Genomic DNA, 450,841 nt, shown 5'->3' with positions numbered 1-450,841 from the left:
TGTGTATATGTGTATTTTTACCACTGTATTTCTTAAAGATTGAGTGATGGGTGCATATGAATGTCTGATCAGCTCTTCCAGCCTCATCAGAGTCAAAGTTACCTCTAACTTGCTTCCGACATGCCAGTAGCCCCTTTGTACTCTGAAGAGCTATGAATCACTTATCAACCTTTTATCAGCAAAGATCTGCACTGTGCAGTCCCATCTACTGGTGACAAATCCCCCAGAAGGTGCCAGGGAGAGCCCCAGCGCTGCGGCGAGGTGCCTCAGCGGCCAATCCATGGGGAATGGCGCAGGATAAGCACGAAGCTGGCAGCAGGGCTGACCTGCAGGCTCAGCTGAGGTGTGCGCCCTGTAACTCGGGTGCAGCTGTGGCGTGCGTGCCCCTGGGGCTCGGCCAGCACCGAGCCGGGACTGCAGCTGCGGAGCCTCCCGCTGCCGGCCCGGCCCTGCCCGCTGCCCCCGGCCGGCCGCGGCGCTTCCCGCACGCTCCAATGAGCCCCGCCTCTCATTGGCTGCCGCGCCGGCCCCGCCCCGCTGCGGCGGTCCCGCCCCCCGCTCTCCGCCAATGGGCGGGCGGGACGCGGCGCTGTGGCGCGCCACCGCCCACGTGTCCGCCGCCGCCCCTATATAAGGCGGCCATTTCGGCAGCGCGCCCCGCTACCGCCGCAGCGCCGCCTCCCGCCCGCGCCTCGCCCGGCCTCGCCTCGCCGCCTCCCGCCATGGCAGATGCGGCCGTGTCCTTCCTGAAGGATTTCCTCGCCGGAGGGGTGGCGGCAGCCATCTCCAAGACGGCCGTCGCCCCCATCGAGAGGGTCAAGCTGCTGCTGCAGGTGAGCGGCGGTGATGGGGGCCGCGGCCGCCCCAAGGTCGCCGCAAGGAGATGGGGAGGGGGGCGGCGGGTGGGCGCGGGGAGCGGAGCTGACGGCCGTGTGTCGGCCCCCGCAGGTGCAGCACGCCAGCAAGCAGATCGCCGCCGACAAGCAGTACAAGGGCATCATCGACTGCGTGGTGCGCATCCCGAGGGAGCAGGGCGTCCTTTCCTTCTGGCGCGGCAACCTGGCCAACGTGATCCGGTACTTCCCCACCCAGGCGCTTAACTTCGCCTTCAAGGACAAGTACAAGCAGATCTTTCTGGGTGGCGTGGACAAGCGGACCCAGTTCTGGCGGTACTTTGCCGGTAACCTGGCATCCGGGGGCGCCGCCGGCGCTACCTCCCTCTGCTTCGTCTACCCCCTTGACTTTGCCCGAACCCGCCTGGCAGCCGATGTGGGTAAAGCTGGGGCCGACCGAGAGTTCAGCGGGCTTGGTGACTGCCTGGTGAAAATCTTCCGGTCGGATGGCCTCAGGGGCCTTTACCAAGGCTTCAACGTGTCCGTCCAGGGCATCATTATCTACAGAGCTGCTTACTTTGGCATCTATGACACTGCAAAGGGTAGGTGGAGTGAAATCGTGCTAAAATGGAGTTGCAGGCCTGCAGCAGACCTGCCGTGTGTGTGCTGGTGGCTCACCTGCTGTTCTCACGCCAAACCTCTCTTCTGCAGGAATGCTTCCTGACCCAAAGAACACCCACATCGTTGTGAGCTGGATGATCGCTCAGACAGTCACCGCTGTTGCCGGTTTGACCTCCTATCCTTTTGATACGGTTCGTCGTCGCATGATGATGCAGTCTGGGCGTAAAGGAAGTAAGTTTCTACCTCCTTGTGTTGGGAAATGCTGGGCATAACAGAATCAACAGTTGATGGTGGATCTGAGGTGAAGACAGAGCGTTTTGGCTTTTGCCAAAACCTGTCGATGTCCTCACATACCCTGCAGTTTAAAGGAGGGGTTGCAGAAGTAGCTGTCAGGCAGGTCTGCCTGCAGACAGATCGGTCTGTGCAGCATTCCTGTAAAGTGGCATGCACAAGTCAGGTTTATTTCAGTATGTAGGGAGGACAGAGCTTGTCCAAGGATGTTGCAAACTGGCGTCTCTGGGCCAGGAAGCAACGTCCCTACTTGCAAGCTCAGCCTGGCTGCCTGCAGTAGCTTTTGGTTGTGGAAGTGCTGGTGTCTAGCAAACAGTAGCTGCCTTCTGCTCAAACCAGTCCTTCCAGTGTCTCCTGGGGGTAATCCAGCAGCAACAGCATATCTCCTGGGCCATCTCCTTCTCTAACATGATAGTACTGGGGAAAGTAAGTCAAGAAATGGAATGTACTTGAGGTTGTAAAACTGTCAGATACATTAGGCCTCTTTGACTTGGATTTTGGGGGTCATGGGCACCTGATTCCTAACGCTGTGTGTTTCCTGCAGCTGACATAATGTACACCGGCACTATCGACTGCTGGCGGAAGATTGCCCGAGATGAGGGTTCCAAGGCATTTTTCAAAGGTGCATGGTCGAATGTACTCCGAGGAATGGGTGGTGCTTTTGTCTTAGTTCTGTATGATGAAATCAAGAAGTACACATAAGTTATTTCTTGTTGTGAACTGGCATGTTATAATATGTTATCTATGACCATTCATGGACTTGTATGAAAACTGTCTAGTTACTAAAAAGTGACAGATATTTATACAGGTTGGCATGGTGCAGGGGCAACCGCCTGCCCTGTCTTTCTCAAGTCATTCCCCCTGATGGGACTCAAACATGGTTTCTATTTCAGTCACTCCTGTTTAAAGAGTACAAAGAAATAAAAATCTGACACCAATTCACCTTGTCTTGTATTTGTTCTCACAGCAGCTGCAGTGTGAGGGGGGTGAGGGACCTCTGCATAGTGATTGTAGAGGAGGAAGACTGCGTCTGGTCTCCAGCAGGTGAACACAATGCAGTCTGCAGAGAAAGCTGCGTAGCGTTTCCTCCCTGATGGAGGCCAGCAGTGGGTGCTGCAATGGGGACTGGTAGTAACTAAGGGGGATGTGCTGGCCTTGTGCCAGCAGTCCTGCCTTTGCCGTGTCTGTTCTGTGGGATTGATTAAACCTCTTTAAAAATGTGAAGTGCCCAAACCAACCTTTTTCTGCAAAGCATCAGCCCTCCCTACTGAGCTGGGAGACTGGGAAAATGTCGAAGGAATATTTACTGCAGTCTGGAAGAGAAGAGCTGGCATCACATGCTCTGGCTTAGAAACTGAACTCCCTACTTGGACATGTTAAAACCCAGCCAGAGAAAATAAGCGCAGGTAATTGCTGCTCTTTCTTTAAAGCCCCTGGCTAGATTCACCCTTGCACAGAGGTGCTGCGCTGCTGGGACGTAGAAGGTGGTTCCTGTGGCCTTGTGGGGTTCAGCAGGCAGGGAGCCAGCTCTCTCCAGACCCATCGCTTACCCCCTGAAAGCTGAGCTTTTCCCAGCCCCAAATCTGGAGGAGGGAGGAAATTCCTCCGTGCTGCTGGGGCAGTATGGGGAAAATGAGACTCCCAGCGTGTGTGGTTTGGCCTTTACCCAGACTTCTTGGGGTCTGTGAGCTGCCCGAGCACAGCTGCTAGATTGCGTGCAGCCAGCACTAGGCCGCCAATGGGCGATTCCTCGCTGCCTCTTTTTCTTTGGTCCTCTGGCTGCTTAGATCTGCTGGAAACAGTTAATCACTGAAACTGATCTCAGCTGCTGTCCGAGGCAGGTAGACATGTGCTTGTGTGCCAAAGGGCAGGAGCTGTTGTTACTGCTGAAATGGAACCGGGGCAGCTGGGTGTAAGCGTGGTGCTGGCCGCCCACAGCCAGCACGGTCAGGTTGGTGAGAATGGCTGAGTGACTTTGTGGCTGGGGACAGTGGCACAGGTTGGCACGGGGCTCTGCGGGTGCCAGGGGGGCTGCAAGAGCCTCGGCTGCTGCTTTTCAACCATCCTCGGGCTCCTGTGGTTGAGCTCTCCCCACTACCTGCGGTAGGAACAACATTGGCTGGAGCTTTCCCCATGAGCAGCAGAGCCGTGCCACCAGCTGCGGGCACCGTGCTGGGCCCCGGCAGGCTGTGCAAACACAATTAATTAAGGGCTCTCAGAGGTTATCGCCACCTGCTGCTGAGCTCTCCTGGATTTAAAGGGTCTTTCTGAAGGCTTTCCTCCCGTGCTGGGAGCACAGGCCGGCAGCATGGGGCTCCTCTGGTGCCTCAGCAAGTAGCGTGGGCTGGGGGCCAGGGGCTTGTTGCTGTGCCTGCCTGCTACAGGAACACATCTCTGAAGAGGTAGGGGCTTTGTTATTGTGGGGGTTTTCTTTTTAAACACAATTTTCCTGTGAGGAGGATCGCCCGTCCCTCAGGCCATGCTCTGCTCCTCAGGGGCTGCACCTTTGCTGGCGTTTGTGGTGGGCGAGCTCCCGTGGTGCTGCTTTCCTCCCAGCCTCTCTGGCGGCAGCTCCTGGCTGTAAATCCCCGGCTTACGAGCTGTTGACGCAGGCAGACTGGGCACGGGGTGGTGTTAAATATTTGCCAGGGGCCGGGGCAGGTGCCGAGCGGTGCTAAATGTTTGAAGCAGCTCCTGCCTGGCCACAGCTGGAGAGGGGGGAGGACGCAGGGTAAATCGATCCCTTGACGTCCACCCAAAACCCAGCGTGCTGGGGACAGAAGTTACAAGCAGATCGGACTTAGATATGCGTAGCAGCAGCTGGGTGCAGATGAAATAGTGGCAGGGCTGGCCTGGGCCATGGGCCTGCCTGTATGCAGCCTGATGGGCCTTTTGGATAGCACTGGCATAAGCTGTGCTTGGTTGGGCTCAGGCTGGTCTGTCAGCACTGTTCCCCAGCTGCTTGCCTTGTCAGGCACCAAAAAAAGTTGCTGTGTTTATTAATAGCCACTGCAATAGCCCAGGGAGTCACAGCGAGCTGTCTGTACACCAGGACCCGCACAGCCCAGGGCGAGCTGTAATAGCTGGCCAGAAACATTTACCTCCTTCGTGCTTTGAGGCTGAGCTTTGAACATTTTTGAGTGGCTTCACCCCATGAGGCTGCACATGGAGCTGGGGAGCTGAGTACCTCTGTGCCAGCTCACCTGGGTTACCCTTTCACCACTGCAGGAGCGCGTGAAGAGCTCCAGCAATGTTTAACAGGCGCCTGGCCTGGCCCCAGTGGGTGCTGTTTGTTGGAGCCCTGCCCAGCACTCCTGGGCTGCCCCTGTGCATGGGGTGGCAGGCAGGGGGACGCTGCATCGCCTCCATTTCCAACTGCAATCAACACCAGGGATTTCTGGTTACTGCTTCTGTTCGATGTTTACAAGCTGTGTGTGGATTTTTTTATTATTTTTTATTTTTTTTAAAGGTTATGAGGAATAAGGCAGCAATGCTATGCATGGAATTACCCTGACACAGCAATTCAGACCATGTTGTTCCTGAGGCTCTTGGAAATTGGAATGGACTAACCCATGAAACACATTAAGGTAGGACTGGCTGTGTGTGACATTATTTTTGGAGTAGATTTCCTCCTCCACTTTTAATTCACATGCTGCTTTGCTTTGCATTACCGCCACATCCGGACAAGTTCTTACATACAAGCTCAGCAAAAGAAAAAAAAAATTACTCACCTCCATTTAAAGAGATATAAAAATTAAGGTTGTTCTTTATGGAAACACAAAATCTGACCTTTGTCTGGTCTGAACACTGCAGCTTAACCAGTTCCTACCAGGGTGTAAGAAACTTCACAGAATAGCTAGCTTTATTTGTAACAAGACATTTTGTTTTAAATCGAGCACTTCAACTCGGAGCCCCTGCTTCCTGTTGCAGTTGTCAGATAACATCTTTTAACTTAGAGCTAGAAATGAAAACCCCAACTTGATTTAAATTGTTGTGACCTACGGCTAGTTAAGCATGGTGAGAAATACACGCTAAATAATGTATCATGTCAGAGTCTGTTTTGTAGATGTTTCAGCCACACACTGCATAATTAGAGCGTATTAAAAATATAAAAGAGCTGGCAAGCTTGGCAGAATACATTCCCCTTTCTGACCGAGTCCATGAGAGTCCTGAGATGAACTAGGCAGCTCTCTAATTACAAGAATGAAACAAACACTTGCTGTGCACAGGCTGGTATTCTAAAAGTGAGAAAAAGTGCTTTTGCTGCACTGTTAACACTGCCTCAGGGCTTGAGACTTGCAGCTGGAGAAGTTGGTGATGGTTGTAATAGCTACTTTGGCCAACTGGTGCTGAGCAGCGTGCTTACCGTATCTTCTTTGTGCCTCATCAAATTGCAGAGATGTTCCAGCCCTGCTGGCCGCCCCTTTACAGCCCCCCTTCAGCTGAAGCCCCGTGTTTTGTCCCTCTCAACCTTAACTCTAACTGTAACTGTAAGCTTTACCTAACTGTTGGTTGATTCTTAGCCCAAGACCTGCAGCTGTGTCTTTATTTAACAGGTTCCCTGCTAATTTTTTGTTTTTTTTTCTTTTTTTCTCCTGGCTGCCTGGCTTTGGCAGTCCCACTCCAACTGGCTTTTTCTCCACTCCTAACCCCACCTGGACTTGCACCCCATTTTTAAGGCTACCAAAACCCTGGCAGGTATGTGGTAGACTTAGTACCAGGCCAACATCACACTTGAGTGTTGCTCTTCGGTGTTTCCAGAGGAAGGTGCACAAGTCACACTAGTCTGGAGTGGGCTCTTAGTCTTGGTGTCTCTTGGAGCAGGACCACATTTCATCTTTTATGACACCTGGGGATTAAGTCTGCATCCAATCTGACGTCACATTTTCAAAATCGATTTTCAAACTTCTAAGCTATATTCCATTTTTGGATCCTACTTGGAATTTCAATAACATTTCTAAAGAAAATTGAATACAGGTGTTTGCCATTAAGTACACCTAGTTTCAGAGGAATGGGCAGGTGAATTCAGCAGTACATTGTGTATAAATGATGGATGTCTTCTGCCCTTTCCAGAGGTCCAGGGAGAAATATTTCCTTGGAGGGAGGCTGACTTGAGGTTATTTAGGGATTTGGGTTGCTCCTAGGAAGCCCTAAGGCCCTCACCTGGCTGGACTGTGCTACCGCACTTGGAAAAGGGTTTTGTGTAAAGGAGGCGTTCCCACTCATTTGTCCAGCAGTTCCCAGCTGTTAGGCACCCAACACTTCATGAGGGCTCTAGAAACAGGCTTCAGATTAGCTGAAGATCAGCTCTGCGCAAGATCAGCACTGCTCGAGTTAACTTGAGTATGTGTTTCCCCATCCTAGCATTAATCAGCACCCAGACTTCTGCCTTCCAGCGCTGACCAACACATCCCACCCAGGCTGCCAGCTCCTTCCCTCCCTCACACATTAATTTTCCAAGGGAAGAGGCACGCGTCCTTCATCTAAGCAAACCCATTTCCCAGTTAAGGTTATAAAGGCAGATGGAAAATGTATACTGATTATAGGAAATCCTTCATAAGAACTGTGAGAAATGAAGTATCGTACACACTGTTCACAGGTCATTATCATACCCAGAAGAGTAAGGACGCACTAGAAGTATTTTAGTTCAAATCCATAACATGACATTTAATCCCATATAGAGCAACACTGACATGGGGATGACACAGGGTGAAGTGTAGTTACATCATGTGATGTATACAAAGTAGTATTTCCCAAACAATGCATTTTATACAGATTCTTACTGTTGTCTTTGTCCAAGTCCTTAATGGTCAATGCATTCACAAGTTTTCTTTGTGTTTTACACCTGCAACTACTGTTTTGCAGAACATTCAGAGATGCAACTGTATTCTACCTTAAACGATCAGCAATCATCGCAGTAGTTTCCAGCTATATATTTGTACTCGTTAGTGGTGTAATACCAGGCAGGTTTTGTTTTCAGTAGCTTAAAATAGGGTTGACTTCATGTTCTCATAATGGGCAGTGTAATTCTGTACAACTGCAGCTTTCCAATGTTCACCAGGGACTAAGACCTCCAGCCAAGCTTGCGCTGACTGCCTGTGACAGCCTCTCTGCTGCTCAGGGTGAGAAGCAGCCTGATCCCCAAACCTTGCATCAGAGTCATTCTAACCTGTGTTGAAATAGCACCTCTCTGAGGATGCTGCAGGTTTTGAACACATTTTAAAAATACCCAAATGAACAACAAGAACATAGCTTACTTTTGTAATGATCTCTTTGTTGTACAATTGTCCTACCTTCCAGTACATTTATGGGTGTCTTACACATTTGAAAATTCTCAAAATAAAAAAGATATGTAAAGGTGCACTGAACTCACAAAGGCATCGAGCAAAGATTTTCTGAAAACTAAATATTCTGGCTGGAACTGCTTGCCATTGTGCAGAAAAGCAGTTTCAGCAAAGTCCCCAGTGCTATTTGAGTTAATAAAATTGGCAGGAGAGCATCGCCTACACCAGAGGGGTACTCATCCTCCAAGCTGGCTGCAGCACACTGCTCTTGAACAAGGTCTTTGGGAACAAACCCGCTGAAGTTCCTGGTAGTTTTCACCTGTCTCCAAATACAGAGCAGACGTAGAGTGCTTTATTTGAACTGGTTATCAATCAGAGTTCCTTTCATCTTCGCTTTCTTGGCTTCCAGCTCAGCCTGAAGAAAAATGACACAATTAAATAATGTCTGGAAACGTTTCCTTTCAATGCTCCAGTGAAGTCTGCCCTTCTTATCTGACCACTGCAAGCCTCTCATACAGAAGCCAGAGTAGTTCAAGCCTTTTTCTGCCTCTCCTCCCCTGTGGTACCAGAAGGGAGCACCACCTTTCAAGTTATAAAAAGCCCCAAAGTAACTGCACACAACACAATTTCACACCTTCTATCCTAAGGTGGATGCTGCATGTTTTTCTCCCCCCCCTCCCACCTCCCACTATCCCATTACAGCAGGTAAGATCAGCTGTAACGTTCTTGCTGTTAATTCTTCAAGGCACTCTTGAAGAAGGCAGCAGCTGAGCTGGCACGTCCTCCACTACCGCGTTAGTTTGCCCTGATACCTCGTGGCAGAGACCTGCTCTGTCGAGCAGGCTTGAGAGCACAGCATTAAGGGTGCCCTGAGTGACAAAGCTTCAGCATGGTGCCCTGCTTCCATGCTCCTTGTCTAACAGGCCATGGGAGGTCTCCCTGCAAAATCTCTGCTGTCTGCTCTTCAGTTAGCTCTGTAGGTAATTGCATACGATTTTACGTTCAAGAGGGGTAAAAAATATCTCTACACAACCTGTAAAGGAAAAATGGTCCTCCCAAAGCTACTTGTTACACATGACTGTGCCATACAGTCTCTACACTCATAGTCTGACCAGCCAGATAGCTTGTGTGCAAAGCTAACAGATCTCAGAGACTTGTGTTCAACTCTGTACGAAGCACTCACCAACTCCTGTAGCCTTCTTTTGCTCATTCCCTTCCGCTCCAGCTGTTTCTCGATCACTTTTGCGTTCTGCGCGTAGGAATCTGCAATCTCCCTCTGCAACACACAGAGCGCCCCATTGCAACAGCAAACCCTAAAGCATCAACATCTCATCCCAGCGGTGAGATGACCGGCGGCTCTGATCAGTGGCCAGCTGGGACAACTGCCCAGCCCATAGGACTGCCACCAAGGGCAGAGAAAACTCACTGCTTCGATCTCTTCCTCCTCTTCATCAATTGTGGAGACCGTGACAGAACTGAACTTGCCCATGTCTTTGGTCCGTTTGGTCATCATCACCTAGGTAAGAAGCGAAGTATTTTGTTAAACCCGGGAAGAGTTGTGCCACTAGGGGCTGTTTCTCCTCCAAAGCTTTTAAGACTGCTCATACAAGTCATAAAGATTTCCTGAACTCTGTATTTGGCACAGAAGTATCCCCAACGATTTCTGAGCTTAGAGCTGTCATCATCAGAGGCAAACTCACTGACACGCAGTGGATTAGCCAGATTTTGAGAATCACCATTCAGATTACCAGCCTCATCTATTTACAAATGGAAACTTTCTGGTAACTGAGCCCCAAAACAAGGCAATGTCCAGACTGCCAAATTTGTTTTGCTTTTTAGTGCTAGGACTCCAAGCTCCAGCGACCTCTTGCATCATGAACTTAAGGCAAACAGACAGGGAGAAGATGCACAACTGAGTCACTGTTTACAGGTCCTTCTCTTCCTCTTTTTTTTCTTTCCTCCCCTGTTATTTGATTTTACTCACACCTCTTTGAAAAGCCCAGACAGCCTTTTTACTGCTCTAAAGCAGGTTACCTTTTTGGGAGGTTCTTGCTTCTGCGTATAGATGTTTGTTTTCCCAAAGCCCTGCCCAAATTTGACCACAGCACCATCAACGATGAACGTCACCGGAGCGTTCTTCTGCTGGTGTTGATAGAAGAGCAGCAGTCCACACCTGGAACAGAAACACATCTGTGTGCGAGAAAACGCGCGTTCTGGCCTCCTATACTACCTAGTACAGCTATACTACCTACCTATATACTACCTACCTATAGCTACCTAGCAGTGTGAAAAACGCTAAGGGGAAGCCACCGCCACGCAGGAGCAAAAATTAAGGGTTGAGGAGTACTGTAAGGGTGAAGAATCTCGTACTTGCCGCACTTCTTCCTGAACTGCCGCTCTATGCCTTCGGGCCTGGGGGCACAGAGGGGGCTGAGCGGCTGGCGGGGCGCCCCGCAGCCCCCCGGCAGCCCCCCGGCCCCCGGCCCCCCACCTGCGCAGGAAGACGCTCTCCTCCTCCTCGGCGTTGCAGAACTTGTGCGCGTGTTTGGCGGCGTCCATCACCCGGGCGCGGTCCCGCGGCCTCATGGGCAGCTTCTCCAGCTGGCAGTCTGCGGCACCGAGCCGTCAGGGGGGGTCGTTAGGGGGCTCCCCGCCCGCCCCCTGCCCGCCCCCCCCGCTCACCCAGCACGAGCACCATCTGCCCGCACAGGCAGTAGTAGACGTGCAGCGGTTTCTCGCCATCGTCGTACTCCTCGCGGTCGCGGGTGTCGGAGCACACCACGGAGCGGGACACCACCTTCGGCATGGCGCCGGGGGCGGGGCCGCCTCAGCGAGAGGGGGGGCGGGGTCACCTCACGGGGGGGGCGTGGCCACCGCGCGGCGCCCCCGCAGCATCCGGCTCCTCCCCCTCTCTCTCTCTCCCCCCCGCCCCCCCCCCCGCGGCGCTTGGTACGTGCCGGGAGCGCCCGGCGGCAGCGCAGCGCTCGGCGCAGCCCACGCTCAGCGCCCCCCTCCCCCCCCGTTTTCCCCCCCGCAGTGGTAGCGGCCGCGATCGTTCCCGGCCGCCGCCGCCTCAGCCCGAGCCTCCCGCTGCTGGGCGCCCCGCGCTGCCCGCGGCCGTGTATGAGCGATTCGTAAGGGGCGGCCGCCATGTCTACCCCGGCCCGTCGGCGCCTCATGCGGGACTTCAAGAGGTAGCGGGGGCGGCGGCGGCGGCGCGGGGAAGGGGAGGGGGGGGGGGGGTTGTGGAGGCCGAGGGGCGCCGCGCCCGGCCGGCGGCGGAGGAGGGGGCAGCGCAACATGGCGGCGGGGCAGGGCGCGCTCCGCAGATTGCGTAGCGCCGGGCCGCGCCGCCCGCCTGCGGGTTACGCCGTTTGCGCAGCGGCGGGCGGCTACCTGCCGGGGCTACGCCGAGTGCGTAGGGGCGGGGGAGGAGCGGGGGGGAGCGGAGGGGACGGGGGCGGCTCTGAGGGGACAGCGGGGGGTGGGGGGGGGGGGGGGGGCGCGGACCCGGCGCTGAGGCCCGGCTGTGCCCGCAGGCTGCAGGAGGACCCCCCGGCCGGCGTCAGCGGGGCCCCTTCCGAGAACAACATCATGGTGTGGAACGCCGTCATCTTCGGGTGAGTGGGGCCGGGGGCGGCGGCGGGGCTCCCCCCCCCTCCCTCCCCCCCGGGGCCGGTCCGCCCGCGGTAACGCTGTGCTCTGCTTCCCTCCCGCAGGCCCGAGGGGACCCCCTTCGAGGACGGTGAGTGAGGCCGGGGGGCTCCGTGCTGCCCCGGGGGGCTGCGTCCTGCCCCGGGGCTGGGGGGGGGGCTCGGCAACAGGTGGTGGCCGGGGGGCACGGGAGGGATGAGGGCAGGTGGCCGCCTGCATGCCCCCGTACCCAGCGCCCACCAAACCCGGCTTTCTTCCTTGACCTGAGGAGGGGTGAGGTCTGTCGCTAGGCTGGATTACAGAAACACGCAAAAAAAACACATCAGGGCTTGTTTCTGATTGCTAAACATGGGGATCTGGGGTCTAACTTAGCCTTATTAAGGTTTCTGTTGAGTCCCAGCTGGTGTTTTTGGGGATCCTGCTGTTTGGAGCGATGTCAAACCTGGGGCAGAAGTGCTGTCATTCCAAGTTATTTGAATTCCATTTTTGTTTTTGTTTTTCTGATACCGAAAGTGCTTCACAAATCCCCATGTGAGTCAGCTGCTTAAGGAAACAGGTCGGATGTTTGAGGAAGTCCAGAGCAGAATTCTTTTTTGTTCTTGACATCTACTTCACTGCACTACAACGGGTGTCGTTTGGGGTTGAAGATTAAAAGGGCTTCTTAACTTCTAAAGCTGGCTAAATGGGTCCTTGTAGCACAGCTGTGTCCAGCTAGTGCCTGTTTGGGGTTATGGTGAATCCTTCAACAGCTCTGTGAAAACTTGTTAGACATGAAATGCCGTCCAACTGAAATCAGTGATGCATTTTTTAAGATACTTTCAGTGCAGGCTATAATTAATCCTAGATCTCAGTGACTCATGGCAAAAGTATAAGAAAAACTCCGTAACTGTTACGTTGGTCTTGGCTAACTACTTTGTCTCTGTTTATCCTTGGAGGTAGCACCTGTAGGTATGCCTGCAAATGCCAGATGTTTTCTGTGAAGTTTTTGTGTATTTTAAACACTTCAGGCAGTTACTTTTTTTTCAAGGGATTAGTTAAGGAATTTGGCAGAGTAGCTCTGCTAGAAGACTAATGTTTGGAACTTGAATATTCTGTAACACTGACTGTAGAATAGGTAGATCAAATAAATGTATTTTATTATCTCAAAAACTTGGGATTAAGGGCTCCTTTAAACTTCAGTGAAGGGTTGCCGGAGCTGCCTAGGCTTTCGGTGCTCTGCTCTTTGGAGGCAGGAAGCCCTCTCCTTGCAGCGTGGTGAAATGCAGGTTGTTTCCGTGTTCAGGCTCTTCTGGCGCAGTGTGAGGTTAACAGGTGCTGTGAGGGCTGTTTTCCATATATTTCCATGTAGCTGGAGACTGCTTCAGAGACCCCTGACGTTTTGATTGTGTCTGTGCTTTCCTTTGTGGCACTGTTGTGCCTTTATCTTGAATACTTGGGGCACCTTGTGCTCGCAGCAGCCTGAAGTTCAAACGACTGCTTGAGTCTGCCTCTGCTGTCCTCCTGCTTTGGTTGATCTAATTACACAGTCCTGGTGCGTGATGGATTGCTCTCTTTGTAGCAGAGTGTGTGTTTTTCACAGTGCACGCTCAGGAAAACAGATGATGCATTGTGTTGTGGGGTATGCTTATCTCTGTCTCGCTGGGACATACCTTACATCGTGCCAGATAACCACGGGCTGAGTGCAGCCTGGAGATACGGGGCTAGGGGTGCCGGTGCTGTGCTTTCCCCTCCGGTGACAGGACTCATGGCAGCACAGTTTGGATCTGGTTAAGCTTAATGTAGGTGAAACCAAGGAACCTTTCATCTAACAGCATTGAGCTGTTCTTTGTTCAGACCCCTGCTGGGGTTCCGTAACCCTTCTTGGGAAGCCTCTTGCCAGGCAGTGTTCTTCAGAAGTCACTCCGTGTTCTCGTGTTCAGTCTCTGTCAGTCCCCAGTGACACTGTTGGACTTCAGATACCTTAATTCTTGTGAAAGTAGATTGTGAAAAGATTTAGTTGTACTGGAGGTGTAATAATCTCAACAGTGTGGGAATTACAGTTCTTCATTCTCACTGTGGTGAGGCCCTTCTCCACTGTCAGCTTCTGAGGCTTTGTAGCTTTGTCTGAACTGAAATCCCTAGGCTCGAGCACATCTGCTTGCTTGCTGTGCGGAAGAATGCTGCCAACAGCCCTCCGTTCCCTCCACCCCCAGACTTCAGAGGGTGTTTTCACATCTTGGTGTGCAGGCTGACTCGGCCTTGGAGCAACTACTAATTTAGATCAGCAGCCTACCTTCCATCTTCTGGTTTAAGAGGATTCAATTGCAGGTGTCTACAGTAGGACCTCAGGGACGTTTATCCTACCCTTCACCGTGTTTCCCAGTATCTCTGTGCTTGTGGCATGTAATGTGGTAATGCTGCCACTGATGGAAGCCCAGGTTTCCCCAGTCCTTCAGTCCTGTTCCTCTGAAACTGAATTATGATGTTGTGGTTAGTGCGGGGTTCCTGGCTTGAGAGGAGAGTTCAGTAACAGCTAACGTAGTGCCCTGCCTCTCTGCCATCAGGCAGGCAGCTAGAACAGACAGCAGCCCGTTGGCCCTCCATATGGCTTGTTCCTCACCTAAGGAATGTGGATTTCAGTGCATGACATGGGGGCTCTTCTACAGAGCCACTGCTTCTCTGGGTCTTGCCTTGAGAATCTGAGTGGGGAAATGTGCCAGCTGGAAGCTGTCTAGCTCAGGTTTGTGTAAAAGTAATGCTGTCGTGCCCCTGCTGGGACAGGTGGCTTCCCTTTCTTTTAGTAGCTTTAAATGGATTCCGAGAGCAGGCTGCCCTCAATACTCTTCTTTGGCTATCTGATCTGTCCCCTCTGCTCCCACTTCAGTCAGTGTTCTAAAATAACATTTTCTGGAGTGTGCTTGTTGAACTCTATTATCTGATGGTTTTCTCCAGCCTACTGCTTGCTTAGTCACTCTCCCACAGAAGTGCCTGCTTTAGTAGCGCATAAAGAGGCTACTGAGAGCTGGAGCTGGGATGGAGAGCGCTGGGAGTTCTCCCAGTACTTGAATCTAAAGTGCTCGCATTGCCTGGGACTGTCACTGTGTTGGGAAGGACAGGTAGTCCTGGGAAGATGTTTGCAGCTAGCGAAGTTGTTGCAGTCTTTCCAGGGTTTGATTTCAAAGCTGATCAGCTGAAGCTGATCTCAAATCTGCTTCTTTGCCTCTGGATGAGCAGGACTAAAACTATAAAGCCCCACTGCAGACTCGCACTTACTTAGGACTTCTGCTGTTCAGAAAACTGCTGTTCTAGTTGTTTTACAGGGAGATTGTATGCTGCTATCCCTGTGCTCCCATGTTGGTAGGCTGCTAATAAAAAACAAACATGCAAAAACTTATTTTTAGGACAGAGACTTTCCACTGCTGTACAGAAAGCTCTGAAGCATCTGTACTCTGTCTTCATATGCAAACGGGAATGTCAAAGCAGTGACCTTCATTTCTTGTAACTCAATGCTGTGGTTTTTGTCCTTACAAAGGAAGGAGCCCCTGGGAAATACTACAGACCCTTACTGATTGGGGAAAAAAGGAAAAGAGGTTGAAATCTTTAAGGGGGAGAAAAAAGAAGTGGTAGATCTGCTGTGGCAGTGTGTTATAGCTGTTCCTGTAAGGTGCATTCCTCCTGCAGGAGAGCTATGCGGTGGTACAGGGATGCCCCAGGTATTTCTCACACAACATAGCCAGGCTTGGGTGGTCTGACATGATGGTACGGGAAGGGTGGAGGGCCCTGGTTACCGATGGGACTCGCTAGCAGTGCCTGCTCCCTTGATGCCACAGCCAGGCAGGTTAGTTGACAGACTTCTGATTTTTTGATTAGTGTAGCCTGAGGAGAAGGGCTAAAACAACTTACATTGATGCAGGCTGTTAGATCAGTTGGATTGGGACTTAATTATACAGTTTTCTGACCCCTCTTAATGAACCGTGCTCAAAAGGCGACGGTTGAACACGAAGTAGATGATCAGATTGTGGTTTTTAAAATTTCCAACATGAATGTTGCTTGCAATACTGCTTTTTTACAAAATGATCTCATGATGGGAGCAGTCGTTGATTTAAAAAATACATATATTTCCTTGAAATTTAAGCCCTTTTTAGCAGTAAGTTAGGGAGGAACTCTTTGCAGAGAGAAGAAGCACTGTAGGACTGAGCAAGCTGTAATTTTCGTCCAGCATATATGTACAATTACAGTTGTATTGGTGTGTGCTTACGGAGGAATGGTACTTGTTCATCCCTTGTGTAAATTCATTCTGACTAAAGGTTACCTGTCTCTCTTTCACCTGCAGGAACTTTCAAACTTACAATAGAATTCACAGAGGAATATCCTAACAAACCACCTACTGTTAGATTTGTCTCTAAAATGTTCCATCCAAATGGTAAGTACTTACACAATATCTACATATTTTAATTACAGCTTTCTCTAAGTGCTGTAGAAAGGGACTACTTAATAAGCGAGCACCATTCCAGTGTGGTTCTGTGGGGTTTTGATGAGGGCTGTGTGTGTGAGCAGAGCTCAGGCTTGAGACTAAGGGTGCAGTAAGAGCAGTCTCTGTGCTTTCAGGTGACACAGCACAGTATTTTTGAGTCTGTTCTCTCAACCATCTGTTAAATCCAACAGAATACTTTGTACCTAAATAGCAGGTGCCTTCAACTTTTGTCTATACATACTGCACGCATATCAAAATGACCTGAATGCAGTTGTCTGGTACCACTTATTTTTCCAGAAATGGCTGCCTGTATGCATGCTATACCTTGAGATGCAGTACTAGTTTCCAACCATAGCCAGTAATCCGGTAATAGTAAGATCACTTAATTAAGCCCCTCCCTTGGTAATTAGAAGGTTGGTTCCTTGTCTCTGAACAAATACTAGCTTCATGAAGAAGTACCTGAAACTTTCAAATGTAGCAAGTTAAGCATGTGTGGTCTAAGTGCACCAAGGGAAGGTTCTTTAGAAGCTGTCATGAGAGGTGACCAGGCACTGACTGCTGTAGGTACTTTCCAGAGGAACCTCTTCTGTAAATTGCTCTTCAAAGAAGTGGTCTTGATTTGGTTCCCATGTGAGTTACATAAATTCTTTGCCTTAAATCTCTTCATGGTTTTCATCCTTTCTGTAGCGGTGGTTGCAGTGTCACAGAGAAGCTTGCTATTGAAGAATGAGCAGGGTTTGAGGCAGCTGCCAGTGACAAGCTTCATCTCTTCCTACATGCAGGCTTGTCTGGTCGATTTAAGTCTCAAACACTACTGGTTTCTGTACTGTTTGTCAGTACCTAGATTTTTTAGGATCAGGCAATACTAAGAAAAATTGAGTAGCTGTACAACTTCTGTTTTAAGCCATTCTTCTTGAACCTTTTCTAGTCTATGCAGATGGTAGTATATGTCTGGATATTCTTCAGAATCGTTGGAGTCCTACTTACGATGTCTCCTCCATCTTAACATCCATACAGGTAAAAGAATGCTGCATGAAAAGGCAGAATGAAATTAGGATGCTTAGACAATAAAAAAATAAAAAGCTCAGGAAAAGTGTTTTGGTTCCTGATAGCCAGTACAGCAGCTACGTGTTGATGTTTGTTAAAGTATGAATGCTTACCACGTGTAAATTCTAGATTTACTGGCACACAGTGGTCACTGCAGGGGTACATCCAGTGATTCCACTGCTCGGGTACTGCTGCATTGTAAAGAAAGAGCTTATAATAATGTCCAACTGGAATAATGCAATGTATCTCACCTACAGCTAGCTGAACTTCTGTGCTCCTACTAGAACTACGGATAGCTTAATGAATATGTTGCTGAAACCCTACGTGCTGTCATGTGTCTAAGAGTCTTTTTCTTTTTGTACAGTCTCTATTGGATGAGCCAAATCCTAACAGTCCAGCAAACAGCCAGGCAGCTCAGCTATACCAAGAGAATAAGCGGGAATATGAAAAACGGGTTTCTGCAATAGTAGAACAGAGTTGGCGTGATTGTTGACCCAGGATGATGCAAATGAACACTCTGGTGATGAGGAAAATACATGAAGTGTCTGAGTCATCTTCTTCCTCCTAGCATCACTGCATTTACTTTGAAAGCAGAATAGCTGTTGTGCTGTTGCCACCCTCCCTTGCTGAAGCTTCTTCTCCTTGGACATCAGAAAGCACCCACTTTGAAGTCAAATGTACTGTACTTGGGTTACTTGCAAAAGAATTACTGATGCTGAATTCATTTTCTGTGGTCCCTCTCCAGTCTTAGGGCAGTATTGTGCATTTCTGTAGTGTACACTAAGCTTTTAATTGTAATTGTGTTATACACAGTGATGCTTATGTGTAGCTTGATAAAAGGGATGTTTATATACATACACATTTTTTAACTGATATTACTAAAGTGCTGATCTGTCCAGGCTGGTCATTTACCATTGGTTTAGACCCCACTGCATTTGTAAGTACTGAGTGAAGAAATAACCTTGTTTCCCATTTGTATTGGTTTATCAACTCCTTACTTATGAAAAAAAAAACAAACAGCTAAACCAATTGCCATTCAATTAGTAAGACCATGGAATGCTAGTCACTTCTGCACCTCCCATGCAGGATTTATGTACAGGTATACATAAATCACTACAGTTGTGGTACTTTCATCTTTGCTGAGGGTGAGAAACAAACCCTGTTTTTTTATTTTAAATAGTGTGTTAAAGGACATGCCTATAGAGACTGCTTAAATAAGTTTCTATAGTCTTGTTGCTGACATTACTGGACAAAAGCAGGTGGAGCTGTGGTATTCCGATTGAGAGACTTTCCCAATTCAGGAAGAGGTAAAGCCTGAAGTGTTTCAGAGGTGGAGTTACTCTTTCAGTGTCTTTCTCCTTCCCCTCATCTTTATCTGAGAAAGATAAGTTCTTTGGGATCCAACTTTGCCTTGTGGAAAGTTTGAATAAAGTATGGGGTAGTCTCTGCAGTTCCTGTTCTTTGTTGATTGTGTGGTTTACGTGAGCTACTGCTGCATGCTTGAGTTAGTTTTCCTTCCATTTTATGAAAGTATTTTTTTCAACTCTGAAAAAAACAGTTCTAAGTCCAGACTCACTTTTCTGTAAGGCTAAGTTAGTACATTTTGATACAGTACCTTAAGCAGCAGTGTGGGATGAAACCTTCCAGTTGTGTTGTCCACTGTTCCAGTGTCTTTTGTGTGCACATTGGTCTGTTAGTTGAGAAGTATAACTTTGCACAAGTAACCCATGTAAGAAACTGTACATTTTTCAAAACTTGTAAATAAAAGTGTAACCTTAATGCTTATTGTATAAATAGGCAAGAGGTGTACAACTGTGATTATTTTACCTGGGATGATAGGAAGTGTCAGGTAGAAGGCTGTTGACTTCTACAACCCAGACTATAAAATACTTGCTTACCTTTTGGGCAGGAGCTGTTCTGCTCAGGCCAAGCTCTATGTTCACCTTCCAAAGAAAATAAAATAAGCCCTTCCAGCAAGGAGGCCTGGAGAACAAAGGAGGAAAGACAGGTCAGGATCAACTAGCGAGCAGAGAAATGAAAAAACAGACAAATCCTATCAAGAAAAACACAGAAGGCTCAGGCCCCTTCCATTCCTATTAGTAGTAAGCTGTTAAAAAAACAACACCAAAAACCCACAAAAACAAACTTACCATAAGTTATTAACAGCAACTTAAAACCTTCCATAACTAATTGTTAGGGGAATCATATTTCTGCTTCATGCCTGTCTAGGAGAGAATAGGATTCAAAATGACATAAAACACAAGCCGCTCCTGTGCCTTAACTCCACCAGTAAGACAGAAGCTGCCAGCTTCTTCAAGAGATACCAGGCTTTACACCTCTTCTCCTGTGCCAACGCTTCTGTGCTAACACTTCTCCCCTGGAAAAGGCCTTTTGTCTTACACAGCACAGCTTTTCACCACTGAAGTCCTACTCAGCGATCCTTACTACTGTTCCTAAAGGACAGTAGCTTTTCTGGACCCTTGAACCAGCAGCTTTATCTGCCACAAAAAAAAAAAACTTTGAGAGGTAGGGGAGAGGATTCAACTCCATGCACTAGACCCGATAGGCTCTTACAGACACAGTGAGTCTGCCTCAATTAGTTTCTTTAGCATTCCCTGTGCACAACTTGCCCAAGTCCAAGCCAGTCAAGAACGAGCATCTGGTTACACCAAATTACACCAGTGCAAAACAGCCCCACTGCCAGCAAAGCCCAAAGCCAACCAAAAGGCATATGAAGGCTCATAGCCATTTCCTCAGTACCATCTGTAGCTCATTCTGCTTTTCTGAATGGCCCAAGTCATTCTGATCTCATAGCAGTCCTTCCATTTTTGTGTTTGTCTTGCTAGTCACTAAAATAAAAGCATAGACTCTAAGGCAGCCAGAAACATGAGCACAGAGGTGCAAGAACCTCACCTTTACTCCTTTACAATGCCAGTCCTTCATCCACTAACTCAACATTAAACCACGCAGTGCTGGCTGCAGCAAGCTGCACGAACAGGAGCTGGAGCAGGCAGCAGTTCTTCACTGCCAACAGCTGATGCCCAGCTGGCCAAACGTCCAGCAGCAAGCAGGAAGGCAACAGAAAGGGCCCGCACAGCACTACCCCACTGGGCAAAGACTTCGGGCCCTAAAAGCCCAGGGTGCTACCCAGGAGAGAATAAAACCACCACCAACACCTTGCAGACTCTGTGTTGCTCAATAACTGTTACGGTACCATTACAGTTATCCTCTGCCCCCTACTGCTCAGCAAAAAGACATTTTTCAGCCCCAATACCGCACTGGTGCTCTCACCACCCTGCCTGGTGCCACCAAGCTTTAAGACCTGCTGATAACTGAGTTAGGGAGGGGGAGCCGCACTCCTGCTTGCAGGAATATCTGCCCAGGAAGTACCAGGCTTCTTCCACACTCCTACACTGCCATCTGCTATAGCCCAGCCTCCCCGGGAGCAGAATTCAGAAGGAGAGGGAGCAGTGCACAAATAAAGAGGACCCTTTCAGATTTTTTTTACCAGATTATTTTTCTTCAAAAACAGCATCTTACTTCAGAAGCCCAAGCTAACAGAAGCTGAAGCCACCCAGTTAAAGACAGGAGGAGATGCTTACCTGGAACTGGAATTCTTCCAGGGCAACCTCTTCCTTTTCACACTGCTACGATGAAAATGTCTCTAGCTGCACGTCACCTCCTGGCTCTTCTGTTTCATCAGCAGGGGTCAGTCACCCTCTCCTCAGTGCCAAGAGTATTAAAAAAAAAAAACAACAGTGTAAGAGGTGGAAAAAATATGTAGGACAATGCGAAGAGATGAAGAGGCAAATACGGGAAGCAGGAAACCAAAAGCTGTAACTGGGACATAAACCATCAGGCGAACAGGTGAAGAAATACTTCATTACGATTGTATTTGTGCTACAGAACCATCAGCCATCCCCACTGGTCACAGAAAAAAACAATGAACAGCATCTCTGAGCAAATCTTACACTTGGCTTTTCCAAGGTCAATCCCCGACCTCCACATCTCCAGGCATGAAAGCAGGCATTCCTCTGAGGCTGGAGGCTCCGTGCGTGGTGCAGCGCTGCAGCCTGCTCCCCAGGCAAGGAGAGGAGTGCTCCACACTCCCGGCGAGATGCTGCGCTCACACACCTCTGAGCAGCACCACGCAGTTTACTCAAGAACTGCCCTCAACATACACAAGCACAGGTACATTAAATTAAGCGAGCAGAGAAATGATTAGGCACAGAATTGGTTTTGCTCAGGATTAAAGAGCTTATATTCAAAGTAAAAAAATAAGTTATGCAACAGTCCCCATGAGCATCTCTGACGCGTGGGCTCTGCATTTACCACCCGGTTTGTATTTCACACATTACCGTGGCATTTGCACATGTGTCAAGCAGTGCTGCAAAGTAAAAATCCACTGGAATTACCTACGTTCAACACACTCACGGCTAAGGTGCTTTCAGTGACTTTCAGTATGGGAGACACAAGGTAGGAACCTGTGAACAGAACTGTAAGCTGGTTAAGGACACCTCTACATACATACACAGCAGAGACAAATATGACTGTACCATAGATATGTTTCTCAAGAATAAATCCAGTTTTCACACTTTTTTTTTTCCCCAACACAACACGTGACAAATCTTGTGGTTGTTTTTTTTTCCAGAAATAAAGCTGTATTTTTATTGTCATTAATACCAACTTTACATACAGGTTTATTCCTCCAAACTGCATTTCCTTTGCTTTTCATTAATTTTTGTTGTTGTAAAAAAAAAAAAAAAGTTTTTTTTTTTTCCTTTTCCTTTCTCAGACAAAAAGAATAAGGAAACTATAATTTTAAATGGTGTCAAATTCCTTCTGGTTGGACGTGTGTTTTTGCTATTACAAAACTATTAAAATGTGAGGGAGCAAGTAATATCAAAGACATACAGTAATAGCACTACTGGTTTGGGGCTGTGCTAATACACTTGAACAGAACTCGGTCAGTCCTAATTGACTAGTAACATTTCCGAAATTGTATGAGCAAGGTAAAAGATTTCAATGTTAACATATCCCGCAACAAGAAAATGCAGCATCTTTCTTTCATCGGGTGTCTAGGAAGTTTCAGTTCATCGCTACTCCCACCAGTGAAGTCGGACACCTAACCTCAGTTTGCCTGAGGCATGATCAGCTCGTAATGCCCAACCTGGCCTTCTTGCTTCAGCTGGTCTATGAGATCCTCCTTGCGCCGCTTTCTGCTTACCACCAAGTACCTGTCGTGGCCCTGCCCGTGAGATTTACTCTTAAGACCGTATTTTTGGGCAATCTGATGTATCTGCTTCCGCTCGTCGTTCGTCAGTTCTGTAGAGAACGTCAAGTCAACGTGACTTTCTGAGCGTGCATAGTTTCGAATGATCTGTTCGATGTCTCTTTTAGCGATTTTATTTACCCTTTCCACATCAAGCCCCAGTCCTTCCCTTTTAAACTGCTCCTTCACTGAAATAGGCTCTCTGATTCCTTCACCGTCTTTCCCTAGGCCACCACCTGTCCAGCCCATCTTTCTTAAAATTTGATTCCCAATGTTGTCTTCTTTGATCTTCTGCTTGAATGCCTCTTCTGCTGACCGACCCTGAATCTCGTTTCTAGAGATGACGTCTTCAATTGTGCCTTTCTTCAGGTTATTAACAACAGTCGGCTGAGTCTTTTTGAGGATTTTCACGGCTTCCTCTGCTGCCTCATGCTTGACAGATTTCTTCACTCCAACTGCTTCCGCGATGAATTCGTTTTCGAGCAGCACCTTGCACTTCCATCGCATGCCAGTCATCCTTTCAAAGACGTACTCTACTGTCATCTTGTTGAACTGCGCGGTGTCGTTCAGCGTGCACACCGGGTTATCTGAGTTCTCGTAAACCACCAGGTCCTTCAGGTCCTTCTTCCTTCCGGAACCCCGCGAGGAGCAGCCCACTTTCTGAACCTGCGTCACTTTGATGGCAGTTACATTTGATTGTGTCTTCTGCAAAATCTTCAAGGCCTCGTCGGCTGCCGCGTGCTTGCTGGTCTTCTTGGTACCGAATCCCTCAGCTAGGCAGTGATCTTGTAGATACACTCGACAGCGCCACATGCGGTTGGGCATTAAGTCATATTTATACTCAACAGACATTTTATTATACGAGGCTGAATTGTTAAGGATTCCTATCGAATCGCTAGCGTTCTCCGTGAGGACAAAACTAGTCCAGTGTTTGCTGGTGTTGGGGGTATTTTTCACAGACTCAGAACCAGGCTGCATGGGGACGCAGTCCCTGTTGGCCACCACAAACTCCTCGTGAGGTTTGAGAGCCGGAGGGAAATCCGTGCGGTTCACGCCTGCCTCGCACACCACCAGGTCTTCGTGGTAGGTGTGTCTGAACTTGCGCTGAACGACCCTGACTTCTACAGACTTCTGCAGCAGCCTGACTGCCAGCTCTGCGGCTCGGTCCCGCGACCCATTTTTGCTGCCGGCGTAACCGGTGGTCAGGTAGACGTTCTGACATCGTACTTCACAGGCGAAGCCATCCGTTAGGAGCTTCTTACTCTTCGGGAGGTCGGCAGGAGCGATTTCTTTCAGAGGAACATAAATATATTCAGGATTTGTCTTGCAGGCCTGAATTGAACGCGTCAGAAGATACGTATAGTTAATTTTTTCAGTCCCGGTGTTTGCATCTGGGTTAGCAAGGTTTTTCCAGACAGCTGCTGACAGTTTCTCGATAAAGCTCTGCTTCTGCATTATAGCTGACGGAGGGAAGGTCTCTGACGCAGACTGGACAGCTGAAGGAGAAACAGAAACCTGCAACGCGCCACTTGTGGTAGTGTCCACACTGTTCACAGCCTTACTGGCTGCTGCTGGCTGGCTGGCAAAGCCAAACCCAGCCGTGCTGGAGAGCTGGGGATCCACCTCCTGCGCGTTCCTTAAGGGAGAATTTGTACAGTTCGCAGCTGGCTGTGCCACACTGTTGGTATTTGCCTCCTGGTTCACTTCCTGCATTTGGTTATCCAGAGGATCCTCCTTCTTCTTGTCTTTCTCTGCGCTGGTCACGAAGTGGATGGGTTCAAAACGCGGTCGCACCCGGAACCTTGGGGCCATCTTTTTGGGAGGCTCAGGAACCTGGTCCGGCTCTGGACCTGCGGGATAGAAGAAAATTCCAAGATTATCAATAAATATGTGCTGTGACAGGGAGACAACGTCTTCACAGAGCCATCTCCAGGAGGAGCATGCAGGGTTCAAACACAGGATTCTCCCTTAGCCACAAACCAAAAGGTTTCCTTCTGGAGACGCTTGCAACCGATCAAAACAGAACATTCATTCGTGGGCAGGTCACTTCAGGGATATCCCCAGATCCACTACTACCATACAAAAACCTCTACACATTTAGCTGCATGGATTTTAGGTCTGAATCACTTGCTCTGCCCCCCAGCATGGCTCAATGAACCATTTCTGAAGTGAATCCACATTACTGACAGACCTCATTTCTTCATGAAGAGAGATGTGAATGAAGCACAGCATCCTGGTACACACAGCTACTGCAGAAATGCCAGAACAGCCAATAACTCTGTGACTCTACCTCGAAAAGACGGCTACACAAGGCATCTACTGCAAAAGATTGAGCCCCCACACGCTGAAGTGGTACGTGGATGTGATTTCAGCAGAGGAGAAGGCCACCTCGGCACCCTGGAACAAGCTGCCTGATGCAGTGCCAGCGCGTGCAGCTGTGATGCAGGTCAGGTAACAGCTGCCTGGGCATCGTGCTACCACAGCACATTTATCGTAACCTAGTTCAGTGATGCTGAAAAAAGCACTTCACATGCAGCAAAAACAGGCACTCCAATGAGGTGACAAAGCTCTTACATGTGTTCAGTCCTTCGGTTGTCACAGTGCTGATGACTTACAGCAAGGTTTACGTTTCTTGTTCAGCTTGGTACTTGGATTTCTGCACTGCAGCAGCATCTAAAGGCCCTCAGCAGCACAGCAGCTCTTGAGCTACCCAAGACTCTTCCAGGCCAGTCCTGACAGCCAGGCTCTAGGCAGGCCCTCCCTCAAACCCAGAAAGCTGAATCCCACACCTCCACGCACACGTACAACCCCGTCTCAGGTGACAACACCACCCCTCACTACAGCAAAGGACAATCAGAGCTAGTTAATGACAGATCCAACTCCCTAACGCTATCATTAGCAAAAATCTATTATATGGCAATTTCAATAAAAATTCCCTAAGCAAAATGAGACCTCTGCGTGAATTACACCCTGTGACATGGCAAAGAAGGGAAACGGCTGCAGTCCAACAGAAGCCAGCCCAGTCCCTCTCCTGCTTGCTATGGGCCCACCCCACCCCACTGTCTGCACACCCGAGTAGGGACAGGGACAAGGTACTCACTGTCGGGAGGAGAGAGCTGCCTCTTCAGCTTCCTGCAAGGGACGAGCTCGAATGTCCGCATCTCCCCGATGTCGATGCCTTCGGCCATCTTGAGAACCTTCTCCATCACCTGCGAGCCGTATCTGCGTGGATCCAACAGCACAGCGCGTTACAACTGCTCCCGCGGGGGCACCCGGCCTCAAACCGAGCCCTCCTGCACCTGCTCCCGAGCCTAAATCACCCCGAGTCTTTGTGTCAGTGAGGGTCCCAGCACTCACCCCAGGCAGACAGGTCAGCCAGAATAAAAACATGTCTTTTAAAAACAGCCTGCATGATAAGCAGGACCTTTTATTGTGGAAAAAAAAAAAACAAAACTACAGCTGTCTGAGACACTGAACGTGGTCCTACAGAGCCCCTCTCCCTGTTCCAGTACTAGCAAAGGACCTGAGCACTGACCAAAGCCTGACACCAGCACAGCGAGGCTGGGGCAGGAGAGCTGCGAGCAAGTTGCCTGGTCCCTGGTGAACCCATCTGTGAATAACAAGCAGAGCAGCCACCCAACCCAGGGGGTTTAAAACTTTAACATATATGCATTATCTGCCTAAATGCAGCACTTGGCAAGGCTGCGAGGATCACTGAGGGGGATGGAGGTGGTGGCGTCTCAGCAGGCAGTGAGTGAGCCAAGCACTGAGGTTCCTGCCCAGGTCAACAGCCGCAGCCTGCACGTCACCAATCCTGAAGTCACGGCTGTCAGGTGACAAAGGCACTCCTCTGCCTTTATCAGCCACTCTCTAAAAAGCTGTACTCGGTTTTAGCTTGGGAGCTGTCCATGAAAAGTTTTCAATCCCTGAGCCATGAAAGAGGCGAGGCGGCCGCCACAAGCTCTGCAAAGCCCGCACCCCGCTGCAGCTTCGTGGAGGCAGGACGTGCACTGTGAAACATCCTGCTCGGCTGGACATCCCCGACCCTCTGAGTGTCCCATTACTTCTAAGACCTGTCACATTTTCAAACCATTTGCAAGGCTAAAGCTGAGCATTAAAAAAAAAAACAAACACTTTCTAACTGATGCAAGCTTACAAACATGGCACAAAACTAGACTCAGACAGCTTTGCGCTGGGGCTCAGAAAGGAGAAAAGGCAACCGTGCACCTGCTCCATGAGCAGCTCATCTTCAAGAGACAGCAGCCAGCGACACCACCACTGAACCAGCTGTAAGCACCGGGGCTCAGATTTCTGCCAGAGAAAGAGCAGACCTGTCCCAGCACGTGTTCACCCAACCTGGCTGCTGCAATCTCACCTCGTGCAGGCTGCACATGGAGGCAGAGGAATGCCGTGCCTCCGATGCCTAACTGAAGTCTGCCCGCTTTGGTTTAAGTTTGCTACCCCCTGTCCTGATCCCAGCATAACGGGTTATTTCCCCCATGGTACAGCTACCTCTAACACATCCGAGAACATATTCACCTTCCCCAGCAAGCTCTAAGATAAATGCACGCTGTTATTTAACTGCTTCCCTACAGACCACATTTTCTAAGGCCTCTGGACGTCCTCCAGACAATCCTCCAACAGAACACTCCCTCAGGTTTCATCAGCAAAGACTCTGATTTGTGTTAACTCTGACAAGCAGGTGGTCTTCAGCTGTCATGCGACCAACGATAAAAAAAAAAACACACACACACATACAAAAAAAGATTTAAAAGAGAAAACAACAAAACTCTCCCAGCCTTCAAGTTATTCACTTTACAGAGCAGCTCTGCATAAAGCTCCCACCTGCTCCCTGGCAGCACTGTGCTCGCTGGGCCCATGCATCGCATGCAGGTTTGTGTATGACAAGCTTTGGGGAAATCTCCTTACTGATATCAACTCTGCACAGCGTGCGTAAACCTATTGCTTGTGTCTCCCCTGAGAGCTGCTGCTAAAGAGGCTCATCAGGGAAAGCATGCGCACTCACAAGCGTAACTTGGGTCATTTTTCATGTTTTGAGGTCTTGCCATATAGCCCTTCACTTCCCTGTGTCCACATTGCAGCAGTGCTGTTCCCAAAAGCACCGTCACAAAGAAGGCCCTCCACTAATAGAGCATAAAAACTTACACACAGACCAAGCAAACCATGTCTGAAAACGATACCCTCAATCTGAATAATCTAAAGTTTTTAGAACTTGAAACTACTTTAACACGAAGGTCAACTTTAATGCTCACGGAGCAGAATGGTTTAGTACTTGGATCACAGAGTAAAAGGAGAAGACTTAGAGAAGTCAGCTTGGATCTCTGTGGACGATGCATTGCCCAACAAGACCCTGGGATATTAACGTTAACAGAAGTAAAGCTTTGTGCCCTTCAGTGCTCACAGGTCCCTCTCCTGTCGCTGCACAATTAACTGCAGTCACGAACTGTCCCTCCTGCCTCGTGTCCAGCAGGACACCAGCCCCAGCACCAGAAGTGCCAGGCGGGATGTGTGAGCTTTCTGGCAACCCCAGAGCCTGGCTGGTTGTTTCTGCACCTCGGCAGCGATGCTGGTGAAGGTGGGAAACCTCTTCCACTTGCTGGGCCTGTTCCTCTCAGAGAGCACCAAACTGGGCGCTAAGCGGGTGGTAAGGGCTGCTTTACGCTTGCAGGGACGCTTTCTTCTCAATTAAGCCACAAGGCGCCCTGCCACGTGCTTCAAAAGCCCTCAGGAGCACAACACCAACACCTACTTCCAAAACACAAAATATATCTGCGCTTTCCTAGTGCCCTGCTCCTCCTCTGCTGCTCCCCATGTCCTCTCCCTGCCCCAGGTCCTCTCCAAAGCCCCCGGGGCTGTGCTCAGGGGGCCAGGACGGGCCTGACAGCAGGGCTGGTGCCTGTCACAGCCAGGGCACGGCCATGGGGCTCCTCAGGGAGCCATCGCCTCAGGGACCCCCTCCCCTCAGTGCTCCCCCTTACCTCAGGGGCCCATCACCTCAGGGACCCCCAAGTTTACCTCAGGGCTCCCCCCAGCTCCACCTCAGGGGTCCCAAACACCTCATATCCCTCCTTCCCCTCAGAACCTTCCCCTTTACCTCAGCAGCCCCCCCCCCCGTTACCTCAGGACCCCCGCCTCCACCTCAGGAGTCCCACACACCTCACAGCTCCCCCCCGTTACCTCAGGACCCCCTCCCTTCACCTCAGCCCCCTCCTTCCACCTCAGAGCCCCCCTCATTACCTCAGGGACCCCCCCCACACCTCAGGACCCCCTCCCTTCCCCTCGGCCCCCTCCCCATCCCCTCAGGCCCCCCCCGCCCCACCGACCTGCATCCCATGAAGACGTGGTTGGCCCAGAGCACGGACAGCGCCAGCAGCTGGTCGATGGCGGCCCCGGGGTACCCGCGGAGGTGGCGGAGGATGAAGCGGCGGCGCAGCGCCCATTGCCGCTCGCTCTCGTGGTACTGCCGCCACTGCTCCAGCACCGCCTCGGGCACCTCCTCCGCTACCGGCGGCGACGGCATCGAACCGGAGGCCTCGGCCGCCCAATCGCCGGGCATGGGCGCGGCCCAGAGGCGCTCCGGGACACCGGGCGGGCCCGGGCCCCACGTGCGGCACGGGCCGGGCCCGGCTGCGGGGCTCCGGGGGGGTCCCGGTACGGCCCCGGTGCGGCCCCGGCCCCGCGCTCCCCCCCCTCACCCCCGGCCCGGTGCGGCCCCGGCCCCGCCCCTCCCCCTCCCCCTCGCCGGCTCCGGCCGCGCTCGCGCCGCGCGGGGGCCCCCCGGTTACCGCCGCGTCACGTGGCCACGCGTCACATCCTCGCGAGAAGCCGCGAGACTCCACCGCCCGCCCCGGTCCCGGCACGGAACGGCGCCGCCCGGCGGCTTACGCAGGGAGCGCAGCGGCCACGCCGGGAGCGCGGCGGTACGCAAAGCGCGCGGCGGACTACGCAAAGTGCGCAGGCGCCCCGCCGCCGCGCCTCAGGAGGTTCTGCTCGCCACAAAATGGCGGCGCGGCGCCGCGACGGTGCGGGACGCAGCAGGACAGCGCTGAAAACACGCAGTTCTTCACTTTATTGGCGTTAGAATTAAAGACTTCGTGGCTGCCGACATCGCAAATTGCGCCGCGCTTCTGTTTGTCTTCGCGCGGTTTCCCAGAATCAAATCGAGCAACAGCAGATTGGAAATACCGAAAGGCTTCAAACCCCGTGGAAGCCCGCGACATTTATATTATTAAAGACAAAATTAGAAAAAAAAAAGCTCGTAACAATGTTTGAAAATGTATTCGCTACATAATTAGTCCAAACACCATCGCATTTGTGTTTCTCTTCCAGGAAACCAGCAGCCCCCCGCTGTCTTGTCACACAAATCACAAGACACCTTGATTTTAGAGACCATGCAAGTCAGCACAAGAGCTTCTTCCCCAGACACTAACACTGAAGGTTTGCGCCCCCCTCCCCAGACATAGGATCCCTAACCTCTTCTAGAAGTGGCAGTCTTCTCCCTCAGACCCCGTGCAGCTGGCGAAGACAGATTAAAAAAAGCTAGAGAGAGAGAGGGAGGGAAAAAAGAGAAAAAAACAGAAGATTAGCAAAAAAGAGAAAGACATTCAAAAAGCAAGGAAAAGAGATGCAATGTGAAAACAGCTGAGAGGAGATGGAACCTCTTTCTGTGAGGTTTTGTATCTCGTGGCACCTCTGACACTTAAAGGAAATTACACAAATAAAAACATTTTTTCATTTATAAAACTTTTAATTACATTCTAATAAGGCAAATAACCAGGAAGAACAACCAGTGGTTGATCTGTGGCATGCTGTTAAAATAAATAATCTACATTAAATGCTTCTTTTATCAGATGTCCCAAAAAAAACTGACATAATGATGCTGACTGGTTTTGGGAGCAGGCACTCAACAGTAATGGAAGAAGTAAAAACTCCAATTATTTTAATTTGCTTTAAAAAAAAAGAACCAAAGAACTTTTCAGGAAATAAAACCCTATTTATATTGAAACAATTCCTGAGAAAATACACTGCAATCGAGAGTTTTAGCTGCCTTGATTGCTGGGAGAGGCCAGGCTGCAGTTTGGTGCAAGCCAGCAAGACTAATGGGAATGGAAGAACTGCTCGTGAGGTTTTAGCACCATCCCTAACACCTCCCTAGTACAACTGTCAGCAGCAGTTTGCACTACAAATGGTATTACTTATCCTGGCAAGCTCTGAGGTGTGCTTATCATCCAAAAACCTGGGGTTTAAAGGGTTTTTGTTGGAACTATTTGCTAGTACACAGCCTGATCTTTTAGCAGGGTCAGGACACACGGGTTCATCCTGCCTGCGGACAGTGCCTGTACGCAGTGTGACTGAAGGATCAGGGTCACAACAAGCAAGTCTGAAATGGAAATGAGTATTAAATGCTAGTCTTTAGGTAGCATGAATTAGCAAAAGAAAAAATAAAAGCAAATTAAGAGAGATAGGTGATGTCACGAAAATGACACCGAGTATGAAAAGAAAAGAGTTTTAAATCTCTCGACTATGTGATAATTTAACTAAGGTGCTGTTCTCACCTTAAAGTCACCAATAAATACATTTAAACTGCATTGTTATTTTGCCAGCAAAAATAACTCACAGAACTTATTTCCACATTATCTGGGTGGAGAGGGACCAGGAGAAAGGGGAATCTATTAACTGCATGGAAAAAAAAAATTAAGATTTAAAGTTGCAGTGTCCAAAAGCTTGTTAGGACTCATTTTACATTGTTTAATAAAAGCAATAATCACCAGTACATAGTAAAGTCAGGTTCACAATGAGGATATAGGAGAGAGCAAGAGTAACACCATGGAAAGGTCACAGCTGAAATGCTGTCACGTTTTATTAGACCCTGTGATTTAACAAGTAAATGAAGGTCCATTCCAGCCCATTGTATTCAGGGATAATTACTCAGTACAGAGCCATGGGTTACTGTAAAAGAAGGGCAAAGAAAACAAAAAAAAAAAAAAAAAGAAGTAAATGTTAACCAGAATTCACTGTCTGACGAAGACTTTATTAAAAAAAAAAAAAGGCATAAAAATAAAAACAAAAACCACAAAATCATCCAGAAATACACAGAGAAGATACCTGCAGGCAAACCACAGTTGGCACTTGGCCACTCAGTGAACTCCTGGCCCCAATGAGCAAAACACCTCCCTTTTTAGTTCACATCTTGCATTAAAACAAGGCTTTTGCTGAGTAATAAAAAAAAATATATAAGAGGCAACCTGTCAACATCTGTACACTTCTGGACAGATGACAAATAAAAAAAATAAAGATAACACTTTTTGCATTAAAATCAGAAATTGTTGGAATCACTGAGAAGAAAGTCAAAGAAACATCATCGTCTTTCTTCACAAACACTGATATGTACAGCAAGGTGACCAGCTTTCCCTGAGATTGGATCCAGGAAGTGCATCCAGCCCAGCACACTGAGAGGGCGACAAGGCAAGAGATCCTTCGTGACCCCTGCAGCATTCAGAGAACACTCAGTTGCAAACCATGGATCCAAGTTTGAAAATCCCCCAAGCCTGGGGATTTGAGGTTTGGATTCAAGCCCTCATGCCTGTGGGGATGTCAAGTCTTGCAAAAAGTCCTTTAAAATGATTTGAGTCGCGCATGACAGCACAGTGGGGTAATGATGGGTTAGACGCAACAAATTAAAAAGGGGAGGGGGCAGCCAGTCTCTTGAGACCAGCACGCTGCAGCGCTGGGTTGCATTCACAGCAGTCCCACGACAGGCACGAAATGCACGCCGCCAAGCAGCCGCGCTGTCACCATGCAGCCCTCGCACAAAGTGGAGGGGACAGGCAAAAAGCTGAATGACTGAGCAGTGGGGACGCTAGTCCTACAAGCGCTTGGCAGCCTGCTATTGACCAAAAGGGGAGAGGTATCAGCCCCGAGCATCTCTTGCCAGTTCCACGTAGGCTGTTGCTGATTTTTTTCACAAAAAACAACCATAACCCAGAACAGCCAAGGGTGCGGACTGTCGCTTAAAACAAAATGGTGAGCACAGTAAGGGAGCAATGAGTAAAGGTGAGCAAACAGGCACAGTGGCATAGCTGCGTGTTAACCGAATGTGGGGGCATTCGCTTCTGGTGTGAAGGGAAAGGTTCTACAGGAAACCCGAACTGAAAATGAAAGAAAAAGGCAGATTAATGGCTTTATGGATTAATGACAAAATTAAAAAATAAAATAAGAATATAAATATGTTTCCTAACACACACACACACACAAAGAAATGTTGCTAAGTGTTAATACAGTTTAATTTGACTACAAAACATGCTTTATGCACACACACATGCATACACACACACATACTCAGCAGTGGGATGAAACATTTCTTTTCTACAACAATCCTATCACAGTTTTGCAAGCTGCAAGGCTCATCAACTGTGGCTTGTTTGTATCCTTGCAAAACAGTGGAGCCCTGCAATACTTACTGGATCAATATTGAGACTATTTTTTTGAATTCTGGAAAAGTACCATATATACATATTTAATTTAGCAAGGACAAATGCCCATTGAAAAAGGCACTGCCTGCATTTGTGTAGTGGAAACAAAGAACTTCATTTGATTCACAGCCCGGCACACAACAGTGTACAGTTACACCGCCTGCCAAGAGCAATCCAAACCCAACAAAAATCAGTAATGTTCACTCTAACTGCACTTTAGCCGTGCCTCCGTACTCAGCACCAGTAATGAACACTGTTATTCTTTGAGCTTATTTTTCAACATTCGTACCCTGAAAAGCAGGGAATTGTTCTTTTCATTGTGTTACAGTTACTGCTGGCAGCAGAGGCATTCATTCTACCAGACCGCTCAAGACGACTGCGAGCTCCAGTTTGAGTCAGTGCAAGACCCTTCTGAAGCTCTTCTGTTAAGTGGAACATCCCATTGAAATTAAACTCGAATGCCTCTCAGTGACAGCGTGATGTTTAGGTGCTATTCCACTTCTCTTGGTGGAGACAAGAGGGAAGAAATCCTGAAATCAGCTTTTCTTTATGTAAGGGCAGACCCTAAGTTATTTTGGACTGCATCCAGCAGAGAATGTAAAACCAGCCCAGGTTTGTCTGCAGGGAAGGTGGCCTAGAGGCTGAGATTTTAGGGTTTTATACTTTAAATGCTGCTGTTCCAACACATTTCTTCTCAGGGAAGTGTGTCTCACACTAGGGGTGCTGTCACCTTCACCTTGGCGTTGCTGCTCAGTCAAGAAGCAAGACAATTCCCTAAGAGCTTTCCTTTTCCTCTCACCAGAGAATCAGCAACAAAATAAAAAAGCTCATTTAAACACGCTCAGCCCAGCTATAAGTAGCCCACTGCCATTAGCAGTTTAGCTAGTAACCCTAATAAGGATCTTCTGCCAGGCAGGTGCATTTCTTATACAGCTGGGTTTAAATTAGCTTTCATTTTACAATAGTTGTTGGCACTTCACTCTGCAGACTCCTGCTTTTGGTGACGTTTGGTAAACCTTCTGGACATCCTTATCTGTTCCACAAGCCTGTCCATGACGACGTAGCCACCTTGCTCACATCAAGGCAGAGACACTCTGGACAGGCTCACAGCGTGACACCACTGGCAGGGCTCTGCTCCAGCAGGAACTCCCTGAGCCTTGCCAAAACTCCTCAGAGACTCGGATGCTGCCATTAATGTGAGGCAAAGTGCTCTGGCAGGCTTTCTGGATGCATCTTGAGCACAGCCTTCTTCTGTCACTAGTCATACCCAACTGGGCACACTGCGCCTGGCTCCCAGATGTGTGTCTGCACCCGCCTCCTACAACTCAGTATCTGTCCGTGGGGTACCCCACCGGACTATTAAAAATGTCATAAAGTCTCTCTGGCTATATTCAGAGCCCTCGTTATTTGGTAAATGCTCAGTATCTCTCGTGATTCTGGACAAACAACTGTAATAAGCCAGCAGATTATTTTCTATTATTTCTACTATTCTATTTTCTATTCTTTTCTACTATTTCTCTGGTTATTTAGCAGTAGTTCCTTGAACACACTCACACACACACACACACTCACACTTCTTTCTGTGTTTCTCTGGTGCGTTAGGACAAATGAAAGCTCTGGTTTGGACAGATTTTACCATCTGTTGGGGGGGGGGGGATGTTGAAACCAGTCTCGCATCCTTCTTCACCTGCACTGTAACCACAAGCGAACCCTGCACCTTGCAGGGGTGGGAGGGATGGAGAAGAAAGGGAAGAGACATTTTCAAGGCTAGCTTGGTTCTGTCATCACCACTTCTCCATAGCAACTATTGCCATGGTATCGACACGGCCTACGTGATTAAAGAGTATCATTTATTTCTAGGGGAGCTAGAATAAAGACAAAGCCAGCAAAGTGCTGGAAACATTTAAAAGGAAGAGGATCTAATCCTTATTTTCCCACATTTAATGTCCAAATACTGAATCTCCCTGTATTTTACTTTGTGGAATTTTTAATGATTGGCTTCAATGCTTCCTTTTTCTACAACTGCATACAGAGAGTCTGTTAAGGCATATACAACAAGGGTGAAAGCAGAGGAAAACAGGGACGATAATATTTTTAGGCTTCTGGACTTGCACAGGGTCTGCTTTTTTAGGAACTGTAACTAATCCCACTGTGAGGTCTATATTAGTTAATGACGCTTACCAGGACAATGTGCCTCATGCACCATGCAGCCAAGAGCAGTTAACTGTAAAACAGCATACATGTAAGAACTAATAATGGTGATGATGATGCAACAATAGAAAGAAAAAAAAAAAAAGAAACCAAGTCACAATTAGTACAAATTATCGAGTTTGGGCTTAAAGAAGTCTCTGTGAAAGAAAAAGGCTAGTGGACTGACAGTTATTATTAAACAAGACACGATTAAGCTACTGGCTTGTGAAATTCAGGGATTGTTATAGAGATTTATGAATGAAATAAATACTGAAATGAATCATTAAGGACAACTGGAGAAGTTAGAGCAAAGAAAACATCACTATTTTTAACACAACTGTTTTCCTGGAGGAGAGAGGCCTCATACTACCTCCCCAAGCCTGAAGCAAACACTGTCCCACTGCTTTCGCAGTTTACTATGCCTCAGGCTTAACCAACAAGGGCAGTACCAATGTGTATTTGTATGGGTATGCCTGGTGTCAGGGATGATTCTGAGATCAGAACTGCTTTCAAGGAACAAGTGTGTAACCTGGCTAACCTGGCCACAGCCACTACTTGCTGATACTACCGGGCACGTTGTCCCCTTTTCGGCATTCCTCACCCAGACTAATCTCACGGCACAAGTCTGCAGTCCTCAGTGTGCAGACAACTGAGGGCTCTGAGCATGAAAAGAACTTAGTTGTGTATTCCTCACATAGTCCAGGCTGTCCCCAGTCAGTCTCGGGCTCCTCAGTTTGCAAAGATATTAAAACTCCCTGAAGGTAATTCAAAAGGGCAAATCAAAATAGGCAGTAGAAAAAGGAACGGACAACCGAGAGAAGGGCAGGAGCACTAATTGCTCATCGCACAAGAATGTTGACATTGAAGCAGTTCCAGCTCAAAACGAAAAAGACTAAAATAGGATCTGATTCTGGTTATTGGGTTTTTCCCCTCCTGTCTCATTTGATTCCAAGTTTAACAGTCAAGGACTATTTTTCCTGACAAGCAGCCCTGTCAGCTATCTGGGCATGTGCCATATTCTTCGTATTAACAGCATTTCTCCATGTACTTAAAACTGCATCGTGCAGGCAAAATTCTCTGGGTTTGCTTCAGGGATGTGCAGAGAGGGGATTATATGGCAGTGATGTAAAAAACAGACACTTGTTTATCCGCACACTGCTCTTTGTACACATGCTAAGGTGGCACAGCCCCCCACTTTGGATAATGTACCACAGTGAGAAGAAAAGGAACTCCTTTTCGCTAGGAACTCCATTGCTAGGTGGAACAGGAAAACTGTTTCAGCTGTACAGCTGGGCTGCTCTTGAGGAATTGCAGAACATTAAGAGCCTGGGATGGGCACTGCTCAGAGCCCAGACAACGGGACTGTGAGCAGAGGCTGAATCCTGTTGCACCAGTCCCCAGCATGAGGAACCTTTCTAAATCCATAAATTACTTCTCACTCTTTCTGTGGAGGGCAAAAAGTTGATTTAGGGCTAGGGAGAGTACTAACACTTTTGCAGTCTTACGTTTTGCAGATTCAAGAATTCCAGACTATTTGGCTCCCTGAATAATCTCCACTGCATAAACTTTTCCCAAACCTAATCAAGACCCTGGGACAGGACACACTCCTCTCTGGGGGTGGCAGGACATCCCCGTTAACCACACCCTAACCTTGGCAGCCGGTTTTGTTCCACTTCATCACAGGCACTGGAAGACTAAGGGAAGAGCAGGGAATCCCAGTAAATGGAAACAAGCTCATCCTCTCCCATGCTTTCAGCAAGCAGAGAGGGAGGTGAGTACTGCGCTCGCTGCTCCTGAGGGTTACAGAGGTAAAATGCTTCCAGCTACTGCTCAAGCTTACTAAAGATTACATCTGTCTGCAAGCCTTCCCCTGATAAGGACTGGGTAAACTGGAAAAGAGCTATCAATATCCAGGAAAACATGAAGAGAGAACCATTACTGCAAAGCAAATACCAGGTTAGCAACTTACTTTTTTCTTTCCTTATCTCTTTTAAGAGTTTGCGATCCTCCAGCCTGCTGAGCCTGAGATTGGAGCAATTCAGCTGCTGTCTTCCTTTGTTTAAATGCATTTACTTCATCATCCAAAGATTTCTTCTTATCCTCTAGCTTCTTTTTTTCATCCTGATGTAACTTCTTCAGACGATCAAACTTTTCATGCAGCTAGAGGGAAAAGGGGAGAGGTGAGCACTACAGGATGAACACCTTCATGTCCCCATGATCCCAAGTTAAACTTCAGACTTTTTGATAAAGTCCTAAACTACACCGCACAAGGTGCTCTGGCAGCAGCTGCCCACTTGGGAGTAGATCTATCACCACAACCACCAAGAGACAAGTACTGTAGTCTTCACCTCTTTTTCAGCCTCCTTCAGCTCCGCTTCTTTTTCCTTGACTCTCTGGACAAACATTTGCCTCATTGCCTCTTCCTTTTTCTGCAGTTCCCCCAGGAACTCATTTCTTTTCGCCTCGTAAGTTTCTTGTAAGCTAAAGAAAAAGGAAAGTCCAATGACATGAGTGGGGACAAATTCTGCTTCCCCTGAGCCTCTCAGATCAGGCCCTCATCATGAAAACCACTGGATTTATCTGACCTGGCAGGTTTTCTTGCCACATTGGCTCTTTACATGCTCTCTCAAGGATGCATGCATACCCACACACAGACACTGCATCCACCAATGCCTCCCTTGAGCTCCCCTGTCTACTCCAGGGATCCCACCTGAAGGGTTTGCTGTCTGGATCAGTGTCCTTGAAACCCATCTCCTCCAGCTTACACCGCCGGTACAGCTCGTAGTGGCGTGTGTGGGTCTGTTCACGAAGGTCTTCCATGTTCACACGGATCAGCATCTCTCGCAGCTTCACAAAGTCGCAGTGAGCTTCATTCTCCACTATGAGAAGACAAGATAAGGAGTAAGATAGGGGTAGAAACAAAGACGTCTTCCCACAGGCCCCACATCTACTCCACCAGCAGGTTTAACAGCCCTTCCAAACAGAGAAAACTGTTATTATAGGCCTGACACAAGGATTTAACAAGATAATCCCCCACAAGATATTGAAGATCAGCAGGTCTTTGCTCCTCTTATGAGAGCAAGCCCACTGCCTCCTGGTGGATGTGCCACCATCCATGCCATGAAAAATCCCAGGTCTTGACTCACCCTGCACCGTGCCCCAGGGGTACTGACGAGCTTTCATCATTTTGTTTCCTATTTTCAGTTCCTCTGTGCTCCCAATCACTGCAAATGGCAAGTGGGCCTGGAACACATTTAATGCAACCCTCGTTAGTCCCCCTCAGCTCCGGCTGACTCGGCAGCACGCGGAGATCAGCACAACCACCGAGCACAACAGCCAGTACGCACAAGCTAATCTCAGGGAGTCTAGTCACTGGCCACTAGCCCAAGACAAGGAGGGAGAAGGGAGGGTCCTTTTTGGAAACTTTGTTAGTGCTACCACACTACAGCCGCTACCTGGCTGATCCTCCCAGCCACGGGACCTCAGGTGAGATGAGCCAGCACAAGACTAGCATCAGAGAGACAGCTCCAACAACGCGCTGCGGGGCTCTGCCTGAGCTGCTGTCCCGGGGGCTTGCCGTGCCCGAGGAGAACATCTGCACAAGCACAGAAGCAATAAAAGAGGTCTTGGAGCCTTCTTGATTTTATCCCACCGCTCCCTCAGCTCACAGCAGAGCACAAGACAACTTGCTCTGTCACATCAGGGACCAAAGTCCCTCCTTCACCCCCAGGATAACAGCTTTCCTCCCTGTCTGCTTCAGCCCTGGTGAGGAAGGGCTGAACACATCCCTCCACAAAGGAGGCTGAATCCAGGGATCACACCTTCAGGGAGGGACAGGGGAGCACAGCTGTACCTCAGCCATGTCTCATTATGCTCCTCAAGCCAAGACACACACCACACAGTATGGTTGTTGCAGCACCTGATGCTTGACCAACAGCAAAAGGAATTTCTTTGTTGTGACCCAGAAGCACAAAATAGTCACTTTTTAGTGAGAGCTTAAGAGACTTGCCCAGTGAAAGTTCAGCAGAGATGGAACAAAAACACTGCCAACACCACTGCTCTAGGCTCAGAAGACCTCACCTTACGCTCCCCTCATTCCCCAAACTCAGGCAGCCAAGCAAACCCCTCAGACTCTGCTATCTTACTGCATTTATCTGTTGTGCAGTAAGCGAGATGTTTCCTCACCTCCACTTGCTCCTAGGAACTACATTGCATTCTGCCAAGCTACAAAGAAGTCAAGTGGAAGGTTTCAAGAATTAAAAATAAAGTTGCCAACTCCCTGCACCCACCCCTTCTGCTGAGTTCTGCGCAGACACATTTGTTAGCTGGAGCCTTTAAACTGCATTTTGTTCTGGACAATTAAAAGGGCCCCAGGATGCCAATTACACGGAAGATCAGTGACCTTAGATTGCTCACAAGAGCAGGTGGAGAAGCTTTAATTCCATGGGTCATCTGAAAACGTGGACAAGTTGGTAACAGCCAGTACAAGCAAAAGATTTCAGAGATGGCATTTTCTACTTTCAGAGCGTGGCTCATATAGTAAATAAAGAGGTGCCATCAAGCACCCACAAAGATGGGCTCTTCGGCTTTCATTCCCTGGCCTTGCAACTCTCACATGGGGAACATGACAGCATAAATGGGGCTACTGGTCAAGCTGGTGGGGCTGTTCTGGGCCACGCTGAGGGTCTGAGCACCTGAGACACTCTCCACACAGAGTTACCTTTGCAGTTGTGGTGGAGAGGCCAAGCAGCAGAAAAAGGAAAGCGATGTCCCAGGTAGAAGGGGATCTGATTTTCAGCAGAGGGCTGTCTAATTGCAAAGCATGTGTGCAAATGGTCTGCACCTGAGACACCTGAGGCCAGCCAGCACGTGGGCTGGGCCCAAGCTGCTTCCCATCCAGGCCATGGGATCATGCCAGTATTTGCTAGAGGCAAAATGGGCTCCACTTTGGTGACACCTTCCTCCACAGGCTACCAGAGCTGCCCTCTTCCCATCCTGTCGTTCCTTGGTGAGTTTCCACACCTCCCTCTTGGCTTCTTCAGGCTGTTCCCAAGGAGCATCCCTTGGCTGATTTCTCCAACTGCTGTAAATGCCTTTTGTTTGTTTCACACTCAGGTCTCTGGAGGAATGAACTAAAGGGATGTCCAAGCGACAAACTGAGCAATGGGAGCAAGAGGAGCAACCTGGGGCAGTGGCGGAAACTGAACCTTGCCTGCCTGTGGGCTCAGTCACCACGAATGGAGTTGGTTCCTCCATCACTGTCTGGCTGCTGCCTTCGCCAGGGAGAAAGTGCTGGTGATTTCCTTTTTCCACAAGCAAGTTCCAGCTCCCACCATGTGGGACAGCTCATGTGGTTGCATGTGGTTCCATTTAAACAGCAGGTGCAGGGAAAATATATTAATCAGTCATTAGATTAATTCATTCAAAATGGAAAAGCCAATTGGGAGTTGAAAGAATAGGAGAGCTCATTTTTCTTATTATGATTTAAGAATAAAACCCGGATGGGAGGAGATCCAAAGAATTTTGGAGAGTGTTTTCAAGTGGTCTCTACATCTCTGAACTTGTAAACATCGGCATAGTGGGATTATCAAAAATACCAGATCAATTTCAGGCAAAATCAGGCATCTTGTTCTGAAGATTTGTTTAATCTGATTATTTGCTAAATACTCCACTTGACGCCTTTGTTCATGGTTAAATACTTTTCTTTCTAATCACGATGACACAGATCTTAAATCTTCAGTTCATCAATTCCTGTCACATCAGGCAGTGTTTCGTTTAGTAAGTCAATTCTGTATGCAAAGTACCCTGAAAAAATCCCTCATGCATCCAGCACAAGTGAATATAATAAACTAAAATGCACATTAAGTGGTGAGTTTGCATATTTAAAAACCCATTTTTACTTTTCATGGAAAAGACAACCAACACAGATCATAAGCAAAACATTAAGTAATCAAGAGACCAGTCTCAATTTTCTCTGTAATTAAAAAAGAAAGGTAACTGATCTAGAATGTTTGCTGGTCAGCCAGAAGCCCCACTTTAGCCTGAAGACTTCATTTATAACCTTTCTAAGATGTTGATGTGTAAAAGGCAAAGACAATGAAGCTTTCTGTAGAGAATCACAAACGTGAAGGCTAAGCCAACTGACTGAAATAAAAGTTTTCCATTCCTCAATTTCAAATATGATTAAAATTGGCAATTCAGATTACAAACCTAAATCATCCCATCCTGGCTTTTTTATTGGTCTCAATTCCTCCATCTCCTCATCTCCTGACCTGAAGCATAAGCAGATTTGTTTTCCAAAAAATCAGCATTTGGAGACCAGTTTTCCAGGTGTGTAAAACTACCGCAATTAGATTCACATTCCAGCCTGCTTAGCCCCCCTAAAGCTGGTAATTATGATTTATATCAGTTTAATGGAGGATTTAAAGAGTTGATCTCTGTGCAGCAGCTGACACAATCCAGAACGCCTACAACCTGAGACAGCAATTCCCTGCCAGGAGACATGGAAATGACCGAAAGCAAAGATAAGCAGTTTACCTCCACCCTCAGAAGGGCCAACGGGAGAGGACCTCTCCCTTTGTCATCACATCTCTGGTTCCTTGAGGACCGAGTGATATTGTATCTTCATTTCCAGCAGTGCTTTTAATCTGGTGCAGTGAGAGCACTGCGCAAGATGCCATCCCAAAATCACTCTGACTAGGAATTAACTTGTGTACTCTGTTCTTCACACACTGGTGGTGCATGGGACAGAAATCCTTGATCTGAAGATGGTCAGAGGCTAAGGAAGTATTTGGGGGAGGCATCATATACCTTCTCTCTCTTATTATGTACTCTAGGAGTGACCAAGAGCAGATGTTTAGAGATGAGAGGGGCCTCTGGTCCAACCCCTGTATTTTATGGCTGAATTACAAATTTCTCAAACCACCACTTGGTTGTAGCTCAAAGGAAGCCATTGCTGTAATCCAGCCTCACTGCATCCCTCTGCTCACCCATTCTGGCCAACAGCACCATCCTTCATCAGCGCTGCAAGGCCAAACCAGACACAGGACCCAGCTAAGCAACAGCAGATCAGTAACAAAAGCAGATCAGTAATAAAACAGCAACTCAGCGCACAGGAGGAGTACCAGAGCCGGCCAGGTGAAGGGGCTCTGCTCCAAAGACAGCCACAGCTGAGAGGAAACACCTTGTAGATGCAGCGCTTCACAGGAAACACCAGTCCAGGAGAGCAAAGCTGTTTGGTGCAGAACAGTGAAGTGCCTGACTGTGGACAGGCTGCCCCTCACGTGAGACAGATAATATTCATCTGATTAATTCATAACCCGTGGTTGTCCTTCCTCTGCATAGCCAGACCTCACTATCTGTCCAATTTCCTGCATGTCTCTCAAGATTTATGTATTAGGACAAGGAAGGGGGTAAAAATCATCTGCTTTCTTAGTACAAAAGCCTGCCAGAGAGGCTGTAGCCTATCACAAGGCTCTGCTAGCCTAGGATGACACTACATGGGTGGGATCCTCCATTTTTAAGACGCAAAATTAAAGGGAAAATGGATTTAAGAAACACCCCATTATAGGCCACCACCCCAACAGTGAGAGTGCTGAAGTGCTCCAGGAGAGGAGGAAGTGCTGAGTCACTTACGTTCATTGTCCCATTTATCTCCGCCACTGATTCATCGTCTGTTGGGAACTGGTAGATCTGAACCCCGTTGCTGACCAGCTCACTTGTGATTTTAATTTTAAATTTGGTCAGCTCGCTCTTGGAAATGGCATCCGATTTGGCAATGATAGGAATGATGTTGACCTAGAAAGGCACAGAGAGATAAGAAGTCCTGAGCTTTGCTCCAGGTGGTTTTTCCAAGTCTACAACACAACTTACAAAAAAAATAAAAAGTGCTTAGTAAGTCTACAGGATTTATCTGCCAACCCTGTCATCTCCACTAGCATAAAGGCTAAGCAGAGGGGGAAGATACGCCCTGGAAAAGCAGCAGTATTGCCATCATGAGCAAGGTGACCTGCGCAGTACCAGTTAAATGTGCCTACCTTGCTGTCAAGCTTCTTCATTGTCACCAAGTCCAAGGATTTCAGTGAGTGGCCCGTGGGAGCAATGAAGTACAAGCAAGCATGGATCCGGGTGTCATGGTAGTTGTGCAAGACCCTCTTTATCTTCAGTTCTTCTTGCAAGTAGGCTTCAAACTGAGCATCGATGAACTCAACAATGGGCTTATAGCTTCAGTGAAAGGAAAAAAGTTATACATCATCTCACAGGCAGAGAGGTAAACAGACAGCACTCCTCTGCTTGCTTTTTAAAAATGGACTGTTTGTTAAATCTCTCTCTTCAGGACCAGTTCTCTGACCAATTCAAATCTGTAAATCCCTTCCAAGGCCATCTGATATACATGTACAGAGCCCATCAGCCTTGCAACGTAAAGAGTATCAACAAAATTAAAAAGAAAATCTAACAGATGCTGATTGCAACAAAGCAAACCCCAGCTGTGAAGATGTGCACTGGCCTGGTGGAATCACACACCGCTTATCCACCACACTCCAGCTCTGCTGCGACGTGAGCTGCCAGAGCCAGTTCCCCAAATTACATTTCACTGAACATCAATCATGCATCCTTTAGCAAGATGGAAGAGCCCTGCCAGAAGCGGTTGTTAAGCCAAACGGTCACTAGACCACGCTAGTGGTTTGGTTGGCAGCTTGTGGTCAGCACAGCACAAGGCAACGAGCACAGAAATGCCCTGGAGCTCTCAGCCAGCCCCACCAGCTGAATTTGGGCTGCCGGCAGGCCAATATTGCTCTGAGAGTGTACAAAAAGCTGCTGTGACAGCTGGAGCAGTGCTGACACACTGTGGTCTCCTCTTTTCTTCCTGTTCCATCCCAAAGAGAGGACAAAGGCAACTTCTAAGAAGGAAAGAGGAGAGCACAGTCCGACCCAAGTAGGGCACAAGAGAAAGCCAAGCATGAAAGAATGAGGTCAGGATACGGCCTCTCTCCCTCTTCACTTACCTGTCCTCTTTGTTGATCTGATCCCCAAAGCCCACTGTGCTCACGATGGTCAGTTTGAGGTTGACATTGCTCTCTTGCAGGTCGTAGGTACTAGACTTGAGCTGGACCCCAGGCTGCGAGTGAGATGCTGGGTCACCTTCAAACTTGGTGTTGAACAGGGTGTCCATGAGGGTGGACTTACCAAGGCCAGTTTCCCCTGTTGGGAAAAAAAAAAAAAAAAAAAAGAGTTGAAATGTTTTGTTGAATATTAATATGGCTTGCCCTTTCAGCATCTAAACATTAACAGGGGTGAAATTGTAGCAGATGAAAGCAGATCTCGTGCTCCAAAGGGACCGTCTGGCAAGCAGAAAGGCATGTACAATGGAGGCCTGTATTCCAGGCAAATCACATTTCACAGTCTAATGGCCATTAATATCGTTAGAAAATAGAGATGAAAAGAAAAAGGTGAAAAGGCAAAGGGGAAAGCATCGCTCAGATCCTGCAGAATCCCATAACTACACTACAGAAAATCCTGTTTTCATTAAAAGGTGGGGGGGGTGGAAGTGGGGCTTATTGCCATCTCCAAAAAAAGACTCTCCAGATTAATATTTCTGCAGCCACTGAAATAGCTTCCTTCAGTGCAGAAACAGAATTGGTTCCAATCCTACAGCAAGCTGTGCAGATGGTTTCTTGTACTCACAGCAGCCTTGCTTGGGGCACAGCCTTCTAGAGCAGAAGGGACCTTTTCTGCAATACCTGCTTTCCATATATTAGGAAATATTAGGCTGCACAACTTGAACAACACACAGAAATCTGCTTCCAGAGGTTCTGCAGCATTCAACTGCTATTTGGATCCCCTCTATCACGGGGAACTATTTCTTTATCTGGCAGCAAGAGACAAATCCCAGAGACCAGCCTTAAATTTGTTTTAGATACATCCCAGGGAGAACCAAACAAACCCCTCCGTGCACTCATTCCACCGGGCAGCCTCCCTCACCACGCTCTGACAGCAGAGCCAGCTTCCCCAGCTCCCAGGACCTGACTTTGCAGCGAACCTCTAAGCAGTCTGCTTTGTTGCCCCGTGAGGACTGTGGTATTTTGGGGAAATGGCCATTTCTCAGCCACCCGTCTGGTTTTTGCTGAAGTTTCGGCAGCCAGCTGAACCCCACCCAGTGCACAGGCTGCTCCTCCAGCCTGCCCCGGGACCACAAGGAGCCTGTGTCTCGGCGAGGCAGCCTTCCCTGCCTCCCTCCCTGAGCCCCCAGCTCCCTAACAAGACATCATCATTTCCCTACTTTGCTCAGAAGAAAAGAGCTTATTTTTGTAGGCTTCGAGTTCTGCAACAGATCCAAACTTGCATGAAACGCCCAATTCAATAAGGGGAAACTCCTCCCCTTCTTCCCCCGTCCAAATCTCCGCGCCTCACCCCTTCAAGCAGGCAAATTCCTCTCTCTTGGCCCCAGCAGGGACTTCACAGCTCAGGGCAAGGCAAACCCGCACCGCTCTGGGAACCGCATGCTCTCTGATTGCCAGGATCACCAAGTGTCTTTCAAGAAGGGAGAATGATTCCTTGACATCTGGAAGTCAACGCACACCTCGAGCTGAAATGCTGATAGTGTCACAGATGGATGTCAGCTTCGGCCAGAAGTCCAGTGGCTTTCACACCAAGCCTTTCTGCAGCCCCAAGGGGAGAGGAGAGCCAGCACCGGGTGTACGGTGCTACAATCCTGCCCCAGTCTGGGCTTTTAGGGCAGCATTTGTCCTAATTGTCCTATTTGTGGGGAGAAGGTGCAGAGGGTATGGAGGGCCAGAGCATCGCCACGGTTTGGACGGGGTTTTCAAGAGTTAAGAGCAGAAAGCCTGCACAACCTCGCCAGGCTTTTAGCAGGGATTCCAGGAAAATGTCGGTATAAAAAAAAAGACCAAAATCTAAACAGCTTGAGAAGGCGGCAGTGTTTCCAGAGCTCCTGCCAAGGGTTACTACCCGGACGGGTGGGACAGAGCAGGCACTCGGCTGCCCGCATCCCTGGTGGGGACCGGGCTGGGTCCTGCTGGGGGGGCAGCCCCACACGTGTGCCAACGCCCCACGCACTCCATCCCATGGAGCTTCCAGGAGTGACTCTAGCTGTCGGGGCAGACGGGAGAGGTGCAGAAGGGGTGCAGGCTGATTGTGAAGGCGGAGTATGCTTTTATACTCCATCTCCCGCACGCTGCGCAGGGCCAGTAAAGGCGACTCCAAATTCCCACGCTGATGTTTTCCTTTTGGAAGGGGAAGATGGAAACTGGAAAGCCACGACGCCACAGCTGACAGCTTCCCATCCGAACTCCTACACCTTCGTGTTTAGGAAACAAAACCTCCAGGCACTAACGCAGCATCTCAGACGTGAAGCCTGCACATCAGCAATCCCATTCCAGCTAAACCCCCCTGCCACAGCACAGCATCAAGAGCCTGCCAGAGAAGAGGAGGGAGGAGAGCAGAAGGACTCTCAGCTAACAGAAACGTGGCCCTAATGCTAGCAGAGCGATGTGAGATGGCAACGCCCTGAGTAAAGTGCTTTGCTGTGTTAAACACGACCAGAGCTAGGGAGCAGCGCTGCTTTCAAGGGCAAACGGCGAGAACAGAGGATTGCTGAGCCTCCTGGGAGACGCTGCCTGACACAGAGGCAACTTTCTGCTAGCTGGAGGATGAAAACGGTGCCAACTGCTTCTTGTAAGGACAGCAGTCCAGATGGAACAGATGTGCTGATGAAAAGGACAAGCAGGCTGTGCTCGTTCCAGCCAGCAGCGCTGGAATCTTCTCCAAAAAAACAGAAAGGATGAATGGGGATTAAGGGAGGCAGAATTACCGTGGAAAAAAGCAGCGGTGTACGCAAATCGAGCGAGAGGCGTCCTTGGCAGGGAGATTATTTCCTGATGTCAGGCATAGAGGCACACATGGGATTTGATCTCCGACACTGCACTTAAGCTTTATGCGACTCTGCTCTCCTGGAGCAGGGCTGGCAAAGCGCTGCGGGGAGGAGAAGGTAGGGACGGTGACCTTTATTGTTAGAGCTCGGCACCAGGAAGCTCGCACGGCCCTTGAAACGCGGGAGCACCGTGCCTGTCAGCGCCGGGTGGATTTTAGCTTTCAAGTCTGATGATTTCCAGAGACGGGGAAGTTAAAAAAGAAGGCGAGGGACACCACAGCAGTCGGATTCGGGATGTGTGGCATCCCCACGCCAGCTCACCCGGCACTGGGTGAGACAGAAAGGGCCCACGGCCCCAGCACCACACCTGCTGAAGCACATGCTGTGAAAGCTCGGCCTCCTCTTCCTTTCTGAGCCTGGTGGTTCAGTTTGCTTTCCCCTGGCACATGTCAGGCAGAACAACACCGGACTGCTCACTGGCTCCCTTCTCTACCTCGCTCAGGATTCAAGAGACCCTCAGGTGCCTCTGCAGTAGGTCAGGAGTCCTCAGAGTATTCCGCTGTTGGAAAGCACGGAGTGTTTGAACCCGCACAGAGCCCTTTCAAGAGAGAGCAACCCCTGTCCCTCACAAGACTAACCCCCGTGGCTCCAGATATCAGATAATTCCGTTCTATAGAAGACGCACATGCACGCACAGCCCTTTCGTGTGAAGGAACGGGAAGTAATCCGATGTAGCAGGTTCATCAGGATGAGCCCTGAGGCAGCACAGCCTGATAAGGCCAGCTTTCAGGGAAAAAAATAGCTCCTTTCATCTGACAGCACACCACTGCAAGGCAAAGGCCGGGCTTGCGGGGGGCAAGAGGAGGAACAAGGGCCCACAGACGATGCAGAAGCACCTCAGCGGAGCCTGGGGCCTCCCAGCCATGCTGCTGCCATCTGCCCCGCAGAGCAGAGGCTTTTCGGTTGAAGAAAGCCTGTTCTCAGCTGGTTGCAGCAGTGACCACAAAACCCATCATTTGGCAACCGGCAGCACCACAGCTCCTCACCCCACAGCTCCTCACCCCACAGAAAGCCGCCCGCTGGAGAGCTGAGGGCAGCTCTGCACGAGGAAACCCGTGGGCATCCCACCCTTCCCCTGCTGCTGGTGCTCACTGGTGTGGGGACCCAGCACAAACTTACTGCCTCTTAAACACAGCCCCCTGGGGGGGACACCTCGAATTCACTCCCACCATCACTGAGCCCAGGGCAATTCCAGCACGGACCGAGTGCTGGGAAGTGATAAGCCAGAAATGGTTGGGTCCAGTTTGGGAGCTGCTGAATGCACAAGGAAAAAACACAGGAACTGTTCTTTGTGAGTCCTCAAAGCTGCAGTAGAGCCCCTGGGAAGAAAAGATGGTGTTTCCCCAGCAAAATAGCAGTTTCTCGTTGCACTGACTAGGCTGCTTAGGACAAATCCCTCACAAATCCTGGGAGGGAGGAAGGGGGAAATTCCTGCTCATAATGGGATGCTAGTCTAATACATCTATAATCTGCCCCGGCCAAAACTGAGAAAGTTTACCAAATAAAAGCCTATTCTTTCCCTCCTTCCCCCACCTCGCTGAGCAATGCAGTCAGCACAGAAGGGCTCAGCCATTAAACACTTCCCCAGCCTTTGCACTGAACTAGCACACGGCCAGCATTTTAGCAGAGCAGCTTCAGGGAGAAAATGGCTGTGCCGAGGAATAAAATAGCAGAGGAACCATCCACAGCCCCTAAGTTCTTCGGAGAGCTTTGCTCGTTCACTCTATCTTTGGCTTGTCTGAGAGGGGAGACAGCTTTCAGCATGAGAACAGCTAAAAATTGCTCTAATCTGGACGTGCTGCTGGGAGTCGCTCCTGAAGCGTTCCCTGGCTCCTCCGCTGGGAGCCGGAGGAATCGGTGGCTCGGCTCCAGCACGGTGCAGTGTAAAACTGCCGCTGGGTTCTTCCTCCAACAAACTCCACATGCAGCTGAGAAATGGGGAGTAACGAAGTGTCTTTCTGTCATGTTTAGTGGCCTGACTGTGGCATCAGTTCACCTTCATCCTGTTTTGTTGGTCTCAATCCTTGTTCATTTTCTGTTCTTGAAGTTTTTCACCCCAAATTCCTGCTGTAGCAGTGAGACCCAGCAGTCTAAATGACAGATGGATCCTGGGACCGTTTTTTCTTTTCTCTCCCCAGGATGTTTAAGGGGTTAACTTTGTTACCACAAGTTAACTGAGGCTCTGTTAAAGCCTGAGTTCATCAGCTAAAAATGTGCACATTTTTTTCTAAGGGAACTTATTAATTTTTTCTATGAAGCTTCTTTATTTCAAGATTTACCATGTCTGTGTTGTTACGATTCATAAAAGACTGACATTAACAACTAATGCACATCGATCTCGGTGAGCCCTTGTTATTCAGAAGAACGAGCAATTAGTGCATTCCTGTTCTGCTGTGCAAAGAGGAAAGCAGGGGTATTCAACCGCCTTCCACACATCATGGGGAATACTTAACCAAGGGAGGCATCTGCTGCTGCACCTACTTGCAGAAAATAACACAGCAGCTCAGTAAGTGCAAAAGGAAATACAGTAAGGCTTCGGTTTGGGGACAAGAGTTTCACTGGGTCACATCTCATTCGTGTACAGTGGAAATCACCTACTGACTCAGCCTGACAGTGACCTCGACTTGTCAGCAAAGTTTAGCATCTCACAGGAATGCCATTGTCAGGGAAAGTTTTCCTCTCAGCTCCATTTAACAGGGCTCTCCGCACTCTGCTCCTCTCATCGCAGGCTTAACCCCAGGTCCGTGCCCTGTACTGGGTCTCAGGAGCAGCACAGACAGGCTTTGTGAGGACACGGAGCTGACCACCAGCAGAGACAAGAGCCCAGGAGCCATCAGCAGCTGCAGCTCTCCCCTCTGTCACGCCAGGCACTGCAGACAGGGCTTACCCCATGCAGCCACACAATAAATTCCCATTCCCTGATGCATCAGTGCATCAAAACGATTGTCCTCACCACAGGGAAGACCCGTGAGAGGGGCAGACACTGCGGGACAGACACCAAGTCCTGCTACAGCGCCAGGGCCCAGCTCAGATGCATACAGCTTGGCAGCCTGGATGGCTGCATGACCAGCTAAGGCTTGGCCAGACACTATTTAATTCAAGCATGCACAGAAAGGAGAAGAAAAAAATAGCTTTTAGTGCTTTAAGAGGAGAATGACTGGTATTTTGTTAAAATAATTATAATAATAACTGAGTGTCTGATCAAACAAGACCTTGGAATGGAGTTCTCTGGCATGAATACCTATTTTCTTTTAAAAACACGACATTGAAACAGACCAGGCAAATAAAGATCATAATAAACGCGTGGGACTCTAGGCATTTCATTTCTGTGGTTCACTGCTTGGTAGAAAGCCATACTGCATAACCCCAGCAGGGATTTCCCAGGGCACCACTAAATCTTGTTACTGAAAATAGGCAGAACAGGGGAGTGGAAATTCAAATCAAAGCTACCTTGTTAATTCCATTACCTCTAAGCTACACCCAGCTGCAGAAAAGCCCTTTTCAACAAACAGAGCTTCCCAAGATGGAAATACTCACCCACACACAGGATGTTGAAACAAAACCCATGATTAACTGACTTATTAACCAGCTGGTCAGGCAAACTGTCAAATCCCACGTGTCCAGAAAGGGGGACAGTACGACAGCCTTCACCCTGAAATAATGAAAAATACACAGTCTGTCATTTTCAAGCAAAACCCACTTATCTCTACATGCCCTTAAGACCTCCCAGGTAGAATAAAGTATACAGTCCATGCACAGATTTGCACATATATTGTAAATCTTGTGATAAACGCAATCAGCATCCATCAGTCTTCTCCAAAACAAATGCAGAGAGCACGGATCAAACACCCTATTTGCCCTACAGGAGAAGGGGGCCCTGTCAGAAAAGTATTGAACCGTGCAAAACACAAACCCAAACACAAATGCTGAAACAAGGAGTTGACAAAACGTTTCTATCCTGAGAAATTACGTAGACACTCAAGTCTCACCTTATACCGAAAACAAAAAGAATCCCCTGGGCAAAGGAATGTATTAGCGATGCCTCCTCCTGCACGCCTATTGCAATGCACATTAAAACTTCAATTACAGAAACGAGCTAGCAACAATTAGGGAAACTGTACCTACATCAGTAATTGAACAGCCCAAACACAGCCTCTGCACAGAGAGCTGTAGAGAAGCAGCAGAGAATGAAGCCTTTGAGCTACCAAGCACAGCGATATCTTCCTTGCTGTCACAAAGATGAAACTCTCAGACAGGAGCCTGTCCAGATCTACAAAACAGCTGTTAGCACCAGGAGATGCAGGGATCGTTGGAGGAAGATGCAAGGAAGATGTGAGGCCAGAGCCTGCCCCAGCAGGGAGAGGGATGAGCTCCAGCTCCCTCCATGCCACGCACCCAGCACAGCTGCTCGCTGATGGAGAAGGGCTCCGAGACCTTCACCTGGCCACCAGGGCCTCCTTACCTCCCGCAGTCCCACAGAAAGGGATTTCTCTCTGCAGATCACAGGCTTTTCTCTTAAGAACCCATTTTGGTGCCAAACACAGAAAACTCCCCTCTGGCCTTTTAAGCACATCAACAGCTTGCAAGAAATATTACAACCACGAGGCAACAGTTTATAGGGGTGTAATTTTCAACTTATTCTTTCAGGATCCCATTTCCACATACATCAAAAAGCTTGTTTATAGGGACGGGCATACTGGTTTTCCTCTTTTGTTAACAATCCTAGTGTTTCAGGCCAGCAGAATGCCCCCAAGGACTGCATCTACCACTCAGAGCTGGTGTGGGTGTTTTTTTCCCCCAAATGCAAGGATACAACTACATTTCATCCATTAACTATATTTACAGCCCTGTGATGTGTAAATATGTTTCCCCCTAGCCATACTTTGTGCATTAGTCTGACTCTACCTGCCAAGATGTTCACAAATATGGCTCATTATTAACTCCCGAGCACCTTGCCTCCAGACGACACGCTAACCAGGAGGGCGCCCTGCTCACCCAGCAAAATTTGGTTTTGCCTGTTAGGACGCAGCTCTGAGGCCAACCATTCACAAACTGAGCGGTTTTATACAAAGCAGAGGAAACGGAGAACCAGAAGGCCATCAGGCACGTGGATTTTGTGACAGCACATCTCAACTCTCCTCCTAAACTGCCTTCTACAAAGCCCCAGCGCTAGAATATCTCGTGGTAGGGTTTTATCCCCGGCGAGGGAGCAGCATGGTCCTGGTGAAGAGGCTGCAGAGGCGAGAGAGAACCACAGACAGAAGCCTTCCTGGGGAAGGAGAAGCATCCAGTGTATTTTTAACACCCAGCCTTAAAACTGTGCTGTTGGGAGATTGTTTGAACACTACTCTCTGCAGGAAGCGTGGGCAGGCGTGTAGGCTCTCATTAAGAACAAATCTTCTCCTGGTCCCTAAATATAAGTGTGATCCAGATGGAACAAAGTAAATGGTGAAAGTTAAGCCCCTCTCAGCTAAGGGGAGGCATTCATTGTCGCGCCGAATTCAGCCTGCGAGTCATTTCCTGTACCCTGGTTTTCTAGTCACCTGTGGTTTTATAACGCAGTTAAACCACACTTCGCATTTGTTTCAGGTCAGGAAACAAATACAGCAAAATCTGATTTTCAGTCACAGCAGCTCAACCTTCACGTTAAGTACACAGCCACAAGGCATATCGTGCTGTAGTGGCTAAAAACCCAAAGCCTGCAAGGGCCAAGCATTGAGAGATCAGGCGTGTTGAAAAAAAAATAAAAAAATATATGCTTTATTTTCTATTTTAAAAGAATGACGTTTTTTATTTATGTGGTGTTGACACACATCAGAAAGTTGACAGCAATTACCAAGCCTCTGGAGAGAAAAGAACCATTTTCTACCTGATCCCCCAAGAAACAGGGCAAGTAATCAGTCTCCACATGCCACGAGGTGTCTCTGTATCCAGAATGCTGCTATATATAAACAGCACCATCATAAACAACATATGAACACGGCAGTTAGTCATACTGCCTGGATATTAGATCTAGATTTGCATTACCTTGTGGAAAACCAAAGGGGAATATGTTAAGCTCCTAAAACAATCTGTGCTGAAAAAGCGTTCAAGAGCTGCCATTGTTTACCCTGAACAAAACAATGTTTCGGTTCAATTTAAAATGCATGAAGAGGTATCAGCAAGGGAAGCGAGGTTTAAGTGCTGCCCACGCGGAGGCTTTTTCCGCTAGCACCGCTGAGCGCTGGATGGCTGAGAGTTCTTCCATATTCTCCGGTTTAAAGTTAGCATCTTCTTGGACTGAAGACAAAGACGGGAGTATCTGGGAAGCCAGTGTGAATACTGGCACTGCACCAAGACACCAGATGCCTTTTTTTTTTCCCATACACACAGAGTGACCCCCCCTAGGATAGAATGGGCTGTTGTTGCTCGGGAGGAAGCAAAGCGTGTTTGCCACAAACAAGATTAAAAGAACAAAAAGAGCAACACACTCTCCTGCTTCACTGCCAGGCGGGGCTATTTCACAGCAAAAGTGAAGAGTAGCCCCTTGTAGAAGTTACTGCATTTTTTTTCCCCTGTCTCTGGAGGATCTGCACACCTTTTGGGAGGGCCTCCATGCCACAGGAACTGCTGCTGCCTGCTCTGTAATTCTTACAGAGAGGTACCTCAACAGCATGGAAAATACAGAGAAATTAATTACCCCAAACCAAAAAAAAACCCTGCACATTAACTGCTAGTTTACAAAAACAGGCAAGATTTAGACTCCAGGTGTTTGAATCTCTCCAGGATGAAAAAATGATTAGAAAAATCTTGCTGAACTTGCATTTCTATCTTCTTGCACCTCAGGTACAGCTCCTGGGACATCCTCAGAGTGCCAAGAGGCGACTGCTGCTCTGTGGGGATGAAGCACGGTGTCCTCTCCGAGACGAGCAGTGAGCTGCTCACTGCAAACATCCACGTGCCATATTCAGGATGGTTTCTGGTGGCATGTACTAACAGGAATTACGAAAAAGGACACCGTGGCTAAGAAAAAAGCCTGTTTGGCAGTGCTCAGGCAGAGCACAGAATACAAAAAATCCTACAGCTCTGAACCCAGGGGACCCAGCGTCCAAACGAGGCCTGCACAGCAAGAAAATGCTTCCCAGCCCTGCAGTACTACATTTTTTTCTGCACTTAATTTAAAAAAATGCTCCTGTTTGGGACACCGACTGACATCTCATGCTTCTGACACCTCTGAAGAACCGTTTCAGACACCAAGGACTGGGAAGCTCCCTTCGGAGGGAAGCTAAACAGACCCCGAATTCAGGGTTTTTCAGACCGCATTTAAGTGAGAACAACGTCAGATCCCTTCCCATGACCTCGACGTTGTGGCATCCACTTCCCCAGACTGCGTTTGACTCTGATTAAACAACAAATTAGAGCAAGGCTTGTACCAATTAGTTCTCACTTGTACAAGTGTGTAATTCCCTTATGCAATGAGGGAATTATCCAGCAGACAGCGAAAACATTTCCCATGAAACAAATGCAATGCAGGGATGTAAAGTGAAGGTATAGACTTTGTGTTTCTTCTTCTTGCTCAGCTGATAACAAATCATCAGGGTGAATATAAAAGAAAAACAGAAAAGCAGGATAAATAATTCTGAATCAGCCACCATGGAAAGTGAGAGAGATCTCCCCAAAACTCCTGACCACTGACCGCTCCCTTAGGCCGTATTGCATCCTTCAGCCATTCAACATTCACAAACAGGCAAAAGCTTCCAAAATCCCCCAAATCACCACCAGGAGCCCCTGGATCACCAGGATGTCAGAGCAGACCGCTTCGCTGGCCGCAGCCATGACCCAGGCTGACAAACTGCGGGTCTGGGTGAAGGCATTTCTAATTTCTCATCCGTCACACGGCCAGTTTTCGCTTTGGCCTCTGAAGAGAGGCCGAGCCGTAGCGTAATTCATTCCAGGTCACCAGCAGATGTCTGGAAGCCCTGCACATCATCCGAGGAAAGCCTAACGCTCAATTTTCTTGAAGACAGGGGAGCGAGTGAGTCACTGCACATACCTTGGCACGGCGCACAAGGCAGTGGCCGTGTCCAGGAGGAACTAACACCACGAACCGGCGAGTGGCTACCCGCTCAGCACGATTTGGCGCGTGAAAAAAAACCATGCTTGGAGGACAGAGCAGCAGGCACCCGTCCCAGGCAATATTCCTGCGTTACGGCACTGTGGGAGCCCTTCACACCCCAAGCAAAACGCTTCCACTCGCGGGTGCGTGACGGTGGCTCCGTACCGAGCAAGGAGAAATATCTCTTCTGGATATTTCTCTGAGGACAGACGGACGGGTGGATGGACGGACAGAGGGCTCTGCCCTGAGGCAGCGAGGGGCTCGGGGTCCCCTGGGGACGGAGCTGCCCGGGGGGTGCAGCACAAGGACCGGGGGGGGGGGGGGGGGGGACGGGTTTGTGAGGAGGATGAGGATGGGGATGAGGAGGGGGGATGAAGGTGAGGCTGAGGATGAAGGGCACGGCGAGGGGGCTCCCCTCAGATCCCCTCAGCCCAAGGTGACCGCGCACGGCGCTGCCCGCCAGGACGGCGACACCGAGGGGACACCGGGAGCAGCGCTCCCCTCACGCAGCCGCCCTCCCGTTCCCGCACCCCTCGGGGGCCGCCCCGCTCCCCGTTACCCCCCCTCCCCACCGGGCTCACACCGCCCCGGCCGAGCCCTGCCGAGCCCCCCCCGGTGCCACACGGCGCCCCCCGGCCGCTCCCGCTCCCACCTGCCGCGCCACCTCGGCCGCCGCCATCGCTGCGCGCCCTCCTCACGGCCCGCCCCGCCCGGCCGGGCGGCTCCGGGCGCGCCCACGGCGCCGCCTCACGGGGGGGGAGGTGGGGGGGGGAGCACGGTCAGACGCGGCCCCTCAGCATCCCGCTGTGCTCCCCGCCGCCCGCTGCCCTCCCCACCGCGGGGCTCTCCCGGTGCCGCCGGTACCGGCGCCGCCGCTGCGCTGCGTGAGGCGCTGGGAGCGGGCGGCCCCCCCCGCGGCTGCCGCAGGTGGTGCGGTCCGCGCTGAGGGGGGCGCGGGGCGGGCTGAGGCGGGAGGTGGGGGGGGGGCGGCTCCGACCCCTCCCGGGTCCCGCCCGGGCCCCTCCCGGCGGCGGGGCTCGGCCCCGGCTGCCCCGGGGATGGTCCCGGCGGGGGTGGGGGGCAGCGCCGGGAGCCGCCGCCGCCGCCGCCGCCTCCTGCCGGTGCCCGGAGGAGGGCGCCCGGTGCCCGCCGCGGCGCGGCCAAAGGTCGCGGTGCCAGCGGCAGGTGCGGGGCCGGGCGCTCCCTCAGAGGCATGGCCCGGAGGGAGCGGGAGCAGCCCGGGGGCTCGGCGGAGCGGCGGGGGGCGGCGGCGGCGGCTGCGGGGTCCCCCCGGGGCTTCGTGCGCCCGGAGCCGCCCGGCGGGGCCGTGGCCCGGGTGTCCCACCTGTGGCCGGCAGCGGCGGGGAGCAGGGAGCGGCCGCAGGCCCCGCAGGCCCCGCAGGCGGCAGAGCCCGGCGGGAGCTGGGGCAGGGCGGCCGCGGGCCCCGGCAGCACCCGGAGGAAGGAGCTGAAGGGAATCCTGCAGAGCAGCACCAAGCGCAGCGCCCCGGCGCAGGTGGCGGGGCAGAACCAGGAGCAGGAGGCTCCGGAGCACAGCCCCGAGGTGCTGTCCCTGGCCTTGGACCCTCTGGAGCACGAGTGGCTGCTGACGGTGGCCCAAGGCGACGCGGAGAACATCGTCAGGCTGCTGGACCTGGAGCCCAGCCTGCTGAGCAGGAAAGACTTCGTGACGGGCTTCACCGCCCTGCACTGGCTCGCCAAGCACGGCCACCACGAGAGCTTCATCGAGGTGGTCGCCCACGCCCAGAAGAAGGGTTATCCCATCAACGTCAACGTCCCCGCTGCCAGTGGTGGGCTCACCCCCTTGCACCTGGCCGCCCTGCAGGGCCACGAGCTGCTCATCAAGCTGCTGGTGGGAGCTTACGGGGCGGACACCAGCTGCAGGGACCACAGCGGGCGCAAGGCCTGGCAGTACCTGAGGGCGGATGCTCCCAGGGAGCTGAAAGAGCTGGCGGGGGCCTTGGAGGAGGACTTGGCCCAGCTGCACATTTGCAACACCAACAACAACTGTAAGTCATCCGGAGAGGCCATGGCAGGGAGGGACTGTGTGGATTTCGGGGCTGGGGGGAAAACCCAGCAACCCCGCAGCCTGTCGACCCTCTGGGGCTTTGTCAAACAGGCGTTCACCTTCTTCCATGAGCGCTGAAGTGCCTCAGGCCCTTGTCGCCTGGAAACCTGCGCTGAATAGCGGCTGGACAAGCCTGCGGTGAGCTGAGAACTTGGCACGGGGTTGGTGCGCCGAGTCCCAGCCAAGCCAGGATTAAGCCCCTGCATGGGGGCACCGTGGCTCTCCTGGGGCTGTGCCATCTGAATGGGTGTGGGAGGTGTGGGAGGCCATGAGGCACCTCCAAAATGCCTCCTGCCCTGCTTTGGAGGATCCAGGAGCGCCCTTGCTGCGGTGTGCTCCCCCGTACCAGACTGCAAGGGGGGCTTGGGATGCTGCAGCCCTCCTGTCACAGGCACCGGGGACAGCACGTGCCCCTGGGGGGTCCAGGAGGGGACGTGGTGTCCTGTGCTGGGGGCTCGGGGGAGGAAATTCATGCTGCCCTTCCTGGGCCACTGGCAGACTCTTTCTGTGACCTTAGCTGGGTCACACAACGAGTCAGGGACTGGATTTTCCCATCTGTAAAATGAAGCCGTTGCTCTGCCCTGGCTCCCAGCGATGCTGTGAGGTTGGACTTGTCATTGTTTCTTGGGTGCCTGGACTGAGCCACTGGCAGAATGTAATTAAACATTTCACAACCGTACTCTGAATTGTCACAGACCTGGTGCTGGGCAGACGGAGGAAAAGCAACCTGTGCTTCAAAAACAACCCTTCCCCCCTCTTCTTTTTCATGCTTCCCTGCTGGCAGGGAGGGCAGGTACGGAAAAGCAGACAGTGTTGTCGAGCTGTAAACACTCGTTAGCTCCCCATGACATCCAAGATCTCTGCCACCTGTGTTTCCTTTGGGTTGCTGTTTGTTTACAGAAGATAAAGCTGGTTCTCAGTAAAGGAAAAGCTGGAGTTCCCAGTTTCTCAGGGCCCAGAGCTGTATGAAGTCCACAATATATTATCTCTGTTTCTACCTCTACAGCAGCACAGCACTGAGTGCACCCCTAACTACATGAAAAGGGCCAAGGCTCTGCTCGCTTGGTAGCATTTTGTTCACCACACACAGCTCTACCCAGCTCGTTTCGACTTGTTTTGCACATTCTCGGAAGGCCAAGGCTGCTTCAAACCATCTTCAGAAAAACAACTGCCTCTTCCTCTTTTTCAGCAGCCAGAGGTGAATTCTGCCCCCTTAAATAGCAGCCTGATTTGAGAAGCGATTCTCAAACTGCAGCTGGGGAGTTTCTGTTCCTTTTCCCGGAGCAGCAGCCCTCACGGAGAGGGGAGGGGAGCCGAGGGTTCTTTCTGGCACCTTCCTGAAGCTCTGCAGGGGTGCACACGGGAATTGAGCCCATCTCTGGCCTTGCTGCACAGGTGAACCAGCACCTCGATGCAGAAAGATCTGCAGGTAACCTCCCTCTGAAGGGAATTTCAGCCTGTGGGTCCCACACACCCTGAGCTAACCCCATTTATCTTCAGACTGTGCTCTGAAATGCTGCTTGGACACAGGAATGATCCGGTCAGCAGTGGATGGTACACAAAGAATGGCCTCCAGGTGACTCAGTGCTGCTCCAGTGCCTGGATGTACAGATAGAAGTGTCCAGACGGATTGTTAATCAGTGAGGTCAGCAGCTGAGACATACCAGACATACTGGGAGTGGATTTAATACCTGATCTACACAGGTTTTGTGATGCTTTAACTAACAGATTAAAGAGCGTGGTGACACAGCTCCTTTTGTACCTTCTCTGGCCACATCCACGCCAGGGGAAGGCAGGCTGGCTTCTAACACCTTGTTAAATCTGCACAAACTCTGAAAAGCACCAAAGCCAAAGTACCTGTCTGTAATCTTTAGGTCTGGTAACCGAAGTGCTGTTGATAAGACAGGTGGGTGCATTTTTTGATCTGTTAGTCCTCTGCCATCATCCCTTCACACCAGCGTGCTGCTAGGGAGAGCACGGCATCGCCTTACATCCTCCTCTGCGTAAGCCCCAGAGTAAACACTGGAATTAGTGAGAATAACCTTGAAGGAGCCATTTCCTTGGCACTGCTAACGGCAGCTTAGTCATGCTCCACCAGGAAACCTGGACTTGAATTCTCCATTCACAAGTAAAATTTAACTGTCAAATGCTACTGCTCAATCTGTATGATTTCTAGTATTTGTCTCCCCTTGAGAGCCAACCAAAACCCCCTAAAGGCAGCTTTTTTTGCTTGTCTTTGGTCATTGGTTTGAAGCCCTGTTCCAGTCCAAGGTTAGCATGAAATCCCTGATCCGCCCCCCAAAAGTCTCATAGGGAAGGAAAGGGCAGGGAGCTGCTACAAAAGAAATTATCTCAGAGGTATTTGTGTTGGTTAAGGTTCTCCAGAAGCTTCATTTTAACCAAATTTTAATCTGTGCTGAATTTTCCTCACATTACCCCTTAATGCCCGATTTGAAATGCAGTTTCAGTCAAATGGGGAAGGACACCACGAGGGGCTGCTTTCCCAAGCAGCTCCAGCCGATAAAAATAGCACGGCAGTGACAGAAAGGGGGAGGGGGGCAGTAATAGACCGTTTGATCTATTGCTTAGGAAAGCTTTCCCACAAATGCCATGTAGAAAAATGTCTCTTTCCGTTCTCAGGTCCATAAAAATTACTTTTCCCCTCATCAGCCAGGTCTTAATGGACACAATTAAAGAGAAACTTTGGGGGCAGCTCTGTCTGGCCGTGCAGGCACAGCAACGCAGTTAGCAGGCCTCCAGGGCCAAGCTTCGATCCTCATCACTGCTGCCTCTTCTAAACATGTGCTTGTGTTTAGAGAAGAGCACAGAGATGATTTTTTAACAAACATGGGGGTAAACGTGTTTTTTACCACGATAGAAGAAGTACATGGGCATCTGCTGAAACAACTTTGAAGCATTTTGAAACATCTCTGGCAACGCTCTTTGCTGCTTTCCTGTTGCAGTGACTTACCGCTTCCCCCTGATGATAAAGTAGAAACTAGACGTTATCTAGACTGTTATCAGACAGGAAAAGAAGCTGAGATACCCCAAAGCATCCTGAAGCTGTTAAAAATCCCAGCCTTGCCTTCCTGTGCTCAGAGAACACCACTTAAGAGGGAGAGACTGACACGAGATCTGAGCAAAGCACATTTAGTGTGCATCTCCGTGCGCCTGGCATATGCTGCAGCCCAGCGTTATTTACCTTTGACATGAAAGCGCAGGTGTGGCAGGCAGACTTCCTCAGGAAGCTGCCACCTCGCACCTGAGGCACTGCGGCAGGCTGAACCCAAACAGCACCAGAGCACTTCACAGCGGCGTTCGGCCTCAGGAGGGGCTTTGCTGCAGCCACACCTGAGAGTAGTAAATGCAGCCACTGGGGAGCCAACTGCTCGGTTTCTTTCTTTCCTCTTTTCTTTTCTAAACAGCTGGTAACTCGCTCTCTGAGCACACCTTGCTGTCATTCTGCCGAGAATTTTTTAATTCAGCTGCCCCTGTGGCTGGCATCAAGACCAACCTGATCCAGCTATAACGGAGCTCCAAACAAAACCGAGCAGCAGATTGATACCTACTCTATCACCTGAACGAGCAGCAGGGCCTAGCTGTGCTATACTGTGGTCTACCCCCAGGTGCTGAAAAGGGTTACGTGGGAGGTATCGGGGAAGTGGCAGCTGTGACAGAAGGCAGCCGCTGCGGACACCCATGTCAGCGTGGTGGTAACTGGAGACCCTCACGCAGGAAGCCATCTTACCCAGAGAAACCTTCCCAACGCGCTTTGTTTTACAGCTCCATCAAATGAAACCGGTGGAGATACGCAGACACATCTTCAGCACACTCTGGCAATACTGCTTACTTTTCTTAGTGACGTTTCCTAGAACTAACCCAAAATGTGACCCAGTTTTCTCTGCTGTTAACCGATCAGACATTGATACCTCAGCTACTGCAGCCATTCAAGCTGTGGATCGCAAAGTCTGCCTTTTTCAAACCCGCAGATGTCCTGTCTCCAAAGGACTGTTGTTTTTTCCCTACAATTTGTCTAATAAAAGATTTTCTTCAAACTAACAGTTTTAAAATCAGTTTTGATGTTTACCCCTTTTCTTCAAAAATTGGTACGCGTTGCTAAGAGCTACAGTAAGTGAAAAGAAGACCCAATCTATCTGGAAAGAGCTGATGGTTCCTCCCGCTAGGTACAATTACGTTCGTAGTAACGTTGCCTTTATTCTCTGTGTTGCTATCCCACCACATACATATGAAATCAGTTCAGCCAGGTCATTCAGGTCCATGTTTATTAACAAGCTCATACACTGTCAACACTTAGGATGCCTGAAAGAAAGAACACTAATAGAACACGGTCTTCATGTTTCAGATGGCAACCACCTCAAGATTATTCCCATTCCAATCACTAACCCAAACCAGTTCATACAAAAACAACTGGGCAGTCCAACACTACAGAAGGAATGACTGAGGGGATGGCCAGCAGTGTGTGGGGTGGATCAATCTGACGCAGAAAGACAAGTGTTATTAGAGTTCCCAGGAGACAGTCTCTCTTACAAGCCCAGTTTGGTCCTTCTCCAGTGTCTCCTTTTGGAGTTGTACCTAAGACAAAAGCAGTGGAAGTTAGCAAAATGCACACTTGAGGATCCAGGTGGACCGAAAACACCTTCAATTAGTTCAGCAGTAAAGGACAGAAAGCTTTTTTACATGCTACAGTCACAAGCTGCCAATAAAAATCAACTTTGTACTGGTTTTTAATCAAATTTCCATCAGTTTATTTTCTTCATTCAATAATTACGATGCTACTGCAACAGAATCTAAACCCTGAGAAAGGGTTTCTGAGAAAGAAACATGTCTAGAGAGAGATGCATTAGCACTGGCACATCAGTATTCTGCCTGGTCTTTTGGAGACAAAACGTTTATTGATTGTCCAATGATAATCAATGCTATCTTGTTAATGCAAATTCATAGTCCAAAACAGAAATCATCATTTTTGTCCAAACCATGGAAGAGCAGTATATAGAAAACACCCTCACCCTGGAAGTGTTCAAGGCCAGGCTGGTGGGAGGTGGCCCTGCCCATGGCAAGGGGGTGGAATTTGGGGGGCTTTAAGGTCCCTTCCAACCCAAACCACTCTGTGATTCCATGATTCTTCCAGGAAGGTTTGTATACTAATTTATGCGCCACAAGAGATGTACATGTTAAGGACGAACGGTTTCACCAATGTGTAGGTAAAACCAAAGACAACATTAACAGAGTTAATCTCAGCAGGGAAATGGCAGTACTCCCACAGAATGAAGCACTGCAATTGCAGCCTGCTTTAGCACACAGTTTGGAATAAAACTGATGACTGAGGTATTGAAGACAAGACAAAAATTAATGGCTTTGCCCCATAATACGGTATTTCAAAGCACTGCAATTCAGCCAAAACAGAAGCCCTTTTTAAGTCGGTATCTGGAAGACAAAGTTTGGGCGCACAACTATGATCTTTCCCAGAAAGAAATGAGTTAACAAAAGCGAAAGGACAGAAACTGGGTGTGCTGCTTCACTGCCTGTGGCAGCCACTGCTACTGTCACTCTCCTCACTACTTAGAAAAAAAAAATAAATAAATCTGGGATAAAGAATCCTATTCCCTCTAAGAAGTCTAGACAGGGAAGCATACAAGCTACAGAGCTGGCTGCACGTGACTAGACAATACTTGTAAGCCAAAGGGCTTGGATAGGTACCACCTTTCGTACACCTCACATTTATCTAGTATTCTGCAGCATTCTCTTATCACGCTTCCTTAAATTCAGTGGAACTCCTTCAAACGAATTCCACAGCAGTGAGTCAAGGATCTCACACCATCAGTTTTATAATCCCTAAACCCAACTAGACCTTTGCTTCCCTACACACCATATCCATCCCAGAACACCTGCTTTGTGCAAGGTACCGTTTCTTGAGGATGCAGAAAGACAGATGGCTGGGAGAGAGGGAAAAGGTGATGAGGAGCATCAGGAGCAGAGTGGCTGCCAAGTAAAAATTCTGGAATAAATCATCCATGTGTTCAGCTCACACTTTTATGTCTTCATGATAACATCTGTAGCTACTGACAGAGAACTGAAATAAAATAACTGCTACAGGACGACAAGACATAGGAGCCCCACATAGCCTCAAGAAAACACAGTGGGACAACAGAACTCAGTGATCTGCCCCAAAAATACCTGTACAGTAGTCACACCCATGAAATTGCACTTTTGCACATACGAAGGCTGTGACACGCTCAACGCCATCCCACATCGCACAGGCCGCCTGCTTTAGGGCCCGTGCAGCTCCCTGGAACACAGGGGCCGGCCTCGTTACCTGATCTTATTGCCTGTTTTCATGCGGATCCACTGCGGGATGGGCCGGTTTTGCTTCTGCTTCTTCGCGAGGAAGCGCTTGATCTTGAACGTCTTGTGGGACGACTGCAAGAGAGCGGCCATTAGTGCTGCGGGAGGGGGCCGGGAGGGGCTGAGGGGACACGAGGGGACGTGAGGGACCGTGAGGGGCCATGAGGGGATGTGAGGGACCGGGAGGGGGCTGTGAAGGACCATGAGGGCTCTGAGGAGCCGTGAGGGGGCTGTGAGGTGCCGTGAGGCGCTACGAGGGCGCCGTGAGGGAGCCGCCATTTCGCGGGCGGTGAGGGAAGGCCCGATGCGGCGCCCCCCGCCCCGCCGTGTCCCCGCCGCCCCCGGGGGAGCCCCGTCCCGTCCCGGGGCGGCGGATGGCGGCGGATAGCTGCCGAGGGTCTCACCATGGCGCTGCTGTGCCTGGCGTCCCGGCGATGGCGGCGGCGGAAGGGGCGGCCCGAGCGGGAGGAGGCGCTGACGATGGCGGCGACAAGATGGGCGCGGGCCCGGCCCGGCGCCTCCTGGCGGCCCGGCGGAGCTGAGAGAGGGACGGCGGCGGCAAGAGTTTGTGCGAGTTTATTGGGTTCGGTACAAAAAAATCGCTATGGCTAAAATTCGCGAGCTTAAAAGGAGCTGCTACTGGTGAAGTTCTCTTTCTCGGCTGTAAGACAATACTTTGAATTAGAGGGGAAGGGGAGCGGGCACCGAGAGGGCAGGAGTGCGGGAGTGTTTCAGGCTCCAGACAAGGGAGAACGCTTGAAAAGAACCCGACGTACAACTACAGGTGATTAAAAATAAGCATTTCAGTGTAGGTAGACTTTACATGAGAATTTGTCAACAAGTATCCAATACTAAGCCAGCTTATTCATACACTCCAACTCAAGTGGTTCTCTGGATAAATTAATTAATTCAGAGGCCTCAGGAAGGTCTCTCCCTTCCCAAGGTCTTTATGCAATTCCAGATGTTCTCTTTTCACAAGCAGAGGGCTCTACTTCACTGGTACCTCAGCCACCACCGCCTGCATACCTGTCTCAGTGCTAGAGCAATACAATTTAGCTAACACAGTCTCAGGTAGGAGCACCACACGACACAGTAACACCCACATTAACTCCGTGCCACTTCAAGCTTGCTCTGCTTTAAGTGCATCAAACACTGGCTCTGATTGCTTTACAGTAAAGCTCTGGCATTAGATCCAGGTGTCATCTCCTCCTGACTGCATGACTCATTTAATATCAAACTTAAGGCCACAAAGTCTTTCTACTTTGCAAATTTTCTCTTCTCTGTTGTAGTTAGATGCTGGGAAAATAAACTCAAATAACTGAAAATACAAATGAGAACACATTTCAAATTCCGAATCTACAACTGAGGTTCTTTAGCCAGAAACATCCAACAGCGCAACACCCCCTCTTCTTCCTTTGTTCCTTCTTCGCTTCGAAGGCACTTCTGGATTGCGTAGTACATGCTCTTTGGCTGCACAGACAGTCAGAACACATAAGGCCTGCATGCTAGTCACTCCTCTTCCTTCATGTTACTGGTCTCACTCTCTTGTTTCTTATCCTGATCTGTCGGCTTGGCAGCACTGTCTTCGTACTGACACAATCTGCTTCGGCTTCGGGCTCCTGGCTGGTACAGCTGCATTGCTGGACGATCCTGAAATAAATCAAAGCTATTTAGACCCTTTCATAGCCTCAGTGCTCTCATGGTTATTATGGCATCAGCAAGATTAAAAATGGCTCAATTTCAAACTTTTCAAGATGTTCTAAGCTATTATTCCACCAAAGTGGCAATGCAACTTCAATTGTCTTGAATCAAGGCTGTTCCTGTTCAAGCCACAAAGAACACTGCTCATGGTTGAAATTATGCGTTATTTACTTTTGACAGACGAGTTCCCCCTCTCTTAGAATACAGACCAACTTTAAAGCTCCTCCAAAACTTTTGAGTTTCATTTGTATCCAATAATGTCTCAAGTGACACAGAACTTATGTACTAATGCTGCAAAAGCAGACTCCCAGATCAAACAAAACTGAACTCAAGACATTATACCCTGAGTTTATACTATCATGAGTTTATTCTGTCATTCTGCATGTAGCAGAATTGTCCCTGTTTTGGAGGAAACTGTTCTGTCACTCTCATATTGAGATGTCTTTTCAGGCATGCATAGCATCAGCAAAGATACACAAATAGAATTACTGATGCTCTACTGACACCTTAAGGATCAAGCCTGCTGGCAAAAATCATCAAATAAAGTGAAATCAGTGCATTTATAATTTAGCCTACTACCTTGGCTTAATTCCTATACAGTGACAGAACAAAAAAAAAATCACAAAATTTAGTAAACGTGTGGAAACTTTCTAGCAGGGGCAAAGTTTGTTACATTAACATGGAAAAGTTTTACAGAAACCACATGGTTCTTTCCTTAAGTGTATTTATCCTAAAATACATACTGGCCTCTATGAATTAGCACATGAATTTAAAGAAACCCAGCACCTTGTTTCTGATACGATCCCTCTTAATTGTATCCTCTTTTTTATCGTCTTTGGTTACTTTCTCAGATTTGTCCATGCCGCTGGTAAAGTCTGTAAGATCACTTTTCTTTCCCTTTTCTCTGAGCAAGTCTCTTTCCTTTTTCACCTCTTCCTCTTTTCTTCTAAAAACCTTCTCTTTCTCAAAGCGCTCTTTCTGCCTCCGACGCTCTTCTTCCTGGCGTCTCAGTTTCTCCCTCTGTGCTCTCTCATATTCTCTGTCTCTTTCAAAATCTCTATCTCGGTCCCTGTAGTCCTTTACACACTCATCTTCTGATCTGTATGAAAACAAAACTGAAAATGAAGCTCAAAAGATTCATCAAACAGAGCTGGGAGATCAATGTAATACTGGTGTAAATTTGCAATACGAAGACGAGAGATTGGTAGGTTCTAGGGAGCTTTTGGGAAACTGTCCTAACCCGAGTCATGCACGGTAACCAGAGATGGCACTGAGTGCTAGCATTTCTTAGCCTTCTGCTCACAAAGCTGGCTGAGTTTCATCTGGCTTTGGAAAGCACCTCAATTTCTCTGCCTCACACGGCAGCACTGAACCTTGAGCAGATCATGGAGCTGTTGAGAATTAGACTTTCCACTCTGAACTTTTACAAGACTTAAAAGGGACTAGTAACTGGAGTATGCCTCTCCTCTTGCCACGGTTATAATTCTCATTGCAAGGATTGTGCCCGCGGCCTGTTGTAGGTCCTCTACACCTGGGCTTCTCTTGCAGAGCTCCTAGAGAAAGTTGCAAAAATATTCAAATTTGTCCACTAGTGAAGAAATACCGGGTAATTCACACAGCTTCTTGTAATCATGGGGATGTGCACAGCCACAGAGAACACATCCCAGGCCTTCTATCAGGAAAATGATTTGAAAAGAATTTCAAAACACGGTCATGGCAGAGCAGCCTGACCTTCAGTATGATCAGGAAACAAGTTATATATACATATAGATATTTATAGCAAGTACTAGAATACTTTTTTGCCTTCTCTTCTTTTGTCTCCCCATCAGATCGTTTGGCAGATGCACTACTCGCATTTTTTTCCTCCCTCAGAGTCTCTTTTTCCAGTTTCTTGGATTTTTCCTTTTTCTCCAAGTCTTTTTCATCTTTTTCAGGCTTCTTAAGTAGCTACAAAGAAAACAGAAGTCTCAACTAAAAAGCTCACTCTAACACATACTGTTTGGCACAACACCGAAATTGCATCAAAGGAACCACAGTCCAGTAGGAAATATACATTAACATTACTGCAAATCGCAGTACTTCTAAAAGCTGGAGTGTATGAGTAAGCATAATCCACACAGCAGGCTAGGGTTTTTCTCCTAAAACACGCCATGTTAGGAAGCTTAAGAATAGTCTCTATTCCATAGTAAATTCACGAGTCTGTTCACCACAGCATGTACAACAGTCACATGACAAAAGCTTTAAATAGTACTATGAAGCATTACAGCATGTTAACTTTTACAATGCCTAATATTGAGTGTTACAAAAAAAGTGGTCATTTGCTAACACCAAACCCATGTGTTTCTTCACACAATACTCAAAGCACATTTTGAAAGACTGATATACAAATAATAGGGGAAAGGGAATGTAACAGTTTATAATAAAGAACTGTTCTAGACCTTAATCTTTGGTTCTTCTTTTGATCTGTCTCTTTCTTTTTCTGGACATCTGTCTACTTTCTTCAGTTTTTCTGCTTCTTTTCTCTTCCTTCTCTCCTCCTCTTTCCATTTTCTTCTTTCTTCTTCTCTTTGTCTTTTTCTTTCCAGTTCTCTCCTCCTCCTCTCCTCTCTTTTCTCCTCCCTCAGTCTCTGTGTTTGAAAAAAAAAAAAAAAAAAAAAAAAAAGAGAGAGAGAAACAGTGCATTTTTATTATAGAAAACATCCCTTTAAGGCCAACAGGATATCTTGCTACAAAGCAATGGAATATTCCATGAGAAAATAACTCATTTCAAAACTGTCCCTATTATTAAAGAAAAACATGTTGTCTTTATCGCACTGTTGTGAACCTGAATTTTTGCAGCAGTTTTGTTGTGGTTTTGTTTTTTAAAAACTGTACAAGTCAAGACTTATGAAAGGAAATAAACATTAGACTTAGCCTTTATCATTCTGATTTTAGCTAGATCTGACTGATCAGTGATTTTCTCCATCGCTAAAAGTTAAAATGATACGTGCCAGGAGAAAGATCATCTACAAGGACTTCAGCCACAACTGCATTAAAACGGAATCTGGTTTTGCAACGCCACAGATACATCTAGCACGCTGCTAGCTGTGACCAGAACGTGCATAAAGCGCCACCATTAATACAAAGGCCAGCACTCTAATAGCGTGAACCATATATTAACAAGGAATTTGGGCTGAAAGCTTTTTCTTTAAAAGGAAGAGCAGAAACATACCGATTTATACCTTGCAAAATACGTATTATACATATTCATACTCTACAGGAGCAAATTAACGCATCTGCAGGCAACAAGAAGATTCTGGAGAGAAGTCTTACCTGTTTATTTTTCAAGAAGTTCAATAAGGGAGTAGTCTTTTTAGCTAGAGAATATATGAAAGCAAATGTAAACGATGTTTTATCCAATACTGCAATACCTATAGCAAAACTCTACATGCTATGAAGAAGCCTTATGGAATATGCAATCTCTCTCACACAACACAGCAGTGCAATAAGTATTCCAATGCTATCCTAAAACAATGACAATAATTACAATTCAATGAATTTGGATATTAGTCTGTTAGCCAGCATACCTATCTGTAAAGGGATATTTAGTCTGCATTATGATTTTCTCAGCTTCCCTCACTTTGAAAAAACATACCTGTAAACACGCTAACATGCTTAAGAAAAAGATTCTTCTTCTTCTGGTCCATTTTACTCAACCAGAATAGAACTTCTCGGGTGCCTGCGTGGAACATCACTGCATCTCCCTGAAATGCAGCCACTTCACAGCCTTATCTGACTAACTAACATCTGACTAGCAGTTTAAAACAGGAAGATTATCTTATAAAATTCAAATAAAGGTGTGAATTTAGATCATAGGAGCAAAAGAAAGCACACTGAATAATATTAGCCTAAAGGTTTAACAATACCAAGTAAACAAACGTACAAAAGAATACAGACTCTTCAAGGTTGAGAAATCACAGCTTCAAATTACACCACGTATGTTTCTTTGTGCTCTAGGAAAATGTAACTACAGTACATAGATTTCCATACCTATTAGCTCTTTGTTTCTTGCCTCTATTTCCTCCAACAAGGTTTCAGGAGTGGAGGTTAACTTTTCATCATCTGCACTGTAACTTTCCAAAAACTTCTTGTACTCTGGATCTATGGGGAAGGGGAGAGAAGGGAAAAAAAAAAAAAAAAAAAAAAAAAAAAAAGCACTGTAGCATGAGAAAGAATCCGCTTGTTCACTGCTGGAAGTTTGGAATAGGTTTGTACAAATTGTGTTGTTTATATGGTGCCTTTCCATGAATTGGCAATCCTCAAATAAGCTGCTGTATTAAGTTTGTCTGGGACAATCACATTTAACCAATTTGCAGCTGACAAAGCAGAAGTAATAAGCTCCACATATAATTAAGCATTCTTTCAACACGCTATGGTGTCACACTGAAAATGTTATATTCCCGCTACTGGTAGGACTTCAGTCTCTACATGCAAAACAAATTAGCTAGCTGTTATACCATCTTCAATAGTCCCAGTTTTGGCATCCTTTTTCTTGCTCTTCTTTTTTGCAGCTTTTTGGAAAGGTGCAAACTCTACTATGGCAGCATATTCCTGACCTGTTAAGAGGAGAGGAAAAAATACATTAAAATAGATATGGAACAGATTTGAAATAGAACACAGTGTATGTGGCTAAAACAGGAAGATGAGCCTCACCGGGAACATGCAATACTAGAAGAGACTACTGCAATGACATTAAAAAAAAAAATCTTGCATTTTAAAAGCTGCTTAGCCAAAGTAATTTTAGGGACAGCAAAATTCATGAAACATACCCTCCTGCAACGTTAACATACTACCAAATTCACAGACCCACAACAACAAAGAAGCACAAGACTTAAGATTGCCCACAGCTGTCAGTTCAGCCACCCCAGGTACACTGTACCATACAGCATCCTCATCCCACAGACTATGCATTCACTGTGCAAGCAGAAGGGAACATTTTAAGTTAAGGCAACTGAGGCAAACCTCAACTGTTGGCAGCATGCAATAGAATGCAACAACCACACGTTACAGGCTGGCTTTAAGGTTTCATCTTGCAACATAAATGCTGAATAAATCTAATATTGTTGTTTGATATGGCAAAGGCAACGAGTAAGCTGTTAAACTGCAAAGTAACATCTTTTAAAAAACAAAAACAAAACACAACACACACAGGCACTGTGAGAACCTGGTCATGCAACCCTTCTAAATAAGGCAGGCTCTCAAGAATAGACCTTTGTGTCACATAAAACACCTGGATGGATGAAAGTTAAAATGCATGTACTTGAAACAAAGATCAATGTGAAACTTTTCACCTACTGAAACTCAGACAACTGCTCCTGACAAACCTTCCACTAAATATGCAATTTTCAAGGTCTATCGGCAACAGACTAACAAGTTTTAATGCTACTCACCGTAAACTGTTCTAAGCTACAAAACTGAAACTGAGTTGTGCTGAATACCTAACAGTATTTAGAAAAGAGATAGGTAGTGACTAAATACCTGGGTGTTTACCCAATTAATTAAAACTAAATTTTTGTTTCTGACAAGATTAATGTTTCCAGAGAGCAGTCTCCTCCACAACTGCAGGGAGCAAGTCGTTCCTTGTACTGAACCAAAATGGCTCACTCAGTTCTGAAGTGCCAAAGATATTAATTTGAATTAAAATGCAACCAAAAATAGGTCATATTGCTAGAAACGTACAGAACAGTACAGGCGAGGCACAGAGGGTGACAGCACTAGCCTCAGTTTGGTTTTCTTTGGAGAGGGACAACACCCACCACTGGCACTCCACAGGCTTCGTACTCAGGCATGACAATGCACGACAATGATTTTGATACCGTACTACCCTGAACCACATTTAACTAGATTTAGCACACTTACATATATAATTAACCTAGACTAATTTCTGCAAAGAACAGAATATTTGACCTGGGTGGTGTGTTGTTTTTTTTTTTGATGTAGGGCATCAGGTTCACTTAAGGCACTGAAAACAAGCATCCAAGAAACCAGGGCTGGTGTGCTGGGAAGCTCACACCCGCCCCTCGAGCCCAGCCAACACACACACACTGCTCACACGAGGCTGGAGGCGAACACACGGCCGTGGGCTGCCCACTTGCCTTTGTGATCAACGAAGACGTAGCCATCGAAGCGGTCCCTGAAGAGCACAATATCCTCCTGGTTTTTGAAGTTGATGTAGGCTCTCGAGAACATGTGAGGGTACAGGCTGCGGGGAGAGACGAGGCGCAGGGCTGAGCGGCCGGCGGGGGCTGGCGGGGGCCCACCCGCGGCGGGGGAGAGCTCCTACCTGGAGTCGTTGGCGAAGAACTCGAAGTAGTCGTGCTCGGGCAGGGGCTGCAGGTGCTCCTCCAGCTGCTCCTTGGTGAGGCTGGGCGGCAGCCGCCGGATCACCACCTGCGGGGCCGTTAGGGCCGTTAGCGGGCTCGTTAGTCGCGGGCTCGTTATTAGGGCTCCGTCGGGCTCCCCCCCACCCCCGGAGGCCGCCCCCAGCCCCGCCAGGCCCCGTCACGGCCGGGCCGGCGCAGGCCGCACCTTGCTCAGCGCCTCCTTCTTGTCCTTGGGCCGCTCCAGCCGCTCCAGCTCGGCGCCGCCGGCCCTGCCCTCCGAGCCGGCCCCAGCCCCGGCCCCGGCCCCGACGGCGGGCCCGGGCCCCCCGCGGCGCTCCTTGGGCCTGGCGTTCTCCTTGTCCTCCTTCATGCCGGGCCCGGGGCAGCGCCGCGCACCCCAGCGCCCCCCTCGGCCGCGCGGCTGCGCCTCGCCCGGGCCCGCCGGTCCCCGGCCCTCCCCGCCCTCCCCGCCCGGGCCTACAGCTCCCGGCGGGCACCGCTCGGCCGGCGGAAGCGGCGCGGCCGCGAGGAGCAGGCCGGGAGCGGCCGCCTGAGGGGGGCAGGGAGCAGGGAGCGGAGCGGCGGGGATGTGGTACGAGATCCTGCCCGGCATGGCCATCATGGCCGCCTGCCTCAGCGTCCCCGGCCTCGCCACCGTCTTCGCGCAGCGCTGGTCCAGCGGCGGCAAGGTCAGCGCGGCCGGGACCCCCCCTCACACACCCCCCGGTTCCCCTTTAGCCCCACCCGGGCCCTGTGAGGCCCGCCCTGACCCCCCGCCCCTGTGCCCCGCAGGAGAAGAGGGTGGCCCGCTACCCCTACCAGTGGGCGCTGATGCAGAGGGACAAGCGGCTGTCGGGGGGCAGCAAGCACGCCGAGGCCAAGGCAGGTGCCGGGGGGCCCGGCTTGCTCCGGCACAGCTCGGGGCAGCCAAGGGCGCCCCTGAGGGCAGCGCGTTTGTCCCCAAAGTCGGGGGACGGGCGCGGTGCCGAGGCGGCTGTCACTTGGTGGATTTCTTTTCCAGGGTTTGGAGAACATACACTGAGGCGGCGGCGCTTCGGAGGATCTGCACGGCTGGGCGTTGTGGTCCGAGTCCCTAATAAAGATGCACGTCTATTTAATCCTTCTGTGTGTGGTGTCTGGGGGCTTTGGAGAGAATTGGTTCCTCTGCAAACAAAAAAAAAGGTCTGCTGCCCTCTGGCAGATGTCAGAGTGAAAGGCAGACCCCGTGTCACTGCATTAACGCCGAATCGCTTCTTTCTTTGCGAGGCACAGAATTCTTGTGCATTCACACAGCATAAATGACAGCAAGGTCAGGCCAATTTTCATCTGACTTTCTCCAGTGGTTAGCTGGGATTTGCCTGAGCATCTATCAGTCCCCTTGAGCTCTATGTCACAGTTTGTGTCACCGAGCAAGGGCAGGCACATCTGGCACCTCTGGGGACACCAGCCAGGCTCTAAGAGGAGGCAGTTAATTGAGCTTTCCAGCTGCTGGTGCTTTTTAGAAGTCCTCAGCCTCGGTTTGGGCCCCTGCATGACAAGCTTGACAAAGTCTTGTCTGTTGGAAGGACTGAGGAGAGCTTGGGAATCAGTGAAACACAAGCTCAAAGCACCTACCACCAAGTGGAGAAGTCCCAAACTACAACAACTGAAGAAGCAGAGCAGGGCTGCTTTAAGCAGGGATGATCCTTTCACATACCAGGGCCTTGAAGTTACAGCGAGACGTGTCCTGCCTGCGTCAACGAGGAGGCAGAGGAGCCAGAAAGAGCAGCCCGTCCCCATGGAGCTTTCAGGGCTCAGCAGAGGCTTTTTCCATTTCACACCACATCTTGTGCTGTGGTTACCCCAACAGAGCACACCCTGAGCAGCAGCTGGAAGCTTCCTTTGTTGGACGAGGTGCTATAAATGTTTTTTACTCGCTCACAGTGCACACACAGAACTCCCCAAGGGGCTGTGTCCTGAGCCTCACCTCCCCAGCAGTTCCAGGGCAAGACCCCATCAGCTGCTGAGCCATTTTCCAGCTTACCGACAAGCTTTCCCGTGGAGGCTTCTGCATTTCTTGGCACAACTCCTGGGCCTCTGGGCCCTTTTTGCCAATCTGTTTCAAAGCAGCCTCTCATGTTGCAGTTCTTCCCGATTTTCTTAATGAAGTGACGAAATCAAGCAAGCAAAAGTCCAGTAAAAAATGCAGAACATGCAAATGAGCCAAGGGAAGTGCCTGTCAGATCATAAGGACCAGCATCTGCACTTTGCCCCTTTATTCCTCTAACATTCCCCTGCTGTCCTGGCAGAGCAGCTGCTGGGGATTTATCCCCCTGCGTTTTGCTAAAATGCCTCTGACTTACAGTCAGAGTCAGCGATCCATCACCCTTTGAGAAGCCCTGTGGCCCAAGCACCTCGCAGCCCAAGCCTGAGTTTTGCAGAGCACAGCACTGGAGGCAGGTGCAGTTCCCAAATCGCTGAGTCCGACAGACACGACAAAGCCAGACGAGTCTGTGTGTTTCCCTGCAGGCACCACCTTCCTGCCGGGGAGCCTGTCCTGCTGGAGAGGAATTTACACAGCCTGTACGTTCTGGTGGGATGCCAAGAGTCCGGATCAGATCACCATGACCAGATCACCGTGACAACACCACAAACACTCCCGGAGGCGGTAAGGCAAGACCACAAGGGCTGTAAGGGTGCAGCCCCAGGAAGGCCCCGTGGGGCTTGCTGGCTCCCACAGGTAGGAAGGGACAGGCACAGCGACGCTGCCAGTGCTGCACAGCTCCTTAACATCACCTCGGCCACCCCTATAACCGCTCTTCCAGGCTTCCACCAGCCCAGGAAGAGCATTTTTGAAGCAACAACAGTAGCCTCCACAGCTTATAGCTGCACAAATTAGGTCTGAGCAGAGGTGAGTGCGAGAAACAAGGGATCACACGGGGAGGTGGGCCTGCTGCTGTTTCAATATCCCTGTCCAGACCAGCCTGAGTTAGTCCAACGGATCCTGCAGCTCTGAAGGCCAACCCTGTCTCGGGGCATTTCTCTTTTTACATTTCTCTTTCTAAAGGTGGAGACAATGGACAAGGAAAAGGAAGATGCTGCCCTTGATGAAACAGTAGAGATGATCGTCGCAAATGTGATACATGGTGCAACAGAACAATTCATAGCCCTGCAGAAAAAAGAGAAAGGTAGTGTGCTCACTCTATTTGCAATGTCTTAGAACATTTCAGAGCTTTTCCAGAAGAAATTCTCAGCATTCTGTCTGTTTTAGAAGCTGAATATGTTGCCAAAAATATTCAGTGGACCACCTGCAAGGACTTCACAGTGGAGAGAGGACGGCAGCAGATTGAAGAATACATTTCCGTGAGTGAATATTCCATCCACTCGTGACTCAAGAGGTCATGGCATCTTACACAGGCACAGGAATAGTGTGAAAAATGAAATAAGAGCATTTCAGTTTCTTTTTCACACCTCCCTTAAGTCATCTCTCCCAGACCAAGGGAATCTTAGCACCATGTGTTTGTTCAGCAGACATGGGAGTTTCATGAAAGCTGGCTTCACTGGTCTGAATTTCTCTGTGAGGAAGAACTGACGTACAGCAAGGTGTACCACTACAGAGTTCTCTGGAGCATCCCGACACGCAGAAAACCCATCCCGCAAGCGACAGCAAGCGTCTATTTCATTATAGAGATCTCCAAAATCAAACCTGATGTAAGTATTCAGAAATGGTACACAGCAATCCTTTCAGGTAAAGTAGTAAAACTCCAGTTTCACTTACCTTGAATGAGAAAAAGCTGTAAACAGTTCTAGCCTCTAGCAATTGACAATGAGTTAAAGTCCGTAACTACACTCCAAAGGGAGCAATTTTATCCTCAAGATCATATTTCGTATTTTTGCCTCCATTACCAAGCACACATTATATTCTAGAAAAGACTTCAGTCTACTAATTCACAAGGCAAAGTATTCAACACATTTTCTCCTTTTTACCTCCTGCTTTAAGCTTCTATTTCACTTGCTACTGAAATTCTTATTTAATCACATTGTCCACACATCCGCAATTCAGTCTTCACCCATACAATGGTATTTTGTGACTCAAGATAAAAAAAAATTGAATAAAATTGCACTGAGTAGTTTTTGTTTTTTTTCCCCTTCAGAACCTATGCTTAGTCATTCTGTACCTTAGCTTTCCTATTTAGTGGCAATGGGTCCCTACCAGCAATCCAGTTCACAGCCACTGGTCACAGATCTTATCCTAGCACAAATTTACAATTGTAATTTCTGAGTCATTCCCTTCACAAGAGAATACTCAGAGGCTTTAAACCAAAATTAAAAGCTATTCTAATCTGTATCAGAAATGTTGCACATATACACAGTTATTTTTGAAGAAGTAGCTCTCACCTAATTAAAATGACTGATTTTTTTCGGCCCTTAAGCTCAGAATGCAAACTCTGCCCTGTATCTCCTCTCTTGCAGACCTTTCCGGTGGAGGTATTCTTCTTCCTGGAGTCCAGCAGGCTGATTTTCAGGTATGCTTTGTTACTTTTCCATCACTGACACGACTGGGGAGGTTCTAGCAAGCTGTCCCATGCCAAAACAAAGAGGGAGCTTGATGTAAATAATTTCACAGTAATATCACAGAGTAGAGGAAGCTGTCAAAGTCTTGTTAAGCCAAGTGACCCTGCCAATCATTAGCTTCGCTCCAACACAAATAGCTACCTAATGATTACCTCCTTCTACACAATCGATTTGTAATAGATGTATGCAGGTCTCCAGGCATGCCCTGTGAATAAAGACCAGCTTTCTTACTATTTACCGTTTTTACTCCCTCCTCCAGGCCAGAATACTGTCGATTTAGAGAAAAGTGGCTTAAGGATATCATTATAAATAAACTAAGCCTCAAGCAACGCCTCGCATTCAAATGAATAGCTCCAGTTCACAGACATCGATGCTCTGTTGGTATTTGTGGAGGATAAACACACACAACGAAGAAAAAACGGCGCTTCCTTATTAGCTTGTGGATTACCTTGTGGATGTGTAAGGAGCATTAAACTTGTGCAGAATCACGGCCTGACCTGTCTGCTGGTTTTAAGTCATAGTCCCCTGCAGGTATAGGTGGGTGCAACGGGAGAGGACCAGGTCCCAGGGTGTAAACGGGAAGAGGCAGCTGGGCTAGAAATGCTGTTTGCAAATGCCAGGCCTGCAAGACTCTGGGGCAAACATTATAGGACTTATTTTTGTTGTACAAATGTACAAGACATCTCTGCTGCCAAAACTACAACGCAAAGTGAGGAGGGGGGGGAAGCCCTCTAGAAAACACTCTGTTTTTAAACACATTTGAGAAAAAATAAGCCTAAGGGAGTTACTTTTGGAAATACACAGTTGAATCAAAGGTAGCCACCATAGAATTACTTGGAGTAAGCTTCTGAGTACAGAGCTTAGAGAGTCATGTCAGACTGCTGAAACAGACTGAAGTAAAATAACACAGGAATTAAAATAAGGCTTTAATCTATAACACTTCTGTAGACCAAAAAAAAAAAAAAAGTAAATTGAAAGATACATCCTCGTTATCACCTGTGTACATCCAGGTTCCAATCGCCGCACCCCACCGCTCCGATACCTATGTATAACATAGCAGAAAAAGAAGCAAGCGACGTAGCAGTTCACCACGGGCTTTGGGAGATTCAAGATCAGACCCTGTTATTACTGTTACTGTTATTTTATACCCCAATTACAATCTGCTTGCTTTAAAGTAACTGAAGCCAGTCTGTATTAAATTACAAATTTACATCTATATACAGGAGTACTCTAAACCACAAAACAAACAACTGTTCTGAGAAAAACAAAATAAATCCAAGACTTATGAAAAATACATAAACAGGAATTTAGGAATTCCTTCATTTGTGCTACTCTCACTAGTAGCTTGCTTGTGATGGTCAATCTACTCTCATTAGTGAAAATAAATGCAAAATAGCATTTAGCAGCAGCACATACCAAAGCCCTACCGTGGAATCTCCCTGCTTGTCCAAGTGAGGACAGAACATTGCCACCTCTAACCTTCACTGCCTGTTCCTGTCTCGCAGCCTTTTGATTTACAGGGATTCCTTGCAGACGGTGAACAAATCCTCCAGCAACATCTGATAATAGTAATTCTATTTCCTTGGTACAAGTAATCCATTCCTGAGGCTTGGCCCTGTTGGGTGAAAGGCACTGCAGCACTTGCAGCTTTTTTGAAATCATGACTGGAACAGGTTAGCTGCTGCCTGGTAGAATCTATGGCACACAGTTCAAATGAGAAATTATTTTTCTTCTTTGCCCTTAGTCTTTCTGTAGACCATCTCTCGAAAGCTTGCAAGAATCTTATTCTCTCTTTTCCTCCTCTCCTCCTGGTTGAAGGATGCCAGAGCTCTCTTTTCATCTGCGCTGTAAATCTGGTTCTCTTTACGCAGACGCACAGCTTCCATTCGACGATGTCTGCAGAGGAGAACATTGTCTACATCAGCATGGGCACAAGGATGTGATGCCCACCACAGCTTCCATCCATTAACTAGCCTGAAGGCCTTGGGAGGATAATAAATGAAGATACCTAGACCAGGGAACCCAAATTGCACAAAAACCTCCACAGAAAGGAGCACAGATGAATTAAAAGCTGACTTTTGAGGGTGTCTGCTCTCAGGCACCAAACAGGGTGCCTAATTCTCACTTTCCCAGAGTCGGCTGCTAGCTCACCAAAATGTAAGTGAAACTCTTATTGTACTGGTAGAAAAAAAGTTATGGCCAACCCCTCACACTGATTTATCCCATACTGATGGGCCAGCACATCACCTCTGTTGTCCAAACACACAACCCTTATGCCATCTGACACAAGCATCTGCTCATTTGAAAAACATGAGAATTTTAAGTGTGTTAGCTGGAAAATATTTTTATTCCTAAGGAAAATGTGCCCTTAAAAAAATCACCATTTACCTACAGAAATAGAGAGTTTAACATAGATTGCTGCAAACACAAAGAGCACCCACTCTTCTGTGCTTTCAGACAGAGCCTGGAAGCAGCCTTCCAACAGGCCAACAGAGGAAAACTTTACTGAAATATTACCATCATCAAAACCATACCTGCTGCCACTCATTACGTAACCAGAGCTCTCAAACGATGCAATTTCTTCACTGGTCAAGCCAATTTCACCTCTCCGGGGTATACGTTTTCCTGCTTTTACATATTCTGCCATTGCTGCACCTTCACCAGGCAACAGGGCATGTCCATAGCTTTAAAAAACAAAACAAAACAAAACAAAACAGACAAAATCAGTCTCAAATAGGAAAAGCATGCCTGAGCTAAACATTCAGCTTCCCTGATCACTACTGGCTGGAGCCTCATTTTTAAGGGCTCTCCTATTCTTTCCCGTTTATTTGCCTGTTTCATCCTTATGGCTACCCATAGCAAGAACATCTTAAATAACCAGTTTGCTCACAACGGGTTAAACAGTAATGAAAGTTGTATAAAGTCACAGTACTGCAGAGGATTAGAGGAAAGATCACCTTACCAAAGTAAAGAACAAGTAATCTTCTATGAAACCATGCTAAAAAGCATAAAACTTTTGTACTTGAATTCAGGTCAGGGTCAAGACTAGTACCACTATTACTTCTGTCAGTACGTTCCTGGTACAGCATCTCTCTGATACAAGTCATAGTATCATAACAGTCTTTCTGAACAGAAATCCTCATGCTTGATTTACTCAATTTGATCCAGGTACCATTAGAGCACTCACTTCAAAGGCCTGTCATCTTGAGATGCATGTGTTTTGGGAGCTTCTGGTCCAATCAAGCTATCTGCTTCTGTATTTTCTGCAACAATCAAATAGTGAAATAGATTAGTATTGTGCCTGCTATTCTTTGTTATCAGAACAATTATCAGGCCAGCAACACTGAACAAAAAAAAAGAAAATCACAAGAAGAACACCAAGAAGTTTCGATCCAAATTTAAAGTCATATGAACCTACTTGATCTCTCAATCCAAAGATCTTCTCCTTGCAACGTTTCATCATCAGAATCTTCACTACTTGAATCACTGGATTCCTTCCTGCTCTTTTTATTTTTCTTTTTCTTATACTTCTTCCTGTAACGAAGTCAAAGACAGACATGCTATTCACCAAAATTTAAGAGGAAAGGATGTGCTAGGAATCCTACTCAAGTCATGAGTTTCTCCAGGCAACTTCCACCTACGGAAAGCCCGAATATCTGCAAATAGGTTGTTGGTGGTGTTTGACAGAACACATGTGATAGTAAAACAAAGATAACATATCCACTGTTGTGTGTTTCATACAATGCTAGAAACTGGTTCCCTATCGGGGCAAAGAGCCCTCTATGCTGTGTGGTCCTGTACATTTGAAGCCAATCCATCAGATTAAGATTATTCCATTGGGTTTATAGCCCTAATTACAAGAGTGCTCAGTCACCCTGCTAAGAAAGTAGTGCTGCCTTCTAGTTAAACGCAGATACAGTTACACTGAAAACTTACTTTCTCTGCTTCTTTTTCTTCTTTTTGCTTTTCTTTTTATCTTCATCTGAAAAAAATACAAGTTTATGTATCATTAAAAAGAGATGATAAGCCACAGCTAAAATGGATTAGTTTACTCCACTGTTAATAAATAACTGCCTCCACCAGAATGCCTTAGTACACAGGTTCTCAGACATGATTTATTTAGGTACCAAATAATCCCGAAAAAATACTAGTAGAAAGTTACCTGCAGTATTGTTTGACATGAGCCATCTAGCATGAGATGCCTAATGGACGCTAAATTTAGAAATCCTATTTCCTAACGCCAGACCACAAGCACTTAAAAAAGAGGCATTGCAAACCCAAGAAGATGGCGAGAGAAAAGAATACTGGATTGATGCTGCAGCTCTGTAATTTCAGAACACCGCAAGTGTGCAACGAAAGCCAGAAGCGTCACTTTGCATTTGGAGGGGTACAAGGAGAGCTCTCAGGCTACAGACAATAACAGAAAACATCTTTTCTTACCACTCGAGTTCTGCTCAGAATCTGACTCACTGTCGCTGTCCTCAGAATTCTTTCTGTGTTTTCTTTTTGATGCCTTCCGCTTTTTCTTCTTTCTTTTCTTCTTCTTTTTCTTTTTCTCCTCTAGAATGTTTTTAAAAGGTAATGTTAGAGAACTGGTGAAGACCTAGCTCTATATGTACTTATGAATCTTCACAAATAAATATTCTCATTTGAACTGCAGCCCATCACACTGACTTTAACCCATCAAAGTCAGTAAATTTCTTGACAGCAACAACGGCAGATTCAAGTTGTAGGTAGCTTCTGATTGTCTATAAGCTGTTTAAACAAAGCAAAATACCTTCTGAGCTGGAATCTGAAGAGCTACTCTTAGATTTTGCCTCTTCATCTTCTACTGGTGTATGTTCATCAGAACTGAAAAAAAGGAAAAAAAAAGTTTGTTATTTAAAATCTATTTTGTAGTATTTAGTAATTCAAGATCAAATGCACACAATATACCCAAACACATGCTTACAAATTTTGAGCCCATTTTTGCAACAGAGTAAACCATGAAACAGCAAATTTGCAAAATGGGAACTGCTTTCAGAACCAGAACACAGCAATTACCCGATCTGCAATATGCCATATCTTATGTAAATTATTAAGCTGGAATTATTTAAAAAAATATGTTGAAATCTTGTTAAATCAGTTCAGAAACCACCTTCTGACAATTGTGGTGATGGGAGCAGTGTAGAGGTAAGACACTTCTGTACACTGCTGCATTTGCAGTGCGATAAGATATTTCTGTACATCGATGTATAATTGGTATCATAAAAAAGAAATATGCCTTACTCAGGGTCAGGAACCTTTGGCGACAGTCCCCAGACTTCGGGTGCGCCCAGCTCTCCAATCCTCTCCCTCTCGTTGAGCCTCCTGTAACAGAAAACACCGTCAGAGAACCCTAATGCGCTCCATCTAACAAAAACGCATTTAAAGCCTTATGTTTCCTGGAATTTATGCTCAAATAGCTACAGTACGGAGAAAAATAGTATCGCAACAAAAAAAAAACAACAACAGAGCAACCAAGGAGCAGCCTCAGAGGCCTCAGAGGCGGGTGCCGCGCCCGCCGGGGGGCCCACCTCTGCCGCAGGATCTCCTCCTTCTCCTTCTCGTAGTACTCGGGCCAGGCCTTGCCGTGGTGGTGGTGCCCGGCGGAGCGCGGCCCGCCGGGGCTGCGGGAGCGGGACCAGCTGCGGCTCCGCCGGCGGCGCCTCAGGACGCTGCGGGACCGGGAGCGGGACCGGGAGCGAGACCGAGAGCTGCGGCCGCGGCCCTGCAGGCTGGAGGCGGGCGGGCTGCGGGACCGAGACACCGGCGCCATGGCGGCGGCACTTCCGCTGCCGCCCCCGGGCCGGGCCGGGATGTTCCGGGCCGACGGGAACGCGGCGCCTCAGAGACCGCGGGGTGAGTCCGCGGCTGTTAAACGGGGGGGTGGGGGGGAAACACTCGGCACCGTGCGCGGCCGGGGCAGCAGTGCCCGGAGTCTGTCAGAGGGAAGGGGGCAGGAAGCTATCAAGGGAATTCGGGGGGGAAAAGGCACCAAGGCGCCACGGGAACCACCATTTTCCTACACACAGTGCTTCCCCTACAGCCTGAGGGGTGTCTGCAGCCTCTAACGGTGGTCTCCGAGCAAAAACGCCGAGCTTCTGTTCTGCCCCGTGTAATACAGCCCGGGCTGAGCACAAACGGGGTGTGTGGAGGCTGCACCATCCCCGCTTCATGCGGCTTGCAAAAGGTGCCTGCACAAAGCAGCCTTTGCCACAACTCTAACGTAATGCTGACTTGTGGAAAACAGACTCCACAGGCACTAGGATTGTAAAGTGGGGATGTTTATCGGTTTGTAAGGTTTCTTCAGCGCTGGGCAGCACGGGGGTAGGCCCACCAAAATCGTGCCTGCCTGACGGGGCAACTTGCCCTGGTTCTATGCAGCCAAGAGCTACACGTGCACAAAGTTTCCCAACGCGCCTAGACACGTTCCTAACCTAGCTCCGCTTCGTCTTCAGATGAGCTCCAAGGAGTCATTTCCATGAGCTCCTCCTGTCTGCACTTGCGCACCTTCTCCTCTCCTGGTGGTGGTCTTGATTCAAAGATCGAAGCCGAAATTCCTTTAAGTGGTGTATTCTTTATTGCAGCGCTGGATGCACGGGGGATCTCTCCACCTATCGTGCATACCCAAAGTGGAAAGCAGTCTGGAATTTATACAATCAATCTATCAATATTCTACAAGCGCCTATACATATTCATTACCTATCCCGCCTTCCCTCGCTTCTCATGCTAACTAGCCTTTTGGCACTTTGTGCCTGCATAGAGCCTCCCAAGAATTGTGGGCAGGGGTCTTTGGGACGTGGGCAGGGGTCTTTGGGAGGAAGACCCCGAGTCTTCCTCACAGTGTACTTTTCACCTTTGGTCAGGAATCTGCTGAGTTGGCATGTTTCTTAATTGCAAGCGCTGGTTGTTGCTAATTCTTCCATTTGTTGTATCTTTATAATGAATTCCAATGTCCAGTTTTGAGATGTATAGTCCTTATATTTGTTTCTCTGTCCGTCTGCCGCTTCCTTATCATGAGTTCCAGTGTCTTGTTTCGAGATATACAGTCCTTGTCTGGGGATTGTCCTTGCCTCCCCAGTGCCTCCTTAATCAGTCTTTGGGGGGTCGTGGGGACGAAGGCCGAGAACTCCTCGTCATCACCACCAGCTGACCCCCTTTGCAGCCTTTGGAGTCTCAGCTGCTCCTCGGCTCTTGCCCAAACCACAGGGTCGGGCTCAGCTGCTTTTTGGGACAGGTTCCCCGCTTTTGTCAGGCTGGGCTCGGCTCGGCTGGGCTCGGCTGGGCTCGGCTCGGCTCGGCTGGGCTCGGCTCGGCTCGGCTCGGCTCCCCTCGGCTCCCCTCGGCTCCGCTCGGCTGGGCTCGGCCCCCCCCGGCCTTGCTTCATTTGCATAGCCCCGCCCCCGATTGCCCCACCGGCCACTCAGCTCTTGGGGCCAGCCGGAGCCCCGCCCCCCGAGGAGGCGGCGGTGGCTCACCGGCTTGAGGCGCTCGCATAACCCTGACCTCGCGACGTGGAGAGAGATCTGAGGTCAGGGGTTCGAGACGCAGCATGGGGGTGCAACGCTCCTCCTTTTGCACACACCTACTCTTGCTTACAATTCCTTCCTCGTTTCTTTCTGCTCTCTGCTCTGCGTTTTTTGCCCTTTTACTCCACTAGGAGCAAGTCCCTTTCATCTGCTACATCCTGCCGATCCTGGCTTCCTAGCAGAATCTTTGCTGGTGGCCCCTTAAGAGTTACTATCTTCAGAGACTTTAGGACTGACTGAAGCCTTCAAATTCACTTCCTCAGAAAAGAGATTCAACAAGGCATCGTCCTGAAGAAGATGGATCCCAGGAACAAATCAAATCCTGTTTCCACAGAATCACAGAATTTCTAGGTTGGAAGAGACCTCAAGATCATCGAGTCCAACCTCTGACCTAACGCTAACAGTCCCCACTAAACCATATCCCTAAGCTCTACATCTAAACGTCTTTTAAAGACCTCCAGGGATGGTGACTCCGCCACCTCCCTGGGCAGCCTTTTCCAGTGCCTAACAACCCTTTCCGTAAAGAAGTTCTTCCTAACATCCAACCTAAAACTCCCCTGGCGCAACTTAAGCCCATTCCCCCTCGTCCTGTCACCAGGCACGTGGGAGAACAGGCCAACCCCCACCTCACGACAGCCTCCTTTGAGGTATCTGTAGAGAGCGATAAGGTCGCCCCTGAGCCTCCTCTTCTCCAGGCTGAACAAGCCCAGCTCCCTCAGCCGCTCCTCGTAGGACTTGTTCTCCAGGCCCCTCACCAGCTTCGTCGCCCTTCTTTGGACCCGCTCAAGCACCTCCATGTCCTTCTTGTAGCGAGGGGCCCAAAACCGAACACAGTACTCGAGGTGCGGCCTCACCAGAGCCGAGTACAGGGGGACGATCACCTCCCTAGCCCTGCTGGTCACACTGTTCCTGATACAAGCCAGGATGCCGCTGGCCTTCTTGGCCACCTGAGCACACTGCTGGCTCATCTTCAGCCGACTGTCCACCATCACTCCCAGGTCCTTCTCTGCCTGGCAGCTCTCCAACCACTCATCTCCCAGCCTGTAGCTCTGCTTGGGGTTATTGCGCCCCAGGTGCAGGACCCGGCGCTTGGCCTTGTTGAACTTCATGCAGTTGACCTCAGCCCATCGGTGCAGCCTATCCAGATCCTCCTGCAGAGCCTTCCTACCCTCGAGCAGATCGACACATGCGCATAGCTTGGTGTCATCTGCAAACTTACTGAGGGTGCACTCGATGCCCTCGTCCAGATCATCAATGAAGATATTAAAGAGGACCGGCCCCAGCACCGAGCCCTGGGGGACGCCACTAGTGACTGGCATCCAACTGGATTTGACTCCATTCACCACGACTCTTTGGGCCCGGCTATCCAGCCAGTTTCTAACCCAACGAAGCGTGCGCCAGTCCAAGCCAAGAGCAGCCAGTTTCTTGAGGAGAATGCTATGGGAGACGGTGTCAAAAGCCTTGCTGAAGTCAAGGTAGACCACATCCACAGCCTTTCCCTCGTCCACCCAGCGCGTCACTTTGTCATAGAAGGAGATCAGGTTCGTCAAGCAGGATCTGCCTTCCATAAACCCATGCTGACTGGGCCTGATCGCCTGCTTGCCCTGCAAGTGCCGCAAGATGACTCTCAAGAGGATCTGCTCCATGAGCTTCCCTGGTACTGAGGTCAAACTGACCGGCCTGTAGTTCCCCGGGTCTGCCCTCCGGCCCTTCTTGTAGGCTAGCAAATGTGACGTCCATCTACAAGTTTTACCCATCTACATGTTTTCCCCGTGCTGCTCCTGGGAGCCAGGACCAGATGTTCCCTTCCGGGTTCAAGACCTTCCCGGTCTGGACGGGAGCTACTTTTCTAATTGCCTTTTGTAATTTCTTCCATGACTTTCCTGTTGTCATCGATTTGAAGACAGCAGCTTGAATCGTTTGGCTTTGTCCATAGGCACCTCCTCCTCGTGCTAGTAAGTCATCGAGGACCAGGAGACGTAGCATTATTGCAGCTCGCATCGCATCTGGGTGGCTTGATCAGCGAGCAAGTCAGGAACCTTGGCGGTTTGGTCGGTGACGCTTTCAAATACTGCCTGCCCCCTTAGGATTCGATGTAGGTTGCACATGGCTATTACCTGCCGAGCTCCTGCAACCACCGCCTTTGTAGACTCTGTTGCGAAGCACGGCCGCAAGCACGACAGACACCAGTTGAGTCAGATCATGCCGCTCCATTTTATGGCCCGAATAGCCTAACTTTTATAGTGAACGTTACAGGGGCGGACAGTGTTTCACACAAGATTCTTGGTCAAAAGCACTCAGACAAACAACTAGAAGAAAACAACCCCACCTGCAAGAAAAGAACCCCCCTTGTGATTAGCGGTCACGTAGACCTAGTCCTTGAGGCCAGCTGCTGGTAACAATATTTTTCTGAGTTCCTTAATTGGGCGGTGTGGGAGTCATTGCCGTGGGAGCTTCTCACAGTTACTCTGGCAGCTTGGTTTGCTCAGCTACAGCAGGCCCTGAGATTTCTAAGGCCTACCCCTGGTTGCTTAAAGCAAGCTCAACTGGAACAATTGTTCCACGAGTACATGGCCACGTCCTGTATGCCAATTCCCAACAGACTCAGCTGCTCCTCGGCTCTTGCCAAAACCACAGGGTCGGGCTCAGCTGCTTTTTGGGACAGGTTCCCCGCTTTTGTCAGGAAACGTCCGTCCTCTGGGAGGGGCCCCGAGACTCCTCGTTTCGGTTCATTTGCACAGCAGCAAGCAAAGACACTCAGCACCAGCTCTTTTCTAACGCCATGAAGCGAGCCCCCGTTCTTCCCTTCCCGGCTTTACCAATCCCGATTGTTTCCTGGGGAGAGAGGCGATGGAGCAAGCCCCCCCTCTCCTAGCCTCTCCTAGCCTCTCCTAGCCTCTCCTAGCCTCTCCTAGCCTCTCCTAGCCCCTCCTAGCCTCTCCTAGCCTCTCCTAGCCCCTCCTAGCCTCTCCTAGCCTCTCCTAGCCCCTCCTAGCCTCTCCTAGCCTCTCCCCCCCCTCCCCTCCTCTCCCTGGCTTCCCTCTCTCCCCTCAGGTATTTCTAGCCACGTCCATGCCCCCTCGGCCCCCCCCGCTCCCCTCGGCTCCGCTCGGCTCCGCTCGGCTCCGCTCGGCCCCCCCCGGCCTTGCTTCATTTGCATAGCCCCGCCCCCGATTGCCCCACCGGCCACTCAGCTCTTGGGGCCAGCCGGAGCCCCTCCTCCCGTGGAGGCGGCGTTAGCCCAGTGGCAAGAGGTGCTCACGTAACCCCTTCCCTATCGAGGCAGGGAGCCACTAGGGTCACGGGTTCGAGGCCTGCCTGGGGGGTTGACCCGCTCTCCCTGTTTTGCACACACATACTCTTGCTTACAATTCCTTCCTCTTTGCTTTCTGCTCTCTGGTGTGGTTTTTTTTGCGTTTTACTCCATTAGGAGCAAGTCCCTTTCATCTGCTAGATCCTGGGGATCCTGGCTGCCCAGCAGAATCTTTGCTCTTGGCCCCTTAAGAGTTACTATCTGGCATTGTATAAACTCACTTTAGGATAGAATAAAACTTGTGGTTAGAAGTTAGCAAGTGTGAGAAACACTCCGTAGCCAATAACTTCGGCTCAGGCGAGGATCTCAGTGAAGTAGTAATTTATTCGCGATTGCAAAGGCGGGCGCCCCACAAGCAGGAGAGAGCGCATCTACTAGTTCCAAAACACAGTTTACATATCTTTTGATGGCAGGACCCTCCGCTGTTTCCCCACTGAGTGGGTAATCCAGGTTCACAATCTATCTGATGCTTCACAAACAATGCACGGCCTTCAGTTGCCGGCCTGTTAAATTTCAAATTTCTTTGGACATTTTTACTGCTTGAAGTGGTAATGTTTCTTCACTTATCTGACTTGACTTGACACCGTGATTTTCACCTAATTGTCCTAAGGAGTCTGGTTGTGTGCATTTTACTAGGTCGCCTGCTAAACTTCCTTATCACTGTAAGCATATCTCAGTACCACCTTCCCTCCTTCTAAACAATGTAACTCTGCAAAAACAACATTTCTACTCCCATAATTCCCCCCTTTTTTTTTTTTTTTTTTTTTTTTTTTATCAACTGTTGATTTTTGCAAAACCTTTCTCTAAGGTGTAACTTGGTAGATTTCTTCTTCTTCGCTTTCTTTGCTTTCCATCTCCTCATTATCACCTTATCTGAGTAAGGTGGTGGCTCCATGGTCATTTGTTTCCATAGTGCGCTTTCAGTTAACCACTGTACTAGTCCTCTTCCACAGGGGATAATGCAGCAACCAATGGCTGTCAAAACTCCTACAGCTACGATCAAGGATGTAAATATGGACATTACCATCCCTTTCCATTTACCAAACCAAGATTCCAACCATCCTGTGATGGAAGTGTCTGCTCCTGAATTTTCTGCCAATTCATCGGCAAGGGTGGTAAGCCCTTGCAATGCTCTTGTTACTGTGCCATCCGGAGCAGTATTGTTAGGGATAAAAGCACAGCAGCAAGCAAAGACACTCAGCACCAGCTCTTTTCTAACGCCATGAAGCGAGCCCCCGTTCTTCCCTTCCCGGCTTTACCAATCCCGATTGTTTCCTGGGGAGAGAGGCGATGGAGCAAGCCCCCCCTCTCCTAGCCTCTCCTAGCCTCTCCTAGCCCCTCCTAGCCTCTCCTAGCCTCTCCTAGCCTCTCCCCCCCCTCCCCTCCTCTCCCTGGCTTCCCTCTCTCCCCTCAGGTATTTCTAGCCACGTCCATGCCCCCTCGGCCCCCCCCGCTCCGCTCGGCTCCGCTCGGCTCCGCTCGGCCCCCCCCGGCCTTGCTTCATTTGCATAGCCCCGCCCCCGATTGCCCCACCGGCCACTCAGCTCTTGGGGCCAGCCGGAGCCCCGCCCCCCGAGGAGGCGGCGGTGGCTCACCGGCTTGAGGCGCTCGCATAACCCTGACCTCGCGACGTGGAGAGAGATCTGAGGTCAGGGGTTCGAGACGCAGCATGGGGGTGCAACGCTCCTCCTTTTGCACACACCTACTCTTGCTTACAATTCCTTCCTCGTTTCTTTCTGCTCTCTGCTCTGCGTTTTTTGCCCTTTTACTCCACTAGGAGCAAGTCCCTTTCATCTGCTACATCCTGCCGATCCTGGCTTCCTAGCAGAATCTTTGCTGGTGGCCCCTTAAGAGTTACTATCTTCAGAGACTTTACGACTGACTGAAGCCTTCAAATTCACTTCCTCAGAAAAGAGATTCAACAAGGCATCGTCCTGAAGAAGATGGATCCCAGGAACAAATCAAATCCTGTTTCCACAGAATCACAGAATTTCTAGGTTGGAAGAGACCTCAAGATCATCGAGTCCAACCTCTGACCTAACGCTAACAGTCCCCACTAAACCATATCCCTAAGCTCTACATCTAAACGTCTTTTAAAGACCTCCAGGGATGGTGACTCCGCCACCTCCCTGGGCAGCCTTTTCCAGTGCCTAACAACCCTTTCCGTAAAGAAGTTCTTCCTAACATCCAACCTAAAACTCCCCTGGCGCAACTTTAGCCCATTCCCCCTCGTCCTGTCACCAGGCACGTGGGAGAACAGGCCAACCCCCACCTCACGACAGCCTCCTTTGAGGTATCTGTAGAGAGCGATAAGGTCGCCCCTGAGCCTCCTCTTCTCCAGGCTGAACAAGCCCAGCTCCCTCAGCCGCTCCTCGTAGGACTTGTTCTCCAGGCCCCTCACCAGCTTCGTCGCCCTTCTTTGGACCCGCTCAAGCACCTCCATGTCCTTCTTGTAGCGAGGGGCCCAAAACCGAACACAGTACTCGAGGTGCGGCCTCACCAGAGCCGAGTACAGGGGGACGATCACCTCCCTAGCCCTGCTGGTCACACTGTTCCTGATACAAGCCAGGATGCCGCTGGCCTTCTTGGCCACCTGAGCACACTGCTGGCTCATCTTCAGCCGACTGTCCACCATCACTCCCAGGTCCTTCTCTGCCTGGCAGCTCTCCAACCACTCATCTCCCAGCCTGTAGCTCTGCTTGGGGTTATTGCGCCCCAGGTGCAGGACCCGGCGCTTGGCCTTGTTGAACTTCATGCAGTTGACCTCAGCCCATCGGTGCAGCCTATCCAGATCCTCCTGCAGAGCCTTCCTACCCTCGAGCAGATCGACACATGCGCATAGCTTGGTGTCATCTGCAAACTTACTGAGGGTGCACTCGATGCCCTCGTCCAGATCATCAATGAAGATATTAAAGAGGACCGGCCCCAGCACCGAGCCCTGGGGGACGCCACTAGTGACTGGCATCCAACTGGATTTGACTCCATTCACCACGACTCTTTGGGCCCGGCTATCCAGCCAGTTTCTAACCCAACGAAGCGTGCGCCAGTCCAAGCCAAGAGCAGCCAGTTTCTTGAGGAGAATGCTATGGGAGACGGTGTCAAAAGCCTTGCTGAAGTCAAGGTAGACCACATCCACAGCCTTTCCCTCGTCCACCCAGCGCGTCACTTTGTCATAGAAGGAGATCAGGTTCGTCAAGCAGGATCTGCCTTCCATAAACCCATGCTGACTGGGCCTGATCGCCTGCTTGCCCTGCAAGTGCCGCAAGATGACTCTCAAGAGGATCTGCTCCATGAGCTTCCCTGGTACTGAGGTCAAACTGACCGGCCTGTAGTTCCCCGGGTCTGCCCTCCGGCCCTTCTTGTAGGCTAGCAAATGTGACGTCCATCTACAAGTTTTACCCATCTACATGTTTTCCCCGTGCTGCTCCTGGGAGCCAGGACCAGATGTTCCCTTCCGGGTTCAAGACCTTCCCGGTCTGGACGGGAGCTACTTTTCTAATTGCCTTTTGTAATTTCTTCCATGACTTTCCTGTTGTCATCGATTTGAAGACAGCAGCTTGAATCGTTTGGCTTTGTCCATAGGCACCTCCTCCTCGTGCTAGTAAGTCATCGAGGACCAGGAGACGTAGCATTATTGCAGCTCGCATCGCATCTGGGTGGCTTGATCAGCGAGCAAGTCAGGAACCTTGGCGGTTTGGTCGGTGACGCTTTCAAATACTGCCTGCCCCCTTAGGATTCGATGTAGGTTGCACATGGCTATTACCTGCCGAGCTCCTGCAACCACCGCCTTTGTAGACTCTGTTGCGAAGCACGGCCGCAAGCACGACAGACACCAGTTGAGTCAGATCATGCCGCTCCATTTTATGGCCCGAATAGCCTAACTTTTATAGTGAACGTTACAGGGGCGGACAGTGTTTCACACAAGATTCTTGGTCAAAAGCACTCAGACAAACAACTAGAAGAAAACAACCCCACCTGCAAGAAAAGAACCCCCCTTGTGATTAGCGGTCACGTAGACCTAGTCCTTGAGGCCAGCTGCTGGTAACAATATTTTTCTGAGTTCCTTAATTGGGCGGTGTGGGAGTCATTGCCGTGGGAGCTTCTCACAGTTACTCTGGCAGCTTGGTTTGCTCAGCTACAGCAGGCCCTGAGATTTCTAAGGCCTACCCCTGGTTGCTTAAAGCAAGCTCAACTGGAACAATTGTTCCACGAGTACATGGCCACGTCCTGTATGCCAATTCCCAACAGACTCAGCTGCTCCTCGGCTCTTGCCCAAACCACAGGGTCGGGCTCAGCTGCTTTTTGGGACAGGTTCCCCGCTTTTGTCAGGAAACGTCCGTCCTCTGGGAGGGGCCCCGAGACTCCTCGTTTCGGTTCATTTGCACAGCAGCAAGCAAAGACACTCAGCACCAGCTCTTTTCTAACGCCATGAAGCGAGCCCCCGTTCTTCCCTTCCCGGCTTTACCAATCCCGATTGTTTCCTGGGGAGAGAGGCGATGGAGCAAGCCCCCCCTCTCCTAGCCTCTCCTAGCCTCTCCTAGCCTCTCCTAGCCCCTCCTAGCCTCTCCTAGCCCCTCCTAGCCCCTCCTAGCCTCTCCTAGCCTCTCCTAGCCCCTCCCCTCCTCTCCCTGGCTTCCCTCTCTCCCCTCAGGTATTTCTAGCCACGTCCATGCCCCCTCGGCCCCCCCCGCTCCCCTCGGCTCCGCTCGGCTCCGCTCGGCCCCCCCCGGCCTTGCTTCATTTGCATAGCCCCGCCCCCGATTGCCCCACCGGCCACTCAGCTCTTGGGGCCAGCCGGAGCCCCTCCTCCCGTGGAGGCGGCGTTAGCCCAGTGGCAAGAGGTGCTCACGTAACCCCTTCCCTATCGAGGCAGGGAGCCACTAGGGTCACGGGTTCGAGGCCTGCCTGGGGGGTTGACCCGCTCTCCCTGTTTTGCACACACATACTCTTGCTTACAATTCCTTCCTCTTTGCTTTCTGCTCTCTGGTGTGGTTTTTTTTGCGTTTTACTCCATTAGGAGCAAGTCCCTTTCATCTGCTAGATCCTGGGGATCCTGGCTGCCCAGCAGAATCTTTGCTCTTGGCCCCTTAAGAGTTACTATCTGGCATTGTATAAACTCACTTTAGGATAGAATAAAACTTGTGGTTAGAAGTTAGCAAGTGTGAGAAACACTCCGTAGCCAATAACTTCGGCTCAGGCGAGGATCTCAGTGAAGTAGTAATTTATTCGCGATTGCAAAGGCGGGCGCCCCACAAGCAGGAGAGAGCGCATCTACTAGTTCCAAAACACAGTTTACATATCTTTTGATGGCAGGACCCTCCGCTGTTTCCCCACTGAGTGGGTAATCCAGGTTCACAATCTATCTGATGCTTCACAAACAATGCACGGCCTTCAGTTGCCGGCCTGTTAAATTTCAAATTTCTTTGGACATTTTTACTGCTTGAAGTGGTAATGTTTCTTCACTTATCTGACTTGACTTGACACCGTGATTTTCACCTAATTGTCCTAAGGAGTCTGGTTGTGTGCATTTTACTAGGTCGCCTGCTAAACTTCCTTATCACTGTAAGCATATCTCAGTACCACCTTCCCTCCTTCTAAACAATGTAACTCTGCAAAAACAACATTTCTACTCCCATAATTCCCCCCTTTTTTTTTTTTTTTTTTTTTTTTTTTTATCAACTGTTGATTTTTGCAAAACCTTTCTCTAAGGTGTAACTTGGTAGATTTCTTCTTCTTCGCTTTCTTTGCTTTCCATCTCCTCATTATCACCTTATCTGAGTAAGGTGGTGGCTCCATGGTCATTTGTTTCCATAGTGCGCTTTCAGTTAACCACTGTACTAGTCCTCTTCCACAGGGGATAATGCAGCAACCAATGGCTGTCAAAACTCCTACAGCTACGATCAAGGATGTAAATATGGACATTACCATCCCTTTCCATTTACCAAACCAAGATTCCAACCATCCTGTGATGGAAGTGTCTGCTCCTGAATTTTCTGCCAATTCATCGGCAAGGGTGGTAAGCCCTTGCAATGCTCTTGTTACTGTGCCATCCGGAGCAGTATTGTTAGGGATAAAAGCACAGCAGCAAGCAAAGACACTCAGCACCAGCTCTTTTCTAACGCCATGAAGCGAGCCCCCGTTCTTCCCTTCCCGGCTTTACCAATCCCGATTGTTTCCTGGGGAGAGAGGCGATGGAGCAAGCCCCCCCTCTCCTAGCCTCTCCTAGCCTCTCCCAGCCTCTCCTAGCCTCTCCCAGCCTCTCCTAGCCTCTCCTAGCCCCTCCTAGCCTCTCCTAGCCTCTCCTAGCCTCTCCTAGCCTCTCCTAGCCTCTCCTAGCCCCTCCTAGCCTCTCCTAGCCTCTCCCCCCCCTCCCCTCCTCTCCCTGGCTTCCCTCTCTCCCCTCAGGTATTTCTAGCCACGTCCATGCCCCCTCGGCCCCCCCCGCTCCGCTCGGCTCCGCTCGGCTCCGCTCGGCCCCGCTCGGCCCCCCCCGGCCTTGCTTCATTTGCATAGCCCCGCCCCCGATTGCCCCACCGGCCACTCAGCTCTTGGGGCCAGCCGGAGCCCCGCCCCCCGAGGAGGCGGCGGTGGCTCACCGGCTTGAGGCGCTCGCATAACCCTGACCTCGCGACGTGGAGAGAGATCTGAGGTCAGGGGTTCGAGACGCAGCATGGGGGTGCAACGCTCCTCCTTTTGCACACACCTACTCTTGCTTACAATTCCTTCCTCGTTTCTTTCTGCTCTCTGCTCTGCGTTTTTTGCCCTTTTACTCCACTAGGAGCAAGTCCCTTTCATCTGCTACATCCTGCCGATCCTGGCTTCCTAGCAGAATCTTTGCTGGTGGCCCCTTAAGAGTTACTATCTTCAGAGACTTTAGGACTGACTGAAGCCTTCAAATTCACTTCCTCAGAAAAGAGATTCAACAAGGCATCGTCCTGAAGAAGATGGATCCCAGGAACAAATCAAATCCTGTTTCCACAGAATCACAGAATTTCTAGGTTGGAAGAGACCTCAAGATCATCGAGTCCAACCTCTGACCTAACGCTAACAGTCCCCACTAAACCATATCCCTAAGCTCTACATCTAAACGTCTTTTAAAGACCTCCAGGGATGGTGACTCCGCCACCTCCCTGGGCAGCCTTTTCCAGTGCCTAACAACCCTTTCCGTAAAGAAGTTCTTCCTAACATCCAACCTAAAACTCCCCTGGCGCAACTTAAGCCCATTCCCCCTCGTCCTGTCACCAGGCACGTGGGAGAACAGGCCAACCCCCACCTCACGACAGCCTCCTTTGAGGTATCTGTAGAGAGCGATAAGGTCGCCCCTGAGCCTCCTCTTCTCCAGGCTGAACAAGCCCAGCTCCCTCAGCCGCTCCTCGTAGGACTTGTTCTCCAGGCCCCTCACCAGCTTCGTCGCCCTTCTTTGGACCCGCTCAAGCACCTCCATGTCCTTCTTGTAGCGAGGGGCCCAAAACCGAACACAGTACTCGAGGTGCGGCCTCACCAGAGCCGAGTACAGGGGGACGATCACCTCCCTAGCCCTGCTGGTCACACTGTTCCTGATACAAGCCAGGATGCCGCTGGCCTTCTTGGCCACCTGAGCACACTGCTGGCTCATCTTCAGCCGACTGTCCACCATCACTCCCAGGTCCTTCTCTGCCTGGCAGCTCTCCAACCACTCATCTCCCAGCCTGTAGCTCTGCTTGGGGTTATTGCGCCCCAGGTGCAGGACCCGGCGCTTGGCCTTGTTGAACTTCATGCAGTTGACCTCAGCCCATCGGTGCAGCCTATCCAGATCCTCCTGCAGAGCCTTCCTACCCTCGAGCAGATCGACACATGCGCATAGCTTGGTGTCATCTGCAAACTTACTGAGGGTGCACTCGATGCCCTCGTCCAGATCATCAATGAAGATATTAAAGAGGACCGGCCCCAGCACCGAGCCCTGGGGGACGCCACTAGTGACTGGCATCCAACTGGACTTGACTCCATTCACCACGACTCTTTGGGCCCGGCTATCCAGCCAGTTTCTAACCCAACGAAGCGTGCGCCAGTCCAAGCCAAGAGCAGCCAGTTTCTTGAGGAGAATGCTATGGGAGACGGTGTCAAAAGCCTTGCTGAAGTCAAGGTAGACCACATCCACAGCCTTTCCCTCGTCCACCCAGCGCGTCACTTTGTCATAGAAGGAGATCAGGTTCGTCAAGCAGGATCTGCCTTCCATAAACCCATGCTGACTGGGCCTGATCGCCTGCTTGCCCTGCAAGTGCCGCAAGATGACTCTCAAGAGGATCTGCTCCATGAGCTTCCCTGGTACTGAGGTCAAACTGACCGGCCTGTAGTTCCCCGGGTCTGCCCTCCGGCCCTTCTTGTAGGCTAGCAAATGTGACGTCCATCTACAAGTTTTACCCATCTACATGTTTTCCCCGTGCTGCTCCTGGGAGCCAGGACCAGATGTTCCCTTCCGGGTTCAAGACCTTCCCGGTCTGGACGGGAGCTACTTTTCTAATTGCCTTTTGTAATTTCTTCCATGACTTTCCTGTTGTCATCGATTTGAAGACAGCAGCTTGAATCGTTTGGCTTTGTCCATAGGCACCTCCTCCTCGTGCTAGTAAGTCATCGAGGACCAGGAGACGTAGCATTATTGCAGCTCGCATCGCATCTGGGTGGCTTGATCAGCGAGCAAGTCAGGAACCTTGGCGGTTTGGTCGGTGACGCTTTCAAATACTGCCTGCCCCCTTAGGATTCGATGTAGGTTGCACATGGCTATTACCTGCCGAGCTCCTGCAACCACCGCCTTTGTAGACTCTGTTGCGAAGCACGGCCGCAAGCACGACAGACACCAGTTGAGTCAGATCATGCCGCTCCATTTTATGGCCCGAATAGCCTAACTTTTATAGTGAACGTTACAGGGGCGGACAGTGTTTCACACAAGATTCTTGGTCAAAAGCACTCAGACAAACAACTAGAAGAAAACAACCCCACCTGCAAGAAAAGAACCCCCCTTGTGATTAGCGGTCACGTAGACCTAGTCCTTGAGGCCAGCTGCTGGTAACAATATTTTTCTGAGTTCCTTAATTGGGCGGTGTGGGAGTCATTGCCGTGGGAGCTTCTCACAGTTACTCTGGCAGCTTGGTTTGCTCAGCTACAGCAGGCCCTGAGATTTCTAAGGCCTACCCCTGGTTGCTTAAAGCAAGCTCAACTGGAACAATTGTTCCACGAGTACATGGCCACGTCCTGTATGCCAATTCCCAACAGACTCAGCTGCTCCTCGGCTCTTGCCCAAACCACAGGGTCGGGCTCAGCTGCTTTTTGGGACAGGTTCCCCGCTTTTGTCAGGAAACGTCCGTCCTCTGGGAGGGGCCCCGAGACTCCTCGTTTCGGTTCATTTGCACAGCAGCAAGCAAAGACACTCAGCACCAGCTCTTTTCTAACGCCATGAAGCGAGCCCCCGTTCTTCCCTTCCCGGCTTTACCAATCCCGATTGTTTCCTGGGGAGAGAGGCGATGGAGCAAGCCCCCCCTCTCCTAGCCTCTCCTAGCCTCTCCTAGCCTCTCCTAGCCTCTCCTAGCCTCTCCTAGCCCCTCCTAGCCTCTCCTAGCCTCTCCTAGCCCCTCCTAGCCTCTCCTAGCCTCTCCTAGCCCCTCCTAGCCTCTCCTAGCCTCTCCTAGCCTCTCCTAGCCCCTCCTAGCCTCTCCTAGCCTCTCCCCCCCCTCCCCTCCTCTCCCTGGCTTCCCTCTCTCCCCTCAGGTATTTCTAGCCACGTCCATGCCCCCTCGGCCCCCCCCGCTCCCCTCGGCTCCGCTCGGCTCCGCTCGGCCCCCCCCGGCCTTGCTTCATTTGCATAGCCCCGCCCCCGATTGCCCCACCGGCCACTCAGCTCTTGGGGCCAGCCGGAGCCCCTCCTCCCGTGGAGGCGGCGTTAGCCCAGTGGCAAGAGGTGCTCACGTAACCCCTTCCCTATCGAGGCAGGGAGCCACTAGGGTCACGGGTTCGAGGCCTGCCTGGGGGGTTGACCCGCTCTCCCTGTTTTGCACACACATACTCTTGCTTACAATTCCTTCCTCTTTGCTTTCTGCTCTCTGGTGTGTTTTTTTTTGCGTTTTACTCCATTAGGAGCAAGTCCCTTTCATCTGCTAGATCCTGGGGATCCTGGCTGCCCAGCAGAATCTTTGCTCTTGGCCCCTTAAGAGTTACTATCTGGCATTGTATAAACTCACTTTAGGATAGAATAAAACTTGTGGTTAGAAGTTAGCAAGTGTGAGAAACACTCCGTAGCCAATAACTTCGGCTCAGGCGAGGATCTCAGTGAAGTAGTAATTTATTCGCGATTGCAAAGGCGGGCGCCCCACAAGCAGGAGAGAGCGCATCTACTAGTTCCAAAACACAGTTTACATATCTTTTGATGGCAGGACCCTCCGCTGTTTCCCCACTGAGTGGGTAATCCAGGTTCACAATCTATCTGATGCTTCACAAACAATGCACGGCCTTCAGTTGCCGGCCTGTTAAATTTCAAATTTCTTTGGACATTTTTACTGCTTGAAGTGGTAATGTTTCTTCACTTATCTGACTTGACTTGACACCGTGATTTTCACCTAATTGTCCTACGGAGTCTGGTTGTGTGCATTTTACTAGGTCGCCTGCTAAACTTCCTTATCACTGTAAGCATATCTCAGTACCACCTTCCCTCCTTCTAAACAATGTAACTCTGCAAAAACCACATTTCTACTCCCATAATTCCCCCCTTTTCTTTTTTTTTTTTTTTATCAACTGTTGATTTTTGCAAAACCTTTCTCTAAGGTGTAACTTGGTAGATTTCTTCTTCTTCGCTTTCTTTGCTTTCCATCTCCTCATTATCACCTTATCTGAGTAAGGTGGTGGCTCCATGGTCATTTGTTTCCATAGTGCGCTTTCAGTTAACCACTGTACTAGTCCTCTTCCACAGGGGATAATGCAGCAACCAATGGCTGTCAAAACTCCTACAGCTACGATCAAGGATGTAAATATGGACATTACCATCCCTTTCCATTTACCAAACCAAGATTCCAACCATCCTGTGATGGAAGTGTCTGCTCCTGAATTTTCTGCCAATTCATCGGCAAGGGTGGTAAGCCCTTGCAATGCTCTTGTTACTGTGCCATCCGGAGCAGTATTGTTAGGGATAAAAGCACAGCAGCAAGCAAAGACACTCAGCACCAGCTCTTTTCTAACGCCATGAAGCGAGCCCCCGTTCTTCCCTTCCCGGCTTTACCAATCCCGATTGTTTCCTGGGGAGAGAGGCGATGGAGCAAGCCCCCCCTCTCCTAGCCTCTCCTAGCCCCTCCTAGCCTCTCCTGGCCTGTCCTAGCCTCTCCTAGCCTCTCCTAGCCTCTCCTAGCCTCTCCTAGCCTCTCCTGGCCTCTCCTGGTCTCTCTTGGCCTCTCCTGGCCTCTCCTAGCCTCTCCCCCCCCTCCCCTCCTCTCCCTGGCTTCCCTCTCTCCCCTCAGGTATTTCTAGCCACGTCCATGCCCCCTCGGCCCCCCCCGCTCCCCTCGGCGCCCCCCCGGCTCCGCTCGGCTCCGCTCGGCTCCGCTCGGCTCCCCTCGGCTCCGCTCGGCTCCGCTCGGCCCCCCCCGGCCTTGCTTCATTTGCATAGCCCCGCCCCCGATTGCCCCACCGGCCACTCAGCTCTTGGGGCCAGCCGGAGCCCCGCCCCCCGAGGAGGCGGCGGTGGCTCACCGGCTTGAGGCGCTCGCATAACCCTGACCTCGCGACGTGGAGAGAGATCTGAGGTCAGGGGTTCGAGACGCAGCATGGGGGTGCAACGCTCCTCCTTTTGCACACACATACTCTTGCTTACAATTCCTTCCTCGTTTCTTTCTGCTCTCTGCTCTGCGTTTTTTGCCCTTTTACTCCATTATTGGCAAGTCCCTTTCATCTGGGAGATCCTGCCGATCCTGGCTTCCTAGCAGAATCTTTGCTGGTGGCCCCTTAAGAGTTACTATCTTCAGAGACTTTAGGACTGACTGAAGCCTTCAAATTCACTTCCTCAGAAAAGAGATTCAACAAGGCATCATCCTGAAGAAGATGGATCCCAGGAACAAATCAAATCCTGTTTCCACAGAATCACAGAATTTCTAGGTTGGAAGAGACCTCAAGATCATCGAGTCCAACCTCTGACCTAACGCTAACAGTCCCCACTAAACCATATCCCTAAGCTCTACATCTAAACTTCTTTTGAAGACTTCCAGGGACGGTGACTCCTCCACCTCCCTGGGCAGCCTGTTCCAATGCCTCACAACCCTTTCCGTAAAAAAGCTCTTCCTAACATCTAACCTAAAACTCCCCTGGCGCAACTTTAGCCCATTCCCCCTCGTCCTGTCACCAGGCACGTGGGAGAACAGGCCAGCCCCCACCTCACGACAGCCTCCTTTGAGGTATCTGTAGAGAGCGATAAGGTCGCCCCTGAGCCTCCTCTTCTCCAGGCTGAACAAGCCCAGCTCCCTCAGCCGCTCCTCGTAGGACTTGTTCTCCAGGCCCCTCACCAGCTTCGTCGCCCTTCTTTGGACCCGCTCAAGCACCTCCATGTCCTTCTTGTAGCGAGGGGCCCAAAACCGAACACAGTACTCGAGGTGCGGCCTCACCAGAGCCGAGTACAGGGGGACGATCACCTCCCTAGCCCTGCTGGTCACACTGTTCCTGATACAAGCCAGGATGCCGCTGGCCTTCTTGGCCACCTGAGCACACTGCTGGCTCATATTCAGCCGACTGTCCACCATCACTCCCAGGTCCTTCTCTGCCTGGCAGCTCTCCAACCACTCATCTCCCAGCCTGTAGCTCTGCTTGGGGTTATTGCGCCCCAGGTGCAGGACCCGGCGCTTGGCCTTGTTGAACTTCATGCAGTTGACCTCAGCCCATCGGTGCAGCCTATCCAGATCCTCCTGCAGAGCCTTCCTACCCTCGAGCAGATCGACACATGCGCATAGCTTGGTGTCATCTGCAAACTTACTGAGGGTGCACTCGATGCCCTCGTCCAGATCATCAATGAAGATATTAAAGAGGACCGGCCCCAGCACCGAGCCCTGGGGGACGCCACTAGTGACTGGCATCCAACTGGACTTGACTCCATTCACCACGACTCTTTGGGCCCGGCTATCCAGCCAGTTTCTAACCCAACGAAGCGTGCGCCAGTCCAAGCCAAGAGCAGCCAGTTTCTTGAGGAGAATGCTGTGGGAGACGGTGTCAAAAGCCTTGCTGAAGTCAAGGTAGACCACATCCACAGCCTTTCCCTCGTCCACCCAGCGCGTCACTTTGTCATAGAAGGAGATCAGGTTCGTCAAGCAGGATCTGCCTTCCATAAACCCATGCTGACTGGGCCTGATCGCCTGCTTGCCCTGCAAGTGCCGCAAGATGACTCTCAAGAGGATCTGCTCCATGAGCTTCCCTGGTACTGAGGTCAAACTGACCGGCCTGTAGTTGCCCGGGTCTGCCCTCCGGCCCTTCTTGTAGGCTAGCAAATGTGACGCCCATCTACAAGTTTTACCCATCTACATGTTTTCCCCGTGCTGCTCCTGGGAGCCAGGACCAGATGTTCCCTTGCAGGTTCAAGACCTTCCCGGTCTGGACGGGAGCTACTTTTCTAATTGCCTTTTGTAATTTCTTCCATGACTTTCCTGTTGTCATCGATTTGAAGACAGCAGCTTGAATCGTTTGGCTTTGTCCATAGGCACTTTGTAAAGTGGGGATGTTTATCGGTTTGTAAGGTTTCTTCAGCGCTGGGCAGCACGGGGGTAGGCCCACCAAAATCGTGCCTGCCTGACGGGGCAACTTGCCCTGGTTCTATGCAGCCAAGAGCTACACGTGCACAAAGTTTCCCAACGCGCCTAGACACGTTCCTAACCTAGCTCCGCTTCGTCTTCAGATGAGCTCCAAGGAGTCATTTCCATGAGCTCCTCCTGTCTGCACTTGCGCACCTTCTCCTCTCCTGGTGGTGGTCTTGATTCAAAGATCGAAGCCGAAATTCCTTTAAGTGGTGTATTCTTTATTGCAGCGCTGGATGCACGGGGGATCTCTCCACCTATCGTGCATACCCAAAGCGGAAAGCAGTCTGGAATTTATACAATCAATCTATCAATATTCTACAAGCGCCTATACATATTCATTACCTATCCCGCCTTCCCTCGCTTCTCATGCTAATTAGCCTTTTGGCACTTTGTGCCTGCATAGAGCCTCCCAAGAATTGTGGGCAGGGGTCTTTGGGACGTGGGCAGGGGTCTTGGGGAGGAAGACCCCGAGTCTTCCTCACAGTGTACTTTTCACCTTTGGTCAGGAATCTGCTGAGTTGGCATGTTTCTTAATTGCAAGCGCTGGTTGTTGCTAATTCTTCCATTTGTTGTATCTTTATAATGAATTCCAATGTCCAGTTTTGAGATGTATAGTCCTTATATTTGTTTCTCTGTCCGTCTGCCGCTTCCTTATCATGAGTTCCAGTGTCTTGTTTCGAGATATACAGTCCTTGTCTGGGGATTGTCCTTGCCTCCCCAGTGCCTCCTTAATCAGTCTTTGGGGGGTCGTGGGGACGAAGGCCGAGAACTCCTCGTCATCACCACCAGCTGACCCCCTTTGCAGCCTTTGGAGACTCAGCTGCTCCTCGGCTCTTGCCCAAACCACAGGGTCGGGCTCAGCTGCTTTTTGGGACAGGTTCCCCGCTTTTGTCAGGCTGGGCTGGGCTCGGCTGGGCTCGGCTCGGCTCGGCTCCCCTCGGCTCCCCTCGGCTCCGCTCGGCTGGGCTCGGCCCCCCCCGGCCTTGCTTCATTTGCATAGCCCCGCCCCCGATTGCCCCACCGGCCACTCAGCTCTTGGGGCCAGCCGGAGCCCCTCCTCCCGTGGAGGCGGCGTTAGCCCAGTGGCAAGAGGTGCTCACGTAACCCCTTCCCTATCGAGGCAGGGAGCCACTAGGGTCACGGGTTCGAGGCCTGCCTGGGGGGTTGACCCGCTCTCCCTGTTTTGCACACACATACTCTTGCTTACAATTCCTTCCTCTTTGCTTTCTGCTCCCTGGTGTGGTTTTTTTTGCGTTTTACTCCATTAGGAGCAAGTCCCTTTCATCTGCTAGATCCTGGGGATCCTGGCTGCCCAGCAGAATCTTTTCTCTTGGCCCCTTAAGAGTTACTATCTGGCATTGTATAAACTCACTTTAGGATAGAATAAAACTTGTGGTTAGAAGTTAGCAAGTGTGAGAAACACTCCGTAGCCAATAACTTCGGCTCAGGCGAGGATCTCAGTGAAGTAGTAATTTATTCGCGATTGCAAAGGCGGGCGCCCCACAAGCAGGAGAGAGCGCATCTACTAGTTCCAAAACACAGTTTACATATCTTTTGATGGCAGGACCCTCCGCTGTTTCCCCACTGAGTGGGTAATCCAGGTTCACAATCTATCTGATGCTTCACAAACAATGCACGGCCTTCAGTTGCCGGCCTGTTAAATTTCAAATTTCTTTGGACATTTTTACTGCTTGAAGTGGTAATGTTTCTTCACTTATCTGACTTGACTTGACACCGTGATTTTCACCTAATTGTCCTAAGGAGTCTGGTTGTGTGCATTTTACTAGGTCGCCTGCTAAACTTCCTTATCACTGTAAGCATATCTCAGTACCACCTTCCCTCCTTCTAAACAATGTAACTCTGCAAAAACCACATTTCTACTCCCATAATTCCCCCCTTTTCTTTTTTTTTTTTTTTTATCAACTGTTGATTTTTGCAAAACCTTTCTCTAAGGTGTAACTTGGTAGATTTCTTCTTCTTCGCTTTCTTTGCTTTCCATCTCCTCATTATCACCTTATCTGAGTAAGGTGGTGGCTCCATGGTCATTTGTTTCCATAGTGCGCTTTCAGTTAACCACTGTACTAGTCCTCTTCCACAGGGGATAATGCAGCAACCAATGGCTGTCAAAACTCCTACAGCTACGATCAAGGATGTAAATATGGACATTACCATCCCTTTCCATTTACCAAACCAAGATTCCAACCATCCTGTGATGGAAGTGTCTGCTCCTGAATTTTCTGCCAATTCATCGGCAAGGGTGGTAAGCCCTTGCAATGCTCTTGTTACTGTGCCATCCGGAGCAGTATTGTTAGGGATAAAAGCACAGCAGCAAGCAAAGACACTCAGCACCAGCTCTTTTCTAACGCCATGAAGCGAGCCCCCGTTCTTCCCTTCCCGGCTTTACCAATCCCGATTGTTTCCTGGGGAGAGAGGCGATGGAGCAAGCCCCCCCTCTCCTAGCCTCTCCTAGCCCCTCCTAGCCTCTCCTGGCCTGTCCTAGCCTCTCCTGGCCTCTCCTGGTCTCTCTTGGCCTCTCCTGGCCTCTCCTAGCCTCTCCCCCCCCTCCCCTCCTCTCCCTGGCTTCCCTCTCTCCCCTCAGGTATTTCTAGCCACGTCCATGCCCCCTCGGCCCCCCCCGCTCCCCTCGGCGCCCCCCCGGCTCCGCTCGGCTCCGCTCGGCTCCGCTCGGCTCCGCTCGGCCCCCCCCGGCCTTGCTTCATTTGCATAGCCCCGCCCCCGATTGCCCCACCGGCCACTCAGCTCTTGGGGCCAGCCGGAGCCCCGCCCCCCGAGGAGGCGGCGGTGGCTCACCGGCTTGAGGCGCTCGCATAACCCTGACCTCGCGACGTGGAGAGAGATTTGAGGTCAGGGGTTCGAGACGCAGCATGGGGGTGCAACGCTCCTCCTTTTGCACACACCTACTCTTGCTTACAATTCCTTCCTCGTTTCTTTCTGCTCTCTGCTCTGCGTTTTTTGCCCTTTTACTCCATTATTGGCAAGTCCCTTTCATCTGGGAGATCCTGCCGATCCTGGCTTCCTAGCAGAATCTTTGCTGGTGGCCCCTTAAGAGTTACTATCTTCAGAGACTTTAGGACTGACTGAAGCCTTCAAATTCACTTCCTCAGAAAAGAGATTCAACAAGGCATCATCCTGAAGAAGATGGATCCCAGGAACAAATCAAATCCTGTTTCCACAGAATCACAGAATTTCTAGGTTGGAAGAGACCTCAAGATCATCGAGTCCAACCTCTGACCTAACGCTAACAGTCCCCACTAAACCATATCCCTAAGCTCTACATCTAAACTTCTTTTGAAGACTTCCAGGGACGGTGACTCCTCCACCTCCCTGGGCAGCCTGTTCCAATGCCTCACAACCCTTTCCGTAAAAAAGCTCTTCCTAACATCTAACCTAAAACTCCCCTGGCGCAACTTTAGCCCATTCCCCCTCGTCCTGTCACCAGGCACGTGGGAGAACAGGCCAGCCCCCACCTCACGACAGCCTCCTTTGAGGTATCTGTAGAGAGCGATAAGGTCGCCCCTGAGCCTCCTCTTCTCCAGGCTGAACAAGCCCAGCTCCCTCAGCCGCTCCTCGTAGGACTTGTTCTCCAGGCCCCTCACCAGCTTCGTCGCCCTTCTTTGGACCCGCTCAAGCACCTCCATGTCCTTCTTGTAGCGAGGGGCCCAAAACCGAACACAGTACTCGAGGTGCGGCCTCACCAGAGCCGAGTACAGGGGGACGATCACCTCCCTAGCCCTGCTGGTCACACTGTTCCTGATACAAGCCAGGATGCCGCTGGCCTTCTTGGCCACCTGAGCACACTGCTGGCTCATATTCAGCCGACTGTCCACCATCACTCCCAGGTCCTTCTCTGCCCGGCAGCTCTCCAACCACTCATCTCCCAGCCTGTAGCTCTGCTTGGGGTTATTGCGCCCCAGGTGCAGGACCCGGCGCTTGGCCTTGTTGAACTTCATGCAGTTGACCTCAGCCCATCGGTGCAGCCTATCCAGATCCTCCTGCAGAGCCTTCCTACCCTCGAGCAGATCGACACATGCGCATAGCTTGGTGTCATCTGCAAACTTACTGAGGGTGCACTCGATGCCCTCGTCCAGATCATCAATGAAGATATTAAAGAGGACCGGCCCCAGCACCGAGCCCTGGGGGACGCCACTAGTGACTGGCATCCAACTGGACTTGACTCCATTCACCACGACTCTTTGGGCCCGGCTATCCAGCCAGTTTCTAACCCAACGAAGCGTGCGCCAGTCCAAGCCAAGAGCAGCCAGTTTCTTGAGGAGAATGCTGTGGGAGACGGTGTCAAAAGCCTTGCTGAAGTCAAGGTAGACCACATCCACAGCCTTTCCCTCGTCCACCCAGCGCGTCACTTTGTCATAGAAGGAGATCAGGTTCGTCAAGCAGGATCTGCCTTCCATAAACCCATGCTGACTGGGCCTGATCGCCTGCTTGCCCTGCAAGTGCCGCAAGATGACTCTCAAGAGGATCTGCTCCATGAGCTTCCCTGGTACTGAGGTCAAACTGACCGGCCTGTAGTTGCCCGGGTCTGCCCTCCGGCCCTTCTTGTAGATGGGCGTCACATTTGCTAGCCGCAAATCTGACGCCCATCTACAAGTTTTACCCATCTACATGTTTTCCCCGTGCTGCTCCTGGGAGCCAGGACCAGATGTTCCCTTGCAGGTTCAAGACCTTCCAGGTCTGGACAGGAGCTACTTTTCTAATTGCCTTTTGTAATTTCTTCCATGACTTTCCTGTTGTCATCGATTTGAAGACAGCAGCTTGAATCATTTGGCTTTGTCCATAGGCACTTTGTAAAGTGGGGATGTTTATCGGTTTGTAAGGTTTCTTCAGCGCTGGGCAGCACGGGGGTAGGCCCACCAAAATCGTGCCTGCCTGACGGGGCAACTTGCCCTGGTTCTATGCAGCCAAGAGCTACACGTGCACAAAGTTTCCCAACGCGCCTAGACACGTTCCTAACCTAGCTCCGCTTCGTCTTCAGATGAGCTCCAAGGAGTCATTTCCATGAGCTCCTCCTGTCTGCACTTGCGCACCTTCTCCTCTCCTGGTGGTGGTCTTGATTCAAAGATCGAAGCCGAAATTCCTTTAAGTGGTGTATTCTTTATTGCAGCGCTGGATGCACGGGGGATCTCTCCACCTATCGTGCATACCCAAAGCGGAAAGCAGTCTGGAATTTATACAATCAATCTATCAATATTCTACAAGCGCCTATACATATTCATTACCTATCCCGCCTTCCCTCGCTTCTCATGCTAACTAGCCTTTTGGCACTTTGTGCCTGCATAGAGCCTCCCAAGAATTGTGGGCAGGGGTCTTTGGGACGTGGGCAGGGGTCTTGGGGAGGAAGACCCCGAGTCTTCCTCACAGTGTACTTTTCACCTTTGGTCAGGAATCTGCTGAGTTGGCATGTTTCTTAATTGCAAGCGCTGGTTGTTGCTAATTCTTCCATTTGTTGTATCTTTATAATGAATTCCAATGTCCAGTTTTGAGATGTATAGTCCTTATATTTGTTTCTCTGTCCGTCTGCCGCTTCCTTATCATGAGTTCCAGTGTCTTGTTTCGAGATATACAGTCCTTGTCTGGGGATTGTCCTTGCCTCCCCAGTGCCTCCTTAATCAGTCTTTGGGGGGTCGTGGGGACGAAGGCCGAGAACTCCTCGTCATCACCACCAGCTGACCCCCTTTGCAGCCTTTGGAGACTCAGCTGCTCCTCGGCTCTTGCCCAAACCACAGGGTCGGGCTCAGCTGCTTTTTGGGACAGGTTCCCCGCTTTTGTCAGGCTGGGCTGGGCTCGGCTGGGCTCGGCTCGGCTCGGCTCCCCTCGGCTCCCCTCGGCTCCGCTCGGCTGGGCTCGGCCCCCCCCGGCCTTGCTTCATTTGCATAGCCCCGCCCCCGATTGCCCCACCGGCCACTCAGCTCTTGGGGCCAGCCGGAGCCCCTCCTCCCGTGGAGGCGGCGTTAGCCCAGTGGCAAGAGGTGCTCACGTAACCCCTTCCCTATCGAGGCAGGGAGCCACTAGGGTCACGGGTTCGAGGCCTGCCTGGGGGGTTGACCCGCTCTCCCTGTTTTGCACACACATACTCTTGCTTACAATTCCTTCCTCTTTGCTTTCTGCTCCCTGGTGTGTTTTTTTTTGCGTTTTACTCCATTAGGAGCAAGTCCCTTTCATCTGCTAGATCCTGGGGATCCTGGCTGCCCAGCAGAATCTTTTCTCTTGGCCCCTTAAGAGTTACTATCTGGCATTGTATAAACTCACTTTAGGATAGAATAAAACTTGTGGTTAGAAGTTAGCAAGTGTGAGAAACACTCCGTAGCCAATAACTTCGGCTCAGGCGAGGATCTCAGTGAAGTAGTAATTTATTCGCGATTGCAAAGGCGGGCGCCCCACAAGCAGGAGAGAGCGCATCTACTAGTTCCAAAACACAGTTTACATATCTTTTGATGGCAGGACCCTCCGCTGTTTCCCCACTGAGTGGGTAATCCAGGTTCACAATCTATCTGATGCTTCACAAACAATGCACGGCCTTCAGTTGCCGGCCTGTTAAATTTCAAATTTCTTTGGACATTTTTACTGCTTGAAGTGGTAATGTTTCTTCACTTATCTGACTTGACTTGACACCGTGATTTTCACCTAATTGTCCTACGGAGTCTGGTTGTGTGCATTTTACTAGGTCGCCTGCTAAACTTCCTTATCACTGTAAGCATATCTCAGTACCACCTTCCCTCCTTCTAAACAATGTAACTCTGCAAAAACCACATTTCTACTCCCATAATTCCCCCCTTTTCTTTTTTTTTTTTTTTTATCAACTGTTGATTTTTGCAAAACCTTTCTCTAAGGTGTAACTTGGTAGATTTCTTCTTCTTCGCTTTCTTTGCTTTCCATCTCCTCATTATCACCTTATCTGAGTAAGGTGGTGGCTCCATGGTCATTTGTTTCCATAGTGCGCTTTCAGTTAACCACTGTACTAGTCCTCTTCCACAGGGGATAATGCAGCAACCAATGGCTGTCAAAACTCCTACAGCTACGATCAAGGATGTAAATATGGACATTACCATCCCTTTCCATTTACCAAACCAAGATTCCAACCATCCTGTGATGGAAGTGTCTGCTCCTGAATTTTCTGCCAATTCATCGGCAAGGGTGGTAAGCCCTTGCAATGCTCTTGTTACTGTGCCATCCGGAGCAGTATTGTTAGGGATAAAAGCACAGCAGCAAGCAAAGACACTCAGCACCAGCTCTTTTCTAACGCCATGAAGCGAGCCCCCGTTCTTCCCTTCCCGGCTTTACCAATCCCGATTGTTTCCTGGGGAGAGAGGCGATGGAGCAAGCCCCCCCTCTCCTAGCCTCTCCTAGCCCCTCCTAGCCTCTCCTGGCCTGTCCTAGCCTCTCCTGGCCTCTCCTGGTCTCTCTTGGCCTCTCCTGGCCTCTCCTAGCCTCTCCCCCCCCTCCCCTCCTCTCCCTGGCTTCCCTCTCTCCCCTCAGGTATTTCTAGCCACGTCCATGCCCCCTCGGCCCCCCCCGCTCCCCTCGGCGCCCCCCCGGCTCCGCTCGGCTCCGCTCGGCTCCGCTCGGCTCCGCTCGGCCCCCCCCGGCCTTGCTTCATTTGCATAGCCCCGCCCCCGATTGCCCCACCGGCCACTCAGCTCTTGGGGCCAGCCGGAGCCCCGCCCCCCGAGGAGGCGGCGGTGGCTCACCGGCTTGAGGCGCTCGCATAACCCTGACCTCGCGACGTGGAGAGAGATCTGAGGTCAGGGGTTCGAGACGCAGCATGGGGGTGCAACGCTCCTCCTTTTGCACACACCTACTCTTGCTTACAATTCCTTCCTCGTTTCTTTCTGCTCTCTGCTCTGCGTTTTTTGCCCTTTTACTCCATTATTGGCAAGTCCCTTTCATCTGGGAGATCCTGCCGATCCTGGCTTCCTAGCAGAATCTTTGCTGGTGGCCCCTTAAGAGTTACTATCTTCAGAGACTTTAGGACTGACTGAAGCCTTCAAATTCACTTCCTCAGAAAAGAGATTCAACAAGGCATCATCCTGAAGAAGATGGATCCCAGGAACAAATCAAATCCTGTTTCCACAGAATCACAGAATTTCTAGGTTGGAAGAGACCTCAAGATCATCGAGTCCAACCTCTGACCTAACGCTAACAGTCCCCACTAAACCATATCCCTAAGCTCTACATCTAAACTTCTTTTGAAGACTTCCAGGGACGGTGACTCCTCCACCTCCCTGGGCAGCCTGTTCCAATGCCTCACAACCCTTTCCGTAAAAAAGCTCTTCCTAACATCTAACCTAAAACTCCCCTGGCGCAACTTTAGCCCATTCCCCCTCGTCCTGTCACCAGGCACGTGGGAGAACAGGCCAACCCCCACCTCACGACAGCCTCCTTTGAGGTATCTGTAGAGAGCGATAAGGTCGCCCCTGAGCCTCCTCTTCTCCAGGCTGAACAAGCCCAGCTCCCTCAGCCGCTCCTCGTAGGACTTGTTCTCCAGGCCCCTCACCAGCTTCGTCGCCCTTCTTTGGACCCGCTCAAGCACCTCCATGTCCTTCTTGTAGCGAGGGGCCCAAAACCGAACACAGTACTCGAGGTGCGGCCTCACCAGAGCCGAGTACAGGGGGACGATCACCTCCCTAGCCCTGCTGGTCACACTGTTCCTGATACAAGCCAGGATGCCGCTGGCCTTCTTGGCCACCTGAGCACACTGCTGGCTCATCTTCAGCCGACTGTCCACCATCACTCCCAGGTCCTTCTCTGCCTGGCAGCTCTCCAACCACTCATCTCCCAGCCTGTAGCTCTGCTTGGGGTTATTGCGCCCCAGGTGCAGGACCCGGCGCTTGGCCTTGTTGAACTTCATGCAGTTGACCTCAGCCCATCGGTGCAGCCTATCCAGATCCTCCTGCAGAGCCTTCCTACCCTCGAGCAGATCGACACATGCGCATAGCTTGGTGTCATCTGCAAACTTACTGAGGGTGCACTCGATGCCCTCGTCCAGATCATCAATGAAGATATTAAAGAGGACCGGCCCCAGCACCGAGCCCTGGGGGACGCCACTAGTGACTGGCATCCAACTGGACTTGACTCCATTCACCACGACTCTTTGGGCCCGGCTATCCAGCCAGTTTCTAACCCAACGAAGCGTGCGCCAGTCCAAGCCAAGAGCAGCCAGTTTCTTGAGGAGAATGCTGTGGGAGACGGTGTCAAAAGCCTTGCTGAAGTCAAGGTAGACCACATCCACAGCCTTTCCCTCGTCCACCCAGCGCGTCACTTTGTCATAGAAGGAGATCAGGTTCGTCAAGCAGGATCTGCCTTCCATAAACCCATGCTGACTGGGCCTGATCGCCTGCTTGCCCTGCAAGTGCCGCAAGATGACTCTCAAGAGGATCTGCTCCATGAGCTTCCCTGGTACTGAGGTCAAACTGACCGGCCTGTAGTTCCCCGGGTCTGCCCTCCGGCCCTTCTTGTAGATGGGCGTCACATTTGCTAGCCGCAAATCTGACGCCCATCTACAAGTTTTACCCATCTACATGTTTTCCCCGTGCTGCTCCTGGGAGCCAGGACCAGATGTTCCCTTGCAGGTTCAAGACCTTCCAGGTCTGGACAGGAGCTACTTTTCTAATTGCCTTTTGTAATTTCTTCCATGACTTTCCTGTTGTCATCGATTTGAAGACAGCAGCTTGAATCATTTGGCTTTGTCCATAGGCACTTTGTAAAGTGGGGATGTTTATCGGTTTGTAAGGTTTCTTCAGCGCTGGGCAGCACGGGGGTAGGCCCACCAAAATCGTGCCTGCCTGACGGGGCAACTTGCCCTGGTTCTATGCAGCCAAGAGCTACACGTGCACAAAGTTTCCCAACGCGCCTAGACACGTTCCTAACCTAGCTCCGCTTCGTCTTCAGATGAGCTCCAAGGAGTCATTTCCATGAGCTCCTCCTGTCTGCACTTGCGCACCTTCTCCTCTCCTGGTGGTGGTCTTGATTCAAAGATCGAAGCCGAAATTCCTTTAAGTGGTGTATTCTTTATTGCAGCGCTGGATGCACGGGGGATCTCTCCACCTATCGTGCATACCCAAAGCGGAAAGCAGTCTGGAATTTATACAATCAATCTACAAGCGCCTATACATATTCATTACCTATCCCGCCTTCCCTCGCTTCTCATGCTAATTAGCCTTTTGGCACTTTGTGCCTGCATAGAGCCTCCCAAGAATTGTGGGCAGGGGTCTTTGGGACGTGGGCAGGGGTCTTGGGGAGGAAGACCCCGAGTCTTCCTCACAGTGTACTTTTCACCTTTGGTCAGGAATCTGCTGAGTTGGCATGTTTCTTAATTGCAAGCGCTGGTTGTTGCTAATTCTTCCATTTGTTGTATCTTTATAATGAATTCCAATGTCCAGTTTTGAGATGTATAGTCCTTATATTTGTTTCTCTGTCCGTCTGCCGCTTCCTTATCATGAGTTCCAGTGTCTTGTTTCGAGATATACAGTCCTTGTCTGGGGATTGTCCTTGCCTCCCCAGTGCCTCCTTAATCAGTCTTTGGGGGGTCGTGGGGACGAAGGCCGAGAACTCCTCGTCATCACCACCAGCTGACCCCCTTTGCAGCCTTTGGAGACTCAGCTGCTCCTCGGCTCTTGCCCAAACCACAGGGTCGGGCTCAGCTGCTTTTTGGGACAGGTTCCCCGCTTTTGTCAGGCTGGGCTGGGCTCGGCTGGGCTCGGCTCGGCTCGGCTCCCCTCGGCTCCCCTCGGCTCCGCTCGGCTGGGCTCGGCCCCCCCCGGCCTTGCTTCATTTGCATAGCCCCGCCCCCGATTGCCCCACCGGCCACTCAGCTCTTGGGGCCAGCCGGAGCCCCTCCTCCCGTGGAGGCGGCGTTAGCCCAGTGGCAAGAGGTGCTCACGTAACCCCTTCCCTATCGAGGCAGGGAGCCACTAGGGTCACGGGTTCGAGGCCTGCCTGGGGGGTTGACCCGCTCTCCCTGTTTTGCACACACATACTCTTGCTTACAATTCCTTCCTCTTTGCTTTCTGCTCCCTGGTGTGTTTTTTTTTGCGTTTTACTCCATTAGGAGCAAGTCCCTTTCATCTGCTAGATCCTGGGGATCCTGGCTGCCCAGCAGAATCTTTTCTCTTGGCCCCTTAAGAGTTACTATCTGGCATTGTATAAACTCACTTTAGGATAGAATAAAACTTGTGGTTAGAAGTTAGCAAGTGTGAGAAACACTCCGTAGCCAATAACTTCGGCTCAGGCGAGGATCTCAGTGAAGTAGTAATTTATTCGCGATTGCAAAGGCGGGCGCCCCACAAGCAGGAGAGAGCGCATCTACTAGTTCCAAAACACAGTTTACATATCTTTTGATGGCAGGACCCTCCGCTGTTTCCCCACTGAGTGGGTAATCCAGGTTCACAATCTATCTGATGCTTCACAAACAATGCACGGCCTTCAGTTGCCGGCCTGTTAAATTTCAAATTTCTTTGGACATTTTTACTGCTTGAAGTGGTAATGTTTCTTCACTTATCTGACTTGACTTGACACCGTGATTTTCACCTAATTGTCCTAAGGAGTCTGGTTGTGTGCATTTTACTAGGTCGCCTGCTAAACTTCCTTATCACTGTAAGCATATCTCAGTACCACCTTCCCTCCTTCTAAACAATGTAACTCTGCAAAAACCACATTTCTACTCCCATAATTCCCCCCTTTTCTTTTTTTTTTTTTTTATCAACTGTTGATTTTTGCAAAACCTTTCTCTAAGGTGTAACTTGGTAGATTTCTTCTTCTTCGCTTTCTTTGCTTTCCATCTCCTCATTATCACCTTATCTGAGTAAGGTGGTGGCTCCATGGTCATTTGTTTCCATAGTGCGCTTTCAGTTAACCACTGTACTAGTCCTCTTCCACAGGGGATAATGCAGCAACCAATGGCTGTCAAAACTCCTACAGCTACGATCAAGGATGTAAATATGGACATTACCATCCCTTTCCATTTACCAAACCAAGATTCCAACCATCCTGTGATGGAAGTGTCTGCTCCTGAATTTTCTGCCAATTCATCGGCAAGGGTGGTAAGCCCTTGCAATGCTCTTGTTACTGTGCCATCCGGAGCAGTATTGTTAGGGATAAAAGCACAGCAGCAAGCAAAGACACTCAGCACCAGCTCTTTTCTAACGCCATGAAGCGAGCCCCCGTTCTTCCCTTGCCGGCTTTACCAATCCCGATTGTTTCCTGGGGAGAGAGGCGATGGAGCAAGCCCCCCCTCTCCTAGCCTCTCCTAGCCTCTCCCAGCCTCTCCTAGCCTCTCCCAGCCTCTCCTAGCCTCTCCTAGCCCCTCCTAGCCCCTCCTAGCCTCTCCTAGCCTCTCCCCCCCCTCCCCTCCTCTCCCTGGCTTCCCTCCCTCCCCTCAGGTATTTCTAGCCACGTCCATGCCCCCTCGGCCCCCCCCGCTCCGCTCGGCTCCGCTCGGCTCCGCTCGGCTGGGCTCGGCCCCCCCCGGCCTTGCTTCATTTGCATAGCCCCGCCCCCGATTGCCCCACCGGCCACTCAGCTCTTGGGGCCAGCCGGAGCCCCGCCCCCCGAGGAGGCGGCGGTGGCTCACCGGCTTGAGGCGCTCGCATAACCCTGACCTCGCGACGTGGAGAGAGATCTGAGGTCAGGGGTTCGAGACGCAGCATGGGGGTGCAACGCTCCTCCTTTTGCACACACCTACTCTTGCTTACAATTCCTTCCTCGTTTCTTTCTGCTCTCTGCTCTGCGTTTTTTGCCCTTTTACTCCACTAGGAGCAAGTCCCTTTCATCTGCTACATCCTGCCGATCCTGGCTTCCTAGCAGAATCTTTGCTGGTGGCCCCTTAAGAGTTACTATCTTCAGAGACTTTACGACTGACTGAAGCCTTCAAATTCACTTCCTCAGAAAAGAGATTCAACAAGGCATCGTCCTGAAGAAGATGGATCCCAGGAACAAATCAAATCCTGTTTCCACAGAATCACAGAATTTCTAGGTTGGAAGAGACCTCAAGATCATCGAGTCCAACCTCTGACCTAACGCTAACAGTCCCCACTAAACCATATCCCTAAGCTCTACATCTAAACGTCTTTTAAAGACCTCCAGGGATGGTGACTCCTCCACTTCCCTGGGCAGCCTTTTCCAGTGCCTAACAACCCTTTCCGTAAAGAAGTTCTTCCTAACATCCAACCTAAAACTCCCCTGGCGCAACTTAAGCCCATTCCCCCTCGTCCTGTCACCAGGCACGTGGGAGAACAGGCCAACCCCCACCTCACGACAGCCTCCTTTGAGGTATCTGTAGAGAGCGATAAGGTCGCCCCTGAGCCTCCTCTTCTCCAGGCTGAACAAGCCCAGCTCCCTCAGCCGCTCCTCGTAGGACTTGTTCTCCAGGCCCCTCACCAGCTTCGTCGCCCTTCTTTGGACCCGCTCAAGCACCTCCATGTCCTTCTTGTAGCGAGGGGCCCAAAACCGAACACAGTACTCGAGGTGCGGCCTCACCAGAGCCGAGTACAGGGGGACGATCACCTCCCTAGCCCTGCTGGTCACACTGTTCCTGATACAAGCCAGGATGCCGTTGGCCTTCTTGGCCACCTGAGCACACTGCTGGCTCATCTTCAGCCGACTGTCCACCATCACTCCCAGGTCCTTCTCTGCCTGGCAGCTCTCCAACCACTCATCTCCCAGCCTGTAGCTCTGCTTGGGGTTATTGCGCCCCAGGTGCAGGACCCGGCGCTTGGCCTTGTTGAACTTCATGCAGTTGACCTCAGCCCATCGGTGCAGCCTATCCAGATCCTCCTGCAGAGCCTTCCTACCCTCGAGCAGATCGACACATGCGCATAGCTTGGTGTCATCTGCAAACTTACTGAGGGTGCGCTCGATGCCCTCATCCAGATCATCGATGAAGATATTAAAGAGGACCGGCCCCAGCACCGAGCCCTGGGGGACGCCACTAGTGACTGGCCTCCAACTGGACTTGACTCCATTCACCACGACTCTTTGGGCCCGGCTATCCAGCCAGTTTCTAACCCAACGAAGCGTGCGCCAGTCCAAGCCAAGAGCAGCCAGTTTCTTGAGGAGAATGCTGTGGGAGACGGTGTCAAAAGCCTTGCTGAAGTCAAGGTAGACCACATCCACAGCCTTTCCCTCGTCCACCCAGCGCGTCACTTTGTCATAGAAGGAGATCAGGTTCGTCAAGCAGGATCTGCCTTCCATAAACCCATGCTGACTGGGCCTGATCGCCTGCTTGCCCTGCAAGTGCCGCAAGATGACTCTCAAGAGGATCTGCTCCATGAGCTTCCCTGGTACTGAGGTCAAACTGACCGGCCTGTAGTTCCCCGGGTCTGCCCTCCGGCCCTTCTTGTAGGCTAGCAAATGTGACGTCCATCTACAAGTTTTACCCATCTACATGTTTTCCCCGTGCTGCTCCTGGGAGCCAGGACCAGATGTTCCCTTCCGGGTTCAAGACCTTCCCGGTCTGGACGGGAGCTACTTTTCTAATTGCCTTTTGTAATTTCTTCCATGACTTTCCTGTTGTCATCGATTTGAAGACAGCAGCTTGAATCGTTTGGCTTTGTCCATAGGCACCTCCTCCTCGTGCTAGTAAGTCATCGAGGACCAGGAGACGTAGCATTATTGCAGCTCGCATCGCATCTGGGTGGCTTGATCAGCGAGCAAGTCAGGAACCTTGGCGGTTTGGTCGGTGACGCTTTCAAATACTGCCTGCCCCCTTAGGATTCGATGTAGGTTGCACATGGCTATTACCTGCCGAGCTCCTGCAACCACCGCCTTTGTAGACTCTGTTGCGAAGCACGGCCGCAAGCACGACAGACACCAGTTGAGTCAGATCATGCCGCTCCATTTTATGGCCCGAATAGCCTAACTTTTATAGTGAACGTTACAGGGGCGGACAGTGTTTCACACAAGATTATTGGTCAAAAGCACTCAGACAAACAACTAGAAGAAAACAACCCCACCTGCAAGAAAAGAACCCCCCTTGTGATTAGCGGTCACGTAGACCTAGTCCTTGAGGCCAGCTGCTGGTAACAGTATTTTTCTGAGTTCCTTAATTGGGCGGTGTGGGAGTCATTGCCGTGGGAGCTTCTCACAGTTACTCTGGCAGCTTGGTTTGCTCAGCTACAGCAGGCCCTGAGATTTCTAAGGCCTACCCCTGGTTGCTTAAAGCAAGCTCAACTGGAACAATTGTTCCACGAGTACATGGCCACGTCCTGTATGCCAATTCCCAACAGACTCAGCTGCTCCTCGGCTCTTGCCCAAACCACAGGGTCGGGCTCAGCTGCTTTTTGGGACAGGTTCCCCGCTTTTGTCAGGAAACGTCCGTCCTCTGGGAGGGGCCCCGAGACTCCTCGTTTCGGTTCATTTGCACAGCAGCAAGCAAAGACACTCAGCACCAGCTCTTTTCTAACGCCATGAAGCGAGCCCCCGTTCTTCCCTTCCCGGCTTTACCAATCCCGATTGTTTCCTGGGGAGAGAGGCGATGGAGCAAGCCCCCCCTCTCCTAGCCTCTCCTAGCCTCTCCTAGCCTCTCCTAGCCCCTCCTAGCCCCTCCTAGCCCCTCCTAGCCTCTCCTAGCCTCTCCCCCCCCTCCCCTCCTCTCCCTGGCTTCCCTCTCTCCCCTCAGGTATTTCTAGCCACGTCCATGCCCCCTCGGCCCCCCCCGCTCCCCTCGGCTCCGCTCAGCTCCGCTCGGCTCCGCTCGGCTGGGCTCGGCCCCCCCCGGCCTTGCTTCATTTGCATAGCCCCGCCCCGGTTGCCCCACCGGCCACTCAGCTCTTGGGGCCAGCCGGAGCCCCTCCTCCCGTGGAGGCGGCGTTAGCCCAGTGGCAAGAGGTGCTCACGTAACCCCTTCCCTATCGAGGCAGGGAGCCACTAGGGTCACGGGTTCGAGGCCTGCCTGGGGGGTTGACCCGCTCTCCCTGTTTTGCACACACATACTCTTGCTTACAATTCCTTCCTCTTTGCTTTCTGCTCTCTGGTGTGTTTTTTTTGGCCTTTTACTCCATTAGGAGCAAGTCCCTTTCATCTGCTAGATCCTGGGGATCCTGGCTGCCCAGCAGAATCTTTTCTCTTGGCCCCTTAAGAGTTCCTATCTGGCATTGTATAAACTCACTTTAGGATAGAATAAAACTTGTGGTTAGAAGTTAGCAAGTGTGAGAAACACTCCGTAGCCAATAACTTCGGCTCAGGCGAGGATCTCAGTGAAGTAGTAATTTATTCGCGATTGCAAAGGCGGGCGCCCCACAAGCAGGAGAGAGCGCATCTACTAGTTCCAAAACACAGTTTACATATCTTTTGATGGCAGGACCCTCCGCTGTTTCCCCACTGAGTGGGTAATCCAGGTTCACAATCTATCTGATGCTTCACAAACAATGCACGGCCTTCAGTTGCCGGCCTGTTAAATTTCAAATTTCTTTGGACATTTTTACTGCTTGAAGTGGTAATGTTTCTTCACTTATCTGACTTGACTTGACACCGTGATTTTCACCTAATTGTCCTAAGGAGTCTGGTTGTGTGCATTTTACTAGGTCGCCTGCTAAACTTCCTTATCACTGTAAGCATATCTCAGTACCACCTTCCCTCCTTCTAAACAATGTAACTCTGCAAAAACAACATTTCTACTCCCATAATTCCCCCCTTTTTTTTTTTTTTTTTTTTTTTTTATCAACTGTTGATTTTTGCAAAACCTTTCTCTAAGGTGTAACTTGGTAGATTTCTTCTTCTTCGCTTTCTTTGCTTTCCATCTCCTCATTATCACCTTATCTGAGTAAGGTGGTGGCTCCATGGTCATTTGTTTCCATAGTGCGCTTTCAGTTAACCACTGTACTAGTCCTCTTCCACAGGGGATAATGCAGCAACCAATGGCTGTCAAAACTCCTACAGCTACGATCAAGGATGTAAATATGGACATTACCATCCCTTTCCATTTACCAAACCAAGATTCCAACCATCCTGTGATGGAAGTGTCTGCTCCTGAATTTTCTGCCAATTCATCGGCAAGGGTGGTAAGCCCTTGCAATGCTCTTGTTACTGTGCCATCCGGAGCAGTATTGTTAGGGATAAAAGCACAGCAGCAAGCAAAGACACTCAGCACCAGCTCTTTTCTAACGCCATGAAGCGAGCCCCCGTTCTTCCCTTGCCGGCTTTACCAATCCCGATTGTTTCCTGGGGAGAGAGGCGATGGAGCAAGCCCCCCCTCTCCTAGCCTCTCCTAGCCTCTCCCAGCCTCTCCTAGCCTCTCCCAGCCTCTCCCAGCCTCTCCCAGCCTCTCCTAGCCCCTCCTAGCCTCTCCCCCCCCTCCCCTCCTCTCCCTGGCTTCCCTCTCTCCCCTCAGGTATTTCTAGCCACGTCCATGCCCCCTCGGCCCCCCCCGCTCCCCTCGGCTCCGCTCGGCTCCCCTCGGCTCCGCTCGGCTCCGCTCGGCTCCGCTCGGCTGGGCTCGGCCCCCCCCGGCCTTGCTTCATTTGCATAGCCCCGCCCCCGATTGCCCCACCGGCCACTCAGCTCTTGGGGCCAGCCGGAGCCCCGCCCCCCGAGGAGGCGGCGGTGGCTCACCGGCTTGAGGCGCTCGCATAACCCTGACCTCGCGACGTGGAGAGAGATCTGAGGTCAGGGGTTCGAGACGCAGCATGGGGGTGCAACGCTCCTCCTTTTGCACACACCTACTCTTGCTTACAATTCCTTCCTCGTTTCTTTCTGCTCTCTGCTCTGCGTTTTTTGCCCTTTTACTCCACTAGGAGCAAGTCCCTTTCATCTGCTACATCCTGCCGATCCTGGCTTCCTAGCAGAATCTTTGCTGGTGGCCCCTTAAGAGTTACTATCTTCAGAGACTTTAGGACTGACTGAAGCCTTCAAATTCACTTCCTCAGAAAAGAGATTCAACAAGGCATCGTCCTGAAGAAGATGGATCCCAGGAACAAATCAAATCCTGTTTCCACAGAATCACAGAATTTCTAGGTTGGAAGAGACCTCAAGATCATCGAGTCCAACCTCTGACCTAACGCTAACAGTCCCCACTAAACCATATCCCTAAGCTCTACATCTAAACGTCTTTTAAAGACCTCCAGGGATGGTGACTCCGCCACCTCCCTGGGCAGCCTTTTCCAGTGCCTAACAACCCTTTCCGTAAAGAAGTTCTTCCTAACATCCAACCTAAAACTCCCCTGGCGCAACTTTAGCCCATTCCCCCTCGTCCTGTCACCAGGCACGTGGGAGAACAGGCCAACCCCCACCTCACGACAGCCTCCTTTGAGGTATCTGTAGAGAGCGATAAGGTCGCCCCTGAGCCTCCTCTTCTCCAGGCTGAACAAGCCCAGCTCCCTCAGCCGCTCCTCGTAGGACTTGTTCTCCAGGCCCCTCACCAGCTTCGTCGCCCTTCTCTGGACCCGCTCAAGCACCTCCATGTCCTTCTTGTAGCGAGGGGCCCAAAACTGAACACAGTACTCGAGGTGCGGCTTCACCAGAGCCGAGTACAGGGGGACGATCACCTCCCTAGCCCTGCTGGTCACACTGTTCCTGATACAAGCCAGGATGCCGTTGGCCTTCTTGGCCACCTGAGCACACTGCTGGCTCATCTTCAGCCGACTGTCCACCATCACTCCCAGGTCCTTCTCTGCCTGGCAGCTCTCCAACCACTCATCTCCCAGCCTGTAGCTCTGCTTGGGGTTATTGCGCCCCAGGTGCAGGACCCGGCGCTTGGCCTTGTTGAACTTCATGCAGTTGACCTCAGCCCATCGGTGCAGCCTATCCAGATCCTCCTGCAGAGCCTTCCTACCCTCGAGCAGATCGACACATGCGCATAGCTTGGTGTCATCTGCAAACTTACTGAGGGTGCGCTCGATGCCCTCATCCAGATCATCGATGAAGATATTAAAGAGGACCGGCCCCAGCACCGAGCCCTGGGGGACGCCACTAGTGACTGGCCTCCAACTGGACTTGACTCCATTCACCACGACTCTTTGGGCCCGGCTATCCAGCCAGTTTCTAACCCAACGAAGCGTGCGCCAGTCCAAGCCAAGAGCAGCCAGTTTCTTGAGGAGAATGCTGTGGGAGACGGTGTCAAAAGCCTTGCTGAAGTCAAGGTAGACCACATCCACAGCCTTTCCCTCGTCCACCCAGCGCGTCACTTTGTCATAGAAGGAGATCAGGTTCGTCAAGCAGGATCTGCCTTCCATAAACCCATGCTGACTGGGCCTGATCGCCTGCTTGCCCTGCAAGTGCCGCAAGATGACTCTCAAGAGGATCTGCTCCATGAGCTTCCCTGGTACTGAGGTCAAACTGACCGGCCTGTAGTTCCCCGGGTCTGCCCTCCGGCCCTTCTTGTAGGCTAGCAAATGTGACGTCCATCTACAAGTTTTACCCATCTACATGTTTTCCCCGTGCTGCTCCTGGGAGCCAGGACCAGATGTTCCCTTCCGGGTTCAAGACCTTCCCGGTCTGGACGGGAGCTACTTTTCTAATTGCCTTTTGTAATTTCTTCCATGACTTTCCTGTTGTCATCGATTTGAAGACAGCAGCTTGAATCGTTTGGCTTTGTCCATAGGCACCTCCTCCTCGTGCTAGTAAGTCATCGAGGACCAGGAGACGTAGCATTATTGCAGCTCGCATCGCATCTGGGTGGCTTGATCAGCGAGCAAGTCAGGAACCTTGGCGGTTTGGTCGGTGACGCTTTCAAATACTGCCTGCCCCCTTAGGATTCGATGTAGGTTGCACATGGCTATTACCTGCCGAGCTCCTGCAACCACCGCCTTTGTAGACTCTGTTGCGAAGCACGGCCGCAAGCACGACAGACACCAGTTGAGTCAGATCATGCCGCTCCATTTTATGGCCCGAATAGCCTAACTTTTATAGTGAACGTTACAGGGGCGGACAGTGTTTCACACAAGATTATTGGTCAAAAGCACTCAGACAAACAACTAGAAGAAAACAACCCCACCTGCAAGAAAAGAACCCCCCTTGTGATTAGCGGTCACGTAGACCTAGTCCTTGAGGCCAGCTGCTGGTAACAGTATTTTTCTGAGTTCCTTAATTGGGCGGTGTGGGAGTCATTGCCGTGGGAGCTTCTCACAGTTACTCTGGCAGCTTGGTTTGCTCAGCTACAGCAGGCCCTGAGATTTCTAAGGCCTACCCCTGGTTGCTTAAAGCAAGCTCAACTGGAACAATTGTTCCACGAGTACATGGCCACGTCCTGTATGCCAATTCCCAACAGACTCAGCTGCTCCTCGGCTCTTGCCCAAACCACAGGGTCGGGCTCAGCTGCTTTTTGGGACAGGTTCCCCGCTTTTGTCAGGAAACGTCCGTCCTCTGGGAGGGGCCCCGAGACTCCTCGTTTCGGTTCATTTGCACAGCAGCAAGCAAAGACACTCAGCACCAGCTCTTTTCTAACGCCATGAAGCGAGCCCCCGTTCTTCCCTTCCCGGCTTTACCAATCCCGATTGTTTCCTGGGGAGAGAGGCGATGGAGCAAGCCCCCCCTCTCCTAGCCTCTCCTAGCCTCTCCTAGCCTCTCCTAGCCCCTCCTAGCCTCTCCTAGCCTCTCCTAGCCTCTCCTAGCCCCTCCTAGCCTCTCCTAGCCTCTCCTAGCCCCTCCTAGCCTCTCCTAGCCTCTCCTAGCCCCTCCTAGCCTCTCCTAGCCTCTCCCCCCCCTCCCCTCCTCTCCCTGGCTTCCCTCTCTCCCCTCAGGTATTTCTAGCCACGTCCATGCCCCCTCGGCCCCCCCCGCTCCCCTCGGCTCCGCTCGGCTCCGCTCGGCTGGGCTCGGCCCCCCCCGGCCTTGCTTCATTTGCATAGCCCCGCCCCCGATTGCCCCACCGGCCACTCAGCTCTTGGGGCCAGCCGGAGCCCCTCCTCCCGTGGAGGCGGCGTTAGCCCAGTGGCAAGAGGTGCTCACGTAACCCCTTCCCTATCGAGGCAGGGAGCCACTAGGGTCACGGGTTCGAGGCCTGCCTGGGGGGTTGACCCGCTCTCCCTGTTTTGCACACACATACTCTTGCTTACAATTCCTTCCTCTTTGCTTTCTGCTCTCTGGTGTGGTTTTTTTTGCGTTTTACTCCATTAGGAGCAAGTCCCTTTCATCTGCTAGATCCTGGGGATCCTGGCTGCCCAGCAGAATCTTTTCTCTTGGCCCCTTAAGAGTTCCTATCTGGCATTGTATAAACTCACTTTAGGATAGAATAAAACTTGTGGTTAGAAGTTAGCAAGTGTGAGAAACACTCCGTAGCCAATAACTTCGGCTCAGGCGAGGATCTCAGTGAAGTAGTAATTTATTCGCGATTGCAAAGGCGGGCGCCCCACAAGCAGGAGAGAGCGCATCTACTAGTTCCAAAACACAGTTTACATATCTTTTGATGGCAGGACCCTCCGCTGTTTCCCCACTGAGTGGGTAATCCAGGTTCACAATCTATCTGATGCTTCACAAACAATGCACGGCCTTCAGTTGCCGGCCTGTTAAATTTCAAATTTCTTTGGACATTTTTACTGCTTGAAGTGGTAATGTTTCTTCACTTATCTGACTTGACTTGACACCGTGATTTTCACCTAATTGTCCTAAGGAGTCTGGTTGTGTGCATTTTACTAGGTCGCCTGCTAAACTTCCTTATCACTGTAAGCATATCTCAGTACCACCTTCCCTCCTTCTAAACAATGTAACTCTGCAAAAACAACATTTCTACTCCCATAATTCCCCCCTTTTTTTTTTTTTTTTTTTTTTTTTAATCAACTGTTGATTTTTGCAAAACCTTTCTCTAAGGTGTAACTTGGTAGATTTCTTCTTCTTCGCTTTCTTTGCTTTCCATCTCCTCATTATCACCTTATCTGAGTAAGGTGGTGGCTCCATGGTCATTTGTTTCCATAGTGCGCTTTCAGTTAACCACTGTACTAGTCCTCTTCCACAGGGGATAATGCAGCAACCAATGGCTGTCAAAACTCCTACAGCTACGATCAAGGATGTAAATATGGACATTACCATCCCTTTCCATTTACCAAACCAAGATTCCAACCATCCTGTGATGGAAGTGTCTGCTCCTGAATTTTCTGCCAATTCATCAGCTAGCCGCAAATCTGACGCCCATCTACAAGTTTTACCCATCTACATGTTTTCCCCGTGCTGCTCCTGGGAGCCAGGACCAGATGTTCCCTTGCAGGTTCAAGACCTTCCCGGTCTGGACAGGAGCTACTTTTCTAATTGCCTTTTGTAATTTCTTCCATGACTTTCCTGTTGTCATCGATTTGAAGACAGCAGCTTGAATCATTTGGCTTTGTCCATAGGCACTTTGTAAAGTGGGGATGTTTATCGGTTTGTAAGGTTTCTTCAGCGCTGGGCAGCACGGGGGTAGGCCCACCAAAATCGTGCCTGCCTGACGGGGCAACTTGCCCTGGTTCTATGCAGCCAAGAGCTACACGTGCACAAAGTTTCCCAACGCGCCTAGACACGTTCCTAACCTAGCTCCGCTTCGTCTTCAGATGAGCTCCAAGGAGTCATTTCCATGAGCTCCTCCTGTCTGCACTTGCGCACCTTCTCCTCTCCTGGTGGTGGTCTTGATTCAAAGATCGAAGCCGAAATTCCTTTAAGTGGTGTATTCTTTATTGCAGCGCTGGATGCACGGGGGATCTCTCCACCTATCGTGCATACCCAAAGCGGAAAGCAGTCTGGAATTTATACAATCAATCTATCAATATTCTACAAGCGCCTATACATATTCATTACCTATCCCGCCTTCCCTCGCTTCTCATGCTAACTAGCCTTTTGGCACTTTGTGCCTGCATAGAGCCTCCCAAGAATTGTGGGCAGGGGTCTTTGGGACGTGGGCAGGGGTCTTTGGGAGGAAGACCCCGAGTCTTCCTCACAATGTACTTTTCACCTTTGGTCAGGAATCTGCTGAGTTGGCATGTTTCTTAATTGCAAGCGCTGGTTGTTGCTAATTCTTCCATTTGTTGTATCTTTATAATGAATTCCAATGTCCAGTTTTGAGATGTATAGTCCTTATATTTGTTTCTCTGTCCGTCTGCCGCTTCCTTATCATGAGTTCCAGTGTCTTGTTTCGAGATATACAGTCCTTGTCTGGGGATTGTCCTTGCCTCCCCAGTGCCTCCTTAATCAGTCTTTGGGGGGTCGTGGGGACGAAGGCCGAGAACTCCTCGTCATCACCACCAGCTGACCCCCTTTGCAGCCTTTGGAGTCTCAGCTGCTCCTCGGCTCTTGCCCAAACCACAGGGTCGGGCTCAGCTGCTTTTTGGGACAGGTTCCCCGCTTTTGTCAGGCTGGGCTCGGCTCGGCTGGGCTCGGCTGGGCTCGGCTCGGCTCGGCTGGGCTCGGCTCGGCTCGGCTCCCCTCGGCTCCCCTCGGCTCCGCTCGGCTGGGCTCGGCCCCCCCCGGCCTTGCTTCATTTGCATAGCCCCGCCCCCGATTGCCCCACCGGCCACTCAGCTCTTGGGGCCAGCCGGAGCCCCGCCCCCCGAGGAGGCGGCGGTGGCTCACCGGCTTGAGGCGCTCGCATAACCCTGACCTCGCGACGTGGAGAGAGATCTGAGGTCAGGGGTTCGAGACGCAGCATGGGGGTGCAACGCTCCTCCTTTTGCACACACCTACTCTTGCTTACAATTCCTTCCTCGTTTCTTTCTGCTCTCTGCTCTGCGTTTTTTGCCCTTTTACTCCACTAGGAGCAAGTCCCTTTCATCTGCTACATCCTGCCGATCCTGGCTTCCTAGCAGAATCTTTGCTGGTGGCCCCTTAAGAGTTACTATCTTCAGAGACTTTAGGACTGACTGAAGCCTTCAAATTCACTTCCTCAGAAAAGAGATTCAACAAGGCATCGTCCTGAAGAAGATGGATCCCAGGAACAAATCAAATCCTGTTTCCACAGAATCACAGAATTTCTAGGTTGGAAGAGACCTCAAGATCATCGAGTCCAACCTCTGACCTAACGCTAACAGTCCCCACTAAACCATATCCCTAAGCTCTACATCTAAACGTCTTTTAAAGACCTCCAGGGATGGTGACTCCGCCACCTCCCTGGGCAGCCTTTTCCAGTGCCTAACAACCCTTTCCGTAAAGAAGTTCTTCCTAACATCCAACCTAAAACTCCCCTGGCGCAACTTTAGCCCATTCCCCCTCGTCCTGTCACCAGGCACGTGGGAGAACAGGCCAACCCCCACCTCACGACAGCCTCCTTTGAGGTATCTGTAGAGAGCGATAAGGTCGCCCCTGAGCCTCCTCTTCTCCAGGCTGAACAAGCCCAGCTCCCTCAGCCGCTCCTCGTAGGACTTGTTCTCCAGGCCCCTCACCAGCTTCGTCGCCCTTCTCTGGACCCGCTCAAGCACCTCCATGTCCTTCTTGTAGCGAGGGGCCCAAAACTGAACACAGTACTCGAGGTGCGGCTTCACCAGAGCCGAGTACAGGGGGACGATCACCTCCCTAGCCCTGCTGGTCACACTGTTCCTGATACAAGCCAGGATGCCGTTGGCCTTCTTGGCCACCTGAGCACACTGCTGGCTCATCTTCAGCCGACTGTCCACCATCACTCCCAGGTCCTTCTCTGCCTGGCAGCTCTCCAACCACTCATCTCCCAGCCTGTAGCTCTGCTTGGGGTTATTGCGCCCCAGGTGCAGGACCCGGCGCTTGGCCTTGTTGAACTTCATGCAGTTGACCTCAGCCCATCGGTGCAGCCTATCCAGATCCTCCTGCAGAGCCTTCCTACCCTCGAGCAGATCGACACATGCGCATAGCTTGGTGTCATCTGCAAACTTACTGAGGGTGCGCTCGATGCCCTCATCCAGATCATCGATGAAGATATTAAAGAGGACCGGCCCCAGCACCGAGCCCTGGGGGACGCCACTAGTGACTGGCCTCCAACTGGACTTGACTCCATTCACCACGACTCTTTGGGCCCGGCTATCCAGCCAGTTTCTAACCCAACGAAGCGTGCGCCAGTCCAAGCCAAGAGCAGCCAGTTTCTTGAGGAGAATGCTGTGGGAGACGGTGTCAAAAGCCTTGCTGAAGTCAAGGTAGACCACATCCACAGCCTTTCCCTCGTCCACCCAGCGCGTCACTTTGTCATAGAAGGAGATCAGGTTCGTCAAGCAGGATCTGCCTTCCATAAACCCATGCTGACTGGGCCTGATCGCCTGCTTGCCCTGCAAGTGCCGCAAGATGACTCTCAAGAGGATCTGCTCCATGAGCTTCCCTGGTACTGAGGTCAAACTGACCGGCCTGTAGTTCCCCGGGTCTGCCCTCCGGCCCTTCTTGTAGGCTAGCAAATGTGACGCCCATCTACAAGTTTTACCCATCTACATGTTTTCCCCGTGCTGCTCCTGGGAGCCAGGACCAGATGTTCCCTTCCAGGTTCAAGACCTTCCCGGTCTGGACGGGAGCTACTTTTCTAATTGCCTTTTGTAATTTCTTCCATGACTTTCCTGTTGTCATCGATTTGAAGACAGCAGCTTGAATCGTTTGGCTTTGTCCATAGGCACCTCCTCCTCGTGCTAGTAAGTCATCGAGGACCAGGAGACGTAGCATTATTGCAGCTCGCATCGCATCTGGGTGGCTTGATCAGCGAGCAAGTCAGGAACCTTGGCGGTTTGGTCGGTGACGCTTTCAAATACTGCCTGCCCCCTTAGGATTCGATGTAGGTTGCACATGGCTATTACCTGCCGAGCTCCTGCAACCACCGCCTTTGTAGACTCTGTTGCGAAGCACGGCCGCAAGCACGACAGACACCAGTTGAGTCAGATCATGCCGCTCCATTTTATGGCCCGAATAGCCTAACTTTTATAGTGAACGTTACAGGGGCGGACAGTGTTTCACACAAGATTCTTGGTCAAAAGCACTCAGACAAACAACTAGAAGAAAACAACCCCACCTGCAAGAAAAGAACCCCCCTTGTGATTAGCGGTCACGTAGACCTAGTCCTTGAGGCCAGCTGCTGGTAACAGTATTTTTCTGAGTTCCTTAATTGGGCGGTGTGGGAGTCATTGCCGTGGGAGCTTCTCACAGTTACTCTGGCAGCTTGGTTTGCTCAGCTACAGCAGGCCCTGAGATTTCTAAGGCCTACCCCTGGTTGCTTAAAGCAAGCTCAACTGGAACAATTGTTCCACGAGTACATGGCCACGTCCTGTATGCCAATTCCCAACAGACTCAGCTGCTCCTCGGCTCTTGCCCAAACCACAGGGTCGGGCTCAGCTGCTTTTTGGGACAGGTTCCCCGCTTTTGTCAGGAAACGTCCGTCCTCTGGGAGGGGCCCCGAGACTCCTCGTTTCGGTTCATTTGCACAGCAGCAAGCAAAGACACTCAGCACCAGCTCTTTTCTAACGCCATGAAGCGAGCCCCCGTTCTTCCCTTCCCGGCTTTACCAATCCCGATTGTTTCCTGGGGAGAGAGGCGATGGAGCAAGCCCCCCCTCTCCTAGCCTCTCCTAGCCTCTCCTAGCCTCTCCTAGCCTCTCCTAGCCCCTCCTAGCCCCTCCTAGCCCCTCCTAGCCTCTCCTAGCCTCTCCCCCCCCTCCCCTCCTCTCCCTGGCTTCCCTCTCTCCCCTCAGGTATTTCTAGCCACGTCCATGCCCCCTCGGCCCCCCCCGCTCCCCTCGGCTCCGCTCGGCTCCGCTCGGCTGGGCTCGGCCCCCCCCGGCCTTGCTTCATTTGCATAGCCCCGCCCCCGATTGCCCCACCGGCCACTCAGCTCTTGGGGCCAGCCGGAGCCCCTCCTCCCGTGGAGGCGGCGTTAGCCCAGTGGCAAGAGGTGCTCACGTAACCCCTTCCCTATCGAGGCAGGGAGCCACTAGGGTCACGGGTTCGAGGCCTGCCTGGGGGGTTGACCCGCTCTCCCTGTTTTGCACACACATACTCTTGCTTACAATTCCTTCCTCTTTGCTTTCTGCTCTCTGGTGTGGTTTTTTTTGCGTTTTACTCCATTAGGAGCAAGTCCCTTTCATCTGCTAGATCCTGGGGATCCTGGCTGCCCAGCAGAATCTTTGCTCTTGGCCCCTTAAGAGTTACTATCTGGCATTGTATAAACTCACTTTAGGATAGAATAAAACTTGTGGTTAGAAGTTAGCAAGTGTGAGAAACACTCCGTAGCCAATAACTTCGGCTCAGGCGAGGATCTCAGTGAAGTAGTAATTTATTCGCGATTGCAAAGGCGGGCGCCCCACAAGCAGGAGAGAGCGCATCTACTAGTTCCAAAACACAGTTTACATATCTTTTGATGGCAGGACCCTCCGCTGTTTCCCCACTGAGTGGGTAATCCAGGTTCACAATCTATCTGATGCTTCACAAACAATGCACGGCCTTCAGTTGCCGGCCTGTTAAATTTCAAATTTCTTTGGACATTTTTACTGCTTGAAGTGGTAATGTTTCTTCACTTATCTGACTTGACTTGACACCGTGATTTTCACCTAATTGTCCTAAGGAGTCTGGTTGTGTGCATTTTACTAGGTCGCCTGCTAAACTTCCTTATCACTGTAAGCATATCTCAGTACCACCTTCCCTCCTTCTGAACAATGTAACTCTGCAAAAACAACATTTCTACTCCCATAATTCCCCCCTTTTCTGTAGAGGACTGGCTTGAGGATAGAGGTCACATAAACATTGAGCAACTAGATGAGGACGATCTTGCCAAATACAGAACACAGCTAGTCTAAGTTTAGGCAGACGGCGCCTGTGGTAATACGCAAGGCTGGCATCTGAGCCAAAGGGGAAGAAGAACACAGCGCCCTGGGGGCTATAGTTAGCCCTAGAAAGAGAACTTGTGGTTATAAGAATGCAGAACTGTCTGCACTAACAGGATATAGCAAAAACCAATCATGAGCTTAGCTTTTGTAATATGTATAAGCTAATTATCTTGTACTCAATATATATCGACTGGGCTATCTATTAAAGTTGAAGCATATTGATCACCCATATTGAGTGCTTGTGTCTTCCTTCCGTCGACGACAAATGGCGCCCGAACAGGGATCCTGCCCGACGGGGACTCAATACGAGTAAGCCGGAACTATAAGTCGACGGAAAATAAAGAGAAAGCCGGTCCTGATTGAAGAATTTAAGGAGTACTCGGATTTATAAAAGAGCCGTACAGGAGGTGACGAAGAGAGGATCACCCGGGACGAACCCATAGTGGGTCCCGCCGGAACGCTGCAACAGGTCTGCCAGAAGTTTTGCAAAGGAGCAACGGTACCGTGAGTAAAATGGAGAGACAAGCGGCTTATGATTTACTTAAATGCTTTTTAGAAAAGCGTAAAGTGCTAGATACAGATTGTCCAAAAGAATTACCTGGATTATTAGCATACGGGGTGGCAAAGGGTTGCTTTATCAATCCTGACACGGTGTTTGAACAAGCGGAGTGGCGAAAGTTTGGGGATAAATTGTTTGAGGATGTGATTAACGAGCAGAAGGCAGCTAAGGAATTAATGAAGCCATGGAGGGCTGTAACAAATGCATTAGCAATACATAAAGCAGAACAAAAGGTTGCTGCTGCTGCGGCAGAGTGCTTAGGGGGAACTAACAGTCAGAAAGAGCCGGAAATTAATCAGTACCCGCTACCACCTTCAGTGAGAACATTTACAATAACCCAACAAGGTGGGCCAGTGCCCAGTGCACCTCCACCTCCGCCAGAAGCCCCTGAAGCAGAGGGTCTAGAAAGGAAAATGAGCATGAATCCATTTTTAGACGACGTGCAAGGGCTAGGTAGAGAGGGACTATGGGCAAAAATAGCAGAAGAAGCCATACAGGAGGGTAATTATGAGACAGCGGCACAATTAACTCAGGCGTTCCGTGTAGTCTATTCTCCCCCCGATGCTCAGGGTAATGTAACTGTTAATATGACCAATTTAGACTGGAAATTATTAACCCAATTGCGCTCTACAGTGAGTGATTTTGGAATAAAAGGAGAACCTACACGACAGATGTTGGACTATATTTGGGGAACGAATATACTGCTGCCAGGAGATATACGTAGCATTATGAAATTAATATTAACACAACATCAGCAACTATTGTTTAACGCACACTGGCAATCGGTATGCCAGGAGTCTGTCGCTGTGGTACGACAACCAGGGGATCCACTACATGGGGTAACCTTAGATGAGCTTATGGGCCTGGGACCCTATTTTCGTCTTGAAGCACAGGCTTTGATGGGCCCCGATAAAGCTAAAGAATCCATGGGGCTAGCAAGGAGGGCCTTGGATCAAATCAGAGAACCAGGGGGAATTCCATCGTACATGGGAATCAAACAAGGTAGAGAGGAGCCTTTTGGGCTGTTTATTGATCGGGTTGCGAATGCCATACAAGCGGCAGGGGTGCCAGATTATCTCAAAGGCATGATTCTTAAACAATGTGCACTACAAAATTGCAACCCGTCTACGCGCAATATACTGGCTACACTGCCGAGTACATGGACAATAGAAGAGGGACTTGAAAGAATGGCACAAGTGCCGGTAGGACCACAAGCTATGTTAGTTGAGGCTATTAAACAAGTAGGGGAGAGTATCTCCAAGGGATTGAGACAGAATCAAGAACAAGTTTTCGCTGCCCTTGCTCCCTTGCAAAAACTGATGGGACCCCATGCATCAGGACGCCAAGCATTACGATGCTATAGATGCGGGATTGCGGGACACATGAAACGACAGTGCAAAACGGCAAACGTTTGGTGTCCGTCATGCCGCTCGAATACGCATAATGAATCCGCATGCCGCAAAGGAGGACAGGGAAACGGGAAAGCCAGCAGGAAGAGTTGCCCCGCAACAACACAAAAAGCGGCTTTCCCCACCACAGCAGCACCAACAGCAGCACCAACCGGAGCAACGAACCCTTTTGTCTCCAACCAGCCACAAGCGGGAGCTTGGGACTGGACTTGGCAACAGCAGTAGATGTTACATTACTGGACTCTAAACCAACAAGAGTCAACTCAGGTGTGATAGGGCCCGTGAAAATTAACGGCGAGCCCGTGGGTGCCATGCTTATCGGAAGATCATCCGCCACTTTAAATGGAATACAAGTGCTAACAGGACTAATCGATAAAGATTATACCGGGGATATACAAATAATCGTTTCGGCTATGTTTCCGCCGGTATTTATTCCAAAGGAGACGTGCATAGCACAGCTAATACCGCTACCCTACCTAGCGGCCAGCATTCCACCTGCAAGAGAAGCGCCGCGCAACAAAGGAGCATTTGGATCCACAGGCGGAATGGTCATGCTAACGGTGGGACTACAGCAAAGACCACGAAGGCCTGTCACCCTTAAATACAATGGGGAAACCCTAAGAGTCAACGCCCTATTGGATACTGGGGCTGACATATCAATCATCAGCACAGAGAACTGGCCTCTACACTGGCCAACAGTCGAGACAAGTACAACCATCAGCGGGGTCGGCGGAATGACTTTTGCTCGTCGATCCCCACCCCTACAATGGACATTAGGAGACAAAACAGTGGAGTGTACAGTCTCTGTATTACCGCTCCCAGATGGAGTGCATGCCCTGGTCCTGTCTGGGTTCCTAGCCGCTTCGTGAGACCTGTCGTCGAAGAAGGACCAGCAGAAAGAGGACCCCAACATGACCGAGAGAAGAATGATCAGTGCGACGATGCTGGGCTTGATACTAATGGCCACCGGAGTATACACCATAACAAAGATCAGTCCACATGACAATATGTGGGTCACTTGGGCCAATCAAACAGGCCAATCAGCATTTTGTCTGTCCCTGGCTACTGCCAGAGACCCCTTCCGAACCTGTCTCTTTGGAGTCCCAATTGGGGATCCAACGAGGCTACAATCATTGTTCAACAAGTATGTTCACATCAGTGGCCTCATTAATAAGGGTAATAGTACCAGAGACCTCTGGTGGAATACGACGTCTGAAGGGGTCATGGGGATACTAAAAAGATTAAATAAAACATTGCCCTGGGACCCGCAAGAATTAGACCTTTTGGGCTCGGTGACCGTTGGTAATAGCAGCCAAAACTGGACTCAGACATGTTTTATACTAAGGACTGGAGGCCAGCGAGGACAGTGGACCAATATTACAAGCAAGACGTATGGGTTTGATCCAGAGGGACCCTACTGTGGGTATAATGACAGCAGCGACAATGTCACTGTGTTCAGGGCCGGGGTAACCGCTCGGGTTGGTCTTCGGGGACCTAAGGCCTTACCCCCGGGAATATTTTTAATTTGCGGGGACAGGGCATGGCAGGGAGTACCAGCTAACCCAATGGGGGGTCCCTGTTACATAGGCCGACTAACACTTTTCTGTCCTAATCTACACGATCGACAATGGTTAAATTTAACTCGAGCAATGCAGATTTATCAACGATCTAAGCGAAGCCTAACAACATTGGGGTCTGATTGTAGAGATGATGTGCAGTTGTGGGGCCCTGCAAAAAGGATTTTTGCTGCGGCTTTAGCGCCAGGAGTGGCAGTTGCTCACGCTATGACTAATTTAGGAAAGCTTGCTTGCTGGGCTGTTAAGCAATCAAATGTTACAACAGAAATAATTACTGAATTGTCACAAGACATGGACAGCTTGCGGCATGCCGTACTGCAAAATAGAGCTGCTGTTGATTTTTTGCTATTAGCACAAGGACATGGATGTGAAGACTTTGAGGGAATGTGTTGCTTTAATCTCTCGGATCATGGTCAATCAATCCACGACCAACTAAAGTGGCTAAGGATTCACACTCAGAAGATCAAGGTAGAGAATAATTGGTTTGATAATATGCTTAGAAAACTGTTCGGTAATGTCGGAGGTTGGTTTATGAGACTGATCAAAGAAGGCTTACGCATCTTGCTAATAATCATATTAATCATAATTGCCGCAAAAATAATCTTTAGTTGCTTAACCAGAAAGCTTGAACAGCTATCGGAGAAGGTTTTTCTGATCCAAAATAAAAACGGGGGAATTGTAGAGGACTGGCTTGAGGATAGAGGTCACATAAACATTGAGCAACTAGATGAGGACGACCTTGCCAAATACAGAACACAGCTAGTCTAAGTTTAGGCAGACGGCGCCTGTGGTAATACGCAAGGCTGGCAGCTGAGCCAAAGGGGAAGAAGAACACAGCGCCCTGGGGGCTATAGTTAGCCCTAGAAAGAGAACTTGTGGTTATAAGAATGCAGAACTGTCTGCACTAACAGGATATAGCAAAAACCAATCATGAGCTTAGCTTTTGTAATATGTATAAGCTAATTATCTTGTACTCAATATATATCGACTGGGCTATCTATTAAAGTTGAAGCATATTGATCACCCATATTGAGTGCTTGTGTCTTCCTTCCGTCGACGACACTTTTCTTTTTTTTTTTTTTTATCAACCGTTGATTTTTGCAAAACCTTTCTCTAAGGTGTAACTTGGTAGATTTTTTCTTCTTCGCTTTCTTTGCTTTCCATCTCCTCATTATCACCTTATCTGAGTAAGGTGGTGGCTCCATGGTCATTTGTTTCCATAGTGCGCTTTCAGTTAACCACTGTACTAGTCCTCTTCCACAGGGGATAATGCAGCAACCAATGGCTGTCAAAACTCCTACAGCTACGATCAAGGATGTAAATATGGACATTACCATCCCTTTCCATTTACCAAACCAAGATTCCAACCATCCTGTGATGGAAGTGTCTGCTCCTGAATTTTCTGCCAATTCATCGGCAAGGGTGGTAAGCCCTTGCAATGCTCTTGTTACTGTGCCATCCGGAGCAGTATTGTTAGGGATAAAAGCACAGCAGCAAGCAAAGACACTCAGCACCAGCTCTTTTCTAACGCCATGAAGCGAGCCCCCGTTCTTCCCTTCCCGGCTTTACCAATCCCGATTGTTTCCTGGGGAGAGAGGCGATGGAGCAAGCCCCCCCTCTGCTAGCCTCTCCTAGCCCCTCCTAGCCTCTCCCAGCCTCTCCCAGCCTCTCCCCCCCCTCCCCTCCTCTCCCTGGCTTCCCTCCCTCCCCTCAGGTATTTCTAGCCACGTCCATGCCCCCTCGGCCCCCCCCGCTCCGCTCGGCTCCGCTCGGCTCCGCTCGGCTCCGCTCGGCTCCGCTCGGCTCCGCTCGGCTCCGCTCGGCTCCGCTCGGCCCCCCCCGGCCTTGCTTCATTTGCATAGCCCCGCCCCCGATTGCCCCACCGGCCACTCAGCTCTTGGGGCCAGCCGGAGCCCCGCCCCCCGAGGAGGCGGCGGTGGCTCACCGGCTTGAGGCGCTCGCATAACCCTGACCTCGCGACGTGGAGAGAGATCTGAGGTCAGGGGTTCGAGACGCAGCATGGGGGTGCAACGCTCCTCCTTTTGCACACACCTACTCTTGCTTACAATTCCTTCCTCGTTTCTTTCTGCTCTCTGCTCTGCGTTTTTTGCCCTTTTACTCCACTAGGAGCAAGTCCCTTTCATCTGCTACATCCTGCCGATCCTGGCTTCCTAGCAGAATCTTTGCTGGTGGCCCCTTAAGAGTTACTATCTTCAGAGACTTTAGGACTGACTGAAGCCTTCAAATTCACTTCCTCAGAAAAGAGATTAAACAAGGCATCGTCCTGAAGAAGATGGATCCCAGGAACAAATCAAATCCTGTTTTCCCCGTGCTGCTCCTGGGAGCCAGGACCAGATGTTCCCTTCCAGGTTCAAGACCTTCCCGGTCTGGACGGGAGCTACTTTTCTAATTGCCTTTTGTAATTTCTTCCATGACTTTCCTGTTGTCATCGATTTGAAGACAGCAGCTTGAATCGTTTGGCTTTGTCCATAGGCACCTCCTCCTCGTGCTAGTAAGTCATCGAGGACCAGGAGACGTAGCATTATTGCAGCTCGCATCGCATCTGGGTGGCTTGATCAGCGAGCAAGTCAGGAACCTTGGCGGTTTGGTCGGTGACGCTTTCAAATACTGCCTGCCCCCTTAGGATTCGATGTAGGTTGCACATGGCTATTACCTGCCGAGCTCCTGCAACCACCTCCTTCGGCTTCCAAGCGGCTGGCCCATAACGTTGGGTGATTCTCTCTGGAGGCCACTCATCTGTACCCCATTTCTGGTTACTTCCAGAAGCTAGGGATGTATCTCCTGACCTCTTTTCTCTTTTAAGATCATCCCGTCATTGGATTTCCAATCCCTTACCTTCGCGTTCTGGTATCAGAAAGAATGGTGGCCTGAGAAGTCCAACAGAACTGGTACCTTTGGAAGTAACAGGAAGTGCTCTGCAAGCTTGGCTCCCTTTTAACTGCTACTGTTATTTTAATGCCTCAGCTCTCTTAGGGAATAAATCAGCTTAGTAATTTTTATCTGGTGTGTAGCAATAACACATTTTCCCTGAACCCATGGGATGAAATGTCTTGGTTCGATGATTTTACCGGGTATTACTGTATCTCCAGGCCCCATCTTCAGAAGAGCAATTGATCTCTTTATTGCTATTGGCAATATTGGTAAGGTTTGTTGAGGACCAGTACTCCTCCAACATCACTACGCGCCCAGATTGATTTATCCAGTTCCACTGGTGACAATAAACGGTGGCTTCTGGATTGCTGCTTCTTCTGTTAATCACTGAAGCTGTATTGGAAGTCCAGTTACATCAGCTGTGTCCTAGGAATGCACTGTCAGCCTGATTACTCTTTATGCAATAAATGCTTTTTCCTGGATAACAGATTGCCCAAGGAGGCACATCAGGGTTGTCTCATGGCTCTGTTTTATTCACTTGCAGTTTGCTTTGGTTGCTAACCAACCAGCTACTTAGGTGCCAAGGGAACGGAGAGCCATGGCCACATATTTTCCCCTTGTGGCCCTCTGCATACCCATCAGTTAGTGAGGTTCTACACCTGACTTATTCTTGTCGGCTAAGGCACAGCATCAATCGTGGGACTCTTCAGGCAGTGAGTTGTCTGATAAGTTGCTCTGAGTGCCAACGAAAAAGACAACACTCACTAAGATCACGTATGCCAACGTTTTCCCAAGTCCTCAGTGTGTTTTTCCAGACAAAAACTACCCACCTCCACAGGAATGTGACCTCTCCTATTTACAGAATCAATTTGCCAGTTTCCCTCCAAAACGCATAGTTTGGACAATTTAATTCACCCCCTAGTTCCAAACTGACCCAACATTGCATCCCACAATTTGGACAATCAGTTATTTGGACTGGCCTTTCTGTTGGATACTCAGTCCTTGTTAGCATTTCAAAGTAACAGGCCAGCTTACAGAATTATTACCAGAACTCTGTGCACCTTGATTTACACAGGATTATACCAAAATCAAGTAAGCAGATTATTCAAAAGACCAATACTCTCTCCTGAGGACACTAATTCAGTACAGGACAGTTCATTTGTCCAGCCAAACCCTGGCTGATACGAGCCAGGATGCCGTTGGCCTTCTCTGCCACCTGGGCACACTGCTGGCTCATGGTCAGGTGCATATCAATTAACACCCCCAGGTCCTTTTCCTCCGCACAGCTTTCCAGCCACTCTGCCCCAAGCCTATAGCATTGCATGGGGTTGTTGTGGCTAAAGTGCAGGATCCAGCACTTAGCCATGTTGAACCTCATCCCATTCGCCTCTGCCCATCAACCTGACCTGTCCAGATCCTTCTGCAGGGCCTTCCTACCCTCCATCAGACCAACACTTCCCTCCCAACCTGGTTTCAGCTGCAAACTTTGCTCAGGGTTCGCTTGATCCCACCGTGTCACTGGTAAAGATATTAAGCAGTACTAGTCCCAGGACTGGTGGAAATCATCTCCAGCTACACTTTGAAATGCTACCTCTCTGGCTCCACTCCCCTGTATGGTGCTGTAACCCAGCTCTGCATCTCTTTTAACCTTTCAGGAACAGCTGAGATCTCAGTTTTATCAGAGAGCACCCCAACTCCCACACGGCAGCACGGGAGCTAACATGCTCCTGCTAGCACACCCTGGGTCTGGCATCACCAGTGAATGGTTCTCCCCACCCCCTCCAACCTGTTTTCTCCAAACCTGCACCAGTGTCCCTCTTCCAGCAGTCTCATAACAACTCCCAAGAGCACAGCCCTCCCCAAAGTTAGCCAGCAGTACTGAAAGCTCTCCAGCCAGAACGTGCTGCAAGAAAACAGGCACTTCTGCAGGCTTCTTCGTTGTTGGTAAGCGGGAAAAGCTTAGAGAGGCACACAGCACGCTCCCCTTTCAAAACCAGTAATGCACATGTGCAGGAAGAAGACATTTAAGTTAGAAGAATCTGATTTTATTGGTGCAAACATTAGAATTCTAGGTGATGGGAAATATTAACAAGTGCTCAGAGCAAGTTCTCCAAGATGAAGGGGTACACACAGTCAGCAAGAACCTGCTGCCCTACTCCTATTGCAGCGATTAAATTCTGGAGCTCAGTCTTCGTGGATGTTGAAAAGCTTTGCTACTTCATTGAGATCAGCATGCTCTTCCCCATCTTTGATGATCTGGAAGAAGGGAGCTTGCATTAAAACCTGTATATGCTATAAAAAAACAGTACTGCAAACCCTACACAGTCACCCAGCCAATGCCACACATTTTAGATCCTCTCTAAAAGCCTCCTGGTGACAATATATTGTCTGTGACAATAACTGCAGAGTGATCTCCCTGTCCTTATCTTAACCCTTGAGCCATTTTTTCATTATATTTTCTCCCCCTCTCCCTTTGAGGATGGGGAGTGAGAGAGCAGCTGTGTTGCAGTTTGGCTGCCCAGTAGGATAAAACCACCACCACCACCACATGACAACAGTATTTACTACAGCCAAATTGAAATGTAGCAATATCTGTCTACAACACAGACTTCACCAGCTTCTTTGTGAGGATCTTAATGGGACACAGTGTTGAAGACCTTCCTGAAGTCCAGGAAGACGATAGTCACTGCTCTGCTTTCATCTGCCAGACTTGACATTTCATTACAGAAGTTTATCTGCATTCAGTCAGTCTCATTTCATTTGGCAGATTTACTTTTCGACAAGCAAATCCCAGATCTAAGCAAGCTGAAAGCAACAGTCCCCCTGTTCAGCATACTAGTCCTGTACTGACCTTGCGAGCTATAGGCATCCTGTTGAAGATATTCCATAACACAATTCCCACCACAACTTTGTCCCTGAGGTAGAAAACGACACCTTTGCCATAATCTTCTCCTTCCTTTGGAACGTGAGGCGTTGGTGAAGCACTCGGAGAAGTGGGAACTTCTGAAGCTTCTGCTTCAGTTTCACTTTCCGATCGGATACCTGTCCCTAATGTAAAGATGTCACGTCAAAGAACCAGTGCAGAAAAAGGCAGCAGCTCCCTACCTGCGGTGATAAAGGCAGGCTAAAGAGAAGGCTTCTGTAAGAGACTGAGGTGTGTTTTTCTTTGACTTGACGCCAGCAAAAGTTAGGATTCTTTAACACAATAATGAAGCAATCCTAACACAAAGCATAACGCTGACAACTCCTGGCTTCCGTCACCAAACACGCTGTAGACTCACCGAACGGTTTGGGTTGGAAGAGGCCTTAATTCTGAACCCCTGCCATGGGCAAGGACATGAGCTGCACTACATCAGGTTGCTCAAATTCCCATCCAGCCTGACCTTGAGCGCTTCCAGGGAGGGAGCATCCACAACTTCCTTGGACAACTCTGTCCAGGTATCTAGCCATCATTGTAAATAATTTCTTCTTTCTATCATCTAAATCTACTCTCTCCTAGTTTAAAACTGTTACTTCTTTTTGTATCACTACACACCCTGGTAAAGTATCTCTTCCCCATCTTTCTTGTAGTCCCCCTTTAAGTAGCTTTCTGGGCTGCAGGCACACATTGCTAGCTCATGCCAAGTATTTCATCCACCAATACCCTCCTAAGTCCTTCGCCACATGGTTGCTCTCAATCCATGCATCACCCTATCTGTACTGAAGTTTGGGTTTGCCCCAACCCTTACAGGACCTTAGACTGGGACCTTGAACAGTCTCCTTCTTGCAGACTGTATATGCAAAATAAATATGCTTAGATTTGCACAATTTCTTTTGTGCATACCCTGATCAGTTTATTGCTGTGGAGGAAATTTATCTTGACTGGGAAAATAAAGTGTTTAATCTGGTAAATGAGTTACATGATGTGGTATTGGTGAACACTGTTTTAATCATGTTTTAACATTAAAACCAGCATTCAAAGCTTGGTCTAGAAAAGAAGCTTACAGATGATGTGTCTTAGAGTGCTCCGCCGTGAGATCAGACTGACTGTTGCCACTACACAGAACAAGACACAAAAACCTGCATGCACACAAACAGCTCCCAAGGAAGGCTGTACACCTACCTGATTGCTCCGTTGCAGATTTTGGTGTGTCCTTTGCTGTTGCTTTAGCAAAAACCCCTACTGTTGGTAAAGTACTGTCAACAAGTCCAATGGCTTCATACCCTACATCAGGGCCCAGATCACTCCTAGGAATGAACCAAATTAAAAAAAAAAAAAAAAAAAAAAAAAAGAAAGGTCATTTATAGGATTAGCATCACAAATGTAGGGCAAGTCTAACCCAAGCCCTAATGACAGTGTCATGCAGGAGGGATCATGGCACACACACTGACTAACACCACCTCTGATGCATATGTAGTGTGTTTATGTGGCAAGGTTTTGGTATGGGGTGGAGGGCATAGGGGAGGCTTCTGTGAGAAGAATCCAGAAGCTGCCCAATGTTAGATAAGGGCCCCGCTGCTGGCCAGAGCTGAGCCAATAAGAGATGTTGTTTGCACCTCTGTGACAGCATATTTAAGAAAGGGGAAAAAACTGCTGAGGAACAGCAGCTGGGAGAGAGAGGAGTGAGGATGAGCCCTGCAGACCCCAAGGTCCGCGAAGGAGTGGGAGGTGCTCCAGGCACCGGAGCAGAAGTCCCCTGTGGCCTGTGGTGAGGACCATGGTGGAGCAGGCTGTGCCCCTGCAGCCCGTGGAGGAGACCACAGTGGAGCAGGTGGATGGGGCCTGCAGGAGGCTGCGACCTGTGGAGAACCCCTGCTGGAGCAGATTCCAGGCTGGACCTGTAGCCCATGGAGAAGAGCCCACGCAAGGCGTTTTCGGTTTCTTTCCTTTGTTTCTCACTTCTCTAGCTTGTTAGTAATAATAAATCTTCCCATCTTCCTACTGTTTTGCCTGTCATAATAATTGTTGAGCGATCCTTATGTCAACCCTTAATCCCTTTTCATCGTATTTTCTCCCTCTTTCTCTTTGAGGAGGGGGAGTGAGAGCGGCTGTGGTGGAGCTTGGCTGCCCACCTGAGTAAAACCACCACAGCATACATCAGTGTGAAAGAAGTAATCAAGATAGAGCAAATCTAAGGTCACCAGTTTCAGAAGAAACCAGCTTAGCGAATAAAAACTTAAAAACTACTCTTTTGGAGGAAATTTAACTAATTCCAAGATCTGTGTATCATGACCCTTTAGAAAAATTAAACATCTGACCTCAGGATATGGATATGAACACTGGTAGACAGTTACTTGCCTGTAATTACTAGTTGTACTAAATTGTAATTAGTCATAAGTACTTGCAGAAGTCTTCCGTGTTGCTTGCTAAGTACTAATGTCACTTGAGACAGGGTCGAGGCAGAAGCAAATATTCCTCCAGGTTCTACTTAAGGTCATTTGACTAAACTTCTGGCATGTTTGTTTTATGACCACTAGACTTAGCAGCACAGACAATTATTTAGTGCATATTTGAGAGTGCATTTAAAGAAGATTGAAGAGAACTGCACGTTGCTTTAACACCTCCTTGAACTGGGCACCAGCTGAATTTGAACTCATGTGCTTATAGTAGTCGGTTCTGCCGTAGTTTGGGACTTAGTAAGCACAGTCTGTCAAAAGTGTTCCCAACTATGCTGAGGACAAAGATGCATTACACAAAACAATATGGGTATCTCTGTATGTGCATTTCTAAATTACTGGTCATAAATCTCAAATACAGACTGGGGAGAATGAAAGAAATACCAATAACATGCCAGCCAACTGTACAAGGAACCCAGCTCAGCTGTAGCTTCACTGCAGTCAGAAAACAGAACGTTTACAAGGCATATCTTGTCATAGCTCCTACAACATGGTCAAATAAGAAATACTAAAAGAAGAACTGAACGTTACCAGAACATGGACTGATGCCAGTAGGGTTTTGCAGCTCCCGTCATGTTTTCTCCAGCTAGCCTTCCACTCACAACAGCATGATCGTGGTGCTCTACACGTCTCCTACCTAGTTTGATATCATAGAAGCAGGCAGCATCCCCAGCCTTAAAGAGAGATTCATTCAGTGAGGACTGAACACAGACATCAAAAGCTCAAACTAATGCACAAAAGAAAAAAGGCATTGGGAGGAGAACCAACTCAAATAATGAACTGAGTTTTCCTAACAACCCAACTCAGACCTGCTCCCGCTCCCCAAGGCACAGAAGCTCCACCTTCTCAACATTTTTCACTGATCTTCAGAAAATTAAGACAGTATCAAGTACGCGTTTTTCAGAGGAGCCAGAGTCCTGACTCCCACCAAAAAGGCTCTAAATACTCCCATGCAACAGCGTAATTTGTGCTACATTTTAATTTACCCCAACTCCTCTTACACAGAACAAATATTCAAAAATATGCATTCATTACCACAGTAACAAAACATGCTGTAGTGCATGAACAGGCTCCAAGGCTGCTGGCAGGGTATGCACTACAAGTGGCCTCACTAACTTGCTGTTCTTGGCCTTATTCACTTAATTGAGGTATGTCAGACCCCACAATTCTGTGTGTTTTGACTGCATCAGCTTAACTAGCGGACAAAAAACTCCTCCACATACTCACCACCCAGATATTGGAGCGTGCCTGCAGCTCTGCATTGACCCGGAATCCTCCAAAGTCAGAATCCACCTCTAGACCAGCAGATTTCGCTAATTCCACATTAGGCTCCAGCCCTACTGCAGCCACAATGTGATCAGTCTCCACCTGTTTGAGAATTTATAATTACTATTCTAATTCTCTCAGTGGCCTCTCTGCAAACTTACCCATCCTTTGCATTTAAATTTACCTTTCGACCATCTTTTAGTTTAATCACCAGTCGATTTCCAGAGACAGAGACAGACTTGACCACGGCGTTAGGCATAACATTAACACCCTCTGGAAACAAACGTAAGAAATGTAATTACTTGCTCAGCAATAGTCTTCACATGAAGCAGATGTCCTTAGTGCAAACTAAGATGGAGGCAGTGCAAGAACCAGCTTAGGAACTGAGAGGAGACTACCTTATCTTTACTGAATCACAAGGAGAAAGAAATCCAGACAACAAGTCAGAAAGAGCTAATTAAATGACAGTTGAAAGTACATCTCATATGATGGCAAAGTCACATCCAGAAGAACTCCCTAAGACAGGTTCTCAGGCCATAAGGATATTTAATTACCTACTGTTCTGTTACAGCCAGACCCAGAGGTTCTACGAGGAAAGCTTCCACAAGGAGAAGAAAGTAAATCGGACCCATCAGTTACTGGGTCCTGTAGTTTGCAGCCCCAGTTTCCCTCCTTCCTCTGTCCCCACTCTACTGACCAATCCAGAGGAACAGGCACTACATATAGGAAACGGGGAAAAAAAAGGTGTCTCAGATCTTACAGATCAATTTAACACTACACTAAAGGTGAATGCATAAGGCATGGGGCTACACAATCCTTCTCTCAAACTGATTCTAGGCCAACTAGATTAGGCTGTAAGAAGGAAAATTACATGAGGCTTAGAGCAACTCAGAACTTGCAAGCTGTATCAGCAGTAGGGATCACTCTCTGTAGTGATATTCCAGGTGTATCACTGGCATCACCATGCATATTTGTTTGCCCTTGCCAGAGGAACAACTAAGAAGTGAGAACCCTGGCAGCCCTGTGCTACCCAAACTGCTCAAGGGCAAGCCTGAAACACAACTTGTTCTGTTCTGCACTTGGGCCGCCTTGCAACGGACCCAGTTTTCCTGAGACTCCACAGGCTGAACAAGCAGAGATCTGTGTTGTACAAAGAAGAGTTACACAACAGCCACTGATCTAAGCATCACAGCTCAGCCACTTGCAGAGGGGGAGCACTAAGACACAGCTTTACCTTTTCTGACCTTCTCTGTGGTCCAGTTGCTCAGATATTCAGGCAAGACTTTGCCCATATTGCCATTTTCTGGAAACAGCTGAATCACCTCCAGGCCTCTGGTTCGCGCTGAGAGGAAAGCAAAGAGCAGACTTCTTACATCTCATCAATAAAGAGCAGTAGCACAGATTTCAGGACACAAGCTTCACTTTGCTTTACACAAGGAGCTTGGCAGAGGTCTCCAAAACTGGGAGTTCTGGCCCCCACATTTTCCACAGGAATCAAAAAGTGACCATCCACTTTGTCACATACACCTGAAAACTCTAGGATAACAGACAGCAAACTTCAAACTAAAATGCTTAACATCCTTAACATCTTGGTTTCTTATTGAAATCCTGCAGAAGTTAACAGTAAAAGTCTATTCAGAAAGCTGTACGCGTTTAACAATTAAAAAAAAAAGTTCAGTTTGAAGTAATTTTACGATGCCTTTTAGTATGAGAGCACAAATATATTACTTTTTACAGGGTGGAATGACTTCGCGACATGCACTGGTCTGCAAAGCTTACAGAAAGCCCAACTTACAAAAACATTTGTAGTCAGGGTCTGCTTGACAGCTAATGAGAGAATTGAAAACAAGGCCAGCCCATATGGCCAACAAAAGGCATGTGCATCAAGGTTATTTCAGACAAATCACAAGTCCGTGTGAAAATTCAGCAGCTGGGGAATGAAAAGGAAGCTTAAAAAGTCAGGCTGCTTGCACTCAGTGTCTGTCACTTCTGTAAAGGTGCCAGATAAAGCAAGCTGCCTGCAGAGGCACACTTACCTCTTCTTCCCAGAGCACAGGCCAGCTCACTGCCAAGAAAGCCACCACCAATAACCGTGATGGATTTGACTTGTCTTGAAATCTTCTCCAGACTTTTGAAGTCCTCGACCTGAAAGATGTATTCCCATTTCAAATATCCTCAAATAGGAAAGGCAGCAGGGTAAATTCTTCAGTTTCTCCCTTTGAAATAAGAGTAGCCCTCTCCTTAGCTTAGAAAATGGAAGAAGCACATTTCCCTTGTTCCTCTATCATACAAAGAAAAACAACCTCTGGCTTCCCAGTCTCAGTGCAAACTTTTCCCTGTTCAGACAGCCTCAGATTCCTGAGTTTTCTCCCCAACTGTCAAGAGAAAATTAGAAGGAAATTTCCAGACACAAATGATCTGAAGTACACGCAGTACTGTAAGCACACCACAGATCACAACACAACTTTCCTGTGCCACAGTTGATCAAACCAAACCTGACAACTAGACCACAGTGCAAGTCCAGCACAGAGCAGCAAGATTCCATGGGGCTCATAGGTACCTTAAAGGAGGCTGTAGTGAGGTGGGGGTTGGTCGATTCTCCCACATGCCTGGTGACAGGACGAGGGGGAATGGGCTAAAGTTGCGCCAGGGGTGTTTTAGGTTGGATATTAGGAAGAACTTCTTTACTGAAAGGGTTGTGAGGCATTGGAATGGGCTGCCCAGGGAAGTGGTGGAGTCACCATCCCTGGAGGGCTTTAAAAGCTGTTTAGATGTTCAATTTAGCGATATGGTTTAGTGGAGGACTTGTTAGTGTTAGGTCAGATGTTGGACTCTGCGATCTTGGAGGTCTCTTCCAACCTAGACGATTCTGTGATTCTTATTATTGATTCATTCCCTGAACTAGACTGAGGAGAAACCTGTATATCTGTTCTAAACCCCACATTTTCAAGAAATGTGGAGCTTGTCAAGAAAAAGAATCTCTACTGTGAAAACAGAAGTCCACCAACCAACTTCTGTGTCTTTTATTCACTTTCTCCCAAGGCATAGGATGAAGGTGAAGAAATGCCATGAAGAAGACACATGCATTAGTTTATAAGCTCATCAGAAAACTACCCAAGACAATCCCAGATGTAACACAAACACTCGACTTCATACTCCACTCAAAATTCAACATATGAGAGCAATCTCTGTTCTGTTTCAGACTAAAGGCTGACCTCTTACCCATATGATGCAGAAATATGGCATACGCTTATTCAGGAGGGGTGTCAGGCTGGAGCACTAACCTAATTTACACCATCTGATCATTGTCCTGAAGGCACACGATGCTTACAGTCCAAACTGACTTGCAGTCTTAGATGAAAATCATAGATCTAATACTGCTCATGCGTTTAAAAATGCTTGGAAGGTACAACAAAGCCATACAGGAAAGAGACTAAAACCAACACCATAACACAGCTCTCAGGCCTGAGCTAAGGGTGAAGGTGGTGTCTGAGACTCTTAACTTGTTCACCCACCCAGAGAAAGGAATACACAGCAAACACACTCCTGTTTTATCAGCTGAGGGAAGCTGCTGCCATGGCAAGGCTGTCCTAGACCCAAAGCAGAAGAGTGAACAAGCTGAAAATCATGGTAGTGGTTTTAATTTCTTCAACCTCACCACAGGACTAGCAGAGACTGGAGCTTACCTTTCGGAAGAGTGTCAGCCTTTGCTGGACATCTTTTCCTGCTCTTTCAATGGCGGGCAGATTCCTTGGGGTACCACCTGAAGGGGAGGGTATAAATAGAAAGAGAGACTAGTGACTGCTGGCCCTGTCACTGTTTAGATCTAGTCAATGCAGAGCTAACTTCAGTCTGGGCTGTGATTTTCAAGCTGTTACAGTATGTTCTATTCACTGTTGTGCTCCGGGTTTTTACCATGAAAGATTTCCTGTGCAAGCAGCAGGTGACCCAAGTAACACAGCAGAAAAATAAATAAAAATCCAATGCTATACACTTCGTTCCACTAACTGGAGACAGTCAGTCCCGCTACATTGGGCTGCAGAACTGCTAGGGGTAGATGCTAGAGCAGTGTTCTGCCAAGGTAAAAGTTGGTTCTCCTTGCTACTGCCACAGGCAGGATTTGAAAGTGTTAAGCTGTACAGGAGTTCCTTTACCCAGCTGCTGGGGAAGTCACCTTTTCCTCCTTTCCTACCGATTTTCAGAGTAAAACTTTGAACGTCCCGGAGAAGCTGGCTCATGCAAGGCAAGTGAAAAACCCCATGGCACATTTGTTGGTCTGACTGTCCTTCATGTGACTGCTCGGCGAAGAGTTTGATACGCATGGCAGGAACTTCCTTGCCAAGTAAATGTCACTGAAATAAAAAGCCTGACACAACACAGAGTAAGGAGGAGATGAGAACAAAACACACACAAAAAACCCTTACCAGTGGCAATCAAACATTTATCATAGGATATCTGGGAACCATCACTGAGTTTCACCGTGTTGCCTCTAACATCCATATGCACAACCTGCAAAATTAAACAAGCAGGAGAGCTCAGGCTTCCACCCACTGTAATTCCATCCATTTGAGTTAAAATTGCACAGACTACTGATGAGAAAACTTGTAACATTCTTCCACCTTTAAGTGGCTACTATTTTTCTACTGGGAGGCAGAAGGGGGAGGGCGGGGCAGGCAGGGAAGGGAGAAGACTGGAAGGAGAAATTCAAAGAGCTTCTTTTGGCAGCAATAACAGATCGGGCCAATCTTCCCAGGATCTGACTCTAGAACTGATTCAGCAATAAGAAGACTGAAATCACTGAAGTCTTATTTTAGCAATATACAGAAAATTGAGGAGACAAATATAGTAGAAGCCTCACCATGAATTTTTTCACCTTTCTGCTGCCTCTGTACAATGCTCATGTTATGATCCATAACTCAGATGACACTCAACTCTCTTTACCTCTCCTTCTAGTTGATACATAGCCTAGTTCCAATTTTGCCACACCTTGTTTGTAAGCTGTATATATTCTCATCCCATGCACATACTCCAATCTCATCCTTCCTGCTTCAACTTCCCTCAGATCACTGCTATTTTTCATAGCTTTTCCTGCTTTCAAGCTTCACACATGCTGTCCTTAAGATTAGGGTAGTCCCAGATTCACTGTATAAATTTTTCACAACATTTTTCATATGCTCCTCCTCAGCCAGCCCCCCACAAGGGTTTACAGCTGTTACTTTTAAGCTTAGACCATGGGTTCTGCTTGGGAAGAGCTGTATGATGATAGAACAACAGCTAGTGATGCACTCACCTTCTTGCCACAGAGAACTGCTACTCCACCATTTTCTACAAAAGGCAGATCACGAGCAGGCACATAGAATGACGGTGGCTGGAAATATATGCTGAAAAAAGCTCAATTATCAAATGAGTTCCAGTTTCTCTCTGACACCAGCTATCTGGAAATTACCAATGATATGAAGACAACTCTGTGCACCTGTAACAAGCTCCAGAATTTATTTATTTTTAAAAACTAGCAGCTTCACACTGTTAAGTTCATGTATTTACTTCAGTAAGGGTTTATATCATAAATGTCACAAGGATCCAGTGAGATCCTAGGTTCCTAGAGCTCTGCTCTGAACTGTGAAGCTATACCCTCACCTATACCACTAACTTATTTCACAGGATTTCTCCCAGCAGCATATGATTAAGGGAATCACAGCAAGATTCAAGTGATGTTTAGCACTAAGCTAACACAACGTACTAAGCAGCACGTAACTGCCACCTCTGGAACATCTCAGCATCTCTGAGAAGCCCCTCTCCACATGCCTGCAGCCTCTTATTGTGGAGTCTCTTGGACTCCGCAACTCAGATGGTCCAGTGCAAAATATCACACAGGTTCTGCCCACAACATGCAACGATCTGTTCCTTCTTCAGTCACTCTAGTGGCAATGAACACTTCCATGCACAACCCAGGGCTCTCTTCATCGCAGGGAGACATGAAGTCTACTCAGTGATCTGTTTAAACAGCATCGCTGCTGTGTTCCTCAGAGCTCTCCAGTAGCTCTCTCACAAGAACACTTTTATCATCATAAACACTTTCATAAACACTCTCCTTCGTCTTTGCTAAGTGACATACCTCCTCTCCTTGCCATTCCACTGTTTGAATCGCAGAGTCTCCGTCACATTTGGATCATCTGAGAACCACAGTTCTTTGGAAAGGGGCGGACGCATGTAGGGCAATGAAGGATCTTCAGACACAATCAGCACCTTTAATTGGTCATTAGACTTATCAGTTGAACTGATGCAGGCAATGCCAACACACACAAGGGCTCCGAAGCAAGCATGGTATTCAGCCATCCACACAACTCTGCTCTAGAACAGGGCATCTCTTACCCGGGCACCAGGGTCACGAGCCCGAATGGATCGGGCAGCAGCAAAAGCAGCAGTTCCTCCACCGATTAGCAAGAAAGGAACATGAGATGGGACCTCAGGGTGAGCTTCTGGAGCTGCAGGTGACATATTAGACATTTTACTACAAATACAACATGAAAAACTGCCCAGCAGCAAAGAACAGAGTACACCACCGGACATCTTTCGCATACAAATTTCCTTTGTCAGACTGCCCTTCAAATACTTTCTCCTCCCTTCCCTTCCAGCCCAATATAGTTCCCATGAACCATGCTGCTGCTTCACTAAAAGCAGGCTCCCCACATAACTCAAACTGGCATATTTTATCAAACAGTTTTTCTAAGCTAGATCTACACAGCTGATCTCAATGACTACTGAGAGTTTTAGAACAGGCCAGCAGCACAGCTTACATCATTTAGCTTATCTGTTATAGATCTACTTTTCTCTGGTTTAAGAGTTTGGGAGGAGTAAGAACAATCTACATAGCAGGTTTGAATACTAACATTTGGACAACCTGTTAAATGCTTGTCCAGCAGACTCTCAAAGAGCTTCATTTTACTAACTGATCTATTTAAGCATGCTGCTTACGTTTGCACAGCTCAGTGAAGAGGCTGCAAAGTCAAGACCCCCAAAGTTTGTTTCTGGCATTGAACATGCAATTTCAGAAGTTTCAGATAGCATCAGGACATTCTCTGTAGAGTATAATCAGGATAGCGAAAACATGCTCAGACTCTACTTTGGCCAAATATTGTACTAGAAATCCAACAGTCAGGTTTTATAGTAAATCTGTTGAGTTAGCAAGAGAGACAGCCAAAAAAAGTATTCAGGAGAAAAGACCTCAGAATTCTACATGACAGGGTTGCCATTCAAATCAGGAACCAACGTCAAAATTATTTGGGAAATACAATCTGCTGAGTGTTTGATCTAGCTACACTTCCTCAGCACCTTTACGGACATAAATCAAGACCAAAACTCTGCACTGGACAATCAGTTTATAAGAAAACAAATTCTCAAAACCATACCAGGTATGGTTTAATAATAGGTAATAATAGGTAATAATATCCTAAGGTATATTATTTTTCAATTGCATTCCAAAAGGAGACCAGCTTTTGAATTCCTACCAGAATACCTTTCCCCTCACACACAAGTGCTGTTTCTAAACAACATGCAGTTAAATTGTATGTAGGAATAAGTCAAATATTACCATTAAGACCTCACCTGCTGAGCCCCGAGAAGCAGCACCTGTATGTGAAAAAAAAAGTCAACACTGACTTAATGCAACAAAACACAATCTAACAAGGATAACTTTAGGAAGTTGCAGATCAGAGCTGATTCAAGGAGACCACGTTATTAACAGACTCTTCACCATAAAGGGGCAGAGACTCCAGAAACATTGACTTACAGACCTCTGCTTCAACACCTAACCTCTCACTCTCTTTTCCAGCCTCAACCCTGATAAACATGTTTTATCCTCTTCTTCAGACCAAAGCAATTACTTTGCTGTCCTGTTTCCAGGATAATATGTTGGTTTCATAACCAAGCGACATAGAACATGCTATTTTTTTTTACGACCTGAAGCCACTCTTACTATGAAATACACCGTTCTTTGGCCCAACAGCTTAGACAGCGCAGCTTGAGATCTCATACACTACAAAAGACCTTCAGAAACTAACCTGTGGGCCACACAGTCTGCCAGGCATCAAGAGCTTCACTAATTGTCAAGATTCCTTCATTTACACATGACCCAAGCATGGTACTCCTTGCAGCCCCAGCCTACTATACATGGAACAGGGACATGGCACAGCACTGAGGGTTTTAGTGTTGGCAGACCATACTGTTCCCTTGGAATGTCTTTGCCAGACCAGTTAAGGGTGAAAACCCAAAGCAGGACCTTTTCTCCTTTCATCACGAAAGGTGTAAACTGCAGAAAGAAACCCCGAGAGACACACTACTTTTATCTGTAGGGATGTGTGTAAGGATACTTCATCTGTAACATAGAAACTATGCATCAGGGGAAGCTAGCACCACATTCCATGCTGAGAAGACAAGTGAATTCACAAAAAAAAAAAAAAAAAAAAAACACAAAAAAAAAAAAAACACACACAAAAAAAAAAAAACAGAATGCACTAAGAAGCATCAATGCTGTGAAGGCACAATTTATGCTAATCTGTGTTCTGAGAAGGGCTCTGTTCTATTTGTTTCAGGAGTCTCAAGTTAAGAGCTTATGGAAAATAAATCTAAACACAGAAATAACAAGCTAGTACCCACCAGGAGATGATGCATTTTCTTGTGATCGTGCTGTTATTGTTGTGACACGGCTGGTGAAACGCTCTTTGTTTTCTCTTAACGTTTTGTACACCTAGAGACAGACAAGAAAACACCTTGTACGTGTTACAGCATCAAGGCATCATTCGGCTTCCCGCACCTGTAAACTTCTGTTTTGGATTATTAAATGTAGAAAAGTTTATTGTAAGGCAACTTTTCCCTTAAGAACTACATTATTTGAGAATAATAAATCTGTAAAATTATTTGTCAATGTCCCTTGAAATTATTTGAGGCCAGGGAGCACAAGGATGGCTTAACTGAAGTAAATAACTAACTTGGTATGGCATTAAAGTACCCTCCCTCCACCCGCTCACCCAATAAAAACACATTTATTTAAGCATCTTACATAAGCTCCTGCCCCTGTGACTGTTCCTCCTACAATTAAGTAGAACAGTAGGTTGCTGCCAGCTTTGCCAGGAACACCTGAAGACATTAGTGATCTAGAAGGGTATCTTAGATGATGACACTGCAAAACTGTAGGTGAAGACAGGCAATGAGAGAAAAGAGAGGGAAAGTGCTGAGTATTAAGAAGAACTCTTGATTAAACAGATCTTGGGAGAAAGAGAGTATGTTTTCAGTTACTTTGTCTGTCAAAAATGAAACAAAAAATTAAAAAAAAGAAACATTGGTGCTACAGGTAGAAGTACGTATACTTACAGTTTTGGACTCAGAAGATAAAGACCTCTTAATTATTTAAGTCATCTTTCATGTTCAAAACAAAAGGTCTGGCTCAGATGAAGCATTGATTTTCCAGTGTGGACTAGGGGAGGGAGCTGGGAACACACATCTCTGAAGACTATCTAATTCCTTATTACAAGTAACAAAGATTTTGCTTTTTTAGCTTTTAGCAGATGATGAGTGGAGTTTAAATTAAATGTGTATATATATATATATATATATATATATAGTGACAGGTCACAGCTGCCCATGGTTTCTGGCCCTTCTCCAGAATTTTTACCCCAACCTTCTTTCCAGCTAGACAATAACCACAGATGTTCACACCACTAAAATGCTGTTCTATTTCACAAAGAAGCTTTTCACACTCAGAGGTGAATCTCTTCCTGAATGACAGAGCAAAGCTTCTTCTCCTTTCAAGTCCATCAAGAAATTTAATTGGCATCTTAATCAGTTTTTCCTATAGCTGCTGTCTTCAGCTCAGGCAAGACTGCTGATGCTACTCAGTATGAGTTGGCAGATGGAAGAAGTACAAAAGGACAATAAGGGCACATGAAGGAATATTTAATAGGAAAACATACTTTTCCTCCATGCACTGTTTTGAAATTCTATTTATTTCTCAGAAGTCTTCTGCATGGGGAAATTTCATTAGGAGAAAAATCACAACTCATAACTTTTAAATAAATATGATCTTCAAAGAGGAAAAAATCTTAACAAAGATTTGTATAATGTAATCTTAGGGCCTGTCCCCTTCTAGGTAATGCTTTCACTCTTCAGCTGTCGGGGAACTCTCTAGGTTAGGCTGGAAAGGTTTACTCTTTTGAATCTTTGAGTCAGACATAAACGTGTGCTTCTCAACACTGTGTTGATTTGGTATACTTACACAAGCTAAACACTAATGTTCTGAATTGAAATCTGTCAAATAAAGGTTTGTTTTGGTATTAGCAGCATATACCATCAAATTCTCACCGAACCATATGCTACTGTCACATACAAGACAACAGATAGAGCTGTAGTTAGTAAAAATGTGTGCCTTTATAATTAATAAAAACAAAAAACCACCACCACCACCACCAAAAAAGTAAGTTAATTTCCAGATAGTTCAGTTAGCTCCCTTCTATCAAGTTGACCAAAGGAAGAAATAGCTAGAAAGATAAAAAGCTAAGGAAAGTTAGCTGAAATACAACAAGCACTTGATAGGAGAGCATAGCTTTTTTCTATGAACTACCTTTCTACTTACATATACACCCGCTCCTAACGTTGACAAGCCCATAATAAGGGCAAAAACAGAACTACTGCCTTTGCCCCCAGGCACATCAGAGCTAGCCACTTGTCTGCTCATCTGTAGTCCTACGGGCACATTCCAGCGCTGCAACAAGTTGCCTAAGGAATACAATTTATTAGACAAAAACATAAAAGGATTGTCAATACAGAGTTGTGTTTTAAAATTAGAGCCCAAGTAATTTCTGAAAATTAGTAAATAAGCTATTTGTTTGAAAAGCACAGTATCATGTCACCGCAGTGATTTATTCTATGCCAGAACTAACAGCTACAAGACTGCTCCAGGCACCTGTGGATACCACAAATACAAGCAAGATCAAAAACTACTACAAACCAATTAATAGCAAAACCATCTGCAGTGAAGATCCACGGACTACCTCCTGCTGAAGGAGCCTTCCAGACACATATCACTGGGAGAGTACAGCAGAGATATGTGCGTACTGCGCATTTGCTTTTCTTACTCCCTGCTCTTCTGTCAGGAGCAAGTGCTGGTCTAAAGAATCATTTTCGCATATTCAGCCAGAACTTGCTGCAGTTTGGAACTGGGCTCCACTGAAAAGAGTCTGGCCCATCCTCTTGACACCCTCCCTTTGGGTATTTGCACACGCTTACAAGATCCCCTCTGTCTTTTCCAAGCTAAACAGGCCCAGCTCTCTCAGCCTCTCCTCACATGAGAGATGCTCCAGTCCCCTCATCATCTTCATAGTCCTCCACTGGACTCGCTCCAGGAGCTCCCTGTCCTCCGGTACTGGGGAGCCCAGAACCAGACACAGGACTCCAGGTGAGGCCTCACCAGGGCTGGATGGATGGGCAGGATCCCCTCCCTCAGCCTGCTCGCAGCACTCTTCTGAATGCACCCAGGAGACCGATGGCCACGAGGGCATAGTGCTGGCTCACGGTTAACGTGCTGTCCACCAGGACTGCCAGGTCCTTCCCTGCAGGGCTGCTTTCCAGCAGGTCAGCTCCCAAGCTGTACAGGTGCAGGGGGTTATTCTGGTGCAGGACTCAGCACCTGCCTTTGTTGAACTCCACGAAGTTCCTCGCTGCCCAAGGCTTCAGCCTGCCCAGGTCTCTCTGGCTGGCAGCACAGCCCACACCGTATCGGACACTCCTCCCAGTTTTGTGTCATCTGCAAACCAGCTGAGGGCGCGCTCAGTTCCACCGTCCAGGTCATTGATGGATGAACTGAACAGGACTGGGCCCAGTACGGCCCCGCTGGGGGCCTCCAGCCAGACTGAGCGCTGCTGATCACAGCCCTCCGAGCTCTGCCCTGCAGCCACTTCTCCAACACCGAGACACTAACATAGCCACGTTAGGACAAGCAGTAGGTACAGTTATACCAACAAAAAGTCCATTTGCCACCAGTTTTCTGAGGAACAGTACCACCGGGAGGAGGCTTTTGCTGATAGCAAAGGCATCCCAAACGAAGGGCAGCAGCAAGGGCTGCCAATTCAAATGCAGCCCAGTAAACCTTACAAGCAAGGCAACAAGCACATCTACTTGAACAGCCACATACCGTTTTATTTTAGGCTGAAGTATCAGATTAAACTTCAGTATTTCAATTAGACCCTTACCAGTGTCACAGCGACGGCTGAGCAGTGCTTTAACACCGCCAGCTGTGCCCGGGCTTCTCTGCAGAACACGTTCCCCCCGACACAGAAAGCAACTTCTGCCTGCTTCAGTGCTCATAACACACACACCGCTACACCCGCTTCATTTCCTCTCATATATCAGCGAGACAGAGCTGATTTGGAAGCTGTGAGCATCCAAATGGATGCGAGTAAACCAACCCCAGCTACACTACGGCTTCCTGGAACAGTCCTTGGGAACTAATGCACCTCAGCAGCTCCCTTGGGGCACGCCAGCCCCGCAGGCGCCGCTCGCAGCTCCAACACCACATTTATTTTATTTCATTTTTTTTCTGACAGGGCTCGCAGCGCCCACCTCGCTCCGCTTCCCCTACCGCAACCCTTTATCTCCCCAACGCCTCCCTGCGCGGCTCTCCCCTCCCACCCCCACCTTCCCGGAGCAGCCCCCTCACGCCTCAGCTCCCCCCCGCTCACCTGCGGCGGGGCCGAGGGGCCGCAGCGGCCGCCGCGCCCCGAGGGCTGCCAGGCGGCAGCACAACATGGCGCCCGCCGCCTCACCGCCAGCCGGCCCCGAGCAGCCGCCCCGACCCCCGCCGCCCCCACGGCGCATGCGCGGCCGCCGCCCCCCCCCTTCCCGCGCTCCCGCTCCGCGCCGCCGCCGCCATGTTGCGGCCGCTCCGCTGCTGCCTCAGCGGCCCGCAGCCGCCGCTCCGCCGCCACTGCTCCTCCTCTTCCTCCTCCGCCTCTGCCTCAGGGCCCGGCCGCCGCCTGCTGCTGTCGACGCCCATCTTCTACGCCAACGGGCCTCCGCACCTCGGGCACCTCTATTCCGCGCTGCTGGCCGACGCGCTGCACCGCCAGCGAGGGCTTCGCGGCGCCGGGCCCGGCCGCTTCTCCACAGGTGAGCCCCGGCCCTAACCTCCCGCTGCTGGGCGCTGCCGGCTCCTCACGGGGTTCCTCACGGTGCTCTCCTGAGGTGCCTGGTCACCGCGGCTCCCCCCCCCCTTACCCCGTGTGTGTCCCCTGTGGCGTTTCAGGTACCGACGAGCACGGGCTGAAGATCCAGCAGGCCGCGGCTGCGGCAGGGACGTCGCCCCCGGAGCTCTGCGCCCGCGTTTCGGCTCTGTTCCGCCAGGCCTTGACCCAGGCAGCGGTCTCCTTCACGGATTTCATCCGCACCAGCGAGCCCCACCACCAGCGAGCCGTGTGTCACTTCTGGGGTGCCCTGCAGGAGCGTGGGGCGCTCTACAAAGGGTCTTACGAGGGCTGGTACTGCACTCCAGATGAGTGCTTCCTGCCCGAGAGCCAGCTCGCCGAGCGTACGGACAGCCAGGGGCGCACGTACAAGGTGTCTTCGGAGACTGGCCATGAGGTAACCATAGCACATCTGCATAAGCACTGTGTAACTGGCTGGTACTTAGTTCTAGGAAAATCTGAGGACGTTTAGTGCTTCCTGTGGGCTTTGTCAGTTGAAATTTGCCTATGCCTCAAAGAATGTCTCTCTGCTGCGTCTTATAGCTGTGTATGGCTGCATAAGGGAGAGATGCCAATGGGATTCTAAACCCCAAGTGAATTTTAAATTTCAGCCATGTGGCAGGCATGTGGATTCACCCGCTACTGAGTTTCACAGGCCATTGGCTTGGAAACAATGTTTTAAAGCGGTGATGAAAGATGTTAGATGTGAGGAAGGATAAAGCTGTTTATAACTGAGCTGTTTGTTGGCTGCCCAGATTTTCAGATGACCTAGTTAGTGAGGCAGTTTCATTTGGCCTCTAGATATTTTTAATTAGTCATGTGTCATTACACAGGGTTTGGACCTAAATAAAACACAATAAGAGTACCTGCCTGTGGTCTAGTCTCACAATGGAATGGTGCAGCCAGGAGTATGGGACCTGACTTAGAGTCTCTCTGCCACTACGATTTCTATAAGATATCAGGAACATGATTTAATACAATTGTGGCAGATAATCATGCTTCAGAGCTAAGTGGAGGTTATGCTTCTCTGATATTTGTACTAGATTGGGGCATGTGAGCATTGGTTCACACAGAAAGGGGTATGTTATGAAATAATCTCTTGTTAAAGCACCTAACGTAGTTGGGGCCAGGAGGGAGAATGAATTTTCAGGCAAGTAAATCATTTCTTAGAACTAAAATACAGGCAGCAGGCTTCCACACCCTGAGAACAAGCTCCCTGTACCTATGAAGGGATCATCAAGGGGATGGAGCCAGGTTCTTCCAGTGGTACATGACAGGGGAGTGGGAGAGAATGGTCATAGGCTGAAACCAGAGGTTCAGACTGGGTTTAAGGAGAAGCTTTTTCCCCATGAGGACAGTAGAACAGGCTGCCCGGGAAGGTTCTGTGACCTTCATCTGTGGAGGTTTTCAGGATGCACAGGTGACTGCTGGAAGCAGGAGGCTGAACTACCCCGTGCTCTTCAGACCAGGGCTGGATGGAAGACAACAGGGAATATCAGCTCTGTGCACAGTGCTGAGAGCTGATACCCCAGAGTTGAAGAAGCTTATGGAAAATTATAAAGAATTCAGAATTAAAAAAAAAAAATCACAAAAGTTTGTGTAACTTGTTTATAATTTATGCAGGGAATAATATGTCTTTTGGGGTAACCTTTTAATCAAGTAAACAAAGGTAGTAGCAGCTACAGACTGAAATTAGATAAACTGAAGTGCAACATAACACTAAGTGTAATTACTCCTTAGTCTCTCAACTTGAGGGGTGATGTGTTCTTTATTGGTTGTATTGAGAGTGAGGCACTTTCTGGCTCAGCCAAAAATCGTTGGATTCAGTGCTAGAAAAATCAAACTCTCCTGCATGATGCTGTCTTATTTTAGAGCCTTAGTCAGCTTTAAAAACTAAGAATCCTGACCTTCCCACAGATCTCTTGAGTATCTTTACACAATTCACTTGTATCTTAGGTACCGACAAAGTTGTCATTGTTTCAGCTATGTTACATAATTTAAATCTGTGAGAGAGGAGCTGTCAGTACTTAAACATAATTATAGGCTAAAGTTGGCAACTAAAATGCATTAAATCTTAAATGGAGGAAAAAGAGTAGAAACACCTAAGAGAAAAGAAAGGGCACTCACAAGGAATATTATTTTGTCTTTTTATGATTTTCTACCATAATTGCAAAACTACATTTCTAAGAAAGTATATTCTTGTCTCCATTATTCTTGCCTGATGACACACAAACACAGCTTGTAGAAAGGTATTCCTTCCCTGGGGGCATGAGGATCCTTCAAAGCAGAGTCCCGGATGCCTCAGTTCTTGGGTGTTGCTATGGGGAACCTCGGGAGGTGGTGTCTTTGGAGAGGAGGTCCCTCTAGGCATAGAACTATACCAGGGCTTTACGTGGTGGGGAGCACACCCAAACACAAAGGGAGCATGTGACAAAATCCACGCTGAGAGTGCTGTGTGCAAATTGTAAAACCATTTGCAGCGTATTTGGACTGTAATTCTTTTCTCTCCTGTTTTTTCAGGTGCACTGGACCAAAGAGGAGAACTACATGTTCAGGCTCTCTGCATTCCAGGACCCATTGCAGAAGTGGCTCCGTGACAATCCCCGTGCCATTTTTCCCGACCCTTTCTACCAGCGCGTGCTTCACTGGCTGGGAGACGACTTGCCAGACTTGTCTGTCTCTCGTGAGAGAAGCCGGTTGCAGTGGGGTATCCCTGTCCCCGGTGACTCCACACAAACCATTTATGTGTGGGTAGATGCCTTGGTGAACTACCTGAGTGTCGTGGGCTACCCTGAGACGCATGGCGAGTGGTGGCCCGCTGCTCACCACATCGTGGGCAAGGACATCCTCAAGTTCCACGCTGTCTACTGGCCAGCGCTGCTGATGGCAGCGGGGCTGCCACCCCCCGAGCAAATTCTTGTGCACTCCCATTGGACTGTCCATGGGCAGAAGATGTCCAAAAGCCTGGGCAACGTGATCGACCCTTCTGCTTGCATTGGACAGTACACGGTAGATGGATTTCGGTACTTCCTGCTAAGGCAGGGTGTACCCGAGCGGGATTGTGACTATTATGATGAGAAGGTTGTTAAGGTACTGAATTCAGAACTGGCAGATGCGCTTGGGGGACTTCTGAATCGGTCAACAGCCCTTAGCATTAACCCCAGCAACACTTACCCTTATTTCTCAGAGTCTTGTTTCCCAAAGATCTTGGATTACAGGGAGACAAAAGCCTTGGGTAGGGCTTCTGCTGAAGACTATGAGTTTGTGGTGTCTGTGGCTTCTCTGCCGCTGCAGGTGGCTAGCTATTTTGAAGATTTCCAGATCTACAAGGCTTTAGAATGCATTGCCCTGTGTGTAAGGCAGACAAATGGTTTCTTCCAGAGACACAGGCCTTGGAAACTCAACAGAAATCACCCTGCAGAGAAGCTGTGGCTTGACACCATCATCCACGTTACACTGGAATGCCTGCGGGTCTTTGGGACTCTCCTGCAGCCAGTGATCCCATGCACTGCAGACAAGTTGCTTTCCAGGCTGGCTGTTGAGCCAGAAGAGAGAGGTCTCTCAAATTTGACGTTTCTTCCACGTTACAATGGGAAGCCGTGTCCCTTTGAGGGGAGACAGCTTGGACCTGACACTGGTGTCTTATTTCACAGACTCGAGAAGTCAAGTCAGCGTCAGATAGAGAACAAGAGGCTATAGTCTCTCACAAATAGCTTTTGTAAATAACAGCCTCCAGGAATGCCCAGAAAATGTGATCTTTATTGGAGCGTGTCCCTCCCATCTCTTGGTGGTAATGCAAATTAGATAAAACAAAACTGAGCAGGGCTGCGCTGCCCCCCTCTCGTCCTGCGTAGGTGATTGCCAGAGGCATCTGCCTGAACTGGTGTGGTTGTACGCAGCTGGGCAGCTGAGCTCCACCATAACCGTGCTCTCACTCTCCCTTCTCAAAGGGAAAGGGGGAAGAAGTATGAAAAGGGCTCAAGGGTTGAGATAAGGAGATGGAGATCACTCAACAATTATCGTCACAGGCAAAACACTCAGCAGAGGGATAAACTAAAAACGCCTTCCTCCCATCCACCCTCTTCTACCTCCCCCCAAATGGCACAGGGGAAAGGGAGCTGTGGTCAGTCCTGAACACTTTGTCTATGCCACTCTTTCAGTCACTCACTTTGTAGAATCACAGAATGGCCCTAATTGGAAGGGACCTGAAAGATCATCTAATTCCAACCTCCCTGCCACAGGCAGGGGTGCCACTCACTAGGTCAGGTACGCCAATGCCCTGTCCAGCCTGACCTTGAACACTTCCAGGGATGGGGTATCCACAGCTTCTCTTGGCAACCTGTTCCAGTGCCTCACTAACCTTACAGTGAAGAATTTCCTCTTAATGTCTAATCTGAATCTATCCCCTTCTAGTTTAAGACCATTCTCCCTTGTCCTATAATTACCTGCCTCAGTAAAGAGTCCTTACCCATCCTTTTTATAGGACCCTGCTGAGTATTGAAAGGCCTCAGTGAGGTCTTGGAGCATTCTCCAGGCTGAACATCCCCAGCTCTCAGCCTTTATTCGTAGAAGAGGTGCTCCAACCCTCTAATTATCTTTGTAGCCCTCTGGACTCACTCTAACAGGTTCACATTTTTCTTGTGCTGGGGACCCCAAGCCTGGATGCAGTACAGGTGGGGCTTCACAGGGGCCTCCTCTAGGCCACATCCACCTGCTCCACCGGGGGCTCCTCCACGGGCTGCAGCGTGGAGATCTCCATGTGGGACCCATGGGCTGCAGGGGGACAGCCTGCTCCACCAGGGCCCTCCACAGGCTGTAGAGGGCAACTTCTGCTCCAGTGCCTGGAGCGCCTCCTGCTGCATTCACCTTGGTATTTTGCAGGGCTGTTTCTCACTCCTCTCTCCCAGCTGCTGTGGTGCAGCAGTTTTTTTTGTTTTTTTTTTTTTTTTTTTTTTTCCCTTTCTTAAATCTGCTGTCACAGAGGCACACACGATGTCACATATTTGCTTGGCTCTGGGCAGCGGTGGGTCCATTTGGAGATGACTGGAGCTGGCTCTTAGCTGACATGGGGCAGTTTCTGGAGTCTTCTCCCAAAGGTTACTCCTGCAGCCCCCCCACTACCAAAGCCTTGCGACGTAAATCTGATACAATGGGGAAGCAGACACACTCAAACTAGCTGTATCAGCTGGGCTGACAGCTAGGAAGGTTTCTGGGGTAACATCTTGGGGGTACACCTAAGCAGTGCAGTTGGTAGCAGCGAATAAACTGAAGGCACTGCCTAGGGTTTGAATATTGCTGCTTTGTTTCCTGGTGTACTTTAAGGGACATAAAAATGGGTTGAGGCAAAATACCCCTTAAAACAGGGCACGCTCTGTGCACTGCCTTGAGGCTCCATTAGAGAGCCTTCTTTCCTACATGTATCTTTACAAGGCAAATAACCTGGGACGCAGATGGCAGGAATGCCAGACCTCCTGCAGGAGTAGAGATGGCAAATGACAACTAGAAACAACCCTTTACCTTCAGACCCTAAGGCTATTGGCAGATATGACCACCTAGTCCAGAAAGGGGTTATTTGGTCATGATCTCCCATTCAGACTGATGCTGTTACAGAGCTGTGATGTGTATTTCCAGTAGCCACATGCTGCTGAGAGCAGGCCAGTGTTCAGACTGAATCTGTAGGAGGATTAGTGTCCCTGAGAAAGGGCTCTTTCCGTGGGCACTCTCGGCAATGACTGTCTCTGCTCACACGGGGAGCTGATGTCTTGGTGTCCCCTTGACTTTGCCCTGGAGGTTTTTGGCTAGGCCAGGGCTGAAATGTCTGGAGGTAATCAGAAATGGTTTCCTGACGACACCTCTGGGGTGTACTCCAACTGTTGAGTCCATCAGCTGAATTTCCTTTATGGGCCAAAACCTTCGATCAGCTGATGTCTGACTGAAATCTGTCCCAGCTTTTGGCTCCTTCACTTCTCACCAAGTACCTCTGCTGCAGCAGACTCGTGTCCTGGGCCAATTTTACCAGGCTCTGACCTCTTCTGGAGGTGTCTGGGCTGCGTTATGAGGCAGCAGGCGTACCCTCCCTCTCCCCTCAGAGCACCGTGGGTCCCTGCAGACAGATCAGGCCAGCGCTGGCTGCTTCCCCCTCGCATTGCTCTTGTGTTTTGTTTTTTTGCACAGAGCACAGGCAGAAAAACCGTGGAGGACAGGGAAAAGCGAGACCCCGTCCCCATCGCCTCACGGGCTCGCCTCACGGGCTCGCCTCACGGGCTCGCCTCACGGGCTCGCCTCACGGGCTCGCCTCACGGGCTCGCCTCACGGGCTCGCCTCACGGGCTCGCCTCACGGGCTCGCCTCACGGGCTCGCCTCACGGGCTCGCCTCACGGGCTCGCCTCACGGGCTCGCCTCACGGGCTCGCCTCACGGGCTCCGCTCGGCGCCCTTGACGCGGGGCGGAGCCGCCTCAGCGCTGGCGCTCGGTGCCGCCGCTCGGTGCCGCCGCCCCCCGGCCGCACCGACCACCTGATCCCGCTCCGCCCGCCGCAGCCGCAGCCTTTGTGTGAGGAGCGGGGCGGCGCGGGGCGGCCCCATGAGGCGGTGAGGGATGGCGGCGGGCGGCGGCGGCGGGCGGCCGCCGGGCCCCGACTCGTCGCTGGAGCCGTACGTGCAGACCCGCATCTTCAAGATCATCGTGATCGGCGACTCCAACGTGGGCAAGACGTGCCTGACCTTCCGCTTCTGCGGGGGCACCTTCCCCGACAAGACCGAGGCCACCATCGGCGTGGACTTCCGCGAGAAGACGGTGGAGATCGAGGGCGAGCGCATCAAGGTGGGCCGCGGCGGCACCCGCACCCGCACCGCACCCGCAGCGCACCCGCAGCCGGGGCTGGCGGCGGCCCCGCTCCCTGTCACGGGGCCGAATCTGTGCCTGCCGGACACCCCTCGGGGCTCTCCCGTTCCCATTCCGTCCTGAGGGAGGGCAACGGGAAGGTTTTTCCTCCCCTTGCTGTGGAGATGTCCTCCCAACACGCCGCTGCTGTTAATAAATAGCCACGTTGCTTTTTTTTTTTTTTGCTATTTATATGCTGTTTGCTTGAGTCTGCAGGGGGGCTGAGACAATAGCTCGGAGCGAGACGCTGCAAGCATCTGGTGTAACGGGGTCCTCACAGCGCCAGGCCGGCCCCGGCTTCAGAGGCTCGACCACAGCAGCAAAGGGGTGAAGCTGTAGGGAGCTGGAGGAAGGAGCTGTGTGCAGAAACCGGAGCACAGCTCGCACAGAAACCACGAGAGCATATGGCTGTAGGCTGGCTAGAGGCTTGCTGGAAAGCCAGGAGCTTGCACTAGCTGGTTGCAGCGGGCCTGACAGCTCCGATGTTAATGCACAGGAATGTTAGCAGGCAATTGGAGGATGCAGTTTCAAGGGAACTAAAATAGAACTAATTTGCTGTATGTACACCAGCAACAGTAAAGAAATGCATTAGCTCAGAGCTGAGGAGATCTGCAGATCAACGAGCAGTGGGTAGGAAACAGCTTGGGAAGCACAGTTTGCAGCAGATCTTGGCCTACCTGGTTAGGTGGATCAGCACAAGCAGCAGTCTGTGTGAAAGACTGACTCCTGGAAGAAGCCCATACTGCTATATTTTGCAGACAGATGGAGAATCAAAAGTTGAGGGGCTGATCACAGTGAATGTAGAGCTAATGTTGGATGACAACTTTAGTTGTGCTTTTAAACTGACCATGATTTTTTCCTCTCTTTAAGACGAAAGGTGTTCATTTCCCCCTCGTGCCTTGCCCAGCTCCATCCAGTGCCCCCTTTCTGTGTTACAAGCTGTAGTGCAGGCTGGCATGAAGCTGTCCTATGGTCACTAGCTTGAAAATATTGCCATGCTTTCTACCTTTGGATATTACTTCTGCTCCAGCAAGCAGGACTGGGAGGCAGGGCAGCAAATTGCCCTTCCCCTAGGACCGTGTATCCAAATGGGGAGGTGGGATGAGTTCCTTTAAGTCCCACTTGTTCCCAGCAAGCACCTTGGGGACAAGAGGCATGGGGCTCCTGCTGCTGCTCTGCTCAGAACTAAACAGCCTGGGATAAAGTGGCATGGAGATGAATGAGAGGTATCTCTTTGTTGCCAACATTTTTACTCTCTGAAAGATTGTGGGGCAGGCACTGTCACAATTAAGGGTGGTTCAGGTAAATCACAGTAATTTAGAAATTGCCAGCTTGCAGCTTACAGAAGTTCTTACAGAAGAGCAGGGTGCAGGTTGGAAGGGACCTCTGGAAGCCATCTGGTCCAATCCCCCTGCTCAAGGAAGACCACCCAGAGCAGGCTGCCCAGCACCATGTCCAGGTGGCTGTTTAAGATCTCTAAGGAGGGAGACTCTGTAACCTCTCTGGGCAACCTGCTCCAGTGCTCTGTCACCCACACAGTAAAGAAGTGCTTCCTGAGGTTTAGAAGGAACTTCTGCTGTTGCTGGGCAATGCTGAAAGAGCCAGGCTGCTTCTTTGCACACTCTGTCCAGGTATTTATACATATTGATAAGATTGATTTATCACATTTTTATATATACATATTTATAACACTGGTGAGATGTGCCCTGGGCCTTCTCTTCTCCATGCTGAACAGCCCCAGCTCTCTTAGTTTCTGATACAAGAGCTGTTCCAACCTCTTTATCATTTTGAAGGCCCTTTTCATTTCCATGTCTCTCTTGCACTGGGGAACTCAGAACTGGACACAGTACTCCAGATGCCACCCCAACAGTGCTGAATAGAGGGGAAGGATCACTTTCCTCAACCTGCTGGCGATACTTTGCCTGGCACAGCCCAGGACACCATTATCCTTCTTTGTGGCAAGGGCACGCTGTTGGCTCATGTTCAAGCTGGTGTCCACCTGTACACCCAGGTCCTTTTCTTCAAGGCTGCTCCCCAGCTGGGCAGCCCCCAGCATGTCCTGGGGTTGTTCCTCCCCAAGACCAGGACTCTGCACCTCTCCTTGCTGACCTTCAGAGGGTTCCTGTCAGCCCGTTTCTCTAGCCTGTCCAGATCCCTCTGGAGGGCAGCACAGCCCTCTGGTGAATCAGCCCCATGCCCCACTTTCATGTTGTTTGCAAATTTACTGAGGGTGCAGTCTGCCTCCTCACCCAGACCATTAACAAAAATGTTGAACGGGAATGGACACAGTTTTGACCGCTGGGGTACTACGTTCATTACTGGCCTCCACCAAGACTTTGTACCACCGACTGCTACCCTCCAGGCCTGGATGATCAGCCAGTGTTTGATCCACCCCACTGCTCATCCAGCCAGACTTCATCAGCTTCTCTGTGAGTATCTTATGGCAGACAAGTGTTGAAAGCCTTTATTGAAAGTGCACATAGACAATATCCACTGCTCTTACCTTGTCTAGCAATGCCTCTAGGCCTGTTTGCCTGCCTACCTGTTCACTGGGATGAACAGCTTTTTTTGAATATTAGCCAGCTTTCTTGGGCCCATCTTCTGTCTTTCCTTTTCAAAATTCATCATTGTGGTCTCAAATTTTGCCCTACTCCTTCCTCTTGGGATCCTGAGCTCCACCATCTCATGGTCAGTGAAATGGCTTTGACCATGACAGCCCTTCCTTGTTGGTATGAGGCCCAGCAGAGCACCTCCTCGTCTCCTCTGCCACTTGGGTCAGGAATTTGCCATCAACGCTCTCCAGGAACCTCAACAGCTCTTTAATCCTAACCCTTAAATTCTCATTTGACTATCCATTCCCAGGCAGAGCACCACATGGGAACGTTGCTCTTTTCTTTGCCCTGCCTCTTCTGTACTGTTGCAATTCTGTCGGGTTCTTTTTTATGGCATAGGGTTAGGTGGGCTAATGTCCTGATCTGGTGCAAAAATGTTTCTGAAATGGGAAGCATTTTGTGGCATTTGTTTTGGTGGTGGGGATGATGGTGAAGTGCATTAGGAAGAGGAGGGCTGTCTGGCAAGGCGTTTCAGTCAGGTAAGTCATCACACAGGGATTTTTCTCACTTAGAGCACACACAATTAAAGGGTGCTGTCAATTATTTTGAATATAATGGACCATTTGCAATGACTGAGAAATGGGATATGCCGTGTAGAGCCTAGCCCTTGTCTGAGAGTACTGAAAGTGAAGGAAAGTGCTGATGTGATCGCTCTTACTCGATGAGCTAGGCTTACTGTTTGAATTACACAAGCATACGCACTGTCATACACAGCCTTGGACACTGCCAGCATATGCCCCCAAACCTGTAACTCATCCAACAGTCCTGCTTCATCTAGACAAGAACTTGCCCCTCCCAGTGTGCTGGCCTTGCCTGTGTCCTGGAGATGGCTCAGTGCTGTTGCTCCATGATGGGCTGTCAAAGGTGGAACAGCAGGAAGCCCTCCTGCTTTCTGCAGCAAGTTAAACACACCAACGTACTCGTGAAGCAGCAAGCCCTGCCTCGAGGCAGGCACTTGGTGCTCTGGTAGCCTCCTTTCCGTGCGTGCCTCAAGAACACTGTGCTTTGCTTCCTAGGTGCAAGTGTGGGACACGGCTGGCCAGGAGAGGTTTCGGAAGAGCATGGTAGAGCACTACTATCGCAACGTGCATGCCGTCGTCTTCGTTTACGACGTCACGAAGATGACTTCCTTCACCAACCTCAAGATGTGGATCGAGGAGTGCAACGGGCACGCGGTGCCCCCCCTGGTCCCCAAGGTGCTGGTGGGGAACAAGTGTGACTTGAAGGACCTGATCCAGGTGCCGTCCAGCATGGCCCTGAAGTTCGCTGACGCTCACAACATGCTGTTGTTCGAGACCTCAGCCAAGGACCCTAAGGAGAGCCAGAACGTGGAGTCCATCTTCATGTGCCTGGCCTGCCGGCTCAAGGCGCAGAAATCGCTGCTCTACCGCGATGTGGAGAGGCGGCCGGGCCGGGGGCACCGCCTGGAGCTGACGCGCGACGCCAACGGTAAAAACGCCTGCCCGTGCTGAGCCGGGCGGCCCCGCCGCTGCTACCAATAAAGTCTGTGAGGCTGCACTGCGCCCCGCCTCTTGCTTTGCGCGGCCCGGCACGGCCCGGCACGGCCCGGTACAGCCCGGTACGGCTCAGCCCGGCCCCGTACGGCCCGGCCCGGCCCGCGGGAGCGCGCATGCGCGGGGGTGGGCGGGCTCCCGCGCCCCGCCGCCGCCATGAAGTAGGTTGTGGGGATGATGGCGGGGGGGGGGGGGGGGAGCGGAAGGAGGGGGATACGGGGGTAAGGCCGGGTGGTCCCGGGGACTCCCGGTGCTCACGGTGTCCTCGCCCCCAGCCCGCTGACGAAGGTGAAGCTGATCAACGAGCTGAACGCGCGGGAGGCGGAGCTGGGCGTGCAGGAGGCGGTGTCGTGGCACGCCGAGTACAAGGACAGCGCCTGGGTCTTCGTCGGTACGGGCGGCGGGGGGGGGGGAAAGGGGGAGGGGGGGCGGCTGTGGCCGCTCTCAGATCCCGGTCCCGGTCCCCATCCCGGTCCCTGATCCTGCTCCCGGTCCCGGTGCCCGTCCCGGTGCCGCAGCGCCACTGCTCTCCCCGCAGGTGGGCTGCCCTACGAGCTGACGGAGGGGGATGTGATCTGCGTGTTCTCACAGTAAGTGCCTCGGCCCCAGCCCCACAGCGATGGGGCCCTGCCCGTGCGGCTGCTCGGGGCGCTCACGGTGTGTTTCAGGTACGGGGAGGTGGTGAACATCAATCTGGTGCGGGACAAGAAGACTGGGAAGTCCAAAGGCTTCTGCTTCCTGTGCTATGAAGACCAGAGGAGCACCATTCTCGCTGTCGACAACTTCAATGGAATCAAGGTGAGTGAAGCCGCCTGCAATGCGGCTGCTTTTACTCCTGGCGCGTGGTTTGAGCTGGCCCTGCGGTTCTCTGGTGTCCCACAGGGCGCAGGGAGTGGGTCCACAGCTTTGCTAACTACGTGACTCCCGTTGCAGATCAAAGGAAGGACAATCCGAGTGGACCACGTAGCCAACTATCGGCCTCCCAAGGACTCCGATGATTTAGATGAGGTCACAAAAACTCTCCACGCAAAAGGCTGTGGAGTTAAAACGCCGCCTCATTCGTCGTCTGATTCTTTGTCAGAAGATGATGATGTGCCGGCAAAAAAGCAAAAAGGTGAAACGTATTCCTGCCAGTCTTTACTGTGGATGGGTGGGACTGCATGGGTCTCCAGGGCCCTTAGCTCATGGAAGCAGCATCAGTGGGAACATCAGGGATAAGTGTCTGAAATGGCTTCTGGCCTGAAGTGGCTTCTGGCTTCCAGGATGAGCTGATTTGGCATGGTGATGTTGGTGTGGGGTGGGGTGTCAGTTATTCTGAAATCAGCCTGGTGCTTGCAGTGTGCAGAGGAAGCTTCTGTCACACACCTGGGCTGTCTCTGTGACAGGCGGTTATGTCGTCTGGGTTTGAGACCTGTCTTTACCGCATCCTATTCCCCTATCAGTACAGTAGTTCAGTACTGTGCTGCACAGATTGAGGACACGGGATGGGGCCTTAGCATGGGGGAGAGGGTGGTATAAGCCAGGTAGAGTCCTAGTTTGAGATAAGTGGGTTGGAGGAAAGAAAATAAGCACAAAACCAAGGCTGGAGACAAGATGTTGCACAGAGCTGAAGAGATGCGCGAAAATGAGAGAGGCAAAGGGGAGTGAAGATAGAAGAGAATCATTGTCAACTCTGGAAATTACCCAGATCCAATGACATTCTTGTTGTGTGTACATTGCTTAGAAAACAGAATTTACAGTAGATGCTAAGCGTTGCAAAAATTGCTCAAATTCATGAGAGCAACCTAGCTAAAGGTAACACAAGGTGACAAATGTTAAAGAAGGACTTAGGGTGACTCACATTGGAGAAGAAAAGTGTCAAGTTTGGCAGTAGAATAGGATATCTGGGGGGGTAAAGAGGCTGTGAAGTATGAGGCTTGGGCCAAGGGTGGGAGGAACTCAAAATGGGAGTGGAGTTGGAAAGGTGCTGCGGTGCTAGGTTGCAGAGCTTGAGGAGCTGAGATAATGCTTGCAAGACTGTCCACCCCTAAAGATGAATCTTTTGTTTCAGATAAAGAGAAGAGTAGACAAGAAAGGCAAAAGCAGAGCTCTCAGTCTGTGAAGAGGGCAGCGTCTGCCGAGGAGGCACATCCTAGAATCAAGATTAAAAAGGAGAAGGAGGATCCTGCTTATGAACGATATGCCAGTGGGAGTCATCAGTCCTGGAATGGGTCTGAGAGGAAACATGCGAGCAGGATGCAACGAGAAGAGGAAGAGCAGAGGCATCAGAGGCAGTCGGAGAGAAGAGGAGAAAAGAGCTCCCAGGAACACAGGGGACAAAACAGTTTGCGGGAAGAGAGAGAAGAGACTGGCAGGAAGAGTGACAGGCACAGCAGCAGGCGAGACGAGTCTGAGGGGACCAGATCCAGGGACCAGCGGGAGAGTAGCACCAGAGAGCCCCATTCCAGGCACAGGGAGCGGGGTTCCACTAGAGATTCCAGCCACCACTGAGCTCTCATGTGAGCACCCCCTAGGGCTATGGCTGCTCCCCTTGAGACAGCTGTGCTCCTTGAGCCTAGACAAAAACCTGTGCAGGGCTTCCTGACACCTCTGTGTGGATACCCCAGCTGGTGTTTTGGCCTCCCACAGCTTTGACTTTGTCTCTCATTTCACTTCTCGGACAGGGGTCTCCTTGCTGTCTGTGCTGGCAGGCACCCTGCAGAGCAAAGGTGGCTGCTGAGGGTGGCAGGGTGCTGCTCTCCAAACTGCCCGGCACCATCCTGGTGGGAGCATCCCTGGTGTCTGCAGTGAGAGGCTGCTGGGTGCCGCCTGTGTGTCCTGGGTGCACCCAGCGCCTCTTCCTTGTGTGATGAATCCCAAGAGACGTGCTGTTGAGTTAGAGTGCTTTTTTTTGTGTCTTTATTTTTTTAAACTCTTCTTAATAAAACTGATCGTTAACCAGAAGAGAGAACTGAAGCAGCACTCTCATTTCCTGGTGTGCTTTTTTTGTGTGTCGTACTGTATTGAGGCTGACTCGACCTGAACACCAAAGAAGCGGGGCCGGCTCCGGGGGGGGGGGGTGCGCGGTGGGGGCCGGGCCCCGCTGATGGGGGAAGGGGAAGGGGAAGGGGAAGGGGAAGGGGAAGGGGAAGGGGAAGGGGAAGGGGAAGGGGAAGGGGGGGGCACGGCGGGGCCGCGGCCTCAGCCCGGTGCCGCCAGGGGGCGCCGGCCGCCGGCTGCGCGCGCCGCCCGTGCCGGGGCGGTTCCCGTTCCCGTTCCGTGCCCGTTCCCGTTCCCGTCTCCGCTCCCGTTCCCGTTCCGCTCTCGGCTCCGGTTCCGGCGGCGGGGCGGCCCGCGGCCATGCCATGTCCGCGCTGAGCTGGAAACCCTTCGTGTACGGCGGGCTCGCCTCCATCGTGGCCGAGTTCGGTGAGGAGCGGTTCGGTGGCCGGTACCGGTGATCCCGGTACCGCTCCCGGTTCTCTGACGGGCGCTCTCCCCGCAGGCACCTTCCCCGTGGACCTGACCAAGACGCGGCTGCAGGTGCAGGGGCAGAGCGCCGACGCGCGGTTCCGCGAGGTGCGCTACCGGGGCATGTTCCACGCCCTGTTCCGCATCTGCCGCGAGGAGGGCGGCCGCGCCCTCTACTCGGGGTAAGCGGCGGGGCCCGGGGCCGGGGGGCACCGGGAAGGGGGCGTGGGGGCGAGCATCGGGGCACCGGAGGCTCCGGTGGGTTGGGGCCGCGGGGGGGGGGGCACCGGCGTGTGGGGCCTGCGAGGGCAGCGTGCACGGCCCGGAGTCGTCTGGGTGGAAAGGGAGCTCCGAGATCACCCCGTGCAGCCTGACCTAGCGCTAACCAGGCCTCCGCTAAAACACATCACCCAGCTCTACATCTGAACGGCTTTTAAAGCCCTCCAGTGATGGTGACTCCACCACTTCCCTGGGCAGCCCATCCCAATGCCTCACAACCCTTTCAGTAAAGAAGTTCTTCCTAACATCCAACCTAAAACTCCCCTGGCGCAACTTTAGCCCATTCCCACTCGTCCTGTCACCAGGCACATGGGAGAACAGGCCAACCCCCACCTCACGACAGCCTCCTTTGAGGTATCTGTAGAGAGCGATAAGGTCGCCCCTGAGCCTCCTCTTCTCCAGGCTGAACAAGCCCAGCTCCCTCAGCCGCTCCTCGTAGGACTTGTTCTCCAGGCCCCTCACCAGCTTCGTCGCCCTTCTCTGGACCCGCTCAAGCACCTCGATGTCCTTCTTGTAGCGAGGGGCCCAAAACTGAACACAGTACTCGAGGTGCGGCCTCACCAGAGCCGAGTACAGGGGGACAATCACTTCCCTAGCCCTGCTGGCCACACTGCTTCTTGTACAAGCCAGGATGCCGTTGGCCTTCATGGCCACCTGAGCACACTGCTGAATTCGCTTCAGCCCGGTCTCGTTTGTTCCCCCGCTCAGGATCGCCCCAGCGCTGCTGAGACAGGCGTCCTACGGCACCATCAAGATCGGCATTTACCAGAGCCTGAAGCGGCTGTTCGTGGATCGCCTGGAAGGTCGGTGTCGGTGCAGGCAGGTCTCTTCCCGCAGGAGGTGCAGCACGGAGCCGTGTGCTTTCTGCTCTGTGTGCTCTGGCTCCTTCCTTTCTCTGCCACCTCTCCCAGCTACAAATTGTCAAAGAAATGGAGTTGTTTTCATCTTCTGCTGCACCTTTTGTTTGTATAATAACAGCAAGGACAGCTTTCAATATAGATTTCAGCCTCACTGTGCTTGGCACTGCCCACAGTCACAGAAATGACCCCTGAGCCAAACACCCGCCCCTCCAGACAGATCTTTACTTTCCCCAGCCTTTATCTCTGATTTGTGGTTTCAGAGCCCCCCCTCCCAAAAACAAAACAAAACAAAAAACCAACAACCCACCCTCTTCCTGTGTATGGCTGTACACCCATACACAGGGCTGCACACCCCTCCTCACTCACTGTTGCAGCGTTTCCAGTTGTGAGTACTGTTGTTTGAATATTTGTCTTCCTACAGGCCTGGGGCAGCCAGTGGCCTGATCTCCGCTGGAAAGTGCGGTGGTCAGTACCAGCAAAGGGCCATACCTTCTTCCAACATAACTATCACTCTAATACTGGGCCTGGAAGTCTTAGATTATTTTTTTCCTCCTCTGGGACTAATTGCATCTAACTTTCTCTGCCTGGGTCACCTATTCTCTGTTTTCTCAAGGCGGCCACATATTGAGAGCGTGGCCGGCTGGTGCTCCAGGTTAAAAGTAATTTGTATCAGGTTGCCTTCAGAAATGTTTAGCTGCCCCACTCTGTCTACCTCTGTCTTGCCGTTCTCTACTGTGAGAAATGTGTCACTGGGCACTGAAATCAGATAATTGTTTAGAATTTTCATGTGTAGAGGCCTTTTCCTTGTCTGATCAGCTAGAATCATCAGTCAGACCTGCTTCTCTCTGACAGCGTGTTGCTGTTTCAGCTTCTACTTTTTACCTCTGGCAGCTGAGGCAGTTGTGGGGATAGCTCTGCCTTGATCTGATTACAAGTTGCCAGTTTCTGCTTGTGCAGCTTCACCATGTGATTTGAGAGCTTACCTTTTCTGTTCTTTCCAGAGCTTCTTGCTTGTTCAGTACAATCTATACACCTTCCCTTTAGACCTTCAGAATCTGACATTCTTTTCTTGGTTGCAGATGAAACGTTGTTAATCAATGTAATCTGTGGAGTGGTTTCAGGGGTGATCTCCTCTGCGCTTGCCAATCCAACAGATGTGCTGAAGGTAAGAAGTATATGTGGCCAGAGACAGCTTCCTTGGTTTGCTGTGTGCTCCTGCTTTCCAGTGAAGATGCATCTTTCCCAGCTGCAGTGACATGTTCTCTAAGCCACTACTGGCATTATTTTGCTAATGTGGGCTTGTTCAGAATGGGAGTAGAAGCCTAGAGCCAATAAAAAAGTTTTGTTTTTGTTTAAAAAAATAAATAAATCAAGAAATCTGTAAATCTGTAGGTGGTCCAGGCTGTGTTACATTAACTGGGAAAGGTGAGTGGGGTGGCAGCCAGCCATCAGACCTTCTCAGCTCCATTCCCTTTGATGACTGTGCTTAGCTTTGCTGATACAGTTCAGCCCTATCTGTTGTGAAGAGAGTCTGGAGAACTTTCCCATACTTCTCCCGTGTGTGGCTCAACCTTCTTGGGCTGCCTTCAGAAGGGAAAGACCATGCCTGTCACTCTGTGTTGCTTGAATTTTTCACTGCCCTTCCACCTTGTTGCTGTCCCTGCTGCTTGCCTGCCCTCATCTGCTGCATGGTTTGCAGGGAGAGATCGTGTGGGTAGTGGGAGAGCAGTGTCTGCTGTAAGTTTCCCCATTATTCCTTACCACCAGGAAGTCGTTGAGCTGCTGTCCTTGTCCCCCTTGTAGCAGACACTGATGCTGTCCCACTGACTTGTGCATTTCTTTCAGATTCGAATGCAGGCTCAAGGCAGTTTATTCCAGGGTGGCATGATTGGCAGCTTCATCGATATCTACCAGCAGGAGGGTACCCGAGGCCTCTGGAGGGTGAGCACCACCTGATGGATAGTTGTGTTGAGGTTATTTCTGCTCTTTAGACAAACACGCAAGAGGGGAAAACAGAATAGAGAAGAAACGGAGCCCTCTTTGTTGCTGGTGTGTGCTGCAGACAGGTTGCAGTGCAGAGACAGCTCCAATTCAAATTGGATTCCACTGATCAAGCTAGTCTTGTTTCTCTCTGGTTTGGGATAACCACTAGGTAGATCGTGGCTCATAATTTGGCACACTGAAGAGTTGTTCCTGCTTCCAGTGACTGGGAAGCTTTGTCATGATAACATGGGTTTCCCTGAATTACTCGGGTGAGGTTAGAGTTCCTGTGAAATGGCCAAGCTCTGCATTGCTGCTGTGTTCTCTGTGACCTGGTACTCAGTGGAATTGTAGGTGCTTTTACCTGTTTCCTGAGGAGGTGGTTGCTAGGTTATTTCCCAGATGGAACATAGCACTTACCTAAGCTTGTTCTTTCCAGTAATTGTTTTGTCAGTTCCCAGATCAATGTCCTGCCACTGGCAACTTTTGTAATACACGATCATCTCCTAAATCAACAGTCCTAGCAAAGCGAAATCTAGTTGCTGGCATGTAGCAAGGAGGACCTGGTCCTGGGAGGACTCCATCTGGTTCTCTAAACAGCTGCTGGTTTTGTGGTGCAGGATCTCTTTTGGTGTTGAATCCCCTGGGTACTGTTGGGTGAGGGAAGATGAGTAAATTGTAGCCTAATTCCTGTGTGTTAGTGGCTGAGAGGAGAGAAGCAACATCTGGTTAATCTAGCTGGAGTAAAACTGTCATGGTGCAGGATGGAAGAATCCTTCTTAGCTTTGGAGTTAATGTTGGGAGACAGTGAGCTGGTCCACCTCAAAAGCTGCAGCTGTGAGACAGGGTGAGGAGGATTCCGGGTAGATTGTCAGAGAAAGGCTCCTGACAGGGGAGTGGGAAGAGATGTTACACTAGCTGCAGGCCTTCTGGTAGCAAACTGTGCTTGTGACTGATGTTTGTGCCCCGCAGGGTGTCGTCCCAACAGCCCAGAGAGCTGCCATCGTGGTTGGGGTGGAACTGCCAGTCTATGACATTACCAAGAAGCACTTAATTCTATCAGGCCTGATGGGCGATACAATCTTTGCCCACTTTGTGTGAGTATTTGCTGCAGCTGCTGGACTCTCCAGGCTTGGCAAGGTGTGTGGAGCAGAGGAGCAAGCTGGGATTTGGAGTGAGATCTGTTTGTAGAGCCAAGTGCTCTGGAGCTGCCAAGAACAAGCTCAATACTTCTGAGAGATCTGGTGTGTTGATTGGAGCAGCTCAGGATGCCCAGCAAGTGTCCCTAGAGAGATCTCCCCAGAGAAAGGAACCTAATGAACCCTTTTGGTGAAGTTACAGCTTGAATTTAGCTCACTGATGACCAGACATGCTGTTGTTCCATGTCTCTGCCCTGGTACAAATCGGGCAGGAGTTTTGGTTGTGTAGCAATCAGTTAAAAGAGCTGCTCCAGTCCTAGGTGCTCATCTCTGCAAACAATGTCAGCTTGCAGCCATTGCTGTAAGAGTTTTGTGAAACAGAAGTTTGCAAAACTGACCAAGAGAAGGCCCTGAGCAACCTGACCTAGTTTTAAAGTCAGCCCTGCTCTAAACAAGGGGTGGATTAGAGACCTCCCAAAATCTTTCTTCACCTACATTTTCCTATTATTCTTCTAGTGGACACTTTAGCTGGAGGTGCTGCAGTGCTTCTGTTGGGTTTGCCTGCTGTGGGCTGAAGGTGACAAGCACTAGACCATATGTGCAGGGAGGAGACTAGCAGCTGCATGCTCCCTCTTGCTGTCTTTGGTCTTCCTCCCTCCTTCCCTGCCATGAAGAAATGTTTGCTCTGGGGAGAAGGATGTGCACTTCCAAGAAGGCTGCCTTCAGGTCTGTGTCACCTTGTCAGCACGAAGAAACCCTTGCTGGACTGCAGAATGCAGACCTGGCAGTGGGCTCTGACAGGGACTTAATCAGACGAAACTGAGCTTTTACTTTCCTTAGCTCTCTGGGGTCTCAGAGTGGTGTGATTCCTTTTTCTGGGTGGGAACAGAGAGTACAGCTAATGTTTATTGCTAAATACCCATCATAACATTCAGTGAAAGATACACTTGTGCTTCTGTCACGGCCTTTCTGAGCCAGATTGGCCATACTCAGCTATTCCTCTCTGATGTTTTGGTGTATGTATAGTTCCAGTTTTACGTGTGGGCTGGCTGGGGCCATTGCTTCCAACCCTGTGGACGTGGTGCGGACACGGATGATGAACCAGCGAGCAATTGTGGGCAGCGTGGAGCTCTATAAGGGCACTCTGGACGGTCTCGTGAAGGTAAGGAGGTAACAGGTGGGCAAATTCCTGTTTTTTAGAAAATGGCCAAATTCAAGCTGTTGAAATATGGGCTGGATGAGCAGACAGTGAGGTGGATCAAACATTGGTTGATCATCCAAGCCTGGAGGGTAGCAGTCGGTGGTACAAAGTCTTGGTGGAGGCCAGTAATGAGCGTAGTACCCCAGCAGTCAAAGCTGTGTCCGTACTGCTTAGTGTGCCAGGAAGCTTGGAGCTGTTCTGTATTGAGGGTATTGCACTCTGTGAAGGATGTTTACAGTGCCTGCCACAATGAATTCATCCACAATGCGTGGACTTGCTGAAAGAACACTCCAGGTGTTCCCAGAGCAGAAGTCCTCCCTGGGCCTTCGTCTCTCTGCAGGATCTGTGACTGTACCCAAGTTGTGTCTCATAACTGATACCTCCTCTCTCTTCGCAGACATGGAAGAGCGAGGGATTCTTTGCACTCTATAAAGGCTTCTGGCCAAACTGGCTTCGGCTCGGTCCCTGGAACATCATTGTATCCTTCAGTGTGCTGCTGGGAGGCCATGAACATGGACAGTCAGGGGAGGACAAGCTGTAAGTAGAAGTTCAGAGCAGACACGCTGACGGTGTACCTCTTTGTCTTCCTCACAGTAGCCCAAAGTGAACTCCCTGTTCTGCTTGGACAGATGTAAACCGATGTGGCTGCAGATGGTTCAAGTGCCAAAAAATGCCACTGTTGGCGACTGCTACTTCTAAAAGCTCTGTAGGTGGTTAGTGCAGGGACTGCCAGTGCAGCAGCGTGGATACTTTCCTGTAAAGTAAGTGCTCTCAAGTGTTTGGCTTTAAACTTTCCATTTGGCTTGAGCTGCTAGAGGTGCAGCAGTTTCTGGATTGGCTCCCATTTTTTGGGGAAAGCCTGGTGAATTTCTGCCCTTAGGACAGGTGCTGACCTGCTCTGCAGAATCAGCACTTCCGGATTGCTGTAATGGTCCTTCTGGCCCTCTGAAATCTTGTATACAGCTTGTTTTAAAGAATTCAAAATTTAGAAAGTCCCAGTCTGGGGTTAGAGTCACCTCCCATTCTCAGTGGTCTTGGCAAGCCTGGCCCAGCTTGCTTCTGGGTCAGTCTCTTCCCTCTTGGTAGCTCTCCTGCAGCTCTCTTCCACCTCTACAGATCACTTTATGCTGCCTGGAAGAGGGACTTCCCCACGGGCTTTCTGTGCTGATCTACCTGCCTTGCCTTGTCAGGTACGGCCTGGTTATGAGGGAGGTTCAGTGCAGCTGCTATATATATAGTTGTCTGTCCCAGTTCCTTAACTTCCTCTTCAGTTTTTTATCACATATGAGCAGTTGAAGCGACTTCCGTTCTGAGAGCTGGCTGCATTCCGTGGGTGTCATCTTCAAGACTTGCAGCAGTATTTTGCTGCAGCCTTCCTCTTCATTTCACCATCCCCGTCTTTTGATGTGTTGGTACATGTGGGTCTGGACTCTCCCCCTCCCCCAAATGCATGGTCCCTGGAGCATGTTCTGGCTGAAGTATAACTGAGAGGCTGATTGCAGGTACTGCATGTTGTTTTTTTTCACACAGAAGCAAGTATTAACTGTGTACAAGTGTCTGGGCCTGAAGCAATATCTTCTGTGAAGATCTGTGCATTCCAGTGGCCTTTTGATGCAGCTGTGGTTAGTTGTTTGGCTCATGTGCATTGTTCTGCCGTGCCTGTGGGGTGAGGCTGGAGGCTGGAAAAGGGGTGCTGTCATGTTTTCTTGCGGATCTGTAACCTCATTAAATTATTTATTGACTGGATGGTATGAGTTTGTGTTTGTGCAGACTTACAGTAGGTATATTTTCCAGAGCAGATGGTGTGTCTGCCTTTGGGGAGAACATGAAGTATTTTTTCTGCACAATGTGTATCTTTTTTTTCCCCCAAATATATATTTTTTTCTTATCAATTTTTACGTTTTGTTGTAATATAAAAATTTCTAAAACACAGTTTGTTACTGTCAGGAAATTGTTACCTTAGTTTTGCAAAACCTCAGTCTCTCATAACCTTATTGTTTATATTATTTTTAAAGCAAAGTAAATTGGTTTAAAACTGAACTCAGATGCCCCGCTTTAAGATGATGGTCTAACATTTCCAGCGCAAAGCAGAACATCAGGTTATTTTCATCATTCTCTTCTGTGTTGTTTTGTTTTGTTTTGTTTTTAATGCATATGTCTGTGAAAGCAAACAGCTTAGGTTTTCCTATTTCCTTCCTTCTTTATGGGGCAGCTTTAGTTTGGATGAAGGTCTCTTGTGACATACAGCAATGCTTCCTGTTCACGAGTGCTGTAAACCGCGATTTTCTGTGCAAATTGCATAAGGGATGTTCAGCTGAACTGAGGGAATTGTTTGCTGTGGTTTTGCAAAGACCTGGGTGTACTGTACTAGCCGAATGCATAAGGAATTTGACTCCAGTAAACTCCTGAACTTAAATCATGCCATGAACAGAGTAGCAGCCTGTAGGTATTTCTACAGGGCCACAGCTCCTTCTCGTAGGGCTGGGAGGATTGTTTTCAGAGTTAAACCACAAGATACCAGAGACTGGGAACAGTGGATTGAAAGAAATGGACAACATGCATATGCTTCACCTTGCTTTACTCCTCAAGAGAATTTCTAAACATTACAAGTAAATAAATAGTTACGTGATGGATGAATATGAGTCCATTTGAGAGATGTAATTTAACTTCAGTTCCATATATTCTTTTGGTTTTCTTTGGTGTTCCTGTATCTTCAGTTCTGGAGCAGTTTCTTCTGTGCAACTCCATGCTATATTGCTATTGTTAATTTTTGGACTGCTCATGTGACAGTTCTTTGCTATCGGCTGTTGCTAACCTGTCTTCGTTCTTCAGGCTGCCACAAGCTAGGTGCGTGTGTCGATCTGCTCGAGGGTAGGAAGGCTCTGCAGGAGGATCTGGATAGGCTGCACCGATGGGCTGAGGTCAACTGTATGAAGTTCAACAAGGCCAAGTGCCGGGTCCTGCACCTGGGGCGCAATAACCCCAAGCAGAACTATAGGCTGGGAGAGGAATGGTTGGAGAGCTGCCAGGCAGAGAAGGACCTGGGAGTGATGGTGGACAGTCGGCTGAATATGAGCCAGCAGTGTGCTCAGGTGGCCAAGAAGGCCAACGGCATCCTGGCTTGTATCAGAAACACTGTGACCAGCAGGGCTAGGGAGGTGATTGTCCCCCTGTACTCGGCTCTGGTGAGGCCGCACCTCGAGTACTGTATTCAGTTTTGGGCCCCTCGCTACAAGAAGGACATCGAGGTGCTTGAGCGGGTCCAAAGAAGGGCGACGAAGCTGGTGAGGGGCCTGGAGAGCATGTCCTATGAGGAGCGGCTGAAGGAGCTGGGCTTGTTCAGCCTAGAGAAGAGGAGGCTCAGGGGTGACCTTATTGCTATGTATAAGTACATTAAAGGAGGCTGTAGAGAGGTGGGGGTTGGCCTGTTCTCCCATGTGCCTGGTGACAGGACGAGGGGGAATGGGCTAAAGTTGCGCCAGGGGAGTTTTAGGTTAGATGTTAGGAAGAATTTCTTTACTGAAAGGGTTGTGAGGCACTGGAACGGGCTGCCCAGGGAGGTGGTGGAGTCACCATCCCTGGAAGTCTTCAAAAGACGTTTAGATGTAGAGCTTAGGGATATGGTTTAGTGGGGACTGTTAGTGTTAGGTTAGAGGTTGGACTCGATGATCTTGAGGTCTCTTCCAACCTAGAAATTCTGTGAAATTCTGTGAAAGAGCTCCTCAGAAATGCATAAAGAATGTATCCATGGCCACTTTGTTGTTTGTATTTTTCAATGCGAGGTGCTGATGAGAGGCTCTTCTTTCCCCCATCTTTCCTTTGGATCAGCTTCCCCACATGGCTTTGGAGATGCTCCTTCCACTTGCTGGAGTGGTCCTCAGCCCCTTGAGGTATCCCTTAGCTGAGCTTTCACAGAATGTTAGGGATTGGAAGGGACCTTGAAAGATCATCTAGTCCAGTCCCCCTGCTGGAGCAGGAACACCTAGATCAGGTCACAAAGAAACACCTCCAGGTGGGTTTTGAATGTCTCCAAAGAGGGAGACTCCACAACGCCCCTGGGCAGCCTGTTGCAGTGCTCTGTCACCTCACCATGAAAAAGTTTCGTCTTGTATTTAAGCAGAACCTCCTATGTTCCATTGCACAGTCTGTCAAAAATGCTGCCTCACTTTGTCAATAGTAACTGCAAGTAAATGTGTGGTGGTGGTGATCTCTGCAGATGTGGCACTGAGGTGAAGGCTGGTTGTGAGCTCTGCCTCACGTTACGTGCCTTACCACAGCTGTCTTCTGAAGGTGCTCATAAAGCCCTTCATCCCCAAAGCATCTTGACTTTGCAGCCAACAGGGAAGAAAAGCTGAGTCCCTTTGGGTTTCTCAGTTGGTGAAAGACGAGTATGTGGCCAGGTGTTTCAAAAACAAACAAAAAAAAAAACAAAAATCCCAACCCTTAAACCTCGGTGGTAACTGTTTGTGCAAGTGGCTAGCACTGTCAGAAACGTGGCATTTTCGAAGGAGGTTCGTTGCCTCAGGTTGTTCTTCCTGGAAAAACTCCCTAAATGGGTCTTATTCTCTCTCAAGCGTATGTGTTGTTGTTTTTTAATGTTTTCTTAGCCATACCAAGTACTACGTGAGACTGTGGCTGCGTAGTCTGTGTACCCAGTTAGTCAAACATGTTGATGCAGATCCTACAATTGCCTCAGGAAGCAGGGGTACCTGAGCTACCAGGGCCACAGCTGCCCCCCTCTGTGTTGGCCATGTTCATGCCCTGAAGGTGTTACCATCTCTGCCTTCAGTGGCTGTGCCATTCTGCAGTGTGCCTGTGTGCCGAGGCATCTTCCTAGAGTATATATAACAGGGGCAGTGGGTGGTGGTGGGCTGTGGGGGCTATTGTGCAGCAGAAATGTGAACTGGCACTATGGGAAGGAGGAATTGCTGCCTCTGGTACCTGCTGGGCCAGCCGTGGTCTCACAGCTTGAGGTCTGTGCTGCTAAGCGATGGTCTCGATGGTCTCGTGAAAACACCTGCTGAGTCCTGAAATGGAGTGGAGGAGCCTCTGCGGAGCAGGCTTGCCCTCTCACCAGGAGTTATGTATGGGACAGAGCAAAGATATGTCCACAGGGAGGGAGCAGCTCTGGTGTCTGTTTGTGCTTTGTCCCCACGCTGTCCTGCCACTTCTCCCTCTAACTTCCTGCCCCCCTTGATCCCACGCTGTGGAATTTGGACCTTCCCCCCCATCAGGACTAAGGCACCCCAAATGTTTCTTTGTATGAGACTCCCCACAAAGGCTGGGCAGGGGTAACAAGGTGGCTCTGGAGCACTCCTGCCACCCTACTGTCCATGGAATTACAGCACCATGCTGGGGACTGGCTGCACCTCTCAGCCCAGACCTACTGTTACCTCTTCCCAAGTGTCTGGCCCTCCCTCTCTGGGGTGACCCCAAGGGCTCTGGGGAAGGTGATCAAGGAAAGAAGTAACCAGCATCTATACAAGGTGTCAGGAGGGGTCCTGCAGCCTGGTGGGAGAGAGGCTGGGGAGAATAAATTCACCTGGACAGGAAAAAAGAGGAGGCTGTAAGGACACCAAAGTTCTTCCCCATGGCTTTTTGTGCTGTGCAGACCCAGGGTCTTCACAGGCCCATGATTCTGTTCACAGTGGCCTCAATTTATGTTTGCTGCATCCTTCCTCCCTGCTGCAGTATCCACAACCTGCCCTGTACCATGCTCTGCCCTGTGCCATGTCCTGCCCTTGGTTCTACTCTCAGCCTCTCCCCAGCAGCCTGCTCTCCTCAGATTGCTATTTGACAGAGGAAGTCTTTACCCTTCCCTGTTTCCTCGCAGCTTTGTTTTTTCCAGCTCACGTGGCAGGAGAGGTGGCTTGCGGCCCTTTGTGTAAAGGGATCAGTTTCCTTGTTTCCTTGGCCTCACGGGAAGAGGCTGCCCTCGGTCTGGCAGTGACCCTGCGGAAAGGAAGGCCTGTGAGCTGTGCCACCTCTGCATCCCGTGAGGGTTGTACAGTTGTTACTGCTTGTTCTCCTTCGTTAGTGCTTGGGTCAAAGCAGGGCATCGTCTCTGCTCAGGTTTTTGGTGCTTGGCTGGAGGTGCCCACCTCCCGATGTGCCATCACAGCAGCGCTGCTGGACAGGGAGGAGCGACCGGGGTACAATCCTAGTGCTAGAGTGGACTGTGGCCTTTGAGCAGGTCTCATGGTCATGCTGCAGGAGATGTTAGGAAGGCCAACGACAGCGTGGGCAGCCCTGGGGCAGGAGATGCTGAAGAAACCTGTGCAGGGGCTGCTGTGCTGCCAGTGGGGCAGGGAGCCAGGGGAGCATGAGCGGGCTGTTTGTGAGAGCAGCGTCAGCCTGGCCTTGCTCGGGCTTCCTGCCCAGGTGCTCTGTGCTCACCCTCCTGCTCCAGGGTTGTCTGGAAACGTGGCTGAAGGGGAGGGACCTGCGTGGGCACAGCGGGTGCTGTGAGTACACCAGTCCCTTCCAGCAGGCAGCTGCACAGCATAGCTCTGCTCCTCGGCCCGCGACACCACTGCACCCAGTGCTCTCACGGCACTACCTGGAGAGTGAGGGGCTGCGCCTGCTGCTGCTTGCTCGCTGAGCTGTACGTACCAAGAAGTACCAGGTGAGGGATGCTCTAGGATCGTGGTGGAGACACACAACCTTCAGGCTGTGCCCCACAGTGGCCAGATATGGCTAACTTGGCACTGGGAACCATCCTGGCTGTTCTGGCCTCGCTCATCATCACTGCCAACGTACTGGTGGCCATCGTCCTTCTTCGCCTTATCCAGAAGAGCGGCTACAAGGGACACTATTTTGTCCTTAATCTCGCTGTCGCAGATGCCATGGTTGGCTTCACGGTTACGGGTCTGGTCATGGATGAGTTTTCTGAGCCCTTTTATCCACCTCAGATCTTCTGTGTCCTGCGAATGGCTTTTGTGACTTCCTCTTCTGCTGCTTCTATCCTGTCCTTGATTCTGGTTGCGTGTGACAGGCACTTGGCAATCAGAAAGCCTTTCCACTATCTCCAGTTGGTCACGGGCTTGAGGGTTGGGTTGCGCCTGGTGGGGCTCTGGCTGCTTGCCGCTATCATTGGCTTCCTCCCAGTGTTTGTCCCAATCTTTCAGAAGACCTCTGACCAGGAAAAGTGTTCCTTCTTTGGAGTCTTCCAACCCACCTACATGCTCAGTGTCTCCTGCATCGGCTTCTTTCCAGCACTGTTTCTCTTCATTTACCTCTACTGTGACATGTTGAAAATTGCCTCTGTGCATGTGCAGCATATCCGTGAAGTAGAACACGCGGGGCTGGCAGGGAGCTGCCCCCCACCCCACACCACTAGTGACATGAAGGCCTTGCGCACCGTGGCTATCCTCATCGGGTGCTTCGCGCTGTCCTGGTTGCCATTCTTCATCGCCAGCATCGTGCAAACTGTGTGTACCAACTGCTTAACCTACAAAGTCATCGAGAGCTACCTCTGGCTTCTGGGACTGTGTAACTCCCTCCTGAACCCCCTGCTCTACTCCTGCTGGCAGAAGGATGTGCGGCTGCAGTTCTCCCAGCTAGCTGCCGGTGTAAAGAGGAGAGTCCTCCTTCACTTGGGCAATCGCCACCGTTTCCCCGGCAGAGGCACCAAATCCCTTCCTACCGTGTCCTGCTTGCGGCTCCAGGACTGACGTGGTAAGGAGTAGCAATCACTGGCTTTCTGGGTTATCTCCTCCGCCACAACCATGAACTCAGGGTCCGCCAGCTGTGGAGGAGATCATGGACAGGGTGGGACAGGACTGGATGCTAATTCCCAGACACCAGCGTGGCCAGCACGGCTGGTTTTGCAGCAGCTCCAGGGCAGCCCAAATTGCAGGTGCACAGCGTGTGTTAAATTTTGCTTGGAGAGCACTCAGCAAGAACAGCCTCGTGTCTGCTGGGACCAAGCCCTTGGCACCCACTCCACAGGCCAAGATCCTTCACCTTTTGCTGTCTAGGTTCCCCAGTCCATACCTGGGGTCCTTCTGCATTCCCCTCTGCCTGCAGAGTCAGCTGTCAGGGTCAGGTCCCCCGGCACCTGGGGCAGGGCTGCTCTCACTGTGTTGGCTTTGTCACCCTTGGCCAGATGCAGTAGAGATTGGGAGATGTGTGCACATCTGTCCAGGACCACATGTGCTCCCAATCACTGCCCTACTTAAAACAAACTCAAAATCCTACAGATGCAGTCAGGGCTGTCCCCCAAAACCTGTCCCCTGACTGCAATCAATCCTGCATCTGGAGAGGTGGCAGGCTCATCCCTCCCCCAGGCTGCACCTGCCCCAGGCAGAGGTGAGGGGTACGGATGGGCCTGGGGTCTCTGCTGTGGTGCAGGGGATGCAGTCAGGTCTCTGCTGTTCTTCAGCAGCAGCTGTACCTGCACCAGAGCAAGTGCTGAACAACCCCAGGCACTACATGCCTGGAGAAGTGCAGGGCAGCACAGGTTGTGCTGTCACTGTTTGGCTTGAGCTGTAAAGTGAGTTAATGAGTAACCACCTGAATGCTGAGCTTTAACAAAGGAGCAGGAAGAAGACCTTGGAGACAGGGGTAACCCTGTGCAGAAGGGCTACTTTGTCCCACCAAGGCTGTAGGATTGGTAATGGGACTGCAAAGGTCCCTCTCTACTGACGCACAAGGCAGGTGCACACAGCATTTGTGCGTGTTGTCTCACACTGTGGTGATGGCCAGACTGCTGGCCCTGCCAGAGGCTATGGTAACATTGAATTGCTTTTTGTTAAATCACATCCATTTAATCCACATAGTAATAATTTTTCCCTTAAAACTGGTTTCTTAGCTAAGAACTCACTCTCATCTGAAGATGAGGATGCTATGCATAAAATAGCAGCTGCTTCTACCTCTGTCACTTGCCCTTCTAGTAGATATGAAGGCTCAAGGCCATATCCTGTATGCGTGCAGAACCTGCCTTGGTTCTGAGGCCATCCCCATACCAGAGGAAGAGAAAAAAATAAAAGTGCTCTATTAAAAACAAACAAAAATCAGTGGGCACTCTGTGGCACTCCTCTCTCTGCCCGGGAAAGGCCTGAGACCAAACAGCATTAATCAGATCCTGTGCTAGGAGAAGAGCCTGAGATAAGGCTCGTGTAGGATAGACCTGGCTCTGTGTGTGTGAACTGGTGCCTTGCAGGTGGATCTAGTGGGTGGATCCAGTCTGACTCAGTTCTGGGGATCAGTGCATCATCTGTCTGCATGATATGTTTGCTGTGTGAGCTCCAACAGCTGTTGCTTTGCAAAGCTGACCTGTCCTTGCTGAGTGTCTGACGATGCTGAAGCCATCCTCTGCCTCCCTCACGCGTGCTTCACATGTGAATACCCACTGTGAATGGAGATGCTTTGCAAGCGGGCCTCTTGCTGCTTTCCAAGCTTGCTGACTGCTGCATCCACTGCTGTTCTGCTGCCCACAGCGGGCCCAGCCACAGATAGGATTTGTGCCTGGCACAGATCTGGAACAGGCGGCTGTCATGCTGGGTGCCCAGCAGTGGTACCCCTGGATACGTGGACCTGCAGCCACAGGGAGCCCCTGTCTGCCGCTGGGATTACAAGCTCCAACCACCTCCTCGGTGCCAGAAACGCCGCAGAGACCCAGGGTGGTGGCTGGATGGGGAGATAACGCCCTTCTGCTGATTGTGGGGCTGGAGAATGTAGTCACGCTGGAAACAGAGCATCTAGCAGAGGATCCCTCGCTGTGCCCTGGCGCTGACCTGCCTGTCCTCCCTCTCCTTGTGCCTGGGCTGGAGGTGGTGCTCTCAGGAGACACCTCAGGACCTGACGGGGCCGCTTGTGGTGTGAGACCGTGCCTGGCTCCGCACAACCATCCAGGTTGGAAGAGACCCCCAAGACCGCATAGCCCAACCTCTGCCCTAGCACTACCAAGTCCTGCACTGAACCACATCGCTATCCCGCGTCCCAGAGAGCGCCCGTCCCCAGCTCTGCCGCACGGTGACCGGGCACCGAGCCCTGGGCGTGCGGGGAGGCTGAGGGGTGAGGGGGACCCGGCACCATGGGGAAGGGGGCGAGGAGCGGCTCCCCTGCCCGCTGTCCCCCCGCCTGGATGAAGCCCGTGCCTGCGCTATAAATAAATAAACAAACAAATAAATAAGTTTATTAAGTTTATAAGTTTATTAATTAATGACGAAGAGGAGGAGGAGGAGGAGGAGGAGGAAGGGGGGAGGCGCCTCCATCCCCTCCCCTCCCGTGGCGCAGCCGCCATGGGGCCGGGCCGGGCCTCTCAGAGCCGCCCGCGGATTCCGCCTCTATCCCGGCGTGCCGTGTGCGCGCGGCCCCTCCCCGCCCCCTAGCGACGCGGCAGCCAATGGGAGGCCTGGGAGAGCCGCGCGGAGGGGCCGCGGCGCGGATGTTCGCTGAGGGCGGCCGCGGAGGGGCCGGGCGAGGGCCGGGGCCGGGGCCGGGAGCGGGACCGGGACCGGGACCGGGATCGGGACCGGGTTCGGGATCAGGGCAGGGATCGGGAACAGGATCGGGAACAGGATCGGGGCCGGGCGGTGAGTAAATGCGGTCAGGGCCGGGCCGGGAGCGCGGGGCCGTGTCCCTGGCGGCGGGCGGGCGGCCTGCGCTGCGTCCGGGCCCGAGTCAGGCCTCGGGAGGACCCCGGAGGCAGCCGGGGGGGGCTGTGGGGGCTGTGGGGGGCTTTAGGCCCCGGTTCCGGCCGGTTCGGGCGCGGCTGCGGGGCGCAAACGTGTCCCCAGCGGCACGGAGCGCCCCGCCCCACGCAGCGCCAGGAGGCCGGCATGTACAGCTGGGTACATGTACACAGACGGCTGCACAGGTGTTGATTTGGTTCTTCACGCATTATACTGCAGCTTTATGCTTCTGTGCTTCTTGCTGTCTTATTTGTTTTACTCCTATTTTGGTACATACCTCAAGGTCCATCTATTAGCAGCATACACTCAGATCACGCTGCACATAAATGCTTTTGTTCCTTAATGCTGTGCTTCTTACACGAACACGTCAGTCCTTGGATAGATTGCTCGTTACTCCACACACTTCAGTCATTTTTATCTCCCCTGTACTTGTGCAGCTGCAGGAGGTGAGCACCACGTTTTCCTGACCTGCAGAGCGTTGCTGCACAGCAGTGCGATGACAGGTAAAATGCGAAGGCCACTTGAGGTAGCTGTTTGTCCAGTAAGCCTGAATTCCTTGCCTGCTACTCCAGCTTTTCATCACTTATCAGGGAGTATAATGATAAGATGAGCATAATGACTTTAAACTAAAAGTTTAGATTAGGTATGAGGAGAAAAAAATACTGTGATGGTGATGAAGCCCTGGCACAGGTTGTCCAGAGAAGTTGTGGGTGCCCCATCTCTAGCAGTGCCCAACGCCAGGCTGGCTGGGGACTGGAGCAACCTGGGCTGGGGGCAGGGGGTTGGAACTGGGTGATCTTTAAGGTCCCTTCCATCCCAAGCCATTCAGTGATTCTATCTCCTGCCGTCTCTGGAAGCTGAGGAGTTGTTTTCTCTGTTTCTTGTTATTACATTTGGGGCACTCCGTGACATCTAACTGCAAAGCTCTCTGTGTTAAGTTGTTGAAAGCTCCGTCTGAGCCACTGTAAGGTCAGGTTTCTTAGCTTAAGGTCATGTTTTTGGTATCAGTGACTTCAGCTCGTAGAAGGGGTGAAGTTCAATCTCCAAGTAATTTCAAAGATAAGGTGTTGCTAGAGAGGCATTCTGAATACCTTCCAAAGATGGTGTGAGATTTCTCACCTAATCCCCAACTTTTCTGCTGACATTCTTCCAGTGCCAACGTGTTCATCCCAAAGCAGCGTTCTCCTACAACACCCAGCTGCTCTGCTCTCAGCTGAGACTGCAGTTCTGGTCCTTGTGCTGGTGCTATAGCTGTCCCGTGGCCTCTGGTCTGCTTCTGTCTCTGCGGATTCTTTGTTTGGGGAGCAGCAGCCATCCCTATAGGCCAGGTTTGTGCAGGATTTGTGATGATCCTGGCTGCTGGCTCTGCTGGAAGCTGAGAGGCTGTTCTCCTGCAGAAGGGAAAACTCTGGGGAGATGTTACAGCAGCCTTCCAGTACCTAACGGGGGGGCTACAAGAAAGCTGGAGAGGCACTCTATCAAGGATTGTGGCAGCAGGACAAGAGGTTATGGCTTTAAACTAAAAGAGGGCAGGTGTAGGTTAGGTATAAGGAAGACATTCTATGCTGTGAGTGTGGTGAGGCACTGGGACAGGTTGCTCAGAGAAGCTGTGGATGCCCCATCCCTGGAGGTGCTCAGGGGCAGGCTGGATGGGGCTTTGGCAGCCTGGGTTGGTGGGAGGTGTCCCTGCATCCCCTGCAGGGGGTTGGAGCTGGCTGGTCTGTAAGGTCCCTTCCAACCCAAACTGTTCTGAGTGTGAATTTTCCAGGGGAATTCACTCTCCTTCTCCACCCCAGTAGGTCTGTGTCAGAGGGTCAGTTATTCCTGCATCCCTTCACTTGTAGAAACACGTTTCATCTGCTTGTGTGTATAATTCTGCAGAGGTGATAGAAATGTAAAGCTGCTCTTGACAGGGATGAGTCTCTGAGCCTTTCACAGTGGCATTTTAGATCATGAAAGTGTGAGTTTGTGCGTTTGTGCAAAGGTGCATGTATTAATTTCCCGAAATACTGGGAGTGAGGTTGGCAGGGTGGCTTCTGGAGAGCTTTGTATCCCAGCTGGACGATGAGCTGTCTGGGATTAGGTGTGTTCCTCTCCGTGGGCTGCAGCTACACGCTGCACCAGAGTATGTCTGCACACTGCCTGGAAGCACAGGTGTCAACATGAAACAACTTCTGGATGCTGTGTCATGGGAAAGGTGGTTTGGCAGAGCGATGTGGGCATCCTAAAAATACTCCTTGCTGTGAAATATTTGGTAATTTGTCACAGTGGTGAGGCCATGTAGGCTTTGTGAGGACTGTTGAGGGCTTGCCACAGGGATGCAAAGAACAGGCGATGGTGGATGTACACGGGTAGGTACGTCGTGTTTCCCTTTGTGTCTTCTCTGTTTATAGCAGGAAACAGAAAGCACGTCACACACAACTTGATCAAGCCTCCATGCTTTTGCTGCTGTGTTGGCAGTGGTTTGTGAATATGTGCCACTTGAAAACACTGCAGGTGGACCTTTAGTGTTATGAATGTTGTGTCTTTGGAGGCAAAGAAGAGAGTAAGTCCTTACATCTCCTTTTTTACAGTGCCCTGCTAGAATAAGCTTGCCTGAAGTTCTTTCTTTTCCACTACAAGCTTCCAGAATCCAGAAGTGGGCTGTGTGCCTTTTATCTTCAAGGATTACCAGGACTTAATCTTTTGTGCAAAGGCAACTAACTTCAGGCATGCCGATGGGGTTCGTTTAGCTGCGTGCCAGTGCTTAGAGCATTGATGTATGAAATCCCTCACGGATTCAGATTTATTACTGCTAATCAGTTCTCCAGCTGCTCTTTCACCTCCTTGCCCCACGCCCAAGAATCAGCCCATTGGTGTCAGTCACTGGAGACTGATGGTGACACATGCGGCTGCAGTTTGTAAACTGTCCTAACCTGGGCTCTTGATGCCTGGGCTGTCGTTGCCTGCTGGTGGGGAAGCGCAGCGCTGGTTTTACTGACCCATCTTCCTTCTGTGCTCAGTGGCTTTTGTGGGGCTGTACTAAGACAGGAGCCTTGTGTGGGAGCTGAACCATCCACCTTTCAAACAAACAGATAAGCAAACTGGAAGGGGCAGGAGAACTGGCTGAAACACTGAAGTATTATCAGTATCTTGCCATGTTCCTCGTGCAGTATGCAGGTACCGTGTGCGTTTCGTGGCGTTCTCTTGAGTGTTCATTTCTCTGAGGCTGTCTGGATGAGAGTCGTTAGAATAAAGGATTATGTGGAATTGACAGGAGTAACTATCAAAAGCATGTTGGTCTCTTCAGTGTGCTTAGGCAGCTTCTCTATCAAACGTGTGTCTGCTAAACTAATTGTTATAAAGCTCCAGCTGTTCACACAGGAGTACAGCAGAAAATTGTGCACAAGCCCAACAGTAGATTTTAAACCTGGGAACTATTGCAGAAAGCAAATGTTTGGTGTTGAAATGTGTCTTCAAAGCCTCGGTATCTTGATTCTCTCCTTTCCTTTTCTTGTTGTTTTCTTTTCTCTGTGTTTTCTAATTGGTTACTGTCGGTGTTCCGTACTTTTTCTTCCCAAATTTATTTCTTTAGACGTGAAAACAAGTAGTATGTAAGCAGACGGGAGTTTGTATTCCGCAATTCTGTTTGTTTCTGGGTAAGAAAAGGGACCACTGCCCAGGTTGAGAAATAAGTACTTCCAACATTTGCCAATGTTGGCAAAAGGTAGGTCCGTATTTATAGCAAAGCCTGCGTCAGCCCATTTCTGTTCTTCCTTCTTTATGCTGAGGCAAGTGGGAAGCTTGGTGAATGGTATAAACCATGTGGACTTTCTAAGTGTGTGATTAAAATGCTTTTAGGTATATGAAGGTGTCAGGGTACTCATTACTACTTTTTTTTTGAGTTACAGGGGATGAATTTGTGCACCTGCTTTTCGTTAACTAGTTGGATGTCAAGACATTGGAGCGCCTAAACGGCGGTAGCATGAGGTTGCTGCTAGGGCGTGCGCCCTGGGTGAACTGCTCTGCCTCTAAAGCAGTGCTAGGCTTGTGCACAGAGCTTGTGCTGTCATTTAATCAAATGTTAATGAATCCAGCAGGTAAGATTTTTGCAAAAATGTTGAAGTGGAAGCCCCGTTGAGGTACTGTTTTAAGGAATACAGTTTTAAAGCACACCCAGCTGTGCACAGTCGCGTTTTGGGTGGAATTGTTGCTGGCATTTCCAGCTGTCACTAAGAATGATCTGTAAAACAATGCTTTTCAGTTCAAATGAAGTTGGTTCTCTCTTTTTCTTGCTGGTCATTAAGACCAATGGCCAAGTTCTGTTAGCAAGAGCGACTGGTTGGAAAATGAAATCTTGTCGAGGGGCTGGCATGAGACCCAGTGAGGATAGATCCTTCTGTTCATTTATGCCTGGAACATCATGATCTTCCCTATCTCTATTCAGGCTCCTTCTAAATGTGTGCTGTGAGAGCTGCAGCTTCCATCTGTGCGTGTATTTGTGTCTGAGGGGATACGGATCGGAGCTAAAGCTCAATGTTAGTTCACAGACACGATATAACAGGGAATTGTTCCTAAAAGTGGCTGCTGGGCACCGCATTCACCTGTTGTAGGGTGAAAATTTTGGTATAACGAGGATTTCCCATAATGTGTAATTTCATTATGTGAGCAACAGAGAAGTGGACTCCGAAGCACGCTGAAAATCTTCTCCCTGGCTTGGTTTGTTCTGGGAACAGAACCCGTGCTGCAGGAGCGCAGCAGCAATGTGCTCACTGTGCTGCTTCTGTTCTCGCTAATATTGCCTCTGTTGCCTCTTGGCCTTTCTTCATTTTGGGGTAGCAAGTTACAGCTTTTCCAAGCTGGAAACTTGGGAACTTCTCAATATTTAGCGTGTTGTAACAGAAATACTGTCACTTGCTTCCCCAAAATGAAGAAAGGCCAAGAGGCTGCGCCTCGAGTGCTGCGTTCAGCTTTGGGCCCCTCAATACGACAAGGACACTGAGGTGCTGGAGTGTGTCCAGAGAAGGGCAACGAAGCTGGTGAAGGGTCTAGAGAACAAGTCAAGGAATGGTTGAGGGAACTGGGGCTGTGTAGTCTGGAGGAGTCTCGGGGAGCCCGTATTGCTCTCTCCAACTGTCTCAGAGGAGGTTGGAGTGGGGCGTGGGGGTCAGTCTGCTCCAAAGCAACAAGTGATGGGACAAGAGGAAAAAGGTGCGCCAAGGGAGGTTTAGGTTGGATATTAGGAAAAAAAACAAACAACTCTGAAAGGGTTGTGAAGAGCTGGGACAGGCTGCCCAGGGAAGTAGCTGAGTCACCATCCCTGCAGGTATTCAGAAGCCCTGTAGATATGGTGCACAGGGACGTGGTGCAGGGGTAGACTTGACAGAGCTAGGATAAAGCTTGGATACGATGGCCTTTCCCAACCTCAGTGATTCTGTGATGCATCAGCTCCCGGCTTCTTCGGCTTCTGAATATTTCTGGCTTGTGGGATTCTTGTTGGAGTCTATTGAAAGAGGACAGTGGGCTTCTCTTCCAGAGCACTTGGACCACGTGGCAAGTAAGTTGTAAACGCAAAGGGTTAGCTTTCAAACCAAGGAAGTCCTTTCTTTCTATTTTCATCTTTTGAAGAGGTTTAGGCTGTGTGGAAGAGCACATATAATGGGAAGGGCAGCTCTAAAACAGTTCTGACATTGAGGAATAATTTGTTTGGCATAAAGCAATTAACTGGAGTGAGTTTTACGATGAGTGCAAACTTACGGTAATATTTTCAGACACAAAGCATGATTTGAAGCCATAATGTTTTCGCTCTTTAAATCTCAGCTCCTAATTCACAGTAAGGAATCTTTGCTGCCTCAACACTGCCTCAAAGTGCCTTTCAAATACCAGTTGGAAAAAAGGTTATAGAGAAGTCAGTCTCTTGTGCTGGAAATCTCTGAGCAATATACTACTTTTGGGTTTTATTCTTACTCTTGTCCCCTCGTTGTACTGGTATCGCCGTTTTATGATTGCTCTGTAAGACGTGTCAGCTGTTGTATGGCTCGAGGTTAAAAACAAACCAAAATCCTTCAGCGGGGGGAAAATGAGGATTTTAAACCTGACCTCTTCACTGATTTACTCCCGGTGTGGTCTCACAAATATTGCAGTGGCGTGACCTCAGCCATGGCTTGATGGGGCGGTGAATCTGGAGCTGAATTCCTGGTACCAGTGCCCCCTTAATCATGCCCTGTGGGGTTATCACTGAGCATTAATCTGACACCGTGAATTTGTGCTAGTGCAAAAAATGCTGCTGCATTCACGTCTGGGGATCATGTGTTGCATCTGTTACAGATCATATCAGATTATATTTAATGGGGAGCCCATAAATAATATTTTTTTTGGGAGTGGGCTATTCGTGAGATGTCTGGAGCAAGTCCATGGTCCGTTCTCCAAGGACTGTGGTGTCTCTGGTTGTCCTTATCATGCTTTTGTTGTGTTGTGCCCACGTCGCTCACAGCCAGCGCCTGGACCTTGATATTTGGAAATGTGTTTCGTTAGGTGATGCTGAGCTGGGTGCATCCTCATCTTTTAGACAGTCATTGAGTTCAAACTGAACTTCATTTGCTTCCCCCTTCCTCCCAAAAAGCAAACAAACAAAAAAACAAACAAAACCCACCTCCATTGAACTTTAATTCGTGTTACTGTTGCCGTTAGTCTCCCACCTACCCTTTGTACAGGGGTAGCCTGCTTGTGAAGGTGGGTTTAGTTCATTTTGTGAGCACGAGGCAGCCTGTGATAGCCAGGGATGAGTGACCTCATTCCTAACATCTTCCAGTGGTATGGGATGCTGTTTTGTTTGCTTGTTTCATGTCGTGTCTGTCTTCCCCCTTACAGAGACCACAGTGCTGTGGTGCCTGGTGCTAGCTGCTGGAGGCTTGCCCTTCACCAGGAGAGAGGGATTTCATTCTGTCAGTTCCTGCCTTCCTCTCCTTCCCTGCTTCAGACCCTCTCTGCTTTGGCACGGGCTGCTAAGGAGCTCAGAGCTCTCCCTGCTTCTCTGACCACAGCAGCTGGAAGCTGCTTCCTGCCCGGTGGTATGAGTGAGGTCAGTTTAGCTTCATATTGGTGTCTTACTCCATCTTCCAGTTTCGAGTGAATTCCCAAATTGTGAATCCTTTTGTCTTCACATTGGGAAAACCGAAAAGTTCAGCCATCATCCGTGTCTCCCTGAGCATTTATGTGATGCTGTCTGGCTATGGCTAAGCAATAGCCTCATTTGCTGTGGTCTTTTTAAACATCTGGCAGTTCTGCACTTGATCTAACTAAAACCTAGTGCTCAGGACTGAACGGGATACCTTGTTGGTGCCTTACAGCTTGGGTTTTAGAAAACTTGTTTAGGAGATGGTGCTGGGAACCTAATGCTGCCACAGGGGGTTTCCTTCTGGGGTGAGGGAAACCCCAATCTAGCATGATGGAAAAGACTGGGGCAGTGCCTGCGGTTGGTGTGGCGTACCTGGGGTGTTGTGTCCAGCTCTGCGAGGCACTTGTGGACGTAGAAGAGTGAGCCCGGTGAAGGGCCGTTAGATGGGATTGTAGATGTTAGTGAGGTATGAGAACTGGGATTGTTTAACCTGGAGAAGAGGCTTGGGGTGGGGAAGATATCTCTTATCTCTTATCTCTTGATAAGAGAGGTAAATTATTATCTCTTGATAAGAGAGGTAAATTTCACAGTTGCTCTTTTTATTTTCTGACTATTTCTTTCCTGTGCACAGCCTCTCTATTTTTAACCTGCTGCATTCATGATTTGTTTTTCTGAAGCCTTGTGACCTCCGTGATATTTTGACTTTGGAGTATTGAAGAACCAGCATTGTAGGCATCTCGCATAGTCGTGCGTGACTATTGTTGGCTGGTGCCAGCTGAACAGTGCTTGTTTTCTTGGCTGCTTCTTGCATTCTCACCTTTCAGTAGCTAAGAGAAGAGCCCCCTTAGACTCTCTGTACCCACTCTCTTGTCTATTTACAGCCATACACAGCAACTGTATTTATTAACAAGTTCTTGGAAGTGGAATCCTCTAGAATAGAAGTCACGGCGCTGCCTGCAGCTTGCAGTGTGTCCGGGGAAAGGTTCGTATAAATGAAGCTGTTGCCATGTTTCAGCCTATCAGTGCACTGAGGCAGCATAATTGTCATCTTTGATACTCTTACAGTTTTGCTGGGTTCTCCCAGGAACATATGGCTTAGCAGAAATGCAGCTATTTTTATCACTTCATGTTAGTCCAGATTTTTTTTTCGCATTGCCTCTGCGTTCACAGTGAGTTTGCTGAGAAGAAGATAAATAAAAATGAATATTTTAGTGTCCCTTCAGTCTTGCATCCCTGCAAGTGCTAGATGAAACAAAAGGTGGAACAATGAACCCAGAGCTCAGTTAAGGGCAGTATACCTCTCTAAAACTTTCTGTGATTGTTTACAAAATACTTTTGTACCTTTTTTTTTTTTTTTTTTTTTTTTTTTTTGAGAAAAAGGCCATGGTAAAGAGGCGGAAAGGGCTAGGGACACATTCTTTAGGCACATAAATGACACATAGTTGACCATCACCTCATTTTTCTATAACAGATCTGTGGAGAGTGATAATTGAAGCTCAGAATTAGTCTGGAATGGTTGTAATGCCTTGAACTAGGAAACACACTGCAAGCTGCAAAGCAATATTTCTGCAATCACCTTTGGTTCAAATTTGCATAATTAGCTTTTCTTCATGTATATAGTGGCTGGATGTGGTTTGTCTTTTTGTTCTGTTTCCTGATATCCCCTAGAGGGTTGTAGATGTTGATTAGGTATCCGTCCATACTGGAGGGTAGACGTCTTAGAAGTATGCACATAAATAACTGCATTGATGTTGGTGTCCTGTCTTGAACTGGGTGCTGTCCTCTGGATCTGGTGTTTGCATGCTCAGGGTGTGCAGGTGGAAGCTTGAGTGGGCAGAGAAACTGAAGCAGAGCCCTCTGTATGTGCAGCCTGATCTGAAGTAGCTGGGTGCCTGTTGGGGCTGTGTGAGCACAGGTGGAGGACTTCAGCTGCGAGTCCCTGAAGCGCTTGGACATCTGTGGTGGATGGGGGGAAATGCACAAGCTGTCCCGCCAGCAAGCGTTTGCTTTCCTTCTGGCAGCTTTTGTTCTGCTCGATCATATTACTCTTCCTTAACTGTTGCTCCTTCTTCGCGTGTAGCGTGGTAAACGCAGCATTGGGTGTTTCTTGGGAAAGCCAGACTCAGCACTGGAATAAATTGTCCTGCCTGGAAACGGGGATATTTGTGAGTGAGGAAAAACTCAAAACTTTCAGGAAGCACAACAAACATGATGCTGAGTGTTCAGCAAAGTAATTTTTAAGTAGTATTCAGACTATTTGTTTCTTGGTATTTCAGAATGTACTTTATGGCTAGAGAATATTTAAGAAGTTACCCTATTTTTAACACTTTATTCTGGTCTTTATGGGTCTGTACAGGCCTTGACATCTCTTTCAGCTGGGAACCATCCTGGAAAGCTGGGTAGTGTCCTCCAAGGATCATGGCGTAACTCAGCTTGTAAGGTGGATGATGGGCAGCTCAGTCTAAAACTGGCATCGTGTGCTATCAGAGTTTGTGTTTACAGTAAATTTTGTGTGTGGATCTAAGCCTGCCACGGTTCCATACTATGTGCTGTGTCAAGCATGTCTTAAATAGCTGTACAGCTTTTGCTCAGTACCCTCTCACTGCAAAGTAGAAGAGGAGGCATCAGTTCCCCTGATGGAGCTTTTAGGGTGGAGTGGAGGTTAGAGCAAGGGAAGGAGATGGGAGCTTTCTGTGGCACAGAAGCAGGCGAAGGAGGTCTCAATTGTTCACACCATCTTAACTGTTCTGGTTTTATATCTTACAGGGCCTGAAGGGTACCAGCTGTATCTGGGACTGGGCATTTCTTTTATTACTGTGATCCCGAAGCATCACAAACCACAACAACTGTATCTGAACGTGCTTTTGTCTTTCAGGCTTAAACCATCTGTCCTTTGATCCTGCCAGCAACAGCAAATCTTTGCAGTTCAGCAGCACGAGTGGTACACGGGTGTTGGAAAGCCCAACTGAGAATGGAAATGATTCGGGCAAGAAGAGGAAGAGAACAAACATTCCTCCAGGTGAGCTATGTAGCAGCTCAATATTTGGCAATGGACAAGACATCTGCTTAAGTGCAGACCAAAACCAGCTGCTGTGCTAAGATGTCAATGCAGAAATTGCTCTGCATTGGATAGATGGAAATAAAGTTGTGGTCTGGTGCTGTTTGCAGTCAGACCAGTGTTTGTGTTTCCATTCTTACATGGCTTTGAATCAGTCATCTTTAGTATTTCTGTGTAAAAATGAAAGCAGTTTTGTATTTTTTTAAAACCATTGTGGAATCACTATACCTGTCCCAATAGATTTTTTTTTTTCTAATTCAACAATATCTCAGTATTAAAATCATGACTATAATGAAAAGTAGTCACTTAGAAGGCAGAACGGTCTGAATGAATGGAGATATTCATGGCTAAGAGAATGTAATAAAACCAAACTTGTTGAAGCTATTATTGTCTAACACTTTCCCTTGTCTGTTTTGCCCTAAGACATCTCTTTTCAGCCAAAGTAAGGCTCCTTTTCCTTTTCAGAGTTATTAAAGAAGATAGCTTTCTCATCTTCTTGGAGACATTTTCTCCAATTGTAGAACAAGACATAGCTTTAATTTCAGTTTTGCAGTGCATAGTGTGATGTGTTATAAAATCATTACCTGCCTCTACTACCAAGAAGCTATGAACATCAGGAGTTCTTTGGAGGTGTGAAAGCCTGATTGTTCTGCTTTCGAGTTCAGTTAACATATTGATGGCATGTGAGTGTCTCTCACTCCAAATGTACCTTGCAGTTGCACACCTCTCCCAGGTGTGTCACATGCAGCAAGTGTGAGACCTGTCTAGTGTGACAAAAAGAGAACTGGAGGGAATTTGCTTTTTCCCTCTGGAAAGGAGGTGATGGCTTCCACATTCGTGCTATCAAATATATCTCAGGTGAAGTGAGACTTCGGTCAATTTGCAAGAACAGGTAATGTAGATGTAGCCAGTAGGACTGCCCCCTGTCCAAAAGCAGTCCTAAAGGACTGGCTCAAGTGGGTAGCATCAGGAATTGTTGTTCTTTTCATTATTTCTCTGGACCTTTTGCCTGTAAATAAAGAAGGACTTCTGGGTGATGTGAAGATTGGAGGCCCTCTTGGACATAGCGATCACTAATTAATAGAGTTTTTGATCCTTGGAAAAGTAAGGAGGAGGCTTAGCAAAGCTGCCACCTTGAACTTCCAGAGGGCCGACTTTGGCCTCTTTAGGAGACTGGTTGGCAGAGGCCCTTCTTCTTGCAGATAACTAGTGACAGCACTAGAGGGAATGGCCTCAAGTTGGGCCAGGGGAGGTTCAGGTTGGAAATTTGGAGACATTTCTTCTCAGAAAGAGCAGTCAGGCATTGGAATGGGTTGCCCAGGGAGGTGATGGAGTCACTTTATTGGATGTGGAGGGAAACAGGGTGACAAGACATGAAGCAAAGGCTGAGGTACTTATTGCCTTCTTTGCCTCAGTCTCTAGCAGCAAGACCAGTTGTTCTCTGGGTACTCAGCCCCCTGAGCTGGTAGATAGGGATGGGGAGCAGATTAAAGTCCTCATAATCCACGAGGAAATGCTTAGTGAACTAGTACAATAAACTTTTCTGTGCAAACAGAAAGAAAAGCATTTTGTCTTGGTGGTGGTACATGGAAGTAATCAGCTAAAGGCATGGTTGACCCCACTAAATCACTGCACATTTGAGTACTTAACATGAAGCCAGATATTTGTATAATGCTAATGGTTCCACCTGGTTCCCCAGGTAACTTTGCTAGATGTTGAGTAAATAACAGTGGAACTGCAGCTGCCAGAAACATTGTTCTCTGCTTCATTTCTCCTTTTAGAAGGGAAGATATGTCGTCAAATGGGAGTGGAAATACTCTCTGCTTGAGCAGACTGGCAATCTCCAAATTCAGTGCAATTATGGCAGTTTATGCCTGCTGAACATTTGTCCCTTCTTCATAAATTCTTATCTTTAATCAATGTTCCTTCAAGGTCCCTTAGAGCTGTGCATTGTAACGGACAAAACATAATTTATGTGCTTTTGGAAGTCAGTTCTTCCATAGACTTGCTTCCCTGAAATGTCATCTACTTGATTTTTTTTTTCAGTTGGCCCTTTTCTATATGTTAGGGCCAAATCTATTTTTGTATGCTGATACCTCACAGCCTTCTTGAGTAATGTATGTCCAGCAGAAAATTTAAGATATGCACTGAGCTCTTCATCACCTTTTTTCTCTCAGCAGATAGTGGCAGAAATCTAAGCCTAGACTCCATTCCGATGGGTTTGCCAATGTCAGACCCAACTGCCTGGGCCACTGCGATGAACAATCTAGGGATGGCTCCCATGGGAATGACAGGACAGCCCCTCCTGCCTGGTACGTGAGTTATCCAGACTGTGTCCACCTTTTCTTTCAAACAAGTCTTTGGGAAGAACCTGTTTCACTTTAGTTAATGTTTTTTATATGCAGTAGGCATTTAATGCATTTCAAACACAGCTTATAATGTCTACAAGTGATTTATTCAAAGGTCAGTGTTTTAAAACTGATGCTTTTATGTCTTTTTCTCCTGCTCATGTACATGTGCCAAGTGAAAGTCAGTAGAAGTCTGTACTGGGAGTGTATACAAGTTTGAGGATAGTTTCCCATTCCCTGATGTAAGAATGGGGAAGGCTTTTGGTCTTCTGAGTAGTGTTCATCCTGATCCTTTTGAGAGAAGACTTTGGGATCAGGAGTTCTGCAGCCAGCACAAATGACTAAGAACGTTTTAGAAGGAGCACAATGTTTTTTCTGATCTGATTGCAAGAGCAGAATGCTCTGGTGAATGTGGATCAGTTCTCAAGCCTGATGATAGTTTGAGGTTTAGACCAGTCATATTTGTAGTATCTATATAAAAATAAAAAGAAGAGAGAGACAGTGGAAGCTTGAAATGCTGTGGACCATCTTTGTTTAAAGCCAGGTGAGATTAAAATTTCAGGTCACAGTAAGAAAAAAAATGGCTAAAAATGCTTAAGAACTTCTTAGCTTAATACTGTTTCTACAGATGAAGTAAAGCATGTAGTTGGGAGATGCTTTGACAGGAATGCAGTATCTAAAATGAATACACAGCATCTTTCATGACATCCAGGTAAAGCCAGTCTTTGTATTAAAGGTTATCAGTTTTCACCAAACAAAACAGCACCTGCCAGGCCTGTTTCTGAACTCGTTAGAGTCCTTGAAGACTTTTTTCCTTCTTTTTTATTTTTTCTTACAAATGGAGCCTGACTCTTCTGATTTTGCTTCTTAAGCCTCTCAGGTGCTGGTCTGTAGCCACAGGCTTAGCTTCTTAACAGGAAAAGCAGACCACTAGGCAAGGTGGCAAGTTGTCCAGCATTTGAATATTGCTGGTTGAGCAATAAACAGTGGGGGTCACCACAGATCCAAAGACCACAAGTTCTGTTTCCCTCTGTGTATACACTTTCTACCTTTCTTTACGGTGTAGTTGTTCACTACCCCGCCAGTTCTTTTGCTTCTGATAATCCTATCAATTCACACTTTTTAGGAAGCTGTAGGTGTAGGTTAATCAGGGAAACACCTGCCTGTCTTAGATTTCTTCTCCTTCCAATTCTTCAGGCTCCTCTGCTACTGTGTTACTCCATTAAGGATTTTCTCTTATTGGCATCAATTTCCATTCCTGTCAACTGACCTTGAAGGAATAACAAATTACCAGGACAATAGGAGACTGCATGCTCACATTGGTATGAAGAATTACAGAATATGAAGAAAATTAATTTAGAGGCTTACAAAAGCGGTAGCAGCGAATTCACTTGTCTGTTCTGGATATGTGGCAGGTAGCCCAGAGTAGGGCTGGGAGGAAGAGCCACCGTCCTTGCCAAGGATGGTAAACAGGTGGCTGAAGCACACCATATTTTGCACCTTTTGCTGCCAGCTAGTGTGATTTCCCTGCAACAGCATTGTGAACCTTGCTTCCCAAAGACGGAAGACTTGGCTGTCATGAGTTCTGATGTTTAACGATACCTACACTCTATTCCTGTTTTTTTTTTTTCCTTCATTCTGTGTCTATTTTCTGCTGGCCAGCAGTGAAATACTCTTGATCTCATAGGTGTACGTATGCCAAAGTGTGCAGAGATGACAAGCAGGACCTTTAGATTCTAACACATGGACATTTCAGCAGCCTGCATTTTGCAGCAGATCACTGCTGCTCCCTATCCCCCATCCTCCCTACTGCCTCAGCAGTGTGAGCTTTGGCCATTCCTCCTCCTTGGAGATGCTTTTTATGGGCAGTAGTGGGCAAGGGCCAGATTCTCCCTGCTGATGTTTCGGAGTACAGCTCCAAGAAAATAATGAGTTTCTTTGCCATTTCAACAATGATTTCTGTGGGAAGATACCAAAGCTGTGTTTATCATAGCACAAGCTGTGGAGGAGTGATGGGCTGTGGGCGTGTGCCAAAATGGCATGGCTTCATCTGTGCTTCTTAGAGGGGTACCTCAGGACCTGCTCCGTTACCTGCAGCATGGGCAGGGTGTGGTTGGGATAGGCAGTATTTGTGAGAATGGTTCAAAACTTCACAGCTGGGATTGAGTTTGCTGGCATAGGTGTCACTTCTCTCCTTTTTGGCAACAAGCATCCCATTGTAAACCTTTGAAATCTGAAAGAAGTATTGCTACTGCAAGTCTGTGAGCCAAACCCCAGCCCAAAGAACGCTTGCATGGAGGATTGCAGTAGAAGAAGCAAATCCTACCCCACGATAGCAGACATACAGGTATATCATTGATCATTCAGCCCCAGCCTAACCCTAGATCTGAAAGTTGTACCTTGCAATCTATTTCCTCTGTAAACTAATAACCAGTGTATGTTTCAGGGGAGTTGTGCGGCACCAGCATATGTGCTGATCCTTTTTTTAGACAAGTGAAAATACTGTTTAAAATAGCTGAAAACAGTGCTGTCTGCCTGGTCTTTTCAGCAGCATAATTTCTCAAATCTACATGGAAGTTTAAATACTAAAATTCTGTAACTTCAATGTCACACATTGCAAGCCAGGTATCACAGATTAGATACCTCATCGTTAAGTGATTGTGAATAAACCAGTATATCTCATAAGGATAAAATTCACATGTATCTTTAAATGCATTTTTTCCACAACTGGCTTCAGGAAAGTTTATTTTCCCTTCTCTGAAAAGTCTGTTTCATGGCAGAAGATTTGCTTCATGGCAGAGGATTTGGGTTTGTACTATGACACTGTTCATGTGTGGTGTGAAATGGCGATGCTTGTACTGCGAACAAAACAATGTACATAAACTGTGTAGAAATGCAGCCCCAGATAAAATACTTCAAAATACAAAGGAAAATAAAATTCAGCTACCAAACTCAGACATCCCATTTGTACGCTAAAATCTGTCTTGCATTCAGATTATTGTTCAGCCAAAGCTTTTTCTAAGTAGTATTTGCGAAGAGAAGAGTACAAAGCTGCTTGCCTGCCTAATGGATATGAATAGAATCTGAAACAATGCCAGCTTAGGATCAAAGGAGAGTGCTGCCTTGCACCACTCAGTTCTGCCTATTTGTAATTTTCATCTGTGCCTTGCAAAACAAATCTTATCTGCCTACATCTGAAAAAAGCAGCCAGATTCAGAGGTTCCGTAGTGCTCAGGATAATATATTCGGTGGTAGTGTTTTGTGGTATTTTGGGGATTGCCTAGATCCTCGGAGTTTCTTCTGCTACAGAGAGAGGAATGGTGGTAGACAGTAGAGAAGATGATGTGCACCTGCAAGAGGAAATTATTCCTGAGATCTCAACCTGATAGTACCAGCTGGCCCTGGTGGTGTTGGTTGTCTTTACAGTTTAGCTGCTGACATTCTCAAGCTCATGAGCTTTCTTTCTAAGGAATTTATATATATGGTTTCTATTTTGGTTGCATGCAAGTACTGCTTCCTCAGGGTTCACAGCTTCAGAACAGATAAAATACCTCTCGTTTGATAATTCTCTTTAGCTTTAGTTAGCATTGGAGGTTAAATGTAAGAGCAAAGTCAGAATAAAATGCTACTTATTCAGATATAGTCAGAATACTAAATAAAGCCTAGAAACAAGTTAAGCAGAGATGTATGTTGCCATTGCAGGTTACACTTAATGGTAAAGTATTTCCTTAAATGCTCCTGTGCATTTTACCCAGATTTCTGCTGGCACATTCTTAGCTGCTGAAATTCCTACACTTGTCTGTCTAGTGCACCATGTCACAAGCTGTCTGCACTACTTAGCTACTTAATAAAATTGAGCTGAGTTTGCTTTTACACTGTTTCCATACATCATAGAGTTTTTTATATGGGCAATATAATACTTACTGGGAAAGGTTTTGATGCTAGATAAGAGATGGTATCTATGGAGTAGAAAGGGAAATAGTTTATTTAACTGAGAAAGTCTATTTGGCTGAGGCAATTGACATAGTTGTTTTTTTTGTTTTTTTTTTTTTTTAATTTTTCTAAGGGTATAAATGTAATTTTCTGGTGAATTATATCCCTCTGTGTTGTTGTTTATTCGGTTAATTTTCACTGATGCATGTGGGTGGAGTACTTAATTTGCTGTCTGAATGAACAATTGCTGTATAAGTCCAAAACTGACTCCCTAATTCTCTCCCCCATTTAGATTTTGATCCTGCTCTTGGGATGATGACTGGAATCCCTCCAATCAACCCCATGATGCCAGGCTTAGGGATAGTCCCTCCTCCCATTCCTCCAGATATGCCTGCTGTGAAGGAGATCATTCACTGCAAAAGCTGCACTCTCTTCCCACCTAACCCACGTAAGTGTCTATTTATGTTTTATCTTCTTTCTATCTGTATATGAATATGTGTGTATAAAAATATGTATGTAAAAATGTGAGAATGTGAGAGAAGAGCCCTTGCACTGCCTGGACATAGCTGCTGTGGGGTGAGTCACCATGCTCAAAAGCATGATGCTGAAAAACAGGTGACAGAGCTGCAGGAAAAATCTGCTTTTGTCCTTGAGTGTTTGTAATTTCAATATATAGTGTTTACAGTTCAGTTAGATTAATAAGGATTAATAAGGAAAATATTTCAGTCCCCAGAACTGGAAACTACACAGCTGAATAGTGGTGGGACATAAGTGCCAGCTGCAATATTAATACCTCTTGTCTGCTGGGGAAAGTGTTGCTTGGCCTTATCCCATGCTTGCAGCCCCGTATGCCTCTGGGGGAGCGTTGCTGTTGCATTGTTTTTTTCTGCCACATGCTGGTGCACGTGCATTAGTGTGAAGCCATGCTCATGACCTCTGTCTCCCGATCCTGAAAAATCTAAATAACAGGTGATTTCTGATCTCAGTGGTTTTGTCTCATGGAATTAAAGGAATGTTTCCTCATTTTTTTAGGGTTCAGAAAAAAAGTCATTGATGCTAATGCTGTGGTTGTTTTGCTTTCCACAACTATGTAGTGGCTGATTCAGAAAATACAGCATGTTTGACAAATAATGTTCAGTGTGGACTGCATGCTGCAGCAAAAACTCAAGAGCAGCCTTAACAAAACCTGCAGTTACCCAGCTGTGTTTCACATGAGCATGGTGGGAGCCTGAGATAGTGAGCTCTAGCTGGTGTTCTGCAGGAATCTGCCTTCTAACGCACAGTAGACCTTAAATCCCCGTAATGCTTACCATCTGGGCTCCATTGGCTGTCTTCCTCATCAGAAAAAAATTAGGAGCAGACTTCCCTGTTTTCCCCTGAGATTTATTACAGGGCTATCATGATTGTGGATTCCATCTGGATAACTTGAAATTGTTCTTGAACCTCACTGAACATCTAACGACAGCTTTCAGCACTTCTTAATGGAGGCTACCGTGTTGGCACGTAGTATAATGGGTGTAGTAGATTCCTCTTCCTATTAGTGTTGCTCCTGAGGAAAGAGCTTTCCTACCTGACTTCTTTCTGTGGTCCTTATTCTGTAGTGGGAATCAAAGAATGTTCCTGCTGGGAACATGTCATTCTTGTTTTCTGAGTTCTAACCTAAATCACATAGATAATTACATAAACATCACTTTTATAGGTGGTATCAATCTGTGTGTGCAGGTGTAGCTCCAGTAGGTAAGTGTGAAATGTGTACAGCTGCAGTACAGAGTTTACATGTAGTTTAGTTTTTGCCAAATGATGGTGTGAAGCTAGTTCCTGGTCTGCTAATTAGTAATTAGTGTTGTGGCCATGAGAATCTGTTAGACCTTTTAAGAGTGCTAAGTCCAGCAGCCAGATAATTGGTAACCTGGAGCTGGTCAGTATTTTGCCAAATACCACAGTGAGACCTGTTGCTGCTCTGGGGAGAGTGGGCTTACATTCTTTGCCAGAAAGCAACCTCAGACCATGCCTTTATGTAAAAATAAAATGCAGGTCTGCATCTTTCTGAGTGTTTTGGTGGCCTCTCTTTCAGGGGTCTAGGTTGCAATCTTACATATTCAAACATTTTTCCTCTTCTAAAGCTAGTTATCGCATGAGGGAGGATATCATAACGAGCAGGCCACTTTCTTCAAGCTTCTGTAATTAATGTTTCTTGAGTTTGGCTTGCATTCCTGCTTGTAGGCTTTATAATGCTTCCTTTTGTTATATATGTAATGAAAAACATGAACTGTGCAAGCTGCTCTCAGAGTGCATCATGTACATCTTGCCATAATTTTGTATTGGGCCTACATCACATCTAAAACACTGCCGAGGCTGTTTCAGATTTAGGAGGGACCTTCTCAATACTGGGTACTCCTGTTAGACACGGAGCAAAGCTTGGTATGTTCCATGGAAGTGCACAGCACACTTGGACACCTAGGAGACTGGGAGGACAAGGCTGTACTTACAAAGGGCACATTGGGCAAATGTTCCTCAACACCTTAACTGTATTAATTACACCAGTGATCAGCTCTGCCTCCCCACTGGAAAGAACATATGAACTCCATGGGGATGTTTTATTCTCCTTTGATCTTTTTGACTGGTGCTGGGGCCTTGGTCACTCCTTGTTACGTGACCGTCTGCAATACAATCAGTGTTTGACTTGAAAAATCAGAAACGTGACCTAATGTGATTAACATCATCCACAGAGCACTGTTGAGCTGTGGCACTGCAGTGCTGTAATCTTACTCTGAGCAGACCAGTAGCAGTGGGAGGCTGTTGGCAGTTGAGCAAGGACATAGTTCTTGGCCAGATCAAGATTCAGGAATGCATCTCACGTTTGCAGGAGCCTGTACCTGCTGTCAGCAAAGTTCATGTCAAGATGTAACAGTTGCTTTTGAATCCTCCTTACTTGTAGCCAGCTTAGCAGGAGCAGAGGTTGCAGATCTACCACAGCATTATCAGTGGGATGCTGCTTGTACTGCTTCATTTATCACTTCACTAAACTGACTCTGATTTGAACAGGAAGGTGCTATTGCAGAGGGAGAGGGCAGGTCTTAGAAGTCTTAGTTTTCCCTTCGAAGAAAATAGGAAAAATACTGAACACTCAGTAGTGTAGCCATTCTGATGTGCTTGTCATGAGACTGGATTTCCCACACAAGGTACTTATTTGCAAGATGTGTGAAATGAGTTAACAGCTTTTAATGGCCCCTTTGTCACCCTGTGGTTAGAATGGGGCACCTCCACTTGGTTCACATTACTGGGGTTGGCAGGAGCTGCACATGATCATGTTCCCTTTTTCTGCTTTCTGTGGTGGGTACCAACATATGGCAGAGCCTGGCGTGAGCCCTCATGTTAATGCAAGCAACTTGGCAGCAAGCACTCCCCCGGTCTTCCTGAGATTGCTGTGTGCCAGGTAGCCAGAGCTTTGCCTGCAAGCAGGGCTTTGCTTGCCTTGTTTTCAGAGAAGGTGCCAGATCCTGTGAGCTGTGCTTACTGCCAGGCCAGCAGCGAGTGAGAAGCACACCCAGTAAAGCATCAACAATAAATTTTCAAGTAGAAAAATAAACAAAAGTTATGAACTGGGAGAGAGAAATATGAAGTGCAATCTCAGGCATACTTCTCCCCTGAGCCTGTGTAGCTCAGCCACAGTGTTGGGGCCCTGCAGAAGTCTGTGGGGCTGTTTCAGGCAGGAGAGCTTTGAAATTCTTGATTGGAAAAAGAGGAATTTACCTAATCTTCTCAGAAAAATGATGTCCCCTGGAAAAATGATGCTAACTATGTGGAGAAGATGCAGATTTTTTTTTTAGCTGCATGTCACTATATAATTCACAAGAAGGTGCCACCAGATGGCACCCAAATCTGATGGGCTCCCAGGAGTGAGAGTCTGTGATGTTCCCGTGCCCAGCATTTTAAGTAAAACTCTGGTAATGCCTAGTCTTGTGATATATCAATTAGTATACCATTCCCTCAAAACAAAGAACAAAAAAAAAAGAGAAAACTAACATCTAACTGTCCTGGAAACAGCTTTTTATTTGTAAGCAATGCAGAAAGCAGTGTTCAAGGATCATCCTACTGCGGAAGGATGAAAAGCTGACAGCTCCCTCACTGTCTGGGCAGTGCCTGTCCGTAAGAGACCACAGCAGGGTAATTAAGCACAGCACTGATTATCTTACCTATCCCAAGCATACCTGTCCCTTAGCACACTGGCCACAGTCCAGTACCGTACACGTTATTGAACCAATAAATCATCGAATGTTGTTCAAGGCTTTGGCCTGCATCTCTGCATCCAGTGAAAGATACCTAAATAAAAATACTATTGGATTTGGGGATCACAGTGTGGGCAACTGAAGGTTGTTTCAAAACAATCCGCAGCGCTTTGCAAGGCTTTCCCTGACTGCGGAAATCCTGCCAGCACACTCTCAGGGCACAGACTTCACAGCCTGCAGTATAGCTTTAGAATCCTCTGTACATGTTTTCTACTTATTCTGTATGGTTGGACAGTCCCTGAAGCTGTGTTTGTGTAACACCTCCTGTGATAACTTTTTGAGGTCCTAGCTGCTGCTCAAGTTTTATGATAGGAACCAGTGAGCCTTAGGCAAAGTGTTTGGAGAGCTTCACACTCCTGAGATCTTTTGTTTGGAAACAGGATGGTAAATGTGTTTGCTCTTGTGGAGCACCTCACCAATGCTTGTACAACTCTTTGTTAATCAAGTCAAATACAACTAATCACACATTTGCTAGTATGATTTGCTAGTATTTGCTAGTCATACATTTGAAGGAATCCAGGACCCCTGTTAGGGCACATGGGCAAATGAATAGAAAGTGTTCTGACAAACCTAACATCTTTTCCTTCTGTTGCTGTTTTCAGATCTCCCCCCTCCGGCAACAAGAGAGAGGCCCCCAGGCTGTAAGACCGTGTTTGTTGGGGGACTGCCAGAAAACGGGACTGAGCAGATCATTATGGAAGTGTTTGAACAGTGTGGAGAAGTCATAGCTATTCGGAAGAGTAAGAAGAATTTCTGTCATATCCGCTTTGCTGAGGAATTCATGGTGGACAAAGCACTTTATCTTTCTGGTAGGTGTATTTTTGTCTGTTACGGCAGCTTAAAATTCTGGGATATGGATGTAATGATGTCTCTATAATTACAATGAAAGGCTTTGTTTGTTGCCGTTGGAAGATTTGTCTCATGTTCTGTCAGTTCATGTCTTTTTGTGCTATTGCTGCAATTCTGCTTAAATATCTGAAAACTGTGCCTGATAGGAAAGATAGCAATGCTTTGTTACCTTGGGCGCTCTGCAAAATATTGGGATGAGGTACAATCAGAGCCCATCCCCATCTTACTTGGGTAAATGTCCAGTAAATTCTATAGAGGAAGCTGAGTGTTTCTTTAAAAGTTTGCAGTAGCTCTCATTTCCCTGTGAATTCATAGACTCACAGAATGGCTTAGGGTGGAAGGGACCTTAACGCTCAGCTAGCCCCAACCGCCCTGCAGGGACAGGGACACCTCCCAGCACCTTGTGCTGTTGGCCCTAAAGCTGAATGCAGGGCTTCATGTGGGTTCTCACAAGAGCAGAGCAGAGGGGGACAATCCCCTCCCTTGCCCTGCTGGCCACGCTGCTTTTGGTGCAGCCCAGGGCACGGTTGGCTTCCTGGGCTGCAAATGCACATTGCCAGCTCATGTTGATCTTGTCAACCAACACCCCCAGGTTCTTCTCATCAGGGCTGCTCTCAATCCATTCTCCACCCAGCCTGTGTTTGGGCTTGGGATTGCCCCAATTTTTTTTGATTCACCTCCCTGTCTATCTAGCCCATATTTTAACAGCCTCTCTCTGAGAATCACCTCCAGAGTTCCACTTCCAGAGTCACTCTGTGCACTAAGCTCTTCAATAAACTCTTCTGTTCAGGGACTTGCTGGCTTGGTGGGAGTTGCAGGTGGGCCCTGCTAGGTTTATGGAGCCTAAGATACTGCCCTGTGCGACCCACCTGTCTTACCTGAACGCTGTTATCATCACCACCAGGCTATCGCATCAGGCTGGGCTCCAGCACTGACAAGAAGGACACTGGGCGCCTGCATGTGGATTTTGCACAGGCTCGGGATGACCTGTATGAGTGGGAATGTAAGCAGCGGATGCTGGCAAGAGAGGAGCGCCATCGTAGGAGGCTGGAAGAAGAACGCTTCCGCCCGCCCTCCCCACCTCCTGTCGTCCATTACTCTGACCACGAGTGCAGCATCATTGCTGAGAAACTAAAAGGTAGGTGGTGCCGTGGGCATGCACGTGTCTGCACAGGTACTGAGGTAGGGAGTTGTATTCTCCAGTGGTATTCTTACGGAACTGAGGTGATGGTGTAGTTTTGTAACTTTCCTCATGCTTCACATTGTACGTTAAAGTTTACACAAAGAACAGCTGGTGGTGATTACTTATAATATTAAGGAAATAGAAAATATAGGGGGAAAAATGCTGTTGGACTGTTATAGAGGTGGATTTAAAAATCTCATCACTTATATTCTGGAAGAGGTGGCATAGACTTCCCTTTTGCGACCCTGTAACAGCTAATACAAGGATGTGTGCTGCTGGACTTTTTGTGTTTTAATATCAAGAATACATCTCTTTCTCCCCATCTGCAGTTGTGGCAGCTCCCACATTTGTTGTGTATTTCTTTATCATCTACCCTCATCTAATTTACTGGCTCTGTGATGATCCTGATTTTTTAGTGTTTAATATAATTTAATTAACTGCCTGGGCTGAAGTTTATATTTGTTGGTCTTTACTAGAATATGAATTTTGGCAGTGAGACAGGATGGATAATACTTTTTTTTTTTTGCTTTCCCAAGAAAGACCATTCAAACTGAGCCCTCAGGCAGCACACAAGCTGCTCAGTGTTCCCTGTGGCTTCTGAGTATAAACAGAAGATTCTTATAAGCCTTACTGCACCAGTGCGTCTCCTGTGCCTAGCTCTCAGCTCTGTGCCATGAGCTGCTCTCCCAGCTATCTCTTTTTCAGAATTGTCTTTTTGTAAAAACGAAGGTATATTTTAGTACAATGGTTTCTTCCAAAATTTATTTATGTTAAAATGACTGGCCTAAGTCCCAAGACCTTTTATGAAGCCTAAACCGAATCTGTAGCCTGACTCTTCCAGTGAGAGAATATTTGCTGTCATGAAAGAATATGTCTAAATAGGCATATGGAGTTTTCCAGTAGGTTGTTAGCAGTTGATTTTCTCCTCGTTTTTGTGTCTCAAAAGGCAGTTTGCTGTCAGCTTGGTATTAGACTTGCATTCCTTTGTGTAGTCTTGTGTTTGGATAATACTGTGCTTTCAAGAATCCAGATTTGCCACTATAAGATGACCTTTGAAAGAGAGTAGTTCAGTGACATCAGGGAAAGGATCTGAAATCTATACAGGCAAACTTGCACTTCCGTGGTCTAAAGATGTCCTTTCTTGCTGCAGATGACGCAAAGTTCTCAGAAGCTGTACAGACGTTGCTAACCTGGATAGAACGTGGAGAAGTGAACAGAAGGACTGCGAACAACTTCTACTCTATGATTCAGTCGGCCAACAGCCACATTCGCAGACTGGTAAATGAGAAGGCAGCTCATGAGAAGGAGATGGAAGAAGCTAAAGAGAAATTCAAACTTGCTCTCTCAGGGATTCTGGTTCAGTGTGAGTAGTATTTTTGCACTGAATGTTGGTTGTCTGTTATTGTAGAGAAGATGCTTAATTTCTAGAGTCTGATGAGGTCATACTGAAAAAGTTCCAGGAAAAAGAAATGGCAATCCTTTTTACTCAGCTACAGTTAATTTATAAGCATATGTCATTAACTTATTAGAACTTTCTTGTGGAACTTTTCATTGACGTCAGAGTCCACATCTTGGGGGAGGAGAGCATGAATTCCTAATTTTTTTCCTCTTTTAATTATAGTCTATTAGAAATTCTATCATCTTTTCAACATTGCACTTCTGTATACAGACAAGGTAAGTTCCTGGTAATCTGATGCCTCAGCGAAATGTACAGGATTTATTCACCAAAGGTAGGAAGCAGTAGAGTGTTCTCAACACTGCGTTCTCAGTCACAATGTAAGAAGTTAGTGTAAACGTGTTGCAGAGTAGAATTTTGAACCTGGGTCTTTCAAGTCCCAGTACTTTATTAAATCATGAAATCAAGGAAGAGTCATTGGGTCTATTCCAGAATGTGATTTATAACAGTTCCTCAAACCACTCATTGCCTCTTACACATCCCTTCTTTAAGTAAGTCTGATTATTTTAAGAGTACTTTTTCCATAACTGTACTAAGTCTCCTTGAGCCCCTTGGCTAGCATATGAACAGTATTAATTTTGGTTTTATATTCAGTAATTTTGTCTGTTACTTACCTGACACTTGATTTTTATTTTATTTTTTTATTTCTTTTTAAATTCTGTAAAAAATATGGGCATGTGGTCCAGAAGACAATACAGTAAGCACTGCACAGTAAGTAGTAATAGACAGCAGCATGGAACTCATCTCTACAAAACACCTAGTGGTATCTGAGACACTTCCAGATTTATTAGTTAATCTAAATAGCAGAGAGATGATTTTATTTCATTAGAGTTATGCCTACTACAAGATTACATTTGTGGGGGAAAAAAAAACAGCTAGGTGTGCTTTCTGCTGTTGGGTGAATTCTCATCCTAGGAGAGGCACTTCATATTTCCAAAATACCTCTGCAAATTTTTTAGAAAAATATTTTAGAAGGAAACCTAAGGAAACAAAATATTTTAGGAGGAAACCTAAGGAAACAAAAAAGTTGATGGCTGATGGATTGGATGCAGTGCTCAGGCTGGTGCAGTGTTCTTTAGGACTGGACCCCTTGGGCGAAAGAACATCCAAAGTGCTAGCTTTCACAGTTGTGAGAGGAAATGTTAGAGAGCGCATGCTACCTAGGTGTATCTGTTGCACTCACAAGCAGTGTTGCTCAGTGTGTTTGAGTGTTTAGTTTTTTTCAGTGCAACATCTGCCTTCATTTTTTCCACTTGAGTGCAGATGAAGTTTTCCCAGTTGATCGTGGCCTGGTGAAGTCCATACTTTCCTTTCCAGGCACAGAGTCCTGAGCATGGCTTCAGCACAGTACAGTGTTATGACAAAGGTTAGCCAAACCACCTGCCTGATTCCACTCTTTTACTCCTTTACTCCTTTGTTCGCCCTCTCTGGATGATATTCTGGCCTGATTTGACTGCTGATTTGATACTACAGTCGAGCAGATAGTGGCCGTGTACCATTCTGCCTCCAAACAAAAGGCTTGGGACCATTTCACGAAAGCTCAGCGTAAGAACATCAGCGTGTGGTGCAAACAAGCAGAGGTTGGTAATTTTCTATTGTGTTAGATTCTGCAGCCAGTCTCTTTCATGTCAGGATATTGATTTTATGTTTGCACAATGCTCACATGGGTAATGACGTCTTAATTCACAGTGTAAGATGGGAATTACTCAGTCGTCTCTTGTGTTGCAGGTAATAAATTTGCTCATTGTACTTCTGATAGTAGAAGCAATATATTGATCTGTATGCCAATTGAAGTTGTGAAAATAATAATAAATATAGATCTGTTTTCTACTGTTTTTAATATTAAAGCAACAAGTATTTCTAGAGAGATACTAAAGAAAACAAGTATCATCACTGAAATCAGCTTTTTTCACATTTTTCTTGGAAGATCTGAGAGACTGAAATAATTGCAGCTGGTCAGTCTTGAAAACTTGAGGCAAGATGTTCTCATATTCATATATTTATGTCATGCAGCAACATTGTTAGTGAAAAAAGGATTTAAAAATGGTGGCAAGGGTGGGGATAATGGAAGAAGGAATGTTACTCAAACTGCTGTTCCTGCAAGAGGAAGAATAGTCTTCAGTCCCTTATCTGATCTTCTGTGATTCAGATACAACATCAGAAAAAGTAAACCTAAGATAAAGAAAGATTGTCTCTGCAAAGTGATGATTTTGTCAGATATTTTTCCTGGACTCTGAGATGAAATATGTGCTGCCTTCTGTCACCTGTGTAGTAGGGATCTCCCATTGCTTGGCTGCACCTGGCAGTGGAGCACATCTTGATGCTCTGTGTCCGGCCTGAGGAAGGCTGGAGGAGATTGTTATGCTCCTGGGAATGTGGAGGGCTTCCAAGAGGAACAGAGGAGCCCCATGGTAGGTTAGAGCTCTTCTTCCATAGAATCTCATTTTTGTGTTCCTTCCTAAGAAAGGTTAATGCTCAAAGTGGTAACCGAAGTATTGTCACCTTGGGGTATGAATAGTTTTGAAAGAAAAAGCAAGAAGTTGTATTTTTCTTGCTCATTAACCTTTTTAAGTTGGATGAGGCTTGAATCAGTTTTTACTTCTGGCAGCACACAGATGTCTTCTAAGTGGTAGGAAAAAGCAAACGACAACAAAACAAAAACCTGCTATGAAAAGTACCTGCCTTTTAAAGTAACCCTGCTGTGTTTAGATAGCAATTTTTTATTCACTGTGAAAACGCCAGCAATTTAGAGATGATGTCATTTATGTTTTGAAAATTTGGCAAAGCGTATGCTTTCTCATCTCAGCATGACCTTAAGATGATTTACAGCCCAGTTGGTTTCCAGTGTTCCCCAAACCATGCTGAGAAGAATACCAGCCTGAATGCATGAGGTAGCATCCTTGGCTGAGGGACTTGGGAGTTGGATGTTTAGCACTGTTGTCTAAGTGTTCCCATGACAGATGTGTAAATAGGTGACGGTGTCTTGTCTCCATACACTGCTGAGTAGTCAGGTTTGGGTGAGAAATCCTAGTCTGCTTGATGGCTTTGGATTTTCTTCTTTCTTTGTTTTGGTTTTGTTGCTTGGAAAGCAAAGGTTGCTGACTGCTGGACCTCATTGCATGACTTCTGAGAGACCTGTGCAGTCATTAGTGGATTTATCCTCTTGAGATGGGGATAGGAGAGGTAGTGGATGAAGAAGCATTTGCCTGATGTTGCCCAATAATTCTCTGGAAGACCAGATGTTTTGACTCCCTGTTGTGGATCAGACTCAGTATTTCTAGCAGTATTTTCTCAGTATTTCTAGTTTGTCTGCATAGATTAGGTAGAACTGAAAGTCTGGAGACACTTCATGACACCCACCCCAGTGCAGGCTATGGTAAAAGGTGTGCATTTTGAAGTGTTTGTTTATTCACAGTAAAAAGAACTCAAATATATAAGCAGTAAAATAGCTATTAAAGAGGAAGGATAGCTTTTTAACCACAGCTTCTTGTTCAGTTGCTCTTTCAGTGTGACGTTGAAGTCCTGTTCTGCAGTGTTGTGGTGTGTGTCGCAGAGGTCTCTCCTGGTGGAGCACCAAGCCAGAGAGCACATAAATTCTACTCAGATCCCAGGAGCATGCCAGTCTAGGCACGTAGCTTTCTGCAGGACACTTCTGCACCTTTCATGCACTTTGGATCTTGCTGAATGTTGTAGAACAGAACTCGTATGTTGATTTCTTTCAGGCATATGAAGGTTAGGCTGTACTAAAGTCCTCTGTGTGGTTAGAGCACCCCAGTGCTATGTAGTGTGTTCAGAGGGATATGGAAGGAACGACTTCCATCATCACTTCTTTACTGATAGTGTTCAGAACAGGGAAGAAACGGCACACAAATATTTTAAATATTTTTTTTAAATACTCTGTTTTTTTGTGTTAAAAAGCTACAGTATTAAATGAGTTCACTGATTATGTTAGGTAGCTACAACTCCGCAAGAACACCATAGTTACCAGCCATGACCTGTGATAGCTCCAGAGCTGTTCTGTAGCTTATCACCAGATCCTCATGAAGTCCTAAACCCACCTCAGACCTGTGTGGATCTGCCTGGCCTTGTTTCAGCATAAAGCAAAACAGCTTTGCTTAAACCACCTCTGAAAATGTTACTCTGTGTTTTCAGTCTTAACTGTATTAAGATCACATCTTTTTTTAACTAAGCCTGTAATAATGAGCATCTAAGGGGAAAGCTTTTATTTTCTAAAGGATAATAATTTCTGTGAAAGATGTGAGTGTTTAATCTAGGGCATGTGAAAGAAGTGTAGATGAATGTATACTTTCATATAGGACATATTTTGCAGGGTTGCTTTGGTGAAGTGGTGCTTAATCCAGCACTCTCAGGTGCAAGTGCAAAGCACTTGTGACATACATCATCCTTATTTTCTAGTGAAGTCAAATTTAATATTTAATAACCATTGATATTCCAATTTATATGTAATATTAGCAACAGAAGTGCATCAAGTATCTGATTAAACCTCTCTACACATATCCCATCTGCACATGCATAAATAAACGATAGATCTGAGCTAAGAACATGATTTGTCTGCCAAGCAGAAACATGATGAAGTTTTCTATTTGGGTTCTGTTTATTTCTGTGAGGAACATTCCTATGACTTCTAAGATTTGTCTTCCACACTACTCATGCACAGTACAGAATTAGTGACACAATATCTTCTCTGTACATTCTCCTTACAAGACTATAACACCGTAGAAATTATATACTAAAGGAGAATTGTCTGGGGATGTGGACATATCCATCTCCTTGCTGCTCTTCACTCATCATCATATGGGATGTTGGAGAATAAATTATGATAATTTTCAGTAAGGTCGAGCAATCATTTATTTATTTATGTGGATAGAGATCAGGAAATTCACAACAATGAGACTGATCAGTGGAAAAGATCACAGCCTTTATTTGCTGGGAGGTTAAGCAGCAACTGTGTAACAATTCCTTGGTTATTAAAAGGAGTGTATTAAAGAATGTAGCTCACTGAGCAGACTAAGATTTTGTAGGAGAGAGGCTCTTTAAAAGGAAGTGCACTTAACCAGCCTGTGTTTGAGCAATGGGATTGGGCTTGATTCTTTTCCCCTGCTTGGCACCAGGGAAACCACAGTTGCACTGCTTTGCCCCCCTTGTCTCCAGCCGCCCATATGAGAAAGATGACAGTGAATCAGTGGCAGCCCAGCAGGTATCTGCCAGGATTTTGAGGGAGCTGGGCTTTTGTAACCTGGGGAAGAAGAAGCTGAAGGGCCCCCACCAGCAGCTTTCCACTGTTTAAGGTGGAATGGCCTGAAGCTGCAACAAGGATGGATATCAGGAGACAGTTCTTCACCCAGAGGTGGTCGGGGAATGGGACAGGCTCCCCAGGGAAGTAAGTGGTCCTGGCACTGAGCCTGCTGGAGTTCATGAAGCATTTGGACAACACTTGATCTGGGATTGCAGGGAGCACTTCTTTGAACAGGGCAGGGATTAATTTAGATACTTTGGGGGGGACTGCTTACAGCATAAATCTTCCTGTGGTTCTGTGTTTTTCTGATGTATTGAGTTCCTTATTACAAACTGAGAAAACAAGTTTATTCCAAAAAAGCCAGAAGTCATCTTTCACCGTAAAGATCTTTTAACATCAAACTTAAATTTGTTCTAGGCAAAGTTGACAATTTGGTGGTAACTGTTTATCCAGAAGTCATTTGTGATGGTGGGGTAGGTATGTGCGGGCTGTCTTTCAGCATAGCTGCAACCTGAGAAAAATCCAAGTATCTATAGAGCTGGATAATATCCCACTTGGGTAAAAAACAAACAAACAAACAAAAAAAAACCAAGTGATTGATCCTCCACAATGACTGTTTTCCTGGGAATTTTGCATCTGTGAACCTCCCCATGAGACTGCACTGCTGAGACTTCCTTTCCAAACCCCACTTAGTCAATCCTTTCTTAGCAGATGTAAAGGAGGAGCTAATGTTTTGTTTTATACCAAAAAAAAGATAGTTGGAGAGTCTTGATTCAGGTTATGCCTCCTCTTTGAGCCCTAGCACTTCTGTTTTGTGCTTGCCTGAGATTGCTTGCCGTGACTGGGGTGGGAGCGCTCTCTCCATTTGGAGTGGTCTTTTGTTCCAAGGTAAGTTCTCCCAGTGCGAAGAGGCAGTGAGACCAGTGGTGAGGCCTCTTGCAGAGACGCTTGCTACTAGGCTCAGCTTTCTTTCCCTTATCAGGGTCTTTTCTTGAAGGAAGGTGGACCCCTAATATGCATCTTCTTGCTACAGCTTCTGTTGGAATTAATCCTGTGGGTGATAGCATCAGAGGAAAGCCCAGGGCAGGCAGCAGGTGTTTTGGAGCTGCAGCCAGCCCTGTCCCTCATGCTTTGGTCTGCCTTGTTCTTACCCTCTTCCCAATGCAGTCTCCAAGTTATCCACACACCCAAACTGAAAGGATGTGCATTTCACCTGTTGGCTGAGCTTGGTTGAGGTGTGTTTGGTGCTAGCAAGCAGAGTTTTTGAAAGCTTCAGGCCATTAGAGTAAAATCTGCAAAGAGCTGAACATTGATTTTATTTCAAAAGTAGGTCTTCTGTGTCTTTTCTCCTACAGCTGTTTCTGGGATGTGTAATCTGAGTGAAGTTTGGGTAAGCTGACATCAGGTAGGGAGACTTGGCCGGCTGTGCTAGCCTCTAGTGAGTATTTTTGGCACCTCTGTTGTCTTGAATACTGGCCATTGCTTTCTGAATATCTCTTGTGCTGCCTTTGTGCAGGGGGGTAAGTCTGGCTAAGTATTTCCTTGTATTGCCAACAGGGCAGTGTGGGTCTGTGCAGAGTTCTCTCCAGCCTGAGTAGGGGACAGAGCTGAGGGATGGGTGAGTTTGGCTGGCTCTGCCTGGACAAGGTGAAAGGCATGGAAAGGACACGTGAGCAGGAGCTGGGGTCTCTCAGAGGGCACTGTCGCAGTTCCTTTCTGATCCCTAAGGTGGAACAAGGCTGCGACAGAGGAGGGAGGATCTCAGCAACTGCAGGGGGAGTCGGTGTGGTACAGGCTGAGCCCTGGTAGTTGGCACAGATGCAGAAGGGAGAGAAGCTTTGAAGCTCACCAGGGTTGATATGAGTTAGGAGGTGCCTGGGCAGTGTCTGGCCTCTATCTGTGTACTTGCAGTTCCCTCGTCTAACTGGCACGATCTCCATCTCAGGTAGGTTTTGTTGTAGCCACGCGGCTGTGTGGAGCAGGCACGCAGCACAGAGGAACAGAGTGAGGCAGCGCTGTGGATCACAGCTATGATCACACTGCAGCACGGCAAGGTTCATGGCACGGGGCACTGCTCAGGAAGGTGCAGAGTACATTGTATGGCAGGAGAAAGAAATGCCAGGGAGGTGTGTCAGGTTGCATACTGTGTATGTGAGGACGGGATGACACTGGCTGCAAGAGAGTTGTACAGATGTCAAGCAGGGCATGTGGGGAACAAAGTTAACCAAGAAAGAACCCTGCAGACAAGGCTAGTTGCCTGCCCTGGGGTGAAGAATAGAAGGAAGATGGAGGAATCAGTAATGCCAGTAGTGCTGACAGATTGACTCATGCTAGACATCATTCTAGATTTAGTAGTCAGTGCCAAAAATTTCTATCGTTTCCCTTTTCTTGTATCATGGAGTTGCAGTTTGCAGACTTAGATTTCAGTGTTTCTGTATCCATCTGGTTGGTTCCTTATAATCTGTATTGAAAAAAACCTGCTTTCTGAACCTTAGGAAATCCGTAACATTCATAATGATGAACTAATGGGTATTCGAAGAGAGGAGGAAATGGAAATGTCTGATGAAGAAATAGAAGATCCATCAGAGATGAAAGAAACAGAAGAATCAGGTAAAATCACTTTTTGCAGCTCTTACATAAAACACATGTCTCTTTAGTGGAGTCTTTTATTAGCCCCACTCAGATCTGACTGTTTATGTGCTGCTGAGGTTTAAAATTTTGCGTACAGTCTCTCTAACACGTGTTCTGCCTTGTATTAACCTCGTTAAACTTGTGTGTATTCATGCAAATTCTGAAGGACAAAGAAAAGGTCATAACACTGTGACAGTGCCAGAACTTCAGAAGAAACTGAGAAACCTGCTGTAGACAAGCGTGGTATTGATGGACTTCAATATTTAAGCAGTGGGTTTTATAGCTATTTATGTTGGTATCAGATGCTTTACCTTGGCTATTACTGCTGTTCTTCCAAACCCCTGATGTCTTTTTGAATTTGCTGCTATATGTTCTGTTGCAATCTACATAGATTGTTGTATCTACAATCGTAGATATAAAACATACAAAATGCTCTTCCTTTTGCATTTGAAGGTTATGTTATGAGAGAGAGCAGAGGGCTGTTTCTCCCAGCCAGCTGTTATTTTACATCATTTATCGTGGCTCCATTTGGTGCCCGGCTTCTCATTCATTCCTTTCACGTAGATTTTGCATTATTGTAATGCTCGAAATACCTGTCACTTCTTGATTGTTTCTTGTCATATCCTACTTAATTGAGGTGAAGCAGCAAGGTAACAGCTGCAGATATGTACATGATTATTAGAATATTTGATATTTTTTACTAAGGAGTTGTTCTTTGTCCAGAGCAGCTTCTTTCCTAAAGAGACATCAGGAACAGTGGTTGCAATAAATTTATTTTGTTTATTTGGGTTTGTAACTGTGTAGCTGTGAGCCACAGAGCTGTCTACACACTGTGGGGAGAGCACATCATGACTTCTTGTCCCCAACTCTGCTTTGTTCTCCAGCACTGGTGTCACAGGTGGAAGCCCTAAAAGAAGAAAATGACAGCCTGCGCTGGCAACTGGATGCCTACCGGAATGAGGTGGAACTGCTGAAGCAGGAGCATGGCAAAGCAAGCAGGGATGAAGACACAACCAAAGAGCAGCAGCTGAAACTTCTCCAGCAGGCTCTGCAGGGAATGCAGCAGGTGGGCCTAGGTTTTTCTATAGCTGTGGCCTTGCTAGAAAGGCAAAGGGGCTGTCATGCAAAGCATGGGCACAAACAAAGGCATTTTGTTAATTTCAGTGGTAAATGAGAGCAACTTTCTGTCATTTCTGGTATTGCCAAAAAATAAAACAAAAATCTCAAAACAGTGATTCGATATGAGCTGATAAGAGTTGCATGAAAACAATCCATAGTTATGGATTCCTTGTGTGCTGTTTGCTTGACCACATTGTGACTTTTGAAATACTGAGTCTGTGCCTACCTTCCCTTGTAACCCTGTAAATCCTGCCTGCAAGCACAAACAACACGGGGAAATCCAAAGCTTGCTTTACTGCCATTTCTAAAGTTTACTGGATTTTCATTCTCTCAGAAACTGTAGGACGTGTTGTTCTTTGCTGTTTTCCTTATCTAAGTATCAAGTGTTTTGGGTCCCTATACACCTTAACAGTTTTGTCTCACGTATTAAGCCAGACAGATAACCAAAACACAGAGTTCGGCTAATAGTTCAGTTAAGCACGTTATTAAAATTAGAACTTGAAGAGATATTGTGAAGGTTGTGATTGTTTACTGGATGAACCTGTGGTAGGAACTAATTGCATTGGCATTTGTAACATTGGAGGTGGCAGAAGCTTTCTTTGGTCACTGTCAGCTATCCATGTGGGAGGAAATGGCAGGGGCTGCAGGACATAATAGATTTTCCTTTGTGCAGGTGTCAGGGAATTAAGGCTTCTCTATGTACCACTGCCAGGATAAGTAATCATTCTGGAAGAGCACTCTGGAGGATCTACCCTGAGGGAAAAAGATGTTCGTTTGTAAATATTAACAAATAGTGTTTTATTACTAATAATTTTTTTTTTTGTAGATGAAGTAGAAAAAATATTAAAGTATTTTTCTGAGCTTGAAAGAAAGGATTAACTGAAATACCTACGTCTGTATCCTGGTTTGACCTTGGAAGACTGTTAACCTAAAGACTTAGCCATATTAGTGTTTAATCTTCTCTCATCCTGGTGCCATGATCTTGCCCATCTCTGAAAGGCCCAGTGGTGATAGCAGTTTTCTGAGAATCGTTTTCTTCTGGCTCTGATGGGGAATCAATCATTTTTTTCCTCTGTTGCCCTTGTCAGATTCTTGATTTGTTCAGTAAGGTCTTTGTACTCACATGCATTCAATACAGACACATTCGAGACTACAAGTTTGTTCTCAGAGCAGACCATTGTATCCACAACCACAGCCTGGTTATCCTTGATAGGAAAATCATTCTGCTGATCTCTGAGATGCGGTTTGAGATTCACTACACCATCTTTCTTCTTAGCTTTGCGTGTCAAGGGAGTGCACGATGTGTTGTGGCAGCTGCTGCAAGCATCCTGAACTGCTGGACTGATGTCGAATGTGGGAGCACTCATCACATTTTTCTGCTATGCTGAATTGTGCAAATAATAGCACAAATTTTATTAAAAGTCATGCTTTTTGTGTATGCTAATAAGCAAAGAAATTGCTTGGGTATAGAAAAGATTTCTTCTTTTTGTGTACCTAACCTTTTAATTGTTAAAATATGATCTGTCAGGTCTGCATGGAGGAGTGTTTATTCATTTTATATTCTTTAAATAGTAGGAGGTGAAAGGCTATGAACTGTGTTTAACTTTTCTTTTCCAGCATCTTTTGAAAGTACAAGATGAATACAAAAAGAGAGAAGCTGAGCTAGAAAAAGTGAGAGAAGACAAGCTAAAGATAGAAGCATTGCTAGAAACCCTTAAGGAGCAGGTATGTGACTTCCCAGTCCTTATTCTCAGTAGTAAATGCAGTCCTTGGATTTCATGGCCTATGGCAGGTGCAGGGAAGAACAGAGTGTAGGAGATGCCTAGACCTGGCTTAGAAGCAGTCTTTAGAAAGCTGGAAAAACTTTCTGCTTAATTGGAGGTTGCATATTAGTAGTGAACTTGCTGATTGATCCATATAGTAGCAAGAGAATCAAGAGAAGCAACTGAGTTTGCTTCTGTTGCAAAAGAGTTTGAATACCAGTAATCTTCAGTGCAGGAGCTTTTGTGACTTTTTGTATCAAAGAACAAAAATAACAGACCATCATCAGTAATCGTTCCTTTTCTTAAACTCTGTGTAGCAAAGCACAGCAGATGAAGAGGACAAGGAGAGAGATGCTATTGATGGCCAAGGGAATGTAAGTCTAAGTTTCTTTTCTGCTGCTTTAGTCAGAGTATTTTACTGAGGGAAGTAGTGACACCTCATTGTAAAATGAGCAATTGTTTAGCATTTGATTTCTTCTGAAGTGTACAAGCACAGTACATACGGACTGTCTATATATGTACAAATGAAACACATTAAACTATCCATAGCAGTTCTGGATGGAAGAGCAGTAGGTATTTCCAATGCTCTGATGTAGAAACGGGCTTTTGTGTGCAAGGTAATTTTTTTGCATTGTCTTTTCAACTAGTCTTCAAAAATGTGTGTTGGATTTCCAAGAGAAAGGAGGCTACGCATTTTCAGTATGACATTACTGGCTGAATTACAGTTCCTATATCAATCGGAAGCTAGCTTTGTTTCCACAAAGTGCACACCATTACTTTCTCCTGCAGAAGCAAATTATAGCCTGTTTAGGCCAGGACTGTGCAGTTTCAGTCCTGTGTAATTCACAATTGCTCTAGAGTAAGAAGCTAATCAAATCCGAGGAGCCATTTAATTCTATCTTTGTTACTGGCTCATGTCCAGTTCATTTTACTAGTGACTGGAGGCTATTTCCAATTATAGCTGCCTGTATCTCTCAGACCGCTGGAATTCAGGCTATAATTTAGGAATAAAAGTCAGTCATGCTTTTAGTGCAAAAACCAAGTATTTGCTTCATGTGTAGTCTTACATTTATTTGGGGGATAATAAATTATGCAAAATTCTGTTTGATTCCAGTACCACAAACTCAAGTCAAGGACGGTCTGATCCCAAATCCTTTGCATCCAATAGGCTCTTGCTTAATCATACTGCCACTGTTAAGGCATTTCAAAAATGAACATCTGTGTCTCAATTAGTCACTGCAAGACTTCCTTTCTAGTCTTTTTGTTTGGCTGGTTGAGGGGTTTGTTTGTTTTTGTGTTTTTAAGGCTCTTGCAGAGTAGACATCATACCAGTGAACCAGGGACAACGAAAGTGCATGTTATGGCATCTTACTTTTACTTTATGGGCTTTAATCTAGTTTGGTAGCTCAGACACGCAGTTTCCAACGGCAAAATGGACATCAGTGTGTTTTGTTGGAAGCATTTTGCGGAATAAACAATAGATAAAGCAATGCAATGACTCACAGACACAGTAAGACAAAAATACAAACTCTGTCAAGTCGTACTGAGCAGCTGTAAGAGTGTGTAAGAATGACTGCGGTGCTCTCGGTGTTTGAAATGGGTCCTCTGTGTTTGTTTTTTTTCTTCAGGAGAGCAGTATGTCCAGAGTTTGTGCATGCAGTCAGGAGAAGGAAGGTCCAGTTGAGAAGACACTGAACAATAGTCCTGTGAAATCTGAACGAGAAGCTCTTTTAGTTGGTAAGGCCTTTTGATGGACTTGGTGACAATGTTAGAGACCGGCACTGAATGGGAGTTGCTTCAAATGGCCTCACAGCTTCCACTGGCCACCTTTTGTTCCTTGGGTTGTGCCAGTAGAGGTGGGAGTCCTCACAGCCTTTAGTCTTGGTGGTGGTCAGGGTTTCACTCGGTGCATTGCTCACATGGAAATCTTGTGCCATGCACTTTTCAGTCACAACCACGGTTATTATTGAAAAATAACCTAATAACCTAACACTGCATGCTACAAATTTTCAACCAAAAGCCAGTAGCTGAAAACAAATTTTGAAGCACTGAGTGGGAGGAACAGAAGTTCTCTTCTTGATGGGACAACATAGCTTCTTTCTTGTCACTCAGCCTAGTTCTCTTTGGCCATCCCTCCACATATGATTTGAGAACAACAAAAAATGATTTACTGATATTCGGATGGGTCTGTTTGTGCCAGATCAAGGTCTGATGTCTGCACAGAAAAAAAGGGGACTTTCAGGAAAAGATCATAGGCACTACCTTTTACTTCAGATGATGGTCAGAACTACAAGTTAGTATTTTGGATTTACAGTTCTGCCTGTGAGCTGGAAAAGAGTCTCTGTGGGACAGGTTACAAACTTGTGTTGCTCTATTTAACTGAATGCTGCAGGACTTGTGAGATGGGGCACACATATCACTGCTTGCTCTCTCCATTTGCCTTTTCCTGCTCCTTGAAGTGATACATCTGGAGCACAGCTTTCCCTCTTCTTTAGCCTTGAATCCCCACATTTATGATAACCTCTTGCTGAATTTTGACAAGGATCATCATGGGGCACGTTACCATTACTCAACAGGCATTGAGAGCAGTGAGGTCTGTTTTAAGTGCTAACCAATTGCATCAATTTGCTGTTGTTTCCTTTGCAGCCTGTGGGCCAAACTTCACTGTATTTAAAAGCAAAAATGCCTGATAAGATCCCTGTGTTCTGTACTAGCAGTGGCAGGGAGCTGGGGTTCCTAACTAACTCTTCTCAAGAGAATGATGTTTGTGGTGTTCCTTTTTTCCAGGAATAATTTCAACATTTCTTCATGTGCACCCATTTGGAGCAAGCATAGAGTACATCTGTTCCTACCTGCAGCGCCTGGACAGCAAAGTAGGTGTACCAATATCTCCATTTCCCCGAGCAAGCCTAGGCAGCACGTTTGTGTTCTGAGTGTGTAATTTCATCCCTGGGTATGATGCTGGTTGGGAGTGAGAACTGTAAGAGCTCGTGTCCATTACCTGGAATAATTTGTTGGAAGAGGACAAGGGTAGGGGTGAACTTTCTTCATAGCTTCTGGCTTAGCCCTTATAATTAGCCCAGCTTAATGTTAACCTAAATACGGAGCTGATGTTCTTATTGTTAATGTTTGTGTGTGATCCTGCTCGTAAGTCAAGAAAACCCTTTGACACTAAGTGTATTTTGCAACAGTGAATCCCATGTTTAAAATCTGTATCTGAAATGTATTTGTGTTTATTCTGTTTGTTTACTGCCTTTGTTTCCCTTATCCTTACGACTTTCAAGATAAAAGAGAAAATAACTTGCCCCTTTCATACTGTTCATTGTACTGCTATGCCACTGTATATATTCTATCTAAATTGAACAGACCTAATGTCTTCGTGTCTTTGTGAAAAGTTTTTCCATATTTCTGATCATGTGGCTCTTCATCGACCCTTTTCTGTCTCTGTTTTGACACTTAGAAATTAAATCATTTTTAGGAGGATGCTGTGCCTTAAACTCTGAGAGCATAAGGATCGAACCACAGCCCCTGGTACAGAGGTCTGTGCTAAGTGGAGGGATCAAGTTCTTGGTGCAGAGCTCAAAAAGGGCAATAACAAGAAGAGCACTTGTGCATTTTCCTTAGTACAAGGAGAAGCTGCTGTTTCCTGCATTGTTTCTGTCTATTGCTGGCTTCAGACTCCTTATCAGAGTAAATGGGGAGGGACTGACCTCCCCATTAGAGGGGCTGACCTGACCTCATGGCAGCCTGCAGCTCTCACGAGGAGAGCGGAAGGGCAGGCACTGAGCTCTGCTGTCTGGGGACAGCGACAGGACCCGAGGGAACAGCATGGAGCTGGGACAGGGGAGGGTCAGGCTGGGGGTTAGGGAAAGGGTCTGCACCCAGAGAGTGGTCGGGCACTGGGACAGGCTCCCCAGGGACGTGGTCATGGCACTGAGGCTGCTGGAGTTCATGAAGTGTTTGGTCAACACTCTCAGACAGAGGGTCTGATTTTTGTGTGGTCCTATGTGGGACCAGGAGTAAAACTCTGATTCTTGTGGGTCCCTTCCTGCTCAGGATATTCTGTTACTGTGTAAAAAGTTTTGAAGGTTCTGGCAAATTGCATCTTGCTATTCTACTCTACTGATATACTTTGATCGTCTTCCTTAAAGTGCTCCATGAACAGGATACTTACCATCAGGGGAATCATCTCTTGTGCCTGGAACCTTCTCGGGCTGCTTTTGTTTATAACTTAGTGCTTAATTTTCCCCATTCTAAGAAAGTGATCAGGCTCACTCCATCCCTTTAATGACATACATAATAGTTCATCTTCTCGTGCAAGTTCTGAATTTGTCTAAAAGGCAAGCAGCTACCTTTGTTTTTCTTTGGAGCTCCTAAAGGAATGCTGCCATGTATTTCATCAGACTTCTGACATTTCCTGTTTGTGATTTAAAATGTAGGAAAGTGCTTCACTTCATTGGAAATTTCTGCTTAGCAGAATTTCTGCTTAGCTTAGCAGAAAACTACAGTGAAAAGCGCATCCTTTAGTCTCTGCAGTGCTCTCAGTCCTTTTTATTGCTTGCTGATGCCTGGGTAACCTGCTAACTTCAACAGGATTTGTGTGTGTGATCTCTTAGAAGGTCTTCCCATTTCTTCTTCAGGTTACATCTTAACGTTCTTGTCTTCATTACTGTGAAAGCTAGGTAGTAGTTGTGGTTTTTGTTTTTAAAGTCTACCTGGTTTTGGCTTGAGGTTGGGCAGGTCTAAAGAGAGCACCTCCCCACTTCTGGGCAACACCTGTTTTTTTTTGAAGCCGCCAGCAAGGAATAAAGGACGATCTTTCCCCTATTCACTGCCTATCAGTCTCACCAAGTAAGCCACCAGGTTAGCAGACAGTGCAGAGGTTAAAAGGGCAGTTTGGAGCCTTGAAATAATCCCAACAGAACTTCTCCAATACTGCAGTGAACACTGCAAGTGCTGATGAGTAGAATAGATGATGGCTATCTTGGGGTGTCTCCTATCTGCTCCATGTTTTAGGTTGAACTTCTTCTTTACCAAACCCACTGCCAGCCTGAGCTTGTGCTTTTTCTTTGCCTTAAAACTTTAAAACTGTCATTTCTACCTGATTGGAAAACAGAATGATGACAAAAGTGCACCTCTCAAACACAAACCCATCTTGCAAAGCAGGTGCTCTTGATCTTTATCACATGTCAAAGAGTTTTCATGCACTCGCACACTAATGAAGCCTTAAAAGTGAATATACATTCTGCTACTTCGTTTTCTCAGTGGTAAATGGTAGCCTGCCCTCTTGAAAATAAAGAACTTTTCGGCCTAGCTGAGTCCTACCTGAAAACTGTGATTCTTGCTGGCATATGGTAAAAACAAGTGAATCAAAAGAACTTCTTTGAGAGGGTCAGAGTCAAACATGACTTTGAAGGATGGTAGGAGAAATGGCTCAGGATTATCTATTGGAAAATCCAGTTATGCATTGTATTAGACAGCATGAAGTGGGATCAGACTTGACATTACAGAATTGTTGCACTGAAACCACTGTGTTGGAGGTGGAAATGAAGCAGCAGCAGGAGGCATTGCTGAGGTGTGTGGTCCATACACACCAAGCTTGAAGCACAGCCCCTGAAAACTGACAGTACTGCAACAGCAGGACTACAAACTGTGCAAGCTCTAAAGGGTATTAAAACCAAAAACAGTTACTGTGGTAGATCAGCAGAATATGTAAAAAGATGTCACATTCTCTGCAGTCTTGGAAAATACCCACATTTTCATCCAAAAATGTATCCTAATGTTTCAGCTATCCAGCAGGTGGATGAGGTTATTGTGCAGTCAGCTCTTAACATGTGTCAGAGCAGTCTCAAACACATAACAGAAGCAAACTTGAATTGTTATTAATACAATAAATAAATTTTTAATGGTTCTGCTGCAGTAAGAAAACAGATGCAGGCAATTGAACGTAAGGTGGACACAGCCTTTGCAGTTTTTATGTCCTGAAACTTGCAGCATCTTTGAGTTTTTTTTCACTTGCTGAACTTTAATTGTATCTAGTAAATGCCAGAACAGTCAAATTTGTGAATCAAAAGTCTCCATAAGTTCCCAATTTCCCCGATTTCTGTATGCACTAGCTGAGAACTCTTTCTCAAAGCAGTGGTAGTAGTATTTACTGTTCACTTACATAAATGCTTGGGAGTTTTTAATTCATTATCTTGCATTTAACAGTGAAAAACATTGGACGTTCTTTTTACCCTTTATTTATTTTTTATTATTATAGCTGCAGCCATCTCACCCCGAAGTGTGACAGTAGCACAACTCATGCCATCCCAAAGATATCACCATTAGTATTTGGACAAGAGATCTAGGGAAATCCTAGATGTCCTTTAGCAATTAAATGTGCTTGAGTTTGAATGTAACCAGTCATTTCAGGGCTTCTGTAACCAAAAGCATCCTCTTTTTTTAGTGAAAATTTCCTTTTGTTTTCACAGATTTGCACCACCGAAGTGGAAGTTCTCATGACCAGACTTCAAACTACGTTCAAACAGGAGCTGAGTGGGGTTGGGGCCAGTTTAGAGAAAAAATGGAAGTTTTGTGGTTTTGATGGGTTGAAAACGACTTGAGCTTCAGTTGAACTGACTTAACACTGAAAACAACAGCAGGATGTGTGTGTCAAGAAAACTTAGGATGCCTCTTACCTCTGTTTATGACGATTATCTTGCACGCATGGGATAATATGTAAGTGAAATTTTAAGTCCAGAGTAGCTCTAGAAGAAACTTGAACTGCTGGAGCTTCTTTGATCAGTTATTTTGTTAAGAAGCAAAGTGCTGTTTGATACATTTTGTGTACAAAGTTCGTCTGATATTTTTAAGCCCATTGTGTTGACCACATGTTTTGCCAATGTTGTATGTACTGTGTGTGCCTAAATCTCTCATCCTGTACCTTCTTTTTACTGGTAGGAACAGCCATAGACTGTCCACTGAAGCACCAACAAAAAAAACAAACAACTTTCTGGTTTCTAGAACCACCCAGAGGGAAAAAAATGTCATTTTTTTTAGACATTTATATGACAAAAAATGAGGTATGTTTAAACAGAAGACGACTTAGTTGGCTCAGAGTCGCTATGAGCCTAACAGTCAGATCTTTTTCAAGGCTCTTTTCTCTACTGAAGGTTTAACTGTTAAGCTAATGTGAAGGCAGTGTCACTAGGAGTGTGATTATGGTGGTTTCTCTGAGGGTTTGTGCATTGCAGAACCAGTCTGTAAATAATTTTCGATGTAGGAGGTGTATTGAATTTTCTACTGATCTGGGTAGAACAAAGGGCCTACGTCAGACCTGTATTTTTCTAACAGCTTGCCATCAAATTTCTCCATCCGCTTCGTTTTTGAGACTGAGCTTCAGAAAGTGCTAGAAAACAGCACAGACTTTTCTCCTCCTGAATCTTCCCCAAGGCTGTACCTCACATTCTCAGTAAACATCAGGCTCCCCAGCCCTCTACAGAAGGTTGGTAAGATATAGGGTAAAATGCTTTAAAAAAACAAACAAAAAATCTAAAACCAACCAAACAAACAAAACCCTGCGCTCTGGCAGTGGATGCCTCCTGGAGCTTTCGAACCTAGTGAGAGATCTGCACGTAGCTCATGTTGGCACAGGCAGCAGAAATGGGTGGAACAAACCTTTCTGTTGGGACCAGGCTTCCCATGGGGGATGAGGGGGGAAACTACCTGCTCACTTTTGTTCCTGACACTGAAGGACTGCTACACTGGAAGCATATGAAAAACCTTTTTAATAACTCTGACTATTTGTGTCACTACAGGTGAACATTGTATTTTTAAGGAATAAACATTTTTAATGTTCAAATCTTGGCTTTGTTGCTTTTTTTTTGTTTTTTCCTTCACCCAACTTGCATTGTCTGCTATAGGAAAGGGAGCGCTCCATCACTAAAATGAAAGGTTTGAGGCCAAGCCCTCAGTGAACATGGGGCTTCGCTGTCCTTGCAGACATCTGCTCTTCAGCCTCTGCCCCATGGTGTATCTAGACGCCAGGCTTCTTGCTGTGCACATCCTGGTCTGCTCTTGAAAAGATCAAGAGTCACTTTTTGTCACCTACCAATCATCTGGACAGGGACAGCTTTAGGTGTGAGGAAAGTTCCCAGCTTCTGGAAAGTTTCAAGTGTTGACTTTCAGAAGTGCTGGGATTTGAATCCAGCTTCCCCTATGCTGAGCTACGCTCTTGTCCTCAAAAAAAGCAGACCTTGCAGACTAGGCACAGCTATGGTGACTAGGAGGCAGGGTAGAAGCCTGCTGCTGGTGGCCGAAGTAATCCAGGAGCAGAGAGATTTGGGGTCAAATCTGGGCTGACACAGAACTTGTTAGAGAACTCGAATCTGCATGCAGGACTTGGTTTCACCTACAGCAAAATTCAGGCAGGATGCCAAAGCTTGAACTGGTTACAGGATTTTAAAACGAAGAGTAACAAATGTGACAAAGGTCAGCACTTAATGCTTATATTGAGGGGCAAGTGAAAACTGCGGTCCAGAAAAGGGTGGCAGAAGGCAGGTTTAGGAACTGTCTGGCCAGCTAGATTCCACTGGAGCAAGAAGGTAAATCAACCCAAATTACGAGTACTTTTACAGCCTCTCCTGCCACTAATACTAGGAGTCCCGAAATAACCCTTGCTGGTGCAGCAATGGCGTAAATATTAATTCTGTCTGTGCTTCTCGGTTACCAGTGACTAGTAAAGAGGATTTGAGCCAGCAGAAAGGTATGCAGATCTTTCCTGGACGATTTGCAGAAAAGGACTTTTAGGATTTGTGTAACCTGGGAAGAAGAGTTCATGGCTGTGTGGACTCCTGCTTCTACGTCAGCACTTGAGACCTCCAGTCCTCAGCAACTGCAGATGTGGTTTTCCTATGGGTTCCATTTAGGCAGCTCCTGCTGCTTTCTGCAGTTCTGGTTTTTAAGTCCTTAATTCTTTCTGGGAGTTACTTTCTGTTACTTTTAATTTGGGGTTGAGAGTAGAGCTGGATTAGGTTATTTCTGGTGAACACTTTTGGCAGGGTTGTAGCTACGATGCTACAAAGCATCATATGATGCTACAAAGCATCACAGCTCCAACCACAGGCTGAGATCTGAGCAGTACATCATACCTCCATTGGCAGGAGCCTTTGGAAAAAAAAAAAAGAAGATGCACCCCCTGGGACTGGCACAAAAGTCGTGCATTGTGTTGCATTGCGCTGTATCGGCTGACGTCCTGCACTTAAGGACATTTATATTCTGTGGGATTCTTTTTCCTGTTACCATATCTACACCGAAAGCCTGTGGTGCTGATGGGGCTCTGTGTTTTCCAGCAGCGCAGTGCTTGTGCAGCCAGGTTTGGTGCAGCAGGGCACCAGTGCTCGTACAGACGAGACTCCACAAAGGGGCAAAGAGCAGTCTGAGGGGGTTCTCGTGCAAGGGATGCCCGTTTTGGAGGTAGCTGCAAGCTTGGCTGTGACTCAAAGAGTAACCGCTGCTAGGAGGGAAGCAGTTCAGCTGCTGGCTGCTGGTGCCCTGCCTGCTGTATCACAAGATGCCAAGTCCCCCAGGGCAGCTGGAAATGGCAGAGCCAGGTCCCAGATAAACAGAAGGCATCTAGTTTAAAAAGGAGCCTGAGGATAACCTGGGCATTCCTGGAGAGAGATGCTCTGGAGATACAAGAGCTGGTCTAGCATTGGGTGTGTGATCATGCGTTGACTTGTGAAGTTTCAATTTTAGGTCTTGCCATGCACACTTTGTGGTTTGTTGTAGATAGGTAAGGTTCTCTGGGATCTGTAAGCACCACGTACAACACGTCGTACAAAACGCCAGCTGTGCTGTCAAGCCCCTGAGCTCTGTAATGCCAAAGCCTCGCACAGGATTTTGGTGGCCCCTCAGGTCCTTCATGGGTACGGAGGGCAGCCACGTGCCTGGCTAAGCTGCACTGAGAGACGTGGTCATTTCTAAGAGAAGGTGATGGACCAGGTCAGAGCGTGGAGAGCCAAGATGAAACCCAGCCACTTCACAGACCAGCACCTAAGCAGCAAATTTCCCTTTCAGGTTTAATCTGCCAGAACAGCTACTGCTTTTGTGGCTGTCCTAGTTATTGACAGATAAGGGTAGGGAGAGCATGGGGACAGGGGATTGAGCAACGATCCTCTCTGCCAAGGAATAAACACTGTCAGGCGTGGGAAGTGCTGTTCCTTCCCATCTAACCCTGCCCTCTATCTCAACACGATGTTTCTGGCTCTCATTTCTCTTGGCAGAAAATTCATTTTCTCACCACCCTTCTCCTCCCCTTGACTGCATTTAGATTTTCTTCCCCATCAGTTCTCATCCTCACTGCGTGCAGGGAAGGTTCCCTCACCCTTTGGAAGGGGCTGTGCAGGACACGGTGAAGACGCTGCTTTAAAATTCATCATCTCGAAGGAAAAGAAGCGAGCCCAGGCTGTCACTGGTCATGCTGTGAGAAGAAAACGAGAAAGGTAAATGCAAGTCCTTCCTTCCAGCTGGAAAGAGGGCAACTTTGCTTCTGAAAATGGGGGAGAAAATGCAGCTCTCTGGGACTAGAAGGGGCAGCTGAGCTGAGCTTTTCCCATGAAATTGTTTAAATAAGACCTACTCCTAAAAATAAGCATGGAAAGTCATTGCAGAGAGGAAGTGCAATGTTAGCATTCCCGATGAAAAACTTTTTATTTCTGTTTTAGGATTAATCCAATTCCTTTTATGGCATCCACCTCTGAAGGAGGATTTGTAGTACTCTGGCTTTTCCCCAGCTGTGTATGAGCATTGGGTGTTCCCAATCTAGCTTGCTCCTGTGAGCACAAACATGAAGTAATTGCAAGAAGTAATGCCAGGTGTTTTGGCATTAACCATTAACAACAAGTTTATCTTAAAGCTGGTGATGGTGACGTTCTCTATGGCTATTCTTGGAGGGTGTAGACTAGTGCCAGATAAGCAGAGGGTTTCTATGACTTCCTGCTTTCTCTCTCTTTTCTAATCTGGTTTCCTCCTCCTTTCCTCAAGGCAGCTGCATCCTCAGAGACTGCTCAGGCAGGGCTGTGAATGTGGGCTCTGTCTGGATCTGTGAGCTTCACCTGCAGAAAGGTAATTCCCTTTGGTTTCACTGTCTCAGGGGCTGTCTCTCCGTCTGCAGCATTTGCTGGTAGCAGAGCTCACGTGCTGCCAGGAACCTCCTGGTCAGGCTTCTGCCCATCCCTGACTTCTGCAGGAGCTGCAGATCCTGATGTTGTTTAACAAAGTAAGAATGAAAAAATCCCTTTGCAGGCAAGACATGAATGCCTTCAGGGGCTGTGCTTGACTTCAGATTCCAGCAGGTGAAGTGACTCTCTGGGCTCTTTGCTAATGCATCCCCCAAGCTCCAAAAGCTGTAGAGTGGTCGCTGCTAAATCTGGCTGTATGCAGGGTTAGCTGCAATGCATGTAGCATTGCACAGCTCTTTCGGGGAGATTTACCCTGATCCAGTGTATTAAACAGCTGTGAGCACCTGGGTTGGTGCTCAGGTTTGGAGGGTTTTTAACTTACAGCAGTGTTGAGCAGTACCAGGAAATTTGGCTGTATTACATCTCATTTTTGTCACCAAATCCTAACAGAGGCGTATAGTTTCTGTAATGAACTTCAACATTTTCAAGAATATCTTCGCCTTTAGCTGAATTCCCTTTTTGGTTTGCCCTTCTGGGGAGTTCATAGCAACTTTTTTTTTTTTTTTTTAATTTATATAACTTTCTAAAAATGTTTAAGAACTGGAAACCTGGCCAAAACAAACACTGTGGCTGACAACATTCCTCCCCAGGCACAGAGGATGGAGGTGTGCTGGGGCTAATACAAGAGCCTGTGCAGGCTGCCTGGACCAGCACTTCTGAGCGTTTTCACCCTCATCACTTGCTCTAGATTTCCAGAAACTTTTTTATATTTCTTTAAACACCTCCTTGGGAAAGCTCCTTTGTAGCCTGTACTTTGACTACATCTTTTCTATGTATGTGCTACTAACCCAGGTCATTTCTCCTTTTTACTGCTGCTTTTTGCTCTTTGGACTGTGGCTTGTGTTTGATGGGTGCCAGCAGAGGTGTTGCACGGAGTGCTGACGGATCAGGGAGCAAGGGCAAGCCCCACCACAGCCTCTCTGCAGATAACAGGGAGAGGTGAAGTTGCAGGGAAGGTGGTCAGCATCCACTGCCTGGAGGCTGATGACACGCTGCCTGGCTGGGGACGGGGCATTCAGCAGTCACCTGTGCCCTGAGTGGGGCTGTGAGCTGTCAGCTGTAGCCCATCCACTGCTGAGAGTAAAGACATTGAGGCTTTGACCCTGTGGATTTATGATTCAGAAGAAACAGAGCTCAGTGTTAATAATTAAATTCAGAAATTAAACTATTTATAATGGGGAAAGTAGGCAGAGAAGAACAGTTTATAAATAAAATGGAGCCATAAGTCTTATTTAGTGGGATGTGTGCTAATTTTCAGATTTTAGAGGTTTGTAAACGATACTAAATCGGGAGGCGCTCTTGACTCCTCAAGGGTAAAGAAGCCGGGCAGAGATCTTGACAAATTAAAGGTCTGGGTAATCAACAGCTGTTTAACAAGACAAGATAACAAGGTAAAGTTTAACAAGACAAAATGAGATAAAGGTTATCGATGGGGCAGTCGGCAGGGTCTGTTGGAGGGTTGGGACAAAGCAAGGGGGGGTGCCTGGGGAGCTGGGAAATGCTCAGGTCACCAGGAGGTTTTTATCAGGTGTTAGTTCTGGGAGGGGTGGAAGGGAAGGAAAGTCTGAGTCTGAACAAATCCGGAGCTGATCCCAATGTAGCTGCAAACAAATGCAGCTGAGGGTTGAGTGTGTGAGGACGTGATGAGATGGAAGGAGAGCCCCCTGGCTTCGGGAGTTTGTTTGCTGAGCGAATCTCGGGTGGAGAAAGGGGAAGAGCAGCATGTGAGATAAGGTGTTAGACCAAGCAGGGATAAGTGGTGCTTCTGTTCTCCTCTCATGAGGTTTTGTCAAGCTTTGGAATTGTTATTTGTTCTGGTTTTGGTAAGGAGATGGCCAGACATGTCTATCCTGACTTTGCTCACGTGGAGCATGGTTCAGGTGCTGACACCAGCCAGGAAACGTTCCCCTGGTGAAGAGCTGCAAATTTACAGCATCAGGACTGTGGCTCCTACTCTGGCTCACTAGGATGTGCCCTGCCTTGTGTACATGAGCCTGATAGCACTGGGCTTCATGTGAAAACACCCAGAACCAGCCAGAAAACTCTCTGCTAAGCAGTGAGATGCCTCAGGCAGCCTGCTGGGTCTCAAGAGCAAGGACTGAGATCCCTGATGCCTCCAAAGGCCTTTGCTTGGAAGGGCAATGAGCCAGTGTGTCCAGGGCACTGAGAGATCAGCAGGCTCTTTGGAGGGGTGAAAGAGGGGCGAGTGTCCTTTGCACTTGGAAAGACACGGTGGGACATTTTCAGCAGGTGTGTCTGCAACGTGCTCCTGAGTCTTTTACTTTTACATGTATGTTTTTCAGAGGACCTTTCTCTCAGCTCTTCTGCCAAGCTAAAGCACTGAAATGCAGCCTGTGTCCCTACACAGCCTTTCGGAGTTGGAAAGAGCCAGTCTGCAGGAGCTAGCCCTCTACCAGCTGCAGGAGAAGCTGCTCGTTGGAGATCTCAGCTTGGCTAAAGGTAGGGGATGGGAGAGGACGGCTTTTGCCAGGGGAGGAACAAGATCTGAGCCATTATTGTTATTCATCCTCACTCCTGCACTTCATAACGTGGGATCATGTTTATGGAATGACATTGTGACACTTAAGAGTTTTGTTCCATGTAATTTTTTGTTCCCTGTTTTGGTATGGGCCTTGAAGGCCTAATGAGCCTTCTAAGGGAGGTTTGTGTGGCTATAGGAGTGTGAGAATATGACCTTGTCTGTTGTTTGCCTCTGGTTCTCCTAATCCAAAACAGATGCGACGTGATTCAGCAAGGTCTTCCAGCAGGGCCCTCTTAATTCCGTTGGGATGGGACAAGCTTTGCTTTGTGCATCAACGTTCAGCACAAGGTTCTGACGCTGGGATGGGGCTTATGCAAGGCTAGAGGACATGCTACTGAAATTAATGCTGAGATAAATATAGAGGTTCCCCAGGGACTGTGCTCCTCTACCCTAGCCTATGAAGAAATACAGGCACTATCTGTGTTCCCAACCGCTCTGATGTCTTCACATCTAACGAAACAAGTGCAATGAGATGGGGATCAGTAGACTCCTTCCCAAACCGTACTCATTACTTAACAGTGGCCAGACCAGCTCCAATGCACTACACTGTATTTTGGCACCCCAGTAGGGCAGAAAATACAACTTCTGTAGTTTACCAGCTGTACGGTCACCTGCTACCAGCAGAGTGGTTGCAGGAGGAGCCTGGGGGTTCTCCAGCCCCACTAGAGCACCAGCACCAGCCAGGTGCTCTTAGACATTAGAGCAAACAGCCACTTCCAGGATTACCCTTTTGAACTGCAAAGGAAACGTGATGGGCACTACAATCTCTTTTTGGCCAATGCTGCAAGAATAAGTATGTGGCTCAAGCAAGAGGTGAACAAGAAAGATGAAATCTCTGCAGGAGGTACATCTCTCAGGGAAAAGAGGTCATCCTTGTCTTCCAGGTTTGAAGTGGGCTTTGTGTGTTACTCTCTCACAGAGGCACCAGCTCATGCCTTCTGGACAGGGGGAGCTTGGTGGTTTCTTTACTAGCTGCTGCCTCGTGGTTTGTTTCCATTGGGAACATCTGGAAAGCTTTAGGAATGGAGTTACTGTGATGGTGTTTAAGCAGTGGAGTTTTGCTGACATTTTTCTTCCTTATCTTGGTACTGTTTTTGGCTCTGGATTGTTCTTCATCTTCTTGCTATCTAGTCATTTGAATGAAACAACACATGTGGTGCAGTACAATGGTTAACGTAGGCTATTCTTTATACAAATACTGTTCATACCAACATAGCTCTCTTCTAAATCTTACAAAATAACCCAAACATTTATATAAGCTGTGTCTAGGAAGAGAATTCTTAAGGAATACAGAGCACGAGCCAAGGCAGGATGATGGCTTGATTTAGTATAGTTATTGGATGAGTTTTCAGTTCATAGTTACAATAAAAAATGATGACTGATGCTCCTGAATGTATAAATTGGAGCATATTTGAATATGGAGCTTGACTGTCTAGGGTCAGGATGGGATTTCTGGGTGGCATGTGTTTCATCTAACAAGTGTGGCACTGCTTTGTCAGCTTCTCAGCATTCACTCACCCAAGGGAGGTGCCTGTGGCCGCGCTCAATCGATGAGGGCGCAGAAAGGAAAATGGCTTTAAGGTGAGACTGTTCTAAAGCAGCCTAACGAAGCATAGTCTTTGCTTTCTCTTGTCCCCATAGTTGGACCTAAAGGCAGTAAATCTATCCGCCAGAAACTGGAGAGCTTTTCAAAGGAGAAGAAAGGTGAGCAGCCTTCCTTTTACCCAGGTTTTGGTCATCATCTCAAACAGAATTTGTGATTTTTTTTTTTTTTTGATGGGGCTGAGATGGGAAGTGTTCAAAGTCAGCAAAATGTTTTGTCCCAAACCAACGTCGTTTTGTTGTTGTTTCAGTGTGGTGTGTAATCAGAATTACACAAACATGAGAGCACGTCGAAGAGTGCATATGAGTTTGTGTGTGAACGTGCATATGTAAAGATGTTCACTTGCCTACCTGCATATTTTACCCCTAGTCTTGCTGGTTTGAGTTTTGGTTTCTTTTCTGGTCTCTTGAAGGATATCAGCTGGAAAGTGGGGAAAACAGAAATGTAGAGTGCAGTCAGCTGGGAACAAGCACTTACCAATTTTTTTTTTTTTTCCACACAAGTAGAAAGTCTACTCAAGGCAATTTTTAAGTCTGACATTTTATATCTGTTATTCTCTTCTGAAGGCTAATTACTTTATCCAGATAATCACATATATCCTTGGCAGCTGGCCTGTGCTGCACTTGCTCCCTCTTGTTTTTTCACTGATAGCAATACTTCTCAATTCCTTCCATGTTTGTTTTTTTTTTTTCCTAGACTATTCTCCTCAGACCTTTGGGATCCCACTTTTCCAAGTCATTGCCAATGATCGTGCGTACAAGCAACTGCAAGAAACTGTGAAGAGTAGCCGCCGGCTGTGCTTGGAGGTGGAAGCAACGGTGACAAACTTTCGGGCACAGATGCAGAAGAGGTCCCAGCTGGGCAGGAGCTGCTGGATGGTACCTTGTGAGATCTTCCCTGAAGAGCCTCTTTCCCCAGCTTTTCCTGACCATAGCTCTTCCTGGAGTCAGAGAAGGGTACGACTGCAAAAATGGACTAAGTTCTCTGGCAGACATGTCATGATAGTTTTATAGGCTGGGGGAAGCCCTTGCTTCAGCAACAAATCTGGTTTTCCAGGGTCTTTTCTTAATGAATGTGTGTTACTCATGCTGTGTCCCTGTCTGCCCTCAGAGAAATGAGGTGGGCACAGTTCACACACTCAGGGGCCACTTCCACCCAGGAGATGGACTGTGAGGGGTGGGCCAGTCTCTACTGGCTCATCTTGTATGGAGGCAGAAAGCTGAGGAAAACCAAAGTTACCAGAAGGACATGGCCAAATTCCTATCATGACAGATAAGAAACGGGCTTCTTGGCTTTAGACATTTATGACCTCTCCTCCATCTCAGGGGGCAATGTCCGTGGACTCCATCACTGACCTGAGTGACAACAGTTCCAAGCTGCTGGAGGCACTGCAGTTGTCACACCCCCACGAGCTGGATCCACGGAGAAGCCTGGGCAAGAAAAAGATGCTAAGCCTCAACCCCATCACCTGGCAGGTCCCGCGGATTGTGGACAGATGTTGCAAACATATTGAAACATACGGTAAATACAGATTTCTCTCCGGTCGGGTGGTCTGTCCCAGAGCAGGTTGGTAAAAACCCATTGCAAGTGCTGGGCAAGGGCAGTTTGGCCTGGAAGTTCCCAGCTACAGGAGACGGCTGATTTCTGGGGCAGGGTACCCTGCTGAACAGTCACCCAGGTAGAGTCCTCCAGGCTGAAGGCAGCCATTGGATTGAGAGGTGAATGTCACCTATGTGTATTGGTGACCCTTTCCTGGTGTGCTGGCCTTAGCTTCCCCTGCAAATCCATTTCAAATCTCAGAGTGACTGTAAAAGTGGTTTTTACTCCCTGATCCACAGACAATCAAATCTTAGGGCTCCAAAACCTTTCTTCTTATCCCCTCTGCCAGAAATGGGGAAGGACACACTGCCTCGTGCAGGTGAAGAGAGCTGTGTCTGTGATATTTACATGTTGAGGTGCTCTAAGGACGGGTTGGGGCAGCAGGGAGCTGTGAGAATGCAGAGCACTAACCCGCCTGTCCCGCAGGTCTCCAGACAGTGGGCATCTTCCGAGTTGGGAGCTCCAAGAAAAGAGTTCAGCAGGTAAAGTGAGACACTTACTGCATCCTCGTATTGTTAATATCATATCCAAGGGACAAATACCCATATGGGAGGTGAATGAATAAAGCAGGCGTTGGCATGCAGAGTTCTAAAATATCACAGGCCATGCTGGAGCAGAATATCTGTAAACTGCTGGGTCCTTTTTTGCAGCCATGGAAAGCAGGCTTCATCTCTCCAAGCTGCCTTTAGCATAGGAGCCTCCTTCCCCTGGTGGCACTTCAGAGCTCCCTCTGGGTTCTCTTCACCAGCCAAGGCGCTCCCTCTGGTCAGTAGCAAGCTTTTGGGCTCTGGCATGCTTTCTTGCAGTAGCTCTGCAGAGGGAGAAGTTCTTGACAGCATTACTCATCTAAAAAGGAAGAACTGGCTGTTGCTTTTATTCTTCTAATTTCTATCTTTAAGCTGAGGGAAGAGTTTGACCACGGACTGGATGTTTTCTTGGATGAACATCAAAGCGTTCATGATGTGGCTGCTCTGCTCAAAGAGTTTCTTCGGGACATGTCAGACTCATTGATTCCCAGAGAGCTCTATGCAGCCTTCCTCAGCACAGCCTGTAAGTACCCACATCAGGACAGTGACTCAACTGAAGTGCATCTTCAGTAATATATGCAGCAACGTACAGGAGGAGCTGGAAGCTATTGTGCAGCAGGCAAACCATACCTGAGTTGCCATCACTGAAATGTGGTAGGACCATTCCCAGCACTGGAGTGCTGCAATGGACACCAGTCTGGCTCCCTCCAGGGCTTGTTACTGAGGATTTAAACTAGGGCTGTCCAGATATAGCAGGCTGGAAACTGCACTACACATTTCTAACAATGGGTTTCTCTCTTCCTAGCCATGGAAGTCCCGGCACAGCTGGCTGTGCTCCAGCTGCTGCTCTTTGTGCTGCCCCCCTGCCACAGCGACACGCTGCACCGCCTTCTGCGGTTCCTCAGCAAGGTGGCCCAGCATGCCAAGAGCTCCTGGGGCCCCGATGGCCAGGAGGTAAGGTTGGCCCACAAGGATCAACTGCATGAAAAAGGGATTGTTCAAACGTTGTTGCTTAAAACCCAGCAGAGTTTCTTGCAAGCCTTGGTTATTCCTTTGACACCTTGGGTTCACGATGGCTCTCTCCTGTGACTGCTGTTAAGTCAGCTGAATGCTGAGGATTTTTTTCAGTTTTTAGCCAATGTTGTAATTAGATCAATTAAAGGTGACAGTTCAGGCTGCCCTCTGTTGTACAGCTAGCTAGGGACCAGGTTTTGCTCTTAAAGAAACTGGGGCAGGCAACATTTAAAGAAGAGGAGGAAGAAAAAGAAGGCTTATAAAACCAATTGTCAATAAATTTCCTTTTCTGTGGTGAGTCTGGGTTGCTCTCAGTCCAGTTAAGTGATTTTCTGGATTTCATTAACTCCAGAGAGACTTGGCTGCACACCTGTAGGCAGCACAAGGGACCTCTTTAGTATTCTACTTCCAACTTTCATGAAGAACTCACCATCATGCATTGAGGCTGATTTTGGTTTCTCTGGACAATTTGAGCTCTCAGTCTCTCCATGATGGAAAAAGACTGTTTTTTCCCCCCTCCACTTCCTTCCCCCCCGTATTGTAAGACAATGTAGAAGTATCAGCTGTTATCTTCTAGCACAGGTTGTGAAAGTGAGTTAGAGGGAGATGGAGGCTCTGATGCAAAGAAGGGGTGAACACGTACTCCAGCACCACATACCCTTCAAGCTGGCCCTGCATTCAAGGAGGACCAAACTGGACCTAGCTCAGCACTCTGTCCTCACTCAATAGCTCGTGTTCCTGTCCTAGGGTGGGTGAGGCTATCCTGGGACATCTTGTGCCAGTGCATACATAATCTATAACTTCTCTTTGTGCTTGCTTGCTAGATTCCTGGGAATAAAATGACAGTTTCAAACTTGGCCACAGTCTTTGGTCCCAACATACTGCAGAAAGAGAAGCCTGGAGAAAAAGATTCTGGTGCCAAGGACTTTGAAGACAGCACTGCCATCATACTGGTGGTTCAGAGGTTGATTGAACATTACCAGACCCTGTTCATGGTAGGTGAGGCTTTCCCAGGACAGCTTTTCTTTCCATCTGAACTGTTTCTTAATAGTAGCAAGGATGTATTCACAGCCCCATTTAACAGCAGGTAACTTGAGTCAGCTTGTGTAAATGTGATTCATTGTCCATGACACATGTGAGTATTAATTTGGGATGGATCCCCCACCAGGGGAATAATTATCTCCTTATCAGAATTGGCCCTGCTGTACCTTGACCTGTGCCCAGGCTCCATCCTCTCTCCACCCTCCTGCTAGATTAGTGGGTGGGTTTAGTGGGTGACATTGGTGGTAGGGGGATGGTTGGACCAGGTGATCTTGGAGACCTTTTCCAGCCTTAATGATTTTATTATTCTAATCCTCCCTTTCCTTGAGCCAGGCTCTCTTTGGTTGCATATTTATGGCCTAATCTTCTGTGACTAACCTCCAACCATTCATCACATCTCCCTCTCTGTGAAATTCCACTTCAGTCTTACTTCTACAGGTCTGTGAGCAAGTACTGACCCAGCGTCCTTCTGGCTCTGCAGCACAGGGCCCTGGCTGTCTGCTTTTTTTGCCTTCAGAGAGGAGGAGGTGCCATGAGCAGGTGTGTTTGTGTATCCCTCCCAGGTCTCTCCAGAAATGCAGCATGACATCTTAAGAAGACTGTTTCAGACAGACCCTGATGTCATTGACTACCTCTTGCGCAGGAAATTCAATACTGTGCTGTAAGTCATGCTCGAGGCACAGCTGGGGGGCACCTCGCTGCACTGTACAGCAACACTCGATGCACTGCTGGCAAGTCAAACACGAGTCCTGCTGACCTTTTGGGCACTCCCCTCACTACCCATCTTTCCTGTTCCCTCCATCCCTTTTGGTCATAAGCTACCCATCCAAAATCCTTCATTTTCTGTGTTAATGCCTTCTACCAGCTGGAACATCACGGCTTTTCTCTGTCCCTTGAATCTCCCTATTCTTTTTTTCTCCCTCGTCTGTGTCACACTCTCAGAATTCCTCCACTGCACACTTTGTTGTGTGTGTATCTACACAGCTCTTGTCCTGCTGCCCTCCCAGTCCCCCCATTCCTTCAGGCTCTTAGGATCACACGCTGATGACTGCTCCACTTTTAGCTCCATCACCAGCCTCCTGCAAATTTTCTTCACTCTTGGTGTTGTCTGCATTTCTGTTCATCTTTTTTTTGCCTCTCTTTCATCTGTGTGAATAGGCATGTGCATGTATCTGTGTATGTCTGCCAGCTATGTCTGTAATCTATTTCTTGGCTGCAGGATAGGATAGTCCCATAGAGACTTGGGGTCACTGTTGGCAGTCCTGTGGAAGGGGAGTTTGGAATAGAAGCACTTTGAAAATACTATTTACTTTTTTCTTCGTTTCTTAGGAGCACAGAAACTGAGGATTTGACAGAGGAGCATGCTCCAACCCCACTGTCTGGTCAGGCCCTGGAAAGCAACTCTTTCTCATCAGAATTTTACAGCAATATCTCATTCCTAAACCTGGATATTGACATCTAGCAAGCCTGGGCCAGCCCCTCTGCACTGCCTTCCATGGACAAAACTGTGCAACATTTCTACCACAAAAATAAGTTGTCTATATCTTTGGAGGAGTGGAGAGATGAAGGGTGTATAAATACTTGTGGGAACATCTCTGCTAACAGTAGGCATGCCGAAATGTTCTGGTGTAGGCAGACCTGCAGCAGGAGAGGTTTGCTTGTTGCCAGCAGGAAGGGTTTCCTGATGTGGGTTTATTGCTAGATGGCAGCAAAGAAACCTGCGTGCTTGTGCCTTGTGAGCAAGCCAAAGAGCGACTGGCACGTCCTGTAGCCTCCTTGTACACCTGAAGCAGTGCCTTCAGCACAGCACTGCCTCTGTGGTCTGCTGCTTCACAGGAGTTTGTCCCCAGAGCTGTGCACGACTCGCAGCTCAGGGTCTGGCTGGCAGTGGGACTGTCTGGGGAAGACAGCCTCTCCCCCTCTGAATAACCACCAAAGCACTGGGACAGCAAACTGGAGCAGGCTGAGGAGCAGCTGGCAGAGGTCTCCAACAGCTCCGTGCCATGCTCAGCAGATGGGACCTCCAGTCGCCTGCTGGGATGGGTGCTGTGCAGACCGGGCCAACACGGCCTGAGACACAAGTGGATGGGGATTGCCAGCAGGGCAGGAAGGAGAGAAAAATGCAGTTCAACCTCATGCAATTTGTGTTTTGATATCCCATTTGTCGTGTGTTATCCTGTCACTGCCTCCCCCCCTCTCTTTTTTGGATTCAGGTTTCCAACTGCTCATTTTATAGACATAAAACACTTATTGACCACAAAATATATAGCTAATGTAGTATGTAAGAGGGAACAATATACTCTGAAGATTATGAGCTGCTTCTTCCTTGAGTTAATATTGAGGAAGAAGACTGTCTAATGGATTGTAGAGACTCTGGTGGATTTTTTTCCATGATCTTTGTCTAAGAAATGTCTGGTTTGGTTTGTTCTATATCTATAAAGTTTTGTGTTCAGCTGACTTTGGGAGCCAGGGAAAGTCTTCTGCTATCACCCAGCCTCTCAGACTAGGGACAATTTTACTACCACAGTTAAGTTATACTGCTGTTCTGTTTGGACACAGGCACCCTCAGGGCAATGCCATGGTGTGTTGGAGGTGTGAGTCCTCCCAGCAGTCATGGGCATTGGGAGCTGAGAGGGTTTGTGCTTTCCTCTAGCTGGTGTTAGATCAGGGTTTGGGTGAGGCTCTGTGGCCTCCTGAGTGGGATTCCCAGGAGTCCTGCTCCATTTGGACAGCTGGGAAAAAAGCCTGATCATCATCTGGGATGTGGTCACATCTGAAAAATGGTTGCACCACCGATGCTTTTCTACACGGGAACGATTGTGGGGCTGACAAGCCAGGGAAGGGGGTGTGAGCAGGGAGCCCACAGCTCAGCTCATGTGCCCTACACTTGCCATTGAGGGGTTATGGCTTTGGCCACCCTTTGTAGCATCAAGTGGCTTGTTTAAAAAAAAATAAAAATGCGTGAGCCTTCTTTGCCATCAGTCAGGGAGAGATATTACCCTGTAGCCTCAGTTGCATCTGTCCAGGGGATAGTGCACTGCTCAGGGTTGAACTCTTGTTTTGAAAAGGTCCCTTCCCTGCACATGGGTACAATCAGTATGGGTGGAGACAGTACCTGGAGAATGGCAAGCTGGAAAGAGAAGAGTGTGCTGAGAGATAGCTGGTGAAAGCCTCCACAAAACTGATAAACTTCGGAGATTAGCAGTGCTGTTGAATCTGCAAAAAACAGATAAACCCAGGACACCATGACTCTGCTGAACGCTTCTGGGGCTACTAAGCACACTCGGATATAAGCTGTGTGAGCAAAACCATGTCCAAGGAGGCAGCAGCTGCTCTGTGCAGACAGTCTGAGCAATTATAGTGGATAACATGCATTCTACCGTGTTTTCTTGAAGACACAAGCAAAACACCAAAACATCCCATGCGCTTTTGGGAAACACGCTCTGCAGAGCCACACCAAGTGTGAGAAAGGAGAGATGTGCAGATTGCAGATGGTTTGACCAACAGGTCTACACTAGACTGTAGTGTCAAGCTACCTACCTGCAGAGCCCCCTTGGAAGCCACACAGGGATTTAAAGGTGACCAAAAGGTTTGTGGTCACCACTGTGCCTTACAGTAGACAGCCTAGAAGAGGATTAAGTCAGCCCTATAAAGGCTTCCTAGCAGACAGGCTGGCTGCCCTCAAATTTAATTTAAATGTGCACACACAAGCTCACTGTTGTATTTCTCATGCTGATTCCCTTGGGCCATGGGAAAAAGTGCAGGGCATTGCAGAGCCCTTTTCAGAAAAGCCACTACAAAGAACATTGAATTACTGTTCAAGTTTATGATAACCTGAAGGTGACAGGTACTCTGAAATGCTGTTTGCTTTGCAAGAAAATTGCTTTTCAAGTTTGCTTTTCCAAACACTGCAACAGTGGTGTCTTTTGCAGTCACCTCAGGGAAATCCACCTTTCAAAGCTGGAGTTTTTTATTACAGAAAATGTAAAAAACACTGTGCAAGGACTTTCCACCACGTCACAAGACAGAACTGCTTAGTGCAGGATGAACATCGGGATATCGCTGAAACCTCCGCTTGAGGGCAGTGCAGCACCTGCATACATACTGCTCTCTGTACGTGAATTGCTGTGAATTGGTTTGAAATGTTCTGCACCACCCTGCACTGAGAAGAATTAGACACTGACAAATGCTGCTGACATCATCGATTTATTGGTATGGCTATCCAAAACGATAAAAAAAAAATAATACTAAAGATACCGCCCATCTGCAACAATAAACTAGACTCTACCCCTCTGTAATGCCTCATCTGTTAGAGCCACCATCTGCCTCTTATAGCTGCTGGAACCCAGGCAGGTGGACAGTTTTAGTTGAAATTGAATCACAGTGACAGAGTTGTATCCATATCCACAAACCAGCAGCAAGGGGCAGCGAATGCCTTCCTCTGCTCTGCAGTGTACATTTAATGGGAAAGGTGCAAAAACATAGGAGGCTGCCCAGCACGGTCCACAATTGCCAGGCAATCTTCTCTGGATGACGTTCCAGTATTTGTTCTCGTCTCTTCATCAAGCAGTCAGGCAGTTTGATGGTTGAGGACCTCTTCTATTTGCCAGTTGTTGGTGCTGAAATTATTCAGCTCTAGGCAGAGCAGTGCTGTTTGCTGCACCTATCGCTGGTGGGAATGTGTTGTAGTGTTGTCCAGACACGGACCTCTCAACGTGAACACTTACGAGTAAAACTGAAGAAGAGGAGCTTGTCTGTACAGACTTACACCTGGAGCCACAAAGGTGTCAGCATTACCTGATGGTTCTGTACAGGACTAAGAGACGCTCACCCTTGTTGCAAGTCAGTTTTGCAGGCCAGGGCAAAACTCGAGGGCACCATCAGCAGTCCGGCTTTGTGACAACTTACAGACATCAGCCCACTGGAGATTAAAAACTGTCTCTTTTTGCTGCGAAGAGGTGGGGTCATTGATCAGCATGGGCAGCTAGGGCTTAAGCAAGAAATGGTGACCTATGAAGAAATGGGTGAACTCCATTGCTATCAAGGGATAGGAACCGGCGAGGTTTAAATCCAACCTGTACCTATGGAGCGTGGTGGGGGCTCTGCTGTGGAAACGAGGCAGAAATGGCTGTAGACTACGAATTTGTGTCATGCAGCTGTGCCCGTGCTGAGCACACAGACGTGCAAGGGGCTAAAGCACACGGATATAGGCTAAAATACACGGATATAGGCTAAAACACACGGATATAGGCTAAAACACACGGATATAGGCTAAAATACACGGATATAGGCTAAAATACACGAATATACACACATGCTGCAAAGCGGCCCCTCACACCCCGAGGGCCTGAGGCAGCCCCGAGGGCCTGACGGGCACGGCCGGGGCTGGGCTGGAGGCGGCCCCGGGGGCGGCCTCGGGGCGGTGCCGCCGCCACAAAACGGCCGCGGGCCCCGCGCCCGCCCCGCCCGAGCACCGGCACCGGCACCCAGAGACGAGGTGAGCGAGGGTGGCACCGGGGGGTGGGGGGGAGTGCTGAGCCTTCGTCCCTTGTCCGGAGCCCTCCCAGCGCCGAGCCGGTGGCTGAGACCTCCCCGGAGCCGCCCTGAGGTGGTGCCCGGCGCGTCCCGGCTCTCAGCGGGTCCCTCGTGGGTTTCCAGCGGGCTTTGGCTGCGGCTCCGAATAGCCCAGGGGCCTCGCTCAGCCCTGCTGGCATCTCACCCGAGGGCGTGGGGTGGAGCTGAGGGCAGGATCGACAAAAAGCCGGTGCCCTGGTTCAGTGGTGCTGCTCCTGAGGGCACTGGGTGGAGGCTGTTCGCCTGGTGCCCGTCCCCAGCGCCTCACCGCCTGGTTTCTTGCTCGCAGCGATGGCTGACGACTTCAGCGACCTGTTGCGGGAGTTCGATGAGGCGATGGAGGACTTTGCGAGGGGCCCCGCACGTCAGTCCGAGCAGCACCTGGAGGAGCTGAAGAGGAAAGCGGGCCACAGCGTCTACGACAGCGGCATCGACGAGCTGGAGAGTGAGTCTGGAGCTGGGGGGTAAGGAGAGGTGTGGGAGGACGGCGTCCAGCAGGATGGAGCTGCTTTAAGAGCTGAGGGGTTCTGCCATGGTAAATTGCTCAAGCTCCCCGCTGGCTTAGCCTCTGGGCGGCCCATCTGACCCATCCCCTGAGGGCTGGGTGAGTAAGGCTGGGAGGGCTGTGATTACCGTGGGATCTTGGTCCAGGGCCTGCCAACATCTGCTTCTGCTGGGTTGGCTTCTGTAGGACCACTAGTAACGTGAGATAACAGGGGATATCAAAAGGAAGCAACACGCTGTAGTAATCCTGAGGAATCCCCATGGCCACGCCCAGGCAACCTACAAGTATTCCTTGTAGCCAGGGAAGAGCAGGTGGGCTGGGCGAGGGTCAGGGTAGACCAGGGTCCTGTTCCATCTCTGTCTCTGGTCCTTGTTCTGCCTCTGGTCCTGCAACTTGTTCACAAGGTGCCTGTGGCCTTGAACATTGACTGACACTTTGCGTCTGCAGGTAACAGCACATCCCCAGCAAGCAGTCTGAACTCCAGCGAGGAGGATCTCAACACACATGCCAGCGCTTACCCCTCTAAAGGTAAGGCTAAATGATCTGTCTGAAAGGCTGTCTGCCAGGGTTTCCTTGGGCACATTTGGGAAAAGTCTTTAAAACAGTGAAGAAATTCCCGTGTCTGGCAGCTGAGGTCACCCCTTCCTGGCTCAGCAGCAGTGGACACCGCCTGCTCTGTGAGGGGGGTGTGTGCAGGTGTGCCAGTGGTGCACTGCAGGATCTGGAGGTGGGAATGAGCCTTGAGGCCCTGGCTGGATCCCAGAAGAGATAAGAAGTTGGATTGGTATGTTCCCCATCAAGGCTAGGCTGACCAGGGGTCTCTTTAGGAGGGTCTTGGCATGAAGCTTTGACCTGGAAGCACAGGATCTTACCGGGATAAGAAAATAGGGAACTTGTCTTCTTCACATGACGTACTAATCCAATTCCCTGACCTCAGCTAAGTCCATGCTGACTTGCTCATATCGTGCGCATGGGAGAATGTGTCCCTGCCTTTCTGTTTTCTCTGATTACAAGCCTAAATTGCCACTGGCTGCTGTACAGGATGCTGATCTGCATGATGCCTGTTGGCGCTATCATAACCCCAGAGCCCCAGTCTGGAACTGGGAGCAGAGAGGGTTGGGTTGGTGGGCTGAGAGGCTTTGTGTGGAGGCACATAGTGCTGGAGGATGGAAAGACTTTATCTGCAGGTAAGAGTTAGTCCTGGGGTTTTCCTTTCTGTGGTGTCTTTGGGCAATATTGTGGGTGTGGAACGCCCACCCCCTCAACTGTCTATGCAGCCATTGCATAAACTCTTGACCACATGCTTCCAGGCAGCCTGCAAATTTACACATGACTGTTGTGAAAACAGCAGACAGCTTGAGCAACTGTAGTCAAAACCAAGGGGCAGAGATTTTCTCTTAGACTAGAGGAGGGGAAGAAAGAAAGGACTGATGGTGTCTGTTTCTGTTCCCTAGCTAAACTTGGAGACACACAGGAGCTGGAGGAGTTCATTGCAGATCTGGACAAAGTATTAGAGGGTACGTACACAGCCCTGGTCACCACACTTTGGGCACAGACACAGGAATGCTTCTAACACACCAGTGTGATTTCTTCAGGGCTGGCTGTGCTCTTCCACTGGTGTGGAGCTGGGGTGTGACTTATCCCCTCTGTCTCAGGGTGCCTCTCTCCTGTAGTTGGTCTGACTGTGCTCTGGTGTTCCCTTGTTCTACGAAATACCCCCAGGTAGCTGCATCCAGCACAGCAGGATGAAAGAGCCTTGGAGAAAAGTAGCTAAACATAGCATCATGTAGGGCTCTTGGCATTTTCAGGAAGATCTCAAGACATTTGTGGTTCTTTACCTCTATCATACCTGCTCAAAGGCTTTTCTTTGCAGCAGGCAGCAGAGTGGGTGAGCAGGAGGGGGAAGAGTATTTGTACTAGTGGTATGGCCCTGTGGAAATATCCCATGTGGAGTGAGGAATGTGAAGATTTGGGCTTGATAAGTATCACCTAGCAAATGCCACTTGGGATGTGTTGGCAGTAGGCAAGTCCTCTTAGGCAAATTTACCCAGGCAGCACTACAGTATCGTGAGGTGAGTCCCCAGGAGCTTTCTAGCTGGGGAAACTGAGTTATGGGGTCCACAACTCCTCTCTAAAAGGGCTCCCGAGTGGCAGGCTAGAGTTAGAATGTGATTATTTTTGTTCCTCTCCTCCCCAGTAGGCTACGTATGTCACAGTTCTCAGTATCTGTTACTTTCCTTCCCTTCTGAGTGTCCAAAATGAGTTGGCTGGTGGGGAAGTGTGACTCAGGACCAGCAGAAGTAATACTTGGAATCAGTAAACCAGGAAGGGTTTACTCAAGGGTAGCCCTGAGAGCAGCTCCCTGCTCTAACCCTGCTGCAGGCGATGCTGGATGTAGTGGTGGGGATGTACAGTGTGCTGTGCAGCCTCCCCAGCTGAGGTCTCACCACTTCTTTCCCCATTGCTCGTCCTGCAGAGATGTGAGATGTGGCTTTGGAGCGTTGGGAGGAGCATCCACAGCAGATGCACGCAGCGCCTCCCTGATGTACCCTCTGCTTCTGTGCCCCGCTGCTCCTCTCCTGAGTGGATGACAGCTCTTCTACGCCATGGGATGTGCTACTCCGTGTCAGGGAAAGGCAAGGAAAACCACAAGCATGGACTGATCCTGCCTGAGCAGGCCAGCCTCCTCCAGCCTGCCTTCACAGCTGCCTTCTGGACCAGCAGCAGGAGAGCTGGGATGTGTTTCTGGGACTGTGGGGTTGGGGTGCTGGGGCAGCTGTGCTTGTGCCAGTCTCCTGGCACTGATGGGCTCAGGCCTGTGGCAGCTCTGTGTTCGTGGCTTGTTCAGGCCCTGGGGCAGGGCAGGCTGCTGGGAGGGCAGTGGGAGCCTGAGGGTGCTCCTCCCTGGTGGTGTGGGCACAGCCATAGAGCAGCTCTCTCCTCAGCCTTGCTTTTGGCCCACTGGGAGATCTCCTGTGGTCTGCTGGCTGGAGAGGCACGGGCAGCTCTGCTGTAATGTCATCACAGGCACCAGGCTCTGCTCTGTGAGGGAGGGCTGGGCATCTGCAGACCAAGTGGGTTTGGGGAATTCGTGCCACTGAAGCCAGAGGATGATGGTGGCATGGGGGGAGATGAGCTTGCAGTGCTTCAGTGATACCATGGTGTCCTCTCCTGGTTCAGGAAGCCTGTTTCTGCTGTGGTATGCCATGCAGCAGCCACTGCTTGCCCTTTGCTTTACATGGGTATCTGCAAATAAGGCCCCTGCCTGGACCCCAGGTGCTTGGACCCCAGGTACCTTTGCCCTGGCTTCTGCTATAAACACTGTAAAAATGATGTTATACACTGTACAGTTGCTGTATTTTTATGAACGGGATTTTAAATCTTGGCACTTGTCTGTGTTATTTTGTCCAGCCTGCTCCTGTGGGTTCCTTTCATCTTTGGAGCTGCCTGCAGGTGGGAGCAAACACCGCTCCAGCCTTGAGTACTGCCAGCCAGCGGGCTGTGAGCAGTTGTGGAGGAGCTCAGGATGAGCTGAGCAGCCTTCCCCTGCCCGGAGAGGGATGGGGGACCCCACGGGGACACCGTGGTCCTCTCTGCCCTTGCCTTGGCAGCATGGGGAAGCTACCTGAGGTGGGGGTGGGACAGGAGGAAAGTGCCTGGGGCAGAATCCCCTCTGTTCCACCTCCATCTGTTGAGGAGGTGATGAGCCATCTATTTTACCCTGAAAGGATATTGTAGGGCGTATTTCTTGACTGGCCTAAAGAAACAAGAAGAGAACAAAATTTCTTGCCGTGGAGCCAGGTTTGCGGCTGTGTGTTTATTTCCAATATGTTTGGAAAGGTCCAAACCTTGTCCGTGGGTAACACCGCGTACAGACACTGCTCTTAGCAGCGCCTGCTCGCTAGGGGAGAGGCCCTGCTGATGCTTCATTTGGGTTTTCCCCTGCACAGAATTTTCCCCTACAGAGAGGCTGCCCTTTGAGTAGCGTGATGACTGGGAGGAACACAGGGAGAGGTTGGGGTGGGGGGAGGCTGCTTGCTTCAGCCGTCGATGCTGCCCTTCCTTCCCTGTGACGTCCTGGTGAAGCACTGACATGTGCAGCTCTGTTGCAATTGTCTGAGCAGGAAACGAGACAGATTTAGCTTCCCCTCACCCCTTGGTTTATGTGATACGCTGATGTCGAGGCTACTGGTCATGCAGTCAGGCAGCTCGGGTGCTAATTCTGTCCCAGAAGTTGCTGACAAAACGCCGATCCGGTGAACTCGAGCACTTGGGCAAGGAAGCAGCAGGGCTTGTGAGCTGTCGGAGCAGAGCCCGGCAAAGGGCAGGCTGTGCGTGGGACAAATTCTGCCATCGCTCTTCCCATACCGCAGAGCTGCCTCCCAAAACGGACCCCTGAGCCCTCAAAGGGCAGCTCAAGGGTGGGGGTGACAGGGGGGCTGGAGGGGGAGATGCTGCTTGAGAGCGTTCCCGCGATCCTGTCCTGAGGTGTGGAGCACCTTGCTCTGCAGGGAGACTCATCCCACAGCAGAGGGGCCAGGGCAGCAGAAGCTGCCAAGATTGCTCACGTTGTCTGCGTAGTGGGTGCCCGGTGATGGCAGAGCCCCTTGATGTCACTGGGGGTGCTTTTTTTCCCCTCTGATTCATTGTGTGCAGGAGTTTCACCCCTGCACTCTAACTCTGAGGGTGATATTTATTCCACCCACGGTCCCATTTTCCCTGTGAGTATCACTCACGCGTTACGTGCACGTGTGGGAAGGGTGTTAATAAAACCTCGCCCCCAGCCTGGCCGATAGCGTGGCCTCCCATGGAGTGGCCGTGGTGCTGGGTGCTCGTTTGGGGCACCCCGCGCTGCCACGGCCCCAGCTGCTGCTCGCTGGCTTTGCATTAGTGCTGCAAATGTTGCTAAGCAACTGCCTATATACGTAAATACTCTCAACCCCCAAAATTTGCCACTCTGAATACACCCCTGCAGCAAAATAACGCCGTGACGCGCTGCAGGGGTTGTTTGTTGTGGGTGCTCTAGGAGGGGAGGTTGGTTGTTTCCTGGCCATCCAGCCCCTCGAGTCAGGTTGGCCACGGCGATGCAGCCCCTGCTACGAGGCTGGTAAGGCCAGGGCACAGGAAGCAGAGGCAGGGAAAGTGAGCAGCAGCCCCCACCCTGCCATCCGGGGGGACACCCAGCCCTGGGCAGGGCGTCTGCGAGGCTTCCAGCCACGTGTGCTCGCTGCAGTGCGGTCTGCTGCCTGGTAACCCTTTTTGTGTTTTCTTAGCAGCAAGAACGCAGCGCATGCGGGGCTGACAGAAGACGGGAAGTGGCTAACCAGAGCCAAGGCAATCGCAGCCTCCTGCCTGCACCTTTTCCTACAAGCTCAGCTGCAAACATAGCTGTCGCAGAGGACGGGGTGTTTGTTTACCTGTGGAGCAGGCACTGCCCTAGCAGCAGGTCTCATACGGGCTCTCTGCAGGGTCTTTGAGTCCCTCCAGCTCCAGGCTGGGGGCATTTAGCTCCAGCCGCCACGCAACATAACAGAGGAACAGTTCTGCTGGCATCCTGGAGGCCTGAACAGCTGTGTTGGGATGGAGGTGAGAGATTTAGAAGAGGTGGCCCACAGAAAGATTTGTTGTATGGTGGCCTCCCTTCAGGTTTGTGGGGAGGAGGGCAGGCACGCAGATGCCTCCTGTCTGTACGGAGGCTGATGGAGCAGGACGTCCTTCCTCAGATGGTCCTTGATGAAGCTGTTCCCACGTGGAGAGATCTCCCCCACCTCAGTGGAGGGTAAAAGGAGTTACCGCTGTTCTTCAAAATAAATTACAGGTTAATGGAGTTCTCCCTCACACTTCTCCCTCATCCACACATAACCAGAGCTTTCCAACCCTCTCCAGACTGCCTGTGGTCCTGCTCTGAGCCCCACCAGCAGGTGCTCTCCCATCCAGCAGCCAAGCGAGGATATTTGCACAGTGCTGCCCAGGGCTGGGTGCTCTCGCTGGCTTGGGGACTTGTGCACCACGCTGCGTTTCAGAGAGTAACCACATCCTTCATGGGGAGGGAAGTATCTAGAGCTCCAGACAGTTGGGCTGGCCATGGTGATGCAAAATCTTGTAACTATTTTGGGAGATAACTAACCCTAGGGATGATGCCTGCTGCTTCTTCTCTTTTCTGACAAATCTTCTGGCATGTTTTGGGGGGATCTTTCCATGTTTATGGAAAAGGGAGATATGGGGCAGTTTCAGATCCTGGTGTAAGAGCATATTTTTCAGCATGCTTTCCTTTTTTTTTTTTTTTTTTCTCTCTCTTGGAGAGGTGCTTGGGGGCAGGAAGCAGATCTCCCTGTAATTCCCCTCCCAAAAGCACGGCTCATTGCTCTCCCCCTCCCCAGCCCATCCTGTGATGTTTTTATGACATGCATTTGTCTTTGCTGCTGCAAGGCCCCTGCCTTGCCTCCCCTCCCTGCCTGTGGGCTTCGTCTGCAGGGAGCCACCACCCCTCACTGTGCCTGATCATCACAGGCAGATACAAGTTCCTGGGGTGCAAGTCAATCCTGAGGAGCAAGGGAAGACTGGCATGGTGACCCTGCCTGCCTCCAGCCATCTCTCTTGTAAAACATCGGTGGCCTTTGGCCACCCCAGAGTCACCCCTCTGTGTTAAATGGGGTGGCTTTACCTCCTCCAGTGGGAACCTGCACCTAGGCAAGGGGCAAAATAAGAGTAGGCTTTGGTTGCTTCAACACCTTCTCGGAAACAAACTTCTTTCCCAGAACTGAAAGGGGTGGTGTAGCCCAGAGACACCACGCCATCATCTCTCTACTGGCCTTGACCACAGCTTCCACCTCGGAGACAGCAGATTTTAGCAGTGATGCCGCAGGATGTGAAACCACGGAGGGATCCAGTGAGGAACATAGGGAACTAGGGATTTCAGAGGTCATCATCGTGCTGGAAATTCCCCAGAGCAGCCAGCAGGAGGGAGGCTGGTTGGAGCAGAGCTGCGAGGAGAGCTGTAATTTGGGCTGACAAGCTCAGATCTCTGCTGTGAGCGAAGGGAATGTGGCTGCAGAACACAGCAAAGCAACCCTTACAGGTAATGCAAGAAGCTGGGGGCTTTAACAGCCATGGTGAGTTCAGGAACTTCCTACCTGTGAGGAAGAACTGGAGGAATTTGGCAAAGCTGAAATGTGAGGTCTTCATCAAACACAAGGTGTTCAGGAAGCCAGTCTGAGCGTGCTTCTCCCCAGTCACCTTGCAGCATCCTTTACAGCCCACAGAGGCGTCCCCAGCTACGTCAGCCCTCAGCAGGATTTTAGCCAGTGAACAGTGAATCTCTCCTGGGCCATATTTCAGGATGCTTTAGGGCCTGTGAGCTGCATCCCTGCTCCAACCAGAGCCTGAGGGACTTTCCCTGTGTGAACTCCTTCAGTGAACAGCTTCATCCCCACAGCGAGCAGCGCAGTGCTGTCTCCGACGCCCGCCTGTACAGACTGCAGAGCAGTGATATCTGGGGGCTGACTTCATCCCCAAGGTATCCAAAGGCACAATACAGGCAGCGGCAGCCAGCACAGCATCCTGTCTCCTCACCTCCCTGGGTCACTTCCCTGGATTGTTCTGCTCTGCTAAGGATGAGGGTTGGCTGCTGGCCGTCCCTGGAGACAAGGAATGGACAAGTGTCGCCTGTCTCTTGGCCAGTGGAATCTCATTCAATGGCAAAGCTTACCTGTGGCACGGGACAACGGCACGGGAAGGTTATCCTGTCTCTCTTGGCTTTCTCCTGCTGCCCTTCCTCCTACTTCTTTGGGAGCTGCTCTCCAGCATTCCCTACCAACAGCAATGTCGACCAGCCCTGAACCAGGGGCACGAGCCTGATTTCCATCCTTGCCAAAACCCGTTGTCTGATGTTGGAAAGGCTGGCTCAGGTTAGGGCAAAATCGAGGGAGAACAGAAGAACACAGCTGATCCATGCTCAGGCTCCCTGCTGGCTTAGATGACATTAACCTCACAATTAAACTAATTAAACTAATGCCAGGATGATCCAGTCCTGTGTCACCATCCCTCTGGCACCAAGCCTTCATCCAGGCCCACCAGCTAAGCCTGCAAATTCTTTACCTCAGATTTTCTGCACTCAGAGGTGCGCAGCCTTTTTGTATTATTTGATCTTTGTATCTGAAATACCTTTTCTTTTGTAATTCTTTTAATTGTTTTTGTTAGCGTGATGACCATCCACGTGCTTCTTTCCCCACTGTATCACTTGAGTTTTCTTGTCCTGTCTGTCCTACCTCTGTAGGATATGTTTAGAATTTAAAGTTCAACTCTTCTCACGTTTTGCTGTGAAGCTTGCTTGCTTTGGACGTGTTCCTCGACATCTTCTGTCTCCCAGATGTGTGCTGGCTGTCAGTAATTGGAAGATCAATGTTGAGTCAAATTGCTGATAGATGACACGTACAAATACCATGTGGATAAAGCAGCAGGAGGTGCTGCAGCATCCTCCCTGCAGCCTTGCACAGCACAGAGAATCTGCTCTTTCCTCTGTGTGGGTAGCTTGGACATGTCTAAGGGGTTCCTCTGCTCTGTCTGCATCACAGGGCCAGCAGCTCTGTCCCTGAACAATGTCCTTGCAGAGACACTGAAGAAGCTGGTTGTTTCTCTCCTGAGGATTGTCTCCGTTTATCCCCAGCACAGGGGATGTACGCAGCTGAGCTCTGCATTAGACAGGCAGCAGCAGAAAGCACAGTAAAGCAGCAGCAAGAGGTTGCGCCTCTCTCTGGGTGTGCTCTCCAGGTGGGATTACAGATCGAGTGTGGCTCAGAGCATGGCAGGAATTCGTCCCAGGGTCTTGGACAAGGTGGGCAGCACAATGGCAGGTGAGGAAAAGGCACAAAATGATGCTGAGGAGCAAATCTTGCTGTGCACAGGGGGGGGTCAGGATGCTGGATGCTCCCGGCCCTGCTCCTCACCTCCCTGTCAGCCCCAGCCAGCCGCGTGTTTCCAGCTTCTGCTATTTCAGGGCTTCCTGTTTCCCTAAAATGAGTGTTTTCCCAGCACGCTAGGGACTAAACAGGCAACTGTGGGGCTGTCACTGCCTTCATATGATGGGTCTGACTTTCACATTCAGACAGAGGAATTTTTCTTCTGGTGAAGCTCTCAGGCAAGTAGCATAGAAAACAATGGACAGGAAAATGGGTTGAAGTTGCCTGCCTTTCCCTTCCCTGGCTCCTCGGTATGTGTATTGTTTGTGCGTGTCTGCAGCTGTCTGTGAGTACCTCCAAGTCTGGGTTTCTGTTCCCCCATTGAGCTGCCCAGACAGGCAGCACAGAATTGCTTCTCTCTGACAAGAAGAGCATGACAATGGCATCGTGGAGCAGACCCCTCTCCTTTCCATTCTTCCCTAGTTCCACACCCCTTCTCCTCTCTCCCAGAGACCATTGCTTTGCAGAAAGTCTATTTTCCGCTGAGGTTTCCAAGGTTCACCACCCTGTGAACCTTTCTCTCTGGTTGTTCCAGGCCTTTTGCATACTATGCAAGTGAAAAAATAAATTCCGATTTCCAGGAGGAATAAACGAGAAGTCTATTTAATGGGAAAATCTCTTTTCCCACCTGGAAACACCCTGATGGGAGCTTTTCAGCCTGCCTCAGGACTCTTGTCAAGGAATCTGGCAGGCAGTTGTGGGTGGGAGCTGTACAAGAGGAGGACAGCCAGCAGCAGGAGGAACGCCGAGGTGGCACCTGCTGGGGCTGCCAGTCCCATGGATGCTCCGCAAAGGGCTGCACAGGCCTGGGTCAGTAACTCAGAGAAGGAGTGAGAAAGAGACCAGAAGAGCAACCAGGGCAGGAGAGCCCTTACCGTGTGCTGGGCCTCTGGGCAGAGCACAGAGGCTGCCCATGCCAAGCTGGCCATCTCTAGGGAGGGAGCTGTTGGCTGCCTGCTACTCCCCATCAACCCCAATGCACCGTGCATGGGTGGAAGAAGGTGGAAAGCCAAATCCAGCAGCCTCAGCTCCCTTGGAGGCAGCCAAGAACATGCACCAGCCCAGTGCATGTCTAAAGAGGAGAACACTGGGTGCACCACATCTTGCTCGTGCTGTGGGATAGCACAGGGATGTGGTGGGGCTGGCTGTGTCCAGTAGCACAGCCTGGAGTTGAGGCCAGAGGAGCTGGTGTTCATTTCTTACCACTAATCACTGGGGGAACCTGGCCAAGCTGTGTAATCACAGAAGATCAGAAAAATCCAGGGTTCACCCCTTCAGGACTCGTGGCAGGGTTTTCTTCTTTTAAAGGACTTTCACATACATGGCATGATGCCCATGCCATCTTGTACGGCAGCTGTTATGCTAAAACCAGTGTCTGTACCCCCACATCCCTAAAACATGAGCATTGCCAGCCCCACCATGATATTCATCCCGTTTACACCTCACCCCTGGAGTGACATGGGAGGCCTGAAGGCACCAGGACACTGGGTGGAAGCCTTTGAATAAGGGAAATTAATTCAGAATAATGGAAATTAATTTGAATAAGGGAAATTTAATTCTGCCAGCCAGAATGAAAAACTTCTCCGAGGGGACAGCAGGGAGTGCAAGCCAGGTGCTCGAGGCCGTTCACAGACTGCAGCCTGCTCCTGGCTGCACCATTGCTGCCCTCTAGTGCTGCCAGCATCTGTACTGGTGCCTACTCCCGGACAGACTGGTGTGATGGGTGAGGGACCTGGGATGGGATATCTGGTGGCCTGCTGCAATAGGGGAGGCTGTTTAAAATCTGTATCACGCAAGAATCCGGGGATTCTGCCTGGGAATGATTTGTACCAGGTGCTGGGTGCACGACACTTCACCCCCCCCAGCTGCTGCTCCAAAGAGCTCAGTGGGGTTAAGGATGCCACCACACCGAGGGTGAGTATGAGGGGCTGGGGGGAAATGTCTGTAAAACCCACACAAAAATCATCAAGTCCAGCTTCTGGCTCCACAAAGGGCCACCCACAAAATCAGGCCATATTTCTCAGAGCGTTGTCTAAACACTTCTTGAAGTCTGGCAGGCTTGGTGCTGTGATGCAGCCTGTTCCGATGCCTAAAAGGAAGGAGGAAGCAGAGGTTTGCTGGATGTAGGACATGCTGTGTGACAGCACTCATGAAAGCTGCAGAGCATTCCACTGGAGTGGACAGCACAGCCCCTGACACCCCAGTCTGAGACACGAGTCACTGCCTTAAAAAGCAACAGTCCTAAAACCCAACTATATCGGCTCATTAAAATTCTCTTTTCTCCTCCAGGCTTGTTCCCTTCGGAGACAGGAGCAAGGGGGAGTGACAGGAGATGGAGCTTTCCCTGAAGCCCCCCAGGGGCATGGGAGCTGCCAGCTGTGTGCTGCTAACACCTTATGTAAACATTTGGTGTGTTGATGGGGGGAGGTTGAACTCAGCAGGCAGCGAGGGGCCACACAGATGTTCACTCACTGTTAGGGGCAGAACTGGCGCTTATTTCTGGGGATTTTTCACAACTTTTGGGACCAGCAGGCGCCGGCCCGCAGGGGGCTCCCTCGGGCCCAAGATGGCGCCTCCCGCAGATGGGGCCGGAACGGGAGGGACCGGAACGGGCGGGGAGGGCCGGGGGGCGGTGGAGCGGGGCCGGGGCGGGGCTCGGCGGAGCGGAGGTGAGGGGCGGGGGTCGCGGTGGTGCCTACGGGACGGGGACGGGGACGGGGGGCGGCGGAGCGCCCCGGGGCTGCCCCAGCCCCGCGTTCCCCCCCATAGGTGCAGGCAGCGGCTGGGAGGCAGGGTGGCGTTGGGCCCTGCGGTGGCCACCGGGAGATGAAGCCAGGTTCTGCCTTAACTGTTTCGAAATATTCTTTATTCTTTAAAACCGAAAGGGTCTTTCTCCTGGGGAAAAAGAAATATCTCAGGGAGGTCGTCGGACGACTCCTGGGCTGGGTTGTGCAGCGCAGGAGCGCCCGGTGGTGCCCCCGTTTCGTACCGGGAGGCAGGAGCCACGTCCCCCGCCAGGCACTGATGGTGAAGGGTCTGGAGGGCAAAATGTGTGAGGAGGGTCTGAGAGCCCTGGGTTTGCTCAGCCCCGAGCAGAGCAGGCTGAGGGGAGGCCTCATGGCAGCCTGCAGCTCCCTCACAGCGAGCGGAGGGGCAGGCGCTGAGCTCTGGGGACAGCGACAGGACCCGAGGGGACGGCATGGAGCTGGGACAGGGGAGGGTCAGGCTGGGGGTTAGGGACAGGTTCTGCACCCAGAGGGGGGTCGGGCACTGGGACAGGCTCCCCAGGGACGTGGGCACAGTCCTGAACCTGCTGGAGTTTGAGAAGCATTTGGACAACGCTCTCAGACACAGGGTCTGGGTTTTGGGTGGCCCTTTGGGGACGCAGGAGTTGGACTTCACGATCCTTGTGGGTCCCTTCCAGCTCAGATATTCTGTGAAATTGAAACTATTATTGTAGTAGTTTTGGTGGAGGGCTTGAACAAGAAAGGATTTGTAATGCTTCCTAAAGATTAGGCTTTGGCTTTGTCCTCTAGGACGTTGGGGTACAGGAATATTCTTTGAGCTGGCTTTTTTTTTCCCCCTCCTGTGGCTTTTTTATGATCATTTTGGCAGTTGTGCAGAATAATTGTGGGTTTACCAATCCTTGAAGATTACTCTCAAAACTTTTGGTTGGCTCCTGAACATCCTTGGCTGTTGGTGGAAGAACTGGAGCGTGGGTTTGAACACCGGAGGAAGCTGATGGTGCTACCGAGAGCCTTGTGTTTCTGTGTCCAGTGGTTGAAATGGTTTGCAAATGTAGTGCAGCTTGAAGACAGCAATCCGTGTTTTGCTGTGCCTGAATTCCCATTGTACTGAGGATGGCAGCGTGGCCTTTAAGCTCCTTGGTGCGAATATCTTTGCATCAGTAGGTAACACGTTGCTGTGAACAGCCATAGGAGTGGGCATGGTTTAGATTCACCTCCTGGTTGGCGTGGTCTAAGTGGCTGCATGCCACCTGCTGTAGCAGCCCAGCTGGTGGGTGTTCAGGCAGCTGCAGCCTCATCTTTCTGGTGATACTCCTGGTCTGTTGGAAATAGTTGCTGAAATTTACCCCTACCTGGTTCTGGTGGTAGTTACAGTCAAGGTCTGCAGCTTTCTGCTGGGGATCAGAGAGAGCTCACCTTGCCTGCCTGAGCTCATGGCAGCACGGCTGGCTCTGGGTGGCCTTTGTCCTTCGTGGTGGGTTGTGAATGAAGGATGGCTGCTTGTTTTCTTCCTCTGGCTAAAAAAAACTTGCCATAGGAAGCTATAGGTAAGCCAGCATGCTGCTGGAGGAACAGTGGTATGTTGTGACTACAGTAGTTTGCACCTTGCAGCGGTGGTTTTTGGAAGTGGTGGGCTGTGAACTGGGAATAGCTGCACTTCCCCCTAGAAGTGTTGTCAGCTGTGCAGTGCAGGAAAACTCTCCCTGCAAACTGATGCTCTGTGGCAGAGATGCCTCTCCAAGCACCCAACAAAGCCAAAGTCTCCGTCAGCCTCTCCCCAGCGAGGCAGAGCTGTGTGAGTCTCAAAACGTGTATTTGAGACTCAGCGGGGATTGCTCAGAGCTAAACGTGTAACCATGTGCTGTATCTCCTTACTCTGTTTTGACAAGGTAAAATGGCTCATAGGGGAGGCGAGATTGCTAGTCTTGTCACCAAGGATGGGAGTGAACAGCTAATAAATAATGAGGATGTGTTTGTGGTGATTAGGCAGGTATGTTGGTAATAGAACTTCAGTCACACTGCTCTGAGAGAACTATCTCATGATATGGAGGAGAGGCAGGTGGACGAGGATCACTAGGCTGTTGGTTTCTTGCTTTTTTATCTGCTAAGAAATAAAACTTTTCAAGGTAAGCTCAAAAGGGCGTGTGTTATACAAAGTGCTGGTCTTAGCAGTGATGGTGACGTAGGAATCCTTCAGGCTCGTGCTTGTCTCAGGTGATCTGAAGTGTAGGGTAGGTGTCAGCAGGGAGGAGGAGCTAGCGCCCTGGGATCAGGGCATCCTGCAGCAGTGCCTAAGCAGCTGGAGGATCCTGCTGCATTTGCTAAGAGGACACAGCATGGTCCACGCCAGCCTTTTGCCAGTTCTTTGCTCTGAAGTGCTCAGTCATGTGAGATATTGGGGTAGGCTGCGGAGGGGAAGGATCCAAAGCATCTTACTTAGTTCTAGCTTGCTGCCTGTGTTGGGTGGGATGACAGAGGGAAACTTCCCTCCCTCCTCTCCTCCACTGTGATTTCTTGGTGTTGAACCTCTCAGGCTGCATCAATCTAAAACTTGATTCTCAATAGCAAGGTGGAAAGGCAGGTTTCAACTAAAACAGCGCGAGTATGACTTCCCTTGGCAATGTTTAGCCATCTGCTAGATCAGGCTTTATGTGCAGTCCATTGCTCAGGCTTGGGTTCTTCCCAGAAGAAACGTGAATCTTCTCAGTCTGTAAGGAACGTGTTTTGGGAGTCTGTGTTCCTTACTCCTTGGGAAAACGGTGTTATCTGCTAAATTCCTATAAACATTTTAGAAACTGCTACTGGAAATGAAAATTGTCTCTTTCATTGTCACGTTGTGTTCCAGGTTCAAACATAAGGAGTTTTCAAAATATAGTTAAGAGCTAAAAGCTGATTTTTAAGTCTGTTGATTTACCTGTCCCACTGTGTTACCTCTCTTTCCAGTACGGGCTTGATGCTTGTGTCAGCTAACATTAAACTGGTCTTCTCTAGTCCCTACTGTGCTGGTGCTAGAAATGGAGGTAAGAAGCAGGAACTCTTGGCAAAGCTGACAGGAGGAAACTAAGAGAAACACGAAATGGGCAAATTCGTCAATTCCCTTTGTGAGCTCAGTGATGTTCTTAATGAGATTTGACACAACTTCAATAGGGGCCTTCCCTTTTACTACTGCATGGCTCTGAATCATAGAACTGACATTTACTGCTGGGTGTCCCACCTGTGTCTACTCGCCTGAGCAAGTTACTTTTTCTTTTCCAGCTTACAGCTCCGAGAAGCATCAGAGTGAAGGAAGGAGTAACTGAGCCCGTGGAGAAGATACTGAAGCTGTTTGATGGGTAAATCCTCTCCTAATCCTCTCCTAATTTCGGTTCACCTCTCCTGGGGATGTATGCTGGTGCTCAGAATCAAAAGCTTGCAGTGATTGTTGGACTAACCAGCTTGCTGTGATGTGGACTTCCCAGCAGATATTTACAGAGGATGGTGGTCTGTAGTCCAAGAACAGAGTGCTGCTTAGCACTAGAGAAGAACGCTCTCTTTTCATTTTTTTCTGATTCTGCTGGAAGAGCAAATGATCACAGGTGGCTTCCCTCTTGATTTGTTTGGGTGCTTGAAGAAAAATCCTGTCTGAGGAGGCGTCCAGCAATAGACAGGGTGAGAAATCTGTCAGCCAGAATTTGGCAGTCTTTTAATACGATACGTGTAACCGGCTTCTGGATGTTGTTAGCTTTGGTTTGTTGAAGTTTTAAAGCCTTCATTAATCTTGAAACTTGTTCCTCAAATTTCTTTGTAAGCGGAATGAAATAAAGTATTTAATTTTTCATACTCGTGCAAAGCAGGTGTTTGTAAAATATTAATAATCAGCAGAATTTCCTAATTTTTAAGATGCTTCTTGTTCAGTTCTGCTATTAGCCAAACTGGTCTCCTGACCTAGCAGACAGAGTAGGGATGTGGGACTGGACTGCGAATGCTGGTATGTGGCTGGAATATTTCAACAGAACATTTTTTTTTCCAATTTCTTCACAGAAGAACTTGAAAACTACAGGATTTTCATTGTTGTTGTTTAAATACCATTTGAACAACAGTGATATGAAATAGATAATGATTTTTAATTGTGATGCAGCGGGCTAATCAATTTCTTGGCTGCCAGAACTGCCTGCTGAACCGCCACTTTCTAAAATAGTCTCCTGTCCTCTGCATGGTGATAGGTGATGTTTTTTTGGCATAAGACCTTAAAATAGGTTGCACTAAAATATATTTGAGCTTTGGATTTGTCTTTTTTTTAGTTGGTATTTGTTGTTTGTTTTGGTGGTTTTTTGCTTGTTTGTTTTATTTTGGTGTGTGGACGATTTTGTGGAAAACTGTTCTCTGTTAACTCCAAAAGCTGAAATGGATTGGAAGGAACATCTGACACCAAACGTGTTTGTTTTTGTTTTTTTTTATTTATATACTTGCATTGCGCCTTCTCTGCTCTTCATATACCATACACACTTAAAAACATAATAGCAAATTTCCTTCAGTCATTCTGTGGATTTTGTGAGTCATGAACTGAAGCTAGCAGGGAGCTCTGCCTGTGCCAGGCGTTGTGTGGGGCAACAGGAGGGTGCTCAGGGCCGTGCCCCTGAGCATGCAGCAGCTCTGCAGTGGGGCAGTGGCAGGTGGCTTTGTTCTTCTGGAGGGCCACCTGCTCTTAGGGAGCTTGGAAACACCTTTCACATCCCTCAGGCTTGTACTACTACAGTATGGGTTGGCACAGGGATTTTAAGTGCAGGTGATATATTTATTTACCTCAGAATGGTTTTGTAAATGACTATTTTCAGGAATGTGTCTGGGCTTTGGTGGTGGCATTCTCCCCTCTGAGCTAGGTGCTTTCTTCAGCTCTGTGGGTACTTAAGGCTGATCTGTTTCTTCTGCACTTTTGCCCTATATCCACCCTGTGCCCCTCAGCCCCAACACCTGCATTGTCCTGTATTATCTCTTTCCTTCTGATGTGTTCCCTCATTTTCTTGCTCCGTCGTTGTTGCTGGAGTCATATGGAAGGCAACACCTGTATCGAGTGGTATATAGTCACTGGTGAAAGGTGGCAAACCTGCCCCCTCAAATTCATCATCTTTACAATTTTTATATAGGGATACAGCTGATCCATGCACTATGACGAACACCCAGTGTTCCTAGGCCTTCACTTTCATGGCCTTTGTGGGCAGCTTCACTTAGGTGTCCTGGAAAAATTGAAGTGGATGAAGTCTAATGGTGTGGGGAGCCTCTTTGGTAAGGAGCTGCCTCTTAGGCTGTGCTTGCAGGCTGCATTCCAAACTGAGTGCTAACGAGGAAAGAACTGAGGCTGGCCGATGTTGCCATCAGGCTGGCCCTGAACTAATCCAGCTGGTTTGTCCATGACTTTGAATCCAGGGCTCAGTCCCTGACTGCAAAATTTGTCATCAGGTGCGTGAGTTTGAATATTTACATGTATATATATTTTCCATCATGTTTTTAATTATTCATGCTGATATAACAACTTACTCTTTTGATTATGCAGCATAGCTCCATTTGTACTTATTTCTGAAGCACTGCAAACCCTGGTTTTGGAAGATCACTTTCTGAATGAGTCCCTTGAGAATGGAAGTACATGGAGACCACCCGTCTCCTAAATGTAGTTTGAACAGCGTTCAAAGGCAAAACAGATGAGTGAGCTTCCACAGGGCCCTTGGGGAGCCTGCTGCATGGTACAGAGTAGACACAACAGTTAAGGTAACTGTGATGACGGGAAGCTGTAAAGCAGATGATTTAGATGTTATATGCCCATTCCTGTTTAAGCTGCCAAAGTTTGTTTAGTACTTACAGTGTCAGGGGAGTGCTTGGACGCTGTGAAGTGGTGTGAAAAGACCTTAACTGTTATTTGAGGGCTTGTTGTGGTGACACTGGTAGTGTTATCTCATAGTTGTTGTTCTTCTGTATAGCTGAGTCTTGCAAGATGCCTGTCCCCGCATGCTTAACCATGTGAAACCATCAAGGATTTCCTCAACAGCAAAGAGGCTGTCTGCAGAGAAGGTGGCTTTTGCAGCACCCTGTTGTTATCTAAAGACCTAGCTGTAGAGTAGGGCAAAATGTCCTGTAGTTCTCCAGCGCAGAGCTGTCTTCCATGCAAGTTGCCTGTGTCTCTGTATGGCTCTTTTTCAACCAAATTCAGGCAATTTAGCAGAAAACTCTCAAGAAATTAAGAAATCAAGATCTACTAGTACTAAGATCTACAGAGGATACATAAAGTTGCCTTTTTTAATAACATGTGCTACAATAGCACTTCAAAAAAAGATTTTCCTGGACATTTTGTAGGAAACAACATGGAAGATATTCAGCAAATATAACAGGAAGATCAGAAACCCATGTGTTGACTGGGTAAGGAAAGTATTCCATCACCAGCCTGGTTCTAGAAAACATTACACTGCTAAATACATGGGCTTCGTGAGAAACTTGCTGGAAATTAAGTAGGGGGTTAGGCTGCCTGCTTCTGTGTGCTTAGCTGCTTTACTCTTTAGAGAAATATAACTTTTCTCCAAGGGGCTGTGGCAGTCTCTTTATATTTTGAGGGAGCTGGAGCTCTGGGTAGCTACAAGATGTTTGTATGCTGAAATGTTTTATCTCCTTACACTACCTGGCAGCTGCCTTCTGTTGCTGGAGAGTGGAAAGGGAGCTGTTGAATGTGCATCCTTGTTTTGCAGGGGACCAAAATGCCTGCAGAAATCTGGTGAGTCCTGACAGCTCCTTCAATATTTGAGTCAGTGAGTTAGCCTTTGGCTACCCTGTTTGTGTACCAGCTTGTTCTGGTTCAGTGAAATGGGTTTCAAAACTGTAGAATTACAATTTGCTACACGTCTAGTGACTACAAAAGAAAGAAGTGTGTATAGTTTGGATCAAATAGTCAGTCTGAGGAAGTGTCTACAAGCAGAATGAGATCCATTGCTTTGAGAAAAATGTATAAAATCAGTGGCATGGTGTACACTGAGAAGCTCAGGTGTATTTCATGGAGAGGGAGATGCTTGGAAGTTAACTTGTGTATACAACACTCAGGGCTTGGCTACTGAATAGTATTCAGTATGTGCCAGGTGCAATTTTCACTGTAATTTGGTAACATTTCTTTGAATCATTAACCACAACCTCCCTAGGGAAATTCAGCAGTAGTTCTCTTCAGTCTTCTGGTTCTCCCCCTATGACCTCCTTAAAATTGCAAAGGGAAGTTAAGTATTGTTTTCTCAATGAGAATTTTGGGCAAATTGGGTGTGTTATGTTTTCTTTGTGCCTCTGAAAACTCCCTTTTAAGTCTGTTGTAGTTTATATTTCAGTAATTCGAGCTTTTTCCTGTATCAAGCAAAAAGAAATGCAGTCTCCCCAGAATACATCTTACTTGACACCACTTTGTGCAGTTTGAATTTAAGGGTGTGCTGTGAAACGTCTCGTAAAAGAAAATGTAAAAGATAAGGTAAAGAAAAATAGATTAGATAAAGTAAAAAGATAGCACTGCTGGAAGAAATACACCACTCAGCACTTAACAAAAGTATGGAGTGACTCTTTTTCAGCCGAATCTTTATGCAAGCTTGAAACCAAAGAGGACTATAAAAAGTAATTGGAAATTTTTGTTCAAATCTTACCATTGTAACCACGATGGTCCTTATAAAAATTTTTTTAAAGGTGGTGTTTAAGCAGAGATGATATTTTATCAGTGGTTATTTGGCTTTTTTGTCTGAAGAAGTTTTGAGCATCAGCTGTTTTTATCAGATCTGGAAGACTTCAGCTCCTTAACGTCAAATTCTTGTTCTTTTTGAATTCTAGTAAAATAACTAAATGCAACAGATACAGAAATAATGGGGTGATTACACTGTTGTAAGTCACACACTCAAAAGAAAAGATCCTCTGTAGTCGTGTTGGTTGCACAACCAGGGATTATGGTTCCAGTAGCGTGACTATGAGGAGGTTTGTGTTTAACCTGAAAAGTGAATTCACAAAGCATTAGGTGTGTGGCTTCAGTAACTTATTTTAGTCAGGAAGTAAACATTTATCTGCGTCTTTAATAAACTAACTGTTTTTTCTTGTTTATCTTACTCGTGTCAACAGGAGAGGACCAGTATTTAAAAATGCTGCTGCCTGGAAATAGTTGTTAAGGAAAGGGAAAGAAGCCTACCTTGTGAATGAAAACAGGCCTGTAGGGTTGTTCTGCTTCCTCGAGCTCTCCTAGTAAAGAATTTGGCTGCGAGGACAGCTTTGGTTGTGATCCAGTTCAACTAGAGATTTTGGCAGGAGGTGACTTCAGAGCCATTATCCAAGATTTTGATGTTTTCAGGATGAAAAGCACATCTGATCTTAATGCTGCAGCAGTCTCTGCGATGAAAAACGTGTGCTTCGTCTGGCTGTGTCATTTTAGGATCATGCTCTTCTGATTTGCATTGGGAAGGCTAGATAAATTCAGGGAAATCTGATTTTATGTTCTTGAAGGTTTGCTAACTTGAGGATGGCTTCCAGATACTTTTTAATCATCACATAGCTACGCAGTTATGTTTTAAAAGCAAGACTGTAGCTTGGTTGCTGCTGCTACACAGACATGGGATGGTTTAACCTTCTAACATCCTGATTTCCAAAGCGGGCAGTAGTGGCAGAGAAGCTGTCAATTCCGTACTGAAACATGGGAACTGCTGTAAGTAACTGAATTTGATTTAGAAAATACAGAAATCTTTACAAAAAAAAAAAAAGTGTGTATCCTCAACAGTCTGCTGCATAGCACAGTTACAAACTGCCTGTAAATTTAGGGTGACCCATTTACTGAAATGCATGGTGTTCCATAAACATATGAGGAAGACTTTTGGGTCACATCTTATTCAACTGAAGGACAGAAAGATGATGTGTGAGGACCTGCAACTCGTTTTCTTGGAAACTAGGTGCTTTTTCCTCCAGTTGCTCCCTTAAAGAACTTCTTTTCACAAATACACGTACAGGTGATGTGCTAATGTTTGGCGTGTACCTTCCTGGGGATGTCTAAAGGAAGACCGATGAATTTATCCTCTCGTTGCTTTGCTTTACACCACCTCCTTTAGTTAGAGAAAGCGAGGGCATGCTTACTGCTAGGTGGATGTAAAATGTCCACTGATAATGCCCAACACTGCAACGTGTACACTCACAAACTTTAATGTGAGTTAAATGTGTTGAGTAAAGGTACCTGGTACTTGAAGAGGGACTTTTCAGGCCTGCTTGTAACTTTACATGAGAGAAACATTTCTTTTTAAATACAAAAATCTGCTTTCAAAGCCTCAAAATGCCCTTTCTCTCGACCTTCTCATATTGGCCAGATTTGGCCTCCTGAATTTCATGTAGAGTTGATCTGTCGGTTATCTAATCTCCTTCAGCATCTCCCACAATTCAGCAGAAGCATGTTTGTTTTTTTTTTTTTCTTGTTCGTGGTGACCCAGGCTTTACCTTTGCCATTAGTAGTCCCTTGTACTTCCATAAGTGTATAGAGGAAAGGATGGGTGGTGTTCTCTCTGTTGGAAAATGGAAAACTTTATCTTGATTTTGAAGGCTGAAACTTCATCTTGTAATCGTCTGTGATGTGTTACAGGTAAAACAGCACACAGAAATCAGAAGGCAAGGTTTTGAGCCACGTCTTGACAAAACCCTACCCTGCTCTGCTGCAGGAAGGGCAGCATGCTCATGGTGTGTGCACGCAATTGCGAACTATTTTGCTCATGCAAGGGGCCATGGTTATGTTGAAAATAAGAAAGGTGCAGGATAGCCGTGCCAGTGGAGAAGTATGTGGTGATTCTCATCTTTTTACTGTGTTAACCTTGAAGCACGTGTGTAAGACTGTGCTGTTGTGTTCCTACAGATTTGTTTAGCTTGTGGCTTTGAAATGAAAATGGAAACTATAAAAAGCTTGGAAGGAAAAAAAAAACAAACAAACAAAACAACAACCCACTGAAAACAAGGCAGACTGATTTGCATCTTGGTGTTTGTTGTGTCTCTATGCAATGAAGCATCCTGCAAAAATAGGAATTCCTGCAGAAAAGCACTGAAAGGTCTGTGATCACAGTAAATCTGCTGGTCAGACTGCTTTGGTTTGGAGCCACGTGCTCACGATGACCTGTGATGTTTTTGACCAGCCAGCTGAGGAAAATGAAATTGTGCTGAAGGTGCCATTCCTGGAGAATGACACCTGAAAATTTATTGCCTTTGGAGTTGTTGGGCACTTGTGCCTTCCTGTAATGAGCATAGGGAAGAGAAGCAAGAAGAGGAGAAAAAGCAAAGCTGTTAGAGAAAGCCGGGAGACAAAACAGGAAGCTCGCCTGGGCCCAGGAGCTGTGTCAGGCCCGTAGTTAGTGTCACAAGACAGCAGCCAATTAAGCAGTCTTCTGGAAATGCGAATGGTAATTGTGTAGGGCCTGGGCTGGCTTTGCTGTGGGTTTTATCTCCTGAATCACTTCCTGGCAGAGGAGCTGGGTGGATTGCAATGTAGAGCATGAGGGTTGGAAGCAGAAGTGCCTGGTCGGGGAGGAGATGTAAGCAGCTTTGGAAACAGAAGTGGGTATTGTGAAATTGGAGGTGCTGGCTGTATCTCGAATAGGCGGGTTATTTGAGCTGCCACAGGCGTTTGCTGTGGATGAATCAGGAAGAAATCCCACCCTCTGAGAACACAGCACAGCAGCTCGGAGGGAAATCAGGGTCTGTCGACCTGTGTTCGCCTTCTCACAGCCTTCCTCAGGTATTCAAGGCCCATCTAGACACCTGCCTGGGCAGCCTGCTCTAGGGAACTGCTTTTGCAGGGGGTTGGACCCCATGATCTCTCGAGGTCCCTTCAAACTCCTGCAATTCTGTGGTTCTGTGATCAACAGAAATGTTTAAATGGAAATGTACTCTTTTATCAATGGAGGATTGAAAGCTGTGTTTGCTCTATCAATAATTAATAGGAAGAACCATTCCTCAGCTTTTAGGAAGCGGTGCAAGGTGATGTCACCTACTGAAAAGAAGCTCTCTGTTGGAAACGTAATCCACTTTCAGCCTGCGAGCGCTTGTGGAACTGCTTCTGAATTCACATCGGGTGGGAAAGCCCTAAAGGCAAGAAAAGCTCCCTAACCTACACAGAGCCTATGTGGCCTTGCCAATGGCTGTTTAGAAACCTGTTTCCTGCAGAATTTGTAGGAAATGTGAATATTGTTTACAGATCAGTGGCCAGTGTTGGTTAGTTCTTTTACTTCCCGTGGTGTCTTCACTTTTTGTTCATAAAAAACTTGCTGAGAACTCCTCTTTGAACAAGAGCTTATCCTGTTGCTGTCTTACAGCATCTTAAGAAATTTTTTATATGAATTTGCCACCAGTCAGAACAGGACCTGGTAACCAGAGATGATTTAGCTGCCTGATGCTTAGTGATCTCAATGCAATTTTGAACAGACTTACTGACTGTTAAATGTGACTTGGCAGTGTTATAGCACAATTCCTTAAAGCTATACCTAGCGTGATTAATATTTCAAAGAGCTTGAGAGTGTACAGGAAGAGGGAGGGACAACGAGGTTTCCTGGATAGGCCAATTGATGCAGCTGATAACTGGGAGGAAGTAGTAAAGAAAATATATTACTAGTAATGAGTTATGATTTACTGTTGGTACATGTGGCAGCTGAGCTGAACTTGAATGAAACAGTGCTTTGTTTTGTTTTTCCAGATAATTTTTGGAGGACTGACCCTAGTCTTGCTTTGGGTTGGAAGTAGAGTGTCTCTGCTTCCATCTGTGTGCCTGGAAGCTCCCTGCATCGCATGGTCCCAGCTGTCACTTGCTTTGATTCATACCTGAGGTTAGCAGCTGTGCTGGTGTAGAAGCTCCCAGTGCCTTTATGTTTGTTTTTTTTTTTTTAAACACTAAAATAAACAAACAAAACAAAACTCCCAGTGCTTTTTTTAGGATGGGGAATATGAACACAGCAGTCTGCTTCTAGGAGTGACTTTATCATCCAGGAAGATGTTCCTAGTGAAACACTGCAGAGCGAGTTACCTCCAGTACTCGTCTGGATGCACAACAAAATAGTTCAGAACCAGCTTCTTCCAGTCCTATGTGTTTTCCCTGTTTCAACTGATGGAGACAGTGATGCAGATAATATGATTTAGCTACAACTACAGAGCTGTTCTGTGAGGTTTGTGCTGCCTTGTCTCTTTCATGTCCTTTTCCCCATCAGTACTGAAAGGTGTAATGGCAGGCTTTGTACACTTGTACGTGCTTTCCTCTTACTAAGTGCTTGGTGAATAAAAGCAGTAAGCACATTCTTACCTGGTTTATTTATTTCTTAAATGTGCTCAAGCCCAGGGATTAGGAATGAGCAGCATGCACAATGTTTGTGCTTGTGAAGGTTGTCAAAACTTTTATTGGAAATACCAACTTTATAAAGTTTTATGATGCCTTTGCTGAGATATATGCCTTTTGGGTACTGATGGGACAAAGTATTTGTAAATTAGTCTAACAGTTGGGTTGTGGAACAAATCTGCACTTCCTTGATTGTGATCTGACTAACGAGGTCTTTATCTTCACATGACATACCACTGTGTTCTCCTCTGAACCACTGGAAATAAATAGAGGTTTCTTCAGACCTAGGACACGAACAGTTGAAATCTGTTAAAACTTCTGGTATTATATGTGTTATGTGTTTTTGTGGTTATTATGTGAAAAACACCAGGAGAGGTCTTCAGCTGCTTGTTTTCCTCTTCCATGAAAACTAATGCACACACAAACTATCCAACCCTGATCTTGAAGAAACTCAGGAAGCTTTCCTGCAAACTCACCCTGTCAGTACGTTCTGCTTCCATTCATTCTTCTGACTTGCTCCAGGTAGCTCTGCCAAAAGCTGTGCAAAATTCTGGTACAGCAGGAGGAATTTGATTCAATTTCTTATTTCTCGAAAATCCCTTTTATGCAAAGCATGTGCTGCGATAATTGATTTTTTTTAATCAATTTCAGATAGTTGCAGGGGATTTTTAATCTAGTAAATGAAGTACGGAGACATCTTGATTTTGGAGATATGCTCTCCTGACAATTATATGTGATTGTTAACAGTCACAGAAACGAGCCTTACTCTGAAGGAAAGTCTAGTTGCTCATGAGCTGGATGAAATCAGCTGTGACTGTGATGTTTGCCTCCAACTGAGTTTTCCACCGTACCAGGCTGCGTGACATAAGTGAAATGATGAATTATTCAAGATGAGGTGAGAGTAATGCAGGCTTAAAGACATCGGGTTTAGGTCTCTGTGTGCCTGTCTTAAATAAGCATACCCGGATGGCAATTAACCTGTTAACGTGCTGTGTGTATCAGCCCAACTCACGCAGGTGTCCAGGAAACCTGAAACATTGCAGGGTTTGTGTCTTGTGTTCTGTGTAGCGTTACCTGGTAAAACACGGTGATGTTATCTCGCTAGAACGATGTCAGATCATAGCATAGAATATCCTGTTGTGATTTACCACTCGTCTCCTCGGGGCTTGTAGGATTATGTTTAAAAATAAACAAAGGAACCCCATACAAGCGCTAACCCTCCAAGTGTTTGCATTTAGGTTGTGTTGGGACCCTTCTGTGTAATGATTGATGCACTGCTTGGGAAATTGAGGCGTTGCTAATAACGTGGTTCATGTATGGAAAGAACATCTCATTTTTACCTGAAGTTCTTTGTATGTCACATCCTTCACCTGGAGGGAGCCAAAACACAGCTTAAAAAATTCTGCTGGTTTTCAGCTCCCCCGGTGGTCCCCTCATGTGTCTTTTGTGTCTTCATGACACTTCCAGAGGCTGCCCTGGTATCTGAACTGAAATCTTGGTTTTGGGTGGGGGCAAGCTTACGTCGCAAGGAACGCTCCTGCTAGGGAAAAATTCAAAAGGGGGAGAGCTCCTATTGCATTTGGCATGTTTACTGTCCACTGTGGTGGTAGCATCCCTCCCGTGGGTGCTGAGAGCTTTGCGAGGGGTAGGATGCTGCAGAACAGCCCTGCTGCAGCAAAGGGTGCTCTGCTTTTTGTCCCAGTGCATGCAACAGAGTTCCCTTCCCTGGCCTGGGGCTATTTGCTTTGGCACTGTGGCAGGGCATAAAGCTGCTTAGTTCAAATCTTTCTCTAAATCTCTGTGGCTGTTGCAGCAGGTGTTTGCAGTAATCTCTGTTGTTCTGCAATTACTGCCTGGCATTGCCTTCCCTTAGGCGGCTGGACCCGGGGTAACCACAGGAGAAGCACGTGTGGAGGTCTTCTCAAGTCACTACCTCCAACTTTGTATGCGTGGTCTTGTGGTGTTTAGCAGTGAAAGAAGAAATCACAATTCTCTGCTAAGATCAAAAGTTTCCTTTTGATCTTTTATTAAAATCGAAAAGAAAAAAAAAAATCCCCTTTCCTCTCTCTTTTTGCAAAGCACCCCGAGTGTGCTCTGCAGCTCCATCCCACGTGGAGGTGAACCTGAGGGTGAGCTGAGAGGGCTGCTTGGGGACCTCTTAAACCTCGGGGCTCATCAGACCCAGGCCTCCAAGCGTTTTTTCTAGCGAGCAGCTCTTGCTGATCACTTCCCTCTTGTAATTCACTTACAGCCCACGTGTAGGGACCTGGGACTATGAGGTTTATGTGTCATGGACTGTGATATGAGGAAGTCTGAAACAGCTTGCTTAGTCTGCCAGTGCACTGAAGTTTCTCTCGTGGATTGAGCTCCTCTGCCATGAAATGCTTTCCTCTTTTTTTTTTTTTTTAATTTTCTTACAGCACTGTGAGTGCCTGGAGTGATGATGTTGTAGTAAAGCTCTGCTGGCACCAAGCCAGGTATTGACACAGCAAGTATTGACATAATTACATGATTTCCTTTTTTTTTTTCTCCAGTTACAATTGCTTTCTCATGTGTTTTTCATTTGCGTATGGCTGAATCTTGGCGTGGTGCAAAGGAACGTGCCTGGCTGTGTGCAGAGATCCCGTGGGGACAGCGTGGGGCTCAGGAAGAAATGTGAAGGTGGGAGTGGGGAGGAAAAAGTGCCCTGAACTTCAAAGCTCATCTTTGGTTCTCTAATCTCTGAAAAAGAGCAGTCTTGTGATGTGGGCTTTGGTTTTTCAAATCAAAGTAGCCGCTAGGTGGTAAACTTGCTCCTTCCTCACAGGAAGAGTGACTCACGAAGGCAGCTGATCAGAGTGACTCTGTGCTCTTTTTCAAGATTTATTCGTCTCACAGAACGTCCTTGTGCTGGTGGTGGAGCTGAAACCAAGCCTTGGATCAGACAGGGAAGAGAAAGTGTTTTGGAAACGTTCAGCGTGCTCTGACTTCTGAAAGTTTCAGGTTTGCATGCTGCAAGAGCTCCTGCAAGCCCACAGCGTGGCTTAGCAGCAGCCAGGGGACGGGGAAATCCTGCTGGTGCCAAGGCAGCGCCAGGACCAGCACTGCAGCGAGCAGGGGAGCAGATGTACCGCGTGTGAGAGGTGATGTTGAAGCACGGACTAAGAGGAGCCTGCAGGATCTGGTGTTGATTTGTGTGTTGCAAGCGATGGAGCTGACACCAGACTAGGGGTGGTTCTGTCCTGCCAGGATGGCAGTGGGTGCTCTCGCTTCCTGGTTGCAGTTGCTGTCACCAGAGTCACTGCCAGGCATTGCAGAGCCAACTTCTTCAGGCTTATTGCTTTGCTTCCCTTTGCCTGATTGAGATGGAAAGAAGGTGAAGAGATTAATGGAAGCATCTCCAGCAGAATGGCTTCTTACGCCCTCAAGCCCTGGGAGCACCCGGAGCCTTTTGGTACGTATGCCTGCCGTGGGAGAGTCCTGGAGAGTGCATGAACCGTGCCAGCAGTTATCCTGTGATCTGGTAGGAAACAAGCAGCAGTTGCCCACTTAAGTATTGTGGTAAATTAACCAGAAGATAAGCGTGAGAACAGTCGTGTCTTTGTGTGCGTGGTTTAGCCTGGAAAAGCTTAGAGGGAGTATTTTTTATTTTTTTTTGGCGGGGTTGGGGGGGGGAAGGTGATTTAAACTTGTATCTCTGAGGGCTGTTTTAGGACTTGTGAAAGAAACACGTAATTGAATTATCTTCTGTGTCCTTTTTTTTCTGCATGCTAGATGTTATCTGGGTTCTGTTAGGACTGAAAAGTGTTTTGCTTTTTGCTTTTGTTTTCTAAATGGTGAGAACAAATGTGGAGATAAAGAGGCAGGAACGGGAGCTGACATAACTCCAATTCCTTCTTTTTAGCACAGGCACTTGTGCTTCTTGTCAGACAAGGGATTCAGCTTCTAGCAGGCTATAAATTTATGCTTTTAGTGCAGATAGAATACATGAATATGGACCTCTTTTAAACCTACTCGCACATATTGCACAGTAGTACTTGAAAATATCTATTGTGACACACAGGCACAGACTTTATTGGCTCTCCTCTGGGGTGCATCATGCCTTGTCTGCTGGGAACTGGAGCCCTGCGCTTCCTAGGAGCAGGTTGTCTGAGGGACAGAAATGCTCCTGAAATTCAGTTATATTGTTAGCTGGCAAATAGCTGTGAATCCTTTAAAAAAACAAAACTCAAGTCTTCGGTTTTCTGCTGATCGAGGTATGTCTTTGTGCTTGCAGAATGCTAAAGGCATTGTTTCTGGCAGGGCAGAGTGCAGCAGCTCACGTGCCTTCCTGCACGCCCATCAGCAAGGGTTCAGCTGATGAGTTTGCAGCAGCAAGCGCTCAGCACTTTCTTTACTCTGTGTTGTGCATCAGTTTAACGAGTAAACAGGGCTTAAAAGTTAAGCAACGTTGTGTTCCACAGGGTAAGGCTCAGTAAAGAGCTCAGCGTGTGGCTTAGTACAATGCCAAGATATTTTTGGGTGGTGTGGTGCCTTTTTTTGTAAAAGGAAGTGCTTTCTGCAGACTGTGTAATTCATACTGTTTGCAAGTGCTGTCTTTTTCCCTTCCTGAAATAAGGCTGAGCTGCATGTTTGGTTCCTCTCTAATTCTCTTGAAAAATATGTCTGTTTGCGAGAGAAAAGCGAATGTGTGGCCTATCACCTTGTTAAGGTGAAAAAATCTCCATTTTTCAGGCTGCAAAGTCTGTTTTTGAGGCTAAGACCTAATTTTTTTATTTTCCCAAATTATGTTAGAATTAAGCATTCAGAGTTCGTGCTCTTAGTTTCCCTACCATCCTGGGGAAGAGGACGGGAGCCAGGTCTTGTGTCATGGTCTGGTCCAGGCAGCTCCTTGAGATGGGCAGGGCAGGCAGCAGGTTGGGGACACTTCCTCAGGATTATTTATGAAGTTTAATTGCACACTTCCACGAGTGACCTGCATTTTGAAGCTTCATGTTCGGGTGGTGAAAAGTCAATATTAACTTGGGTTGTTTTGATCATTTGTGTATATCAGGACAGGTAGGTCAGGGAGTGCAACACATCTGAAGAACATCACCCAGCTGTGTTTGTGGGGTTCCTTCCTCCCTTACAAGTATACTTGTTGGAGTTTCACATGCATCTCACATGCAGAAATTATTTAGAAAATACGCCAGTGGATGTTACGTGCCTTGTCTAACATGGCGTTGACCAGAGTTGTTCTTTACCTGCTATTAGAGTGGATTTTTTTACTGCTCTGTCTGGTATTGATTAGCAAATATAAATTGATCTGCAGTCTTTGTGGGTCATACAAAGACAAGTATTTGGAGAAAAAGGAAGTACTTTCAGCATCTTTTTAGACCAATATCTGTACAGAGAAACAAATATTTCTAGAGAAAAACATCTGAGGCATTCAGGCTGCTCTTGTGTTTGAGTTCCTAGTTGCAGAAGCTTGTGATAACTCATGCATTGTTACTGGATGTTGGACTTCGCATGTATAGCGTTTAATTTTCCAAATGATCACACTGACATCTGATTTACAGGAATGAAAACTGGTGGTGAGTGGCATGTGACAACACGTACGGGCTACGGTCAGCTGAAATATTGTCTGTTCCTAGTTTTTCAGGGGGATTGCTCTTTGCTTATAGTTTGTCAGTCTCATTGCCTTGATTAAACCTGTCCCGTGTCTGGCAGCTGGCTCGCTGTGATTCAAAATCAATTTTAAGCACATTTCATACACTGCCATTTTCAGTTTAACTGAGCATCACAGGAAGGGGTTTACAGTCCTGCTGTCTGTAAGGTCAGGAGCTCACATCCTGCAAAAACCTAATACTGTGCTCCTGGGCTGCAGTGTTTAGGAGCTATTTGCTGTCCTGGCTTTGCAGGGCACAGAGCTCAGCAGCAGGAGGAGAGGCTGCTGTTGGCCTTTTCCTGGAGAGTTAGCCCACCTGCACGAGCTGTCTGGGATGCACTTATGGTCCCAGGACAGGGACTCCTGCAGCGTGTTTTGGTACTGTGCATTAGTGCCTCCTGTCCTTGGGGACAGAATGCCAACTAGACATCCATCCAGTTGGTTTAGAAAATGAGTCTTCACGTTTGTGCTCTAAAAGCTGTCCCTTTTTTTCAGGTTTGGAAGTTCTGGCCATGGATCAAAAAGGTTATCGACGAGGAAGTTTCCAGAGCAGCACTAGTGATGAAGATATGCTAGAAATAGCAGGAGCATCTCTGGACTTCCCCATGGCAGATGATGACCCACCACTCGACAGAGAGATGGGAGGTAATATTCGTGCATCTCTCTGCTTCTTCTTTTTTCATAATGTCTTCTGGTAGGATTTAATGTAAATATTTGCTCTGTGGATCTCACTTTCCTAGTGTGAAAGACTAGCATTGTGGCACCAATACAGGTATTTTGCAGTATTCTGCACTTCATTATATCCATGAATAGATTTCTGCAGAATGCTCGTGTGTCATGCTCAGTATCTGATACTGCTTTTTTAAAGGTGGTTGATGGGAGGTGTGCGTCCAGTACAAGTAGAAAATATCCGTAAAATAAATGGCAATTGCAAGAAGCAAGGGATTGACTTCAGCGTGGTGGTGGGGATGCGCTGCTTCTTTAGCTCTAGTGTCTGAGCTGCCTACTACTGGCTGTGTGCTGCCAGTGGCAAGGAGGAAAATTGTTCTCTTTAGCCATCTGTGTGGTCATCTTACTATAAAATGTAGCACATCCTGTCTCATCACTTTGCTTTTAAGGTTCCTAAATAGAAAAGTTTCTAACTTCCAAAAATAGCTGCTGTAGGGAGGAGCTGACCATGCTATGAGGGGAGTATCTTTGTCGTCAGTGTGAAAGGTGCAGATGACAGTGCTGAGTGATTCCTGGGGGCTGTGACATGAACAGAGACTGCCCCCTCCCCTTCCTGTCTTCCTTACTGACAATTTTAAAGGTTGTCCTTGGCCTTGCTGCAGTGGAGAGAATCTCAAAAGTTTAAGGGAGTAAAAAGATTTGATGTTGAGCAGCGTGAAACACTTGGCTTCCCCTGACACCTCCTGTCTGTCAAGAAAGGATCTGTTACTACTTCTATCTGAGCCTGAATTAGTGAAATTAATGGGGGAGAGGTGAATGTACATTTTTTTGCTGACATTTGGCACTAAATAAGCAAGGTATATCTGATTTTTGTCTTCCATGAATTATCATAAATTAGTCTAAAAGTGAAAATATTTTATTTTAGACAGCCAACTGCCAGTCTCTGTGACTTCCCATAAGCCTTTTGTAATCTCCTTCTCCCATCCTTGTTTGCCTTAGGGCAAAAACTAAAAATAAATCTTTCTATTTTGATTCTTGACTGTGTGATCTCGAGGTAGTACAAAAGAAGAGACTTCCTCAAATGCTTGTCACCTGCCAGTAGCTGCTGGGGATGCTGTGAGTACTGTGTGGTTTTCTTCTTGTCTGGGCCCCTTTCATCGCCTTCCAGGCTCAAGCCTCCCAGGCTCAAGCATGAGAAGAATTATTGTTTCTGTATCAATTGCATCAGCTCTGAGTGATAAGTGAAACTTTGTGGTTATGAAGTTCTGTAAGTCTACAAAGGGAATATGTGAAAGATGTGCATCTTGAACATGTTATTTTGTGGGTTATGCTGACTCCATTTAATGTGAAAGACAACGGCTAGAACTGATGAATGAAAGACTACTGACGGGTTTGCTCTGTCACAGATAGCAGGCACTATACTCCTCCAACCTGACCTCGTGATGTCCAGGACTTTTAGAAATGAACGTATCACTGAATGGCCGAGGTTGGAAGGGACCTCTGAAGATCATCTAGCCCAGCCCCTATGCCAAGCAGGATCACCTAGAGCACATTGTACAGGATGGCATCCAGGCAGGTTTTGAATATCTCAGGAGAAGGGGACTCCACAACATCTCTTGGCAACCTGTGTGTCTGGGAGTTCACTTCAAAATTCCTCACAGTTAACATGAAATAATAACTTGTGACTGAAGTTCTTGTGAACATACATTAATTACGCCTATGTGCAGAATTAGATACATAAAAATAATTGCTTTATGCACGTTGTTAATGCATCTCCTCTGTCAAGATGCTTTTTCCGTAGCTGTTTGGATATGAGCTATCTGAAGTTAAATGTTTGTGTTTAATATTTAGAGAGAATGCGCTAAATTATTTCCCTGACTTCTTGTAAGGAAATTAATTACTCTATGGAGTTTCAAAGCAGTGGTAGATAACGTAGCTTTCAGTGGTAGATAACTTGTTTGTTTTGCTGTTTGCCTGAAACTCCTCTGCTCTGAAACTTCATCCCTTCTTTATCCCCTCAAAATGTTTTGCCACTTGCCTGAAACAGTACTGTTGTTTCCCTCCTTGTTTAAGCAGGATTTTTCCATCTCTGCTCAGTGCATTTGAAAGTTTGTGACACCTACTGTGAAAAAAACTTGGTGGCAGGAATCACTTCCAGGGAAGTGGACGTCAGTTCAGCACAACTGTCCTTGGAGTGGTTAAGCATGCCCCACTAAGATGTAAATTGGAATAAAGGTGGTGGGGACAGCACTTGAGGAGGCCACAGACGGCTACTCTGCAGTGTAACAACTGTTTGTCTGTTTCGTACGATTTTAGCAAATTTAATCACGGAGAGAAACAGTTTCAGCAAAAAGGGGCTCTTTCTGTTAACAGGAAGTATAAATCTTTGCTGGTTTTGACATTGAAGGAAAAGAGGAAATTTAAAATGGGAAGTAGTTGCCTCCCTGAATGCTGGTTTCAGTTCTCTATGGATTTTCCCTACTGAATTCAGAAAATGTTTGCTGACAGATACTTGGGTGTCAAGTGCCCAGCCTGTCCTTCAAAGGTGTAGCAGTGACACGTGCTTTATCTGAGCTGGAGACGTGATAATTGAAGTTCTCTTGTGGTGGTCTTCTGCAAACTTGTGGTTGGGACCTGTATTTCTGATGTGCTGTGAGACATTGAAGAACGGAGGTTTTTTAGTGATGCCATTTGAAACCAGAATCCAGCCCTCTTTCACCTTCTTCTCCAAGACCAGCAGTGTCTCAAACTCTCCTGCGAATTAGCTGTGGCATCTTAAGTATGAAAATGATTGCAGCTGGAGCTTTTAGATCCTGTGAAATGACTTGAAGAAGAATCACATGCTCTTTGATAAATTTGTATATCTGGATTGCATTTCACAGCCAGTGCTCTTTCATGCTTTCCTCAAGAGCCCTGACTAATGAGAGGCAGGGTTTTCTCGCTGTGTTAGGTCTCAGATGGAAATGGGCAGCCTTGCACGTGGCCTGTAACATGTGATGCTTGTATTGGAAAAATATCTTTTTCACAGGATCTATACAGAGTGTGAGACTTTTATGAACTGGAATTTGCATGTATGCACCTACTTTCTAAAGTCTTGAGTTCTATGAGAGCTTGATGTAGTTGTAGATATTGAGTTCTTCAGGCTTGGTTCAGTTGAAATGATTTGCAAGACTGCAGGTACTTTTAATGCCTTGTACTGTGCTGTCTGCCTTAATGAAAAGTCACCATGAGTAGCACAATATATTACTCTTATCTTTTTTTTTGTTTGAACTTCAGCATTTTGTCAATAAATAATAACAGATAAGTCTCCTTGCTTTTACACAATGTGCTTGAGAATCAAGCTTTGACGATTCCACCATTTCCTTTCTCCTGTTTGGAAAACCAGCACATTTAGCCATTAGCAGGCTGTATCTTCATCCAGTTGGTCTTCTGTGAGAGAACTTACCCAGTGATTCCCAGAAAGCTTTATTTGTGTAAGACCCTCTAAAGAAGATTCTGTAAAAAGCTTCAGGGATACCCAAATACATTGTCAGTTATGTCTGTTTCTTGGAAGAAATGCAAGATTTACACGGTCTGATTCCTGTAACAAAAGCTCTGTTGGAACAGATGCCTTAGCAAATACCGAGTCTCCTAGTTTAGCTCTTGCTTCTGTTGTTATGAAGGTAAGTTGTACTTGATATTCCTTTTCCAAACTATTAAATTTGTATCTACAGATAGTTTTCTTTGAACAATAGTTCTGGTTGGGTGTGTAAGTTAGTCAGTGATGCCGACTTATTTTGCACTTTTCTTTCGTGGCTCTTCCTCAACTCATCACAGTGGTGAGGCAGGTACTGGGCATGGGAGGAACAAGGTACAGTGCTTGGGTATCACAGTAGCCTCTGGATGTACTTTAAATTGTAGGGGACAAAAGCAGGACTGTCTTCCCCATTTCTTTAGAAGAAAGACTTAAAACATTTAAAGGCTGGAAAGGTCTCTTTTGTTGTACGATTTAAGAAGTTTTTTCTTTTGAGCTCTAAGGGAAGAATAGAGCATACTCCTAACACTACTCTAATTCTCAAAAGTGTTGCAGGATAAGCTAATAAGCAGGATAATAAGTTAATACACGGGGCTGTGAGAAGAGGACCAGCTGAAGACAGGCATTCAGTCCTGGCTGCCAGATCTGCTATTGGAACCATAACATTGAATACATCTGGTGGAAGTGGTATTGTCAGCTCTCTGCAGCTGCATTTGCTGAATTCAGACCCGCAAGTCCACATGTTACTGCTGTTGCTTCATCTGGCAGTGCTTTTGGCATATTCTTCAGCTGCATTTGTCCTTGAATTCCATATTGCCAGAGCAGTAGGAGGCCCTGCTGAGCCTCCACCCGGCACAACGATAAGACCAAAGTTAACATTTGTTAATGTGTAGTGTGTCAGACTTGTGAGACAAGGTTTAAATGACAAGTTATCACTAGTAATTGAAGCCAGGAAAACTTAATCACGAGCCCCTTTGAGTTCTTATGTATATTGAATGGCAAGATAAATAGTGCTGATGAGGCCCTGGAGGGGCTGCAGACAGCACAATGACATAATGCTTGAAGGTAAAAAATAAATGAATTGTCTGCCTGCTAGAAGGCAGTAAGCAAAGAGCATTGCCACTAGCCTTTTAATGAGCAAAATGTTGACAAAGTGGGAGAAGAAAGACTTTGCAGTGCATCCGTGACTGATCCCCCCACTCAGGAAACTCCACTACTAGATCTGTTTTCCTGCGATGTAGTTTGGCTTGGTCCCAGGCACGTGTGCCAGGAGCATCATAGCCCTTGCTGTCTCCTCTGACACGTTTAAGTGTCAGTGCTTGTGGTAGAGGTCATCCCTGCACAGACAGACTGTGGATGAGGTTGTTAGTTGGCGTTTTTTGTCAGTCTTTGGGACTGGATCATTGGGGTGAAGGGTATCTGGAAATTCTCAGCGTGCAGCTCTAACCCAGCCGACTTCAGAGAGCAAAGAGCGTTAGCAACAAGTTATTCTGCATCTCAAAACCCCTGCGCAGCCAGCTTCAGCCATCTGCACACTGAGCCTGTGCAGCACAGCAAGCAGGTGGGTGTTCGTGCTGGGGAACGTGTGCTGCCAGTCAGCGTGTCCCAAATGCCCTCAGAGGAGCAGCTTCAGGATGAGACCTCTTTCCGTAAATCAGGAGCCGCGATCCGTGGATGTAAGTCTGCTCTTTGCCCTTTCTTCCTTGCCTTGCAAGTGGGAGCCTCTCCCTTGTGCTGATCCTGCCCCTTGCAGGCGGTGGAAGGGCTGGCTCATGTGACGGTGGCTGCTGACGACATGCTCGGGGAGCAGGGAGAGCCTAGCGCTGCCCGCGTTCCTCTTCACCTGAGTCCGAGGGAAAAGGATGAAGCGAGAGCTGCCGTAGAGGAAACGACACCCCTTTTCCCTTGACTCGCCTCGCCGTGCGATGGGCTGGTGAAGGTCCTTCTGCAGGAAAAGGAGCGTCTCCGTGAGGGTAAGGGGGCTGTTTCCAGGGAGGAAGGGGAGCACATCTGCCTGGAGACGCACACTGCAGAGGCTGTGAGGCAGCAAACTGCTGCTCGCCGCTCTCAAGCTGCTCTGGTTTCTCCTCAGATGAAAGGTTTGATTGCAAAGGGTGAGCAGCCAGGGTGGTCTGTCGGATTTCTGCTGTGTGATGACTGTGTACGGCAGTTCTTCCTTTTTGTCTGAAAAAAAAATATAATCCTTTTTCCGTATTTGTTATGGGGAAAAAAGCATAGGGACACCTCTCTTGCAGGTGCTGTGCTGGCAGGCCAATTAATTAAGTGCTGCAGGTTTCCTGTGTTGCAAATGACAGATGCCTGTAACTTTAAAGAGCACTGTTCCTGGCTTAAAAAAAAAAAGGCAATCTCTAAAATGGAGCATTAACCCATTTAGGGAAGAAGAGGTGATCCAGAAATAAAAATAAAATCTGTTTAAATATGAGCTGTGTTTCTCTGACAGGACTGTATTGAACTTGCTGTCTCTTGTTTTAAATACTGATTTGGAGGTACATATGTTAGGAATTGGAGAGACCTACAGGATCATCTTGATTGTGTTTTGACAAGGCATTACTGAGCAGATTTTCCTGATTTATTCCTACATGAATTTCCTAGCATTCCTTATTTGCAACAAGCTGAGGCAGGAAATACGATCTCGATAAATATTTATGGCTGTCAGCCATTTTATAGTTTAGTATTAATCAGGGAAAAAAAAAATATAAGGACGTTTTCTCATTCTCCTTTGTGAAATAGATTGCTTCTCCACTTGCACAGCCACAAAGTAGTCGTGTATTGCTTGGGGACTGATTCGGTAATGTGAAATCCGGTCACTTTAGGCATGGACTGAATGGGAGCAGTGTCTGGAGAGCAGGTTCGGTCTCCAAAATGCACCTGGCTGTTCCTGAGCACGCAAGTCAAGGTGAACTGTCCTTTCTGTGCTCGACCTCCTTGCAGAGACTCACGGTGCGGTTGCTGGCTGCCGCATTGATGGAATGTGCAGGCTGATACCTGCGTGACTTTTGGCCCTGTTTAACAGGGCAGACCTGAGGATTCGGTTACAGCAGCCCCTTTTGCTTGCTGAGCAGTGCTTTGTACTGACTCTGTGCCCTTTAGGTCTGGTCCATGTTGCTCCGTGGTAGCTCTGAGTTGGGAGGAGGTTCCCACGGCAGCTAAAAGTCATGGGCCTGGGCAGTTATTTCAGAAGATCGAGCAAGGAATGACACCAATCTCATCTTTCAGCAGAAAATGCTTCTCAGTGTTGTGTCAGCTTGGTTTGACACCACTTCTGATACGTTTCCTTTGGCCTTAATTTTTAGCTTGAAGAAAGACTGTGGTAAGTGTCCCCAAATAAACTGAGCACACAGTGGAAAATGTACTGTCCCCAGTATGGATGTCTGAAACGCTGTTGTACTTCCAGAAGTTTGGGTCATTCCTTTAGAAAAGATAACAGACTGATCTGCTTGGTTTTGAGAGGTGTGTCCAGGAGCTGGTAGTTCATATCATTTTACATTTCTCAAGGCGGAATTAACGTAGTCTTAGGATAACTGGGCGTGGTATTAAAAAAAAAAAAGACAAAAAAAACTCATCACCCACACTTAGCAAAGCCTCAAAGACCTCCCAATAGTGTCTTCTTGTTGTTTCTGTCTGAAGCTGCTCTAAAAGTGATGTTGCAACGGTGGTTCCTTTTGTTTCATCTCTGTCCCCTAAATAATGTCCGTATGGATGCTGACTTTCCTTAATGCTGTTAAAAGCAGACAGTAACCTTTGCTGGACTTACTGAATCTGTTGCCTCTACTGTTAGTCACAAGATTGTTTTTCCGTGCCACTGGTATGGGTGGTTGAGGAGTTTTTGGTCTGTCAGGTCTGTAGAATAGTACTTGGGATTTCCACTGGGCATACTTGAATGGGGAGGTCTTTGAAAGCATTGATACCAGTTTGTGTATTTTCTGTTGAGTGCAAAAATGTTGTTGAAAGCAGAGTACTTCCAGGCTCTCAACAAATGCATACTGTTTTCTTTACAGTGCAGGTTGGGTGGGTTGGATTCATGGTCTGTGAACTCCACTAGTTGGGGAGGTCTCTGAAGCAACTCACTTAACCTTTTTGTTTTTTATCCTAAATGAAGAAAGGATTTTTTATTTTTCTTCCCAAAGCAGGTTATTTTGTGGTACTTTTCAAGTGCACTATGAGACTGATCTTGTTTTCTTTGTTATTATTTTTTTTCTTAATGCCTTCTTTGCCTCAGTCATTAGCAGCAAGACCAGTTGTTCTTTGGGTACTCAGCCCCCTGAGCTGGTAGATAGGGATGGGGAGCAGAATAAAGCCCTTGTAATCCACAAGGAAATGGTTAGTGAACTACTACACCACTTAGACATGCACAAGGCTATGGGGCCAGATGGGATCCGTGTGATGGGTATTGGGGGAGCTGGCAGAAGCGCTCACCAAGCCACTTTCCATCACTTATCAGCAGTCCTGGCTATCTGGGGATGTCCTTGTCAACTGGTGGCTAGCAAATGTGACACCCATCTACAAGAAAGGCCTGAAGGAGGACCCGGGGAGCTACAGGCCTGTCAGTCTGACCTCAGTGCCAGCGAAGGTTGTGGAGCAGGTCATCCTGAGTGCTGTCATGCAGCGCTTGCAGGACAACCAGGCAATCAGGCCCAGTCAGCATGGGTTTATGAAAGGCAGGTCCTGCTTGATGACCCTGATGAAGGTACCGTGCTCAGTGGATCAGGCAAAAGCTGTGGATGCTGTCTACCTAGACTTCACTAAGGCATTGGAACAGGCTGCCCAGGGAAGTACTTGAGTCACCATCCCTGGAGGTCTTCAAGAAACGTGTGGCTGTAGAGCTTAGTAGCAAGGGTTAGTGGTGGACCTCTCAGTACTAGGTTAGAGGTTGGACTGGATGATCTTGGAGGTTTTTTCCAACCTCAGTGATTCTATGATTCTATAAATGAAATACTAAACATTATCTTTTCTTTTTTATGTGGGAGTTTTAATACTTTTCCATTTACTGCCTTTCAATTTTGACCCAGTTTTTATCTTTTTTTTTCCCTCTGAATAACTGTAAACACTTCATGTCTTACAGAACTGCATCTAGATTTATTCTCCTGCCCAAGTCTAATAAATCAACCTTTCTACCAAGAGTGTCTTCATCTGTACACCCTTTGTTTTAGGAAAGGGGTTTTTTCACTTGAGCTTGGTTTGGATCGTAAATGTCAGTGAGTGAAGGCTGCAGTTCAGAAGAGCAAAAGCTCTGCAAAGAACAATGTTGTCAGCTATCAGTTTGAAGAAGCCCTTCCTGGTTTGTACTTTTGAAATAGTCATTTTTCTTTAGTGTGATTTTTTTTTTTTTTTTTTTTTTTTAATGAAGAAGCAAATAGCACCGTAGCAGACTAAGGTAAAGCTTAGGAGCTCTTTGGCTGTTAGGGCCATGGAGAGAGCCTTTGGGAATGAAGGTAGCATGAAAAAAGCTTCTTGAGGGAGTTTCAAAATTAGTATTCAGTATGTAAAGTAGCATCATTTTTATCTTAAGAGGGCACTTTTGTATACTGGAAAATACTGTAGGGCACCTTTCATCTCCACTGAAATTTAACACAGTTTCTTGCAGTAACCCAGTGAATTTTTGCCCTTTCAGCATTTGGTGGCTTAGCAAGAAAAATACGTGGAGTAAAATTAATGAAGAATTCTGTTGTTATTGACTTGGAGCAGAGGCCTCAGCGCTTGCACAAGCAAAAGAATGAAGCTTGGGCTGAATTGCACGGAAGAACTTGTTCCATGTCACTCTGTCAAGAGAACTCCTTGATTTCCCTGGCTAAAGTTTAAAAGACTTTTGTTTTTGTTTCCCCACCTACCCCTCTGTGTTTCAACACCGTCAAACTGCTTGAATGGGGCTTTAAGAAACAGGTTTTTAAAGGAGCAAGGACTAAGCGTTACGTTAGTGGGATTTCCAAAGTTTCTTTTCAGATCAAAGGTGCCAATATTTTATTTTAGGAGCAAAGAAAAGCAGGAATAGTGTTGAGAATGTTTTCCAGGTGGAAAAGATTTAAATACATTTTCCAGGGGAGTTAAAAAACACTAAGGTCCAAGGTTTCTGCCTTAGAAGCCATAGGGACAGCTCTGTTCCGCTGCTTCTCTGCCTGGCAGCCTTTTCCTTCAGGTGAGCAGTGAGGAGGGCAGGGTGCTGGGCAGGATTTTCTCTCCCCTTACTCACTGAACCCTGTGCTTTTGGGCAATTTGCTTCTCCCTGCTGCCATTCACAGTCTTAGTTTGGTTCCTGCTTTATTCTTCCAGTGGATCTCACTGAACTCCCTTCAGCTCTGGTGGATGTCTTAAATATTTATTCAATTTCCCTTCTTCGTTTCCCCACTGTTTCCATCAAGGGTCAGAGTACAGCCACAATATGCCCTGGACACCTGGATTTAGGGAACGGTTCAATCTAGGTACTAGTTTACTTTGGTGGTTCCTGAACAAGTGTTTCCAGAAAAGAGCCCATCTCCTTATGGACTGTAGAAGCTGGGGACGTGCATATGGGTGCTGAGCAGTTAATCCCTGGGACGCTTGCCTGGTGCATGTAGCTGAAGGAATAGCTTGTAAGCTGTTTACTTACCCTGAAATCTGTATTGTTCCACTGAAGTCAGCACTTTAGTGATGTTTTTGAATTTTTTTTCTAAAAAAAGGGGGAAAACTAAGAAATTCTCAATTTTCCCCCCTCACTCCCCCATCAGGATTTTCCTCATATAATGGAGGAGAGATGAACGGCACAAGCAAAATGATGGATTTCCTGGAGGAACCTCTTCCTGGTGTGGGGACCTATGAAGATTTTAACACTATAGATTGGGTGCGAGAGAAGTCCAGGGACCGGGACAGGCACAGAGAGGTAACATTTCTTACTACTCCTTGCTAGCACTGAAGGCGGAACTATTAACTTGCTTAGAGCTAATCTGAGTTCTAATTACCTTACTAGGGAGCCAGTTACATGATACATATCAAGGGATTGCTGTAAGGGGGAAACTGAAAGCCTCTACCTTTTGAGGAAAAGGAACACTAAATTGAATGTGTTGCAGTTTACCCATTGCTACTTTTCTGTCCAAATCTTTATTTTAAAAGCTTTAATGATACGTTTTTCTGATATATGGTTTAGATGCTTTGATCACTCATTGCCTTATGCAATGTTAAACTCGCTCAATTCTGAAGCAAATCAAAGCTTACAATCCCAGCCATGGAAGATGCACGCATTGTTTGGAAGAATTATATTACCATTCCATGGATTATATGTAAGAATATAAGCACCCATTATACACATTGCTTATTGATAAAGAAATGGGATAGTCTTCCTACTGAACTTTGTGCTGCATGGTTGAGAAAACTGGAATAAATGCTGCTTCTGGAATTAAAGGAATCTGCTTCGAACACAAGGGTTGTTTTAAATAAAGTACTGATGTCCCCAGCATGCTCTTGATTCATGAGAAACCCTTGTTGGTAGAACTTTTGGAGGGTGAGTTTTTGGACTGAACTAAACTTTGCTGCTTACTCGCCAAACTGTTCTTTGATACTTTATTTTTGAGCCTTACAAAACAACTCGTCTTAAACAATCGTAGTGCACAAGCTGAGCTCCATCCTTGCTGGTCAGTGTGTGGGAATTACAGTACAATGCCCAAATCCGAGCAAGTACAGACCCAACTAAGAGGCCCCAAGCCCAATACCTACTGTTCCCCCAAAAAAGCAAACTTTCTATTTGTGCATTATGAGTACAGACTCCAAATCTTCTCAGATGCATACACACACACAGACGTGTCAAACATGATGTCTGTGAGTTTGGAAAAGGACAATCTATTCCCTATCTACAGAAAACCTTTTTTTTTTTTTTTTATCAGAAGAAGTTGAAATCAGGTGAAGACAAATTACTGCTGGTCAAAGAGATGTATGTTTGGTCAAATTAAAACAAATACCAAGGCAATGGTTTTGGCCACCACCTGAACTCCCGCCTTCACTCAGTAGCAGTGATGCTGATGAAGCGTGCAGCATTTGAAAGACAAAATCTAGCGGGAAAAAAAATGAAAATCATTTGAGGAAGAAAGGATTCTTTCTCATTTAGTGGGAATTAGTTGTTTTCCTCAGTGTGCCTTGTCACCAGGGAATGATGGTGGTGTGCTGGCGCCAGGGCAGCGGGCAGGCTGCTCGTGCCCCTTCGTGCCATTGCCAGCCTGGCAGGGCCTGGCCAGAGGAGCTCGCTGGCCTGAGACCTCTTTGTGTGGCTCTGAGTCCCTCTTTCAAATGCAATCAGCACGTGTAGGCTCCAGGACTCGTAACTCATCCACACTCTGTCGGTTTGAAACCTGCTAACCTTCTTGTGGCCGGCTGAGGCTGATTTATGGCAAGCAGCGCTTGGCAGTCTGCTGTGCTCAAAGTAACAGCTAGTTTGTGTTACAAATATTGAGTAGCTGAAGAATACAAGAAGTTGGTGACAATTTCTGTTTGCTTCCCAGTTGGTGTGGTGTCAGTACCTGTGAGGCAGCACGGGTAAGTTGCTGGGGGCAAAGTGCTATGAGGGTCCCTCGAGCATCCACATTTGCTTGTGGCATCAGGCTACCAGTAACTTCTTACTGCTAACAAGAAACGTTTTAAAACGACTAAAGGGTAGGATTTCTTTTCTTCTTATTCAAAAGACAGTTAAGAGGAATATGTTACATGAATGCTGGGAAGAGTGGAAGTATCCTTGATTAATTCTTGTTCACGTCTGAGTTGGAGCTGCATTGGACTATACCAGCTGTAAACCCAGCTCCTGTCTGATGTTTTCCCTCTTGTCCCTCAAAACGGAATGTACTGTGATGATTGTAGTGAACATTAGGGGTGTACCTCCAACACACAATGCTACCAAGTAACTCTATTAACTCTATTTACAGGGAATTAGATTAGTGTCCTAATGGATTTTTTTTTTTTTTTTAATTCTTCTAGATTACCAGCAGAAGCAAAGAGTCAACATGGGCCCTGATACACAGCGTGAGCGATGCTTTTTCTGGCTGGCTGTTGATGCTGTTCATTGGGTTGTTAGCAGGTAAGAGCAAACCTTAATATAAAACCTGGTTCTGTACCATCGCTACTGATTCCTAGCATGAACCCTGTTATATCATTAAAGCAGGAGATTTTGTCCCAGAAACAAGGGCTGAGGAGTTACACTGATACTTATGGCTCTGCCACTGTTTTGCAATTTAAGGAGAGTTATTTTTAAATGCCCTGAGACCCTATTCATATAAATACCAAGATACAAAACTCAGACTGAAGGCTGTCCTGGGGACTGTTCTTGATCTGATGCTGGTACAAAGCTCTGGAATAATAATAGGTAGCAAAATGGTGGTTCAGAGGGAAGTATCATACCGTGAATCATTTTTGCTGAATGCTCTTTGACGCTGGAGAGGCTGATGTCAAGGAGCATTAGATTTTATTCCCCCCCACTATACTTAAGAATAAAAGGTGAGCAGTATTTCTTGGGAAGTCGGGCTTCTTTCAGAGGTTGACTGGCTGACACCTTTTATATTATTTCAGAAGCAAACTTTGGACCCAAGTGCAAAAGTAGTAAATCAGTTGGATGCAAATCTTGATAGAAGGCAGCTAAACATTCATCATGAGGGATGAAATTAAGTCTTCTGTTAAATATTTACATAGGAAAGCTGCTAGCAAGTTTTTCATTAACTGCAAGATTTGCTAAGTGTTTAGCGTTGCCTCTGGGGCCTCTGATCATGCAGACCAGAGGTCTGTATTCCTGGCTTCTGCGTTAACGTGGCATTTTACCTGAGAATGGAGCCAATTACAGAATTTATGGGGGGGAGGTATAGGAGTTTTCCTTATCAGAAAAATATAAGATTGCTTGAAGCTTTCTTTTTTTAAAATGTAAATTACTTCCGTACTGACTTTTGGATTGTATTATTTGATGTAGTTGTAACTTTCCCCTCTGCTTCTTTGTTAGTTGTTTGGTTTTTGTTTTTAATTGGGATTGGAAATGTTTCCTCCAAATTCAAAGTTATTCCTTGCACAGTCTTAGTGTTGTTAGCGTAACTTGTGGATTTCAGCTCTTGTGCTGGAGACCAGGGACATGTTTTATATTTTTCGGAAACATAAAACCCTCCTTGGCTCTGTCTACTTTCCATGATATATTTAGAATGTGGTTGTTCAGTCTATTTGAGAAGAATTAATTTTCTAGTGACTTAGGGTAGGTTTTAATGCAGTTTCCTGGGGTCAGCCATGGAACTGTTGTTAGCCACACTTTGTTTTGTGACCTATTCTTTTCAGTGTATGCTTAAGCAGATCTTCCCTTTAGCCCCCTTAAGAATAAAAGTTAATCGTAGGCAAAAATATCAGTGCCGCTCTGTTTGCTGGTGGGTGAGTCAAAATAGGGGCAGACTGTGTAACCTTCAGATATGTGAGTCTGCATAAGATGGTTATTAAGTTTTCACCTTTGTTTTTTTTTTTTTAACCAGGTTCCTTAGCAGGTCTGATAGACATATCTGCCCACTGGATGACGGATTTGAAAGAAGGAGTGTGTTTAGCAGGCTTCTGGTTTAACCATGAGCACTGCTGCTGGAAATCCAACACAACCTTTACAGACAGAGACAAGTGTCCCGAATGGAAGAGCTGGTCACAGCTTATTATTGGCCATGGAGAGGTAACGTGTGCCTAGAACTACTTTTGCCACTGAATGTCCCATTTCCCCAGCCTGTATTGTCTCTTGGTATGATCTGTATGTGTATGCCAGAAGTGCTAACTGAAGATATTTCAGTGACTTAAATTTGAATGTTGGGGTCTTCGAAGGGTGTCAATAAAGAAGTTACTTACATATTTTCCTCAGTGGGGAAGCAAAGCATCGGCACACTTACAAGTGTACTGCTTTAGTTGTGTTTGAGACTTACTGCTTGGAGAATGTTTTTGCTCATGAACACTTTAAAGGGATGCCAGACAAGCTCAGGTCCTGTGTTCTGGTTAGAGCCAAGTTCTGGCAGTTCTATGCAGTGGAGCAGCCAGCTTGACTGGGACAGTATTTGTATAACTTGTTTGCCATTTTATAAAGTGGTCTTCGGAAGTGTGGTTGGCTCACGTTCCTGTAACCCAGCAAATGTAACTTGCCCTTGGAACTGCAGACTTATTACGATTCCTGTTATTTTTGGCTGATAACTGTATTTTTTGATTACCTGCTATTTCTGTGAGCTTGCTTCAGTGTACTGGTTTGATGTAATCTCAGTTGAAGTGATACAAATTGGTTAACTTTCTCTGCATTACAGGGGGCTTTTGCATACATTCTCAACTACTTGATGTATGTTATCTGGGCTTTGTTATTCTCCCTTCTTGCTGTGTTACTTGTGAAGGGCTTTGCTCCTTATGCCTGCGGCTCAGGAATTCCAGAGGTGAGCAAGAATGAAAGTGTTTTTTTGTTTTGTTTTGTTTTTGGGGGTGGTGGTGATGTTAGTTTGTGTTAAGGTGGGGTAGGGATCCACCATACAAAGATAATGCTTGCCTGCTATGGACTAATACTTCCTTATATTCTAGAAATGTATGGTGGCTTAATATATGCTTTTTTCTCCAAACTGTATTCCTGAAACATGTCTAGTACTTAAGTCTCCATAGAATCCCTTTAAAAACTAAAATAAATTTACTAAAAGTAAATGTAATCTACAATAGATAAAAACAAAAGTGCATCATTTGTGCACTTTTTGTGACTGCAAAAGCAGCATCAGATTATTTTTCAGTGGGAAAAACAGTCCTGAAGGAAGGACTCAAAGAGCACCTTCTGTCTTTGCATGTGAAGGTATTTTTACTGACTGTGTTTTACTTTTGATAGCGTGGGAAGGGACTGTGAAAGCTGAAGGCAGGTCTGGGAGAGCCTAGTAAAACGGGAGCTCTGACCAGGACTTGAATGAAAGCCTGTAGAGCTCTGTGTGCTTGACTTCCAGATCAAAACTATCTTAAGTGGTTTCATCATTAGAGGCTACTTGGGCAAGTGGACGCTGATCATCAAAACCATTACCTTAGTGCTGGCGGTGTCCTCTGGCCTGAGCTTGGGAAAAGAGGGCCCCCTGGTGCACGTTGCCTGCTGCTGTGGAAATATCTTGTGTCATCTCTTCACCAAGTACAGGAAGAATGAAGCCAAGCGCAGAGAGGTAAAACGATACTGTGCTGTTGTTAAACTGTTGAGATAGCATGGGAAAGCTGGTGGGTTTGGTGCTTTGTGATGAATATAAGTTCTTGTTTTGGCACGTTCTAGGAGCATCTCAGTGCAATGCTTCTTTGGAGCAAAAGCAATGTCAGTGACACTGCAGCTTTGCCCCAGCACAGGTTGTCATCTCGTTTGTGATAGGAGCATTCACTGGTGCTAGCCCACTTTTGCACACCCAGTTTTGCAACGTTTGTGAAGGACATGGTATAAGGACCAATTTAACATCTTATGTGAAGCTCATAAATGTTTCCTCCTAATGTAAGGTTTTTTTCTGGACAAGTCACTGGAGAATGAGTAGTGTGAAATGCCTACAAGTACTGGCCAACTTACCTTCTGTTAAACACAGCAATGGCAGAGTCCACACAGGGAGCAGGTGAGGTGTTGGATGCCTTCACAACATCTCTAGTTCTACTTTGTTCTCTTCTGAGAAAGGGTACAGATACGAGGCAGGCAAATGTAGCAAAAGGCATGTTCTGGGAAATGGAAGTGCTGCTGTTCTGTTTTACTAAAGCTTTATCTAGGGTGTAAGCATAGCGTGAAATCAGGTGAAAAAGAACAAGGTAATTGCAGTCGATGTCAGCTCTACTGATTTAGAATTGGAACTGTTTAAATGGCAATGCTTTTTTTTAAAGCTATTTGTGGATTGCAATAGAATCTTTAAGGTTGGAAAAGACCTCCAAGGTCACCTAGAATATTTCTTAGGGAATTAGCTCAGTTCATCTTTTCCCTGTTGTCTTTAAAACAAGTCAGACATTAGCTGATTCGGTGATCATTGGATATAAAATGCGCACACATTTAAGTAGACATCCGACAAAAAGAGGGGAAAGGTTTTAAGGGGAGAGCTAAAAATGTGTGACTGACTTCTGTTTCTTTCATAGGTTTTATCAGCAGCTGCAGCTGCTGGTGTGTCTGTAGCTTTTGGTGCACCGATTGGAGGAGTGCTCTTTAGTCTGGAAGAGGTAACACCAGCATTTTCTATTAGCTCTGGTGAGCTGTTTTATTGCAAGAACTGACCCCGCTGGTTTTAAAATACAGTCCACTCATAACTGCTTGGGTGTGGAAAGGAGACTCTGTTGAATACTGATTGGTGGTGTATTTACAAGGTCTGCCAGGCAACCTAAACTTTACTGGGGTTTCAGGTAATTCTTATGAATACTGTAGAATTTATTTTGAATGATGTATATCTCTGGCTTTAAAGTAAACCTGCTGTTTTTCCCTGGTCTGTCCATGCTCAGCAACACTGACTGCTCACAACCACAGCCTCTGTCATTCCATATGTCCACTCTCTCCAGACAGCTCTGTCTCAGAGTACCTCAAAACAACCTTACCTTGCTTATCAAACTCTTTTTCTTACCAAGTAATTTCTAATTCATGTTCTTTTGATCCAGACATGAAATGGATCACCATTTCTGGCTTCAGGGCCTATCTCAGAGAAAGAGTGGGATGGTTTTGCTCAGCTGAGCAATAGTTGTGCTCAGCTACTATGGCAAACACCATTGTTTGGCACTTCTGGACCTTGCAGAGCATGAAAGGCAAATACTCCTCTGGTTTCAGCTCATAGGTGATTTGTAGCAACTTTTATCTGAGTAAATCATCTACGCTTCAGGAATCATAGAGGGCATTTGCAGCAAGTATGCACACCAGGATCCATCCTGGTCATTGTAGTCTGTATAGAGGGGACCTCATAATCAAGTCTTGGCTGAAGGGGAAGGTACATCAGTCGCAGTCCTTTCAGTCCTCATTTCACACCAGTCTCGGTCCTTTCTTGTACTTCATGCAGTAGTGATGTTACTGGGCACCAGTCAGGGTAGCGACAAGTGATTGAGTCTGCTTTGTTTTTCCTTTTTTAGGTCAGTTACTATTTTCCTCTCAAGACACTATGGCGGTCCTTCTTTGCTGCTCTGGTGGCTGCGTTTACTTTGCGCTCCATCAATCCTTTTGGGAACAGCCGCCTGGTTCTCTTCTACGTGGAGTTTCACATGCCCTGGCATCTTCTGGAGCTTGTGCCATTCGTCCTCTTGGGAATATTTGGTGGGCTTTGGGGAGCTTTCTTCATTCGCAGCAACATTGCCTGGTGCAGGCGACGTAAGACAACCAAGCTTGGTAAATACCCTGTGCTGGAGGTGTTTGTAGTGACTGCCATCACAGCCATCCTGGCCTTCCCTAATGAGTATACCAGAATGAGCACCAGTGAGCTGATCTCTGAACTCTTCAATGACTGTGGGATTTTGGACTCTTCCAAGCTCTGTGAGTATGTGAATGACTTCAACAGCACCAAAGGGGATGACCTGCCAGACCGAGCTGCTGGCCCAGGAGTTTACACAGCCATGTGGCAGCTGGCTTTGGCCCTTGTAATGAAAGTCTTCATCACAATCTTCACCTTTGGCATGAAGGTGAGAGTTACCTGTAAAGCAGCTCATGTTCTTTTCATCTGATGCAGAAACCCTAGAATTTTATCTGTTTAATAAACAGACATGTTTTTCTCCCCAAGCCCTGTTAAGGAGAAGAAATTGTGCTTTGTAGGGCGGTGATAGATGGCAATTATTTGTTCCATTGTGAGCACAATAGAAATCTTTTATCCTGTGTGTGGCCACCACGTGCAGTCACTGAAGCTGCTAGGTTAGGGATTCATGGCCCATTTTCCAGACATTGAATGCTTCTAAGTTGTCTTTACTTAAGCCTTTTTGATACTTCCATTATATCTCCCCTTTCCTAATTGCAAAGCAATTGAGATATTCATTTGTAAATGCTTAAGATTTCATCAGTCAGACTGTTTTGCTCTTGTTCAGTGGCAGTCTCCTGAGTGGTGGATATACTGCCTAGGTCTGAGCTTTCCCTCAGTGGGCTTTATCAGATGGATCCTACCCTGTCCCACAGTCCCGTGAAGGGATTGTCCAAAAGAGGTGACCCTGCCTCAGAGGTTTGCACCTCGTTGCACTGAGGTTGTCGCTGACATTCAAGGGCAATCATCAAAACTGTGAGGAAAAATACACTGTGTGAGAAAGCTATATGAAAAATATGTAAAAGGCACAAGGGGGAGATTCTCTGACTTCAAAGAACAGGAGCTTTTGAAATCCAGGAACAGTTGAAGTGCAGAGGTGAAACTTGCTGGTGGTGGCCCTACTGGGTATCACTAATGTGCTAATTACAGGCACTCTCACTTTGAAGGATCGTGTGTATTTCATAAATAAGTACAAGTGCTTGGTTAGTTGGAAAGGCACGGGGGAGTGTTAGTGGTGTGCAAATGAAACTTTGTTTTATTATTCTGGGATATAAACTTTGATTTTTAGGAAAATTTTGGAAAAAAAAGAAAGCTTATTCTTTTTCTTTTTGAAAAAAAGAAAGCTTATTCTATTTCACACTAAACTCTTGTGTTCTCCTGCTCAGAAAGAAGTAACTGCAAACAATTCAAACTCTGTTACAGAGGTTTTAGAGTGTGGTTTGTTTCAGTGAGGACAGCATTCGGCATACCCAGTGCTGCCCCTTGTTCCCTCCAAGGAGGTGTTCTCCCACCACCTTTTTTGGTGCAGGAAGGGCAAAGATGATGGAGCATGGCATCTGTGCCATTTTTAACTTTAGGATAACCTCTAAATCAGTCTTGTTTGAACTTCTGTCACTAGTCTTTGAATACTGCCTCCCTGAGAAATGCCTTATTCACTGATGTGCTTTTTTGTAGGTCCCCTCGGGGCTCTTCATCCCAAGCATGGCAGTAGGTGCTATAGCAGGAAGATTGCTAGGAGTAGCAATGGAGCAGCTGGCCTTTTACCACCACGACTGGGTCATCTTCAGTGGCTGGTGCAGCCAAGGAGCTGACTGTATCACTCCAGGCCTATATGCAATGGTTGGGGCTGCAGCATGTCTAGGTAAGCAACAGATTTCTTTTTAAGTCCACGCTGCATGTTTGGGTGTTTGGTCTACTTTGTAGTAGAACATATAATGTGTTTCCTATTCTATCTGCATTCTTTTGCCAGCACCAACCTATCACTGGACATGATAGGTTTCCATGGGGAATCTCCTGAACATGCAGCTAGAACAAATGAGACTGTGCAGGGACTTTAGATTCCCACGTAGGGAAGCTATGTTGTTAAGAAAATTAATGGTAGTAGCCAGAGGATGTCAAGATGCCACTTGTCTTTTTGCATGGCCTATCACAGGGATCGCTCCATAAATCTATTCTATCAGTGTAAATGTGTAAGGCCCTTTCACAGCATGACAGACTATTTTGCAGGTAGTTCACTTTCTTTTGTGTTTAAGTAGCGGGATGACCTTCCCAGCAAATTGTTGTTGTGAAATATTTCATTGATATGTAGTCTTAAGAAGTAAGTTTTGGACAGATATACCACATCATTCATGGATCTCTGCAGTTCAGAAGATGTGCTATACGAGGGCACATGCCTCCAGGGTATTTCTTATGACCTGATTTGAAATGACTATGACCTTTTAAGGTTGCTTCTCAAAAGGACACAAAAAAAAGGAACAGAAGGCCCCATAATCATGATATTTTGGAACAGACAGATGGTTTTAACAGTATGTTCTGTTCATGTTTGGCTTCCACTACGATGCTGAATGTGATGCTTATTTTCTAGCTAGGAGTCCAACAGTACAACCTTTTACTGATCTAACACGTTATCTAGATGCATTGGTGGAGGACAGCTGTAGCAACTGTCAGAACAGCTCTACTGCTTGGAAATCCCCGAAAACGTGTTAATGTCTTCTGTCTTCCTGTGTTCTGTTCGTAGGAGGGGTGACCCGAATGACTGTGTCACTAGTGGTCATTATGTTTGAGCTCACGGGCGGACTGGAATACATAGTTCCTCTGATGGCAGCAGCCATGACCAGCAAGTGGATGGCTGATGCTATCGGGCGGGAAGGCATTTACGATGCCCACATTCGTCTCAATGGCTACCCTTTCTTGGAAGCCAAGGAGGAGTTCTCGCACAAGACACTTGCAATGGACGTCATGAGACCACGGAGGAATGATCCTCCTCTGACTGTCATTACTCAGGACAGCATGACAGTAGAAGATGTTGAGACCATCATCAATGAAACTACGTACAGTGGCTACCCAGTGGTGGTGTCACGGGAGTCCCAAAGACTGGTTGGATTTGTTCTCAGGAGAGACCTCATCATTTCAATCGGTAAGTGCAGGAAGGCAAGATGCTATGCAGATAAACAGTGCAGTTAGAGGCCCTAAATGGCACCAACTGTAATTGACTTAACAAATTTAAACACTCAGTGGTGATGGTGGATATACTTATGGAAGCCTGCATCTCCATCCCCCTGCATGTCTTGAGTGTGAAGGGACAGCACGACTTGTCTATTGCAATTATAATGGCTGTGCTACCTGCAAAAATCTTGTGAATCTTGTGAAGTATGAGACTTCTTGTCAGCAAGATCTAAGCCACCTTTTCTTTTGGATGACTCTGCAGAAGGCTGTCTTAACTGCTAATGTCTCAAACCTTATTTTATTTAATTAGAGGAAAAAGTCTGGTTCGTGTACTGAATGTTGGGTCACTTCTGAGGTGGTGCTATCAAACCTGTAAATATTGATACTGATGTTTTTGAGGAGAGTCTTTCTTTTCTCTGCACCACGGAAAGCCATCCCAATCTTTGCTCATTTCACATGTGCTCCAGCATTGTTCTGAGGCAGTTGATGTGTGGTGCTGGCAGAACCTGGTAGACACTGTCCTGGCATCTCCCACGTGCGATTTTCATCTGTGACGTGAGAGTTGAGTTCCTTTGGAAACAGCATTGTATGAAACAGCATTGTATTTTACAATTATTAGAGCACAGTTAGGTTCCTCTTGCTCACATATTGCTTAGAAGCCTGCAAGTAATGTTTGTAAACGTGAGGTTTGAGTACAAGTTGTGATCATGTTGTCTCTTGCTGGTTGTGTGAGGCAGTGTTTCTTCTGTTGATGAAGCAGGAGAAATCTGTGTGTTAGGGTTGAGGACTACATTGGCGTGTAGGTCTTTAAAAAAAAAAAAAAATGCACTTGCTCTATAATGAAGATTTGGGTATAAGGGAGTCAAGGTCCATGCTCCGGTCCTGTTTAGTCTGTATAGATTGTATTCAGCTGGACCCGAGGCTCCAAGCATCTATGCTAAGCTTGAGTGAGCTGGAGTTGCTCCCGTGCCTGCTCACATTTCCCTACACCGTCACCAGGCAGAGTGGTGAGCTGGATGGAAGACCTGATCCAGCTGCATACATATCTCAGTCGTTGCTCAGTTAGCTTCCTGCAGATCAGTCCCCTGTTTTGGCTCTCTGTGGGGACACAAATGCTGGTGAAAGAGAGCAGGTGAGAACACGCTTGCTGGAAGTTCTGGAAGTGCTGGAAGTTGCTTGCAGTTCCCTTGGACAGAAGCAGAAAGTGATCACGGAAACGGCATGATTATTAAAGGCTGAACACATCTGAGCTCTGTGGTGTGGTTTAATGTGCTGTCTTAGCTCCAGCTTGATACTTCTCTGTATGGAAGGTTAAATTGTTGGTCCTGAGCTGAGGTTGTACCATGGCACAATTAGTTTCTATAAGTTGCTTGCAGCTATGAAACAACCCCCTGTATTCCCTCTTTTAAGGTAAATTGTCAGTGTCAGTTTTGCATACACAACATTCTTCTGGAGTATGTAAGTATTGCTTTTCTGATAAGTAGCTGGTCAAATGCTTACGACAAAATGTGATGAAACATAGAAAAAGTGCACTATCATATTATTTATTTCCTTCATTCTGTCAGGCTACTTCATGGTGTGACTGAATTCTTGGGTTTGCCTTGTTCTGAATCTCTTGGAACTCTTTGAAAGTAATTTTTTTTTTATCCAGGATGCATGGAAAATGGGATTTAGCTTTTGACAGCATGTTCTGAATATCAATCTGGTGTTCGGATGCCAAGTCATTCCCTACCCAATGAGTCCTGGAATGTAAATATCAAATTGAAGCTGCGATACAGCAGACATCAAAATTGCCCATGGAGCAGGAGTAGGCACTATTGCAAATACCTGAATAGTGTCAAGTACTTAACACCGTGTTGATTTTTTTTCTATTCTTTACCCTGGTCAGGGGACATAGAGCTTGAGCCAGTAGGTTAAGCATTTAAAGAAAAAAAAAAAAAAAAAAGACTTATTTTATTAGTCAGCTACCCTGCACAGGTTCCAAATCAGTGACTGGTAAAAGTACAAATCATTTCACTGCCTGCTTAGGTCATTCGTTACGTGTTTTGAGAAACAGTGCAAGTGAAGTGAAGGAATGGACCTCTAAAGCCATTCCGATGTGGCAGAGAGAAAAGGATATGTTCTTCAACTGAGAAAAGGAAAGGTTATTTAACCGAATATTTATTCTTCTAGAAAATGCCCGGAAGAAGCAGGATGGAATTGTGAGCACTTCAATTATTTATTTCACTGACCACTCTCCTCCACTGCCTCCAAGCTTCCCCTCCATGCTGAAACTCAGGAGCATCCTGGACCTCAGTCCTTTTACAGTGACAGACCAAACACCCATGGAAATTGTCGTGGATATATTTCGCAAGCTTGGATTGCGCCAGTGCCTGGTCACTCATAATGGGTAAACAAAACAAAAAACAACTACCTGTAGATGCAATCTTGGGCCTGAGTCCCAATGGATAGTGCTGGATTAGTTGGTGTCTTTGAGCTGTTTATAGTAGGAAAACTCCCTGCAGGAGAGCAAGATGGCAGTGGGTTTGGAACTTTAAAGGTCCCTTCCAACTCAAACCATTTGATGATTAAACATCTGCATCTCAGTCAGAATTTCAAGTGAGAGAAGGCCTCTGACAGGTAGAACTGAATATCAGTTAAGGCAAAAGTAATCTGGAGGGGAAAAAAAAAAAACCTCTTTCAGTTGGAGGAGTAACATAAATCCTGTAAGGGTAATGAAATGGTCAGAGACAGCTTCATGTGGTGATGGGTGTGATACCCCTAAAATTGATGGAAGAGGCTGAGCCCTTTCCACTGCAAATCTGGTCATGTGTATCATGCCCCCGTTTGAATTCATTGGGGTGTCAATTCGGAAGCAGTGAGCTTGGTGAGGTGGGAAGAAACAAGGGTAAGGAATTAAAACAAGTGGTCCCTTCCTTGAAGGACCAGACCAAAAAGGGATTCTCTCCCTGTTCTTCACTGTGATGCCATTGGACCAGCTGATCATTTCAATTTCAGATGTAGAATAGCTTTGCCATACAGTGCTTCCTAATGGAAGTTGGGTTTAACTCCTTACCACCTATCACGACTGATCAGTTATACTTATGAAAGCGTAGCTATTGAGACCACCAGCACTTAAAATGCAGTCCTAAACATTTAGATCGATCTTTTTGGAGACGGCAGGTGGGTGCTAATAAAAATTGTGTCTTGGTTATCAGTCTTAACCTTTTTCAGTATAAAATCCTGATAGAGTATCTGTCTGGGCTTATAAGCACTGTACTTTGCATGGAGTGTCAGCCTTGTGATCCAAACAAGTACTGCAGCTACTGCAAGGAGTTAAAACTCTCATATGAGAAGCTATGCAAGAGCACGGATATGTTCCTTGGATGTTGATACACTGAAAATGTGTTTTAATTTTTCAGGAAGCTACTTGGAATCATTACCAAAAAGGATGTACTAAAGCACATTGCACAGCTGGCTAACCAGGACCCAGATTCTATACTCTTCAATTAATGGCAGACTTGTAGGTGTTGTGTGTTAAACACAAAAGAAACTTTATAGAAGAACCTGGATATTCTTTCCTATTTTTATTGAGACCTTGGAACTAATTTCAGCATTTCCTTTCATGGAGCTGAAGAAGATATTTTTTTTTTCTACAAGATAACCAATTGCACTACATAGTCTGTGGAAAATTAATCTTCTTTTTAGAAGAAAAAGACTACATTGCTTTTGTGAAGTTGCGTTGGAAAGATTCCATGAAGAAGTAAAAGCAAAATGCTACAGAATTATCTCTCTCCTTTTTACTTTATCTGAATTCTTGTTACTAATGTGGGGAGGAAAGACGAGGTGTATACCTTCAGAAATTTTGAAGGCGGATGATTTTTGCACACAGTATTAAGGTGGTGGCGGAAGGATGCAGTTGTAACTCAGGGGCAGTGTATTTCCAGTGAGCCAATTAGTGAAAATAAGAACCTTGTACAGTCAAAAAAAAAAAAAAATAAAAAATTGTCAGGTGGTTCTGTAACTAATTCCATATAAGAGCTCAACTCCTCAATTACCGATATTGGTTAGCGAAGAATGTTTTGCTGAGAGAATGAAAAAAAAAAATCCCGCAGAAGACCAGTCTTAAGACTGGGTTCACTTTTTGATTGGGAAAAAGTTTATTTTGATTAATCTGCTGTGAATGTATTTAATTACTCTCTGATGCTAGCTTGCTAGGAGAATCCCGAGTAGGAGAAAGGAAGAGTTAACAGTTGTATTCTTGTCGTGCTCTCTTATTTTAGATATATGCACAAGGATTTCTTCTTGATTTCTTTTGAGCATGTAATAAAATTGCAAGGACTGAATCCTACAGCCCTGGCTTTACTGCACTTCCAAGTAAAGTCTGATCATATTAGTTATTGTGCAACTGACCTCTTCCTTAATCAGCAGTGTCTTATGTTGCTGAGGATGTCTTAATGGAGACTCCTGGGCCCAGAATGTTTACATGGATGCATTTTTTTTTTGTTGTTCCCTGCTATTCTCTCCAGCCCTGCACCAAACTCAGGCTCGGATCCTGGCTCTGGGATTGAGAACACTGCCACTTTATGTATGTTTGCCACTCAATGTCTCTTGTTTCACTAACTATGCAATAAGAACCCTGCCTGACAACTGTCAGCAACATACCTTGTTCCTGAGAGTTGCTCCGGTCCAAGTCTGTGCTCCTTGAATCCCTGTTCCGATTAATTTTCTGTTAATAAAATTGTGACAGTTAACTGGAATTCTGAACGTATATAAATTCCTTTTGGGGATCAGCGTCATTGTGGCTGCTGTCCAAAGCAGACTTCACTTGATGTCTGTGGCTGAGGCTTGTCGATGGGAACAGCTCCCTTTCACTCCTGATTCACCACCAGCAGTGCAGGAGGGGACCCAGGGTAGGAGCTACCATAACATGGTGGTGAGGTGTTATCTACCACTTGAATTCGTGTATGGCTTAAAGCTGGATCAAGCCAAGATGTTAACAATGGATGAAAGATCTTATATTTATTTTATATATTTAAATTTATATATTTAAATGCCACAACCTTGTGGTGTTATTGTACAACAGCAGATGGTTTTCGAGTCACCTTAGGCTCGAAACAAGGATACTGTGTGCCCGTAAGATGCTCACAACTTGAAGTGCTTTGCCTTCTTTCTCTCCTCTGACTGTCAGCAGGCTTTGGTGGTGGCAGAAGCTCTGCCTTTAAATGCTTTTGCCCTGTTCTGAGAGGGTTGTCCCCCGCTTGCCAGTAAGGATGCTCATGAGCCTGGGTCCGAGAACAGGGAAGAAGCCTCCTCTTTTCCTTGCAGGCTTCTTGCAGAGGATATCTGCACCGAAGGAGGCTAGGGGTGCCCGTTGCATGCTGCTCAGAAAGCTTTGTTCTCTTCGGCACACGTGGGACACCAGGAAGACGTAAGCTTTTATTTTATGCCTTTTTTTTTTTTCTTACTTTGTAATATGCAGGGAGTCTCTAGCTTGAAAAATAAAGACCCTGTTATAATTAGATCTGCAGTACCTGACAGCTTATTTCTCTAACAGTCATTAACACGTAACTCTGGACTCAGTCGCTGTGGTAAGTGCCTTTATCAGGGAAGGGAAAGGGAGGGACTGCTTGTGGGAAGGCTGCAATAGTTTTAGTCCAGCATGTCAGGTCACTGCAAGAGGTGCTGACAGGAAAATCCAGTCGCAGGCTGGAGTGTCACAGCTGGCTCGTGCCCTGCTCCCAAAAGGGAAGCTCTTGTGGAAATTGGCAGGTCAGAGAGAGCAGACCTTCAGAGGAGACCACAGCCAGCCTGTTGTGTGGGGGTGGGAGCATGGCAGCCAGAAGCTGCAAAATTAATTTGGGGGTTTTTGAAGGTAGTGCTGTAGGTAGCAGGGGCCAAAGAGCCATCGCAGTGTGCCTGTCACACGGCTTTCTGGCATGGAGGAATTGTCCTCGAATGGTTGGCCTGAAAAAATCATGCACAGGAAGGTGAGAGTGTGAGAAAACAGGATTTGTGGGACAGTCTGGTGGAGTTGTAGAGGTGAGTCCTTGATGGAGGCAGGGTTTCAAGTCCTCACAATGCCAAACCAAACATCATTAAGATGGGCAAATAAAAAAAAAAAAATGTTTTGCAATAGTAAAAGGCCTTTTTCTGCAAACTTCTGAAGAGGAACTTTCCTCGTACTTGATCACATTTCTCCACTCTTACATCTTTTTAGTATGAAAACAGATTTTTTGGTGAACGAGAATATAGTTTAATGAATGGAGGTGGGTGAGGTGAAAATAGAAGCTCGGAGTGATTTCATAGCTGCTCTGTAAGTGAAAACCTGCTGACCACATAAAACCAATGGAAGTGGTTTCCATGTAAAAAAAATAATAATAATTTCAGCTCCAGCTGTGTTTCTGAGCTGTAGTTTTCTGTGGGGGAGCTCACAGCAAAATGACACGGTCAGTGTTATTGCATTGGCTGCAGCAGTGATGTCAGGACACAGGGCTCGTTAGGGCGTGATGCTGATTTGGGTGGATAGCTCTGTACTGGGACTGATGCTCTCATTTCTACAGGTGGGACGTTGGTTACAGAGACTCCCAGCTGCTTGGTGTGAGCTTTTATTTAATGGAGCTTTAATTCCTACCGAAATGTGTTAAACTATTTCGTCAAAAAGTCAGGGGAGATACCATAATCAGTTTTTTGAGCTCAGGCACTTTCTACGTTGTCTGTAATCAATGGTGCTGCTTTGGAAAAGGGTTCCCCTGCCTAGGGCCGTTCCAGCTGCTGTTAAGGGTTTTGCCCTGTCCTGTTCTTGCTTTTGTTATTGTTTTACTTTCAGAGCGACTCCAGGAGGAGCCCTGGAGTTTCTCTTCAGCAAACAGCTCATTGTACAAATCTGTACACACATACCCCCAACCCCCGTGAGGGTAATTTTATATTTATGAAATAAATTATTTGTGATTGTTTCGGAGAGGCTTAAACGCCTGTTGGGCCTTCCTAAGGGTGGGTTGTGAGTTGGAGCTTGTTGATTTTTTTTCCTCCCAGGAAGCGTGGTGCTGGGATTTGGACAGGGTGCACAATTCACGAGGTGGTTTGTTACGGGGCTAGTGAGCTGAGCAGCCAGCACCGGAGAAAGAAGCCCACCTTCTCTGCCTGCCCGCAAACAAACCGCTGTTCCCTGAACTTTGTCGCCGTGAAATGCAGTGTGTAACGTGGCCTGGAGCCAGCCCACGTGGCAGGGTTGGGACTGGAACCAGCACTGAACAGGTCCTGCTGATGGGCAGCAGGGAGAAGTGAGGGGCAGGTCTCCTCCTGCCTCTGCTGTGCCCCAGGGATGCTGTGAGTAAAGCAGGTGTTGGGATCCTTTTTCTTGGGATCCCCAGCTCGGGGAAGAGGAAAGCAGCCTTTCCCTTCGTGCTCTGCATCCATGGGTCTGGATCGAGCTGCCTCAGCTGTTTTGCTGCCTGCAGCTCGCTCTTCCCAAAGGGAGAGCGCGTCCAGAGCCAGGCTGTGCTGGCAGGGAGGGCTGGGACAGCGCCAGAGGAAGGAGGTGATGTTTGTGTGAGGGAGAATGGAGGAGTGACCGAGCTGCTGGAATCAGTTTCATCGCTTCAGCAGATCTGAGATTTGCTGCTCAGAGTCCAAGGTCTGGGTGGTAAAAGGAAAATCACTTCGGGAGGGCAGAGAAACTGTGTTCCAAGCAGTCTCCCTCTTCTGGTTCACTGCTCGCTGGTGTTGCAAGAGCATTAATGTTTTCCCGTAGGTAGGGCTGCTTTAAAGAGCATCCTGCTTCCTCCAGTTACCCCAGCCCTTTTTGCTGAAGGAAATAGGTTTGCTGGGTTTCGTTTTCCTCTTCCAAGGCTTAACTGAGGCTCGGGGATGAGCTACCTCAGAGCAGGACTGCGCTGTGCTGTGAGATGTGCAGGGAAGTGAGGTTCAGGAGGAGCAGCTGCAGGACAGGGAAAAGCTCTCTGAATTTTTGTGCCTGGGTGTGTGCAGTAGTAAGGACGTAACCTCCCGCATGGGCTTTCTCTTTGGACGCTTTATTTACAGTGTTCCAAGAAATGATTTCCTGGGGTGTTGACATGTTTTTCAGCGTGGATTTCCTCCTTACGTCTGAGAAATTGTGCTGGGCTCGGGACTTGAAAGCAAAACCAGAGCTTGTTTGGAGGGGAACAAAAGACTTGGATGTAGTGATGAGCTGGTTAATAACAACAGAGAGGAGGAAAAAAAAAAAACAACTATCAGCCCCAGAATTTATTTTGAGACAAAGGGCAGCAAAGTTAGCATTGTAAACGCCCTTGGCTGTCTGGCAAGTTTGTCTGAGCTGTCTGCGCAGCCACACGATGAACTGAAAGCAGAGCTCCGAGACAGGGAAGATAAGGCTTTACTTGGCAGCAGCTACAAGGAAGGAGCATGCGTCTTGATCAAATAAACATGATGAAGCCATGAGAGTTAAGGTCAACCTGAAAATGTTATTAGAGCTGTTGTTGCATCTTCCATCCCCCCTATTATTTTTTTTTAAAGCATCAGGTTTGTGAAATGTCACCTGGCAGGGATAGCAGGCTGGGAGCAGGGAGGTTGTGGCAGGAGAAGGGGGGCAAAGTGTTTTTTAATTTTCTGGAGCAGTTTGGCAACTGGGCTGTTAGTCCTGAGGTTAGTTACTGAGGTTTTTTACTGATCCTGTTCCCTGAAGCCACAAGTTTCTCCCAGGCAATGCAGGCACACCCCCTGCACTCACCTGACATCGCCTCTGGCTCTGCCTTGACAGTTCCAGGAAGAAATCACTGCAGGGCAAAGTAACACTTCAGCGGGCAAACAGATGAGTAATGAGACAGATGGCATTATTTTATACGCTCCTAGGTGGCAAAGTGTCTCTATTTATGCACACATGCACGCACATATAGGCATGTACAGGCTTTTTGGTGTAAAATCCATGACATGGAGTAGATCAAGATCTTTGCCTGGTGCTGTCCATGCCACCACAACTTCACCCTGGGACGGGTGAGGAGATGAGCCATGCTTGCTGGGAACATGACTTTGGACTCTGCTTGAGGTGCTGTGGTGGATAAAAGTACTCTGCAAGCTGCAGTGCCATGTAGTGCTTCTGCCTGTGGGTCTCAGACTTTTACAGAGACGGACACACTAGGTGTCTTGTATGGGTGAGGCAGTTGAGGCACAGATGCTTAATTTGTGCCCAAGTCTTCTGATGAAGAAAATAAGTAGTGCTGGCTCTGTGCTCTCATTTATTGGCTAAGTCAAAGTGCTTGTTCCATCTCTGGCAATTGTAGAAAAATAAGCTAACGAGCACTTAAGCAGGTTGTGGTTATGACCTCAAAATCTCTTGGTTAAAGATTCCCTGTCTTCTTCATGTCTTCAGGGTGTTCTGCAGGTATTCCAAAAAAAAAAAAAGATCTTTGTATAGCATTGTGCAAATGAGATCACAACCTGGAGAAAGGCACAAGCCGAGTTCTTCCTCCAGGCAGCCTTTGAGATGAAGACATTCAGTTTCTGAGAATGGCTGCGCGTGTGGCCGTCGGGTTGACCTTGCCCAGCCACCAGGCCTTTCAATTAAAATCAAACTTAAAAAAATTGGTTTTAAAAAATGGTTTTAATTTGGGAAACTTCAAACCATTGCCCTTCTCTACAGCGCTGGTGCAGGCAGCTGGGCCCCAGATTTCTTCCCCGGGTTGTTCCCTGCAGCACTAGCAGTGCCTGCCCTCCCTCTGTTTGTCCTGGCGGCAGGGCTCGGTGTCCTTGCTGATAATGGGGTCATCTTGTGTCTGCAGCTGGTGAAATCCCAGGGCTGACACAGAACACCCCCCTTCGTGAGGCAGAGAGGGGTTTCTGGTGATGGTTGCTGCAGTTTTACGTGACTGCAATGCCTGGAATGGAGGCTGGAGCACCTGTAAGATGCTGCTGCTGCTTTTCCAGAGAAACCAGGAGCAGCTGGAGCACACACCTGCTCCCTGAGCTGTCTGGGAGCCAGCAAAGGAAGAGGTCTGTACCTGGGGTGTCAGAGGTGCAGTTGTCAGCAGGTCTGGTGCTGGGGGCTGCTTGCAAGCCTCTCACCCCACGGCTGGGCCCTGTGAAGCACACACAGACCAGGGGGGCTGGAAAAGCTGCAGAGCTGCCAGAGGTGTTGCAGTGCCTTGACAGGACAGTCCCGGGCCAGAGCCCTGATGCTTTTGTAGTTCGTCTTCTATAAAAAAAAAAACCTCTGCCCACAAATCATCTCCCTCACAGGAAAGTGGAGCTGGGCACGGGGCCTGACTCTCCCAGGTCATGCACCAGGGTGGTTTACCTGGGATGCCGTGGGCTCCTGGCTGCTCCTCCACGCTGGGGGAAAGCTAAACTGTGTTTCAATGAAAACCTTTGCACCGCCTGCTCCGTTTCCTGCAGCTCTGAGTTGTCTGGTTGAGCTCTGAGCTCCCCCAGCTGTTGCCAAAGGCAGCTCAGGGGCTGAGGCCACAGGAGCCCAGCTGAGCTCGGTGCTCTTGGAAGAGCCCTGGGGGTCCGATTCCTGGCGCTGGTCACCAAGGCAGCCCAGAAAACAAGAGGGAAGATATAAAATAAAGAATAAAGTACCATTTAAGTGGTACTTCTTGAGGGAAGGGTTTTGCAATAGCACCAGAAGCCAGCTGGTCTGTAAGCGTGCAGCGAGGGCTGGCGCGGTTGGGGATCTTTGCTAAAACAGGATTGCGTGTGACACAGCTGTGCTGCAGGCTCCGCTGCTTTGTTTGTGTTGGGCAAGAGCAAAACATGACGGTCAGAGACGAGCACGCTTCGTGGCCGAGCCTTTTCCATCTGTGAGGCCATGGGAAACCCTCCGGAGAGGGGCTGAAGCAAGGCTCTGCAGCACAGCAGGGATGACACAGAAATGCCAGCGAGGGGAATGCAGGGGGTGCTGGCATGGAGCAGGGTGCTGTGTGGGGGCAGCCAAGGATGGAGACAGAGAAGGCTCAGGCTGGAAAGCTGTGGGATGGGCAGCAGGAACAAAGAGCAACTCCTGCCTAGCTTCAGCGTGGAGGGGAACAAGCCCAGCTCAGCGCCCTGGGGCTTGGCTCTGGTTTGGCTGAGCTGTCCCAGGTCCCAGCAGCCTTGGGCTGGGCTTGGCAACCCCAAAGCAGAGAGAGGAGCAGCACAAGGACTCCCACTACCCCAGAAAACTGGGAGGTAGCCCATGAGACACCGGCCTCCTGCTACTAGTGGGCGAGAGCTGATGGGAGCAGTTGGTTTCCTGCATGGCATGCCCAAGCATTTCCTCTCCCAGCACCGTGGGGGAGAGCTGCAGTTGGCTCAGGATGGTGCGGAGGAACGGGGTGAAGGCTGAGCGCCCCAGGTGGGCTCAGCTAGCGTGCACCCCCCCATGGGGGGCAGAAGCAAGGGTGCATCTCTCTGGGAAAGCCTCAGGCATTCCCAGGGGAGTGGCAGCAGCTGCCCTGGCACAACCTTGGCCTGGGCTGCGGAGCCGTTGGAGAGATTAGGGATGCAAGATGGGACAGGACCAACAACTGCCTGCAGCGTTCACTGGGGTCTGCCTGCAGCTCTCGGGGATGGAGCTGCTGGAAACCACGCACGCCTGCTCCCCAGGGCAGCCTTGGCACTCACAGCTCTGCCTTGATACCCGACTGACTCTGTCATCAACCTGTCAAGTTTGGGCAGCACCGTGGCTGTTCAGGGGTATAGGGCTGGTTACGCAGGGCGAACCTGATGCAGAGGTGCAAGACCAGTGCTGGAGTACAGGATTTATTTAAACAGGCACCGAGACCCCCACCCCAGAGCTGTGCTGGCAGCAGGGGTACTTGCATCCTTTGTGGGAGTCTGTGCCGCTGGCCTGTCCGTGCAGAACAACTTGCACGCCAACAGTCTTAATATGATACAGAGTACACAAGTAATTACAAAAGTGGGCTGCGTCCACCCCAGTGCCCAAGCCAGCTCTATCATGCTCTGCTTCAACACGTCTTTTGTGTCCGTCACATCCTGGGGGTTTAACAACGGGGGTTTGGTCTTGTCCGTGCTCGGCTCCATGCTGCTGCTGCCTGGGCTCAAGCATGGCCTGAGCTGAAATTGTGGAGGGTAACAACCGTGAAGGCTCATGGTGTGAGCAGGAGAGCAGCTGTGCTGGCCCAACAGGGCTGGGAGGAACAAAACCCAAAGGTCAGAAGCACCTTGGCTTGGCACTGTCCGTCTGAGCTGCACCGTGTCCCGCAGGCTGGACCAGCTCATTTGCAGCACAGCTTAGCATCAGGGGGCTGGGCACCCCTCTGTGCAGCACGCTGCTCTCACACAAGGCTCATGGGGAGCTGCCCCAGGCCAGGCTGTTCCCAAGGAGCAGCTGATCTGGGGGTTCAGCATCTCCTCAGCACTGTCAGGGGTTTGGGTGGGCCACGAAGAAGCACCTGAGGGGGTCTGCGGGTGCTGGTGCTTGTGCCAGCTGCTGAGGACCAGGCCAGGGGGCCAGGGGCTGAAGCTCCCCCAGCTTTCTGCTCTTCTGACGGGCTTCCCTGGGCTCCTGGTGGTGTGGCACTCTCGGTGTGATGCATTCACATCTATTTGGAGGTGGAGAGAAGATGCTGAGCAAGACGTGCTGTGCCCTGGGCTCTGTGGATGCGGTGCCATTGAGGACATCTAATCCACCGAGGCAAGGTGCGCGTCTCTGCCACGTGCCTGGGTGTGGTTGTTTGTGCTGCTAATTAGTCCAGCTCTGTGCCCTGCTCTTTGGCTCCTCAGAAACTGATAGCTGGCACTGGCCCAGGTTGCTAACTAACCTGAAATGAAACTCCTTTGCTGCTTTCTGGAAGTGGGTGCTGGAGCTGCCCTGTGCCTTCAGGCTGTCAGGGCGGCGGGCAGCCCCGGAGCAGTGCTCACCGTCCCGCTGCTCTCTGCTAATCCTGACTTCTGCCCCAAACGCCTCCAGCTCAGGGTCCCGGAGCCTCGCAGCCTGGTTTGCTGGGCCTGCCTGTGCCAAACGTGGATGCAGAGTTGCAGGGGGTTGGTTGTCCTTCCACAGGGAGAACCGGTCTCACATTTGTGGCTGTGACCCTGTGCCTCTGCTCTGTGGAGGGTCGGGGGGGTGGTTACAAGGTACACTGGTGGTGTGGCTCTTGCAGTCTCACCCAGCTCCAGCAGACACGCAGGGTACGACGCTGCGCCAGGCTCCCCGGCCATGTGGCTGCTGTCCCATACAAGTGAAGGCAACGGGACCAGGAGGGGCTCTCCATTCAGCAGCAGCTCAAATAATAGCTGCTGCCCTGGGCCGCACAGAAGAGTCGACACGGCAAGGGCACAGGGGAGGCGTGAGGATGAGGAGGCAGTCACAGGTCGAGCCGGAAGGCCCCGAAATAGCTGGCTGCTGCGTCGTTGTAATCAATAGCCAGCGAGGAGACCGAGACAAAGAGCTCATCGCCGGCCTTGAGGTCAAACAGTCCCCCCTGGTAGAGAGCGTGGAGGCCGTAGTCTGCCTCGGGTGCCCAGCACTTGGTGCCAACCCCTTTGAGCAGGAGGATGGGCTGGCTGTAGGACGTCTTCCAGTTGATGCACTGCACGAGCTGGGGGCCGGAGAGGCGGGTGCTGGCCCCCTCGCTGGGGTAGCGAAAGTAAATCTGGGAGTAGACGTAGTACTTGCCCGCCTGGTTGACCCGCAGCCGGCCGTCCCGGTAGGTGATGTTCTGCAGGTGGGAGTGGATGGTGCCGTCCTCCCAGCGAGCGATGGCGTGGCGGCAGGACTGGGAGAGGTTCCCGAAGCGCTTGGAGATCCCTGGGGAGAAGGAAGGGTCAGCAAGGGGAGGGCACTGCGCTGGGAAGCATCCTCCAGGGGCAGGAGGAAGGGACGGGACGGCCCTTTCACTCTCCCAGGGTCGTGCAGCTTGGAGTGGGGGTAAAGAGTGTGGCCTCGGACCGGAGACCCATGCAATTTGCTCAAGGTGATCCTGCTTGGCAGGGGGGTTGGACCAGGTGATTTTTCAGAGGTCCCTTCCAACCTCTGCCATTCTGGAGAGGAGAAACCTCTCCCCATCTGCCACCAAGTGCAACCTCCCACGCTGAGCCCCCTGCCCTTCGGGTGAGCTCTCCTCCCCGTTCCCATCCTGGAAACTCTCCAGTGCCCTGCTTGCCATCCCCAACTCACCATCCAGGGCCAGGCTCTGCGGGCGGAGGGTAAGATGTGCTGAGGGTTTGCCAGGCGTTTTGGGAGGAACCTGTCCCTCCGAGGTATTGAAGTAGCTCTTCTGTGCCTCTGCGAGAAAAGAGACAAAGGGCTATAGAGGCCAGAGTGCATGGGGACCCCCAGACCCATGCCACCAGAGCATGTCCTTAGCGACCAGAAAGACCTGGGCAGGACTATGCCTCGCTGACCCTACAAAGAGGGTGTTTACTTGGGGATGGAAATATCTGGTCAATTATTATCTCGCATTCTGTGCTGCCCCTTTGGTAGACAGGCTCCCCAGGCTCCAACCAGCCCCAGCTGCCCCTCCAACCCATGCTGAGGGATGTGAGCCCCTTCCCTGCCCCGTGGGACAGTCTGTGCCTCCCGTCCCACCCCAGCTCACAGCCGTGGGGCTGTGCCTGGTGGAGTTTGCCCCGGAGCAGCCCAGCCTGCTGGCAGCCCTGGCCACAAGCTGAGCAGTGCACGCGTGGGCTGTGGCTCCCTCTGCCCAGCTGCACTTTGGGTGCGAGCAAACAGATCCTTGCTTGGTAGCACCAGGGAGCGGAGCCCCATCCCCTGCCCCAGGTGCTCAGCCAGGACGAACTCACCCTTCACGCTCCTGTGGGCCATGTTCTCCGTCACCTGAACCATTAGAGAAGAAAAAGAGCCCCATGGTTTAAAGGTTTTAAAGGTGCAAAAGACATTCCCTGCTCCCCAGCTCCTCGCATCTTTTCCATTTTTCACACTGTGCCTTTGGACCCTACCAGCTCCTCGATGCAGAGAGCTGCAGAGGGCCTGGCGTGCAGCTGCACTGCTCTGATCCCACTGAAATCAAGCCTCTGCCACCCCCTCGTGAGACGGATGGGGAAACTGAAGCAGGGAGGCAAGCAGGAGCCCTCCTGTGGTGTGTCCCACCTTCCCCAACCCCATGGGCCCATGCTCACCACGGCCACGTAGGCTTTGATGGTGTTGGCCAGCTTGAGGCAAGACTGGTCGCTGATCAGCTCCTCCAGGTTGGAGCCCTCCTGCTGCTGGTTGATGAGCTGCAGGCACCTCAGCTCCTCCAGGCTCCCTTGTGACTGGGCTTTGAGCTGGAACAGAAACACCCAGACATCCACGGATTGCACAGAGCAGGCGAAGGCAGTGTGTGTGAGTGTGACTTGGCTGGTGGATGCAGAGGAGATTCCCCTGGAGGGGATGTGTATGGGTTCAACTGCCTGGCTCCTGCAGTGTCAGGGGTTCTCACGCACCTTCCCCCTTGCAGGGCTGAGCTGTACTGGCTGGAGGCCGAGCACTCAGCCCAGGCAGGTCTCAAAAACTTTCCTAGTCTGCTAGCTTGTGGTTTGGGATGGGAAGCCTTCCTTCCGTACGATGTGAGCTGCTGCATGGTGAGCTGTGCCTTGCCAGCTGGCTCGCTTCTGACCCCGGTGTCCCAGTGGGGTGAGCTCGGCCGGCTGCTTGGTTGCTGTTCTGCTGTATAGGGTGTGGGAAAACCAAGGCACAGCTGGGACAACTGCCCTGAAATCAGCGTGCCAGGAGCCAGGAACGAACACAAGCACCTTGCCCATCCCACCTTTATCACCTTGGCCTGTCCCAGATCAGGACACAGGGCTTGGCCTCGATGTCAGTGTCACCAGCACCCTGTGCTTCCCGAGGGTCCCTGCCTGCTCTAAGCCCTGCAGCTCCCACCAGACCGCTGCCTGCCCCTTGACTGGGATCAGCAGAGGCTCTGGTACCAGCAGAAAAGCTATGTGAAATGAGACAAAAAGTCCTTTTTTTTCTCCTATTGGGCGGGCTGGATTTGCCCTGGAGCGCCGTGTTTCAGAGGTGGGCTGCAGTGATGAACACAGAGGAAGTGGTGTGGTGGCTCGTTCAGCTGGATGACTGCAAAAGGGTGAGCGTAGCCCGAGCAGTTTCGCCTCGTGTGGATTTGGCCAGCCAGGCTGCAGTCGTGCAGAGACGTGCCTGTCTGAGTGGGTGGATGCACAGCGCCTGCTGAGGAAGTCAAGCTCCAAGCAGTGGGGCTGCTCACACGGAGCTCCACAACACGAGCATGACCACGGGCACCGCAGCCACACGCTTTTTATCCCTCTGCCCCACTAACAGCTGCCTGGCCCCCACTGCGATGCTAATTGCCTCGAGGCTGCCCGTGCCACCAGCACTTCTCAATTTGGAGGGCAGCCGCTCTGCCCGCCTTGTCTGGCTCCCCTCCTGGGAAGCACGCACAGGGTAAGGCTTTAAATTAAGTGAAAAGCAGGAGAGAAAATTCTGTAAAACTGGGGGAGGGGGGTGGCAGGGGGAGGACCCGGTGTATGTGTGTGCACTGGGGTGAGGACAGGCTGCCCGGGTTGTTCAGAGACCCCAAATGTGCTGAGCTCTGATTGCCTACACCTAGCACCGATCCCGTGCAGGGACCTGCTGAATAGCCTCCAAATTCATCCGAAAAGGTAAATTCAAGTGGCAATCTTCCTTCATACATTCCCTGAGGCTCTGTCTGCCCCACATTTCCGTCCTCTCACTGCTGCTTTTCATGTAAATCCTTCCCAGTGGGTGCCGCATGGGATCCAGGCACGGAAACAAAGCCTGGAGGGGAGTCTGCTCCGGAGGATGCTGGACGGGGCACCAGACAGGCTGTCCTCCTGCATCCACGGGCAGGACTTTTCCCAATTTCTCCCTTTTTGCTACCAGGATCAGGTTGTTGCAGCAAGGCCAGCACCCGTGCGATGGTGACGGGGGCCCTGAAGCTCTTGGGACTGGTGGTCTCCAGCAGGCAGCAGTGGGGCAGGGTCACACCTGGTGGTTACGTGCTGGGACCGATCTCCTACCAGCTCCTAAAGAGGCTTTAGCAGCCCTGCAGGGTGCTGAGCCCCCTTCCCAGGCTCGGGGTGCCCCCTCCCTGCCTCCCTGGGTGGGCTCCTGCCCCCAGCCCGGCTCCGCCACGAACCCCGAGCCCCCTCCCGAGCTTCGTCCCGGCGGTGGGCTCACCTTGGAGATGGCCATGGTGAAGTAGACGAAGAGGCCGGTGGTGGAGGCGATCTGCAGGGCGACGATGGCCATGACGGCCACGCTGCCCCACAGCGGCCCGCAGCACCGCCGCCTCCGCCGCTTCCCCCCCCCTTCCCAGCGGGGGTCTCCGCCGGGGCCGTCCCCCAGCATGAGGGCCTCGGAGCCGCCACCGGCAGCGGAAAGCCCGTAGGGCCCGGGCCGGGGCTGCTGAGGGGCCATGGCCCGGCCGCCGCCGTGCTCTGAGGGGAAGGGAGCGGCGGCGGGGCGGGCACGGGGCGGGCCCCGCCGGGGGTGGGCCCGGGGCCGTCGGGGGAGCGCTGAGGAGAAGCAGTCCCGGGTCGGGGTGCTGGGCTGGCAGAGGGGAAAGGGTGTTTGGATGAAGCAGAGGAGAGCTTTGGCTTTCTCTCTTCTAAGGATGAGGCATGGGGAAGCCGTGGCCTGTCACCCAGCCCCAGCAGGCAGCTGTGGTAGCACCCAGTGGTGTGCTGGGGGCAAATCTGTGGTTTAGGGTGAAACAGGGCCTGACTGGGAGCGAGAGGCTGGACCCTGGTGAAACCCACGATGGGAGAAGCTGCCCCGTGGCCCATCGCCCTCCCAAGTCTTCATGTCACAGCCACCCTCGGCAGGGACACAGTGGCTCATTTTTCTAGCACTCTCACACGATGAATGGCATTTTTTTTCCTTAAAGAAAAGAACTTGGCCCACTCCTCACCCTGCCTGCCAGAAGTGGCACTGTCTTTTCCACTGAATCCTGCAAACGCTGTCTTTCTGCAGACACATTTCCAGCAGGGAAGCCCCGGTGGGCCACATGCTGCTGGTCAGGATTCAGGGAGAGGGAGCTCTTCACAAGTAGGATCTCATTGAAAGGAAAGGAGCAGTTCCAGCAGCTCTTCTTACCAGACATTGTGGCTGCCCTGATCCCTTTGTGTGTCTGGGAGGGAAGCATCAACTTCCTCTCTGGTCCCTAATTGCCGTGGGCTAGGGTAAGGAGGGATAGGAATTGTCCTTCCCTCAGTGCCAGAGCAAGAGCTTGAACTAAAACCTCTCAAGCATCTTTCCAGTCCTGCTTCAATAATGCAAACTCCTCTGGCCCATACAGGTGGCCTCATTGTTCCTGGAGCACTGGATTTAGGGCAATCATCCCAGTGAAGCAGGTGGTCCCCGTGCACTGGAAGCGACCCCCGGGCCTCCTTCATTCTCCTTTCCTCATCACCCCTGGCTGTCTGGTCACAGCACCAGCCGTTCTTGGTGGCCTGTGGATGTTCCTGGCTCACGCTGGTGGCCGTTCCTGGCAGCAGGTGTTGTCCCTGCAGCAGTTCACACCCACTGTGGAGGTGCTGCACCCTGGCAAAGGGCTGCTGAGCACCCAGGCACAGGAGCTAGAGCTAGAAGGTAGTTTATTATTATTATTATTATTATTATTATTATTATTATTATTATTATTATTATTATTATTATTATTATTATTATTATTATTATTATTTGTTTGCTTGTTTTTGAGGGAAAAGCTCTTTTTTGCCTGGAGTGCTCAGCTGTGCAGAGGTGCAGCTGTGCCACAGCAGCAATGCTGGGGAGCCCACCCACCCACCCAGCTGCTCACCCATTCCCACTCTTCCTCGTGTTTTTTGTAGAGCAGACACTTTTGTTTTGCAGGTAACGGCTTCCTGCCACAGCCCCTGGGCAGGTCTCCCTGGGGGGTTGGTATTTGCTCCCTCCTTGCCCCTCAGGCTGCTGCCTGTGCCCTCGTCCTTCCTCCCAGCCCTTACCCTCTGGACCCAGCACTGCAGCAGGGCTGGCAGGGCACGCACCCAGGAGCAGTTTTGTAGCAGTCTCCTCAATGGGCCTCCCTCCACCCATGCCTGATTTACTCTGAATTGATGGTAGGGTCACAGTCTCAGCACTTTCATATCCCCAAGCCCAATTTTAGCCCTATGTACGCACAGATTTCCAGTAATCCCTGCAGCACTGGCCAGGCACGTCAGACCTCTCCAGGCTGCTGGCATGCCCTGCACGCAGAGGAGCCACGTGAGGAGCAGTCACGACCTTCCAGACATGGGAAAGTGGGTAACTGGTCACCTTATCTGCTTTTATTGCTTTCTAAAAGACTTCACCAAGCCTTGAATAATGCAAGCTCCGTACAAATGTCTTTAGATCACTGATCTAATCGTGCTGTGCCCAGAAGGATACTCCTGAGACAAGGGGATCTTGCAGCCAAAAAGCACCTGCCAAATCAAGTGGTTTCCCTCAGCTCAGTGCACGACATGGTGCCCACAGCCTGCGAGAGACGGGCATTGATCTGCTCAGGCACCAGTGTGGGCACTGTCCCTGCTCTGGCAAGTGTCTGGAAGTGGGAGACAAGCGAGGTGACATGCCAAATGCAGTGATGGCTGTTGCCACAGGCAAGGCGCTTCTGTTGGAGTTGGGGAAGGGCACTCAGCAAGGAGAAAGGTGGCTATCCATTTCTAAAAAGGAGATTGAACCCTCCTGGTTGTTCTTCCCAATAAAAAGGCTCAGAACTTCCAGAACCAGGTTGAGCAAGTGGAGGCAAAACCAGAAAAAGGTGCGTCTGTGGGTCAAAACACTTGCAAAATCTTGCCCTAGTCTCAGGCAGCGATTCTGCCTGCTTGGGTGTTGGAGGGCTGCATGCACTGAGGGATTGCAGGAGCCCCACATGCATGGGGCAACGTTTGCCTGTCAGAGCCGCCAGCCAGCCAGCATGGGGAGAGAGCAGAGATGGTCATCCTCCTGCTTGTGGTGGAGATGGGCTTTAGGAGCCAAATGCATTTGCAATTTGGGACATGGATGCATGTGCAGAAGCAGCCCGGGTACTGCTCAGCCATGTGCTGTGATCCTGGTCCATTTGCTGCTCTGTAGGATGGGGCAAGCACCCAGCTGGGCTCTTCTGGTGAGTAGATGCCTGGAGCTACAAGAACTTAGTAGCCTGGGGCTGCTCTCTGTGCCTTGAAGACAGGAGGTTTGCAAAGCAGCCAAGCCTATGAGCGAGGGCAGGTCCAGAGCTTGAGCTGTGCAAAGAAAATTGAGTGGGAGCCAGATGAAGAACTGCCTCCTGAGGCTGGCTGAGTTGTTTTTTTTTACTTTTAATGTTTCCTGGTCTGTGCAGCAGGAGAGTTGGGCCAGCTGAGCCTGGCAGTTTGTTTCCTCAGCACTGGGTGATGCAGAATCAGTGCAGAAAAGCAGGAGATCTTGTTTGTGTCATCAGCAAGGCACTGGAGAGGGGGGAAACTAGGCAGAGATAGCCTGTATAATGTGAGTTGTGTGGGATTTTGCACTCTGCCCCTTATTTTCACTTTGGCTTTGCTTCAGGCATGACGGAAAAATGTGCAATTCAGTCACGTTTCCCAGGTTTTACAGATAGTATGTGCAAGGTCTGTTGTGTTAGCCTAGACTGGACTCGCCCACACCCCCCTTGGGATGGTCAGCAGCAGAGCATTCCTTCCCAGTTCCCATCTTCTGCAGCAGAGATCCAGACCCAGGTCTCATTTTCCTGAGGCTGTTCCTTTAAAGCAAGCCCCAGCCTGGCCTCGTTTGCCTGAGCAGCTGATGATTTCTAACATGTGTTTGCTCCCTGATCTTCAGTCAGGAAGCAGCAGCCCCCCTGGGATGTGAAATCAGAGCAAGCAACTCAGGAAGAACTTTGCTAACCTCCCTGGCATGCTCTCTCTAACATTCGTCTCTTGATTCGAACCAGTGAATTCCTGTGCCAAGCCGTATTTGAGAGAAATAAAAAAAAAAAAAAGCCTTTTCAGCCTCTTCACACCGTACTTCCAAGTTTCAATGGGAAGCTCAGTGCTTCCAGCTGATGTACTGGATCAGTTCACCTTCCTGAGCAGGTCTGCCCCAACCACGTGGAGAATGCATTGTGACATCTGAGCCTGACATCTGCGATCGGTTCTGGGGGTGGCAGGGACCAGCCCTGCTCCCTTGGCCGGTCCTCTCCTGTGGCCCAGCAAAGCCCGGGTGGTTCACCCCCTCCTTGGGGCATTGTAATATTTTACCAGGTAGCAGGAACCTGAGACACAGGAAGATGCCCAGCTTATACGATGCCCTGGTGTTTGTTTATCCTGGGGGATGCTGCAAATGCTCTGCTGCAGGGACATGCCCCGGCTGAGTGTGCTCTGTCAGAGGGAGGAGATGCTGCTCTGGATGCAAATTGCAGAAAACACAGAAATAGCAGGAGAGCTCCCAGGCTGCTTATTATGTAGAAGCAGTGCAAAGGGATGGATGCCAATGTGAAATGCGTTCATCTGATTCGTGGCATTATGGAACAATGCTAGGGCCACATGGTATGAATGTGTCCTTCTGTCTTACGTAGCCTTGTATAACCACAAGTCTCAGAAAAACGGAATGTACATGTATAGTTCTTGTATCTTGCAAAGGAATAGTCCAGCACTTTGTGTCAATAGGGGATAAGAGAACAAAGGGGTTTCAGAATGACTGCTAACTGTTATGACGATTGCATGGGACACTATGCAAGCCTCTGATATCTGGCCAAGAGATTAAGGAGAAGGGGAAAGCTGAAGGATGACTAAAAGACAAAGCTTGCAGGGGACGCTGCACAAGTCTTTGATATCCGGCCAAGATGGACAAAGGAGAAGGACAAGAAAAAAAGCCTGGGAGGAAGACTACGAGCCTTCAGCACGAGACACCCCCAGAGGGACCACCGGAGACTGATACACATGTGCCAGTAGGAGGGTTCGGATTCCGGGAACTAATTATAATAACCCTGCCTTTTCTAGAAGTAATAATGATTATGTGGGAGCCTAGGAGCATAAAAACCAGCCGCCTGATGTAACTGGTGTGCGTCTTGGTGGAGCAGAGACTCCCGACGCACCCAGCGCTGTTTGCTTACCTCTATTCCTTTAATAAATTGTAAACTTTGATTGTAACCTTATTTGGGACTTCTTGGGACTACTCGGGACTTGGGATATGATCCTGTGTGATGTGCACGAGGTGACCCTGCTTGGCAGGGGGGCTGGAGCAGATGACCTCCAGAGGTCCCTTCCAACGTCAGCCGTTTCTGTGACTCTGTGATTCTTTGTCATCAGGACCAGGAAGGGGCAACCCCAGCAGACATGACTCAGCACCCAAACAGCATGACTCAGCACTCCAGAAATGTTGTCTAACAATGCCAAAGTGTTGATACAGCAGTAACTGGGCACCCGGTTTCTCTGTGGGGTCGGCAGTCCCAATCTGCCTAAGGCCACTGTTGAACCAGCAGAAAATCTCAGCCAAAGTTGTTGTGATGGGAGGAACCTGTGTTTCTGAGAGATACTCGGAGAAACTCTTCTCCCTCAACCCTTGAGCCCTTTTCATTGTATTTTCTCTCCCCTTTAGGAGGAAGAGTGAGAGAGCAGATGTGGGGCTTGGCTGCCTACCTGGGTAAAACCACCACACACACACACGCAGACCCGGCACAGACACACACAGCGTATGCTTTCTTTTTGAGGAACACATCCCCTCTGCTTTGTTCCAGGGAATCTGGAGAAACACGCAAACCATATGGAGGCTGCGGGGAGGATGGGTTTCAGCGAAGCAGTAGCTGAAGCTGACTCAGAACTTCCCACCGCAGGTTTCCTGCTGGCTCAGGGCTTTTCCAGCCTTCCTCCCTCCCCATCCCCAGAACCATCCAGCTCCTTGAGAGGGGGCTGTTTGCTTGGATGGGCACAAGCTAGCCCTCGCTGGCCAGAAACTCCCCTTCCTAGAAGCTGTGGTGGGGAGGGAGCTCAGCTCTTCACCACCCTTCCTGGCTCAGCCCCAGGATCTGATGTTGCACCCCAAGGGAAGACGTCGCCAGCTTAGGTTGAGTGGTGCCTCCCCTGAATGGTTAAGCTGGGATACGGCACCTGGCTGCTCCTGGGCTGCGGAGAATAAAAGGAAGCTCTGCTGGGTTGTTTTGACTCATCCTCTGGGTTTTGCAACCTCCTGGAAAAGCAGAGCATCAAAAAAAAAAAAAAAAAAAGAAAGAAAAAAAAAGAAAAAAAAAAGAAAAAAAAAGGAACTAGTAAAAAAAGAAATCAGGAAAGCAGCCCACTTTCCTAGTTCTCCTTCTGTCTCCTTCCACACAGCTGACTCTGCTCTTGCTCTCGCTGCGGGAACTGAAACCCAGGGACAGCACAGCAGAAGGTGTTTTGGCTGCTCCTCTGTGTCTGTACATCTCCTGTTGCTGCCCTTGTCTTCCTGCCACACCGGATTACATCCATGAACATCCCTGCGTGAAGGGAAGGTGTCTTGTGGTGGAGGAAGGATGATCTAGAGGCACCTGCTGCAAGGGTCTGCTTGCCCTGGGCCAACCAAACGTGCTAGGGGAAGGTAGAGAGGGCGGCTGGTCCATTTTCTAGCCTGGCCAAAACACCCTCAGAGCCTTTTCTTTCAGAGATGCAGGACTGGGATGGGCTGTTTCTGTCTGTTTGGCAGGCAGCCTGATTTCTGCGAGGTGGGGAGAGCAGGAGCTTGCACGATGAGCTGAACTTGCCCTTGAATGTAGCCAGCAGCCCGAGCTCACCTTGCCTGGGGGATGTGCAATGGGGCTGGTGCCTGGCAGTGGGTAATAGAAGCTTTTTCCCTCTAGGCAACACAAAGCCCCTGTGTAGGACCCCAAAACACCTTGTGATGGCTCCAGGAGTCCCTTGCCTGGGCCAGGAACAACAGGACAGCTTGCACAGAGTACCAGGACGACACCTGCTGTATCATCACAAAGGGGATCTCCTCCTTCCTGAGGTACGTGAGGCAGCTCAGGAGCATCTGGCGGAGGAGGAAGGCCCAGTTTCTGCCTGTTCCACACTGAAACTCTTCCCCTCGCCTCGCCTGAGAGCTGATCTGCTTGCTCCCTCTACTGAACAGCTCGGGGCACGGCCGGGCATGTTGCTTCCCTGCCCGTGTGCACGCCAGGGCCCGAATTTCTTCTCCTCATGCCTTCCACTTCTTGTCTTCCTCTGGCCGTGCTGGGTGGGCTCCCTGGCCTGGCCCACCCCTCTCCTTCCAGCAGCCCAGGGGAGGAGCAGAAAACCTTGCAAGAAGCAGCCAGGACGCCCTGGTTTTACCAGAATCTGTCTCAATCCCTTCCTGGGCCTGTTCTGGAGATTGGAGAGGATTAATGTCGCCTGACCTTGAGTGGGTTTAGCACGCTGCTACCAAGCCTCTCAGGGGGTGCGAGGCTGGACATCACCTTGCTGGGCCTCCTGCACTTCCTTGTATGCCAGAGTCAACAGAAACCTAACCTGGAAATCAATTTAATTCAATCAAATTAAGGCCAAGCCACATTTGATGGAGGAGCTGCAGCTCTCCAGACGTGAGCTCTTGGCTTACTGGTTCTTGCTGGTTTTCAGCAGTGGGGCTGGCAGTCCGGCTGCAGCAAAGCCAGGATATCAACCTGAAGGTAGGGAGACGAGGACGGTCTCGATTCCTTCTGAGGGCTCTTCTGCGCTTCTCAGAGGGGTATCCTCCAGGATAGTGAGGACAATGTCAAGGTCTTCTCCCTGTTCTCCAAGAGGGTGTCCGTGGAGGCTGCCAAACCTCCAGCTTAAGCAAAGGAGCCCCTTTGCTGCCATTAACTGGCCCTATAACCTTCATATCTGCTGTGTATACGTGTACTTGTTTCCTGGTAATAGCAGGAAAAGTTTTTATTCATATATACCTATTCGCCTCATTAATCATAATAATTATTATGATTATTATTATATGGTGAAGTTTGTTGATTTGTAATAAATAGAAATGTTTATTAAACAAACCCTCCGTGTCCTCGTGTACCAGAGGATCCTACAAACTCAGGATCCTACAAACTCACTGTGGCAGTTGCTACATGCCCACGAGCTGGGGAGTTTCCCCCCTTTTAAGTTGTCACCACAGAAGTCAAATTGGTATTTTCTGTAAACTTGCCGAGGGTACAGTTGATCCCCTCATCCAGGTCATTGATCAAAACGTGCTGTGGTTTAACCCAGAAGGCAGCTGAGCACCACGCAGCCGTTTGCTCCTTCCCCTTATCTCCCATAGTGGGATGGGGGAGAAAATAAGGGGGGGGAAAAAAAGCAGGTAAAAGCTCGTGGGTGGAGAGAAAGATGGTATAATAGGACAGAAGAAGAGGAAGGGGGCACAGCATGCCTCTCACACCAACAGCACCTGCAGAGAGCAGGTTTGGAGGCGATATCCATCCTTGGAGTGTCACAGCATTTGTCAAGGAGAGCCCTGAGTGCCCTGGGATGGGGCTGGGACCAGCAGCGCTGCAGGCAGGCCATCTGCCTGGAGTCCCTCAGGCTCCCTTCCCACCCTTCTTTCTGATTTGAGTCGAGGACCCTGAAGATTTCAGTGCTATTCTCGATTATTTGCACTGCTTTACATCATGCTTGCACCACGTCGTAGCACGGTGGTTCAGCAGGAAACCTCGCCGTGCTCTTGGGGCAGGGACAGGAGCATCTCCAAGAGCCATCTGCCCCCTTGATTTCTGAGACACAGCTGAGGCTTTCCTTCAGACCTGCAGGTCAGGGCGTTCCTGCTGGCAGTGCTTTGCCTCTGGGCACCGCAGAAAGCCAAGCTGGAAACCTTCGTGCTACTGTAGTGATAGGGGCAGGTAAATGACCACGCTGCTCAGCCAGGGTCTTTCTCCACGCTGAATTCCTGCTGCTGGAGATCAGTTCTTGAGCTTTCACCAGCAAACACCTCGTGTCGTTTTCTGCTCTTTTACTCACTGGGTGGCTACTGCAAAAAAAAGAGTTCCTTTCTCCTTTGCCACGCGGGTCAGGGATGCAAAGGCTCTGCTCTTTCACTGGCACTTGTGGGAACCTCCCCTTTAGCCAAGCTGGTGCACGTCCTGGCACAGAGGGAGTTTGCTTTCTGCGCCAGCAAACCCATCCTTGGGGAGCCTCCCTCCGGTGTTTTCTCCATGCAGAGCCTCCAGCCCTCAGGGGAGGGACCGCTGCCCGTATCAGCACCAGAGCTGCAGCGCAGGAGGGACCAAGGACGCAGGGCAGCGTGTGCACAGCCCCTGCCCTCGCTGACACAGCCACCTGAAGCAGGGCCGTGCAGTGGCACCATACTGCTGTTTCCTTTCAGGTTTTCTTGTACTGGCTGGGGTGCAGAGGGATGCCCTCACCAGTGATGACCCCAAATCCCTGCACGACGCTGGCCCTTGCAGAGCCCGGCTTTTCTACAGCCCAGCTGTAGGGCCAGGCCATGGTGCCCAGCTATGTCCCGGAGCTCGCGCCGACAGCCCCTTTCCACAGGTACTGAGCTCTGGACCAACTTTTCTTGGTCAAACCATGGCCCCTAAGGCACGGCTGCACCGTGCAGAACAACGTCCCTGCTTCCTGCAGCGCTGCAACCCCCCGCTGAGCCTGCGCCCAGCCTTGTGGCTGATGGGGACAGCAGGCATGGAACCCACCCCAGCCCTTGCAGGGGCAGCAGCGATTTCCCCTCCCTAGCATCTGGCTGCCCTCTGGGAGGCTGTGGGGCAGGAGGGCCCCCAGGGGCTGAGAAGGAGCTGGGCATCCCTCCCTCAGCTTCTCCCACAGCTCCTCAGGGCACAGAAGGAAACAGACATGGGACAAAGGAAAAGAGGCAAGACACAGGGGGCCTGATGCAGGTTTTTTCTGTACAGAAGTGTTTTTGACACCACAGCCTGTTGCTTATAATAAAACAGAAATCAGAAAGAGCAGCCAGAATACACACCCAAAGGCAAAACCCCTCGGCTTAAAAAAGGAGATGCTGGGCCCCTCAGGGAGTGGAGGCCAGCAGCTGGGAGTCCAAGGGGAAAGGGTACACCTGCCCTGGCTGGGAAGAAACACAACACAAAGAAAAAAACAAACAAACGAGAAAAAAAAAAAAAAAGAAAAAAAGAAAAAAAAAAACAACACCCATTGCTCCCGCTGCTGAGCAGGGGAGAGCCAGAGAAAACAAAAACAAAAACAAAAAAACAGATTGTCCCGTCCTCAGAGTCCTGTTAGCACCTGTACAATAAAACTGTACCATCTACCGGGAGCGGAGCAGCCCTGCCCCGTGCCCCTGTGGCTGGCACCAGCGCGCCGTGCCCGCTCTCACCAGTAGAACTGCTCCCAGTGACACAGGAGGGGCCGTGGAGTGAGGAAAAGCCAAGCAGACACAGCGCAGGGCAAGGGGAGGGGGGTTCTGCAGTGGTGAGAGACCCCAGGGGGAGACAAGCTGCTGGAAGCGTGGGGTCTGCTCGGGGTCGCAGGCTGCAGCTGCCTCCGCGACAGCCGACGGGGACTGAGGGCAGCAGAGGGAATGAAATGCGGGAAGGAGCCTGGTGAGAGGACGGAGCAGAGCGGCTGGCTCTTGGCTGGCAGGTGAGAGAGTGCCTTCAGCAGAAGCTGGCTCCGAAGCTAAGAGCAGTGACTGTCCCCAGGCCCTCAGCCGAGGTGTGAGAGTTCTGCAGCTCAGGGGCTGTGCTCCGGGGGAGCGCCAGCCATGGGGAGTGTTGGAGAGGGGCCGGAGGAAGCCCTCGTCCCGTAGCCCGCAGCTCACATAATCACAGTGATACAGACTCAGCAAAAACAAAAGGAAACATTACAAATTAAATACTAATTAAATAAATACTATGGAAGACGTTGGGGGCAGGGAGGAGGGCAGACAGAGAGGCGCAGTTCCACAGGGTCAGGCAGGAACGTGCAGCGGCACCCACTGCCCTGCGCTTGCAGAGCTCGAGCTGGTCACTGCCCCATGAGCTCCAGCCCACCGAGCCCCACAGAGAAGGCTTCACCTCCTGCTGCTGCTGGATGGGGCTGCCAGAGAGCTGCAACCACCGCTGCTCATCACAAAGGGACCCTGGGAAGTCCTTGGAGGCGAGCGTCCTCTCGCCCCAGCTGGCACCGAGGCACCGTGAGGAGGAGGAGGACTGGCTGGCCAAAGACTCGGGTCCCTGCTGCTGGCGCTGAGAGGGCTGCTTCCCGTTGGTCCTTATTATTGCCTTGTAATGCAGGGAGCGACCTGCCCCCGTCAGCTGCTCCAGGCCTCATACTCCACCGCCGAACCCAGCAGCTGCAGCAGCTCGGGCTCGTAGTGCACCAGCTCCACTGTCTCTGCGGCACCCTGCGCTGGCTCGGGGCTCTCCTGCACCTCGTCCTGAGCCAGCACCTGGCTGAGGGCGACCTGGCGCTGGAACTCCGCCCTGGGCAGCGTGGCGACCTCGAAGTGTGGGAAACGGGCCTGGAATATGCGGGAGGACAGCTTCAGGCGCTTGAGCACGTCGGAGAAGAGGAACCAGTTGCTGGGCCTGCGAGGACAGCAAGAGGATTGTGTGTTAGGGGATGTCCCGGCAGCACCCCCGGTCTGCTGTCACCAGGGGCTCCATTTCCCTTCTAGCCATTTCTCCTGGTTACCGTACTTGTCCCAGTGACTGGGCAGAAATTATCAGGAGTAGAAATTTGCTAGACAGAAGAGAGGCATTTTTCTCAATCCCTCTTCCAATTCATCCTTCTCCTCTCTGCAGGCCAAGGAAATGCAATAACCATCGTGTCACAGGAGAAGGGAGGAGTGCTCCAGTGCTGTGACCTGACTCAGACTCTCATAGAATCATAGAATATCCTGAGTTGGAAGGGACCCTTAAGGATCATCAAGTCCAACTCTTGACACCGCACAGGTCTACCCAAAAGTTCAGACCATGTGACTAAGCGCACAGTCCAATCTCTTCTTAAATTCAGACAGGCTCGGTGCAGTGACCACTTCCCTGGGGAGCCTGTTCCAGTGTGCAACCACCCTCTCTGTGAAGAACCCCCTCCTTATGACAGGAGAAACCATCTTGTCAGACCCATCAATGCAAGCTGCTGCTGACTATTGCTGCAGAAACCTTTTCATCAACCAACTGGGGCTTTACTCAAAAAAAAATATATAAAAATTTAAAAACAGTCTATGCCATGCTTTCTTATGAGATGGCATAAGATAGGGAGTGTGCCACAAGAGGGTTATCCTGCCTCAGCAACAGCAGTTTGCTGCTACTAGGAAAGCTGTCCTAGTTCCATGTCTCTGTGTCTCTACATGTAGAACCAGGATAAAGGTAATTTCATCCATTGGCAAACTCTGAGATCTACAGGACGGATACGTAACAAGCCAAACTCCACACTACCTGTCTCCTTTGCAGCTTGGGCTCTCAAGAGTTTCCTCAAGCACGCATTAATTTTCAATACCTGAACATTTCACATTACCCCCAACCTGGAGGTTAACCCTCAGGCCCATGAGCCCCCTTCTGTTGCAGCATTAATGTCACCCAAATTCTCTCTGCTGCAGGAAAAGAGACTCACCCGCGAGACACTGACACCTGGAGGTTATAGCTGGGAAGCAGCGGCTTGTCTGAGAACTCAAACATGAAGTTGTCAGGATCTTGCTCCTCTTCCTCCTGGTCTGAACTTCCCGGAGGGTTGAGCAGAAGATCGCATCCAATGGTATCTTTCCCCTCTGCAATAAGCAAAACAGACGTTGGTATTGCTCAGTTTCACTCTAGCCAGTGCTCATCACTCCCTGGGGCATAACTCCGGACCAGCTACCAGCACAATCCCACACGCATGGCCCCACAACACCACAAAGTTTTCAGGGCTTTCCAGCCCCTCATCTTGGAGAAACTCTCAAGAGTACAAGGCTGCTCCACAGGGTGAGTGAGTTATGTAGGAAGAACATCTGACATTATAGCGACCTTCAGGTTTACACTGATCCCACATGAGACAAGGGACTGCCTGCTGGCAAGATGAGACACTTTGACTTGGCAGGTATTTTTTGGGGTCAAGCACACACTCTCTGTGAAATGGCCTCACCTCTCACCCCTTTACTAGCACAGCTATTTGCAGCCTGGAAGAATCTGTACCAGCCAGGAAGGAGGTGAGTGTACAAGATGCTTTGTCTGCACAGATCCTATAAAAGAAGGCACTGCTCTCTGCTCGAGTACTCTGCCACCCAGATCCCACTCTTGACAACTGTCGGTGGGTTATCTAGAGGTACATGCCAGTAATTGTGTCTAAATAAGGACTGCAAGACTGTGCCACCAAACTGTGCAGCAGATCTGAAGCTTACTAAAACAAAGCAACAGTAAGTATGATTTCATAGATTTCTGGCATAAAGCTAGCTTTTCTAGGAGGTTTCTGAGCTCCAGCAGGATTTGCTTGCACGTGTTGAAAAATAGCTTTCTGCCTGGGTTTTATTCATAAAGGGTATGAATAGTCTTGGGTTTGCAGAGCCTGCTGAGATAATATAGGATAACTCCAAAAACTTCCAGAAAATAGAGTGAAGATTTAACAGAGCAAAGTAGACTAAATGTGCTGGTAAGCAAATAAACCAATCATGCAAAAAAAGTTCAAGACCACATATGAAAGAAAAGGCTGCCAAAAAATCTTACGGTGTGCTGCATGAGCAAGATCCAGGCACCATACTGCTCTGCAAATAAATGCAGCACCTAGCAGGAATGTTATGTTAATAGACAACCTACAGCTGGTGACGGGAGATGTATTCACACATGGGTCTCAGGAAAAAATTAAATAATGTCTTGGTCCTGCCAAGGAAAAAAAACATCCTTAAGAACCAGAAGAACTTCGATCTTCAAAAGTTGTTGTAGAAAAGGGCAAAAATAAGTGACATGAATATTGCTCTGGTATCACTGCTAGGCAAAGCTGAAATGCCATCACTGAAAAAAAAAGACAAAAAACACCACGTTTCTTGAACAACTTGGGAGAAAAGAATTAAATGCATTTAATGTTGCAAAAACAATGGCCCAACATCTCTCCTGAAAACTGCTCACACTCAGTCCTGTCTGTTAACCTGAGTGAAAGCTGCTGACGAACAAGAACATCCTGTGCCACCACAAGACAGAGATAATCAGGCACAATAATGCTAGTCCCAGGTGCAGAACAAAACCCTGCGGTGGGACTTAGTATCGTGAGCTACAGGAACATGAAGTGTATGATGCTGACGAGCTTACCATACCCAGACCTTAGAGATCCCACACCCTCGTTTGTCTCATTTTCCTTTGGCCCCCAGAGATTTGCAGATCTAAGGGAAAATGCAGACAACATTCCTGCCTCAAAGAATAGAAATGGATCAAGCAGGGGCCAGGAATTTTTCCTCCATCCTGAGTGACATGTAATGATCCGTGCTTCAGTGGGTGGCTCTGATGGAAAGGGAAACTTTGGGTCAACTACTCTGCAGCAGGTACTTCGCTGTCCTGGGGACCATCTGCTGTCAGGAACCAGAGGTGACTATTGAAGAAAGGATTACTTTCTAGCTGGGTCCATTCCTTGCTGCATCTTGCCCCACAGACTCACAAAAGCAAGTGAAAGGGTTACACTGGAAACACTCCAAACAGAGAGGTGAAAGGAAGGACAGTAAGACTGACCATCTGACAGCAGCGTGCTACTACTTCAGCTTGGGATCTTTGCCTTCCTCTCTCTGAGCCACAGAGGGAAATATAGCTTGTGTGACATCATGTCATTGTGTTTCAGAATATTTCGTGGTCCCGTCTCTCTTGGGATCATCAGCCTCAGGTCTGGGAAGAACCTAAGTTCTCCCAAGTGCTCTGTGCAAGTAACTGTTGAAGTCTGAAGCACCTGAGATGCATCAGCCCACCCAGCAATGGAAAGATCTTTCCACTGGAGCGAGGCTGAAAAGATATTTCTCAGGAATTGTATAGGCAGTTTAATGCTGGATTGGTCTGACTTGTTAACCAACTTCAGGCAGCACGGGATAGAAGGAAGACAAAGCCTGATAAATGGCACTGTGTGAATGACAAGGACCCAGGAGACACCCACAGCAGACAGGAGCTAGTGTGAAGCCCCACTGGAAGAAGCAGGATGTGTTTTAACAGAGACAGTTGTCTTTCTCCACCCTCAGTGAAGAAATGCTCTGAGGAGCTCAACTGAGGTCTAGGGGAAGGAAATGAAATGCTGTCCCCAGTGCTTCCTGCAGCACCCTTTCACGTATTAGCCAAGCATCTAAGCAAGTTCCTTGTGAGCAGTGAACTGCCATCACTGATGGCACCCCAATAGCCCTCATCCCCCTGAAGGTTAGCCAGATGAAAAAAAAAAAACAACAAAACACCAAAAAAACAGGTAAAAGGAGCTTTTTTTTTTCCACACAGGACAGAAATGTTCAAAGGTATTCACATCTATGCTATTAGGTATGCAAAAAGCAAAACCAAGATGGCACATTCCAAAATTACTTGCAAGTGGCAGTGGGCCTCCTACAGGGTACAAGAATTTGACAGTGTACAATCTCACACCAGGATCTTGAGGAGGAAAGGACACTGATGAATGGGGTACAAGCAGATACTCAAGCACGTAAGCTCTCTGGGCAACCAAGAACTCAGCATGCTGTAGTAAATGATGACAGCCACTCTCTTACCCAGCAAACCACACAATTTCCTTGTTTAGCTAAGAAATCCAGGTAGAAATCAGTGATAAATCAAAAGGGACAATATCTTTGAAATATTTAAGTCAAAGAGAAGCTACTTTTCTTTTGGTCAAGAGGATTCTTCTTAAAGGATTGTAATAGCTTCAAGTATTAGAAATCCATTAGAAATCCAGAGGAAGGAGGCTGTGGTTTTAACAGTTTCTTTGGCCCAAGGTTGCACCTAGGGGTGAGCAACTAAAATCAACAGCCTTTTAGCTTGGCAGCAAAAGTAACCCAAGTCTCTACGAAGGACTCGGAAGTGATGATCTATCATCTTGGAAGTGGCTGGGAGGGATTCCACAGAGGGAATCACCAGCAGCACCTGGAGTCTAGTCTTGCTCACTGTTTGCAGCCTGCTTAGAAGGACCCCCAACACGTAGTTTCCCAAAGAAAAAATCCCTTTCAGGAGCACTGGGAACTCTCAGCATGCAGCATTATGGCAAGATAGCTGAGATGTGATTTGGGAGGGAAGACAGAACCGAGTGCATGATGCGTTATTTCACAGACACAGTTCTCTCTGCTCTGCTGCTGTAAATTAAATGGGATTGACTGAACTCACCGAGTACAGAGCTGCTGTAGAAGTCCCATGCTGTTTGAGGATCCCCATCAGCGCGCCCCTGGAGATCCAGAAGGTAATCTAAAGAGGAAAATTTGAGATGATTAATGCTTATCTACTGGTCACATTGTGATCCTGGCATATATATCCATTGATCCTGGGTAAGATAAATCATCTCTGTTGCTTTTTCTCTGCTGCAAAGTTAGGCAGTACAGCAGAATCTGAACCATAACTTACTTGTAAGAAGGGTACTTTCACTCAGGATAATACAGCATTGCCCTGGCCCAAGAACATGAAATAGAAGCTAAAAGGGGAAAACAACTGACAACACTACATGGGCTGGAAAGGTTCTTAGAGTCATCTCAAGCTCAAAATTGCATCACCAACATGTGCCCATAATATTAAGCCTGGAGGAGCACAGACAGACAACTGGCAAACAAGACTTTTTAGAAACTGGAGATTTTCTACCTTACATTTATCTGAGAACCACCACCATTTACTCCATCTCTCTCTTCCTCACTGTTGTGTAAAAGCCCTGACACTCATCTTACTTCTATTTAAACAGTATAGAAAGACATTGCTGTTATTCTTGTCTTGCACATTAGAGATCAAAAAGTGACTTGTCTCTTATTTGGTAAATGATATATTTGTCTATAATTAAAAGTTGGGTGGTAAAAACATAAACACAACAGCACAGAGCTAAAATTACTCAGCCACTGACTGCTCAGGCACTTCTAAACCCTTCAGCACCCAAACTTGGTCCCTGTATGCTGCCACACAGAAGCACTGCCACCCCAAGGCTTGCCACCTACCGCAGAGGAAGCGCTTCATCACATCACTGGTGGCAAGCTTCACAGCTGTCTGCCCAGAGTAAGTGGCCAGAGTGGGATCAGCACCATAAGAAAGTAGAAGCCACATGGTTTCCAGGTTGTCATTTGCCACCGCATCATGGACAGGCCTGCGGGGACAGGAGCATTATCAGAAAAAAAGAAGACACTGGAGGAGACTGCAAAGCAAATTATCCATTTTGGGTTAAAACAGATCTAGTGACGACTGATAGATCTTCCTGATAAACACGTCCTGCTGACTGCCTCCAAACTTTTTGGTGCTTCCCCAGAAGCGCCCCCTCCCCTCTCCCTGACTTGCCTTGTGCCATCCTGCGCACTGCAGTTCACGTTGGCGCCGTGCTCTAGCAGGATGTGGAGGATGTCGATCCATCCCCGCGCACAGGCTTCGTGCAGAGCTGTGTAGCCAGCATTGTCACGATGGTTCACGTCACTGCTCTTTTTCTGCAGGCAATAGAGCACCACATCCTACAGGAACGACAGCGTTGCAGGCCTGGTTACACACAAACCAAAATAAGTCAGCACGGTACACAAAGCAGCCAGAGGCACCAAAACTCACCTTATAGCCCAGGCGAGCTGCTCGCTGCAGAAGGGTCTCCCCTGCATTTTTGTTCACTATCAGCCGCCGTGCTTCGGGAGGAATGTGCTGGGCCACAGGCAACTCAGGGGAGTTCCCTGGGCTGACACAATGGGATTTACAAAGCGGCCACGAGTCCTGGGGCTTCTTCGGAGAGCGCATTTTGGGCTGGATCCAGCATCCTTTCACCTGGAGAAAAAAAGAAAAAGGAAAAAAAAATGAATACAACTTCTTAGCACTTGCAGGCACGGCTCACAGACAGGAAACACCCTCTCATTTCTCCCCACCAGTTCAAGCCATACCTTCCCCTCATCACAGATTCCTGCCAGGTGTTTGGTTTTACATTTGCGTTTTCCTGATGGTTTCTCTAGCTCTTCTTGGACAGGAGAGCTGTCTGAGCTCTCCAGGAAAAAGCCATTCCGAAAGTCTGTGTGTCCTTGAGATTTTCGGGGGGACGGGGAAAGCCTGCTCCTCAGCTGTAGCTCTGTGCCTTTACCCTGCGCAGACTCCTTCTGCTTCCGGTACCTAAAATCTGAAGGAGAAACGGGAATGATGGAGTTTCTGTAGGTAGAGGAGCAGCAACCAGTCAAAACAAATCACTCATCTCTGATGGCCACACACCCAGAAATCCAGACCACGGTAGAGGCCCCATAGCATGACACAAGCAGCAAATACGCAAAGTTTCCCCATCAGAGATGGGCTCAGCATGGACACAAGAAGCACAACAGCAGACAGCCACCCTAGTCTGAAAAGACCAAACCTGCTGAGATCTGGGACTCTCACACAACTCACTGAGGTTTTTCTTTAGCTCTAACAGTTCAGAGAACGCAGTTTGTCAGCACGCCTGTCAGCATGTAGTGGGGTAACTGCATGCTTCCCTCCTATCTGCAAGGCTAAAAGCAGGACTCAGATGGGATACCCCTTAGAGAGAACAGGACATCCAGGAGGCGTCCCCTTTTTAAGCTGTCCATGAACAGTCATGGCCTACAAAACCAGACCCTACCTTGCCCTCTCATGTCTTCCCCTTAAGCAGGGCATTAGGGTTTCAATTTCATACGCATGGAGGCAGGAAATACTCGAGTGCCTCAAGGGAAATCCGGGCTTTCCTTCCTTTCACGATGCAGAGCTGCGGGGTCCTGTTCATCGTGGAAGGACACGCAATCTGCTTCATTGAAATAGCAACATCCCATAGCAGGGGCACGACAGCAGCGAGAAAAAGCATGGAACCAAAAAGCAAAGCCCCGTCACCAAATAACCACCCTGCCACGAACGATAATGTACAGCTCCCTCTGCTGTTTCTGAACAGTGTCTGAATGAAAGAGGTTACAAAGGAAGGGCACTGTGCAGATGGAAGGAGAGCAGAGGCATCTGCATGCAGCTTTTCAAAGTCAGAGTCTGTCAAACATGGCTCTGTCTATGGCTTTGGGCACTTTGTGAACAAAGCTTCATTTCTAGGTGAAGAGCTAGGAAATGCCCCTGCGGGTTACTTCAAGGGATCAAGAGGATAATCCTCAGAAACATAATGCTTGGGTCTGTTAGGGACACTGCGTGAATGACTGATCCTGCTGCCTCCAGCACCAAGGCAGGTTTTGTAGGTGTCCAGGAGCAGCTTCCAAGTCACGCTAAGGCTTCACCACATCAATCACCACCAATAATTTCCACTTATATCTTGTTATTGCTAGGAACCAGGCTCTTCTGCAGAAAAATGGGTTTGTCCATGATACCTAGGTAGACACGGACATAAAATCTTGAAGCAAACACGTCTCAAGTACTACAGGCTGTTCGGGCCTACGTGTCTCAGGGTGACTGGAGTGGCAGTGGGGAAAGGCAACCAGAACAACTGAGGAGTGCAGAAGCTACCTTACAAAAAAGCTGGGACTCCTCTGCCTGGTGAGAAGGCTGAAAGGAGGTGGCTGAAGTTTGTAAAAATCACAAATGGGTGGATCATCCGAATGGAGAAATCTTGTTCACCCAGTCCTGCTGTGCAAGGCTTAGGGGCACTCGATGAAAAGAGTTAAAAAACACGCAGAAGGAAGGGCTTTGCACCGCAAGGACAGAACTTCAGGGCTTTGCTGCCACCCAGGGGTGGTGGAAGCAAGTATCAGCAGGACCTGAAAGGATTCAGACAAATTCTTGGCCACGAGGGCCATAAATTAACTACAAAAGGCCTGGTTAGGGACAGCCCCAGTTTAGCTGCTCTGAATGCTGGGGAATCCCTGCCAGCTGAAGCCTGGCTAAAGCTGTGCTCGGTGCTTGCCCTGCATCACCTCTGTGCTTGCTGCAGTCAGGAGAAAACCAAGGGCTAGACAGACCCTGGCAGCACGTTGGATGTTAAGGCTGCAATGAAGCAAATGAAGCAACGGCTCTAGGCCACTATTTCCAAATCTGACACAGAGCAGCACATAGATCTGAGGACCAAACAACCAGTCTGTAAGAAAAACTGGTTTCTGGGCAGAAGACAGGCACTTTTAGGATGTGTGATAAAGCTCTGGGAGAAAATTCTTCCAAATGCTGCTGCATTCAAACTTTTGAAGGCTCTGTTTGGAACAGCCTGCAGTGGGAGACAGCCTGAGAGAGTCTGGGAGAGAACTGCAGAGATGCCAGGAAACCCATCAGAACTTTGCTCCTGATCACACAGCATAAAGCTAGGCAAGATCAGAAACAGCTCGGGAGGACAGTCGTCGTCTCTACTCCTCCTCCTCGTGCCTCATCAGCATTACAGCTTCTCTTGGGGGCTGATGATCTGAGCACTAACGCTGCGCAGCAGACAGCAGCGGTTGTGCAGCCACTACATCGCTTCTGAGGGATGAACTGGGGAGCTGGCAGAAGTGCTTCCCCCAACAGCATGGCTTAGACGTGCTCTTCTGCAGCCCTACCAGAAGTTACCCGCAGCAGACACACCGGTGAGCTACCAGCCCTCTGAGACACCTGCCTTTTGGTGGATCAATCCCATCCTTACAACGGCTTCAAAACGCCCCCTGCATGGGCAGAGAGAAGGGAGGACAGAGACTGCTGGATCTCAGGGGAACACAGATCACAGATTTCGTTCTGATTGCACGGTTGGGGCAGTTAGAGAAGAAAATGTAAGAGCAGAGGTAGAGCAGGAAGCAGGACACAAGCAGGTGGCACGGCTTTCTCCTCAAGGCAGAGCTGCCAATACAAACCACAGGGGAGGATTTCTCTGTCGCCTGCAAACACTCTGGCTTTGTTAATCCTTACGGTCCTTGGTACAAGCTTGCAAGTTAAGTTAATGAAGCAAAACAGAGCACACAGAAGCCTAGTTGAACCGTGATGGTCCTCTCTCCCTCTGCTTTAGCTGAGAGCATCGAACACCACTCTCAGGGGTCCATGCTTGTCCAGAAATGTTTCACTGTGCTACCTCGTCTGATCCCCATCTTCCCATGCCCTCTGTCTTAATCTGGGGGTGAGATCAGTATCTAATTAGCCACATAAGCTGATGTTTCACGCTCAAAAATTTACTGCAAACACTTCTGAAAGAGATGATCAGTTGAGTGGCTCACACTGTGGACATCAAGCCCATTGCTCTGATTGTGCTGACAAAACCCTGTAATTATTTAGAGGGGAGAAAAAAAAAAAAAAAAAAAAAAAAAAGCCTTGGGCCCTGGCCTGGTACCAGAAACTCTTCTGATATTGTACCTGCTTTGGATTTTCGCCTCCTGTGGGGGAAGCCCACTCGTTCTTCCTCTCGTTCAGTCAAGTACTCCCCTGTCTGGTATCTCCGACTTTTCTGTCGTCTCCTTTTCTTTCTTTTGATGTGGCTGTCATCCTCCTCCTCGTCGTTGGGCTCCCATAGCTGCCTGGGTGCTTCCACTCTCCAGGGCAGCTCCCGGGTTCTCCTCGCATGACAGCTGCTCCTCTCCGACAGAGACCTGTCCCTGGCCCTGCGACTGTGATAGCGTGATGCTCGGTGGGATTTCCGCAGCTTGCGACGTTTCAAGGACGTCTCTTCCTCCTCCTCTTCCTCCTCTTCTTCCTCATCCTCCTCCAACAATGGTAAAATGCCTTGGCCAGTCACATCACACTCTCCCATCACGCTAGCTGACGAGCCAGCGATGCTTCCTGCAAGAAAGCGCAATTTCTAGCTGACAAAAAAAAGCCAAGATCTCTACAAGAAAAACAAAACAAAACGTGAGGCAGGACAGAAGGCAGGCACAGGACTTTGTGAAGAGGGAAATGCTCACAATCCACCCGGGATGCCAGTGACCTGCCAAGGAGGAGAAGCGCCCAGAAGGGCTGTCTCAGTGCCTGGGATCCTGGCACCAACTCACCCGACTGACTGCGTGTCCGGCTGCTCAGCACCACCGGAATGAAGTCCCGAAAGTTGTTCTTGGGCTTCTTCTCAAGGCAACCTGTGGGGAAAACCACCCCTTGAGGAGAAGCGCCACAGATCCCTGCACACACATCTGCTGGCCTGGGACGGGCAGTCCAGCAGCTCGTTTCTGCTCTGTTTAGGATCCCAGTTTGTGGTAGGAAACCACCAGCTCCAGAGGCCATTCTGGAGACCTACAGCTCGGTCCCACAGCACCAAGTACATCCCAAACCGCCGCACCCTGACCCTGCAAGAACACACTGCCTTTCACAACAGTACCTTCCTCGTGGCTGTCCCCACGGTGTGCTGGAGATGGGAACTCTGTCTTCGCTGGCCTCCTACGCTTACGCTTTACCCTGAGGCTGTTGTGATCCTTCACTGATGCCAGGCCAGTTCGGCCTTCTCGCTTGCTGAGTTCGTGCAGATTGTCGTGGTGTTTTCGCCACTGTGAATGGAGGACACAGACTGAAGCTTGAGCTGCTGATTAACGGTGCTGGAGGAGCAAGGGAGAAGGGACAAAACACCGTCCCCCGCTCATCATGCTGGTGCCCTCCGGCATTTCTGACAACCCAGATCCATTTTTGCTCTCAACTGCCCACAGATACGGGGTATTTCAGACATGAACCCACTGCCAGGCAAAGCCAAAGAGCGCGGGCAGAAAGCCCTGTGCTCTCCGCTGCCCTCCCCCGTGAGAGCTCCCCTCCTCACCCCCAAGCTCACCCGCTAACCTCTGCAGTAACCCACCAGCCCCAGCCAATTCCCCTTCCTCGCAGCCCCTCACCCACCTTCCGGCCGTGCACGTTTTGGCTCCCCAATTTGCTCGGGGACTCCTCGCCATCCTGCGCTTTGCACTTCAGTCTCTTTTGCGCCTGCCTGGCGTCCCCGTCGTGCTGCCGCTTGGATTTGCAGCGCACGCTGCCCTCTTGCTTGATCTGGCCCACGCCTTTCAGCTTGACCTCGGCAAAGGCCTGGGGAGCAGCCCCAGCCCTCAAGCAAGTCACGGATGCAAAGGAGACGTCGCACTCCACCCGCTCCTTCTTGACCCTGCACAGATCCACCTGGCGCACGCACTGGAGGGGCTCTGCAGCTGGCGGCTGCTGGGAGCCTTCGCAGCCCAGCTCCTTGCGCTGGCTCGCCGCGGGCGCCTCTGGAATCCCCCGCAGGCTCTGCTGCCCACCCGCGGGCAGATCGTGGGACAAGTAGGCTGCTAACACTTGGTTTTTAGGCTTTGCATCCGACTGTTTGAGGCTACAGCTCCCCTGGGGAGTCTCAGTCTGTACACCGCCCTCTTTGCTGGAGTCAGCTTCTGGGCCATCGCACTCTTGACTCTTCTGAGGGTTGTCCACCTTCCCCTTTCCCCCCTTCCCATCCAAAGCGGTGGTCTGAGGAGACGGACCTGCATTCAGCGGGGCTGAATTGGCCTGCTCCTCAGAGAGCTTGGGCAAGGCCCGGCAGCTCTTGCCCTTGGAGGCAGCTTCCACGGGCGGGAGCCTGGGCAGCCCCTCCGGCAGGCTCTGGGCTGCGGCGCTCGACTCCGTCGGCTGCACGCTCAGGAAGGTCGGGAGCTCGCCTGCACCAGCTGGCTTGCAGGAGCTGCTCTGGTTCGGGGGCAGCTGCCCTGTCGTGGAGATGCCAATCGAAAGCAGGGGGGTTTGATGATAAGGAGACCAGCCAAGAGGCAGGAGCTGAGGGTTGGAGGGTTTTCCATTCACGGGGCAGCGCGGGTACACACTTCCCTGGACGGGGTTCCAGGTGGAGATGTCCTTGGACTGACACAAAGGAGCTCCCGGAGTAACTCTGCCGTGAAGCCTCCTGGCAGGATCCTGCTGTTTCTCTGCTCCAGCTTGGTTGGCTTTCTTCCCGCAGGGAACCCCGGTGCTTCGAGGCTCTCCCTGGTCAATGATGGAAATAGGTTCCTGCTTGGGAAGGTGGCGCGGGTCCCTGCTGAAGCTCACGCCGGGGTCCTTGCTGAGCAGCAGGGAGGCAGGCACCGGGTTGGCGACGCCGACGTAGGTGCCCGGAATGGTGCTGATGAGCGTGGTGTTCTTCACCCAGGAGCCCTGCTCTCCGTTCCGCAGGAAGTCGGGGAAGATGACGAAGGGCGGGGTGGCGCTGAGACACGAGGTGACGCTGCTGCCCGTGCTTTGTGCTGCACGCTGGGACTTGGACAGGACCGTGGTGAGAAGCGCTTTGCCGCTGGTGTGCACGGGCGTGAGGATGGGCATCGGAGGTGTTTTGCGCTGGCTGGGCGGAGGCAGCTTCTGGCGATTGGACTTGGAGGAGAGATCGAGCGGCATCTCGCTGCACTCCGGAGAGGAGACCATCTCGCGCTCCAGCTGCGGAGGAGACTTCAGAGGAGAGACTGAAGTAGCGGTCCCCGGTGCATGCGGCTCAGGCGCTGCCGGGGCTCTGGCGTGCGTGCCAGTGCCAGAAGAGGGAGCAGTGCTTCCGCACGATGCTGCCGGTGCAGGCTGGCTGGGCGAGAGGGAAGGGCCAGCTGTGGACGGGGGAGCGCCCTCGGCAGCGGGCTGGGCACCACTTCCACCTGAAGGTGAAGAGCAGCTCAGCTCCACGGACACCACTTTGGCATCCGGAGCCAAGGGCCTGGTGACAGAGAAGGTGTAGGGGTAGGAGCGCAGCTCTGGGGAAGCAATAATGCCTGGAAGGCAGCGCTCGTGTAGGTAAGAAGGCAGGACAGGGAGGGTGAGCGTGGAGGAGACCCCTAAGGTGCTTGGAAGTGTAGCCACAGTGAGCGGCTGCCCGCAGCTAGGTGGTGGGATGTACACTAGCGACTGGCTCGGGCTCAGAACTGTCCCAGGCTGAAAGGACAGGGGCACTTTTTGCATAGCAGGGGCCTGAGATGTGGGAAAGCACACTCTACTCAACGTAAAAGTAGCAGGGGTGGAGGCTGAGGTGTTGCAGCCGGAAGCAACCACAGACAACGTCCCTTCTGCCAGCACTGCTGGCCCTTGTGCTCCAGTGCTCAGGGTGGTTTTCTCCTTCCCAGCAGGCTCGCTCTCTGGAGCCGCAGAGCAGGCTGGAGGAACGTCAGCCTGCTTGTCACTGGGAGGATCTGCAGGTGTCCAGGCAGCATCAGCACCACTGCTCTCCTGCTCAGCGGCTCTGGGGATCGCAGGCTCCTGCCCTCTGCCATCCCCCTGGCTTGCCAGAGGGCCCTGGACGTCATCTTTCACAGTCTTTCCCACACACTCTGCGTTCGGGTTGGGATCAGGCGGCTGCTCTTCCAGTTTGGGTCCAAGCTTTTCCTCCACCTTGCCGTCTGCATCCTGGGCACCGCTGCCATCACCGCTGACCGCTGTGAGCTCCACCTGCAACCAGAAGGGAGAAGATGACCCTGAGAAGCTGTGCAAGCTGTTTCAAGCTCCTAGCGAGGCAGGCAGGACGTTCTCCCCGTGTCCTGCGGGCAGGGCTCAGGAAGGCCATGCCAACAGCTCTTTCCAGCTTTGAGCATCGCTCTAAGTGCACCTGGGTGCATCCCTCTGGAGGGGGGGCCTGCAGGACCCCTTGGGTAGCTGTTCCATCAGAGAAAAGGCCCTCTCTGCCCCTGATGGGCACACAAGGAGCTCACCTTGGACAGGCTGCTGCTGACACAAAACTCTTGAGACCCCAAGTGCTGGGAGCTGCTCGTTTTAGACTCCTCATCAGAAAGGGGGGCTCTCCTGGGGGAGGAACAACAACCACAGCGTTACCACACCCGGGGCCAACCCCAACACCTCCCGCACCCCGTTATTAGGGCCAGCAGAGCAGCCTGCGGGCAGCAGCAAGCAGCGTGCTCCAGCTGCTCACCGGGGCTCCGAGCGGCACCGGGGCCGGGCCCGGGGCCCTGCTTCGGGGCCGAGGCGGCTCCACCCCGGCGGGCAGCGAGCGAGGCGCCAGAGGGCGCCCGAGCCCGGGCGGCCCAAGGAGCTGGACAGCGGGCGGCCGCCCCGCCCGGCCCGGCCCGGCCCGGCCCGCGAGGCCTCGGCTCCCCGCAGCCCCCGTGCCCGTTCCCCACACGGGAAGCCGGGGGCAGGTCCCAGCCGCCCGGCCCGGGCCCCGTGGGCTGCCCCGAGCGGCCCCTCGAGGCCGGCTGAGGCGCAGCGCGGCCGCCCCCCCCCCCCCCTTCACCCGCCCCCGGTGCCTCCACACAAGGGCCGGGGCCGGGCGGCCCGGTTGGGGCTCGGAGCAAAGCCCCGAGCGGTTGAGGAGAGGTGGCTGGAGGGCGACGCCGTCCTCTGGTTGTTATCTGAGGGCCGCAGACGATCCCTGCCCGCGCTTCTGCCCCAGATGAGGCTGGGCTCTTCCCTATCCCGCTCTTAGGGCTGGCGCTGGGAGGGCTCGCTGCCAAAAGCCTCCGCTGAGGAAGGCAGGGAGACGACGGGCACGCGCTGCCTGTGAGCCTGTGAAGCTTTCCAGGCTCTGGCAAACGTTCTGGGTGTGTGGAGCCTCCAGGAAGGCACCGACCCATCGGTTTGGAGAGCAAGAGCGAGCCTCGATCGATGCTGCCTCAGGGCCACTAATCCTCCCTCAGCTCCTGTTTGGTAGTGGCTTGTCACCGCTCTCCCACCTGATGGTTAGGTCTGCACTGACCCCCCCCGGGTCACTGGGAGCTCTTCTTAGTAGCTTGGCTTGCGGTGGGTCAAGCCTTTCACAGAATCACAGAATTTCTAGGTTGGAAGAGACCTCAAGATCATCGAGTCCAACCTCTGACCTAACGCTAACAGTCCCCACTAAACCATATCCCTAAGCTCTACATCTAAACGTCTTTCCCTTCAAGCCTCTTTCCTTTCCCTTGCGGTTAAGGGCACAAGTCTGACGAAGCTGATGGTGTGCACAAACAGCACAGCCCTGAGACCCACCGGTGCAGCCGAGGGGTCCTCTGCAGAAAGCAGAGACCTCACCCCTCGGCCCGATCCCCTACTAAAAGCAGCAGCCCCACCGGAGCCTCTCTCCCAGACCCCTCGCTCACGTTCTCCACCTCCTTCCCCCGGCAGGCCACCCACGCACCTCACCTCTCCTCGTTGAGGCCACACATGCGAATCCGCTCTGTGCTGGTCCAGTTGTGCACCCCGCTGTAGAGAGGTGCTGTAGAGATCATGACAACTGCTCGTCACCGACCAGGGCCTGCTGGGGCTCGAGGGGCCACTCTGCCTACAGAGAGCAAAAAAAAAAATAAATAAAAAATAAAAAGCGTAAACCAGAGGCTTGGTAACTCCTGCCAGGACGACCATTCAACCACGGTTATCCCCGTTGTATCATCAGGCAGGGTGGGTGTAACGTGCGAGATGCTTCAGGGCTGGAAGGCGACTGGAAGATATAAGCAGTGCCCCAGGACGGGATCCACAGTCCGCCCGTCCTCTTAATCAAAGATCTTTATTGCCCAAAAGCCTCCGGCTACCGCCTCGCGAGTTTCACACCGGTGAAACCTCACGAACAGGCGAATCCTTTGCAAGATTCCCCCGGTTTTCTTCCCGCTCCGGAGGAACCTCCAGCACAGGACAAAGAGCCTCGAGACAGACCTTCGCCCACGACGATGATGGCCTGGTCAAACACGGACACCCCCGAGGCTTCGTATTACTTCGAGAAACCAGCATGTGCCGGGTTCAACGCGGAAAAACTCAAACGAGGAAGCAGCTGAGGAACCCGAGGGGGGGGGCAGAGGTTTGCCAGCAGTGCCATCGGACGTGCCGTGATGCAAACACCTCCACGCCTCGGCACAACAGCACCTTCTGTCGGGAAGGTGCCGGTATTCAGCGGAGGTACGGGGTGAGGAGGGGGGGGGGGAAAACACGAGGAAACACAGAGACTTGCGAGCATCCGCGCTGCACCGTCGGCTGGGTGGAGCTTTTGAGGGAGGCTATCGCAGCCAATCGTGCAGCGCTGGGTGTTGGAGCATTAAGGCAGCTTTGCTGCTGAAGTCGTATCAGGGAAAAGGCGAGGAAAAGGAGGAGAGGATCTACGGCACGACGCAGCTCGGAGCCAGCAGGGACTGCCTGCAAACGGCGGAGATGCTGCCAGGGGGGTTCCCGATTCCGATGAATTGTAAACACGTGAAGGGAAAGCAGGCAAAGAGGCAGAGGGGTGTTCTTGGTGCAGCGGGGGAGAGTGGGAAGAGGCTAAAAGGGCCACGTGATCCCAAATCTCCGTCAGTTGTCTTTTCCCTGACAAAATCCTGGCGACACAAGCTGTGAACAGGACAAGAGGTGGCTCGCACGATCCCTTTATGCTGAGACCAGCTGCAGAGGGACCGTCAGGCCGAACTGACTGCACCCCCTGGCCGCAGCTGCTGCCAGGTGTCCTCGCCTAAGCCCGAGGATGCCAGTAGGGATCCTCTGAAAATGGAAAAGAAAGGCCAGGCGCGTAGGAGAAATGGGGGCAAGGCGCTTTGCTGGCTAAAAAAGAAGCGCCGGACACATCTGCACGTACGAGCGAGCAAAACGATGGAAAGGGGAGCCACGAGAAGAGGGGGGAAGCTACTGAGAGCCACGCTGTAAGAAGGAAGAAATACTCTATCATGGAAGGGGGAGCTGGGCCAATTCTAAGGCAGAGAGCAGGGTCATACCCAAAGAGAATGAGAGGTGGCTTGGAGCAGGAAGGGGAGGAGTCTTTCGATGCTTGGAGAGAAATGCAACATAAAGGAAATAGGGGAACAAACAATCTGCGGGGATTTCACCATCTTAGGCTAAACTGAAAGAAGGGGAGGAGAAAGTTTCTGCCCCTGAGCACAGTGACAGGACAGCTGTTTCGGGAGGACTGGGAAGGGACCTTCTGTGCGAGTGGGAAAGGGGACGCACGCGGCTGCACGACGCAGGACGGGAGTTTGGAGGCAAGCTGAGGCATCAAAACAAGCAGGGAACAGGCACGGCCCGAGAATAGGTCTGGCGAGGGAAGCGGTAACAAGGCGGTGCATGGGGCTGGGAGAAGGGACACGTTTTGAGCACTCGAGTAAGAGCCGGCCAACAGAGGAGGTGGGATGGCCACGAGAAGAGAGCCAGGGGGGCACAGCCACGGAGACGGACGCCGTTTCGTGAATTCTTGGTCTCTGCCCTCTACGGATGATGCGGGAATCGTGCCAAAGACACTCCACAGGGAATGGAAAAGGAACAAGGGAAAAAAAAATAAAAGGAAAACCAAGATTTCGAGTATGAGAAGGGATAAAGCACGGGGAAAAGAGCAGGCACGTTCTCAAACACGGACTGGAAGGAACGGCAAAAGAAGAGCATCCTTCAGAGCACCGACTAGGAAGGTTGTGCAATGCCGAGCCAGAAAGAGCAGCTGCAGGGTGCCTGGATCGAAGAAGACTTGTAGTTGAGTCAACACAAGCAAGCCCCTCTTCTACGCTAGTTCAGCTTGAAACGGCTGTAATTAAACCAGGAGAAACCCCTTGGAGAACACAACTAGGGCATGGGTTCTCCTACGTGCCTCTGAGTAGCAGAAAGCACTGCAGCCCTTCTCTCCCTTCGCCCCTTCAACCACGCCACTGAAACCGTGGGGTGCCCCGGCAAACTTGACCAGGTTGCAGATCTGTGTTTAAAAACAGATATTTTAATTTTTTTCCCCCCTGGCTGGTTGGGTTTTAACCCATCCTAGCTCCTAGATCAGGTTCACCAGGAGGGAGAGAGGGCGCAGCCTGGCACAGGATCTGTTTAATCCAGAACCTCTGCCAAAAGAAGTGTGTATGAAACCACAGTCTTATTTTGATTTAGCTCAATAGGTGCCCGGCCAATTCTAATTAACTCCAAAGAAAATGAGTTTAGAGTGAAATAAGACCATCAACATCACATTTTGCACGGAGAGAGGCTCATTGCGTGGAATTAACGTTCGTTCACCTCTCCAAGCAAAGCGTGCTCTAGGAATTGCCAGCAAGAAAGGTGCTGAACACGTTTGTCTTCGACAGCAAGCACTCAGAGAGATTTTCAGGGAAACGAACGCTAATGAATTAACTTCATTAAAAGCATAGTAATTTTTTTTTGTTATTTATTACGACAAAACCCCTTGCTGCTCTGCAGATGGACAGGACGCTGCTATGCAAACCAGTCTGTGCCGGGCTCCAGGACCAGCGAAGCATTAGGTGTCTTTTTTTGTGGTAAAAGCATGCTTTTGCTCAAGTTAACTGCACACAAAGTCCCCTTGAATTAAGTCAAGACTTAACCCAAGGCTGAAACACAGCCAGACAGTCCATGGAAACAAGTTTCCTGAGATGAAGTTCTTTGGGAACAGATCCTTTCCCGTAATTATTATAGGGAAATCCTCCTCGCCCAACATCCCAGCAGCACCGAGGCAACACTAGTTGTCGAAGGATGGCCAAGCTGAGGCTGGCAGGACAGGCTGCTTTTAACTTTTTTTTAAATCTCCATGCCGGGCACTGTTAAAAATGACGCCTGCTCCTCACCCTCAGGGATCCTAACTCGAGCTGCCAGGCTTCCTGACTAAGTTCCTGACTGCGACGCTGCCCCTCACCCTGGCATTAATGCGGCAGAGGTGCGGGAGGTATTTGCGAAGGAAAACGAGTTTGCAAATGGGAAATAACAGCGCAAATAACAGCGATTCCCCAGCCAGCCCAGCTCCCCAATCGGCCGTGATGCTCAGCCCCTCCGCTGCTGGTGCTGGCAGGCGCCCAGGCCAACTTCTCGGGGCTACCCCCAGCCACAGGTAACATGGGGTTTGTTTTCTTCCCAATCAGGGGCCCTGATTTCGGTGCCCCTGGCCAGCCGGAGCCGTGATGCTGACCACACTCTGCCCCTGCAGTGCCTTGGGTGCACCCAGGCAGGTACAGGGTGGCATTTTTCCCCCGTTCCTCACAGAGACAGCTCGCGCCAGCCACTTTGTCATGCTGCAAACTCATTCAGCTTTAGGACCGTGCTGTCTTTACTCCCCCAACAGGCTTTTTATGTATTTTATCGCTCTCTACATCTCCAAGCATTGAAATGGCTCGGATTTTAAGATGCTTACCTCTCCTCTCCTCCACCCTAGCACCAGCTACGTGCCGACCCATCGCTGCTGTCTGCACTGTGCCCTGCCTAGGCCAGGTAAGAGCTGACAGGCACCAAAAGAGCAGCAGCCAGCCTCCTAAAACCTCCCAGCTGACAGCGCAAGGCTTCCCTCTGCTCGGGCTCTGGGCAGGTAGGAGAGTGCCGCGCAGCGCCCTCAGGCAACGCGGGGCTACAGGTGCCAGCAAGCTCCCCCAGAGCAAACGGCAGCTCCAGCACCACACCGCTCTCACAAAGCAAACCTCACAAGGCCAAGGGCAAGCTCTGGAGATGCCACTTTGGGTCACTTTGAGCAGACAAAGAGATGCACCCGGCTGGGGGCCGAGCTCTTGACAGGTACGGCGCAACGCCGCCCGTCGGCTCTGCTTCCCCGCTGCATAACTGGGACAGCGGCGCAGAGAAAGGGAAGGGAAGGGAGATCTGCCCGTCTGAGCGTACTGGAAAAGTCCGGCGCATCCCTCTGCAGCAAGAAATCATCGGGAGGACGCAGTCGCTGGGATTTCCAAGGTGCTGTACAGCGCGGCTGGCCAGGGGGCACTGTGGGAGGCCGGCAGGGATGCACTTTGACCCTGGAAACACACCCACGGGAGACACCTTTGTAACACTCCTTTCCCAGAGAGGAGCAAAACCCAGAACGCCACTTTTTCCCCCCGTGATGAAAGCGTAAAACGGTGTCAGCTGCAGGGAAGCCGAGCGGGACTTGCCGTTGGGCATCCGCCGCCTGCAACCCGCTTACTTCGACGTGAGCAAAAGCAGGGGAATGAGGAGGAACGTGCCCCTGCTGCCCCTCGGTGGGGCACGTGTGGGTCAGGAGGAAACGATCTGCACCAACAGGGACAGTCTCATTTGCTCACGATAGTTTGCTCACTTTGGCAATCTTCGTTGCCATTAGTAACACAGGCTAGAAAATATATATATATATATTTTTATATGCAATTGTCAGGCGTCCATTTGAGGGACACGGGTCCAGAGCAAGTATCAACTGGGACACTGCCTGAAATGCATCCGCAGAGATTCAGCCCCAAACGGCGCTTCAGAAAACCCCTCCAAAGAGAACCGTGTGCAAAAAAAAATAAATAAAGAAGTAAATCGTGATGGTCCTCTCCCAGGACGCACACAGGGTATCATATGCAGCAAAATTAAAAAAAAAAAAAAAAAAAAGCGCTTTATTGTGCGTTTCTCACAGAGAGGTCAGAAATTGTGGCCAAACTGACAAGCAGAAATTGCTGGGAGAACAAAACCCGGCAGGGACAGGTCTGTCTCCCTCTGCTTGGGTGGAGGCAGAGGGAGACAGAGCCCGGCCCCGGCAGCAGCCCCGCGCTGGGTCTGGTCTCCCTGCACAGCCCCGGACCGCTGCGGTGCTGAGCCAGGCTTTGCCTGCACGCATTTGCTTAAGCTGCTTTAAAGACACAGTAACGCCGTAAGCAATTATAAATACTCGGCGCGATGAATTGAGGGGGGGAAAAAAAAATAGAAAGAAAAAGAAAACCCATCCCTGCGTAAAATAAAAAAAAAAAAGAAAAGTTTGTTGCGCATCAAGCGCTCGGTGAGTGGGATGTCCCAGCTGCCGGACAGCTTCTGTCACTAGAGCCTGACTCGCTCGAGGCGATGGGGCTGTCCCACGAAAGCCCATCCTAGTGGATTTTAAAGGGATGGGGAAAAAAAAAAAATGCCACTACACATGGCTATCCGTAAAAGGTTTTGGAAACCGCACCTGGAAAGGCCCACGGCGCAGCAAACCCCGCAGCACCGGAGCCCAGAGGTGCCCGTGGCGGCTTCCTCCCGAAGGCCAAACCACGCCAGGGCCCGGAAACCTTCGCAGGAATGCTTTTTTTGGGAGCGGGCGGAGAAGCAGCAAGCAGCACGCTGCCTTCCCCGCTGCGCAGCCACCGGGAGCGGCTGAGCTGCACCGCCGGCGCTGCGGGACGGCACGGGGCAGGCTGCGGGGTGCCGGAGCCCTTTCGCCTCGCTCGCTGCCCCTCCGGCTCGGGCAGCGTCCAGCGGAACAATGGGGTCCCCGGCAGCGGATGCAGAAGGAGAGGAGCGACTCGGCAAGGACTCGGAGCGGAGCAGCACAGGAGCAGAGCCGCAGGACTCCCGGCGATGCTTTCCCGAACGGGTTTCACCCCGCGGTCAGGCGAGGACACGGAATCGGCTCTCCGAGCGAACCGCCGGCTACCGGCACGCCGCCGGAGGAGTTGGGTTTTTTTCCTCTCCGGCAGCAGGAAGCGCCTCCTCCCGGTGCCGGTGCCTCTCCCGGTGCCTCTCCCGGTGCCGCCGCTCACCTTGGGCAGCGGGGAGCGGGGCGGGGGCCCGGCCCCTCCCGGCCCCTCCCGGCCCGCGATGCGCTCGCCCGGCCGCGGAGCCAGCGCCGAGCCCGCCCCGGAGCTGCGGGGCCCCAGCGGCGGCCTCAGCCCCGCCACAACCGGGCGGGGACGGAGTCCGGGGCTCGGACCCACCCCCCCCCAACACACACACACGGCCCCGTTCCCGTTCCCGTCCCCGTAGCCCCGCGGGGAGGCCGGGCCCCGGCAGCCGCGGCCGGGGGTGGGCGGCGGAGGGGAGGGAGGGAGGGGAGGGAGGGGGGGGCTCCACCCGGGCACTCCGCGGCCCCGCCGCGGCCCAGGCCCCGCCGCCCCCGGGCCCGTCCCCGCTTCAACAGTTGGCCCCGGGGCCGCTCGCCGCAGCCCCGGGCAGGGCCGTGGGGGGGCCGCAGCGGGGCAGCCCCGAACATGGAGCCGCGCTGCCCCCGGGGAGGGCTCCTTCCGCTAGCGGGGCCGGGCCGGGACGGGGACTCCACCGCCGGCTCCCGGTAAGGGCGGAGGAACCGGGAACCGGGCACCGGGACCGGGCACCGGGGCCGGCCGCGGGGCCCCCACGCCGCCAAACTCTCCGCGAGCGCCCGGCGCCGCCGTCCCGGGTGCGCCGCGCCCCGCCCCGCCCCGCCCGGCCCCCGCCGTGCCCCGGGACCCCCCGGTAGCGGCAGGTGCCGATCCCGGTGCCTACCCCCGGTGCCGATCGCGGTGCCGATCCCGGTGGCGGTGCCGCCGCGCCAGGCTGGGCACGGGCACGCGGCGCCGTCGCGGGGCAGGGAGCGGAGCGCGGAGCGCGGCGGCCCCGGCGCTGTCACCGCCCGCGGCCCCCGCCCGCCGCCGCCGTTCCCCCCCCCCTCACCCCCCCCCTCCTCATCCTCCGCCGCCCGCCCCGAGCTGTCCCGGGACCGGTTTCCATGGAGACCCCGACCGGCGGGGAGCGGGGTCGGGACGCCCGCCCCGTCCGCCTCGCCTCGCCTCGCCTCACCCCCCCCCTCTCCTCCCTTCATCCCCGGTGCCCCCCCCCCTCCGCTCCCCTCCCCTCCCCTCCCCAATTCTCCTCTCGGTCGCTGAGGGCCGAACGGGCCCGGGGGTGCCCGTGCGGAGCGGGGCCGGGCGTCCGGTGCTGTGGCGGCGGTGGGGGGGGGGGGGGGGGGCGGTGAGGGGGCGGCGGGCACGCACCTGTTTCCCGAGCCGGGCTGCGGTGGAAATTGGGCTGCGGGAGCGAGCAGGGCCCCGTGGCCTCGGAGGCGGGGGTCGGTGGGACCCCGGCGCGGCGGAGCGGCGGGTCGGCGGCGGCGGAGCCAGTGGCAGCGGCAGCCGGAGTGTGAGGGCGAGAGCGAGCCGCCGCCGCCGCCGCCCGCGGGGGCTGACGGGAGCCGTAGTCCGCCCGCCGCAGCCCGGCCGCCCGCCGCGCAGCCCCGAGGACTACAAATCCCAGCGTGCCCCGCGGCCTGCCCTGCCCGTGGGGAGGGGAGGGGAGGGGAGGGGGGGGGCTGAGTCCGGAGAGGGAACGGGAGGGGAGGGGACAGGGAGGGGGGGGGGGGGGACGGGGAGGGAGGGAGGGGGCTCCGCGCCCGGCACGGCCCTGGGGAGGGGGAGAGGGGAGGGGAGGGGAGGCCGGGCGGGTGGGGAGGGGCTGCGCGGCTCCGCTCCGAGCCCCACGGGCGGCCGGTGGCGGAGCGGGGGGAGCCCCGCGGGGACACGGGGACACGGGGGGGGGGAGGAGGAAGAGGAGGAGGAGGTGGTGGGGGGGGTGGTTTAGGGGGGGGGGGTGCGGGAGCTCCACGCCCGGAGCGTGGCCGGGCAGCGCCGAGCCCCCCCCGCTGCCCCCGTGCCCCCCCCGGTGCCCCCCCCCCAGCCCCGTGCCGCGGGGGCCGCCCCCTCCCCACGGCGGGGCCGCAACTTTCAGCCCGGCCCCGGGCCGTGCCCCCACCCCGCTCCCCGCTCCCCATTCCCCTCCGGTCCCCTCCGGTTGTCAGCAGCCGCCCCCCCCCCAAATTTCCCCGTCCTCATCCCCTCCCCGGTCCCCCCCCCCCCCCCGGCCCCGGCCGCGGCCTCCGAGCGGCCCCGCCGCGGGCCCCACGCGTGGCAGCGCCGCCGCCGCCTCCTTTGTGCGGGCTTCGCTCCCCCCCGGTACCGGGAAGGGCACGGAAAGAGAAAGGAACCCCCCCCCTCCCCTAAAAGCACCCACCCCAAAAGCAGCGGCGGTGGGGCGGGGGGGAAGCCCCCGGGCAGCCCCCGCCGCTCCCGGTGCCTCCGCCCGGCTTTGCAGCCCCCTTTGATTTGCACCGCGGGGTAATTAAAAAGCCACTTTTCATTTTTATTTTTTTATTTTTTTTTAATGAGAGCCCCCCCGTCCTGCAGCCGGCCTCACCGGGGATGCGTTTAATCAGGACCCGGGGACGTCGTCACGCGATTTGCACCCAGGGGCTCCAAAATCCTGCGGTTTTTACATTAATCCTCCTTGAAAACGGGAGATTTTGGGGTGTCCCCACCAGGTGAGCCCCGAGGTCTCCCCGTAACCCCCACGGGCAGCACCCACAGCCCCTCAGCTCGCCCTGACCCCACCAGCGAGCCCCTCTGCACCCCGAGCCTCCTCCCGGAGCTCTCCCGGTGCCGGTGGCTGTGGGATTTCGGCTCCTGCCCAGCCACGCACCCTATGGGACACGGGGCCCGTCGCTGGGTTTGGGCATCCCTGCCCCAGGGCCTGGCCTCGGGATGGAGCCGTGGCCGAATAAGTGGCCCCGAGGCCGGGGAGGGCTTTGTCCCCAGGGGGCTGGTGGCCACGGGGTCCGGTGGTCTCCCTCTGGGTCTCCTGGGGTTTTTCCTGCAGCTTCCAAGCGAGCCTGCGTGCCGCCCCGTCCTCCCTGGGCAGCCGGCTCGGTGAGGTTTTATTGGTGTCGGAGCAGCAATAAAGGTGTCAGCTCTCGCCACAGACTTCATCTGCCCGCTTTCCGCCTGCCCACAACCCCAAAAGCTCGTGCAGCGTGCCTGAAGGTGTGGATAAAATACCGAAAATTCTCCTGTAGGGCCAGCGGCCGCCTCCTCGCCTCCTTGCTCCTCGGGGATGGAGGAGCGAGGCAGGAGGCTGCCGGCCCTCCCTGCAGGCTCAGAGGTCTAAATTTTAGCCACATTCACCACCGTGGTGATTTGGCACTGGGAATAAGGCTTCATGGCTCGGGGGTTTGGGTTGTGTTGCCTCAGACCTCGTATGGGTGCTGCGGGGGGTTCAGACACGGACCCTTCCTCGCCGGGTGCCCCAGCGGGATCCTTCTTGGGAAAAGTGAGGCCGGGGAGGCAGGAGGTGTGCGGTCCACACACTGTCCATCCCCTTGGCCCAGGAGAAGAAGTCCTGAGCTGGGAGGACACCACGGAGCAGCGAGGACTTGGGGCGAGAGGCGCGGGGAAGGGCGGAAGATCCGCGCCTGCCCCCGCTCCTCGGCGGCTCCAGGGCTGCCACGCTGGAGCCTTGGGGTCCTTTTATTTCCCGTCCTTCGGCCCCGCAGTCCCCCAGGTCTGGCTTCGAGAGGCTCTGAGCGCTCCTAATTGTAGTGGCAGACAAAGAGAGCCGGCCTTTGAAGGCGGCACACGCTGCGTCTGCCAGCACATGCCTGCAGCCGCTGACAGCGCTGACAGCGGCCCCGGGGACGCGGAGCTGCAGGCCAGGGTGCGGGACACGGCCCCAAGCCAAGGGGAGCAACTCCCCGGCCTCAATTCAGCACCCCTGAGGATGAGGAGGGTTCATAGAGGTGTGCTGGGGTCACGCTGCTGTCCCGGGGCTCTCATCCCCCCGTCCCCGCTGGCTGCGTGCCCCGGAGAGGCTCTGAGGGTGGGGGAAGCTGTGGGGTGCAGGGGGCAGCGGGGGCGCGCTCATCACAGGGACTTTCCCGCTATCCCCATGGGTGCCTGGGGATGGTTGGGTCCCCGTCCCCTTCTGGAAGACCCAGAAAGTGCCACGACAGCGTGACCCGAGCGCTGAGGTGCCCCCTACCCCGAGCAGGGCTGAGGAGCCCGGTGGGAGACGGCGTGCCGGGGAGGGCGAAAGCGCTTGGCCGACCCCAACCGGCGACGGCCCCGCTGCGGGTGCCGAGGGTCCCGGCTACAGCATCCCGGCGGCAATCTCCGGCTCAGGTTGTGCCGTGCTGGATACGGCATCTCCATGGAAACCCTCCCGCTCAGGCTGTGCGGGCTCGGGAGATGCCATCTCCACGGAAACGCGGCGGCCGTGCAGGCCGGGATGCGCAGCCGGGCACCGCCAGGACTGCGGGTACCCCCCCGGTGCCCCCCGCTCCCGGAGGCACCCCCCAGGACCCGCAGCTCGCCCCTGTCCTCGGCACCGGGGGGGTGGGGAGGCACGGGGAAATTCGGGGGAGCTTTGCTCTGCCGGAGAGCCCTGGTGCAAAGTCAGGGAGCAGCGCGGGACCCTCTGACGGCCACGGGGGCCCCGCCGCGGCCAGGGGCACCCCGGGCACACTCAGGCAGTCCCGCGGCATGCGGAGCCGGGGGGCCTTCACCGGGGGCTGAAATTTCACCCTCCGAAATAGCCCGGATGAAATACTTTACAGGTTATTTATAGCCTCACGCTAGAAAACAAAACAAAACAAAACAAAAAAAAAAATAAAAGAGAAAAAAAAAAGGACGAAAGGAAAGAGAGCAGCCACGCGAGCCCTTTATGCGCTCGTTTTTCATCTGCCTTTTCGTTTCGGCCAACTCCTGCTGGCCCCGAGGGCCGGCCGGAGCCCGAGCACGGGGTGGCTGAAGCCTCGGCATCACCTCTCTCCCCATGGGGTGCCCGAGGGGTCCCCACCCCAGGGCAGCTCGGGGGGCACCCCAGCGGAGCCGTGTCCCCGTCCCGTCCCGGAGCAGCACCGGGCACTCCCTGCCGGAGCCAGGGGCGGTTCGGCCGCCTTTCAGCCAAGCTCCCCAGCTCCGTAAACCTGGCTTTGACGTAGCCCTGAAAGTAGGCCAGTAAGAGCAAACTGCAGCCGCTCGCAGCCCTCTCGAGGGACGCCGTGGCTGCGCGGCGGGAGGGAGGAGTGCGCATTAACAGCGCCGCTGCTCTCCGCGAGCTCCCGCGCCGGCGGAGGACGGAGGACGGGGTTTTTCTCTCCTCCCGGTGCCTTCAGGCTCGCCCAGCCAAGCCCCGGCGTGGCGATGCGCGGCGGCAGGGCACGAGTGTGCTGCAGGAAGGGGATTAGAGCGGGGAGTGTCCGGCCCCCGTCTCCTCCCTGCTGCCGTGGCAGCTGCCAGCGGGCATCCCCGCCATCCCCCTTTCCTGCAGCATTTTGCAGATCCTGATTTATTTTTTAATTAAAAGCCGAGCGCTGACGTCCCCCTGCCCTGCGGTTTTATTTCTGCGGGGACACCAGGGGGACGCAGCCCGCTCTCGGCGGGGGGAGCGTGGCAGCGCCAGGAGCGGGCGAACCCCAAGCGCTGCCAGGAGATGCGGCCGCATCTGGGTCCCTCCCGTAACTCACCCCGAGCGGCTTACACCAAGGCTTTAGGGATTTATTTTGGGAGCATTTCCCGATCCTCGAAGCCCCAGTTGGAGCCCAGGCCGCCCCAGCACTGCAGTTCCTTGCGGGACCGGGCACCCCCAGCCCTGCAGCTCGATGCCAGCTGAGCGTTGCCGTGCTCACATCAGGTACGACAAAAAAACTGGCACGAAGCTTCAGGTGGTCAAAGCCTTCAGGCTGCTGCTCTCCATGGGGACACGAGCCCGTTTCAGGCATGGTGACCCTGATCCTCTCCGGGATCAGCACCCCGGGAGGTGCTGCCCTGCTGCCTCCCAGCTCACCAGGCACTGCCTTCCCTCGGCTTTGGGGCGCTTCAGCTTTTCCTAAAACAAACACGAACTCCCCCTCACCCCCCTGCTGATGTCCCCAGCGGGATGAAGGTTTCCCACAACATTTGGGGCAGCCGGAGCAGAAGGAAGCTGGGGTTTGAGCTGGGGCCACCAGCCCAGCGAGGGGCTCGGTGGAGCCGTGGCACGGAAATGATCGCTGCTTCCTTTCTTTTTTTTTTCTTTTTTTTTTTTTTAAGCCCTGTCAACTGAAGCAACGCCACCGTGCCCCCCGTCCGCGGCCAGCGTTATCCAGCAGCCCCGGGGCACCGCGTGGAACCAGCCGTGCACCAGCTGGACCCCAAAAACCCCAAAAAGGACACGGCCCGGGCAGAGGGCAGCACCCAGCCCCTTGTCCTGGGCTCCCCGACTCCCACATGGGCTCGGAGCAGCCTCCCCCGCAGGGTGCGGGCGCAGAACGGAAGAGCCTGGTGTATTTACGGGGCCGGGAAGCCAGCGAGATGTGGGGCCGGCTGCTGGCAGCCTGCACGTGCCCATGCGGGCTGTAGGGGAACGAGGGCCAGGCCCCTGCACAAGGTGGCTGTGGGGCCGAGCGGCGGCAGCACAGCTCTGCCCCAAGGGACGCAGCGGGATCGGGGCTGGCCGCGGTGCCAAGGTGGGAGGAGGCGTCCCCGGCGCAAGGGCCGTGTTTCCTGGGAACAGGAGCAGCTCCTCAAGTCCCTCCTTCGCTTGGGATCAGGAGTTCCTCCAGCTGGCACGAACGCAGCCCACGTGGGAAGAGGGAGGAGAGGCCGGGAGGGCTCTCGGCCCGCTCCCGTTTCACCCTGCCTCTCGGCCACGGCCCCACGGAGGGGGACACCGAAGATGTGGGGGTGGCTGTGCTGGGACAGAGCCCGCTCCCAGCCCCTGTGGGGTGGCAGCAGAGCCGCACAGCCCCACTCTGCGCTCCTCAGAGCTGGCCAGAAGTTACTCAGGGCAGCAGGAGGCCGTGAGGAGCATGGCCACGGGGCAAGGCTGTGAGAAAGCCAACGCGGCCAAGATGACAACTCTTTACGTAAAAAATCGTGGCACTGAAGACAAAACCAAGGGGTAGAGATCTTGCCCAACACGAACGTGGTGCCAACAGGGGCTCCAGCTCCTTTTCAGGCTCCCACCCCCAGGCTGCACCTCAGGGGCCTGACCCCCAAGGAGCTGTTCCCATTACACCAGGACGAACCCCCCCTGCCCCACGTCGAGCCCCAAGGACAGGCAGGAGGGCACCAGCTGTCCCAGCCCCAGGGCAGCCACGGCACTTTTATTACGGAAGGAGCATTAAAAAGCCCCTGACAGAACCAGGAGCCTCTCCCCGGGAGGGAAACCCCCGGGCACGGCCCCTCCAGCTGCTCCCCAGCGCTGCAGGGGCCAGCGCTAGCCCTAGAGCTATCGTGCTCTCTTGTGGGGGCGACGAGGGGGCTGCCCTCGCTGCTTGGGGGCCGTTTCTAGCACTGGTTTGGCTCCGCTGGGAGCTGAGGCGAGGTCCTCAGCAGAGAGGGGCTGGATGATGTGGCCCGCCCGGGTGATGACGCGGGGGGCGGTCAGCTTCTGGAAAGCACGCTGCGTGTTCCACGTGGGGCCCACGGGCGTCCGGATGCTCTGCTCGAACTGCTGGTGCTTCTCAAAGGGGAAGGGCAGCTCGTTGACCTGCGGGGAAACAACACGGCGGGGGGGAGCACCCTCAGGGCTGTGTCAGAGCTGGAAACCACATTTCCCTTTAGAAGCAGGGATTTAGGGAGTTCAGGGGCCGGGCCAGCCCCGGAGGCAGCGCAGCACCCACCTGATGTGCCGCCGCGTGGATGTTGCGCTGCTCACTCAGGATGACGTGGGGCAAGTGCTGGTCCTTCCTGGGAGGGGCTGGGGGGGGCTTGATCAGGAACCTGGGGGACACGGGAAGAGGTCAGGCCCCTGGGCCGGGCTGCAGCGCACTGCCACAGCCCTCCCGCGCTCACCGTTTTATTTTCTTGGCGCTGGGCTTCAGCCCGCTGCCTCCCCACTCGCCCCAGCCCGGCAGCACCAAGTTGACCGCCTTGGGCTTGCTGTCCTGCTCCGCCTTGCTCTTCTCCCGCTGGAAATCGGCCACCACGTCGTCCCCGGCAAACGCCTCGCTGATCACTCCCCTCTGGTCGATGCCACCCTCCTGTGGAGAAACCAGTCAGTGCCCGGCCGCTCCCGGCTCACCCAGGAGGACCGGGCCCGTCCCGCTCACCTCCTCCTCCATGACCACGGGCAGGCTGGGGCACTGAATCTCCTGGGGCTTTTCAGACAGCACGGACTCCAAGCGAATCATTTTCTCCTTGGCTGTGGGTTTCTTGGCAGGCCTGGCCCCAGATTTGCTTTTCTCCTGCCGGGGCGCTCGCTCTTCTGCTCCCGCAGCCGCTGGTTGCTTCTCCTGCTCCTCCGAGGGCTCCTTGGAGGCCAGAGCCTCGACGTCCTCCATTGTCTGCACGCGGTCCAGCTGCTCCGACAGCAGGATCTCCTCCTGGGCCTGGGGAGGGGGCTCAATTCCTGCACTCGGCTGCTCCTCGTCACAGATGGGGTGCATGGAGCTGTCCCCTGGAGGATCAGGAACCTCCGTCTCGTCAGTGCCTGTGCATCAAGGCAACGGAGAAGAAAACAGCCACCCCGTGAGCAGGGAAGGGAAGGAAGCAAGGCAGCTGCAAGAAAACACAGCCCTCACGACCCAGCCCAGCCCCGCAGCACATCAGACATTGCGTGGGGCTGCGAGCTCCTCACCGTGCTGCTCAGGGCTCCCTGCCCGCCGCTGCCGCGCGTGCCGTTTCTGCTCAAATTCTTGCAGCAGGGCCTCCTCCTCTGACACCACCTCCTCCTCCTCCTCTTCCTCCTTGCTCTCCACAGCAGCAGGCACCGCAGCGTCTTCGCGAGCCTCTTGCACCTCGGGTTCCTTGGCCGGGTCGCTGGGCTTGCCCAGCATCCAGGGATTTGCTCTGTTGGCACTCACGGGGATGGTCACGGGCGGGAGGTCCTCCTCAGGCACATCCCCTGGCTCCTCCTCGGGCAGCTCCACCCGCACCTTCTGCATCAGCTCCTTGTTCCTGGCCAGCTGCTCCTGCATGGCCTTGCGGGCCTGGGAAGGGATCGAGACGATTTAACACAGGCCAGAAGCAACGCGCCCGCTTCCTTTGCCCCACCTCAGCCGTTCTCCCCTTTTCCCCAAGCCCCAGCTCACCTCCAGGTCGTACTTGGCCATAATGGCCCTGGAGCGGGCCCATTTCCCCTTGTTCTGGTGCTTGAGACTCATCCGCTCCTGAGGCAGAGGAAGAGGAACCCTCAGGAAGAGCACCCTCAGCCGGGGCGAGCTCCCGAGGGATGAGGGAGAGGCAAGCGAGCGGCACCTCCATCCGGAGCTGCTCCAGCTCCTCCAGCTTTGCCAAGGCGGCCTCTGGGTCCGACTTCTGCAGCAGCTCGAACTCCTTCAGGGCCTTGCGCCTCTTGCTTTTCTTCAGCACGCGGTGGTACCTGCGGCACGAGGGGGCAGGCAGTGAGACCTCCTGGTGTGAGCTCCCAGCCTCCTCTTTAGGGAGCTGTGCAGGCAGCACAGCTTCCCGGCAGCACCTCAGCCTTCCTCCACCCTTTATCTGTCCCCACGCGCCAAGCCCCAGCCCCCTCCCAGCTCCCCGAGCCCAGCACCATCTAAAATCTTACTTCTTGCTCTTGATCTTCTTCTCTCGCCGAGCTTTGGCTTCGTAGTAGGACTGCAGGACCCGAGCCTTCTGCAGCTCTGCTCGCCGCCGCCGGGCCTGCCAGGGAGCGGGGTGTAAATGGGAGTGCAAAGGAAGAGGCCCCCCCACGGGCAGCACAGGGCTAAAGGGAAGCGTCACCCACCTCCTCCAAGCTCATCGCCTGCAGCGAGGCTTTCTCTCGCGGCGTCAGCAGCGGGTCTGTGACGGGCTGCTGCGTTTTGTGGAGCAGCCCGAAGATCTCCTGCTCCAGGGGAGTTCGTGGCTGTCAGGGGGACAGATGGCACAGCAAGGTGGGGTGAAATAAGGAGCGGTGCAGGAGCCAGCACCCACACAGATCTCCCCGTCCCTTCTGATGCTTGAGCAGGCTCACGGGAGGGCACAAGCAAGGAGAAGTCCCAGGCCCCACAGCGCTGTGGCCAAATGAAATGAGGGAGCTCCAGGAGGGTGAAGTGGTGCTTGTTAAGCTCAGAGCTCAGTGGGAACTGACCTCGCCCTGAGCTGGGGAAGCTCTCCAGGGACGGGAGCCTCTCTTGCTATGCAATACAGCCCTCGTGGGAACCCGCATTCAAAGCCAAAAGCATAACCAAGACTTATAGGTGGGCGCTATTTGGCAAACCAATTCCCTCCTCCATCTCCAGAGGTGGCTGAGGCCCGTGAGCAAGCACCCGGCTCCGTGTAGAGCCCGGGCAGCAGCAGGCTCAACCCACGCCTCGAGCGCTAAAAAGTGGGGAGGAGAAAGGCACCCGAGGGGTGTGAGAGCCCCCACCTTCCATGCCGAAACCACTCGCTCCAGGGGGGCAACCGCCGCGATCTCCTGCTTCAGAGGGAACACCAACTGCTCTGCTCGGCGGTTCTGCAGGACCAGCGGCTGCCACTTGCCAACGTCTTTGGAGGTCTTGACGTAGGCAGCCTCCCTCACGACCTGGGAGCGAGAAGGGAAAAGGATCAGTGGAGAAGCTGAGCTGAAGAATGAGGAAAGCCAGGCAGCATCAGAGAGGAGCAGACAGCACCCAGGGGTTCAACCCAGCTGTCCCTGATGGCTGGAACTGCTTCCCCCTGCCACCCGCACATGCCCACGTACCCGCTCCCGCTCCTCCTTGCTGAGGGGCAGCTCCACCGCCTTCTTCTGCTTCACTTTGCTCAGCTGCTTCTTCACGCTGCTCAGGGCGGACTGGGCACGGATGGGCTGCAGGAGCTCGGACAGGACCAGCTTCTCCCCAGCACCTACGGGAAATCACCCCACACATCAACACGGACACCCCACAACCACGCTGAGCAGCACTATGAGCTCCGACGCTGTTTGTTACGAGCTGAGATGCCTTCGGCACAAACAACCAGCACGGCACCTCCCCGGGGATCTCCTCCATCCAGCCTGGAGAACCCGAGCACCTCCTGGGGGGGAGAAAAAAACGTGGGGAAAGCCCCGAGACCCCGAGGAGCCCTCACCTTTGGAGCTGACGTTGAACTCGGACACCTGCACGCTGGCCTCCGAGCGCTCAGCCAGCTTCTGCCTGCAGGAAAAGTGAATAAAACAAAGGAAAAGAGGTGAAAAAGCTCCCTCAGCCCCGCCACCAGCCGCTGCTTAGGCTGCAGCCGAGCCGGGGGGGCTCGGGGCGGTGGGAAGGGGGGGTCAGGGGGTGCTGGGGGCTCACCTCTTGCGCCCCGACAGGGCGCTGACCGCCTCCAGGAGCTGCCGGTGCCGCCGGTCGCCATCCTCCGGGCCCTGCCGTGAGGCGCACACGGCTGTGAGGGCCGGGTCCGCGCGGCCTGGGCCCGGCCCCCATCCCAATCCCAGTCTCAACCCCAATCCCGCTCCCCATCCCAATCCCGGCCCTAATCCCGATCCTAATCCCAATCCCGGTCCCGACCAGCGCCCCCCAGCCCTCCTCAGCCCCCCCCGGCCCCCCCCAGCCGCCCCTCACCTCCTCCTCGCCGCCGCTGCCCGCCGCCTCCTCGCCCAGCCACTCCTCCGCCATGCCACCGGAAGCGCGGCGCTCACTTCCGCCCCTCCTTGACGCCGCCGCCCGGCCACCCTTCCGCCCGGCGCGTGACGTCACGGCTGCCTTGGCAACGGGGCCGTGCCGCGGCCGGCCCGGGGCGGGGAGGAGGAGAAGGGGAGAGGGCGGGGACTCAACCCTGATCGACAGCTCCCTCCGCCAATGGGAGCGCGAGAAGAGGAGCGGGCGGGCCAATGGCGGCCGAGCTTTCACCTCCCTCACGGCGGCGGCGGCGGCGGCGCGGGGCGTGGCGGCCCCTCCCGCGGCGCTGGGGCAGGAGCGGCGCGGCCCGGCCCGCACCGGCACGGGGGTGAGCGCCCCACACACCCCCCCTTAACCCTTTTTATCCCTTTTCACCCCTTTTTACCCTTTTTACCTCATTACCGGCCGCCCCCTACCCCCCCGGTTCCCCGGTACCCGCCGGTTGCCATGGCGACCCCGTGAGGGGGGGGGGGGGGGGGCTGCGGTTACCACAGCGCCCCCCCCATAACTGAGCCCCTTTTGCTCTTTTTTTCCCCCCAAATTCTCCCGCAGCGCCCAGCCCAGCCCGGCCCAGGCGGGCCCCGAGGATGCCGGGGGCAGCGGCAGAGCAGCAGCAGCAGCAGCAGCAGCAGCAGCGGCGGCGGTGGCGGCAGTGACGGCCCCGCCATGTCGGTGCTGGTGGCGAGGAAGAAGAAGAAGCCGAAGGTGGTGCGGCGATGGGAGCGGCTGCCCGGCAGGAACACCTTCTGCTGCGACGGCCGCATCATGATGGCCCGCCAGAAGGGCATCTTCTACCTGACGCTCTTCCTCATCCTCGGCACCTGCGCCCTCTTCTTCGCCTTCGAGTGAGTCTCCCCGCCCTCCCGGGAGGGTTTGGGGCCTTCACGGGGCTCCGTGACCCCCTCCCTGGATGCTGAGGCCTTGGGCACGGAACGGGCAGGGAGCCGTGGGCTGAGCGTTGCCCCGCAGCAGTCCCCTTTCTGCTCAAGGCCAAGCGCCTGGGGAGGCGCCGCCTGCCCCTTTAGGTCAGATCCAGGCTCAGGTTGGCCCAGAACCAAGAGCGGGGGGTTCCCCGTAACTCTACCGGCTCCTTGAGTCGCTCGGGGAGAGAAGCGACCTGCCAAAAAATGCGAAATTGCAAAGGTTTGGCTAACAGGGGTGGTGGTGTGGGGAGAGCACAGGCTGGCCCCTTTTTGCCCGCTCTGCAGAGGGGTCAACCTGAACGACAGCGAAACTCCCCTCCTCGGTCGCCGTCAGCGTGTTTGTTTGCGTCTCAGGGAGGCGAAGTCCTCGGTGGTGTTGGGCAACACGAAAGCTCCTTAAGCCAGGAAGGCAAAAGGAAGAACCTTGCCGGCTGGTTAAGCCCTAAGTTTTTCCTCCAGGTCTATAAAGTGCTCAGCACGGGTGCTGGCCTCCGAGGCACCTGCACCAAAGCGGGGAAGTTGTCTCTGCTCCCTCTGGTCTAGCATTGCCCTCCTTGCTAGCAGACGCTGCTGGCAGCCTCGCAAAGGGCTTTCTGGAATGCCCCGCAGAGGCCTGCCGCGTCCCAGCAGAAGCAGCGGGGTGCAGAACATCGGGTACGGGGCTGCTCTTTCTGCTTAGTTGTGGTGGAGCTTTACAGATGGGTGTTACACATCCGTAACGCGAGGTGTTGGGGTTCCTGAGCTCAAAGAGCCCAAATTACCCCTGACTCAGCCCGAATTCACGGGTAAGGAATGACACCGCCGGTTGTTTGTTTTGTTTCACGGCTGAAAGATGGCACTCGGGCTTCCTGCCTTGTAGGAGTGAGCGTTACCACACTCCAGGAGCCCTTATTGCCAGGGATGATTGCTCTCACTCCCTGTCCTGGTGGGACGAGCGGAGCCGTGTCTCCCTCTGCCCTGTTTTGCCCTCGCTGCTGACTGCCACAAACCCCGCTGTGGTTTGTGGGGCAGCCCGAACCAAGCCCCTGTTCCCAGCCCCGGTGGCGTGATGGAGCCGTGCGTTGGGGAGCGGGGTTGGCTGCGGCTTTGGGACGTTGGCTGTGGGGTGGTTGTGACCAGGGAGGTGAGGGAAAGGTTGGAGAGAGAAATCTAAAGTGCTGACTTGATGGTGTCCGAGCGCCGTGCCTCGATGCTTCCTGTCTGAGCGGGGGAGCTTTGTTGTGAAATTGCTTGCGGGTTTTTCAATTTCGGGGGAGGAATGAAACGCCGCCTTCCAAACCAGAAACGCTGCAGAGAAGGCAGGCGGCCGGGCTGCTGCTGGAGGCCTGGCGACCCTTTGTGCCTTCTGCCTGAGGGTCGTGGCTTTGATCTTTGTGCTGGGTGTGTTACCCACCCATTTCAGCTCTGTGGCCGCGCCGAAATCCAGTTTTCCCCCCGTGGAGTTTGTTCCACGGAGGAACAACGCGGGGCATTAGGATTGGGCTCTGGAGAGCAGCAGACGGGGCGGGTGGAGGAGCCCTTTCAGCCCTCGCACGCTGACTGCAGGGTTTTCAGTGCCCGTTTCTTTCCGCTGAATCACTCGCGCAGTCACACCTTGCCTCAGCACGGCTCGGGGATGCCTGAAGCCAGCGCCGCTTTGCTCCTCGCCCTCCGGTTTGCTCCTCGCCCTCCGGGCTGCGCCGCCCGGGCTCTGATTGCAAACGCCCTCTCCGCGGAGCCGGTGCTGGCTGGCATCACACGTCACGAGATACAAGCCACGAAATGACAGCCTCTCTGTTCCTGCTGCCCGTTTTGCTTCTCCCCGCCTCGTTGCTGCGGTCTTGGAGGCTCGTCCGTGCCCCGAGGAGGCCCCGAGGACGGACCCAGCTGCTGGCGCCGTACCCAGCCGGCTCCTCCCTCCCTCCCCGATAAAGCAGAGGCGCTGCGCCGGCTTCTCGAGCGGTGCCAGGCAGCCGCCGAGCGCTCTGCTCTGCCCAAGGGCACCTCTCGCCGCCACCCCGGCTGAAAGCGGCTGCTTCAAGGCTGAGGCTGGTCCCCGAGGCCTGGGTTTCATTGGGCCTGCTCTCTGACCGGCGCTGCGTCACGTGGAATCGTGTTTCACAGCCCCTTTGCGTTGTTTCAGGCGTTTTATCGGGTGTGGAGGCTGCTGTGTGAGGGTGCTCAGCTGCCTCGCCGTGCCCGTGGCGCCTGGACACGATGAGAAACCCTGGCGAAATCGCTCTGGGATGGAAGCTGAGGGGATGGGGTGTCCCCTCTCTGACTGCCGGGGCTTTCTCTTTCCAGTTTGCCAGCGTGGCTGTACCGGCTCTCCTCAAACGGCAGGCGCTCGCTTCTCCAAAGCGGCTGCAAGAGAACTCAAATTTCTTTTGTCTGCAGCCTTTCGCACAAGCGAGACGTTTGTAAATGTTACAGGCGAGATAGCGCCTGCAATGCCAGGCTCCTGGCTGCACGAGGGGGCTGCTGTTTGCTTTTCCAACAACCGAGCACGTGGAGCTTTTATTATTTTTTTTTCTTCTCTCTACGTCCTTAGCTATGCAGAGACCGAATTTTGTTTGTTTTTCTGATAAATCCGAAATCCTAGGCCGGGCCCGTTGGTTGCTGATGATATTTCTCTGCTTTGACAGCGTCCGGGGTGTGCGCGTGGTGTGGGCGTGCGTGGGTTTGGGGAAGTTACAGGGGTGATTTTGGGAGTGGGGTTTAAACAAACTTGACAGCAGAGCTCGTGCTGAGCCCTGCAGGGACCCAGAGGTGGGATGCCCGGCCTGGTGGTCCCGCCTGAACCCTGTGCTGCTCAGGAGCTTCAGCAGAGCAGTCCGTGCTCCTCGGGCTCGCCGCACCTCCGTCTGTTGCTTCTTGCTGCTCCCCCCTTCCCCGTGGTAATGATCTCTTTGTCTGAGGCTCCCCCCTCCCCCCGGCGTGCATTGTAATGGTGCTGTTGTCTGATATTAGACGGCAAAATGCTCAAGAGCGCAGCTATCGCCCTGGGAGGGGAGGAGGAGCCACATCCTTCCAGCCCAACAGCGCGGCTCTGTCGGTGCTCAGCTTTCCCAAACAATGGCCCTTTAAAATATCAGTTCCTCAGCAGCGCGAGTGACTCGCTGTGCTTAATCCCTCTGCACACCAGGCACAGGACGAAGACTCCGCAGCGCTCCGGGCACCTGAGATCTCTTCTTTTTCCTCCTGAGCCAGGGGCCCGGCCTGCCCCGTGCCTGTTCCGCGATGGAAGAGCCGGGGAGAGGCTGGAGGATGCTGCTTCACCTTCCCACAGCAGAGAGGACACTGATGCGCTCGTCTTCTGTCTCCTAAAATTGCAGGCTTCTTCCCCTGCCTAACAGCAGCCCGGAGGCTCCTCTGGCTGTGCCCCGGGGCACGTGTGCCTCCCCGAAGGGCTGGCTTCTCCGGGAAGATGCCCGGGGAGCAGGTCACGTCCCCACGTTGCCGCTTCTCTGCAGCCCATGCAGGGCTGATCCCATTTGTTCTCAGGTGCTGCCGCGTAAAGCTTTTGGCTCCATGCGTGGCGGAGCACACCCAGAGCAGATCACGTGCACGAGGGCAATAAATCTCTTTGCTGGTGGCATGCTGGAGAAACTTAGGAAGGTGTCAGCGTGTATTTGGGGCTGGGAGCCCTGGCATGGTTTCAGCTCGGCTTTAACGCAGTGCACGGATCCTTTTCCGAAGCCTGTACCGTGTTCCCGTTGTTCCAGCGGCCATAAAAGCTGGCGTGTCAGCTGAGCAAGGCTCAAGCTGCAGCCCTCGGAGGCAGAGCTGCTGCGGGAATCAACCATATTCCTCCCCAAAACGGGATCCAAGGTTGCTGTTTAATCGCTGGCTGACTCGCAGCTCTCCAGCTAGACTTTGTCCTTGCAGGGGGGAAGGCAAAGTTATCTCAGGCTGCGTTAACGCGCTAAGCCCAGCCCTCTGCCTGCTGGGGCTGGCTCTGCACGTGGACGGCTCCAAGGGTTGCGTGGTTCTGAGTAGCTGCGGGGCTGGCAGTGTCTAAAATTAACCACGGTGGTTTGGGGGCCGGGCCCTGTGCGTCCCAGTGGCCAAAGCGTCCTGTGCTGTATGGGCTGGGGCGTGCACGTGTGCGGTCTCTGCTTGGTGGCAGGCAGAGGATAGTTGCTGGAGTCAAGCAGCAGCAAATGCAAGTCCTCTGAGCCGTCCTGCAGGGGGTGGTGAGTATTGGGGTGGCAGAATTTGGGAGCAGTTGGAGCGAGAAACTTCAGAGAAGCTGTGGGTGGGAAGGCTACCCGGAATTGATCAGCTGATGTATGGATGGCACGGAAATCCCCCTGTTTAGGACGATGAGTCCACTGGGGAGGATGATCCTGTGTCATTCACCACCGCAGCCTTGTGCTTTCCTTGAGAACAGCAGTGGCTGGGAGCAAGGGTCTGGGCTGGGTCCATCTCTGCGGGCTCAGAGGCATCGGGAGGAAGCAGGAGAAATGAGATGTGCGAGGAGAGGTGAAATGCCCCACGAGTTGGGGCTTCAGGCAAGGCTTCCCTTAAACTAGAGGAAAGCTCCATAACACCATCACCCCATCATAAGCAGGGCTTGCTAAAGAAACCAAGGGAAAAAAATGTTTTTTGTTGGCCTGATGCCACTCTAATCCATGCCTTCTGTACGGGCCTCTGCATAGCCTGTGCTGAAGTGCCCGTGGAGACACCTCCGGGTGTCCAGAAGTAGCATGAGACACAACGAGATTATTCTCCTTTGTCTCTTTGCACCACCTCAATCAACAGGATTACCAACGCGAATTTCTCCTCGAGCCTGTCTGTATTTATAAACTCCACAATCCGAGGCTGAGCGGCCTCTCTCAAGCTGATGTTGTCTTGAGGCAGGCGTGGGAAGAGACTTCCCGCTTCATCTGGAGCTTTTGAGTCAGAAAAGTGGAAGGAAGCCTCATGTTTTGTTGCACACGCACATTGCACTCATAGTGACCCTCGCAGAGAAGCCCGGGGTGCAGTTAAACCTCGGAAGGTGCTTTCTGTTTCCCTGCAGGTGTCGGTACCTGGCAGTCCAGCTCTCTCCAGCCATCCCCGTGTTTGCAGCGGTTCTCTTCCTCTTTGCCATGGCCACACTCCTGCGGACGAGCTTCAGTGACCCCGGGGTGATCCCCAGAGCCCTGCCCGACGAGGCGGCCTTCATTGAGATGGAGATCGGTGAGTGCTGCAGCTGGACGGGTGGTGGCTGGAAAAGCCTTGCTGGTTTTGGTATAGTCTTGGTTCTCTGCAGAGCTTTTTTTTTGTCCCTTTTGGGGACCTCCAAAAGTGGGAATTGCCCCAGAGTGAGCATCTTAACTCCTCCTGGCTAATTCTGCTTGGCTGAGTCTCAGCTGGTGCCAGGTTCCTTCCTGGGAACCTTTTCGTGCAGTTTCCTCTCCTGTAGCTGTGAGCATCCAAACTTTGCTCTTGGTAAGGGGTGCAGGAAGCTTGACGCAGGCCCTTCGGTCCAGCAAGCAGAGAGGATGTTTGGTGGACACAGTTCTACTTCTTGTTTTGGTGTTTTTTTTCCTCCCCTTATGCTCCTGAAAACTCTGGCACCTCGCTTCCAAGTTCCAAGTTGGCTCTGGAGCGTGTGAGCAGAGGTGTAGGCACTGGCTGGAGACCCAGCAGGCTCCGATCCATCTGGGAGAAGGCGCAAGGAGGAGAGCTGTCGCTCTCGTCCTGTTGTGCTGTAGCAGCAGATCTGATCTCTGCTTGCTTCCCTCTCTCAGAGGCCACCAACGGGACCGTGCCGCAGGGTCAGCGCCCGCCCCCGCGGATTAAGAACTTCCAGATCAACAACCAGATAGTGAAGCTGAAGTATTGCTACACGTGTAAGATCTTCCGTCCGCCCCGTGCCTCGCACTGCAGCATCTGTGACAACTGTGTGGGTGAGTAGGAAGGGCTGGGGCTGTTCCTGCAGCCGCCTGCTAGGTGAGAGCCTTTGGAGGAGAGCAGGCGAAGAGCTGCAGCAGCTCTGGCTCCGTGTCCTGCCTCGTACCGCGCATGCCTCCAGCAGCCGTGGAGGAAGTCCAGGACGGTGTTGCCTGAACAGATGGGGATGGCCTGCCTCGTCTTAAGCCCAAGGAGCTTGAGATTTGCTCAGAACCTGAAGCCAGATGGTTCGTCTTTGCCAGCATCTCGTTGGCAATAGCTGGTCTAATATAAATAAATTATCCAGGGAAATGTGAAAGCAGCTCCTCGCACCATCTTGGAGGCTATGCTGTTATGCTGAGTGCCCCTTTTTTGTCCCCCCCACCACCACAGCAGCTCTTTTAGCCCTTGTATGTGCCATAATTAGCTCATATTCAGCGTCCCTTCTCGAGGAAGGAATCCCATTCTGGATCCCTCTCCTTCAGTACAGCTTCCCAGCCCTTTGAGCATTTAGGCAGTCTCTTGAACCTTCTTGTAATGATCCCAGTAGGAGTAAAGCAGCATGCAGGTGAGACGAGCACTGCTGAACTCCCAGACCTTCAGCCAACCTGTGTGCTGCTTTCAGAAAAGCTCTTACACCTCAGGTCCGTGGGAGAGGAGACATGCATGGGGTGAAGCTCTTAAATTTTACCTTAATGCACCGACTGACTCCAAGGAGGAGTTTTGCACTCTCCTACCTGGCTTCCACCGCCCCTGCTGATGCAGGGACCTGAGTTAGCAGAGGTGCAAACTCAGTGGCCCAGGGAGTCCTTGTCAGCCTTGTACATTTTTGAGTTTGGGGCCCAGGGATAAGTGCCTAGAAGCAGGCAGAGCTGCGCTAGAGCAGTGCTGATCTCCATCTTCACTTCCACAGAGCGCTTCGACCATCACTGTCCCTGGGTGGGCAACTGCGTGGGGAAGAGGAACTACCGCTATTTCTACCTCTTCATCCTCTCGCTCTCACTCCTCACCATCTACATATTCACCTTCAACATAGTCTACGTAGCACTAAGTGAGTCTGCCTGCGGGGAGGTGGCTGGCTGGGCTGGCCGAGGGGGAGGGAGAACGTGGATGGTGTTCCCGACCCAGAACTGATGGAGTGGGAAAGGGAAATGAACTCGATGCAACCTCCCGGAGACCAAATACCTCTTTCTTTGTGTTGCCAGAATCTCTGAAGATTGGGTTTCTGAACACGTTGAAGGAAACCCCAGGGACATATCCTTCCCCAGTGCCAGAAGGGTTGGCTTCTAAGTTGGTGAGGGAGTGCAAGCTGCATGATGGGGGGATTGAAGCCTTGATACTTCACTGGGTTTTCCAAGGCATCACCTCCCTGCCTCCTTGATTACAAGGTAGAGAGTGATTTTTGTGGTTTTGGGGAGGGGGGTGAAACAAAAAACTGCCTAGGTGAAGAAGCAGCAGGGCTAACGCACCGGAGTGTCGTGACTCAGCTCGGGTGTGACTGTTTGCCCGGTCCCTGCTCCTTAACTGCTCTCACTGTACTGGAGGTGCTCATCTGTTTCTTCACCCTGTGGTCGGTGGTGGGGTTAACTGGGTTCCACACCTTCCTGGTGGCACTGAATCAGACAACCAACGAAGACGTAAGTGAAGTCCCTTTGTTCCCCTGAGCCACCCCGCTTCCTCTTCGCTTCCTCTGTCACAGCTGCCTCCACCTTGCCGACGTGCCCTGCTCGTGCCGAGGCTGGGGGCGGATGTTGGGGGAGCAGACCTGAGCTTGTGCCCTGTCTGTTGCAGATCAAGGGTTCCTGGACTGGGAAAAACCGTGTGCAGAATCCCTACAGCCATGGCAACATAGTGAAGAACTGCTGCGAGGTGCTCTGCGGGCCTCTGCCCCCCAGGTAGGCTCTCGAGGAGCAGCCCTGCCGTTCTTGCCCCCCTCCCTGGGGTCCCGTGGAGCTTTCCTTGCATGGCTGCAAGACCTTTCTGCCAGCGCTGCGTGTGTGGAGAGCTTCTGGAGGTCTCTTGGGACGGAGCCAGCCCCTCTAGGGAAGAAGGTTTTCTGTTGCCTTCCAGTGATTCACGCGTGTGGTGTGGTCCCTCACGCTGTGTGTTTTTGGGAAGCAGAGGAGTGACTTCCCTTCCCCGGGACAGTGCATGCAGGGGAAGCTCAGGGCGCTTGTTTCAGTGGGCTCCCACCCTCTGTAGCGGGCTGTTCTCTGGAGGGCTTGATTTTTGCAGGAGGAACGGAGGCACTCCTAAGATTAACTGGGAGTTAACTAGGACTGGGCGGAGCACAGCCTGGTTTTGGAGGGGGGGGAACGCCTTCCCTTGACTCCTGTCTTCCACCAGCGATTTTCCTGCTAGAAAAGAAGCTGGTGCAGAAGAGGTGCGGGGTCTCTTGACGATGGGATTTTGTTCTTTCAGTGTCTTGGACAGACGGGGCATCTTGCAGCAGGAGGAGAGCACAGCTCAGGAGGAGACCGGCACGCGGGGGTCCAGCGCTCCAGAGCCCGCTGCTGCTCAGGGCCCTGGTGGGCAGGAGGAGGAGAGCAGCGCTCAGCAGGACGGCAGCCTTCCTCACCCCAGTGCCGTGAGTGATCCCCCTCTGCACGGGGTTACCGGCGGGCTGCCGCTTTGAAACGAGCTCTGCTTTGAGGGCAGGGTTGAACACGAGACCCTCGCTGCTCCTTTCCTTCCCAAATTGTTCTGTGAGCACGGTGTGAAGGGGCTGGGCCCGCTCCTGCTGGAGCGCGAGCTGCTTGTTTCTCTAGCACAAACAGACCAGAGCACTGCTGGAGCAGCCCAGTGCTCTGGATTTTTCACGAAGCTGATGTGCTGCCTGCTTGGTGAGGGAAACAGCCCTGGTTTCCCGTTTTCCCAAGCACAGCTGAGAGCTGAACTCCTTGGGGCTGGAGGCAGGGGCTGCAGGGGAGCCGGGCCACATCTCTGTGCGCAGACAGATCCTCCGTGCATTCGTGCCAAATCATTGCTGTCTTCTCTCCTCCAGGTCCCCGTGCCGTCCCTGAGCAACACTGAGATGCCGGAGGAAAAGCAGCTAACGACCGGGGAGCTCCCGGCCCCATCCCAGGACGCTGGGCAAGCAGAGCACTAGCCTCTGCTTGAAAGGGAGAACTTTCTTGTTTTGTCTAATCAAAGCTGGAAGTGATTGAGGAGAGGAGGAGATGGGCTGGATGGCAGGCAAATGATTCCTCACGGCCGTTTTGCTTTAGTCATTATTCATCCGGAGGCGCAGGTGGCGTGGGCTGGCTCTGGCCATGCACGGGGGCAAAGGAGAACGAGCACGAGCAGCCCAGCGCGCCCACTGAGGGACGCTCCCCGCCACCGGGGCTGGTCTCCCTGCGGGCCGAGGCAGGACCTCTTGCTCTGCAGGTTGTCCTCAACGCTAAATGCTGGCTTGGTGGCCCGAGCTGTCCCTCCGCCTGGCCCTGACTGACCCGCTGACTTGTGGTCAAGCAGCTCAGAAGCGATGTTAGGGTCGGCCTGCTCCCTGCTGCTGAGGAATCCTGATGGGAAGGAGCAAGTGATTAATGGCAGTAACGTCCTCTCTCCCCTCCTCCCTCCTTCCTCTAATCTGTGGCATTGTTTTATTGGTTAACGTGGCAGGGGTTGTCAGGAGACGTCGTTTTGGTGCCAAAAGGGCCGAAAAAACTGGGAAGGTGTTCTGCTGGCCGTGTTTCTTACAGTAGCTTCCTTCCCTTGCTCCCTCTTCTCACGGGGCTGGGGGGCAGGAGTGGGGCAGCCCCATCCTCCTGCCGCTCGGCTCTGCCCCGGGGGTGCCCGCAGGGTGTGCCAAGCTGCCGGGCAGGACCTGCCCGCGTCGCTGCCCCCCAGGCTCGCGCCGGGGCTGGCCGTGCTCCTCCTGGGTGCCTGCGCCCTGCACGGGTTCCCCCTGCCCTTCCCCGCTGGGCTGCGGCACGCCGCTCTGCGCAACCTCAGCCCCGGTTCTGTGTCGTGTTGTCGTGTCCCGTGCCCCCTCCTCCCCGCCCCTTGCCCTGCATTTCTCAGCCATCCTTGGCTGGCTTTCAGAGCCTTCAGTTTTCCCCTCCAGGCTTTGCCGGCCGTCCTGGCTGCGCGGCGTCCTCCCCAGCAGAGGAGGGAGGAGAGGTTGGTGGCCACTCCTGGTGCCGTGGGCTCTTTTTCCACTGCAGCACCCCTTCCCCGGGGGCTCCCGCGGAGGCTGGAGGTGGAGGGAAGGCCGCGAGGTGCCCTGGCAGCTCTCCATCCCCATCCCCTGCCGGGTGTGCTCGGTGCTGCTGCCTCCCGCGGACATGCGGCAAATGGACGGTGGGTGGAGATGTGGCAGGGGCGGCCCAGCTCGCTTCTCCTCCCAGCAGCGCGTTCCTCCCGCCGTGCTCTCAGCACCGTGGCTTGGAGCAGAGCCGAGGGAGCCCGCTCCTCGAGCTGCTCCTCTTGCTGCTCCTTGCCAGCTCCTGAGCGAGCTCGGGGTCCCCCCACACGGGGCTGGAGCCACCGACACCCTACGGCCAGACCGGCTGCGGTGCCCTCGCTGGTCCCGTGCACGGCCCGCGGCAGCCAGAGCTGCCCCCTCCTCTCCTGCCTGCCCCCAACGCGCTACTGACCAAATCTCAAACTCGTTGCGAAAAGAAAAAAGTGTATTTTTTTGGTTTTACTAATCTATTTTCTAACGCGGTGTGTCGAGTGCTGCCTGCTGGGGCCGTCACAGATGCTGCCTGCACCTGTGGTTCCTGTCTGCTCTGTTCAGGTTCTTGTGAAGGAAGTGGGGGTAGGGTGAGGGTTGGTTTTTCTTTTTCTTTCTTTCTTCTTTTTTTTTTTTTCTTTTTTTTTTTTTTTTTTTGAAACAATGAAGGAAACTTAATTGGTTTGGAAAATGGCTGAGCTGTAGCCTCTGCCTCTCTCTGTTTATGCCTCCCAAAGCGGGCTGCCTCCTTCCCTGTCCCCTGGGGCTTTCCAGCCTCTGCATCTCCCACATCCACGGTGTGCTCCAGCCCGCCCCTGTCCTATCCGTGTCCTGCCGTCCTCTTCCCCGAGCCGTTGGGGCAGGTAGGAAGCAGACCGAAGGCCAGAGCACGCTTTTATTGAGCTCAAGCGCAAAGGAACAAACTCGGGGCCCAGCGGTCTGGCGCGGCGCGGGAGCTGGAGCTGGGTGAGTGCAGCCCTGAGAGCTGGGGCCGGGCGAGCGCTGCGCTGCCACCGAGCCCGGGGATTTGTCACCCGTGGGCTCCTCTGCTGCCGCCTTCCCTGCCTGGCTGCAAGGGGCTGTCCTGTGGGGTCCCTGGGGACGGCCCTGTCCACCTGCGGGCAGCGCGGTGCTCGGCTCTGCTCCTCCGCCGTCCCCTCCGGAGCAGGCTGCTGAGTGTCCGTGCTCCCCCCGGCCATCCTGCTGGGGCTGGGCTGCTCGCAGGGCTTGGCTGAAGCTCTCCCGCCGGCCTCCCGCTGTCTGCTTTGGCTGGGCAAGGAGGAGGACGGGGGAAGGCGGCACCTCCCTGCTGCTGGCAGCGCTTCCTTGCTGCCTCTGCTTGCTTGCACCCATCCGCGCAGCAGCGGGTGTGCTCTGTCCGTGCCATCCCTGTCCTCGCAGGCTCCCCTGCGCTCGTGTTTGCTCAGCCCAGCCAACGAGGGCTCCTGGGGGAGCTCCTGAAGCTGTGGACAACACGGGGCAAGCCCAGGAGGGGCGGCCCAGCCCCGGCTCGCAGACCTGCGGCATCACCTGGGCTCACCCAGGGCGTGGGGCAGTGCTGTGGGGCAGCGCAGAACGTCCCGGGGAGCAAACCTTGGGGGCTGAGCCCCCTTCAGAGCAGCTCCTGCGTTGGGGTCCCATCCCCACGGCTCGCCCGCACCCCGGCAAGCTTCCCCTCCTGTCCGCTGCTGGGCCAGAGCCGGCGAAGCGCTTTTGGGGGGAGATCAGGAGGACTCTGCTGGGGACAGAGCCCCCGGCTGCCCCTCGGGGCCTGCCAGCTCAGCCTCCTCCCGGCTGCCGTCCAGCGTCTCGGATCCTTCGAAGCAGCCCGAGTCCCGCGGGATGTCCCCCTTGGGCTCCGAGGGCGAGGGCTGGGCTTCGGAGCTGTCACCTTCCTCTGACTCGCTGGCTGCTGGGGGCGAGAGGACGAAGCATCAGCTCCCCCCCCGCCCCGGCAGCCAGCATTGGGGACAGCGTGGGATGTCCCCTGCCACCCGCCCAGCCCTTACTGTCGTAATCCAGGAGGAGCTCGGCGGCTGTCAGCAGCTTGGCGCGGTGCTGGGGGTCCGTGATGTTCAGCTCGTTGAGGTGGGTCTCCCGCAGCTCCTTGAAGTCCTCCAGGGTCTGGTAGCCGTTCAGGAGCAGGGTGGAGGTGTGCTCCTGGGGCGGAGAGGGGAGGGGATGAGACTCCCTCATCCTCCTGCATCGCTCTGCTCCTCCTCACGTCCCCTCCCCGCCTCTCCCGGGTGCCCCGTGGGTCCCCAGCCCTCACCTGCAGGTTGATGCGCTCCAGCAGCTCGTGGAGCGTCTTGGGCTTGGGCCTCTTGCTCTTGCCCTGGCCCCGGCTCTTGCGGGCAGGGGCCATCTCCTCGGGGATGATGTCCACGTAGATGAACTTGAAGGAACCCACCTTGTTGTTGAGCAGCCCCGTCCAGGTGCCCACGGGCGGCTTCTCGATGATGCCGATGATGTCCCCTTTCTGGCCCAAAAATCAGGGGGTGTGTGAGGGAAGGAGCCACCGCCACCCCCCGCTCCTTTGGGGCCGTCCCCAGCCCTCCCATCCCGTGCTCACCCGCAGCTTCAGCGAGTCCTTGTCGTAGGGGCTGGGTGTGAAGTCGGTGTGGACACGGGCCCTGCCACAGAAGGGGCCGGTGTAAGCCGGGCCCCCCTCCTCCAGCCTCAGGCTGTCCCGGTTGTTGGGGCCGGGGCTGGACGCCTCGCTGCCTGCGGAGGGGAGAGGGAAACGGGGTCAGGACAGGGTGAGGGTGAGGGGCTGGGGGCCGGCCGGGGGCCGTGCTCACCGCTGGACAGCTGCCGGCTGACGGCCGGGTGCCCGTCCTCCTCCAGCTCCATGTAGGACAGGGGCACCTTCTCGTGGCTCGGCTCCTCCGTGCTGCTGGTTGGGGACAGCGGGGACGGGGACCCCTCCTCCTCCGCCTCTGCCTGCTGGGGGGAGCGGGCTTGGTGGAGCCGGGGAGCAGGGGCTTTGGCCCCGCACCCCCCCAGGGCACCCTGCTCACCTTCCCCTCGGCCAGCGCCTTCACGGCCATCCTGCCCATCTTGCGGTTCATGGTGCGGGAGATGACCGCCCGCCACTTCTTGCCCAGCTTCATCCCGCTGCTCCGCGCCGCCTCCTCGGGGGCTGCGCTGCTGGGCTCATCCTCGGGGATCTGGCAGAGGGAGGGGAGAAGGAGAGGGGAGGGCGCGCTGGGGCTGCGGGGCTCCCCGGGGAGCAGGACCCCGAAGCTGGGCATGGTTGAGCCCCCGGGGCTGGGGGAAGGGGGCTCAGGAAGGGGCTGTGGGCGAGGAGGGGCACTCACGTTCTCATCCAGGTTGAACTCCTTCTCGCTCGCCACCGGGGAGCTGACTTTGGCCTTGGCAAAGTCCTTGAAGCTGCTGGAGCGCTGGAGGGAGAGCTGGGGGCAGATGGAGAGGGGTGAGGGCCCCCCCCGCCTTGCTCCCCAAAATCCCGCATGCCCCAGCGCTGCCTGAAGCCCTTCCCAAGCCCTTGCCCACAGCCGTGCGCCTTCCTCCCCTAGTTCTCCTTTTTGCCAGCTCAGCCCAGCATCATTTTCTCTTTATTTCTACTCCTCAGCCCACCAGACCCGGGCGAGGTGAAACCCTTTGCACCTCCCTCGAGTCTCCTCGAGCCAAAACCTCCTTGCTCTGCGGTTACCACCCCGGCCTCGCTGCGTGGCCGCCCGCCCGGGGAGCGTTGCGCGATCGGCTGGCGGCGGCGGCGGGGAGGAGCCGGTGTTGCAAGAGCAGCACCCGGCAAAACCACGAGCTCTGGGGGGGCACCGGCTGCCCCGCGGGGGCCGTGCCCACGGCAGCTCGGCAGAAATGGAGCGAGAGGGAAGTGAGAGCAGCGGGTGCGGCCGGGGCCGGGCAGGGGATGCCCAGCGGGGGCTCGCTGAGCTCTCCGGGACACCCCTGCTGCAGGGGGATGCTTCATCCAAATTTCCCCCCGGCAGCCGGGTGCTTCCCAGAGCGGGACCTTGCCCTTCTTGGGCACACGGTGGTTGGCAAGGGACCCTCAGCCCGGGCCTGGCGGGGTCGTGCCGGTGCCGTGCCGGTGCAGGGCTGCTGGAGGAAGCAGCCGACACACGTGACGGGGCTGCAGCCTTGCGCTGCCTCGACCGCAGACACCTTGCTGGGAGCTGCGCGCCCGGCAGCCCGCGCGGCACCGCCGTCATCCTCTGCCCGGGCAGGAAATGGCAGCGGTCGCCCACACCGCGGGGAGCAGCGGGGTGGGGGAGGCTCTGCCCCCGGGGCATGGCCCCACTGCTCCCTTTGGTCCCCCTGCCTGCACCCACACAAACTGGGGGGGGGTCTGAGCATCCCCAACCCGCTGCTGCTGCCTGCAGCGCCCTGGGGACGTGATGCTGCTGCCCTCCTGCTGCTGCTGCTGCCTGTGGGCTGGGGGCAGATGGGGGCACTGGGTTGCAGCCGTGCGCCCCGGGGCCACAGCAGGGTGTGGGGCAAGGCAGCTGCGAGCAAGGACCGTGCAAGCAAGGCGGCGGTGGCTTCGGTGGCAGGGCCCGGCTGCTGGCACTGCCATCCCCCAGCCCCAAGGGGTTCTGCCCCACGGCCACCCCAGCCGCCCAGACCGCATCTCCCCATCCTCCCTGCCCCACATCCTGCAGGTGGAGAGGGTGGGCATTTTGGGGGGAGGGTGCGGGGTCTGCTCCGGTGGGCGCTCACCTTCCTGTGGCACGGCTCCTTGTCGCTGGCGTTGGAGGGCTTGCGGCGCAGCATGGTGCTGGGACCCCCCCGGGGGGCTGAGCGCGGCGCTGGACCGAGCGCCTGGCGGGGCACGTACCGAGGCGCCGGCACCGAGGCCGGGAAGCACACAGGAAGCCAGCAGTCACATGAGAGGTGCTCGCAGCGGCGCAGCTCGGGGCTCGCTCGCTGGGCCAGGAGGAAGGAAGACCTCCTCGAAGCATCTGCCCTGCCCAGGGCCCCCAGGAGGGGTGCCAGCATCGCGCCCCGGTGCCCACCACCGGTGCTGCTGATGGGCTCGGTGTCCCCACCAGGCAGAAGAGGAGGGTCCCCTGCCCATCTGCTGCGCCCCCTCCCCGTTCCCCTTCATCCTCCTTCGTGGGACATCGGGCTGGGATGTCCCCTGCACCCTCAGGTTGTCCCCGCGCTGCAGAAGGGCAGCTGGCCCCAGGTGGGACGGGCACACGAGCGCCTCACCCCCCCCGTCGGTGTTGACACTGTTTAATCGCAAGGATGAAAATAATAATAAAAAAAAAGGCAAAACGAGGAAGTGAGCGGTGGTGAGGAGAAGCTGCCTCGGCAGGGGAGGAGTCGGGGTCAGGCCTGCAGCCCCGCCAGCAGCACGGAGAGGAGCGAGCCCATGGCCAGCGTGCCCAGCGTGGCGGTGACGGTGGCGGCGGCGCTGGCCAGCGGGAAGGGCTCGGTGTTCCTCTGCAGCCAGCGGTACTCCTCCTCCAGCTGCTGCCGCTGCAGCTCCGGCCCCACACGTGCCCGGATGGTCTCGTAGTAGGCGTTCAGGTACTTTATCTGCAACCAGAGGCAGCTGCAGGGGGCTGTCCCGGCGGTCCCAGCCCATCCCGGTCCCCTGGCCCCTCTGCACCTCTCCGTCCGTGTGTCCGGCCCTGCCTCGGCCCCGTTTGCCCACCCGGGCTCTGTTTGTTCATCCTCTCCCAGCGTCCCCGTACCTGCTCCTGCGACAGGAGGCTGACGTCGATGAGGTTGCGGTCGTAGGGCACCAGTGACACCACCTCGAAGGTCAGGAAGGGCTCCTCGCCGGTCGGGTGCTGCGGGGGGGAGGCCGTCAGGTGGGTGCCCCCCGCTCCTTGCCTGGCGCAGCCCCCCTGGCACTACAAGATGGGAGCAGAGGAGGGGTCCCCACCACCCCAGCACCATTCCCAAGCCCCCCACCCTCCCCTGTGCCCCCCCAGCCTGATGCAGAGCCCTGGGAATGGAGGTTGGCGTGGGAAGAGGAGGCAGCGGGGCCGGCGTTACCTTGGTCTGCGCCTCCACCACCAGGGCGACGTCCTCGATGCGGATCCCGAACTCTCCATCCCGGTAGTAGCCGGGCTCTGAGGACAGGAGCGGTGCCAAGAAAGTGCCAAACCCCAGCAGCCCCCCACCCTGAGCCCGTGGAGAGCCCTGGACTGGCTCCCCAGCAGGGCAAAAATTTGGGGACCTTGGCACAGCCCCGCACCACCCCCACGCCGGGGGGCACCTACCGATGGAGGTGAACATGCCCGCGGCCAGCGGCACGTTGTTGGACTGGAAACCCACGGGCCCTGCGGGAAGGGGGAGACACCCTCAGGGGGGGAGCCCCGGTCCCGCTGTCCCCAAGCTGCCCCCCCAGCACCTACACTCGTGCACCGAGAGGAAGTTGCCGATGCCGTGGCCGGTCCCGTGGCCGTAGTTGAGCCCCACGTCCCAGAGCGCCCGGCGGGCGAAAGCCTCCACGTTTCTGCCTGGAGGGCGAGGAGGTGAAAAGGGGGGGGCTGGAGAGCGGGGAGGGCATCCCCTGCCCTGCTCGCCCCGTGCTGGATGCGGCACCCACCGGCCGTGTTGGGGGGGAAGACGAGGCGGGAGAGGTCGATGTTGCCCATCAGCACGCGGGTGTAGGCTTCCTAAAGGTGGCACGGGGAGGGGGCTGAGCGTGGTGCAGAGGGGATGTCCCCGTCCCCCCCCTCAACGCATCCAGCCTCCGGCCACAGCCCCAGCTCCGTGGCTGGGACGGCCCCGTGGTGCCAGCACCTTCTGCAGCGGGGTCGGCGTGCCCCAGTGCACGGTCCGTGTGATGTCCGTGGTGCCATCCCTGCGGAAGGGGGGACGTGAGCCCCAAATCCTACAGGGCTGGGCGCAGGGTGGGACGGGGGCAGGGGGTGGGATACGCACAGGTACTGCCCGCCGGTGTCCGCCAGGTACATCTCATCCACCGACAGCTTCCTTCGGGTGGTGTTGGATGGGCTGGGGAGGAGAAGGGGGGGGTTGCTGGTACCCGGGACCCCCTCCAGCTCCGCATCCCCCAGCCCCCGACCCCAAACCTGTAGTGGGCGAGCGCCGCGTTGAGCCCGCTGGCGGAGATGGACTCGAAGCTGGGCCCGCGGTTGTGCTGCTGGGCCCTGGAAGGCAGCAAGGGGAGAGAGAGAGAGATGCCGGGGGGGGTCCCTGGCACCCTGCGCCCCCCCCCCCTCCCCAGGTGCGGCGGCACTGACCGTCGGAGGGCATCGATGTGGCGGGCACCCAAAAACTCGTCCACCTGCCCCTGCGGCACCGTCTGCTCCAACCACAGCAGGTACTGGATGACGGCCACCGCGTCCCGGACCTGGGCACGGCCCCATCGGCATCAGCACCCCCCCCAAAAAACCTTCTGCCGGGGGGTGAGGAGGAGGGGACGGCCCTTACGTGAGCGGCTCGCAGCAGCTCCTGCTCCTTGCTGTTCTTCACTGCCTTGGCCAGCATCACCGGGGAGTAGCTGTCCTCCAGCAGCTTCTCCTGCGAAGGAGCCGCTTGGGGGGCACGGCCACCCCGTTCCCAGCCCCAGAAGCCGAGCTCGGAGCCGGATGGGGGTGTCACGGCCCCGTGGGGCGCATCCTCACCTGGGGGATGACCCCGTAGAGGCCGTAGGTGGTGTACTCGGTGCCGAGCCAGACGGTGACGTTGCCCTGGGCGTAGCGCTGGAGGTGGGCGCGTGCCTGGCTGTAGTTGTGCAGCTCCACGCAGAGCGGCCCCGGGCAGGCAGCCCGCAGGGACTGCCGTGCCTCCGCCGTCAGCCGCCCCTCGTCCACGAACAGGCTGCGGGCAGGACGTGGGCTGGCCCCCGGAGCCCCCCCAGCCCTCCCCAACCCGGCCGCGGGGGCACGGCGGCGGAGGGGAAGGGGCTGGGGGGCTGGCGGTGGGAGCTGGGGGTGGTTTTATAGGGTGGGGGGGGGAAGAAGGGAAAAGAAGGGTCAGGGCAGGATGCGTCCCCACGGGGAGGTGCTGCCCACCTTATGTTGGTGCTGGTCAGGAGCGTGTAGGAGTAGAAGACGGGGTTGTAGGGGATGTCGTCTCCACGGAGGTTGAAGAGCCCTGCGGGGGGGGGAGGACGTCAGGACCTGCATCCACCGCTGGCCCTGGTTTACTGCTCCAGGTCCCAGCCCCGGCGGCGATCCCAGCCCCAATGAGGCCACTCACAGGCGGTCTCCTCCAGCCCCGAGAGCAGCAGGGCCGTGGGGCTCCGGGTGTGCTCCTCCATCTGCTGCCGGATCCCGGTCACCTTCTCCTGCCAGCTGCTCCCTGGGAGATGGGGTTGAGCCAGCACCCCCAAAAAATATAAAGGCCAGGGTGTGTTTGGGTGGGAGCTTTGTACCTGTGAACTCTGCCGGGAGGCTGTAGATCTCGCTGGAGGCCGGAGGGGGTCTCTGGTCGCCCCACACTTGGTCCACAAGGTTGGTCTCTATGGGCACCAAAGCCCTGCCCGAGCCCTGCAGAGCCTGGCTGTAGCTGTTCCAGGTGTCTGAAGGGGAGAAGCAGCCCATGGAGGGGGGGGCATGAAGTAGAGACCTCCCTCTCCACACCCAGGGGCCGCTGGTGCACCCCATCACGTAGGGTCCCCCCCCCGTGCCGGCCAACCCTACCGATGGAGAAGAGGAAGGGGTCCAGGCTGACGTTGCCCCCTGCGGGAACCCACTCCAGGATCCACTGCCCGATGGACTTGATCCACGCTGCAAGAGAGAGACGGCTGGTGGAGGATTGCAAGCGGGGACCCCCCCCAGCTCCCCCCAGCCCCCCCTGCCCTGACTTGTCCTCTGCAGCTCCCAGTTGCAGTCCAGTTGCCGCTCCGCCTGCGTCCAGTAGCGGCTGTCGGTCCACAGGGCCGCCCTGTCCAGTGTCACCACCACGGTGCCTGGGGTGGCAGCGAGGGCTCAGGCATCGCCTCTCCCCCCCCTGCCAGGCTCCCCCAGGTCCTGCAGGTGCCCCTGGGGACCCCCCCAGGGTGGGGAGCCCAGCGGCCTGGGGGTGGTCCCCGGGGTGGCGAGGATGCTCTCACCCGCGGAGCCGGTGAAGCCGGTGAGCCAGCCCAGACGGGAATCCCTCTCGGCGATGTACTCGCTCTGGAGAGGAGGATGGGGCCGTGAGAAATGGCCGGGGGGGGGCCATCCCGCACCCTGGGACATGGGGGGGGGCTGTCCCCTTACCATGTGGGCGTCCGTGGAGGGCACGATGTAGGCGTGGGCGCTGTGGGCGCGCATGGCGTCCCGCAGCGCGGCGAGCCGTGCCGTGGTGTTGGTGGCCGTGGGGGGCAGGTACTGGTGGTGGGGGCATTTTGGAGGTGGTGTTTTTTTTTTTTTTTTTTTGGAGTGGGAGCCCTGCATGGGGCTCCCTGGGGGGTGTGGGCGCTGTGGGGACTCACCGGTGGGTCCACAGAGCAGTTCCGAATGTCGGTCCAGGGGGAGGCGGCTTGCTGCGAGTGTCCTGGGGGGCAGGCTGGGGTGCAGGGGGAGCCCAGAGCATCAGGAGGGGCTCCAGCTCCTGCTCAGCCTCGGGCAGAGGCACACGGCCCCTGGCACTCCTTGGGGCCACGATGGGGTCTGGATCTGGTCCCTGTCCCCCCCCGGCCCCACCACGGGGACGTCTCCCACGTACCCTGCAGAAGGAGCAGCCAGGCTGCGATCCACCGGGAGGGCTGCATGGCTGCTGGGCAGCCCCCGAGCTGCTGGCAGAGGAAGGGACGTTTGGTTTTGCTTGGATCCGGGGTCCCTCCTCCTGCGCCTTTGCCCCAGGGGCGGGGGGATGCCGGATGACAACCCCCGAGCAAATATGGGGGGGGGGTCGTTGCCCTATTCACTGAGTGCTTCTCCCTTCCAGATAACCAGATAACAGCAAACAGCCAAAGCCGCACAAAGTCCAAAGATCCTCCTGGAAGCAGAGGTGGAGCTGTGCCAGCTCAGCCTGGCACGAACCAGCTGCCCGGGCTGCTAACCCGGCACCGAGAGCTCTGTGGGGTGCTGCTGCGTCCCCCGTGCCCCCCGGGGAACCCCTTATCCAGAAATACCCCCCCAGGGACGAGGCTGTCCCGTGGAGCGGGGTTGTGGGCACGGCACCGTCCTCACCCGGCTCTGCGAAATGTCACCCCCGAGGTGGGGATGGGGTGAGGGCATCCGGGGTGCTGTGCAACGGCAAAGGGGCTGGGGGGGCTGAGCTGAGCTCCTGAACCTCTCTCCAGTGCGTGTGGAAGAGTTTTGGGGCAGCAGAAACACGTGCAGGGCCCCGAGTGGAAGCACAGCACGCCTTCAGCACGAGCGAGAGCGCTCTGGCTAACGGAGCGACGGGAAGAATAAATTCAGCTCCCGTTGGTGTGCCGGGCTTGAAAGGCTGGCGAAGGAGACAAAAGGAATATTTTAGCATCCTGACGAGACAGGAGGCACATTTGGCAGTGGCGTACAGGGGGAGGGAGCAGGCTGAGACACCAAACCATGCGCACGGCCTGGGGACCAGCGCCCGCACCCGAGGGCGGTGCCGGCTGGGCAGTGCCCTTCGTCCCTCTGAGCCCGTGTGCTCAGGACTCACCGTGGTCTCCACCTTGCAAAAAAAGCTGATGCGAGGCATAACGAGCCTGGAGCCCGGGGCCTGCCACGTTTATGGCACGCGTATTTCCTCTGGCTTGGTTTAATGACTGCTCCACCGCCGCTGGAGAGGAAGCCCGGCTGCAGCGGTGCCCGTCCAAGGGTGGTGGGTGCTGCCGGGGGGAGATGTGCGGTGCCAGCCCCCTCCAGCACCGTGGCAGCAGGACCTCGTGCAGCAGGATGCAAGCTGCTGGGCGGCTGGTAGGGCCTACAGTAAACAAACAGGTGCTTCACAAGCAAACCTCCCTGAGAAAACACCAGCTGGGCAGCGGGCTCCGTGCGATGGGCGGGGAGGGGGCTCTGCCGGCTCTGGCCCCAGTCCCGGGGCATCTCCCACGCGAGTTTTTGCCCCCCTTCCCCGGCTCCCTCCCCGCCGTGCCATCCAGCAGGCAGGGATGCTGCGCCCCGGGCCGTGTCGCTGGGGTGCTGCCGGCCACGAGGTGGCACCACGACCCTGCTGCGGGCTGTCCCCTGTCCCCTGTCCCCTGTCCCATCCACTGTCCCCTGTCCTCTGTCTCCTGTCCCCTGCAGAGCCCGGGGGGAGCAGGGGGGAAGCGGCAGAAGCCAGAGGCATCGCCCCCGAGTCTGCAGCCACGCCGAGCCCGGGCGCAGTCGTGTCATGGATGGGTCGGGGGCACCTCCCCGGGTCCCCCTTTTGGGTTCTCCCCAGGCTGGGGCTGTGGAAGGGTCACGCAGGGGGGGTCCGTGCCCCCACAGCTCCGAGCAGGGGCAAGACAGGGCCAGGTGGGGGGACAGCAGTGACCCCGAAGCTGCCCGCGATTGTCACGGGCACAAAAAGTTTCTGCAGGATGCGTCGGGCAGGTTGTCACCGCGACCACCGGGCAGCGCTTTGCTTCCACCCTGGTAATTAGCAAACCGTGCTAATCACCAAATCACAGAACCAGCTGGATTGGGAGAGAGCTCCAAGACCACCCAGCCCAACCTCTGACCCGACACTTCCAAGCCCTCCACTAACCCACATCGCCAAGCTCGACATCTGCGGCGCATCCAAGGCGCTCCCCGGGCAGCGTCAACCGGACGAGGCTCATCCAGCGCCGCGCGTCCGGTGGGGCCCGGCCCTCCCGCGGGAGCTTTCCTCGAAGACGGGGCCGGAGGAAGGCTTGGGGGAGACATCCTCCCTTTGTGGGCTATTGTTAGCCTTCCGCCACCTGCGGGGCCACGGCGTGACTCAGGCCGGGGTGATGCGCCCGAGCAAACAGGACGCGCGCGGGGCGGGAGGGAGCCCGCTGCGGCCCCAGGAATGCGGAAGCGAGGGCGCTAAGTAGCTGATAGCCAGAGAAAAGCCCCCCCGTGATGGACAGGCTGGGAGATCCTGGCTGATGGACGCAATGGGGGGGACGTGGGGGTCGCTGCCGTGTCGGCAAAGCACCCCCAGGTCCTGCCCGTGTGGGTGTCTCGGCTTCCACCACGTGGGTGCCTGCAGGAGGTGTCACGTCGTGGCTGTGGGGACGTGGAGCTGTCACTTCCCTTTGTCCATCTGCGGATCCCCACTCGTGTCCTGGCCGTGCCTCAGTCGTTACCGTGTTGGTGGCCTTACAGGGGCAGTTTTGGGGTGCCTCGTGCGGGGGTCTTGCACCTCTGCTGCCCTGGTCTGCATGCAAGCATTGGGGTTGGAGGGGACCTCTCCATGTCACCTGGCATCCCCTGCTCAGGCAGGGGCACCCAGAGCAGGTTGCCCAGGACCACTTCCCACCTGCTTTTAAATCTCGCCAAGGGGGGAGGCCCCAGAGCCCCTCTGGTCACCCCCACAGTAACGCAGGCTCCCTGAAGGTCAGACATTAACACGCCGCGGTTCAGTTTTTGCCTCTTGCCTCTTGTCCTGTTGTCGTGGTCATCGTCTTCAGAAGAGCCTGGCTCTGTCCCCTTTGCGCTCTCCTTTCAGGCTCACAGAACAGGCCAGGTTGGCAGGGACCTCAAAGCCCACCCAGTTCCCACCCCCTGCCATGGGCAGGGACCTCTCCAGGTTGCCCAAAGCCCCAACCACCTTGGCCTTGAGCATCTCCAGGGATGGGGCACCCCCAGCTCCTCTGGGCAGCGTGTGCCAGTGCCTCACTGCCCAGAGCTGAGCGCAGGGCTCCAGGAGGGGTCTCAGGGGGGCAGAGCAGAGGGGGACAATCCCGTCCCTCGCCCTGCTGGCCACGCTGCTGTGGGTGCCGCCCAGGACACGGGTGGTTTTCTGGGCTGCCAGCACACGCTGCCAGCTCACGTCAAGCTTCTCATCCACCAACACCCCCGGGTCCTTCTCCTCAGGGCTGCTCTCAATTGCTGGGCGCAGAGGCGAGACCGAACACCTCCCCTTTCTCCCCTCCTAAAAACGGGGTGAGGTTTCCCCTCTTCCACTCAAAGGAGACTTCACCTGACCACCACGGCTTCCCAGACCCGACGGGGAGAGGCTCGGCAGCTACACCCCCCGGCTCCCTGGGGACCCTCGGATGCGCCCCACCGGCTGCCCCCCGCCTTGTGCACGCTCAGCCCGGTGCCTACCGCGGGGCTCAGCATCCCCGGAGCGGCACCGGGGGGGACGTGGCCAGGACGGCAACGGGGGGGTCCCGGAGGGCCGGGGGGGGGGCTCAACCTCTGCGGGCGGAGGGGGCGGAGCGGGGCGGGCGGCGGAGCCCCCCCGGGGCGGGCGTGCGGCGGGGCCGGGCCGGGCTCTCGCCGCCTACAAATGCGGCGATCCCGGAGCGGGGCCGCCACCGCCGCCGCCCCCGCCGCCTCCGCCGCTTCCCCCCCCCAGCCAGCGGCTCCCCCCCGTGCCCGGCGGAGCATGGCGGAGCGGCGCTGGCTGCTGCTGCTGCTGCTGCTGCTGCTGCTCTGCCTCGCCCTGGCCGCCGCCGCCGCGGGTGAGTGCGGGGCCCGCTGCGGGGCGGAGAGGTCGGGGGGGGGCGCGGCGGCTGGCAGGGAAGCGGCGGCCCCCGGGCGAGGGGGGAGGACAAAGCGCTTTTCAGGGAGGTAACAAACCTCGCTCTGTCCGCCCCCGGGGCTGCGGGGCCGGGAGCCGGCCCGCCCAGGGCCCCCGCAAGCGGCCGTGCCACCGGGTGCCGGGGTCCCGTCGGGTGCGCAAAGGGCGCAGCGCCCCCGAGCCCCCGCTGCCGGCCGAGGGCTGAGGGCTGGGGAGGTGGGGAGGGGGCTGCGGGGGGCTTCGGGGAGCCGGGCGGCTTTGGGGTGGGCAGAGGGAGCCGAGTCGGGGCCGTGCCGTGCCCGTGGCTGCGCTCCCTGCAGGTGGCCCGGCGGCTCCAAAGCCAGGAGGGCGCCGCAGCATCCCCATCCCTCGCGCAGGTGGTGGTGGATTTTTATTTTTTTTTTTTGGGGGGGTAAGGGGACACGGCTAACGCTCTTCTTGCCATCCCAGGGCCGCTGCCGGATGGGACGGGGCCGCAGCGGGGCCGCATCCGAGTCCTGGTGCGGCCGCGGGGTGCGCGGCGCGGGGCTGGGCAGCGGGCGGGTGGGTGGCGAAGGCTCCGCCGCCCCCGGCCCCGGCTGTCCCACAAGGGCCCCATGCCCTTCTGACCCAGGTGAGTGGCTGTGGGGCACTTTGGGGGGGAACTTGGGGACACCACACGGTGCTGCTGGGCTGGGGCTCATCCCACCGCGCTTCTCTCTCGTTGTAGGGTCGCCAGCAGCCCTCCAGGGACGCCTGCCCCACTGCCAGCCCTGCTCCCTAGCCTGGTCTGCTCGGCCCTAAGCCCCCTGCTTGGGGGTCCCAGCCGTGAGCCCTGGGCTGGCGACACCTCCACCACCGTGGCTGGCCCCGGGTTGTGTCCCGTGGGCGGCACCGTGTCCCCTCGCCGCCTCCCGGGCTTTGCCCCATGCCCGGCTCGCCGGGTCGGTGGGCTTTGCAAAAAGCACTTTGTAGGGCAGAGGAGCTCCCTCCCTGCCCCGTCCCTGTCGCCCACCTGCCCCGGCAGCGTGGCTGGGGAGGGTCTATTTATTCTCGTGGTGCTGACCCCGCCTGAGCTGCCCTCCCCTCCTTGGCCACCTCTGCAGGACCCCCCGGGGCGTGGGGTGCCCACCCGTGGGGTGCCCTCCCATGGGGGTCTCTGCGTGAAGCACTAACGGATGCCAAAGGGGGGCCGTAGTGGTGGTGCCGGGCCCTGGTGGTCACCGTGTCTCTCGTGTCTGTAAAGATTTGTTCTGTGTAAATACATCTTTATAATAAAGAGCTATGATGACAATAAACGCTTGTTTTCGGCGCGGTGGTGGCCGGGCCGGCTGGACCAGGGGCTGGGACGAGGTCTGCAGCCCTTGGGGCCGTGGAGAGATGCTTGGTGCCCCGAGAGGGGGACAACCTGTCCCGTCCTGGTCTCAGTCCCCATCCCTCAGGGTGCTGATGCTGTACCCGATGCTGCAACAGCAGCCGGGGCTGGGGTTTGTGCATCTCACCAGCTGAAAGCAATGTCTCGTTGCCGTGGTTACTGGCGATCGGTGCCGGGTGGGTGCAGCGCCCGGGGTGGGGAGAGGGACCTCAGCCTGAGCCTGGCACTGGGGGGGGGGGCATGGGGTGATGGGACAGGATGGGACGGGCACTGCTGCAGCTGCTGGAGCTGCCCTGGTTCTCTGCGACCCCGTCCTGGGCACTTTTGGCTCTTCTGCTATCATGCCCTGGGGCTGCCGGACCTGCACCCCCCCAGCCTAACGCCACCAGCCCCGCTGGCCACAGGGGAGCAGCGGTGGGTGCCTCTGGCATCCCCCTCCCTGGCGTCCCTGTCCCTTGCATCCCTATCTCTGGTGTCCCTATTCCTGGTGTCTCTATTCCTGGCGTCCCTGTCCCTGGCATCCCCGTCTCTGGTATCTCTATTCCTGGTGTCCCTGTCCCTGGTGTCTCTATTCCTGGCATCCTTGTCCCTGGAGCCCCTGTCCCTGGTGTCCCAATTCCTGCTGGCCCCCTCTCTGCTGTCCCCATCCCCACGGGCCCAGGCAGGCGAGCAGCTGCAGGAACCTGGGCCCTGCCATCCCCATCCCTGGTGTCCCGGCTCCCTGCGTCCTCATCCCTGCTCTCTCTGTCCCTGTTTTCCCCCTCCCTGGTCCCTCACGTGCCCATGGAGAGGGGCAGCAGCTTAGGTCTTGCATATGGATCAGTGGCTGAGCCCTGCAAAGGGCTGGGACCCCTCCTGTCTCCCCAAAATCCCCTGGAGCTGTGCAGGGCTCCCCAAACAGGAGCCTCCGGAAAGCGAGGGCTGGGGGCACCGTGTCGGGGGTCCTGCCGGCAGGCACGGGGGGGGGCAGCGCTGGTGGGGAGGGGGTTAACGGGGCCGTGGAGGGGCGGAAAGGCTGCAGCTGCGGGGCTGGGAGCAGGGGCCCGGGGGGAAGCGGGGCTGGGCCCAGCTGGCCTCCATGAGCTCATCCTCGGGGAGCGGGAGGGATGCGCTCCCCGGCCACGCGCCAGCGCGCTCCCGCCACGCCGCACGCCTGCGCCCGCCCCGGGTGCCTCCTGTCTGGGCCCCGCTGGGTTTTTCCCCTCCCGTGGGGGCCGGGGGCTGCCAGGCCAGCGGGTACCGTGATGAGGGGAGCGGCAGGATGCGCCGCCCTGGCTGCAGCCCAACCGCCCCAACCCCGTTGGCCCCATTTCTGCCCTGGAAGGGGGAGGCCGGGGAGGTCCCCCCGGTTGGGCTGTGGCCAGCCGGTGCCGGAGGAAAAGGCTCCTGGGCCGGGAGAGCGAAGGAATCTCTGGCTTTTCCTGGCTTGGCCTGCTGCCTGCGGGCAGGTGGGGGCTGCCGGGCTCCTCCACCATCCCCGTGCGCCGCGTGCCACGCACCGTGCCCGCTCCCTTGCACGCCGCCGGCAAGCGCCGAAGCCGGAGGGGCCGTGAAGTCTTGGCAGCTGGGGGCAGAGGCGCAGAGGGTGCACAGCCTCCTCCCCAGTGCCTGGCCTGGTGTAGCCAAGACGGGGAGCTTTGCCGGGTCCAAGCTGGCCCAGTTGGGAAGCAAACGGTGCTGGGTGTGCGCCAGGAGAGGGATGAACCATCATTGGGGGCCTCCGTTTCTTGGGGACCTCTGGCTGCATCCCAAGGGATGGATGGTTGGGGCTCAGGATGTGCAGGGGACGGTGGCTGTGCCAAAAACACAGGTTGAGCCACGCCACTCGCACCGCTGGGTGCCACCAGCCCCACCACGCAGACGCTTCCAGCACCGGTGTGGCTGCCGGGCACGTTCAAGCCCCCATCCCCACGCGCTGCTCAGAGCTCCGAGGCCCTCCAAGGAGGGAAATGAGGATGCACTCCTTGAGGATGCACGGGCTCAGCCCATCCCGCGGGAGCTGCGAGGCTTCGCGCCCTCTCCGGCATTTCCGCCGGCAGTGGCAGGAATGCAGCGGCCGAGGGAACAATGCCGGCACCTTGCAGCGGGGTCCCCTCCGTGACGAGGCCGGGAGCAGCTGCCCGGGCACGGCCCCGCGCTCAAGGAGCAGGCAGGAAGCAGATGGAGATGACACTGGTGGCCGTTTCCTGCGGCAGGATGCGGCCGGCTTTCTCCACCGCTGCTCCAGATGCCGAGCCAAAGGGGCTGCAGGGTCCCGGGACGCCAGGACCCCACTGCGCCCCTCTCCACAGCACGTAGAGGGCCCTACTGGGAACCGTGTGCCACCAAAGCACTCGTGCCCAGCTCTGCCCATTGCTCCCTGGGGGGTTTTCTCCCCCCCCCAGCCCTGAGTCACCCTTGGGATGCTGCAGCCCCGCAGCCACGGCTACGTGAGGGCCGGCAGGCTCGGCCCCAGCCCCGAGCCCACGAAACCACCGCTTGCACAACTGAGGTTTTATTTGGAACAGATGGATTCCCAATAAATTATGTAATTTAAAAATTAAAAAAAAAAAAAAGAAAAAAAAAAATAATAAGAGCCACGAGGTCCGGGGAGCCCCCGGCTGCTCAGCCAGGGCACGGGGAACACGGGGCAGCACACGGTGTGGCCAGGTACGTGGGGATAGGGCTGGGCACAGGCACCGTCCCCATACACCCTGGCTGAGTCCCGGCAGCTCCCCCCCCCGCAGCCAGGGCTCTGCTTAGTGTTTGAGCAGGGGCAGCCCCCCCCCCTTGAACCCCCATCTTCCTTCCTGAAGGTTTCCCCTCCCCGGCTGCACCCCCCCACCCCCAACACGCTGCTCCTGTGGGACCTGGGGCTCGTTCCCCATTCCCTAGGATGGATGGAGGTGCCCTCAAACCTGATCCTGCAGCAGGGATGGGGGGCAGGAGCCGTGTCCTGCTCCGTGCCGTGCCCAGGAGCTGCCCTGGATAAACCTTCACCTCCCAGTCCTGCTTGATCCGGGCTCCCCTACATCAGCCACCAGCCCCCACAGCCCAGGGGCAGCCGGGGCACAGGGGGAGAGGGCAGAGCGAGGCGCTGGTGCCAGAAACCCAGGGGCCGGAGCAGGGGATGCCAAAACCTCATCCCAGGAGGGTAACCCGGGCTGCTGCATGGCACAGGGCTCTCCCCAGTGCGGCCAGTACCCACCAGCACACAGGGATGCAGCTGAGCCGCGGCCCTCCAGCAGCACCAGCAGCCTCCACCCTTCCCTGCGCTACCTCCAGGGAGACGGGGGGTGAAAAGGGGAGAGAAGCACGGGGCGGGGAACCGGCGACATGGCTATGGGACAAGGGGGCCGCTGGCCCCACGTTTGGCTAGCGGCAGATCCCCCCCTCAAGCTCCGGGGGAGAAAGCAGGAGGGTCCTGTGACGGATGGCAGTGCAAGGAGCACGCAGGTCCTCTGCGGCGCGGGGTACAGCAGTGGGAACGAGAGGAGAACGCTTCCCTTCCACCCGTAAACACGGCCCTCAGAGGAGCTCGGAGCCTTCTGCCCTTTGGGGAGGTGCAGCCCGGGCACGAGGCCGGCAGCAGGGAGCCCCCCCCGGCTTTGGCAGGGGGGCAGGGGTCACTCCTCGTCCCCGGAGAGCAAGAAGCCGTAGAGGAAGTTGATGGCACGCTGGCGGTCCTGCTGGGTCTGCTTCGCCAGCAGGTTGGGTGGAGGCCGCAGGAGGAGGCTGGTGAACAAGGTGGCTGCGGGGGCAGAGCCGGTTACAGCCCCCGGGGAGGTGGCAGGGAGCGGGGGTGGCGTTTTGGGGAGGGGGCAGGGAGCTGCCTCGGCCTTACCGATCATGGTGGCGGTGACGTTGTTGTCGTCCGAGTATTTGAGCAGCTCTCGGAGGAACGACATTAGGTACCGAAAGACGCTGCGGTGGCAGCGGGGCAGCTGAGAAATCACCTGAAAAAAACAAAAAAAACCAAAAAAAACAGGGATGGGAGTGTTCCCAGTGCTGCTGCACGGCCACCAGGCACCAGTTACAGTCCCAGGAGGAAAGCAGCAAGCCAGCAGCCGTGGTGACAGCACCGCCAGGAGAACCCCCGGCACCAGGTAAAAAGTGGCACTGCCCCAGGGCTGCTCCCCCCTCGCCTTCCAGCTGGATCCAGCTGCACGGTAGCAGCACGAGGACCAGGACAAGAGGTTTCCCGAGGCCAGCCCTGAAAACATTCCTGGCTTCTTCCTCTGCCCAAGGACACGCTTGGCCTTGCTTGCTGCTCCGCCAGCTATTTTTAAGAGCCGCTCTGTTGCCGTCCTGAGGAGAACGCACAGGAACTGCGGCACCGAGCAGGTGCTCAAACCCTGGAGACCACTGAAGGCTCTCTCACCCCCTGGGGGCACCGTTCCCAAGGCGCTCAGGGTGACACCACCCACGCCTGGGGGCTCTTTGGAAGCCACCAGCTCCCCTGGGACGGCTGGAGGAGCCGCAGCGCCAGCCCTTGGGCAAGAGGAGAGCGCTGCTGGAGCACCCAAACCACCCTGCTCGCCACAAAGAGCCTCTCCCAAAGCTCTGTGGCAGCCCACGGGAAGGCAGCAAGCCCTGGGTCCAAAAGCCAGAGCTGACAGCAGCGGGGAAAACCCCCCCGAGCCTGCCATGAGCGGATGGAGGCAGAGGCAGCGCCGTACCTGGCGGCAGAGCCGGCTGTCGTGCGACCAGTCGAGGCAGCGCTGATACATCTCGTAGCAGATCACCGGCTCTGGCAGAGCCTCCAGGAAGATGAGGAGTGCTTCGGCCACCGAGTGGTTACTGCCCGCTGGGCCAGGGGGAGTCAAGGGGCACGTGGAGCATACGGGTCCCCCCCCCCAGCCTCTCCTCCTACCCCTGTTGGCTTTGCTGCTGCTTCAAACCCACAGGACCTGTGGGTTTCTGTGCCCAACTGCTTCCCGACACCACAGCCCCTCTCCTCTGCTCTCCCCCATCCACTTTTGCCCTCCCCCGAGCCCCACCGTCCGTTCTTGCCCTTGGCACAGCCTTGCAGAAGCTCCCCTAGGGCTGAGCTCCTCAGGGGGTGCCCAGCTCCCAGAGGGGGGGCACCTCTGCAGGGACAGAAAGGAGCCAGCCCCCAGGCAGGGGCCCTTCCAGAAGAGGCAGACAAGCGCTCCTCAGAGAGCGACCTCACAGCACAGCTGAGATTCAATGGGTTCCGGGGAACGCCAGGCGCAGCGAGGATACGGATTGTCTCGGGGATACTGGTGTCCAGGCAGTCGATGATCTGCTGCAGCTCATCTTGCATGCCCGGAGTCTGGAACAGGTCCTCCTGCCAAAGACAGCGGTGTCGGCGCAGGGCCAGGACCAGTCACACCTTCCTCACAGAAGCTGAGGCACACGGGGACAGCAGGGTGGGAGCTGGAAGCCCAGCCGGCGCCTCGAGCAGAGGGGAAAAGCCCTGCCCCGCAAACACCCCGCTGGAGCTGATCTCCAGGCGGAGACCCCATCCCTCACCTGGTGGCAAGCGTGCTTGAACAAGTGGTCCACCAAGAGCCAGATCTCCTTGGGCACCTGCAGCGGCATCTCGCCTGCGTCCTCGCTGTTCAGGATGCCCATCTGCAGCGCGGATTTCTCCTGGTGGCAAAGAGAACAGCAGGTTTCAGGGAAAGCTCGGTCCCCCTGGACGGGTCTGGAGACGGGAAGCAGCAGCACCCAGGGCGCCCCTGGCTCTGCTTCTGCAGCACAGAGGTGGCAGCTCCCTGCCCCACAGAACCACAGCTCAGGGGAGCTCCCTCTAAAAAAAAAAACAACAAAAAACCAGCTCCCAGGATGGGTCCCTGGCTGCCCAAGATGATCTGTCCGTGTTACAGCACAGCGGGGACCGGCACAAGCAGCACCGCAACCAAAGGACACCAGCAGAGAGGAGCACCACAAGCCTAACACAGTGGGCACGCAGCACAGGACAGCCTCGCCCCGCACACCACTGAGTTTTACCCTGCCAGCAGACACTGGGAGCTGGCTGCACATCCTCCTCGCTCATCCGAGCACCCAGGGCAGGCTGGAAAGCAGAGCATTAAGCAAGCGAGTTCCTCACCGCTTCCTTCCACGAGCTACGGCGAGAGTTGGGGATGCTCCTGGGGAGCTAAAGACTCTTGGGCAAAAAAATCCCTGGTGATGGAGCTGAAGCCCAGAGCAGCACTCGGCTGACTCGGAGAGCTGTGGACCCCCCCGCAGGAGCTTTCCCTGCTGGCTGGAGCAGAGGCAGCAGCACTGGGGCTGTCCTTGTGCATCGGGCGGGCACCGAGCGCCCTCTCCTGCCGCCTGCGAGGAAGGGAAGCGCCGCCGAGGAAGGAAGATGCTCTGCAGAAGGGTTGCTCCCAGGGGACAGCATCCAACTCCTCCCTTCCCCGCTGCTAGGAAGGAGCCTGGGGGCTTCATCTGGTTCAAACCCCTCTTGGAGAGAGGGCTCCTGCCCTGACAGCTTGGAGAGGGAGAAGCCGCCCGGCCCAGGGAGCCTGCGCAGTCAGCTTGCATCAGCTACCAAACGTTTGAGCTGGTGCAGGAGGAGCAGGAACAACGCTGCCGTGCACACAGCAGCATCTCCACCTCCCCCCTGCCCTCTGAATTACAGATTTGTCTCGCTTGGGCCCCAGCACAGAGCACAAAGCAAAGCAGCAACCCCACTCTGGCACCGGTGGCTATCGGTGCTGGCAGCGCAAGCGCTGCTGCCTGAGGAAGCCGAGGAACAGCTGCCTCCTACACGAGGCTCTCCTGAGGGCTCTGTGAGGGCATCCCAGGATGGAAAGAGCAAAAGATTTCCCTTTTCTGACTCAGCATTTCCCTCCCATCTGAAAAGGCTGCTCTGGTGAGCCTCACCTCACGTGCGCAGCTCGTCAATTCAGGTGCGTCACAGGTTGCCAGTCTTTTCTGGAAGTATTTATCACTACTGCCTGGATCAGGACAGTATTTTTTTTTTTTCCCCATAGCAAATTTGGCGAGCTTTAAGCATGGCTGGCCCCATCTTGACTACGGGGTCACTTTGTGCTCCTACATGCTCTCATCTATTCTGGGCCCACAGCTGCGCTAAGAGGCTTTGCTGGAACAGGCGCTCCCTCTGGACCCACCTCCCCTTCCCTCTTCAGCAGCAAGCAAGGGAAAAAAAAACTCTCATTCTTTACAAACAAGTCATCGAGATGCAGACTTCCCCAGCAATTGCTTGCATTACCTTTTCTAAGAAGCTGTCTTCTCCCTGAGAGCATTGGGAAAGAGAGAAGAGGAAAAAGCATCGTTACGAGAGAGAACGATCTCGGATTAAGCAGAAACCTACTTTGCATTATGAGACCCCACCAAGTGCCAGTTCCTTCATACATTTTGCTGACGTGGCTGAAGTTAAACCTGTGGCAGGAGATTTGCCTGCCGGCTAGCAAAAATCCTGCTCACATGATGCACAACCTCGTCAAGATTTCTGTGAACTCCTCAAAAGCAGCCTTGCAGCAGCGCTGCTCACTGCCGAGCAAACAGCTGGGCCACGGGCAGATGAGAGAGGTCTGACAGGAAGAAGTTCCCCTTCTTGAATCCTCCTGGCCAGAAATACATGTTCCTGCACTGTTTCTGCCATCTTCCCCTGTGACCAGGGAGATAAAACACTCACCAAGCTAAATCTGCAGTGCTGAGTGCGTGGCAGCTGTGGAGCTAGCAGGCCCCCTAAGCAGCTTTGTGTAGGGTCAGGGAAACGAGTGTTTGTGCTCAAAACCCGGGGCTGCTTGTCTGTCTCAACCTAATAGCATTAACGCTGCGGCCAGGAGCACGCCAAGGCCCCCTCCAGGCTGTGTCCAACCCCTCAGACGATGCTGAGACGCAGCCTCCACTCGCCAGGCTGGCAATGTAAGACACCAGTTGGTGGAGACCACAGGAGGAACCAGAAGCAGGAGCAATGTGCTCCTAAGAAAGATCTTTCAAGATGCTTTTTGAAGCAGGAGGACCCCAAGAAAAAAAACAATAGGATGAGGATGCTAGTGCTGAAATCACAAAGGCAGGATGCTCAAGTGCTAGCAGCTTCTCCTGGGAGAGCTCAGCCATTTCCAAACAAGCTCCCAGCTACACGTCGCTGTCCTGCATCAGCTCTGCCCCTCAGACACTGACCTGCGTTCTCCAAATCTCCCTCTGCTGAAGACAAGACATCTTGCCAGGCCAAGAAAAATGCTCGATGACAAACTCTAACACTAAGCAAGTGCAGGAGAAACGGAGTCACCATTCTCCCTTGTACAAAGTGCTCGGTTTTTCCTGTCTCCACGAATTTCTCAACTCACAGGTATGATCAAAGACAACAGACCTAAAATAGCTCTGATGTTACATTAGTTTTATAATCGTAAGTGACTAAATTTTCCTTTGGGCTGTTTCACTTGTATTCCTTGAGCTTGCTTCACGTGCTCCAATTGAGGTACTGCAGTCAAAGTGACCTCACTCACAGAAGAGACTGTTTCTGCTGGGGCAGAGTGCCTTCATGTCTTGCTCTTCTCTGATTGTTTTGCTTCCTGTGCTTCTCTTCACTGAATAACAGAAGGAAACTGAGAGGTAAAGGAAGCAGAAGAGGCCCCAGAGTACAGTTACTCAGAAAAGCAATGGTGCATATCCAGGAGGGCAGGAGCTGAGAGTCTAGGCCCAAGTTCCTATCCATCAAGCAAAAAGTCAGTGCTGAGCACTGGGAAGCAGGAAGAAAAGTCACCAAGACTACTGAAATGCTCCAGACCGAGTTTGACACATTCCAAAAAAAAGAAGAACGATTATCAACCAAATCCTGAAAAGCATGGGGAGCTTGAGGCCTGCATTAGTTGCTTGAATCGAGGAGGCAAACACTGTGTTTTGCCATCTGGATTCTGCTTAACCTCATCTTGTGATTACAAAAATCAGAAATCTAGCACAGAAAAAGCACAAAGGCCTTTCTGCATGTTGGGCCGGTGAGAAAAGTGGCTTTCTTCTCTCCCCAAATCTAAGATTTGGGAAGAGAGGAAAGGCTGTCAGAGACTGCAAGAACTGCGCTCATCCACCAGGTCAACAGAAATCGGGCTGCACCCTCAGCAAGTCTGCAGCTGGCACCAAGCTGAGGGGTGCAGTCGATAACACCAGAAGGAAGGGATGGCATCCAAAGGGACCTGGACAAGCTGGAGAATTGTGCCCATGGGAACCTGAAGAGGTTCAACAAGGCCAAGTGCAAGGTGCTGCACTTGGGGCAATCCCAGACAGGAGCACAGCCTGGGAGAGGAACTCCTTGAGAGCAGCCCTTCAGGGAAGGACTTGGGGGTTCTGGTGGATGGAAAGCTTGACAGGAGCCAGCAGGGTGTGCCTGCAGCTCAAAAGGCTGCATCCTGGGCTCCATCATCAGAGGAGCGGGCAGCAGGTGGAGGGGGGATTGTGCCTCTCTGCTCTGCCTCGTGAGGTCCCACCTGGAGCCCTGTGTCCAGGTCTGGGACCCCCAGAAGAAGAAGGGTGTGGGGCCATTCCATCATGCTATGAAATGAAAGGCCCTTCCCGGCTAAACAAGAATAAATAAGCAGACTAAAACTCAGCAACTGCTAAACCATTCTGAAGCAAGGCCAGGGAAGGCCATCAGAAGAGAGTGAAAGCAGGCTGAAGCAAGAATCAATGCCCCTCAAAATGGGGCTTCACTTCCCAAACAGCCATGAGATACCAAAGGACAAAAGATGGCAAGGTCACACAAGGTTTCAGAAGGATGAATGCTGATGCTAGAGGCTCGTGATGCTTGTAGAGATGAATCTCTGCACTGCAGAAGAGTTTGCTCACTGTGGCGTGACAGGAACTGGCCAGAGAGGCTGCAAGGCTGGCCATTTGCAGGGCTGTAGTTCATCAGGACACTTAACAGCACCAAATCCCTTTCTTCGGTCCTGCTTCTGTCTCTTCCTTCCCTTGAGCAATGTGAACACCACAGCTGTCCAGGAGGAGAAGGATCCTGGAGTGTTTGACGTGGCCGAAGAAGCCTAGGCATCTCAGAGGAGATCATTTCAGGCATTTTGCAGCAATGCAAAGAAAGATGCTGGAATCATTGTTCGGTCTCACCACCAAGTAATATTTAGGACTTGGTCAAGGAAATCACAAAGTACAAGCTACCAAAAGCTATCGGTGGTGGAAGGGAAAATCACCAAAGACCACCTTAAGCTCTGGAAGAAGTAAATCAGCTTAGAGCCAGCACAGCTGATCCGTATGGAAGGCATTACTCCAGCTTTGAGGAGTAAGCAGAAGGAACATGCTCTCTCCCTAGGGGAACTGCAGGGCAAATCTGGCATGCCCACTCACAGCAGCTTGGGCTCCAGAAATGCTGCTACTTACCAGGTCAATGAGTTTGGTGACCGGAACTTCTCGGATGGGTTGTCTCATCCGGCACAAAGCCTCTAGGGAGGTGCCAAAGCAGCTGGGCAGGTAGCTCCCACTGATGGTGAGGAAATAGTCCTTCCCCCGGTCCAAGTGAAGGACAAGAATATCCTCAATTTTATCCTCGCCCGAGTTCAGAAGGGTTACGGAGTCCTTACTGACGTACACATCCAGGGAGATGTCCACGCTCTCATCTGCAACAGGCAGGAGCTGTCATCAACACACAGACACTCTCCTCAAGGGGTAACACAGACGTATATGGCCAACCTCTTCAGTGGTTTGTGGGGACAGGACAAGGGGCAATGGCTGCAAAGTGGAGCCCAGGAAGTTCTGCACCAACATGGGACAGAACTTCTTCACGGTGAGGATGACAGAGCACTGGGACAGGCTGCCCAGGGAGGTTGTGGGGTCTCCTTCTCTGGAGATATTCAAGGCCCATCTGGATGCCTACCTGGGCAGCCTGCTCTAAGGAACCTGCTTTGGCAGGGGGGTTGGACCTGATGATCTCAGGAGGTCCCTTCCAACCCCTACAGTTCCGTGATTCTGTACTACAGGGCCAAAGGCCACAAAACAGGCAGGCAAGGATGATGGCAGAAAGGGGGAAAGCCAGGAAAGAGGGGAGGGACTGATGAGCAGTGGCAGCCTACACCAATACTCTGGAGGAACAGTGGCAAAACTCACTTGGCTCCAAGTAACCTTCACAAGGCTCAGCCCGAAGCCATGGCTTGCAGTACTGCCTGTCGTTGAGCTTTGGGATGAAGGAGAAGTGACAGGTGACCTGCCCGTTGTTGGTTATCTGGAACTTCTGCTTCTGCAGCTGACGGAACTTTACATTCTCAAAGTCAAACTGCAGAGAGGAGAAAAACAGAAATCATGTTAGCGGCCAGGACAGCACACACAAGATAGCCACACAGACCCCACAGTGGTAACCCACAACCAGAAAGTGCCTGCATAATACAGAACTACTAGCAGAAGACCTCTCAAGAAGCCAAGGTAAGATATCCCTTTTAACCCAATTCCTGATCATAACATAACAGATAAAAGTTCAAACTTTCTACAGTTAAGTCCCAACACTTCTAAAACTGCTGTGCTGGGGAAGCAGACAGCGATCCCACTTTCATCCTCACTTCTCTCCTGCTTAGCTCCAGCGAAGGAAGGAAGTCGTTCTCCATTCTGTCCATCATACGAACGATATCTTCAAACACCTTTCGATACCTCTGGTCATCCACAACCTTTACCTGCAGAAGATCAGAAAACACTCAGCAAAGTTTCTGACCAGCCTTACAGGAACTCCTGTGATCACGAGTAAACTTCAGGTTTCTCTGAGTAGTTGCTATGTGCACCTGAGGCTCAGGGAATTTGCACACGTGGGTGCACCTCCAAGCTGCACAGGCAACTTAATGAAGGTTTTACCCCAAGAGATGTGTTACTGGGGTGTTTCTGGTCAAGGGGTCACACTGCTGGGAGATTACTGGGGGCGATCTCTGGGGGACAGCACTGGCATCTTACACCATTCCTCACCATTCTCCAGGAGCACAAGAGAAAAGCTCTCCTTTAAGGCGACTTGAGCAGCCCAGAAAGCCAGGAAACCCAAACCTGTTGCCAGCCAGTCACCAGCAAACAAACCCAGATGTAAACCAGTGACACGCTCTCCTAACACAACACTGCAACAGCAGCCACAAGTGATTACAGTTTTCTGCTGTCTCCTTGGGGAGGACAGAAAACAGCAGCTCACTCATTCTAGTGCTACGTATCATGGGGTACACGTAGCTGAGAAGCTAAGCAGCAGGGATTGCCTTCCTATTTACTGCATCACCACATCTACTAGGGTAAACGACAGCAAGCACCTGCCTTGCTTGGGCTTAACACTGCCCCAGCACTACGGCCAGGCTGCACTGAACATGAAGACTGCAACTGGTGAGTCGTTTGATGAGCAGAGGCTGGCACAGCTGCCAAATTGCAGCACACCTACCAAGTGGACACACCTTACTTTTTATTTACTCTGCCCTCTTGCAACGGCATTCACAGACGTGCCTTGACTACACAATCACCTCCCAGAGGAATGCGTGACAAAATTGTGGTCTTGCCCTTGCATATTAAAAAAAAAAAAAAAAAGTTACCCCGATGTGGAAGAGCGCGCTGACTGGCTTGTGGTCACTGGTCTTCAGGTCCATGTGGCTGCGATAGCAGAGCTGATTGATGTTCCCGCCCCTCCAAAGGATTCGGTCACACCATGCTGGCACACGACACTTTCCACTGCAAGGAAACACAAGTTACCACAGGAATCCAACAGTTCTAATGCGTATCTAAGCTCTTGCTCTTCCTGGCCATGCAGCTCCCTCCACCCCATCATCAACGAGCACATCAGCAGTGGTGGAGTGAACTCCCACACTCCCCAAAACTGCAATATGATGCAATTTATGCTGCTCTCTTCCCTTTCCCCACTACAGAAAGTCTACTTGATTATGTTATGAAATCTGAATCCTGGGTTATCCTTCTCCAGATTAAGCACCGTGCTCGTTCACAAACATGGGCAGAATAAAATCTAATTGCTTTATGGCTTGGGACTGCTTCTTGGGAGTTTGTCCATTCAGAGCAAGCTTCTGCAGCAGAAGCATAAACGTCTGTGGGAGGCACCAAGCAGAGAGTGGCAAGCAGGAAAAACTGCTGCTGTCCCAAGGTAGCCACCCCTGCGGGAGTGCAAGTCAGGGGTGAGGCTGACTCACAGAGCACGTCCCTTTCTCTCTTCAACTCCTTTTATACCGTTTTTCTCTGGAAGCAGTAAAAAACCCCTCCAGTGCAGGGTCACCAGTGAGTTCACTCTACCCACAATCGTGTACTGGTATCATCAACCACTGAGGTTTAAGCCATGTGACTCCTCAACATGTACAGGATCTGCTTATTCCAGGAAGTAGGGAAACAAAGGAGTACAAGTTTGTCTGTGTACTCCAGCTACCACCCTAACACTGAGAGGTATTTCTACCTTTAGGACTCAGGAAATCACGTTTTACAAGAGAAAATTTTATGTTATAGGTCAATGTGTACATTGGCAGCAGATTTACCTGGAATCCCAGCGATCTGTTTTAGAATCGTATTTGTACGTGGGGATGAATTTAATCTCTCCCTCAATGAAATCTGCAAATGCTTTCTTATGAATACGCTGAATATTCAGCTGGAAGCAGAAAAAGAGCATTTTAAAAACGAACAAAGCAACGAAAAACCGAACCACCCCAACTGACCCCCTCCCTCCCCAGCAGTCTCAGAGAGCAGATCGATGGGCTGAGCAATTGCAAATTGTCACCACAGGATTCACCACAGACATCGCACAAGCCACCTCTCAGATCTTACACCTCTAACAAAGATGAAAATTCAAGACATCAGCGGAGCGTTTTCCAAACAGACCGAATACAAATTGGCACAGCACTGCTTGCCATACCACACAGACAGCGTTTAACAAATTAAGGGAAATACTAATTGTTCCTCTTGTGCTAAATGCCTTCATTAGTTCTCAGGCTCAAGCAACACCATCATTAATATTTCACTGTCAATTGTTTAGAAAAAGCCTCCGGAAGCGTGCTCAGATGACAACCTGACACTGCCTTCCTTTTCTCTTCCACTCTGCTGCAAATTTTCCTCTTTTTTTTCCTCCACAAAAATCTAAGCTACAGTTGTTTTCTGCCTGAAGCTCTGTAGCACAGCAGACGTGAGCTACAGAACAGAACCAATTGGATTTTCTGTTAATTTGTGTGTCAGAAATGCTATTACACTATTTTTGCTCACGTTTCACGGGTAGAATCCGTCATCTTAAAGACAGATCTGGTGCTACCTTAGTTCCCAGCGTGTTGCAAAAAAAAAACACTGAGTGGTGAAGGCTACAGCACAGAATTTAGGTCAAACTGCCTGAGCAGACAAGCACTGGTCTCCAAATCAATACCTTTTCCAGGACACTGATTACAACAGCTGCTGTTGCAGTTACAGATTTCTATGTTCCAGCTTGTATTGAAGGAAGAAATCTTCCAACGAGACGCAAAGACACTTCTGTAGTAACTGCCTGAGTCATCCCGTTAACCCCAGTATTGTGTAGAAGCTATTTTGGTCCAGGGAGCTGATGTCACCAAGACACTCAAGTGCTCTGTCTAGGTTGTAGCATCTACGTCTGTAGGCGCTTATCACAGAGAGCCTGCCAGATCCTCCCAAGCACAGGCACATCTCAAGCCACAACGGCCTCCCAAGTACGGAGCAAACATAGGCGGGGTTCACTGACCTGGTCATATGTCAACAATTTCTGAAGCTCATTCTTACTGATAAGACTTTTCACCTCACTGGCATCAGGGATACAAAGCCTGTAGTTCAAGTCTCCTAGCCAGATGACAACACTGAAAACAAAGACAAAGACGGAGAAGAAGAGCCAGAAGTTAGTATCGTAAGCTACATGTGGAAGGAGGGGTGGGCAGGAGAACAGACGTTTGGGCGCTGGTGATTAAGGCTGAGACACACGGAAGACAACAGGAGACACGAAGGACCGAGTCTGACAGCAGAAATTTCCACTGGCTTCTCCTTTGGGATCCCACACGGGATTGAAGGCTTTAATGGGAAGTGCTCGTGTTTGCCTCTGTCTGAAAAAAGCCTCGAGAACATCACCAGCTCCGTAAGGAAACAGAACTTGCACGTCTCACGAAGGATTCAAAACCTCCCAAGCTGCATAAAATCCACCTGGTACTCAGGCTCTTCTTGTCTATAGAAGAGGGCAAGGACAGAACTCGTTCCTGCTTGCTAATCAGTTAGGCAGGCTCGTGTGCATGTGTCTGCACGCTCGGACCTCGTGCCATACCGTGGTTTTACCAGTTTCTTGCTGCCTTTCTTTCAACCAGATCAGCACGCTGCTTTATCAGCTACCTAGCAAACACTGCCTGCTGCAGGATTTGCAAAAGCAAAGATAGGCCAAAAGCTCAAAGGCAGCCTATCTTATCCATCAAGCCATATCTCATCAACAACTGCTCTTAATTCTGCTCCTCATCGGGCTTTCAAACAGATCGACAGCCTTCCCACTACCAGCAGCTAAAGGAACACCGGTAGTATTCTCTCTTTAATAAATAAAGGTTTCCTTCAAGGATTAAAGTCTAAATGCTTCCAGTATCAAAGCTCTTCCTGTTTATAACCAAACCTCAACATGTCCATTAGTGGATTATCAAGGATAATCTAACGTTTGAAGTTTTTTCTTTATTTATCCACTCTGCATTTTGAGTTTTTAATGGTTTAATTATTAACTGTAGAAGTATTAATTATTTGTATTAGGTTTAGGAAAACTTAATTTATACGCTTTGTTGTATGCATGCTTGGGATTGATTTGGATTATTCAGCAGCACTGTCACCCCATAAAAAAATAATATAATTGAATCAAGTATTGCCTACATGCCATCTGATGCACTTAAACAGCAATTGTAAACACTTGTTACTCAACAAAGCCTTTACTTTTACTTTTTAAAGCACAAACAATGCCCATTCTACTATCCCTTTTCCTCCCATATTTATATTTTATTCCCCATCACACAAAACAAACAAACAAAAAAAAAACACTCGGCTTCCTCAAGCCCTGTGATGCTCAGCCACTGACTCGGGAATGCTGCTTGCTTGAAACAAGAAAATTATGCACAACACGTGAGAAAAGTGCTGTTACAGACAGTTTGCCCAAGTCACCCCAGTAAAAAGGTGACCAGCTAGCTCGACTGCAGGAGCTCTAGCACACAAGACACCTTGGCATGTTTAGTTATATTGTTAATTAAGCCAGCAGACTTATCTGTGGAAAATCCCTCGTTGCTGTGATTTTAACTCGATTTTTATTCAATGCCACTTCAGGAAAGGTGGACAGTAAAAGAAACTTACTCATGTTTCATGATGTTGAGCTGAGGTAGCGTATCATCAGGGGTTACAAAGCACATCCGAGCACAGATATCCTTATAATCCTGATTTCGGCGCTCGAAGTCCTCCACGTGAGCAGCCAAGTGGGAATTGACAACGCAGAAGGTCGTGTTGTGGAACACGAATCTCACCGCCACGCCGCCCTTGTTGCCCTGGGGAGAGCAGGTACCAGCAGGGGTTAGAGGAGAGGCACCAGGGAGAAGATGGGGACGGCACAGAGAAGAGAACAAAACCAGCCCGTGCCAGTTCTCGCATGGAGAGACTGAAGCTAGAAACTGGCCGCGGTGACTCACCATCTTCCCCATGATTCCAGTGCCCACAGACTCCGTCATGATCTCTCTGATGTTACTCAGCTGATCCTTCCTCGCAAACACGAGCAGCATCATTCCAACCAGACGGACCATCTGCACCTGGAGAAATGAAAGAAACCCTGAGATCCCAGCAGGGCACTGCCTGCTCTGCCTCATGGCTTCCTTCTCAGTCTCTCATCGCGTTTCGTACTCAACCCCTGCTTGCAGCAGCACCCAAAGGGCCTCCTTTTCTCTAACACAAACAGGCTCTTTCTGCAGTTAAGAGGTTCTCTGCTGCAGGGCTCACCCCCAGGCCCCAACACGGTGCTGTTGTGCGCTGTCCCAGCAGGCCTGCAGGCCTGCTGCTGGTTCTCTGACACACGTGCTGAGGCCTGATCGCCCCGAGCACTGCTTACACGCTCACTTGAGAGGCATAAACACACGAAGATGTGCTGGGGTGAAGCCTGTGCAGTGAAGGAGGAAGATGAAACCAGAGCATTAAACGGGAAGAGGCCGAGCGCTCGGCGCAGTCTGCAGGAATGACATTTACATGCAACCACAAGTCTTATCTATGGTTTCAGTCACTTCCCCCTGCCTGCGGCCGTATCCTCCTCTCTCCCTTTTGCAAGGGTGGAAGAAGTTTGCCTAAAAACTCACGTAAAACAAAGGCAGGGGAACATCAGCCTCTCTGCAGTTCGTGCCATGACCCCCGGCTCCCTCACCGTGAACTTCAGCTCCGCGAGGTGCTGGTTTCCTGCTTTTGGTCACTGTAATGCAGCTCAACGCAAACCAAGCAGGCCAGGGGCGTGACAATGAGTGCACTGGCCATCGAGGAAAGGGGAAAATGTATTTAGGCTGGTACCTACAGCAAAAAGGTTTGCTACAGCAGAGGTGAAAAACAATGGCCTGCTCCAAAGCAACCAGCATAAAGACCAGGTGCCACAACTGAAGCAGCTCTGCCCCAAGGCAGCAGCCTCTGGAATATTTCTTCTCATAAATTTTTCCATTCCTTCAGGGAGAAGCTATTCATTTAACTGAGCAGCTCAAGACACACCTCGTTTCTAAATTACAACAGTAAGAATAATGCAAACAAAGAATTTGAACCCACCGCTACGCTTTTATTGAGCACAGCACTTCCCTGTTACCTGCCTCTTATTTTATAGTTATTTTTACCCGACTTTGTGTATGTGATACTGACTTGCAGACACATGCCAAATATGCATCCTTGATTTCTCCAGTCTCTGCTCTTTGGGTCAGGAGAGGAAAGGGAAGGACCATTTCTGTTTCCTTTCCAGCCATTCCGACCCTTTGAGAAGCCCCCACACACTGAACAGAACTCACTTTCTTATACTTAGCCTGAGGGTGCAGGGACTTCTCCACAGCAACCAGCCACTCTTGCTCCTTTGAAGAGTCAAAGTAGAAAAAAGCCTCCGTGCTGAGGTCCAGCTCCTGGAACCTAAAACCAAGTCAACTTAGCACATTCCACCTCTCCTACAGGTTGCCCTCTTTCTCCAGGAAGGTCCCATATGAAACATCCAGGAATCTCTCTTCTGGGTAGAAAAGCTCCTTGTTCTTTCTTGCTAAAGCAGCAGCAGAATTTCACTGCCTTGGAGACCCTACTGCAATACACCCCAGAAACCCTCTCTCTTTGGAGAACTATTACTTTAAACTGAGGACACAATGGGAGCACTCTGGGTACCTCAAGCAAAATCTGTTTTGCTATGTCACAGCCTAACTTGAACTGCTGCCTCAAACAAATCGCTCTTTCCCTCTAGACAGCTCTTTTGAGACACAGCTCAGCTTTTTTGGAAACCCTGAGAACGTGTCAGGAACTTCAGATAAATACAGCACACCAGCATCCAAGCAAAAGCAACAAGAAATCCAGCACCGTAAGGAACCAGAAGGTTATCACTTCTCACCCGATGCAATACAAGTCTGGAGGCTCCGTGTCGCAGGCCAGCCAGGGCTCCAAGCTACTGTCTGGGGACTGCCCGTTCACGTTCCACGTTCCCACAAAGAACCTGCAACACAAAAGCAGCTGGACTGTCAGAAAATCCAGTAACTAATGCAAAAGTCGGGTCCCACACAGCAACATTCAGACAGGGAGCAGACAATACATGAGCTCTCTCATATTATATTTTCAATTATCCTATAGCTTAGGATATTAGGATAACTGAAGTATTTTTTGTCATCCTATAGCTGACTTAACCTGTACAGGGTGAAGTTAGCTATACGATAACTGAAAATATTTCTAGGCTTGGCTCATCTTTACTGATACCAATTCTACAGAAAGCTACAAAACTAAAGACGTTTCACCAGGGCCAGCAAACATCTGTCTCTCTTCAAATCATGCTGTATGGGGTGATGCCAAGACAGTGCGGTGGGACAGATCCCTTCTTTGTCTTTCTGCTCAACTGCTTCAGTCTTACTTGGAGGTCCAGAGATCTGACACACATAAGGGAAATGATGCCAAGCTGTATTGCAAACGTTTGTTTTCTTCTCAATCTGCACCAACCCTCATTTAGCCACCCAAGCTGTCAGATTTCAAACCCGACCTGGATTTGAGCTCACAGAAGAGATTATAAAGGTTTGTCTCTATCTATGTATGTAGCTTAGTCTCTAACCTGAAGTTCTCGAGGTGGACGTACTCCTTCTCTCTCCTGGCAAGCACATGTTTGATGAGGCCTTCTCTCTGTCCGGTCTGGGTGTTGGGCATAAATATTTTGCGCATAGTGTTGGTTACTTTTGGCTGCTCCCTCGATGCGCTTTCTCTCTCTCGGTGAAATCTTGGAAGGAAGCAAGAGCAAAATTAAAACTGGTTCTGCTGTCTAGGGAAAAAAAAAAAAGAAACAAAAAAGGGGAAGATATTCACCATGGTACTTACTGCCTACTTGGAGGCACAGGAGGAGGTGGGGGTTCCCGGCGAGATCCTGTTTGGTGGTTTTGCATGTTTCTTTTCTTCTCTAGGCTCATAGCATTGAAGTCATCCTCAAACCCCAGAGCTCCTACAGAGACAAAGCCAAGCACAATCCTGTGAAAAACAATTTAATACAGCCCAGAACAAAAAGGAAAGGATTTAACTACACGGAATGTGAAAGAGCAAATGATAACAACAATATACCCGCTCTGATGACACAGGGAAAAAGGTGCACAGGTGACACAGAAAAAGGGTACTAACCACAGAACAAGGCAGAATGGAGCTTAACGCATGCAAACCAAGGCACTAGGCAGAAGACGGCACTGGAGAAGAAACAAATGGTCCAGGGCAACACGATCCAAGGACCAGGAAGTTTCATTTTGCACAGGATAAGTTGAGGCCAGGAAACAGGGTGGAAGGCAGACAGCTGAGTGCAGGGTCAGTCCAGCTCCCTGCCACTGAGAGCCCAGTCCTGTACATACCCCAGAGCATGCAAAGGCGACAGTCGCTTTAATACCTGAAGGAGAGGCCTGCAAAAGGCTTGGGAGGTTCTTCTCCACCTGATGCCAGCTGGCTGAGTCCTTATGGTCGGGAAGAGAAGATTTTAACTGAGCTGGAAAAAGAATTGGCCCCGTCAGAAACTGCTGGTGGTGTAAGGATTTCACCGGCACAGCCGTAGCTCTGCTTACCCTCCTGTATACTCTGCACCTCCGCAAGGAATCCCAAGCAGCGCTCCTCCTCAGGGAATTCAAAGAGCCGCTCAGCTGTCTTGTCCCCTTGTATCCGGATCTTGCAGCCTGCTTCGGGCACAAACACAGACTCACAGAGTCACAGCCACGTCTGCTGCACGGACGTGATGCCCTCAGAGCAACCAGGCTAACTATACACACTGAGCTCTTCGGTGGCAGGCAAGGTCCAGCTACTGTGTCTGATAGGAACTGGCACCTAAACTAGTTTCCCCGTGCTTCAGAGATTACCCTGTGTGGGCTATCACCAGTCTTGTTTTCCTGTTTTTAGGAACACTTCCCCCCACTGCTACCCCACAGAGAAGAGCTCTACAAGTAGAGAGAAAAATGTATTAAAATGGAAAGCAGAACAAGTGATGGGAGTGCGCTGTCACACGCACACTGGTAAATGCAGCTGGTAGCTGAGCCTCAAGAACAGGTCAGAGAAACAGAAGGGGAATGAGAACGGTTCTGAAAGCAGGAAAGTTGTAAGAAGTTCAAGTTTAACTAATTGCCAGTCCTTCTACCTGGACAGTTAAGATTGTGACAACTGGATGCCTATAAAAGCCAGACAAGCCTAGAGGAAACACATCCCCTGCCTGCTCAAAAGGCAAACACCAAGCATGGAGAAGTGTGAAACAGCAAGTAAAAGACACGTGCATTGGTGTCCAGCAGGCAGCCTGGTTCCTGAAAGGAGATTTAGCCACACGACTGTAGTTATAAAACTTACTGTTTGTAGCTATGTCAATCAGCAGGGTTTCTTCTGCCTCTGGAAGAGAGGAGAAACAGCATCAGGAGAGCTCATCCTTACCGCTGCAGTGACTGAGCACGCAGAAGAGCCACAAGCGTCCTAACAAAGGGCTTTCATTTACATCTCTCATGTTAATAATGGCTCCTGAAGACAGACCGGTCACATCGGGGTGGCCTGGACAGTGATTTTCCCCCATCAAGGTGTTGGGGGTTGCTGGTAAGGATCAGAGTCCTCACACCTCGGGGTGTTTTGTCCCACTGGGGTGCAGCTCCCTTGTGAAAGGGCAGCCTAACAGTGAACCTCAGAGCTCACAGAGCCGAAACGAGGGGCAGAACCCGCTGCAGGGCCACCCCAAAGGATTCAGCAGCGGGTTCCTGCCGTGGGGGGGGTCAGTACCTTGCACACACTTAAAGCGGCTGTTGATGGGGATGTAATCCGGCTCCGCGCCCTCCCTGTCCTGCCACTGGATAAGGATCCTGGGGACACAGAGAGGCAGTGAGGATGCAGAAGGGGCTCCCTGCTGGGGGGGGGGACAGCACCGGGATGGGGACAGGGAATGGGACAGGGGAGGGGACACGGGGAGGGGATGGAGGCAGGGAAAAGGGAAGGGGACAAGGGAAGAGGATGGGGACAGGGGAAGGGAATGGGGACATGGGAAGGGGACAGGGCTCGGCCCCGCGGGAGCAGCCCCAGCCCCAGCCCCAGCCCCAGCCCCAGCCCCCCGGGCCCGGGCCCTGTCCCCCCGCTCTCACCCGTAGCGGCCTCCCCGCTGCGCCAGGCTGAGCACGCACGGCTCCCGCCGCCCCCCCCGCACCTCCGCCCCGGGCAGGCCCCGCACGGCCCCCGGTGCCCCCCGCCGCCCCCTCCCGGCCAGGCCCCGGCCCGCGGCGGGCGGCTCCATGGCGGCGGCGCCCCCCGTCTCCCGGCGACCCCGCGGCGGAGCCCGCCCCCCGCTCGCTGCCCGCCCACCCGCCGCACTGCCCTCTGCCGGCGGGAGGAGCGAGAAGGAGGTGCGGAGGTGGGCGGGGCTACGGGAAGCCACGCCCCCACACCGAGAGATGATTGGGCGCGGAGGGTGCTCATTTGCATACAGCGCGGGGTAGGACGGGAAGTGGCGGGGTTTGAAGCGCGCGCGGTGGCGGCGGCGGCGCTGGAGCCATGGAGGGGCCGGGGAGGGGCCGGGACCGGGACCGGGACCGGGACCGGGATCTGGAACAGAACCGGGATCGGGACCCGGATCAGGATCGGGAGTACCGGCGGTGAGCGGGGTGCTGGGGGTGGTGGGGATGGGACCCCCGGTGCCGGTTTGGGTCCCGGTTTGGGTCCCGGTGCCGGTGCTGACGCCGTTCCCGTCCCCGCAGGCTGGTGAGCGGTGCCAAGGAGGCAGCGGGCAGCGGGGACCTGGAGGCAGCGCTGCGGCTGTTCCAGCGGGCGGCCGCCATCCGCCCCAGCGAGAAGCTCCGCGGCCGCATGCAGAGGCTGGAGGAGGCGCTGGCGCAGCTGGCGGAGCAGGAGGAGGATGAGGAGGGTGAGGATGAGGAGGAAGGCCGCTTCGTGGATGTGTGCGGCAGCGGGCTGATGCTCTACGGCGAGCTGCACGCGAAGCTCTTCCAGCACCAGCGCGAGGGAGTCGCCTTCTTGTACAGCCTGCACCGGGACGGGCGGCCCGGTGGCATCCTGGCCGATGATATGGGGCTGGGGAAGACCATCCAGATCATCGCCTTCCTCTCGGGGATGTTCGATGGCGAGCTCATCCAGCACGTCCTGCTCATCATGCCCACCACCCTGGTTAGCAGTTGGTTGGCCGAGTTCGCCCGCTGGACCCCCGGCCTGCGCGTCAAGGAGTTCCACGGCAGCAGCAAGGCGGAGCGCACCAGGAACCTGGAGAGGGTCCGGAGGAGGAACGGCATCGTCGTCACGAGCTACCAGATGCTCATCAACAACTGGAAGCAGCTCGCCAGCTGCCAGGAGCAGGATTTTGTCTGGGACTACATCATCCTCGACGAAGCGCATAAAATCAAGTGCCCGTCTAACAAAACGACCAAGTGCGTGTACGCGATTCCCGCGAGGCATCGCGTCCTCCTCACGGGCACGCCGGTGCAGAACAACCTGCAGGAGATGTGGTCCTTGTTTGACTTTGCCTGCCAGGGCTCTCTCTTGGGAACAGCCAAAACGTTTAGAATGGAGTATGAGAACCCGATTACTAGGGCCAGGGAGAAGGATGCGACTCTAGGGGAGAAAGCACTGGGACTTAAGATATCTGAGAATCTAATGACAATTATAAAGCCGTATTTCCTCAGAAGAACTAAAGAAGACATCAAAAAAAGTCACGCTGACAAACCAGATGCCCCTCTTCCTGAGGATCCAAGCGAGGCTCGTGCTCCTGTCATGCCATCTCTCACTAGGAAAAATGACTTTGTTGTGTGGGTGTACTTGTCCCCAACGCAGGAGAAAATCTACAGGAACTTTCTCTGTCTAGATCACGTGAAAGAAGTGCTGATGACAACCCGGTCACCTTTGGCTGAGCTGACTGTCTTGAAGAAGCTGTGTGACCACCCCAGGCTTCTGTCCGCGAGAGCGTGTATCCAGCTGGGCTTAGATGGCCAGGAGTGCTCAGAGGAGGATCCCAGCAGCGAAGCAGGCGTGCTCTCGGGTGCCAACAAAATAGATCACCTGTCTGTTGAGACCCTGATTCAGGAGTCTGGGAAAATGCTGTTCCTTGTAGGGCTTCTAGAAAGACTGCGAGAGGAGGGGCACCGAACTCTGGTGTTCTCGCAGTCGAGGAAGATGCTGGATATCATCGAGCAGGTTTTGTCTCGCAGGCAGTTTAAGATCATGCGTATCGATGGCACGGTGACCCACCTGACGGAACGGGAGAAGCGCATTAGCGCCTTCCAGAGCAACAAGGACTACTCCGTCTTCCTGCTGACCACACAAGTCGGTGGCGTTGGCATAACCTTAACAGCAGCCAACCGAGTGGTGATCTTTGATCCCAGCTGGAATCCAGCTACAGATGCTCAGGCTGTGGACAGGGCTTACAGGATTGGGCAAAAGGAGAACGTCGTGATCTACAGACTGATCACCTGCGGTACAGTGGAAGAGAAAATATATAGGCGACAAGTATTTAAGGATTCGTTAATAAGACAGACTACTGGTGACAAAAAGAACCCATTTAGGTATTTCTCCAAACAGGAACTAAGGGAGCTTTTCACATTAGAAGACACCCGCACATCCACAACTCAGATCCAGCTGCAGTCTCTGCATGCCACCCAAAGAAAAACTGACCTGCAGCTGGATGAGCACATCGCTTATTTACACTCTCTGGAAATGTTTGGCATTTCTGATCATGACTTAATATTTACGAGAGAAATGACTCACGAGGAGCAGGCTGAGAGTGAAGAAGCCCATCAGTACATTCAAAAGAGGGTCCAGAAAGCCCACGAGCTAGTTCAGTTAGAGTCTCAGCTTAGAGATATGAGGATGGAGGGGATCAGAAATGCTGTGGAGGAGACTTGGTCAAGACCACCAGAACTGGCTTCCCAGGCAAAGAAGAGGTCTCCGGGGCTGAACAACATAAATAATGTGGTTTCACTACCAGTAGCTGATAAAAGTGAAAATGACAAAGTCATTGATCTTACAGAGGATGTGGAGGTCCAGATCCTTGATGTCAGCTCTAAAATGACAAGTCTGACTGTTGATGAGTTGGGTGAAGAGAAACTGGCACAAGTGATGCCCAGTATGGATACAGAGCTGCTTTCCAGCAGCAAGATAGAGGAACAGCCCGATACACAAGGGTCTGGGCAAAATATGGACTCGAGCATTATATCATTATCACCTGGACTTCGTCCACTCGATAAAGAGAGCCCGAGCCTCAAACAGAAGCAGCGTTCTCCTGTTCCCCATGTAAATTCGGATAGCTTGGCTGAGGCTGGGAATGGCCTTTCTGGGCATTCTCTGCATTTTGCTGATGAGTCTGGTGTGGCTGACCATCCCAGAAAGTTAAAAGATGCAGAAATGTCAGTTCAAGTACTTGACCTGCTTGCTGTCCCAGAGACAGAGGGGAATGACATTCCTGAGCCAGCTTTAGCTGCCACGCCACCAAACCTACTGAATGTTACGCCAGAAACCCATGCTGGGTTCCAGAAGTCCCGTGTGGTGGAAGCCAGCTTGGAGGAAATGTCTGTGCCATCTCTCCAGGATCAAGTCGACTTCAATCTGGTCTTGGAAGAGTCTGAAGATGGATGGCAAGATGCCTCAAATGGGCAAAGGTCACTGGAGCACCCAGCAGATGAGGGCTTCCAACTAAAAATGGGAAGTCTTTGTAAATCTCCAGCAAAAACTATGGAAAGTGAGAATGGCAACTCTGGAAGCCCCTGCCAGGCAGCTGAAGAAGATCCAAATAACTCCTTGCAAGGGGGTGAAGCATCAGAGGAAAACAGTGTTATCCTCATTTCGGGTAGAAGAAAGAAGAGTGTGAAAAGAATCGTTTCAGACAGTGAGGATGAGGACTCTTCTGTTATGATCTCAGAGGAAGAGCAGTCTGATAAAAAGTCCTCTCCCTTGAACGTCCCTCTGCATCAATTTCTGGAAGGGATTACTGCATCTACTCCTAAAAGCAACAGGAGTCTATCAAAAAACATTTTTTCTCCCAAATTAACTAACAGCGGTAACAGGTCTACAGCTTCCAGGAGATCCCTGATCAACAAGGTGGTAGATGAGGTGGAGGATATCGGCGAAATCATGGGAACCACTGATGAAGAAGAAAACAGTGATGAGGAGCAAGAAGACCTGGTGGAAGAAGAAGCAGAAGAGTGTAGTGCAGAGTCTGTTGAGCCTGAGGAAGAACCTGCTGGAGAAACGCTTAATTCAACTGAAGAGTCCTTCCACGTAGAGGGTGTGCAGTCCGAAGCAGATGAGACAGAGTCATCTCAGGAGGAATCCACTGGTGATGCTGAGCTCCAGTCAGGTGAGCAGATAGAGTACTGCACCCAGGGAAGGGCCTCTGAGGAAGAGGACGGTCAGAATTCCTCCCCTTCCTTAGCTAGTTACAGTACCCTGGTAGACAGAGGGAAGAAACTGAGGGATGATGGAAATCTGCAAGAGGCACTGAGCTGCTTCCAACAAGCTCTTGACATAAAGAGTGAAGATCCTGAAGTTATGCTTATGACTCTGAACTTGTATAAGCAGCTAGCCCAGAAATGAAATCTGTGTACCTTTTGTTAAATATTTTCATGTGATCTCTATGCCTCTGTTAAATCTGTCACTCTGTTTGTCTGGGCTACATCGCTGATTGTTTCAGCCATCTAAAGTTTAAAAATAAATACATACTTCTTTCAGGTTATGTAACTTTCTGTCGTAGCTAGCGAGCAAATCCAGCATCAATTCCTGTGTGAAGAAGCAGCCTAAGAAGCCCTTAGTCACATTTCAGGTGCTGGGGAAGGGACGTCACTGTGGACTCGGTTAACTAGGATGAAAACAGTTCATGTTCTTGTTATTTAATTAATAATAATAAAAAAATCTGTCTAAATGCCTCTCCAAGCTTACAGCTCTGGTTTCCTGTTTCTGATGTTCAGAGGAGGCTGAAGGTGAGGTTCCACAGCAGCTTTAATGCAGCCTAAATCCAAGCTGCTGGAGTTCCTCCTTCCTCGACTGAAATAAAGCCCGTGTGCCTGCCTGAACCTTGCCTGCCATTTGGGTGCGCCAGATGCTGGTGCAAAGAGAACACAGCTCCTGCAATCTGTTTTTAAATTTGCTGTGGTGGAGGTGGTGGTGGGGAAGCTGATTGCTGCTATAAATCCTCCATGCAACAGAGGCCAGCGCACCATCTGCCTGGTGCCAGCTCCAACGCTGCCATGGAGCACTGCAGAAACCCTCTTGCTCAAATCCCTGCCAGGCTGTGGTTGCTGCAGAAGGGTTGTAGAGCTGGGGGGGGGTCGCAGAAGGACTGAAATAGCAATTAGGGCCTTGCCTATTGCAAGGTGCTGAACATTTGGGACCTTTTAGTATTTCTGGGGGAGTCTACAGCTTCAAAGCAGGCTGTGGGTCTAACCTTGTAGCCCCTCTCTCATCTTTCCCTATTAGTATGGTCAGAAGCCCACCCACACACAAAGGCAGCAGGGGGGGAACATCCCTGTCTTGAAGTTGTGGGCTGCCTATTCTCTGGTCCTCTAACACTCTTCCCACCTCTGGTTTAGCTGTAATAAATATTTTCTTGCAGGTACTATAGGCGCAGTGAAATTGAAGTAGGTTCCTAGTTTTGGACCATGCAATTTTAAAATCAGAGGTTCTGGCTTTTAGCAATGCTTTGCTCGTCTGACTTGCCCCTCTGCCACAGTGATGGGATAAACTCGGCCTGGGTATGCCTGCAACTATCACATCATCTTACCTTGTAACCACACGGCAGGGAATTTCAGTGCTTCATCTCTGTTAAATGCCTAGCAGGTTTGCCTTGCATGTCACAGCGTGATAGCAAGGGACACTTTCACACCTGGTTGAGTTCTGCAGTATTTGGAGAAGAAACTGGTATGCTGTATTTGAATTCTTTGTACTAGATAACAAACCAAATACGAACAGTTGTCCTGGTAGAACAGGAGATATGCCATGTGCTTTTGCTAATAGGTAGAACAAAGCCCTGGTAGCCTGGAAACGAGCAGTTTATTAATAGAGCATCCCTTAAATGAGGCCGCATCTGCTCTCATGCTGTAGAAAGGCCTGTCTGCCTCTCATAACAAAATATTAATGAGGTAGAGCTTTGCGAGTGTTGGTCGGCCTGTGCAAGCCTCCCATCCTCTTAGCAAAACAAACACCTCAAGAAGTGGGGCAGGCAAAAGACCTGCCCTGGTTTCAATTTTGCATCGTCATCGCGTGTGATCCTGGGAAAGGCGTTTTTGTGCTATTTGATTTTTTTTGTCCCCATCCTAAGCCCTCTGACACGCTGGGATGCTCACCTGCAGCAAAGACAGCACCAGTCTGAGTTCTGCCTTTCAGCAGGCAGAGGATCAGCACGCTGGGATATTTATTACGAAGGTCAGGGAGGTAGGAGACATGCTGAGCTGCTTCATTCACATCCGTCATGCTGTCATTTAGCCGGTTTTACCAGAAGGACAAGGTGCAGTCTGCGAGGCTCCATACACGTACCGCACACTGAGCAGTAGAGGAATTGATGGAGTGACAAGCATTTAGTGTTTTTTCTGCTTCTCTCCCCTTATTCGAGTTACAGTTTCTTCCCTGAGCTTTGATCAGATAAGGTGTGGATGCCTTTTTATGCAGGGGGACTCCTCCTGCACCTTCCCCCTCCCTGCTACTGCTCAGCCAAGCCTCCAGCCTTCATAAAAGTCTGGGAACTGAAAGAACGAGGAGCCTGCCCAGGGCAGTGGCTGTAAGCTCTAGCTGTAGCATTATTCTGCCTCTACCGAAGGGAGGCTCTTCCCAGGTTAAGTCTGAGCTCTGGAGCAGAACCTGTAGCACGTGAACTGTCCTCATTCTCCCTGGTGGGGGTAAGGGTAAACGCCCGATGGAACCCGTTTTCAGGTTGGCTAGATTTGCAGAGAAAAGCCTGAGCTTCCAGTTGGACAGATCACGTCCTTTCCACATGCAGTTGCAGCCCAGAAAGCCAAACGTGCCCTGGGCTGCACCAAAAGCAGCATGGCCAGCAGGGCGAGGGAGAGGATTGCCCCCCTCTGCTCTGCTCTAATGAGAGCCCTGTGTTCAGCTCTGGGGCCCCAGCACAAGGAGGACGTGGACATATTAGAAGAGTCCAGAGGAGGGCCACAAAGATGATTACGGGGCTGGAGCATCTCTCCTACAAAGACAGGCTGAGGGAGTTGGGGGTGTTGAGCCTGGAGAAGAGAAAGCTCTGGGGGAACCTTTTAACAATCTTCCAGTACCGAAAGGGGGCTACAGGAAAGCTGAGGAGGGACTCTTTATCAAGTAGTAATAAGACAAGGAGTAATAGCTTTAAAATAAAAGAGGGCAGATTTAGATCAGATATAAGGAAAAAAAAGTCTTTATTATAAGGGTGGCAGGACACTGGAACAGGTTGCCCAGAGAAGCTGTGGATGCCCCATCCCTGGGAGTGTTTAAGGCCAGCTTGGATGGGGTTTTGAGCAACCTCATTTAGCGGGAGGTGTCCCTGCTCATGGCAGGGGGGTTGGAATTAGTTGATCTTTAAGATCCCTTCCAACCATTCTAGAGTCTCACCTGCCAGCTGAAGCTGATTTAAAATGCTAATTTGACCTTTTCCAAGGAAAGCTTTACCTCTCTGTGCAGGGTCCTGTGCTCCGTGTGTCCTGCCACAGCGGCAGGGACGGGCTGGCTGTCTCCAAGCACCCTGCTGTAAGCTCTAGGTGCCTGGGACACGCTCGGAATTCAAGCAGTCAGGAACTCAATGGCCATTCACACTTTATTTTCGGCCTTCCACCATGATAATGTGGTACCCGAACTTGGTTTTGACGGGAGGGTCCGTGTACACCGGCTTGTCCATGCTGCTCACGGGCAAGGCGAACGCAGCCTCCTGGAAGGGTCCCACCATGGAGCCTCTGCTCATCCAGCCCAAGTCTCCCTGCGAGAAGAAACCAACGGGGTTAAGGACGGGCTCTGCACCGCTTTTGGGGCCGGGCAGCCCAATTTTTGGGGCTGTTCGGGGGGCATCCTTACCCCTTGCCTGGCCTTATCCTCGCTGTACTGCGCGGCCACCTCGCTGAAGCGCACCCCGGCCTTCAGCTTCTCCATGGCCTCCATGGCCTTGCCGTGCTTCTCGCAGAGGATGTGCCGCACCTGGAGGGGGACACGGCGGGGCAGCGGGGCCGGTGGATGCCCACCGGGAGCTCCGTGGCCCCGGTGCCCCCGGTACCCACCTTAACGGAGCTGCCGCCGCCCTTCGGGCCCTGCGCCTTGCCCTCGCCGCTCTCGCCGCCTGCCAACGCAGCGCCCTGAGACCGAGCCGGGCCTCCGGGCCTCGGGGCTCCGCTACCGGCCCCGAGCCCACGGCCCCCCTCGTTCCCCGGTCCCCCTGCCCCGGCCCCGCTCACCCTTGCCGGCCTTGCCGCCTCCCTTCCCCTTCGGAGCCATGGCCGCCGCCCGGCCCGCCCCGCGCCGCCGCCGTGAGGCCGCGGCCAGCCCCCGGGACCGCCTTTTTTTTTTTTTTTTTTTTTTTTCCTCTCTATCTTCCCTTTCCGCCTTTCTATCCGTTCTCTCTCTCTTTTTTTCTCTCTCTCTCTCTCTTTTTTTTTTTTTTTTTTTCCTGAGTTTTTCAGCCTGGCTCCTCCCTTACAGGCTCAACCCTGCGAGAGGGGAGGGTGCGACGTGCAAGTGATGGGAGAGGGGAAAAAAAAAACAAAACACACAAAAAAAAACACAAAAACAACAAGCACAAAAAGAGCAGAGCCTCTTCCCAAGGAAAAATCCAGCACAGGGCCTGGCACGGAGCACCCCAGCCCTGCTGAAGCCGTGCCCTCAGCCCCCTTTCTCCACAGGGCTGCCTGCCCCCAGCCCCGTCTTCTTATAAATACCCAAAGAAATGAAAGTGCAAACTTCCCAAACACCCCGTTTCTGCAGCAGGCACTGCCTGGCCCTTTCTCACTCCGAGGAAGAAGAAGGGCTGGTGTTTCTGCTTAGCCCTCTGCCTTCTGTCCCCAGCCCTTGGGTGTCACTGCCCCGCTGCCTCAGCGCGGTCTGGTGAGGATCCATGGGGGGGATCTGCTTGTGCCATGGGGATCTGGGGATCTGCTTGTGGCACCATCAGCAGCATGGGGACAGTGCTGGGGTAGAGCCCCTGCTGTGTGGGTAACCCCTGGGCATGGGCAGGTTGGTGGGAACCCCTGAATAATCCACGGGTGAGGATCGGGGCACGTCCCCCTGGGTTTCTGGCCCTGGCTGTGTTTGGCCAGCAGCCACAGGACCCCCAGCAATGGTGTTGGCTTTTGCAGGGTGCTTCAGTCCTATGCCAGAGGCAGGAAAGGAGATTTCTTGCCCTGCTGCAAACCCCTTCCTTCTCGCAGCACCAGGACCAAGCCCTCCCCGTGCCCCCAGCCACCTGAAGCCCAGGAGATGCTTGTCCTGGGAGGCTGGTGGGGACCCGTGTGTGGAGCATGGCTCCTCGGGGAAGCAGTGGGGTGACCCTGGGGCCTGTGTTTCCAGCAAGGGCCGGAGAGCTTTCAGAAATGCAGCACTGTCGGGGGCTTTCGAGGGGGTGGGTTTTGGCCTGAGGTCATTGCACGGGCTGCAGACACCGGGGCGCCCGCTCCCCATGCAGCGGGGAGGATGCTTTGGCTGACGAGAGGGAAGGGTTTGTGGCTCTTCCAAAGCAACCTCATTTCCAAACAGCCTCCTCACATCTTCCCAAAGTAAATCTGCGTGTTTCCAGCTGAACTCATACCCGGGACCTTTGCCTGGGAAACTCAAGGTACACCGTCAAATAAAAAGAGAAAAAAACATCATCGCCATTGTGCATTAGAAAAAGCCATTTAAAGTACCACATGCCGAGTGACCAAACAGTTTCAAGCTAGCTTTGCTGCGGGTGCTGGAGGGTGCCTGGGGCTGCTGTCCCACTCTGTTCCTGAGGAGCAGCAGGAGCTGCCAGCCCAGTGCCACAGGAGGAGCTGGGTCCCGGGGCCAGCTCAGCAGGGGACAGTCCCCGCTGCGGTGCCGCATCCCTGCCTCTTCTTCCCTCCTGCGAGCAGCCCGTCTCCGCCAGGGACATGGGGCCTCAGGTCCCAACACTGCCTCTCTGACGGCGGCTCTCCCATCGGAGACGAACCAGAGAGGATTTGCCGAGGAAGAAGTGAGAGCATGAGACAAGCCCCAGCGGGACAGCCGGGACACCCCTGCTGCAAAGACCTGAGTGCCTAAAGCTACCGCTCGCAGCAAGGCTCCCTCCGCAGCCATCTCGAGCCCTTTGTGGCCAAGAAGGGTCTGTGCAAGGTTAGGGCTGGCTTTTGGGGCTGTTTGCACCATCCAGCTCAGGGGCAAACTCTGTCATGACCCTCCGAGCCAGCGGGTTTGTGGTCTTAAGCAGTTCAGCTGCAGATGGCCGGGTACCAGCACTGGTTTTACTGCTCTTCTTCTGGAGCAGGGCCTTAAAATCTTCATTCCTGCTGGAGGACTTCCCGGTGCTGACCACTGCTGCAGGGGACTCACTTGTTGGTGAGCCCGACGTCTTCACGGGCGAGTGGGAATTGGGCCGGCTGCCAAAGGTGTCACCAGGCTCCTTCCGCCCCAGAACCTTTCTCTTGGACCTAAGCGACAAAGAGCATCGTGGTGGGAGCAGCCCCAGGCAGGAGCTGCCACCGCTTTGGGATGTGGCGAGTTCCAAGGGCTTGCTCCCGAGCTTGAGCACCAGCCCCGGCACAGAAAATTTCAGGCACCAGCGATAGGGACAGAACCACGTTGGCTCTGGAGGGGCCACTTGGGCAGCCGTGCCCACCCCCGCGTACCAACCCTACCTGTGGATGACGGTGAAGAGATCCTCTGTGGTCCGGGCTGCCACAAAGACATCATCGTCCTCCTCTGCAATGGAGTCAGCTGTCTTGTCGCTGGCAAAGCTCTTCTCCTCTGTGCCGGCCTCAGACAAGCTGCCTGTTTGCAGGGAGGAGAAGACAGCCATGAAATGCATGGGCTGATGGAGAGGGGCCCCCTCAGCCCCCTCTCCCTGGGGTGTAACACGGAGGACCAGGGAGACCCTCACCTTGCTCCAAAGGGGTCTCGGCAGCTTGTGCTGTGCCCGGGACCTCCGTGGGCGTTGGGTCATCGGTGTCAGGGTGGCAGCAGCTGGGCTCGGTGTCCAGCGTGATGATGGGGCTGGGGGTGGGTGCCGGGTCCCCCGCACCTCCTCCCTGCTGCACCGGGGCTGGGGCGAGTGGCAGGTAGAGCACGCTGGGTTTTTTGGGCACTGGTGGTGGCACCTTGGCCTTCCTCCGCTCCCCCTCTGGCCGCGGCTCATCCTCCAGGCTGCCCTGTGAGAGCCGCCGGGGCTCCCCCGGGCCCCTCCTCGGCTCCCCTTTGCGCAGCACTGCCAAGCCGTCCTTGGTAGCAATGCCGGGTGGGGACGTAGGGGAGAGGGGGCCCTCTTCCCGCAGGGCCGGGGGCTTGGGCAGGATGCTGAGGGGGGGCCGCTTGGCCAGTGGTGGCTTCTCCGCCACCGGTGGCTTCACCTTCCTCTCTGGACCCGGGCAGGGGACACGTGGTGGATCCTCGGCGTGCTCCGGGCCGTCGGCATTGTCCTCTGGCTCGGAGCGGCTGATGGAGCGCAGGCGGACGGAGCGCAGGTCGGACTGGGTGACCACGGGCATGATGGGCTGGATGGGGCTGGTCTTCTGGGCCAGCTTGGTGCCGAAGGTGGAGTCGGAGTGGTGCCGGCTGACCTTCGTCTTCCCCTTCAGGGAGATCTTCAGCCCCGAGAGGTCGAGGTGGGCGGGTGGTGTGAGAGGGAGGTCGAAGGACAGCCTGGATTTGGGGCTCCTCTCCATGGGGGATGTGGGTGGCAGCGAAGACTTCCTCTCAGGGACCAGCGGCCTCACCCGCACCTGGTGTGGGGAGTGCCCGAGGATGGCCGACGTGGGGACGGTCGGGGTGGGGGTCTCCGACTGGCTGGAGTACCCGCTGGACGGGGACATCAGCCCCGTGGGCCTGCCCGGGGAGGAGGTTTTGAGGTCAGCCTCCGCCGAGAGCTGGGAGGGTGTCGTGGCTCTGGAGATAGAGGGGGACGTCAGGGACTCGGAGCTGCCCCGTGCCTTGATGCACTCAACAGCCGTGGTCCCCGTGGCCGTGCTTGAGCCGGAGAGGGACCGGTAGGCATCACTGGTCTTCCAGTCTGCCAGGTACCACTGGTGGGGGGCGGCTGGGCCGTCGGGCTCCCTGCCCTGGGGGTCCGCGTGCACCAGCCGGTGGCTGGAGGGCTCCAGTGGGATGCACAGGCTTTTGGGTCTCTGATCCCTGGGCAGCCCCAGGGCAGCGGGGCCATCCTGCCCGTCCTTGATCAGCGAGACGCTGCGGGTGGGCGGCGAGGGTTTCTTCTTGGCTTTCTTGAGGGAGATGCTCTTGGAGCGCCGCCGCTGCTGCCCGTCGGGCTCCGGCCCCAGAGAGATGTTGTCGGTGCTGGTGCTGCCCTCGGAGCCGGCGCTGGGGTAGCCCAGGGCGCAGTTGGTGCTGCCCCGCCGGGCCTCAGCGTAGGCGATGTCCACGGAGCAGAGGGACCCCGAGTCGGTGGGCACCGACAGCGAGCGCTCGCGGAAGCGGCACCCTGCCCGCTCCACCCCGAGGCGCGCCGGCTCCGACGCCGGCTCCGAATCCTCTTTGCTAGTCGGTGAGAAATTCACCCTGGCCTCTCGTCCCTCACACCTCCGCAAGCCCCCGGAGCCCGGGGGGGACTCGGGCACTGCAGCAGGGAAGGAGCCGGGCCCGGCGCTCCCCACACGCTCCTCTTGGGCGATGAAGAAGGAGGCCGCCCGGTCGGTGCCGGCGGGTGAACCCACGGCGGAGCTGCCCGGGGAGGCACCCTGACCAGCTGTGGGGCTGGGGGGAGCGGCGTAGCTGAAGGAGCCGGCCCCCCAGGGTGAGGGAAAAGGGGTGCCCTGAGGCCCGTTGCAGGTGCCGGGGGTGGCCGCGTTGTCCATGGGGGTGGAGGGTGGGCAGCAGCGTGCCTGCAGCGTCCCCCCGAGGTCGCTGAAGGTCTTCCTCAGCGGGGCGGAGAGCGGCTGGTGGGGGCTTATCTCCTGGGGGGGCTTCCCCCCGCTTGCGGGCTCGAAGCTGCAGGACAAGGACTCGGTGATGGGCGGGCGCGTGGTGGGCGCGGGGCCGTTGGCGCTGCCTGCGGGGACAGACACGGGGTGAGCAGGGGGCTGGCACCACCCCGGGCATTGCCCCTTAGTGTTGCCCTCCTGACCCCTGTCACAGAGAAACTTCCTTCCCCTTCCTCCTACTCCGTGAGAATTTCCCTTGGTGGCACGCTTTCTCCTCCTGTCCCTACACACCTCTGAGCAGAACCTGGCTCTCAATTCTCTGCACCTCCCCTGGCACGACAAGGTCCCCGAGCCAGGGTCAAAATCCGTCCTGTGGCTATGCTGGGGGTGCCAGCACCCTCACCACCCCGCTGTGGGTCTGGTGAGGACAGGCTGGGGCTGCGGAGCTCAGCCACCCCTAAGAGAAATCTCGGTAGCTTTTGCTCCCCATAACCGTGCTGCACCCCGATTTAGGGCCTGGGGGGTGTCCCCTATCATCACCCAGCTTCAGCGCCAGGCCAGTGCCACCAGCACGCCCAGGACCTCAGCTCCTCAGAGGGTGCAGAACCCTTGCGGTGGCCTTTCCATCCCCACGGCCGGGGTGTCCCAGCCCCACGGCGGTGCCTCTGCCCATCCTCAGGTGCCAGCCGGGCCCGGGCACTCGTGGGGCAGGAAAAATGGGCTGCGCGGTTCTTGCTGTCACCTTGGTCTCGCAGGGACATGTTAGGGAATCCGATAACGGTCCGTCTACGCCGCAGGGTGGACTTGGGGTTCATCGCGGTCTCTGTGTTAAACAGGGAGTGACGAGCACTCGCGTGCCTAGCAAAGTGCTGCCCTGTAGCCAAAACAAACACGCTGCGGACACAGCCCCGTGCCATCGCCGTGGCCGCGGGTGTCCCCTGGCTCGCTGGTGGGTGGCGGGGGGGGTGTGAAGGAGCACGGTGAGCCCCACGGTGGGGATGGAGGAGCAGCGGGGATGGTGGTGGCGGCTGGTGGGAACACGGAGATGCTGCGATGGGGATGGGATGCATGGGGAGGCTGCTGGGACACATTTCAGACACGGGCTTCGATGGGATGTGTGCAAGGGCCGGGCAGCTCCGCGCTGCTGGGCGCTGCAGCCCCCCCCGGGGACAGACAGATGGACGGATGGACAGACGGAGCGTGGCGCGAGCCAAGGTGACAACAGAACCGGCTGGTGGGGCAGCGTGGCAGCGACGAGAGACCGGATGGCAGCGTGGCTGGTGGGGCGGATGGATAAAGTTGCAGATGGCAGGAGAGGTGGCAGGGAATGACGCACACGAGCGTGGTGCTGCTGTCCCCTATCGCCCGCACGGGGCCGGCGGGGACATGGGCTTGCAGCCCTGGCTCGCCCTCCCACCACCCTGTAATCCCCTTCCCCGGCTCCCGGCCCCGCTGGCCTACCCGAGACGTTGATGGGGACGACGTTGGTCTGGACGGAACAGGACTGGTGCCACTGCTTCTCCTCCACGGTGGGCAGGGGGAAGGCCCTGGGCCAGGCCGTCTGCTTGTCGGGGGTGGTGGGGAGGCTCAGGGAGGCGTCGGGTGGCCTCACGCCCAGCGCGGTGGCACCGCTGCTCTCCTCGTCGGTGGCTCGCCGGCTCGGGGGCTGCAGGGAAAGGCGTGTGTCTGGCCAAACCCCCCCCATGGGGGACGTGGGGGGGACAGAAAGGGCCACCTCGGGTCCTGCTGTCCCATCAGCCGTGCCAACCCTTTTTCTCCACCCGATGCTGGGGCTGCACCGCCCTGCCCCACCGCCCCAGGGAATGCTTGGGCACGGGGGGGTCCTGGCACAGGGGGGCCCCAGGACTCACCATAAGCACAAACTCGAGGCGTTTGGAGGGTGGAGGTCGGGGTGAGGGCTCCGGGGGGGTGCCGGGGGATGGGTGGCCGGCAGCGCGGAAGGTCTGCCCGGTCACCCTGCTCTCGTACTGCTCCTCATACTCCTCTGCAAGGGAAACGGGGGGACCCTGCTCCAGCTGCCAGCTCGGTGGCAGGAGGAGCACGGAGGCGTCTGTCCCTGGGCTGTCTGTCTGTCCCTGCTCAGCACGGGTGGCTCAGGACGCAGGGATGGGGAACGTGCCCGTGCTGCCAGCAGATCCCGTGGAGCGGGGCCAGGGCTGAGAAAGCACCAGCTCTCAGGGGGGCAGCGAGCCCGGCTGGGGATGGCCAGCATGGATCTCAGCATCTCCCGCCCTGTAATTGCTGAGCTAATTAATGCCGGTTGTTACGGCCTCGCACGGAAACCAGGTCTGCTCGGGCTGGCTTAATGAGATTACGCGTTGGGCGAAGGGCCAGGCTGCTGATCTAACCGATGCCTGTAAAGCATCTGATCTGAGGCTGCGTGGCGTCGCGATGAGGGAACTGGAAGGAAACCAGATCACCAGCCCCGCTGATTGCATTAAACGGCTCGGCAGCCCCGGCCCCCTCCTTGCGGGCAGAAATAAGCCACGGGGCCACTTCTTGGCCACGGTCACTCGGATGGGGACCTGGAAGAAGACCGGTGCAGAAGCCAGGACCTCCTGGGGACCTGATTTTTGCAGTTTGGTGAGGTCGAAGGAGCAGCTTGGACAACTGCATGTGGGGAGGTGGCCTCGGGGCCGCGTACCCTGATCTGTGCCTGTCCCTGCCGCCCCAGACCTCCTCCCTCACCCCGCTACCTTGCAGCAGGCTCTGGAGGTTGAGCTGAGCCTCCTGGTGCAGCTGCTCCATGCCCGGCGGGCGGCCGGCAGCCAGGAAGACGTTGACGGGCTGCTGCCATGCCAGCTTGGTGTGGGCGGCTTTCTTGCTCTCGAGGTCCAGGTTAGAGGTGGCTGCGAGCAGGAGGGAGCAGAATGAGAGGGAGGCAGGCAGGCGGCTATCCTGCGAGCGCTGCTGCGGGCTCGGGGCCGGTGCTGAGCCAGCACCGCGCACTCATCCTGCCCGCCTGGCCCTCCAGGAACACGGGGACGGGGACGTGACCGTGTCACGCCCCGGCAAAGCCACCCCCGCAGGCTGCAGGAGCAGAGCCCGTCGCCACTGCCGCTGCTGCTCCAAGCACCGGCCACGCTCCTGTGGGCGGACGGAGCGGGGTGAAATTGGGGAAGGAAGAAATCATCCCGTCACCCTGGGTGATTGCACAGCTGCTCTTGGGCGCAGGAAAGGCAGCGCGCAGCACAGCGGTGAGGCAACCTCCTCGCTGCAGAAGAGCAGAAATTGCAGCCTGAAAGGAGGGCGCCAAGGGGCACGGCACCTTTTTGTCACGCTTAGCTCATCCAGCAGCCCCAGAAGAGGGGACGCGTTGCCCGGCATACCTCACATTTAGCAGGGAAGGGTGGCGAGGCAGCAGGGGATGAGGGCTTGCTGATGGCACCGGGGTCCAGGCAGGCGCTGGGTGCACACCCATTCCTATTTCCTGCGTGGCAAACACTTCCCCTCACCCCTGCCTCGTGGGGCCTGTCCCCAGCGAGCACGTCAGCGCCTCCGGCCGCAGCACCCGCTTCGTGCCAGACCCCACCCAAGCAAGGAGAGGAAGCAAACGGGGTGGCTTTGGTGAAAGGGGACCGCACCGCAATGGCTCACGGCTGCCCAGCACCTCCCTGCGTGCTGCTGGGGCCCCCTCTTCCCACACTGCTTGAGCCTGCTGTGGCTACCTGGGCCACCGCGGCCCCAGCCCGCCGTGCCCCGAGCATCGCCCGCGCTGCCCACCCTGCCCCCAGCTCCAGCAGAGCCGAGCGGCGCAGCCTGCACGACACCCAGCATCCAAAAGCAACGTGCCTGGTCCCTAGCCTAGTTACTTTTATAATTTGTGTTACCATAACGACGTGCCTTAACACAAGCCCTTTTTTTTCTTTTTTTTTTTTTCCCTTTCCTTTAAATAATTTGACTCGTTTCCATATCAACCAAGAGGTGTCGGGGTGTGCGCGTGTAAATCACACCAAGGCTTCGTCGGCTGCCAAAGCCCCGTCCCGGAGGGCGCACGCAGGGCAGTGCTGTGCCCAGAGCAGCCAAACACCCGGGGATGAAATTCCCCCTGCTGCAGGTGAGTGCAGCCCCATTTTTTCAAGCCGGAGCACGGCTTTTCCTCCTCTTGCCTCCTAGTTTGGTGCCCAGGGATGCAATGCCCACGCAGGACGGAGGTGACGGACGGCACAAGGCGCGCAGGCCATGCACGGAGCAGGCTCTGGGCATCCCGCTTCCCCCCTACCCCTGCAGACCCCGCAGCCACTACGCAGGAAATCAAGGACACCCCAAACCACAGCCCCCCCCTCCCTCCTCTTCCCTCCTCCACCTGCATCCTGCCCCGAGCAGGGCACCTTACCTCCGCCCTGGCCTCCTCGGCACCCCCAGGCACCCACCCCGCCGGCTGCAACCCGGCGGGCAAACGGCAGCACCGAAACTCGGGGCCGCCCTTCAGCAAAGCGGAAGCCTCCCCGGGCAGCAGCCGGGGGGGCCCCGCAGCCATCCCCCAGGGCAGGGCTCCAGCACCGGGACACCCTGCCTGCACCACAGGGCCCCCCCACGATCCCCCCAGCCCCCTGTGGTGCCATGAGGGGCTGTGCCGTGCGCACACGGCTCAGGGCTGCCTGTGGGAGCCAGCGTAATGCCCTGGTGCTTCGGCTTTTGCTCCCCAGGAGGGTTTTTTTTGGGTCGGGGGGCATCACGCGATGGCTCTGCAGGTCACCTCGCAGGAGCCAGGATGTCTCCCAGGGGATCGTCCTGCTCCCTGACAGCTCCATCCCTCGCCCCAGGGCTGGGCAGTGTCTGTGTGCAGGGCTAAGCAGTGGCACTGAACCTTGGTGACAATTTGCAGAGTGCGAGTGAGCGTTCAGGCTTGGCCCAGGGTGCTGCCTGCGGTGCCATCAGGTCCAGGACTCAAGCTTAGGGGATTTTGCTCCTGCTTTAGGACCGGAGCGAAGCTCGAGCCAAGGTCTGGTCCCTCCTAGGACTGCCAGCTGCAGAGCACAGCCTGTGCGCTCACCCCACACATCTCCCGAATCACCCCCGCTCCCCGCCAGCACCCGTATTTACCTCCTGCCCAGGCATCCCGAATCCACAGCGAGATATTCGACAGCGCCATCGCAGTGGCTGCCTGATTCACTCCAAAGCTACCCTAAGACGACGGCTCCTGCCGGAAACCACACGGCTAAACTTTTCCTTCTCAAGCCCTCCCCGAGCCCGCGGGCGGCACCGGCAGCACGGCCCCTGCCGCTCGGCTCCTCGCTGGTGCCGCGGGAGCGACGCAGCGGCAGGCGGTGCACCATCAGCAGGGCAGCCATGGCAACGGGCATCGGCACGGCGGCATGTCGAGCGCGCCGGAGGATGAAGGCTGTGAACTTCGAGGCCGAGATCGACCCTGAGCAGCAACCCGAAGAGCGCCGGCGACGTTATGGCCCCGGCTTCGAGCGAGCGCCCCGACCTGCTGCCGGCACGGCGAGCGCTCTGTCCCGGCGCGTGCGGCTCGGTGACATTCCCTGTGGTCCGGAGCCAAAGCGCACGCTGCTCTGCGATGAGCGGAGAGGAAGAGAAACTAGCAAACAGCAGGAGCTGGCAGCCGCCGCGGAAAGTGCCTCCTGTCCCAAGCTCACCCCATGCTGAATTCGGAGCCGCCGATCCAGCTGCCCCGCTGAGACGCGGAGCGGCATCCGTGCCTGCCGCAGCCCCAGGCGTGGATGCCCGCCCAGGCCCAAACGATGTCCCCAAATTGAAAGCACCGTCCCGCTGAGAACCCCGTGCTAGGAGAGAGCGACGAGTGCCAGGCAGACCTTGCCACGGGTACTTGCCGTGAGCGGGATGGGGCATGCCCAAGACACGAAACATCCACGCGGATGCTTTGCCAGCCTCTGGCTGCAGCCAGGGCTCCAGGCTCTTGAGGTGGGTGCCCGTGCCCGTGGCACTGCACGGCACCTGGTGGGGCTGTGACATGAACTAATCACGCCGGCCTGCTACGGCAGATTTGCCCGAGGTTCCAGGCTCTCCTCTCCCTGTTTTCACATGCAATCAGCTGATTTTTGTACTGACAGCAGATAACAGCACTGCAGAAGCTGTTGGAAGGGGTGGGTGGGTTTGGCAGCTGTGAGGGTCACTCAGCTCGCAGGAGGAGGGTTGGATTGCACGAGAGGTTTCTGTGAAAAGCACCAGCAGCCAAACTGGTTAACGCCACTGTCCATCAGTAGGGTTCAGAGTTAACACCACGCTAGGACAATCTGCCCAGCCAGCCCCGTGGTGAGATCAGGCAAAAACAGATAACAGCCCGATTTCTCCAGCCGGATCCCAAGCGCTCCACGTCTTGTGCGGGGCGAGAGCGGAGGGGACACGCGTGCTCCCCGTGCCTGGTGCCAGCGGGACCCCGGTGACCCTGCCGGGGGTCCTCCTGCCAGCTCAGTGCGCGTGGGGGCACGCAGGGCCACTGTGCCGCTGTGGGAGCAGTCACCACAGCAACCAGCGCGCTGCCGCTCGTGCGGAGACAGCGGGGACGTTGGGAACGGTGGCAGGGAAGCGAGCGAGCCCGCAACACCGCTGGGTTTCGTGGCTGCCTTGGAGGCAGGGAGCCTGGCCACCCGCTACTGCGGCCACCCCGTGCCCGTGGCTGTCCCGGGGAGGCTGCGGTCCCGCGCTGGGAGCGGGCGCTTCCAGGAAAGCGCCGTTTCCCCTGTGCCCTGCTGGTTTTGCACTCCGCGGGGCCAGGACAATGCAAGGAAGTTGCCTGAGAGGGGAACGTGGCCAGGCCCCGGGACAAAGAGGCCCGAGATGTGAAATCAGCCGCAGCAGGAGCAACAGCAAGGGCGGCGAGGCCCCCGGCCGCTGCACCCTCAGCGTGGCCCCGCAGCCCGTGCTGGGGGGATCTGCCCCGTTGTGGTTTCATCAGAGCGAGGACACCCCAGATGGGCCGGGGAGCAGCAGGGAGGGCTTAAAAGACAAAGGGACACATCGCAGCCAAGGCCACACTGGGATAGCGGGGACAAGACCTGCAGTGTCAAGCGGTGCTGACCCCATCCGTGCCTATCGCACCGCCTCCGAAGACGAGAGCCTCCACGTCCCCGTTCCCCGACCAGGCACCCCAAATCCCTGGAAGCACCGCTGCCCTCCTGCCTTACCTTCCCGGTGCCACGGCGCGAGGAGCCACTCCACCTTGGCCATGGCTGCAGCCGGCGCTCTCGGGACTCCGTGCAGCAAAAAAACACGGCGAGAAAGGAGCTGCCTCCGCCTTCCCTGCCTCCGGCCCCGTCCCCAGCCCGGAGGGAAAGGAAACGACCAGGAACTGGCTGTTTGAGTCAGCGCCAGCAGCCCATTGTCACAGCCCCGTCCCCTCTTCCTTCCCATGTCACAGCTTTCCGAATTCACTCGACTTTCACCCTGGGTGCTGCAGGAGCCCCCCCAGGGCTTCCTCTTGGCTCGCCTCCTGCCGAACGCCACCGGCGGAGACTCCGCGGGGACCACTTTCCAAGCACCCCGAGGATTTGTAAAGCCGAGCCTGATTTTCCTGGAGGACTGAGGCCCTTGGGAGCCAGGCTTGCAGCAGAGATGGGGACGTAGCTCCAAGCACTGGCTTGCTTTGGGACGGGCTTGATTTTTGACACCGGGGCAGCGCGGGGAGCATGTGCCTTGCGCTCAGTGATGCTGCGGGCCCAAAGGATGGGATGCTTCGAAGACAGCAGATGCCGGCAGAGTTAATTTCCCCCAGGCACTTGCAACCCAGGCAGCACTTGCACATGGCTCTGGTAGATGGGGGAGACAAGCAGACCTGCTCCGATATGCACCAGCAACGGCCACGGACGACGTGGCAGCAGATTCCCCCGATGCCCCGGCACCAGCCCCTATAAGCTGTGTGTCAGAACAACTCCTGAGCATCTGCTGCTGCTGGTTTCCTGAAACACAGTGACCCGAGAGCCCCCACCAAATCGCTGGCAATAGGGGAATATCAAAGATGCTTTTTGGCCAAGTTTGGCCAAGGTGTACCCAGGTACACCTTTCCCAGCCCTGGTAGAAGCACGATCAGCTCCGGTCCCCTGTGAGCCATGAGTCTGGGGCAGGAGAGGTGGGCAGGGTGCATGCCAACACCCCAGACCCCCAGGCCCATCCACTACCCACATCCCAAGCCGAGAGGGCAACACACTGACAGCATCCTTCACCCCTCAGCCCCCAAGGCGCACGGCAGCCCCTCCTGACCTAAAGCTCTCTTTGCCCTATTTCAGTCCTCTGCGCCACCCGCTACAACAGCAGCTGCAAAATTATACGGAGACAGGCTGTACTTCCACCCCCTCTGCCCGCTCATTATTAAGCTGTGACAGTCACTTGGGCTGTGACAATCACTCCACGTTTTCGTGCGGCTCCCGAGCGATTTGCTGGAGGTCCCTCCCAGGGCTGCCAAGTTCCCCGCTGCTCCCCGTGCTGCCACCTCCCCGCTCTCCAGCCCGCAGGAGCACACGGGGCAGAGGATCACGGCCGGTCCTGCAGCCCAGAGCCCTGCCAGACCTCAGCGTCCCAGCTTTTCTGGCATTTCCAGGCTCTGGGCTGGGTCGCAGAGGGAAGCCGAGCTTCCCGGTGTCTGGAGAGGGTTGTGGAACCGCCTGGGCTGGCCGGGTGGGGACAAAGGAGTGAGCAGACAGGTCCTGCTTGTTCGACCCAGCTTTTTCAGAGGGCAGCTGTGCTCGGCCGCCCCACGCTTCCCCCCCCCAAACGCCCACAGCAGATTTGCTGGGCTTTCTGCCTGGGGAGAGACCCCTCGGAGGCACCCGCTGTGGGAGGTGGGGGCTGGGGGTGGCGCAGGGGTGGGCTCCCTGCCTCGGCAGGGCCCTGCTTTAGGGCCAGCGAGTGCAGGCCTCTGCAACACAGCTGGCTCCATGAAGACGGGGGCTGGCTCCACGCGTTTTGGGGCTGCCTTCCTGCACCTGGGTGCCGCTTCCATTCAATTCGGGGCTGGCTTCTTGCACCCTGGTGCTTGCTCCCACCAATTCAGGGCTCACTCATTGCAACCTGGGGCTCGCTCCTTGCAATTTGGGGTTTGCAATCTGGGTTTTGCTCCTTGCAATCTGGGGCTTGCTCCCTGCAATTCGGAGCGTGCACCTGGCACCATGAGGCTCGCTCCCTGCAATCTGGGGCCGGCTCCCCACATTCCAGAGCTGGCTCCCCACATCCTGGGGCTCCCCCTCCCGCAGCTCGACCCTCCCCGGGCAGCACCCGTGCCACGCACCGGGGAACGGTGCTGAGCAGGGCAGCGGGGTCAGTGCCCCGCGACACCCCCCCGGCTGGCCGTCCCCGGGCAGCGAGGCGCAGCTCAGCTGGAGGTGACCTCCCCCGCGTCCTCCAAGCGACCCACAGGGACCGGGAGGCCGCTGCCAAGGGCGAGCCGCCCCCTCCCCTGCTTCCCCTGCCTCCCCTGCTTCCCCTGCTCCATCCCAGCCCGCGGCGGGGGGCACCGGCACCAGGCACCGGAGGGAGCGGAGCGGGGGGCGCGCAGGGAGCAGGACCGGTGCCGTGCCGTGCTGTGCCATCCCGTGCCAAGCCGTGCCATCCCGTGCCAAGCCGTGCCATCCCCCGGTACCTGTTGCTGAGCGCATCATCCTGCCCCGCCGCTGGTTGCGCGGCGCCTTGCGCTGCGCGTTGCCCATCCTCCGGCGCTGACTCGCCCGGCCCAGGTGGTCACAGCTCCGCCGCCCCCGGACCGCTCCCCTCCGGCTCCATCCCACCCCTCCGGCGAGCCCTAAGCGAGCCGAAACGAAGCGCCCCGAGCCGTGCTGAGCCGGGCCGGGCCGGGCCGGGCCGGGCCGCACCGAGCGCCCGCCGCATCGGCGCGGCGGCCGCCGGCCCGCCCGCCCCCTCGGAGCCCGCCCGCCGCGGCGGGGCCGCGGAGCGCGATCGCGCCCAATGGCGGCGGCTGCGGGGGGCGGCCGGGGGCGGCGGCGGGGTGGGGTGGGGGGGGGGGACACGGGGATGGGGATGGGAACGGGGAGGGGGCGGCCCGAAGCGCGGGGATGGGGGTCCCGGGTTCGGCGCGGCTCGGTGCGGGGGGACCCTTCGAAGGATGGGGTGCCCCGGGGGGGGCTGCGGGGGTGGTAGCGCTCCCCGCATCCTTCAGAGCAGCTCTGCGAGGCTGGCATCGAGGGGAGCTGGAGGCCTGCGGTGGTGCCGAGGGAGGAGGGAGGGCACGGGTGGGCTCTCGGGGATGCTGCCCCATCGGGGAAAGGCCAGGCAAGGTGCGTGGTGCGCATTGCAAGAGCCATGGGTGGGGGGGATTTGGGCCTGTGGGTGCTGGGGTGATGTCTGGGAGGTGTGCTGGGAGGAGCAGGGAGCACCCAGAGACCCCAACGCTGCGCTGGGACCCGGCTGGCAAAGGGGCCTTACACCCAGAGGCCGGGGGTGCCATGGGACTGCTCAGCCCCCCTGCTCCATCCTGGGCCAGGAGGGTTGGAGCATCCCTCACCCGCCGAATCTCGGCATCTTGTGCAGCGACAGAAAGGACCAGAAAGCGCCGGGAGGTTGTTATGGCAACAGCCACAAATTGGATCAGTACTTGGCGCAAGGAGCGGCAGCGTGTGTGCAACTGCTGCGGGAGCAGGTGGGTGTGAGAGCTGCGGCGGTGCGGGGGCCCAGCTGTGCCACCCCCGGCTCGCGGGGACGAGCCCCCCCCTCCTCTTACCCAAGAAAGCGAGGCACCACGGCGAGCCCGGGGTGGCTTGCAGAAACGCTGTCCCAGCAGCTATTTACCCAGAGCCCCCCACCCCAACACACGCCCCATCCCGGGCAGCGGGACCCCCAGCTCGTCCTCCCCTCTTGTGGGGTTGCCCCACGCCCGTCTCCTCCTCCTCCTCCTCCGCTGCTGCCCTCCGCTCCCGCTGGCACGGAAGGCAGCTTCATAAAGCGGAGGAGCCGATGGTTTTCTGGCCAAGAGACCACGTTAAAAATAAATAAATAAATAAATAAATAAATAAATAAAATAAAATAAATAAATAAATGAAGTAACTAGCGACTCGGATGAGCTCATTGGAGAACAATGGCTCGGGGCCCGAGCCAAGGACGGGGAGAACGGGACCCGGGCTGCCGAAAGCGGGCTGCGGCACGCGTGGCACCCAGTTGCCGCAGCAAGCCGGGTGAAAGGGGAGCTGAGGGGTGCCCACCGAGCTGGAGGGTGCTGGCAGAGCTCGGGAAGCCGAGCCCTGAGCCCGTCCCCACCCTCCCCGTGCCTCCCCACCGCCCCCGAAGGTGACCTCCAGAGTGGCCCCTGCGAGGCTGGCCTGGCTCTGGCACCGCTCTGCCTGCAGAGCTCCCAAAACGCCAGGCTGAGGCTGCCGTGCCACCTCGTGTCCCCTCTGGGTTCTGCATTCCTGGGATTCCTCCAGCGCAGCAGCACAAGTTTCCTTACTCGGCAGTCCCGGGAGCTGCACGAGTGCCCCCCGGGAGCTTCTCATGCCCCGACACCACCACCAGCACAGGGCACGCTGTCAGGGCTCTGCTGCCCATGCAGGGGTCAGGCACGTGCAGACCGCCGAGGGGATGTGGGTACCCGAGCCCTGAGCACCCCACCAAGCTGCACCCCAATCCCTGGGCACCCAGAGCTCCTTCCAGCTTGGGAGCAGCAAACGCAACCCAAAACCAGTGCGCAGGACCACCAGCACAGACCCAGACGCGTGCCACATGCTGTAATATCCTCACCATGATGTGTGAGCCCACTGGGGGGGACGTGGTGCCAGTCACCCTGCTGGGGCACGGGGCGTGGTGCTGGCATGCTGTCCCCTACATGGCTGCACCGACCCTGCAGCCACCGCATCATGCCCAGCATGGGGGAACACACTTGGAGCACCCAGCCTGTGCCTGGGAATGTGGCAGCAAGGCGGGGGCACTCCGGGCACCTCCCGTCCCAGTGGGGTCCCTGGGGATGCTCCCGCCCCAGCCGGTGCCAGCGGCAAGGAGGAAGGGGAAGAGAAAAAGGAGGAAGAGGAGAAGGAGGAGGAGGAGGAGGAGGAGGAGGAGGAGGTCTGGGCACGGCTGTGGGGCACTGCCCAGGGCACAGAGGGCTCTGCATCCCTAACGGCCCCACGCCATGCACCCGCTGCGCTCCCTGCCCTCGTCCCGCGGAGCCGCCAGCCCCCTCCCTGAAGCAGGACAGCGATCGGGGTGGAGGAGGAGGATAAAACTTCTACATACCCAGCTCGGCCTCCTCCTCTTTCTCTCCGCACAGGGATGGGGGCCACGGGCTGCTCCGTGCCCCGCTGGCTGCCCTGCGCCCCCATGGCACCCTGGCACCCAGCGGGGTGGCTGCGTGGGGCGAGTTGGCTGCCGGCCGCCGCTCCAACTCGGCCGCTAACTCGCTCCAGGTTTGCTGGGAGAAAGGCTGCATGGAAATGCTTTTCCCACCCCAGCCCAGGCCCTTCTTAAAGACATAGCTGCACTTCCCCGCCGCAGACGCATGCCACGGCGGAGCCATGGAGACGGCGCGGGGATGGAGCTGGCCGGGGGAGCAGGGGATGGGGGCCACCAGCTTGGAGGGGCTGCAGGAGACGAGGTGCCCCATGCCACCCCACCACTGCCCTGCCCGCGTGTGGAGCTGCCACGAGCAGAGCCAGCCTCCCCTCTCCCTTAATTAACGGGGTTTGGGCAGCCAGCTGGGGGGGATTTGCTCCAGGCTCCATCCTGCAGCTCCCCTGGGCTCTGCCATTTGCTTGGTGACATCCCTCGCCCTGCCCTTTGGCCCCACGCTTTGGGGCACATCCCTGGTGCAATGGTGCCAGCTCTCCTTCCCAAGAAGCCACAGCGGGTCCTGCACAGGCAGGAGATGATCCTGCCACCCTGACCTCACCTCCTGCTGCCATTGCTTTGCCTGTCCCACGCCTAAACAGAAACCTGGAGTCGCCGAGCGATTTCCAGCAGCACAAATCCCCCCACGACCTTTTGGCTGACCTCTTCCAGCCAAGCCCCTCTGCGCAGGAGCTTTCAGACGAGCACCCAAGGAGCAGGAAACCACAAGCCACTCTCATGCACACAGCTGGGGTGCCCACAGGTGCCCTGGGGCCCAGGGAAGGAGGGTTTCACGTCCGAGCTGATGTGCCCAGCTGAGCTGACCGCACGTGTGATGCATGCAGCAAGAAGTAGACCTGCTGCAGCTGCTGGCTGCAGGGGTGCCACGGGGTTTGGGGATGGGATGTGGCCATCCCCATGAGGCCGCTGAGGGCATGAGTGAGTGGCACAGAGCCAGCCGGCACCCAGCTGTCCCCAGGAATGGGTGTAGGGGCTGTGCCATATGCGTCCCAACACTGGTCAGCAGCAGGGAGCTCGGTCCTTGGGCCAGCAGCTCCTGCCTTTCAGCGATTACAGCCTCGAGACGACCTCTGCTGTGCTCGGTAGCTGCTGCACGCACGGCGTGGAGGCGGCCCTTCATTCCTGCACCGTGTCTGGCACCTGCAAACGCCCCGCCACAGCAGGAGCTGGAGGGATGAGCTGCTCCAGCCCAGCAGTGCGGCACCACCCTGCGCTCCAGCGCCTGGCGACGGTGCTGTGCGAGCGCTTTCACTTCCCTGAGCGTGCCGGAGAGCTCTGCAGCTGGAGAGCGGGTTGCCAAAATGAGCTCCAGCTCTTCTCTGCACATGAAAGTGAATGCATCCTTCAGGCTGCTTAAGATGATGCAAGCCTCTTTGGAGACATAGTTGAAACCAATCCATGTTCCTGAGCAACGTAACCGCTGCCACAGCCACAGCCAGCGCGATGTTGTAAGCGCTTCCTACCAGCAACCACCCTGATATAGAAATACTACGGAGGCTTGAGGAGCCTCTACTTGCGACCTGGGGCAGCAGCGAGCACGAGCACCATGGCTGTGCCGCGTTGCAAGTGGATGGCAGCACCACCCCATGCCCCCACGCGCCGCCAGCGGATGATTTGGGTCCCCAGTTGCAGCCTCAGTGCAAGCTGGCGGGGAGGGAGCGAGGTCACGGCGGCAGCCTGGAGAGGACACCCTCGGTGCCAGCTCCCAGCTCATCCCCAGCACCTCCTCCTCGCCTTCCCTGGGGAAACTTCAGCAGCGGTGCCTGCTCCTGACCACCGCACCGCCGATGTTTTTGGAGAGCAGGGTCTGGATGCGAGACGAGCGTTATTCCTCTATCCCCTCTCTCCCTGCTGCTCCCCGCAGACGGTTCCCGTTAGGAGGCAGGGTGCGGCTCCCCGCTCCGCTCCTCTGGCAGCCGAACCCAGCCCAGCTTTGCTCAGCCTCCTTCCTCCCACTCGCGCCAAGGCCACGTTTGGGGGGAGCTGCGCTCTCCCCTCTGGCGCTGAAATCACCGCTGGCTTCGGAAACAAGCAGGCGGAGGAAGCTTCTTGGAGGCTTCTTGGAGCCACACCGGAGGAGGCTGAGGCCAGGATGAGCAGCTCCAGTTCCCAGGACGAGGACTTCTCCAGACCTTCACCTCATGCTTGCCACAGCCGGTACTGCTTATCCCATGGGGTCATGGCATCTCCTGCCCCTGCCCCATGCAGCTGCGCGCCGGGAGCCCTGCGCCACCCCCGGCGCTTCCCCGCGGGTGGTGGCTCTGCCTATCTCCTCCACTTGCATCGAGATGTGAGCTCAGAGGACGGCAAGCACCGTGCATTCAGGCAGGAGCAGCAAACAGCTCCTCCTGCCAGCACAGCCCAGGGTTCCTTCCAGAGAATCGTCCCCGCAGCTCCTCAGGGAACGACGGTTTAAATAGCTCTCGGCACCCGGCCCCATCCTCTTTGTCACCAAGAGTTATTTTGGGAGTGGCTGGGTCCCCAGGGGTGAGGGCTGAGCGGGGAGCACGAGCCCGTGCCCCCCAGCTGGCACCCAGGGGGCTGCGAGGGGCAGCGCTGGGATGGGCGCAAGCTCTCCAAGCTCTCACGTGGTGGCCGATGAATAAGGGCAGAGGAATCCAGCAGCCTTTGGCTGCTGCCTTGCAGTGGAAACAACCACGCTGCCTCGTCAGATTAAGCACTCCCCTGGCCCTCTGCGGCGCGATTCCTTCATCTGGCAGCGATGCGACTGCCCCAGCGCCTGCCTCTCCCGAGGAGGAGGAGGAAGGCAAGGCGGCTCCTGCTGGCTCTGCAGATGGACAAACTGCACGGGCACAGCGGGCACCCGAGCTGCTTTTTCGGCACACTTCAACCTGCCTGGGAGGAACCAAAGCCGGGGAGAGGATCCTGAAAAAATCCAGGATGAGCATCCTTGGGGAGGGCAGAGCCACAGCCTGGCCCTCTCCCCTGGCACGGCACAGCTGCGGTTTCCTCGCTGGAGTTTGGCAACACGTGGAGCACCACCACTCACTGCAAAAGCCCAGAGAAGTCTGTAACCACCAGCATGTGGTGTCAGCTCCGAGCCAGAGGACGTGACGAACCCAGCCCAGCCGAAGGGACAGCTAGCAGGTGCTGCAGCCCTGCCGGGGTCTCGGTCCTGAGGTACGAGCCTTCAGTGCTGGACTGCAGGAAGGCTGCTCCAGGGCAGGTTTGGTGCTGCTGATTCACCGCCGTGTCCCCAGGGACCAGACATTTTGGTTTTGTTCCGCTTTGAGAAGAGAAAGGTGATTTTTCCCTTTGGATGCTCTTCAAGAAATGGAAAAAGGGGGACCCACTCCCACCCTCCAACGAGGAGACAAGGCAGGAGAGGACTGCCCCATCCCTGCTGGCCCCTGCCCCAATCCTGAGGCCACCGTGGCCGCAATGTCCAGCCCAGTGGCACAAAGCTCCTGCGGCCAAAAGCGTTCCCAGCCCACCGACCAGGAGGGGACCATCTGGCCACCGTCAGGGCCAGCTCCTCCTCCAGGGGACAGCGGTCCAGCACGTACGGTGACAACACCAGCTCTGCCCTACTGCAGGTGTCAGCTTGGGTGACTGCGGTGCCTCCTCCCCAGATTCCTGCACCAGCCGAGGCAGGGGACAGCGGGAGCCTCTTCCTTCCCCTGATAACTTCTCTGCTGCACCAGCATTTGCAGGAGCAGTGCATCTCCCTGGCCAAGGCTGAGAGCTCGGCTTGCATCCGGGAAGCACGCGGCGAGGGTCTGGCAGTCATTCCCCATGGCTCCACGCAGACGGAGCAGCAAACGGCACCCACGAGGGGGGTTGCAGAAAGCACAAGGGACACACACACACTTCGTCAAGGGCCTGAGAAACGCGCTGCGCTTCTGCGGAAAGCATGCTCCAACAACAATCCCCCCCCCAACCCCCCCCGCAAAGCGTTTGAAAATAAACTTTTCTAACCCAAGCCAAAACGAGCTTATTTTAAGCTCCTCCGAAACGCGCTGCCCGCTTATGACCCAGCGCGTAAAGCCTGGTGCCAAACCCAAAGGCTCGGAAAGGGAAACGAGAAGCAGTTGGGGCACAACCCAAACCCCGCTGGCTGCCTGGGGGAGCGGGGCGCGGGCAGGACTGCGGGCTGCGGGCTGCCACGGGGCTCCGGCCACCCCAAAACCCTCGGGGGAAGCCGCTCCGCACCCAGGCGCGCCTCCACGGAGGCCGAGAGCGCAGCGGTTTGGGGACGGTCGCCGGTCCCCGGAGCCAGGGGAGGCGAGGGTGGGCTGGAAGGAGGCAGCCCCCGCCTGGCAAACGATGGGGAGAGGGTCCCGGGGAAGGCTCGGGGGGGTGGGGGCTTACCTGGGTCTGCCCCTCGCAGCGGGCGGCCCCGCAGCAGCGCTTGCAGGCGGGATGCGCGGCGGTGCAGCCGCCCGGTGCGGCGCCCCAGAGCCGCGACGTGGCCCTCGATGTCCCCGAGCAAAGCGAGCGAGTGGCCGCACAGGTCGGCGAGCTGGCGGAGCAGGGTGAGAGCCGCCAGGCTGCAAACGTCCCGCAGCTCGGCCAGCGGCATCGCCCGGCCCCGCCGAGCCACCACGCTCCGCTTGTAGAACGGCATGGCACGGACCGGACCGGCACGGTTTGGCACGGTTTGGCACGGCACCGCGCCCCCCGGCCCTTCAGCCCCGCTTCCCCCGCCGGCCCCGCGGCTGCGAGGGCTCTGGGCCGGCCGGTGGGAGGAGGAGGAGGAGGAGGAAGAAGAGGGAGGGGCGGCCGCCATCGGGGATGCTCGGGACCCCCCCTCCGTGCCGGCTCTCCCCCGACCCCCGTCGGTTTTTCCTGCCCCGGCCGGTGCGCCGAGGGGCTGCCAGCCCTCCCGCGGGTGCCTGGCCAGGCTGCTGGGGGATTTTGGGTGTGGGGGCTCCGGGAGGAGAGCGGGACCCCGAGGGAAGCAGCAGGGGAAGCACGTTAATCTTGCGTTTTTCTGGCATTGCTTTCCCCGTGGATGTTCTTGGCCACCGGCAGCTGCTCTCCTCTGCTCGTGTCGCCCCCCTCCCCAGCGCACACTAAAGCAAATATTTGTGCTGGCCCCGTAGCAAAAATTCCCCTGGTTTAAACCGTCCACAACCTGCTGGCCCTCTGGGGTCGCTCTGGGATGCAGCAGAGCTGGGATGGTTGCTGCTCTCCCAGCTCGCTGCAGGCCTTGAGCACGGGGTGCTCCCGGGGCACCCTGCCTGGTGCCGAGCACAGCCGGGGGGCTGCCTCCCCCCCACACAGCTTGGCGAGGGCAGCAAGGAGGGCAGGACCCCTGCCAGCACTTGAGGAGCCTCTTGCCCTTTCCTAAAAAGGTTGATTTTACCATGTTTTTAGCTGCTTTTTGCTTCACGCCAATGTTTTTTCCTCTTCTGTAGGAAAAAAAGTGCACTGGCAGCGTGTTCTCCTTGAGAAGCACAGTGCAAGGGTGGGTGGCCCCTAAAAGTGGAGAGCACCCCAGACCCTGCTGGGTGCACCCAGCACCCTCCTGGCAGCCCCCATCGCCTGGGGAAGAAAAAAAAATTGCAGCAAGCATAAAGCACCGCGTCCCCCACGTGCCCTTCCAGCATCCAACTATTTTCGGCACTGGGAATTTCCTGAGCCGGATGCTGATCCTGTCTGCACGATGACCCTCGCTGGGCTCCTCCGTGCCTTTGCCCGGGCTCTGCTTGGGTTTGTGTTCCTGCACCCAAGCCCAGTCCTATGGGGCACGCTGCTTCCCTTCTTTTGCTCCTTGTTCAGCTCCGTTGGGTGCCCCCGAGCTCTCCTGTAAGCTGCAGAGGGCAAATTCCACGCTGCAGTTGTGGGTTTTCACCTCTTTCCCCCAGATAGATTTGTGCAGAGCAGGAAGATTTCGTTGTGGTGCCTCTCTGCTAGCACTGCGCTGGTCCCTGCGTGTTTGCAAGTGGGGAAACTGAGGCACGGGGTCACATCCTGGATGAGGGTGATGTCAGTCTGATCCTCTCAGCCCGGTCAGTCCCTGACCGTGAATCATCTTCTGGGCAAGGAGAGCATCTGGAGCCCATCAGGATCCCTCGCACAGGTCGAGCAGGGAGGAACAGACTGTGCCGAGCTCTGCTCGGCTCCAAGCCTTCCCCAGCCCAGCCTGGCCCTGGTGCTGACCTCTCGTACTGCCAGAAAAGGAAGAATACACACGGACATTGTGCCTATTTTTGTGGCTTTTCCAGCAGAGAGCTGCTTGCTTCCAGATTGCCTTGGAGTAGCCTGGTTTAAGCTGTTCTCCATTCTGACAGCTACTGTCTGCACCGGTAAGTGGGCACAGAGCAGGGGACACTGAGCACAAGCAGCGATCCGTGGGTAGTCAAGGGACTCCAGGAGCTGGGAGGATTCCTAAAAACACCCCACTGTGCAAGCCCCTTCACAAAATAACAAAATCTGGCTGCTTAGCCATTTAAACATTTGTTTTTTTTTTTAACTGTGCGTCTTTTCCTCAAGTTTTCCATTAAATTTTTAGTGAGAAAACTAAAAGGACTAAACTAAAAGCAGGAATGAAGTGAGCTGAATAACGGGGTCACCACGTTATTAGGCTGATGGTGACGCACAGAGCGGGGCTGGCCGGGGCAGGAGCAGCCACAGGCACGTTTTGGAGCTGCTGGACAACCCCCACAGGACAAATCCCACGGGGACGCAGCATGGGGCGAGTCGTGCGGTGGCTCATGGTGCTTGAGCCAGTCCTTGGGGGCTCTTAGCCATGCTGGATTATTTGCTGTGTTTTTCACAGCCTAAATTCTGCAAACCCCAGAGCCCAGCCGCTCGCTGCTGCTGAACCCCGGGGCAGCGGCTGGGGGTCCGTGGGGCACGGACCCCTCTGCGTGGGAGCTGCTGGGGCCACAGCCGGCTGCAGAGGACGTGCAGAACGCCGGCACAAGGAGCAACGGGCTCGGCCTCCTGTGGGAAACATCTCACTTGGCTACTGGCCGGGAAGGAGCCTAGCCAGCTCTGCAAACACTGATTGCAACCAGATGCTGCCGGGGATGCGCTCCCTGCCCCAGACGGCTCGCCCCGCGGGAAAGCCCACCCTCGCCCCGTGGATGTGATGCCACGGGGATGCTGCCAGCCCCTGCGGGGTTGGGGTTTCCTCTGCTCCCGCTCTTGCACGACCGCCCAGCCCCGTTTTTTATTGCAGCAGGCTCTGCAGCTGGCGGCCAGCTGGACAATTTGGGGAGCCCGGCCCTGCCCTCGCCTGGATGGGAACCATGAGGAGCGCACGCAGCGAGGTTCCAGCAGCCTCGTGCCTTCCCACCCAGCGCCTGGCCACACGAGCAGGGGATCCCAGCAGCTCTCGGCACCCTGCGGGACTCCCAGTGGGCTCCCAGTGCCCACTGGAGGGTGCTCTCTGCCAAGCTTTGCCTCCCTGCTCCTGCTCCCTAGCGCTAATTGGCAGAGCAGTGCCTCCGAGCACGTCTTCTACAACCACTTGATGCCATTCCCTAACACATTAGGATGCAGAGTAGCCCACGCACAGGATACTCAGTCCTAATCCTTGTAGTAGCTCTTTTGAAGTTATCCCAGAGACTGTCTGGTGCTGTGAAGCCGGGCTTTGCACTAGCCGAAACTTTGCTCTCTGGTGTGCTACAGTATTTGTTTGTGGAAGTAGCTACGCAGCTACAGAGGCTTCACCCAGTTCCCTGGCTTGATTAGGTTTCTCTGAGATGCTTACAGGCTTTTCTGGATTCAATTAACTCCCCTGCGTGTCATCGACAAACTGGGCTCTGTTTTCCAGCTCCTTCTTTCCAGATCGCTGTTGAAAACATTAACATATGCAGCGATGAGACCTGCTCATGAAAAATTGGAAATTAAGTCCCCTTGGTTTTCTGTCTCCGACTTTATTTTTATTTTTTTCCCCGTAATGTCATTTTTCTCCTGCCCGCTTGTGCTGCACCTCGCAGGTATCCCGGCTGGTCCGAACGAGCCGTACCTCCCGTTAGAAGTAGGAACACCACCGGGGACGTTTTGGAGAGACTGACGAATTTCCCTTCCTGGAGTCCGTGTCATCCCATCTGTGCTCTGTTGGTCTATTTTTAATCACAGCTTAAAAACATTTTCCAGGAACAAATGCAAAGCGTACTGGCCTGCGCTCCCTCAGTCCCCTGGAGGCGGCTCAGCTCCAGGTACCCGACTCGCTGCCAGGCGGAGCAGGGGCTGCGTGACCGTGGAAGCAGATCAGCAAAAAGTCTCCCCCCCTCCTTTTGTCATATTATCACACCTCATGGGGTCAGTGTGGGGCTCTCAAGTGGTTTTCATGATCAAAGGGGGTGGTAATATGTTAACAATAATCGCTGTAATTGTTCAGCTCCCGACAGCCGGTGCGTTGAGCCCTGTGCCTCGCGCCCACACCCCCCACCTAGGGGGAACTTATGCATTCCCTTCTGCACTTTGGCCAGGCTTCCTCCCGGTGCAGCCCTCTAGGGACCTGTATTTACCCTTTCTTCCATCTGTGTTGATCCTTTCATATTTCCAAAGCCTGGGAGGACACCACATCCCAGAGAGCCCGACACCGGAGCTGCTGGGCTGGCTCCTGGCCCCAGGTCCCACAGAGGAGCCATTTCCTAGGGGTCCTCTTGTCCCGTTCCCAGCAGGAAGGGAAAATTTGTGTGGCTCCAGCAGGGATACAGGGAATTTCTCTCACCTGTCTTAACAAGGGGGCAGAAGGCTGCCCATAAGAGTGAAACTCATCCCGTGCAAAACGCAGTTGTGCCTGGGCAACGTCCCACCACTCGTGCAATCTTTCTTAGTATCAAGCTGTTAATTAAAAACTTTGCAGAGCTCAACTATATTTCTTTCCCTCTATTTTGCAGAATGCTGCTGTTTAATCTTTGGGGACACAGAGCTCATTATTTAGTGTGCTGGCAATGATGAGTAAGTGCTTAAATAAACTAGCACAAAATAATAATTATCTGACGAAACCCACAGGCAAAATTCAATCTGCAGGGCAAAGGAGCACGGCTCTTCTAATAGACGCACCGCAGGTATTTGCATCTGTTCAGAAACGATACTTTGAAGCTGCGTGAATACCTGGGATTTTTAAATGAGTCCCAGCACATGGGTCACTTGGGCAGAGCCAGCGTGGATGCATCTTGCTGCACGCTCCGAATCACTTACCCTTTTCCTTGGCTGGAACAGGAGGCTCCAGGCGCGCTGGCAGTCGTGGCATTTTCAGCTGCAATGTTCTCGTTTGCTCTATTTCATCCTCAAGATAACGTACTGGCACAATTGAAAGGAGATTTACTTGTGCCAACAGATTTTGAAGATCTCTACCAGTTTAGAAGATGGGCTGGCAGCACGGAGGGGACACACAGCCTCAAGGGCTGGGAGAACCTGGGCAGATCTAGTCCTGGGATCAGGGACAGCACGTTGGTGAGCCCAGCCCAGGGCTCCCACAACCCAAAGACCAGAACAACAGCTGTCACAGGGGTATTTAGAGAGAGAATTTGATTAAATTATAACTAGCACCTGGTGGAGGCTTTAGCATCTACACCAGGTGCTGTTAAAGAAGAAGACAGCTGGGAAGGGGTCACATCGTGGAGTGTGCTTTGCCTTTGGTGTTTTCTGGTGCCTTTGCCTCTTCTGGAGTGGCACTGCCTGTGACATTTGGGATGTTTCTCCATGGGTGACACAGGAGCACTTCTGAATATCACAATCCCACAGTCTCAACCTCAACGCTGGCCCAGCCACAAACCTAACAAATATCATGATCACTTACTCTCAACCTTTTTTTCTTTTCCTTTTTTTTTTTTTTTTTTTTTAATCTTTTCCTGAGCTCTGACTCAAAAGCCAACCCACGCTTTAAAATAACTTTGCTTCTGTTTTCCTAACCGCCTAAGTGAGCTGAAGGCAAACCATGGAACAGCTGCTGGCACCGACCTTCACCCTGTTCCCAGCGCTCAGCTTTTCCCCGAGCAGCCAGCGCCCACCTGCAGCCTGCTTCTGCAGCTTAGCCCCACGTCCCCCTTCCAACTTCTGCTCTTGTTTGCCCTAGCACTGCTGGCACTTTCCTGGAGCAGGCTTTGCTAAGAGCGTGTGCGAAAGCTCCTGCTCCAAATGCCCTGAGATTTTAGTGCACAAACATGGGCTGTGAAGGGATGAGGGTGCCCGTTTGTCACAGGGCTGCGTTCCTCCTGGAGGAGCCCTCCCCATCTCCCCCAGGGTTTGGCAGGGCTCGTCACACCGCAGGCTGCCTCAGCAGCTCCGTCCCTGCCATTAGCATGCGGTGGCGAGAGGAGTGTCACGCCAGGTGATCCATCACTGTCACTTCCCATTACGATAATAAATGTCTCCCGCTTCCTAATTTGCTGTCCTGGTCCTGCCAGCCGTGGCTGCGTTCCCTGCACATCTGAAACGCGCGGAGAACGTTGTCATTACTGCCCGTGTCATTTGCTAAGTGTCTCTCAGCTAGTTAAATAAATGTTGGTGAGAACTTACCCACATTACAATGTGCTGCCGGCTGCTCGGGGAGCACGCTCTCCTCCTGCCTTTGCTGTCTGGCTCCTCTCCTAGAGCGTGTGGAGAGGCAAGGGTGGAGGTCGGTGTCTGCGCACGCACTCGGTGCCCTGTTCCCCAAATAAGTGCCAAACTGGGAGGGCAGGGACCCAACACAGTGGAGACGCAGGGCCAGCTGCCACCCAAGCCCGGTGCTGAGCCCTACCCAAAGCACAACCCCTGCACTTCGGATCCATCTCAGAGGTGAAATTCCCTCTTCCTGCTCCTGCCTCCCAGGCCCCTTAACCATCCTTCTAGTTTCCAAACCTTTTCCCTAGCAGCACGTCAGACAAGCTGTTCTGTCGCTAACATGTGCTGGTAAGGTCACATACGGCTGCTTGTGCTTTAGCTGTTTTACTCATGAGCAGAAAACTCTGGGACCTGGGCCACGAGCTAGAGCCAAATCAATGAGAGCTGTTGTTGGCTTGCGTTTGCTGAAGAAGAAGTGGGATCATGCAGAAAACAAGGAGAGTGGAGAGCTCTTGCATCGGGGCACCCGGCGTTTGACTCCACGCCAGCAAGGCTTCCCATGGGAAACGTCTGAGCAAGACACGAGAGGCCAAGGAGACGTGGGAGCCCTGCGACGGGAGGCATTCAATCTGCTCTGCTTGGAGCTTTTGTGCTTCTTTCATCTGCGTCAGAGTTTCGGCAGCAGCTGAGCTTTCCCATGGAGGCGCGGAGCTGTGCTGCAGCGAGTGGTGGGGTGGGGAACTCTGCAGAAGAAACGTGGGACGATGCACAGATCATCCCTACGGTCACAGACACACAGAATCACAGAACAGCCCGGGATGGAAGAGACCTCACGAGGTCGTAAGGTCCAACCTGTTGTGGGGAAAGGGAGCCTCGACAGGAGGCACCCTGAACGGTTGCATCTTGAAAGTCTCCAGCGATGGGGGCTCCAGCACACTCCTGGGGAGGCTGTGCCAGTGATTGATCATTCTCACTGTCATTTTTTTTTCCCCTGGGAGGAGTGCACGGGTGAGAAACCGAGGTGCCAAATCTCTTGTTACTGATGAGTTACTTGGTGCCGCTGCAGAAAGCCAGCAACAGGTCAGGACAGCCGGTGGCAGCTCAACCAGTGCCTCCTTCAGGAAGATGGGTGTTTTGATGATCTGCTGATCGAGTTTGCTGATTATTCAGCAGTTCTGGATGGGCTTGAAAATGAGTTTCTTCATGGGTACACCTCACCCTCTGGAATAACCGATTTGGTATCCATTAATACATACCTTACATTTCATCCTTTCCCTCAGAGGGGGCTTTGACTTTGATCCAAAGCTGCTGAATTGTGGCCAGCAACCTGCAGGCGGCTTTCCTTCAACTCCTGGGCCAGCTGGAGCCCCACCGGGCAGAGTTCAGGCCGTGCAGCACTCAACAGTAAACACAAAAACACAGCTTGAGACACCTACAGCCACAAACCCCAGCTGCTGCGAGCCGTGATCCCGTGTGCCCAGACCACCCGAGGGTCCAGCACACACCATGGCACGGGGAGCAGCAGAGCAGAGCAGGATGCCTCAAATTTCTACGTATGACCAATTTCTCATAGCTTGTCCAAGCTCTGCTTTACTTCGGCATGTTCCTAATGCAGTGTTTGCATGCACAACTTGCCTCTTTCAGGCAGAGGGCAGTGAAGTTGCCTTCAGATATACATTTTCTTAGTATTTCCCTGATTTTCAGAGGTTTAAGCATGGTCAGCTCCTAATTTTCAAAACTGAGCTTTGCTGAACTTCCCATCCTAGAAGGACTCAAGACACCAGCAGTGATGTGGGTTTCTCCCCTGTGGTGCTGGTGCATGAACGAGGACGCTTTCGTTCCCCTCGCGTCCTTTGAATTTGTGAGCAAATAAGGAAAATACTGCATGAAAATAGCTCCATGGACAGCGGGAAAAGACGCACCGCCAGGTGTCACTGTCCTGGACGGTACCTGGAGGATGGAGCTGAGGACACGTCCATCAGGGGACAGCAAGCCCTGCGCCTCGAGACCCTGCTCTGAGCGGTCAGCACGAAGCTGTGATCTTCCCAAACCAAGCAGGATCCGTCTCCATCACCTCTTTGCCCCATCTTCCCTAGATGGACTCAGACAGCGATGGGAAAACATCATTTTATCCTCAGTGAGGGGTTTACAGCAAGGTCCCTCTCTGCTGAAATTTGGCTTTGTATTTATATTCAGCGGCTTTAGCCCTCTTCTAATCTAAACTTTTAATGTATTGGTGCAACTATAAATGGCTGAGCAGCAGCCATATACAATGCAGCAATATGTTTAATTAGATACGGGCTACTTTATATGCAACATTTATTTTAAAGACATATTAAATTACCAGCATATTTTCTTCCTCGGTTTGCATAAATATTTATAGGGCCCAGGGGGGGACTGCCTCTCCCGGCAATAAATAGTGTTACTTTTCGATATTGAAATACACATTTCTAGAACGGAAATGAATTATTTATCCTCCTGGTGTGAGATGTGTCCAGCACCAAGGCAGGCTGCGGCAGAGGAGCATTTTCCGTGGATTTCATTCCTCGGTGGCTCTGCACAGCCCCGCCGGGTCCCATCACTTTTGGCTGGGCAGCTGCACTGGGTGAGGTGGTTACAGCTTGTGGGGCCTGTCCTCTGGGTGTCACTGTGCAATTGCTCTAGAATTGCTGAGCATCACTGCTGGAGATTTGGCCCAAAGAAGAAAAGGAAAATATTTCTCATCGCCTGCAGCTGACGGCCAAGCGCTCTTGCTTGTTTTGCACTTTAGTTCCCCTTGGCTCGCTCGAGCCTGCCTGCCTTAACTCCTGCTGCAGCACTCACCCAAACCCTGCCTCCCTCCTGCCTGGCTCCTCTCCTGCTCGCAGGATGCACAGGCACCTACCTATGACCATGTGGATTCAGAAGCGGAGACGCAAAGAAGGCTGTGGGCAGCACCAAGCTGGGGGAACCCTGGCCTCAGTCCTTCACGTTTTGCCAAAGAGAGGTGACCTCTTTGAGAAGCATTAATTCATGTCTCAGGTGATGGGAAGCTGCTGGAGAAGCCAGCAGCCCAATGATCCAGCCCAAAGATCCAACGTTAAGATCTGTATCAGTGACCTAACAGGCATTAGGTGAAGCCTGTTATCAGCTCTGGGGCAGGAGACCTTCACAACAGGACTTTGCAAGAGAAAAATTTCCATCAGAAAAATTCCCACAAGGCAGGGCTCAGCTTCCCAGACAGCAAACTGCAATGGAAATGTTCCTGGAAGCAGCTTCACCTCCAGACTGGAGGAAACCATCTTCCAGGAGCACCTCCCTGCTCCCCAGACTGAAGAGATGCGAGGAGTCCCTGGATATCCCCTCAGACCCAAGGCTCTGTGACAGCCTCTAGTACCTCCTGCTTCAGGGTGCTTTTTCTCTCTTCCAGATCAGAACAGAAACACCGACGATCCTTCGTGCAAGAGGGTTGCCATTCTCTGCCCAATGTTTTTTGACTTGAGATGGGAGAGACTTGAGGCTCACAAGCCCAGGAAAAAGGAGCACTGGTGAATTGAGAGGAGCTGGCAGTGTGGCACATCCACGTCTTGCTGCTCTTGGGGAACACGCCAGCACTCACACAGCTCCCTGGCACATGTGAGGACCAAGGCCAGGGAGAGAATTTTTTTTCCATGTGCTCATTTGAAACAAGTGATGAAAGCCCAGGCCATGGGTGCAGCACGGCCAGGCCACAAAGCCCGTTTGTTTCCACCTGGGACCCAGGGCTGAGGTCCTGGGACATGGAGAGCCAAACCTGGTGCCTCGCTGTCACGAAAACGTGCGGGTTTTGCTGCTCTGTGCCTCGCCTGTGCTCGGGTTTGGTCCTGAAATGTTTGATCTCTTGTTGGTGATGCTGACTTTTGCTTTCCCTGGGTTATTCCCCGGTGTGCTGTCACGGATGGTGCCCATCACCCAGTGGCTGGCACCTCCAGCAGTGCCCACCAGCCCCTCCTGGAGAGCTCCCCTTCTGTGGGACACCAGCTTGTTGCTTTTGTCCTTGTCACGGCCCGGAGAAATGCAGCTCCTCTCCTCACACCTCCCCTGGGGCCACCAGGCTCGGGGGGCTTTGAAGAGCTGGGGCTGAAAGCAGATGGAGAGGAAAGGAGCTGCTGGGGAGGCGCAGGGCAGGGGCAGGTTATTTATGATCCCCTTTCATTTCTGTTCTGACGCACTCAGCTGCTTCTGAGGCTCCTGCGCTTTCAAAAGGAACGTGTTCCAGTTTCTTTTGGGATAAAACTTCACTTTTGACGTTCAAAGCTCTTTCTGAGGAGCTCGTTATAAAGAAAGCATCCAGGCAAAGCCACCTCGAACCCCTCAGTGCTCAGGGCCCCTTCCTCCTGTTGTGGGTACAAAAGCTCTGACCCCAGAAGGCTGCTGGCACTTGCAGCCTCTTGCCGCCCTCCTGGGCATGTAAAGCACACGGTGTCCTGGCTCCTTCCCACTCTACTCATGTCCATTTATTTTTTTTGCCAGAAATCAGCAGGTCCTTGGGCAAGAATTTGTTCATTTATTTATTTATTTATTTTTTCAGTCTGTGCATCCCTGTAGCAGTGACGCGGATGGTAAGCACTGCAGGCTTTACCTCCTGGCGGCATGTTTTTGCAGTGGAGTCAGCCCTTCCAAAGTGTATCTAGCCCTCAGAGTTATAAAGAGAAGGCTTGTACATGTAACGCGGGATGAATTACCCAGAAAACTTTTGCTGGAGTCGGAGAAATCACAGAGAGGGGAGCTATGGGACCCTCCAATGGGGTCTAGTGTGTGGTTGGGGCTGGAGCAACGTGGCATGGGCAGTGTCTGCAGTGGCAGTGCTGCAGTCGTGCTGCTCAGGCACTTCCAGCTGCTCAGGAGGGGTGGCAGAGCCCACCCTGAAGCTTTCTCTGCAGTGGGGTGCGGACCAGCAGAAGATGCTCACGCTGCACCCAGGGCTGTTGGCAGCAGCCCCCGCAGGAACGGAGCAGCAGAGGTTACCAAGGAAAGAAGGCAATGGCAGGGAATGGATGGAGCTGTGATTCCTTTTGTCATGAAATCAATAAATCAGTGGTCTCGCACTCCTTTTGGCATCTCACCCTGCTCACAGTTCCAGCTGGGAGGCAGGCAGCACAGGGAGCTGGTGTCTCTGCAGTGAGACACCAACACAGCTCAGCTTGCTGAATGTCGGAAGCCACAAAACATTTAAAAATAGCATTTGGATGACCTTCCCTGACCCCGTTAGTCATCTCCCTCCTGAGAAGCGCAAACGAGACCAGCCTGGACTCCAGCTGCAGGTCTGCTCCTGGTGGTGGGGCCATCAGTGAAGCTTCTCAAGTCATCCTTTTCCTACAGCTTCCCTTCTCTTGCCAGCAGCTCCTTCTCCATGGATTCAGTGTTCACACCAGTGTGCCAGTTTAATTCAGTCACTGGTGGTGAAGATAAGAGCTCACCTCCCCTAAAGCGTGCCTTCCATTTCCTTTCAGAGGTGGGCTCACCTGAGATGAAAGCTGGTGTTTGTGGTTTCTTCTTTTTTTCTCACAGCAGTTTTATGTCTGTTGTAGCCCAGAAGTGGCCATTTCAAACTGAAAATACCCATTGAAAACAACCAGAAAATGCATTTGATGGTTTAACTCTTGACGGTTTAATTCTAGGTCCCCAGTTAGCATTAGCTGGTTTTGCTTTCAAAATTAGCATTGCAATTGATAACTGAGCATGGGATAACTGCTTCTGGATTGAGCTTCTGTCAGCTTTCATGACAGTTCATTCAGTCACAAAATGATTTATGCAAGCTCAGTGCCTCACAAGTACGATTTTCCGTTTTCCTGCCTAAGAACTGCTTTTATTTTATACTCATTGCCTCTTATTCCAATTCACAAATTGATGCTCATTTTTTGTCATTTATTTGTATTAGCTTCGGACCGAGTGAGTGCAACACTCATTAAAGAGCTGAACACAAACAGGAGGCATGTGTGCACGTACATCTGGAGCTGCAGCAACAGACAGAGAGCATCCACATCCCGCGGCTCACGCACACATGAGTAGGCTCATCATTATTTAATTGATTCTCCCTTCCACTTAAGTGATCAGGTAGAAGCCCCGACTGGATGGTGATGCACTAGAAGTGTCTGGGTTTGCTCTCCTGCAGGCCATTGGGCTGTGGTGAGGTGCTCCCTGCTAGGTGAGCTGTCGCCTTGGTGTGCTCCTCACCCCTGCCCACTCGTGGGGCATCGCACATCCTTCACCAGCTCCAGACAGGACACACGGAGCCCTGTTTGATTCAGCAAGCAGCAGAAGGCACGGAGAAAGCACTCACCATCCTTAACACAAAGCCAAAAAGCAAATAAAAGGCCCTTTGTCCTTTTCCTCATTAGCGTGTTCATCCCCAGTGCAGGGGAGGTAATTACCCATTTCTTCGTGCCTGGTGTGGAGAGTCTCCTCTTCTCCTCCGTGAGTGTCCAAACACCTTGCCTGCAGAGTTAATTGGTGTGCACAACGGGTTTCTTCTTGCTCTGTTGCTCTTCTCGTTCTCTGAAAGGCCTCTGTGTTTTTTGGTGTTTTGTTTTTTCCCTGGTATCCATGCAATTAACCAAATTGGGCCAATTTTGCCTTTTGGAAGGGATGGCCCAGGGGATGGACAGCTCTCAGAGGTGCACACAGACCCTAATGGTCTCAGTGTTTAGCTCTTGAAAAACATCTCCTACCTACTGGTAATAACTGATTTGGAAGACATTATTAAATTAATACTATTGATGTCCCCTCTTGAAGGTCGGGCTGGTAATAAAGTCACATGATAGTATTTATACTAACATTAAAATTAATTACTTGCCATTTTTATGTGTATTAATGATTTGATTGTGATGCTCTTTATAGCTGTAATGGAAGGCCAGTGACTGATATACCTCTGTTCTTTATGAATGTAATTAAGAAGAAAGCACTTTAAGGCATTTATTCACAAATAGCACCAGCCAGGCTCCAAACCTCAGGTGGTACGTACAATCTGCACTGCTTATTAAATGTCATATTCACAATTACGGGTTCCTGCATGATTTACATCAGGTTGCTAGAGTGGGATGCGATCTCTAGGCACGTTCCTGTGTGAGCAACAAGTGGGAGCTGCAACTGGAGACAGGCGCAGCTACGTGGAGTCGAGCGCACCGTGGGCGAGGATCACGGCACCTCACCCCAACTTCCCCTGGGTCTCTCAATCAGTAAGAGACTCAAAATGTTCCTGGATGTGGGTCCTTTGGCAAAGTGCTTCGCGTGGTTGTGCCAGATGCCTGATACAGCTCCTGCAGCATCCACCACGGAGGCTCACTGCTCTTCCTGGTGGTGTGTGGGGTGCATCTGAGATAGATTTTGGGGTGACACAGGCTGCTGTTGGCAACATTGACTCTGCTGGATCCCAGCTTCTTACACTTGTAAGCCTGCATTCAATATCACAGGGTAACCCCGTCCCCATGGTTTGACTTTTGGGAAGTTCTCAGAGATACTGGCACAGTAAGAGTGGCCCTGCTAAGGGTGACAGGGACCTCACCCCCAGCTGCTTCCTAAGTGCACTGATATTCACATTATTTTAAATCCTACAGTTGCAGGATATCCTCACCTCTTAGATGCAGAAACTGCAGCCTCAGAGCAAGAAAGTGCCTTGCTGGATTTCTGCTGATGCTTTCCCTCCTCTATCAGCCCTCATCTCCCAGAGATGAGGAGACATAAGCCATTTGGTGAGGTCAGCAGGAATCTGTGATGTATTCTGGACACACCAAATTTGCTTCTGTGGTGTTAAAACAAACAAAAAACCAACCAAACAAAACAATGCTGGCAAGTCTCACCTATCTTTATTTCCCCTAGAAGGTTGTTTCTAACCTGTCCCCCACCAACCCTGCGTGCCGTGGAAATTTGGAAGCAGCAGCAATCATCAGGTACACCCACCATTTTCGTGACACACATTTCTGTCACTCAATGCGGTTCACCTGAGATTTTCTGCTATTAGCAACCAGGTTTGTTGCTAATTCATACTAAATTCAGGCATTCAGATATCCCGGGCAAGGTGAGGGCAGTGAGTTTGGTGAGTGCCCTGCCAAGGTAATGTACAATCTGAATAGGTGGACAGAGAAGATGAAGCCATGGAGGATGGCTGTCATTTTGAGGCAGTGGTGAATACTTGCTTATGTAGAGAGGGAATGATATCCTCTATGTCTGATCAGTACTAAATATTTCAGAACGCATGAAGTCCTGGCGTGCATTAGCATATGGCAGAGTCGCCACATTTTTGGCTACTGCGAGAGGATGATTAATTAGTAAGACATTTTTATGTATGAGAGGAAAAACATTACAATCTTTGTGGTTGGCAGCATGCTGATGTTTTACATTTCTGTAAGGAATAGGAGGATATGTAAATTGGCACGCTTCCCTGAAATGTTTACCAGCAAACATTTATCCTTGTTTGCTTAAATAAAAAAAAAATAAAAAATGAATGTTGCATGTTAGAGTAATAGTATGTTGGACATAGGCCCTTTGGAAAGGGAAATTGGATAGTACAAACTCCCACCGCAATAATACACTTCTCTAACTTTAAATGAAAATATACACGTAGTTAGGAGAAAAATTAAGCTTGGGAGAGGAAAGGAAGTTCAGAAGAGATTTGTAACAGAGCCATTAAGAGCATTATGAAATGGAAATGGAAATGCAGGTGTATGAAAGCACCAG

General features: G+C 51.6%; 33 protein-coding genes, 1 long non-coding RNA gene and 1 other non-coding gene across 91 annotated transcripts; 19 read left to right on the top strand and 16 right to left on the bottom strand.

Annotated features, from left to right (window-relative positions):
- Window positions 1-634: 634 nt before the first annotated feature.
- Window positions 635-2,683, top strand: SLC25A5 (solute carrier family 25 member 5). Its single transcript, XM_027465258.3, has 4 exons — window positions 635-833; window positions 949-1,435; window positions 1,545-1,685; window positions 2,290-2,683. The coding sequence occupies exons 1-4, from the start codon at window positions 723-725 to the stop codon at window positions 2,445-2,447; spliced, it is 897 nt and encodes a 298-aa protein (XP_027321059.1). The 5' UTR covers window positions 635-722; the 3' UTR covers window positions 2,448-2,683.
- A 5,315-nt stretch (window positions 2,684-7,998) lies between these two features.
- On the bottom strand, window positions 7,999-10,883 carry STEEP1 (STING1 ER exit protein 1). 2 transcript variants are annotated; one of them, XM_027465260.3, is made up of 7 exons: window positions 10,712-10,881; window positions 10,521-10,638; window positions 10,400-10,441; window positions 10,064-10,202; window positions 9,456-9,545; window positions 9,213-9,305; window positions 7,999-8,444 (listed from the first exon to the last, which is right to left on the bottom strand). In XM_027465260.3, exons 1-7 carry the CDS (start codon window positions 10,833-10,835, stop codon window positions 8,382-8,384), a joined length of 669 nt encoding a protein of 222 aa, XP_027321061.1. In that variant the 5' UTR covers window positions 10,836-10,881; the 3' UTR covers window positions 7,999-8,381. The 2 variants fall into 2 exon arrangements, with proteins under 2 accessions (XP_027321061.1, XP_027321062.1); XM_027465261.3 differs by lacking the exon at window positions 10,400-10,441 and having other exon boundaries at window positions 10,712-10,883.
- A 129-nt stretch (window positions 10,884-11,012) lies between these two features.
- Window positions 11,013-18,962, top strand: UBE2A (ubiquitin conjugating enzyme E2 A). Its single transcript, XM_027465262.3, has 6 exons — window positions 11,013-11,223; window positions 11,569-11,649; window positions 11,749-11,774; window positions 15,996-16,085; window positions 17,065-17,153; window positions 17,548-18,962. Exons 1-6 carry the CDS (start codon window positions 11,180-11,182, stop codon window positions 17,674-17,676), a joined length of 459 nt encoding a protein of 152 aa, XP_027321063.1. The 5' UTR covers window positions 11,013-11,179; the 3' UTR covers window positions 17,677-18,962.
- A 2,856-nt stretch (window positions 18,963-21,818) lies between these two features.
- NKRF (NFKB repressing factor) lies at window positions 21,819-29,241 on the bottom strand. Its single transcript, XM_027465251.3, has 3 exons — window positions 28,800-29,241; window positions 25,556-25,677; window positions 21,819-24,305 (listed from the first exon to the last, which is right to left on the bottom strand). Exons 1-3 carry the CDS (start codon window positions 29,030-29,032, stop codon window positions 22,315-22,317), a joined length of 2,346 nt encoding a protein of 781 aa, XP_027321052.1. The 5' UTR covers window positions 29,033-29,241; the 3' UTR covers window positions 21,819-22,314.
- Window positions 29,242-29,522: 281 nt separating this feature from the next.
- On the bottom strand, window positions 29,523-55,991 carry SEPTIN6 (septin 6). Of its 5 annotated transcripts, none has more exons than XM_027465253.3 (11): window positions 55,836-55,991; window positions 50,626-50,740; window positions 44,144-44,339; window positions 43,175-43,361; window positions 42,774-42,935; window positions 38,285-38,381; window positions 37,849-38,017; window positions 37,487-37,619; window positions 37,108-37,298; window positions 35,130-35,197; window positions 31,513-32,624 (listed from the first exon to the last, which is right to left on the bottom strand). In XM_027465253.3, exons 1-11 carry the CDS (start codon window positions 55,860-55,862, stop codon window positions 32,563-32,565), a joined length of 1,407 nt encoding a protein of 468 aa, XP_027321054.1. In that variant the 5' UTR covers window positions 55,863-55,991; the 3' UTR covers window positions 31,513-32,562. The 5 variants fall into 5 exon arrangements, with proteins under 5 accessions (XP_027321056.1, XP_027321057.1, XP_027321055.1 ...); XM_027465257.3 differs by having other exon boundaries at window positions 35,130-35,172; window positions 55,836-55,990; XM_027465255.3 differs by lacking the exon at window positions 35,130-35,197 and having other exon boundaries at window positions 29,523-32,624; window positions 55,836-55,990.
- Window positions 55,992-56,255: 264 nt separating this feature from the next.
- On the top strand, window positions 56,256-61,331 carry SOWAHD (sosondowah ankyrin repeat domain family member D). Its single transcript, XM_072042886.1, has one exon. The coding sequence runs from the start codon at window positions 56,397-56,399 to the stop codon at window positions 57,348-57,350; it is 954 nt and encodes a 317-aa protein (XP_071898987.1). The 5' UTR covers window positions 56,256-56,396; the 3' UTR covers window positions 57,351-61,331.
- A 206-nt stretch (window positions 61,332-61,537) lies between these two features.
- Window positions 61,538-64,659, bottom strand: RPL39 (ribosomal protein L39). The gene is made up of 4 exons (XM_072043104.1): window positions 64,639-64,659; window positions 64,040-64,237; window positions 63,607-63,710; window positions 61,538-61,865 (listed from the first exon to the last, which is right to left on the bottom strand). The coding sequence occupies exons 1-4, from the start codon at window positions 64,657-64,659 to the stop codon at window positions 61,817-61,819; spliced, it is 372 nt and encodes a 123-aa protein (XP_071899205.1). The 3' UTR covers window positions 61,538-61,816.
- LOC113844779 (small nucleolar RNA SNORA69) lies at window positions 62,454-62,585 on the bottom strand. The gene has a single exon (XR_003499666.1). It is a non-coding gene; the product is annotated as a small nucleolar RNA SNORA69 (small nucleolar RNA).
- Window positions 64,196-72,178, bottom strand: UPF3B (UPF3B regulator of nonsense mediated mRNA decay). Its single transcript, XM_027465443.3, has 10 exons — window positions 71,904-72,178; window positions 71,659-71,765; window positions 71,471-71,577; window positions 69,833-69,931; window positions 69,366-69,476; window positions 68,649-68,692; window positions 67,775-67,963; window positions 67,132-67,283; window positions 66,123-66,435; window positions 64,196-65,285 (listed from the first exon to the last, which is right to left on the bottom strand). Exons 1-10 carry the CDS (start codon window positions 72,066-72,068, stop codon window positions 65,145-65,147), a joined length of 1,428 nt encoding a protein of 475 aa, XP_027321244.3. The 5' UTR covers window positions 72,069-72,178; the 3' UTR covers window positions 64,196-65,144.
- Window positions 72,179-72,205: 27 nt separating this feature from the next.
- On the top strand, window positions 72,206-72,816 carry NDUFA1 (NADH:ubiquinone oxidoreductase subunit A1). Its single transcript, XM_072042890.1, has 3 exons — window positions 72,206-72,387; window positions 72,491-72,580; window positions 72,720-72,816. The coding sequence occupies exons 1-3, from the start codon at window positions 72,286-72,288 to the stop codon at window positions 72,738-72,740; spliced, it is 213 nt and encodes a 70-aa protein (XP_071898991.1). The 5' UTR covers window positions 72,206-72,285; the 3' UTR covers window positions 72,741-72,816.
- A 146-nt stretch (window positions 72,817-72,962) lies between these two features.
- On the top strand, window positions 72,963-76,745 carry AKAP14 (A-kinase anchoring protein 14). 4 transcript variants are annotated; one of them, XM_072042887.1, is made up of 7 exons: window positions 72,963-74,417; window positions 74,503-74,588; window positions 74,745-74,865; window positions 74,949-75,040; window positions 75,209-75,388; window positions 76,151-76,203; window positions 76,512-76,745. In XM_072042887.1, the coding sequence occupies exons 3-7, from the start codon at window positions 74,754-74,756 to the stop codon at window positions 76,597-76,599; spliced, it is 525 nt and encodes a 174-aa protein (XP_071898988.1). In that variant the 5' UTR covers window positions 72,963-74,417; window positions 74,503-74,588; window positions 74,745-74,753; the 3' UTR covers window positions 76,600-76,745. The 4 variants fall into 4 exon arrangements, with proteins under 4 accessions (XP_071898988.1, XP_038040086.2, XP_071898989.1 ...); XM_038184158.2 differs by lacking the exon at window positions 74,503-74,588 and having other exon boundaries at window positions 72,963-74,345; XM_072042888.1 differs by lacking the exon at window positions 74,503-74,588.
- Window positions 76,746-77,165: 420 nt separating this feature from the next.
- Window positions 77,166-82,112, bottom strand: NKAP (NFKB activating protein). The gene is made up of 9 exons (XM_027465444.3): window positions 81,808-82,112; window positions 81,521-81,601; window positions 81,030-81,103; window positions 80,693-80,812; window positions 80,189-80,234; window positions 79,671-79,786; window positions 79,440-79,515; window positions 78,787-78,936; window positions 77,166-78,148 (listed from the first exon to the last, which is right to left on the bottom strand). Exons 1-9 carry the CDS (start codon window positions 82,047-82,049, stop codon window positions 77,974-77,976), a joined length of 1,080 nt encoding a protein of 359 aa, XP_027321245.1. The 5' UTR covers window positions 82,050-82,112; the 3' UTR covers window positions 77,166-77,973.
- Window positions 81,994-133,165, top strand: LOC140003284 (endogenous retrovirus group K member 5 Gag polyprotein-like). Its single transcript, XM_072042884.1, has 2 exons — window positions 81,994-82,132; window positions 128,874-133,165. Exon 2 carries the CDS (start codon window positions 129,107-129,109, stop codon window positions 130,784-130,786), a length of 1,680 nt encoding a protein of 559 aa, XP_071898985.1. The 5' UTR covers window positions 81,994-82,132; window positions 128,874-129,106; the 3' UTR covers window positions 130,787-133,165.
- A 3,888-nt stretch (window positions 133,166-137,053) lies between these two features.
- Window positions 137,054-154,542, bottom strand: AIFM1 (apoptosis inducing factor mitochondria associated 1). Of its 7 annotated transcripts, XM_038184374.2 has the most exons (18): window positions 154,404-154,542; window positions 152,300-152,442; window positions 150,731-150,858; window positions 150,328-150,418; window positions 149,278-149,301; window positions 148,045-148,157; window positions 147,788-147,918; window positions 146,963-147,053; window positions 146,097-146,181; window positions 145,359-145,435; window positions 143,709-143,817; window positions 142,907-143,014; window positions 141,857-141,945; window positions 141,634-141,774; window positions 140,938-141,080; window positions 139,133-139,257; window positions 137,882-138,078; window positions 137,054-137,286 (listed from the first exon to the last, which is right to left on the bottom strand). In XM_038184374.2, exons 3-18 carry the CDS (start codon window positions 150,815-150,817, stop codon window positions 137,215-137,217), a joined length of 1,683 nt encoding a protein of 560 aa, XP_038040302.1. In that variant the 5' UTR covers window positions 150,818-150,858; window positions 152,300-152,442; window positions 154,404-154,542; the 3' UTR covers window positions 137,054-137,214. The 7 variants fall into 7 exon arrangements, with proteins under 7 accessions (XP_038040302.1, XP_038040298.1, XP_071898984.1 ...); XM_038184370.2 differs by lacking the exon at window positions 152,300-152,442; XM_072042883.1 differs by lacking the exon at window positions 152,300-152,442 and having other exon boundaries at window positions 149,278-149,302; window positions 150,332-150,418.
- Window position 154,543: 1 nt separating this feature from the next.
- On the top strand, window positions 154,544-160,194 carry MARS2 (methionyl-tRNA synthetase 2, mitochondrial). The gene is made up of 3 exons (XM_027464884.3): window positions 154,544-154,830; window positions 154,967-155,301; window positions 157,425-160,194. Exons 1-3 carry the CDS (start codon window positions 154,593-154,595, stop codon window positions 158,601-158,603), a joined length of 1,752 nt encoding a protein of 583 aa, XP_027320685.2. The 5' UTR covers window positions 154,544-154,592; the 3' UTR covers window positions 158,604-160,194.
- A 1,136-nt stretch (window positions 160,195-161,330) lies between these two features.
- On the top strand, window positions 161,331-165,870 carry RAB33A (RAB33A, member RAS oncogene family). The gene is made up of 2 exons (XM_038184357.2): window positions 161,331-161,726; window positions 165,415-165,870. The coding sequence occupies exons 1-2, from the start codon at window positions 161,502-161,504 to the stop codon at window positions 165,868-165,870; spliced, it is 681 nt and encodes a 226-aa protein (XP_038040285.1). The 5' UTR covers window positions 161,331-161,501.
- A 50-nt stretch (window positions 165,871-165,920) lies between these two features.
- RBMX2 (RNA binding motif protein X-linked 2) lies at window positions 165,921-168,867 on the top strand. The gene is made up of 6 exons (XM_027464885.3): window positions 165,921-166,073; window positions 166,188-166,303; window positions 166,451-166,502; window positions 166,581-166,710; window positions 166,846-167,026; window positions 167,963-168,867. The coding sequence occupies exons 1-6, from the start codon at window positions 166,069-166,071 to the stop codon at window positions 168,400-168,402; spliced, it is 924 nt and encodes a 307-aa protein (XP_027320686.3). The 5' UTR covers window positions 165,921-166,068; the 3' UTR covers window positions 168,403-168,867.
- Window positions 168,868-169,123: 256 nt separating this feature from the next.
- SLC25A14 (solute carrier family 25 member 14) lies at window positions 169,124-177,458 on the top strand. 4 transcript variants are annotated; one of them, XR_005268131.2, is made up of 10 exons: window positions 169,129-169,320; window positions 169,397-169,544; window positions 170,350-170,444; window positions 171,581-171,666; window positions 172,347-172,442; window positions 173,454-173,578; window positions 174,647-174,782; window positions 175,219-175,299; window positions 176,093-176,239; window positions 176,352-176,567. XR_005268131.2 is itself a non-coding variant. In XM_072042934.1 (9 exons), exons 1-9 carry the CDS (start codon window positions 169,257-169,259, stop codon window positions 176,362-176,364), a joined length of 903 nt encoding a protein of 300 aa, XP_071899035.1. In that variant the 5' UTR covers window positions 169,124-169,256; the 3' UTR covers window positions 176,365-176,567. The 4 variants fall into 4 exon arrangements, 2 of the variants coding, with proteins under 2 accessions (XP_071899035.1, XP_038040012.1); XM_072042934.1 differs by lacking the exon at window positions 176,093-176,239 and having other exon boundaries at window positions 169,124-169,320; window positions 175,219-175,358; XM_038184084.2 differs by having other exon boundaries at window positions 169,130-169,320; window positions 176,093-177,458.
- Window positions 177,459-177,614: 156 nt separating this feature from the next.
- Window positions 177,615-184,925, top strand: GPR119 (G protein-coupled receptor 119). The gene has a single exon (XM_072042933.1). The coding sequence runs from the start codon at window positions 181,514-181,516 to the stop codon at window positions 182,492-182,494; it is 981 nt and encodes a 326-aa protein (XP_071899034.1). The 5' UTR covers window positions 177,615-181,513; the 3' UTR covers window positions 182,495-184,925.
- Window positions 184,926-185,191: 266 nt separating this feature from the next.
- ENOX2 (ecto-NOX disulfide-thiol exchanger 2) lies at window positions 185,192-228,283 on the top strand. Of its 5 annotated transcripts, XM_072042862.1 has the most exons (16): window positions 185,201-185,359; window positions 192,308-192,518; window positions 195,430-195,573; window positions 197,793-197,924; window positions 202,186-202,341; window positions 206,785-206,991; window positions 207,936-208,169; window positions 209,365-209,577; window positions 211,144-211,250; window positions 217,423-217,537; window positions 218,443-218,624; window positions 220,295-220,402; window positions 220,758-220,814; window positions 222,069-222,177; window positions 223,228-223,313; window positions 226,914-228,283. In XM_072042862.1, exons 4-16 carry the CDS (start codon window positions 197,828-197,830, stop codon window positions 227,043-227,045), a joined length of 1,803 nt encoding a protein of 600 aa, XP_071898963.1. In that variant the 5' UTR covers window positions 185,201-185,359; window positions 192,308-192,518; window positions 195,430-195,573; window positions 197,793-197,827; the 3' UTR covers window positions 227,046-228,283. The 5 variants fall into 5 exon arrangements, with proteins under 5 accessions (XP_071898962.1, XP_071898961.1, XP_071898960.1 ...); XM_072042860.1 differs by lacking the exon at window positions 192,308-192,518 and having other exon boundaries at window positions 185,195-185,359; XM_072042859.1 differs by lacking the exon at window positions 192,308-192,518 and having other exon boundaries at window positions 185,195-185,359; window positions 197,790-197,924.
- A 2,500-nt stretch (window positions 228,284-230,783) lies between these two features.
- On the top strand, window positions 230,784-243,885 carry ARHGAP36 (Rho GTPase activating protein 36). 7 transcript variants are annotated; one of them, XM_005020630.6, is made up of 12 exons: window positions 230,784-230,924; window positions 231,466-231,546; window positions 233,966-234,122; window positions 235,846-235,908; window positions 236,504-236,763; window positions 237,133-237,328; window positions 237,833-237,888; window positions 238,306-238,456; window positions 238,739-238,887; window positions 239,772-239,942; window positions 240,552-240,649; window positions 241,318-243,885. In XM_005020630.6, exons 3-12 carry the CDS (start codon window positions 234,008-234,010, stop codon window positions 241,448-241,450), a joined length of 1,392 nt encoding a protein of 463 aa, XP_005020687.1. In that variant the 5' UTR covers window positions 230,784-230,924; window positions 231,466-231,546; window positions 233,966-234,007; the 3' UTR covers window positions 241,451-243,885. The 7 variants fall into 7 exon arrangements, with proteins under 7 accessions (XP_005020687.1, XP_005020688.1, XP_021128838.1 ...); XM_021273163.4 differs by lacking the exon at window positions 230,784-230,924 and adding an exon at window positions 232,975-233,053 and having other exon boundaries at window positions 231,354-231,546; XM_013100628.5 differs by lacking the exon at window positions 230,784-230,924 and adding an exon at window positions 232,921-233,053 and having other exon boundaries at window positions 231,354-231,546.
- Window positions 243,886-245,347: 1,462 nt separating this feature from the next.
- On the top strand, window positions 245,348-249,452 carry LOC101799932 (regulator of cell cycle RGCC). Its single transcript, XM_027465288.3, has 5 exons — window positions 245,348-245,485; window positions 245,852-246,007; window positions 246,515-246,595; window positions 247,522-247,584; window positions 248,544-249,452. Exons 2-5 carry the CDS (start codon window positions 245,854-245,856, stop codon window positions 248,549-248,551), a joined length of 306 nt encoding a protein of 101 aa, XP_027321089.1. The 5' UTR covers window positions 245,348-245,485; window positions 245,852-245,853; the 3' UTR covers window positions 248,552-249,452.
- Window positions 249,453-257,630: 8,178 nt separating this feature from the next.
- Window positions 257,631-302,010, top strand: LOC101800121 (H(+)/Cl(-) exchange transporter 5). Of its 10 annotated transcripts, none has more exons than XM_027465279.3 (14): window positions 257,631-257,693; window positions 261,027-261,103; window positions 276,215-276,364; window positions 286,625-286,776; window positions 288,855-288,954; window positions 290,375-290,559; window positions 291,173-291,295; window positions 291,842-292,048; window positions 292,983-293,063; window positions 293,955-294,497; window positions 295,781-295,967; window positions 296,844-297,242; window positions 299,444-299,660; window positions 300,673-302,010. In XM_027465279.3, the coding sequence occupies exons 2-14, from the start codon at window positions 261,100-261,102 to the stop codon at window positions 300,761-300,763; spliced, it is 2,439 nt and encodes an 812-aa protein (XP_027321080.1). In that variant the 5' UTR covers window positions 257,631-257,693; window positions 261,027-261,099; the 3' UTR covers window positions 300,764-302,010. The 10 variants fall into 10 exon arrangements, with proteins under 10 accessions (XP_027321080.1, XP_027321084.1, XP_027321081.1 ...); XM_027465280.3 differs by lacking the exon at window positions 257,631-257,693 and adding an exon at window positions 257,710-257,860; XM_013100630.5 differs by lacking the exon at window positions 257,631-257,693 and adding an exon at window positions 258,675-258,911.
- Window positions 302,011-308,976: 6,966 nt separating this feature from the next.
- On the bottom strand, window positions 308,977-314,670 carry LOC101800948 (tumor necrosis factor ligand superfamily member 10). The gene is made up of 5 exons (XM_038184553.2): window positions 314,373-314,670; window positions 312,332-312,478; window positions 311,996-312,029; window positions 311,370-311,477; window positions 308,977-311,000 (listed from the first exon to the last, which is right to left on the bottom strand). Exons 1-5 carry the CDS (start codon window positions 314,610-314,612, stop codon window positions 310,558-310,560), a joined length of 972 nt encoding a protein of 323 aa, XP_038040481.2. The 5' UTR covers window positions 314,613-314,670; the 3' UTR covers window positions 308,977-310,557.
- A 9,301-nt stretch (window positions 314,671-323,971) lies between these two features.
- Window positions 323,972-348,721, bottom strand: BCORL1 (BCL6 corepressor like 1). 2 transcript variants are annotated; one of them, XM_038184546.2, is made up of 14 exons: window positions 348,582-348,721; window positions 341,110-341,248; window positions 339,687-339,777; window positions 336,883-339,426; window positions 336,377-336,542; window positions 336,057-336,137; window positions 335,425-335,847; window positions 332,070-332,299; window positions 331,750-331,956; window positions 331,492-331,658; window positions 331,158-331,303; window positions 330,349-330,426; window positions 326,660-326,813; window positions 323,972-325,635 (listed from the first exon to the last, which is right to left on the bottom strand). In XM_038184546.2, the coding sequence occupies exons 2-14, from the start codon at window positions 341,193-341,195 to the stop codon at window positions 325,359-325,361; spliced, it is 4,650 nt and encodes a 1,549-aa protein (XP_038040474.2). In that variant the 5' UTR covers window positions 341,196-341,248; window positions 348,582-348,721; the 3' UTR covers window positions 323,972-325,358. The 2 variants fall into 2 exon arrangements, with proteins under 2 accessions (XP_038040474.2, XP_071899188.1); XM_072043087.1 differs by lacking the exon at window positions 348,582-348,721 and adding an exon at window positions 348,094-348,217.
- Window positions 348,722-354,469: 5,748 nt separating this feature from the next.
- On the bottom strand, window positions 354,470-359,017 carry UTP14A (UTP14A small subunit processome component). The gene is made up of 14 exons (XM_038184535.2): window positions 358,865-359,017; window positions 358,595-358,665; window positions 358,389-358,453; window positions 358,024-358,166; window positions 357,709-357,864; window positions 357,085-357,204; window positions 356,905-356,999; window positions 356,595-356,718; window positions 356,429-356,506; window positions 355,975-356,326; window positions 355,448-355,827; window positions 355,191-355,378; window positions 355,019-355,118; window positions 354,470-354,885 (listed from the first exon to the last, which is right to left on the bottom strand). Exons 1-14 carry the CDS (start codon window positions 358,916-358,918, stop codon window positions 354,625-354,627), a joined length of 2,187 nt encoding a protein of 728 aa, XP_038040463.2. The 5' UTR covers window positions 358,919-359,017; the 3' UTR covers window positions 354,470-354,624.
- A 93-nt stretch (window positions 359,018-359,110) lies between these two features.
- Window positions 359,111-369,388, top strand: ZDHHC9 (zDHHC palmitoyltransferase 9). Of its 4 annotated transcripts, none has more exons than XM_038184538.2 (10): window positions 359,111-359,249; window positions 359,474-359,766; window positions 364,826-365,007; window positions 365,562-365,720; window positions 366,617-366,754; window positions 366,909-366,997; window positions 367,122-367,340; window positions 367,495-367,598; window positions 368,125-368,290; window positions 368,708-369,388. In XM_038184538.2, the coding sequence occupies exons 2-10, from the start codon at window positions 359,588-359,590 to the stop codon at window positions 368,810-368,812; spliced, it is 1,341 nt and encodes a 446-aa protein (XP_038040466.2). In that variant the 5' UTR covers window positions 359,111-359,249; window positions 359,474-359,587; the 3' UTR covers window positions 368,813-369,388. The 4 variants fall into 4 exon arrangements, with proteins under 4 accessions (XP_038040466.2, XP_038040470.2, XP_038040467.2 ...); XM_038184542.2 differs by having other exon boundaries at window positions 359,112-359,249; window positions 364,847-365,007; window positions 366,909-366,957; window positions 367,238-367,340; XM_038184539.2 differs by having other exon boundaries at window positions 359,112-359,249; window positions 364,847-365,007.
- Window positions 369,389-370,761: 1,373 nt separating this feature from the next.
- Window positions 370,762-375,016, bottom strand: SASH3 (SAM and SH3 domain containing 3). Of its 3 annotated transcripts, none has more exons than XM_038184543.2 (8): window positions 374,585-375,016; window positions 373,201-373,296; window positions 372,901-373,050; window positions 372,682-372,826; window positions 372,453-372,604; window positions 372,153-372,359; window positions 371,890-372,040; window positions 370,762-371,792 (listed from the first exon to the last, which is right to left on the bottom strand). In XM_038184543.2, exons 1-8 carry the CDS (start codon window positions 374,861-374,863, stop codon window positions 371,605-371,607), a joined length of 1,368 nt encoding a protein of 455 aa, XP_038040471.1. In that variant the 5' UTR covers window positions 374,864-375,016; the 3' UTR covers window positions 370,762-371,604. The 3 variants fall into 3 exon arrangements, with proteins under 3 accessions (XP_038040471.1, XP_038040473.1, XP_038040472.1); XM_038184545.2 differs by having other exon boundaries at window positions 370,762-371,789; XM_038184544.2 differs by having other exon boundaries at window positions 372,682-372,823.
- A 71-nt stretch (window positions 375,017-375,087) lies between these two features.
- XPNPEP2 (X-prolyl aminopeptidase 2) lies at window positions 375,088-379,636 on the bottom strand. 2 transcript variants are annotated; one of them, XM_038184536.2, is made up of 21 exons: window positions 379,502-379,636; window positions 379,269-379,342; window positions 379,054-379,164; window positions 378,906-378,969; window positions 378,657-378,761; window positions 378,493-378,579; window positions 378,225-378,371; window positions 378,050-378,151; window positions 377,863-377,944; window positions 377,473-377,668; window positions 377,279-377,368; window positions 377,089-377,198; window positions 376,918-376,995; window positions 376,769-376,840; window positions 376,628-376,688; window positions 376,431-376,500; window positions 376,237-376,341; window positions 376,102-376,161; window positions 375,875-375,951; window positions 375,568-375,729; window positions 375,088-375,409 (listed from the first exon to the last, which is right to left on the bottom strand). In XM_038184536.2, exons 1-21 carry the CDS (start codon window positions 379,545-379,547, stop codon window positions 375,200-375,202), a joined length of 2,109 nt encoding a protein of 702 aa, XP_038040464.2. In that variant the 5' UTR covers window positions 379,548-379,636; the 3' UTR covers window positions 375,088-375,199. The 2 variants fall into 2 exon arrangements, with proteins under 2 accessions (XP_038040464.2, XP_038040465.2); XM_038184537.2 differs by having other exon boundaries at window positions 375,568-375,666.
- A 1,943-nt stretch (window positions 379,637-381,579) lies between these two features.
- Window positions 381,580-384,681, top strand: APLN (apelin). 2 transcript variants are annotated; one of them, XM_072042819.1, is made up of 3 exons: window positions 381,580-383,454; window positions 383,855-384,017; window positions 384,114-384,681. In XM_072042819.1, exons 1-2 carry the CDS (start codon window positions 382,935-382,937, stop codon window positions 384,010-384,012), a joined length of 678 nt encoding a protein of 225 aa, XP_071898920.1. In that variant the 5' UTR covers window positions 381,580-382,934; the 3' UTR covers window positions 384,013-384,017; window positions 384,114-384,681. The 2 variants fall into 2 exon arrangements, with proteins under 2 accessions (XP_071898920.1, XP_038039966.2); XM_038184038.2 differs by having other exon boundaries at window positions 383,210-383,345.
- A 2,555-nt stretch (window positions 384,682-387,236) lies between these two features.
- Window positions 387,237-406,633, bottom strand: OCRL (OCRL inositol polyphosphate-5-phosphatase). Of its 3 annotated transcripts, XM_038184034.2 has the most exons (23): window positions 406,460-406,633; window positions 406,104-406,183; window positions 405,687-405,725; window positions 404,921-405,031; window positions 404,749-404,844; window positions 404,199-404,319; window positions 403,939-404,100; window positions 403,234-403,335; window positions 402,656-402,770; window positions 401,318-401,434; window positions 400,989-401,176; window positions 399,370-399,481; window positions 398,168-398,277; window positions 397,226-397,361; window positions 396,233-396,343; window positions 395,787-395,952; window positions 395,064-395,299; window positions 391,945-391,968; window positions 390,234-390,353; window positions 389,964-390,048; window positions 389,417-389,544; window positions 388,582-388,693; window positions 387,237-388,488 (listed from the first exon to the last, which is right to left on the bottom strand). In XM_038184034.2, the coding sequence occupies exons 1-23, from the start codon at window positions 406,606-406,608 to the stop codon at window positions 388,364-388,366; spliced, it is 2,745 nt and encodes a 914-aa protein (XP_038039962.2). In that variant the 5' UTR covers window positions 406,609-406,633; the 3' UTR covers window positions 387,237-388,363. The 3 variants fall into 3 exon arrangements, with proteins under 3 accessions (XP_038039962.2, XP_038039964.2, XP_071899250.1); XM_038184036.2 differs by lacking the exon at window positions 391,945-391,968; XM_072043149.1 differs by lacking the exons at window positions 404,749-404,844; window positions 404,921-405,031; window positions 405,687-405,725; window positions 406,104-406,183; window positions 406,460-406,633 and having other exon boundaries at window positions 404,187-404,319.
- A 174-nt stretch (window positions 406,634-406,807) lies between these two features.
- On the top strand, window positions 406,808-411,234 carry ERCC6L (ERCC excision repair 6 like, spindle assembly checkpoint helicase). Its single transcript, XM_038184568.2, has 2 exons — window positions 406,808-406,966; window positions 407,069-411,234. Exons 1-2 carry the CDS (start codon window positions 406,866-406,868, stop codon window positions 410,907-410,909), a joined length of 3,942 nt encoding a protein of 1,313 aa, XP_038040496.2. The 5' UTR covers window positions 406,808-406,865; the 3' UTR covers window positions 410,910-411,234.
- A 2,856-nt stretch (window positions 411,235-414,090) lies between these two features.
- Window positions 414,091-414,866, bottom strand: PIN4 (peptidylprolyl cis/trans isomerase, NIMA-interacting 4). Its single transcript, XM_027465304.2, has 4 exons — window positions 414,737-414,866; window positions 414,563-414,621; window positions 414,363-414,482; window positions 414,091-414,267 (listed from the first exon to the last, which is right to left on the bottom strand). Exons 1-4 carry the CDS (start codon window positions 414,774-414,776, stop codon window positions 414,109-414,111), a joined length of 378 nt encoding a protein of 125 aa, XP_027321105.1. The 5' UTR covers window positions 414,777-414,866; the 3' UTR covers window positions 414,091-414,108.
- Window positions 414,867-416,140: 1,274 nt separating this feature from the next.
- Window positions 416,141-442,863, bottom strand: NHSL2 (NHS like 2). Of its 11 annotated transcripts, none has more exons than XM_072043144.1 (8): window positions 442,121-442,863; window positions 422,101-422,253; window positions 421,255-421,388; window positions 420,845-421,049; window positions 420,126-420,257; window positions 417,391-419,511; window positions 417,149-417,281; window positions 416,141-416,941 (listed from the first exon to the last, which is right to left on the bottom strand). In XM_072043144.1, exons 1-8 carry the CDS (start codon window positions 442,425-442,427, stop codon window positions 416,629-416,631), a joined length of 3,498 nt encoding a protein of 1,165 aa, XP_071899245.1. In that variant the 5' UTR covers window positions 442,428-442,863; the 3' UTR covers window positions 416,141-416,628. The 11 variants fall into 11 exon arrangements, with proteins under 11 accessions (XP_071899245.1, XP_071899240.1, XP_038039961.2 ...); XM_072043139.1 differs by lacking the exon at window positions 442,121-442,863 and adding an exon at window positions 436,007-437,357; XM_038184033.2 differs by lacking the exon at window positions 442,121-442,863 and adding an exon at window positions 436,007-437,357 and having other exon boundaries at window positions 420,126-420,206.
- LOC113844715 (uncharacterized) lies at window positions 437,816-444,506 on the top strand. Its single transcript, XR_005268114.2, has 2 exons — window positions 437,816-437,946; window positions 438,825-444,506. It is a non-coding gene; the product is annotated as an uncharacterized lncRNA (long non-coding RNA).
- Window positions 444,507-450,841: the final 6,335 nt, after the last annotated feature.

This window comes from Anas platyrhynchos, chromosome 10 (genome assembly GCF_047663525.1).
Source record: "Anas platyrhynchos isolate ZD024472 breed Pekin duck chromosome 10, IASCAAS_PekinDuck_T2T, whole genome shotgun sequence".
Classification (NCBI taxonomy): Eukaryota; Metazoa; Chordata; class Aves; order Anseriformes; family Anatidae; genus Anas; species Anas platyrhynchos.
Note: the sequence above shows the minus strand (reverse complement) of the source record. Positions and strands in the feature narration are given on the sequence as shown.

Coding starts and splice junctions, on each gene's coding strand:
- GPR119 (XM_072042933.1), top strand. CDS start 181,514: ATGGCTAACTTGGCACTGGGAACCATCCTGGCTGTTCTGGCCTCGCTC.
- SLC25A14 (XM_072042934.1), top strand. CDS start 169,257: ATGTCCGCGCTGAGCTGGAAACCCTTCGTGTACGGCGGGCTCGCCTCC. Junction 169,545..170,349: donor GGCCGCGCCCTCTACTCGGG/GTAAGCGGCGGG, acceptor TCCCCCGCTCAG/GATCGCCCCAGCGCTGCTGA. Junction 172,443..173,453: donor GTACCCGAGGCCTCTGGAGG/GTGAGCACCACC, acceptor TGTGCCCCGCAG/GGTGTCGTCCCAACAGCCCA.
- NDUFA1 (XM_072042890.1), top strand. CDS start 72,286: ATGTGGTACGAGATCCTGCCCGGCATGGCCATCATGGCCGCCTGCCTC. Junction 72,388..72,490: donor GCTGGTCCAGCGGCGGCAAG/GTCAGCGCGGCC, acceptor TGTGCCCCGCAG/GAGAAGAGGGTGGCCCGCTA. Junction 72,581..72,719: donor GCAAGCACGCCGAGGCCAAG/GCAGGTGCCGGG, acceptor TTTCTTTTCCAG/GGTTTGGAGAACATACACTG.
- UBE2A (XM_027465262.3), top strand. CDS start 11,180: ATGTCTACCCCGGCCCGTCGGCGCCTCATGCGGGACTTCAAGAG. Junction 11,224..11,568: donor CTCATGCGGGACTTCAAGAG/GTAGCGGGGGCG, acceptor CTGTGCCCGCAG/GCTGCAGGAGGACCCCCCGG. Junction 11,775..15,995: donor GGGGACCCCCTTCGAGGACG/GTGAGTGAGGCC, acceptor TTTCACCTGCAG/GAACTTTCAAACTTACAATA.
- UPF3B (XM_027465443.3), bottom strand. CDS start 72,068: ATGAAGGAGGACAAGGAGAACGCCAGGCCCAAGGAGCGCCGCGGGGGG. Junction 71,766..71,903: donor AGAAGGAGGCGCTGAGCAAG/GTGCGGCCTGCG, acceptor ACGGCCCCGCAG/GTGGTGATCCGGCGGCTGCC. Junction 67,284..67,774: donor AAGAAGAACCAAAGATTAAG/GTCTAGAACAGT, acceptor TTTTCTTTGTAG/CTACTTAAGAAGCCTGAAAA.
- SASH3 (XM_038184543.2), bottom strand. CDS start 374,863: ATGCTGGCACCCCTCCTGGGGGCCCTGGGCAGGGCAGATGCTTCGAGG. Junction 373,051..373,200: donor AGTTCAACCTGGATGAGAAC/GTGAGTGCCCCT, acceptor TCCCTCTGCCAG/ATCCCCGAGGATGAGCCCAG. Junction 372,827..372,900: donor AGGCGCTGGCCGAGGGGAAG/GTGAGCAGGGTG, acceptor CGCTCCCCCCAG/CAGGCAGAGGCGGAGGAGGA.
- RBMX2 (XM_027464885.3), top strand. Junction 166,503..166,580: donor GTGATCTGCGTGTTCTCACA/GTAAGTGCCTCG, acceptor GGTGTGTTTCAG/GTACGGGGAGGTGGTGAACA. Junction 167,027..167,962: donor GCCGGCAAAAAAGCAAAAAG/GTGAAACGTATT, acceptor CTTTTGTTTCAG/ATAAAGAGAAGAGTAGACAA.
- SEPTIN6 (XM_027465253.3), bottom strand. CDS start 55,862: ATGGCGGCGGCCGAGGTGGCGCGGCAG. Junction 44,340..50,625: donor TTTCAACATCCTGTGTGTGG/GTGAGTATTTCC, acceptor TTTTCCCAACAG/GGGAAACTGGCCTTGGTAAG. Junction 43,362..44,143: donor CAGATCAACAAAGAGGACAG/GTAAGTGAAGAG, acceptor CTTTCACTGAAG/CTATAAGCCCATTGTTGAGT.
- LOC140003284 (XM_072042884.1), top strand. CDS start 129,107: ATGGAGAGACAAGCGGCTTATGATTTACTTAAATGCTTTTTAGAAAAG.
- ENOX2 (XM_072042859.1), top strand. CDS start 185,212: ATGTTCGCTGAGGGCGGCCGCGGAGGGGCCGGGCGAGGGCCGGGGCCG. Junction 218,625..220,294: donor CTCTGCAGGGAATGCAGCAG/GTGGGCCTAGGT, acceptor TTTCTTTTCCAG/CATCTTTTGAAAGTACAAGA. Junction 220,403..220,757: donor TAGAAACCCTTAAGGAGCAG/GTATGTGACTTC, acceptor AACTCTGTGTAG/CAAAGCACAGCAGATGAAGA.
- AKAP14 (XM_038184158.2), top strand. CDS start 74,754: ATGGACAAGGAAAAGGAAGATGCTGCCCTTGATGAAACAGTAGAGATG. Junction 74,866..74,948: donor CCTGCAGAAAAAAGAGAAAG/GTAGTGTGCTCA, acceptor TGTCTGTTTTAG/AAGCTGAATATGTTGCCAAA. Junction 75,041..75,208: donor AGATTGAAGAATACATTTCC/GTGAGTGAATAT, acceptor TTTGTTCAGCAG/ACATGGGAGTTTCATGAAAG.
- RPL39 (XM_072043104.1), bottom strand. CDS start 64,659: ATGCAGGCGGTGGTGGCTGAG. Junction 64,238..64,638: donor TGCAGGCGGTGGTGGCTGAG/GTACCAGTGAAG, acceptor TTTTAGCCATAG/CGATTTTTTTGTACCGAACC. Junction 61,866..63,606: donor AAAACAGGCAATAAGATCAG/GTAACGAGGCCG, acceptor CTTTTGTCTTAG/GTACAACTCCAAAAGGAGAC.
- NKRF (XM_027465251.3), bottom strand. CDS start 29,032: ATGCCCGGCGATTGGGCGGCCGAGGCCTCCGGTTCGATGCCGTCGCCG. Junction 25,678..28,799: donor CACGTCTTCATGGGATGCAG/GTCGGTGGGGCG, acceptor GGATCCACGCAG/ATACGGCTCGCAGGTGATGG. Junction 24,306..25,555: donor GCAGCTCTCTCCTCCCGACA/GTGAGTACCTTG, acceptor TCTATCCCGCAG/GTCCAGAGCCGGACCAGGTT.
- UTP14A (XM_038184535.2), bottom strand. CDS start 358,918: ATGGCGGAGGAGTGGCTGGGCGAGGAGGCGGCGGGCAGCGGCGGCGAG. Junction 356,327..356,428: donor TGGCCAAGTACGACCTGGAG/GTGAGCTGGGGC, acceptor ATCCCTTCCCAG/GCCCGCAAGGCCATGCAGGA. Junction 355,379..355,447: donor CCGTGGTCATGGAGGAGGAG/GTGAGCGGGACG, acceptor GTTTCTCCACAG/GAGGGTGGCATCGACCAGAG.
- SOWAHD (XM_072042886.1), top strand. CDS start 56,397: ATGGCCCGGAGGGAGCGGGAGCAGCCCGGGGGCTCGGCGGAGCGGCGG.
- NHSL2 (XM_072043139.1), bottom strand. CDS start 437,213: ATGCTTGCTGCAATTTTTTTTTCTTCCCCAGGCGATGGGGGCTGCCAG. Junction 419,512..420,125: donor CATGTCCCTGCGAGACCAAG/GTGACAGCAAGA, acceptor CTGTCCCCGCAG/GCAGCGCCAACGGCCCCGCG. Junction 416,942..417,148: donor CTCTTCACCGTCATCCACAG/GTAGGGTTGGTA, acceptor TTTGTCGCTTAG/GTCCAAGAGAAAGGTTCTGG.
- LOC101799932 (XM_027465288.3), top strand. CDS start 245,854: ATGGCTGACGACTTCAGCGACCTGTTGCGGGAGTTCGATGAGGCGATG. Junction 246,008..246,514: donor CGGCATCGACGAGCTGGAGA/GTGAGTCTGGAG, acceptor TTGCGTCTGCAG/GTAACAGCACATCCCCAGCA. Junction 246,596..247,521: donor CAGCGCTTACCCCTCTAAAG/GTAAGGCTAAAT, acceptor TCTGTTCCCTAG/CTAAACTTGGAGACACACAG.
- BCORL1 (XM_038184546.2), bottom strand. CDS start 341,195: ATGATCTCTACAGCACCTCTCTACAGCGGGGTGCACAACTGGACCAGC. Junction 335,848..336,056: donor CCGGACACGCAGTCAGTCGG/GTGAGTTGGTGC, acceptor GCTTTCTTGCAG/GAAGCATCGCTGGCTCGTCA. Junction 325,636..326,659: donor CAGGTGTCAGTGTCTCGCGG/GTGAGTCTCTTT, acceptor CTGTCCTCGCAG/GCCCAGCAACTGGTTCCTCT.
- RAB33A (XM_038184357.2), top strand. CDS start 161,502: ATGGCGGCGGGCGGCGGCGGCGGGCGGCCGCCGGGCCCCGACTCGTCG. Junction 161,727..165,414: donor TCGAGGGCGAGCGCATCAAG/GTGGGCCGCGGC, acceptor TTTGCTTCCTAG/GTGCAAGTGTGGGACACGGC.
- LOC101800948 (XM_038184553.2), bottom strand. CDS start 314,612: ATGGCCCCTCAGCAGCCCCGGCCCGGGCCCTACGGGCTTTCCGCTGCC. Junction 312,030..312,331: donor TCAAAGCCTACGTGGCCGTG/GTGAGCATGGGC, acceptor CTAATGGTTCAG/GTGACGGAGAACATGGCCCA. Junction 311,478..311,995: donor GGCCCACAGGAGCGTGAAGG/GTGAGTTCGTCC, acceptor CTTTTCTCGCAG/AGGCACAGAAGAGCTACTTC.
- STEEP1 (XM_027465260.3), bottom strand. CDS start 10,835: ATGCCGAAGGTGGTGTCCCGCTCCGTGGTGTGCTCCGACACCCGCGAC. Junction 10,203..10,399: donor TTCAGGAAGAAGTGCGGCAA/GTACGAGATTCT, acceptor TTTCTGTTCCAG/GTGTGGACTGCTGCTCTTCT. Junction 9,546..10,063: donor AGCAAGAACCTCCCAAAAAG/GTAACCTGCTTT, acceptor CTTCTTACCTAG/GTGATGATGACCAAACGGAC.
- LOC101800121 (XM_005020634.6), top strand. CDS start 273,481: ATGGCTTCTTACGCCCTCAAGCCCTGGGAGCACCCGGAGCCTTTTG. Junction 273,527..276,214: donor GGAGCACCCGGAGCCTTTTG/GTACGTATGCCT, acceptor CCTTTTTTTCAG/GTTTGGAAGTTCTGGCCATG. Junction 291,296..291,841: donor GCGGCTCAGGAATTCCAGAG/GTGAGCAAGAAT, acceptor CTTGACTTCCAG/ATCAAAACTATCTTAAGTGG.
- NKAP (XM_027465444.3), bottom strand. CDS start 82,049: ATGGCGCCGGTGTCTCGGTCCCGCAGCCCGCCCGCCTCCAGCCTGCAG. Junction 81,602..81,807: donor GAGGAGATCCTGCGGCAGAG/GTGGGCCCCCCG, acceptor TTTCTGTTACAG/GAGGCTCAACGAGAGGGAGA. Junction 80,235..80,692: donor TTCTGAGCAGAACTCGAGTG/GTAAGAAAAGAT, acceptor TATTTTTTTCAG/ATGAAGATAAAAAGAAAAGC.
- AIFM1 (XM_038184367.2), bottom strand. CDS start 154,539: ATGCGCCGTGGGGGCGGCGGGGGTCGGGGCGGCTGCTCGGGGCCGGCT. Junction 149,302..150,327: donor AGAAAATGCATCATCTCCTG/GTGGGTACTAGC, acceptor TTTCACATACAG/GTGCTGCTTCTCGGGGCTCA. Junction 148,158..149,277: donor TGCTTCTCGGGGCTCAGCAG/GTGAGGTCTTAA, acceptor TGTCACCTGCAG/CTCCAGAAGCTCACCCTGAG.
- APLN (XM_072042819.1), top strand. CDS start 382,935: ATGCGCCCCACCGGCTGCCCCCCGCCTTGTGCACGCTCAGCCCGGTGC. Junction 383,455..383,854: donor ACAAAGCGCTTTTCAGGGAG/GTAACAAACCTC, acceptor TTGCCATCCCAG/GGCCGCTGCCGGATGGGACG.
- OCRL (XM_038184034.2), bottom strand. CDS start 406,608: ATGGAGCCGCCCGCCGCGGGCCGGGGCCTGGCCGGGAGGGGGCGGCGG. Junction 401,435..402,655: donor CTCAGGCTAAGTATAAGAAA/GTGAGTTCTGTT, acceptor TCATTTCTCCAG/GTGCAGATGGTCCGTCTGGT. Junction 395,953..396,232: donor TGGAGCTAAGCAGGAGAGAA/GTGAGGATGAAA, acceptor TCCTCTCTGCAG/TTTGACTTTGAGAATGTAAA.
- SLC25A5 (XM_027465258.3), top strand. CDS start 723: ATGGCAGATGCGGCCGTGTCCTTCCTGAAGGATTTCCTCGCCGGAGGG. Junction 1,436..1,544: donor CATCTATGACACTGCAAAGG/GTAGGTGGAGTG, acceptor TCTCTTCTGCAG/GAATGCTTCCTGACCCAAAG. Junction 1,686..2,289: donor GCAGTCTGGGCGTAAAGGAA/GTAAGTTTCTAC, acceptor TGTTTCCTGCAG/CTGACATAATGTACACCGGC.
- ZDHHC9 (XM_038184538.2), top strand. CDS start 359,588: ATGTCGGTGCTGGTGGCGAGGAAGAAGAAGAAGCCGAAGGTGGTGCGG. Junction 366,755..366,908: donor CATAGTCTACGTAGCACTAA/GTGAGTCTGCCT, acceptor TTGTGTTGCCAG/AATCTCTGAAGATTGGGTTT. Junction 367,341..367,494: donor ATCAGACAACCAACGAAGAC/GTAAGTGAAGTC, acceptor TGTCTGTTGCAG/ATCAAGGGTTCCTGGACTGG.
- PIN4 (XM_027465304.2), bottom strand. CDS start 414,776: ATGGCTCCGAAGGGGAAGGGAGGCGGCAAGGCCGGCAAGG. Junction 414,622..414,736: donor AGGCGGCAAGGCCGGCAAGG/GTGAGCGGGGCC, acceptor CTGCGTTGGCAG/GCGGCGAGAGCGGCGAGGGC. Junction 414,483..414,562: donor GCGGCGGCAGCTCCGTTAAG/GTGGGTACCGGG, acceptor GTCCCCCTCCAG/GTGCGGCACATCCTCTGCGA.
- MARS2 (XM_027464884.3), top strand. CDS start 154,593: ATGTTGCGGCCGCTCCGCTGCTGCCTCAGCGGCCCGCAGCCGCCGCTC. Junction 154,831..154,966: donor GCCCGGCCGCTTCTCCACAG/GTGAGCCCCGGC, acceptor GTGGCGTTTCAG/GTACCGACGAGCACGGGCTG. Junction 155,302..157,424: donor CTTCGGAGACTGGCCATGAG/GTAACCATAGCA, acceptor CTGTTTTTTCAG/GTGCACTGGACCAAAGAGGA.
- ARHGAP36 (XM_005020631.6), top strand. CDS start 234,008: ATGCAGCCTGTGTCCCTACACAGCCTTTCGGAGTTGGAAAGAGCCAGT. Junction 236,764..237,132: donor CTTCCTGGAGTCAGAGAAGG/GTACGACTGCAA, acceptor CCTCCATCTCAG/GGGGCAATGTCCGTGGACTC. Junction 238,457..238,738: donor AGCCTTCCTCAGCACAGCCT/GTAAGTACCCAC, acceptor CTCTCTTCCTAG/CCATGGAAGTCCCGGCACAG.
- XPNPEP2 (XM_038184536.2), bottom strand. CDS start 379,547: ATGCAGCCCTCCCGGTGGATCGCAGCCTGGCTGCTCCTTCTGCAGG. Junction 378,762..378,905: donor CGGCTTCACCGGCTCCGCGG/GTGAGAGCATCC, acceptor CTGCCACCCCAG/GCACCGTGGTGGTGACACTG. Junction 378,580..378,656: donor CTGGGAGCTGCAGAGGACAA/GTCAGGGCAGGG, acceptor TCTCTCTTGCAG/CGTGGATCAAGTCCATCGGG.
- ERCC6L (XM_038184568.2), top strand. CDS start 406,866: ATGGAGGGGCCGGGGAGGGGCCGGGACCGGGACCGGGACCGGGACCGG. Junction 406,967..407,068: donor CAGGATCGGGAGTACCGGCG/GTGAGCGGGGTG, acceptor CCGTCCCCGCAG/GCTGGTGAGCGGTGCCAAGG.